The sequence below is a fragment of the Myotis myotis genome, unplaced genomic scaffold, assembly GCF_014108235.1.
Source record: "Myotis myotis isolate mMyoMyo1 unplaced genomic scaffold, mMyoMyo1.p scaffold_m19_p_2, whole genome shotgun sequence".
Classification (NCBI taxonomy): Eukaryota; Metazoa; Chordata; class Mammalia; order Chiroptera; family Vespertilionidae; genus Myotis; species Myotis myotis.
The window spans coordinates 21,736,243-22,213,206 of record NW_023416324.1 but is presented as its reverse complement, the minus strand read 5'-3'; the positions used below and the strand labels follow the sequence as shown (position 1 = coordinate 22,213,206).

Genomic DNA, 476,964 nt, shown 5'->3' with positions numbered 1-476,964 from the left:
CGATAGCCTCAGGCAAAGGCTAGATTAGCACCGCCCTAGAGGACAGAAGTTCTCTCACTGCAGACACAGCTGATTCTCACAGCCACTTGGCCTGGAGGTCAAACCCTCCCTGGTATTAGCTACAACAATCAAGGCTTAACTACAAGACTGCACACAAAGACCACTAGGGGGTGCATCAAGAAAGCATAACAAAATGCGGAGACAAAGAAACAGGACAAAATTGTCAATGGAAGATATAGAGTTCAGAACCACACTTTTAAGGTCTCTCAAGAACTGTTTAGAAGCCGCCGATAAACTTAATGAGATCTACAAGAAAACTAATGAGACCCTCGATGTTATGATGGGGAACCAACTAGAAATTAAGCATACACGGACTGAAATAACGAATATTATACAGACTCCCAACAGCAGACCAGAGGAGCGCAAGAATCAAGTCAATGATTTGAAATGCGAGGAAGCAAAAAACACCCAACCGGAGGGGAGGAATGAAAAAAGAATCCAAAAATGCGAGGTTAGTGTAAGGAGCCTCTGGGACAGCTTCAAGCATACCAACATCAGAATTATAGGGGTGCCAGAAGATGAGAGAGGGCAAGATATTGAAAACCTATTTGAAGAAATAATGACAGAAAACTTCCCCCACCTGGTGAAAGAAATGGACTTACAGGTCCAAGAAGCGCGGAGAACCCCAAACAAAAGGAATCCAAAGAGGACCACACCAAGACACATCATAATTAAAATGCCAAGAGCAAAAGACAAAGAGAGAATCTTAAAAGCAGCAAGAGAAAGAAACTCAGTTACCTACAAGGGAATACCCATACGACTGTCAGCTCTTTATCTGACCTTCAATTCTGAATGATAGCTTTGCTGGGTAAAGTAATCTTGGTTGTAGGTTCTTGCTATTCATCACTTTGAATATTTTTTGCCACTCCCTTCTGGCCTGCAAAGTTTCTGTTGAGAAATCAGCTGACAGTCGTATGGGTACTCCCTTGTAGGTAACTGACTGTCTTTCTCTTGCTGCTTTTAAGATTCTCTCTTTATCTTTTGCTCTTGGCATTTTAATTATAATGTGTCTTGGTGTGGTCCTCCTTGGATTCCTTTTGTTTGGGGTTCTCTGCGCTTCCTGGACTTGTAAGTCTATTTCTTTCACCAGGTAGGGGAAGTTTTCTGTCATTATTTCTTCAAATAGGTTTTCAATATCTTGCCCTCTCTCTTCTTCTGGTACCCCTATAATTCTGATGTTGGTACGCTTGAAGTTGTCCCAGAGGCTCCTTACACCATCTTCATATTTTTGGAATCTCTTTTCTTTTTTCTTTTTCGGTTGGGTATTTTTTGTTTCTTTGTATTTCAAATCTTTGACTTGATTCTTGGGATCCTCTTGTCTGCTGTTGGATCTCTGTAAATTATTCTTTATTTCAGTCAGTGTATGCTTAATTTCTAGTTGGTCCTTTTTCATGTCCTCCAGGGTCTCACTATACTTATTGAGGGACTCACTAAATTTATCGGCGGTTTCCATAAAATTCTTGAAAAACCTTATAAACGTGGCCTTGAACTCTATATCCAGTCGTTTGCTTTCCTCCATTTCTGCCATTTGTGACCTGTTTCTTTGTCTCCGCATTTTGGCTGCTTCCCTGTGTTGATAGAGTGGCTTTGTGTGCTAGGTGTCCTGTAGGGCCCAGTGGCTCAGCCTCCCCAGTCACCTGAGGTGGACACTCTTGGTGCACCCCCTTGTGGGCTCTGTGCACAGTCTTGTTGTAGTTATGCCTGGGTTGTTGTAGGATCACTGGGAGGAATTGACCTCCAGGCCAACTGGCAGTGAGAATCAGCTGTGTCTGCAGTGGGAGAACTTCTGTGCTGGAGACACCCTTCTGGGGCAAGACTTGCTTCAGTGGGGCTTTGGTGCTCACTGAGTCTGCATCCTGAGTGTGTCCCTTATGGATCTGAGGAGTTGTGGTCTGGATGGTCCCCCTCTGACCACTGGGTACTGTGGCTCTTGGATCTAAGGAGGTGCTAATTTAGCCTCTGCCTGAGGTTACACAGCAGGAGCTGCAAAGAGAACTGAAGATTCCCCCTCCTTTTTTGGAGTTTGGAGGTGCCCTGATGAGGCTCAGCTGTGAAGCAATGCAAGCCCCTGTGGGGCCCTGGGCCTTCTCTTGGAAGTTCTGGGTCTGTCTGGCCCGGCTGCAGTTAGGTAATTATCAGGTTGCAAAGGGCCGGGGCATTCATATGCAAAAGCCTCTGCCGCAGCCTGGGTGGGGCGGGGTCTCAAGGAATCAAAGGGCGGAGCAAGCAGCTATGGCAGAGCCTCAGCCCTGCCCTAAGGAGTCACGCGTCTCAGTGTCCCGGTAACGGCTGCAAGCACCTCTGAGGGAAAGCTGCCCTCAAGTTCGCCCGCTGCCAGACAGTCCAGTTTCTCCCCGTATGAGTCCTGGGTCCCCAGAGACCACCTGGAACCGGAGTTCAGAGCTGTCTGGAGCCTGTGACTCCCTCCGGATTCAAAGAGACAGCCGAGTCCTCAGGTGCCAGACCCTTTCCGCGTGCCGCGAGCCCCCGTACCTCTGCACTTTGCTTCGGCAGCTCCTCTGGCTCTCAGTGTGCTTTTCTTTCCTTCTAGTTGTAGAATTTACACTCAGCCAGCCTTCCTGTAGTTCTGGGTGATGTCCGCTTTGTGTATTTGTTGCACTTTTCAATTGTTGTGGGAGGCAGCAATTTCCCGGTGTTTATCTATGCCGCCATCTTAGTTTTTCCCAACACCATTTATTGAAGACACTGTTCTTTCCCCATTGTATATTCCTAGATTTTTTGTTGTAAGTTAAAGGACCCTATGTATATGAGTTTATTTCTGGGCTTTCTAGTCTATTCCATTTATCTATGTGTCTGTTTTTATGCTAATATCACACTGGTTTGATTACTATAGCTTTGTAATATGGTTTGAAATCAAGGAGCATGATGCTTCCAGCTTTGTTCTTTCTCAAGATTGCTTTAGCTATTTAGGGTGTACCCTCTAACCCCTTAACATTTTTTAGTTTTCTTCAAAACACTATCAATACCTGACATTACATATTTATTTTCTTGCTTATTGTCTATCTTCTGCTACAAGAATATACGAGTAGAAACTTTGTTTAAAACTGTATCCTCACAGACAATAGGATGGTGAGGCCTTGGGTGGGGTGGGATTCGGGTGGAGGGAGCAATGGGGAGAATAAAGGAGGGGACATCTGTAATTCAACAATGAAGATTAAAAAATAGCCCTAACCGGTTTGGCTCAGTGGATAGAGCATCAGCTTGTGTACTCAAGGGTCCCAGGTTCGATTCCAGTCAAGGGCATGTACCTTGGTTGCGGGCACATCCCCAGTGGGGAGTGTGCAGGAGGCAGCTGATCGGTGTTTCTCTCTCGTCGATGTTCCTAACTCTCTATCCCTCTCCCGTCCTCTCTGTAAAAAAAAAAAAAAATCAATAAAAAATATATTTAAACATATATATATATAAAATAAAATAAAACTGTATCCTCTATGCCTGATCCAAGGTAGGAGCTTGTTTCAGTGGTCTATTGCTGCATAACAAACCATACTAAAATGTAGTGGCTCATGCATCTGCCCACAAGTCTGTAGTTTAGCTAGGCGTAGTTGGACAGTTCTCTGGGTCTAACTTTGGTCACTCACATGGCTGCATTCATCTGGAGGCTCAGTGTGGCCGAATAGTCCAAGATGGCACTTAGCTGTTGGCTAAAGTGCCTTGAATCTCCTCTATGTGACCCATCCAACAAGATACCTTGGCTTTCTTAAATGGTGGCACCAGTGTTCTCAAATAATGAAGGTAAAAGCGGCAAAGCTCCTTAAAGCTTAGCTTGGAAGCTATATATATACAATGTTACTTTCACTATATTCTGTTGACCAGTGCAAGTAACAAGGACAGCCCATATTTAAGAGATTGAGAATTAGATGGGAAGTGTAGCAAAATCACATTGAAAAAGCAAGAGGAGCCCTAGCCAGTTTGGCTCAGTGGATAGAAAGTTGGCCTGTGAACCTAAGGGTCCCAGGTTCAATTCTGGTCAAGGGCACATACCTGGTTGCAGGCTCCTCCTTGGCCTGGGCCCTGGTTGGGGCTCCTGAAGGAGGCAACTAATCGATGTGCTTCTCTCACATCAATATTTCTCACTGTCTTGCCCTCTCTCTTCCACTCTCTCTAAAGAATCAATGGAAAAGTATCCTTGGATGAGAATCTAAAAAAAAAGGGAGAGGACACAGAGAGCTGTGATAATTCTAACAGTCTAACAGAGTGCTCAATAAAGGTTTGTACAGTGAATGAATGATATTACATCGTGTTTAAAAGTCTGCTATAGTCTTGCTTCCAGAGCATAGATCTCTTATATTTCCTCTAGCACTCATCAAAATTGGCTTTGTAGCCCTAACCGGTTTGGCTCAGTGAATAGAGTGTCGGCTGCGGACTCAAGGGTCCCAGGTTCAATTCCGGTCAAGGGCATGTACCTTGGTTGCGGGCACATACCCAGTAGGGAGTGTGCAAGAGGCAGCTGAATCGATGTTTCTCTCTCATAGATGTTTCTAACTCTCTATCCCTCTTCCTTCCTCTCTGTAAAAAAAAATCAATAAAATACATTAAAAAAATCGGCTTTGTAATTTATTTGTGCACATGTTTTATCCTCAAAGGAGTATACCTTGCTTTTTCTCTCTCTACCGCATTATCTAGCAGTTATTCAGGCTCCAAAAAAAACATTCTGTAGATCCTTACTGAGTTCAATTTAATTGAACAACTTTGACACGTTACCCCCTACCTCCTATTCCATCATCATAAAGCTTTAGTTGAGCAAGTCCCTGAAAATCTTACGGTCACTCATGTCCCCATGCCTTTACCCATTCCATTTCCCCTACCTAAAATACTCTTCCTCTTCCTTGTTGCCTATTTCAGTGTTTCTCAGATATTTAGCAACCTTGGCCCTACTCACTAAATTCCAGGAGAGGCAAGGTCATTATGACAACCCTGATCTAGCCCCTGCATGAATACCACTACTATAGCCATCCTTTGGGCCTACAGTGGGAACAATATTGTTTTGTTTGCCTAGTACCACCTCCTATCTTAGGAAGTGTTCTTTCCCCTACTCTAACTATATTGTGCTTGAAGGAGTTACTTACTCCTGTAAGACTCTACCCTTCTAGGTACAGTTGAATTATCTGGCATGTCTTGAAGGGGGTCAGGCATTCACATTCAATTAAAAATGTAATACAAAGCAGGTGTGGAACAGAAACCATCTGTCCTATGATAGAATCCCCTGCCCCCAAATCACATATATGGGCAGAGTCTCCCTAGACTGGTTGAGGCATATGTATGTGATTGAGACGTAATTGACCAAATCCTGAGTATGCAAGTGTCCACATAAACACCACTGGCACCACCAAGCCGCTCAGTTTCTATAGGGCCTTAGGCAAAGGTTGGTCGTGAAAACACGTGGGTTTTTAGAAAAACTGAATTAAAAAAGCCCGAGGCAAAAAATTGAATAAAACAGGGTAGAGGAATTCCTCTTATACATTTTTCCTGGTAGGTGTCCAGAAAGGAAAAGGGAATTAAAGAGAAAATATATGAATGGAATTAACGTTTTGGGTGCTGCAATGGAATGGAGAGATGAGCCTGTGCCTGGGAAACACCTCTTCAGTCTCCAGAAAAGCTGGGGGGGGTGGGGAGGGGGGAGGGCTGAAGAGAACTCGAGCTCCAATTTGGACAATTGGTGGACAGGGGTGAGCTAGAAAGGGAAAACCTTTTGTTCCACGTATTAACTTGTACCAAGCTAAAGTGAGTCTGAATTTGGAATTTGTGCCATATATTCTCAATTTTGGTGAATGGCACCATAATCTGTCACTCAACCAATCCAGAAACCTGAGAGTCACACAGTCACACTGACTCCACTGTCCCTTGCCCCTCAAGGTTAGTCGTCCAACAAGCCCTGTCAATTTTGCCTCTATTTCCCAACCTGTCTCCTCCTCCCCATTGTTACTATCACTGACCTAGTTCAGGTCCTTATAATCTCCCACCTAGACAACTGGTCTTCCTGCCTCCAGTCTAATCGCCTTCCAAATCCATCCTTCAGATGCTACCAGAATAATCTTTCTCAGACATAGATCTAACCATGTTGCTCTCCTTCGTAACAACCCTCCTACCCGCCCAGCTGCCCAGTTCATAGAGTCTGAAAGCTAAATTCTAAGCACAGCATTCTACACTTTTTCTCCCCCGTTTTAACTTTCAGCCTTTGTGCTGGCCATCCTCACCCCTACCACACACACACATCCTATGCTCCAGTCATACTGACCTACTTTCAGTTCCCCAAACACAACATGCTTTATCAAGCCCCTACACATACCTGGAATGCCGTTTCCTCCTTGTGCCAGCCTGGAGAACTCCAGTCCATTTTGAAACTCAGTTCGGGAGTCGCCTCCTGACTTACCCCAGGCAAAGTCAGTTGCCCCTCGCTTGGGGCCCCAGAGCTATTGTACATACTTCCACTATTACACAGCTGGTTTGCTTACCTGTCTCCAGCCAGCAATGGAAACCTGTCTGAGAATAAGATTGTATTTTACTTACCTTTATATTTTCCGTGTCTAGCGTAGGCTTAAAATGGGTGCTTAAGGTTTGTTGAATGTTGAATGAGTGGATGAATATTTTATAGGTACGTTAGGTTGCCAAAAGTTATACAAGAAGCTGATGGTGTATGTGTGTGCTGTCATGCCTTGGCAAAACGCCCCGGTGTTGCTTGGTTTTGTTTTTCAGGCCATAGTATTTTAATCATTTATTCCACAATTATCCATTAAACACCCACTATGTGTCAGGTGCTGTGACATTTTTAAAGGTCAGTGGGTACTACCTTACGCAAGAAAAACAGTCCGGGCCTTCAAGCAGCACACTCTCCAAAATAAGCTTCATAATTGTATGGGATTACAGTACGAATTTTTAAAAGCAGATTCTGAGAGATGCGATTATTTCACTGCACCAAAGGAAAGTTTAAACAACTCTTTGAATACCTTTTAAATTAAAAAAAAGATAGGGGAACTGACATGACAAAATCCTGCCACGAGGTGGCAGTGCTTATCTACAAATGAAGGAATCTAAAAACTAGACTTTTGAAGTCCTCCTGACATAGGACTTTAGAAAAGCAAGTGGTTCTCACACCTTACTCCAGAGGAATGCTAGTACTAAAACTTTAATATGGTAGCTGTTCTCCATAAGCTGTTCTCTTTTTTCCGAAAAAATCAACTAAAAGATATGATTTAATTAATGTTTTCCCTTCAAGCTTTCACAAGATATGATTTAATCAATGTTTTCCCTTCAAACTTTCACAAACCTTTGGAATCTGCTTTTGTTTGCCTTCCAGCAAGCAAATATAAATTTAGAATGGGCTGAGTATGTTAAATTACATTGCTTATTATTTCATAGATATACTAGAGGCCTGGTGCACGAAATTCTTGCACAGGTAGGGTCCCTAGGCCTGGCCAGCAATCAGGGCTGATCTGTGGGGCAACTGGCGGGGCAATCGGGGGCCCCGCTCACACCCACCTTGGCCTGGCACCACCTGCTCATCTGCTCCACTATCCCACCGCGTTCCCATTCTCATTGGGGCCCATCAGGGCCAGCAGCACCTCCACTGCTGCCCACGCCACATCACAGGCACCGGCCATGGTCCATGCTTCCCCCTGGTGGTCAGTGCACGTATAACACCCAGTCGGTTGAACTCCCACCAGTGGGAACACTTTGCATATTAGCATTTTATTCTATAGGATAATTTCAGAATTGATTTTTTATATTAATTTTCGATGATATACTAATAGATCCTACTAGTGAAAGTGTTTCCTGACTTATATGACCAGATTGAATGTGTCAGTACTATGAAGCATTTCCTACAGAGGACCTTACTTCTAGGTACTCTATCATTTAAACCCATTTGAGAATCATGATCTCAAATCCAAAGTTTTCTAATTTCAAATGGATAAAACAAGGTTCTGAGAAACTAAATGTCTTCCCCAAGGTCACAAAGTCATTTGTGGGACAAGTTCAGACTTATCCCTGCAGAGTGAACATTGAGATCTTTCCCTTGTTGCCATCTATCAACTTCATACGCAGAGCTTTTTGGATAATTAATCTTGAGAGCCAAGACATAGAGAGGAGTCAAGATGACTTTCAGGTTTCTGAATTGGTGAGTGATGGGTTATGGTGCCACTCACCAAAATTGAGAATACAGACTGCTCATTCCAATTACAGACTCCCTTTAGCTTGACACAAGTTAATATATAGAATAAAAGGTTTCCCTTCCTAGCTCACCCCTTTCACCCATTGTCCAAATCAGAGCTCTTTTTCTTAGCTTCTTTGGCGACTGAAGAGGTGCTCTATAAAGAGAGAAAAATGCTAATTCGTTATGAAAAATGCTAATATCAGTAGTATTATTTAATATATTCACTTCCAGAGGGGGTTCAAGCTATAATAATAAAAGCATAATATGCTAATTAGACCAGACATCCTTCTGGATTTCATTCCAGATGAAGCCGGGGCTGCAGCAACCACACCTGTGAGGGAAGGATCCAGGCAGCCACCTGCGGCTTCGAGGGATCAAGTCTACAGCTGCGAAGACCTACTCTTGCACGAATTTCATGCATCAGGCCTCTAGTAAAAATATAACAGTTGGCAAGTGACTGAATTAATTAGTTCAACAAGTATGGATTGACTTTCCTACCATGAGCCAGGTAGGTTCTAAAGCAGTGGTTCTCAACCTTCCTAATGCTGTGACCCTGTAATACAGTTCCTCATGTTGTGGTGACCCCCAACCATAAAATTATTTTCGTTGCTACTTCATAACTGTAATTTTGCTACTGTTATGAATCGTAATGTAAATATCTGATATGCAGGATGTATTTTTATTGTTACAAATTGAACATAATTAAAGCATAGTGATTAATCACAAAAACAATATATAATTATCTATGTGTTTTCCGATGGTCTTAGGCGACCCCTGTGAAAGGGTCATTCAACCCCCAAAGGGGTAGCGACCCACAGGTTGAGAACCGCTGTTCTAAAGTGTGGTTCTCAAAGTGTGGTCTTCGTATCAGCTGCATTAGCATCACCTGACAACTTGTTAGAAATGCAAATTCTTAGGCCCCACATGAGACATACTGAATCAGAAACTCTGGGAGTGGGGGTCAAACAGTCTGTTTTTACCAGCCCTTCACATCATTCTGACGCATGCTTAACTTTGAGAAGGATTATTCTAGATAGTGAGGATATGGTGTTAAAGGCAACAAAGTGCTTGTCTTCTTGGAGCAACACTATACAAATAGAAAATTTTAGGCAAAGGTGAGTATTACCAGGGAAACCAAAACAGGGGACAGAGGGAGAATGTAGAGGGCACTCAGGCAAGGTCTTTCTGAGGAGTATGAACTCTGGAGTCAGACTGAACAGGCTGTGCATACTGGCTCCACCAGTTACTAGCGTTTTAAAGGTTTAGTTTCCTCATCTACTAAAATGGAGATAGTAACATTACTTACCTTACAAAGTTACTCTGAAGATTAAGTAAAATAATGTTTGCAAAATTCTTGCAAGTGTTTCTGTCACAGGGCAACTCCCCAATAAATGTTAGCCCTCCAAACATGAGGGAGGAGTGCTACAGAGGTACATGTGGGAATCCTCAACATAGGACTTAGTAACAGAGTGGGTGAGAAGGTGGGTAGACTGAGATGTGAGAGAAGAGAATGGGTGATCGGCTCTTGTTGCGGGGTGGGGTGGCAGAAGTGGGTGGAGAAGTGGTGAGGAGGTGAAGGAATGAAGATGAGACCGCTTATCTGAACTCAGCTAACTGTGGGGACGTGGAAGAGCAGGCCAGTGGGAAGGGTGACCAGCTATCCTGGTTTGCCTGGGATGGAGGAGATTCCTGGGAGGTGAGTCTTTCAGTGCTAAAACCGAGAAAGTCCTGGGAAAATTGGGATGAGCTGGTCAACCGACCAGTGGTTAGGACCCTGGGGGGTGAAGTGGAAGCGGGAACTGCTGTGAACTTTCCTTTTGGTGCCCGCGGATCGCCTCCTGACAGTAATCTTGTAAAGTGCCTTCCAGTAGCTTGCCTCCACCTGAAGTCGGAGGGCCAGTGTGCTCACGAATGCAGTGGGGGCGAAGCCAGCCTCGCCTGGATGCACAGGATAAGGAACGACAGAGAATGGCTAAAAGAGAGTAACCAGCACAGCAACAAGGGGTTAGAATTGTCTGGGATTAGTCTGATTCCACACTTTTTATTTTTATTTTTCCTGCCTTATCCAAAGAGCCTAGGAGTGGGATGAATGGGTCTTTTCTGCATCCTGAATTAATCTTAAGTAGAATTATAAAGGTAACCCAAGGATATTCCTTAGTATCTGAGCAGCCTCCCCGAATTTTTCTCTTTTGATGTTCACTGGTATGCGTGCCGTATACAAGAAGGAGCAGGTAGGATGGTCCTGGAGAAAACACTCATGGGCGCTGGACTCCAGTACAGGTTAGGGATGCCCTCTGGTGTCCACAGATCTCCTCCCCACTTCTTACCTGGAGCAGGAACTTACTCCTCAAATCGCTGCTTGATGGAAACTATCGCGCAGTGGCAAGACCAAAGGTCAAAGTCCACCACTCGAACGGTACCATCTTGCAAGGCCAGGGGGCCCGACACCCGCGCAGCCAGAACCCCTTCGGGCTCCTCCAGGTTCACTTGACCTGAGGAGCCGCGACCCGCCAACCCAACCCACATTACACTTGTGGGGAATTGGCCGAAGGCGCTTCATGATTGGTAGAACGGAATGGGGGCGTGGCCTCTAGTAGAAAGCCACCTCTGGATTGGTGCAAATCGTCACGGGCGGTACCTCCACGCCGGGTAGGCGCGAAAGCTCCCAAGTCGCTGCCGGGTTGAATACGGCGGGAGCAGCTGCGCCGCGGCTGAGGGAGCCGGGGAGCTGTTTCGTCCCGAGCAAAGCGCTGGAGTGGCCGAAGTCATGACGGGCGAAGTGCCTTCCGAGGTGAGTTCACGCAAATGTCTCCATTGCGGTTGCGGAGATCGGCGCTGAAGGGGGCCCGGGGACGGGGGTCGAGTGCGGTGGAATGGGTCGCGGAGGCTGGGAGAACTACAATTCCCGGCGTGCACCGGGCGGCGCGGCCTCGCAGTCCCGGAGGGAAAACACCCCCACCCCCGGCCCCACCGTCTCGCGGTCCAGTGCCCACGTCGGGGTTTCCGCGCCTCGGTCCAGTAGGCCGTGTTGCTCCGCGTCTTCGTGGCGCGCGCAGCCGGCCGCCCAGCTCCTCCTCAGTCTGTCCCGCCTTCCCTCCCCTTTGGCGCGTTTCCTGCCGTGGGTGCTTTTCCTCTTGCCGCGTCCGGAAAGAGGAAGGGCTGGAGCCGAACCGGGCCGCGGGGATGCTGGGCAGGATTCTGTAAATGGACGGCGGGAGTTCTAATTGCGTCTGGAAGGGGCCTTTGCGGTCATCGGGAAGGGGCTGTACTCGCTGATCGCTGGAGGAACTGGGCACAGGAACTGCTGTTCACGGTCCTGTGTTCTCCTCTGGGGCGGGACTAGGGTGAGAGTCTCCCCTTGGGAGCAAAATGTAAGGAGACGCCAAAAAACTCAGTAATCAAGATGATATTTTAAAGCAACATTAAAAAAAATAAAAATGAATACCAAAAAATCCCATGACTTGACATTGAATAAAATAACAGACTTTTAAAAAATATATATATTTTATTGATTTTTTACAGAGAGGAAGGGAGAGAGGGATAGAGAGTTAGAAACATCGATGAGAGAGAAACATCGATCAGCTGCCTCCTGCACACCCCCCACTGAGGATATGCCCGCAACCAAGGTACATGCCCTTGACCGGAATCGAACCTGGGACCCTTGAGTCCGCAGGCTGTGGCTCTATCCACTGAGCCAAACCGGTCAGGGCCAGACTTTTAAATAAAGACAGTTTCTGACCCTGAACTTGCACTACCCTTGCCGATCCTGCTGCAAACTGAATAAAATGGTTAACTAACAGTATCTTGGCCGAAACCGGTTTGGCTCAGTGGATAGAGCGTCGGCCTGCGGACTGAAAGGTCCCAGGTTCGATTCCGGTCAAGGGCATGTACCTGGGTTGCGGGCACATCCCCAGTGGGAGGTGTGCAGGAGGCAGCTGATCAATGTTTCTCTCTCATCGATGTTTCTAACGCTCTATCTCTCTCCCTTCCTCTCTGTAAAAAATCAATAAAATATACTTAAAAAAAAAACACCACAGTATCTTGTATTGAGTTGTGTGGTTACCCTTATGCAGTTTTCGGATCCACAAACAGAGCGAATAGACTTAACTGTCTTGTACTGTTGGAAGGACCATCAGCAAATACATGATTCTCCTCGGTGGTTATTCAGTGCATGTTCTCTTTAGTTACTTAATAATTGTACCAACATTGAAATCAATTTAAGAGTGTTGGAGAAGCATTAACATGAGGCCTCGTGCCCTATTACATGACAGATGTTAATATCATCCCCCTTATTAAGTTGGTTCAGAGCCCTAACAACGCCAAGGAGGTTGGAGACCTGGCGTCTAGGGTGACTTGGTCACTAACTGTCCAAGTCACCTAAGACACCTCTCCTTAGGTTTTTTTTTTTTACTTGTAACTTTTAAAATAGTTTTGTTTAGAAATTTTCAAACATAAAAATCATGCCAATCTTGCCCTAACCGGTTTGGCTCAGTGGATAGAGCGTCGGCCTGCGGACGGAAGGGTCCCAGGTTGGATTACGGTCAAGGGCATGTACCTTGGTTGTGGGCACCTCCCCAGTAGGGGGCGTGCAGGAAGCAGCCCAATCGATGTTTCTAACCTCTCTCCCTCTCCCTTCCTCTCTGTAAAAAATCAATAAAATTAAAAAAAGAAAAGAACATAAAAAAAAAAAATCTGTGAGAAAAAAAAAATCATGCCCATCTTATTTATATCCCCACCCATTTCCTCCTTACTGGATTATTTAGAAGCAAATTCTAGACATTATTTCATCCACAAATATTTCATTATACATCTCTAAGTGGTAAAGCCTTTCCAAAAAATAACCACAATATTATTATAGCACCTAAAACATTTAGAATTTTTGCCTGACTGTCTAGCCTGTTCAGATTTCCTTCACGCACACACACATATGCTCTCTGAATTAGGATCCAAAGAAAGTCTGCACTTGCAACTGTTGATATGTAAGTGTATGCGCATACCTCAGCTCGTTATAGGTCTCCCTCCTTCTCTTGGTTTCTTCAAATTATTGTTAAAGAAACAACATAGAGTGGGGGCTGGTAAAAGAGGGCAACGGGGGGATAAATGGTGAGGGAAGCAGGCTTGACTTTGGGTAGTGAACATGTAGTACAATATACAGATGATATTTTATAGAATTGTATACTTGAAATCTATATGATTTTATTAACTAGAGGCCTGGTGCACAAAATTGGTGCATGGGGGGGGGGCGGTCCCCTCAGCCCGGCCTGCACCCTCTCGCAATCCAGGACCACTGGCTCCTAACCGCTCGCCTGCCTGCCTCATCGCCCCTAACTGCCTCTACCTGCCTGCCTCATCGCCCCTAACCACTCTGCCTCCCTGCCTGCCTGATCTCCCTTAACCCCTCTGCTTGCCTGCCTGATCGCCCCTAACCACCTCTGCCTCAGCTCCCGCTGCCACGGCTTTGTCCGGAAGGGCGTCTGGAATGACGTCCAGAAGGTCGTTCGGCTGTCCAGTCACGCCAGTAAATTCAATGAAAATAAAAAAGAAACCACATAGTTTGCCTTATAATGAGTCCCACACCTGGATTGCATCTCTTTTTTAAAAATATATTTTTATTGATTTCAGAGAAAAAGGGAGAGGGAATCATTGATCGGCGGCCTCCTGCGCTCCCCCTTAAAGAAAGCACTTTATGGCTCCTCTTTGGCATATCTGAATTGCCAGCATCACTACTCCGGTGCTATTATTAAGTAAATAAGGGTTATTTGAACATAAGTACTGTGGTACTGTGACAGTAGATCTGATAACTGAGGTGGCTACTAAGTGTTTAAAAGGTGGATTGTATATACAGCATGAATACGCTGGACAAAGGGATGGTTCATGTTCTGAGTGGGACAAAGTGGGATGTTGTGAGATTCCATCATGCTACTCAGAATGGTATGCAATTTAAAACTTATGAATTATTTCTGGAATTTTCCACTTAATATTTTCTGACCTCGATTGACCATGGGTAACTAAAATTATGGAAAAGTGAAACTGTTGATAAGGAGGATCTACTGTATTCAATATAAAGAGTTGGTTTTGCCCTGGATGGTGTGGCTCAGTTGTTTGGAGTATTGTCCCATACACTGAAAGGTTGTGGGTTCAGTTCCGGGTCAGAGCATATACCTAGGTTGCAGGTTTGACACCCAGCTGGGGCGCGTATGAGAGGCAACTAATTGATGTTTTTCACATCAATGTTTCTCTCCCTTTCTTCTTTTCTAAAGTAAAAAGCACACAAACATATCCTTGGATGAGGATTAAAAAAAAGATTTGGTTCTATAGATTGCTTTAAAGGTGAACAATGATTTTTCTTTTGGTTTTTGGTCCAGTAATTCTTTTTTTAAAATATATTTTTATTGATTTCAGAGAGGAAGAGAGAGGGAGAGATAGAAACATCAATGATGAGAGAGAATCATTGATCGGCTGCCTCCTGCACGCCCCATACTGGGGATTCAAGCCTGCAACCTGGGCATGTACCCTTGACCAGAATTGAAGCCGGGACCCTTCAAGTCCACAGACCGACACTCTACCCATTGTGCCAAACCAGCTAGGGCATGTCCAGTAATTCTTAATGTTCTCTCTCTCTCTCTCTTTTTGTTAAACCTTACCCAAAGATATTTTTACCATTGATTTTTATTTATTTTTTATTTTTTTAAATATACTTTATTGATTTTTTACAGAGAGGAAGGGAGTGGGATAGAGAGCTAGAAACATCAATGAGAGAGAAACATCAATCAGCTGCCTCCTGCACACCTCCCATTAGGGATGTGCCCGCAACCAAGGTACATGCCCTTGACCGGAATCGAACCTGGGACCTTTCAGTCTGCAGGCCGACGCTCTATCCACTGAGCCAAACCGGTTAGGGCTACCATTGATTTTTAGAGAGAGTGGAAGGGAGGGGAGAGACACAGAGAGAGAAACATCGATGGGAGAGAGATACCCATTGGTTGCCTCCTGCACATGTCCGACCAGGGCCGGGGACCAAGCCTGCAACCCAGGTACGTGCCCTTGACCAGAATTGAACCTGAGGCCCTTCAATCCACACACCTACAATCTATCCACTTCGCTAAACTGGCTAGGGTTGTCATCTCTTCATTGAACCCTTGAATTGTTTATTTGGTGTTTTTCCCTTATTTCAGCCTGATTACCCCATAATGCTTTGTGTATCATAATGTACTTAGAGTTTTTTGTAACCTGTTGGTTTATGCAAAATGTATTCTCATTGATGTAGGTTCACCTAGAAATCAATGATTTAAAACTCATTTCACAAGAAGAAACAGATAGTCCTTTCGACAGTGGACTGGGCAGCTATGAAACAATTGGACCCTTGAGTGAAGGAGGTTTGTAATAGTACTTTTATTTTTAGAAATAGAATATAGGGGCTTGGATTGGATTAATTTTATTATTCTCTTGACTTATTAAGTTATTAATGCCCAACTTTATCATTTTTTATTATAAAAGCAAAATAGTTGTGTTGTACCCTTTTGAGAATAATAATTTCTGTTATATTACTGAATATATAAAATGTCAAGAAGCTACCACATCGCCTGGTTAAATGCATTTATCCCACAATAAAAGAATTTTTAACACCTTCCAGAATGATTAGAACAACTTTTCCTCTTGTAAAGATGTATACAGTAATTACATTTTTCAGTGAGACATTTTTCTAATGAAAATGTTTTCCAAATGTAACTTTTAGATTTGCTTTGCTACAGTCAGTTCTTAGTGATAGTTACATAATTTTACAAGGTGACATATCACTTGGATAATTGGATATATTTTTGGATGATTGGATAGGTTTAGTGGAACTAGGAGAAAGCCCAAATGACAGCAGACTGCTAAAAAAACATTTGTGTTTCCTTCAGATTCTGATGAAGAGATATTTGTGAGTAAGAAATTGAAAAGCAGGAAGGTGCTACAAGACAGTGATTCTGAAAGAGAAGAACCAAATGCCTCTCCAGAGAAAGCTGCCTATGATATTGTCGAAGAGGAAAATAAAGAGAACTTACATGCTGGGAAAAATGGGAAAGCCAGAAGGATGTACAAAACTCTGGCAGACAGTGATGAAAGTGACATGGAGCAGGAAGAGTCTTTGTACCAGGAAAATCTTGGAACCCAAGTGACATCTTCCTTAGAGCTGGGCTGTCAATCTGAAAACTCCGTGGACTTTACAGCTAGTAGAAAGATTTCCAAAAAACCCATACGTGATAAAGAAGGAACTGAAGGGAAAGCAAAAGTAAAATCAAAGAGAAGACTGGAGAAAGAGGAGAGAAAGATGGAAAAAATTAGGCAGCTAAAAAAGAAGGAAACAAAAAAGGAGGTACACTTTATTTATTTATTTATTTTTTTAATATATTTTATTGATTTTTTACAGAGAGGAAGGGAGAGGGATAGAGAGTTAGAAACATCGATGGGAGAGAAACATCGATCAGCCGCCTCCTGCACACTCCCTACTGGGGATGTGCCCGCAACCCAGGTACATGCCCTTGACCGGAATCGAACCTGGGACCCCTCAGTCCGCAGGCCGACGCTCTATCCACTGAGCCAAACCGATTTCGGCAGTACACTTTAAAATATATATTTTTTTATTGCCCTAGCTCTGTGGTCAGCAAACCGCTGCTCGTGAGCCACATGCGGCTCTTTGGCCCCTTGAGTGTGGCTCTTCCACAAAATACCACGTGCGGGCCACACGTACAGTGAGATGGGAACTTCGTGGCCCATGCGCAGAAGTCCGTTTTCGGCCTGGGCGAGTCTATTTTGAAGAAGTGGCTTAGAAGTGGGGGGTGTCGGTTGGGCGACAGGAGACTCAGCGCAGGCGGGCTGCGGGATACACAGGCCGCGCGGGGGGAGGTGCATGCGATTCATGCATGAATTGAGTGAGCCAGTCTGTCAGCAGTCTAGTGTGCAGTGGTTAGTGCTAGTCACGTCCACAAATCGCGAGCGGGTGACAAAAGTACCTACTCGAAGCATAAAGTTACCTGTATTTTTCCAACCAGCTGCAAATCCTACAGGTATTTTTGTCATTAATTTAAGAATTGTAATTATTATTTTTTTAAAAATATATTTTATTGATTTTTTTACAGAGAGGAAGGGAAGAGGGATAGAGAGTTAGAAACATCGATGAGAGAGAAACATTTATCGGCTGCCTCCTACACACCTCCTTGGTGTGCCCGCAACCACGGTACATGCCCTTGACCAGAATCGAACCTGGGACCTTTTAGTCCACAGGCCTACGCTCAATCCATTGAGCCAAACTGGTTAGGGCTAGAATGCCTGCACACCCCCTACTGGGGATAAAAATATATTTAAAAGATATGTAAAGATATTTGTTATTGATTTCAGAGAGAGGAAGAGAGAGATAGAAACATCAATGATGAGAGAGAATCATTGATTGCCTGCCTCCCGCACACCCCCTACCGAGGATCTAGCCTGCAACCCCAGTATGTACCCTGACTGGGAATCGAACCGTGACCCCCTGGTTCATGGATTGATGCTCAACCACTGAGCCACACCAGCCAGGCAAATTAGGTACCTTTTAAAGAACAATTTGCTATTCCTAATGCAGATTAACATTTTGGAAAGGGTTGTTTTTAGTTCTTGAGGTTTTTCTGCATTTAGAATACAGCTTTGAGTTGATTGTTTTTGCATTGTGAATAATGAGGTATGTGATTTAAAATTTGGTGTCATTTTCCAGTTCATATGCATGAAGGACACTTCCAAATATGTGGATTTCTGATCTCTGAAAGTTAATTTCAAAAAAATATTTTTCATGCGTTTATCAGTCAGAAATCTTGCTAACTAGAAAACACCATCCTCAAGTTTTATAGACTAGTTGCTTAATAAGTTTTTAATTGACTTTTCAAAAATATTTACTTTTTTGTAAGTTAGTTTTGGACACTTTGCATAAAATCACAGCCTGGACTTCAAGGGCTGACTATGTGTTAGGAACCAGTGAGGATGTTCTAGAATGCCATGTATTTGTATGTTGGTGAAACATGGGCTTTTTCTGGCTTGATCCAGATTGCCTTGTGTTGTGAAATTGGATTTTGAAATGATTGGGTTTTGTTTTTTCTTTATGCATTATCCAGGAAGATGATATGAAACAGCCATTTACTGATAGTGGCTGTCTTCTTGTGGATGAAGATCTTTTTGAAACTGGGTTGGAGGAGGAAAATAACTCTTCATTGGAAGATGAAGAATCGCTAGAATCCATAAGGGCAGCTGTGAAAAATAAAGTAAAAAAACACAAGGCAAGTAAAAGATTATTGCAGTAAGAGCTACCCTCTTGCTTGTAAGTTTTGCATTATTTTCTGACTCACTTTTGGAACCTTAATTTTTTTTTTGCATTTTTTTTTAAATTAAATCTTTATTGTTCAGATTATTACATTTGTTCCTCTTTTTCCCCCCCCACAACTCCCCTCCACCCAGTTCCCACCCCACCCCTCCGCCCTTACTCCCCACCCACTGTCCTCATTCATAGGTGCGCGATTTTTGTCCAGTCTCTTCCCGCATCCCCCATACCCCTTTGCCCCCAAGAATAGTCAGTCCATTCCCCTTCTATGCCCCTGATTCTGTTATAATCTCCAGTTCATTCTGTTCATCAGATTATGTATTCCCTTGATTTTTAGATTCACTTGTTGATAGGTGTGTATTTGTTGTTCATAATTTGTATCTTTACCTTTTTCTTCTTCCTCCTCTTCTTAAAGGACACCTTTCAGCATTTCATATAATACTGGTTTGGTGGTGATGAACTCCTTTAGCTTTTCCTTATCTGTGAAGCTCTTTATCTGACCTTCAATTCTGAATGATAGTTTTGCTGGATAAAGTAGCCTTGGTTGTAGGTTCTTGGTAGTCATTACTTTGAATATTTCTTGCCACTCCCTTCTGGCCTGCAAAGTTTCTGTTGAGAAATCAACTGACAGTCGTATGGGTACCCCCTTGTAGGTAACTGACTATCTTTCTCTTGCTGCTTTTAAGATTCTCTCTTTGTCTTTTGCCCTTGGCATTTTAATTATGATGTGTCTTGGTGTGGTCCTCTTTGGATTCCTTTTGTTTGGGGTTCTCTGCGCTTCCTGGACTTGTAAGTCTATTTCTTTCACCAGGTAGGGGAAGTTTTCTGTCATTATTTCTTCAAATAGGTTTTCAAGATCTTGCTCTCTCTCTTCTTCTGGCACCCCTATAATTTGGATGTTGGTACGCTTGAAGCTGTCCCAGAGGCTCCTTACACTATCTTCGTATTTTCGGATTCTTTTTTCATTTTGCTTTTCCGATTGGGTGTTTTTTGCTTCGCATTTCAAATCTTTGACTTGATTCCTGCGATCCTCTGGTCTGCTGTTGGGAGTCTGTATAATATTCTTTATTTCAGTCATTGTATGCTTAATTTCCAGTTGGTCCTTTATCACAACATCGAGGGTCTCACTAGATTTCTTGAGGATCTCACTACATTTATCGGCGGTCTCACAAGCCTTTTCGAGGGCCTTACTAAATTTATCGGCAGCTTCTAGACAGTTCTTGAAACACCTTAAAAGTGTGGTTTTGAACTCTATATCCAGGAGTTTGCTTTCCTCCATTTCTGTCATTTGTGTCCTGTTTCTTTGTCTCCACATTTTTTTTTATGCTTTCTTCGTGCACCCCCTTGTGGTCTTTGTGCACAGTATTGTTGTAGTTAAGCCTTGATTGTTGTAGGTAACACTGGGGGGGATTTGACCTCCAGGCCAATTGGCTGTGAGAATCAGCTGTGTCTCTGGAAGCTTAATTTTTTTAAAGTGATAGACATGCTAACTTGTTGGGAAACTAGTATTTTTTATTGCCCTCATAGAAATGTTGAAGGGAGGGCAAATAAGATACTTTCTGTTGTGTAAGAGGCAGAGAAATAAGGGAGCAGAGATGTAAATTTCATAACTGGGGAAGTCTCTCTCTCCTTGAGTTGGACTTGCCCGCCTGGCTCCCCGACATTTCCAAATTAAAAAAAAATAAATAAAAATAAATAAATTTCATAACTGTGTGGCCTCTAAGAAATGAACCAATAGGGTTTCAGGAAGGGTATAAAAGAGACATATCAGTCAAAAGCATTGTTATCCTGAGTGATTGGGAGCATAATTGTTTTTCCTAAGGTTATCTCTCGGTGCCTGGGAGTCATTGTCTCTCCTTAGGGAAAGATGTAACACAGAGGTATAAGAAATGAGAGCCCAAACTCCATTTGAGACATCTAATTTGTTTTCTAGGCATTATAGTGTGCTATGTTTAAAATTTTCTATTTGATAATTATTGACATATTACTAATGTAGCATGATGTAATGTTGGAGCATAAAAGCAATCTTTGAGTAAGCTTATTTCAGTTTCATTTTTGTCCATATTATTTAACTTGTCATCTCTTTTAGAAAAAGCAACTATCTTTGGAGAGTGGCATTTCTTCATATGAAGAAGAAAGTGAGTTATCAAAAGGCACCATGAGGAAGGTGAGGTGGAGCCCCGTACTATATAGTTGTCATGTGGTCTCTTTCCCCAGGAGATTGTGAATTTCTCAGGGATAATATTTTATCATGTTTATCATATTTTCCTGGTACCCAAGATAATGCTTTGTACATAGGAGGGACACAAATATGGATTGAATTGAATACTTTGTGACTTGCAAATGAATGAACTCCTTGGTTAATATTGTATTGAGCTTATTTGTGCTTACTATTACCTCTCCGTCCTCTTTTCTTGAAAAGAGCGAACTCTTTCTGAATGTCTATGCGTAGCATTAATGTACTCTCACTTTTTGTTTTCTTTAAGGAAAGGAAGGCAGCCAAGTTAAGTAAGGAAGCATTAAAAAAGCTACACAGTGAGACTCAACGCCTTATTCGAGGTAATCCAAATCGGTACAGTAAACTTTGAGGCAAATCACAATATTTCTTTGTAAGCTCAATTTAGATGGGGATTTTTGCTTGTTTAACACTCCTGCTAATATGAATTGGGTTGTAATATCAAGTTTAGAATGGATCTTGGTGGATGGCTATTGTTCTGAAGCCCCTGGGACATTACTACAAACAGAAAATTTTCAGAACTATAGTCACGGTAAGGAGGAAAGTCTTTTTTGTTTTTGCTCTTTTTTTAGAAGTTTTATGAGTTTATTTCATTTCATTTGAGCCAAATTGATGACATGCTGGAAAGGAAGATCTTAAATGCTCCCGGGAGGTTTTTTGTTTTTCATGGTTTTCTGTGGACCAGCTGCATCAGAATCTCTTTAGGAACTTTACAAATATGTAAATTCTTAGCCTCCACAGAAAGTCTGACTCAATAGGCTTGAAATGGGGTCCAAGAATCTGTATTTTTTAAGAACTTCCTGGACCAGTTTGATTTCACAACTAGGTTAAAAGCCACTGGTCTATCTCGGTGGGTGGGAGGAGGTGGTAGAGGGGAGATGGGAAGAGATTAACCAAAGAACTTATGTGCATATATGCATAACCAATGGACACAGACAATAGCGTGGTGAAGGCCTGGGGTGGGGCAGGGGCTGGGAAGAGGGAAGCTAAGGAAGGGGTTGTTGGGGGACATCTGTAATACTGTCAACAATAAAAAAAAAATAAAGAATTTTTTAAAAAGCCACTAGTCTTCAGGGATTTCTTTTGTACTTAGATCCTGTCTTTATTAAAGCCAGGATTGTTTTCTGTTTCTGGTGATGGCTTTGGCTTACTGTTTAGTTAACTGAATATAAAGCGACATTTCAGAATATGCAGTATATAGATTTGCTTGTTTTTTCCATTTTGTAGAGTCTGCACTTAATCTTCCGTATCATATGCCTGAGAATAAAACCATTCATGATTTCTACAAACGTAAACCCCGGCCCACTTGGCAGGGAAATGCCATGGCCCTACTAAAGTAAGAACCCTCTTTCCTGTGATTATAATTTTCATAAATAGTTCAGATTCTTTATACCCTCCGTACCAATTTCACTGGTTCATTCTGTGCTAAATGATGAGAATGTTTCACATTTAGAATTATTCTCAACTCCAGCTTATTTCCCCTTCACTAGGTCGTCTAAGTATCAGTCAAGCCATCACAGAGAAATCACAGACACTGCCAACACAACTGAGATGAGCAGTGACCATCATAGCAAAGATTCTGAGCCAACAGCAGGTGCAGGATATGAAATGGAAGCTAATGCACTCCCTGCAGTTTCCAAGGAACTCCAGATGACCACTGGACCAGATGAGTCTTGCAGTAAAGATCTGATGGTAAGTGAAGAGCCAGAAATTCAGGAGAAACAGGAGCAGAAGGATGCTAGACCTTCTCCTGGGGACAGCTCAGTGGCACAGCAGGAATCCAGCTTCCTTGGGAACAAGGTCAATGACGGGTCTGAGACTGCAGGGCATGTGGCACCTGAACCTGATGCCCTGGAGGGAGAAGGCCTGCAAAAAACAGAAGAAGCAGATGAGAAGGTGGAAGAGCCCAGGCAGCAAACCAAATCAGCGGCAGTCGTGGCGCCTGAGAAAGTGAGGAGGTTCACACTGGATAGACTTAAGCAACTGGGAGTAGATGTTTTCGTTAAACCTCGGCTGGGTGCTGATGAAGATTCCTTTGTGGTACTTGAAGAACCTGAACCCAACAGAGGTAATCCTTTGAATTGTGGGGGGTCTCCCCAGAGTGATTTATTCGGGCGGCATTCAATTGCATGCCACTTTGGAGGACAGGGAACCCAGGAGAAGCCAACAACCACACATGATCTTATTCTACAGATGTACAGGCATCCTGTTTTATGGTGCTTCACCTATTGCACTTCACAGATGTTGCATTTTTTTTACAAGTTGAAGGCAGTTCCCTCCACCAGCAAAATGATTATGACTTGCTTTATTGTAATACTTGCTTTATTGTGGTGGTCTGGAACTGAACCCGCAATATCTCTGAGGTATGCCTGTACCAGATAGGGTAGAATCCCGTTTAGATAAATTTGGCAGTGTATCCGAATATTCTAAACCTTGTTTAAAATTGAAGCCTATTCATAGCTTAATATATAAAAGAGGTACATTGCTATTGTGTTCTGATATGACATTCATAAAAGCATTACTATTCAGTTTTTCACAAAGAAAAATATTTTGGTTCAGGAAATTAAAAAACTGAATTTATTTTATTTTATTTTTTTACTCTATTCAGCAAATATTAAACTATCCACTACATGTAAGATGCTATAGGGCATACCAAGGGAAATCTGACATTTATTCTACACTTAAGCTACTTACACTGTAGTAGGGAAGGTAAGTATGCAGAAGAGAAAGTGGTGACATCTTTTAAAACATGTGTCACTGATTATGAAAAAAATTAAATAATGTGGAGAAAAGGGAAAAAAGGTTAAAATTTCTTTCTTTGCTGAAAGAAATTTTTAGATTAAAGTGCTTTGGGCCCTGGCTGGGTAACTCAGTTGGTTGGAGCGTCATCCAGCCAAGGTTTCGAGTTCATTTCTCAGGGCACATACCTAGCTAGGTTTGATCCCCAGTTGTGGTGTATACAGGAAGCAAGCTCTCTCTCACATCAGTGTTTTCTTCTCTCTCTAAAAATCAATAAAAACATATAATAATAACAATAAATTAAAAATAAAGTGCATTTGGAATTCAGAGGAGGGATAAGTTTTTTCCAATAGGTGGTTAAAGAAAGGCTTGAAGAATAGGTGGATGTAATTTCTTGTTCACTGCCTTCCCCTACTTTGAGTGGGGTCTTCTGGCTTGTTCCCTACTCTATACTCATTGCTTCCACAGTGGATGACACATAGTAGGCATTCATATTTATTGAATGAATGAATGATCTTTCAAATAGAACTCAAGTATTATTCCCACTTTAGGTAAACTTCCTGACTCAGATAGAATTGGGTGTTGCCTCTGCATTAAAGCAGTATAGCATGACAATTAAGAGCTTAGGCTTTATAGCAAGACCAGAGTTTGCATCTTTAACGTTGAGTATGCTCTTTGGCCTCTCTAAGCCATCTTTTAAAAACAAAAATTGAAAAAATAGAACTCTGTTTCACAAGTCTACCGGGAAGATTTGTTAAAATCATGAATACAATTAGATAGCATAAAGAAGCACTCAAATAGTGGCTGCTACTTTTCCTAGTGTTATTAGTGAAATTAATACATCAAGATTCACTAAACAGTTTATGGTTGGCAGGTACTATGTTATTCACAGTATTTGGTATGTAAAATATGCTCAATGAGTCTTTGTTAATTGAATAGATGGACTTTGTGGAAGTGGAGAGGACATTCTTGGAAGGAACAGAAAGAATGGTGCATATTGGGAGGTTCGTGTAAGTCAGTTTGACCAGAACAGCAGGTTGGGGGGAAGAGTTGTGTAACAGCCTAGCCGGTGTGGTTCAGTGGTTGAGGGTCAACCTATGAACCAGGATGTCACGGTGAAAGTTTTGTTCTGTTGGACTAGAAATTATCTAAACAGTTCCAGACTAAGAGATAGAGAACAAACATTTTTGGTGTTTTTTAATCTTCACCAGAGGTTATTTTTTCCATTGATTTCTAGAGAGAGTGGAAGGGAGGGAAAGTGGAGAGGGAGAGAGAAACATCTATGTGAGAGATACATTGATTGGTTGCCTCCTGCACGCGCCCCTACTGGAGCAATGGAACCAGCAATTGAAGTACTTGCCCTTGACTGGGAATTGAACCTGAGACCCTTCAGTTCTCATGCTGACGCTCTAACCACTGAGAAAACTGGCCAGGGCAAAAACTAACATTTTTTGAGTACTTAGTATACTAGACACTGCTACATTTTGTTGTATGGAACCAGAAGTTATCTAGGCAGTCCTGGACTGAGAGACAGGAAAGGGAAGAAACTGAATTTTGAGTACCTACTGTGTAGATTCTTTATTAATTGTCTTGTATACAAGCTGGGTGTGGTTCAGGGGCAGCCTTAAGGAGAATTTCCTTTCTGATTGTACTAAGCTAGCTTAACAGTTTCACCAAAAAAACTTTTCCAGTCCTGCTGCTGAGTTACATCACTGACTGGATTGTCATTTTCTTTTTTCTCTTTTTAATTGACCTTGCCCATATTTAGTAAGATTTCCAATAAATAGTGAAATGTTCCAAATGGGGAATTTTTTAAAAGGAGCCCTTGAATAATCAAGAATGATGGCATTTTTCTGATCAGTTTGTACTTTAAAAAAAAGAATTGCACATATTTAGAAACTTCATTTGCAAATTTCTACCCTAAATGATTTTTAAGTCTGTTGAAGAATTGCAGCAGTTTATTCGTTTGGGTTAAGTTATATGAATTCACAGAGGTGTTAGTAGCAAAGGAGTGTTTGGTGTTCTGCGTGTGTTTTTTCCTTACAACACTAAGTTTCTTGAAACACTTAGCTTATAATTCCTAACTGGAATCATAAAGGAAAGAGTTTGAGCATGGCAAACTGACATACTGATTGGCACTTGGGTTTAGAACTGGAAGCCTTGAAGCAGCGTTTCTGGAAGCATGCTAATCCAGCAGCCACGCCCAGGGCTGCTCAGAAGGTAAATGTGAACATTGTCGTGAAAGAGGTGGGCACTGACGGTAAGGAAGAGCTCAAGGCCGATGTGGTACCTGTGACGTTGGCAGCTGAGAAGCTGGATGGAGTAAGCCACACAAAACCAGGTATTTGCGTTTACTACTTTTTTTTTCTTTGTGCTTTGTACTCTGACCAGTCTTTATGCCACTGAAGAAACGATAGTGAAAAGTTACAGGCCCTGGCCGAATAGCTCTGTTGGTTCATTCCCATACCCCAAGGTTGTGGGTCCGATCCCCGGTTAGGGCACATACAAGAATCAGTCAAACCACAAATCGGTATTTCTCTTTCTGTCTCTGTTGAAAATCAATAAATTTTTAAAAAAGTGAGAGAATCTTTTTTCTTGGAGACTTTGGAGAGTGGACAGCAGTACCTCTAGCATGATTCATGTGTAGCATTGCCTAGAGGTGTGGGGTGGGTAAGATGACTTTATTCCTTAAAATAGCCTTTGTCTTATTTTAAAAAACTAAGTATCTATTGTAGAAAATGCATGAAAATAATAAACAAAACTTATACAGTCCTTTGTGTATCTATCCTTTTAAACTCTCTTTACATGTTTGTTTTAAAAAAAACAATAATGTGATAACACCATTCATTCTGCTTTGTAATCTGCTTTTTTGTTTTCAGTGTGTTAGGGACAGGTCTGTTGTTCCCACTCCCACTTTGAAAATATGAGTAATATATCATATAGAAAAAATTTAGAACACCGAGGAAAAGGTATAAATGAAAAATTAATCTTCCCAAAGGCAACTGTTAACAATTTTTTGTTTGTCCTAGGAAAATTCATATGTATATACCATTGGTGTGTGTGTGAGAGAGAGAGACAGAGATTGACAGAAATTGAATATTCTGTGCCAGGCATTGCTCTAGGTGCTTTACAGAAAATAGCATTAGTATTCTTATTTTATATATGAGGAAATAATATACAAAGCATTTATACAACCTTCTCAAGTGCTAGAACTAGCAGCCTAATCCAGACCCCCTAACCCCTGAGTTCAGATACACATTTTGTTGCTTTTGAGGATTTTTTTTAACAGCTGCATAAAATTTCCTTGTATGAGTATAAGATGATTTGTTTAACCATACTCTTACTGGTGGACATATTGTTTGTTCCAGTTTTTGGTATTTCATATAATGTACTTCCTAGTATGACATATATGTTGGTATATTTGGATGTAAAATTTCTTACAGTTAAAACAAATTTTGATGTATATCATTACATTGTTCTTCAAAATAGTTGTCCCAATTTATACTCTGAATAATATAAAAGTTTCTGTTTCCTCCTGTTAATTCATATTATCAAACCTAGGTTTTGCTAAATATATAAAAAATGGTACCTATTTATTTTGATTTGTAGCTCTTCAATTAGAAGTGAGGTTAAACATTATTTTTAACTTATTTATTAACAATATGTTCATTTTCTGTGAACTCCCAGTCCATATCCTATGCCCATTTTACTCTTGAATTGTTCTCTTTTTCTTCAAAATAGATCAATTTATCAATGTTTTCTTTCATGGCTTCTGTGCCAGAGACTAATGAAATCCCACTCCTCCTCCCCTTTTTTGCCTTTTTAATAATAAGTTTATAATCTTTGCATAGTATATTATCCCAGGGTGTAGAACATAATTCTGGAAGTTCTCTTTTACACTTGACTTCATAATAATCCCCATTTGTTAAAGTAACAAAAGCCTACCGTACTAAGATCTCTGCCCTTTTGGGATGTGACAAGAACACTTGGGGAGTTGCCTAAAACGCACACTTCCATTATTGTAGTGTGGAGTCAGTTATTATGTCTAACGCATGCCTTTATATTGCTGTTCAGGTGAAAAGCTTCAGGTGCTGAAAGCTAAACTGCAAGAAGCAATGAAACTCCGAAGGTTAGAGGAGCGCCAAAAGCGCCAGGCATTGTTTAAATTAGATAATGAAGATGGATTTGAAGAAGAGGAGGAGGAGGAGGAGGAGGAAGAAATGACGGATGAGTCTGAGGAAGATGGAGAAGGGGAGGAAGAGGAAAAGTTAGAGGAAGAGGAGGAAGAAGGCAGTCACGAGGTTTCTGGCAATTATGTAATTTTGTTACTTGGTCATGATGAATAAGGAAAAGATAAGAGTCCGATTTGAATGAGTGTAATAAGCATGTTCAATTGTTTAAGAGATTTTAGGGGCAGACACGAATGCAGCTAGCTCATGTGTACCTCATTCTTAGTGCATTCAGTTAGCACCATTGAATACCTACAGTTCACAGAGCCATGGTTTGTGTTTGTTTATATTATGTAACACAATGCTAGTATGAAATGGCTTTGTGTGAATAAGGACTTTGGTCTTTGTTGTTTATTTAGATTTCTTTGTTCAGAATAAAAAGCAGTTTTAACCTTGGCCAAGTTGAAGCCTGGAATCAATTCTCAGGCAGGCCGAGACCTTCCTGTAATAATTGCATTCTTGGTTGAGGAGGGTATTTGTAGAAGGGTCTCTTACCCTTGTTCCATGGTTTTCCACTGAGGGAACATAGGTGATGACATGATTTTTTTGTATTAGAAATATGAAAGGCTTCCTTGTTTGAACACTGGAGTCACTTGAAAGAGTTGGTTAACAGTTAGCCTGGGGAGAGAAAGAAGAAAGCAATGTCTGAACTGGGTAGCATGTCACAGTCTGTGATTGGTTTGAGGTCAGTAGTCATCCTACAATCTCAGGCTAATCATTTAACCTCTCATTGCCTCAATTAAATATTAATTCCAGTTTTCTTTCATAATTTTAAAGTAATTTTGGGAGGGTAAAAGGTAAAATAAGTATGAAAGAACTCTAAAAGTGTAAGGGAGAATTATATTCTTGATAATGGTGGGACCAGATTTCTTTCAGGTTTACCTTTTCAGATGTAAGATGTGACCAAGCAGTCATATTTCAGGCCAACAGTGTGTTTGCTTTAAACATTTTTTTGACATGTATTATTTTGTTTTGGGGTGGTGTGATTGATAAAGACGGCAGAATTCCTTCTTGGTAATGAAGAAGTAGAAACCAAAGATGAGAAAGAAATGGACAAAGAAAACAATGATGACAGTAGTGAAATTGGCAAGTCAGTTGACCTTCCGTCTGTTCTTAAGCCTCTCTCATCAGATTCTACAGTTCTCCTATTTAAAGACAACTCTTCCAAGATGGAGTAAGTAATTCTCTCTAAGGAAAGATAAGATTCCCTTGGATTTGCCCCTCTAGTGAGAAGCAGAAACAGGTACTCAAACAGTTTACTTTCTTGTTTTGTAGTTACTTTCCTAGTGAAGAAAAATCAGAAACAGATGAAAACTCAAGCAAAAGGCCTAACAAACTAGGTAAGTAGTGACTCACAGAACTTGACTTCTGTTTGATCTTTCAGTTTTGTTACTTAAGGACTATGATTCCATAAGGTTCCATTTTTTGAACCCTAGTAGCATTTTCCCATTCTTACATGTGGCAATGAAAGCAGTTTATGAATTAGAATATTTTTTTTGGTCTGGTTTTTTAAAACTTATATGCAGTTTCTTTATAGTTGACCATGGGCATCTAATAGGTCTGAAGTAAATGTATGGATTGTGTGAACCATGAAACATTTCCATGTAGATCAGAGGGAGATGTGTAAGTGATTGGATAATGGAGAGAGTGATCATAGGCATTAGGTAGGGTGACAGATGGATCTTTCAGGTGTTACTTAGCTCAGAGTGATTAGCCTTGATTAACTTAGTGATTTGGAACATATTATTTGAGAAACTTGCCTGTGCATGTTACCTGACAGTTTCATTCTCAATTCTTTTTCCTAAACAAACCCACTTCATTTCTGGAATCACACACCTAAAAGTGACTTCTCTTTCTTTAGATGAAGAGGATTCATGCTCATTGCTAACAAAGGAGAGCAGCCACAATAGCAGCTTTGAATTGATTGGCTCCACAATTCCATCCTATCAGCCTTGCAACAGACAAACAGGCCTTGGGACTAGTTTTACCCCGTTAGCAGGATTTAGATCTCCTTCCCCGGGGCTGTTTCGAGCCAGTTTGGTCAGCTCAGCTTCTAAGGTAAGATGTAATGGTTTTCCGATCTCCTCCCCCTTTTGCTTCCCACGATGCTAAGTAAAATGTGTCCCAGCCAACCAACTCCTACCCCATTATGTATGTTCAGTTTAAAAATCCACCCTGTGTATTAAAAACAAGCTTCATCCAGTGTCCTTACTTTCTTGGAGATATTTTTCTTTATGCTTCTCTGGCTATTCATTGTCCTCCTCAATTGCAGTTGCCTGAGAGCGAATTAAATATTGCAAATAGCAACTTCTGTTGTTGTCATGACAGTGAATGATATTTGTAAAATGTTATGTTTTTGTTTGGTTTTATTTTGGTGCCAGAGTTCAGAAAAGCTGTCTGAGCCTTCACTTCCCATAGAGGATTCCCAGGATCTATATAACGCCTCCCCAGAGCCTAAGACACTTTTCCTAGGAGCAGGAGATTTCCAGTTCTCTTTAGAAGATGACACGCAGAGCCAACTGTTGGATGCAGATGGGTTGGTAGTTTTATGTTTTTGTGGGTGGGAAGGTGCTGGGCACTGCTTAAATTTGTTTAAAAATAAAGTGAGCTTCTGTCACCCCATCTGTGCTTTCTCATCTGAGAAAGAGAAGATGTACAGACCATTAGTATTACATTCTGCAAGCTTGAACAAAGTCTCTCCAGAATGTGAAATGTAAATAGCCCTTGCTGGCATCCTTCAATCTCCGCCTCATTTGAAATGCATAGCTCTTGTTTTTTGTTATGTTTTTTAAGAAAGCTACCCAAAGGCAAGATTTTTTTTATATAAATTATTTTTAATATATTTTTATTGATTTTTTACAGAGAGGAAGGGAGAGGAATAGAGAGTTAGAAACATCGGTGAGAGAGAAACATCGATCAGCTGCCTCCTGCACACTTCCCACCGGGGATGTGCCCGTAACCGAGGTACATGCCCTTGACTGGAATCGAACCTGGGACCCTTCAGTCTGCAGGCTGACGCTCTATCCACTGAGCCAAACTGGTTAAGGCGAAATGCATAGCTCTTGTAAAGGCATCAGAGTTCCATGTATCCATCCTACTATCTTATGATTGTTGGGTGGGACTGAAAATTGACAGGCCTGTGGCACATTACATGGCCATAACACCAAGCCCTACCCTAACATCACCTGAAGCCAAAATTATCCCTTTACCCTTTATCTTCTGAATAGCATTTATTCTTTCGTAAAACTTTCCCCCTTTAGATTATCACAAGGCTGAAGGTTGAACCTTTTGTCTTCTGGTTTGGGATTCAGCTTCTAACTTTGGTAATGGAAATGAGTTGAGTTTTTCTCCCACTACTTTGTTTTTCTCCCTAGAGCATTTCTTACACTCTTCATTGTGCTTGTAGGTTCTTAAATGTTAGAAACCACAGGAATCAGTACCAAGCTTTGAAACCTCGATTGCCATTGGCCAATATGGATGAGAATGCCATGGACGCTAACATGGATGAGCTGCTGGATTTGTGCACTGGAAAATTCACTTCTCAGGCAGAGAAGGCTCTGCCCGGGAAGAGTGACAAGAAAGAGAACATGGAGGAACTTCTGAATCTTTGTTCAGGAAAATTCGCCTCCCAGGGTAAATATCCAACAAGTGCATCAGGCTTGCCACAGCCAACTACCTTAAGCCAGTTTCCTTGAAAAGAAGCCCCTTACTCTTGGGTGAAAGGTTTGCAGAAAACAGAGTGCGATGGCTTCTTGTATGTAGGTTGAATTCACAGCTTAGCTCCCTGACATTCACCAGAGCCCTTTTCTTAGGGTGGTAAAGTGTCGACTTAAGATTGCTCTTAATATTTGTGCAAAGCTTAGAAAAGTGTCTGATGTGAGATTAATATAAATGTTAATTTGTTGTTCCTACCTGCACACCTTCTCTTCCCCCCGACACCCCTGCTAAAATGTAAGCTCTGTGGAAGTTGGGATCTTTGTTTTGTTCACTATTGTATCCCTGGTGCCAGGCACATGGTAAGCACTAAATAAGGATTTGTTGAATGAATGAATAGCTGGTGAGGTCTTTTTGGCAAGCGTACTTTAGAACTGTATTGAGCTGGCATGTCTCAGATGGCTGGGAAAGGAGGATAAAGCTGTCATTCCTTGGTGACAGATCTTTTTCTTTGTTGTGATGTAGATGACTCCGCTCTGGCTCCATCAGAATTAAATAAACAGGAGAAGGAGAGCAGCATGGATGATCCGATGGAAGAAGCACTTGCTCTTTGTTCAGGCTCTTTCCCAACAGACAGGTGAGTCTCAGTGATTGGTGGGAACTTGGGAAGGCCTGGTCTTCTGATAAAATTCTGGGGTCATGTTCCCTGGATTTAGCAACAACTGGCCATCACGAGGGCTTCTTAACTTGTTTGAGAGCATTACAGTGGGTCTGAGTCTCATATTTGTATCTAAGGAAACTATAATGCTTTTACTTAGTTGGTGGAGAATAGAGCAAAAACAAAAAAGGGGGGGGCAAAAATAAGCACATGATAGTGCTCAAAATCACTAATAATTAGGGAAATGCAAGTCAAAATCATGATAAGATACTACCTCACACCCATTAGAATGGCTACTATTAAAACACACACACAACAACAACAACAACAGCACACACACACACAAAACTGTCCAGAAAATAACAACTATTGGTGGGGATATGGAGAAATTGGAATCCTTGTGCTCTGTTGGTAGGAATGTAAACATAAGCTGCTATGGAAAACAGAATGGCAGTTCCTAAAAAAAATATTCAAAGTAGAATATGACTCAGCATTTTCACTTTTGGGTTAATATACAAAAGAAGTGAAAACAGGGACTCAGATATTTGTACCCCATGTTTATAGCAGCATTATTTTTAATAGTCAAAAGGTGAAAGCAACCCAAATGGATACAAAATGTGTTGTGTGTATGTTATATACATAGACAATGGAATATTATTCAGCCTTAAAAAGGAAAGAAATTCTGATTAATGCTATAACATGGATGAACTGTGAGGATATTATGCTAAGTGAAATAAGCCAATCATAAAAATACAAATACTATATGATTCCACTTATTTGAGGCACTTAGAATAGTCAAATTCATTGAGACAGAAAGTAGAAGATGGTTGCTAGGGACTTGGGGGAGGGAAGAATGAGGAGTTGTTTAAAGGGTATAGAGTTTTAGTTTTGCAAGATGAAAAGGGTTCTGAAAGTTAATTCACAGCAATGTGAATGCACTTAACACTAGTGAACTATACACTTAAAAATGGGCCTGGCTGGTGTGGCTCAGGGGTATCTGTTCAATTCCTGATCAGGGCACATGCCTGGGTTGTAGGCTCAGTCCCCAGGAGGCATCCGATTGATGATTTTCTCTCATCATAGATGTTTCTATCTCTTTTTCCCTCTCCCTCTCTCAGATCAATTTAAATAAAAACAAAAAATGTTGAAAAAAATGGTTAAGGTGGTAAATTTGTTATGTGTTATATCACAATTTTTTAAAAATTATAGGCAAAATTTCTTGTATCCAGTTTCTTGAAGATATTTTGTCTTAAAATACTTTTAATTCTTAAATTCTTCTAGTTTGCTTTCAACAACTTACTTATTGATTTGTGGATTTGCATTTTAGAGAAGAAGAAGGTGAAGAGGAGGAATTTGGAGACTTTCGGCTTGTCCCAAATGATAATGAGTTCGATAGTGATGAGGTGAGTTTGATGGGAGCAAAGTAATCATAACTGAACTTCGTGTAGTGCTGCTATATGGGTTTCTTTCTTAGTCTGAGTTCTTGAAAATTCTAGTTTGGCATCTGTCAGGAGCAATTTCGTAGAAGAAGTTTGGGCAGAAGTTTGTAAATCCTGTTTTAGTTGAGGACACATTTTACTTTGCCTGGCCGTGGGTGTGATCCCATATGATTTTGCAGGATGAACACAGTGACTCTGGTAATGAACATGAGGCCCTGGACGACCATGAGGATGATGATGAAGAAGAGCTCCTGAGGCAATCTGAGAAGTTGAAAAGGCAAATGTAGGTATTATATTCATTCCTTCAGTTGCTAGAAAGTTCTGATGGTTCTGTTGCCACCTTTTAATCTAAATTTGCTGGTTCTGTTTTTTGTGGTTAGCATAAAATCCATTCACATGTTATCTCTTGAGTATTCAAAGATGGTCATGTCTTCCTTAAGTGATTTCTGTGCTTAAGGAAGTATACGAGGTCCTTCAGCTGTTTCCCACATGACATTGTTTCCATACTTCTCACATACTGGATATTCTCTTTACCTTCAAGTGTGTCTGACCATATTCCTTGTTCTGGATGCATAGCATACTCTTTAGAATGTAACCAAAGGTCATAGGAGCTGAGTCACAGTAGACCCTGAGGATCTAGTAGTCAACTAGATTTCCTGGATCTTTTTCCCTATGAATTACTCTCATACCAGGTTTTCTTCCTCTTAGTTTGTTGTTGTACTGATCATGAAAGTAAGCCATTTATTTTAGAATATTTAAAAGAATATAGAGCCGAAACTGGTTTGGCTCAGTGGATAGAGCGTCAGCCTGCGGACTGAAAGGTCCCAGGTTCGATTCCGGTCAAGGGCATGTACCTGGGTTGCGGGCACATCCCCAGTAGGAGATGTGCAGGAGGCAGCTGATCGATGTTTCTCTCTCATCGATGTTTCTAACTCTCTATCTCTCTCCCTTCCTCTCTGTAAAAAATCAAAATATATTTTAAAAAAATAATAATAAAAATAAAAGAATATAGAAAGATTAAATAAAAGTCATCTGTGTCCATCATCCAGAATCTTGATGATGGTGGCTATTAACTTTTATTATGCATATATTTTTATATAGTTGGGATCTGTATAATATTTTATATGTACAATTTTGCTTTCTTTCCCACTTAGTGTATTCATAAGCATTTTCCCATGATGTTACAAGTTTTATTAAGAACATTTTAATAGGCATTGAGTATTATACTTTACTAGAGGCCCGGTGCATGAAATTTGTGCAGGGGGTTGTTGGGGAGGGGTCCCTCAGCCCGACCTGTGCTCTCTCACAGTCCAGGATTCCTTGGGGGATGTCTGCCTGCTGGCTTAGGCCCCCTCCCTGCAGAAAACGGGCCTAAGTGGCAGTCAGACATCCTTAGCGCTGTCACAGAGGCGAGAGAGGCTCCCACCACTGCCACTGCGCTCGCCAGCTGTGAGCCAGCTTTTGGCTGGGTGGCGCTCCCCCTGTGGAGTACACTGATCACCAGAGGGCAGCTCCTGTGTTGAGTGTCTGCCCCCTGGTGGTCAGTGCACATCATAGTGACCAATTGTTCTGCTACTCAGTCGATTTACATATTAGCCTTTTATTATATAGGATGTGGATGACTTTTGGGATTCCCATATAGGATCATATTGATTCCTACTAGATTTATATTATTGTTTTTAGCCCATCATTCCATCCTATTAAAATCAGTTTTTGGTTCTAATTTATCACTTGTTGAATTAACTATCTTATACAGCTGTGGATCATCTATAGATTTTTCTAAAGCAGTGGATCTTAAACCATATTTAACTGCAGAATCCTAATGAAATCTTATAAAGAATGACAGCTAACAGTTGAACTCCTCAAAGAATTCTGCAGAAATGCTAGGATTTAGAGAAACTCAACTTAAAAACAAACAAACAAGGCCCTGGCCAGGTAGCTAAGTTGGTTAGAGCATCATCCCCATGCTAAGGTTGCGGGTTCGATCCCCGGTCAGGGCACATACAAGAGTAAACCAATGAATGCATAAATAAATGAAACAACAAATTGATGCCCCTCCCTCTCTTTCTATCTCTTTCTCCTGCTCCTCTCTCTCTCTCAAATCAATTTAAAAACAAGTCTTTGATAAAAATCAGCTTTCAGAAAGCCATCAAACTTCTGCCAGGCATGGCCATGGATAATAGGACTTTGAACTCAGAGTGGCAGCAGATTTGTTCTCAGTGGGAACTGTAGAAGTAAGTAGCAGTGGTTTTGATCACCAGTAACTCTGAGCCTCAGTCATGCCTATAACTTGGGTCTTGGTGGATTGTAAGAGATCCAAGTCTATTTCCTTTCTGTACCATTGTGTCTCCCGGTGAGCTTAAATACAAAACAAGATAGTTTGAACCTTTTAGCAGGTATGTCTCAAATGTATAGAGGAGATTGAGAGCTCTGACTTTAAAGTCACCAACCTGATTAAATCCAGGCTCTGCTACCTCCTATCTGTGTGACCTTGGGTAAGTAGTTTATTCTCTGAGTCTCAGTTCCTTCAACTGTAAATTGAAGGGAATAATAATACCCCCTCCTAAGATAAGGCAACAGTGTCTGTAAAGCACAGTTACTGGCACACAGTATTATGAAATGATAGACATTTAAGTGTTATCAAAATGTATTACTATAAAGTTAAATGTAACATTGTTTGAGGTGGCTCTATATCCTACTTTTCTCATTGCTTCCATATTCTGTGTGTGTATTCATTGTTGCGTTCTCTATTCTTCAAAATTATTTTCCAGGAGATTGAAGAGATACCTGGAGGATGAGGCCGAGGTGTCAGGGAGTGATGTGGGAAGTGAAGACGAGTATGATGGGGAAGAGATTGATGAATATGAAGAGGACATAATTGATGAAGTACTTCCTTCTGATGAGGAACTACAGAGTCAAATCAAGAAAATACACATGTCAGTATCCCAACAAGCCCTTCCGAGTAATGGGATATGTCTTAAGGCAGCCCTATAATCAGCCAGAGTGGTGTTCGATTTGAACACCATTACTTCTCCTGTTGTAGGAAAACAATGTTGGATGATGATAAGCGACAGCTCCGTTTATACCAAGAGAGGTACCTTGCTGATGGGGATCTGCACAGTGATGGTCCTGGACGAATGAGGAAATTTCGATGGAAAAACATAGGTATCTTGGTGGTTGTCTTTTTTTTTTTTTTTAATTGATTTTAGAGAGGAAGGGTGAGGGAGGGAGAGAGAGATAGAAACATCAATGACGAGAGAGAATCATTGATTGGCTGCCTCCTGTACTCCCCGCACTGGGATTGAGCCACAACGCGGGCATGTGCCCTGTCCGGGAATCAAGCCATCACCTCCTGGTTCATAGGTTGACGCTCAACAACTGAGCCATGCTGGCCGGGCTTGGTTGTTGTCTTTAGAAAGCAAATGGAAATCAAAACCATAGCTGGCTGTTGTGGAGGACCTGGTTGTAACCATTATTTTCTACTAGTGGATGGGAAGAGTTTGTGCCAGTATATGGTAAATGCTAAGGGTTCATTTGTGTCTGTCCAGGTGCCTCTCCTATGGGAATTACAGAGTGCTGATGCCTTACCTCTTTGCTTTAGATGATGCCTCCCAGATGGACTTGTTCCACAGAGACTCTGACGATGAACAGATCGAGGAACAGCTTGATGAGACAGAAGCCAGATGGAGGAAGGAGCGAATTCAACGAGAGCAGTGGCTTCGGGACCAGGTAGGAAGTTTGCAAGAAATTCACCTCTTTTGACCCTAGGGTATGAGGAGAGGACCTCGTCGCCTAGCTTGTCACAATAGTTTCCAAGTCTTGGGCAGCATATTGATTATCCTTTTAATCCTTGTATTTCCTTTTGTGCTTAGAGAAGGTTCACCATGGGCATTTCTTCATGTTTGTTGAAAAGAGATTTTGTCCAAAATCTCTTTTTTGGGGGGGTCTAAAGTAAGAAAAGGTTGCAGAAAAGGAAAACAAATGATATCCCAGGTATCTTAGCTTCACAATCCAGGCTATGCCAATTATTTGGGGGAGTTGTGGACTTCTATTAATGTTGATTTTTATCTAAAGGCAGAGCAGGGGAAAATTGCACCTGAAGAGGAAGAAATTGGAGAAGACAGTCAGTTTATGATGCTGGCCAAGAAAGTTACAGCCAAAGCATTGCAGAAAAATGGTGAGCTTCTGGTCCTCAGGGTCTAGTCCCCTGGAGCTGACTCCAACCTCAGCGGCTGTTGTAGCCTAGTCATGGGCCTGTGTCTCATATTGTCTTAAAGAAGCGGGGAGAGACAGTGTTCTTGGATCTTTGTCTGTTGGGCTGTGCATGTTGTACTTATGCGTGTCGGTAGCTGGTTTTGCTTTATGTTCTAAGATAGTTCATAGGAATGAATTCTGGGTTTTTTATTTAGTTGCCCAGCATTAAATACCTAAGTGTTTGAGCTGGAATTTGAAGCCAGATATATCTAACTCCAGAGCTGAAGCTCTTAAACATACTCCACACTTTACCATTCTTGCTTTTTCTTATTACTGTTAGTGATTAGTCAGTAAGTTCAGCTTGGTTGGCTGTCTTCTTGTAGCCACTTGATATGGTTTCAAGTCACCATTATAAAGTAATCAGAGTTCCTGTGGCTTTAGTTTATTGGTTTAGTTAAAGGCCTCTTAGCTTGTTTAGATTTAAAAGTAATTCTCCTGAATTTTGCCCAGAACAAGCCTCTCTGTCTTTTTTTCTTTTCAGCCAGTCGCACTGTGCTTATACAAGAATCAACACCTTTACTCAGAAATCCTTTTGAAGCCATCAGACCGGGAAGTGCCCACCAGGTTGGTAGGGGACATTGTTAGCCTGACGTCATGATCTACAGTGTTATAAAGGCCCAGGTCAAGCTAGGGGAATACTCTCATTGGGGGAGGGAGGTGGCTGCAGGAAATAGAAGTCCATGGCAAAGGACCCTGCTATTTCTCTTCTACCGAGCGGGGTAGGAATATGTCCTCAGGGAGACAGTGACTTCTCATTCTTTCTTTGGCACTTGGATTTTGATACCAAATGACTCTTCTTTCCTCAGCCAAAGACAGGCTCACTGCTAAACCAGCCCAAAGCTGTACTTCAGAAACTGGCTGCCCTCTCTGACCTCAACCCCAGTGCTCCCCGAAATTCAAGAAACTTTGTCTTCCATACAGTTTCTCCTGTCAAGGCTGAGGCAGCAAAGGAATCATCCAAGCCTCAGGTAGGGAATTTGAGACCTGATTTGATAGCTTCGCAAAGCAGAATTTATTTATTTGTTAATTTTAAAAAGTACGTATTTCCGGCATGAAGTCTTATGCTGCGGTGTTAATCTTGCACTCCTCAGTAAGGTACAAGGGGATTGCAATCAGTTTTCAGATTTGCATTTCTGGAAAGTTTGTTTGTTTCTTTTTTTTTCTGTCGTTAATTGTTTATGATTTAACTCTGAGTTAAATTAGCTAAAGAGCTGATTGAAGGTAAGCACTGCCATGAGGGTTTTGAGCTGGCCGTGACTCTCTCTCTGCTCTCCAGGTGAGGAGAAAGGGCCCATCCGTAACGAGAACGCCTTCACCTAAGCGCCTCAAAACAAGTGATAGCACTTCAGGATCGAAGCAGAGCATCTTCACATACTTGGAAAGCTAACACCAGGGGGGTGCCAGTGCCTACTTTGAGACTGCTTTGAGAAGTTCTGGCATTGAAAGTTGGAATCGATGCTCATGTGGCTGGGTCTTACCTTCCTTCAGAATCGATGCATTAAGATTGCCGACAGAGACTTCAGTTCTTTCCACTGCATGGCTCTGGACAACTCTTTCCTGTCTCAGTATTATTTCCTGGGTTGGCCACTAATCTTAATTCTGCAAGGTTTACAACATTGACTCATGGGATACTTGGGTGAAGACTTAATTTCTTCATTAAATATTTGCCATTTTATCCTAGCAGCTTCCTGGGTTGATACCTTTGTGAAAGGAGGGCTTGAGGAAGAGGAGGAGGAGGGAAAAGTGTGGCATTACAGAAACGTACAGAAAGCAGTGACTGTCAGTACCAGCATGACTCCTTCATGCCACTCAGATCTGTACCATGGTGACCAGGACCCAGTGAAAGAGCTACTTCTTAGAGGACCTACGCACCTCTGGGCTGTCCATTAGTCTTGCCCTTTTCATTTTCCTGTTTCCTCTTCCCAAGACAGCCCCAAGTGTCCAGCAAACCTTTGCTTCATTTATGATGTGGACTCACACAGGTACTCAAGTCAGAAAGATGTTGGCCCCAATTTTCTGGTATATGAGAATGAAGATGCAACATGAGATATCCCATGGGACAGGGAGCTCTCTCCTGGGACTAAATTCTCAATTTGAAACACTTGTTCAAGGACATCCCTTCTCATCCTGACAAAAAGAAGTATAACCAGAGGCAATTTAATACTTCATTACCTATTTTGAGAGAAGACCATCATGGAGTTTAATCAAAATATTGTTAAGAGAGACCTGGCTTGTGTGGCTCAGTTGTGGAGCGTCATCCTGTGCACCAAAAGGCTGGGGGTTTGATTACCGGTCAGAGCACATACCTGGGTTTCAGGTTCAATCTCCGCTCAGGGTGCATGTGGAAGGCAACCAATCAATCTCTCTCTCTCCTCGCCCTTCCTCCCTCTCTAAAATCAATAAGCATGTTGGGTGAGGATTTTATACACACACACACACACACACACACTCTCTCTCTCTCTCTCTCTCTCTCTCTCTCTCTCTCTCTCTCTCTCTCTCTCTCTCTCGGCCCGGTGCACGGATTTGTGCACTGGTGGGGTCCCTCAGCCTGGCTTGCACCCTCTTGCAATCCGTGATCCCTCAGGGGATGTCGGACTGCCCGGTTCAGCCCGATCCCCTGCAGGCCAGGCTGAGGGACCCCATCGGTGCATGAATACGTGCACCGGGCCTCTAGTATGCATATAAGATCTTTGGTTAATCTCTTTCCACCCTCCCCCCTTCTCTGTGAGATTCATCAGTCTGTTCCATGTTTCCATGCCCGTGCATTGAGCGTCTGCCCCCTGGTGGTCATTGCGTGTCATAGCTACCAGTCGGACAGTCACTTAGGCTTTTATATATATTACTAGAGGCCTGTTGCAGGAAGATCCCTGCAAGAATAGGGCTTGCTGTGGCCGGAGTGAAGCAGAGAAGGGAGCGAAACCCTCTGAGGCAGGCTTCACTCCCGCCTTCGCCGCCCTGCTTGCTTCCCTCTTGTCTCCACTGCCCCGCTTGCTTCTCCACAGCTTCACTCCCTTCTGCAGCACTTGGCTTCCTTCTACGTTGTCTTCAGTGTTCGCTCCATGTGCCTGTGTATGCAAATTAACCGCCATCTTTGTTGGGTTAATTTGCATACTCGTCTGATTGGCTGGTGGGCATAGCAGAGTGACACCAACTTGCATGTTTCTCTTTTATTAGTGTAGATATAAGAATTGCCATCATTCTCCTGAGTTTCCCTAAACTACCATGAGGCACTCAGATTTTACGCATTTTTTTCCCCCCTCAGAACTGACTATCACTGCTGCTTTAGGAAAAACATTCCCTGTGAATAATGTGGTTTCACAATCCGGAGTTGAACTTGGGAAGTTGGATGAATTGTGCCAATTTTTTATTGACAGGTGGGGAACACCAATTTAATTGATGAAATTAGGGAATAGGTTTTCTCCAGTTGTTTCTAATGCACAAGATGCTGACTTTGACAGATTTCATGTTTGTATATTTGTAATCTTGTAATGAGGAAGATGTATGTAAAGAGGTTTTAATATGTATGTAGTTTTGCAATAAATTTCAATGCCTGGAGGGCAGGATTTCCTTCCTGTCCAGATTGAATGCTCCTTCTTAGGTCATTGCCTGTCTAATGTTGAGAGCATGTTGTTCTCAGGCTGTCTCCGACAGCCCTCTGGGTCTGGAGTGAGCTGCTGCACTTGTCCCCTCACTGCTTCTCAACTCCAGTGAATGGATCAAATTTACTTGCCAAGTGTTTTGGATTCAGTGTGCAGATCAGGAGAGTTTATATAAATGATAACTATCTTGCCCTAGCCTGTTTGGCTCAGTGGCTAGAGCGTCGGCCTGCAGATCGAAGGATCCTGGGTTCAATTCTGGTATTACATCAGTTGCAGGCTCCTCCCCCATCCCAGCCCTGGTCAGGGCCCGTGCAGGAGGCAACCAGTCGATGTGTTTCTCTCACATTGGTGTTTCTCTCTGTCTTTCCCTTTCTATTCTACTCTCTAAACCAGTGATGGCGAACCTTTTGAGCTCGGCGTGTCAGCATTTTGAAAAGCCCTAACTTAACTCTGGTGCTATGTCACATATACAAATTTTTTGATATTTGCAACCATAGTAAAACAAAGGTTTATATTTTTGATATTTATTTTATATATTTAAATGCCATTTAACAAAGAAAAATCAACCAAAAAAATGAGTTTGCGTGTCACCTCTGACACACGTGTCATAGGTTCGCCATCACTGCTCTAAACAATGGGAAAATATCCTCTGGTATGGATTAAAAACAAAACAAAAATGGTAACTGTCTTTACAGCCCTTTGATTGGCAGCCACAGGTCCAAGCTGAGAGATATTGCCCCACCCTTTGAGAGCCTCCATTTATACCTATGAAGGGAGGATAGTAATGCATGCTCGTCTCGGGGTTACCGTGAAGCTTATGTTGGAAAATGTATGTGACTGCATTGTGTCAAGTGTTACTCTACAAGCATAAGAAATGGCCCGTGTCACAACTGCAGCATGTTTTGCGGACCAGTTCTTAAAGGCCCGTTGTCTCAAGAGTCTCAGACTTAACATCTTTTAAAATGTTACAGTTTTCCTACAAACCTGTGCTTCCTCCCGTTTCCCATTTCAGTAAAAGCCACCTCCACACACCCCGTCACTCAGGCTGAAAATCTGAAGGCCATTCTTTTTTTAAGTTATAAAATTTTTATTTCATTTTATTCCTTCAAATCTGAGTTGGAAGAATTTTCTTTTGTTGGTGGTGGTGTATAATATTGAGTTAGTTTCAGGTGTATACTGGCATTTGGTATTTGTATATATTGTGGACTGATCGCCACAAGTCTAGTTAACATCTGTCACCATACACAGTTACCAAATACTTTTTCTTGTGATGAGAACTTTGAAGATCTATCCCACGCCCTAGCTGGTTTGGCTCAGTGGATAGAGCGTCAGCCTGTGAACCGAAGGATCCAGGGATCAATTCCAGTCAAGAGTACATGCCCAGGTTGTGGGCTTGATCCCTAGTAGGGGGTGTGCAGGAGGCAGCCAATCAGTAATTCTCTCTCATCATTGATGTTTCTATCTCTCCTCTGAAATCAATAAAAGTATATTTTTAAAAAATAAAAAAGATCTATCCCTTAGTAACTTTGAAATCTGCCGTATAGTGGTAGTAACAATAATCACTACGCTGTGCATTATATCCCCATCACTTTATTTTATAACTGAAAGGGATTCTTGACACCTCCTTCCTTAGTCCCATAATCAAACAATCTCTAAGTCCTATTATTTCTACTTTCAAATTACATCCTAAATCAGCTCACTTCTCCCAGCACTGTAGCCAATGCCTTTTTCCAAGATTTGATAACTTCTTGCCAGGGTACTACAGTGTGGTCTCCTGATCTCCCCATTCCTATTTGTTTCCCTCTGTCCAGTCTGTGCACAGCAGCAAGAGGGTCATCTTTGTATAAACATAAATTAGAGGATGCCACTTCTCCACTAAAGCCTTCCAATGCCTTCCATTATACTCAAGTTCAAACTCATGACCTACAAGGCCCTCTGTGGTACAGCTCTGCCTTTCAACCTCCTATCCACTCTTGCCATTCACATTACACTTGGTTCAGAGCCTTCCACAATGTCCTTCGTATCCCCGGAATGTCCTTCCCTCCACCAACCTTTGTCTGGCTAATGTATAATTCTCCAGTTGTTAGCTTAGATGTAAAGATGACTTCTATGACCACCCTTTTCTTAATTAGGCTACCCATGTTAGTTTTTTTTTTCTTTTTTTAATTTATTTTTATTTTTTTGGTGGCAGTGATGGGATATCCATGTTAGTTTCCCATCCCTTTTATTAAAATCACCATTTGCCACCTTAATGTATGTTTAGGTCTGTCCTCCCCAGACTTAATTCTGTGAAAGCAGAGACCATATCTGCTTTGTCGGAAATGTATGCTTTGGGTAGTGTCGTGCCTGGCACATACCCAAGTAAGTACTTATTCAGCACTGGGTGACCTGAAGCCCGGAAGAGCTACTGGTGAAAAGCTTGGCGATGAATGGCCTAAAAGCTGTATAATGTGGGATAGAATCTAGGTGGTTGCTATGTGAGACCTTAAGTCTTTGCTCTGTAACTTACAAGTGACATGAGCTTGCATAAGTCATTCTTTCTACTTTTCCCCTCCACTGGAAAATGAAGCTACCGGGAAATGGCTTGGTTCAGCTCCAGGGTTATAGTTAGGATCAAAGGGACAAATTAATGTGAAATGACTGAGGCTGAGCTAATGCTGGCTAGCCCACTGCCGAGGAAGGCTTGGTGCTGATGGCCTCTTACGGTCTGGCTCATTGGGAAAGAGAGGCCAGGCTTTACCAGTCTCCACAACTGCCAGCCCATGGGCCTATCATAGGACCAGTGATGGCTAGCTGTGTCAGGATGGAGGTCAGCTGTGTGCCTGGACTCTCATAGTGAGCTAGGGAAGTAGGCATGGCTTTGTATTTGGCCAATGTCACCTTGGATTTTTACCTTTTGAAACCCAGGTGCCAGATCTCTGTCCCTAGAAGTTGTATTGTCTTGGTCTATATTATCCACATCCTTTCCATTCCCTTTCTGTCCTCTCTTCTTTCACCTTAAAGGTTTTTCATTTTCAGTTTATTGATCTAGGTTTTCCCTGTGGTGGGATACCTAATGGGGAAGGGGGGTTTGAAGTAGCTACAGCCTAAGGGTGATTGGCAGAAACTATGGGACTGGATGCCTGGGTTCTTTCCCTTTGTTTTAGAAGGAACCACAGTCTCATATTCTTGATGGCCGGTGGGCTGGAGGTGGGGGTGAAGAGGCAGCTCCCAGCTCCAGGCTGGAGAATCACTAAGGGGTGGGAAGTGCTGGGACAGGGTTGGTTGGGAGTGAGTCGTGATGTAGGCTTTTTATCCCCCGTCTCTTTCTCAGAGGCTGAGGGAAAGGAAAAAGCTGAGGGCTCACCCCTCTCTTTATTTGTCTTGTCTAATTTAACTTACGTTATTTATCAAATAGACAGGTTATTTGGAAAACCAGATGGACCCAGGCAAAAATCATCTGGGTTTTCCAGATGTGAAAAATTAGGTTCTGGGGGCCCAGGAGGAAAGGCGTGCGTGTGTGTGTGTGTGTGTGTGTGTGTGTGTGTGTGTGTGTGGTGTTGAGGGTACTTTATGTCTCTGTAGTCAGACTTAGAAAGAAATTGCTCCATGACATCCAAGCTTTCCCCCTCCTTTTTCCTTCAAGTTCTTTATGACTGGAATCTAAATGAGAAAACTACAATCTTTATGTTGGTGGCTGGGAGTGCTGAAAGGTTTAATTGGCCAAGGATGGGAATATGTCAGGGCTATAATAGAGCAGCAGCTGACAGCTTTCTCTCTCTCTCCCGCTCTCGCCTCCAGCAGAACCAGTGGGTTAGCAAAAGGCACAGAAATCTCCACCTCTTGTTCCTTCGGTGTCATCCCCAAATGATCACAGCAGTTGTGGAAGTTAGACATTAGGGGAAGAACTTTCCATTTCATAACTTTCTAATGATGAGATGGCCAAGGAACACTGAGGAATAAGGTTGTCTCTCCCTTAAATATCCAGGGAAGGAGCTAGCTGTGTATTACAACCAGGAATGGTTTTGTTTGTTTGTTTGTTTGTTTTAATCCTCACCCGAGGATATTTTTCCATTGATTTTTAGAGAGAGTGGAAGAGAGAGGGAAAGACAAAGAGAAATATCGATGTGAGAGAAACACATCAATTGCCTCCTGCACATGCCCTGACCAGGGCCCTGGCTGGGGAGGAACCTGCAACCGAGGTATGTGCCCTCGACCAGAATCGAATCTGGGACCCTTCGGTCTGCAGGCTGACACTATAGAGCCAAACCAGCTAGAGCACAACCAGGAATGTTTAAAGCCTTGGGTTCTGTTCCCTCTGGGTAGCAACATTAGTAAGGAATTGAAGCAGGAGGCCATGGAGTCATGACTCTTGACAGCAATAGAAGAAGTGTTCTGGCTGAGAGAGAGAGAGCGCGCCATCTCTCTACATACACACATGCACACACAGAACAGAGCCAAGACCCTTTCTGGCCCGAGGAATCTGGCAGTGGCAACAGCACTTGTCCCTTTGTGAGTGACATTTTTTTTAAGTGTCATTGGACTGTGAAAGCCACTTAACTTGATCTCATCTGAATAATCTGAGTTAATACTAGCTCCACAGTGGTGAGGATTAAGTAAAAAAGAATTGTAAAGTGTCTGCCTCCCGGCCTCGCACATAGTAAACCTCAATGAGTGCTTGTTGAATGAATGAATCCATGAATCTCAGCATTAGGGCTCCTGTGACCATTTCCAAAGGTCAGTGTGTAACAGCTTGAATAACTGAGACTTATGTGCTGTCCCATTGAGCCTGGAGCCTGAGACATGATCCTACTCTGCCATTCACTTACCACATGTTGAGTGAGTATCTGTGGTGTGTGGGATAGACCCCGAGATGTGCCACCCCACCCCACTTTGATGAAAGCCTTGTTGGCCCAGCTACTAGGAACACTGCCTTCAGCAGCCAGCCCCTTTGGGGATTGCCTCAGCTGCAGAGAACGCCTTGTCCAAGATCATGCCCCTTTTCAGCACAGCCTACATCCAATGACAACAGGGGTATTAACGCCTGGCCATCTCAGCTCATTTCCAGACAATTCTGATGGGACATTCTATTTTCAGAGCTCCCCTAGAAATAGGCTGAGGGCATGGCAATTCAGCTTCTGTCCCCTCCCACAGAGGTTGATCCAAAGGCCACTTCTTTAAAAAAACAAACACCAAAACAACTTTTTTAAAATGGATTTCAGAGAAGAAAGGAGAGAGGAGGAGATATAGAAACATCAATGATGAGAGAGAATCATTGATCAGCTGCCTCCTGCACACCCCACACGGGATCCAGCCTGCAACCTGGGCATGTGCCCTGACTGGGAATTGAACCATGACCTCTTGGTTCATAGGTCGATGCTCAACCACGCTGACAGGGCCAAAGGCTACTTCTTAATAAACATCCTTCATGCTAAACTGTCTGAGTCTGCTTCCTGAATCCAGCCTGCGAATGTGCTAGTCCTGGTGGCGGAGGCTTTAGGACAGGAAAGGACAGAGACCCCTCTGCAGTTTCCAGTGTTTCCAGCATAGGCAGTGTTGGTGCTGTCTTTTTCTGTCCACCAGAGGGCAGCAGCATCAAAGCAACCTGCCCTCCGAGTGTGGGCTGGGCCTTTTCCTGTCCCCTCTGATTTCCCACCACCAGTATCAGTATTAGGCAGGCTCACCTCCCTTAGTATGTCCACCTTCCTGCCTAAGGGAAGAAAACTTTCTGAAACTGTCTAGGCCTTAGTTTTGTCAGTCTCAACCTCCCTCCCCTCCTCCCCCAGCACCGAAGGCCAATCTGTCTTCCTCCTGCAACCCCTCCCCCCTCCTCAGCTGGGCAAACTCCTTGCCCAGAATCCCCAGCCCACCACACTTACCACCCACAGTAGATTTGTTTTCTGTGTGACAAGGTAATTATGAGCTTGGGGCCAGAAGGCCCAGGGGCCAGTCTGAAGATGGTCACTTCAATCTGGTTCTCCCTGTTCTACTAACATTATTGATTTTTAGTTTTATTTATTATGGTGATTTTTTTGTGTGTGATCTGGCCCTGGTGACATGAGGTATGGAGGCGAGAGAGAAAAACACATTTATTCTCGTCACAATTTAGCTTCTTGAAACCACCTACCCACCCAACATTTTTTCCCCCAATCTATAGATTTTAGTACCATTGTTTACCTGTCTTCATTCTCTCCCCTAGTCCCAACGTTCTCCCAAAAATTCTCCCAGGAAATGGAGCCAGGTGTGGCTGGAGGATGGGAGCTGGGGAGACGTGTGGGGACAGCAAACTTGGCACCTTTTGTTAGCGTCCATTAACTCATCCAGCATTCCAGGTACCTGTCAGTTATTTCTAGGCTAAGCTCCCCAACTCCCTGCTTCTTTCTCATTCCTTCCCCCAGGCCTGAGACAGGCCAAGCTCTGTGTTTTTTTTCTTCTTCTATATCAGTTTCTCTTGCTATGAAATGGGTGAGAGAAAAACCCGATCAGGAAGCTTTCAGAGAGTGGGATTGTGACTGGATGGACCCAATTCAAAGTTTGCCTGCCTGACCTTCAGGCTACTAAAGGCCTTCCATAATGTACTCTATTTCCTTATGGGAACTGCAGGCTTTAGGCAACAAATTACAAGTATGAGGGTGCGCTCTTAGACAGAATGATTGCCATGGGAATCAGCAGAGGCCGAAGGCGATTTGTGGGGCCACATTCCCTGGCCTGTGTTCTCTGTGTGTGCCAGGAGAATGAATAAATCATTGTTCAGGGGCGGGATGCAGCTGCCGGGCTCCTCCCCTCGGCACATGCCCCGACTCCTGCTCCTCCATTGAGGGCTGCTGGAGCAGAGCGGTTTATACACCCAGCTCCCCAAATCCTATTGAGGCCTCCCCCTCTGCACGAGCCACCGGCTCCAAGCCCATTCAGGCTAACCCTTTGTGCTAGAGGTTAAGTGGTTACATGTGGGGGGCACCCAGAAAGGACCTGTCAGGCCCTGAAAGGCTGTGCTGATACTGAGCCCTCCTACTGATGAATGGGGTGGGTGGAGGAGAGGTGGGCGGCCTGAGGATGGGGTGGGGGAGAGGGCATGGGGATTATGGAGCCCACAGAGGCAGCTGCTAGGAAGGGGGTGGAACAGGCACCCCTTCTCTCATTCTTCCTTCAGATCAGATTTTCTATGTAGCTCACTCCCATTGCTGTGTGCTCTGGGGTGTTCAAACAGCCTTAGGACTTTGGATTTGACTTTTCTGGACTCCTGGTGGAAGAGAAGTTTGGGAGAGAACGTTTACCACTTAGGTGCCTTGGGGAAAAGGGTCTATTTCATTCTTCCAACAGCTCCAAAACACCCATCAGTTTGCCCCTTTTCCCTCCAGGAGTGGAGGGAAAGGTTGGGGCGGGATTCATCTCCCAAGTTCATGTGGTGCAGTGGACTTGAAACTGTTCCACTGAACTTTAAAAGCTTCCTGGGACATCCCCTCCCTGAGGAGCTGTTTAGGGTGGGGGTGTTCAGGGGAGAAAGGAGACCTCAAATTGGGTGTATTGCAAATATTTTGCACGAAAATAAAAGATTCCAAGCCTTCAAAAAAAAAATTTTTAGCTTCAGATTTGATGTACGTCCCCCCTCATTTTATAGCTGAGAAAACAGCCATATGGGGGGTGGGGAGTGGACCTGTCTTACCTAACATGGTCACAGAAATTTCTTGATAGACTAGAGTGGCACTTTACCTTTAAGAGGCTGAGGAGAAAATGGATGAACAAAACAACTAGGTCACCAGCTTTGTAGGCCTTTCCTTCCCGAGATGAGCTAATTCTGGGGAATGATTTTCCTTCTAATATGCCTTCAGGGCTCTCTGATACATCAAAGGTTCTCCAAGGCTGTGTGCCTGGTCTTGGGATCCCAACTAACAATGTTCGTATTATAACGTTATTTAATAACGTTCAAGGCATAGTATCTTTATTTAACCTAAAAAGGTTAAAATGGTTTGATTTGCCTAAGTTCCCAAAGCCATGTGAGGAGGTTGACAGATGATATGAGCTCAGGAAGAAAATAAAGCAGGTGGCTGGTACCCCAGCACTGGGAGCCTGGGCTTTGTTCTGATGAGGAACCTCTGGGGGATCCCTGTTATTTCCCTGCTGCCCCCCGGAAGAAGCCCCAGCTCCAAGGGATAGCCGTCAAGACCTTTCATCCCTTAGCTTACTTTATCCTCCAGCTTCATCTCCTACCTCTATTGCCCGACATGTACCAGTCACACTGGCCTTCCCTGTGTTGTCTCAACACACTCAACACACATACCACAGATGGTCTCCTTGGTCTTTTCCTGCTTTCTCTCGGTGAGCGTCTATTCATCCTTCAAAGCCTGGCTCTGCACATACAATATAGACTCTAACTCAACAGTCAATCCAGAATTTGTTGTCTTTTGTAGCCAGAACACATATGAAGGGGTAGAAGTAGGTGTGGTGCCTTATGTGATTGTACCTAATGACTTTCTCTCTGACATTCTAGGTTCTGCATGGTCAGGAGGCTTTAGCATCTTGGGAGGAATGTTTCTAACCAGGGAACACAAAGATGATTCCACTACATTCCAAGCTCCTCATAATACTAGAGAAATAGAAGAAAGGAGGTTACCATATAGGTTGGACTGATGATGGCCACCAGGGGAAATAGAGTTGCTACTATTTAATGAGGACTGAGAGGTGCATGAGTGGGGCCCAGAGATGTTCTAGTAATCACGGTTCTTTTGATTACGAGCGGAAGAAATCCCACTCAAGTTAGGCTTGGCGAAATAAGGGCCTTATTGGAAGGTATACAAAGGCCTCAGGAAACGGACTGGATCATCACCAGGACAGTCTTTTGTCTCTGCTTCTGTGTGTCAGCATCATTTTCTCCTATTACACACTGACTTGTACTTGCCAGGAAATGTGATTGCTGCAGCCCTAGGCTCACATCTCCCTGCTTTGTCTCCCTTTCATTTTATGTCAGCAAGTCCCCAAGAAAGACTGACTCACCTGGAGGGCGCAGTCCTACCCTGGGACTCATCAGACTGCTGTTTAATCCACGTGGTTAGGGCTGGGAGAGACAGAGCCAAAGGAGAAGTGGGGAGGAGCTGTTCTGGGCCCACCAAACAATCAGGTGACTATGGCTGTATAGCTTGGGGAGAGCTGCATAATCCCAACCATCGAAGCCCAGAGCCTTCAGGAGTGAAGATTTGGGTCACCTCACAAGGAAGAAAACTCTGTGGCTGAAGGCAAGGGGAGCTTGCACTGGGTAAAGGAAAAGGGAAACTCAGTTCAGACCTGAGGTCTCCACCTGAATATTCTAAGCTGGGGGAGTATCCAAAGTTTCAGTTACTTTTGCCTTCTCCTTTTTATTTCCTTTTTCCTCTTAAAAATAGAAAATGTCATAATATAAAATGGTTTTTCTCCCCTCTTCCATCTCCTTTATTTTTGTATATAGGATTGGTTGGAGTGATTTAATTTGCATTTAATCTTGAGGTAGCAGAATGGTGAGTTTGAATCAAGTTGAAACTGGAAGAGGATGTCCCAGCAGAGATCACAGAGTTGAATTCTTTCTCATTAAAAAAAAAAAAGCAATAGAAAGGGATGAAGGAAAGCAAGGTATTTTATTTATTTGTTAAATTATATTTTTATTGATTTCAGAGAGGCAGGGAGAGGGAGTGAGAGATAGAAACATCAATGATGAGAGAGAATCATTGATTGGCTGCCTCCTGCATGCCCCACACGGATGGAGCCGGCAACCTGGGCAGGTGCTCTGACAGGTAATCAAACCGTGACTTCCTGGTTCATAGGTCGACACTCAGCCATTGAGCCACTCAGGCCAGGCAAGACAAGGTATTTTATTTATTTATTTATTTATTTGTTATATTTTTAATAGCCTTGTTGAAACAGGGCCACTAAGAATTTTGGTTACCTCCCAAAAAATTAGGAGAGAGAGAGAGATGGGACAAGATATTTTAACTGTATTATTCAACAATGAGCCCAGCCGGTGTGGCTCAGTGGTTGAGTATCAATCTATGAACCAAGAGGTCATAGGTTCAATTCCCGGTCAGGGCACATGCCCAGGTTGCAGGCTTGATCCCCAGTGGGGGGTGTGCAGGAGGCAGCCAATCGTGATTCTCTCATCATTGATGTTTCTATTACTCTCACTTCCTCTCTAAAGTCAATAAAAATATATTAAAAAATCAAACAAAAAAAAACAATGAATCCGTATTAGTTTAGTTTTGAAATGGGGTGAATGGGGTTGGGGGTACATGAGGAAGGTGTAGCCAATTGCATAGCTTGTTCAATAAAACCGGGGTGTGGAAGGGACCCCCCTGGAAGCTCATGTGCCCTGAAGGCTAAATTTGTCCCAGTCTTCTTTCCGGGAACTTAAAATAAGAAACCTTAACTTACTTCACACCAGCCAGTGCTTTTTGGTTTTACGATTGAAGCCAGAAATTCCTCTGTTCTCTTTGATTGCAAACTGAACCACCAAACCCTACCCGGTTCCCCCAAGGAGGAAGGGAGTGAGGGGGTCAGGCTTCAGTAAATACAAACAGGAGAGCTCACTGCACTGGCACCATGCCTGTCCCAGAGCAGGTGTTCTTTCTGCTCTTAAAAACGTACCTTTCATTAAATAAGCACAAAATGAATACATAATTTCCAACGGTGATAAATGCTGTGAAGAAAAGGAACAAAGTGCTCAGGGATAGTACCAGAGAAGGCTGATCTGAGAAGAGGTCTAAAATATGAGAGGGGGAAGGGGATGTTCAGCAGAAGGAACAGTGTGTGCAACAGCCGCATGGCAGGACGGAGCCGCAGGCCCGACTGCAGAGATGGAGCTCAAAGGCTGACGCGGGAAAGACGGATGCTCAGAGCCCGGAGGATGCTGCCTGAAGGATTTACCCCGCAATGGGGACGCCATCAGGGGTTCTAGGCAGGCGGGTGGTGGCATGCCCAGATTTTCATGTTGAGACTGTCACTCTCTCTGCAGAGAGGCGCCCAGTGAGGGCGGTTAGGAACTAACACCGGACCTGCCAGGCCTCGGCCAAGGCTGCGGAAGGCGCAGGCGGGGAGGCGGAGGGCTGCGCTTCTCCGCGGGAAACCGGACCGGCCCACGTGGGCCAGGCCGCCCCGCCCCACGCGCTGACGCCGCCGGGCTCCGCAGTCCACGCCTGGAGCTGGGAGCGCAGCTCAGGAACCCTGCACCCCACGCCCGACCCGCGTGGACGCCCAGGCCACGGGACCCCGAGCCCGGAGGGGCGATTCCCGCCGCGGGGCCAGTGGAACCAGAGCTGGCGGTGCCGGGGCGGGCGCCTCCAGGCCGTGAGTCGGGGGCCCCAGGGGGAGGGTTGGGGCTCAGCCGTAGGGATTGGGGGGCCAGGAGGGAAGTCGCAGCCTACGCTCAGCTGCCTCCTATGGGGAAATTAGGGAAGGATGGTATCTACTCTCTGTCTTGGGGAGTCTCCCTTTCCCGCAAGGCTAGGCAGGGCGGGAGGCCGATCGCCCCCATCCTCACAGAGCGACCTCCCCACCACCCCCCAAACCCCGGCAAGTTGCGGATTAGAGAGAGAAACCCGATTCTGGGGTGTCTGGGTTCCCATTTTACCGTCTCTGAGACCCCCGCGATTCGTAACACCACCAACCAACACATCCCAGCTTCCTTCACGCCCCGCCCAAGTTTAGGAAAAAGGAAACATTTGGGTGGGGAAGATCTCCAGGCGCCTCGCTTAGCGGAGAGTGTGAAGGTTATAAAGGATCTGTCCCTACACCATCCCCCACCCCCACCCCAAGACTTCTGCCCACTACTGGATGTGGGGAGGGTCCCTGTCACTTACCTTATGTCTCACTCTTACTGATACCCGAATTTTCTAATTCTAGTGATAGTGGGCAGGAGAAACCTCTCGTCAATTGAAACCCTAATTTTGGTAGAAGGGGGTTATTGAGGAGGAAAGAATTGTATGTCCTCCCTCCGGGACATCAAGATGGAGCAAGTTAGGGGCAGGGATACAGGATAGTAGGTATGGAGGGACGGAGGCAAAGTCCAAGAGGCTTGTCCATAGGGAGGTGGGGTCCTCCTTGGGCAGAGGAAGGAACTGGACCAGCGGGGCCAGCCCTGAGCAGCCGGCAGGCGCCTCCTGCTGCTCTTCCTGAGCACAGATATCCCACTCAGCCCACCCTCTCCTGCACTCACTCACCCAGCAAGTATGGACTGACACCTGCTAGTGCCAAGCTCCATGCTGGCTCCTGGGAATATGATGGAGGATATATAGAGGAGTTCCCCATCTAGTCTGGGAGCTGGATTTGTAAGCTGCTTTTACAAGAGAGTTTTTAAAAAATTGAATAGACATTTACTGACCACCCATTATGTGTTGGGGACAAGAAACAAACAAACATGAATTAGACAGTGTGTACCCAGGGCAGAGGAAGGCAGTTAACTGTGTGTGTTTGTGTATATTGGGGCAGGGTGGCTTCAGAGATGGGGGAGGGATATTAGAGCTGAGTTTTGAAGTATAAAAAGGAATTTGTGGGTGGAGAAGGAAGGACCTTAGAGGGGAGGGGAGAGGAAGGGTACCGTAGGCCAAGGGGATTGCAGGAGGAGAGTAATGGTGCATTTCTGAGATCTCTGAGCAGTTTGGTGTGGCAGGAGGGGCAGAGTGGCAAGAGGCAAGTCTGGAGGGATGAGCAGGAGCCAGATGAAGCACAGCCTTGTAGGCCATGTAGAAGTTTAGCAGGAGTTTAGGGAGCTGTGATGAATCAAATTTACATTTGTAACTGGAGGCAGAGAGATCAGAGAAAAAGCTGTGGCAGTCAGTAGTTCAGGTAAGAAATGGCCTAAACCAAGTGAAAGTGAGGAGAGTTGCATGTACCTACACACACAGAGGGTTTGGTGTTTTTCTCAGAATTTCGTGGCCAGTGAGATGGGAAAGGAAGCAGAGTGAGGGGTCCAGGATGCTCTCAAGTGTCTGACTAGAATGCCGGATGGAGAGTGGGGCCAGTTTGCCGAGGTCACTGAAGAGGAAGAGCTGTTTGGACACGTAGAATTTGAGGAGCCTGTGGTTGGTTGCAGGGTTGGAAAGCAGCTGGATCTGAGCTGGAGGCAGATCTGAGTCACCAACACATGATGCTCCTTGAAGCTACAGCAGAGGATGAGGTCATCTGGGGAGAAGTGCATCGAATGAGAAGACACCCTGCCTCAGAGGGCTGAGGGTAACGCTGTGCAGGAGACTGAGAAGCAGCAGACAGAAAGGGAGGAGGAAAACCAGGAAGGGAGGTGTTACCAGAGTACAGGGAAAGGGACTGGAGGAGGAGCAGCTTGCTGATTGCCTCCACTCTGTCAGGACACCCACCCTGTCCTGCTCTGACTCATTCTTCTGCTTCCCCTCTGCAGACCAGATGTTCGCCATCCAGCCAGGGGTAGCTGAGGGGGGCCAGTTGCTGGGGGGCCCACCTCCTGGAGTATGTCAGCCTGAGTTTCATCCAGACAGCAACTCCAACTTCATGGCGAGTGCCAAGGACGCCAATGAGAATTGGCATGGGATGCCAGACCGAGTGGAGCCCATCCTGATGAGGAGCTCCTCCGAGTTGCCCTCTGACAACCAGGCCTTCCAGGACCCTGGACTCCCTGAGGGGGAGCTCCGCAGCCCACCAGAGGGAGCAGAGATCCCCAGAGCTGAGCCTGAGAAGATAAGTGGTACCGGCACAATCTGCTCCCCTCTGGAGGACAATGGCTATGCCAGCAGCTCCCTGAGCATTGACAGCCTTAGTAGCAGCCCTGAGCCTTCCTGTGGGACTCCTCACGGCCCTGGGCCTTCAGATCCCCTTCTGCCCTCGGTGGCCCAGGCTGTGCAGAAGCTGCAGGCTCAAGAGCGCTACAAAGAGCAGGAGAAGGAGAAACACCACATGCACTTGGTGATGTACCGCCGCCTGGCCCTGCTCCAGTGGATCCGAGGCCTGCAGCATCAGTTGGTTGACCAGCAGGCCCGCCTTCAGGAGAGCTTCGACACCATCCTAGACAACCGAAAGGAGCTTATCCGCTGTCTCCAACATAAGGCAGCACCGTCCAGGCCCTAGGACTAGGATTAAGAGTGTGCCTCTCTGGGTATATGTATATATTTGCAGGCATGTGTGAGATTGTGTACAAGTATATGATTAGCTGGTATGAGTGCAGGTAAGCATAAGTGAGTATGTATGTGCTAACATGTGCCAGGCATCAGCTTATGTGTGCTGTATATATACACAGCCTAAATTATGTGCAGGCCTGTGTGAATGTGTCCATCTATGTATGTATGGTGTATGTGTAAGAGAGTAATAACATTTTGGTTAGTTTACTTTATTGTAAGAATACAGTGTATAATCCATATAGCATACAAAATAGGTGTTAATTGACTATTTATGTTATCCATAAGGCTTCCGGTCAGCAGCAGACTATTAGTAGTTAAGTTTTTGGAGAGTCAAAAGTTCTACATGGATTTTTGACTGTTTCAGGGATCGACACTCCTAAAACCTTCATTGCTCATGGGTCAACTGTATACACAAAAGAAGTGTGTGCCAATGAGTAGGTTTGAATGTTGAGGCTTGTGGTGGGTGTATATGAGTGAACTCTTGTTTGTGTAGGCCTATAAATAGGGGTGCATGTGTGCTGGTGAGGCCTGGGAAGTGTATGTTAGGAACATGTATTTGCAGGCAGACTCCTGAGCAAGGGTGTACAAATATATATTCAATTGCACATGTGGGGCATCCGTCCACACCCTATGTTACCCATGACCTGCTATAGTTTTTTTTTCTCCACAGGGCCCCACTGCTCCATGGAAAGAGGGTTTCTTGGGGTTTCCCAGGCCACCCCTCCTTCACCTTCCCCTCACTCTTCCTAGATTTTGCTCTGCTAAGGCTGTTGTCCCTGACCATGGATTTGCTGTAGATGGTAGCCGCTTTGGCCTGTCAAGGCTTTTTGGCTGCAATTTTGCCAGAGCAGTTGGTAGAGAATTAGTATCAGGCAGGGGAGCTGGGGGTGGTGATTGACACGATGGCAGGAGTGGGGGTGGCATTAGAGAAGAAGACAGGGACTGTCTTTCTTGAACTCTGCCTCCCAGCATGTGGGAGATGGGGTTGTGGAGATGATCATGGTAGAACCCTGTGAAAAATAGGAGTTGGGGAATTCTTTTTTTTTTTTTTTTTAAATATATTTTATTGATTTTTTACAGAGAGGAAGGGGAGAGAGATAGAGAGTTAGAAACATCAATGAGAGAGAAACATTGATCAGCTGCCTCCTGCACATCTCCTACTGGGGATGTGCCTGCAACCCAGGTACATGCCCTTGACCGGAATTGAACCTGGGACCTTTCAGTCCGCAGGCCGACGCTCTATCCACTGAGCCAAACTGGTCTCGGCGGGAATTCTTAAATGCCAGTTCCAAACAAACCACAAACCAGCTCCTCTCCACTGCAAAGGAGCTGTTACAGACCATACTGATTTAAGCTTCTGATGAAAAGAAATGTGTGCTAATAAGCTTGCAAGGAATGGACAAAGTGTTCCCAGGCTGTTGGGTAAAATCTCGCTTCTGTCTGTGTGCCTCTACTTGCTGTGCCTCTCTGGATTTAGCAGCACTCGATGTTGAATTAGTTTGGTTCTTTTCCCTGAAATCAGACTGCCTGTGCCAGGAGGAGCCACAGTTCTTTCAAGAGTGGGCAGAGGGCAGGGTCAGCCCTCCCCCTGTAAACTCTTAGGATGCTGAGTCATACCCCCTTTCATCACTGAATGGCCCTCTAAATGGGAGTTGACAGGCTCCAGCAGAAGCTCTGTGAGGTGGAGAGCTGGTGAATTCTGGAGAGAGCCAAAGACTAAGGTAGCCAAGCTCTCTGTTTTGCTTCTGGGAGCCAAGAGGTTGCAAGATCCTAATGGGTGAGCAGTGGCATGGAGGTCACTGATCCTACCTCTGGCTCTCAGTCTTCCTATCTGTAAAATGTGGGGGCTCTTTCTATCTCTAGGTGGGTGGGTGGGTGAAAGCAATGGGAAGTGAGGCTGAGACAGCGACCCTGGGGACTTGTGTCTAGCTCTTGCATGTTGAGTCTGAGCCAAGATGAATAAACTGGAGCAGAGAAATGCATTTCTTGAGTTTGTGTGTTTCTATTCTATTCTTGAGTTTGTGCCGTCTGGTGGCCTCTTTTTCACATCATCTGAGCCCCTTTGTGAGCAGGGTTCTGAGCTAGGGGGTAAAGATGGGGGAAGACACGGGAGGAGGAATCCAGCCTGCGACAGTTGACAATCTGATGGTGGGACAGAGAGGTCTCTCCTAAGGGGTTTCTCAAGTTGACAGGGGGGACTTGGCCTATTTGGGTTGTCCTTGTCCTAAAGCACCTTTGGGCCTGAAAATGGGGGTGTTGATTGTGAAAGACACCCCCACACAAAACACACAAACACTCATATTCTCAACCTGCTCTAGAGCCACTGCTTCCCTGAAAGGCAACCTGACTGCAAAAGATTGAGGGTCCTTAGATGGTTCTGACACAGATGTGGTTACAATACATGTGCATGACTTCAGATATTTGTTGATGCCAATCATATTAGATCTTCTATTTTATATTAACTTGTATGATGATTTATTGATGTCTCAAAAATCCACTACTTTTATAAAGAAAGTAAATTAGTTACCTATTGCTGCATAACAAATTACCCTAAAACTTAGTGGCTTAAAGCAATACACATTTGTCATCTCACCACTTCTGTAGGTCAGGAATCTCTCTCAAGGCTGCAGTCAAAGCCAGTCAGTCCAGGGTGCATGGAGCATTCAGTTCTTCAAGGACTGTTGGCTGAAGGTCACCTTCAGTTCCTTGCCATGTGGGCCCTTCTAACATGGTTGCTTAATTCATCAAAGCATGCAAGTTACTAGTAAGAAAGTCAGAGTACTAGCAAGACAGCAGTCAGTTTTCTGCAACCTAATCATAGAAATTCATCCCCTCCATGTTGCCATATCCTGTTGGTTAGAGGTAAGTTTCTCAAAGGGAGGATATTACACAATGGTCTAAGAACCAGGAAGGGGGAGAATCAGAGGGCATCTTAGAGGATGCCTACCATAGAAGGCATATTTTATTGATTAAATCAATCAAATACTGTACTGATTATTTTTAAATTACAAAATAAAAATTATATTCTACTTACAATAATTGAAACATTGTATTTATTTTTATTTTTTTAAATATATTTCTTTATTGATTTCAGAGAGGAAGGAAGAAGGAGAGATGGAAATATCAATGATGAGAATCATTGATCGGCTGCCTCCTGCATGCCCCCTACTGGGGACCAAGCCCGCAACCCAGGCATGTGCCCTTGGCTGGAATCGAACCCGGGACCCTCCCAGTCCGCAGGCTGACGCTCTATCCCTGAGCCAAGTCGGCTAGGGCAATAATTGAAACATTTTAGAGAAAGGTATATATATTTTAAATCCCAGAAAGTATACTTCTCAGAAATAGTGACCCAAGATATTAATAATTCTTATTATCTCTACATTTGATATTTATACAGAAACAGTATTGAACCAGTTTTGACAAATTCCACTTATTAAGAGATCTTGTTCTAGCAAAGAGCTATAGCTAAATTTGAATAACCTTAACCATGGAGATTTCTAACAATGAGACATGAAGCCCTCAGAGCACAAGAGGGGGAATTTTCAGGAAGGACCCCTTCCCAAACGTGTGAAGCCTCTTCTGAGCACAGCCAATGGTTCAGAGCACAGACTGTGAGGCCAGACCCCTGGTTTTGGAAGTTAGCACCATTGTTCTCTGTCTCTATGACCTTGGGCAAGTCAATTAACTTCTCTGTACTGTATCTCAATTTCCTCATTTTAAAATGAAAATATAGGGTTGTAACTACCTCATAGGGTTGTCTCAAGGACGAAATTAATATATAATATGCAAAAATACTGATAGCTGTACATGGCACATAGTAAATGAGAGTCATAAATATACTGTAATTATAAATAATGCTTTTGGGATGCATATTTCACTTTTCCACAGGGAAAAAAAAATCAAAATATCCTTAAGAAATTTGAATCTAAAATGAAAGGCAACTTTTAAAAAAACTTTTTAAAAATTAAGCTGCCTATTATTCCTTTCCATAAAAGAGCTTTCTGGGCTGAGAAAAAGATAAAGGCCAGACCAAGGGACCAGTGTGGTGAGTTGTAGGTCTATAGGACCCCTGCCGATCATCAAGAGCCCCTAAGGACAGGCCCAGCCCCCGGTGTAATGGTGGGTGAGGGGAGGAGCTGAGCAAGAGCACGAAGTCAGAGCCACAGCCAGGTCAGCAGAGACCCCAGGGGATGAACCAACCCAGCCAAGAATTGCCGTTTCCCATCAGGCACGCTGGCCATTGGGCCTGCTTGTGGGAAGGGCCGAGGTACTGCTATGCTTTTTGTCACGGGCAGACCTGGTCCAGGACTCTATAGACTGCCTCCACCTGTGGCAAGTGTATGGCTTGAATGAGGAAATGGACCTGAAAATGCTTTGGATGCATTAAAAAGGATTGAGCACCTCCATTCACAGTCCTGCCGAGCCCACTCCTGCCCTTGAGCAGGTCTTGCCTGCACTGATAGATGAGACTTTCATCCAGAACATTAGTGCACAGGCCATTCTGAGCTCAGAAGAGGGGAAGCTGGTCAGCTGCTCCCAGCCCTCTGTGCAGATCTTTGCCTGAGACTTGATATATTTAGGAGTTTATTTTAAAATCATTGGGTGGGGATTTCTTAGTCCCCCGGACAGTGAGCGGGAGTAGGGAAGATTTATTTAGTAGGAGGGGTTAGCCAGGTAGCCACCTTTTCCTTCCCACCAGAATGAAATCTCATGACCAGAAGCAGGGAAGTCTAACTCAGGGTTCTAGTGCTACCGGAGGAGTCTCATTTAGTAGGAGGATTGAGGGAGGAGATTGAAGCTGAGATCTAGAGACCCACAGGGGCAGGGCACACAGCAGGGGCCTGAACACCCCCCGGGGACAGGACCAAGGGAAGGGATTGGCGGGGAAGTTGTGCAGGGCTGGATCCTCTTGAGAGAGAAGGGGCTGGGTCCATGGGAAACTCTCTTCAGGGACTCCAAATAGTTCAGTCCCATCAAGCCTGGCCAGAGCCTGGGGTGCAGGGAGTGAACTGGCAACTGAAGAAGGAAGTAAAGAGGGGGATAAGGAAGCTTCAGACTGTGATGGGTGGGCTCCCCTGGAATATCAGCGTTCTGTGTAGATTGAATGATTCCTGGTGGCAGCCCATGACTTAACTTGTATTCCAGCCTGTTTCCTACAAGCTTCATCCAAAATCTAGTGTTAGTGTCTCTTAACCACAGCATGAACAGGTGACAGGAGCAGGAAAGCGAGATTGCCTGATCAAGGAAGGCTCCTTGGAGGAAGAGGAGCCTGGAGAATGGGTAGAAGTTGAGGCAACAGAGAACAGTGATTTCTAGTGCCTACTGAACCCAGAAGTCTTGGATCCTCCATTTAGTAGTAGCTGTGCCTCACTTTTCTCAACTGTGAAATGGGTTATGCGAGAGTTTATACGTGTTAAGGCCTCAGGCCTGAGCCTGGCACATAGGAAATAGTCCATACATGTTATTATTTGATTAAGCGAGGAGTGGGAGGTCATCGGAGGTAGGAGATGCCCCTGGCAATTGTGCTATATATTAAAAAGTGTTGCTAAAGCACCTAGAGCCCCAGACCCATGAGTTGGTGGATGCTGGTGGTGAGAAGAGGAGCATAACATGGGGATGCTCTGGGGGCTGAACCAGGCCTCAAAGCCACACCCACCAGGCACCCACAAACACAAGGCCACTGGACACCACTCCTAAGCACGTGTGCACATGCATGCACAAGCTCTCACACTCACAGATGCACACTCCCGGACACAGACCTGCATGCCTGCTCCCTGCTCCCCCCCACCCCTCTCAGAAATAAGGCTGCACCAGCCTGGGGCGGTTTTCACACCCGGCAAACCCCTGAGACTCTCCCAGCCCGCGCATGGCACAGCCATCGGTGTGTCTGCTTCTCTCCGGGCCTGAAGGCTGCTCCAGCCAAACGTGATCCTCGCCCGCTCCTCCCCTCAGACCCCTCCGCTCAGAGCTCAGAACCGGTGGATCCTCGGGTCGCTCCACTCATTTATCACCAGTAGGTTCCAGGAGAGAGGTGTCTGGTTGTGGGACTGGCGGGAGCGGGGAGGGAGGGCGCACGGGGTCAGGGCCGGGAGGGGCTAGGTCCCCGAGGGCCTGCATCCCCCACCTACCCGGCGAGAAAGAGGTCACGGACCATGAGAGGGGGGCAGTCCGAGAGGCTCGGGCTGGGGCCGTGACCTTGCTCCCTAAGGGAGTGCAAGGCGGAGCTCCCGGGCTCCGCGCCGGGGAAGGAGAGGGCTGGAGGCGGGCGTTCAGCTGGTGTTCTGCGGTGTCCGGGTGGGGCTCATTCCCCTCCCCGCAAAGGCGCAGACAAAGGGGCGGTCTCCTCGGAGCCTCGCGGACCGGGGGTCCCCTCACAAAGCGTGGGTCAGGCGCGCCCCCAACCGCTGATCCGCACGGCGGCCCGCGAGGTTTCCTGCGCTTAATCCCAACAAGCATGAAAACGGCTCAGGGCGGCCGCCAGCAGGCCCTTTGTCCCGGGCCCTCGCGGGACAGCTGCAGCCGGGATCCCTCCCCGCTTCTGTGTCTCCTCCCCGCGCCCCTGCCGCCCTCCCCACCTCAGCTGCTTGGAAGGCCTGCAGCCTTCCAGGGCTTTCGCCTCAGGCCCTGGGACACACAAAGGGGGGCGGCGCCCCTAATCTGGGGGAGGGGGAGGGAGAGGAGGAGGATTAACTCTAGGGTCTGTTGGGAGGAGTGAGGCCAAAGAGGGAAGAGCAGGAGAGGGTTGTGGGGTGAGCCCTCCGTTGCCAGGGTCCGGTCGAGGTGAGCAGGGGTGTGCAGAGGATGTGAGCCTGCAGGGGAGCGCATAGACGTGGGACTGGACCTGTGGGTGTGCAGGTCTGAGTGTGTGCGATCTAGCGGGCTGGAGGGGACGGTTCCTGGACTCCTCTAGGCGGCCCCCACTATCCAGCGTTCAGGCAGCTCTCCCTAGACTTGATGCTTCCCTGCGCTGGCCTGGACCTCCTCTCTCCCCTTCCTCCTGGGGTCTCCTTTCTGTGGCTTCAGTCCCCTCTCATACCCTGGACTTCCAAACCTCTGTCTCCAGCAGGGTCTCTGCCCCACCCCCACTGCATATCCAACTGCCCAGTGGACAGCTCCGCCCCGGTGACTCAATTCAAACTTCCCATGTCCCAGTCTGAGCTCATCTTCTCCTCACCCACAAACAGTATCATTCCACTCAGTCCTTTGGGGTGCGAGGTTAGCCCTCTTAGTCACTCCTCATGGCACCCAAGCACCAAGTCCAGTTCCTTCCAACTTCCAAGAACTTCTGCAGCCTGTGCCTTCCTCTCCACTCCAACTTCCCTCACCTTGGTTCAGGCCACCATCACCTCTCACCTGGACATCTAGAAGGGGTCCTGGTCTGGCTCCCTCCCTTCCATTCACCACACTGCCCTAGAGTGGACTCCTATAAGACTCCTCCAACTTAAGGTCTTTCTAAGGCTCTCCAGTGGTTCACCTTGCTTAGTTTGGCCTGCAAGGTCTTCTCTGGCTGGTTCCTGCATCCCCACTGGCCTGATTTTTCCCAAGGGTCCAGTGTTCCACAAGTTTCTCTTTGGCCTACAAAGACCTTCCTCAAGACGTCTCATGGAGACTTTTCCATCTCAGGAATGAAATCAATGGCTACACTTGTTCCTCATAGAACCATCCTTCAGAGCCCCAAGGTCCAGGGAACTACAGGGCAGTGGATGATTCAGGGAAGCCAGACCCACCAAAGATGGTATGCAGTGGCCCAGTCTTGCCCACACTAAGTCTGCCACATGCATGACAGCTGGGTTCCTCCCAAACTGATGAGGTCCTGCCCTTCCTTCAACTCCCTCAGGCCATTATGGTTATAGGACCCCCAGGGATGCTGGATACCCTTGTCTCTGTCCCAAATCCATCAGGGTGGGCCACATCCCCAGAGGGCCCAGAATCACACAGTCTGCAAGTATGTGTGTGGCACTCCCTTGCTGTCACCACTGTCACCAGACACCTCCTCCTAGGCACTGCCAGGAACCTGTCACCAAGGTGATCTTCACATCTTAGTCATCTTAGTCACAGACAGGACTATTTGTTATTGCATTCAACAAATATTTATTACTAGAGGCATGGTGCATGAAATTCATGCACTGGGTAGTTCTGCTGTTTGGATGATTTGCATATTAGCCTTTTATTATATAGGATTGTCTACCATGTGCCAGACCCTCTGCTAGGCACTGAGGACACAGCTGAATCAAACACAGTTCCAGCCATAGGGCCTTCACAGGCTATCCATGAAGACAGATCGAGTCCTGGATAATGAGAGTGTGATAAATGCTAAGAGAAGTACAAGATGCTATGGAAGCACTTTCCAAATCACGTTTCAATAGGTGGGAAGTAAAAGATTTCCATCAAAGGGGCTTGGGAAACATTGGGTTAAACCATGTTAATTAGACTTTTTTAAAATATATATTTTATTGATTTTTTATAGAGAGGAAAGGAGAGGAATAGAGAGTCAGAAACATCTATGAGAGAGAAATATCAATGAGCTGCCTCCTGCACACCCCCCACTGGGGATGTGCCTGCAACCAAGGTACATGCCCTTGACTGGAATTGAACCTGGGACCCTTGAGTCCGCAGGCCGACGCTCTATCCACTGAGCCAAACCAGTCAGGGCTAATTAGACTTCTTTACTGCAGGACTCCTCAGGGCCTTTACTGTGCAAGTATGTGTTGTGAATTTCTACAACACATAGAGGAGGGCAGTGTATGAAGGGGGCTTCTCAAACTTGTTTGAGCATAGAACGCTTTTTTGATAGATTGTCTTACAGATTGAGTGTTCCAGGGGACACATTTGGAAAACACATTGCCGTGGGAACCTAGAGAATGGAGAGACTAATTCTGTGTCTGGGGGTAGGGAGAGGAATAAGGGACATGAGGGACAATCAAGAAAGAGTTCCTAGAGGAACTCATGTCCACCTGGAGGATGAGTAAAAGTAGGTGAGGAAGAGAGCATCCTAATATGCAGAAGGGGACTTGAATCAGGAGACTTTGAGGGTTCAGAAGCAGGGCACTGTCCCAAGGACAAAGGAGTCTTTTTGAGCCAGCAACTGCAGTGTGGACAGGGGCTTTATCTGAACAACCATTACGAATACTCTCTCCCATGAGCGTGGCCTGAAGCATCACTTCACTTCCTGGAATGCTAGGCAGTATGCTAAGGTCAGTAAAACATCTCACTTGCCTGTGAGCCAGACATGCCTCTGTCTTCGGGTACACCCAGGACCTTTACAGTTTGGGTGTGTATGGGGTAGTAATGGGTGCAGACTGAGAACCCCAGGAAGCAGTTTTCTGAAGAGAGAGGTTTGTAGCAGGGCTTCATATGGGAGCCAACAAAACTCCCTCAAAAGACCTTTCTTACTTGGTGTCAGCTGAATTTGGTTCTCCAGGAGCCATCAATATAGGCTCAGCCCAGAACATGCAGATGTATACAGGTGTATAAATGTGTCCAGATCCTGTGAAGAAGTCCAAAGCTGCTTTTATTCTGGTGGATCTGGTGGGTTTCAATGCCATGCTCATCTCCATGTGTTAGTCCTATCCCTGTAGCCAGCCATCCTCTTCCCATTCTCAACGCCATCTTTTCCAACTCACATATCCATTGTAGCCCACACCATCTCCCTAACAGCCATAGCACCAGATGAGAAGGAAGAAGAGCAGGAGAAGGCAGAAGGCCAGTGGGAGGAGAAAAGCATGACCACAGAGTGCTTGCTTTGTGCCGGGGTGGGCACTGCTCTTAGTGCTCAACATGTGTTAACCCACGAAGGGCAGGTGCTACCTATTCTGCTTCCTGTGCCTAGAGTGCCTGAAATCCTCATACAGTCTCCTAGGACTCGCAAGCCACCTTATCCCTGAATTCTTTCCTACCCCCCAAACTCACCCAGATAGAAGCAGACCCTTCTAGGTGATTGCCTGACTCCCTTACCCCCCAATTTGTCTCAGACACAATCACCATCTTGCTCTCCCTAATGAAACTTGTTTTATATGACCCACTTAGATGTTTCCCTAATTCTAATGAGGTCTTCTAATATGTGTGTGAATGTGTGTGTGTACAAGTGTACACCCCTGCATGCATGGGCACATATGAGTTTTGGGGGATGGGGAGTCAGAATGTCTATGCACTCATCTAACAGATAGAAAGACTGAGGCAGAGAGAGGAGAAGGGAGATCTTTCTGGCTCGTCTGGAAATGGCAAATAACCTTACAGTCTTCTAGTATCTTGCCTCTTCGTGATATGTAACATTTTTCATATCATTTCCAGTTCTGTTATTGGCCTCTATAGTAGGTACAATCAACCCCATTTTTCAGTGGAAGTCAAACAGCAGTAATGGTGGAAGTTGATTTGGTGCCTCTGAGCCCCTCATCCAGTGAGGCAGGAATGGTCAGGGTCTCCATGGCCTTATAAACCTCACACAGAGAAGGATAACTTTAGAAGTCCTTACTAAATTAGCAGTCTTGCCCTAACCGGTTTTGCTCAGTGGATAGAGCATCGGCCTGCGGACTGAAGAGTCCTGGGTTTGATTCCGGTCAAGGGCATGTACCTTGGTTGCAGGCACATCCCCAGTAGGGAGTGTGCAGGAAGCAGCTGGTCGAAGTTTCTCTCTCATCGATGTTTCTAACTCTCTATCCCTCTCCTTTCCTCTCTGTAAAAAATTAATTAAATATATTTAATAAATAAATAAATGAATAAATAAATAAATAAATAAGCAGTCTATGCTCTGTTTTCCATAATAATAATAATAATAAAGTGTGTGCTCACACTTTTTCCCTCTTTTACCATTGCTTTCTCTGATTACACTGGGAGGTAGGCTCTGGTGTGCCTCTTTATGGAAGAGGAAATGGGGCTCAGAGAGGTTAAGCGATTTGTGCTTGGGATGGAGCAAGAACCCCGCTTCTTCAACTAACTACCTAGCAACCACACAGGTCTCTCCCAAGTCGCTGTTCAATCCCGTGACAGCAGTGTGGCAGTGTTATGCCCAGATTTCAAGATCCCCCAAGACAGACCACTAGGGAGCCGAGTCCGATGCAAAAGCATAGAGTCATTTATTCAAGCCCGGGACTTGGTCCCCCCCCATGCCTCCATTACTAGATACAAGAGAGAGCCCTGAGTCCCAAGGGAACAAAGAATTTATAGGGCTTGGGGTCGGGGGTGGGGGCACACTCTGACCACTGATTTGGCCGATTCCGGTTGGTTGAGTGAGGGAGGGGGGTAGTGAGTCAAGGGCAGGGTGCAGCTAGGGTCTGGTTACACAAAGACAGGGGGGTGGCTAGCATACTCTTGGCCTTGGGCTAGTTCCCCCCCCCCCCCCCCCGCTTTCCCATTGGCTGAGATAAGGGCAGGCTGAGTAACTGATACATTCTGTGGCTTTCCTGGGAGAGGAGTTAGAGACACAGCTATCAGTTCCGTTCTGTCCCTTCAGCAGGACGTAAAGGGAAGGCTTACACCGACATGCAGGGAGGGTTGCTAGCTCAGTGGGAGTGCCTTTGGCATTTGGGTAATTATCTGAGTAGGACTGTCCTAGGCAATGCAGAGTTCCAATTCAGCATCCCTGTCCCCTAGACATGAAATACCAATAGCCCTTTCTACCCAATTACTGAGACAACCAAAAGATCTCTCTCACATTTTAAAAAGCCCACTATAGAGGTGATACCTCCTCAAACTCCCCTCTCCCCCCTGCCACTTAGAACCCTAGGACTAGGGTCTCGCTATGGATTTGGTCCCTTTTCTTTTATCCCAGTTTCAGGACCTCTCCCTCTTGGGCTCTCTTAGCAAGAAAGTGTCAGGAGTTATTGAGGCTTGAGCCCCAACCTGCCTCTGAGGCCTCATGAGGCTGTTCCTTTAAGGAGGCTGGTTCCCAGGACTGAGGAAGGGTGATTGGGGGTGGAGGTTGGGAAAAGTGGTAGAAGGAAAGGAGGGAGAGGACCCTCATCCCTGCCCCCTGCAGGCCTCACCTAATGGGCCACACTCTGCATTATTACCCGCCTAACGTGGCGTGCTTTTAAATAAAATATGCAAAGATTTCCCTCTCAAATTATCTCCCCAGGCAAGCTAGCTCAACTCCAAGCTTGTTAATAGAAAAAATGCAAATAGGGCCTCCCTCCTCTCTCCCCCAGCCCCTAGGCTCTGGACTGCTAATGTGATTTCCTTCTTTTGGGGAACTTATCTGTTTTCATTGAAACCATCTTTTTAGGGGGACAGAGGTGGGTGCATTTCCCAGGTGCCATCCAAAGGGAGAGTTTTGGGAGGGTGGAACCGATAGATCCTTCCTTCCCAGCTCAGGCAGAAGTTTGAAAACATCTCTCTGCTATGGAGCCTGCCCCTTTCTGAGCCTCCTTTCCCTCATCTGAGGTCTCAGTGAGCCCCTCCCAGGACTGTCGTGAGGGAGGCTGAATGGTGGGCCAGGCATGGCGCCAGGCACCAGCAGGTACATCTTTTCGGTTTACACCTGCTGTGCTTGGCTTCTGCCGTCATGAAGCTCACAGTCCAGCAGGAAACAAATAAACAAACACAAAACAGTCAGATAATTAAAAAATCTTAAAGCAATTATAGGACACCTTAATCCAGCAGTGAAAAGCCACATCATCGTAGTGAGACAAATGGACACCCACTTCCTGATGTGAAGCCCTGAGAACACATCACCCTGCCAAAGAGGCAGAGCCTGAGGAATGCAGAACCCGGAGGCAGCCACCAGACAAACCTAAACTCAGGGCCAGGCTAGGAAACAGTGGCAGGGGCTCTTTAGAAATACCAAGGTCACAAAAGAAGAATGAGCCCTTCCAGATTAAAGGGGCTAAAGAGGCAAGACAACAAAAGGCAGTGTCTGATTCTGAATCAGATACTGGATGGAAACAAATTTCTGGGAAGGACAGCATTGGGACATTTGGCAATGTGACTATGGGTTGTATTACAGGCATTTTATTGTATCTATCTTAAATTTCCTGAATATGAGTATCATACCATGGCTAAAAGAATCTCCTTGTTTGGGGGAAATATGTGGAAGTGTTTGGGGGTAAACGATCATGATATTTGTAATTTATCCTCAGGTGGTTCAGTGAACAAAGGTGGCAAATATGAACAACTGGTGAGTTAGGTGAGAAATTTAGGGTGGTTCATTGAATTATTTTTGCAATTTTTCCATAGGTTTAAACATTTTCAAAATAAAAAGTTGAAAAACAAGAAAATTTTGATTGGCTTTTTAAAGCATGATAATACTATTGTAACTATGATTTTTAAATGTTTTATTAATTTACTTATTTAACTTGATGCACAATATTATGTTAGTTCTATTAGTTTCAGGTGTACAATTTAGTGATTCAACATTTTTATATTGTGCAATATAACTATGATTTTTAAAAGTCCTTATTTTTTAGAGACACTTGCTACATAAAACATTTTAAGATGAAATAAAATGATCTGTATTATTTACTTAAAAATAATACAGAAGGAGGGGAGTAGTTGGGGGGTTAGATGAAACCAGATTGGCCATGAGTTGATAATTGAAATTGTGTGATAAGAATATTCTCTTGTTTTTTCTTATATGTAATTTTTCTATAAGAAATTTTTTTTTTTTCATAAAAGCAATTACAAGAACTGTAATGAGTGTCAGGAGAGAAGTGCAGGTCTAGCAGGGAACACAATCCAGGTGAAGGGCTTAGAGTGTGTAAGCAGAGGCTTAGAGCGGGGCCAAACTGGGGTGAGGTGGCAAGAGTTCTCCAGGCCAGTGGTCCAACAGGTACTGGAGTGAGAGAGCCTGGTGGGGTTTGTAGGGTCTGCTTGTAAAGTGGAGAGGAGAGGCCTGGTGCAGAATGGAGAGAGATTGAGCTAGAGAGGTATGGACCTGGGGATTTTGTCCTGAGGGCAACAGAAAGCTTTAAACTGGGAAGTGACAGGATCAGATTTGCATTAGAGAAAGGCCGCACTGATGCTTTGGGGTTAACTGGAAGGTGCGGGGCTGGGGACATTTAGAAGCTTCTGTCCTGTCAGCTGGATCTGAATTGCTTCCCTCCCCCCAGGCTTCCTGACTTTCACTCCAAACTAAGAGATGGAGTTTGAGAGATTTCAAACATATGATCAACCCACCCCTAAAGACCTGATAGCTGTCCTCCTGCCTCCAATTCCCTTTGCCTCCATCATCACAGGGAAGCGATGTGGCTGGTGGTTAAGACTTTCAGGCTCTGGAGCCAGGTTGTCTGGGTTTAGTTTCTACCTCTGCCCCTTACTAGCTGATGACCTTGCACAAATTTCTTTTTATTTTATTTTACAGTTTACATTCAATATTATTTTGTACTAGTTTCAGGGGTACAGCATAGTGGTTAGACAATCATATACTTTACAAAGTGTTCCCCCTTGTATTTCCGGTAACCACTTGGCACCATACATAGTTATTGAAACACTAGAGGCCCGGTGCATGAAAATTCATGCACTGGAGGGGAGTCCCTCAGCCCAGCCTGCCCCCACTCACAGTCCAGGAGCCCTCAAGGGCAGGAGGTGACCTGGTGATCAGGGGAAGGTGACACCTCCATCACATCTCTGCTGCTGCCACTGCCTGTAGTGCAAGCCTCAGGCCCTAGTTACCTGAGCCTCGGGCCGGCGCTGGGCAGCTGGGCAGCCAACAACTGAGGCATGCCTGTGCCTTGGGCCAGCCCTGGGCAGCTGAGGGGGCGGAGGGAACTGGGGGACTCCGGAGGCAGGAGTGTAGAGTGGCTGGACCCGCCTGGGGGCAAGCCCGGCCATGCTGCTTGCCTGCCACCCCAGTGGGGCTAAGGAGACTGGGTGCCACCATCTTGTGGCTGTGGGTGCTGCCATCTTTGAGGGGGTGGAAGTCAATTAGCATATTCCCTCTTTATTGGCTGTGGGCACCACCATCTTGTGAGGGTGTGGTGGTCAATTAGCATATTCCCTCTTTATTAGATAGGATTACTGACTATATTCCCTACACTTTACATCCCCATGACTATTTTGTAACTACCAATTTGTACTTCTGAATCCCTTGGCCTCTTTCAACTAGTCCTCCACACCCTCTTCCCTTTGGGAGCCACCAGTTTAACAAATTTCTGTACTTCAACTTCCTCATCTATGAAATAGGGATAATAATATTACTTATATCACAGGGAAGTTGTGAGGATTAAATGCAGTGATAAGCACCATGTGGTCAGAATAGTGCCTGGCCCATCATAAGGACTTAATAAGTGTACTCTGTACCAAACACTGTCCTGATGGATGGGGAGGGAGGAGAAGGCAGGTCTCCATCCTCATAGATGCCAGTCTTACTGGATAGACAGAACAACGAATAAAAAAGAGAAATATCAAAGCACTGTATTACTGCATTATTTACAATATTAAAGACAGCTGGAAACAGAAGGAAATGGTTACATCCAGTAATGTTTAGAAAGAGGTTTGGGAAATTCCCATTTTTTTATATTAGGCGAAAAGGCCAGAAGCAAAATTGCAAGTGTCATACAACTTCAATCATATTTTTGAAAGAATAAAAAGAAAAAAATTTCAAAGAAACACACTGAAAATTTTAGAGTAGTTACCTCTAGATGGTGCTATTTAGGTGCGGTTTAAAGTTTTTGTTGTTTTTTTTTAAACCTGTTTCTAAAATATCTAATAAACATGAATTACTCTTATAATGGGGACATTTCAACCTTACTTTGTTTGCTTTGGGTTACAAACGAATAATAGTGAATATCATTAGCCAGCCATCAGGAAAATACAAATCTAACCACAATGCAATGCCACTTCAAACCTGCAAGGATGGCTATAACCACAACAGATTATGTGTCAGTAAGGATATGGAGAAATTGGAACCCTTATGACCTGCTGGTGGGAATGTAAATGATGCAGCTGCTTGGGAAAACAATCTGGCAGTACCTCAAAAGGTTAAACGTAGAGCTACCATAATTCCGCAAACCAGCAATTTCAATCCTAATACATATATGCCCATGAGAATTGAAAACATATATCCACATAAAATCTTGTGCATAAGTGCTCATAGTAGCCAAAAGTGGAAACAACTCAAACATCTATCAAATGATGGATGAATAAACAAAATGTGATATATCCATATAATGAAATATTACTTAAAAATAAGCAGAAATGAAGTACTGGTATATTTTAATTTATTATATTGTAATTATAATTACATTATATATCATATCATATCATATCATATCATATCATATCATATCATCATCCTATAAAAATGGAAAGGCTGCCAGCTGCAACTTTGAAAAATAGGGTTGTGGGGTTATAGATGGCTGGCGGTGACTCCATAATTATTGTGTATGAGGGACTTACGATAGCAATCTGATGAAGCAGATCTTGAAGTTGCATTTCCATAGCACTTTACATACTAAGGAAAATCAAAGAATGAGGGGGTGGTTATGGTGGAGGGAGAGGGACTAAAGAGACCTAGGGTGACTTTGCTTTTCTCTAAAACAAGACCTCTGAGCATGCGGGTGTATTTTCTCTCAGATTGTTTTCCCTAATCAAACTTTTTACATAGTTGCAATTGTAATGCATAAGCATGATGAATCTGAATGTTTGACTTAATAATCAACTTCCATGCTGTTACATAGACTTTCTGACCACTTTAAACATTATTTCCTGTTACATAGAACTAACTAAAATGTACTTAACTCTTATTATTAAATATTTAAGTTACTTCCAATTTTTTACTATAATGAATAATAATATAGTTAACATCTTTGTTCATATTTTTCTTCATATTTCAAACTATTGTTTGGGGTAAATTCTGAGTTAGAATCCCTGCATCAAAGGATCTATATGGCTCTTAAGAAATATTGTAGTCATTTTTAAAAGACATCCTTGCAAATTTAATACATACCAAATCAATTGTTAGATATAATTGAATATATAACAATTAACAAAGTATACTATATATTGTTATAGATAATATTACAATTAACTATATATTATTAAATCTGTTATTTTAATTGCCTTCCTTTTTTCCTTCCTTCCTTCCTTCCATCCTGATTTCTAATAAGGCTAGCTATGTATTTCTCTCTTTCTCTGTTGTATCAATACCCCAGTAGACCTTTATGTAGCACCTATTCTGTGCTAAGTGGCTCTTTCCGCTGAACCTGTTGGAAGGTCATTGAAGAACGAGGTTGTGAGGGCCTGAGCCTGGCCAGTGGTGGTGGGAAGGAGGAGATGGGGATGCATTCAAGAGACTTTAGGTAAAGTCTAATATCCTATGGGATGAGGGATCAGTTGGATGCAGGGTAAAGTAGAGGGAAGATAACTGACTCAGACTTGACAAACCTAGGAGTTTGGTCATAACACTACTGAACCCAGAAAAGGAGCAGTGCAGCCTGAGGCATGTTGAGTTTGAGATACCCAAGCACATCCAAGTGGTGCCTGATGTGGTGGATGCTGTGGCACATCACCCAGGTTCCTCTTTCAAGGCCCAAACACTCATTCCCCCATTTCTGGAAGAGTTTGTGGCTGAGACCTCTCAGGTGGGCCCCTTCTTGCCCTTAGCTGAAGAGTGGCCCACGGTCACACTGCCTTCCTAGGCAGCCAACATCCAAGACCCACTGAAGTGGGCATATAAAGGCCGGGCAGCTTTGCTCAAGGCAGGACAAATCTGAAGGCCATCCAGATGCCAGAGCTGATTGTAGGATTGGTTGTGGCTTTGTTTTGACCATTCAGTTCCTTCATCTGCCCAATTCTAGCTCCTTCCCTCCCTCACTGATGTTGACCCCAAGAGCACTCCCCAATAAACTTCCTGCCTGCTGATCTCCATTTCAGAGTCTGACTTTAAGCAACCATTGGAAATACATGTCTGGGCTTGGGAGGACAGTGTTTGTGGACAGGGATCCAGGGACCATTTGTTATACAAGGGTGGTACATGGGAAGTAGGGGTTGATATGATGGGACCTGAGGGGCCAGAGAGCAGACACTACATCTTCGGGAAGGAAGGCCTACACTGAGGGGGTGGAAAGAGGAAGAATAGCCAGAAAAGGCAGCTGAGTTTTGACAATGCAGGATTGAGGAGGATGTTTTCAGGAGGGACAGCCAGTCAGGGCCTCTCAGAGGTTGACAGAGTCCAGGCCACTTTTATTTATTTGAGGATCAAGGGTACACTAAAAAAAATATCTGATACCAATGCACTGTGCTTTTAAGTGTGGTATAATTTAAACCCTTCCATTAATAAATTATTTTAATCGTGATATAAAAATCCCCCCCCCCCCAATCTCATTGGAAATAAAAGTACAAAATTGAGGCTCTTCATGGATAGGAAGTCTGGGCTGAAAGTCTCTCCGGGCCACTCATTGTCCCACCTTCCTCTGCACTCGTCACGGCACCCAGCAGAGGCTGACCGGCTCCAAACTTGGGAAACAAAAACAGAAAATAACAGATGTTGGCAGGGATGTGGAGAAACTGGGACCTGTGTGCGTTGCTGGCAGGAAAGTACAATGGTGCGGCTGCTGTGGAAAACAACGCGGAGTGGTGGGCAGTGAGTTAGAGGAACGTGCGAACACCTCCCAAATCCTCAGAGACACATGGGAGAGGGGTGCACTCGTGGCCACCCAAGGTGACTGTTATTTGAAGATGGCCTCGAGGACACCTGGGGGAGTCTCCAGCTTCTATGGGCAGATGCGTGTGTACTGGACACAAAAGCCGCCCCATCGTAAGCAGGTGAGAGCAGAGGGAGGGGCTTTCTTCCCAGTGCCAGGAGCTGGGGGTGATGCCCTTGCCTGTGAACACAGTATTAGTGTAACGCCCACAGATGTAGCACTCTTCTAGAAGAGATGGGAATTACTGTGGACTGTGGGGACTGAAATTGGGTCCTGAGGTACTGACCTTAGAGGCAACCCAGCCCTTCCTGGCCCAGTGGTTCAGCTCAGCTCTGCTCCTATTGTCCCAATTCTAGGGTCAGGGAAGAAGACCCAGCACAGGAGTTAAGGGCTGTGGGCTTAGTGAGTGGCCTGTGACCCTAGTGTATGGGGGTCGGGGAGGGGGCACTCAGGAGCCTTCTCAGACCGCAGTTAGGCCTCTTCTGAGGGGCTGAGCTGGGGCTCTGGAGGTTTGGGGTTCTGGCCACATGCCTGCTCCAGTGCTGGGCATCTCCTAGCCTTGTCCTTGGTTCTCCAATTCCACCCACCCCTCCCCTAGCTCAGCAAAGACTTGGCGGGCTGGGTCTCCCCCAGGCAGGTGTGTGGACAGTGGCAAAGCTCAAGGGAGAAAGCAACCCCATTCCTTCCCCAGGACCCTCTTTGTCCCTCTTTACAACCCCTCTCCTAGGGTTCCTTTGTGGAATGGAGTGAGAGCCAGAACAGAGTAACCCTCTGGCTTTTATTAAAAGTGTGTGTGTGTGTGTGTGTGTGTGTGTGTGTGTGTGTGTGTGTGTGTGTAGAGAGGGAAAGCTGAAAAATGAACGTGTCCCTTTTCCAATTTCCCCACAGCTCCCAGCTCCCAGCCCCGCTCATCTGTGCAGGTGGACCCCAGGCTTGTCATTAAGTCTGTCTCTGACACCTCTGCAGCTTCCATGCCTGGGGCACTGCTGCCTCTCCCTCTCCATCGCCCGCCCCCTCTCAGCTTCAGCTCATACTGCCACCCAGCCTCCCTGAAGCTGCTGCCTCCCACCCCAGCGCCCCACGCACCTGCCATAGATGCAGCAACTAGATAGCTAGAGAAGGAGACAGAGGAAAGAAAAGGAAGAGGAACACAGAGGCCATAACCAAGTCTAGGAAGACCAATTTTAGGGAGGAGTCAGTCAGTCCAGCTATTTTATGCTCTTCTCTTCACTTAGCCACCTACCTACTGCCTGTTTCTCTCCCCCATTTCTCTCTCTCTGTGTTTTCACTTGATCTATGTATCATTCATTCATTTGTTCTTTATTTACTGATCAAGTCCCAGTCAAAGAGAACTACAAAGTAATTTACATATAAGAAAAATTTTCCAAGATCCGCTTTTGGAAAAGTTTACTTTTACCCAATAGTCCTTGCTTCTACTCTCTGCCCAAGGATGGCTTGTAGCTATCGCCCTCCCCGCTCCCCAATCCCCACCAAATCCTTACTCTACCCAGGTGCACTTGTGCCAGCTCTACCTTCTTACTAGCACCCATTTTCCCCCATCCTCGGCCTCCTGCAACACTTACCTGGCTGACACCTACTTCAGGGTGGCCCACAGAGGGTTGTGGGAGGTTGGCTTTTCCCCCCAGAGCTCACTCAGTGATGCCCCCTCTCCTATGCTCATATTATCCTGGATGACAGAACTCTCCTACTCTCCTACCCCAAACCCCTACCTGTTCTGCTCCTTCTTATCCCCTCAATCAGGGCCAAGCTACTGACTCCATTTCCCCCCACCTGACCCCGACCCCAACTCAAATGACCTCTGTGTTCTCTCTATCCTTTTTTCCCCTCTGGATTCTGAATTCTCCTTCTGGGAAAGTCCAACAACTTTTGTTCTTCTTTTTTTTTGAATTGAGATATAATTAACATATTAATTTCAGGTGTACAGAATAATGATTTGATATATGTATACACTGTGAAATGATCACCACAATGAATCTAGTTATACTCCATCACCACACATAGTTACAATTATTTTTTTCTTCTGATGAGCACTTTTAATCTTTACTCCCTTCGTAACTTTCAAATAAGCAATACAGTATTATTAACTATAGTCACCACGCTGTACATTACATACCCATGACTTACTAATTTTGTAAGTGGAAGTTTGAACCTTTTGTTCCCCTTCATCCATTTCACCCATATGCCATCCTCCCTCCCCTCTAGCAACCATCAATCTGTTCTCGGTATCTGTGAGCTTGGCTTTTGTTTGTTTTGGTTTTTAGATTCCACACATAAAGGAGATCATGTGATAGTTGTCTTTCTCTGTTTGATTTATTTTACTTAGCATAATGCACTTGAGGCCCATTCCTGTTGTTGCAAATGGCAAGATTCTATTCTTTTTCATGGCTAAGTAGTATTCCATTGCGTGTGTCTGTGTATCACATCTTCTTTATTTATTTTCAATCTAAAATTTTTTCAATTACAGTTTATGTTCAATATTATTTTGTATTAGTTTCAGGTGTAACACTACATCTTCTTTATATATTCAGCCACTGATGGACACTTATGTATTTTCCATATCTTGATTATCTATATTAAGAAAAGGGTAATTTGCTAATTAGACCGGGAGACCTTCTGGGAGACCTTCCGGACATCCTTCTGGACAAAGCCATGGTGGTGGGGCCAGGCAGAGGTAGGTTAGGGGTGATCAGGCCAGCAAGGGGGGGGGGCAGTTGGAGGATATCAGGCTGATGGGGAGGGCAGTTGGGGGTGAGCAAGCTGGCAGGGGGGGCAGTTGGGGGCGATCAGGCTGGCAGGGGATGGCAGTTGGGGGTAGCAGGCTGGCAGAGGGGGCAGTTGGGGGCAAGCAGGACAGAAGGGGTGGCAGTTGGGGACGATCAGGCCAACAGACAGAGTGGTTAGGGGCGATCAGTCAGGCAGGCAGGTGAGTGGTTAGGAGCCAGCGGTCCTGGATTGCGAGAGGGATGTCCAACTGCCAGGTTAGGCCGATCCATGTGGGATTGGGCCTAAACTGGCAGTAGGACATCCCCTGAGGGGTCTCAGATTGCAGAGGGTACAGGCTGGGCTGAGGGACACCCACCCATGCATGAATTTTGTGCACTGGGCCACTAGTCTATATATATAAAAGGCTAATATGCTAAGTGTCTGACCATCCAACCCGTCACTATGACACGCACTGACCACCAGGGGGCAGACGCTCAACACAGGAGCTGCCAAACTGCAGTGACTTGGCAGCAGCGTTCTCAGGTGATGCACCCTGAAACCAGAGAGGAGGAAGCCCAATTCCTCTCGGGGCCATGCGATTCCACTTTCGGCTGTGTGTTATGTTGTTGCTGGGGCACTGTCATCCCCAAATCTGGTTTACTGCACACTTGCATTTGCATGCCATACTCTGTACAACAGCAACTTTGCAGAGTGCCTTCTCTCACTCTGGGACCCCTCAGAGGATGTCATAGAGTTGGTTTCGGCCCAATCCCAAGGGACCCCACCTGCCAGAGGGACCCCCCTCACTCCACAGATGCTGCGGAGGGATCGCGGGAGGTTGGCTCCAGGGCGTGTTGGGCCAGTCTCGCTCAGTCCAGCCCCGCCAGCCACGTTCTAATTAATTTCCTTTCAATGTGCATGAATCTGTGCACCGGGTCACTAGTTGTAAATAATGCTACAATGAACATGGCAATTCTATTTAATTTTTGATGAATCTCCATATTGTTATCCATAGTGGCTGCATCAATTTACATGCCCACTAACAGAGCATGAAGGCTCCCTTTTCTCCATATCCTTGCCAATACTTGTAATTTCTGTTTGTTGTTGTTGTTGTTGTTGTTTTTAATAATAGCCATCCTAACAGATGTGATGTAATAGCTCATTGTGGACACCTTTGGGTTTGACCCCTGCCTTCTCTAGCCTTTGTGGGGCACCTTTTCTTCCCTGCATCTTCTGTCTCTTTTGCCTCCACTGTTTCCTTCCTTCAGTTCAAGGACACCTTTCTCCCACCCTTTCTCCCACTACCACAAGCTGTCTCCTCTCTGCAAAGCCCCGTTTCAGAAGGAGGACCTCCCATATTCCTCTCTCCATCACCTCCCTTTCATCTTTAGTTCACTACAATTAGGATTCCCCCACTACTCCATAAAATACCTGGGTAATCAATGACCTCCCTGTCTTCAAATTTAATGGTCCATTCATTCTTATTTCACTTGTCCACAATGCAATCTTTTATATGAAGCACTTGATCCCTTTCCTTGATATATTTTCCTCTATTTTTTAATATTAACTTTGTTATCCATTCTAAGACTATATTATTATTTTTATTGATTTTCAGAGAGGAAGGGAAAAGAATAGAGAGATAGAAACATCAATGAAAATCGTCAAAATAGGCTCCCTTTTGCCCACCCCCCTACTGGGGTTCTTGACCCCAACCAAAGCATGTGACCTGACTGGGAATTGAACTGGTGACCTCTTGGTTCCTGGGCCAATGCTCAACCACTGAGCCACACTGGCAGGGCCATTTTTCTCTATTGTCTTATGGGACATCATTGTCTCAATGTCCGTATTATACCTTTGTGATTTCTTCCTAGCATCTCTGCTTAAGATATCAGACTGAGACCCTGGCTCATAAGCCAAGGTTGGGGGTTCGATCTCCAGTTAGAGCACATACAAGAAGCAACCAATGAATGCATAAATAAGTGGAACAACAAACCAATGTTCCTTTCTCTCTCTCTCTCTCCCTCCCTTTCTCTCAAATCAATTTAAAAAAAATATATCAGACCAAGCTGACATTTTGATCCAAACACATAGAAATGTGGCATAGGAGGTTTTAGGTTTTTTCCTTCTAGTAAAACAAACAAACAAAAAAAGTGAAATTGACCTTGAAGCAACAAAGGTAAAATTTCCAATGCCAAAAAATACTATGAATTACTTCTGCGGTGAGTGGGAATCAAAGATATGAAGCCCATGAAGGTGTTGAGATCTAAGCCTTGATTCAGGCCACCATCATCCCTAACCTTGACTGTAAAGGCAAGTAAGTTTTCACTTGTAAGCCTTGACTTAAGCAAGGCAAGACAACTGGTACAGTGTCTGACAGTAACTACTTAATAAATGATAGATATTGAGTTTTTTTAAAATTAGATGATCATAAAAACATTGTGAAGTAGGTTATTTTAGAGTTGAGAAAACTGATGCTCATGGAAACTAGTCACTTACCCAAGGTCATGTAGCTTTCTGATTAAAGACCTTAAGCTCTTAACCATTGTGCAACACTGCTTCACTTGCCACATGCTGCTTTAATCATAGAGAGAGGTGTCTATTTTCCCCAAAAGATCAGGAACTGCTCAAGGTCAGAGACTAGATTGGATTTGTTTCTGTCTTATTTATAAACTAGAGGCCCTTGCAGCCCTGGCTTCGTCCGGAAAGTCGTCCAGCTGTCTAGTCTGATTAGCATATTATGCTTTTATTATTATAGATATGTGCTGAGTTGAATCTGATTGAGATCTTTAAGGATGAAGTTAACGTTGGGTGGGTGCCCACAGGATTAATGGTAAAGTTGGCGAAGAGGTTAGCAGGTGGGGGAGGCGGTGATTGTGAGCAACAGGTACTTTCAGGGCTTATGGAAAGAGGGGCTTGATAAGTGAAGGACACTACCTGGGAATTTGAGCTCTGGCCCTATCACTATTTCTCCTTGATGGTCCTTCTGGCTTTGTCTGGGGGGTTGGGCAAGGTAGGAATGCAGGAGGGCTGTGCTGGTGATGAAGAGGTCACATTGCAAGCATCCAAACTCTTCATCCATCCTCTGGATGAAGAAGAAAGAAACTTAGGGCTCATCTCCCAGGGAGAAACAAGTGCCTGACTTAAATCCAGGTACAGAATGTTAGTTTTGGCAAATAGGAAATGTTAACAATGGGGAAATTGAGTGAGGGGTATACAGGAACTCTGTACTATCTTGTAACTTTTCTGTAAATCTAAAGTTATTCCAAAATAAAAGCTTTATTAGAAACAGAGAAGCAAGTTATAGCTGAACCCATGGCTGGAATCCCAGAAGAACACAGTCTCTGAACAGAGAAAGGAAGACTTCCGTTGTCCTTAGACAAGCTACTTTGCTGCTGTGAACTTCAGTTTGTTCATCTGTGTCATGGAGGAATATCCTCTTGCAGGGAACCTGCTGGGGATATGGTGATAATGAAATGAACAAAGGGACAGGAAAGAGGTCAGGATCCCAGCGGAGGAGTGAGATTCAGGACCAGGCTGTACCAGTAGGTCCAGCAGAAAAGCAATCCCAAGCTCTGGGCAGAAGCAATGGTGGGTTTGGGTTCAGGTCATTCCAATACAGTAGATACTTAGGTCAGCTTATGCAAGACTCCTATGGCCCTGGCCAGGTAGTTTAACTGGTTGGAGCATTGTCCAGATATGCCTTTTGGTCAGGGCACAAATACGAATCAACCAATCAATGCATAAATAAGTGGAACAACAAAACTCTCCCTATCTCTCTCTTTCTCTCTCTCCCTACCTCTCTTTCTAAAATCAATGAATAGTAATAATAATAAAGATCCCTGCCCTGGGAGATAAACAGGGCACTGCTTGATGGAGCAGGGGCATGCAGGGACTAACACTTCCTCAGAGATAATGTCCCAAGTCCTGGGTCCTGGATAGCTTATCTCTGGCTCCTCCTGTCCTCCTGCATCCTCTGGGAGAGAGGGACAGCTCAGAGGAGGTTGAGGAGGACAGAGCCCAGTAAGAGTAGTAGCCCAGGTTCTGGCCCAGAGGACAGGTCCTGCATCTCCCATCCACGGAGGTAGGCAGGCAGGTAGAAGCTCATGGCCAGAGGGACAAAGTGGCAACTTCGGGGGCAGTGAATGAAGCTGTGCTCTGGCAGGTAGAAGCTGAGCATTCTTGCATGCCCTCCTTTGCATTAATTACCTGCTGACATGGTTTGTGTGCTGTTCTCCCTTCGTGCTATTTTAATTAACAGAGATCTCCTCCGAGCAAACCAGCTGCTGTGTAAATTGTCAAACTGTCAGCACACAGAGGATGGGTGCCATGGGGACAGTAAGTGTGGGGACTACCGATGGGCTCCCCACTCCTTGATGCATTTGAACCGCTCTTTAAACTCATCCCAGTAGTAATAATGGGCAGATGAATGTCAAGATCAAGAACTTGGCTTTGGGTTCAGATAGACTTAGGTTTGAACTTTGACTCTGTCACTAATTTGCTGTGAGAATTTGGGCAGATCACTTAACCTTTCTGAATCTTATTTTCCTCATCTGCAAAATGGGAATAACACTCACCTTGTCACAAGGATTGTGGTAGATAATATGTATTACATACTTCGCCTAGTATCTGTAGTGCCCAATAAACATGGCTTGCTAAGTTCATTTTTAAAGCCAATGTAGAGTTTCCTACAGACCCTTTATAAATTCATAATGGCCAGAGAGAAACTTTTAACTAAAACATACATGGGAGAAATCCCATAGTTCTCATTGTTAACTATTTTACCATGTACTTTCATTCTATGCTCAGAGAAGCCTTGCTTTCCCCGTAGCTTTGCCTTCTAACAAACCATTAGGACCTTATAATCCTCTTTGCTCAGTTTTCTCCCTTCCCTGGCAGGTCCATGAGTGGACTGAGCATTCTCCTCGAGGCTCTTAAATCTTACATGAGCTACCCTCATTGAATAACTGGACAAATAAATAAATCGATGGATGGGGGTGGGGTCTTTAAGGAGAAGCAATTGTCCAATTTGAACCCTGAAGGGCAAATTATTTAGGTAAGAGGAGGGATTGAGGGGATTGGGGCGTTCTAGGCAGAGATAATACTGTATATTCAAATATCCAAAGGCAAGAGATAGCATGCTTTGAGGAGGTGAAAAGGGTTTGGCTGAACTGAAAAGGCATGTAGAAGGCAAGGGGGTAGGTGTGAGAGATGAGGCTACAGAGGAAGGTGGGGTCTGAACACAGAGGGCCCTGTTAAGTCCTCCTTCAGAGTTTGGATTTTATCCTATCGGCAGTGAGAGACCAATAGGAATTTTGTGCAGCAAAAGGATATAGTCAGATTTGTATTTTAAAAGGATCACTTAGATGAGGTGTAGAGAATAAGTTAGAAAAGACCAAGCAGGAGTGGATCCAGGGACCTAGTTAGGTCGGTGTCATTTGAATTCAGGTTAAAGCTGAGAGTTTCTTAGCCAAGCCTGGCACAGTTGAGGGCATGAGAGGTGTATGAGGGTGGGCTCAGGTATGAACTACATGTTAGAAAGTGCAATGCCATGTGCGGGGTCATACCCAAGTCCAGAGAAGGAGAGGGGAGTTCCAAGCCATCTCAGCCAGTGGGCAAGGACTCTGTGTCTACTCCCGCCGCATCCTGGGCTCTGTGGAAGGAAGGCATCAAGAGGACAGATCACATCACGTCAGAACTCGGGCTGATCTGGTTTGTGGCATCTTTCGGCTTGTCTTGCCCTGGTATAGGTTGTCACAGAAGCCCCCTGGATGTTGCCTGGTGCCTCATTAATGGCATTGATGAGCTCATTAAACTCATCTTTCTTCTCTCCTCAGTCTCCCAGCTCTGAGCTGTCGCCTCAGTCACCCCCAGCCTGGGACTGACTTACCCCTTGGTGGCTCCAGCACAGAGAATTCTGCAGAGGTTGGGTTGCAGTTGGTCCCGTGACACAGATTCAGAAAGACTGACCAGCACTCCCTTTGGGGGTAGATGAGTTTGCTAGGGCTACGGTAACAAAGTACCACAAGCTAAGTGGCTTCAACAACAGAATATTCTGTCACGGTTCTAGAGGTCAGAAGCCTGAGATCACGGTGTCAGCAGGGTTGGTTCCTTCTGAGGCCTGAGGAGAGAATCTGTTCCATGCCTCTCCCTAGCTTCTGGTGAGTTGCTGGCTCTCTTTGGCATTCCCTAATTTATAGGCATTCCCTCTCTCTTCTCCCTTTAGAAAAAATGTTTTTATTGATTTCAGAGAGAGGAAGGGAGAGGGAGATAGATACATCAATGATGAGGATCATTGATCGGCTGCCTCCTGCATGCCCCCTACTGGGGATCGAGCCCACAACCCCAGGCTTGTGCCCTGACCGGGAATTGAACAAGTAACCTCCTGGTTCATAGAATGCTCAACCACTGAGCCACACCAGCCAAGCCTAATTTCCTCCTTTTATAAGGAATTAGTCATATTGGATTAGGACTGACCCTAATGACTTCATTCTAACTTGGTTACCTCTGTAAAGACCCTACCTTGAGATAGGTCACATTCTGAGATAATGGTGGCTGGGACTCCAACATATCTTTTATGGAGGACAGAATTCAACCCATAACAGGGGACAGTTTTTTGCCTTTCAATACACCTCTCTGAACACCATAAGCCTTTGCATCCAGAATGGCATGAACTGAACCTCAGAAATACTAGTAACTTCCTAATATGACATGGTGATCGGGGGAAGAGAAGGCAGAGGAAGAGGAGGAGGCAGAGAAGCAGAGGAATGGAGAAGAAAAGTCACATCCAAACTCGTTTCCAGGACAATGCTATTAAGAAAGGAAATCTCGTCCTAGCTGGTTTGGCTCAGTAAATAGAGCATCACCCTGTGGACTGAAAGGTTCCAGATTCTGAACAAGGGCACATGTCCAGGTTGCGGCTCGATCTCTAGTGGAGGGCGTGCAGGAGGCAGCCAATCAATGATTCTCTCTCATCATTGATGTTTCCCTCTCTCCCTCTCCCTTCTTCTTTGAAATCAATAAACATTTTTTTTTTAAAGGAAATCTTTCTAAAGACTGGGGTTGAATCTCTCAACTGGACCCCAACCAAAGCCTTGGCCAGGGAATATGATTTATATTAAAGAAACTTTCCTCTCACAGACAAAGTTTGACCAAAAGAAGTCACACTTGAAAGAGGACATGCCACTTACATGAAAGTGAAGACTAGACAAGACAAATCTATGGTGCAGAAATGGTCATCTTTAGCAGGTAATGGTGGGGAGGGGGCACAAGGGAGTCTCTAGGGTACCTTGTTCTGGGTGGGCGACACCACTGAGCTTTATACTTAAGGTGATCTCACATGACTATAAATTACACTATAGACAAATAAGTAAATGAACCCATTCCTTACTTTTCTACTTACCACTGATCACCCCCAGGCCACTCTGTCAGCTCTCAGGCTGTTCCCATATGCTTTGTGCTCACAAATGTGAACTGATGGAAACATCCAGCATGATATCCAGTGCACAATAGGTACTCACAAAATGCAAGTTCAGCCCGGCTGTCATGGCTCAGTGGTTGAGCATCGACCTATGAACCTGGAGGTCATGGTTCGATTCCTGGTCAGGACACATGCCTAGGTTTTGGGCTCAATTCCCAGTGTGCGGCGTGCAGGAGGCAGCCAATCAATGATTCTCATCATTGATGTTTCTATCTCTCTCTCCCTCTACCATCCTCTCTGGAATCAATAAAAATATATACATATTTTTAAATGCAGGTTCACAACATGCTCTGGGGGTACAGAAGGGACAGTACCCAGAGAAGATCTGGGTGCCTCCTCACTTCCCATCCGTGGATCATGGCGCTAGGCCCTGGAGTCGAAGGTGTTCAGGCCTTGGTGGCAGACTAGTAAAAAATCATGTCCGCTGTCCCCAGAAACAGAACACAGCCCAGCAGAAACCCCAAATCATAATTAAAAGATGCCCCGCAACTCTCTTGGCAGCATAAATTTTGAAGATGGAAGTAAATGATTAAAATAATTAAACACTTCAAGCTGACAAGCTGGAGCAGAATCTTGCCAGCGGACGTTTGTCAGTAATTAGCTAATTAATCCTGGCGCAGATTATAAGCCATAACAAACCAGTCAGGCTGAACGGAGCCGGCTGCTCTGAATTAGACTTTTAAAAAAGAGGGGAAGGGTGGGGGAGGATTGGGTGGATAAGAAGGAAGGGGGAAAAATATGTACACTTGTGGCCACCTGTCCTTACCCTAACAGTGGTGTGGGCCCAGACTCCAGGGGGCTTCCTGGAAAGTTCTGGGCCTGCATCTAGGCCAGAGACCAGCCTCTGCTGGGACTTCCAGCAGAATCGATATTGGGGAGGGGAGGGAGCGCTCTGGCCCCCAAATTAGAGGAAACAGCAGGAAGAAGTCCAGACAGGAGGTGATGTCCACCTCAGGTGGGTACAGCATTATTTCATTCTTTATTTCATTCAGCAATGGCCCTCAACAGGGAGCAGGGGTCCATTTCTGTGAGAGAAAAAAATTACAAGATCCAAGCAGGGGGTCCGGGCCCAGCCAAATAGTCTGGGATCAGGATAGGCTGCAGACTAAAAATATAAGATGAGCCACATATTTAATTAAAAAAAATAAAAAGAAGCAGATGGAATTAATTTTAATAATGTATTTTATTTAACCCAGTACATCCAAAGGCTATCATTTCAGCATTTATCAGTAAACAACATCTTTTCAGGAGATATTTTACTTTTTTTGGTACTAAATCTTTAAATTCTGCGATGTATTTTACACTTGCAGCTCATCTCTATTCAGACTAGCCATATTTCAAGCGCTCAGTAGCCTCACGTGGCTTGTGCTCGTGTATTGGATGAAAGCTCTAGACCAGTGGTTCTCAACCTGTGGGTCGCGACCCCTTTGGCAGTCAAACGACCCTTTCACAGGGGTCGCCTAAGACCATCCTGCATATCAGATATTTACATTACGATGCATAACAGTAGCAACATTACAGTTATGAAGTAGCAACGAAAATAATTTTATGGTTGGGGTCACAACATGAGGAATTGTATTTAAAGGGCCAGAAGGTTGAGAACCACTGCTATAGACATAAAACGAAGTTGGGAAGTAGGATCCTAAGACCTGGGACAATCTGCAGCAGGATGGAGGCAGACCAGGGTGACATGACCGTCTCATTGTCTGTTGTTCTCTCCTTAGCGGTTCTCCTCCCTAACTGCTCCTGCTGGCTACTTCCAGCCAAATCAGCCTCAGCTTCCAGGGTCTCTAAGATGAAGGGTCTGGAAAGTACAGAGGAGAATCCAGAGGGACTGGATTTCTGCCCTGGTGCACACACGTGGGACAGGGCCGTGCGACCGCTGCACATGGAGCTGTGCCCTGCAGCCCTGGAGTGTGAGTGTGTCTATTTCACCTGTGTGTTCAGAGGCGCTCCAGTACATGAGCACTGACCACCTGAGAGCTCCCTGCAGCCTCAGTCATGGGTTAAAGCTCAGTTTCCTTCATAATAATCACATCAGTCAAGGGACAAGAGGTGACACATTTCTCTCTAGTAGAATGTTCTGTAAAGACTGTCAGATAGAATCTGTCTCTTGAATAATTAACCAGGATCTTTTTTTCCTAACTTTTTTTTTTATTATTGCGGTAAAATGCTCATAACATAAAATTTCCATCTTAACTATTATTTTTTAAAAATGTTTACATTGATTTCAGAGGGAGAGGGGAGGAGAGGGAGGGAGAAGCATTGATGTGCGAGAGAAACACCAATCATTTGCCTCCCGCATGCACCCTGACTTGGGACTGAACCCACAACCTGGGCATATGCCATGACAGAATTGAACTGGCAACCTTTTGGTGGAGATCTGCTTCTAGCCAGAGACCAGTCCACTTTTCCCACCACCACCTTGGCTGAAGCTCTGTGCAAATATGAACTGAATCTCTTAAAACCCACATCAGAGCTCTGGTAAGAGTGAGGGAGTAAAAGGATACAGCCTCTGGACCAGTGACAACACCTGTGGGTACAGCCACGCCACTGCCCCCACCGCCCGGAGGAAAGGTCTGGAGACGGGAGAAGACGCAAGAGGGAGAAGCTCAGAATGCAGGACAACAGAAGCCACTTTAACTCCTAACCTATCACCAAGGAAACACAATACTCTTTCCCCTCAAACCTCATTCTTGTTTAGACAAATCGGGGTCTCCTGCCTGTAGGAAGAAGGAGGAAAGCTCTCGTATACTAAAAGATCTACATTTGACTATGCATATCAGCCAAGCTCTGTGCTTACAATACAATGAAGCAGCATTGCTTAGGGCCAAGGGAGATATGCGCAGAGAGTCCTGTGGTGGCTCAGAGCTCAGGAACATCCGAGTTAGTTTGGTTGACCAGGAAAGGCTCCCAGGAGGAGATGAGCTTGAGTTGTACCTTGGAGATGGGGAGGAGTGAGAGAGCAGCGAGGAGGAAGGAGGGCACTTTGGTGGGGAATTTAACATAGACCCTCTCCTTCACACAGCTCTTTAGAGTTTACGAAGTATGTTCACATGTGTAATCTCATTTCATCCTCATTGGGCTGTAGGACCCCAGAGGTACTGTCTCATTTGAGAGTCAATATAGTATAGTAATTAAGAGTGCAGTCTTCGGATTTCTGCTTTAAAACGGCAGATGGGATGCATGAATTTGTATCGGCTTCCTCAACTAACATCGCTAAAATAAAAGTAAAGGAATATAAAAGAGGCAATGGTGGACCACAGATGTCAACATATTTTTAGATGTCAAGTGAATGAAGGAGTTGGCAGAGCTGGGATCGCTGCCTACCAAGTGCCACAGCAAAGGATGCCAAAGGGGAGTCAGCCTATTGGAGACTCAGGACCAGGGAAAGAACAGATATTGGAAGCAACAGTGACCACAGAAGGTGGGAGCAAAGCATGGGGACAGAGCAAGGTTGAAAGTCTGCATAAGAAGCAGGTCCCTTCTCTGTTACACACAGACAGATGACTACAACCTCATTACCCTGGCAAGGACTGAAGGTTTTGTTCCATTGAAAAAGTGAACCAGGAAGGGTCCAGCCAGGAATACTGTGCACAGTGGAAATCAGAAAGGAGGGGCATTAGGGGTGAGTCTGAACAGTGAGATTCTAGGGCCCATGAGACATGGTTTCTAGATTGCAGACCCACCTGGCAGACAGACAGAGAGGAGACCGGTGGATCCTTCATGGGAGAAACGGAGCAGAAAAAAGATTTTTAGATATTGAAAGAGATAGCTAATAAACTAGAGAGAAGAGATTCACAGAAATAATAGAATAAAATTACATTCCCAGAGTGAAAAGGCCTACAAAAGGTGTGATGGGTGTAATAAATGAAAATAGACCCACACCAAATCCCATTAAATTAAGTTTTAGAGGGTCAAGGATACACATAAAACTCTTTTTCCATGTAGCAAGGACAGGATACATGCAAAGGATAGCACAGAATCAGGAATAGCAAAGGACTCTCAACAGCCATACTGAAGCAAATACCTTTAACCTTCTAAAGATTTCTATGCTATACATCCCAAGCTATACATTAACTGGGTAGAATAAAAAATTTTCTGAAATTCAAGATTTAAAAATTTTTACTGCTCATATATTATTTCTCTGGAAGTTACTGAAGGATGTGTGCCATCAAAATGAAGAAAGAAATCAAGGAAGATAAAGATATGGGGCCAGGACAGAACCTAGAGACAGAACCTAGAGAGAACATGGCAAAAGATCCTGGACAGAACCTGGCTACAGAAATTGGCTGGAGAACCTAGACAGAACATGGCAGGAGAACCTGGACAGAACCTGGCAACCGAACCTGGCTGGAGAACCTAGCGAGAGAACATGGCTACAGAGCCTAGACACAGAGAATCTAGAAACAGAACCTAGCAAGAGAACCTGGCTGAAGAACCTAGAGACAGAGCCTGGCTACAGAACTTGGCTGGAGAACCTAGATAGAACATGGCAAGAGAACCTGACTAGAACCTGGTGACTGAACCTGGCTAGAGAACCTGGATAGAACCTGGCTAGAGAACCTGGCTATGATGATCACCTGAATGCAAAAAAAAAAAAAAAAGATGTGGGGCCAGGAAAAGAAGATTCACCCAGAAAAATTACAAAAGGAATCACCTGAACAGCTGCTGTGCAGAAGGCCCAGAGGGTCAGCACACACTGAGCAGGGAAATGGGAGCCTAATATGTTTCACCAGGTGGAAATTACTATTCAGAAGATTTTTGCACTGCTAAAGAGTTTGAGGAGAATTCATGATAAGAGTATGGAATACTAAGAAAACAGGAGAAAGAAAAAAAAGCTATTAACACAAGCGAAGACAAAAATATCTGTACAAGAAAGGTGATGCAATATTAGTTTCAGCAGCAATCCATGTGTGTAAAATCAATAAAGAAAAACTCTGAATATTGATTTAATTAAAAAATTGTGATATAATTACAATGGCAGAATCTAAGGGGGAGAGATGTGGGGATGGAGTGCCATAGAATATTAAATTATCTTCTTTCATAACAGATTACAAACTAGCATTAAAGTATATTATTCAGAGGTAAATACCAGTAAAATCATTCAGCTAAAATGATCTTAAGTGGTTGCCTTGAGGACTGAGACATGGGGATGAGGGATGGACTACTGTTTTTTGTGATAAGACTTATAGTACTAGTTGACTTTTTAAAACCATGTACATGTATTAATTTGCTTATTAAAAATAAATATACAATGGAATATTATTCAGCCTTTAAAAAGAAGAAAATTCAGACAATGAGACCAAATGGATGAACCTTGAGGGCCTTATCCTAAGTGAAATAAGCCAGTTAGAAAATAAACAAATACCATATGATTCCACTTATATGAGGTACCTAGAGTAATCAAATTTAGAGACAGAACAAAGAATGGTGACTGCCTGGGGCTGGGGGGAGGGAGAATGAGGAGATGTCATTGAAAGGTATAAGGGTTTTAGTTTTGCAAGATGAAAAGAGTTCTAGAGATGGATGGAGTGATAGTTACATACCAATGTGAATGTACTTTAATACCACTGAACTGAACAGTTAAAAGTGACTAAGATTAGTGATTGCATTTCATGTTGTGTTTATTTTACTACAATTTTAAAAAATAAATAATTTGGCCCTAACCGGTTTGGCTCAGTGGATAGAGCATCAGCCTGCGAACTCAGGGGTCCAAGGTTCGATTCCAGTCAAGGGCATGTACCTTGGTTGCAGGCACATCCCCAGTGAGGAGTGTGCAGGAGGCAGCTGATCAATGTTTCTCTCTCATTGATGTTTCTGACTCTCTATCCCTCTCCCTTCCTCTCTGTAAAAAATCAATAAAATATATTTTAAAAATAAATAAATAATTTAAACCTTGGTTAATATGGTATATTTTATGTTACATGTATTTTACCAAAATTTAAACTTTTTAAATTAAAAAAGAATTCTACCTATGATTCAGATTTCCAGAAGATTAAATATCGAATTAGAATGTAGAGATTAAATGTAAACTCCAAGAGGGCGAAGACTTTTGCTATCTGCTCACTGTTATATCCATGAAGCCTAGTATAGTAGTCACTCAATAAACAAGTTTAGTGAGCACTCAGTAAATGTTATCCATTATTATTCTTTGTATATATCTTCAGGGTACATTCATTTATGCTTTGGCAGCAGCATTGCTTCTCGTCATGCATGTGCACACATGTACACACATGCACACAAGGATACAGGAAAGCCACAGGGCATATTCCTTCAAGTACATGCTGAATGAATTAAGAATGATTCTGAAAGTTAAGAATTATTACCCCATTTTTCAGATAAAGAAAGTGAGGCCCTATAACCCATAAATGGGATGACAAGCATTTCCAATCTTGGCCTTCAACTGAAAGTCTGGTGTTCTTCTCTCAGTAGCTGACAGCTGAAGAATTGTAGCAGCACAGAGCTGAGAAATCACCTAGATTTAATGGGAATTAAAAATGGACTTGCTTGGCTGGAAAAGAAGATTCGTGCAGGGGAAGAGTGGGCAATGATTCGGAAATGTGCATGCTTGTCAGATGGTGGGGGAGGGTTTGAATGTCAGGTGAAGGGGCCTGGAAATTATATGTAGAGCCATTGAAAGTCTTCATATAAAACAGGCCTTTTAGGAAGCTTTATTTGGCAGCAGAATACAGAGTGTACTGTAGTGGGAGGCTGGGGCATACTCTCAGAGGCGGCCACAATGAAATGATCATTTTCTAAACGGGCACAATGGAGGCAGTGGCAGGAATACTGAAAAATCAATGAGATATATAAGCCTCTAGTCAGACTAATCAGGAAAAAATGGAGAGAGAAGATACACATTACCAATATCAATATCAGGAACCAGAGAGGGATTATGACTACAGATCCTACAAAAATTAAAAGAATATTAAGGGAATACCATGAAGAACTTTACACCAATAAACTTGATAATTTTTATAAAAAAAATAAAATTCCCTTGAACTACTCAAGAAGAAATAGATGACTTGAATAGCCCTACATTTGTTAAGGCAAAGTGGGATGCACCTATAATTTCCCATGGCTCATTTCACCAAGTCTTGGTGTTCAGTGACACCAAAGGTCCAATCTCACTCATCTGGTTCATTTAAAGACTAGCTTAGGCTAGTTTGAAATAGGTTTTCATTTCTTGTAGTCAGAAGAATCTTAACTAATCCAGTCTTAAAGACTGAATTTCAAGGATAACACAGCCTGTGGTGTCTGTCCGTGGTGCTGACTCTGTGCCCCCATTCTCTGCTTCTGCATGGAGTCAGAGCCACTGAACGCAGCCTCAGCTCTAAGCACCTGGCACCCGGCGAATTCTGTCCATGGTCCTGAACACGATTCTTCTTGTCATTACAACCCTAGGCACCAGAGCTTTGGGACTCAAGCAGAATCTCCCTTCTGGCTATAAAGTCAGAGAACTTGAATGGTCCTTCAGTGCCCAGCTCAGGAGAGAACTAACTGAGGAAGCCTGCATGTCGACGAGGTATAGCTGGGGTACTGGAAGAGGTCCCAGCCTCACAGGCATAAGAATGTCTAGGGCACCCTTAGACACCATGTGACAAGCTTAGGATAAAAACTCTAGCCCTAGCCAATTTGGCTCAGTGGATAGAGCGTGGGCCTGTGGGCTGAAGGGTCTCAGGTTCGATTCCCGTCAAGGGCACATGCCTGGGTTTCAGGCTTGAACCCCAGTGGGGGGCATGCAGGAGGCAGTCAATCAATGATTCTCTCATCGTTGATGTCTCTCTCTCTCTCTCTCTCTCTCTCTCTCTCCCTATATGAAATCAATTAAGAAACAACGACTCTAAGTCTAGATAGACCTTGGGGATCTGATGAATTTGAGCCCGTCTGGTTCCCTTGCTCGAAATTGACAGTTCACTCTCCCAAAGGCAACCCAATACTATGGGCTGAGCTTCCTTGGAGACAGAATTTCTCCGGATCAGAGGAAACACATGAGGCTCTTGCTATCACTTGCACATGACACTCAAATGATGAAAAGAGATAGAAATGAGATCGATCTAGAAGAGAGGGCCCCAGAGTTGGGCGCCTCTTGAGGAGAGTGGAGAGTCGATTTTCAACTAACATTTTTAGTTCTTACTGTGTGCCAGGGACTGCAAAAATACTTTTACACACACTTCCTTATTTAATACAAACAATCCAGGGAGAAAGCTATTTTTAATCCCATGTGTATTAATCAGGGTTCTCCAGAGAACAGAACCAATAGGATATATATAGGCATACATAAGAGGAGACTTATTATAGTAATTGGCTCACATGATTATGGAGGCTGAGAAGTACCACAACACGCCATCTGCAAACTAGAGAACCAGGAAACTGGTGGTACAATTCAGCCTGAGTTCAAAGACCTGAGAACAAGAAGCTATGATGTCCTAAGGTAGAAGAAAATGGATGTCCAAGCTCAAGAAGAGAGAGAGAAAGAGAGAGAGGAGAAAGGAGAGAGAGAGAGAGAGAGAGAGAGAGAGAGAGAGAGAGAGAGAGAAGAGACACATCCTTTCTTTTTCTTTTTGTTCTATTTGGAGCCATCAACAGATTGAATGACGCCCACCCACACTGGTGAAGGTGGGTCTTCCTTACACAGTTTACTGAGATTCATATGCCAATCTCTTCCAGAAACACCCTCACAGACACACTCAGCTATGTTTTACCAGATATCTGGATATCCCGTAGCCAAGTCAAGTTGACACATAAAATTAACCATCACACATTTGCCTAGGGAAACTGGAGCCCAGAGGGCAAATGATTTGCCCAATGTCACATAGTCAATATGGGCAGAATTCTTACATTTTTCATTGCATGCTATAAACCCCAAGCTAAACCCTGCACCCGCTCAGTCACCCTGGACCCTACAAGCAGGCAGTGCTTTTCGGAAAAGCCATCTTACCTTCTACCAGCTGCACCGAGCAGGGCCGAATAAGAATACTCACTATGCCCTCCTCTTTTTTTAAAAAAATATATTTTATTGATTTATTTCTAATTTTTTTTTACAGAGGGGAAGGGAGAGGGATAGAGAGTTAGAAACACTGTGAGAGAGAAACATCAATCAGCTGCCTCCTGCACACTCCCTACTCGGGATGTGCCCGCTACCAAGGTACATGCCCTTGACTGGAATCGAACCTGAGACCCTTCAGTTCACAGGCCAATGCTCTATCCACTGAGCCAAACTGGTTAGGGCTGCCCTCCTCTTTGACTCAGGGGCAGCTGGAGGAGTTTTGAGCGCCCATTAGGCCTGGAAGTTGGGGGAGGTTTGAAGACTTAAGCTGGCAAGGAGGGGGAGAAAACCTCTGTGGATGGAGGTGGGAGAGGACTGGCTCCCCGCTGCTCCCAGAATGATTCGCACCTGCCAATCGATGGCTGGACACTCACGCAAGTGCTAATCAGCTCCGTTGGCGCACGCAGGCTGGGGCTACAATCCATTTTCACATTGAATGGCAGATCGATTCCTCATTCTCTACAATCCCCAACCGGCCTCATCTTTGAGGGGCTGAGAAGCTGGTTAACTCTGCACCTCCAGCCACCTGCAAGCTTTGTCCTTCCCTATATTCTTCCCATATACAATCTTGCTCCCCAAACCATTGTCAGACAGAGCAGTACAGTAGAACTCTGGGTTGGTAGTCCAATAGGCCTGGGTTCCAGTCTCAGATCAACAGCTAACTTTGTGAACTTGGAGAAGTCACTTCATCCTTCTAACTTCAATTTTCTCATGTATGTAATGGGGGTAAAACTTTTAGCTGTACAGGGTCTGTGAGGATCCCAATTATATCTAGTGAATGTAAAATTGGGAAATGCTGCAAAAACGTAGCTAATGTAAAGAGCAGGCTGCTGCTCCTTGAAGAATAGTTTCTTTCCCCAAATCTGGTCCTTCCCTTTCACCTCAAGTCCTGTCCTTGAGGTCTGACAATGCTGGGAGGGAAGTTCTGTTGACATAGGCCCAGGAGAGGTTTTCTCCTCTCTCTAGTTATGTTAAGTAGCCAAAACAACACTTGAGTCCTTGTTCTCCTGCCATGATCACACTTTCTGGTGAGGGCTTCTGGGTTCTGGAAACTGAGCTTAGAAGCAGCAGAAACCGGACAGGCAGAGCTGGACTCAGCCAAGCCAGGTGGAGTGCCTGGGAAAAGGGTGTTTCTAGGGCTCTGAGTAAATTTCTAGGCTATTTCCTATTCTCAAAAATGAGCTATCACCCATGTTGGTAAGTACTTTTACTCATCAGTTTTGTTTAATTTGTTTAGAGATACCCTTCATATTCTACCTGTGATTGTCCTCTTTTAAAAGGAGTCCTCACCTGGCCGGTGTGGCTCAGTGGTTGAGTATCAACCTATAAACATGGAGGTCATGGTTTGATTCCTGGTCAGGGCACATGCCTGGGTTGCAGGCTTGATCCTTGCTGGGAGGCATGTAGGAAGCAGCCGATCAATGATTTTCTGTCATCATTGATGTTTCTATCTCTCTCTCCCTCTCCCTTCCTCTCTGAAATCAATCAATATATATTTTAAAAGGAGGAGTCCTCTGTATCCTTCAGTCATAGCCCTTGATCATAGATTATTAGACAGGTGTAGGGAATGTTTGTCCTAAGCTGGGCCAATCAGGTATTCCCTTCCCTTCCCTTCCCTTCCCTTCCCTTCCCTTCCCTTCCCTTCCCTCCCCTCCCCTCCCCTCCCCTCCCCTCCCCTCCCCACCCTTCTCCTCTCCTTTCCTATTGGTTTCAGAGAGGAAAGGAGAGAGAGAGAAACATGAATGATGAGAGTGAATCATTGATCGGCTGCCTCCTGGCTGCCTCCCACACCCCCCCACACTGGGGATCGAGCCCACAACCCAGGCATGTGCCCTTGACTGCAATGGAACCTGAGACCCTTCAGTCCACAGGCCGATGCTCTATCCACTGAGCCAAACCAGCTAGGGCCAATCAGGTGTTTTCTAACTTCATGTGCACTGGGGAAGACATAATAGTGTATGAGTAGTGTATGTGGGAACAGAGGAAGCCAGTTTGATGAGAGAAAAATGGAGCAGTCATGTAGAAGAATGTAGAGCCAAGAAATAGTGGGTCCCTAAGAAACAACAACGGGGGAAGTTGCTGCTGCTGATTTTCTAGTCCCAGAACCTATTGACTGTACTTGTCAAGTGGGGTTCAGTGAGTTTCTCCTGTGTCCTTTCAGTATAAATAACCCTTCATTAATTTGGCTTGGGTGCATTACTGTTCCTTGCTGCCAAATAGCCCTCTTCCTAGAACAGATCTCAAGTGCACAACTGCTACTTTAACTTTTTAAAAAATATATTGTATTGAGTTTTTACAGAGAGGAAGGGAGAGGGATAGAGAGTTAGAAACATTGATGAGAGAGAAGCATCGATCAGCTGCCTCCTGCACACTCCCCACTGGGGATGTGCCTACAACCAAGTTACATGCCCTTGACCGGAATCGAACCTGGGACCCTTGAGTCCCCAGGCCAACGTTCTATCCAGTGAGCCAAACCGGCCAGGGCTACTTTAACTTTTTTTAAAAAACAAAATGCCTAATGTAAAGATTGACACGTTAAGTGGAACAATTACTAAAAACTGAATTAGAAACTGTTTGGCCATGGAATAGGTCTTCCAAAGTGTTTCCAAATTAGCATCTGCACACTGCACATATCCTTGAGGTACAGCACCATTCATTCATTCATTCATTAAAGAATATTCAGTAAATAACAAGTAACACTATGTCCCAGGTAGCATTCTCCATACAGGGTTATAAAGAAGCAATATAAACAAAGTCTCTGCTTATAGGAGCTTGTATTCTGTTGGGCTCACTTTATATATATATGGTGAACATAATAGTAGTATTAAAGAATTGAAACACATTTGATTTAAACACATTAACCAAACAATTTAAATTTAAATAAGACCTGATATGTTTTAGGAACTGTTATACACTCTCTTTATCTATCAATTAACTCATTTAATTACTACATCATCCTTCTGAGGCAGACTATTATTATCTCTGTTTTACAAATTAGAAAATTGAGGCACAGAGAAGTTAAGTAACCTGCCTAAGGTCACACAGTTGTTAAGTGGTAGAGCTGGGATTTGAAACCAGTCTGCCTGGTGCCATGAATAAAATCCTAAGTCAGGGATGAATCTGCATCAGTTGTCCTGGTCTTATCTGGGCCCATTTCCCCAAGTGAGGGCCAGGAAGCTACGCAGATCTAAACAGTCGCTAAGAATAAAAAGCCTCATCAGACATCTCTGGGGCTAGAGCAGGGCACAGAATGAGGACCCAGGGTACTGGAAAGTAGCCCTGGCCACTGCCTGACCCATCTCAGGTTCTGCATAGCCATCTGAACACCCCAGACCTGCTAGCCTGCTGAGCTCTGTAGGGAGATTCCTACCAGGTCACTCACATGGACAGCTGCTTGTCAAATGCCTCAAACAGAGGGCCAGCCAGCCCAGGACCTGCATCTCCTGACTTTCTCTCGGTTCTTTCTTTTCCAGAGCATTCATAGCCAGCTACTCTGGTACAAGGGTTTTCTCACATCCATGCCTTCCTTATCAGCCCCTGACCTGACTGCACCATTTCCCACTGGATGATGTTAACCACCCGCCACCCCCCATCTCTCTAATTCTCCCACCTCACAATGGCTGCAACAACTTTGCTAAAACACATGTCTGATTATGTCATGCTCTTGCCTTAAAAGCAATGGCTCCTTGGAAGATGTTACCATTAGGGGAAATTGAGTGAAGGATATCTTGAAACTCTTAGCACTACTTTGCAACTTTTCTGTACATCTAAAATTATTTCAAAAAGTAATGGCTCGTCACACTCCTTATGCTGATATCCAAGAGCCCCTGGCAAACCCCTGCTTCCCACTGCCTTCCCACCATTCCTTGAGGACGCCATTGTGTTGGAAATCTCAATACCATGCATTACATTGAAGAATGCTCTTCTTCACACCCTTAACTTTCTATCCTGTCAGCTTGGTGAGCTCTTAGCCAATTGTTTTCATTTATCAAATATTTAGGTAGTACTGTGTGTTACTATGTATGTAGTGCTAGTGCTATGTTCTAAGCACTTTACAAATATTAACTCATGTAATCTTTACAGCAACCTCATAAGGGAAGTACTATTAATAGCCTATTTTATAGATGGGGAACTGAGGCACCGAGAAATTAAGTAACATGCCCCAAATCACACGGAGTTTGTATTTTAACCCAGGCACTCTGAATCCAGACTCCATGCTCTTAGCCAGTACATTCTGCTGCCTTTTCAGCTCTCAGAATTCAGCTCAAATGTCACCTCCTATGGAAGCCTTCCTTGACTCCTTTCCCACAATTACTCTTTCCCCCACTGTCAGATCCCATAGCTTTTTGTTCATTCATTCATCAAAACATTTATTGAGCACTCACTGTAGGTTATCATTTTATAGGCATTGGGAATCTATCCACCTACAATAGTCTGTAGGATCCTATTTTGGAAATTCTCTCTCTCTCTCTTCCTCTCTCTCTCTCTCTCCCTCTTCCTGTGGAATACTCCTTGAAGGTGTTAAACTTTCCTACTCCTTTACAATCTTGCACAGAATCTGGCATGCACTTTGTCTTCAGTAAATGTGTTTTGCAGAAATAAATGAATCCTTATCAAGAATGGTGATGACAGTAGTGATAATGTTCACCATTCAGATGAGTCTGCTGTGTGACTGAGACAGTGTGGGCCAGGGGCCAGGTACATCGTCACAGTCGAGCCCCAGGCCAGGAGGCTCCTCGGGAGATGACAAGTACCTTCTGCATGTAGACCAAGCCGTTGTTGTCACTGTGATTATTTCTACCATTAGTGTTGGTGTTATGTGACAGTGTGGCAGGTGCCAGCAGCAAGCTGGCCCACCACACTTCCTCATGGCAGGAGAAGCATCAGGGAAGCAAATGCTCTTAGAAGATGAGCAGCAGGGAGGATGGGCTTTCAGCCTGGAGTCTCAGCAGTCCAAACATCAGTGGTTGGGTCAGGACCTATTTGCATTGTACTCCTGTCTCCAGGTATATCAGAGAGTGGGGATGTGGCAGAGGAGTGCTATGGAGCAGAAATCAGATTAAAGAGTCCTAATCAAGAGGACCTATCACTTTCCTTGGATCAAAGCCTGAAGGGTGATGAGGTAATTAGGGGTGGGCTTCAGGTGGAAGTTGAATTTGGAGTGAGAATGGGAGTGGGACAGAGAAGGCAGGTCTTAACATGGTGGTGAATTTCTTTATAGTCCCAAACCCTGGGAGGAGGCACACCAGTGGCAAGAAATATTCAAAGTGATGAATACCAAGAATCTACAACCAAGATTACTTTATCCAGCAAAGCTATCATTCAGAATGAAGGTCAGATAAAGAGCTTCACAGATAAGGAAAAGCTAAAGGAGTTCATCACCACCAAACCAGGATTATATGAAATGCTGAAAGGTATCCTTTAAGAAGAGAAAGAAGAAGAAAAAGGTAAAGATACAAATTATGAACAACAAATATGCATCTATCAACAAGTGAATCTAAGAATTAAGTGAATAAATAATCTGATGAACAGAATGAACTGGTGATTATAATAGAATCAGGGACATAGAAAGGGAATGGACTGACTATTCTTGGCTGGGGGGGAAGGGGTCTGGGGGATGGGGGAAGAGACTGGACAAAAATTGTGCACCTATGGATGAGTACAGTGGGTGGGGAGTGAGGGCGGAGGGTGGGGTGGGAACTGGGAGGAGGGGAGTTATGGGGGGAAAAAAGAGGAACAAATGTAATAATCTGAATAAAGATTTAATTAAAATAAAAAAGAAGCCCTAACTGGTTTGGCTCAGTGGATAGAGCGTCGGCCTGCGGACTGAAGGGTCCCAGGTTCGATTCCGGTCAACAGCATGTACCTTGGTTGCGGGCACATCCCCAGTAGGGAGTGTGCAGGAGGCAGCTGATCGATGTTTCTCTCTCATTGATGTTTCTAACTCTCTATCCCTCTCCCTTCCTCTCTGTAAAAAACCAATAAAATAAAAAAAGAATTAAAAAAAAAGAATATAGAAATGGTCACTTGTTTATGTATTGACTATGGTTGCTTTTGCACACAATGGCATCACTGAGTAGCTGTGACAGACACGGTATGGACCGAAAAGCCAAAAGTATTTATTATCAGGCCCTTTATAGAAAAAAAATTGACTGTGCATGCTATTTCTGGAACCTCTACAGACACTTTTTCTAATTCTAAGGGTCAGTTATTCTAAGATTTTAAGTGGAAGGGGAATTCTCCCTGACTCCTATGCGATAGCACAAGTTGAGTGTTGAAAACCCATTTTCTACTATATTAACAAGAAGTTAAGAGAATATCTGGTGTAACTTGGTTGAGAGAATTTGAAAAGAGCCCTGGAGAAAAACCAGCTTAAAAGATCCTCAAGCCAGGCTGGTGTGGCTCAGTGGTTTAGCATTGACCTATGAACCAGGAGATCACAGTTTGATTCCCGTTCAGGATCCTCGAATTCTTTCTTAAAAGATTGTAGACCTTCCAATTCAGAATTCTGCAGCCTTAGTGGATGACTGAATGAATATTGGTATGTAAGAAGGGGAAAAGGTCTGGAAGGATACAGACACCTGGTGGGTAGTTACCTTTGGTGGAAGGAGAGATATTTAATTCTTCACTTCTGTAATATTTGTGTGTGTGTATAGTATAACTATGTACATTTTGCAATTAAAGAAACACAAACACAGAATGACAGAGGAAGAGGGATGGAGGGAGGGGAGGGGGAGAGAGAGGAGAAAAACTTGAGAGACTTCTTTCCCAGTGGTGTTTAAGAAAAGGATTTCTAAGATGATGGATGCATCTGTGTTCATAGTGGGATGGTTGACTTAATGACCTCCCTGCCCCTGGCATCCATCCTATGATAGATGGGCTGCCCCAGACTCCTCAGGGTCCATGTGCCTTCATGGGCAGAGAGCTGGAAGAAACATTCAGAATAGAGTAAGGGCTACAAATTTCTACAGAAGCAAATGAACTGCATAGTTGCATTTGAGATATAATTGAAATTGTGTTTCCACTTCTCAGGAAGCTAGTATGGCCAGTATGAAGACTGAATTGTGCATGTCAGAAACTAATCATGGAATATCTCAGCTTTTTCCAGGATGGCTGCAAGATATAAAGGAATAGCTGTGCGTTTTCTTATTTAAAAAAAAAAATGAGTAATACATGAACATTGTAAAACAGACAAACAATACAGATGTATATAAAATAAAAATTGAAAGCCTTCCTTCTAATCACTCTTACCAGAGGTAACAACTGCATATAATTTGAGGTTGGAGCATCTGTAAATATATCTTTTCCATTCATATTCATATATATGTGTGGGGTTTTTTGTTTTGTTTTGTTAATCCTCACCTGAGGATATTTTTTCAATGATTTTTTGAGAGAGTGGAAGACAGAGGGAAAGACAGACAGAAATATCAATGTGAGCGAAGCACATTGATTGGTTGCCTCCTGTATGCGCTGACCAGGGCCCAGGCGGGGGAGGAACCTGCAACCAAGGTACATGCCCTTGAACCTGGGACCCTTTGGTCTGCAGGCTTTTTAAAAAATGGCATCATGCTACACATAGGAATGCATTTTAATTTTCACTTACTATATCTGGGCCACATTGAATTTAGATTGATTTTATTCTTTTTAATGGCTCCATAATATTCCATTGCGTGAGCGTACAAAATGTATATAACAATTTCTTCACTTATGGACATTTCAGTTGGTCCTCATCCCTCTTTGCTGTTGCTCTGCTGCAATGAATATCTCTGCATACAAATATTTGGGTATTTGTGCATATATTTGTGTAGGACACTTATAAAAGTTATGTACATTTACCTTTTTAAAAATATCCACTTGACCTCTATAAAAAGATCATGACACAATAAAAATAAAGCTTTTTTTTTAAAAAAAAAGGACATGACAATTTATATTCTTACCATCAATTTACAATTTCTCAGTGTTTTTTATGTCTCATATGACTAATTACCAATGAGGTTGCAGATCTTTTCATGTTTCTTGGTTATTTGTGTTGCTTCTTTTGTGAATTGCCACTTAAAAATTGTGCTATCTTTCCCCCATTGATTCGTAAGAATGACTTCTAAGTTATAGATATTAATTATTTCATATATTGAAACACATTCTGAGTTCATATTTATGTTTTAACATATGGGGACTTTTATCAGAGAGACTTTATGTAGCCATATTGCCAATCTTTTCCTGTTTCTGGGTTCCTTGTCATGCTTATAAACACATGTTACTTCCAAAGATTATCAAATTATTCTTTCTTCCTCCATTGTTTTTATGATTTTAGTCTTTATTCTTATATCTTTAACTCGACCATATTTTACTTTAGTGGAACACGTAAATAGGGCTACTCTTAAGTTTATTTTTCTCCAATCTGATTTGTAGGGAAGGGGTTTGGGGAGATATTTTACCAAGCAACAACCATCTAGGAACACACGCCTTTTTGGCATTCACATGTGCTCGGCACTTTACATATAGTGTGCGACTTCATCTTCAAGCGAATTTTAAGCTCAATTTTATAATTAAAGAAACTGGCCATACATAACGCAAATACCTGTACAGCCGGCATCGCAAAGCCCTCCAAGGCAAAGGTCAGGACACGATCACAGAATTGACTAGCCCGACGCCACGCCCACTTCCAAACTCTCGCGATAGTTGTACGTCATCCGAGAGCGCCGGTAGCCCGGGCAGTCGCGCGCCTGCGTAGAGTGAAACTGCGGTCGGTGGTGCTGTCTCACCGGTGCGGCCCAGAAGCCGGCGAGTCCCGCGTCCTGTTGAGCCTTCAGCCCCCGGCCTCCCGCCACCATGGAGTACCTCATCGGCATACAGGGCCCCGACTACGTCCTTGTCGCCTCCGACCGAGTGGCCGCTAGCAGTATTGTCCAGATGAAGGACGGTGAGCGGAGGCAGGGGACACCCGGCCGGGCCTGGGTGTAGGGGCATCCGGGCGAAGTTGGCGGGGTGTTGGGTGAACACCGGGAGGTCCGGGAGTTGGAGCCCCGCCTGTCCTGATCACCACTTGCTTACTTTTTAGGATTAGGAGACTGGCAGACAACTTAGGGCCTGAACATTCGCTCCTCCCAGGCTTCCGTGGTCAGTGCTCTGCTCTGGCCTTCGCTAAAAGCGCTCCAGGCGAGAATTGCCTAAGGGAATTCCGTTTTTAAGTCTTTAAACACCTGCCGAGCACCAGGCTCCCTAGACCCAGAAATTACTGATGTCGTTACAAATGCGGTTGGTTTGCTGGCAGCATGAGGTGGGATCATGGGCAGCGTGAGACTGTGGGACTAGAAACTTGGCTTTCTCTTCCGCTGCCTGTATCCTCCTGTGTCTCAGCTCAGATCCTCCTTTTCCAGTTTTCCAGGACACCAACTGTCCCGTTTTTCTTATATTTAAGTAGTTGGTGGAGCTGGGAGACTAGAGCCCTGTCACTTATTTACTTTGTGAATGCACAAGTTATTTCGCAGTGCCCCGATTTCCTCATCTGTTAAATCAGGGAGCATTTGAGATCCTGCTTCCTGGCAATTGTGGTCAGTTTGGCAGAAACAAACTCATAAAAAACCGTTAAATCACAAGCTTCTTGGGGGGGATTGATTGAGTGAAAAAGTTTTGTGCAAATCCTTAGCACAATAACAAATACTTAGTAGTAATAACACTAAGCACTTATGTATCAGGCGCTGTTTTAAGTGATTTCCATTAATTTCATGTAACCTTTTAAGATAAGCACTATTAGATCGTCACTTTACAGATTTTAGTTTTAAGCTGTTGAGGTTCGGAAACGACTAAGACCACAAGTGGCAGAACCCAGGTTTGAACCTACCCAGTTTGACTCCATGTTTTGCACGTAACTACTATATGGCACATGCTGTCTCCCCATAGTCAGTACTCAGTAATTGTTTAAAGATTTTTTTGGTTGATGATCTGTGAAATCTAAGAATGTGTTTTCGTGATTGACCAGAGACACGAAAGTTACTTTTGAAAAAGTATTATGCTTTAGCTCAGGTGATTTATTGTTCACTTGAGAAATAGATTTTGGGCCCTTTGCATTACTAGGTACTTAAGGGATACAAAGAAGAATAAGATGTGGTCCTTATCTTAAAAGAAGTTATAGTTGAACAAGGGACTAAGATATGTGTATAAATAATCGTAGCACAAGCTAGAAATGTATGCTGCATAAGAAGAGTGCAATCAAACTTCTGAGGTAGAGCAGACATAGAAGAGATTATTTTTAGGTAATCCAGAGTAAGAAGGGATCTTTCTGGTTCTAGAGATTAGGGAAAGCTTTGAGGGTTTGAGCATTTTGGGTTTCAAGAATGAAAAATTACTAAATCTGCGGTTTCCTGAAGTATGTGAAAAAGGGTAGAAAGTGTCCATCACTGCTTTTGTAAGTGACAGGCATTTGATTGACATCACTTTGGGTGATGGAAAGAACCATGAGGGACTCTGCTTGATTTTTGGTCTTTCTGAAGAAGAGAGAGATCTGAAAGTGGTTTGTTAAACATCTATGTTGTGGATTGTTCCTCAAGTCAAATTACTATATACAATTGCATAACTAGTTTATAGAAGTTCTATTTATAAACTATTGTTCCCAAGGGAGTAAATTTGTCTTGAGAGTAAGTCTATCCATTATTCTGACTACTAAGACCTTTGGCATGCAAGTGATGTTAGTATGAAGTAGTGTCTAAATAGAGCAATAACTAAGTACCTTTACAGGTTTCTAGTTTTGTTTTTTAATTTATTTTTATTGGTTTCAGAGAGGGGGAGAGAGAGAGATAGAAACATCAGTGATGAGAGAGAATCACTGATTGGCTGCCTCCTGCATGCCCCCTACTGTGGATCGAGCCTACAGCCTGGGCATGTGCCCTTGACTGGAATCAAACCCGGGAATCTTCAGTCCACAGGCTGATGCTCTATCCACGGAGCCAAACCAGCCAGGGCTACAGGTTTCTGTTTTATTACAATGTATATTAAATCACATTGAAAAGTAGAATGTACTTTAACCCAATTTGCTAGTATATACACAGTACTTCTAGGTGTTATAAGAGAGGCAACATATTAGATATAATCCATAGAGTGGTCTAAGACATTAAGAAAACAAGGAAATAGCCCTGGCCATAGTGGCTCAGTTTAAGCATTGTCCCATGCACCTAGAGGTTCCCAGTCTGGGCACATGCCCAGGTAGTAGGCTCGATCCCCAGTAGGAGATGTGCAGGAGGCAGCCGATCAATGATTCTCTGTCATCATTGATGCTTCTCTCTCTCTCTTCTCCCTGCCCCTTCTCCCTCTCTCTCTGAAATCAATGAAAACACATTAAAAAAGAAGAAAACAAGGAAATATATACAAGATGATTTTGTATGATAAAAGATATCACTAGTAAATATTAGGTTAGGGTTTTTTTTTCCCTTTTAAAAAAATTTATTAAACTTATTGAGATGACATTGGTCAACATAGGTTAGTTTTCAAGTTCATGATTTTGGGAATAAGTCCTAGGGGTATTCAGAGAAAAGAAAGATCACTGCAGTGTGGAAGAAAAGTGAATTTGAGTTAATTCTTTAAAAATATTTAAAAATAATTGCAGTCAAATCAGTGTCTAATTTTTCATATGGTCTTTTCTGATATAATATTTTTTTGTGACAGCCCTGGCCAGTGTGGCTCAGTTGGTTGGAGCATTGTCCCATACACAGAAGGGTCTCAGTCTGGGCACATAGCCAGGCTGTAGGTTCCATCTGATCGATGTTTCTCTCACATCGATCATTCTCTCTCTCTTTCTTCCTTTCCCTCTAAAATCAATGTTTTGGAATTGGCATGTGGACTTTTTCCTATCTTTCATTTCATGAAGGAATTCTTTCCTTTTTAATCCTTACCTAGGGATATTTTTTCCATTGATTTCTAGAGAGTGTGGAAGGGAGGGAGGAGAGGGGGGAAAGAGAGAGAGAAACATCGATGTGTCTCACATCAATTGGTTGCCTCCTGCATTCATCTCTGCTGGGGCCAGGGAACCTGCAACCAAGGCACAGCCCTTGACTGGGAATTGAAACCGAGACCCTTCGGTCCTTGGGCTGACACTCTAACCACTGAGCCAAACTGGCCAGGGCCATGAAGAAGTTTGTGTAGGGTAGGCAAGAATGCTGAAAATGAATAATATTTTGGAATTCTTTTTCTTCCAAGTATAAAATGAGAATGATACTTCCAGTTTTCCCAGAGAGTACTTGCTTATTAATGTGGCCTAATTCTTTAATTTGGTTATATGCCACATTTCATGTCTCTCTCCTGGCCTATATAGAATTGTTCAGAGTACTCCAACCCACACAGAATGCTCTTTTCTTTTTTTCTGAATTAGTTACTATAGCATGTATAATCGAACTACATTGGGTAACACTGAATTTAATAATATTGTACATGTACAGTTTTCTCACCTATGAGTTAGGTCAGCGGTTGCCAACTGGTGGTCCGTGAGGTTTGAAATATTGGCAACTGTGAGTTAGGTAGCAGAAAGCGATAGTGTTACCATTTTGCATGCTTGGAAACCATTTGCCCAATTTTAGAGTGTTGAGCCCAGATTATAACTATGTTCAATTGGGTTCTAGTCCAGTTGTTTTCCACAGAATTGTACATTGATGTTCATTTTGTTGTCCATTTGTTTCATGTATGTGGATCTTGTAAGTTCTTTAAGGACCAGAAATTCCCTAGAGCTACATAGGCTGTTTTCTGCACAACTCAGGAAGCATTTAGCATCTATCACTTTTGTTTTTATATCTCTCTTCACTACTCACTGGACGGGTAATTGGTGTTTTAAAACATTTTTGGCCTTGCATTAGTTCATTTCAGAGTTGAACAGCTTTAGCATTTTAGCCTAGAATTTTAGCATCTATAATAATAAAAGCATAATATGCTAATTAGACCGGACAGCTGGACGACCTTCTGGACGAAGCCAGGGCTGCAAGGGCTGAGTCCCTTACACGAATTTTGTGCATCAGATCTCTAGTTTCTTCATAAATACTTTGTAAACAAGTTTCCCCCCAAAAAATAAGAACAGCTTTTTTTCTCACTATGAAAATAATGCAAATTTATTAAGTAACTAGAGGCCTGGTGCACAAAATTTGTGCTTCAGGGGGTTGTCCCTCAGCCCGGCCTACGCCCTCTCGCAATCTGGAATCCCTCGGGTAGGGTCCCTAGGCCTGGCTGGTGATCAGGGCCTATTGGGGCTTTCCTTCCCCTGGCTGCACCAGCTGGCCCCACCCCTGCCACTGCCACTGTTTGCTGTCTGTGTGGCACTGCCACCCCCACCCCCACCACCATTCGCCTCCCTCTGCGGGCAACAGGCGTGGGGTGCAATTGCTTGGCTGGCCTGGGCCCCCCTCTGCAGGGCGATCATTGGCCGGCCCTGCGCACCCACCAGAGCGTCGCTGGCTGGTGGTCTGGGCCTCCCTCTTTGGGGTGATCAATCACAGAGCCCCTCCATCGATTGCCCTGCAAAGGGTGGCCTGGGCCTCCCTCTGCAGGGCAATGGTGGGACCCCCCAACCAATCACACCCACCTTGGCTGACCTGGCGCCAGTGCCTGTCATAGCGTGGTCGTCTGGAAGATCGTCAGGATGGTGGTTCTGCTGTTTGGTCATTCGGTCGATTTGCATATTACACTTTTATTATTATAGATGTTTTCTTACAAAAATGACACATATTAAATATAGACAGTTTAGGAAATACTGATAAGCAAATAAGGAGATAAAAATTGACCATACTTTTGCTACTAGCAAGAACTTAGATGACAGTGGCATCTAATACTTCTGGTCCTTTTTCTTTGCAAAGATAATACAGCTATAGGTAAAATTTTTTTTTTTTTTAATGTAGCCTGTAACAAAAGAAAAATGTGTTTGTTTAGGAGTTTCAAAGCAATTTGATATTGTCTACAAGCACTGGGTGTGAGTGTGTGTGTGTGTGTGTGTGTTTGCAAGGTTTAAGCCATATTACTGGTACCCACAACTCAAACACCTGCAGTAAAATACTGTATTTGACTGTAGCATTTTGTTCTTTAAATCCTATTAAGGGATTTTGACAATTTTAGAAGCTTTCAAAACAGGAAACATGTCTCCCAGGGAAGATTATTCAGCACTATTTGAAAAATGAAAAGTGAAAGTGAGAGTTAAGATAGGCAGATTTAAGCTTTTCCTGAAGCTACGGACTCAGTATGGAGTTTTCTTCCTTAGGCACTAATTGCTATCTGAATATTTATCTATCTAATCAGAATGAGTCTGGTTCACCTACATAAGATTAGAGTATTGAGATTTTTGAGATGTTTTAAAATAGCTTAGTGTTGCAATATTTGTTAGAATTTTTGCTTTGTCAATCATTTTAATTGTCTTTTTGCTTTGGAAATGGAGGTGGTTTACTTTTTAAGGTGATTTATAAGGTGATTTATTTTTTTCTTGAGGTCGCTCCCTAATTTTAATTGTAATACCAGTTCTTTTCATATATGCTTTTGTATGTGTGTAAATATAATAACTAATATTTGTATTTGTAGAGACATTTTAAGGCTTTGTAATCATGAGCCTAAAAATAGTGGCCCTTGGCTTGATTTCTTCAGTTTCTTTGATTGATTCTGTTCTTTGCATTTCAAATGCCTTTAAATGTTTTTAACTATATTTTTAATTGACAGCTTTCATATATAGTCACCAACTGAAATTGACAATTAATAAAATATGCTGGTAGTTGTAACATGGAGAGGGAAAGTGATTAATACGGTTGCCCATTAAAGTCTGATTAGTCAAATTATTCAATGTAGTAATTGATAAATGTTTATATATTGCTCTATAATAGCAAATTTCTGATAAGGTAATTTCTAATACTGTGTTTTTCTTTGAGCAGATCATGACAAGATGTTTAAGATGAGTGAAAAAATCTTACTCCTATGTGTTGGAGAGGCTGGAGACACTGTACAGTTTGCAGAATATATTCAGAAAAATGTGCAACTTTATAAGATGCGAAATGGTGGGTAACACTTAGAAAGTAGCTTTGGTTGGTTTGTTTTTAACTTTGAACTGAATTTTCTCTACTGGCAGTTCTACACATGAGCAGACCAATGTGGTCATAGGTTTATTTGAGTCTTCTTATTTTTGAAACCTTACTTAGACTCTTCTTCAGATTGTAAAGATTTTTCTATAAAAATTCAGAAAAGGGAAGCATTATAATTATTTTCCTTATCTCTAAAATGGAATTATAATATTAATGAATAGTATGTATGAAAATGCTTTGTAAATTTAAAGCTCTATGTAATTGTAGGAATTTTACTATGTCATAAAAGAGTCCTGCCTTGCCTCTTCAGCATGTTTTTGTCTAGGAAGATAATTACGTTTTTTGTGAGATGTTTCGTGAGTTCTCTTTGGGGTTTATAAACTTATCCACTGGGAAAGCCCCCCTATCAAATAGTATTAGCCACTAGTCCTTTGATCCAGGAACATTTATAGTGACACTTTAGCAGAAAGAACCTTACTTCCAGTTGCTTCACAGTTGAATAACACTTTATACACAGCACTGGTATAATGTGGAGCTGTGAAGGGACTTAATTTCACTATAATTGTATGACTAGATATCCATTCGTGTAGTTTTTTAGGCAGCAAATTTAGCATCATGTATTCAATTCATAAATATTTTTGAGGGCCTCATCTATGTTAAGCATTCTGCCTGGTACCACAGAGAATTCAAAGATGAATAAGGCTCAGTCCCCACTAGTCAGGAACCTAAAGCATGTGTACTTAGGTTTAAGCAAGTAGAATCTTTTAAGAATTAATTTTTAGTGGTTCTACTTTATGCCTACATGGCAGGTGAAGGATGCCAATAATGTTTCTGAACTACAGTAGTTACAACAGTACTTAACTGTCTATCCTGGGAGAGGGAGGAACAGTAAACAAGAATTGAGAGAGTTGTTTGTTACATAGGTTTAAGATCTGAAGTCTGAATAATACAAAAATCACTTGTGGTTAAAATTTAAACTCTTTAAACCCTTAAATTACCTATCAAGCATAGTTTTGTGTATGTCACCTTACATAGTAATTCTTATCCATATTTAAGTTTAAGAACTGAGCTAAAATAAGGGAAAGAGAAAAATCTATATGCGCATGAGACTTTTCTGCCTTTAAGATATTTGTCAAATCCTTAATTGTATTTAGGAGATTTGGTGGAGAATTGGAAAGTATTCCTGCTTGTCCAGAGTTGCTTCCATTATGATTTAATATGAACTAGTAGATTTGTGAGGATGAAATTTATTAATATATGTGAAAGCTCCTAGCATAGACCCTGAAACATAACTGTTCAGTAAATATTTGTTAAAATTTTAATCTAAATCTTCCTGATATGACATTGTTGTTTAAAATGTTGTGGGGAATAATCTAATCACATGCTGGAATCGAACCCAGGACCCTTCAGTCTGAGGGTAGATGCTTTATCCACTGAGCTGCCTAGCTGGTTTGGTTCAGTGGGTAGAGCATTGGCCTCCAGACTGAAGGGTCCTGGGTTTGATTCCAGTCAAGGGCACTTCAGTTGCAGGCTCGATCCCCTGCCCTGGTTATAGAGCATGTGGGAAACAACCAATCGATGTGTCTCTCTCACATTGATGTTTCTCTCTCTCTCTGTCTCTCCCCTTTTCTTCTACTCTCTAAAAATCAATGGAAAAATATCCTCCAATGAGGATATTTTTTTAACAACAACAAAAAATTTGGCATCTCAAGACCTCTTTCCTGTTTTTTTTCAACACCTATGTATTTGTATTTTTTTTCCTTCTACAGAGGAAACCACAGTCTGTTGATAAATAAATAGCTTAAGCAAGGCTGTTAATTTGATCTCACATAGAATAGTTAAATGTCACCTTGGTTCTGTTTTGTATCCAAGAATTACTGTCAGCACTAATCAGCTATTTCACAACTGTTAGATGGGGAAAGGGACAAGAAGTAAGATTGTACTCCTTATTCTGTGTACTTTATATATTCTCGAGTGTACAAAGGGTGATAGACTATAAGAAAAGGAGTAGTGGAATGATTTGGGGTACTGTTATTCCTTCTGCTTTACTATAAGTATGACTCTTTATCCCTTGTACCAGGTTATGAATTGTCTCCCACAGCAGCAGCTAATTTCACACGCCGAAACCTGGCTGACTGTCTTCGGAGTCGGGTAAGCAATATAGCAGGCAGCCTGGGATAAGAGCAGAAAAATCTGTGCTTCTTTTATATTCCATTATATATGAGTAGTACTTTTGCCATTTTTTGGCTTTCCTAAGCCCTTCCCATTGCTACTCATTCATTATTTAGTCTTTTTAGATTTGTTTTCTCTTTCTATGTGGTTGCTAATTAAAGCCTAGAGAGCAAATATAGCCCAGAGAATTTGGATGGTGCACACTGACATGAAGTCCTGTGATAGCTTTTTAAAATTCTTCTCTTTTTGTAAAATACGGTTTTATGGACTTTAGAAAGAGAGAAGCATCATTTGGCTGCCTCCTACATGCGCTCTACTGGGGATCGAGCCCAAAACCCAGGCACACCCTGGGCTTGTGCCCTGGCCAGGAATTGAACCAGCAACCTCTTGATGTATGGGACAATGTCCAATTCATTGAGCCACATGGACTGGGCTTAAAATTTTCAAACTATTTTTATAGCAAACCATGTTGCTTAATTCCTGTGGTTGAAGATCCCCACATGTTAGTGGAGATGAAATCTTGAAAATAATAATGGAAATTTTATCTTGAGGTTGTCTGTGTCTTTCTATGACTGTTCTTGCCAAAGCACACAGAATTATTTCTCCTCGCTCATTGTGGCCTTGTTGCTATCGCATAGTTATCTTTGTTCCATCGATAGCATGTTAAAAGATGCAGCATTGCCGAAACCGGTTTGGCTCAGTGGATAGAGCGTCGGCCTGCGGACTGAAAGGTCCCAGGTTCGATTCCGGTCAAGGGCATGTACCTGGGTTGCGGGCACATCCCCGGTGGGAGATGTGCAGGAGGCAGCTGATCGATGTTTCTCTCTCATCGATGTTTCTGACTCTCTATCTCTCTCCCTTCCTCTCTGTAAAAAATCAATAAAATATATATTTTTTAAAAAAAAAAAGATGCAGCATTAAGTTAGGGATTGAATGCATTAAAGTTTGTGCAGGCTGTGCCAGGAAAGTTCATATGATTGCTAAAGGTGTGTGTTATTTCCTTCCCACAGGGACTAAGTGAATGGAGCCTTACCATGTGACCTTACCCCCTGTGCCTATTTTCTCAGCTATGAAATCTAGATAACTTCCTAACCCCACAGGAATGTTAGGAAAATGAATGCTTGTAAATCATAATATTTAGCATTCATATGACTTTTGCCCAAAGCATTTTGCTTAATAATTTAATCTGCTCAATATTCCACTGAGATACATAGTGGTTAATTCTCTGTCACTGATACGGAATGGAAGGTACAAAGTGGCAAAGGGACTAGCTCCAAGTCACATAGTGTTGGCAAAGCTACACTAATGGTGCCATAATTACTTGACTGTTCTGCCTTAATCAGCTCCTTGGTTTTTCAGTAGTGTTTCTAAAAAATTGGTGCTGTTCATATTTTTTATTAACGGTTTCAGTTATCTGCACTTGCTTAAGCTGAGTTATGACAGACATCTAAACAAGTACACATGTTATTTTTTTTTAAGTTAACTTATTAACTTAAACCAGTTTAAGTTAACTTATTATCTATAAACCAGTTTATTTTCTAGTGCCTAATAATACTGGATTGAGGGATTTGTGCAATATGAAGGATCATAAAGTTTAAAGAGAAGCCAGAGACATGATGGGTTGGGAGGAGGAGACAATTTTATATACTTTGTTTTATCTGGGTGAAAGGTCAATGGCCTTTTCTTAGTCATTCCTTCATGAGAAAGGAAAATGGGTCAGATCTGATTTCTTTGGCTACCCAGAAGTTCCTATAAAATTCATTAGGGTATGCTGTGGGTTTCTGTGTAAAATATTCCTTTGACTTGTCAGGCAGAACTGGAATAAGAATTCCAGCTTTGGGCACAATAAATACTTTTTCATAAATCTGCACATTAAGTGAATTAAGCTTCTTTTAGAATTAAGATAAGAGTGGCGATGTGCTTCATGCAAATGTAATGAATCCAGTTAATCTCCTAGCAGAAATGTTTGATGTCTTAACAAACAAATATTCTGTATAGACAGTGACATAGGGCTCTAGTAAATATTGACTACCTCTGCCTTGCGTTTCTAGGTCCAATCCCTGCTCCCCCACACTATATCAAAATAGGTTATTCTAAAATATGAATTTACTAGTCGCCTGGTGCACAAAATTTGTGTACATTAAAAGGGAATTAATTAGAGGAAATATTTTAATATTGTTATTTGCCCTTTCTCTAGAATAGAAGTGTCAGTGATGAAAGAAAATTAGTAAAATGTATATGAAAATCTTCCTCCTGTCAGATCTGGGGTGCACCACGGGACCCAGAGTCAAGTCCCCACCTACCTGCATGTACCTCGAAATTGCACAAGACCCAGACCCAGCCGGCCCCACCCCCATTGGGCGAGATCCAGACCCAGCCGGCCCCACTCCCCTTTAGGTCCTCCGGCCTGGTGCAGGCAGCCTCAGGTCCCGCGCCCTGGCCTGGCGCCACACAGCCTCCGGTTCCTGCTGATGGCTCATTACAGCTGATTATGGGAACCCTGCCTCTGCTGTGGGCACAGCCATCTTGTGACGGAGTGATGGAATGAGGGTCAATTTGCACATTACCTCTTTATTATAAAGGATGGTTTAGTAATTTTATTCTGGGGAGAAAGGCAATGATAATTTTCAGTCTTCCTGATAAGTGCAAGGTCATTAGATTTGGAACATTTACACAGTCACACCAGTTAGGACATGAGATTTATTTAACATTCATAACTTTGCCTCTATAGCTGAAATTGTTAGATTTCCAGTTAGTCATGTGTGTGTTTCCTATGGGAGGACATTTATTTATCATAGAGTACATAATCTTGTATAAACTGGTTCCTTAAGAGGAAGGCAGTTAGCATGGTAGTTAAGTATAGTCTCTAGAATTAGACTGCCTGGGATTAAATGTGTGCTCACTGACTTGCTGGCTGTGTGTCCTTGGACCAATGCCAAGCTTAATTTTCCTACTTACAAAATAATAGCATTACTTCATAGAATTATTATAAATATTAAGTGGGGCCCTAGCTGGTTTGGCTTGGTGGATAGAGCATCGGCCTGCAGACTGAAGGGTCCCAGGTTCGATTCCAGTCAAGGGCACATGCCCGGGTTGCGGGCTCAATCCCCAGTGGGGGGCGTGCACGAGGCAGCCAATCAATGATTCTCTCTCATCATTGATGTTTCTATCTCTCCCTCTTCCTTCCTCTCTGAATCAATAAAAATATATTTTTTAAAAAATAAATATTAAGTGGGATAATCATGCAAAGCTGTTAGCATAGTGTATAGCATATACATCTAATTAATCACTTGCTTTTTTGTTGCTGAAATATTTTATTTCTCTAAAATATATTTAGAGAAAATAGAAATAAACCAACATTGATAATCTATTATGTGCTAGACTTTGTTTTAGATCTACTCAGTCCAGTGTAGTCATATGTGGTTATTTATATTTAAAACAATTAAAGTTAAATAATATTTAAAATTTACTTCCTGGGTGAGGCTCTCCTGAATTTTGAATGAGGTAAACTTTTGTTTCTATAAAAAAGTATTTGTCCCTCAGTTACATTAGCCACTTTTCAAGTACGCAATAACCATATGTGGCTAACGGCTACCATGTTAGACATTGAAGATAGAGAGCATTTTTATCATCATTCTCTTGGACAGTGCTATTCTAAGTAGTTATATTTGTGATCTTATGTAATGTTTATTATGACACCGTAAAATGAGTATAATTCTCATTTTACTTACAAGAATACTAAGGCTGGTTAGTAAAGAGGTTAAATATTTCTCTTATGTATCCAGATATATCAAGGCACAAAAGACTGAAAGGTAAGATTCTAAGTTCAAATACTATTTTATACTCTCTTCTATATTAGTTATTGAACTAATGTTTGTGCATTTGGGAAAACATAAAATGTTCAGTTCTATTAAAATGCCAAGCTCTCCATATAGGATTATGTGGATAAGGTATAGATATGTACCCATTGTAGGTATTCAATAAATTTTCCAAATAAATGTCATCCAATTAGGTTCCCATATACCACTGAAAGTTTTATTGTGCATTCATACACTGGAAGGGAATTTTATTAACCTGTTTTTAATGAATGGATGTTACTTCATGAAAGAATTAAAGATCTGAGATTAGCAGGAAGAGATAAAAAACACAGATTCAGGGAAATATAAAGAGTCTTCAGTTTAGTTTTTATTTAAATGCATGTGTACATTTAAGTAGGTCTGTTCCTGGTTAGATCCTAAAGAGCAGGAAAAAGCGCTAATTAGGCTTTTGCTATGGGTTTGACTCCCCAATTTTGAATATTTATGAGGCTTTTTTGAGCATAGGTTTTAAAGGCAAATATGCCAGATTCCAGTCTCTTCTCTGATTCATACTATTTGTATGATCTTGAATAATTATGTTTGCTGAGTTTCACTTTTTTCATCTGTTAAGAAGGAAGGGGTGATCAAGTGTGGCAAATTAGGAGAACTGAGAATTAACCATATATATATAGAGAGAGAGAGAGAGAGGAGAGAGGGGAGAGAGGGGAGAGAGGGGAGAGAGGAGAGAGAGGAGAGAGAGAGGCGAGACTATGCAAATTAGGCCAGGACGCCGTAATGGGTCACAACCAGACAGGAGGAGGTTGCACGAACAGGTGAGGCCTGGAGCGGAGGAGACCGACACAGGAGGGCCTGCCTGAGCTGGCGCAGCGGCTCCAGCGGCCCAGAGCGGACTCAGGTAGGAGGCCAGGGGGTGCCTAAGGCGGAAGTCAGGCGCAGGTCCTGGCTGCCCTTGGGGCCAGTCAGGCCTGACTCCCGCAGCAGCCCGTGGGGTGCTTCCTCGCATGGCGGGAGGCAGGGCTCCTACTTGCGCAATTTCAATTGCGCACTGGGCCTCTAGTTGGTTTAATAAAATATACTTGGAATGAGTGAATGATGCCTCCTTGGAAAAATAGTAGATATTTAATAAGTGACTCCATCATTTAAGAACTGCTGTTTGGGTTTTTAATAGGATTATTTTGAGAATTTTGTGATGACTTTTAGGGATAGTTCACACGAGGCTTGTTTAAATTCTCCTTATTATTTGATTATTTGGCTATAAACAGGAGAGTGATAAGCAATGGGGCCATTTGTTGCTTAAAATGAATTATGTGGCACATTTGGTATAGCTCATCTTAATGCCTTAACATTTTTCTGTTATTATCTACCCAGATCTCTATTTTAACATATGTGGAGACTGAGATATGAACCAATGAAATCTAATATCCTTGGAGAATGTCATGTTTGTGGCAAGGCTTAGAGCAGCAATTTTCAACCTTTTTCATCTTATGGCATGCATAAACTAATTATTGAAATTTTGCGGCACACCAAAAAAATACATTTTTTGCTGATAGGATAAAAATAGGTATACTTTTGATTCTTTCACACTGAGTGGTTATTATTGTGCTGATTGTTGTCATTCTTTAATTTGACAGCCTAAGGGAAAAGATGTCAGTGCCTCTGACAAAATAGCTAGTTAGTGCATGCTGTACAACTTCTTTCGGCACGCAGTGTGCCACTTGGGGCACACTGGTTGAAAATTGCTGGCTTAGAGCAGAATGCTGGCCTACATTGTGTGTAATCTTCAGGGCTTTCCTTCTGCTACTCACTGGCCAAAGTATTTTCATAGCACTTTTTCTGAAGTGCTAGGGGAGCCTTTAGTAATTTGTCTTTTTATAGGGCTAGACTAGTAAATGATTAGTAAGTAAACAATAGAAATAGTAAGTTGGAAAACATATCCAGCCTCGTATAGTGGTTTTTAAATTTTATTCAATGAAGCTGCCTCAGGAATCTCACCAAGGAAGGCCAGTGTAGCAAAACTTCAGTTCTGCTTCATATAGATCAACTCAACTTGTATCTATTTTATGTATTAGAATTCCGTTCATAATTTTATTTGAAAAAGTGGCTTCACTAGCCCCTTCCCATCAAAGGTTAAAAACTCGTGCTATAGCTGAAAGAGCCCTGCTCCAGGAGGTTAGCACTAGCTCTCCTGCAAACTAGTGGAACATCTTAGGAGAAAGAAATAATTTGATTGGATAATTTTTTATGGTTTCTTCTGCCCCTCCAAATAGTATGATTTAAAGATCTGCTGTCAAGACCATAATTAGACTTGAATTTGTTTTGTTTTGCTTTTCAGTGAAAGGGAAAGAATGTGTAGGAAAGAATTTCAGGAATAATTTATTTCCAGAAGTGACCATGACTTGTCCCAGGACTCTAGCCTGAATTTAAGTGTGTTTGGTCTAGTTAATAGGCATGTATAGTGTGCTCCTATCCTGGAAGAATCCTATTGTTTTGAACCTTCTATCTGACCACTAGCGTTATTGTCCTCTTGCCTTTGGTGGCTGGCACAAAGACATCATCTGTTTATATTGGTATAGTGAGGTCATGTGACCTTAAGAACAGATGGCCCAGGTGAAACTTGACTTTTTAGGTCTTGTCCCCTAAATACGACCAGCTTTTGTTACATGTGATTAAAATGTCACTAACAAGGCTAATTTCACATGCTGTTTGGCAAATGTGGTTAGCAGGATGTGACATGACACAGCACTGCCTTCTTCCTCCATGTGCCATCTCCCTTGAGGCCTTATCTCCCCTACTCACCCCTGTCTCACCCATGCCCAAGCTTGCCTTCCAGCTCACCTGCTCCAGATGGGCTGCACAGTGGGAGGACACTGGCAAAGGCAGATGTGTTTATTTTCCGGAGACAAAATGTTGTGCTGCCGCAGATGGCAGTGCCTTGAAGCAAATGGCAGCCTTTGACACTGCTGCCACATAGCCTGGGCATCTTGACAGACAGAGCTGGCTTACTTTTGGTGATGGGGAAATTGAAAAAAGAAAATCAAGATGCTCATCATAAAACTCATGGAATTTAGTACAAATAGCAATTCTATTAGTCCTGGAGAGCAATTTTCTTTTCCCTGAGACTGCAGTTAGTATTTTCGCAATGGGCCAAAAGTTATATGTCTGTTAATTATTTTTGTCTCGTAGCCCTAATAGGACATAAAGTAAAAACTGAAAACATATGGCGATGTTTAGGTGGGTATTCAGTGATATTGCAAAACACTTGTGCATCCCAGGTCATATCTCACAGGAGTCTCTTAGGATTGGTGGTAGGTCATCTCTGCCCCATTGGAGATACTGTTCTATTATCCAAAGGCCCAGGGACAAATGTGCCTTGAAATTGAGATGCCTTGCCGAAACCAGTTTGGCTCAGTGGCAGAGCGTCGGCCTGCGGACTGAAAGGTCCCCGGTTCGATTCCGGTCAAGGGCATGTACCTGGGTTGCAGGCACATCCCCAGTAGGGGGTGGGCAGGAGGCAGCTGATCGATGTTTCTCTCTCATCGATGTTTCTAACTATCTCTCTCCCTTCCTCTCTGTAAAAAATCAATAAAATATATTTTTTTAAAAAAAGAAAGAAATTGAGATGCCTTAATTAATATGACAGTACTTTATGCTTACAGTGTTTTTCTACCAAGAAGAATAAGAATTCTGATAGCTGCCCTTTTAAGCAGTTTGCTTATACTGTCATTAGGGCTTGACATAAGATATTTAGGAAGATAAAGACTTACATGTTGAATCATTATACTTACTTGTCTCTCTCCTAAGAAAAAATGGCTTAAGAAGATTCTTCTTTGAAAGTTACTGGCTTTATCAGGAAACCTTTTATTTCCTTCTTTTTAAAAAATATGTGCTGTTTTTCCCAGCCCTAGTGCTGATAGAGTTAGGAGTTTGCAGGTGTAAAGTCCTCCCCCTCCCTTTCCCCATCTCTCTCCAGGGGGTTATATGTGAGAAGGTGTTGCTTTCTCGCTCAGAGAGCATATATGTGCTACCCTGTTGGATGCCTGCTGTGAGCAGAGAGAACCCCTGTTCTGGTTGAATGGAATGATGCTATTGGGTGGCTGGGATTATGCAACCCCATAATGCCAAGTATCCACTTAAAGCATCTTTCCTACCCACAGTGGAGGTAGAGCAATATAGGTAATTGGTCTAAATTTGTATTCTTTTGAAACTTGTGTCTTGAAAATTATATGATTTCCTATCATGGTATGGGTTAAGCCAGGAGCAGCAAAGTACTGAGTCTGCTTAGTAAAAACATAACTGGTATTTTATTCATTCATTCATCACCCAAGGATATGTTCTTATTGATTTTTAGAGAGAGAGGAAGAGAGAGAAACATCAGTGTGAGAGAGAGAAACATCTATCGATTGCCTCCCATATGTGCCCTGACTGGGTTAGGTTTGTGCCCTAACTGGGAATCATCCTGAAACCTTTCAGTATACGGGATGACACTCTTAACCAGCTGAGCCACCTGGCCAGGTAACATGCTTGTAGTTTTTAAATGTTTGCCATTGGAAGTTCCAGTTTACATGAACTTTTTTTTTTTTAATATATTTTATTGATTTTTTACAGAGAGGAAGGGAGAGAGGGATAGAGAGTTAAAAACATCGATAAGGGAGAAACATCGATCAACTGCCTCCTGCACACTCCCCACTGGAGATGTGCCCACAACCAAGGTACATGCCCTTGACCGGAATCGAACCTGGGACCCTTGAGCCCGCAGGCCGACGCTCCATCCACTGAGCCAAACTGGTTAGGGCTACACGAACTTTTAAGATTGCTTTAAACCAGTATCCTGGCCTGTGTGGGCATGCCCTTACACACTCACAGATACAAATATACATATACCCTGGCATCTTGGTGCCTCTTTATCTGCCCTGGCCCAGAACCATGGGGCTGATTCCAAAAACTCTGTGAGATTTTCTTTATTCTCTCCTAAAAAATAAGTATCTAAAATGGAAGACAGTGGGGTCTTTGATGGGGAAAGAGTTGACTGTTTTGTTTCTTGACCTGGGAAGTAGTTACATGCATATTCACTTTATTCCTTAAACTGTATATGTATATTTTATGCATTTTTATATGTATGTATTATTTCATTTAAAAAGTTTAAGAAAATAAAAAGGAAGGGTTAAAGGGCATGAAAGCACAACATATTTTTTGAAAAAGTTAAAAATGAATAAAGTAAGTTCATGGAGTACTACTTAGCTATAAAAAAAAAGAAAATCTTAACTTTTAGTGGCAGCATGGATGGATGTGGAAATTATGCTAAGTGAAAGAAGCGAGTTAAAGACATACCTTAGGATCTTACTTATATAAGGAATCTAATCAACAAAATAAACAAAATAGAAACAGAAGCATAGTTACATAGAACACACTGGCAGCTGTTAGAGGGGTGGGAGATTTAGGGGCTGGGTGAAAAAAGGTAAAGGAATTAACCAAAAAATATACATGTATGACACATAGACACGGACTACAGTATAATGATAGCCAGAGGGAAAGGAGGGTGGGAAGAGGTAGAAGTGGACAAAGGGAGGATAAATGGGGATGGAAAGAGACTTTCCCTAGCTGGTTTGGCTCGGTGGATAGAGCATTGGTCTGCAGACTGAAGGGTCGCGGGTTTGATTCCGGTCAGAGGCACATGCCTGGGTTGCGGGCTCGATCCCCAGTGGAGGGTGTGCGGGAGGTGGCCATTCAGTGGTTCTCTCTCATCATTGATGTTTCTATCTCTCTCCCCCCTCTTCTTTCCTCTCTAAAATCAATAAGAAATGTTTTGGGGGGGAAAAAAAGGAAAGAGACTTGACATTGGGTGGTAAGCACATGATACAGTGTGCAGATGATGTTTTATTGAGTTGTACACTTGAAACCTGTATGGTTTTATTAGCCAGTGTCTCTATAAAAAATTCAATAACATAAAAATAATTAAATTTAAAAAAAGAAAGTTAAAACTTAAAAATAAGTTTAGATTTACCTTTATTTTTGAGTATAGATGGTAAAGCAAATAGGATTAGCTAGACCAGAAAGAAAAGGGAGAGGGAATAGTAATTATCTGTGATTCTTTCTAAACTAAAATAACTTGCCAGAATTTCACATTTCCCTTTCTCATCCTAATGTGTGCCATTCCCTATAATTGAGAAGTTCCATCGGTGCTGATATTCATTCATTCATTCATTCATTCAGCAAATCTACAGCCTGCATTGTCCTTAGGGCTATAGGAAGCAGAGGTGCAAAGCTCAGTGTGAGCCTTCAGGATGGGGAAGTAGAGAAATAAACAGTTATTGCAGAGTGACAACTGCTATAATAGCCATACAGATGGATAGGTGCTCTGAGAACAGAGTCTAACCTGAACCTTGAAGGACCAGCTGTCAGTAAGGCAAAGATGAAACAAAAGGGAAAACTGAAAGCATAGACCAAGGAGGTGTATAAGAGAATGTGTTAGGGTTAGGCACAGTGGTTTTCTAATGATGTTTGGGGCAGGGTCAAATAGTTCTTCTCTGAGACTCCTAATTTTTAATCTGTTTTAACTGGCAGGGTACTATATACAAATCAGGACTCTACTGATTGAATAACAGGCATAAATAAATGTCTTTATATAGTTTTTATTACATAGCTAACATCCAAAATAAAGTAGTTTGTTAAATGCAGCTGAGGTTTTTAGGGGAATGGTAAGAGATTGAAACTAGAGAGGTCGTCCACGTTATGAAAACTTCAATGAAAAAGCTTTATGCTAACCCTGGCCAGTTGCTCAGTGGTTAGAGCGTTGGCCCATGGACTGAAGGTTCGTAGGTTCTATTTCAGTTCATGGTCCGTACCTCAGTTGCAGGCACAATCCTTGGCCGGGTTGGGTTGCATGCAGGAGGCAACCAATCAATGTAAGATCGGTGTTTCTCTTTTTTTGTCTCTCCCTCTCCCTTCCATTCTCTCTAAAATAGAATCAATGCAATAGAAATGCCTGGGTGAGGATTAACAAAAAAGATAAAGCTTTATGCTAAAAGTAGTGGGGCTCTCTGGAAACTTGTTGGCTGTGAAGGGGTTCACATCAAATGAAATTTAGTTAGACCATTTGCCTCTCTTTGGTAGAGCTTTTGGGGAAAGAAGCAGGGAGACCAACGAGGAACTTCCATCCATCGAAGAAGCAGGAGTAACTTGTGTTGAACCTAGGTTGCTGATGGGGAGCACTGTGTTCTAATAGAGGGGGCCCTAAATAGTCTTCTCCCCAAAATTTCCTTAATAATATTCATCTAGTTGCTATGGACATCTGAAACATATACAATCATATATAGTCTTTTTTTCCCCAGTGGATTTATTTACTTGTCTGCTTATTTTTATCCTCACCTGAGGGTATGTTTTTATTGCTTTTAGAGAGAGAGGAAGGAAGAGAGAAATATTGATCGGTTGTTTCCCCTTATGTGCCCCAACAGGGACTGAACCCGCAACTTAGGTATGTGTCCTGCCCAGGAATTGAACCCGCAACCTTTTTGGTGCCTGAGACCATGCTTTAACCCAGCGGTCACCAATCTTTCAGACCTCACGGACCACCAGTTGGTGACCGCTGCTCTAACCAATTGAGCCAACTAGCTAGGGCAGCAGATTTATTTATTAACTCAGGGAGATGTGTCAGCGCTGATGTTCAACATAAATAAATACTCATGGGCATGTTTAGGATGTATAACTTAATATATGCCTTGTGTAGAAAGCATATCTTCTGCACTTGAATTTTTGAGAACTGCCTTAAAGGTATATGGAATCTTAAATTTTCCCTGGAAACTGTCAGCTCATTAAAAAGAAGAATTCAAGTGGCCTTGTTGCAGACATCGTGTTGTTGGTTTTGCCATTGCACAATCAGCAATTTTATTTTGATGTTATTTGGAGAAAACAGTATTTTTGATTAGCAAGTAAAATTAATGTAGAAAACAAATACTGTGTTAACTAGTTGGTATAATAAGGCATCTGTGCCATGTTGCATTTCAACTCATTAAATTTCTAAACTTCTAATTACAATAAGATTACAACTTTAATAGGAGAACGTTCAAACTTGGGGTTAGTCATGGCTTTAGAGAAGTAAAATTTACAGAAATTTTGGAATTACTGAAGGGGAACTCTAAAATACAGTTTTGCTAAAAATTGAAATATATACAATATTTATTTATTTATTTTTGCTCCTATAATTCAGATTCAGTTAACATTTGTTAGTCACTTACTACTTAATAGGCCATCTTCCAGGAACTTTAACACAGAGAGCACTTTTCATTTTTCACAGCTATAAGGCAAGCAGTATTATCTCTTACATTCAGGTGGGCACTCAAGGCTCCAAGGCCAGGTGACTACCGTAGGTAACATAAATATAAAGTGATAAAGGGCCTAGCTGGTTTGGCTCAATGGATAGAGCGTCAGCCTGCAGTCTGAAGGGTCCCAGGTTCAATTCTGGTCAAGGGCACATGCCCAGGTTGTGGGATCGATCCCCAGTGGGGGTTGTGCAGGAGGCAGCTGATCGATGATTCTCTTTCATCATTGATGTTTCTATCTCTCTCTTCTTCTCCCTTCCTCTGTGAAATCAATAAAAATATATATTTTTTAAAAGTGATAAAGGCACATTTGATCTCAGAGCTTCATTGCTTTTTTTCACAAAAACACATGCCTTATCTTACAACTTACAGCATCTAAAAATCATAGGTTATTCAAATAATTTAAAGGGTGTTTTTCAAATTTTTAAAAATGTTTTTATTGATTTCAGAGAGGAAGGGAGAGGGAGAGAGAAATAAAACATCAATAATGAGAATCATCAATCACCTACCTCATGAACGTGCCTACAGGGGATCAAGTCTGAAACCCCGGACTTGTGCCCTTACCAGGAATTGAACCATGACCTCCTGGTTCATGGGTTGATGGTCATCCACTGAGCATACTGGCCAGGCTAAAAAGTATTTTAACTTTAAAGTTTAAAATGTTGATTGTAAATGCAGGAATATTCCTGAGCTTAAGTTCAAGAACTCAACCATTATAAGAATTTTTGCCAGTGTTTTAAGCAAAAACATTCGAACATAAATTAATCATTATTAAAGAAAAATGGCCCTAGCCGGTTTGACTCAGTGGATAGAGCGTCGGCCTGCAGACTGAGGGGTCCCAGGTTCGATTCCGGTCAAGGGCATGTACCTTGGCTGCGGGCGCATCCCCAGTAGGTGGTGTGCAGGAAGCAGCTGATCGATGTTTCTCTCTCATCGATGTTTCTGACTCTCTGTCCCTCTCCCTTCCTCTGTAGAGAATCAATAAAATATATTTTAAAAAAGAAAAAGAAAAATGAAGACTATTTTTACATTATGATTTTTGTATCTGCCAACATCAAACAGATATACTAAATATACTTTCAGAGAATGACCTAAGGCAGAGAAAAGAAAAGGGAAACCTTGGTTAGACAGTCTCACTTTCTAAGTAATGTTTCTTTTATTTTGTTTTGGGCTTTTGAAAATGAAAGGTTTGCTTCATTTGAGACACATTTGCTCCCTCTTTTTCTCAATTTAGTGTGAAAATTTATAAACATGGGCCAGTTTGGTTTTTAGTGCTACAAAAGATAAATGTATCTGAAACAGGAGAGAGGAAAAAAAGCCAGACAGTTAGTTTAACTTAACTTCCTTGTTGTGAAGTTCAGTATAGTTTTCCAATCGTGATCAGTCATAGAATTAATAGGACACTGTTTTCACCTTCCAAATTCATAGCTTACTAGTTCACAGTCTTAGAGGGTAGCCTTCCTGCTTCATCTGTCTTTTTTTTTTCCTTTTTTAAATTAAATCTTTATTGTTTAGATTATTACAGTTGTTCCTCTTTTTCCCCCCAATAGCTCCCCTTTACCCGGTTCCCACCCCACCCTTTACCCTTACCCTCCCCCCCACTGTCCTCATCCATAGGTGTATGATTTCTGTCCAGTCTGTTCCCACACCTCCCACACCCCTTCCCCGCGCCAAGAATAGTCAGTCCCTTTCTATGCCCCTGATTCTATTATATTCACCAGTTTACTCTGTTCATCAGACTATTTATTCACTTGATTTTTAGATTCACTTGTTGATAGATGTGTATTTGTTGTTCATAATTTGTATCTTTACCTTTTTCTTCTCCTTTTTTTTTTAATTAAATCTTTATTGTTCAGATTATTACATTTGTTCCTCTTTTTTCCCCCCATAACTCCCCTCCTCCCAGTTCCCGCCCCACCCTCCGCCCTCACTCCCCACCCACTGTCCTCATCCATAGGTGTACGATTTTTGTCCAGTCTCTTCCCGCATCTCCCACACCCCTTTCCCCCTCAAGAATAGTCAGTCCATTCCCTTTCTATGTCCCTGATTCTATTATAATCACCAGTTCATTCTGTTCATCAGATTATTTATTCACTTGATTCTTAGATTCACTTGTTGATAGATGCATATTTGTTGTTCATAATTTGTATCTTTACCTTTTTCTTCCTCTTCCCCTTCTTAAAGGATACCTTTCAGCAAGCATTTCATATAATCCTGGTTTGGTGGTGATGAACTCCTTTAGCTTTTCCTTATCTGTGAAGCTCTTTATCTGACCTTCAATTCTGAATGATAGCTTTGCTGGATAAAGTAATCTTGGTTGTAGGTTCTTGGTATTCATCACTTTGAATATTTCTTGCCACTCCCTTCTGGCCTGCAAAGTTTCTGTTGAGAAATCAGCTGACAGTCATATGGGTATTCCCTTGTAGGTAACTGAGTTTCTTTCTCTTGCTGTTTTTAAGATTCTCTCTTTATCTTTTGCTCTTGGCATTTTAATGATGATGTGTCTTGGTGTGGTCCTCTTTGGATTCCTTTTGTTTGGGGTTCTCCGCACTTCTTGGACCTGTAAGTCCATTTCTTTCGCCAGGTGGGGGAAGTTTTCTGTCATTATTTCTTCAAATAGGTTTTCAAGATCTTGCTCTCTCTCATCTTCTGGCACCCCTATAATTCTGATGTTGGTATGCTTGAAGCTGTCCCAGAGGCTCCTTACACTATCCTCGCATTTTTGGATTCTTTTTTCATTTTGCTTTTCCGGTTGGGTGTTTTTTGCTTCCTCGCATTTCAAATCATTGACTTGATTCTTGCGCTCCTCTGGTCTGCTGTTGGGAGTCTGTATAATATTCGTTATTTCAGTCCGTGTATGCTTAATTTCTAGTTGGTTCCCCAATATAATATCGAGGGTCTCATTAGTTTTCTTGTAGATCTCATTAAGTTTATCGGCGGCTTCTAAACAGTTCTTGAGAGACCTTAAAAGTGTGGTTCTGAACTCTATATCTTCCATTGACAATTTTGTCCTGTTTCTTTGTCTCCGCATTTTGTTATGCTTCCTTGGTGCACCCCCTAGTGGTCTTTGTGCGCAGTCTTATAGTTAAACCTTGATTGTTGTAGCTAATACCAGGGAGGGTTTGACCTCCAGGCCAAGTGGCTATGAGAATCAGCTGTGTCTGCAGTGAGAGAACTTCTGTCCTCTAGGGAGGTGCTAATCTAGCCTTTGCCTGAGGCTATCCGGCAAATGCCTGTGTGCAGGGCTTGGGCGGGGTGGGTAGCACAGGATCAACAGGGTGGGCCGGAGAGAGCAGTTATGGCGGCTCTCAGTCCTGTCTCCAGGGGCTCCGCCTCTCTGAGTCCCAGCACCGGCTGCAAACCTCGGAGAGAAAGCTGCACTCGCTCTGACCGAAGCCAGACAGTCCTGCTTCTCCCGTTTGAGTCTGGGTCCCTAAAGACTCGCCTGTATCTGGAGCTCAGAGTCTGCGACTCCCTCCCGATTGAAAACGCCAACCGCGCCCTCCGCCGCCAGCCCGCTCCGCGCACTCCGCACCTCAGAATTTGACTTCAGCACTGCGCCTCCTCTGAGTGTCCGTATGCGTTTCTCTTTCCTCCTAGTTGTAGGACTTCCACTCAGCCAGCGTTCCTGTGGTTCTGGGTGATGTCCGTTCCGTTTTTTAGTTTCACTTTTGAAGTAGTTGTTCAAGGCAGCAAACTCCGGCGTTAACCTATGCCGCCATCTTGGTTCTCCAAGTCCTAGAAAAGAAAAAGGATTGATGATTTCCTTTAAAAAGGCTCTGTCAAAGAGGATACAAACAATTCTGTATTGCTTAGGCATTAGGGATAGATAGTTCTTCCCCAGCCCCATCTCCATCCAGAGAACCATAATCTTTTAGTGCTAGAAAAGGTACTTGTTAAATCAAGTTGGATGTTGCTGAAATCTTTTGAGATCTTTTTGTTTGAAATGGTGAACATTGCACGTTATACCATCAAACCCACCTAAAGCAAATAGCTAGTAAATTCTTCTTATCATTGCAAACTAGGGGCCCAATGCACAAATTTGTGCACCTTGAAAGAAACTGTGGGCCACGAGGTTGTGGTGGGCACAGGGGAGGGTCTCAGCCCATCCTCCGCACCCCAGCCTGGCCCCTCCTGCCGTGGCCCCCAGTCCCCTGTCTGTGGGCAACCCCACTCGCGCTGCCTTCGCTCCCACACGCTGACGGCGTGGAGCGATTGGGGCTGGTGCCAGCAGCAGGTGCAAGCAGGCGGCTGCCGGCCCCGATTGCCCCTCAGGAGTAGGGGGAAGTAGAGAAGGCCTGAGGGGTGATTGGGGCCGGTAGCCACCACTCACACCCGCTGACGACACCCGGCGCCAGCAGCACCTGCGAGTGCTGGGCAGGACCGCAGTACATCGGAGCAAAGAAGCCCCGCCTTGATCTGGCACCCCCACTCATCTGCTCCACCATCCTGCCGAGGCCGACACCTGGTATATTCCACGCACCCCCAGGTGGTCAGCACATGTCATAGCAACTGGTTGTTCCGCCGTTCAGTCTATTTGCATATTAGGGTTTTATATATATAGATAAGCTCTTGATTTAGAGTTCAGAGCACAAGTATAAGAAAAATAATTCATCCATCTTATTTGTTAATGAAGTTGAAATTTTGGGCACTGCAAAGCAGTTAAGGGGTTGGTATCTATTTATCATCACATGTATTTATTGAGTACCTACTATATATCTTACATAGTTTTAAACCCTTTAGAGCAGTGGTCACCAACCTTTCGGACCTCCTGGACCACCAGTAGTCCATGGACCACTGGTTGGTGACCGCTGCTTTAGAGGAGTCATAATGGTTGGGTGTTAAACCTGCCCTTTTTAAACTTAAAATATTATTGGTCACATAAGATGTAATGCATGAAATAGAGAACAATAGATGCTGGTATGCAAAGTAGTATATTCTGAAATATTTGAGTGTGAAACTGACATTTACAAATTGAATCATATTTTCACACTAATTTCCATTTTGTTGAGGCAGCATGGTTTCCTAGAAAAGCACACAAGACTTGGAATCAAGAAGTCTGAATTCTGGAACTGACTCTAACACTAATTAGCTGTGTAGTTTAGGGCAAGTCACTGTCTCTTCTTTGAGCCGAGTCCCCACATTTGTGAAAGCAATGTTAGATAAACTAATTGAACTTTTAGGTCCCTCCTAACTATGAACTGCATTTTTGTGAAATATTCTCAGTGGCAAAGATCGAATTTTAGGCAGCTTTGACAATCGGCTGCACTAAAAGAAATAGCAGGCACTTCCCTTCAAAGCCCAGTCTTTGTGTAGTGTATTTAGAAGTCTATTTATTAAAACACTGTCACCACTAGACAAGTCCTTTGTCCCATTAATAGTTCTGCATCTCCTTCCAAATTACTGTCCCTCCAGGAATGGAAGTATACTTCACACACTGCTTAATGTTCCAAGGTGCAGCATAGCAAAAGAAGCTGCACTGTTTTCCAAGGCACCTCTCAGCAATGTCGTTCTATTCAATTAGAGGTGGCAAAGGCTGGCCCGGCTCCAAAGGAAGACTGTCAATTCCTCTCTTTTGCTGTGTCCACGCTCGGCAGGATGCTTCCTCACGCCCACCTCTCTCCCCCTTGCTGTGACTTTGGCTTCCGCCAGATGTCACACTGCTGCTTGTCACCACCCAGACTCTCATCACTGATTTTGTTGTTTCAGTGTATTTATCACAACTGTTTTCTTTAGCTGTAAAATTTATGGAATTTCACACTCTTCTTAATCACTACAGTGTTTCTTTTTCATGAAAGAGGAAATATGCAAGGAGTTGTATGCACAAGAGTTGGAGGGAGGGAAATGTTTCATTTAACTTAAGGAAAGTTTACTTGTGTTTGCATATTAGTATATATTCAACATATTTTGTATTAATTTCATGTGTATAGCATAGTGATTAGGCAATCGTATCTTTTACAAAGTGTTCCCCCTGATATTTCCAATACCCACCTGGCAGCATATGTAGTTATTACAATGTTATTGGCTGTATTCCCTATGCTGTACTTTACATCCCTGTGACTATTTTGTAACTGCCAATTTGTACTTCTTAATCCCTTCACTTTTTTCACCCATCCTCCAACCCCCTCCTCCTGTCAACTATCTGATGTACCTTGTTTTTATCCTGTTGTATAGATGAAGAAGATCTTAAAATGGCTTAAAGCGCTCCACTTTAAAAATAAGTTTATGTTGTATATTTTTTTAAGGGAGGAAAAGATACATTTGTCTAGGTTATTTTTTTCCCACTTGTAAAGAGGCAAAATTTGGTGGTACCTTATTTTAGAAGCTAAAGTTCATTTTGAATACTCAGGATGGTCCATTTAAAATTTTTGTCTTCTTTTTTAAGTATATCATATACAACTTTAAGCACATTGGTATTTGTACTGTGAACTGTTGCATGTTTTCAATGAAAACACTAAAAATAAGAGATTAGGTTAAGTGACTAACTTTTCTAAAGCCACACATCTGGTAATAGAGCCAAATTTCAAATTCAGGGTCTAATTCTGCAGTTAGCCCAGCTGTTTCTTCTGGGGCATTTATGTTCTTATTTAATTCTAAATGCTTGACCTGTATCCTAAATTTTTCTTTACTTAGCAGCCCATGTCTAAAGGGAGGTAGGAAGAGACGAATGCAAGAGTCTAGCAAAAAGCAACAATATTTGTGCATTCAGAGAGAGGGTGGCAATTGATTTAAACTTGAACCAGTTCTCAAAACTAGGACTTGTCACTTTCTGACATTTGTTTAGTGGTTTTCTTAATCTTTCCACTTGTGATACTAGGCATTAACCATATATATAATTAAAACATATATAATGCATTCTGGTATAATTATTATTCATTCAACAAATATTTATTGAGCATACACTATATGCTTATACATCCTTGAACAAGCCAGACAGTCCTGCCTTCATGGAGCTTATAATTGGTATAAATATTTGAATAGATGGGTTGTGTCTTAAACATACTAAGTATTTCCCTAAACATTCCCCAAGCAGTCACATGTGTTGTATGTTGTAAGACTAGCACAAAATTGAATGGCTTGGAATTTGTCTAATTCCAAGAAAACATTAATGAATCAGGAGTATAGCAATCAAGAAATCCATAACTGTGGGTTAATCACTTGGAATGTCATGATTCTTAGAAGAGCAAGAGAATGACAGTACACAAGAGTTTATTTGAAATTTTAAAAAACTAGTGTGAACCAGAGATCTTTGATGGAGCATTGTCAGAAGGATTTCAGAAACTGCAAGTTGTTACACAGATGTATTGATTTAATTAGTCTAGATAACACCATTTATTTATGCTTAAGCATCTCACACATGCAAGAGTTGGTAATTCGAAGTCACACAATAATTTGTGAGTTATCTTCTGTACCACGTGTTGTAGCTTCTGAATGCCAATGTTGACAAGTTTGTGTGTCAGATACTTAAGCATAAATAAATGATATTATATAGAACAATTAAGCAATAGAGTTTACTTTAGGAATTCTGTTGACATAATCTATATGTATAAAAGCCTAACCAACTGTTACGACTGGAATGACCTGTCGACCAGTCACTATGACATGCACTGACCACCAGGGGGCGGACGCTCAATGCAGGAGCTGCCCCCTGGTGGTCAGTGCATTCCCACAGCGGGAGTGCCGCTCAAGCCAGGCTCACGGCTGGCAAGCAGAGTGTTGGCACCCAGCCCCAGCTCAGGCTTCATCCCGGCCACCTGCCGCTTAGTGCACTGCTACATCCTTCATACCCCATAAGCCTACAGTTACAATCTCCAGAGAACGGTTGAAGTGCAGATACTTGGAGTAACCAGAACGAGCCTGATAACGCCGCCCTCTGCCTTGGGCATCAAGATCAAATCTCATCCCTTACCAATTGCCCCGGAGCTACAGAGGAAGACAGCAGTATAACAAGGTGGCAACTGACAATCGGGGTAAAAGTCAGAGATGGATCTGAAGGGTGGAGGCATGGGCAATAGCACCCCCGCCCCCCAAGATCCCCAACTTAATATTGTTCACCTCAGAGCGTCTCTTACCTGGCTCCAAGTGGTGGAAAGCATCCAGCAAGACCCAAGGCATCCACCAGGGACCTCCCGGCAGGCAAGGTGCGACCCTGGCCGCAGAAGGGACATTTGGAAATATTTTTTCAGGAAGCTGCAGGGAGGAAGACAAACTCCCCATGCAACTTCCCGGTGGCTCACAGGGACATGGAAACTCCCCGGGCACACAAGCGTGGGCTCCCAGTTTCCTTTCAGTGTGCACAAATCCGTGCACCGCGCCAGTAGTTTCATACAAAATCTTTTGGTGGTGACTTTTTAAATGACATGAATTGTTTTAAATACAGTGTAATCTAATAGTATGGGCAAGATCCTCATTGGAAACAGAACATATCTGGGTTCTGCTAGTTAGGCCTCTTTGGATATCTGGGTGGATCCTTAATATGCCATTGCATCTTGATAAAATTATTTTGGTTAAGCATACAATGGATGTTCTGGCCAGTGAATGAAGAAGAGTAGAGTTATTCTTTTAGCAAAAAGATGAACTTATTTTGTGATAGTTATATTGTGATTGTATTATTAAATCTCTTGGGAGAGAGAAACCTGTTAGAATCTACCCCCTCTCTCTATCTCTCCCTCCCCTCTCCCCCCATCTCCTTCTCCCTCTCTCCCTTCCTCTCTCTGTCTCTTCCTCAATGCCTCCCTCTCCCCTTTGCTATTCTAACTTTTAACTATAAGAGTACCAAGGTATTTTGTTTGTCTCGTTTTGTAGTACTGTTTTCACACTTTAAAAATGCTATTAATTATACTGTATATATTTCTTATCTTTAAACAGTTTTGTTGTTGTTTAAAGTGGTAAGCTGGTCCTAGCCGATTTGGCTCAATGGATAGAGCATCGGCCTGCGAACTCAAGGGTCCCAGGTTCGATTCTGGTCAAGGGCATGTACCTTGGTTGCAGGCACATACCCAGTGGGGGGTGTGCAGGAGGCAGCTGATCGATGTTTCTAACTCTCTATCCCTCTCCCTTCCTCTCTGTAAAAAAGCAATAAAATACATTTGAAAAAAATAAAAATCAATAAAGTGGTAAGCTGTCAAAAGGAAATAGCCAATATACTAGGAATTAGGTAGCATCTTTTCTTCCAAAGTTTGGGATAGTTCACTTCTATTATTTTTTCTCACCGTACTCCCTAGAAGATAGAAAGGGGAAAGATTAATTAACCCAGTTTTACACATAAGGAAACAGAAGCTCATAGGGGTTAAGTGTATTCAACACATAGTCACAGAATGCAGCAGAGAATTCCAGAGCCTGGCACACTACCCACTGGGAAATGTGATAGGCAGGTAATTATTTTCTCAGAAGACTTGACTATTGCTGGTCAATTCTTACTCCTTGGAGACTATCAGCCATCTTATCCTCAAGGCAGAAACTTGTTTGTAGGTTAGATCTACTCTGTAATCGGGGAGATGTTACTTAGCACAACTGGATTGGAATTTCAAGTAAAATAATATATTTTCATGTGTTCTAACATGGGTTTCTTCAGGCTGCCAAGTGCCCATGTTAAGCAGTGTTCAAAGAATGTAAGATGACACTTTTATGACCATTAGCTGTTACTAATTTACTAGAGGCCCAGTGCACAAAATTTGTGCATGGGTAGAGTCCCTAAGCCTGGCCAGCAATCAGGGCCAATCTGTGAGGCGACTGGCGGGATGGTTGGGGGGGTCCCCCCTGGCACCCGCCTTGGCCGGCCTGGCACTGCCCGTTCACCGGCCCCACCCCCTGATCACCCCGCCACTGCTGGCACCTACTGTGGCTGGCCTGTGGGGTAGAGGGAGCTCCTGCGTTGAGTGTCTGCCCCCTGGTGGTCAGTGCATGTCATAGCAACCGGTCATTCCATCGTTCGGTCTTTTTGCTTATTAGGCTTTTGTTATATAGGATGCTGTATGATAGCAGGGCATAAAGGTATTCAGTTTCATTTAATGTGCTCTTAATTGAATGCATAAGTTTAAGGATGAGTACATAACCTTGGGCAAGGCCTGCTCATTGAGGCAAATGCAAGAGGGAAAACACATTTTGCAGAGAAAAAGGAAACCATATAAGATAAGAGTCATGCTGCTGATACCTGGGGGCAGAGGCAGACTGAATTTAACATGGAAAATGGCCCAGCTGGTGTAGAAAAGAAATAATCCACTTGGACATGAAGAACAAAGCAGACTTAGTCAAGGTTCTCTGTAGGAACTTGCATTCTTAGACTTGCAGGTAAAACAAAGAAAGATACCTAAAAAACAAACAAAACAAAAACAAAGGAGATCTATAAATCCAACTTATAATTACTTTTTATTTGTCTCATTGAAAAAATTACTTCTTTTATCTTAGGGGAATGTTATTATATTAGAAAAATGTTAGCATTTCACCTAAATCTACAGTTCTTCTATGTTTTTGTAAATTATTATTCATGGACTTTCATTATTGTCTGCATTAAAAGTTTAGTGATTTAACCTAAATATTTGAGACCTACTATCCTTCCCCAGCCCAATAATTGTTTCTAATAGAGAGGCATACAGTTAACCACTTAAGATTTTGGTTCAGGTGCTCGGCCTGAGCCTGTTTATTTAGGATGATGTGGTTCGACACTCAGAATTGTGTTTGTTGGTTTCAGCCATTAGGAGAGACACGAGAGCATCCATGCTTTGCCTTTGAAATGCTTTTGTAACAGGTTCTGGTCCATAGGCTTTAAGAAAGCAGCTTTTTCAAGTATTCTTCTGTTCAAAGAAGACAAGTGGACCTTTCTTTTTTTAAAAAAATATATTTTATTGATTTTTTACAGAGAGGAAGGGAGAGAGATAGAGAGCCAGAAACATCGATGAGAGAAACATCGATCAACTGCCTCCTGCACATCTCCTACTGGGGATGTGCCCACAACCCAGGTACATGCCCTTGACCAGAATCGAACCCGGGACCTTTTAGTTCGCAGGCCGACGCTCTATCCACTGAGCCAAACCAGTTTTGGCAGGTGGACCTTTCTTAAGCTCTTACCACATTCTGTGTCCTTTAGGGTTCTCTAAATTTTACGATTTACTTAGTTGCTGCTATTTTTTATTCATCAAGACTTGGAATGTTCACATTTGTCATAGAAAGCAATGTTGGTGTTACTCCTTTGACGATCACTTTGCCACGTCTTTCTTTTGCAGACCCCGTATCATGTCAACCTCCTCCTGGCTGGCTACGATGAGCATGAGGGTCCAGCACTCTACTACATGGACTACCTGGCAGCCTTGGCCAAGGCCCCTTTCGCAGCCCATGGATATGGTGCCTTCCTGACTCTCAGTATCCTGGACCGATACTACACACCAAGTAAGTTCTAGCAACCTAGGTGGGGAAAAGTAGCAGAGCTCTGCCCTCAGCTGCTTCCTAATTTTGTGCATTACCCCATGGAGTTGGGTGGCCAGGGCTTAAATAGAGGAGAGATCCTAAGAAGTAAATTCAGGTGCCCTCTCGAAGCTCCTTTCTCCTGTGGGTCAGTACAGTTATTGAAAAGCTGATAAAAGTCCCTCTTGAGCTTATGAGGATGAACAAGTTCCCCAGCATGACAACTGAGGGTATCTTTGTTTAAATGTCAGAGCTTTTGAAGGCCATAAGTCTAGGCCAGTGATGGCGAACCTTTTGAGCTCGACGTGTCAGCATTTTGAAAAACGCTAACTTAACTCTGGTGCCGTGACACATATAGAATTTTTTTGATATTTGCAACCATAGTAAAACAAAGATTTAAATTTTTGATATTTATTTTATATATTTAAATGCCATTTAACAAAGAAAAATCAACCAAAAAAAGAGTTCGCATGTCACCTCTGACACACGTGTCATAGGTTCACCATCACTGGTCTAGGCCCTTCCCTTGGTTCCTATCACTTAATGGCTGCCGCCTCCTACAAGATAAAGCTGGCTCTTTACTTGTCAATAAATTGTCATCTTGGCAAAGCCTCTGACATAGAGATGCTTTTGCCCTAAGTTCTAACTTCTAACCCCAATCCCAACTTCGACCTTAGCCACTGTGAGCAATAGACATTTGGGAATCTTAGCTTTTACAGGCTATAGATGCAGTGTAGATAACCACATCTCTCCTTACATTCTGTTCTTCCCTGTCAGTAGAATAAAAATCCGGCTTTTTCATTTCTTTTTGGTGCTGCCCCCTCACTCAACCTCAGCCTTGCCAGAGTTCACATCCTGAAAAGAATTAGCCTGGCCTCCTAGTGATTGTTTCTTGATTTGGCAGCTGTCAGTAATACAGCTGATTTGCCCACCAATATAACCACTAACCACCCCTGAAGCCTAACTGCATAATATGTCATCCCAGTTTGACATGCCCATGGATAGTTCCTTTGGCTCCTATTTTATGAGAGTCTCAGCCCCATCCTATGAATTCTCTTTCCATTGTTAAACTGAGAACCAGCTGGGAAAGTGAGGCTGAAACTCTGGCCCTGTCCTCCCTTTTCCTGATTTGCAGCTGGCTAGGGCAGATGGAACTGGTTTAAGCCCTGGTCTAAAGGGGGTTTGGGGTGAAGTGGGGGGATGGGCTATAAAAAAGAGGCAGACTGCTGGACTTCTCTAGAGGCAGGCCCCAGCCATGGGAGGCAGAATTCCGTCATGCTTACCCTTCTCTATAGCAAATCAATTTGCAATGGCTTGTGGCTGCCAGAGCATTGGGTCTGAGGCACCCTCAACTGCATATGGAATAAGTTTGTTGCAAGCTAGAAGGCTAGGCATTTTCCCCCTTTTCCGTTTGTATGACATGCTGACCTGAGGAAGTTTGAAACTTAATCAGAAGTTAATGGCAGAACCTTGAGTGCTTGTCCTCTGTATTCTCTTTCAGATCTCTCACGTGAGCGGGCATTGGAGCTTCTCAGGAAATGTCTAGAGGAGGTGAGTAGCTCCTGTGGGATTCTGAAAGGACTGAAAGAATACTTTGTCTCTCGCTTTGCCAATGTTGTTCCCATTCCTCCGTTACATTTTTTTCTGATCCTTGCCAGAAGGTGTAATAAATACCCACTAACCAGATGTGAAGTTGCTGCCAGGGATAGAGTTTGGTGGGTAATAAGATTATATTTTCCTCTCATGGGTCATCTCCTCATCGATGTCAATGTTTTACAATTTAATTACTTTTCTTTTTGGTTCATCCAGACCAGTGGTTCTCAAATTTTAGCATTATAATAATCATCTGAGGAACTTGTTTTTAAAAATCAAATAGATTCAGCCTCCCAGCCCCCTTCTGACATGTTTGTCCTGGTGTAGAGCCTGAGAATAGTTTAACTAGCAGGCCCAGGTGATTTTGCTGCAGGCGGTAATGGGACCATACTGGAACAACTGCTGCCCTTTATACCTACTTTATTCTTGTTCCATTTGGAGTTGCTATAGTGTTTGCTCCCCTTAACAGTGCATGAGTCCTGGAGAGGAAGCCTCTCCTGAGAATTCCAAAGGCCATAGAAAGCAACTAGAAAGCTTTGGGCAGAAGGGGAGAGTAGCCTTTACTTTATGAGGCCACAGACCCCACCCAGCCTAGTACTACTAAGAGTCAGAGGCTTTGGGGTGTGAATGGAGGATGAGAAAGAAAAGAAAGCAGCTCCCTGAGGCTTTTTCATTCTTTTACTGTTCTTGTGGCCTAAGGATTAACTTGAATTCATAGTCTAGTGAGAGTGGGAGGATGAGAGCAGGTGGGTAGGGGGGATGCTTTGAACATAATGTCAGTTTGCTCTTACACAAGCCTGTCCTTTTCAGCCCACAGTGCCCTCTTCTTCCCCTTGTTTGTGAATCCCCTTTCCAAAGCCAATGCTGAGAATAAACTCATGTGTTTTTCTTAACCATTCAGCTGAGAGGTCATATTAGCCTAGCTGGGCAACCCCAAGTGTTCAAGGAGCTGCCAGGAAGAAGCCACTGAATATTAAATGCTTTGAGACTTTATTCCTCATAAATCCTAAACGTCATCATATTAGAAACCCACATTTCCTTATTGTTACCTTTTCTTAATCTTGAGTCGTGTTTCTGGATAATAAGAGTCATCAGAAAGAGAGGATCTGGAAGTGAACTGGTTGTTGCTGCCCAGTTCTCAGTAGTGAAGGAGATGGGATGCATCCAGGGAGGGGTTGTAGGCCTGGGGAGGGGGACATTTCTGGGATAGGCTCCTCAGGAAATAGGTAGAGAACTTCGTGCCTTTCCTCTGGAGACTATTAAGTGAGGTGTCCAGGAAAGGTAGCCACAGGAGCAAAAATTTCCTCCAGCTTGTGCCTCAGTGATCTCCAGCCAGGTTAGTGGTCTGTCTGCTTCCAGGCACACAAGACCATGCAGCTCCTTGGAACAGTCTCTTAAGCAGAGAGTCTTATGAGATGCAGAAATGTTACTTTAATGACAGGTCAGCTTGGATTAGAGGAGACAGAAGCAGAGTTTGTTCCAAAAGCAGTTCTGCCAACATCCTTTCCACCACCCCTCCAGCTACACACACACACACACCAGGTCCTGAGAGTATGGGTGGGTGACTGGAGAAAACTGTTAGGACCTAGGAGTACATTGCTTTGGTCCAAAGCTTATTGCTAGGGCGATCACTCCTCTGTTGGCTTATCACCTTGGAACGTTTTAAAAGAGAAGTGTGTGTTTACCAGGCTGATTGGTAGAAGACTGTGGGGAACAGATCATCAGACTGTCTCATTCTTTCAACAGCTGACTGCCCAGAGACAGGCTCCCAGCTGCAGCTCCCAGTTCTTGCTCACCACCTTCCAGTCAGCTTTCAGCTGCAGTTTGGGTTTTCTTCAGTGTCCTAGTCCCAGCGGAATATAAGCTTCACAAAAGCTTGTGTGCCCAGTGCCTCAGTCAGAGTCTGGCCTATCAGTGGTGCTCAGTGAATGTTTGTTGACTGATTTCCTTTGTGTCTCTGCAGCTTCAGAAGCGCTTCATCCTGAACCTGCCAGCCTTCAGTGTTCGAATCATTGACAAAAATGGCATCCATGACCTGGCCACCATTTCCTTCTCTAAACGCAGCTCCTAACAAAATGCCCTCTCTCCCACTTGCCAGGGAACTTTTTTTGACGGGCTCATTTATTTTTTTCTACTCGTTTGATGTGCAGTCTTGATAGATGGTTAATTCAGAATAAAGCTGACTATGGATAAATTGAGCTCTCTGGTTGGAATCTCAGTTTACCTGACATCACTCAGGAAGGAAATGGAGAAAGGATAATCTGCTTGGACTTTTGGCTTAGACTGTCTTTCCTCCTGTTACTTTCCCTCTGTTCATGCTCTGATTGCCCCTTAGCAGCCCAACACCCCACATTCTATTTCACTGCCTGACTTCTTTCCCACCTAGCTCATTCGTATATCATGCTGGCTAATGTCTCATTCCTTCTAAAGCAGTGATTCTTTCTTCCCCCTAAGCTAAAAAAATTTAAAATAATTAATATAAATGGGTATTACGTGCACTTAGTAAAAAAAATGCACACAGTATAAAGACACATAGTAAAAAATGTTTCTCTTGTCCCTAAAATTTGATCACCTGCTTCCCGTCCCAGAAGAAACTTCAGATATGCTGTTCCAGTATAAAATGTGCACATGTACACACACACACCCTCCTTTAAAAATAAGGCTGCACTCCCAGGTTTCAACTAAGTAGGTTTGGGGCTAGGAATACTTAAAGCTTCCCAAATAATTCTTATCCTCAGTCCTGACAGAGAACCCCTGGATTGAAGTTAGTTTGAGGCAGTGATCCTCAAACAGCACACATCCCTGGAGGGCTTAATTGAAACATAGCTTTCTGGGTCCTACCCTTATAGCTTCACATGTTTGGGGTGTGACCTGTGATTTTGCATTTCCAACATTTCCAATTGTAAGATAAACCCTGAGAAACCAAGATGGCGCCATAGGTAAACACTGGAAATTGCTGCCTCGCACAGCCACTTCAAAAATACAACTAAAAGACAAGACGGACATCATCCAGAACCACAGGAAGGCTGGCTGAATGGAAATTCTACAACTAGAAGGAAAGAGAAAAGCACTGAGACTCAGGAGGTGCGGAAGTAAAGTGCAGAGGTACGGAGGCGCACGCCGAAAGGGCTGGCAACTGAGGACGCGGTGCACGTGGAAAGGGCTGGCAGCTGAGGATGCGACGCACCTGGAAAGGGCTGGCAGCTGAGGACGTGGCGCACGTGGAAAGGTCTGGCAGCTGAGGACACGGTTGTCTTTTTTAATCGGGAGGGAGTCAAGCTCCCAACTGCTCTGAACTCCAGTTCCTGATGAGTCTCTAGGGACCCAGACTCGTACGGGGAAAAACTGGACTGTCTGGCATCGGGCAGAATTCGAGGGCAGCTTTCTCTCAGAGGTGCTTGCAGCAATTACTGGGACACTGAGACGCGGGGCCTCTTAGGGTAGGACTGGGGAGCAGCCATAGCTGCTTGCTTCGCCCTGTTGATTCCCTGAGACCCCGCCCCACCCAAGCTGTGCACAGAGGCTTTTGCATATGAAAGGCCTGGCCCTTTGCAACCTGAAAATTACCTAACAAACTGCAGCTGAATCAGAGAGACCCAGAACTTCCAAAAGAAGGTCCAAGGCCCCACAGCAGCTTGCATTGCTTCACAGCTGGGCCTCATCTGGGCACCTCCAAACCCCAAAGAAGAGGAATCTCTCCATAGCTCCTGCTGGGTAGCCTCAGGCAGAGGCTAAATTAGCACCTCCTTAGAGATCCAAGAGCCAGTGTACCCAGTGGTCAGAGTGGGACCATCCAGATTACAACTCCTCAGATCCATAGGGACACACTCAGGAGGCAGATTCAGTGAGCACCAAAGCACCACTGAAGCAAGTCTTGCCCTGGAAGGGTGTCTCCAGCTCAGAAGTTCTCCCACTGCAGAGACAGCTGATTCTCACAGCCAGTTGGCCTGGAGGTCAATTCCTCCCAGTGATACCTACAACAATCAAGACTTAACTATGCCCTAATCGGTTTGGCTAAGTGGATAGAGTGTCGGCCTGTGGACTCAAGGGTCCCAGGTTCGATTCCGGTCAAGGGCATGTACCTTGGTTGTGGGCACATCCCCAGTGGGGAGTGTGCAGAAGGCAGCTGATTGATGTTTCTAACTCTCTATCCCTTTCCCTTCCTCTCTGTAAAAAATCAATAAAATGTATTTAAAAAAAAAAAAAAAAAGACTTAACTACAACAAGACTGCACATAGCCCACAAAGGGGTGCACCAAGAGTGTCCACCTCAGGTAACTGGGGAGGCTGAGCCACTGGGCCCTATAGGACACCTAGCACAGAAAACCACTCTATCAACACAGGGAAGCATAAAAAATGCGGAGACAAAGAAACAGGTCACAAATGACAGAAATGGAGGAAAGCAAACTACTGGATATAGAGTTCAAAACCACACTTATATAAGGTTTTTCATGAATTTTCTAGAAACTGCCGATAAATTTAGTGAGACCCTCAAGAAATCTAGTGAGACCACCGATAAATTTAGTGAGACCCTCAAATCTAGTGAGACCCTCGAGGTTATGAAAAAGAACCAACTAGAAGTTTAGCATACACTGACTGAAATAAAGGATATTATGCGGAGCTCCAACAGCAGACTAGATGATTGCAAGAATCAAGTCAAAGATTTGAAATACAAAGAAGCAAAAATCACCCAACCAGAAAAACAAAAAGAAAATCCAAAAATATGAAGATAGTGTAAGGAGCCTCTGGGACAACTTCAAGCGTACCAACATCCGTATTATGGGGGTGCCAGAAAGAGAGAGAGCAAGATATTAAAAACCTATTTGAAGAAATAATGACGGAAAACTTCCTCTACCTGGTGAAAGAAATAGACTTACAAGTCCAGGAAGTGCAGAGAACCCCAAACAAAAGGAATCCAAAGAGGACCACACCAAGACACATCATAATTAAAATGCCAAGAGCAAAAGACAAAGAGAGAATCTTAAAAGCAGCAAGAGAAAGACAGCCAGTTACCTACAAGGGAGTACTCATACGACTGTCAGCTGATTTCTCAACAGAAACCATGCAGGCCAGAAGAGAGTGGCAAGAAATATTCAAAGTGATGAATAGCAAGAACCTGCAACCAAGATTACTTTATCCAGCAAAGCTATCATTCAGAATTGAAGGTCAGATAAAGAGCTTCACAGATAAGAAAAAGCTAAAGGAGTTCATCACCACCAAACCAGTATTATATGAAATGCTGAAAGGTATCCTTTAAGAAGAGAAAGAAGAAGAAAAAGGTAAAGATACAAATTACGAACAACAAATACACATCTATCAACAAGTGAATCTAAAAATCAAGTGAATAAATAATCTGATGAACAGAATAAACTGGAGAATATAATAGAATCAGGGGCATAGAAAGGGAGTGGACTGACTATTCTCAGGGGGGAAGTGGGTGTGGGGGTGTGGGAAGAGACTGGACAAAAATTGTACACCTATGGATGAGAACAGTGGGTGGCGGGGGTAAGGGCAGAGGGTGGGGTGGGAACCGGGTGGAGGGGAGCTATGGGGGGAAAAAAGAGGAACAAATGTAATAATCTGAACAATAAAGATTTAATTAAAAAAAAAAGATAAACCCTATTTTATCCAATTCTGTGCTATTCTTAATCCCACATAAAGGTAGGGTTTGGGTTCATGTGAAGTGGAATATCATCTCTAAGATACTACCTGCAGATCAGAACATGTGTGTTAACAGTGTTATCATCAGATTTAAATGTCACACACTTTACACCAATGATAAATGCTTTATACCATAAGAAAAAAGTTAATTGTATAAATGAGGGAAAAGATGATTCGTATGACCATAGCTAGTTCAACCTTCAGTACCACTGTTTGAATTGGGTTGAAGAGTGAAGTGGCGTTAGGGGTATAACAGTCTTTCAAAAACTTTACTGCCAGGGAAATATATAGGGAAAGGATTTATGTTTTGTAAGGTAAACATGTGTGCTTTGGGGAATGATATAGTAAACTAGTTAGAAGGGAGACTGTTGATGCAGGAAGAAAATGATGCCTAAAGAGTGAAATCCTCAAGTAGATGAGAGAGTTGGGTTAGTATTGGCTTAAAACACACACACACACACACACACACACACACACACACAGTCATCAGCATTCACACTGACACACATACAGACCCACCACCCATGACTGACACATTCACACAGGCCCACCAAGTCACAATAATGTACATACAGACCCAGGAGTCACTTCACACACTCACAGAACTAAAAGCCACACTGACAAGCCAAATAGACCCACCACCTGTACCCCATCTCACATAGGCCCCTCCTAGGACTCTCCCTTGGGAGGCAAATCCAGACCTGGGCTGAAGGGGGAGAGGGGGACTTCACATTCAATGGAAAGGTTTTATTAAGAGAATGAGAAAGCATTCTGAGAGTTGGGGAGGTGCATCCACCCGCAGAGTCAAAGGAAACATAAATACAAAATCCCAGCGACAACCTCAGGGTCCCTAACACGTCTTTCTTCCCTCTGGCTCCCTGTCCCCCAACACTCCTTTGAACCGAAACACCCTCTCCATCCTGGTCTAGCTGGACATCTTGGAGCATGAGCAGAAAATAGTGAAACGAATCTTCAACTTGGGATAAATCAGTTGTGCTGGACATTTTAAAACTTTCAAATTTAATTACAACACACAAATAAATAGGGCAGACAATGACAGGGCTGTGAAGTGCAGCCTGGATTCAAGTTATACAATTTGTGCTTTGTCTTCTTTGTTCCTGCCCACTTCTTTCCAAGAGTGGGAGGAGTCCAAAGTACCCATTGGAGTTTTCCTGCCAGGACCCCTTTTCTTTGAGGGTCAAGATTCTGGGATGAAGGGTGCCAACTCCTCAGTAGCACCTCTGGTTTGTCAACAGTTTTCCTCCTGCCATCAGTAAAAACAGCAAGGCCTTGGACCCTAAGAGTACCCACCACTGCCCAAGCACCCTAACGGGGAGGGCTCAGCCCCAAGAACCATGCCAATTTCCTGTTCAAGCACTTAGCAATCCAGGGTCAGAAAATTGCAAACAACAGGGCCCTTATCAAACCACCACAGACAGGCCATCCCCACCTTTTCCAGCCCAGGTCCCTAACTCGGGGGTCTCTGGATGAATGCTCTCTTTCTGGCCTTACTCTAACCCCTCCTTTTAATCCTTTCAGGCCCACCCCTAGGAGCTAAGACCTTATTTCAGGCCTTGGGAGCCCCTTAGGGATGGGGCCTGGGAAGCGGTTATTTCCGATGCTTGGCATCCTTCTCTGAAGCTTTAGTGTCGCCATGCCCACTGCCCGCAGTGCTTAAAAACATCTTGTCCAGCCCCTTGAGTGACTCCAGCAAGTAGTTCTGGAAGGCGGTGAGGGCAGCACAGATGGCTGGCCCACCAAAACCGTGGGTGATGAGGCTAAAGTGTGTCAGGCAACTCTGCACTCCGGGCTCCAGGATGAGAGCAGGGCGGCTATTGCCCAGTGGCGAGCGGTCCTGAGCCATCAGGTCTGCAAACTCCTTACAGATCTGCCTGGTGAGGAAAAAAGGGTCAGAGGTTAGAGGTCAGAGGTCTGAGCCCAGAGAAGGACCTACCATATTCTGGGTACTTTATTTATATTATATTTATGATTGTTGACCCTGCCAATAGTCTGCAAATGATGATCATACCCATTTTACAGAAAAGGAAACTAAGGTTCAGAGACATTAACTGATTTGTCTCACAGCTAGTGAACAGCACATGCCAATACCCTAGGATCCTTCTTCTTGTGGACATCCTGCCCATATTCAAAGTCTAGCTCTACCACCTTATCCAGGAAACTTTCCTTGATCCACTCTCCCAATCCTACCCCCACTCCAAATACCAGTGCCTCACAGAGCTTAGAAATTATTAAGGAACAATCTAGAATCTGCCTTGAATAACTGAAATAATAGCTCATAGTGAACATGAATTGAGGCCTACCATAGATGCTGTGCCAAGTGTATCATCTCACTTAGTCCTCACAACAAATCTATACTCTTATTATTATCACATCATATGATGAGGAAACTGGTTTCAAATGGGTTAGATCAGCGGTCGCCAACCTTTTGGACCCCCCAGACCACGGACCACCGGTTGGTGACCACTAGGTTAGATGACCTGCCCAAGTGGCTAAGCTGGGATTCGAATCCAGCTCTAGTTTGCAGACATTATTTGTTTCTTTGTGCATCTTGTGGTGTGTGGCTCAGGCAGAAGAATCACCCCTGTCTCACCTTTGTGTCACCATGGAACCCAGTCAGCATCTTAGACATGAGTGGGACCTAGTAGTGTTGAATAAGTTGGCTGGTTAATGGGTGAGGTGAGCCCTGCCCTAGATGTGTTTCTTCAGCTACAATATGAGCAGTCTCAACGGTCTCATGAGTCATGGAAGTCCCTTGAGTCTGTGATTCCATTTCTGCTTAGGGGACTTGAGGAAGCCTCAAAGAGGGGAGGGTAGAGTTGCCATTTGAAAGACTGCATTAGGTGGGGGTACTAGCTGGTGTTCTAAGCAGGAGAGCAAGCCCAAGGATGGGAGAGCAGGAGAGATCAATTGGTGTGGGTAGGGTTTATTTGGGCTGGATTGTGGGGTCCTCAAAGGAGTCTGGACTTTACCCAATGGATTGGTGGTTTTCAAATTTTTTTATTCCTTTCCTCTCTATGTCTCACTCTGTCTCTTCTTGCACTGGGATTCTTTCTAAAAACTAAACCTTAATGGACTAGAAGTTCATTAAACAGACCCCGAAGCATCCCCACAGAACCTAGTTTGAAAATCAGTGCAGTAGCAGTGGGAGCTATTGAAGGTTCTTGGGCAGGGGGGCAATGCATGTGCAGGGAATCTGAAGGAATAATGGGGTGCTGGAGTGAAGATCCAGGAAAGAGATTAGAAGACTAGAGTTGAGGTGGCAGCATGTGAAGGGTGGTGAGGGAGGTAACAACGAGAGTTGCAGAGAGGTTAAATGTAAAGTAAGGACAAGGGGTGATCAACCTGGCGCCTGGGTGGGCATGGGTGCCCTCATGGAAATCACTGGAACAGAAGGGCTGATGGGTAAGGCTCAAGCAGAGGGAGCAAGACCATGGAACCTCAGAGCCGTGATGGGACTAGGGCTGGTGGTGTCATGGGGCACAGACTATGTAAGCCTATCTATGACACCATTTTTGCTGATTCACAGAACCCAGATATATTCATATATGTCCATGTAGCATGCACAGCATTGAGTGTCGGTGTACTGTGTGTGGTGCCACTCGTGCCCAGGCGTGGGGTCTGTGCATTGCACCTACATGTGCCTGTTCATGGCACCCACGACAGCCTGCGCATAGTGTCCAAAAGTGTCCACACTGCACCCTCACTCACTTGGCGGCCAGCAGCATGTTCTTGCGGCTGTGCAGTTCCCCAGGGTCAGCATGCTGTCGGCACAGGTACTCGGCAGCTGCCTTGGCTGGGAACTCGGTCTCACAGATGTAGCTGAAGTCTCGGGCCAGGTGTATGGCCTCTCCTGGGAGGAGGAGAGGCAAAGAGGTGAGCTCTCACTACAGCCAGGTGTACCTCTGAGACTGGAGCACCACCTTGAACCTTGACCCCTGGCCAGGGCCCATCCTACCCCATCTTGCTTCTATAGATACCTTCCTCTAATTTCCCACTCCAGCAATCCCATTGCCATCCTTTGGGGCCACCAGGGATGGGCTCTGAGTTCAGGGATGGGAGCTGAGCCCACCCTGTATCCCAAAGCTTGAGCTCTATGTAATCACACCCAGAGGCACCAACCTCCAGGGAAAGTACTCTAACCCCCTTATCCCTTTCCCTCATCCAGTCGCTGGCCACTTCTCCCCACCATACACACACATGCTCTCTATTGATTGCATGGGCACGTGAACACACACACACACACACACACACAGGCTGTACATACATATGATACACAGCACTTCCTCATACATGACAGAGAACAAACATGTGACTAAACACACCTTCCTGCATTGGAGACTGTCACAGTCACACTGGATGACACAGGTCCCCTCGTGCCCCAGCGCCCACCCTCAGGCCTCACTCACCCTCCACCAGTGAAGTGAGTAGCGTCACGTTGGCGGCCTTGCGTCGGCCAGCTGGCAAGTTGAGCCCAATCTTCTCCAGCCGTTCCCGCAGGCACCGGCCTCCATTCTTGGACTTGGCCCTTCACGTGCACAAAGAGAGACAGACACACACTATGAAGACAAGAGAGAAGGATGCAGGCTAAGTGACCTTGCTGCTTCCACCAACCCCTGCTGAGGCTTGGGTCTGGCCCTGGGGACTGTCGGGGGCCTCTTTCAGTCTGGCCCCAACCTCTTTCTAACCTCACTGGCTTTGTAGCCAAGATGGAGGGTAGGGGTCCTAGCTCCAGGAGCCCCTCATTTCTCCCTAACCCTCTCAATAGCAGGATAGCCCAGGGTGTGGCAAGATAGGCCTTTTTCCCACCTTCGCACGCCAGCCAGGCCATACACAGCTACCCAGGGACACATAGACCTTTATACAGATACACTGGGACAAGCAGACATGCACAGATACATATAGATACATACACAGATGAGCGCACACTGAGGGCCAAGAATAAACACACCCCAATAGAGACAGACACACAGAGAGAGACTCAGACACCAGGCACACATAGGGGCACAGAGACAAATGTTCACACGAAGTCAGGATCTCAAGGACATGTACAGACACTCACACATTCACACGAGTCCCTCTGGGCTGCTCGAAGAGACCAGGAATAAGGAGATACTCCCATACCTGCACAAATGCAGCCCCCACACAGAGGTACATGCACATGTCTAGCTCCAGATGTACATGTGATCCCATACACACAGGGTAGGACACACTCCATCCAACACATCCCACTGAAAGTAACACAGGAAACTCGCATTCATGGAACACATCTTCCTAGCCACCCCCTATACCACACACACACAAACATGCACTCGTGCATGCACACACCATCCTTAGGCACACCAAGACTCAGCCCTATGTAGGCACAAAGATATGCACAAAGGGAGACAGACACACAACTAGAAGATAACTATGGACCCCAAAACGCACACACCAGAGAGGCCTTTGCTCCACAGGGGATGGGCTTTGGGTCCTGGGGGGTCCCTTTTCTGGAGGAGGGGGTGAAAAGGGCACTCTTCTTCCAGGACCCAGCCTTGTCCATCTGCCCAAGACGGGTGGGTCCTCCAACCCTCCTCTATGCCCAGGCTTCTTCCTCCACACCCCACCCTCAAGGCCTCAGACCTGTAGTTGCTGCTGGGGACCTGGACCTCCCCTCCGGGAGACTGAGGCATAGGTGGCCCTGTGGCTTGGGGTGAGGCTGGACCCTCCTTGATCCCCTGAGGAGGTCTGAGATGGCCACGGATTTTGGCCCAAACACTGTGCAGGGAGCTGTGGGTTGGCCTTCCTACCTGCGAAGGACACCACCCAGGAGTGAGGCGTTGAGGCACTCGGGAGGCGAGAGTCGCCGCTGGACCTCCCCCACTGTCACCTTGTACTTGGATGTCGAGCTGAGCAGTGACAGCCGGCCTGGCACGGAGCAGAAGACCTCACTGGGGTTCGTGATGCCGCCAACCAGGCTGTCTCTGGCCAGTGAGAGGGCCGAGAGGCTGCTGGCTTTGGAGGGGATGGGGACTGTGGAGCAGAAGCAAGAGCAAAGGAGAAAGACAACACTGAGCCAGGGACTTCAGGACACTAGCAGCTGTGGAGGGAGCACTTTGATGGAGCACCCACTCTGAGCTGGGCACCATGCTACATGCTGTGCACACAGGCACAGTTAAATGTCCCAGTATCTTTCAGAGGAAGGTTCTATGATCCCTGCTTTACCAAGGAAGAAACCAAGGCACATTGACGTTAATGTGACTCACCCAGGTACACTCAACTAATGGGTGGTAAAACTGGACCTAGAGCTGTCTGGTTCTTGAACCTGTGTTCCCTTCACCAAGCCAGGCTGGTGCCCTGTTAAAACTCAAACAGCCCCAGCAGACTCTTGGGGTTTTGGCATGTGTGAACAGAGAGGGAGTTGGAGATGAGGAGATGGGGTCTGAGCTGCAGGCAGGATTCCTGGGTCACTGTGGCAGGGCCCAGCCAGATCTGGGCAATCACAAGGAGCCCCCAACCCCCCACCCCCGCCCACTTGTGATCCTATGTCTTCACCTCCCCTAAAGTAGTGAGAGGACAGGAAGGTTACAGCCCCATTAGGCCTCCAGCCCTGGCCCCTTCCTGCCAAGTCATTCTGGGATGCTCAAGGAGACCAGGAAGAAAGAAACACCCTCTGGCCCCCTCCCCCAAATGCTATTTAATTATCTCCCAACAGCTACAAAGGGCAGAGAAGGGAATCTGAGAAGTTGATTTTCTAAAACCCACTTGGACATCCTTGCCTCTAAAAGAAAGTTCTTCCTGCAGTCTAACCTCCATCTTCCTGCTCAGCTTCAGAGGGAAGAGAGAACACTTGAGACACATATTTCCCCTGAGGCTTAGCTTCTTTCAAGGAAGTGAGAGCCTTGGTGTTAAAAAAAAAAAAAAAAAAAGGATGTCTTATGTGTGTGTTGGGGGGGCGGGGCGGCCATGTGGGGAGTCTGGGGCCAACAGCTACTGAGCACTCACTATGCTATGAGCTTACACAAACAACCTCACTGAATCCTCAGAACTCACAAGGCGGCTACATTTATTATTCCCATTTTGCAGATGAGAAAACTGAAGCCCACAGAGGTGAAGTAGTGTGCCTGAGCTCACACCGCTGGTAGACTTAGAACCAGCAGCAAGCCCTGGACTGTGGTCTCAAAGACAACACTCTTAGCCCTCCAGCCATACGGCAAGTATTTGCTGAGTGTCTGTGTGCCAGGAGCTGTGCTGGGCCTTGGGAATGCAGAGGCAAACGAGGATGACCAGGACCGAGCCTGGCAGAGCCCCTCCAGCTTTTCCCTCTCTGGGTGTGCATTTCCCCCTTCCCCTGTCCCCCAGCCAGAAACCTCAGTGATGCCTTTCACACTCAGTGATGCCTCTCCCACCACATCCCATCCATCACCATGTCCTAGGTTTTCATTTCTCCGCGTGCCCTGAATGTTGCCCCTTCTCCATGTATGCACAGACACTCACTTCCTGCCTGAATTTCAGCACAATCCCTGCTCTGGTCTCCCTGCCCTGCTGCAGAGGGAACTTTCTTAAACACACATCACTCTCTAGCCTAAAACTGGTCAGTGTCCAGTCAGTGCCCTGAGAGACAAAGTCCAGCTCCATAGCTGGGCAAAATGATGTCCCCTGTCCTTTAGGAAGTACCGACTCTATACCCAGTGCTTTACATGAACAGCTCTGGGGAGTGGATGCCATTATCCATCCCCATTTTAAAATGAAAAAACTCAGTTGGGCACAGCAATCAGGAGCACAGCCTCTGAGCATGGACTCCAGAGCTCACATCCTAACCATCATCATACCCTACTTCACCTTCCTTTATAGCCTGGCCATGCCTACCCCTCTTGCCTGATCCCCGGCTTACCCTTTAGCCTCTTGACCCACACTGACCAACAGAAGTATACTGTGAGCCATGTATGTAAATTTACAGTTTCTCAGAGCCCCATTTTAAAAAGTAAAAAGAGCCGAAACCGGTTTGGCTCAGTGGATAGAGTGTCGGCCTGCGGACTGAGAAGTCCCAGGTTCGATTCCGGTCAAGGGCATGTACCTGGGTTGCGGGCACATCCCCAGTAGGAGATGTGCAGGAGGCAGCTGATCGATGTTTCTCTCTCATCGATGTTTCTAACTCTCTATCTCTCTCCCTTCCTCTCTGTAAAAGATCAATAAAATATATTAAAAATAAATAAATAAATAATAAATAAAAAGTAAAAAGAAACTTGCAAGGTTAATATATTTTATTTACCCCACTATATCAAATATATTATCATTGAAACATAATCAATATGTTAAAAATTACTACTGGGCTACTAAACATTCTTTTCTTATACTTAGTCTTCAAAATTCAATGCATATTTTACCCTTACGACCTATCTTAATGCAGACTAGCCACATTTCAAGTGCCCACTAGCCCCATGTGGCTAGCAGCTCCCACAGTAGATAGCACAGCTCTAGGCTTCAAAGGGGAAGCACAATAGGTAACCTATGTCAGCGAGATGTGGGTGACTGGTGACTGGCGCTGCCCTGTGCAAAGCTGCCACTTGTCTCTCACCATGCTGGACATACCGACATTGCCGGAGATCCTGGTTTGCTTATTTGTTTGTTTTTGCTGGTGAGATCAGGACTCTGGATTTCTATGAGAAATCTCTGTATTTTTAAACATGAAAAAGTGCTCAACGTCATTAATCACTGAGGAAATGCAAATTAAAACTATACTGAGATACTACTAGGATGGCTATAATGAAAACAATAGACAATATCAAGTGTAGGTGAGAATGTGGAGCAACTGGAACCCTTGCATTGCTAGTGGGAATGTAAAATAGAACAGCCACTTTAGAAAACAGCTTGACATTTTCTTAAAAAATTAAACACAGCCCTAGCCGGTTTGGCTCAGGGGATAGAGCGTCGGCCTGCGGACTGAAGGGTCCCAGGTTCGATTCCAGTCAAGGGCATGTACCTTGGTTGCGGGCACATCCCCAGTGAGGTGTGCAGGAGGCAGCTGATCGATGTTTCTCTCTCATCGATGTTTCTAACTCTCTATCCCTCTCCCTTCCTCTCTGTAAAAAATAAATAAAATATATTTTAAAATAATTAAACACGAACTGCCCTGGCCAGTGTGGGTAAGTGGTTAGAGCAGAGGTGGGCAAACTTTTTGACTCGAGGGCCACAATGGGTTCTTAAACTGGACCAGAGGGCCGGAACAAAAGCATGGATGGAGTGTTTGTGTAAACTAATATAAATTCAAAGTAAACATCATTACATAAAAGGGTACGGTCTTTTTTTTTTTTAGTTTTATTCATTTCAAACAGGCCAGATCCGGCCCGCGGGCCGTAGTTTGCCCACGGCTGGGTTAGAGTGTCAGCCTGTGCACCAAAGTTTCGTGGGTTCGATTCCCAGTCAAGGGCACGTGCCTGGGTTGCAGGTTCGATGCTCAGCCCCGGTCAGGACTCATGTGGGAGGCAACCAATTGATGTGTTTCTCTCACATTGATACTTCTCTCTGTCTTTCCCTTTCTCTTCCACTCTCCCTAAAAATCAATGGAAAAATACCCTCAGGTGAGGATTAACAACAACAAAAATTTAAACACAAATTTACCATACAATCCAGCATTTCCACTTTTAGGAATTTAGCTAAAAGCAATGAAAACGTATATCCACAAGAAAGACATGTATGTGAATGACTATAGCAGCATTATTCAACATAGCCAAAAAGCGAAAACACCAAGTAATCAACTGATGAATGAATAAACAAAATGTGTTGCATCCATGCAATCGAATACTTGCTCAGCAATTTTGAAAAAAGAAGTACTTATACATGCTACAGTGTGAATGAACCTCAAAATATTATGCTAAGTAAAAGAAGCTAGATGCAAAAGTCTGTATATTTATATACTCCATTTATATAATATATCTAAAACATGCAAATTTGTAGACAGAAAGCTGATAGTGGTTGCCTAAAGCTTGGGGTGAGGATGGGGATTAACCACAAATAAAGGAATTTTGGGGGTGTTGGAAATGTCTAAAAATGGATGTGGGTATGCCCTGGCTGGCTGGCTCAGTTGTTTGTAGTGTCATCCCACACACCAAAAGGTGGCGGGTGGAGTCCGGGTCAGGGCCCACACCTAGGTTTTGGGTTTGACCCCCAGTTGGGTGCATATGGGAGGTAACTAATTGATGTCTCTCTCCCTCTCTCTCTCTCTCTCTCTCTCTCGCTCTCTCTCTCTCAAAAAAAAAAAAAATCAATGAAACATATCCTCAGGTAAGGATTTAAAAAATGGATGTAGTTATGACTATGCAAATAGAAATTTACTAAAAAAAATCATCTTGATACAGTCTAACAATGGATGAATTTTAGGTATGTAAGCTTTATTTCAATAAATGGGTAAAAAATGCAAGTTCCAGGGACTCTCATTCAGTAGATGTGAGGTGGTATACCAGAAGTCTGCATTTTTTAACAAGTACCCCCAAGGGATTCTGACACAGTGGTTCCTTAGACCACACTTAGAGTATCACTGCCCAAAGCCTGAGGGGGAGGGAGAGCAGGAGGAAGGCAGACAGGAGAGGTAGTGACCCTCCTCCCAGCCCACCTGCCTTTCTTCATCTCCCCCAGTGGAGCCTGCTGGTTAAGTTTACCTTCTCACCAACTGCGAGAGGGGTTCTTTTATTTATTTACTTTACATATTTTTATTGATTTCAGAGAGGAAGGGAGAGGGAGAGATAGAAACATCAATGATGAGAGAGAATCATTGATCAGCTGCCTTTTGCACACCCCACACTGGGGATCGAGCCCACAACCTAGGCATGAGCCCTTGGCTGGAATCGAACTTGGGACCCTTCAGTCCACAGGTCGATGCTCTATCCACTGAGCCAAACGGGCTAGGGCCAGAGGGGTTCTTTTAAATATAGCTCCTACCCTTCACTCCCCTGCTCTACACTGCCCTCACATAGCGTCCAAACTCTCTGCATGGACACTGGTTCTTCAGCCTCTCTTTGGGGCAGACAGGGGCCTGTCTGGGAGGCAAATGAAGCAGGGTTGTGCAAGTGCAGGGTCCGACTCTGTCTTTACGTAGTAAAATTTTGATATTTTGTTTATCATGGATTTTTGGCATTATTTTTATTTTAAAATATTGCATTAAAATATATTATGTATCTAAATCTTGCCTCAGAGTGAGTACCTCACCCTAGGCCTGGCCCTGCTTGGATCTTCATTTGGAGGCCCAAACCCTCGCCATCTCCCTTTCCTTCCCCAGAGCCACGAGGAGCCGAGGGGAGGTGACTGTTTACATCAGCCCAGGTTTGCCCCAGAGATCCCCCTGAGATTGGAAGATGGAGCCCAGCAGAGAGGGATTCCCCACCCCCAAGGAAGCAAACCACTCTCCTCAGAGGGAAGGAGGAATATCTCATGAGGTTCTCATCTCCAAACCACTCCCCTCCAACTTTGACTATATAAAGTGAAACTCAGGGAGATTTTTAGCCCTTATAACCTGTCTGGCTTTTCCACAGACAGGGCCTTCGCACACGCTGTGCCTAGTGCAGTGAAAGCAGCAGGATCCTTTCTACACCCTGCCTTTCAGTGCACTCAGACTTCAAAACCCATCAATCACTCATTCAACAAACACCCATTGGGCGCCTAGGGAGCCACTTCCTAGGGCCTCCTCCAGGAAGCCTCCCAAACTCATGCCCTCGCTGCTCCTTCTGAGCTCCCACCACCACCTGCACAGGCCTTCTCACTGCCTTTCTCAGCCAGAAAACAGTCCTGTCCAGGTCTGTCTTCCTCTCCAGGCCCGCCTGCTCTCGGTGCCCGGTGCCCCTAGGACAGGTCGCAAAACTGGAGGAAAAAAATGTGGGCAGAAAATGGAGGGCTCCCCGCTTCCCCTGGGGTCGGCTGGGACCCCACCTGCCATTCTCTAACCCACGCCGTGGCTTTAAGGGGCTGCCCACCTGGAAGGGTGTGTGGGGGCGGGGCTTGCCTCCCGGGGCCTCCAGGACAAGTGCTGGAGACTCAAGATTTTACAACCAAGGGCTGGGCCCCCGACAGCTTCCAGGCTCTCCTCCCCCAGGAGCCCATGGTAGGAAGATCGCGTCGCTTTGGGGATAGGACGGATCTGCCTGCCTCCCTTTCGCATCCAGAACTCCAATCGTCCTACAGTCGCCCCGCCTGCTGTAGCCGGGAGATGCTGGAGGAATCCGATGCTTCAGTTAGCCAAGACTGATTTTCCATAAATGCAGGACCGGGTCGGAACGAGGTGCCCACAGCTGCCGGCAGGTGCCAGCCGACTTCAGGACTCCCCGGGGGTTCCCAATGCCTGAGGGCGAGGCAGGGCGCTAATTCACCGCCCTCAAGGAGCTAGTGAGTCCCTCAGTGCCAGCGGAGAACCCCGGCGAAAATTGCCCGCTGCAAGCAGAACTCTAGCCGGACCAACTGTTTAGCCAAAGAGCACATCCCCAGGTCCGGACCCCAGGGACCAGCCTCCGTATTTGCAAAGCCTGACCCCACTGGCCTTGTGCTCCGGGCTTTGATGTCCAGGATGGGGTGCCCAGGGCGCCGGTTACCCAGCTCATTCAGCCACTGATCCGCTGCCACTGCGGTCCAGTGGGTGTGTGCACCTGTTCCCGCAACACCCGCAGGGCACCGACAACCACATCTGCCTCTCCACTCACATCTGCTTCCCCACCTACCCCACCCACCCCACCCACTGCCCCAGCCAGCACAGCAGGACTCTGGGCAGTCCTGGCCACACTCACCGTGTTCTTGGGACTGCCTTTGGGGACCGGCGCACACCTTGGGCCTGGGATTTATGGAAACATGTCCCTTGAGAGAAACCAACTCCCTCCTCACAGCCAGTCCTCCCACCCTCCTCTGGTCTGGGGATTGGGGTTTAAAGTACACAGAGAACAGGCTGATTTTCTACTCTTCCCCAAGCAGAGGTCCCCAAGCCCGTTCCCAAAATGCATGGGGCTAGTCCCCCCCCCCCCCACCTTAGGTCTCCCAACCCCTCAGCCATGGCACTGGACACCAAGACCATGATCATATCTCTGGGTTGACAGAGCTTTTCCTTCCAAGGGCTTAAAAAAAACAAGACAAAACAAAACAAAACAAACAAAAAAACAAAGCCATCGCAGTGCCCGCCCCAAAGAGCTAGGTCCCGAATTCAGGCAGCCAGGTTCCCAGAATCCTCCCAAACCCCAGCTCCAGGTCACAGCCCCAAAACCAGGAGGTCTGTCTCCTCAGCTTGCCCACACACACTTCAGGCAGTCCAACTAATTCTCAGTCCCTGGTAACGCAGTCGTAGCTCCTCGAAGTCCACCCCCCACCCCCACCTCCACTTCCACCTCCACTCCCAGCCTTTGCTGGGAACAGGTGGAGGGCAAACAGAGCCCGTGCTTGAATTCACCACCTCAGATTTGTCTGAGTCTCTAGATTCTTGCCCCCCACCAGCCCCAAATCTAAAGGGCCCCCCCAAGGCCTAGCCCTAGACCCACTTGAGGGCAAGTCTCAAACCCCTGTCTTTTTCTAGTCCATCCCCCACCCCCACCCCCACAATGCACAGAAGTGACCCTCACAAGCTTAGAGATCTTCAGTACTAAAGATCAAATTCCAGGACACAATGGAGACCCTGATACACATATAGAAACCCCCATACACACGGAAATGTACACCAACATGAGAGAAATGCACCACACACTCAACAACAGAAACACATATACCAAGAAATACCAGAAAGACACCTAGGAAAGGGACATACAGGACCTGAACTCACGCTGACACCCAGGAGCAGGCAGGCCCTCCCTTTCGTGCACACACCGGCTCCCCTAACCTTAATGCCAAAAAGGCTCCCGCTTGGAGAGAAAATTCCCCAGGGAAACGCAAGATTTACCACCGCCTCCCCTCCCCGAAACTCCCCATCACCCGCCAAGACCCTGCAGGAAGGAAGGGGGCAGAAAGCCCTTGCCAGGCTAGCAAGTGGTAAGGCTCTGTAAGGTGGGAACAGCACCTCCATTCTCACCTCTAAGGAAACAGGGAAGTGGTTTAACTCGTTCTGCAAATTAACTCCAGATCCGCAAAAGCGCCCTCCCCTCCGTAGGGAGAGGCCAGGCCCCTGTGAGGCTGAACTGGCGGGCAAGTTGGGTGAGCGCTGATGGACTCCACTCACCCCAGGCCGCAGGCTCTAGGGCCAACTCACCCACCTGTGCAGTTGCCCAAGCTCTGGCCAGCCCCCCACCCCGGTCCCCCTCCGCCTCCACTGCCCCTCTACTGGGCCGAGGAGTACCCCGTGGCCACCAAGCGGGGCGGTGACGCTCCAAGGGGGGAGAAAATGGCTCTGTGCGCCCAGGGCCTGCACCATCTCGCCCGATTCTGCCCTGGCAGATGCACGCCATTCCTTACCTTTCTTGATCACAGACTGGTCCAGGAGGCTCACTCCCGAATCATCCATGACCTGCAAATAGGAGAGGCGGTGGTAAGAGTGCGTGTGGACCTAGTGTCCTTTCGCTTCCCAAGCCCCCGCTGTCCCTGGTCCCCGTCCTGTCTGCTCCGGCCAACAATGTGCACTACGGTCGGGTCGCCTGGGGTGGGGCCAGGATTCGCTGAGGCTCGGCACCATCTGTGCAGCCGATCTGGGCCCTGGGCACCTCACCGTGCCGTGCTGTAAGGGAATTTTGAACCTTAGGGAATTTTGAATCTCTGCCTCTCTTCGCTCCAGGCTCAGGCTGCCTCAGCGGACCGACTCGGCATAGATGCCCTACGTGGCCCAGCCGAGAGGGAGAGAAGCGGCCCAGCCCCTTCCCATTTACTCGGCGGAGGGCTGCTGCCACCCAGGCACGGCAAAAAGGCTCCCCGCCGCCGTAAGGGCCAGGCAGCGTCTAAGCCAGGAACCCGGACGCATCCGAGGAGTCATGGGTGAGAAGCGGCAGGCTGGGGGGAAAGTTGGTTTCCCGTTTTCGGCACCTTCCCTCCAGCCAGGGCCCTCCATCTGGCCCTTCCTGGACAATTCCGGCCTCACCTGCAAGTCCTCCAGGCCGGGCGGCGCCGCCAGCCCGGGGAGGCCGAGGGGCGCGTCCGCCAGGCCGTGCGCGCCGTCGGCCAGGCTGTGCAGGAGCCGGGGCACCGCGGCGGCGTAGTCGCGGCGCGGGTCCAGGCCCAGGGCGCGGGCGGGCGGCGCCAGCAGGCCCGGCGGCTCGTTGTGGGCGCGGGTGGCGGCGCGGGTCGCGGTCCAGGCGGCCGGTGGAGGCTGCGGCTGTGCCAGGGGCGCCAGGCCGCCGTACGGGTCGCCCGCCAGGTGGGGAAAGGCGGCGGTGGCGTCGGGCGCCTGGCCGTAGGGCAGGGGCGGCTGCGGGTAGGGCGGCGGGAAGTAGGGCGGCTGGAAGTCGGCGGCCGCGGCCGCGGCGGGCGTGTGGCAGAGCGGGGGTGCCGGGCCGTAGGCCGCCGGAGGCAGGGACGACAGGCGGGCCCCTCCAGCCGCTGCGCCCAGCCCGTCGGGGCGCTCCTGGAGAAGGAGAAGGGCGCGTGAGGCGATCGCCCGCAGCCAACAGGGGTCCAGTCCAGAAGGACCCTCCTCCTGGCAGCTCGAAAGGGTCCAGCGGCCGCCCGGCCCGCTTCTACCCGCTTCCCGGGGGCCGAGGTTTATCCTTGGAGACCTGCGCTCACCGTCCTCGGCGGGCGGGACCCCTGCGGTCCTCTCCCGCTGAGACTTCGTTGTGGAAGGGGGTTCGGAAGGTCCCGCACTCAGTCCTCCTGCTGTCCCCGCGCCCCCGGGCCCCGACTACTCACCATGGGGGAGTAAGTGTGCACCAGCATGGGGCAGGTAGCTGGGGTGCGAGGCGCGGCGGCGGCGGAGCCTTCGCCCGACGGCCAGCGGGCGGGACGCGGGACGGGAGCCTGCACAGCCCGAGGGGCTCACTTGGTGGCGGGAGTGGAGGTCAACCCAACCTGGAACCCAGCGGGCGTCGGGTCCTCAAGTGTGGGCGACCCCGGGCGAGTCCATGGGGGCGGGACGCGGGCCAAACGGGCTCCGATCGCACTTGGGAAAGTCGGCCAGCGGGTGCCCAGCGCCCGCCCTGCTCCCTCTGAGCGCAGCCTGCTCCATGCACTCTAGTTATAGTGGCGGGGGCGCGCCGGGCCTCGGGGGCGCGCATTAAAGAGACACGCGGCGGCCGCTTTCTCCCTTCTCGCCAGCGAAGGCTCGGGGGAGGCGTGGCTTCGGCGCGACCCCATGGGGTGAGTACAGCCTTGTGAACCCAATCCCCGCGGGTCACCCAGCTGCTGTGAAGCAGAGATGGATTCAGGGCTGGGACGTAGGGGCTTTATTGCTTCTTTGCCTTGGAGCAAAGCACCACTGTTCCTTAGCCTCAGCTTCCTTGTCTGTAAAATGGGTATCCGCCTTTTCTCTAACCACCTCACCTCGCCCACAATGAGGTGGGCGATCGTGAATGTGGAAGAAGTTTGTGAGCTGTAGACTCAAGCCCACCGGCTCATGTGTATGCGTGTGTGTGCGTGTGTGTGTGTGTGTGTAGGGGCCATCAATCTCTCTGAATGTTTCCAGATCAAAGCGCCTCTGAGGGTGCCCACTTACTCCAGGAGGCTTCCCAGTACCAAGCCAGCGTCTGAGTAAGCTGGAGACGATCTCTCCAGACAGAGAGCAAGTTGCCTGGGACTGGGGTTAAGCATGAGTTCCATCTGAGGAGGGCCTAGGTTGGCTGAATGTGGGCCTGTTGAGTGAATCTGTGTGTAAGGGACACTGTGTGGATGGTATGTGATCCTTACACTAGCACCCACAGGCTGTGTTACCATGGCAGACACTGGGTAGCTCTCAAGCATGTTCCAGTCTCTGCGGTCACTCTGTCTTTCTTTTTCCCAAAACCCAACCCTGCCCTCCTGAGAGAAACTGGGACAGAGATTAAAGAAAGGAAATGAGAGGAATGCTACGGGGAATGAGAATTAAGAAGGCAGAAGGAAGATGTTTTTTGAAAGCCAGAAGGTGCTCAAACCAGGGTATAACAGAAATTGTCCCAGCAAACATGTATTACAGAGAGTGCCAGACTCTGTGCTAAGTACTTAATGAATAGTGAGCTGTTGAACCCTCACAACAGCCCTATGAGATAGATAGCCTTATCACCCCCATTCTCAGGTGAGGAGAATGAGGCACAGAGAGGTGAACTGGCTTGCCCAAGGTCAAGCAGCTAGTTAAGTGCCAGAGCTGGGATAGCCCGCTTCTAGCCTCTCTGTGCTCAGAATTCCTAGTCTGTGTTGTCTGATACTCAGGTGCCTAGAATTTAGTCCTGACTTCAACTGACCTGTGATGCTGGGCAAATCCCTCTTCCTTTCTGATCTGAGTTTCTGCAACTTCAAAAACAACAATAAAGTAGGGGAGGACAGAGAGGACTAGATGTGGGAGACAGAACATAAAGGTAAAAAATTTGAGATAGATTAGAGGAGAAGGGGAGCTAGAGGAGACACCATTAACCCATGAAATGTAGGTGGAGGAGGCTTGAAAGGGGTATCCCAGGAGGTACAGGTCTGGGTCATCTCAGCCTTGGGGTCTGTGGGGTATGAGGAGGCTAATAACAGCTAAAGAGTCGCCACTAAGAACTTTTCAGAGGTTGGACCACCAGCTAGAGTGGAGGATGAAACAGAACTGGGCACCTCTGCAGCCTTCGTGCCCAGGAAAGATCAGCGGTCAGGAGTATGCTTGCATGTGTGTCTATATATGTGGGTGTGTGAGTCTGTGGTGAGACCACCCTCAACTTTAGCAAAGGACCTCAGAAGTCAGGCTCCAGGACAGGGGTATGTGTGCTGATGCATGGCATGCAGGTAGGTAGACCTCTTTGGGAGAAGTCCAGTGAGGCAAGGCTGTCATGCCTGTGCCCAGCTGTGGGATCCCCTGCTTTCTCCAGCAGGTGTGGGGAGGCCAGAATGACAGGATGAGCTGTCTGTCCAGTGGCCTCCTTGGGTTTCCTCACTCTACTTCCCTGCAGCTAAGACAACCCCCCTTTTTTTTAACCTTATTTTCCCTTCTTTTCTGGCCACTTCTCAGTCTTCTATTTCTGCCCTTTTCTTCCTCATTCTTAGTGTCACTTATTCATCCTCAGAATTGCAGCTTCTGCCTTTTCTTCCTATCTACAATCTTCATGAGCCAGTTCATCCCCTCTCAAAACTTTAATGACTACCTGCTGTTATCAGGTAGCCATTCTGGCCTCCCTGTCTGCTGTTATCTCCCAGCTCTGTTATCTCCAGTCTGTTTCTCTCACTAGAAATCCAGACCCTTAGATGCAATTGCCAGTAGGATACTTCCTCCAGACATCTTGTTGCCACCATCTGAAACTTGCCAAGTCCAAAACTGAACCTCAACACCTCCTTCACCCCACCAGCAACCCCTACCTCTTTATCCTCCTGAGTTCTGTATTTCCATAAATGGCACCACCAACCTTCAAATTAAAAATAGAGTCATCCCAGACTCTGACTCTGACCTCCCCCACCCATAAGCTGCTCCTCATGGAATGTTGTCATTTCTAACCTTTAAACATATCTCTCCACTCCTCTGTCTGCACCTTAAGCTACATTCTTTCTCATAGACCAGTGGTCGGCAAACTGCGGCTCGCGAGCCACATGCGGCTCTTTGGCCCCTTGAGTGTGGCTCTTCCACAAAATACCGACTTCTGCACATGGGCCACAAAGTTTCAATCGCACTGTACATGCGTGCCTGCATGTGGTATTTTGTGGAAGAGCCACACTCAAGGGGTCAAAGAGCCGCATGTGGCTCACGAGCTGCAGTTTGCTGACCACTGTCATAGACCACTAATTCTCAAAGCATTGTCCCTGGACCAGCACCGCCTACATCATCTAGGAATGTGTTAGAGGTGCCAGGTCTTGGACCCCACCCCAAATTTGCTGAATCAGTATCTGGGGGGGGGGGCTGGCAATCTGTGTTTTAATAAGCCCATATAAGGTAAATTCAAGCATAGTATAGTCTGCAAACTACTGCCGCCATCACAAACCTGCTAACTGGTCTCCTGCCTTCATCCACATCTCTTCTGATCTAATTCCAATTTCATTCAACAACAGTGACTAGACCATGTAACCTTCCTACTGAAAACTCTGCTGGGGCTCCCCAAGACCCATCTTCATGGGGAAGCTTAAACATTCTAACCAGCATTCCAGGCTTTTTGTAGCTGCAACTAATTTTCCTTTCCTGCCTCGTGAACTACTTCACAAGATGAAAGGAGAAAGAGAAAACGTGTCCTGCACTGGGGTTGATGCATGTCAGGTGCTCAGTGAATGCATATTAAGTAAATGATAAATGAATCCATGGATGAGTTTATGAACCCCTCCGTCTGTTGGGCATTCCTATAGGAAGCTTCCCTGCAAGCATGGCCCTGCGTAGCTAGAACCCAGGTATAATCGAGAAAGTCATCTGAGAAAGAAGTGATTTTGCTTATGACTACTGGGGAGAGGGATGTTAATCCATGGTCTGCTGCTGATTTGGGGAACTCCTAAAAATTTAAGGGTCCTATGGGACTTAAGGGTCCTCTGTTGCTCTTCTCTTTCAGGCCCAAGGGACTCTTCATTCTCTCAGGCATGGAGGTGGACTGTGCTGGTTTCTCTGGAACACATGCACACATGTGGAGGCCTGAGATATGCATGGGACATGCAACATGCACAGAGACACTCATGGGAAACACACATACCACATGGGAACACAGGACATATATTGACACATAGGTGTATATGTTCAAACATACATACATCCCCATTGGCATATTTGGCATATTGCTCTTCCTCCAGGCTCAGGATTTTCCCTCTTTTCAAAAAGTGTGTTTGCATTTGGACTTTTATGTAAAGAAAAAACTTGGGCCTGCCTCCCTTGTGGTTGACACCGGCACCCTCCTCCCATCCTTTGATAACCTCCTGCTCTGGGCTTGGCTGAGTACAGGGTGGGGGAAATCTGGCACAAGGAGATGCTTAGGCTCCACCTTGTGGTTAGATCTCACAACTGCAGCTGGGGTCTCCCCATTTCCCTGGAGGCTGAATTACCCAGCCTCTCCTAGTTAACCTAACCCCCTCCCTATTCCAGAGGCCAGAATTCTCTGTCCCTCACTAAAGCACAGACAGAACTCAGTCGGCCTTGTATGGTGAGGCTTTCTTCAGCGTTTGGCTCCTTTGCTGCATGAGGGACAGTACTTTGAGGGCAGGGACCGTGAGTGGTTGCCACTTGCATTGGGGCTCTTCTCTTTGAAGTTCCCCAGATGATCTCAATCACTCCCATGACTTTAAGGACCCTCTACAACAACTTACAAATCTGTTGCTCATCCAGACCTGTCTCAACTCCAGAGCTCAGAAAGAAACTGCCCCTGGATATTCCACAACTAGCACAAATGCACCCTTTACATTTAGAGCTTATGTTTTGTACCATCCTGTTTCCTAGTGTTCCTCATGGCCTTATCCACTCAGTGGCCTAGATCAAGAACCTGGAAGTCATCCTTGGCTCTTCATCCATCTTCACTTCCAATTAATCACCACGCCCTATTAAATAACTCCTACCTATATTTTCTCCATCCTCACTGCAACTGGCTTAGTTCAGACTTACTACCTCCTCTCAAGCTCTGTGCTTCAGTTGTCCCCCTTACAGCCAAAATCATCTTGCTTAAATGCAAACTGGATCACATTCAATGAGCTCAAAAGTCTGCAGCCTCAGCATGATCCCACATCTAAGCTTCTTAGCACAGCACAGCAGGACTTAAGATCTGGTTCATGTCCACGCATCTTCCACACTCCCACTCACTCTCCACTAGAGCATTAATGACCTACTTGCAGTTCCCAAGCTTATATGCCTTACCTGCTGTTCCTCTGCTTGTCTACCTGGCAAGCCCCACTCATCCTCAGGTCTCAGAGCAAATACTTTTCCTGGACTTATTCAGCCAGGCCAAGGGGCCCTCAGGCTCCAGCCACACTTTGTTCAAACCCCCATAGGAGCAACTGTTTATACCTTTAGGAACTGTTTGTTGCCTTGTCTGTTTCCCCTCTAGATTTTAAGCTGCTTGAGAGCAGGGTTTTTCTTTTCATATTTTTCAGATTTCAGGGAATCCATGCTAAGAACATGACTTTCTGTATATCCAGTAAGTAAATAAATATCCCTGTCTGTGCATAGCCAACCATAAGGAGGCATTTAGGACATACTTAGAGAATGCTAGACTTAAGGGCCTATGGACAAGAGTCTGCAGAGTGTGGGCCCTGGGCTGGGCTAGCTCCAATCTGACGGCTTTGGCTCAGGCCTGGTGAGGCAGTGGGTGGTCTGCTCATCTCCTGCTGAAGTCTCAGGCCCCTCCTCTTTTCACTTGCATAGAACAGAGGTGAATAGCTGGTTACTTGAAAGCCACATTTGGCCTGCAGATGTGTGTTGGGGTAGTAGTGATTGAATTTTAAAAATTATCAACATTTGAAAGTCAGATTCCATATAAAGATGAGGATTTCTGAAATCTCTTTAATAATTGGAGGATGTGGCCCTGGCCAGCTTGACTCAGTGGTTAGAGTGTCCACTGTCAGACTGAAGGGTTGCAGGTCTGATTCCCAGTCAAGGGCATGTACCTCAGTTGTAGGTTTGATCCCTGGCCTGTCAGGCGCATTCAGGAGGCAACTGATTGATGTGACTCTCTCACATTAATGTTTCTCTCCCCCACCGCCATCTACTCTCTCTAAAAATCAATGAAAAAAATATCTCGGGTAAGGATTAAAAAAAAATTAGAGAATGTGGCATTGCCACTTGGCAACAACCTGCTTACATGGAGGGGCAGCATTTCATTTGTACAGGTCACCAGGACCCCCACTAGACCTGCTTACATCAACTCGAGTTTGCAACCTTACACTAGCAATGAAGGGTGTGGGCTAAGTCAGATGGCCTGCATGAAGTCCTGGCTCTGGCACTTAGTAGCTGTAACTTGAGCACATCACCTACCTATGCCTAAGTTTCTTCACCTGTAAAATCAGGGCAATGCCTGCTTCATAGGGTTCTTGGGTGGGCTGATAACACTTGTGAAGTATGCTCAGTAGGGCTTGTGTTCAGCAAATGGTAGTTGTGATCTGCTGGGACCTGAGAGAGAGAAGATTCAGGATAAACCACAAAGGAGCCATCTTGTCACCAATGAACATTTATTGTGTCCACATGTGCACAGCTTTGAACTTGGCGATCACAGAACGCACTGGGGATAGGGGGGTGCGGGAAGGAGGGAAGCAAGGAATCAGGTGTGTGTGTTGGGGTCCCCTTGGGTTCCTAAGAATGGTAGTCCCTGCTGGAGCCGCCAGTCGCGTGTCTCTGCAGAAAGGAGTCATAAGCAGGGGTGGGATTTAAAGCCAGGCACCACGATGGCGATGGGGTGCAATCGCTAGGGAAACATGCGGTTTCTGGGGAAGTGTCCCTCCCAGCCAGGCCACACGGCACCAGCGGGACAGAAGTCAGATGCTCAGGTGTCCAAGCAGATAAGGACAAGCAAAATAAATAACCCCCCAACCCTCATCATCACTCTGCTGCAACATGACACAAAAGCTTAGAGACCAGGACCCAAGAGCTTCTGGGTCCCCTCAAGGAAGCTCAGGTGGAAGGTTTGCCCCCTCCAGGCCTGTCTGCCCAGGTTTCCTTAGACGGATGGGGCATTTCAGACCCTGGGTCACTTAAGTTGATAGGAAGAACTGCAATGTCAATGGCCTGAACCTGCTCTCTGCCCACCAGGGCCAAGGGCAAGAAGAAAACGGCCAATTTAAAGGATATGGACCTGGGAGGCCAGAGGGGCACCACAGCTTAGGGGAGCCCACACCCTGGCCGGCAGGGCATATGGGTTGAAGCAGCCAGCTCCTGCCAGCCCTGACACACCCTGGGGCCTCCCTCCTATGGGGGAGCCAGACATTGGGCACAATGATACCTAGTGCCCCCTCCCTGGGAGCTACTCCAATCTTCCCCGTCCTGGCGGGGACAGCCACGTTGATTTCCAAGACAACCCCTGCCCCTGAGCGGCCCCAGGGGGCGGGACGCAGTTCCTTACACTTGAAGGGTGGGCACCATGCCCTTGCCCTTGAAAAAGCCAGAAAGCTGGGGTGTTTGGGGGGGGAGTTTGGGAAGGGGATTCCAGTTTGGGGGCTTCAGGGAAGAGGCCTCCTCCCACCTTCCCTCACTGCCCACCCCCCGGTCTATCCCCAGTGGAAACCCCTCATGGCTCTGACAGGCATTGCTCCAGGGCAGCCATGCGGTAGTGGCTGGCCGTCTCCTCACCCGCCTGCAGCCTCATGGCCTCCCGGCACAGCCGGTTGGCCCGTGCCAACTCCACCAGGACACCCTGATAGGCGGCAACCATCTCAGGCTTGACGGAGGTGGGGCTAACGCTGCCGAGCAGCTGGAGCAGCTCCTGTGGCCAGCGGGAGCGCAGGGCAGCAGGGGCCAGCCAGGGCAGCAGTGGCACGCAGCCAGTGAAGGCCTGCATGCCCAGGAACCAGAGCTCCTGCAGATCGGCCCAGATGCCCTCATAGTCAGGGGACAGGGCCAGCACTGCCTGGTCTGAGCCAGGTGTGGCCCGCGCCACGTGGGACTGGGATAGAAAGAGGATGGCAGCCGCGAAGAAACCTCTGGATGCTGGTGTTCCCTGAAGAGCTGGAAGGCAAGGAGTGGGGGCATTAACCAGAGGGGCCAGCTGCTTTGCCAGACCCTTACTTTCCCTTTCTATGTGGGCACTCAGGGAGCAAAGCATAGCCTGGAATGAGCCTTCCTGGGTTCAAGCCCCACCTTTGATTTCATTGTGTGACCTTGTGAATTACTTTTCTGGGTCTTGTTTCTTCACTTGTAAAATGGGACCTACAGTAGTACTATAATCTTAAATATCTGCTGTGAGAATTAAATATAATAATCTTGGTGCACTCAACCTCATGGTCATATAGCCTGAGTAATGACAAGAGCCCTGCTGGGCTGGGCCTAGGGCTCCTCAACAGGCTGAGAAAGTTGCACCAATTTGATTTCTTAGGCCAGAAGAGGGCGCCAAAGGGGACCGGGAGCTCGTGACCTAGCTTTGCTTACCTGCTGGGCTGGGGGTCACCCCTGCACTGCAGTCTCTCCCCCAGAGGCTGTTAGTCTAACCTGGTGGCATTTGTGGGTGAACCAGCATTGGGGCTCTGCTCAGGGCCTGTGGTGGTGATGCCTGGGACTGATGGAATTCGGGGCTAGAGAGCAGGGGGGCTCCTTGTCCTATTGCTGGGTACCCCCTTGGGATCCTTATAGGGAACAGAGGCAGCTGAGGGTACAGGCTCAGTACACCCTGTTTCCAGGCATCTGCTCAGCTCTTCCAACCTGACAGATGGGGCACAGGGAACAGGCAGGGACAGAGGGACCTAAGCAGACACCCACAGCCAAAGTGGGAGACACAAAGGGCTGGCAGGGGCTGGAGGGGCTGCCCCTCCCCCCGCACACAGCCAGAGTAAAGCTGGGTTGGGGAGAGGGAATGTGCAGAGGAGCACCAAGCACTGAAGCTTGTCACAAGGGAGGTGAGGTGCCAAGCAGAGAAAAACCTCAATGGAGAGAAGTTAGGTTTCTGACTCAAGGCTGGGGGTGGCTCCACCTTGAAAACACTGGATTCAGATTCCTTGGGCTGCTGGATTTTTTGAGTAGGCCTGTACTTACACCCACCAGACCTTGCCTTAAAAGTCTTCAGAAGGAAGAGAATATGATCATTTTGCAAAGGGTAGGGTGGGGTTGGGGATGGAGACATAGAGAGTTCCTCTGGATTGGAAAATTCTGTAAAACCATTTTCTGAAAATGGTGACATGTCTAGTGGCCAGCAGGTCCACCTAGCCGTCTGCCTCCATCCATTAGGACTGGGTCCCCAGGACTTACCTGGAGAGGTGCTAAGGAGCCGGGCCATGAGGAGGCCCAGGGTGGCCACGTTGGCAGCGAGAAGCAGCCTCCCCTGCTGCTGCACTAGTGCAGGTAGCGATGTCATCAGGGTGTTCATAAGAGAAGTGAAGCAGGCATCTCGCCTGGGAAGAAAGGGCAGTAAAGATGGGGGGCAGGGGAGAGTTGATAGAGTCAGACCAAACCCTGGGAAAGCTTGGGATCCTGGGGTTCCGGCTTCACCAGGCCAGGATTTGGCAAACAAATTAGGCAGCAGGGTGGAGAGTTAATTTGGGCTCCATTCATGGCATCTGGGTTATGATTAGAATGGGCAGATGTGCCCAGAGGGATTCCAGAGATGCCACATCATTGTATGGGGTGATTCAGTGTATTGAGACCCTTTCATGCTAACACTAACAGGAACACATGGTCCCAGGGAAGCAAAGTAGATGGAAGTTTGGGCAAGTTTGAGCCGTAGCCCCCTTGCTTCCTCTGACCTCCTCCCCAGCCTCACTTGATCAATCCTGGTGCAGTGACCACGAGGTTGAGGAAGATGTGGCAGCAGGTCTGCAGGCCGATCTCCACGCTGTCGGGCAGCACTGAGGTGTCATGGCCGGGGGATGTGAGTTCCCACTGCTGCAGGAAATACTTGCACAGAAGCGAGGGTGCCCCCTCCTTGATCAGGATCTCCCGTGGCCCATCTTCAACGGTCAGGTGACACCAGCCGGGCAGAAGGAGCCTAGGGGTATGGAAGGGACAGATGTGTGAGGAGTGGGGAGAGATTCCCTTTTTGGGGGCACCCCACTTAAGAGAAATGGAAGTAGGGGAGGAGGACACATCCTCATAGGTATCGCAGAAAAAGTACAAGCTTTGGAGATGCACAGGCCTAGGCTCAGACTTGGGCTCTGCCACATGGTGTGAGTGTGTGACTTTAACCTCCTTAAGTCTCACTTTTCTCATCCTGAAGATGCAGATGAGACAGACGTCACAGATTTGCTCTGTGGATGTAATGAGATCATTTTGGTAACGGGTATAGAAAAATGTCTAGCATGATATTCAATAAGCATGAGTTCTCTCCTAATAGAGCAATCTGGGGTTGACAAGTGAGACTTGGCAGTCCAGGAGTCCTGTGGGAACAAGCCTTCTCAGACAAACAGAGACAATCCTCAGAGCAATCTCCAGTCAGGAAGTTATGACTGGAGACTTTTCTTTAAAACAGTCTGGCTGGACAAACTGCAACTACAAACTCACCGGAGAGCATCCCCTGGCCAGGTGGGCCCTGGAGTGGTGGGGGAGATGGCCAGGTTGGCCACCTGCTGAGAGAGGTCATTGGCTTCCTCAGCCTCCTCATAGAGGGTCTTGGCATAGCGAACGAGGAAGGGCAGCAGTTGGCAGACCTCCTTGCGCAGGGATGAGGTCTCCTCGGCCAGCCAGGCACCCAGGATCCGCACCGAAGCAAACACAAAGGGCTCCTTCTGCTTCTCCGGCCCCACCTGTAGCCACAGGACCCCCTTGAGATGGAGCAGGATCCCTGCCTGGACAGCATGCCAGCCAGCTTTGCAGTAACAACTAGAAGGGAATTCTAGCCTGGGCCATCTAAGGCAGGCCCTCAATGCATGTCTGCCAACTGGACTATAGATGTCATGCCCTTGTACTTGCTGGGACTCAACTAGTATTCCCCTTGTCCTGCCACCTCTAAAGTATTTCAGGGCTAGAAGGAACGTGGAGGTCCAGAGCTAAGTAAACACTGCCTCTACAGAAGCTCTGAACCGGGCGGAGTTAGCTGAACTTCTACAGAGAGCAGGAACCAGGCAGCCTCGCTCCTTTTCCCTACAGGGTTTCAAGTTTGTATGTGCATGTGTGTAAAACAATGCTACGGATTGAGCAGAACAGACTGCTTCAATTGTGTGTGTGTGTGTGTGTGTGTGTGTGTGTGTACTGGGGGGAGAGTTGTGAGTGGGAGGTTACTGTGTTATGTGCGCGTGTGTGTACTGTGATGTGAGTGCACATATGGTGTGTGGTATGGTGCTTGTGTGGGGGCACAAGGAGGGAGAGAGAGGAAGGCTCGGTCACACACTCCATCCAGGAGTGATGCAGGATCAGCCCTCAGTAAGAGCATCTTCACTGTCTCCCCATTACATGGAGGGGCAGGAGTTTTACTTTCCCCTTCCCCATGCCTACTGGCTCCCCCCACAGTGCACCCTCTGGGGTCACTGCACCCTCACCTGCTGCAGGTAGTGGATGACAGCCCCGATGGCCTCCTTCATGATGCTCACAAGCTGCACCTTCTGTGGCTCCTTAAGCAGTGACTGCTCACAGCGGGTGCATTCCTGGATCCCCAACTCCATGAGGGCATAGCAGGCAGTCACCACATCCTCTTTTACCTCTGTGCCTGTCTCCTCCAGTGCCAGCCGTACCTCCACGCATGCCAGATTCACCAGCAGGGCCAGGAACTTGCTCCCGGAGCTGCCCGCCGGGATCCAAGTGGAGCCACAGGCGTGCGCCAGACGGGCTGCCAGCTTCAGTGCAGGGTTGCGCTGCCAGGAGCTCAGCTTGCTGCCGAGGATACGTGCCAGCCCGGCCTGCAGATCCCGGAGGCATTCAGAGGGCACGGTTGTCGGGGGCAGAAAGAGAGGCAGCAGTTGGCAGAGCTCAAACTTGCTGGCATCTTCGGCTTTCTGGAAATCTTCACTGAGGCCCCGCAACACCGCCAGCAGGTCGGGCTCCGCCTCCTTCCAGCACTGTGTCTCAGCAGCAGCCAGCAGCCCCACCAGAAGTGCCAGGGCTTGGTCAAAGCCATAGCCATGCCCCAGGTATGCCTGACACAGGGCAGACACGGTGCCACCAGCAATGAGGTGCCGGGGCCCACGGGGTGTACCTGCCACAGCTGTCAGGCATTGGTAGGTGTCATCGATCATGGAACGGCGGGCAGCATCATCAGGGTCCCCCCTAGCTGTGAGGAAGGTGCCAAGGATGGGGATCTTGTTTAGGACCTGGGGATGGGCAGCCAGTTCAGGATCACTGCAAAAGCAGGCCAGCAGGGCCACACCCAGGGCTCGGAGAACGTGGTCAGGGCAGCCATCCGGTGCCTCCTTGGTGGTCAGGAGACGATTGGGGAAGGTGAAGCCCACGGCATCAAAAATCCGCCGCCGAGTTTTGGCATCGATGTCACCTGCTTTGACTGCCTTGGTCACCTGAAGGGGGAGTATGTGCAATCAGCAGGATGAACGAGGTGGCAAAGACTGTCCCCTTGTACCCTGGGGTGTTGACTCTAGCAGGATTAGGTTAAGTAACGGGACTCACTCTGGGATCAGGAAGCCTCCCAGAGATCATTTCATCCAGCTCCTTCCTTCTCCCTGGAGGCAGATAGGTGTGACTTCTAGGATCCCTCATCTATGATTATCTCCGTGGAAGGGAGGTCCAGGCCTCCTCAACTAACCGTTCTTCCATTTCATCACCTGGTCAGTTAGGAAGTTCTTCCTGATGTCTAATCTAGATGCGTACAACCTGAGTTGGAAGGGGCTTAGAACTCAGCATTTAAGATCCTCCAAGGATTTAGAGTCCCTTCTCTATTGCTCCCTCCAGCGAAGTCTCTGATCCATTCCCGCCACATTCTCAGGGGAAATGGCTCCTGTGTCTCGCCACTCTGCCTGTCAAAACATTTCCCCTTACATTTCACCTAAACACCTCCTCTGCTGCAGTGTGAGCCCTTGACTCCAGAGCCTTCTCCTTGTTGCCATGGCAAACAAGCAGCGGGCTGTACTCCCTCCTCCCTTCACCCCCCACACACCAACCCCCCTCTTCCCAGCACTGCAGCTTCTGCTCTGCTGTCCCCAGCTTGGGTTTCTCCAACAGGATTAAGCCCAGAGCCAGTTCCCTTATCCTCAACCTCCCTACTGCCATCCTGGCCATCCCCTTGGGACCCCTTCCCGGTCACTTCCAGTCCTGCTATTCTTCCCACCCCCAGAACAACCATCCCCAGCCCTCAAGTACTCTGCACTTGTTACTACCTGCTGCTGTTACCCTATGAGTCAGCTCCCATCTGCTCTGGGACACCCCAGAGAGCAGACCCAGGCAGCCTCCTCCAAAGCTCCTAGGGCCACAAACATTATTCACCCCCATTCTCCCCTTTGCCCCTCTATTCAGTCCCAAGAGGCATCTTGAGTCTACTTTGGTGACTCCAGGGTTGCCAGCACCACCTATATATCCTTGGGGATTTGCTGACCCCATTCCTAGGGGCCCAACCACCCAGCCCTTCCCACCTCCCCATTTTCAGTTAGCTCCTTACTAGCAGCAGGGCTGCAAACTGCTCGCTGTCATTCTTGGCCTCACGGAGGGCTCCTAGGTAGCGCTCCAGGGTGGGGTTTCGGCCCTCTGCCTGGTTCAGAGCTGGCTCACAATCCGAGGCCATGATGCCAGTCTTGCCCAACTGTGAACACAAGAGGGACTGAGCATCCCTCTGCAGAGGAGGGGCGGGGGCGGGGGCAGGGGCAGGGGTGGGAGTGGAAGATGGAAGGAGGGATTAGCACAGAGGGAGGGATGGGCTCCTCAGGAGTGACCTCCCTTTAAGGGGCTGGACCTGCAAATCTTTAGGGATGAAGGGACCCTGGTCCAAGGTCACCTCCAGAAAGCGGGAATGAAAGGGCCATGCATCCTGCTGCTCAGCTGGACAGCTCTCCTCACCACCTCCTGGGAATGGGAGGGGGCTGGCCGCCCAGTCCAGCGCTCCCCTGGCACCAGCAGCCTAGTTTTATCTCCCTCCACTAAGCCACACAGGGAGGGAGTGGTGAGGACAGACAGGTAGGAATGGAGACATAGAAGGGTGAAGTTCGATTATCCGTACTCAGACTGACATGAGGGAAAAGGGCATCCTAGGTTTCCTTTCCCCTCCCTTCTTCAGAGAAGGCAGGACACAAGCCTCCGCTGAATGAGGATGCAGGGCGCAGAGTAGGGGAGGCTTGGAGGCCCCTGGGGACCCCACCCCTCCAGCCAGGGCTCTCGGTCGCCCCCGCAGGCTCCTTGCCTCCTCTCCTTTCCCTCCCTCGGGTGGCAGCGGCGGCGGCGGCAGCAGCAGCAGCAGCAGCAGCAGCAGCAGAATTAACCCCTTGCTCTCCCTCTCCTCGCCCTCCCCGCCTCGCTACCAGCCTGTGGGTGCCGGCAGGGGCTGGAGAAGCAAGAAAGGGTCCCGGGTAGCTCCCAGGACAACGGAGAATCCAAAAGCCGGATAATCGAAGAGGGGCTGCAGAGATGGGGGGATGAGAAGGGGAGAGGGGTTCCTGGCAGTCACCACCTGTCCGGCCGCAGCCAGGTCACAACACGACATTGATGAAGTCACGACAGGGCGGCGATGAGATCACACTTCACGATGGTGCGGTGATGTCACGGAGAGATCACGGCAATATCACAAGGGACAGCCCCCAAAGATGAGAGGGCAAATTAAAAAAGAAAAAGAAAAAAGCTATCTATTGAAAAGAGCTGTGACAAAATGGAGTCTCGACAGGGCACGAAGATGTCGCGATATGGCGCGATGGAGTCACGATAGGGTCTCCGGGGTGTGTCGGCGTCGATCAGCGCCAGCTCGGAGAGGCCCCGGCTGGGAGGCAGGGGAGGGCCTGAAGGGGGCTGAGCTCACCAGGCTGCGGCCCCGAGCGGCGAAGTCCTCTCCGAGCGAGCGCGTTGCTCCGGGAGCCTGGGGCCGCTGCTCACACCGCGTTGCCCACTCCCAGCTCCCGGCGGCTGTAGCTCCGCCCCCACCCCCGCAGCGCTCTCGACCAATCAGAGGCGGCTTCACTCGGGGCGCTGACCAATAGCACGGAGGGGCGCTAAGCCGTCGAAGGTGCTGCCGCTGCCGCCATCTTGCTTGTGGGTATTGCCCGAGTCCGGGGCCGGGGCGCGCGCAGGGCAGGCGGAGGTGCAGACCGCCTCTGGAGTGCGGGAGGCGACGGCCCGGAGGCTCTGGTTCCTCAGCCCGTAGGTAGTTCTGCCTCCCAGCCCTGCCCCTCCTCCCGTCGGTCTCGCGGCTGGAGTTGAGTTTCCTTGGGGGGCGGGGGGTAGGGCGGGAGGGCTAGCTAAGCATGAAGAGTGTATTTCCGGGTTGCGCCCGGAGGTGGGAGGAGGCGGCGTTTCCGGCCGCCGTCGCTGTCCGGCAAGGCTGAGGCGAGAGGGAACTGCTGGGTGGGAAGCCCGTGCTACTTTCTTCCTCTTCCTCCCACTCCGGGTGAGGGGAGCGGAGGTGGGGTCCCGACCCCATGGACCGGGAGGCGGCGGAGGCGCCCGATAGCCGGGGCCCCGCTGTGAGGCCCTGAGCCCTGGTAGGTGGCCCGAGGCGGCCGACTGCCCGGCCGAGGACCACGAGCTCAGGGGAGGGGCAGGCGGAACGGGCTATTTCTGGGGTGCGCTGCGGGGTGATGGGGCCCGGAGGTGACGCTAGGACTGCCAGCTGCTTCTGGCTTGATGGGTGCGGAGGTCGGGTCCCAGGCTGCACTCCTCTTCTCAGGCCGGGCCTGGCAGCTCCCTCCATCCCTGAAGGACAGACCGGCTCGGGGCGCCGCGGTCTCAGCCCCTCGGCTTCTGCAGCCTCGCCCTTAGCTGCTGTCTCAGGTGTTTGGCGTTTGCACCTGGATAGAAAGTTGATGCAGATTAAGGAGGGCGGGGCTGAGCACGACGTGTAAATTACTCTGCGGAAACCTGCCTTTTCCAAGACTTGGACAATTCTGCCCCACGGAGGGGTCCCGTGGGGGCTTGCGGGGAGCACAAAGGTGGCATGAAGGAAATCAAAAGAGAACCAGGCAGGATTCCAGGCAAGCTTTGCCTTCTCTCACCTCATGGTGGTTGTGCCCAACCGACAGTAGATGCAGCAGGTGAAGAGAATTAGCTGACTCGTGTGCTTTCTTATATGATTAACAGGCTGGAAGCTAGGAACAAATTGGATAGACGACCCCCCCCCCCCCCCAGAACAATCTGTTCATTTCCCCAGCTATTTGGAAAACAATGCCTGCAAATATAAGCAAAGCTATTTATTCATGACAGTCTGTTCTGTAACTTTCTCAAATATCTGAGACTTTTTTTTTTTAAAGGGAGCTTTATTCTTGATTACTCACACCAACTGAATAGGCTGTTCAAACATATCTTATCGCTGTGTACATAAATGGAGTTCCACGTATGTAGCTGACAGACTGAACTAGGATACATTCCCCATCAACCTGAAGTATTAAGTAAACATTACCCCCTGCTCTGTCTGAACAGCTGCTGCAACAGAGAGTGCTTTTATTTCGGGTGGACTTGTAACGCCCCAAATGCCAGAACTGTTGCAGGCTTTTCTGGAGTTTCATTTGTCAAGTATTGTGGGGGTGTGCGTTGTCTTCCTGGGCTGTTACCGTTGACTCTGTAACCAACCATTTGGATCTTGGTGATGTGTTATTCCTGCCCCGGTCAGCAAGCCTTTTTGTGCCCTTTGGCAATTGTAGGTTTCATAGGAGTGTCTGGGTGGGAGTTCATAGCATAGCTCTGCCTCTCTCTTATGCATGATTTGTAAGACATTGTGCTTCTAATCAGCTTGCTAATTCAGTAGTGTTTATTACTCCCATTTTCAAAACCTATTCATTTAATGCTTCTATCGCCCACCTGTCACGCTATTATTGATAACAGGTGCTGAGTCACCTTGAGTTTAAAATCCTTTTGTGGAAGACAAAGATACATCCTCCCTCCCTCCCTCTCTCTCTCTCCCTCTCTCTCTCCCTCCCTCTCTCTCTCTCTCTCCCTCCCTCCCTCCCTCTCTCCCTCTCTCCCTCTCTCCCTCTCTCCCTCTCTCCCTCTCTCCCTCTCTCCCTCTCTCCCTCTCTCCCTCTCTCCCATTACATCTTAGGAGGCTAGAGAAGTTGCTGGATATACTAGTACTTTCTAACTTAGGCTCCGTTTATTAATCTCTTGAGCATGTGTCTGGTGCACACACCTTTCTGCCCCCTTTCCCCTAACACAATTACAAAACATCTAAAAACAGGAATGGATGGAAGTGAATGAGAAAGATGAAGTCCTTTGTATGCTTAAGGCTCAGTGAGAGCCTTTTCTTGGTTGGGCTGTATCTTTTGTAGCCGTGTGTGTGTGTGTGTGTGTGTGTGTTTTTCCTGATATTAGTATTCATATCCCACCCATGCAATGCCATTCTCCCTGTATGTTGACTGGCAACGGGGTTGTCAGTCTGTGCCATTTGCCAGATGTAGATGACAGGTGCACATTTAAGACAGATGCTTCTTTTAAAAAATTGATCTAAGGGAGGTGACTCAGGCCAAACCCTAACACTAACAGAAAGGAAAGGAGGGAAATAGAGGGAAGGAGGGGGAAAGGGAGAGGAACATCAATATAAGAGAGAAACATTTTACAGTTGCCTCCCACACATGTCCCGACTGGGGATCAAACCTGAATCCTGGGTATGTGCCCTGACCAGGAATCAAACACCAACTTCTGGTGTAGGGGATGACTCTCCAACCAACTGAGCTATATAGGCCAGGGCTTGGACAGAAAGTTTTTGAATGGCTTTTCAGAACTTGATCAACTCTAATAATGTTGCCAGGATTTATATAATTATATGATATAGGGAAGTTGTGTAAGACAGAAGAAATTGATGGAAAATTATGTTTTCCTCCTGAAAGGGACATAAATCAAATAGCCCCTAGATTCTAGAGTAGCCAGCAGAATATCAAGCACACAGTAGGGGCTCGGTAAATATTTGTTGAATGTATGAATTCAAGTCAGGAATTGCAAATGATTCTAGTGGTCAGGGAGGTGACATTGAAGTATAAATTGGATAAAATTTTAAGATAATAGTCGTGGGGCAGTAGCAAATTGAAAAGTATATGCCCTGCCTAAGACCATCACATGAAATTTAAAAAACAAAAACATGTCTACATAAAACCTTCAGGTCCAACCTCATCTTTTCATAGATAAGAAAGTGTATTGGTCAGAGCCACAAAGCTGTTAGCAGAACTGGTACTGAAACTCAGATCTTTTTTTCAGGCTGGTATTCTTTCCATTCTTCCACTTAGATGATTTACTGTTAGACTAGAAAATAATGGAATACAAGGTGTTTCCGTTTTACAGTAGATTCATTTCACATCCCTTGCTATGTTTTTATCCTGATAATTATAGGCTATGTCAAAGCTTAGGTTTAAAATTTATGGGCAGAGATGAGCAGTGAAAGACAAACTTGAAATTTGTCTTCCACCTAATTTATCATGTTCTCTAGCACGCCACATTTCTAGGAATCAATTATTAATTACTTGGCATATTATTTCTTCTCTTTCTCTCTTTCTAGTGGACTGGTTCTGCCTATCTGTAAGGCAATGGAGAAGAAGCTGGGAATCAAGCCAGGTTCTGCTTCCTGGATTTTATCAGGATTTTGTTGGCAGACATCTGTGAAGTGGTTGAGAAGCCTGCATCTGTTTTATATTTGCTTCTGCTTCAGTGTGCTGTGGCTGTCAACAGGTACCATTTTCTTTATAGATTTATTAAGGTTTTTTTTTTTTTTTAATATATTTTATTGATTTTTTACAGAGAGAAGAAGGGAGAGGGATAGAGAATTAGAAACATCAATGAGAGAGAAACATCGATCAGCTGCCTCCTGCACGCCCCCCACTGGGGATGTGCCCACAACCAAGGTACATGCCCTTGACCGGAATTGAACCTGGGACCCTTCAGTCCGCAGGCCAACGCTCTATCCACTGAACCAAACCGGTTCAGCATAAGGTTTTTAAAAAAGGGCATTTCGTGTCAGTCCTTCAGTTCATTTTAAAGACTATATAGGGAAGTTGGTAAAACAGAAGGAGGCAGAAAAGCAGTGTGCTAATTGACAGAAACAGACTATTGGTGGACACTTAGTTGGAATTATTTGTTTTGTTTTGGTACTAACAATTAAATTGGGGTTTTTTCTCATATGAAGGAATTGGCATAGTCATTTGGAGATTTGCTGATGTGTAATGAAAAGAGAAAAGTTTCAAAGTTGGACAGACCTGGCAGCTGGACTTGGAGCTGGATATTAACATTTAATAATAATAAAACTTTGAGCAGATTACCTGTTGTCCTTAAAGGAAGGCAAGACCTACCTCATTTGATTTGAGAGATAACATAATTAAATAGTATAGTACAGCGTCTGAACATAGTGCTTAGTAAATGATACTTTGCTTCCTTTCCTAAAAGAATCAATGTTACAGGGAGAATGTGTTCCTTGCTTTTCCCATGGAAAGGGGTTATGCTGATAGATTTCATAAAGTATGTTTTCCTTCTAGAGATTATTTCACCAGTTTAGAGCCTCTTGCCAGAAAAGAGTGCCAAGAAGGCTAGATTTCAAAGGATATCCTTTTTTTTCTTCCCTTCCCCTTCAGTTCATTTGTTGACATTGTTTCTTTTCAGAGTATGAAATGTGAGAAAATTGCAATTTGAGAAAGACTTCTGAGTATGCTGCCATTCTGGGCAGTGACCAGAAGAGGCTTCTGTTGTAGAGACCACTGTCTGGGATAACTAATCAGCCTTTTGGTCCTATAATTACAAAGGTTTCTATTGCTTTCCTAAAGGAATTGGTGGTCATGATTTTGAGACTCAAGTAATTGCTGTATTTAGCAATTTCAGTAACATCAACTTTGGGGTTTTTGTTGTCTTGCAGAGGTGGTTGATGATTGCATAATTATAGCACTGGAAATTGCAGTTGACAGAAAGCTGACCTAAATGTTTTTTACCTAGATGATGCTTTCCTGGGACAGCTATTTCAGGCTAACATTTTATGTAATATCATTTGAATTAAATAAGTTACTGATTTGGCACCATAAGAGTGGGAAAACCATGTTTTTTGGAATGCACCTACAGTATTCAAAACCCCTGGTTACAAACGTTACATATATTATCTCATTTAATTCTCAGGATAAACCTAAAATCAATAGTTTTATTCTCATTTTATAGATAAGGAAATTGAAGCAAAATGACTTGATTAGGATCACATAGCAAAAACATGATAGAGCCAGGATCCTAAACCCAGGTTTGTCCGCTCTAAAGCTCATGTTCTTTTTCGATGCTACTGTACCTCCTAACTACAGGTGATTTTTTGGAGGACCAAGACAATTTTTTTTACCCTGAACCATGATATTTGAGGGATTCCAAGTACAGGGAAGGAAGAAGCATTTCCTAGTTTTTCTGTATTTGGGGGCTAATACTTCGTTAGATTTAGTGCTGTGGGCTCCTTAGGTTAGTCTTCAAATTTCTGAGCTGGGTGCTTAAAAGCAGCATGCTAGTGAGCAGATTGAGTATTGAGGTGCAAAGTTGGTATTGTTAGGAGTAGTTCTGGTGGGCATTAGATTGTACTACTTATGTTTTAGGAAAGTTTGGAGCTTTTACCATGAAAGAACCAAGAATCAGGTGTGTTCAAACTGAGTGAACATGCAAGCAACACATGACAGATTTGTTATATATTTTAATTTATCAGATCTTTTCTCGTCATTTTTTTTTTAAAAACACAATATCCTAGTAGAAAAAAATGAATAAAAGACATAAACAGAGAGTAACATAAGAAATTAAAATGACTTATAAACATTTAAAAAATGTTCATTCTCATTACTAACCAAAGAACCAAAGATTAAAATGACATAATTTTTAATCCATCATATTGATGAAAATGAATGAAAAATATCTAGTGCTGCTGAGGGGTTATGTAGTTGCCCTCATATTGTGCTTGGGAATTTGAACAGAGTTTTTTGGCATAGATATCAAGATCTTCAAAAGGTTTATGTTCTTTGACTTAGTAATTCCCCTTCTAGGAATTTATCCCAAGGACACATTTAGAAGGAGAACATTCATCAACACTCACTTTTTCTATGTTGCAAAACATTGCTATAACTTCCCTACAATTGAAAGTTGTGCTTGTTGGGCAGTTGTATTCCCTGGCAATGGGAATGCAAGAACAAAGACACAAAAGTGTGAAACCGCCTGGTATATAGTGGAAACTCTACTAGTATAAGCAGTTTAGTGTTGCTGGTATATAAAGAGCAAAGCTGGAATGGCATCTCCTAAAGAGGTAGATGGTGGCCAGGTCATGAAGGATCTTGTATGCCATGCAAAGAAGCTTTGATTTTAATCTTTTTAGGTAGATGGTCTACAAATTTTCTTGATTATGCACTCTAATCCATAAAAAAGTTGAGGATGTACCCAAATATGTGTTTGTTCATATGTCATAACAAGTACCATTGTACTGCCAAAAACAAAAATTTAAAGGGATCAACTAAAAAACATATAAATAGCACTAATATTTTCATACTCTAGTGATTTATCTTGTGCATCCCTGTAAGCAAACATTCTACCTTAGAGATCATTGCTTTAAGGAATTAGGAGCTATTGAAAAATTTAAGCAGAGGAATAATACTGGTAAATTTCTAGATCATTTTGCTGGGATATAGAAGAATGATAATAGTGAGGATTCAAGTAAGATGAAAAGGGGAGGGCCGAAACCGGTTTGGCTCAATGGATAGAGCGTCAGTCTGCGGACTGAGGGGTCCCGGGTTCGATTCCAGTCAGGGGCATGTGCGTGGGTTGTGGGCACATCCCCGGTGGGAGATGTGCAGGAGGCGGCTGATCGATGTTTCTCTCTCATCGATGTTTCTAACTCTCTATCTCTCTCCCTTCCTCTCTGTAAAAAATCAATAAAATATATTAAAAAAAAAAAAAGATGAAAAGGGGAGGGATGTCAGGACTAGAGTAGGATATCTACTAGTATTAGGAAGTGAATGAAGTAATCCAGGAGAAAATTGATGAGGTTGTTTTTCAAGGAATTTCTCACTGAAGAGAGTAATTTCACTCAATATGAAGTAGTGCTAAATAGATGGGTAGAATTAGGAGTTCTTTAGTAAGAAATTAGAGGAGGATGTTCTTTTCAATTGAGATATAATTCCAGAACATTTTTTTAAACCTCCCTCCCCTAAAAGAAACCCAGTACTAATTAGCAGCCACTTCCTATTCTTCCCTCTCCTTAGTTTCTGGAAACCACTAATCTATTTTCTGACTCTGGATTTGCCTATTCTGGATATTTCATATAAATGAATTCATACACTATGTGATCTTTTCTGTCTGGCTTCTTTCACTTAGCATGATGTTTTCAAGGTTCATTCATGTTGTAGCATGTATCAGTACTTCATCCCTTTTCATGGCTGAATAATATTCCATTGTATGGATATACCACATTCTGTTTATATACCCAGGAGTGAAATTGCTGGATCATATGGGAACTCTTTTAACTTTTTGTTTTCTACAGCAGCTGCACCATTTTACATTTACACCAGCAATATATGAGGGTTCCAGTTTCCCTCTGTCCCCACTAACACTTGTTATTGTGTTATTGTCTGTCTTTTTTATTATAGTACAGGATGTTACTGAAGTTTAGAAAAATCAGGGAGGGCTTCATGGAGGAAATGGAACTTGGCTTATGCATAATACATATCCAATTTGCAGATAGACAAACAGACACAGTAAGAAACAAGGATTGATAAAATAACCAGATGGGTACAAATCATTCTTTTGTTCACTTTTTTAAAGTTACATATTCGTTCAACAAATATTTATTGAGCTAGACATGTACTTTGTGAGGAATCTCTAGCCAGTTCCCTGACTTAGTCTTTCTTCCCAGTCAGTGAAGCTTTCTGAATGGGGATAGACCACATCTGCTGTCCCCATTCTCTTACCTCTGTCCTCCTCTGAATCTAGTGAGGTCTGGCTTCTGCCCAAACCTTGGTTTTTGCCAAGGTAACCAGTGACCTTCCTAGTTGGAGACCTTTAGTTTTTATTGTAGTTAACATCTCTGCTGCATTGCATACTTCTTTCTTGTGACTCTCCTTGGTTACCTTAAGTTACACCAGACTTTACTTTGTTCTCCTTCCTGCTGATGCATTAAGCTTTCTAATTATCTTCCCTCACTTCCTTCTTAGCTTGTCCCTTAAATGTTTTGTTCTTTGTGGTTCTATTTCTACCCTTTTTTGTCTCACTCTTGTGTGCTCTGTCTGGGCAATCTAATTTCCCCCCATAATTATTATCTATGTGCCCACTACTCCCATATCTATAACTGTTCATTCACTTCTGTCTGGGTTACAAACCATATAGCCACTTCTTTGTTATACATCTCCAATTGGATGTTTCAGCTACCTCTAACTTTTTTTTTTTTTTTAAGATTTTTATTTTTATTTTTACTGATTTCAGAAAGGAAGGGAGAGGAAGATAGAAACATCAATGCTGAGAGAGAATCATTAATTGTCTGCCTCCTGCATGCCCCCTGCTGGGGATCAAGCCCTGTACCCAGGCATGCGCCCTGACTTGGAATTGAACAATGTGACCTCCTAGTTCATAGGTCAGTGTTCAGCCACTGAGCCACACGGACTGGGCACCTCTAACTTAATATATAAAAACTGAACCCATGATCTTTTAGCCCTCTTCCTCCTTTTTTAGGCCCTACAACCATGAAAAGATCATCTTCACTCATATTCTGAGGTAGAAATCCCTGAATCATTCTATAGTCCTTTCTCTCCTCCACATTCAAATCACTGTTTGAGGAGTACCATCTCACGTTTCCAGGCAGAGTGCTTCATCCCTCTGCATGTGCTGTTATCATTCTGCCTGATGTACTCTGATTCAGGTAAACATAAGCTCCTTTGTACTAGTAATGCTTTCCCTGGGTACCCTCAGTTGAACTGTTCTTTAATGTCTTCATAGAGTGTACATCTCTGCCACATTATACGTGGGGTTTTAGACTTTTGAAGAGAGGTCTGAGTAGGTCTTACTCTGGAGTGTGACCTACTTTAAGGTGAAGCCTTCCTGGTGTTTGCTGATCTACAGCGTTAATGTGATTTCTTTGCTCTTGCAGAACTGGAATTCCAAAATGCTTCTACATCCTTCCCCCAGCTCTGCATGACTTCTGGTGATTCTGTTTCCTTCTCATCCCTGTACCATCTACATCTAATAAACCTCAGTGGTCTTGCCCTCTGCCTTTACATCCCACTCCTCAGCCTGGTAGTGGACCCTCCCAATGGACTTCTGGGGCCTTGCCCCCACTTTTCACAGCTCCTTCTTCTTCATTGTCTTACCACTCAGATTCTAGGCAAACTCAGATTTCTGCTTCTTGGTCTCAGTGAAGCCCCTGCTTTGTTTGGGTTCCAGCTTTCTGTGCCCTGGTTGGGAAGTTGTCCCTAACAGAGAACGGGGCAATTGTAGGGCTCACTTCAAGTGTCCCTTATTTTGAGAGTTATTGCCTTGCACTGCCTCTTATCTCCTGAAAACAGTTGTCTTGTATATTCTGTACAGTTTTATAATAGGCTAGTAGCCCGGTGCACAAAATTCATGTACATTGAAAGGGAATTAATTAGAGGAATGTAATTTAGACTCACTATCTAATATCAATAATATGTGAGTGTGAGGCAGTCCACGTTTCTGAAATTCAATGACATGAATTTTAGCTATTACTTTGCCAAATAAATGGAATTTACAGATATCATTTAAAAGAGCATTCAGCTTAATATTAAAAACTCTGGCTACCAAGTAAGGTCTGTTTTCAACTTTTTGCCAGCGTTGTAAATTGTTTGTAATATCTGCCCATTTGGGGTTGCATGTCATGGTTATGAATACATTGGGCTTGCCATACTTCGTTATAATTGCCATAGCATCCTGATATCACTGCTGCATATTTCTGAGACTACCCTCAAAAGATGATGGAAGTATTATCATTTTACCAATCGGCACATTGTCATTTTCAGATCTAGATTTGAGATAATCCATCAAATCACTATATTTTTCAGCTCTCAACTTAGATTGGTTTGTTTTGATAAAATTTATCCGATTGGCCTCCATTTTTTAATATGAATCCATGTTAAACTGTTGAGTTAATTTTCCTGCATTTAAAATAGGATTGAACGTGTCCTGCACAGAGATGAAATCCATAATACTGCATTTGTGTGACTCATGTCCTTACATTTTGTCTAGTATTATTGTTGATTGCACTGTTGTCTCTGAGTCTTAATGCAATATCTGTTCCCCAGCCTTCTTCACCATGTGGAAAAAGAATAAGACATGTCATTGCATCTAATGTAGGAAACAGGATATTGATTTGTTTCATTTTAGTGGCATTTGGATTATTGGGATCTGGTTTACAATGAATGAGCAAGTCCCTTTCAAAAGTAGGGTCTCCATCTTCATTTCTGAATATGACAGCAACCTTGGTTACACTGGGAGAATTATATCTACCTGGGTCACTGTTACGATCATATTTAATTGCCATTGTTACTTCTGTGGGAGCAATGCCTTTTGCTGCTGCTTCAGATTGGGCTTCCTTTTCTACCTCATGTAGCATCTTGTATAATTTTGTTAATTCACTTATTTCATGCATGAGGTTGTTGATGTTGATCGTGAGTCTGAGCAGCCCTGGTTTTTTGGCATTGCTAATCTTTTACTTGTAGCTTTGGCTGTATCCAAAATATAGAGTTGAGCAAACTTCCGAGAAACACCATCCGAAGGATGTAAAGTTCCAGTACGGTGATAAACTTGTCCATGTATTCTAAAACAGTATGGCCCATATCCTGATGGCGATGCAATATTTGCACCCATGGAAACAAAAGCAAAAGAACTATTTATGGAACAAATATTTTCCATGAAATTTTTACTGTCAGAATCTTCGTTTGTCATGTATCTTTTTAAATATGCTGGGTAATCTGGAAAATGTATATCATTTGGACAGACTTTCCCTTTGCTAAAACATTGAGTAAATTTCCCATCGAATCGTTTTTCATCAGAGAAATTTAGTAATAGGCAAAATTCACATTGAACAGTCATTCCACCACAACTATGTTTGAGAATTGCATCCTCATGTACTCCATTTTCGCTAACAAGGCATTTCCTACCAGTATTGGTAGTACTTGTTGATGACTGTTCTCTAGACATACTCTGTCGTCGCCATGCCTTCTTTCAACTTCAAAGGCACGTTGGTCTTTAGACATTTTCTGTCGATAATGCTGGTGTTTTTCGGCACCAGAGCAACGTTTTTCCAGTAGCTGGTGTTCAGATACATTCTGTCGCAGGCGCTGCCTTCTTTCAAGATCAGACGCATGCTGCTCTGCAAACATTTTCTGTCGATAATGCCGGCATCTTTCGGCTGCAGAGTTACATTGTATCAACAGTTGTTCTTTAGACATAGTCCCACCTGTCTACTGTCACGGTCTGAGATGCAGGTGAATGAGTGGCCTGGCTGTCAGGCTGCTGAGAGCTGTCTGACCAAAGGCTGATTCTGGCTGATTCTGTGAGGGTGGGACTTCCTTCTCTCTGCTATCAGTGTCCACAGCTGTGATGAGGAAGCTGAAATAACAGAGGGAGCCAAGCCCTCCAAGCCGCCCTCTCTCTCACTCTGCTCTATGTCCAGCGGTCTCCTGCTCTGCCAAGTCCTCCAAACCTCCTGCTCTCCGCCCGCTCCTCTCCCACTCTGCTCTCCACTGGCAAGATCCCGGGAACCCATGGACGTGGCTAGGCACGCCTGGCCTCGCCTCCCTGGCTGGCAATGGTCCCGGGAGCCTGCGGCCACAGTCGCCTCCTGGGGTGCTTCACACCTGCGTATGCAAATTAACCGCCATCTTTGTCAGGTCAATTTGCATACTCACTCTGATTGGCTGGTGAGTGTAGCGGAAGGATGGTTAATTTGCATGTTTCTCTTTTATTATATAGGACTAGAGGCCTGGTGCACAAAATTTGTGCACTCGTTGGGGGAGTCCCTCAGCCTGGCCTGTGCCCTCTCGCAGTCTGGGACCCCTTGGGGGATGACCACCTGCTGATTTAGGCCCGCTCCCTTGGGAATTGGGCCAAATTGGACATCACTCTGGCATCCCGGGAGCCCTCAGGGGATGTCCACTTGCCAGCGGGGAGCAGGCCTAAGCTGCAGTAGGACATCCTTAGCGCTGCTGAGGAGGTGGGAGAGGCCCACCACCACCGCTGTACTGGCAGCCGTCAGCCTGGCTTGTGGCTGAGCAGAGCTCCCCCTGTGGGAGCGCACTGACCACCAGGGGGCAGCTCCTGCATTGAGCGTCTGCCCCCTGGTGGTCAATGTGTGTCATAGTGACCAGTCATTCCCAGTCTTTCTGCTGTTAGGGTCAATTTGCATATTACCCTTTTATTATATAGGATAGAGGCCTGGTGCATGGGTGGGGGCCGGCTGGTTTGCCCTGAAGGGTGTCCCGGATCAGGGTTGGGGTCCCGCTTGGGTGCCTGGCCAGCCTGGGTGAGGGGCTGATGGGTGTTTGCAGGCTGGTCACACCCCCTTCAGAGTGGGGGTCCCCACTGGGGTGCCTGGCCAGCCTGGGTGAGGGGCTGATGGCTGTTTGCAGGTTGGTCAAGCCCCCCCCCCCAGGGGGGGACCCTCACCCCATGGAGGTTTGGCCAGCCTGGGTGAGGGGCTGATGGCTGTTTTCAGGCTGGCCACACCCCCTTTAGGGTGGGGGTCCCCATTGGGGTGCCTGGCTAGTCTGGGTGAGGGGCTGAGGGCCGTTTTCAGGCTGGCCAAGCCCCCCGGCGACAGAAACTCCCAGCCTCTCCTTTTTTTCTTTTCTTTTTTTTCTGGGATTTATTTACCTTCTATAATTGAAACTTTGTTGCCTTCAGTGGAGCTCAGAGCCAGCTCCTGCTCGCTCCAGTTCCGTGGCCAGGGCTGGCTGAAAGCAGGTATCTGGGGTTTATTTATCTTCTATAATTGAAACTTTGTTGCCTTCAGTGGAGCTCAGAGCTGGCCAGGAAGCTTGGCTTCCTCCATCACTGGAGCAACCAAGCCTCCTGCTTGCTTCAGCTCCGTGGCTGCCGGCTGCCATCTTGGTTGGGTTAATTTGCATATAATCGCTCTGATTTGGCTGGTGGGCGTGGCTTAAGGCATAGTGAAGGTACGGTCAATTTGCATGTTTCTCTTAGATTAGATGGTGAGTCTTGTACCAGTTACTCCGTCATGGCTGTGAGTAGAAGTCTACTGTGATTACCTGCTTATGTATCTGCTTCATGAAACTGTCTTATTCATGAAACATACCAAGCATCTGGCACATAGTAGATAACAATAAAGGTTTGCTGGTTTAGCTTAAAGATCATGCTGGGAATAGCACCATGTTGGAATACACTTGTTAAGGAGAATCGTTCTTTCCTATTCTGGTTTTCAGTCTTAGCCCATTAGTTAAGGACACTTCACTTCCCAGGAGGGAATAATATTTGGAAGGAATGTCTTCTTTTTCCTACCCTTTCTCTGGCTGTCTTCATGAATGGAAGACTGATTTTTCTGATTGGTGCATTTGAAAAAGAATCCTGTTGTATGAAATGACCAATCTTCAGGATTTGTATATGTTCTCTCCTTGCCATGTTCTAACTGGTCTGTCCATGGTAGGACAGCCTGCATTTGTCCAATTGGGTAAATTTCATTCTGCATAAGAAAGTATTAGAAAGCTCATTGTGATTGTACATCTAAGCTGTGTTCTCCAGTCACCTTATTGCTTCTTATAATGATGATATTTTGATCTCTGTCTACCTCTCACTGCCATGTTTTATTTTTTAATTAGTCCCAATCTCTGAGTGGAAGAGAATAATTATCACCCTCAAACCGCACAGAGACTGCAGATGGGACAAAAACAGCTCCTGGTTGGGCAAGAGGTCTTTTCTCCACTAATTCTAGTTTTGATCTCATAACTGCTTATATTTGCCCCTGGCAGACAGAAGGCACCCTTCTTTGTACCTACCCTTTGATTGTACTCTGAGGGCTGTAGCTGCTGTTGTACCAGTCAGACCAAGTGGTATCATTTTCTTTTAAGAGAATAATATATTTTGAACATGCATCGGTCTTATCTTCAAGAGGAAAGCATTTTCAGGAGACTTTTTAGGTGGCATTATATCCTTGCTCTTCTTGTATCTGCTGGGCACCTAATTTAAGGTGGATGACTAATGGAATATGTCTCATAGCAATGAGCCTTCAGCAGGAACTTTCTCTTGCCAAACTGTCCTACATTCTTAACTACATTGCAGTATAGGGAGGTAATAAATTATTAATCCTAAGTCTGTCTCCTCAGATTGTAGGATAATGACTTGAGTACATGGCAGCTGGGGGAAGGTAGAGTGTTCTGGTTGTTAACACAAACTATGCAAGCTTTTTTATTCTAAAATTCAGCTAGCATTGAGTAAGTCAGTGATATCTTGTTATATCACAATTTAATTGCACTAAGTAAGACCAGTCAGAATCCTCTAAAGTTAGCCTCTCTCTCAGTGAAATGAAGTAATTGTCTCTTGTTTGAATACTTTTTAGTAAAAGATAATCATCTTAAGTCCTCTCTATCTTGGAAAACTATAATTTTGGTGAGTTCTTTATGCCTTTTAGAAACATGCAAACACGTTTCCTAACAAAGTAAAGAGGGATAAGAAAATGGCATAATTGGGCCAGTAAATCCAATTTAACTTAAAATTTTTCTTAAGTTGACTTTCAGGAAATCCTCAAGGGAGAAAATAATAATATAGTTAAGGAGCTTACAACAACAAAATAACAATCTCAGGGCCAAAGCAAGGCCTTTTGGCTTATTTTGGAGATTGTATAAAAATCTTACTAACTGGAACAACTTCCAATTCAAGGCATTATTATGTGGAATTGTCAGGAACATGACCAAGAACTATGTGTCTGGTTAGCGTTTGGACATTTTTTTCTCAACTGAGTAGTATTGAAGAAATTGGGTCAAAATGCATAGCTCTTGGTTTAAGGGCCTGCATTTTGAACTTTCTTTCTGATCTTTTATCCAAGAGCTTCCTTTAAAAAAGTCAGCCCATGTGGTCAGCATCCTTTAGAGCAGTGGTTCTCAACCTTGGCTGCACATTAGAATCACCTGGGAATCTTTTTAAAATCCTGATTTCTGGGCCTCACAGTGGTTCTCAACCTTGGCTGCACATTAGAATCACCTGGGAATCTTTTTAAAACCCATGAGGCCCAGAAATCAGGATTTTAAGAAGATTCCCAGGTGATTCTAATGTGCTGACAAGGTTGAGAACCACTGTTCTAGGGCAATAGGCTGTGGGGACCAGCTGCGGCTACCGTGGAGAGCTGCTGTGCAGGAGACACCCTGATGGAGCGGGACTTGCTTCAGTGGGGCTTTGGTGCTCACTGAGTCTATCCCTTGAGTGTGTCACTTATGGATGTGTGGCGTTGTAATCTGGTATGGTCTAACCCTGTCCACCAGGTACACTGGCTCTTGGATCTCCAGGGAGGTGCAAACTCTGCCACTCCTGGGGCCACTCTGTAGGAGCTACAGAGGTCTGCAGATTTCTCCTATTTGTATTGTGTTTATAAATGCCTAGGCAAGGCCCAGCTGTGAAACAAGGAAGGCTGGTGCCAGTGCCAGGTCTTGGGCCTTTTATTGATAGGTTTAGGGCACCTGACCCAGTTGCTGCTTGTTTGAGACATTTAGCAAAGTCTGATGCAGCAGCAAGGACAGGCTATTCATATGCAAAAGTCACTGCACACAGGTTGGGTGGGGCTGCGTATTGGATCCAGTGGGGTCTCAGGGAATCACCAGGGCAGAGCAAACAAAAATGGCTGCCAGTCAGCCCTGTGACCTGGGAGATCCCAGAACAGGAACAGTGACCCCTGCCAGCACCTCCATCTGCAAGAAAGCTGCCCCCGAGTTCCTGCCCTGATGCCAGACAATCCAGTTCCTCCTTGTATGTGTCTGTGTCCCCCAGAGCCTCACCTTGGTGCTGGAGCTCAGAGGAAGCAGGATCTTGTAAGTTCAGTTCATATGCCAGCTCTTTAAGAGGAAAAGCTGGGTCTCCAGCAGCCTCCATGTCACTGAGCCCCAATCCCCGCAGGTTTTTACAGCCCATAGTTATGGGAACTTATTTTCCCAGCTCTAGAAGTCTGGGCTAGGGGTCTGGTGTGAGACTGGGACCCTTTGCTCCTTATGGGGGCCCTCTGCAGAGCCTATTGTCCCTCCCACCCCACCCCCCAATTTAAAAAGCGGCACACTTGGATGCTGGTCCAGCCCGTTCCATGCCTCTGCCCCTCCTATCTGTCTCACCATGCTTTCTTCTTTACTTCTTTAGTTGTAGGACCTCCATTCATCCAGCTTTCAGGCAGTTCTGGGTGATGATTGTTCTGTATTTTAGTTGTAATATTTTAAAAGTATATTTTTATTTCAGAGAGGAAAGGAGAGGGAGAGAGAGATAGAAACATCAATGATGAGAGAGAATCATTGCTCGGCTGCCTCCTGCATGCCCCCTACTGGGGATCCAGCCCGAAACCTGGGCATATGCCCTTGACTGGAATCGAACCCGGGACCCTTCGGGCCAACACTCTGTCCACTGAGCCAAACCAGCCAGGGCTTAGTTGTAATTTTGAGGTGGTTGTGGGAGGCGGCGAGTACAGGTGTTTACCTACACTGCCATCTTGGTTCTCCTTTGGCCTTTCTTCATTGTCAGGAAAAGTAGACCTCCATTCATACAGCTTTACAGGTCTGAGATTGGTTGAAGCCCATGACAGGGTGAGCTGTATTGTGCATTTTCCATAACTGTAACATGTCACTAAGGAGCATGACTGCTACTTATTTCCTCCTTCAGCCAAGGATACTTTCCCTCTGGAAGAGGACTCTTCTGCTGCGATGACACCACATGGCCCTCAGCCCTGGTTTATTTCCTGCAGCACTGATGATGTGCCTATGCTTGGCAATGCCTCATGCTAGGCCAGGTTAGCTCTGTCTTTTGGTCAGAACAGTGTTTTGACTGGAGCTGATTCAGTAACACTTTGGATTTTGTTTCAGAAGTAGCTTGCAGAGTTAGTCCCTTCCTTCAAAATGTATTGGATGCTTACAATCCTAGGCATTAGAAATGCAGTGATAAGACAGACATGGTCTTTGTACTCATGGAGCTGGCAGTCTTTTGATTCCTTTGTCATTTCTAGGGAACAGAAATTCTTTTTGAGAGGGTAGATGTTACAGATACCAAGATTTCCTCCAAAAAGGCTGAGGCCTTCCTAGGGCCCCAGGGTAATTCAGTGACAGAGACCCATTCTTCTTTGCAGAATCCTAGGAATGTAAGAGAGTAAGCAATCGATATCCCAAGCTGGTCTCAATAGAATAACCTTCTGCTAAGAATTATGTAGGTGAAGCCCCTGTCTGCAGTAGAGTAGGTATCCAGCTTTCAATCCAGCCCATCCTCTCCACCACTAATAATCCACATTCCTGAATAAGCAGTGAGGGTGACTATCTGGAGATTTAGAAAAAGTGTTACAATTGTAGTCTTTATCCCCAGTGTGGAAGTATGTGTTCTCTGTTGATTTCATGGGTGTTAGATGTATTCAGCCAGTCAGCTCTTTAAAATCTCTGCATCAGGGTGCTCCTGCCTTTTTGGCATCAGGTTTGTTACTCAGGCCCTCAGGTGAACAGTTCCAATGCTTAGCATATGGCAAGCACCAAGTTATATAAATCCTGAACTTCTCTGGTCAGTCACGAAAGGAAATTGTAAAATACCCTAAGATAAGAAGGAATTATAATGTCCCAGAATGGTGCATTAACCATCAGAGATGCTGGCTAGGAAAAACAAAAGCAGAGAAGAATGCTGGCCAAGGCCTCTCTCAAACTCCAACTACAGATTCTGCCCCTAAAGATAAGTGCCCAGTGTGACTCACTCCAATACCCCTTTTAAACTCTCCCAGCAAATGGCAGGATTTTAAAGAATGCTCTTTTTCTTCCAACTGGCTTAATATTATGCTTCGATTCTAAACCAAGTAGCACATTTGAGTTTGAAATAAATATGTGCTCATGGATTCTCTCTTTTAGGTAATAAAGGGAATGGCTAGCATTATCAGACCTGGGAGACGGGGAGGTTTTACTTCTGTAGCTCTAATTTGAGATTCAAGCTTAAAATCTTAAGGGACTGCCATTCTGAGTGTTAAGAAATCCCCCCCCCCCCCCCCAATTTCTCTTTTTTCTTTTTCTTTTTTTGATAACAATGTTTATTGTCCTTAACTGAGGGCAACCTGAGTCATCTGGAGACTTATGGAAGTAGGCCTGGTAGAATGAGTGAGTCTTAATCAGAACAAATGAAGCAGCCTTGTAGAGAGAAGCTGAAGAGTCATATTCCATTTCAGAAAGCTGAGTAATCTGTATCCTACTGTGTCAGTCTGTGGCTTTTGGCCTGAAGCAAAACAGCCCCCTGTGCTGAAGCAGTGTAAGCTTTTCTTCTACCTGTGCATTCCACTTCATCAGTCTCTTAACAGCTTGGTTTCAAAATCGCTCTTAGCTCTGCTCTCCAGAGTATGCTTCTAAGCCAGAGGTTCTCAACCTGTGGGTCGCGACCCCTTTGTGGGTCGAACGACCCTGTCACAGGGGTCGCCTAAGACCATCGGAAAACACATATATAATTACATATTGTTTTTGTGATTAATCACTATGCTTTAATTATGTTCAATTTGTAACAATGAAAATACATCCTGCATATCAGATATTTATATTACGATTCATAACAGTAGCAAAATTACAGTTATGAAGTAGCAATGAAAATAATTTTATGGCTGGGGGTCACCACAACATGAGGAACTGTATTAAAGGGTCGCGGCATTAGGAAGGTTGAGAGCCACTGTTCTAAGCTAAACCCTGACATTTCTCACAGTGCACTTTTCAAAAAACGGCGCATTTTCATATTCCTCTCTGTGAAAGGTTAAAGGTTTGTGTTTGGCCTCTAAGCTCAGGTAAGCAGACCTCAAGCAGGATTATTTGCCCAAGATGTCAAGGCAGAGTCAAAAGTTCTCTGGCCTTTTCATGGAGACTTTCGCTGCCAGGCATACCCTCCTTTCCTTTTCTAAGCTGTTTTGATTGAGCTGTTTCGATTGAGCTGTTTCACCTCCACTCTCATATTTCATGTGGGGGTTGCTGTCTTGGCAGCATAGCTGCTTCTGTCAGTGGGGAGGAAGAGGTAAAGAGTAAAGGCCCTCTGTGCATTGATATGTTTTCAGGGGTTTTTCCTGTGTGCTTTTGGGGTGTGTGTGTGTGTGTGTGTGTGTGTGTGTTCTGGGCAGAATATAAGGCTATCCAAGACACATTTGGATAGCCATAAGGCTTTATGTTCTGCCTAGAATTAATGTCACTTTTAAAGCAATAGAGAAATATTGCCATTTACAGATGAGGATAAGGAAAAACCAGTTTCTCTGTGGTTAGAAAGAGTCCATACTAGGTAATTTGATAGAAGTATTGACCATTTGCCCAAATTTTTATTCCTGTCAGTAGAATTTGTGAATTACAATCAACTTGAAAATGGAGCTATAATAGGAATATAGATACCTGTCATAAGAATGAAGTATATTAAAAGCCACACATCTGCAGTAAATAAATAAAAAAATATCAAATTATCTGAATGTTAGTGCTGCATTATTATTTTTTTTTGTTAATCCTACTTGAGGATGTTTTTTCCATTGATTTTTTTTCTTTTTTTTTTTTTTTTTTTTACAGGGAGTGAAAGGGAGGGGGCGACACAGAGAGAGAGAAACATCCATGTGAGAGAGACACATTGATTGGTTGCCTCCCGTACATGGGGCTGCAGATTGAGCCTGCAACTGAAGTATGTGCCCTTGACTGCAACCCTTCAGTCTGGGGGCCAACACTCTAATCACTGAGCAACTGGCTAGGGCTGCATTATCTCTCTCTACATAAAAGCCTAAGTGATCAGCTGACCCTCAGACTGGTAGCTATGACGTGCACTGGCCATGAGGGGGCAGACGCTTGATGCAGGAGCAGAAACCACAGGCATGGAAACATGGAACAGACTGATGAATCACAGAGGGAAGGGAGAAGGGAGGAAGGCGGAAAAAGATTAACCAAAGATCTTATATGCATACTAGAGGCCTGGTGCGCGGACTCGTGCACTGGTGGGGTCCCTTGGCCTGGCCTGTGTCCTCTCACAATCTGGGACCCCTCGGGGGATGGCGGAGAGCTGGTTTCAGCCCGATCCCCACAGGCCAGGCTGAGGGACCCCACTGGTGCATGAATCCGTGCACTGGGCCTCTAGTTTTTTTATATATGTTTTTATTGATTTGACAGAGAGAGGAAGGGGGAAAGAGAGAGAGAGAGAGAGAGAGAGAGAGAGAGAGAGAGAGAGAGAGAGAGCAGAAAAATGTGGATCATTGATCAGTTTCCTCCTGCATACCCCCTCCTGGGGATCAAGCCCACGACCCAGGTGTATTTTCTGACCTGGAATCGGACTGACAACCTCTTGTTGCATAGGATGATGCTCACCCAACTGAGCCACACTGGCCAGGCCTGCATTATATTGATGACTTTAACTTGATTATACATTTCTAATGTTTGTGACCCCTGATTCTTTATATGTGTTGTCTTACATTCAGTGTTAAGATATGCATACTGAATTTTAATACCTTCTTTAGGATGCTTAATTCAGATCAATGATAATTAACATTTATGTGTTATGTGCACACTATACATATATTCAGTTCAGGTCCACAAATACTGTCCCCATCTAAATAAAACCCAGTTCCTGCCATCAGAAAATTCACACTATGGAAGCAGAGATAGATGTAGAAACTTAAAATAGCATGATAAATTCCAAGACGCACTATGGGAGCACAAAGAGTGGGACAGGGATGAGCTGAACCCTGTTCTGCAGCAGCCTTCTGAGACAACTAATATTCTAATCCCTTTGAACTTTCTTCTACCAGATTTATTTGAAGTGTTTTTTAACCTGCAGAGCTCTTTTTACTTCTTTATTTCATAAGGAGGGAAGAATATGTACAGCTCTGTAAAGTCTAGAGAATAAGAGCCCTAAGAAAATTATTTCTGTACAGACACAGATTGGCTTTGATTTCATTTAAATAAACCGGCTCCCAAAAATTCTAAGAATACTAACTACTCACACAATTTCGCTTTCATTTACACACAGATGATAAAGCATCTGTAGCTCTGCGTTTTATTTGCTATAAGCAAAAAGTGGTTTGAGATATTTAAGTATTCGAAGCTTGGTTGTATTGAGTCTTTATATGTCCCAGTTCAGCCCACTGCAGTTTTTGTGTGTTTTTTTTTACACTTACATAATGCTCCAAAACCAGAGATTTTTTAATGGATAAATTGACATAAACTTTTCCTCTATTGGCCATATCTGCTAAAATAACACATCATGGTTTGCTGTATTATTTCCTCCCAAGCTTACTGCTATTTTATTTAATTTACATATCTCTGCCACAACCCTCTAAACCAGCGGTCGCCAACTAGTGGTCTGCGAGGTCCAAAAGGTTGGCGACCGCTGCTCTAAATGGCCTTCTCTTTAGAAACAACAAAATCAATCAGCACAAAAAAAGAAAAGAAAGAAAGGCCTTCCCATAAACAAAAGTGCTCTGATTCAAGGCTCACTGTGTGGGTTTGAAAAGAAGGTTGTATGATTGTGGTGAATGCAAGCAATTTATTAGCTCTGCAGTGGGAGACAGCAATCAACTGCAGGTTCATAACAATCACATCTACAGTGGGCTGTACAGGTAACTGCTAGATCCTTGTCATCAATCATATCTAAGTACTTTTCTCTTTAGAAAAAGCATTTTCTTTCTTTTTAGAACCATTTTTATGTACAGGCCAAAATTTATCTGTTATCATTTGATACCTGTGATTTTTGAAGTACAAAGACTATTACACAGAGAGGTGTGGGTTCCTTCACGCTGTGGCTTGGAGGCGTGCTCTCCTTGCTGACAGCATTCTGCAAAGACTTTTAGTCATAAGGTGGTGGGAGAAATAATGAAGCAGGAAATTCTGAGTATGTCACATGTCGCAATGTAACCCCCTATTTAGTTTTTTGTTGTTGTTTTTTAAGTACATGGTTAAGTCATTTGCCTTCAATCTGCTTTTATAATGACCTTGATGACTGTATAATTTCTAAGCAGGTGACTTTATGGTAGAGTTATTTTCAGCTATTCCAGTGTTTTTATTAACACTCATAACTTGGTTGTGAAAATGGCTTTGGACTTACCTTAACAGATAGGTCTTTTGAAACTTAATAGCAACTGTATCCAGTTAGTGCAAACTTTTGATTAGTAAAGTATCAATCAGATAGATACTAAGGCATTAAGATTATGATAGACTGGTTTTCATTTTGTCAATTAGGTGGCTAGAACTTTGAGGTTTTTTTGTGTTGCTTTCCCCCCCCTTCCCTTCTCATCATTACTCAGGAGAAGGGAAATTAAATGGATCTAGATGTCATCAGTAATGGATGGTTCTCTGCTTAGGTGAACTGGGAAGCCATTCTCCATTATTGCTGTGTTTCATGCTGAAAGCCCATCTTGATTGTGAGTGAAATGGAGTGGTCTGAAATAGATAGCTCAGGGAACTGAAATTTGGTTGGTCCTTTCATGAGGAAAGATTGCTTTGAGATTTGAAAGGATTTTTCAGTTTAGTGTTTAGGCAGTAAAGGCTGTTTCCTAGCTGGTTATGTTAGATTCAGTTATCTTTTTTTTAAATCCCTTAGATTCTCTTCAGTTTCTCTCTGCACATCTCTCATCATACCTCCCTTTCATTGCTCTCCCCAATTTAATTTGAAAAGCTCTTTCTAGCCTGGCCAGTATGGCTCAATTGGTTGAGCATTGTCCCATGCACCAAGAAGTGGTCGGTTTGATTCCTGGTCAGGGCACATGCTCAATCCCCAAGAGAGGGCATGCAGGAGAGAGCCCATGGATGTTTCTCATCGATGTTTCTCCCCTTATCTCTAAAAAAGTCAATAAAAACATTTTTTAAAAAAAGGAAAGAAGAGCTCTTTCTAATTTTTCAGTGAACTGGAAACTTTTGCTTTGTTCTCCTGTATCTCTTCTTTTATTCAAAGAAATTAATTAACGTTAAGGATCTGACTCAAATGACTGAAATTCAAGTAACTCCATATTGGAACTGACATCTTTTACTAGATTTTGTTAGTTTAAAAAAATAACAAATTTATTTAAATATTGGAGAAATTTAAAATTAACAAATAATTCCTTGTATGCCTGCTAGTGTTTTGCTGGGCCTACAAATACAGAGATGCAAGATACAACCTCAGCATTTAAAGAGGACAGAGTGTGTGAGGTAGACAAACAAATATGATCCAATGAGAGAAATACTGTGATAGAAGTATATGTAAAATATACAGAAGAGAGGTGGGATGAAGGTTTCATCAAGGAAAACTTTCTGGAAGAAGTGGTGCCTGAGCTGAAATGAAGTGTAATAACAACAAAAGTAATGGCACCAATATTTACTGAGCTTTTACTACATTCCAGGGATTGTGTTAATACTTTGCATGGCTTATCTCCTTTAATATCTATAATAACCCTATGAGTTAGGTATTGTTATCATTTCTTTCTTTCTACACATGAAGAAACCTGAAATTTTGACCCAAGATGATACAGTAAATTGACTGGATTGAGATGCAAATCCAGGCAGTCTTACTTCAGAGGCCAAAGCCTTACCCAGACTTGTGGGGTGGAGGCTAGAAGATAGAATGAGATGGAATCATGGTATTGATCATCAGATGTGATTTCTTTTGAAACAAAATTTTAAACTCAGTCTTCTGAGGGTTCTCTATGAATCTCAACTTGGAGACTGGATATATTTTCTCATTAAACCAAGATTAAGTTAGTGTTGTTTTCATAGTTCTTTTAACCTGGTAAGTATAGTTATTCTGCCTTAAGAAGGTAGATAACATTTCTCTTCTTTTTGGCCTGTAAATTTGACCCTCTTTCTTTTTTTATAAATATATTTTTATTGATTTCAGAGAGGAAGGGAGAGGGAGAGAGAGAGCTAGAAACAGCAATGATGAGGGAAAATCATTGATTGGATGCCTCTTGCATGTCCCACACTGGGGATTGAGCCTGCAACCAGGCATGTGCTCTGATTGGGAATCAAACTGTCACCTCCTGGTTCATAGGTTGATGCTCAACCACTGAGCCATGCCGGCCAGGCTGACCCTCTTTTAAGGAGATGTTGTATACTATTTTTCTCTTCGGCAATTTGCCACAATTCATTCAGTACCTTTGAGGTGTCTTTAGCGACAGTCTTATAGGAGAGGACTTAATCTTTTAAGTGCTCTTAACTAGAGAAGTGCTGCAAGGCCCAGGTTTTGTGATCAGTGGTTGGAAGCCATTTCTCCCCCGCCCCACATCTAGCAGATGAGAGTTAATGTGAAGAGTGTCTGAGAGGTATCTGTTGGGCAGCTAGTTCAATAGGGAGTTTGTCTTTGGGAAAAATGGAAACAGTAAAGGGAAGGGAGTCAGACTATGGATACAAAGCCTACTCATTCTTGTTTAGCAGTTAGTTTAATTACAGCAAATCACTTACTTACACCATAACATTTAACAAACTGTGCTCTTAAAGCTAGGCACACAGCAAAGGCAATGAGTAGTAATTACTTTCTTTTCAAAGGACTGCTTTGTGAGGCTACTGCCACCTTTCACTCTAACCTGTGTACAGTTGAGGAAAAAAGTGTTGTCCTTTTGAAAAGGAGAGAGGGCAGTGGTTATTATTACCCTGGTTTTTTCCAAACTTCATAAATACCTGATTGTGCATTTTAAAGGATTTAATTACCTCCTCTGCCTGGCTTTCTGAGTATGCTAACCCCTGTAGAAGAGAATTAGTCTTCGGGAGTAATGTGAAACCATTTTTGTATTTGTTTATTAGTGGGTGTGCAGGTGACAGACACGCTGACAGTCAAAAGGAAGGTGAAGGGTGCCCCCTGGGGTGGTTTGTTTTTGAACAGTTCCTGTGAGTTGTTTTTGAGATTAATAATATGCCTGCTTAGGCTTCTTGGCTGAGACCTGCTGCTTCTGAGAGAATGCATACTTTATTTTACTTTAATTTTTCCATCACCATTGCATACTTTTGATAACTACAGGAAGACATTATATGGAGCCATAGTTCAGTCACTGACTTCACCAAATTTAAGGCTTCTGCTCTACTGTTTGATAATAGTTTATTAAAGGAAAGCTTTGAATGTATTCTTGATCACATTTTAAAATTGTGAGAGTTCAAGAAAAGAATTTTAGTTCCAATGAAAGTTCAAAATAAGTACACCTTTTACCTATAAAATGTCCTAACTATGTATTGTTTTCCACAGCAACTTGGTTCCCCTTGCTGTCCATTCCCACCATCTCAGCCCTTCCATTGGGATGCAATTTGATGAATTTGGTTAAAGCGTGAATTCTTAAGGACCTTATCAATATCGCTCCTAAAATAGGGGACATTCTGTCTCTGCTTTCCTCTTGGTTGCCAGCCAGCAGTTTCTAAGTTAGCTAGAGAAGTCAAGCTTGTTACCTGAGATATAAGAATGCTAGAGGCAATAGCACTATCTCTAAATAATTCCAGTTTTTCACAGCTTCCTAAAAGTATTTGGTGAATTTTCTTCTGGCAATAATTTATATATTCTACAGACTTTTCCACCCTGGGACTTGGAATTAGGAAACCTGGTCTAGACTTTGTGCCAGATTTATTAGAATTCTGTCTTTTGAGAAGTGGTAATAAGTAAGCATTGCTAGTTCCACAGCCTTCTGTTTTGGGAATCCTCCAAGTAATGCATATGGGAGTCCTACAGTCTCTGCTTTGCTATGGTTTTGAAAAGAAAAGGATTGGCTCTGCCCCCTGTTCTCAATTTGGTAAGCTTTCTACATGCTCCTACAAACAGTGAGTTCCAGACTTTCCCAAAGGGTTTTTTAGTCTAAGGTTCCACCTATTGTAAGCCAGGACCCCCTCCTGGCCCCCCCCCCCTTTTTATTTAAAATAAGAATTTAGTATTGCTTTTGCTTAGGCCCTGGGAGCAGAGCCAGGCTATAGAGGCGTGGGCAGGAGAGGAACTGATCTAAAATTGGAGCTTATTTTCATCTTACCTTTTATCCAAGTTACATCTAGAATCCAATATTGACTCTACAAATGATTCCCTGCTTCCTTCCCTAGTGAACTCTTTTTCTTAAGAGTAACAACAATGAAAATTGAATCTTGGAGAGGTTAAATTGTTTTTCAAAGGTTAAATTACTAGTAAATGATGGACCTAGAGCTGAAACCACAACCCATGCCTTTTAACCATTTAAGGTGGTTAACCATCTTTTAATCATCTAAAAGGAAGAATTATTCACTGAATGGATGAAAAAGAATTGTGTATCTCCTATATTTTTATTATTGAACATGTAGTGGAACAACATTAAATAAAAAATAACCCAGTCAAGCCCTAGCCAGTTTGGCTCAGTGGATAGAGCATCAGTCTGCAGACTGAAGGGTCCCAGGTTCGATTCTGGTCAAGGGCACATGCCCAGGTTGCTGCTCAATCCCCAGTAGGGGGCGTGCAGGAGATAGCCGATCAATGATTCTCTCTCATCATTGATGTTTCTATCTCTTTCCCTCTCCCTTCCTCTCTGAAATCAATACAAATATAGTTTAAAAAAATAACTCAGCCAAATCCCACTAAACCTGGGAAGCTAAGAGTTCATAGTACCTTCTTCCCTTATTGGGAACTATTGGGATTAATTTTCTTAGCAACACTATAGCTATCTAACCTCCCCAGAACTCATTTCTTTTACTCCTGGTCACTAAGTGCTTCTGACTATTTGTCCTCTCTTGGGCTCTATTCCCTTGAACTAAGACAGGATCAAAGTGTCAGATAAGATTCACATGAATTAGCTTACCATAATTAAACTAGTAATAATTGTAACAATACAACAATCAAATGGTACAAGTGAGAAAATAAGAAAAACAAAAGGTACAAGTGAAGTAGGGAGTCTGGAACATCGTGTATGTACCCCCTGGTTTCCTTTCCTTCATTGAATGTGTTCTCTCCAGCCAGAGTAATGGATGAGATCTCTAACTGAGGCTTCCAGGTCACCTTATAAAGCAGGGAGTGTTTGGTTTATGAAACATTTCTTTGATATTACCAGATATTTATACAGCTTTATGTGACATTCTTCAGGGAGCCATGGAAGCAAAAGAAGGCTTTTCCAGGACAAACCAAGCTTGTAGCTTTCCCCAGCCCTGCTTTTATCTGCTTCTCTTTCAAAGATCAGGATTTAACCAGAGCTGTTAGCAAGAGCCAGGGAATTATAATTTTTTGCTATCTACCCTTTGATGGGAAATCCTCATAATCCCATTGACCATTTTCCCTGATTGTAAATCTTTTTTCCTCCAAATTCCATTGTTAAAACATCCACCATGATTTGCCTCAAAGCTTTCACCATTTTATACCAAAGATGGATAGGCAGCAATCATGTCATCAGTTTCTCATCATATTTTTCCATCCTTCCCTTTTTTCTCGTTATGAAGTGCCTTAATCATTATGAGTCAGATTTGATATTCCTGTATAACTTTGTGCTTTTAAACTCACTCGCACTTATCACCTCTCCCTTCCCAACTTTTTCAGTGACAGGAATCTGTTGAGCTGTTAAATCCCATTTATACTAAGACTTGTTAATTAAGACATGAGAAAAGGCCCTGCTGGTGTGGCTAAATGGTTGAGCATCGACCTATGAACCAGGAGGTCACGGTTAATTCCTGGTCAGGGCACGTGCCTGGGTTGTGGGCTCCATCCCCAGTGTGGGGCTTGCAGGAGTCAGCTGATCACTGATTCTCTCTCATCATTGATGTTTCTATCACTCTCTTCCTCTCTAAAATCAATAAAAATATACACATATTTTTAAAAAAGATATGAGAGAAGGGCAATGTTCTGAGACCTGGCTTTTTCTTGGAGAAAGATTCTGTTTTCCCTCTAGCCTGCAGGCAGTGGTTGCTCATTCTCCCATATTCCATGTACCCATGAGTTTGGAGGTGGATCTTATGTCCTTATCATTCCTTACTGTCACTTCTTGAACATTACTCCTCCACTTTCAGGTAAAAACTCCTGCTCTTTGAGGTTTATATCACTTCCTACCACTAATCATTACTCATCTACCAACAATCATTCATCCCTCTGATTTATTGTGTCAAATGGGTCTCATCTCTTTAAAGTCTTGTCATCAGTCTAGATGTCTTCATTATGACCTATGTGATACCTGGCCGCCTGGTTTCCTGACTGTTCATTCTTTTTGTTGTTATTGTATTAATTAGCAATAATTGGATATCACTGTGAGATCATTATAATCTGAAAGAATTAAATGGAGACATTGGGGACTGCAAATAGAATATGGCCACTTACCAGGTGCTCTTCTCTTAGCAGAATTATGTCATTTTTGCCTTTTCTCTGATGGGTGGTTGTTTTTTGTTGTTGTTTTTCAGTAACTTCTGGAATTCTTTGAAACTAACTTCTCTGTCTCCATTTCTTGTCCAGTTCTTTAAAGCGGTTCTCTAGGGTGCTTGGACCTTTAAGTAAACTGGGAAATTCATTCTGAATCAATAGCATCAGCTTTTGCTTCTACTGCTGGTTTGGATCACCTTCTCTGGCTGTGTATTTTTCAAAAATGCTCTTCTGGTCTTTTTTGTTGTTGTTTGTTTTTACGCTTGCATTATTATTTAATTATAGTAGTATTTTCCATGTGAACAACTTGAAACCTAGTTTTGCCCAATCATGTATTATGCAAACATAAATCAAATAATTTTATAGTAATGTGCAGTAAACTTGAAGGCAAAAACATTACTAGAAATGAAGTACCTCAATAAGTTCAATTTACCAGGAATCTTCTGTTCTTTAGAAGACATATTTTACGCTCGTTTTGGTGCTCTCAGCTTCCTAGTTTCCCCTCCTAAAGACAGCAATGACAATTTCTTGAATATTCTTCCAAAAATAGTGTATGTATAATATATATACATAAACATTATGTTCTTTTTCCTCCCAACACAAATTGTAACACACTATACATACCATGCTGCACCTTTCTTTCTCATCATAGTGTATCCTGGCTATCATTCCATGTCAGGATGATATAGCGTAGTCTTATTCATTCCAGTAACTACGTAGATCTTCCTTAATTTATTTAATCAGTTCTCTATTGATGGATAAGTTATTCCCAATATTTTTTGGTCTCAAACAACATACAGTGAATATCTTTGATATTATGTGTGACACTATAACTGTTCAATAAATTCCAAATTTAGCTACCTTTATTCTATAAGGCTGAATTTCTTTCCTTCAGAGCACTTCCATTAGTTTGCAGTCCTACATTTATTATTATGTCTATTTAATCTCTGTCTCCCTTTTTCCAAGTAATGAGCTCCATCAAAGCAATGCCTAGCATGAAACAGATGCTTAGTAATATTTGTTGAATGGCTGAATGAATAAGGAGATAAGGATAATTAATATCTAGGTGGGAAATAAGGACACCTTATTAATTAAACCTTAGCGGTTATCTTTTATACCAGAAATTTGCACCTCTATAAAAATCAAAGTAATTTGCAATGTATCCATCTTCTATACGTTAACATGTAAATTGAGGCCCTACTCAATAGTAAATAGTAAGTCAAATAAAAGTACGTTTTCTTAGACAGGGATTGGCAAACTTTCTTTTTTTTTTCTTTTTTTAAAATATATATATTTTATTGATTTTTTACAGAGAGGAAGGGAGAGGGATAGAGAGTTAGAAACATCGAGAGCGAAACATCGATCAGCTGCCTCCTGCACACTCCCTACTGGGGATGTGCCCGCAACCAAGGTACATGCCCTTGACCGGAATCAAACCTGGGACCCTTGAGTCTGCAGGCTGATGCTCTATCCACTGAGCCAAACTGGTTAGGGCGGTAAACTTTCTTAAAAGGGTCAAATAGTAAGTATTTTAGGCTTTACCAATCTTAGGATAACTCTGTTACAGTTACTTAACTCTGCCATCTTAGAGCAAAAACAGCCACAGACAATACATAAATAAATTAGTGTGACAATGTTCCAATAAAACTTCATTTACAATAGTAGGCAGTGTCTGGAATTGGCCCTTGGGCCATAGTTTGCTGCCCTTAGTTTACTGAATGAGAAGGATATCCCTTTTTCCATTCCTGATACAGTTAATTTGTGAGTACCCTCTTTTTTTCTGTCATCAGTCTGACTAGAGCTTTTATCAGTTTCATCAATCTTTCAAACAACCAACTTTTGGTTTCTTTCATTTTCTGCATTGTTTTTTGTTTGCTTTCTGTTTCATTAGTTACTTTTTTTTTTTTTTAATTGATTTTTTTACAGAAAGCAAGGGACAGGGACAGAGAGTTAGAAACATCGATGAGAGAAACATCGACCAGCTGCCTCCTGCACACCCCAAACTGGCTGGGGATGTGCCTGCAACCAAGGTACATGCCCTTGACCGGAATCGCACCCGGGACTCTTCAGTCCGCAGGCCGACACTCCATCCACTGAGCCAAACCGGCCAGGGCTCATTAGTTACTCTTATCTCTGTCATTTTCTTTCTCTACTTTTTTGGGTATAATTTACTCTTCCTTTTCTAGCTTTTATAATGAAAGCATAGATCATTGGGTTTTTTTTATTTTTGCTGTTAAAATTTAGTTTTTATTTTTCTAGATCTTTTTGAATGCATAGAATATACTAGTGTCCTGGTGCACGGATTCGTGCACATTGAAAGGAAATTAATTAGAAGAAATATTTTAATATCGCTGTTCACCCTTTCTCTATAATAGAAGTGTCAACCAAATTCATGATCGACAATGACAGATCAAAACACACACATGCAGTTGTTGCCAGTGAGAGCTTTATATGTATGGCACTTGCGATAAAAGTCAACTTAGCCTTTTATCCTATATAATAAAAGCCCAATACACAAATTGTTCAACTGGGCGTTTGACCGCTCGCTATGATGTGCACTGACTGCCAGGGGGCAGTGCGGAACATGGCAGGCGTCAGCAATGCGGTGCTGGCAGCAGGCGGCAGTGGAGGCGCTGCTGGCCCCAGTGGGCCCTGACGAGAGTGGGACTATGGCGGGATGGTGGAGCAGATGAGGGGTGGTGTCAGGCCAAGGCGGGTGTGAGCCAGGGCCTGATTGCTCTGCTGATTGCCCTGCAGACAGCGACTAGTGGTGGTGGTTGGGGACGGGGCCACCGCCCACCTCCCAGGCACTGAGGGAGCCAGGCAGGGGGCCCAGCCCTGATTGATCGCCTGCAGGCGGGATGGTGGAGCAGGTGAGGGGCAGGCACCAGGCCACAGCAGGGTGCCAGGCAGGGCTGCGGGGCTGTGGGGCTGTGAGACTGGGGATGTGAGCTGGGGCCCGATCCCTGCAGGCTACCCCAGGGGACCCCACCCATGCATGAATTCGTGCACTGGGCCTCTAGTATATATATATAATAAACTTGTTTAATTAGACCTGCTTTCTGATTTAGCTAAACTTTTTCCAGCCCAGTGAAGCACCCCAACTTCTCTTTCAGGTAATTATCAGCAGCACAGCAGTAAATACCAACACAAAGCAGATTATTATTGTAGATCATGCAGGGAGAACAAAGGGCAAAATATTTAACTGTAGCAGTGTTTGACTATATTCTGCACAGTGAGAAAACCTGAAGTAATTTTCAAGGTCCACCATTTCTTACTTCTTTTTAGTCGGGTCAGGTTTCTAAGCTTTCTAAATCTCTGTTTTCCGGCTAATAAAATGAAAATAGGATTCTACCGAGTCTCCTATCTATCTACTCCAGGACTTCCGTGAGGATCAAATGAGATGAGGCACAGGAAAACGCTTCACAAACATTTGGTTAAACTGTAAAATGTTTGCACGTGGCTATAAGCAAGTTGTGTTCCTGGGCTGCAGAAACTACAGAGGCTAGTCGCTAGGGAAAGGAAGCTGGGCATGGCTATGTGATGTCATTACCTGGAGCCCACAGTGAACGTTTCTGGGCTGGGCAGGGCTGCTCCATGGGGTCTTGGCAGAGTTGGCTGCGATTTGGTGGGGTGTCACTCTGGGGTGGTGGCGGGGCCTATGTCCCACTTGGGGGAAGTTGAGTGTTGGTTTGGTTTGTTGGCGCCAGGTCCGTGGTGCTGTTTATTTTTAAATGGCGAGTGCACATCATGGCTACTCCTGCACTGAGTGTCTGCCTCCTGGTGGTCAGTGCGTGTCATATCTACCGGTCAGACAGATGGACACTTAGCCTTTTATATATATAAACAGATATGTAGAAACAAAAAAGCTTAATTTAAAAATATAAGTAAGATTATAATATATAGATTTTCTGCAGCTTGCTTTTTTTTAAAATGTATTTTATTGATTTTTTACAGAGAGGAAGGGAGAGGGATAGAGAGTTAGGAACATCAATGAGAGAGAAACATCGAACAGCTGCCTTTTGCACACCCGTTACTGGGGATGTGCCCACAACCAAGGTACATGCCCTTGACTGGAATTGAACCTGGACCCTTCAGTCCGCAGGCCAACACTCTATCCACTGAGCCAAACCTCTGTCCACTGAGCCAAACTGGTTAGGGCATGCAGCTTGCTTTTTTAACTTAAGGTATTGTGGGGATGTTTCTATGGCTGTACAGGGTGGTGCAAAAGTAGGTTTACAGTTGTTTGTATGGAAAATAATATAATAATTAATAAATGATAATACAAGAATAAACTCTGTTTTGCGTACTCACAACTGAAACCTAATTTTGCCTCATACTGAATATAGAACTCTACCTCATTGCTTTTAATTATTTTTAGAAATTATTAATTGATTGATTGATTTTTAGGGAAAGACATCGATTTGTTTTTCAACTTATTTATGCATTCATAGGTTGATTCTTGTACCGTATGTGTCCTGATCAGAGCTCAAACCCACAACCTCAGCATATAAGGACAACACTCTAACCAACTGAGCTACCCAGCTACGACTCTACCTCATTGTTTTTAATTGCAACAATATCCTTTTTTTTAAAAAATCCTCACCCAATGATATTTTTCCATTGATTTTTTGAGAGAGTGGACGAGAGAGGGACAGACAGAGAGAAATATCGATGTGAGAGAAACACATCAATTGGTTGCTTTCTGCACATGCCCCAGCCAGAGCCTGGGCAGGGGAGGAGCCTACAATCGAGGTACATGCCCTTGACTGGAATCAAAGCTAGGACCCTTCAGTCTACAGGCTGATGCTCTATCCACTGAGTCAAACCAACTAGGGCTGCACATAATATTCTTCCAAAAATAGTCTATGCATAATATACATAAACATTATGTTCTCCCCCCCAAAACACATTGTAGCACACTATACACACCATATTCTTTAGTAACTACTTCCATATTGATAGACATTTAGAGTCTTCAAATATCTCACGAGTATGGACTATATTACAATGAAATCCTAACAACTGAGAAGTTCTCCAGGATAGAGGTAAACAGATTTTTTTTAAAGGTGAAAATACTTTAAAGATTTTTTTAAAATTTTTTGAGAGATAGAGGAAAGAAAGAAACATCAGTGTGGCAGCATAACATCGATTAACTGTCTCCTGCACATCTCTTACTGGGTGGATCCTGCAACCTGGGCATGTACCTTGACTGGGAATAAAACCTAAGGGTCAAACTTTGGGGAAAAGTCTTCCCACATTAATTACATTCATCAGATTTTTCTTTAGTATGGATTCTTTGATATTCAAAAAGGCTTGAGCTGTAACTGAAGACTTTCCCACATTTCTTACAGTGATAGGGTTTTTGTCTAGTATGAATTATCTGATGTCTAATAAGAATTGAGCTCTTCATAAAGGCTTTCATTACACCATCAAGGTTTATTTCCACCATGAGTTTTCTTATGTTCATCAAAGGATGTATACCTGAAAGATTTTCCACATTTATTACAATGATAGGGTTTCTTTCATGTATGCATTCTTTAGTGCCTATTAAGAGTTGCTATCAGGAGTTTGTGCTAAGAGGCCTGATGAAAGAACTCCTGCCTCCTCTTCTCCCTCCTGCCTGCCTGTTCTTTTGGGTATGGGGGTCGTGATATTTTGAATCAGTCCTGCTTGTGTCCCATTAATCACTTATTTTTTTTCTCAGGAGGATCTGTATCAGAATCTTGAGATCTGAGCTCCTGTATATTAGTGCTACACCCTTAGCCCATTCCTCACAATTTATAAATTCCTTTTCTTATATTTTCAATGCCATTAGAGGCCAGCTGTCTTCAATTAAATAAAAACACTTTTGAAGTAATTTAACACTGAAAGACTGATTAAACCCATGCTATCTTAAAATAAAATAAAAAAAGTTGAGCTCTTCCTAAAGCCTTTTCCACATTCATTATATTAATACTAGAGGCCTGGTGCATGAAAATTCATGCACACAGGGGGTCCCTCAGCCCATCCTGTGCCCTTTCACAGTCTGGGACCCTTGGAGGATGAGGATGCCCACCTGATGGCTTAGGCCTGCTCCCCGAGAACAGATGATCTAAAAGGAATAATCATATCCTTGGGTAAGGATTTTTTAAAAAGGTAATGGTCGCATGAAAATTCACTGCCAGTGGGGCTGAGGGTACTGAGGGACTCTGGTGGCAGGCGTGCGGAGCAGCTGGACCCACCTGGGAGCAGACCTGACTGTGCCACATGCCTGCCGCCCCTGGCGGGGCTGAGGGAACTGGGCGCTATCATCTTGTGGCTGTGGGTGCCGCCATTTGTGAGGGCGTGGCAGTCAATTAGCATGGTACCTCTATTATATAGGACTAGTGGCCCAGTGCACGAAAGTCATGCACATTAAAAGGGAATTAATTAGAGGAAATATTTTAATATTGCTATTTGCCCTTTCTAATAGAAGTGTCAGAGATTGAGCGAGACCCAGACCCAGCCAGCCCCACCCCCCATTGGGCAAGACCCAGACCTAGCCAGCCCCCCCCTCCCCCCATTGGGCGAGAACCAGACCTGGCCGACCCCACCCCCGTCAAGACCCAGACCCGGCTGGCCCCACCTCCACTGAGCGAGACCCAGACCTGGACGGCCCCACTCCTGTCAAGCCCCGCTGGGCGGGGGGCGCAGTGATTCAGAAGCCCACCTTTATTTTCTCAGTCACCTGGTGTCCACATTTAGTCTCTTGGACATTTAGTAGGTATTTTCTGGGAGTTAGGTTGGCTTTGGATGATTATCAGTTTGTTACTTTAGCTAGTCATAGCCTTTTTTCAGTTATGTGTATAAGCAGACATATGATTATCCATCTCTTTAATACTTTGATTCTTCTGCATATTTTCTATATTACTTCTAAAATATACTTTGTTATAATCACAGAGCCAGGGCTAGGGTGAAGAAAGAGGCACATAGGACATAAAATTTAAGGAGACACTCACTCTCAAGGGTTGGGTAAGCCAACCTTGCACTTGAATGACTCTGAGTGTAAGCGCCTCCTTAAATTTTGTGCCCCAGGCACCTCCCTTGCTTCATCCTGGTTCTGGCCCTATATAACCCTGACCAAGGTTGGTTATAGACACCTATATAACAAGACCTTAACGTGAACTCTTTCTAACAACTTTCATTTAGAGAATGCTTTGACTTTACTTCATCTAAGAATACAGAAGTGAAAATCAATGCTATGCCTTCAGTAATTCAGCAGCCCAAAAGTTCCTCCATAAGCAGCATTAGCCAGAATTTTGGACCATTTATCTAGGTTAACCACAGTAGGTCATTGTTTTACCTATCATGACATAGCTTGACATGATTAAAATTTTGGTATGCTTGACTACTGATCTGACTGATACCATGATATGCAAAACCACCTGACTCTGGAAACAGTTGGTTAGAACATGATAAACCTGTAACCTGCAAAAGGTCAAGCATCTCTTTGTATTGCTGCCAGTTCAGTGGGGGACATATTCCAGCTTATTTAGCTATCTGCTCTTCTGGTCTCTTAGTCTTCACATTGTTCCTGAGAAACATCTTTGTGTGCGCCCCCTCTCTCCCCTTCCTCCATACACTGCCACCAGAATAGCTCTTTTGATTTGTTTGTTTTAAGAACTGGATGGAATTCTCTGTAAAAGGTCTACTTGGAAGGGATTTATTAGAGAGGAACCAGCAATGCATGTGGAGCAGTACTCTACAAGCTAAAATATCCTGAGCCCAAAACACTCTTTTGCATTTTCTGTTCCTCTTACTAGATAGCTTTCCCACCCTCTTAAAAACAAGTTTGCACAATAGCCAAATGTTGGTGTTCAGGATTCTTTACAGAGTAGTAGTCTGTTTTTATTTCATCTTTAAATATTTTCATTCTTTGTTTTTAGATGCCAGTGAGAGCAGGTGCAAGCAGGTGAAGACACAATTTGGAGTTGGCCTGAGATCTGGGGGAGAAAATTACCTCCGCCTTCTTGAAGGAACCTCCTCTCTCCAGTCATGTTGGGCTGCCTGCTGCCAGGACTCTGCATGTCATGCCCTTTGGTGGTTAGAAGGGATGTGCATTCAGGCAGACTGCAACAGTCCCCAGAGCTGCCAGACTTTTAGGACAGACTCTTCCAATTCCGTGCTGGTGTTTTTAAAGAAATTCCAAGCTGCAGATGACTTTCTACCTGAAGATGTTGCAACTCATATTCTGGGGCTAGGTTGGAGCAGGGCATCTCAGAGGAGGCAGAGCCTTCCCAGAGCTCCACTCAGACCTGCTGTATCTTCCAGTGACCAGCAGAACTTAATCAGGAAGCTTCAGAAGAGAGAGAGTCCCAGTGAAGAAGTTATACCTATAGTGACGCAGCGTTCTGAAGTGAATGACTCCAAGGAACTAGGTGATCTGAAAACCAATGGCTCCGAAGAGGTAAGCATATTATGAATAAGGAGCAGAGAATCTGTTAAATCTGTTTTTACATTTGGCACACATAGGTTATGAGGCCTGGTGCTTGTGGCCAGTGCTCCTAGGCTGAGGAGTGTATGTATAAAGCTGCTTAGTGCCATCTTTGTGGGTGCTTCCCAGATGAACAACGGTAATTTGACCTTAGAGATATTCACTCCATGCAAGTCTGACATTGTTTTGATAAAAGCAGAAAGTTGCTCATTATCTAGTCTAAACTGGTTGTTGGCTGCAGATAAGTGCCATTGTGTGGGTGTTAGTCTCCACCAACGATTCTGCAGTGATTTCTGCCAGATTGCAAAACACTTGATTGATGTGGTTGCAGTCAAGTTCTCCTTCTCCTTTCCCCCCATCTCCTGCCTGTAAATATATTCCTTATGAGGTCGTTTCTATTCCAGTCTGAAGTAACCAGGGCTGGTAGTGCAGATTAAGACCCGACCTGCTGGGCTAGGGAGCTAGATGTGGCTGTTAGCCAAGACGTTTCTACAGTGAATTCTCACAAGCTTTGTATGCCAGAGGAGATAATACCACTGGTAGAGTTAATTCCGCTTATTATGTTTCTTCACTGTTGATCTTCCTGGGCAAATTATTAAAAGGAATGACTCACTCCATGCTCAGTCTCCTTTGATTCCTGTGACTTATTTTTGTATTTGTTTTGTCCTAGTTGTCTCTATCAAGTTGAAGCCCGAGTGGGAAGGCAGTACTGCATGCCTGGCACTGTGTGTGCTAATCATTTTACCATGTAATTTTATTTAATTTCATAGCAATATTTCCAGATAGGTGTTACTAACCCTGCTTTAGTGTTTCAAAGTTTGTCAGGTGAGGAAACTGAGGCCTAAAGTTAAACAGTTTGATCATGCAGCTAATGAATAGCAAACATAGAATTGGAACCCAGATTTACTATTAAGAAAAGAACTTTCAGTGCAGTATTAGAGATATAGACTTAGGCTTAATATGCCCGTAAACATTTATAGACACTTATTATCAATGTCAGGCACTTTTCTAAGCTCTGGAGATGTATAGGTAAACAAGATATGATCTGTTCCCTCAGGAAGTTTACAGTCTAGTGGAGACTCAGACATGAAAATAGATATTTACAATAGTGTATAATTATTGCATTAGTAGAGTTATGTACACAATACAATAGGATCACAAAAGAGGAAGTGACCCACTTGAGCAGGGAGGTGGTGTGTATGTTCAGAGAACACTTTATAGAGATGTTTAACTTATTTCTCATAGGAAAGTAGGCTTTCACTAAGGGATTAAAGATATTACAAGTATTCTGGACAGAGACACCATGTATGCAAGGCTCAATCTGTCAGCAAATATTTATTGCACATTTACTAGAACAGGGTACTATACTAAGCTAGGCACTAGGAATATTATAGTAAATAAGATAAATGTGATTTCTGCCTGAGTAGAGCTTATACTCTGGCAAGGAAGACAGACATTATATCTATAATAATTAGATAATTATAAGTTTGATGTAGGTTGTGAAAGGATAAGTGTAGATTCTTTAAGAGCATATAGAAGGGACCTAATCAAACTAAGGGGTAAGGTTAGGCCACTTTAAGAAAGGAAAGTTTAATCTGAGACTTGAAGTAGAAGTAGGAGCTAAGGAAAGAAACAGGCCAAAGGTATTTCAGGCAGAGGGAATAACAATATCAAAGTTTATCATGTGGCAAGATTAAGAAGTTGAGAGACACTGGTCTTGTTTGTCCAACAGCAAGAAAGCTAGTGGTGCAAGAAAAGACTTGAGAGGTGTGCAGAGCCTTAAGGCCTTCTTAAAATATTGGTCTTTATTTAAGGAGGGAATGGCATGATCAGATGAGTTTCTGTGTGTTGAATAGACTGGAGAAGGGCAAGAATGTACATGGAGCTCTTCAAGCAAGGGAACCATTGCATTAAAAAAGAAGGTTGAAGATACAGGAAAGGGGATAGACAACAAATAATCCCTCAGAGCTATGGTCCTCAGACTTCAGTGTGCATCAGAATCACCTAAAGACTTGTTAAACATTGCTGGGCCCCACTTGAGAGTTTGTGATTTAGTAGGTCTAGAGCAGCTATGGGCAAACTACGGCCCGCGGGCCAGATCCGGCCCGTTTGAAATGAATAAAACAAACAAAAAAAGACTGTACCCTTTTATGTAATGATGTTTACTTTGAATTTATATTAGTTCACACAAACATTCCATCCATGCTTTTGTTCTGGCCCTCCGGTCCAGTTTAAGAACCCATTGTGTCCCTTGAGTGAAAAAGTTTGCCCACCCGTGGTCTAGAGCGAGGCCTGAGAATTTGCATTTGTAAAATGCTGGAGAATGCTGAAACTACTGGTCTGAGAACCATATTTCAGGAAGAATTGCCTTCTAGGACAGGGAAGTTAGAATCCAGAGAATGGAACACAAGATTAGCTTTAAGTAGGAGAAGAGACATCCCCTTCATTGTGATAGGAAGGAAGAAATATATGGATATAAATGCAGCTAAGGTAGATTTTGAGGTTTGGTAGAGAATATTGTGGTGGTTTTAATCTTGTTCCTGTTTTTTTCTGAAGTGGGATAGTTACTGAGAGCAGAAGCAGATAAGCTGGGGTGGGGATAGGTGGGTAGAGGCAGGTATATCAGAAGTTTAGAGAGAATGGTAAAGGTCTGAAATAGCCATTGTGAAGCATAGGAGATGGCAGAATAGGTAAGGAAATAGAAAGATTGCTGGGCAGCATTGAAGATGGAGACCATGAATTTACAAGAGTGGTACTGATAGTTTGATTCATCCAAGATTGGAACTTTGCCAGTCTTGTGTAAAAGGAAACTGGGGCATGGAAATTGAGGTTATTGTCAAGAGAGTGGATGAAGAGAGAGTATAAGAAGATAGGAAAAGAAGCAAATATAGGTGCTGACAGAGATATGATAGAAGAGATATACCTGATATTCAAAGGTTTTGCTGATAAAAAGCAGACATATGGGGCACAGGTAAATATGAGTCCTGTAAGGATAGGAGGTAGTAGTCAGGGATATTTGAAGTTAAGATTTAGGACGTGGAGAAGTGCTTACAGGATCTAGGGTGTAGCTGTGGAAGGTTGCTGGGGTAGAGTGGAGAAGAAATTTATTGACGACAGGGAGCCCAAAAGAACATACTAAATGAGCTATCCATGTAGATACTGAACTAGACTTCACCGATGATGATGATAATAGCAATAGCTAATGTTTACTGAGTGAGCACTTAATATATGCCAGGTACCATTCTGCACCCTTTACATGTATTAACTCTTTTAATCCATACAACAAATCCTATGAAATACTATTATCATCTCTATTTTATAAATGAGGAAGCTCAAGAAAAGAAAGGTTAAGGAGCATGGCCAAGGCAACATAACTAATATACTAGTATGGTAGTATCAAGACTTGAACCCAGGCACTCTGCTTCTATCCAGAGTCTGTTCTCTTAACTAGGCAAGGACTTGGGGTGAAGAGGGATTTTGAGAGCCCGATACCAAAGCCATCAGTAAAGTAGGAGGAGTAACTAGTTTGTTGGGAGATGACAGCTATGATGAGAGTTGAAGTGTAGTGCAGCAAGATGGCAGAGGAGAAGAGGTTTTTACAAAGGAAATAGAAGAGTAATTGTTTGCAAAGAGATTTGGGAAGGCGAGTCAATAACATAGCAACCCACCTTCAATCCTAAAGTATGGGAGAATAAGTAGCCATCATACATGGAAACAGTATCCTCAGGGGAGTGCAGGCTTACAGTTAAGAATAGCTGGTCACTAACTAGTTTATGGGCACTTGAACTGTGTGGTTATCCAAGTCTCCACACTTAGAAAGGCCCTGTTTTTGGTTTTTGGTTTAATGCGCTACTGTTGTTGTCGTCTTAAAATTCTTAATAATTTTAATAGATTTTGAACAAAGGATCCTGCATTTTCATTTTGCACCAGATCCCGCAAATTATGTAGCCTGTCCTGCAGGAGGTATAGGGAACAAAACATGAAACGACTGAGCATACAAGTGACTTATTAATCATGGAGTAGTAATTCCAAGACAATTCAATGGAATATTTGGGTGAAAGAAAAGGAGGTTGGGTCTCACAGGAGAGGAAGTACAGATGATTATAGGGATAACAGTTTTGTATGGTAAATGTTTACAACTGGGTTTCCTAGAAAACAAAAACAAGCCCTGAATTGTAGACTTCGTCAATTTCATAGTGTAAATACTACCACCATTACCAATTTCAAGCTACCAACATGAACTCACTGAACATAGTTAGGAGAGATGGGTATAGTCATCACACTACAGGATAATTGTGATCATTAAAATTAGAAGTATGCTGGGGCTGGCTGGCAGACCCTGAAGGATGGATGAATAATTACTGTAACACGTTTCTGTGAAAGAGAGGGCTAAGGCACTACCTTACTATGGTTTCCATGTAGTCCCATTCACCTGCCTCCTTAGGTTTTTATTGTCATAACAGCTTGAACTCAAAATAACTTCTAGATACAATTAGTAGGGTAAGTATCCTTGAGAAAGTATATGCTTCTACAAGGTCGGGTCTTTAACCCTTTGTGGCCCAATGTTATTTTTGGAATTCAAACAATCTGGTCCAAATTAATTGACGGGATTGAATGTTGAACTTTTTAATGTTCTTATTGGTCGACGTTGGACCTGCTCCTAGCGCCTGGTCTGTCGAGTCAGCCTCGAGGTTGGACTGAAAAGGGTTAAAGACTAAACATAGAGATTCTAGCAAAACACCCTGGGGGATGGGACTTGTTTGGAAAAGTCAAGGTAGGGGCTGTCACCTTCTGCAAGTTCCCCTCAAAGGCCTCTGACCTTTCAGAGATTCCCCCTTACAGACATTCCGACCAAGTCTCGTGCTTCCCACAGAAGTAGACCACAAAAAAGAAAATATGGTAGATTTAGACCTGATAATCTCCTGGAAGATGGTGAAAGCTCAAATTCAATCCCTATAGACTTCATCTGTATGCTTGAAGGAAGATCCTGTGTTGGCTGGGGAGTTCTTTTTCTTCTTGTTCACTAGCTGTGGGCAGTGGCAGTAAATTGCTACCAGTGAACAGGATCTCAAGTTTAATGGTCTAACATGGAGAATGGGTGTGGGGGGAGGAATATTGAATTTGAATTATGAGCCCCAAAGGTGGAAGTGAGCCTTTGTGCACGGAGGCATCATATAGTTTAGCATCTGTTGAGAGCTGCAAGCATTGCTAAAAAATGGGGCAAAGTGAAGTCTTCAGATCCAGACAAGTTATGTTTGACCTTACATACTATGCTTAGGAAGGCCATGGATAGCTTTGGAAGGGTGATGAGATCATCTTTCTTGTACATTCAGAACAGTTAACTGGTAGGCATTTCTTTTAGGAGAGGACTTGGTGTTCAAACTTCTGTTTATGCACTAGGGAATGGAAGAGAAATGTATACACGGCAGATCTCCTCCTCCTAATTAGGGATGACTGGCTAGCAGCACTAGTTTCTAGTTTGTACTGTTTTCACTAAGGTAGGTCAAGCAACTCTGCATCCAAAATGGGAAGAAATTGCATCATAAATTGTTCTTGTCTTGCCTGAAATGCCTGCAGAGCTCTAGAGGCCCTGTGTTGTCAGTAGCATTTTTCATTCTTTTGGAAATATACATGTTGTATCCAAGAGCAGGTATTGTGGATCTTTTGCAATTCCCAAAGTGGAAAGGAATATCACCAATTTATTTCCCTTTCTCAACTTAAAGAAGGAGAAGCTGATAATGCTTGGTTTAATTACTGCATCGGCTCTATGCCATGAACCTCTAAATTACTAGGAAGAGGAGTCTGCAGGTTTGTTGATTTGGTACTGGAACATTTGCAGTATAAGCATTTCAGTTTCTGGCAATTAATTGCTGCCTTTGTGAAAGAAGAAGGAGCATTCTCTTTGAGCCCAGGAAATGCAGATCCTATTAGGTTATCCCTACACATAAGGTTTGACTTTAGGAGACTGAGATCCTCCTCTCTCTACCATCCATCTCCCTGTTTGCAGTCAATAATCACAGCATTTCAACCCCTACAAGCCAGGGGCTTTCTGAGGAACAAATGACTGAGTGGGTAAATGAGCCAAGCTCTTGGACACCTCTCTCTGCTGCCCTTTTTTTTTTTCACTGAGGAAAACTTGTCCTGACTCTACATAAGGCCAGAGCATACCTCTTACCAGGAGATATTGGTGTTGAGTGTAGGCAGTGACACAAAATAGCCTCGTATTCAAGGACAGAAGCCCCAGCAGTTCTCTTTCTTCCCTTCCTCCCTGCTTTTGTTTTGTTTTGGTTTGTTTATCGGGGTTTTTTGCTTGGTTGCTTTCTTTTGGTTTTTGTTTTTAAATCTTTCCTTTAATCCTTTAGGCTTGTAAAATTTTTGCCAAGGGTTCATTTATTACTCTGGCCATTATTTCCTGACAAATTTGGAATTACTCAGGACCTAGTTTTTCCCAAATTCTCATCCTTAGTTATCTGAGCAGCAGACACCAAACATTTTTTAGCCCCAGGCCCCCCTCAGCTCTCTGGCCTGTGTAATTTGTATGGGCTTCTAAGCCCTGAGTAACCTAGGCTTTTCCAATACTGTCCGTGTGCACAGATTCACTTCCCCAGCCCCACCTCCCCACCCTTCTAATCTTCCTGAGTGGCTTATTGCATGAAGAGAAAACCTGGGCAGCTCATTTCCTTGTGTGGGGGTGTGCAGAAATTCCTACTATTGTACTTTTCCTTTTTCTAAAGTTTTAGTGCTTGAACCACAATGCCCTTTCTTTATTTTTTCTCACAACAGCTGCTTACTTTCTCCTGTTACTCTCTTAGTATTCTGGTTCTTTAGTCTGCTTATCTGATTTTACTATGTGAAATGAATTTGATAATGTTTTTGTTGGCTACATTGTAAGTTAATTAATAAGGCAAGAGTTGATTTTAATGTGAATTTAACAGATCCTTGCTAATTGGCCAAACTTGAGCCACAGTAAAAAAGCCGCAGAAGCTGCTAAGACTTAGTTAACAAAACATCCCTCCCCCTTTCTCCTTTCTGTGATGGTCTTAGTTTCTCCAGGGAGGTCTGAGAAGATATAACTTTGAACAAACTACTGCAAACTTAAACCCTGCCATATTCACCAGCCTCATCTTTAGTTACTAAGAATTGGCTTGGGATATGTCTTTCATACCCCACTGGCTTTGCTAGTGTAGGAAGACACTGTCTTTCATCTAGTAGGATTTTTGTGACAATAGTTTTTATTTTAATACAGTTGTGTCTCAAATCAGAATGTTTTAAAAGCTGAATTTTTGCAAATCATCCTATATAATAAAAGCCTAATATGCAAATTGTCCAACTGGGAGTTCGACCGCACCCTATGATGTGCGCTGACCCACCAGGGGGCAGTGTGGCATACATATGGCAGGCGTCAGCGACGTGGTGCTGGCAGCAGGCAGCAGTGGAGGCACTGCCGGCCCCGATGGGCCCCGATGAGAGTGGGACTATGGCAGGATGGTGGAGCAGGTGAGCAGGTGGTGCCAGGCCAAGGCGGGTGCAAGCGGGAGCCCGACCCGCAGATGGCAACCAGTGGCGGCAGCAGGGGGTGGGGCTGCTGCCCGGCTCCCAGGAGCTGAGGGGACTGGGCGGGGGCCTGACCCTGATCGATTGCCCCGCAGGCAGGATGATTGGAGCAGGTGAGGGGGCGGCACCAGGCCATGGTGGGGTGCCAGGCGGGGCTGCAGGGCTGCGAGGCTGGGGGCATGAGCTGGGGCCTGATCCCCACAGGCCACCCCAAAGGACTGCACTGGACCTCTAGTTCTTTAATATTAAGCAACACCAGGGTAGCATGTGTCTTACCAAGGAGGGCCTCTACCTGGACCGTGAAGTTATGACCCAGATAAGTATCAGCATCCTGTGTGTACCCTGAAATCTACTACTCAAAACAGAATAGCTCACGATAGAGGTTTTTGTTTTTCTTTTTTGGTCATCTTGAATTATGGTATTAATCATAACCAGTGGAGCTGGCTTGCTTGATTTGGAGAAGGTAGCTCCCAGACTGAGAGTGAGGAGGAAGGAGGAAGGAGCAAGAGGGAGAAATGAGAGATGGAGAAAGAGAACATGAATAGAAACCTTTCATCAATCTGAATAAAGTTCTTTGAAGAAGAAATAGATGTACTCCTGGGGCATTATTATATGACTTAGAGTTTGTTCAGAATTGGGTTTGTTTTTATGATTTCTGTCAAATACCAGAAAAAATTGCCTAAGAAAATTCACCCAAGTGTTTCAATCCTATATCATCCCCTAAAATGTCACTATTATTTCAGAGTTTCTGAAGTAAGATAATTTGCTTCATATCTCCTTTTCCTGTTTCTTTAAAAATCATAATCTTATGTAATAAAAGGCTAATATGCAAATACTAGTACACCAAATGGTGGAACAACTGAACAGCCGAACAAATGGTCGCTATGACGTGCGCTATGACATCCACCAGGGGGCATGTGTGGAACATGGCAGACATTTGCTGTGGTGGGAGGGTGGAGCAGGTGAGTGGGGTGCCAGACCAAGGCAGGGCAATCGCTGTCATCGGGGCATGCCTCTGCTGGTTACTGAAAATTCTTTAGTAGGCAGGATGGTGCTCGCACCTGCTGCTGGCGCCAAAGCTGCCACTTGCACTCGCTGCTGGTACCAAAGCCGCCACTCACACCTAATGCCAGTGCCAGCCCCGCTCACACCTGCTGCTTGTGCCCGGCGCCGGTCCCAATCACTTGGCGCCATCAGCGGGTGTGAGTGTCAGGCGGGCAGGACCACAGCACATAGGAGCAAAGAATTTTCAGTAACCATCAGAGGCTCGCCCCGATGACAGCAACCGGCACCCCGCCTTGGTCTGGCACCCCTGCTTACCTGCTCTACCATCCTGCCGCGGCCAATGCCAGCCGTGTTCTGCACATGCTCCCTGGTGGTCAGCACACGTCATAGCGACCAGTTGTTCAGTTGTTCCGGTTGTTCCACTGTTCAGTCTATTTGCATATTAGCCTTTTATTATATAGGATAATAGACATATAAACAGCTCATGTGTATAGTATACAATTTGATTAACTTTTATATATGTATATATCCATAAAACCATAACCACAAAAAAAGATATTCATTACCCCAAAAGTTTCCTCCTGTCCCTTTGTAATCTGTCTTTATCCCTAGACAACCACTGATATGCTTTAGATTATTATAGATTTTCTAGAATTTAAAAATAAATGGAATTATACATTATGTACTCTTCTTTTTAACAACATTATTGAGGAACAACTCACAAAACTCACTCCTTTTAAGCATACAGTTCAATGATTTTAGTAAATATGTAGAGTTGTATATCATCACTATAATCCAGTTTATTAACATTTCTGTCATTCCAAAAACTTCCCTTGTGCTAGTTTGCTTAAAAGTTCTCATGACCAGCTGGTGTGGCTTAGTAGCTGAGCATTGATCCATGCACCAAGAGGTCCCCAGTTCCATTCCCCATCAGGGCACATGCCCCGGTTGTGGGCTTGATCCCAGTACAGGGTGTGCAGAAAGCAGTCGATCAATGTGTCTCTCTCATCAATGTTTCTATCTCTCTATCCCTCTCCCTTCCTCTCTCTCTAAAATAAATAAAAACATCTAAAAAAAAAGTTCCCTTGTGCCAGCCCCACTCCCACCCTCAGTCCCAGGCATCCACTAATTTGATGTCTCTATAAATTTGCCTTTTCTGGATTTTTTATAAACGGAACCAAAACTATGTAGTCTTTTGTCTCTGGCTTCTTTCACTTAACATAATGTTCTGATGTTCATTCTTGTATTAGTAGAGGCCCAGTGCACAAAATTCGTGCACTTGGGGGGGGGTCCCTCAGCCTGGCCTGTGCCTTTCACAGTCTGGGAGCCCTTGGGTGATGTCTGACTGATGACTTAGGCCCGTTCCCCGGGGGAGCAGGCCTAAGCCGTCAATCAGACATTCTTAGCGCGGCCTCGGAGGCGGGAGAGGCTCTCCCTGCACTGCTGCTAGGCTCGCCAGCAGTGAGCCCAGTTCAGGGCTTCTGGCTGAGCAGTGCTCCCCCTGTGGGAGCACACTGACCACCAGGGGGCAGCTCCTGTGTTGAGTGTCTGCCCCCTGGTGGTCAGTGTACGTCATAGCAACCAGTTGTTCTGCCGTTGGTGGATTTGCATATTAGCCTTTTATTATATAGGAGGAGGATGTGTCAGTAGTTGGTTCCTTTTAATGGCTGGATAGTATTTCATTGTATGGACATCTCATAATTTGTTTATCTACTCAATTGTTGATGGATTTTTGGATTGTTTCCATATTTTGGCTACAGATAAAGCTGCTAGGAATATTTGTGTACCAGTTTTAATTTCTCTTGGATATATGCCTGGTGGTGGAATGGCTGGATCATATTGTAAGTGTGTATTTACTATTTTAAGAAACTGCTAAACTGTTTTCCAGACAGTTGTACCATTTTACATCCCATTAGTAATATATGAAAGTTCCATTTGCTCTACATTCTCACCAACACTTGGTATGGTGAATCTTTTTCATTTTAGACATTGTAATAGATGTGTAATAAGATCACATTGTGGTTTTGATTTGCATTTCCTTAATGACTGATGATGTTGAATATCTTTTCATGTGCTTATTTGCTGTCCATATTTTTTGGGTAAAGTATTTGTTCATATTTCCCCTGACTTTAAAAAGTTGGGTTGTTTTCTTACATATATCTTATGCATATAAGTCATTTATCAGATATGTGATTTACAAATATTCTCAGTCTGTCTTGTCTTTTCATTCTCTTAGCAGTATCTCTTGAAGAGAAGATATAAATTTTGTCGATGTCCAATTTATCAGCTTTTTAATGGATCACGCTTTTGATATTGTATCTAAGAGAGATTTTTCTCTTAAGTTTTCTTCTAAAAGTTTTATAGTTTTATTTATTTTTTTAAATGTATTTTTATTGTTGATAGTATTACAGATATCTCCTGTTTTCTCCCCCTTACTCCCTCCTCCCAACCCCTACCACTGCCCTCACCAGGTCTTCACTACCCTATTGTCTGTGTCCATGGGCTGTGCAGTGTACTGGTTAATAATAGCGGATTTTGTAATAAAAGAAAACATAATTTCAAGAGAAATATCAAAAGTGCTTTATTCAAAGTAATGTCCATCACTAGCTACACATTTCCCCATCTTTCAGGTAATTTGTGGATACCATCCCAATAGAACTTTTCTTGTTTTGAGGCAAACCATTCAGAGACCCAATTTTCCACTTCTTCGTACTTTTTGAAGTACGTACTGCTCAGAAAGTGTGTGTGCCATCAATCAGAACAAGTGGTAATCTGAAGGAGCAAGGTCTGGTGAATACAACGGGTGGGTTAATACTTCCCAGGCAAGATCTTTTAACATGTCTTTAATTGGTTTTGAAGTGTGTGATGGTGTGGTATCATGAAGCAAAATTACTTTGCCGTGTCTTCTGGAACATTTTGGTTGTTTCACAACCAAAGCATAGTTCAAATTGATTATTTGTTGTCAGTAGCGATCAGTATTAACGGTTTCACCTGGCTTTAGAAGCTCATAATACACCACATCTTCCTGATCTCACCAAATGCAGAGCATTCTCTTCTTTCTGAAGCGATTTGGCCTTGCAGTCGATGTGATGGTTGACCTCGATCAACCCATGATTTTGTGCATTTGGGATTCTCAAAATAAATCCACTTTTCATCACCAGTCACAATTTGATGCAAAAAAAGACTTTCTTTCGTGCCGTTGAAGCAACATTTTACTGATGACTTTTTGGTTTTCCATTTGTCTTTCGTTCATTTGATGTGGCACCCATTTTCCTTGCTTTAAAATCTTTCCCATTGCTTGTAAATGATCGAAAATTGTTTGCTGACCAACTTTTAAACTTTCTGCAAGTTGTTTTTGAGTTTGACATGCATCGTCATCCAATAATGCTTGTAATTGTTGGTCTTCAAACTTTTTTGGTTGATCTGGACATTCATTGTCTTTCACATGGAAATCATCACTTTTAAAGCATTTAAACCAACGTTCACAAGTATCTTGAGATGGAGCATGTTTACCATAAGCTTCCTGAAGTATACGATAACTTTCAGCAGCACTTTTCTTCAAAATAAAGTAATGAATTAAAACTTCCCGCAAATGCTTTTTTTGGCATGAAATTCGACATTTTTAAGTGTAAAAATATCTATGATGTTAACACCTTCAGAAAACTTGACATATGAAGTTTTGAAGCTTGTTGTTAATACAATAAAATAGCATACATACCAAATCGCATATATATCAACATATGTGTAACTCCATCTATTGAAATAAAGCATTATTAACCGGTACACCTAGTATATCCTATCTAATAGAGAGGGAATATGCTAATTGACCCTCACACCATCGCAAAGATGGTGGCACCCACAGCCAATAAGGAGGGAATATGCTAATTGACTGCCCCACCCTCAAAGATGGCAGTGCCCACAGCCATAAGATGGCGGTGCTTAGTCCCCTCAGCCCTGCCTTGCCGCACGCCTGCCTCTGTAGTCCCCCAGTCCCCTCAGCCCCCCACCCGCCCAGGGCCGGCCCGAGGTGCAGGCCAGCCTTGGATGGTGGCTTCCCAGCCGCCCAGTGCTGCCCGAGGCTCAGGTAACCATGGCCAGCCGAGGCTTGCACTGCCGGTAGTGGCAGCAGCAGAGGTGTGATGGGGACGTCGCCTTCCCCTGATCGCCGGGTCACCTCCCGCCCCGAGAGCTCCCAGACTGTGAGAGAGGGCAGGCTTGGCTGAGGGACCGTCCCCCCCCCCCCCCCCCCCCCCCAGTGCATGAATTTTCATGCACTGGGCCTCTAGTAAGTATATAAGTTCTTTGGTTATGTTTTATAATTTTAGATTTTAAATTTAGGTCTAGAATTTTTTTGTACGTGGTGGGAGTTATGGGTGGAAGGGTTTTGCTGTATTTTGTTTATTAGCATATGAATATTCAGTTGTGCTAAGCATCATAATTTTTTTCTGTCCTTTCTCCATTGAATTGCTTTTCATCTTTATTGAAAACTAGTTAGCCACATGTTTATGAATCTATTTCTGGATTCTCTTTGGTTCCATCAGTTTACTTGTTTATACTAACATCAACACCACACTGCCTTTTTTTGTTGTTAATTCTCACCTGAGGATATTTTTTTCCATTGATTTTTAGAGAGAGTGGAAGGGAAGGGAGGTTGAGAGAGACAGAGACAGAGACAGAGACATTGATGTGAGAGAGAGACATCAGTTGGTTGCCTCCCGCACTCACCCCCACAGAGGCTTGGATGAACTTGCCACACAGTGATGTGTCCTTGACTGGGAATCAAATCTGCAACCCTTTGGTGTCTGGGCCTACATTCTAACCACTGAGTGACACTGTCTTGATAGCTTTATAATAAGCCTTTAAATCGGATAATGTAAATCTTACAATTTTGTACTTCGTTATAAAAAATGTTTTGACTATTCTAGGTCCTTTCTATTTTCATATAAATTTTAGAATCATCAATTTCTTATTTTATTTATTTTAAATCTTTATTGTTGAAAGTATTATGTATGTCCTCTTTTCCCTCATTGACACCTTCTAGCCTGCTCCCGCACCCCCAGCCCAGGCCTTCACCCCTCCCCATTGTCTTTGTCCATGGGTTAGCATATATGCATACAAGTTCTTTGGTTGATCTCTTCCCACCCACCCATCCACCTACCCCCGTCTTCCCTCTGAGATTCGACAATTCATTTCATTTTCTTTTTTAAAGGCCCTCTAGGATTTTGATTAAGATTACTTAGGGCTGTAAATCAATTGGGGAAGAATTGATAGCCTAATAATAGTGAGTCTACTGATCCATGAACACAGTATATTTTCCCTTTTATTTGAGTCATCTCTAATTTCTGCCAGCGATATGTTGTAATTTTTAGGGAACAGATTTCTCTTTTGTCAGATTTGTCCCTAAGTATTTCATATTTTTGATGTATTATTGGTATTTTTAAAAATTTAGTTTCCATTTATTTAGTTCCAATTATATATAGAAATATAATTACTTTTTAGTATATTGATTTTGTATCCTGAAACCTAACTTATTTGCAAAACTAACTTATTCATTCTGGTAATTGTTTTTTGTAGATTCCATAGGATTTTCTATATGTGTAATCATGTTTCATGTTGTCTATGAATAAAAACCATTTTACTTCCTTTCCAATCTGGATGCCTTCCCTTTTTCTTGCCTATTACATTGGCTAGAACCTTCAATATATGTTTAATAGAAGTGATGAAAGTGTATATACTTGCCATGTTCTTGATCTTAGGCGAAATCATTCAGTCTTTACCATTAAGTATGATGTTAACTGTAGGTTTTTTAAAGATGTCTTTTACCTGTTGGAGGAAGTTTCTTTTTATTCCTAGTTTTATGGGAATTTGTATCAGGAATAAATGTTGGATTTTGTCAAATACTTTTTCTGCATCTATTGAGATTTATATAGTTTTTTTGGTTTTAGTGTGTTAATGATGGTGAATAACTTGATTGATTTTGAATGTTAATCCAACCTGGCATTTCTGGGATAAATTCCATTTAGTCATGGTGTATAAATTGTCATATTTATTTAATAAAATTTTGTTATTAATTTTTGCATCTGTGTTCATGAGGGATATGTAGTTTTCTTGTAATGTCTTTGTTGGATTTTAATATCAGAGTAATGCTGGCCTTATAGAATGAGTTGAGAAATTTTCACTGTGCTTTAATTTTCTGGAAGGCTTTGTGTAGAATTGGTACTGTTTATTTCTTAAATGCTCAATATAATTTTCTAGTGAAGTCATCTGGGCCTGGAGTTCTTTGTAGGAACATTTTAAACTCCAAATTCAATTTATGTAATAGCTATATAACTATTTTGATTATCAGTAATAGCCCTTTTTGAGTGAGCTTTGACAGGTTGTGTCTTTCAGGAAATTTATGCATTTTATCCCAGTAGTCAAATTTATTGGCATAAAGTTGTTCACAATATTCTCTTACTGCCCTTTTAATATCTTACCTCTCTTATTCCTGATATTAATAATTTGTGTTCTCCCTTTTTCCTTCACTCTCCTCCCTTCTCCTAATCAGACTAGCTAGATTTTCTCCAAAACAATCTCTGGTTTCATCTGTTTTTCTCTATTGCTTTTCTGTTTTCTGTTTCATTGATTTATGCTCTAATCTTTATTATTTCATTTCTTCTGATTAATTTGGATTTTATTTGCTGTTTTCTAGTTTCTTAAGTTATAATCTGAGGTAATTGATTTGAGACTTCCTTCCTTCCTAACATAGGCATTTTAGTGCTATAAATTTCCCTCTGAATACTGCTTTAGCCACATCCTACAAATTTTGATATTTTTGTTTACAGTTTCATTCAGTTCAGAATGCTTTAAAATTTCCCTTGTTACTACTCCTTTAACCCTTGAGTTGCTTAGAAGTACATTATGTAGTTTTAAACTATTGGAGGGGACTTTCTAGATATTATTGTATTACGGATTGATAATTTAATGCCATTGTATCCAGTGAACATTGTATGGTTTGAATCCTTTTAAATTTATTGAGACCTGTTTTATGGCTCAGAATATGGTTTATCCTGTTAAATATTTCATGTACAGTTGAAAAGAATATGTACCTTGATATTTGTTGGGCACATGTTCTATAAATGTCAATTAGTTCAAATTGTTCAGATTAGGTGTTGTTCAGATCTTCTATATCCTTACATCTTTTCTATTAATTTCTATCAGTTATTAGAGAGATAATGAAGTCTCATACTGTATTTGTAGATATATATGTTTCTCTTTACTGTTAGATCAGCTTTTAGGACTCGTCTTATTTATTTATTTATTTATTTATTTATTTATTTATTTATTTATTTTCATTTATTTATTTTATTTTATTTATCTTTATTGTTGAATGTATTACAGATGTCCCCTTTGTTTTTTTCCCTTTGACTCCCTCTACCCCGCACCCACCCCTCCCAGGCCTTCACCACACTATTGTCCGTGTCCATGGGCTATGCATATTAGCATATAAGTTCCCATGTTAATCACTCCCCACTATTTTCATTTCTTAGGAATTGCTTTTCATTGCTTAATGTCAGTGTCTTGACTGCTATTGTTTCAGATATTTTGTCTGGCTTTCAAATTGTTGCAGATGGGATGATAAATCTAGTCCCAGTTACTCCATCTTTTTATTTTTTTAATATATTTTTATTGATTTCAGAGAGGAAGGGAGAGGGAGAGATAGAAACATCAATGATGAGAGAGAATCATTGATCAGCTGCCTCCTGCATGCCCCCTACTGGGGATGGAGCCTACTGCCTGGGGACATGCCCTGACCTGGAATCAACTCTGATCTCCTGGTTCATAGGTTGATGCTCAACCACTGGGCTGAGCTGTTACTCCATCTTGACTAGAAGCAGAATTCCACCATATTTTTGTCTCTTTAAAGTTTATTTTTTATTGAATTCATTGGGGTGAGTTGGTTAATAAAATTATATAGGTTTCTGGTGCATCATACTATCTTCTTTGTTTTGTTTTGTTTTGTTTTGTTATTCACCTGATAATTACTACTCATTCTTCAAGACTCACCCCAGGCTTTAATTCTTCTAGGAAGCCTTCTCTGATATTCACTTTCCCAATCGGGCTCATATGCTCTCCTAAATGTTTGTGCAATAGCCCAAACTCTATCATTGTCTTTTCAGTCTGAGAACATGGCCCTTATTGTTCAGATTCAGTCCTTCCAAATACATCCTTGATCTTGTCCCCTTGCATCTTTAGTTAATCTTATATTGTTCTCTTTTCATTTAAAATTTTGAAGGGTAGTCTGCACTTGCTTTCCCTTTTTCATTCGCTTGTATTTAATCCTCAGCCCTGTAGAATTTGGTTTCTAAGCTGCTCTTGCTGGGGTCACTGGTAACTTCACAATTGCCAGGTGTATTATTTCGAGTTCTTATCTGATTGAATCTCTCTGCATTGTTTCATATAGGTTGCAGTTGTCCCTATTTTCTTGTTATAACACTTTCCTGTTTTTTCCCTTCTCTCCGATTATTCTTTTTTAGTCAGTTTTGTAGGTCATTTTGTGTGCTCACGTCTTAAACATTGATATTCCCACATACTCTGTTTTTGATCCTGTTTCCTTTACTTACATGCTCTTGTTGGGAAAACTCATTTATTTCCATGGCTTTAGCTACTATCTTTGGGAACTTGATTCCAACTCTGGGGTCTCTGTTTGAATTTTTGAGAGGTATTTCAGATTCAGTATGTCTAAAACATAACCTGCCTGTTATTTTCTTAGAGCCAGTCTATCTTAGTTTTTGACACTGCTATAGTTAGTCCCTCACTCAAGCTAAAAACATGGAAGTCATCTTAAATTTTTTTCACTGCTGCTATAGTTAGTCCCTCACTCAAGCTAGAAACATGGAAGACATCTTAAATTTTTTTCACCAAACTGTGCATTTATGTTTCACAAATATAGAAACTTAATATTTTAAAATCTCCATCCCTCAGGGGGAATTTTCAGTAATGATGGCAGAGTAAAGTGGTCTCCAGAACCGTCCCACATATAATAATTATAAAATATGTAAAAATTGTATTTAAAGAAGCTGGAAAGGGTCCAGAAGCAGACAGAAGCTAGAGGAGTTTACTCTTGAAAAACAGTAATTGGGTCCTGCGTTCTCCATTGTCTGGGCCAGCCAGCTCTGGCATCTGCTGGCTCCCCCTTGCTTGCCTGCTCCTTCCTGAGTCACCACTGCCGCCATGGCCTAGAGTGGTGAAAGCGGTGACCCTCCGAGCTCCCAGGATAGAAGGGACCAGGCCGTGGCCTCTGCTTCCACGGAGCCCAAGGTCATGAAGGTCACTGTGAAGACCCTGAAGGAGAAGGAGTTCGCTGTGCTGGAGGATAACTCTGTCCAGCAGTTCAAGGAAGAAATCTCTAAATGGTTCAAATCACATACCGACCAACTTGTGTTGATATTTGCTGGAAAAATTTTAAAAGATGAAGATACATTGAGTCAGCATGGAATTCATGACGGACTTACTGTTGACCTTGTCATCAAAATGCAAAACAGGCCTCAGGATCATTCAGCCCAGCAAACAAATACTAGTGGAAGCAATGTTACCACATCTTCAGTTCCTAACCCTTTGAGTGCCAACCAGTATCCTAGGAATTTTGCTAAAATTGCCAAGGCATTTTTGCTGATTTTACAACAGTTTAGGAAAAAAATTATGAATCGCAAGTAAATGAAGTTACATATTCAGTATCTTCCACAAAATTGTTATCTTCACAGCAAGAATTGACATATTTAGCAATACCATCATCACTAATAAAAGCAGACTTAGAAATGGACACTGCAGGAGGAGCGCGATAGTAACTCTACATCTGGTTCTGCCCCTAGCAACCCTTTTGGTTTAGGTGCTCTTGGAGGACTTGTCAGTCTAAGTAGCTTGGGTTTGAATTCTACCAACTTCTCTGAACTACAAAGCCAGATGCAACGGCAACTAATGTCCAATCCTGAAATGATGGTCCAGATCATGGAGAATCCCTTTGTCCAGAACATGCTTTCAAATCCTGACCTGATGAGGCAGTTAATTATGACCAATCCACAAATGCAGCAGTTGATACAGAGAAATCCAGAAATTAGTCTGAATAACCCAGATATTATGAGACAAACATTGGAACTTGCCAGGAATCTAGCAATGATGCAGGAAATGATGAGAAACCAGGACTGAGCCTTGAGTAATCTGGAAAGCATTCCAGGGGGATACAGTGCTTTACGGCACACATACACAGATATTCACGAACCAATGCTAAGTGCTGGGCAAGAACAGTTTAGTGGTAATCCATTTGCTTCCTTAGTGAGCAATACATCCTCAGGTAAAAGTAGTCAACCTTCCCTTACAGAAAATAGAGATCCATTACCCAATCCATGGGCTCCACAGGTAGTTTTAAAGCCATTTCTTGGTAAAGATAAGGAAATACTTTAAAGTTAAGTATTTCCTAATTGTGTAGAATCTTACAGCATCTTTGATAAACATCTTTCAGCAAAAGTGCCAGTTAGTCAGGTTTGTTGCCTATACTAATATAGTAGAAAAGCTGATTCTAGTTATCTCTTTAAGGACATTTAATTGTACAGACAACATAATGTAACATTGTCTCAACATTCACTGATTAATTGTAAATTACCTGAAGGAGCACTGTAATATAACCCAAAAGTGCATTTGCCTAGGACTTTTCAGCTTCTCCTATAGATAGTTTAATAGGCATTACAGTTTGTAATTGAAATGCTGCTTTCACTGAAAATTATATTTAAACGCCGTATAAAAATAGATCTATCTTTTGGGTTTATCAGAGTTCTCATGCACAGGCAATACGTGAACTTAAAATGAGTTGTGAGCTACTTGTTTCTGAAGTGTTTCGGTAGTTTATCAAGAAATAGGTAAATATTGTGTTTTTCAGAGCCTCAGAGAGGGGAACTTGGGGGAGGGGGTGGGGATCTATCCTGGAATGGGCCAGCCTAAATAATACTGGCAACCAAGGTTCTGTTAGGATTTCTGTGCATATAATATAGTAAACATAAATGATAAGTTTATCATTCAGGGGTGATAAACAAGAGCCATTTAAACAATGTTGAGTACATTTGGCTGTTCTACAGCCTTTTTCTTTCCTCCTCAGAGAAGTTCTGTTTGCCTAAATCTCAAATTGTTGGTGTGGTACATTCCTTTAGGATCAATTAAACATAACTTTGGGTCAGTAATATATTTGGCTGACTCTGGTTCAGTATTCTCTTAGGTCATTATAGTTTCATGTACAGGAAATTAAAATTTTAAAGTTACCTAAAATGAGTTCAGACCAATAAAATTCAAAGGAAATACGACTTGAATTGCATTACTTCTGTAAGTTGCTTGCTATTAACACATTGCGTACCGCATAGAAATCTCTAAGACATACGCCAGGGACTGCACGTTTTTGGGCAAACTGCACGTTATTTAAATCATCATAATGTACTTTAGGTGTTGTTTTTCAATAATTATAACATTTTTATTTACAAAAACAATTAAACAATTAAAGTTCCTAGTACTTTTTTAATGTATGGTACTGCGTAAAAATTTTCCTCTATGAAGAGGGACCAAACAAAATTTACATAAGTATCTAGATTCTAGATTCTCTCCTTTTTCCATGGGCGTAAAAAAACAAGAACACTCGTGAGCAGTCCTTAACAGATGGCGCAGGAAACACGAGAAAACTCCTGACCGGTACGAAATGTGTTAAAAAGGGTCAATAGCCATGCACTGTTCTGACACCCCAGGAGGAAAACTTGTATGAAGGTCAAGGTGAAGGCATGGCTAGAGGAAATTGTTCAGGATTACTCATGTGTCTTTGCCCTCTCTGCCTTATGCCTCCGTCTGGTTTAAAAACTTGTACTGGCGAATGGTGGTATACAGTGTGGGATAGTGTCATAACCAATTTGACAGTTATTAATCACAAAATAACAATAAATCTCTAGCTTTTAAAAAAACAGTAATTGGAAATGATAAGTATTATGAGTTTGCAGCTTTTGAAGTTTTTTGCCTGAGGGGATTTACCAGCCCCCACAGCAGAGGAAAGTGGCAGTGGAAAACCTCAGTCTTACTTTCTCAGGGTGGCACAGAACAGAGTTCAGTGTAGATACATTACCTGGAAATATAAGGGGAGGTACCCTTGAAAGTAAGTAAAACCATAGAAGAGGGTGAAAGCCATAATCTGATTGTCAACACTACTAAAAGCCCTGGGGAAACCTCTAAACGTGGAAGGTTCCAGAGGCCTGGTGAAAAAGCAGGCAGAAATCAGAGTCAGAATTCTGTCTTTGACTGAACCTACACCAGGTAAGCTCTATGAGTTTCCTGCTTTTTTAACTGAATGCATTTCCCAAACATGTGTAGCTCAGATGGCAGAAATCTGAAGTCTTATTGACTCAAGGTGTGAGAAGACAGAGTCTAAGACTGAAAAATTAGGGAGTAATCTCCAGAATAAAGAAAGCACAGTGAGAGCAGGCCCCACCAAATCTGAGATAATCTATGGCCAAATTTTTGGCCAATCATCAGATTACTCAAGAAGACCTGCAGGGGGTCAGGCTAATAAAGGAGCTGAAAGAATTCCAGTGTCTCAGTTGCTGCACATTGCAGGGGAAGCAAAGTCTATAGTTTCAGTCCAGATAAGTTACTTACCTACTAGAAAAAAAACACCCCAAACAATCCCAAAGAAAAACAAGTAGAATCTAGAAGTCAGTACATGTATGAGATAGAATGTCCAAAATATTCAAAAAATTCTCAGACATGCAAAGGAACAGGAAAAGTGACCTGTACTCAGGGGAAAAGGCAGTCAATAGAAATGGACTCTCAGAGAAACCAAGATGGCGGCATAGGTAAACACCGGAGTTTGCTGCCTCGAACAACCACTTCAAAAATACAACTAAAAGACGGAACGGACATCATCCAGAACCACAGGAAGGCTGGCTGAGTGGAAATTCTACAACTAGAAGGAAAGAGAAAAGCATACCAAGACTCAGAGGCGGCGCAGTACGGAAGTAAAATACTAAGGTGTGGAGGTGCATGCGGAGTGGGCTGGCGGCTGAGGGCGCGGTTGTCATTTTCAGTCGGGAGGGAGTCTCAGGCTCTGAGCTCCAGTTCCGGGCGAGTCTCTAGGGACCCAGACTCATACGGGAGAAGCTGGACTGTCTGGCATCGGTTGGAACTCGAGGGCAGCTTTCACTCAGAGGGGCTTGCAGTGATTACCGGGACACTGAGAAGCAGAGCCTCTGAGGGCTGGACTGAGAGCAGCCATAACTGCTGGCCCTGCCCTGTTGATCCCGTGGGACCTGCCCCGCCCAAGCCCTGCAGGGAGGCTTTTGCTGGATAGCCTCAGGCAAAGGCTAGATTAGCACCTCCTAGAGATCCAGGAGCCAGGAAACCCAGAGGTCAGAGTGGGACCATCCAGTTTGCAGCTCTGTGGAACCATAAAGGACACACTCAGGGGGCAGACTCAGTGAGCACCAAAGCCCCATTGAAGCAAGTCTTGCCCCGGAGGGGTGTCTCCAGCACAGAAGTTCTCCCACTGCAGACGCAGCTGATTCTCACAGCCAATTGGCCTGGAGGTCAATTCCTCCCAGTGATAACTACAACAATCAAGGCTTAACTACAACAAGACTGTGCACAAAGACCACAAGGGGGTGCACCAAGAGTGTCCTCCTCAGGTAATTGGGGAGGCTGAACCACTGGGCCCTAGAGGACACTCAGCACAGAAAACCACTTTATCAACACGGGGAAGCATAAAAAATGCGGAGACAAAGAAAAAGGACACAAATGACAGAAATGGAGGAAAGCAAACTACTGGATATAGAGTTCAAAACCACACTTTTAAGGTTTTTCAAGAATTTTCTAGAAACTGCCGATAAACTTAATGAGATCTACAAGAAATCTAATGAGACCCTCGAGGTTGTGATAAAGGACCAACTAGAAATTAAGCATACACTGACTGAAATAAAGAATATTATACAGACTCCCAACAGCAGACTAGAAGATTGCAAGAATCAAGTCAACGATTTGAAATACGAAGAAGCAAAAAACACCCAACCAAAAAAGCAAAATGAAAAAAGAATCCAAAAATATGAAGATAGTGTAAGGAGCCTCTGGGACAACTTCAAGCATACCAACATCCAAATTATAGGGGTGCCAGAAGAAGAGAGAGAGCAAGATATTGAAAACCTATTTGAAGAAATAATGACAGAAAACTTCCCCTACCTGGTGAAAGAAATAGACTTACAAGTCCAGGAAGCGCAGAGAACCCCAAACAAAAGGAATCCAAAGAGGACCACACCAAGACACACCATAATTAAAATGCCAAGGGCAAAAGACAAAGAGAGAATCTTAAAAGCAGCAAGAGAAAGAAAGTCAGTTACCTACAAGGGAGTACCCTTATGAATGTCAGCTGATTTCTCAACAGAAACTTTGCAGGCCAGAAGGGAGTGGCAAGAAATATTCAAAGTGATGAATACCAAGAACCTACAACCAAGATAACTTTATCCAGCAAAGCTATCATTCAGAATTGAAGGTCAGATAAAGAGCTTCACAGATAAGAAAAAGCTAAAGGAGTTCACCACCACCAAACCAGTATTATATGAAATGCTGAAAGGTATCCTTTAAGAAGAGGAAGAAGAAGAAAAAGGTAAAGATACAAATTATGGCCCTGACCGGTTTAGCTCAGTGGATAGAGCGTTGACCTGCGACTGAAAGGTCCCAGGTTCGATTCCGGTCAAGGGCATGTACCTTGGTTGCAGACACATCCCCAGTAGGAGGTGTGCAGAAGTCAGCTGATCGATGTTTCTCTCTCATCGATGTTTCTAACTCTCTATCCCTCTCCCTTCCTCTCTGTAAAAAATCAATAAAATATATATTATAAAAAAAAAAGATACAAATTATGAACAACAAATACACATCTATCAACAAGTGAATCTGAAAATCAAGTGAATAATCTGATAAACAGAATGAACTGGTGATTATAATAGAATCAGGGGCATAGAAAGGGAGTGGACTGGCTATTTTGGGGGGGGGGAGGGGTGAGGAGGATGCGGGAAGAGACTGGACAAAAATCATGCACCTATGGATGAGGACAATGGGTGGGGAGGGAGGGAGGAGGGTGGATGGGGAACTGATCACGGGGCCGGGAGGCCTCATGGCTCCGCTGATCCCAGGCCAGGAGGCGTCTCGGTTCCGCTGATCCCGGGGCCGGGAGGCCTCGTGGCTCCGTTGATCGCGGGGGCCAGGAGGCCTCGCAGCTCCGCTGATCCCGGGCGGGAGGCCTGTCGGCTCCACTGATCCTGGGTCCCTGAGGCCTCTCTGCCCTGCCGCTTCAGGGCTGTTTGGCTTCGCTCTGCTTGGAGCCTGAGTATACAAATTAACCGCCATCTTTTAGCTTCTATAATTGAAACATTGTATCTTTTGGAGTTGTTGCTTCAGGAGCTCAGAGCCCCGCAGCTGCAGACGGGGAACTTTGGCTTCCTCCATCGCTGGGGCAACCAAGCCTCCTGTTCTCAGCTGCCTGGCTGCCAGCCGCCATCTTGGCTGACAGTTAATTTGCATATCTCGCTGATTAGCCAATGGGAAGGGTAGCGGTCGTACGCCAATTACCATGTTTCTCTTTTATTAGTGTAGATAATGTAAATATCTGATATGCAGGATGGTCTTAGATGACCCCTGTGAAAGGGTTGTTCGACCACCAAAGGGGTCACGACTCACAGGTTGAGAGCTGCTGGGCTAGGGCTTATGGATCGTGTTTTTGAAGTGAGCCTACCTGGTCTGCAGAATGATGAATTTGTATTTAGAAAATTCAAGCTAATTACTAAGGATATTCATGGCAAAAACAGCCTGACTAATTTCCTGTGGATGGCTCTTACCTGTGACAAAATGTACTTGCTTCACCCCTAGAGTGCCGGGGAGTGCGATCGCGCTCCTCCTGTCTTTTGCCAAAAGTGCCGGGAGCACTATCAAAGCTTCGAAATGGCGTCCAGTTCTAAGTCTGCTTTTATTAGTGATGATGATATTGCTAAATATGTCAGTGTGGTAAAGGTTTCCTTAAGTTTTTGGATATGTAACTTCATTTACTTGCGATTCATAATTTTTTTCCTAAACTGCTGTAAAATCAGCAAAAAAGCCTTGGCAATTTTAGCATAGTTCCTAGGATATTGGTTGGCACTCAAAGGGTTCATGGGCAAAAAATGGCAGACCATGATTGAAGCTCATGTTGATGTCAAGACTACCGATGGTTATTTCCTTCTATTCTGTGTGGGTTTTACTAAAAAAAAAGCAATCAGATTTGGAAGACCTCCTGTGCTCAGCATCAACAGGTCCACCAAATCTAGAAGATGATGGAAATCATGACCCAAGAGGTGCAGACAAGGACTTTGAAAGAAGTAGTCAATAAATTGATTCTAGATAGTATTGGAAAAGGCATAGAAAACACTTGCCATTCTAATTATCTGTTCTGTGATGTTTTTGTTAGAAAAATTAAGAACTTGGGCAACTGAGGCCTCAGTACATGAGGGATCCTGGTCAATAAGCAACATGGGGAAGGAGAGGAACCAGGGTGAGGGGGCCACCAAGCACAAGGCACTGATGCCCACCTTCAGCTGGGAGGAAATTCAGAAGCACAATCTTGTGCACCAAGTGGCTCATCATCGACCACAAGGTCTACAACATCACCAAATGGTCCAGCTGGCACCCGCAGAGGCCACCAGGTCATTGGGCACTACACAGGGGAAGATGCTACAGATGCCTTCTGCACCTTCACCGTGTCCTTGATTTTGTGTGCAAGTTCATGAAGCCCCTGCTGATTGGTAAGCTGGCGCCAGAGGAACCCAGCCAGGACCAGGGCAAGAACTCCCAGATCACTGAGGACTTCCAGGCCCTGAAGAAGACTGCTGAGGACATGACCTGTTCAAGAGCAACCATCTTTTCTTCCTCCTCCTCCTGGCCCACATCATCATCATGGAGAGCATCGCTTGGTTCACCATCTTTTACTTCGGCAATGGCTGGATCCCAACCGTCATCACACTCTTTGTCCTTGCTACCTCTCAGGCCCAAGCTGGCTGGCTGCAACACGATTACAGCCACCTCTCTGTCTGAAAGAAGTCCATGTAGAACCACATCATCCATAAGTTCATCATTGGCCACTTAAAGGGTGCCTCTCCCAACTGGTGAGGCATCACACCAAATCCAACATTTTTCAGAAGGATCCAGATGTGAACATGCTGCACATGTTTGTCCTGGGTGAATGGCAGCCCATTGAATATGACAAGAAGAAGCTGAAATACCTGCCCTACAACCACTAGCATGAGTACTTCTTTCTGATTGGGCCGGGCCTTAGCCAGTTTGGCTCAGTGGATAGAGCATTGGCCTGTGGACTGAAGGGTCCCGAGTTCGATTCTTGTCAAGAGCACATGCCCAGGTTGTGGGCTTGATCCCCAGTAGGGGGCATGCAGAAGGCAGCTGATCAGTGAATCTCTCTCATCACTGATGTTTCTATCTCTCCCTCTCCCTTCCTCTCTGAAATCAATAAAAAAAATCCTATCTAATAAAAGCATAATATGCAAATAGACCCATGAACTAGGAGGTTCCGGTTCAGTTCCTGGTCAGGGCACATGCCTGGGTTTCGGGCTCGATCCCCAGTAGGGAGCATGCAGGAGGCATCTGATCAGTGATTCTCTCTCATCATTGATGTTTCTACCTCTCTTCCTCTCCCTTCTTCTCTGAAATAAAAAATATATTTAAAAAGAGAGTCACGGAAGGGCTAAGATAAGCTCTCTACATATCTCTAGCTGACTGAGAAACTATCTGCATGTTCAAGAGAGACCCAAGAGAGCCTGATAAAAAGCAAAAATCAAGGGAGAGTCCTAACTGGTTTGGCTCAGTGGATAGAACGTCGGCCTGTGGACTGAAGGGTCCCAGGTTCGATTCCGGTCAAGGGCATGTACCTTGGTTGCGGGCACATCCCCAGTAGGAGGTGTGCAGGAGGCAGCTGATCGATGTTTCTAGCTCTCCATCCCTCTCCCTTCCTCTCTGTAAAAAAAAAAAAAATCAATAAAATATATAAAAAAAACAACTAGGGAGATTTAAGAATTGGCTGAAATTTTGAATGCATGCCTCTAGCAATACACAGATGGATTAGTTAGAGCAGTGGTTCGCAACCTTGGCTGCACATTAGAATCACCTGAAAATCTTTTTAAAATCTTGATTTCTGGGCCTCATCCTCCGGAAATTCTATTTCTTTGTTATGGGTTGAGGCCACAACATTAGTAAAAAGAAACAGAATTTCTGGAGGATAAGGCCCAGAAATCAGGATTTTAAAAAGATTCCCAGGTGATTCTAATGTGCAGCCAAGGTTGAGAACCACTGAGTTAGAGGGTGAAGCTTTATGAGCTTCAGGTGTTTGACCTCTACCAAAACCATTGGCTGACTGCTAAACTATGCAGATACTTAAGGTGATACCTAGAAACCCAGGCTAAAGTAAAAATAAGAATTAAAAAGAAAACTGAGCAGAGACATCAATGGAATCATACTGTGTGTGTGTATAAGAGAGGGAGAGGGGAGAGAGAGAGAGAGAGAGAGAGAGAGAGAGAGAGAGAGAGAGAGATAGTTTAAGTACAGGGAAGTTACTAAAAATAACAGCCCTTCAGAAAAATAAAACAGAATCCAGAGTTGCTACAATATGTTATCTAAAATTTCTAGTTTGTAACCAGATGTTATAAGACATGCAAAAAAGTATCAAGAAAGTGTGATCCGTGCTCAGGGGAAAAATAATAATCAACATAAATAAATTCTGAGTGGGCTCACCTGTTAGACTTAGCAAACACTTCAAAGGAACTGTTAAAATATGTTTAAAAATTAAAAGAATCTGTGTTCAAAGATTTAAAGGAAAATGAGATAATAATTACACAACAAAGAATGGTTCTAACCACTTTTTTTTTCTAACCACTTTTATTTAGCATTGTACTGGAGGTCCTAGCCAATGTGATAATGCAAGAAAGTGAAAGAAATACAATTTGGAAATGAAGAAAAAAAACTGCCTTTATTCACAGATGAAATAATCATGTACCTAGAAAAATTCCAGTGGATGTACATAAAAGCTACTGGAATTAAGTGAATTTGGCAAGGTTGCAGGAATATAAGATCAATATACAAAAATCAATTGTGTTTATATATTAGCAATGAATAATTGAGAATTAAAGTTTTAAAATGTATTATAACATCCAAAAAACATGAAATAGTTTTATAGAAAACTATAAAACATTGCTGAGAGAAAATAAAGAATTAAATAAATGGAGAGAGATATACCATTGTAATGGGTTAAATAGTGTTCCTCCCAAAATCATGTACACCTAAAGCCTCAGTATATGTCTTTATTTGGAACTAGGTTTTTTGTAGGTATAATTTGTTAAGGATCTTGAGATGAAATCATCCTGTATTTAGAGTGTGCCCTAAATCCAGTGACTGGCATATTTATAAGAAAAAGGAGAGGGAAATTTGGACCCACAGAGACACAAGAAAGAAGGCCAGGTGAAAATGGAGACAGTGATTGGAATTATGTTGCCAGAAGCTAAAGAATGCTAAGAGCCTCTGGGAGCTGGAAGAGGCACAGAGGAAGATTTCAGAGGGAATGTGGCCATGCTTTTTGTACTGTAGAGCTCGGGAAGTATGTCTCAGCGCTGCGGCTGATGCAATGGTGTGAGCACACTCCACCATGACATGCTTCCTCCGCACACCAGGAAGTAGCAACACCCGCCTGAACGAACTCCTAGAGCCACGTGCACAGTACCCCAGCCTTTCAGCCATTGGTCGCCTGTAGCAACGTGTCTCCCTCTGATTGGTCCCCTCATGCTATATATACCCCTCTAGTTCCACAATAAAACAGATCTGCCTCACCGAACCTGGTCTCTGGAGTCGTGCATGCAGATGCCCTAGCGCGTTGGGGCTCCGTTGTCCTCACCCCCGAGGGACCCCCTGCTTCACTAGCCTTTGTACTTCTAGCCTTTACCAGTAGGAGAGAATAAATTTCTGTTGTTTTAACTCACCAAGTTTGTGGTAACTTGTTCTGGCAGCCCTAAGAAACTAATACAATCATGTTCATGTTCATGGGTTGGGAATGATTAAAATTATTTGAAAATGAACAATAAAATTGGAGGGCTTAAATTATCTAACATTAAGGCTTACTATAAAGCTACAGTAATCAAAACAGTGGTATTAGTATAAACTAAATCAATGAAACAGAATAGAATCCAGAAATAGACTCATACAAATAAGGTCAGTTGATGTGTCAAGGCAATTCAGTGGGGAAAGAATACTGTTTTCAGTACACGGTATCGGAATAATTGGATAATGGTAAGGAAAAACATGAACCTTGACCCTTACATCACACATAAAAAATAAGCTTAAAATGGAACATAGACCTAAATTTAAGAGTGAAAACCATAAAACTTGTAGAAGAAAACACAGGAGAACATTTTTGTGATCTTGAATGAATGAATGAGTCACTAAAAGCATAAAACAAAAAAGGAAAAATGATAAACGAGCTCATCACGATTATAAATGTTTGTTATTTAAAAGATGCTACCAAGATATATGAAAAGTCAAGCTACAATCTGGGAAAACATATTTACAAATTAATTGCCGAACAAAGGACTTATTTGTGGGATATATAAAGAGTTCTTTATAACTCAGTTAGAAAACTAATATTATGAACAGATTGTCCAAAGAAGTTATACAGATGTCCAACAAATATATGAAAAGATGCTCAACATCATTAATCATTAGGAAAATGCAAATTAAAACCACAATAAGATGCTACTATATACCTTAATAATGGCTGAAATTAAAAAGACTTCCTGCCCTGCCGAGTGCTAGGTTGGTGGAGCATTCTATGAACCAAGGGGTTGCCAGTTCCATTCCCAATCAGGGCATGTGTCTAGGTCAGTGATGGCAAACCGATGACATGCGTGTCAGAGGTGACACGCAAACTCTTTTTTTTTTTGGTTGATTTTGCCGGGAGCCGGTCCATACTTGCTGTTTCAAGGGACCTGGCATATATGGCATACTGTTCTTAATATGTTTGCTCACCTTCTTGGCACTATGTGTTTTAACCAAGGTCTCTGAGAAAGGTTGTTTCCCCAGGTAGGGATTTTCCCCTGAAGTTAGGGAGGGAATAAAACCTCTTAACTAAGTGCCAGGTGGGTAATTAATCACTTTAACTACGAACAATCATGCTTAAGCTACATAATCTTTACTCCCTGGAATGGAGATAAGAAACGCCCTAACCTTTGAAATAGAGATTGATAGGATTGGAATCAACTGGTATAAATACAGATGTAAGAAGACAGAACCAAGAGAGACAGAACCTAGGCACAGAACCTACACAGAACGTTCTCTAGAGACAGAAGAACTTCGCTGGAGAACATGGCAAAAGTTCCTGGACAGAAACTGGCCTCAGAACCTAGAGACAGAACCTAGCGAGAGAACATGGCAAAAGATCCTGGACTGAACCTGACTATAGAAATTGGCAAGAGAACCTGACTAGAACCTGGTAACTGAACCTGGCTGGAGAACCTGGACAGAACCTGGCTGGAGAACCTAGCGAGGGAACATGGCTACAGAACCTGGCTGGAGAACCTGGAGAACCTAGCAAGAGAACATGGACACAGAACCTGGTTGGAGATCCTAACCAGAACTTCGCTGGAGATCCTGACCAGAACTTGGCTAGAGATCCTGGCTAGGCTGCTGATCAACTGAATGCTGTCTCTGTGTCATTCCTTCTTCGCCGACTCCGTCTACACCTTTGGGGACCCGTGGACCTGCTGGGGCAGGACCCCAGCATGATTTTTCTTTGTTAAATGGCATTTAAATATATGAAATAAATATCAAAAATATAAGTCTTTGTTTTACTATGGTTGCAAATATAAAAAAATTTCTATATGTGACATGGCACCAGAGTTAAGTTAGGGTTTTTCAAAATGCTGACATGCCGAGCTCAAAAGGTTCGCCATCACTGGCCTAGGTTGTGGATTTGATCCCTGGTCGGGGTACATGCAGAGGTCGGCCGATCAGTGTTTCTCTCTCACATTGATGTTTCTCTTTCTCTCTCTCTTTCTTCCTCTTTCTAAGCATGTCCTCTGGCGAGGATTACAATTTTAAAAAGACTTCCTACACCAAATTTTGGCAAGGTTGTAGAAAACCGGAATGCTCACACTGGTGGCAGGACTATATAATGATACAAAACTTTGGAAAATTGTTTGGCGGTTGTGGTTTTTTTTTAATCAAAAGGTATATCTTCCATATGACCAGGTAGTCTACTCATAGGTATTTATCCAAGAGAAAATAAAGGATGTGTTCACACAAAGCCTTGTAGAGGAATATTTATAACAGTTCAATTTGTAGTAGCCAAAAACTGGAATCAAATCCATTGTTCATCTGTTGGTGAATGAATCAGACAGAATGCTACTTAGCAGTCATAAGAAAAGAATTATTAATACACATAGCAACATGGGTAAAGAGCAAAATAATTTTGCTGAGTGAAAGAAGCTATACTGTGTGATTCCATTTAGCTAAAAATCTAGGAAATGCAAACTAATCTATAGTGACAGGAAGCAGATCAGTGGTTGTTTGGGGAAGAGGGAGGGAAGGGAAGGGGTTACAAAGGAGCATAAGGAATCTTTGGATGTGATGGATATGTTCATTATCCTATTGTGGTGATGGCCTCATAGGTGTACACACATGTCAAAATTTACCTAATTGTAGACTTTAAATATGTTCAGTTTATTGTGTCTCAGTTATACCTTACTAAAGTTGTAAAAAATTGAACAAAGATTTAAATAAACTTAACCAAAGAAAATATATGACTGGCCAATAAACACATGAAAATATGTTCAACCTCATTAGTCATTAGGAAACTGCAAAATAAGTCATAGTGAGATACCATTGGAGTAACAAAAAATAAAAAGATGAATTCCAAATATAGGTGAAGTTGTAGAGCAACTGGAACTCTCATACATTTTTGGGTGGAAATGCAAAATGATACAGCCACTTTGTATAACAGTTCACTGTTTCTTATAAAGTTAAATGTAACACTTATATGTAACTAGCAATATATACTTATAAATATTTACCCAAAATAAATCAAAACATGTTTACAGAAACATTTGTATTGAAATATTAATAACACCTTTGTTTATAAGAACTGAAAACGACTTAAATCTATGAATAGATAAATGGATAAGTACATTTTGATATCTCTATAATGGTATATTACTTAGTAATAAAAAGGAATGAAATACTGATATGCACAATTATTGCTGAATCTTTAAAACATGTTGCATGAGCCCTAACTGGTTTGGCTCAGTGGATAGAGCATTGGCCTGCGGACTCAAGGGTCCTGGGTTTGATTCCGGTCAAGGGCATGTACCTTGGTTGCGGGCACATCCCCAGTGGGGAGTGTGCAGGAGGCAGCTGATCGATTTTTCTCTCTCATCGATGTTTCTAACTCTCTATCCCTCTCCCTTCCTCTCTGTAAAAAATCAATAAAATATATTTTAAAAAAATAAAATAAAACATGTTGCATGAAAATACCCAAAAACAAAAATAGTATTTATGCCGAAACCGGTTTGGCTCAGTGGATAGAGCGTCGGCCTGCGGACTGAAAGGTCCCAGGTTCGATTCCGGTCAAGGGCATGTACCTGGGTTGCGGGCACATCCCCAGTGGGAGATGTGCGGGAGGCAGCTGATCGATGTTTCTCTCTCATCAATGTTTCTAACTTTCTATCTCTCTCCCTTCCTCTCTGTAAAAAATCAATAAAATATATTTTAAAAAAATAGTATTTATAAGATTTTTTAAAAATATGAAATATAAGAAAGCCAAACTAGTAAAAGGTGACAGAAAACAAATCAGTGGCTGCCTGAGCCTAAATTGAGGCAGGAATTTGCTGCAGAGGGGCAAAAACCAACTTTTGGGGCTGATAGAAATGTTCTCTCTTGATTACAGTTACATGGGTGTATACACTTTTCAAAACTCATTGACCTATACACTTTAAATGTGTGCTGTTAATTTTATGTAAATTGTACTTCAGTTAAGTTGATTTTTTAAAAAATCCATACCACCACCTTTGTTTAGGCACTCATCATTTCTCATTTGGATGAACACAGTACTCTCCTAAGTAGTATTCCTGCAGTTGTCTTCTTTAAACTCATATACTGGGCAGCAACCTGAATGATCCATTTAAAACAAAGCTGAATGTGTCACTTCCCTGCATACAACCCTTTAATTGCTCACCCTTAACTGGCTCATTAAAATAGCATATTCTGTCTTCTTTAGTCAGACCCTTGACTATCTTTTTGGCTCATTTTCCATTACTTCCTGCCTTTCTTTTTGCTTATGATTCTCAGTTCCCAATACACACCATGTTAACCTCATTTCTTGTACCTGTACTCATCTCTCACCTCAGATTTTTGTCTAGTTTTACCTTTTAAAACTCAGCTCAGGACTCTCCTCCTCCAGATAGCATTCATGCATGCATGCATGTATGTATGTATGTATTTATTTTTTTATTGATTTCAGAGAGGAAGGGAGGGGGAGAGATAGATAGAAACATCATTGATGAGAAAGAATCATTGATCAGTTGTCTCCTGCACATCCCACACTGGGGATCGAGCCCTCAATCTGGGCATGTGTCCTGACTGGAGAATTGAGTTGTGACTTCCTGGTTCGTAGGTCAACGCTCAACCACTGAGCCACACCGGCTGAGCCAGAGAGCCTTTATTTTAAACATCCTTCTTTAAATGTTCCCTTTCAGAGTTAAATGCTCTCAGATTATGTTTCTTTGGTTCATCATAACTTTTATAAATATATTTACCATTTTGGCTTACTATATTTTAAGTTCTCTCTCCCCCGCTAGATTGTGCACTTTTGACTACAGTGATTATGTTATATTTATATTTTGGATCCAGAAGGTCTGTTTCATAATAGGTACTTAATAAGTATATGTAGAAAGATTGAGTATAAATGTTAAGTGAGAAAAGAAGATAAAAGTACTATACATAGTATGATTATTACTATTTTGTTGTAAGCAAAACTCTCTGCATAGAAAAAAGACTAGGAAGATTTATATCATCATTTTAACACTTTAGTTTGGATGGTGAGATTAGTTTCTTTAATATTTTTGACAGCTTTACATTAAAAACATTTAATGTGCAATTTTATGAGACATAACCTAAAACACAGGCTGTATAACTTTGCCTACTCAACTGAATTTTTGCATTTCTTTAGGTCCACAAGGCAGTTACAATTTCCAATCCCTTAACCACAGATCTGGCTGGGGAGATTCCTGTTTGGTCAAAGACTGTGTCAGTCCAACCTGAGACGTCAGAGGATCTGGGTACTACGTCTAGCACTCAGCAAGTAAAAAACCCTGCGATAACCCAGATTGCTATCCCTCTGCCAGTGACTCCCTCCTACAGTTATGCTACCCCTACCCCACACACCTCTTTCCAGAGCACCTCTGCACCATTTCCAGGTGAGGCCCTTTGCTTCTGCCCGTGGAGATAGGATGGGAAAGTAGAACATTTGATCAAAATGTTCCCTTTTAGTGGAAAGAAAGGAGGAAGCATGCCTTTTAATTCTGTAGGTTAGAGAAAAAATAATCCTGTAAGTATCCCTGTAATCATAGGATTGGGGGCTCTCAGTCCTTTTCTCAACAGGCCCCAACCTATGGGGGTTTATAAAGCTCATTTTCTCAGAGCCAGATTCCACTGTGCCTGGGACTTAAAGGCATAAAATTCAATTAAGTAATGTTCAAGGAATCAAGCAAGCAGAGGCCACTAGGAACAAACAGTTGGATCTGTGCATCTATTTGCCTTCTGTATAGCTGAGTGTAGGCCAGATATTTCTCTCTGATTTTGACAGTATCTTTATTTTTTTAAAGCAACCCATAGGAAGATTTATACTTAGAATATTGCCTGAACAAGTCTGTGCTTCATGAATGCTGCTCTAAGGTATTATCAGGAAATGGTTAATCAAGGAAACCAAGTTGATCTTCAACTCCCAAAAAAGTCAAAAGGGTGAAGCAAAGCCAGTAAAAATGATTCTTTGCCAAATTTTAATTTCCAAGGGTCTTTTTAAATTGTAAATAATGTAAAAATTTGGGTTTTAATCCTGTGGCACTAAAGTAACCTTTTTATTCAGACAAAATGCCTGTAATTTTTGGTATAATTGTGAAAGGTTTGGGCTGTATTGCATTTTTGTCCATTATACTTTATCTGAGCATAGCGATTTCTTTCTTTTCTTTTTTTGAGAGTCACTTCAGAGAATTCTATTTCCACCTCCTGGGGTGTCTAAATGGTGAAGATTTTATTTCTCCCAATGCATGCAGTGTTCCCAAGCAGACAGATAAATTTCAAATTTCATATTTGTCTAGGAAGCTTTCTCACGTTTAGTCTTGAAATGTAGGTGTACTAGCCAGTTATTTGATTTAAGCTCTCTAGTTCTAAGGTCCCATACCAAATGAACAATTATTGGCAGAGAAATAAGATTAATATAATCAGTGTTTCTCAACAGCCTGTAAATATTTTGGGCTGTTACAACTATGGAGAAAGGGGTGCTGCTGACATCTGGTGGGTAGAGGTCAGCAATCCTGCTAGACATCTTAGAATACACAGGACACAATTTTTCCCACAACAAAGAATTATCTGGTCCAAAGTGTCAAAGTTGAGAAATCCTAACATCTATGAAATAGCTGGTGGATAGTATAAAAGACAGTATATAGCTATTAACTGATGTGGTGTTCAAAAAATGCTAAAGTAGTTGAAGAAGATGATCAGTTTGAACTGAAATGGTCTGGGAAAATTTCTTGGAGAGAAGAGTGGCTTTGAACTAAAAGCAAAGTACTGTATTTAGAATAAAGAAAACTCACACCCCAGTTGAATTCCCGAAGAGTAGACTTCAATACCCTGACTGTGTGGCTTAGTTGTTTGACTGTTGTCCCATGCACAGAAAGGTCACTAGTTTGATTCCTGTTCGGGGCACAATACCCAGGTTGTGGGTTCAACCCCATTTGAGGTGCAACCAATCCATGTTTCTCTCTGACATTGATGTTTCTCTCCCTCTCCCTCACCCTTCCTCTCTCTCTAAAATAAATACTTTTTTTTTTTTTTAAAGAGTAGACTTCAATGGGAACACAAGACGGAAAATGAATATAACTAGAGACAGAATTGGGTAGAAAGCATGAGATGGTATAATTAGAGGATAATGATTCTCTAGTACCAGGTTATGAATTTGGCCTTAAACATGGTGGGGTGGGCATCTTGAGTAGGAGAGTAACATGGTGGGTGAATATTTTAGAAAAACTAATGATGGTGGGTATTTTAGGAAAACAGAATGGATTAGAGTGGGGAGAGCTAACAGAAGGAAGAATAGTGAAGATTCTTGCAAGTTGGAATGGAAATGAGTCTGGCTTTGTGATTGACACATGCTTTTCTTCTAGAAACTTCATATCTATTTTTTAATTGACTTGAGAGAGAGAAAGAAACATTGATTTGTTGTCCCACTTATTTATGCATTCATTGATTGATTCTTGCATGTGCCCTGACAGGGGATTGAACCCACAAGCTTGGAGTATCAGGATGATGTGCCAACCAACTGAGCTACCTGGCCAGGGCCTTCATATATGTATTTTTTTTTAATATATATTTTATTGATTTTCCACAGAGAGGAAGGGAGAGGGATAGAGAGTTAGAAACATCAATAAGAGAGAAACATTGATCAGCTGCCTCCTGCACACCCCCTATTGGGGACGTGCTTGCAACCAAGGTACATGCCCTTGACTGGAATCGAACCTGGGACCCTTCAGTCCGCAGGCCGACGCTCTATCCACTGAGCCAAACCGGTTAGGGCCATATATGTATTTTATTTAGAAAATTATTTATCAGCATGAAGATGATTCTTGAAACAGTTAAGCTCTGTTTATTGAGCTCTATACAAACAGAGCTTAAAGGTAGACCACAGTTTAAATACAGTGTAGAAAAACTTAGAGAAAAGAAGAAAAGTAGAAGAATATGGTGTCATGATAGCAACGTTTTAATATATAGAGGCAGTCAGCAGTATTAGATGCCACGGAAGTGAAGGATGAGGGTGGAGAAAGCTGTTTGATCTGCCAAGAAGCAGTTTGTTAATGGCCTCAAAAGATCCTGTTCAGTGGAAAAGTGGAGGCAGAATCAAATTTCAGGCAATTAGAGTGGATAAATAATGAAGATATGAAGGCAGTAGCTGAATATTGTTTATCAAAGAAATTTGGCCACGGAAGGATAGAAATGAGGTAGCTTGGGTCTAATTTCTTTTTGTTTTTTAATATATATTTTTATTGATTTCAGAGAGGAAGGGAGAGGGAGAGGGAGATGAGAGAGAATCATTGATTGGCTGCCTCCTACACGCTCCCCACTGAGGACCGAGCCGGTAACCGGGGCATGTGCCCTGATCAGGAATTGAACCATGACCTCCTGGTTCATAGGTCGATGCTCAACCATTGAGCCACACTGGCTGAGCGAGTCTAATTTCTTATCTTTTGTATATTTTCTTTGTTTGCAGTTATAAAGAAACTGGTCATATCTGCTGGAGAGAATGTCCAGATTACCCTGCCTAAGAATGCAGTCCAGTTAAATGCGTATGTTCTCCAAGAGCCACTTGAAGGTAGTAAAACATCCCCTTACATTTGGGTAATGTTTTAATTTATAATGAAATGTTTTAATTTATAATCTACATATCTTAACTCATTTACTCACTGCATCAATCCTATGAGAATAGGATATAGCATGCATGTGCACAAATATATATGTGATACGTGAGGCGATATAACAATGTTTGAGATCATAGGCTTTAATGTCAGGCTTGGATTCAAATCCCAACTCAGCTGGTCATTAGCTGAATGATTTTAAGCAAGTTATTTAGTTTCTCTAATTTCTATTTCTTTCTCAGTAAAATCAGATGATTTCTACATCATTGGGTTACTTTAAGGGCAAAATTAAAAGATATATAAGACATCCACTTCCGTGCCTAGCATATAGCTGATGCTCATTAAAGGTGGTATTATACCAAAAGAGGAAGAAACTGAAGCTTAGGTTGATCTCTTTATTTTGGCCAAACAACTAGAAAATAGCAGGTATAAAACTTACAGAGAAGTTATTCAAGACTACTGCTACTGTAAATTTGTTACTTAAAAAAAAAAGACAGGTCCAATATAATATATAAAACTCAGATTTATAAAATACATAAATTAAGGGATGATTAATTCATTGTTTAAGAAAACTTTTATAATATGAACATCACTTTCACCTTTGAAATATACATTAATATACCAAGGTTTGACTTATAAACACATATATATTCTCTTAAGACTATGACATGAAGTGAACATACTGTGATGGAAAATGATTGCATTGGGTCTATATTACTGTCATTTATAAGATTAGTCAAGTAGAATGCCATACTCGACTCAGGAAGGGGTACTTCCATTTTAGGTATACACATTTCCAGTACAGTACTTCTACTTTCTGGGCCTCATATCAAATCCAGAACCTAAATGCCCTCCCTCTCTGTTGTATATTTCTGTCCTCAAATTGAGTTTTCCTTGTCAATTCATTCTACCTTCCTCTAGAGAAGTTTTTTGTATTTTTTTTATCCTCACCCAAGGTTATACTTACTGACTTTAGAGAGAGGGGAAAGGAGGGAGTGAGGGAGGAGAGAGAGAAACATCAATGTGAGCGTGAACATCTATCGGTTGCCTTCCCACAACCTTTTAGTGTACAGGATCATGCTCCAACCAAATGAGCCACACCAGCCAGAATAATGACGCTTTTTTCTCTCCTCCTCTGGTGCTAAGATGAATGGGTTTGATGGTCTTTGAAGGTGATGGTGAGGAAAGAACTGCCTTGAGCTGCCATTGCTTCCACTCTTTGGTGAAAGATATGCTAGGCTGTACTGTATTTTCTTTTCTAACCTCTGTTTGCATGTACATTTCTGTGGGTTAATATTGCCTTGTATTTCAGTATTCTAAAGCACATCAGTTCAGAAAGAGATTCTTTTCAACTCTCCATTCCCCAGGTTCTTCAGCCTTTAATCAGATAAAGTGGATGTTTCAAACTTTCAAAGGGTGGGGACAGTGAGGGTAGGACCAGCTATGCCTGCTCGTCATCCCCCTTCTGTGGCAGTCCCTGACGCATCTCTAAAGATCCCTCCAGGGTTTGGAGGCACAGTTTTGAAAACCACTGCCCTAAATTATTAAAACGAGCAATCTGTCTAACAGACCTATACTTAGTCATTCCTACCCTTGGATAAATTTCTGGCTGTAAGGAATAATTCATCCCCTGAGCTTTTCTGTCCTAGGATTATTGTCCTTTTGTGTTGTTAGCCACATATATTATAAAATTGTCAGTTCCCAAACTAGTGTGGGTCTAGTTTCTTTGTAGAAAAATATGTTCAACTACAGTTGAAAGAAATGTCATCTCCTACACCAATTCTACTTCTACTGCTTCCTCCCTGCTCCTTATCTAGCCCAGCTTCTCCGTGCACATTTGTGTGGGCTGACAACTGGCCAAAAGAAAACTAGTGTTTTGGAGAGGAAGGTGGAGTAATAGATCTTGTATCTCGGGCTTATAAGAGAATATCTGGTCTTAAGATGAAGGCTATCTTAGAATTAAGTTCTATGTGTTAACTTTAACTTTTGAACTTGTGAAATAAGAAAAAGATGAGCATTCTTTGCTAAGCATTTGAGATTTCTTATGTTTCCTTTTATTTTTTACTTTGGGGTGTAACTTAAACTAAACCTTCCTACCAAATCCCACTCTTTCCTAGCCAGACATCCATTTTGTTCCCCAAAATTTAAGACCACTTTAACTGGGGATGGATTCCATTTAGATAATGGCATTCTATCTTTGCCTTACCCAGTCATGTAGTCTGAGCTACAAATGAGGACCATTTAATGCTTCATTTGATCTTAATTAACTTCAGTGGGGCTGTTTAAGTGGGCCATCCTCTGCCATCTTCTGCAGTGTTATTTCGCTCAGCTGGAATGAAGCAGCTCTTTTAACTCACCAGGGTGTGATGACCTCAGTGAGTCGAGCATTGTTAGCATTCTGTAAAAAGCTATTTTTGAAACATGTTATTTAGAAGTTACTGCTTTTCTTTGTTGCAAAAGAAATTTTACAAGAAAATGGCCTTTGTTTCCAATGAGTTCATCTATAGTGGCTGGTAGGGCATGCATTTTCTTTGGCATGCCACACCAAGAGAAACCTGGTATTTTGGGGGAGGGTTGGTCCTGAGTAGGGTGGATATGAGGCAGTATTGAGCACTGCTGGGAGAAAGTGGAAGAATCCCTGACTATGGCTGAGTTAGCATAACATACCCTTTCTTTCAACAGAATGTTTGGTTTCCCTATAGGTTTTGGAGTGAAATCTTAAAAACTAAGGTTTTGTCAAGGTTTAGAAGAGATTTGTTATTGGCAGGCTGTGTGGCTGCCCTCTTTTTTGTGTAGGTGTGTGTTTTGATGATTTTTGTAACTGTCCTTCCATAGGAGAAACCTACACCTACGACTGGCAGCTGATTACTCATCCTAAAGACTACAGTGGAGAAATGGAAGGGAAACATTCTCAGATCCTCAAACTATCCAAGGTGAATTCGTATCCTGTTATTTGCAGGACCGGGTTAGAGGTGTTGACCATTTAAAACAGTTTATAATATAGAATTTTTTTCTGTCAACACTTAAGTTGGAAATAATGTTTCAGAAGTGAATCCTTCAAAAATCTTGACTGGCTGACATCCAGTATTTGTTAGTATGTGATTCTCAAATTTTCATTTATGATGAAAAGACTGTATAAGCATGGTGGTGATAGCTTTTGAGTGCAAACATATGCTCAACTGCTTTTAAGGGTAACATAAGAATTTTAGAATTTGGGAAATAAGGTAAGCTATTTGTGGCCACATGACTGTAAATTGGCTCAGTCATTTTTTTCAGACTCACTGTAGTTATTAAGAGCCATAGAATTTACATATTCTTTAGTCAAGCAATTAACTTCCTTCCTTCCTTACTCCCTTCCTTCTTTTCTTTCTTCCTTCCTTAACACCTGTTTATTGTACACTAGTTATGTGGCAGGCATTGTTACCAGTGAGTTAATTTGCCAGAGATACTGACTGAAGACAAATAATTATAACATGGGATTCACTAGGTCAGTGTAGGGGATGTTGAAACCCTAGAGAGTCAAAGTAGATTTTTTAGAGTTTGTCTAGTTGGGTCATGAAAGGTTTCTAACTTAACTGGATAAAGGGTAGAGTGATAATACTATAAGCAGGGGAGGTAATATGTCCACTGGGCCAAATATTAGACAGAAAATGTGGGAAAAAGAATTATATGTGGTTCAGCCTTACTAGACCCTGTGGTATGAAAAGAGCAGTGGCACAAGTAAGTTGGGGAGATACAGAGGCCAGATTGCACAGAGCCTTTGTAAGGACTTTGAATCTTGTCTAGAGGGAACATGAGCCTTTGAAAGATTTCAAGCAAGAGAAAGACATGTTCATATTTTCAGTTTGGAAAGATCACCCTGACCCACAGATTGGAGGAGATAAGACTCAAACCAGGGAGACCATTGAGGAATCTGTTGACAAATGTAGGTGTGAAATGATAATAGCTTGAGTAAAAAAAACCTAAATAAATAAAAATTTAAAACCACTATTGAGTTCATACCATATGCTAGAAACAGTACTTTTATGCAATTATTTTAATATTCATAACACCCCCAAGATGTAGATATTAATATATGTTTTATAAATTGTAAAATAAAAAATTGGAAAAATAAAGTGGTTTGGTCAAAGTTTACAAAACTATTTTTTTTTTTTTAAATATATTTTTATTGATTTTTTACAGAGAGGAAGGGAGAGAGATAGAGAGTTAGAAACATCAATGAGAGAGAAACATTAGTCAGCTGCCTCCAGCACATCTCCCATTGGGGATGTGCCCACAACTCAGGTACATGCCCTTGACCGGAATCAAACCTGGGACCTTTCAGTCCGCAGGCCGACGCTCTATCCACTGAGCCAAACCGGTTTTGGCTACAAAACTATTAAATGGTACTTTTGAACAGGAACTTTCTGTCTCTAAAGCCCTCCCCGCAGAGCCTTTAACAACTGTGCTATGATGAATGGTTAAAAACTAAGGTGATGGCAGTGTGAATGGAGAAGTGATTGGATTGGAGAAATATTATGAGGTTGACTTGATGATAAGACTTGATGATCAATTAATTGGGTGAAGGTATTGAAGAGAAGTCTAGGATAATTCTAGCCTTTGACTTAGGCATGTTGGTGGATATTGGTGTGAATATGGTGATATTCACTGAAATGAGCACAGAAAGAGGAACAGGTTTATAAGAGATTTGTAGATGATTAATTCATTTTTGAACAGAGTGAGTTTGAGATATCTGTGAAACATTTGAGTGCAGCTGTCCAACAAAGGGTAAGGGATTGGAGATCTGGGCTAGAGAGATAAATTTACACACCAACTTCAAATAGATGACAATTGAAGCCATGGTAATAGATGAGATCATCCAGAGAGTGTAGAATGAAGAAATAAATGGTCTGTGATTGGAATGTTAGGGAACACCGTCATTAAGGGAAAGAGGAAATTGAAGAAAATGAGGAGTGGGCAGGGAAGGGAGAGCATTACAAAAAGAAGGAAGTGGTCAAAAACGCTATATGCAGTCAGTTAGCATTTATCCAAAGAAGGTAATTCAAAAGAAAGAAAACCTATTTGCCCAAAGGATGTCATAATAATCCTATATAAGAGAGGAATATGCTAATTAGCCATTACACCCTGAGGCATAACAACCGAGCGTGTCTTGCAGGAGGGTGGACCAGCGAGGTACAAGCGCACTGCAGAGAGCTACAGGAGGGGGCAGGGCAGCAAGCTATGAGGGAGGGGGTTGGAGAGGGAGGAGAGGGGCGGGGGCAGTGGGCGGAGAGCTACAGGAGGGAGGCAAGGGCATGGATTCATGCGCAGGGCTACTAGTAGATTATCTACCCTAATAAAAGAGAAACATGGTAATTGGCATACGACCGCTACCCTTTTCATTGGCTAATCAGCGAGATATGCAAATTAACTGTCAGCCAAGATGGCGGCCGGCAGCCAGGCAGCTTGAAACTAACATGAGGCTTGCTTGCCTCAGTGACGGAGGAGGATCGTTGGAGGAAACCGACGTTCCCCGCCTGCGGCTGCAGGCCTCTGAGCGCGCAGTTTAAGAAACATTGTAACAAATACCGCCGGACTTCAGCCAGCAGATTCGCAACATTGTAAGCAAAGGCCAGAAACCTACTTTCAGCTGGAGGCCTAAGAGCTGGAGCCAAGCTTCAAGCTAAAGCTGGCCCAGAATTAAAAAAAAGGAAAAAAGGAGCGTTTGGGAGTTCAGTCACCCCCAGCCTGAAAATAGCCCTCAGCCCCTCACCCAGACTGGCCAGGCACCCCAGTGGGGAGCCCCACCCTGATCCAGGACACCCTTCAGGGCAAACCAGCTGGCCCTACCCATGCACCAGGCCTCTACCCTATATAGTAAAAGAGTAATATGCCTCCCGGCACCGGGATCAGCGTGACGGGGCAGCGCCCAAACCCCCTGATCGCCCTGCAGCTCTGTGTGTGACAGGGGGCGGGGCCCCAAACCCCTGAGCAGCCCTGCTCTGTGCCTGATAGGGGGGAGCTCCCCCCGCCCCCACGGGCCCTGCTCTCTGTGTGATGGGGTAGAGCCATAACCTCCCCATTGGCCCTGCCCTGAGTGTGAGAGTGGCAGCGCCCCAATCCCCTGATCGGCCCTGCTCTGTGGGTGATAGAGGGCAGTGCCCCAACCCCCTGATTGGCCCTGCTCTGTGCGTGACAGGGGGTGGCGCCGCAACCTCCCCATCGACCCTGCCTTGAGTGTGACAGGGGACGGTGCCCCAACCCCCCAATTGGCCCTACCCTGAGCGTGACTGAGGGTGGCATCACAACCTCCCAATCTGCCCTGCTCCGTGCATGACGGGGCAGCGCCCCAACTCCCCAATCAGCCCTGCTCTGAGCCCGACCAGGGGCTGCACCTAGGGATTGGGCCTGCCCTCTGCCACCCGGGAGCAGGCCTAAGCCAGAAGGTCGTTATCTCCCGAGGGGGTCCCAGACTGCGAGAGGGCACAGGCCGGGCTGAGGGACCCCCTCTCCCCCCCCGAGTGCACAAATTTTTGTGCACCCGGCCTCTAGTAATAGTAAAAATTTGGAAACAATTCAAATAGCCAGCAATGTGGAATGCTTATGTGAATTATGGCACATTTATTCATATACTTCTTTGCAGCCATTAAAGTGACTATTAAAAAGACTATTATAATGGGAAAAGTGTTTATGCTAAATGAATGGAAGAAAGAACAATAAAACGTTTGATTCACACTTTGATTTTTAGCTAGACTCTGAATACCATTGATATACAAGCTCCTTGAAGGCAGGGATCTTATTTATCTCCAAATCCCAGGCCTAGGACAATAACTGGTACATAATTGGTTCTCAGTAAATGTTTGTTGAATTGGATGGACTGTTTAAAACTATTGTTTTGTGCGGTTAAGGATTGGGAGGAAATAAGAGATATAGGATTAATTGATGTGTTAGGACAGTGGGATTTGGGTGATTATTTTTTCTTTTATATTATGTTTATAGAGTTAGCGAAAGTCAGTAGGGAAAAATAGTCAGATATTTGGGAGCTATTTGGTATTTTTACAAAATGTTTTTCTTTGCAGAGATGATTGTTTTAATTTCATAACGCTGAGAAGCGGAATGGTAGGGCCCTTAATGTTTTTCTTAAAAGAAAATGGGAGTACAGAGATATTGAAATCCCTTCTGTTGTTCCAGAGTCAGCTAGTAATAAGATTCACATTAAAGGCTATGGTTTTTTAGTTTATAATTCATTTAGTTTAGTTTCATCTCTTTGGTTAGTTTACTTTCTCCATTTTGAAAACAGTGCAAGAAGACAGTGCAAGAATCACCAGGGGAAAGTTCACATATGTGTGATTTTAAGTATAATTGCTCCTCTTTATGGTTGACCATAAGATTTTCTGTCCTTTTTGCAGCTCACTCAAGGCCTATATGAATTCAAAGTGATTGTAGATGGTCAGAATTCCCATGGGGAAGGCTGTGTGAACGTGACGGTAAAGCCAGGTATGTTTCTCAGCCCTGACTGTGCCTCCATTGCTCCCTCTGAGGATTCCCAAGGAGAGGGAGATTTGATTTTAGGGGATTTTAATTTCCATTCTTTTTAAAAAATACATTTATTGGGCAATTCCTAATTCAATGTAGAAAAAGATATAGGGTGGCAAAGTATATACTTTGGTTTTAGTTGGAACACTTTGCTGGGCAGAGAAATGTTAGCCACATGACCTACAGTGCGGTATGGCACTGAGCATAGCCCGTCTGCCTGAGAACTGCTTCTCCAGCGGGCCATGCTGAGAGAGGACCATGTGTGGTAATTAAGAGATACAAGAAAGCCAGGAACCTAGGAAAAGTATGTAGGAGAACCAGCCAAGTCGCTGGCCCTTTCTGATCTCTTTCCAGAAATGTGGGTCTTTGTACACAGTCTTCCTCACAGAATCCCTGCCATTTCTCCTTCACGTTGGACACCAAATTCCATTATTCTTTTTAAGTGATCAGTAGATTACAGTGTGATAGCAAGGTATCTTGTTTTGCATTTTCAGAGATATTTGGGGGAAATTGGCAAAGTGGTCCAGACATTGGCACAAATTCTTAATACTATTCTCTGTCTTTGTTAGTAATAGATTTTCTTTTAATTCCTTTGATTTTATAGCTAAGGTAATACTTTCTCTTTCTTAAAAATGTGTTTAGCATAAAGACCATTTGATCATTTCTCAATGAAAAGGCCACTGGGCTCTCAGTCATTCAGGTGGGCTAGAGTGAGTGGTTTGTGACCTTTCTAACACTCCGGCCTACTCACCTCCCACATAGTCAGCTCCCAGGTGGTTGAGAAATTACTCATCTTTTCAGCACAGTTGTGGCAGGGATAGTTTGCTTTCCAATGCCTTTGTTGCACACATTTTATTGGTTGTCCACCTCTGGTCAGCTTGCCTGAAAGCAGTCACTTGCTACTTTAGTACTTTTCACAAACTAGATAGCACATGAGCATTGAAAGAATGCACAGGACGTGGTCTTAAGAAAAGTCAGGCTTGCAAGAGGCTTAAACACTCCTGGGTGTCTTAGGTTAGAATGCCAACCTTGTGACATACATTTGGCGATGCTTCAGATGCACATTAGGTATTGGAAACATTTATAATCCACCCAGAGGTGGCCTGCTCTTCTTATAATTTACAAAGCCCCTCTTTTAATTCCTTCTGGGTCATTTTCTTGCAGAGCCCCGTAAAAATCAGCCTCCTGTTGCCATTGTGTCACCACAGTTCCAGGAGATTTCTCTGCCAACCACTTCTACAGTCATTGATGGCAGCCGTGAGTATTTACTGGGCACGATGTTTTAGAACAGCATTCACTGGATACTCTGGTCAAAGATTTGGACCAGCATTCTGCTTAGGCTTCTTGACCACAATATGGGAAGACCAACCATCTGAAGCAACTGATAAGGAAGTAAAAACCAGACAGACCCTATTTAAAACCCCCATGTGGCTTCTTTGAAGTAACATTTCTATTCTGAGATGGTAAGAAAGTGGGATTATGCATGCATTTAGCATTATTTTAGTTGAAATTTTCTGGTTTTCAAATTTTCTTAGATGGAGTTGCCATTCTCAGTTATGGAAACAAAACTCTTTCCTATCATGGCAAGATGAGTAACTGAGAGTCTTAACTGAGGAGCTCTCATCCAGCCATCACTGCCTAACAAGATTGTCAGCCTTCTCCTGGAGAGACTCACACAACCCTGCTTGGCTCACTAACATTGTCTCTTCAGAGGACAGGAGAGGATCTCTGGGTCTTTGCCATTGATCCTGGCTATGTGTGTGTAGGAGGTTTCAGGCCTATCATCTCACCAATATTTGCTTGGCTTCTCTTGAAACCCATTAAGGCCCTGTTACCCTGACTATCTTGGCAGAGGTAGCCACTGCTTTAGCAGAGGACTCTCTAGCAGTGTTAGACATTTCATGTAGATAATTCTGACAAGAGGAGGCTAGAAGAATTGCAGGCCAAGAGGTAAGAGACAGGACAGGAAGAGGCACTTGGGAGAGTGGTAGAAAGATTCATATAGTACCATTTCATTTTATATTTTTGAATAGGTCAAAGTTAAATAATATGTAAAGGTACAGGGCAAAAGAATCTCTACCATCCCTGTCATCCAACTATCCAGTTTTTCTGCAGACAAGCAATGGTATTATTTTATGTATCTTTCCAAAGATATCTTATGCATAGATAAGAAGATGCATATACAGTCTTTATGATAAAACAGTATGTACACTGTTATGTACAATGCCTGTTTCTATATTTTGGATAATTTTTCTGAATCAATATGTGAAATACTTTATTCTTTTTTTCTTTTAACGATTACATAGCCTTCCATAATATGGATGTACAATTTCATTGTTTGAATATATACTTATTTTCAGTCAATCTCTACTGATGACCATTTAGATTATTTCTGGTCTTTCACTATTACAAATAATGTTACTGTGAATAATCTTGTAAGTATGATGATGAACACATATGTAAGGATATCTGTAGGATAAATTCCTAGAAGAGGAATGCAGGGAAAAGGGTAAATTTTGCCAAATTGCTCTTTACAGTGGTTGTATCAATTTATGCTTCCACCATGACTTAAGAAAGTTCCTCTTTCTCCACACCTTTACCCATTTATGTGTCATGAAACTTTGGTCTTTACCAATCTGATAGGTTTAAAAATGGTATCTCAAGTGAAATTTAAATTTGCATTTCCTTTAAGTGAGATTGAGTATCTTTTCATGCATTTAAGAATTTTTTATTTTCCTTTTCTTATTCAGTAACTTTTTAACCAGAGTTGCCTGTGTTGGAGTCCTTGGAAAACTATGCAGTGGAATAGTCATAGAGAGACAGAATGACCCAATATTCATAGGGAAGAAATAATCTGGAGAGATAGCCTGTAATTTCATGAAGTTCCCCTAGCCTCAAATCTCTATAGGTAGTTGCCCTGGTTTGTGTAAACTAAGTAAGTGCTGAGACCAGGCGCTCTCATGTTGTAACCGATGTTTCTTTATGATCAAGAAAGCACTGATGATGATAAAATCGTCAGGTATCATTGGGAAGAACTAAAGGGACCTCTGAGAGAAGAGAAGATTTCTGAAGATACTGCCATATTAAAACTAAGTAAGCTCGTCCCAGGGAACTACACTTTCAGGTAAATTTAGGATCCTTCAAGTTTACCATTGGCCTTTATTTTCCTTATATGGGTTCTACATTCTTATAGGAGTAACTCTGACAGATACCAATTTAATTGTAGAGTGGTTGAAAATATAGCCTGTGGTTCCATTGATTCTTTGAGCCCTGAAGTTAATTGTGGTCACAACACACATAACTTTTTAGGGCAAAAGCCCTTGCATAATAGATTAGGATCCACCACAGTTAGTCCTATTCAAAATCTTATCTGGCAGTTCTCCAGACATTTTTAGGATTTCTGTCATTAAGTGAAAGGACCCGTCTTTCTTTGCCTTTTCTCAGGAATAATCTAGCATGAACCTACTGTCATCTTGTCTTTTCCCTATGGGAAATTCTTCTTCAATTTATATCTCAAAACCTTTACTTTTTAAAAATATATTTTTTTATTTCAGAGAGGAAGAACGAGGGAGATAGAAACATCAATGATGTGAGAGGATCATTGATTGACTGCCTCCTGCAGGCCCCACACTGGGGATGGAGCCTGCAACCTGAGCATGTGCCCTGACCAGGAATCGAACCATGACCTCCTGGTTAATAGGTCGATACTTTTAACACTTTTTGTGGTTTATTTGAATATGAGTTGTAGGATCTTTATTAGGGCTTTTTGGAGAATTTTATTCAAAGACGGTCCTTTTGGGAACTAGTTTCAACATTCTAGAATATGATTAATAAGAGTGTGAGGCTGACTCTAGAGTATTCCTCCTTATATTTGCACAATTCCTTGTATGTTACAAAGTACTGTATCATCCAAACACCATATGTACATGATATTGTCCTCATTTTATATCTGAGAAAAATGAGGCTCAGTGTATTTACTAAACTGCACTGAATTGCAGATTTTCTAACCCCCGTGTCAGGGCTCATTCTACTCTGTTCCTTGACTTGACCCATATGTATTTTGTTTGCTTACTAGAATGCTTTTCTCAGTCTGTTGGAGTTCTGCCTATCCTTAGGGACCTACAGTTTTCTGTGAGGCTCTCTTGGATTCCTCCAGAGAGGAGAGAAGGTTGCACTCAGTGCCCTTATGTGGCGTCTACCACGGTGCAACAGCTTATTCTTGGGTGTTTGTGTCCCCCACCAGATCTGATATTAATCAAGTTTTAGACACTACCAGAGACATAGTGATGAATATTGTAGCACAACACCTACAATATAAATGCATATGCAGGTTCTGACTTAGCATCACTGTCACTGACTCAAGACTTCAGGAGAATGAAAGGTGGTTGCCATTTAACAAGGTTGAAGCCTTTTCATTGGCTTAAAATGGAAAAGTGAATTGATTTTTCTTAGATTTCTAATATAGGAATTTTAACATTTATGGGATTTAATCTGGGCTAGGTTGATGTTTTGAAAAATAACTACTGGTTTTTGAACACTTACTATGTGTTTAGTACTGTTCTGAGCTCTTTGCAAGTAGAAGGCCATTTAAACCTTATAAAAAATATTATAATTACTGTTATTTTATAGATTAGAAAATTTAGGTACCAAGAGGTTAAGTAACTTGCCCAAGGTCACAAAAGCAGTCTGAGCTTTTAACCAAGGTTAAAAACAGTGTTTCAGATGGATAGGATATTAGGGATCTATTCTTTTTTTCTAAACCTCAATCTATGAACTGACGGGGTTGAGTTTGAGTAGCATTAAGGTCCAATCTGATTCCACTCATTTCTCTACCGTGCTTCTACATGGCAGTACACGACAGTATCCTTTTTACCAGCCCTGTGGTCAGCTGCTATTTGTTTCCAGGATTCTTGCATGTAAGCCAATGACCGAGGTGAAAGTCAGTAATGGGCAGCTTCTATTTTGCCACCTATCTATAACTTGCTTTTATTCTGAAATAGGAGACAAATAGTGTATGTAAAAAACAAAAAACTGAAAACAATAGGAAAACTGGAAAGAAAAAAAAGAAACTTCTGTGGATTTTTCTTCTGATGTTTGTTGATTTGCATGTCTACTAGTATGTATCTGAGGTTTTTGTACTCTTTCTCAAGGCTGTAATACCAAAAATCCCCTTCAGACCATAGGAAAAGGTGAGGCTGTGTGGAAAAACCCCCACAGATGCCTGGCTCTATCTGTGGCTGCTGGTGAGATTTAAACAAATGACATGTCTTTTTTATGCTTTTTATCTTTCTGTCAGCAAAATGGAAGGAGCCCAAACCTCCTTGCTTGCTTATGCTCACATTTTGAGGTGGTAAGAGCAGCTTTAGGCTGTTCAGCTGGAAGGCATCATTTTGGTAAATGCCCTGTTCTTATAAATGAACATTATTTTTCTCTTTCAAATCCTGTTTCACACTGGCACAAACTGTGAGACTGTTGCATAGGAGAATTCATTTCCATCTTGGGCTCCTGTCTTACCACAGCCAGCCCTCTTAGTCCATCCCAGAGGCTGTCTGCTCAGGATGTCCATTCCTGTGAGTGTACATAGCCAAAAAGGATGGTGGGGAGGAGAGCTTGTTGCAGTCAGAGCACTAGTTAATGTAGTGTCTCTGTACCACATAGGAATAGGGACCAGGGACTCTCTTAAGACTTGGTTTCTAGGCTTGGGAGTCAGAGAACTGAGCTTGCATCTTGGCTCAGAATGGGGTGCTGGGCAGGTTACTTAGCCTCTCTAAGACACTTGTAAATTGAGATTGATAATAGCTGTGAGGGCTAGATCAGACAATGCTTGTACGGTCCCAGCACACAGATACATGCAGGCAGCAGAGCAAAACAGCGCTGGAGACACACTGCCTGGACTCAGGTCCTAACTCCACTACTTTCAAGCGTGGGCGAGTTACTTGACCTGTCTCTGCCTTAGACCTTCATATGTGTAAGGAGTAAAATGAAGATAGGACTTTATAGAGCTGTTGTTTATTGAGTTGTAAACCACTTGGAACAGTGCCTGGTACACAGTGAACCCTTAGTCAATGTTAGCTTCTAGTATTACTCTACCTTTCTAAGAGGAATGGTAAGAATTGGTTACTAATTAGTAACCCTTCCACTTTGGTATTTCTTATTCTTGATTTTCAGTCGTCTTATGTTTCTTCTTCTTTACTGAAAACCATTCCTGATTGCACTCCTCTCTCTGCCCTAATAGTTTGACTGTAGTAGACTCAGATGGAGCTACCAACTCGACCACTGCAAGCCTGACAGTGAACAAAGCTGTGGATTACCCCCCTGTGGCCAATGCAGGCCCCAACCAAGTAATCACCCTGCCCCAAAACTCCATCACACTCTTTGGGAACCAGAGCACTGATGACCATGGCATCACCAGCTATGAGTGGTCACTCAGCCCCAGCAGCAAAGGGAAAGTGGTGGAGATGCAGGTAGGAGGGAAGAGTTTCTGTCTTTTCTTGCCCAGGGGAATTGGAGCTACTGGACTGGTTCACCTATCCAAGGCTTGTTCTTGCTGTATTTTAATGACCAAAGTCAGATTTGTGCATAGAATATTTGAATTTCTTTTTTTTTTTTCTTTTTTTCTTTTTTTTTAAAATATATTTTATTGATTTTTTACAGAGAGGAAGGGAGAGAGATAGAGAGTTAGAAACATCGATGAGAGAGAAACATCGATCAGCTGCCTCCTGCACATCTCCCACTGGGGATGTGCCCGCAACCCAGGTACATGCCCTTGACCGGAATCGAACCTGGGACCCTTCAGTCCACAGACCGACGCTCTATCCAATGAGCCAAACCGGCTTCGGCTGAATTTCTTTTTAAATCCAGAAAGTTTAAGGAGCCTTTAATTAACATACTATCAAAAACCTTTACCTTAAATGTTTACTATCAGGGGAAAAGACTGGATGAGAAATGGTAGCTGCTCTAGAATAATTCTAGAGAGTCAGACTATTTAGAAGCTGCATGGGTGTGAATCTTACAAATTGGAGTAGATGGCCCAACTAGGTGGTGAGCTCTTCTCTGCAGATATTTAATAAGAGACTAGATCTGTCACCACACAGGTAACAGAAGTAATTAAGGAAAACTGGATGGGGTTGTGGTGAACCAGAGAACTTAATCCCTGACTAAAGGGGCCAGCTGCTTCTCAGGCCCAGCTGGCTGTGGCCAGATGGAAGTATGGTCCCATTATTATCAGGAAAACATAAATATAGACCTTTATGTGAAAGTTTACAACTTTTAGGACATATAGGCCAAACAAACTGTCTGTAAGAGGCTGTCAGGTTTTCCCACTGTTCTAAAGTTCCTGCATTGGAGTTTGTTCTAAGTTATATGTAATGTTCCTTGTGACACTCAGGAGTCTATGTTTCTAGATTTGAGGCATGACTTAACCCTACCAGACCGCTGTACCGATTTTTTGGTAATTTCTGAATCTGCTGCTATACCGCTGTACCTAATTTTTGGTACTTTGCCTAGTACGTGAAAAAAATGCATAGACCTATTTTTCTACAATGTCTCCAAGTTCCGTCTTATTCTAACCACTTGTTTGCATGTAACTAACATTTTTCTATATCATGTTGGTTTTTTCTCTTTAATGCTCAGGAGCCCAGGTATAGGGGACAGTTAGGTTCAGGGCCTCAGGTCTGGTAGACTTAAAGCTCACATTTCACCTGGGTTTAGTTTAAGTATTGTGTTGGATTTCTCTGTTGCTGCAGAATCTGCACAAATCTGTAAGGGTCAGCGTAGCATTACATAACATCTGGAATGGCTGCCATGTTTTATTGAGCACTTCATTAGGATCACTGTGCAGCCTTTGTAGGAAGAACACTTTTAAAAATTGTGTTATATATTCACTAGAGGCCCTGTGCACGAAATTCGTGCACGGGGGCGGGGGTGTCCCTTAGCCCGGCCTGCACCCTCTCCAATCCGGGACCCCTTGGGGAATATTCTAAACCAGCAGTTGGACATCCCTCTCACAATCTGGGACTGCTGGCTCCTAACCACTTGCCTGCCTGATTGCCCCTAACCGCTTCTGCCTGCCAGCCTGATCGCCCCCTAACTGCTCCCCTGCTGGGCTGATTGATGCCTAACTGCTCCCCTGCTGGCCCAATCGCCCCCAACTGCCCTCCCCTGCTGGCCCAATCACCCCAAACTGCCCCCCCTGCTGGCTCAATCGCCCCCAACTGCCCTCCCCTGCAGGTCTGATTGCCCCCAACTGCCCTCCCCTGCTGGCCTGGTCGCCCCCAACTGCCCCCCCCTGCCAGCCTGGTCGCCCCACGCAGCCTGCTATTTAGTCATTTGGTCATCCCTCACTAACCCGCTGCTGGCCTGGTCACCCCATGCAGCCTGCTGTTTGGTCGTTACTGTCACTGTGATGGCATCCTGGACAATTTACATATTCCTCTATTATTAGTATAGATGGTCTTCTTTCTGCTTTGGGTCTTAGAGGGTGATCTTGGTTATCTTTGTACATTTCCCTATATTCCCCTCCCTTGTGAGAGCTCTGATTTTATTTGAAACTGCTGCTGTGTCAGGGAGGGTTGTTCCCTTTAGGGGAGAAACTTTTTAACAAGATGTCCCATAGCGTCTGATCCAGCATTCACTAATTTTGCTGAATTCTAGGAGGTAGTAGCTTAGTACCAATAGGTTTAGAAAACTGGGTAAGTCTCTTAGACCCAAGCAGGACTTAGCTATGATGTGATTCTGGGAGGCTGCTTTTCCATGGTCTGTGTTTCTATATCCAGGGCGTTAGAACACCAGTCCTGCAGCTCTCTGCCATGCAAGAAGGAGACTACACCTACCAGCTAACAGTGACCGACACAATAGGACAGCAGGCCACCGCTCAAGTGACTGTTATTGTGCAGCCTGGTAAGTTCCAACCTGGAGGTGCAGGCTCTTCTATTGGCTGGTCCCTTTAACCTTGGGGAGAAGAGGGTTTGGATTCTGAGGTATATGAGGGAGCAGTAGGAGGCGCCAATCCACGGAGCCCCTGGCAGCTTCTATTGTCCCAGTAACTTCTGTTGTTCTTCCCCTAGCTAGAGAGAAAGAGTAGTTACAGCCTCAGTTTAGCCCTTGCCCTGGGCTAGTTAATTGCCTTCAGGGGGACATAAAAGGTTGAGTCTCTGCCATCCCAAATCCTATCATGTGTCTTTTAAGGACCAGCTTCAAGCCTACTTCCTTAAGAAAGCCCTGTTGTATCGCTCAGACCCTTTCCTTTGAGCTCCTGGAGCATTATATTTCCCATTTAGCATGGCATTGTAACTTCAGTAGGTTCTGCCACGTTCTTTCAGGAGTGTTCATTCTGCATTGTGAGTTTCCTGATCATACCCCAGTACATATCTGTCCCACAGTATCTGACCGTTCTCTGGGCAGAGAGGCAGAGTCTTCATGGCTTCCAGAATATATGTCCCAATGGATCCTCTCCTTTCCCAACTGCACTGCCTGCTTTAGACCCGTATATCTCTGTCTTCTAGAAAACAACAAGCCGCCACAGGCAGATGCAGGCCCAGATAAAGAGCTGACCCTTCCCATGGATAGCACAACCTTGGATGGTAGCAAAAGCTCAGATGATCAGAAAATTATCTCGTATCTCTGGGAAAAAACACAGTGAGTATTGACACAAAGCCTTACTTATGCAAAGACTCCAGACATTTGCAGAGCAAGGTTTTACTTATTTTTTTTTAGTGTACTTGCTGTGCCCTGACCTGGTGGCTCAGTTGGTTGTAGCATCATCCCATACACCAAAAGGTTGCAGGTTTGATCCCCATTTGGGGCATGTACAGAGGTCACTGGTCGATGTTTTTCTCCCCCACCCCCTCTCTCCCTCCCTCCCTTCTTCAGTCTCTAAAAATCAATAGAAATAAACAAATTTAAAAATTAATTAAAATATTCTCAGGCAAGAATTTAAAAAAAATTTTTTTAAGTACTTACTTGCTCTTGTTGGCTTATTTAAGGGGGCTGTGACTGAGAAAGGTTTGCAATGCCAAACTTCAACACTAAGAAAATTATATAAGATAATTTTTGTAAGAAATAAAGAATACTTACCATCAGCTAGTCCCCAGGTAGTATTTTGCAGTCCTGGTGCTTTTACAGGTGTAATCCATCTGCTGAAATGCATAGTTTAATTACACTTGAGAGGCAGGATGGAAGGGGTAATGGAGCAGAAAAATACTGTTGCTCAAAATTAACTGGGTAAGGCTGGCAGGGGGACGGGGCAGAGCAGCTATGAAGGAGAATTGAAAATTCATCTACAAAATGAAAGCATTGCTCTATTACTATATCCTTGAAGACCACACTTACCAACTACATTAGCCACAGGAGAAAGGCAGTGACCAAATAATACTAATTAAAATGGAATCACCTAATTGAACCATTCCTGGCTCTCATAGTTTCTTTCAGCTCCTTTAAACCATAACAACTGGAACTCAAAAGTAGTGAAAGAATTCCAAGGAAGAGTTAAAAGTTAAAAAGGAGTTAATTTCTCTGTTTCCAAAGGTAGCAATCATAGAACAGACTGGGTGTTTTGTTTTTGTTTTTGGTCAGGGGCATTAGAGGTGGATGGGAAAGGGCTGTAATTGGACTTCAGAAACTAACTATTGGTGAGTTGGATTCTAGAAATTATTTTTCTCAGCTTTTGTTTCTGTCTTTTGGAGAACCTAATCTTTCTTCTTCAGCCCCATGTGTTTTAATTATAAGTATTGAAGATACTAGTGATGAATCTTTGAGTTTTATTCGTGTTTACAGCAGAAATAATGCTTATTAGCAAGCTTCATTGGGGAGAATCTGTTTCAGGAGGGGCTATTAGAGTCAGAGGTCATAAGTTTAAATAGCAAAACAGAACAGAAAAGTCTACAGATTTCTCTGATTGTCCTGTAGTTTTAAGGAACGCTCTGGGGTGTTTTAACCCTTGAGCAGGACTCAAGAGTGTGTGCAGCGTTGTGCCTGGGCAGCTGATACACAGCTCACTCGCCTGCTGCAGGCTGCTGAGTGAGGCCCCAGGGGAGAAGGAAGGATGCCCGGAGTGCCAGGTCCCCTGTGGTCCCTGTCTGGGAGCTGGCGGGAGCTTTGCTTTCAGAGCTACTAGGAAGAGGATGCTTTCGCCCTGAGAATTCCTCTGCAGCTTTGGCCCACTTCCTTTGTCTGACTTTTCAGCAAGAGTGAGTTTGGCATATGATTAAGAAATGTGTTTTGCTTCTTTGCTGGCAAGAGCTGGACCAACTACTGGGCCAGAAATACTTTTCAGAAACATCACTATGAAATCTTTCTTTTGATCAGAGACCTGCTTAGAACACTTTCTTCCTTTTACAAACTGGAACAGCAAAGAGTTTAATGTTCTAGAAGCTCACATAAAGGATAAAGCTAAATCTGTTTGAAAACTGGTGAATGGAATTTTCTGATCAGCAGATAGCCTGGATTGTGGGGCCAAATGACACTCTGTCCAAATGGAATATTTTAAAACTTGTCCTCTCAAGGTCTGGGAAACAATAGTTCCTGTCTCATCTGAGGCAGTAATTGTCTGCACCTGCTGAGTCAGGGACACGAGAGCAGCAAATGGGTCCACAACTCCAGCCTCTGGTTTCTCTCTTTGTCCAGGGGACCTGATGGGGTGCAGCTCGAGAAGGCTAACAGCAGTGTTGCCACTGTGACGGGGTTGCAAGTGGGAACCTACGTGTTCACCTTGACTGTCAAAGATGAGAGGAACCTGCAAAGCCAAAGCTCTGTGAATGTCATTGTCAAAGAAGGTACCTCCCTACCTCGGGTTGGTGCAGCAGCCTCAGGATTAGATAACTGAGGAATTCATCATCTCTTGTTTGGCTGCAGAAATTGATTTAGAGACAGGGTGTGGGGAAGAAAGTTGGGGTAAGGGCAGCTGATACTTGCTTTTTTGAAACAATCTTCATTGAGAGTGGTTGTAAGGTGATTTTTCATTTCTTACATTCCCCTCTCTCCCTTTCTCCTTTCCTTCGTTCTCTATTGAATAGGGAAAGAATTAAGTTTTTTTCCCTTTGCATTTTTATTTTGCCTCTGCTGCTAAGTCCTGGGGTTTCTGTGACTCTCCCACTAGCTACAGTGACACCTGCTGTCAGACTTCAGAATGACTGTCCTGCACTGTAGCTTTCTGTGCTTTTCCTATGAACCTGCACACTGAAGCCAACGTGAGACAAGAGTTGATTTGCCTTGCTCTGGTTTGCAGGCTCATGATCAGTAACGGCCTCGAGAGAGGGCTCTAAGCTGACAGTAGGAAAAACCATCAGATATACAGACGCCCTTCATTTGCAATATCCTGAGCTCGGTAAACACTAGAGAGTACACACCTAAGTAAACAAAGCTGCAGGTGGGGCCCAGGTTGAGAGGCCTCTCTCTCCTTTTTCTCTATTAAAGTACTAAAGAAGGAATCAAAGAAGATGCTCAGAGAATAACATTTTAACCCATATTTTAAAGAGAATTTGTGGTATCAGCTGGATGAAACCTAAACTCCAAGGCTTTAATCCAGCTGTGGGCCTTTGTTTCCAATTATCATAAACCTCCAGAGGACAGAAATGGGTTCCTTTCAGGGAGGCTGCCGTGGGAATGTAGGAGGAAACTACCCTTGTCCCCTCTGTTGTATGGTGTCAGAGAGCATTTCTCTCTCCGCCGCTTTAAATCTACACCTTTAGCCCTGGCCGGTTGCTCGGTGGTTAGTGTCAGCCTGTGAACTGAAGGGGCCTGGGTTCAATTCCTGTCAAGGGCACACACCTCAGTTGCAGGCTCGATCCCTGGCTCCGGTCAGGATGCGTGTGGGAGGCAACCAACCAGTGTGTCTCTCACATTTATATTTCTCTCTCCGTCTCTATCCCTCCTTTTTACTCTCTAAAAATCAATGGAAAAAATATACTTGGGTGAGGATTTACAAAAAAATAAAAATAAAAAATCTGTGCTGTGAGTTGCTGGCATGGATAGACTCCTGAAACAGTTCTCCATTTAACTCCCCATAAAGATTATAAAGAAGCATTTCTTTTTTCCCCCTAGAATATTATATGATGTCAATGATTTCTCTTTGCTTAGAAACGAACAAACCACCTATAGCCAAGATAACTGGGAATGTGGTGATAACCTTGCCCACAGACACAGCCGAGCTGGATGGCTCCAAGTCCTCAGATGACAAGGGAATAGTCAGCTACCTCTGGACTCGAGATGAGGGGAGCCCAGCAGCAGGGGTAAGTGTGTCAGGGGCTAGAGAGCAACACATGTTCCAAGGGGTGAGATGGGAGAGGAGGCTGAGCCAGATAGTCTACTGTTTTAACCAAGTGGTTCCTTATATCAAACCTGATTGCTCTCTGAAATCCAGGGAGGTTAAATGACTTGCCTAGGGTCACTCTGCAAGCTAGCGTGGCACAGGGTGAGTTTCTCTTCCCTAACCTGAGCAGCCATGGGCTGCAGTGCTATTACAGAGCAGAAGCTGCCAGAGGTGAAGCAGTCTAGCTCAGAGGGGGCTTAGTGGTGACAGAGCAGCAACAGAGTCCACAGAAGGAGTTTGTTTTGTTTTGCAAACATAGCCATGTTATTCAACCCCACAGGAGGTGTTAAATCACTCTGACCACCACCCTATCCTCTTTCTATCCAACCTGGTCGAGGGAACCTACACATTTCATCTGAAAGTGACTGATGCGAAGGGTGAGAGTAACACAGACCAGACCACTGTGGAGGTGAAACCTGGTGAGTTCATTTAGTGATGAGACTGAGTGGAATTGCTGGATAAGCCAAGCAGGGCCTCCATCCTGAGACACCTTCTCCCCAGCATGGACAGAGCCAGTTTTTTTAAAAATCTAGAAACCCCAAGCTGAAAAATCCTTAGAGTCTGTCTGTTCCAGCATTACCTCTCCTACCCACACAGGAATATGGACCTCCTCCTACTCATCTCAGATGGAGAAACAGAAACTCAGGGTGGTTGTGTCAGAGCCAGGCCTTTGTGCCCAAGTCCAGCCCTTCCTGCTCTACATGTGACTGATGGGAGAGGGTACCCTGGGGATCTGAGCACAGGAATAACTTGAGTCATGATGTCTCATCAACACCCAAATGCAGAAAACATTTATTTTTATAAGTTGAGCCTCAGGCTTTTTCTGACAATCCAGGGAAGGTAAAGTAACTGGTGTCCTCTACATTTTTCAGGTTTGCAGAAATAATATTTCTTTCTTAAATAGAACCATGTTTTTATTTTGCTTTGAGGCTAATTTGGTTTTAGAGAGGAAGTGAGTGTGGAGTGGGGTAGAGCTTTACAAATTTCTGAGCATCTGATGAGGAGGGATTAACTTTAAACCCGCTCTTTATTATCTAGGCCAAACCTGTGTATCGGTATCTTAGACGGGAAGGATCTTGGCAGGTCTTCCAGTCCTTGTCCCATCTCTCTGAAGGACGACAGCGAAGTCACTATAAAGTCTCTTCTGTGGTCCTAGCTGGTGTGACTCGGTGGATAGAGCATTGGCCTGGGGAACAAAGGGTCCCGGGTTCGATTCTGGTTGGGGGCACATATCTCGGTTGCAGTCTCCTCCCTGGCTAGGGCCCTGGTCAGGGCACAAGCAGGAGGCAACCAGTCGATGTGTTTCTCTCACATTGATGTTTCTCTCTGTCTTTCCCTCTCTGCTCCAATCTCTTTAAAAGATCAATGGAAAAAATATCCTTGGGTGAGGATTAAAACAAACAAAAAATCTCTTCTGTATTTAAAATCAGATCACGTTGTCCACTAATTGTGTAAATTATACATCAGAACAGGCAAATATTGCATTCAAGTGTGTGAATAAAGTATTCTGAATAATCACTGAACTTCCAAGTGTAGAACAGTCTTTAGGACATAATCGAAAGGAAAGCACAATGGTTTCCCAGTTCTCAGTTGTAAAAACACCATGTAGCTGTGTGAGGTGGCTCTAAGGAAATCCTTGATTCTGGGATCCTTGTGCCAGATTTCTTTTGTGTTGACTGTTTTCAAATCTACAGGGCAGATGCATTGCCATTATTGATAAGAAGGTTGAGATGGGCATTTTCCCTCTCATTGTTGTAGACAAGTCCCTGAAAATCAGATGTGGATCAGGAGAGGTTGCTAGATAAGCCTACTCACCCTGAAGAGTTCAGCAAAGCCAGTTGAGGAGAGGCTTTCAAAACAAGTGTTTCTCTCTCTCTCTCCCACTCCCTTCACTAAACCCTGTTGCCTCCCTGATCCCCCCAGCACCACATGGTGGTAATTCTCAGGTTGACATAGGGACCAAGAGTCCTTTCGAAGCTCCAACACCATTTCTGAACGCTCTCATTCCTTCCTCCTGTGCCAAAGCACATGCACAGTGGTGGGTCTGTGTTACCTCTCCTGCTTCTAAAGCCATCACTGATCCACATGCTTTCCAGATCCCAGGAAAAACAACCTGGTGGAGATCATCTTGGATGTCAACGTCAGTCAGCTGACTGAGAGGCTGAAGGGGATGTTCATCCGCCAGATTGGGGTCCTCCTGGGGGTGCTGGATTCCGACATCATTGTGCAAAAGATTCAGCCCTACACGGAACAGAGGTAGCTGGGCAATGAATGGGGGGAGAAAAGAAAGACCAACGCCTCCTCCCTCCCCCTGGGCTTTGTGACTGAGCTGAGAGATAGTGTGGGTAGATAGAGAAGAGTGGGCTCTCTGACCAGGAACCACTCATGGTGTGCATTTCTTTAATGAGCTCCTCTCTTCTGATTGTGTCACATGCTCTGTGCTAGACACTGCTGCAGGGTGCCAGGGCACCAGGTCAGAAGAGGTCCGTTATGTTTGAAGGCCATTCTAGTAGGGGAAATAAGTAAACATCAGTACAGAGTGGGTTTGACAGAATGTGTGGTATCGTGGAGGCACAGAGGCAAGGGTAACTAATTCTTCTGGAAGTTGGGGTAGGGGATAGTCCAAAGATTTTTCCAGAAGTAAAACTTGCATTGGTCAAGCTTAGGGAAATCAGGAGGGAATTCAGAATGGGGGAACAGCATGAGCTGTAGTCCTATGGTGTGAAAGCACAACAATCCCTCTGGAAGAAATCACAGGTTCAGAGAGCTTACTGGGCCCCAGCATGTGGTGGAAGAGAAGACTGCTGTGTAGACTGAGAATAGTCATATGTAAGTCAAGAAGTTTAAGTTTTGGGCTGGAGAACTCAAGTTAGTTTGTTTTATGTACCTGAAGTTTTTGTTTTGTTATTAAAGCAAGGAGATTGGTTGTTGTTTTATAAGGGAGTTCAGTAGTGTGAAGGCTAGACTGAAATACAGAGACCAAAGACTAGGAGACCAATCAGGAAGCTTTGGAGTAGTCTAGTAAAAAGGTAATAAAACCTGAATTAAGGTAGTTACAATGGAAGCAGCAGAAGAGGAGAAGAAACTAAAAAGAAATTAAGGGGTAAATCAACAGGACTTGGGAGACCCTGTGAGGTATCAAACATGAGGCTTTGGGTTTGGATGCCTGAATAGATGTGAATGCCATTAATTGAGATCAGGGATACAGAAAGAATCAGTTTCAAAGAAAAGATACTAAGTTCAGTTTTGACTGTTTAACTTGGTGTGTCTTATGGGTTGCATGGGGAGATGTTTCATCAGATAGTAGCAAGTATAGGCAGGAACTTGGGTGGAGGAATAGCCAGAGAGAGGGAGTCTGCATCTGAGCAGGAGTCAAAGCCATGAGGACAGATGAGACACAGGGAGGGGGAGTGTCAAGAGGGCTGAGGACAGAGCTCAGGAGAACCCATATTTAACAAGGAAACAGAAAGAAGAGGCAGCAAAGGAAAGTAAGAAATAGCAGTCAGAGGGTGGGAGGAAAACCAGGTGGGGCTGATCTGCTGTAAGTTGAGGGAGCGGGAGGGGGCTGCCAAAGGATTCAGATGCTTACAGAGATGCAGGTGTGGTAAGAACACATTTTACTCAGATGTTGGGGGACAGAGGACAAACTCATTTTATGATTTGAGGATACAGAGATGGGAAGTATAACAACTCTTTGAAAGGTTGATGCTGAAAATAACATGGGGGATAAGATCAAACGAACACCTTTAAAGACAGGAAATACTTGAACATTTTTACAGGCTGAGGCGCAGGTGCAGGGAAAGTAGACGGTGACGTTTAGAGGGTTGTAAAGGGACGTAGGTCTTGGGGACTGGCCCCCATCAAGCAGGAACACCACTGTGGAGATAGAGGAAAGGAGGGAAAATGTGCTATTAGGGCGAATTTATAGGTAGAGAGGATGAGGCTTGAGACCATTGGTGCCAACACAGTGTGTGTCTTCTCTGAAACTGGAGACAAGGCCTTCTGCTTGAGGAGGTGGGAATGAGATGGGCAGCATGAGGAAAGTGCTGAAGGTTGGGGGTAGCGGCTCCAGGAAAGGGTGCTGGCGTGACCAATGTTGGTGTTTCAGCCAAGGTGAGAGACGGGTGAGAGCAGTGGTTCCCAGAATCACCTGGAGCTTTGATGAACATCATTACCCGAGCCTCACCCACAGATGATTTCACTTGGTCTAGAGCAGTGGTTGCCAGCCGGTGGTCCGTGAGGTCTGAAAGGTTGGCGATTGCTAGTCCAGAGCAATGGGTCCCAGCGTGGGTGGAGCACACACCCCACAGGGGGGCAATTTGAGAATGAGTTATTAACAGTGAATTTTTTGCATTTCTTATGGTTCCAGAGGCCTCATATACAGTATATAAATATATATTGTGACACATTTATGCATTTCACTTCTATTATGTTTTGAAACTTTATTTGCTATTTTTTCATATCACTTCATATTCTTAATGTTGTTTTTAACAATTTCTTAGTGATTTCTTCCTCAGTACTTCAACTGTCCTTTCGTTCTTTTATTTTTCTCTTTCGTGGATGCCATGTTCTTTGGAAGCTTGCTTAGACCAAGTTAATGGCCTTTTAGGCTTCCTCTACGTCAGTGGTTCTCAACCTTGGCTGCACATTAGAATCACCAGGGAATCTTTTTAAAATCTGGATTTCTGGGCCTCATCCTCCAGAAATTCTGTTTCTTTGTTACTAATGTTGTGGCCCCACCCCATAACAAAGAAACAGAATTTCCGGAGGATGAGGCCCAGAAATCAGGATTTTAAAAAGATTCCCAGGTGATTCTAATGTGCAGCCAAGGTTGAGAACCACTGCTCTACGTGAATAGGAGTTCACTTTTTGAATAATAAGAATTACATGCCACAGCGGGGGAGGGGGACATCAGGATTTTAGAGATGCTTAGGTGAGGCATAGGCAAAAAAGGTTGGGAACCACTGGTCTAGAGTGAGGTCTGGGCACCTAAAATCTAAAAGCTCCCCAGGTGAACCTAACATGCGTCCAGGGTTCACTGGGTCAGACAGCATAGTGATTTAGGACTTGGGTTGACAGCTCTGCTCAGCAGTCTGGGAGCAGGCAGGGATCGATCTAGCAGCTGGTGGTGTCAGCTGGATACAGGCAGTGGAAACAACGAGAGTGCTGGTCAGAGCATCGTGGAAGGGTTTGCTCGCAGACTTGCTGCCCCCGCATCAGGTGTGAGGGAAGAGAGGAGCATCACAGTGGCTGGGTTTCTGTCTCGGGTTTGGTTGGCTTAGTGGAGGAATGTTGGAGGGATTGGATACTGGGCGGGAGATAGTTAATATAGTGGGAAAGAGCACGGTCCTTCCACCAGACAGGTTACCTCCCCTCTCCAAACCTGTTCTAGCAGTAAAAATGCTCATACCCATTTCATAGGATTGTTATTGAGGATCCAATAAAGTAATGTTTGCATAGTCCCTAATGCACAGTAAGTGCCCAGTTAATGGTTGTTAAAAGTTTATTTTGAGACATGTTGGATTCGAGGTGCCTGTGAATATCTAGGGCAGATATTCTAGCAAGAATTTAAAGATAAAGATTTGGTTACTCAGGAGAGATGGGGAGAGGAGTTAAAAGATTTGAGAGTTACCGGTATATAGACAGAAATTGAAACTATCCATGGTTTAGGTCACTATAAGAAAATGAGAAAAGGACCACAGATCTTTTATGGTAAAGATTTGTTTTGTGATTCTAGAATTTGTGTTACCCATTGTTAGCCTTCTTGTGCAGCAAGCTTTTAGAAAGACTTCTATGCCAGTGCTTCCCAAACTTTTATGTCATACCACACAGGAAATTAGGCCATTTACATGGCACTTTGGGGTAAACAGTTACACTATAAGCAACTGGTCCCATCCAGCTACACTGTGTGTGGAGGGCATCAGTATCTTAGGCACACCTATAAACCAGTGTGACCCACTGCTTGGGAAGGTTCGGTCTGTGAGACTAACACGAAGTAAAAAAGCAGGCTTCTAAAAATGGAGGCCAAGCCATAGGGAACAGATTTGGTACCACCAGGTGTGAGTTCAAACATGGTCTGCCTTTGACAGAAATTGACAGTCGAAAGCAAACAGATTCTGGGCCTGGAGTAACAGAATCTCGTTCCAGCCACACCATTGTGTAGTCTTGTTACTGTCGCAGTAACGATCGTTTTGGCCTGTGGATAATTATTGGATGCCGTCTAATAATTTACATTTTACAAAGCATTGTGGCTTGTCATACAAGTAACACAGGCACAAATCCAACAGCACCACAGTCTTAGCTGTTAAAAGGCTGACAGCAGGGATGTGGTCATAACCAAAACCCCATCTTCCTGGCCTCCAGTTACCTGTTTGGTATGGGTCCTCTTGTTAGCTGGGACAGCTGAGGGCATTTCTAAAAGCATAGGCTTTGGGATCAGACATATCAGGGTTGGTATCTGGTTCTGCTGGAATTAACTGTGTGACCTTGGGCAAGTTACTTAACCCCTCTGAGCCCCAGTGTTGTCCTTTGTAAAATGGAGCTGACACCGATCAGGCCTTTCTCCCTGGCTTGCTGTAAGAGGATGCATATAATACTTAGCAGAGGTGCTTGGCAAAGGGTAGCTGCTGCTGCTGCTGTTGACAGCTTCAGCTTATTCATATGTACTGTTGCCTGTCTCTGCAGCACCAAGATGGTATTTTTTGTTCAAAACGAGCCTCCGCACCAGATCTTCAAAGGCCATGAGGTGGCAGCGAAGCTCAAGAATGAGCTGCGGAAACAAAAGGCAGACTTTCTAGTATTCAGAGCCCTGGAAGTCTACACTGTCAGTGAGTAATTCTGGGGTGTTGGGAACAAGAGCCTACCCAGCGCCCCCTCTCACCTGTCAGCCCCCACTGTCCTCAGGCCTCATCCCCTGTTCTCCAGGAACATGGAGATAATTTCTTTCCTCCACTACTGTTACCGTGAGGGTCCCGATTCATAGAGGTTCTTAACCAGGGATCTGTGGGCCCGAGATAGCGTTCAGAGGGCTGTACATTTCGGGAAAAACTTACATCTTTCTTTTCATTAACCTCTAACTGAAATTTATTATTTCCCTCAGTTATGAAAGTAGGCAACAAACTACACTTAATAGAACCCATGACTTTGAGGCAATAGCAATCAGAGGTAATTTCTATCACACATGATGACATATTTTTACTCATCACTATTTCAAAGTTATCAGTTGTGAGACTCACTTCTAGATCTTGATACTTCATTTTTAAATAAAAGCACACATATTATTTTTAAAAATTATATTTTTAGATATTTTAAAAACAGATTCAATGTATTGCTTTCCTTTATAATACTGTGCATTTTATTTTGCCAATTAAATTATTCAGAGAAGGGGATCTGCAGGACATGGAATATTAAGAACTGATTATATACAGAAACAACAAGTAAAAACAATCTGGAACTGCCCTGGCCTGTGTGGCTCAATTGGTTGGTGGTGGGTTCCATTTCTGGTCAGGGTATAAACCCAGGTTGGGAGTTCAATCTCCGGTTGGGGCGAGTGTAGGAGGCAACCGATTGATGTTTCTCTCTCACATCAACCTCTCTCCCTCCTTCCTGCCTCCCTCCCTCTCTCTAAAAAAATAAAAAAACAGTTTGGAACCATGTTCCAGTGGCCTTTCTAACTGCTCCAGTTGTATCCAACCGTGATGATAACTACGGGCAATGTGCCCAAGCTGTAGAAGCTCTTGGAGCAGGTCTTCAAGAAACGTCTCCCAGGCCTCTGAATGGGGGTGCCTTCCTGCTTTCACAGGCACTGGAAGCTGCTGTCTCCCCAGTTCTGACTCCTGTTGTCTGTTCTCCCTTTTCTGCTACTTTCAGCATGCCAGCTGAACTGTTCTGACCATGGCCACTGTGATTCCTTTACCAAACGCTGCATCTGTGACCCTTTCTGGATGGAGAATTTCATCAAGGTGCAGCTGAGGGATGGAGACAGCAACTGTGGTGAGTTTTCTGCTTGGCATTGTGCCAGCTGGTTTAGCACTGACTGGTTCTGAGTTGTGAGTGGGTGGGTCTTGGTGTTTCTGAGACAGATGAGCAAGCAAGAACTTTGTGTATTTTCTGTTTGCAGAGGATTTTTACTTCTTTCCTCTGCACTTGCTCAAGGTTAGAGGAAAGCTCTGAAGCAGTTGTGTAAGAACCAAGCTGAAATCACACCAACTGCTCACTGCAGCCTACATCAAACCAGCTGCAAGGCCTGTCTTTCTGCTCCCCCGTCCCTCCGTTAAAGCTCCTTACAGCTGCCCCGCTGTCCCAGGGTCTCAGAGAAGAGACTGGAAAGTGGGACAATTCTGAAGGTTTAAAACTTCAGCTGCCTTCAACTCTGATGTCTCACCTTCCCTGGGGAGCCCTGGGTCATTCTTATCTACAGAGTGAAGCCATCTCTTGCTCAGGGCGGGGCAGCCCAGACCTCCCTCTAGCCTCTCTCTCTACAACCCTGACTATTTTGTTTTTCTTGGCAGAGTGGAGCGTGTTGTATGTTATCATTGCTTGCTTTGTCATTGTCGTTGCCTTTGGAACCCTGTCCTGGACTGTGATCTGTTGTTGTAAGAGGTAAGTTGGATTATCCTTGGAAATTCATTCAGGCTTCTAGTCATTGTAGTCACTCATCAGAGAGGTATCTCGCCCTTTCCACATGGAAGGCACCGAGTCCTGGGCTCCTCCCTTCCTGTCAGTGTTATAGTGCTCTGGCCCACCCAAGGCCTGCGCTGAGGGCAGAAGCACATTCTTCAGCCAGTGCTGTCAGCGCAGTGATATGCAAGGGTAGCTAGGGTGGGAGTGGGAGGGCCTGGGTATGGAACGCAAGCACATCTCTAGGGTGTATGTCTTTTAACACTCCACACCTCAGCCCCACGACCTTAGATCATTTTTTCGGCCTTCCTCTCTCGGTAGGATTCACATGTATACAAGTTTTCACATAGTTACAGACTTAGGTTAGTCATGGTTAAGGGTAATGGGTTTTTTCATTTGGTCTTCCTATCTAGTCTTATAATACTTAATACTAATGCTTATTATGTTTTTCATTAATAATAAGTATGATTTCTATATTTACTGTGTGTCAAGCACCATGATAAATTTTATAGATAATATCTGTTTTAATGCGCATGGCAACCTTTCCTCATCTACAGACAGGAAAATGACGTCGCCTGTCCATGGACACACAGTAAATAAGTGGCAGAGCTGAGATTCAACCTGCAATATAACCACACATAAGACAGAAAATTAAAAGAACTTTTAAAAATTCCCACCACCAAAAATAAATAAAAATTCTCACCAGCCAAAGATGATCACAATTAACAACTTTCTTGGTTTAATGTTTTCGTCTCTACCCACACCCCCTCAAGCATACAGTTTTCATTTTCTTTAGATTTTTAACCAATCTGCCCTCAGTACCATTGTGGACTAGTGGGTCCACGCTAAGATATCCATGTCTCCCTTGCCCTTTCCTGGAATTGGTGAGGATTATTTGAACGAATTACAGTTGCCAACTTTCATGGCTGAAAAGCAGGAGAAACAGCTCTCCCACTAGCATGCGCATGGCTGGCATCCTGTGGGGTCTACCTAAACCTCACGCACAGCCTCCTTCCTAAGCAGAGGAGGGGATTGTATTTTTCAGGCAAAAAGGAAAACCCAAGAGAAAAAGCAAGTACAAAATCCTAGATGCTACGGATCAGGAAAGCCTGGAGCTGAAGCCAACCTCCCGAGCAGGTAGTAGCCCTGGGGCTGGGGCGTCTAGTTTTGTGCACTCACCCTGTGAGGAGCCACTATCACTAGTCCCCGCCTAAACCTGTCACTCACAGCTGTTTGTGCTGGAAAGCATTTTGTGTCCTGCCTAATGAAGGCCAAGGGTGGGCTTGGCCCTGTTCTGGCAGAAGCTACCTGCTGGACCAGCTCTGATGCCATGGCTCTCTCAGCAGTCCTTTCACTTTGCAGATGGGCAAGGCCTCCTGCTCTCCTTTGCCTGCTTATTCCCTGGAGTTGCGCTTTTCAAGCTGCCCTGTGTAGTCAGGCTCAGGGACTGTGGCCCTCCTTTTTGTGCAAACAACAAGGTGAGGCAGCGATGAGATTAAAGGCATGTCTGCCAACTGATCTCCTTTCAGCTTCTCTCCAGTGTTTACAGGTAGATCCACAGGCTCTGTCCTTGTCTTAGAGCCAGAGGAGGGCAGGTTCCCAGCTGGTTCCAAGGGTGGGGCTGGGAGAGTCGGGACTGGGAGAGTCGGGACTCTAGAGGGGGCCTCCCTTCCTCACTGGTCTGTCATGGGTGGTTTCCATCCATCATGGATGCCACAGGACAGGCAGCATCTGTATCTTACTCATCGGTGAACATGGATTGAGACCACTGTGTACCAGACCCTGTGCCAGACACCATTTGTGTTATAGCAAACCAGACAAACTCATAAATACATACAAAGGTGATAATGAAAGGTCTTTATAAAGATTAACAGTCAAGCTGAGCCCTGAGGGACGAGTAGAAGTTAGTCATGTAAAGACTGGGCAATAGCATTTCAGGCGGAGTAGTCGGTGAAGGTCATCTGCTGGAAGGAGCAGAGGACATTTGAGGAAGTGGAAGGAGGTGACATGATGAGCATGGGGCAAGTGGCATGAAGCTGGACAAGGAGTAGGGAACTTGCTGTAGGTTCCTTCTAAGAGCAATAGGGAGCCACAGATAGTTTTTAAGGGTGAATGGTGCAGTATGATTGACATTTTAAGAAGAGAGAAGTGTGGCTACTGTGTGAAGGAGTTGGAGAGGGGCAAGAGTAAGTGAAAGGAGATTAACTAGAATGTCCTTATGGTAGAGATGATGGGACAGAGAGACAAATACACTTTGGGGGAGACTTAATGAGGTTCGTGGTATGTTGTCAGGGGGGTGTGAGAGAAAGGACGTAAAGGATAGTCTTCCCACCAAGCTGCTGCTTTGAGCACCTCTGGGTTGGGTGATGTTACTGCTCGAGATGAGAACGCCTGGAAAAAATGAAGTTTGTTTCAGGACAGTTATGGATTGGGATGAGGAAATGAGGCTAGAAGATTAACAAGGACCTAACTCTGAAAAGATTTGTACGTCAGCCTAAGGAATTAAGCATTTATTTTGGTGTGATGAGAAGTGACATCTTCAAAGTGCAGGCTTTGGGAAAATTAGTCTAATGATATTTCATCGATTGAAGGGGAGAGACAGCAGGAAAGGCCAGGGTTTGCTTCTGACCTGAGACAGAGAATGATAGCACTGTTGACAGAATATGGACATCTAGTGCAGTGATGGTTTGGGTGAGAGAAGATGAGTTAAATTGAAGTCAACAGGACAGTTAAGAGGCGAAGTGTCAATATATAGGGATCTTCTATATGCTGGTGTCAGTCAGCACCACATCAGTGGGTCAGGTCCCTGTGGGGAGAATGTTGAGAGATGAGAGAAGAGCCCAGGGCTGAGCAGCTAAGGGTAGTCATCAAGAAGGGAGGAGGGGCATCATGAAAGAGTGGTCAACAGTGTTTGCTGCTGCAGGAAGACAATCGAGGAGGAAGACAACACACAGTAGTTTCTGGTCATCTAAAAAGCTAGAGGGGGTGGTAAGAAATCAACCAAAGGACTTGTATGCATGCATATTAGCAAAACCAATGGACACGGACACTGGGGTGGTGGGGGCTTGTCCTGGGGGTGGGCGTGGCAGGGAGGGGTCATTTGGGGGGAAAAGGAGACAATTTAAAAAAAGAAAAGAGCTAGAGTAGTGGTGGATGACAGCAGAAAGTGCAGGTGTTTTTTTTTTTGTTCTTTTTTGGTGGTTAATATTCGCCCGAGGATATTTTCCCATTGCTTTTTAGGGAGAATGGAAGAGAGAGGGAAAGACAGAGAGAAACATTGATGTGAGAGAAATACATTGATTGGTTGCCTCCTGCATGAACCCCAACCAAGGAGGAGCCTGCAACCAAGGTATGTACTCTTGACCAGAATCGAACCTAGGACCCTTTGTTCTGCAGGCCGATGCTCTATCCACTGAGCATACTGGCTAGGGCAAAATTACAGGTTACTTAGGAAGTAGGTGGTGTAGAATTGGAGGCCCAGCTATTTGAAAGTCATTGTAGGAGCTGAGCAATGAAAAGTGGAGAAGCAGCAGGACAGGGCTTAGAAGGCAAAGTTGCCTTGGATTGGGTTCACAAGATGTAGATGGTACAGGTGCAGTTCCTGAGAAGGATGGAGGGAGTAGGGCAGAAAGGAGAGGGGTATAAATGGAACTACAACATCTCTTCTGAGGAAGGGAGGAAAAGGTGGCTGACCAAACTAAATGCTGGGTTGAAAAGGCAAAATGGGAAGGTGGATTGCAGTATGGCAGGCTTCTTGTGAAAGGGGAGGGTGGTGAGGAAGAGCCTGAGAGACCAGTGTGATCAATCGCATCTATGTAACTACGTTGAGACTAGGTAAGGCTCAGCAGGCCCTTCTCTTAAGGGCAATGTCTAACTAAGGGGGCGGTGAGAACACCCTTGGGTTTGGGGTGGCTAACCAGGCCACGAGCCCTGGCTCTTGTTCTGGGCTCTGTGGATTAGTGGGAGCAGCCCAGAGCAGGCTCACTAGTAGGATGAGGGGATTGGGATTCGAGACTATATTGTATGAACTTGAAGTTCAGCTTGAAGAAGGAAATTAGTGGGGCATGTTGTGTAGGAAGACGTGTTGTATAGAAGTTTGCTGGGAGCCAGGGTAAGCCTGGGTGAGGGGTGACTGGAGACAGAACGGTCCCACCTGAGGGAACTCTTGGGGACAAAGACCGCCAGGTGGAGCATGGGGCATGCCCCCTCCGGAGATATGATTCACATTTAGCAGGTTTTCTTTTGGATTTTGTTATGCTATTCTACCAATTTAAAACAAAACAAAACATTTTATTGAAGTATATTAGGTTGAACCATGTGAAATTACTATTTAGCTTCTAAAAATGGCATTTTTATGGTTCAAAAGTTTAATGGGTTTTCACAACTGAGCAGGCACATGTAATCAGCTCCCAGAAGTGCCCCCTTTGTGCTTCTTTCCAGCCACTGCCCCTGCCCCCCCTTACTTCTAATATCTTGGGAATTTATATAAATGAAATCAGTGTATTTGGCTCCTTTCACTCAACATTCTATTTATGACATTCACCCATAATTAGGCAGAGCAATAGTTGGTTCTTATTGCTGTACTACAGGCCTGGTACACGAAATTTTGTGCACAGATAGGGTCCCTAGGCCTGGCTGGCGATCAGGGCCAATCTGTGAGGTGACCAGCAGGGCGACTGGTAGAGGGGCGGGGTGTTCCCCGCTGACACCCGCCTTGGCCAGCCTGGGGCCTGCAGGCAGATCCTGCATTGAGTGTCTGACCCTTGGAGGTCAGTGTGCGTCATAGCTACTGGTCGTTCCGCTGTTTGGTCAATTTAAATATTAGGCTTTTATTATATAGGATAATTTCCAGTCTGAATATTTTTATTCATCAGGCATATTGTTAATGGGCAATTACTTTCTTTCTATTTTTGGCTGTTAAGAGGAGTGGCATTATAGATGTTCCTCTGCCATGTCCTCAGTGGACATATGTATGAGTTTCTGTTAGGTGTAGACCTAGGAATGGAATTGCTGAGTCATAGATGTCTGTTCAGCTCCCATTGATGTTACCAGTTTCCCAGCTTGTGCTGTGTAGTGAGTGAAGGCCACTCACTTCTTTAAGCAGAGCAGAAGCCCACAATGTGAGGACCCTGGGTAGTGCTATGTACTGTGGAGCCAGGAGCATTTGTCTCCCCTCAGGCTCCTGTCCTCTGCAGCTATGGACCGGAAGGGCTGTGGGGAAGAAGGGAAGCTTCGAGTGGGGACTGGTTGGAGAAAGCGCCCAGAGGGCACAGAGAGGCAGGGGTGAGTATTTCATCTACTGGGGCAAAGCAGGGGTATTGAGGACCTTGAGCCTCACCTGGGCTTGGTTCTTATGTTGGCCAATCCCACCACATTGGAGAAGCCCAAAGTGCGGAGGGTTCTTCTTTGGCCCTGCTGCTCTGCAGTCATGCCCCAGAACTGTACCCAAGATGGTCCCCAGATGCAGTCCGAGTCTGGCTGCCCTCAGCATTCACAGACTTCAGGCATGTCTGGTGAGGAAGGGGCACAATGGTTCTGAATCATCTTAGGACATTCAGTGTTTTCTGGGGATCTGAGTGGGACCCAGGGAGTTAAAGTGATTGTTGGATGATGAGGGTTCAGATACCTCATCTGACTACTCACCTTTTTAAGAAAGGGGATAGGTTAGCTCTTGGGGGTGGGCAGTGCCTGGAATCAGAGCACTGCCAAGCTGGATTCTCACTGTTGGAAAAAAGTCCCATTTCTAATCCTGCTATGCTATCTCAGCCTACCTTTTGCTTTCTCTGGAATATTATCTGTACCAGTCAGAGCCCAAGCCGTCTTGCTGTTGGACAGGATCTGCCCTAAAGCCATTGCCAGACCACATTGTACAGTGTGGCCTCTCTGCAGCCACAGGGACAGTAGTAAAGGTGACCTCCTCCAGGGCTTGGAGAATCTCAGACATCTTTTCTGACCTCAAGTGCTTCTCATGGGCCCTTGTTTGCGTACTCTGATGAGCCGATCGCTAGGAAAACTGTCTCAGAGTCCCTATTTAGTCAGACTCTCCCATCAGGAGAGCCCTCCCGAGCCATGTGCCTGCTCTCCCACCTCTGGTCCCGCTCATTGAAGCCAGTGCAAACATCTCTGTAGAGTGAAGTCCAGGCTGACTCAGTGTCTGAAACTGGCAAGCACTTCATACCATGCTGAGCCAGCATACCGAGAAAGCGTTAGAGCTTGCATTTTTGTTTGTTGTGCTTTCCTGCCTCCCAAGAACTCCACCCTATTCATAAAGGGAGATAAAACATTGCACATTTAAGAGAGAGAATATCATTGGGTGGCATTAACCAAAACTACTGGAGATAAACAATCAGCATTGGAACTGTTGGTCTCATTTACTCTGACTTCCCTTATAGGGCTGTTCCAGCTAGCCAGCACTGGGAGGACTCAGGAAGCCACCTCCTTCCTGTCTGCCCCTCCCAGCAGGGAGAGAGGACCATGACTCCCTGTCCCTCTGCTCTTCAGGCTGGGAGGAGGGTGTGGCTCAAGCTGGGGAAGGTTGGTGCTCCTGATGCTGGAGTCCCTTATCTCCCTTGCAGGCATCAAACAGAAAGGCCCAATGCTGAGCAGCAGCCTGATGCACTCTGAGTCGGAGCTGGACAGCGATGATGCCATCTTCACGTGGCCAGACAGAGAGAAGGGCAAACTCCTGCATGGTCAGAATGGCTCCGTGCCCAACGGACAGACCCCACTTAAGGCCAAGAGCCCACGGGAGGAGCTCTTATAGCCAGTCACCTGGTCTGTCTCCTCAGGGTAGGGGTTGGCAGTGATGGGGTCCAGAGCATTGCCAGGCTGGTTCTCAAACCTCCCATTTCAGTGGGCAGCTGTTCTGCCAGCATCTGCTGGCCAAATCCCCCCATACATCCACAACCAGAGCCGCTGATACCTGGATCCAGAGACATTCTCCAGGAACTCTGAACAAAGCTGTGAATGAAGGTTTCCTCTTTAAACCCGTCTGGTAGTCTCCCCTCCCCCTTACCTCCCCTTCCCCCCGGCATATCCTCACCTCAGGGCCTCCTTTTTTGCAAACCCCTCCCCTGCTCTAAGGGTGGACACAGCCAGCTCCCTGTTGGCAGTGTTGCACTCCCAGAGCACCTGCACAGGGAGGACTGGCTGTGCCCGCCATGCCTGGGTACAGAACCAAGCACTATCAGTCTACAAGAGCCTGCCCTACATTCTTCTCTTCTTTGGGATCACTGGGTCCAGAGGACGTGGCGCCCCCTTCTCCTCACCACAGATGCTGGGCTGGTGGTGCAGATATGGTGTCTGGCCCAAGGGTAAGAGAGAGCTGCCTGCAGTGTCAGAGCAGCGAGGCTGGACACAGACCGCCTCCCCATCTCCTCCTGACCAGCGCTGGCTGAGCGCAGAGAGCCACAGCTGACTGGAATGTGATGGCATGGGAGCGCATGTGTGTGACTGCCCCATCGTGTTCTTCTGTGTGTCCCTTGCGTGTGTCTGTGTGTGTATTGGCTACTCACAAGGCGACCCTGACCTGGAAAGATTTTCAGCTCCTTGGAAGAGAGACTTCATACGATGTCTGGGCGTTGAGGAATGGGAGCTTTGGGGGGAGGGGGGATGACTTTTTAAAAAGAAGCTTACAGTTTATACTACTGTCTGTTATGAGATGATTAAACATGCTATTTAATTGTACCTGTGCCTGCTGACTCTCCTGCTGTGCTCCATCACTGACCTGTACTGTCCAGCCACCGGTGCATCCCTGAGAGGTGATGACCTCCAGCAGGGAAGTCGTGGGACTGGCATCAACACTGTGGCCAATGGTGCTGGGGTTGTGTCTCAACAGCTGCCTGGCTGCTGGTGGAGGAGTGCATCCCTCCCAGCCCCTGCTGGCCAGCTGCCCTGGCTTTTAGGGAGGCAGCTCCCCCTTATCCCAGGGCCTAATGCCCAGGGTGTGGGGCCCTTCCTAGAACAGCCAGAAGGAACACCAAATAGAAGGCATTCTTGCATTTCTGGAACCCCACTAGGTACTGTGCACAGAGAGGAAACTTACCAGGAAGCAAAACTCAAAGGAAACTCCTAGGGCTGGAAGGCTGCAGCCTTGGCCTTCCTGCTTGGGGAGAGACTGATCCTTGTCCTTACAACTTCCCTTTGGCCCATCTGATAAGTTGAAGGAGCTGAAGAGGTGGCCACATACATTGAGAGTTACTCTCTGAAAATGGGATGGAAAGAAGGTGCATGCAGTCGGGCCATCAGTCCCTGGAAAAAAGAGTTTCGGGAGCATGGAGGAGGCCCTTGACACTTGTGGAATCTGTGTTGATCGGTTTAAGGGGCCTATACATTCTTTCGTTATGCCCAAACCATGACTATAACCCCTTTCATCTACTTACCCCTCAGTTTGGGGGTGGGGTTGGTGGTGGCTACCTAGTTTCCAATATTTCCAGCATTGGGGTGTGGCTGTCTACTGTTGTGCCTCCCACTGGAAGGGGGTAAAGGGACTCTCAAGAATTGCTCAGGTTTGACATTGAAGGGTATTGATCAGGCTTTTTTTTTTATCTCATGCAAAGGACAGGTCTTGGCCAGTTTTCTATCCAATTCTCAGTGCAGATTCAAATCTGCCCTAGTCTAACCTTTCCTCTCCTACCCCTTCTCACGTCTAAGCTATCACATTCTGGCACCAATAGCTGTGGGTCCTATGCTGACTGCCTATTAGAATCACCTGAGCACCTTTTAAAACACACTGATACCTGGAACACACAGGAGGTTTTGACTTTTGAATATTTAGCTGAACTTTTATTAAGTCCTATAATTTGTGAAGCTATACCAAGTCATGGACTAGGGGGAAATAGCAAGTTGGGTTTAGTAGACAAAGAGGTAAAGTACCCAGAGACCCGGTACCTCTTAACCACTGCAGGGAGAGACCCCTGAAGTTGGGTGTGGCAGAGACCAAGGTCCTTTTCCAAGACACACAGCTCATCTACATTTCCAGACTTGTGCACAATATGGGCTGAAGAGATTTCCATCTTCAGCCCTGGCCCATTGAAGTTTTCTGTGACTCCCGCTCCCTTCCTCTATCTGCTGGCCAGAGCAGAGGCGCACTTGGGGAACAACCTTCCTGTGAACCACCATCTGGAAGAGAGCTGCCCTACAAGAATAGCCTTTGGATTGTTATGAGAAATAAAAATATATTAAAAACAAAAACTCATGTTAAGATTATGGGCCTAAATCTACCAGTTTGGCTCAGTGGATAGAGGGTTGGCCTGCAGACCCAAAGAGTCCCTGGTTTGATTCCAGTCAAGGGCACGTATGTTGGTTGCACGCTGCTCTTCACCCGGTCTCTGGTCGGGGTGCATGCAGGAGGCAACCAATCAATATGTTTCTCTCACATCGATGTTTCTCTTTGTCTTTCCCTCTCTCTTCCACTCTCTATAAAAAGATCAATGGAAAAATATCCTTGGGTGAGGATTAACAAAAAAATAAAGACCAAAAATAAAAAAATTATGGGTCTAAGCTTGCTTCTGTCACAGGTCTCCCTGGGCCCAAGTAAATTACTAGGGTTGACAATGATGCCTCAGCTCAGGCTGCCACAACAGTCACTCAGGATTTATGCTGCCCTACACAGCATAGCAGTACTGACAGCCACTGCAGGCAGGAGGTAGAACCGTGAAATTACAAACCTGCCTCCATTGTCCCACACATCCCAGCACAGCCTAGTAGAGATAGTTGAGACACCCTTCCCTCCCCACCTACCCCACCAAAAAACACCCAGCAGTGACAGCAGCCATTAGTGAAAAGTAGGTAATTCTGGGAGCTCAGAAAATCAGTTCTCTACCATCCACCATATTCCTGTGGGTGCCCCTTAACTCACATAGGTACATGGCCTTTTTCTTAACAAAAGCACTGTTGCTCTATTGTGATTATAGAGGCTCAAATACTGCAGGTAAGAAAACAAAAACTTGTGCTATACCACTATCTAGTGGAAAATAAAGTGCCCTACCTATCAACCTGCTGAACTGTTGAAAGCAAAACAGTAAACAAAAAAGTTCACTACCTCAAATGCACAGATAGAGAATCCATCAAATAACATGACCATCCAAGGTAACTTGGGAACACACAAAATGAAATGTCCAGAAATCAAACTCAAAGTCATGGAAGATGGTGGTTTAAATGTCAGAATTCAAGACTGCAGCTATGAAGAAACTCTGTGATATACAAGAAAACTCAGAAAGGCAGTTCAATGAGCTAATGAATAACAGGAGTACTTTACTAAAGAGAATGGAACTATAAAAAGAACCAAACAAATTCTGGAGCTGAAGAACTCAATAAATGAGTTAAGGAGTGCATTAAAGAGCAATGAAAATAGAGCAGACCAGATGGAAGAGAGAAACAGCTCGAAGATGGAAATCTAGAAATGACCCAGGAGGGAGAAGAGAACCGAGAGTTTAAAATGAAAGAACTCTATGTCCTTGCCTATGTCAGTGGTTAGAGCATTAGCCCATGCAGTGAAGAGTCTCAGATTTGATTCCCAGTCAAGGGAACATACTTAGGTTGCAGGTTTGATCCCTGCCCTAGTTGGGGCATATACAGGAGGCAACCAATCAATGTGTCTCTCTCACATAGACGTTTCTTCCCCTCCCTTTTTCTCTTCTACTCTCTAAAAATCAATAAAAGAAATATCCTTGGGTGAGGATTAACAAAGAAACAAAAAGAACTGTGAAAACTATCCAACATTAGAAAAAGCAATCCTATATAATAAAAGAAACATGTAAATTGACTGTCCCTTCACTACACCACCAGCCAATCAGGAGTGAATATGCAAATTACCCCAACAAAGATGATGTGTTAATTTGCATACACAGGCGCCAGGCGGAGAGCAGAAGTGGAAGAGCCAGCAGCTTGTGGGGACATGGCTCCCTCGGTTGCTCCCAGTGCAGGGAGCACCAGGAATTCTGGGAATAGTAGTTCTGATGGCAGCCCCAGAGGGCTCCCCTGAGGACTCCCAGATTGGAGAGGGTGTAGGTCAGGCTGAGGGACCCCACCCCACCCCCCATGCATGAATCTTTGTGCACCAGGCCCCTAGTAAAAGGATAACAAGTATACCAGAAAAAAAAGGGACAGAGAGCCTACTCAAATAATTTAAGAGAACTTTCCAAAGCCTATGGAAAGAACTGAACTTTATAATAGAGGAAGTGAACATAAGACCTAATTATATCAATGCAAAAAGACCTTCTCCAAGACCCATTTTATTCAAACTGTCAAAAATCCATAACAAAGAATTCCAAGGAAGTCAGGGAGGAAAAAAAGACTATCCTACAAAGGAAACCCCATTATATGATCAGATTTCACAGTGGAACATAACAAGACAGGAGTAATGGAAGGAAATATTCAAAATATTGAAAGAACCATCTGCCAAGCGTAATTTATCTAGCAAGTTAGTCTATAGATATGAAGGAGAAATGAAGGCTTTCCCAGACAAAAGCTGAGAATTTATCACCACAAGACCGGCATTACAAGGATTGTTGAAAGTAGCTCTTTTATTGGAAAAAAAAAAAAAAAAAGACAAAGGTATACAAAACTGAGTAAGATGACTAACAGACAGAAACAGGAAACTTCATTCTTCAGAATATGATATTAAACAGTTATAACAAAGGTAAATGGGGGGCGGTGAAGGGATGCTACTGCAATTTGGTAATACCATAAAAAGGAAGAATTTGTGACCGCAAAATCACAAAAGGGGGGCGGAAAGTGACTTGAGTGGGTACAGGTGAATGAAGATAAGACTGAATCAGAAGAACAAGGACTACCATATGTATGAAACATTTTACATAAACCTAATGCTAACCACAAAACAAATATCCAGAGCTGAGATTCCAAACATTAAAAAAGAGGAAATGAGAAAAAAAATATCATAGAAAACCACCAAACTAAAATAGCAGACAGAATCACAAGGGGCGAAAAAGACAGATACAAAAGTAACAAGAAAAGATAAATTATCTATAATAAATTTCATACATCAATAATCCCCGAAATGTAAATGAACTAAACTTATCAATCAAAAAGCATAGAATAGTGAGACAGATTAAAAAACAAATCTCAACTATAATGTTGCCTGTGAGAGACTACTATAAAGACAAACATAGGCTCAAAGTGAAGGGGTGGAAGATGATATTTCAAGCAAATGGCATCCACAGAAAAGTAGGTGTAGCAGTACTTATATCGAACAAAATACATTTCGAGATAAAGGTAAGAGACAACGATGACTATTTTATAATGATAAAGGGACAACTCATCAAGAAGAAATAACAAATATATATATATGGACCCTACCTGATGAGAGCCCAAAATACATAGAATAATTTACCAGCAGACCTAAAAAAAAAAAAAAGGATAAAACTACAATTCTAGCAGGGGATCTTAATACCCCATTGACAGCAATGAAAGATCACCCTGACAAAAAGTCAATAAGAAAATACCCTTAAATGACATAAGACCAAACAGACTTAGTTGATATTCTACAACTTTCCCTCCTAAAACAACACAATACACATTCTGAAGTGCACAAGGATAGACCATATGTTGGGGCACAAAACTATTCTCAATAAATTTAAGAAGATGAAAATCATACCAAATATATTTTCTAACTACAATCAACCAGAAGAAGAAAGCCAGAAAAACCTCAAATACCAGGTGTACTGGTTAATAATGCGGATTTTGTAATCAAAGAAAACATGATAATTTCAAGAGAAACATCAAAAGTGCTTTATTCAAAGTAATGTTCATCGCTAGCTACACATTTTCCCCATCTTTCAGGTAATTTGTGGATACGGTCCCAATAGAACTTTTCTTGTTTTGAGGCAAACCATTCAGAGACCCAATTTTCCACTTCGTACATTTTGAAAGTGCTGCTCAGAAAGAGCATGTGCCATCGATTGGAACAAGTGGCAATCTGAAGGAGCAAGGTCTGGTGAATACGGTGGGTGGGTTAATACTTCCCAGGCAAGATCTTTTAACGTGTCTTTAATTGGTTTTGAAGTGTGTGATGGTGCGTTATCATGAAGCAAAATTACTTTGCCGTGTCTTCTGGCACATTCTGGTCATTTCATGATCAAAGCCTGGTTCAAGTTTGATTATTTGTTGTCAGTGATCAGCATTAACGGTTTCACCTGGTTTTAGAAACTCATAATACACCACACCTTCCTGATCCCACCAAACGCAGAACACTGTCTTCTTTCCGAAGCGATTTGGCTTTGCAGTCAATGTTGATGACTGAGCTGGATCGACCCATGATTTTGTGCATTTGGGATTCTCAAAATAAACCCACTTTTTATCGCCAGTCACAATTCGACGCAAAAAGACTCCCTTTCGTGCCGTTGAAGCAACATTTTACTGACGACTTTTCGGTTTTCCATTTCTGTTTTGTTCAGTTGATGTGGCACCCATATTCCTTCCTTTAAAATCTTTCCCATTGCTTGTAAACGATCAGAAACTGTTTGCTGAGCAACGTTTAATCTTTCTGCAAGTTGTTATTGAGTTTGACACACATCTTCACCCAATAATGCTTGTAATTGTTGGCCTTCAAACTTTTCAGTTGACCTGAATGTTCTTTGTCTTTCACATCGAAATCATCATTTTTAACACGTTTAAACCAGCATTCACAAGTATCTTGAGATGGAGCATGTTCACCATAAACTTCCCGGAGTATTCAGCAGCACTTTTCTTCAAAATAAAGTAATGAATTATAACTTATCGCAAATGCTCTTTTTATGGCACAAAATTCATCATTTTTAAGCGTAAAAATATCTATGATGTTAACACCTTCAGCAAATTTGACATATGAAGTTTTGAAGCTTGATGTCAATACAACAAAATAGCATACATATCAAATTGCATATATATCAACATATGTGTAACTCCATCTATTGAAAAAATTCCATATTAACCGGTATACCTGGTATGTGGAGATTAAACATGCTACTGAACAACTAACTATTGATTCAAAGAAGAAATAGCTTACATATCAAATTGCATATATCTCAACGTATGTGTAACTCCATCTATTGAAAAAACTCCGCATTATTAACCGGTACACCTGGTATGTGGAAATTAAACATGCTACTGAACAACTAACTAATGAAATCAAATCAAATCAAAGAATGAGAAGTTACCACAGAAATGCAAAGGAGTATACAAGAATACTATGAAAGTCTATATGGCACCAAATTTGATAACCTAGAAGTAATGGACAAATTCTTAGAAGCATACAACCTTTCTAGACTGAAAAATGAGGAACTGTAAAACCTAAATAGACCAATCATTATATTAAGGAAATAGAAAGAGTAATCAAAACTTCCCACAACACACTGGTGAATTTTACCAAACTTCCTCAATCTCTTCTAGAAATACTCAAGAGGAGAAATACTTCCCAACTCATTTTTCAAGGCCAACATTACCCAGATACTAACACCAGACAATACAATACAAAAAAAAGTTATAGGCCAGTATCTCTGATGAACAAGATGCAAAAATCCTAAGTAAAATACTAACAAGTCAAATCAATATATCAAAAGGATCATACATCATGATCAAATGGGGTTCATGCCAAGGATGCAAAGATGATTCATCATCCACAAATCAATGTGATATACCACATTAACAAAATAAAACTCGTATGCTCATATTAACAGATGCCAAAAAAAGCATCTGAAAACATACATCCATTTATGATAAAAACACTCAATAAAATTGTATAGAAGTAAAGTACCTCAACATAATAAAGGCCATATATGATAGTCTTCTTTTCCATTTTTTCTGATTTTATTACTGTTTTCTTCTTTTTTCCCCTGTTGTTCATTCTTTAAATTATTGAATGATTGCTTTATTCATTCTTAATCTTTGTTCCCTGAAAATGATTTCATGAAAAGGAAACATGATTTTAAATCTAATTTTTCCCTCTCAGTTCTGCTTCTGCTGTGTTCCCAGATTCAGACATAATAATTTTATCATTCATTAGTCCATTGTAGGTGCTTTCTCATTTCCCTTTTTATTCCAAGGGTTATCCATCCTCCCTTTTACCCAAACTTTTGTTAGTTTTCAGGCTATTTATAAAGTATAGTAATATCCATATTTATAGTTTTTCATTAATTCCATCAGTATGTAATCCCCCACCTTTTTTCTTTGTTGTATTAAATCTTTTTTATCAGATACTATGAATATTGCTTTCCCCAGATATCTCAATATTTGTCTAATGTTTTTGTATCACTTTTACCCTTGTTAGATTTTTTAAATTTATCCAGTCTTTTAAATTTTTTACTCATTTATGTCAATATCAACTCATGAATTCCTATTTTATTCATTAGTTTGTAATCTGATACACAAATCGTCCAATGGAAACCTCTTCTGGCTGCCTCCTATTTCCTTCTGACACATCCCTACCTTTTTTTTTTTTTTTATTTTTTTTTTATTTTTAGCATTTACATACTCAAAAGATATTCCAGGATTATCTTTTTCGTTCCCCAGTCTTGGAATCAGTCATTGAGCCCTCATGCCTTAGCCCTTGGTATGCTTATTGCTACCAAGGTAAAATTGTTTCTATACCATGTCAGTGGATAGAATCAAGCAATCCATTACACACACACACACACACACACACACACACACACACACACACACACACTAGTGACACGGTCAACGGATTCGTGCACATTGAAAGGAAATTAGATGGTGGCCAGTGGGGCAGGACTGGGTGAGATGAGCCGGACATGCCCTGGATCCAACCTTCCGTGGTCCCTCCCCAGCTGGCCACACCTGGGGTGGCACCCTGGCGGAGTGAGTGGGGTCCCTCCAGCAGGTGGGGTCCTTTGGCCTGGCCTGCAGGGACTAGGCCGAAACTGGTTCTCTGACATCCCCCAAGGGGTCCCGGAGTGAAGAGGGCACTCTGCAAAGTTGCTGTCACAAAGGGTGTGGAATGCAAACACCAGTGTGCAGTAAACCAGATTCGGGGCTGACAGTGCCCCAGCAACAACATAATCCATGGCCGAAGGTGGAATCGCACGGCCCCACGACTGTCACCCAAGAACCACCAAGCAAGAACCACTTGCTGCCAAGTCACTGCAGCTCAGCAGCTCCTGCATTGAGCATTTGCCCCCTGGTGGTCAGTGCGTGTCATACCTACCAGCCAGTAAGACAGATGGTCACTTGGCCTTTTATATATATAGATAAAAGGCTCTATCACTCATATCACTATAAACAACTATATCTATCTGTCTATCTAAACCTATGAGTTCATACCAACTCTTCCAATTTCATTCAGCATCTCAGGGTTCTTCCTAGCCTTCTCCCTTTCCACGTTCATTAATCCTTTCTCAAACAGTGAGAAATCTGGCTCCCATTATGCTCGATATATGTACTTATTTCTCAATTGTTTAACTTATTTGCACAATGTAATCAGTCTCCTAACCATTCCAGCCACTCACTGCCTCATTTGCTCTGATGCTGCGCTGCTTCACGGTGGCACCTCTCACCAGCGGGCTTCCATGGGCTCCAGGCACACACCAATTCCTCCATGCTTTTACTTCCTTAAACACTAATGTCTCTATGCAGAGAAGGGCAAGTAAATAAAGATGGGAAAACAAGGGTGAGAATCTGTCTTCAGTTAAATTTAAAATGTTTACATTCACTGTAATTTAGAACTTATTTCTGCTGTTATTTCACAATTTCTACTTACTGTACTCCCCTCCCCATGTCCCTACTGCTTTCCACTAAGTAGCAATGGACAATTTTCTTCTAACTGTTTAAAAGGTAACACATTCTACTTTTTTATATAGCTGAGTTGTATTCCATTGTATATATGTATCACAGCTTTAATTGTACATTGAAAGACAATTAGGTTGTTTCCATAACTTGGCTATGGTGAATAATGCTGCAGTGAATACAGGGGTATATATATCTTTACTTAACATTTGAAAGCCAGGCATAAATGATGTTATTATTATTCCACTTTGTGAGAAAAACTGAGGCACAGGGAGGTTAAATAATTTATAAGCTATACAACCAGTAAGTGAAAAGACTAGCATCCAAAACCTTGGATCTTCCATTCTGTAACAATACCTCTTCTATTTTTTCAATGATAGTAACATATGATGATGATAGACAAGAGGAATTGGGGGTATTATTGCTTAATTCTTTCCTAAAATTTCAACTCAGTACCACAGGGAACCTTTCCAACATGGAAAATTAAAGTCTGAATTTAACAGAAAACTGGGATTCATTAGCAAAAATTCATTTGACTTTAGACTTTTTAGAAAAGTTCTATTTTACAAAATTAGGAATGCCACAAGGGCAGTTTGATAGAAAGTTTATATGGAATTGAAAGTATACTTGTACAGCATAAAGATAGCTCTAAAATCTAAGAAAAATACCATTTAGCCCCACATTCCCAAATTAAATATGTAAATATTCTTAAAAATGGACATATTCTTTATTCTAATCCCACAATTTCAAAATTGTATGAGCTGAATGGATGCAAGCTTTGTAAATCTCAAAAAAGTTTGCCCGAAATGAAATATATACAGTATACCTGATATTTCTAGCTTTTAGGGTTTTAAATATAAATTAATAAATTAACTAAAAATGGGAACAAGTCTTTTGATGCAAGAAAGAAAACCGAAAAGACTGTAATGAAACAATATGTTTACTGGATGGAGTAAATACCAAATAATTTATTTTATGAAAACTGCTTTCTTTGTTATATACCATCTGTTGGTCATACCAATATGGTCAAACAGAAAAAAATATTTAAATTTATTCCAAGAAAATTATAAAGAAAAGAATAACTCACCCATCAAATACAAATATACTATTTTATTCTAAGGGAATATTTCTGTAGTTTCTGCAAGGGGAAAACCCAAAAGTGGTTAAAAAAAAGAACACAAAGGGTAACTTAGTTGTTTCTCTGTGTTTGATTTTTTTCCCCCCTCTCCTGGAAAAAAATGTAATTTTACATAATTTTAATAAATTTTTAAAAGCAAATAATTGGACACATATCAACAGCTATGCTTATGAGGAATGACCAATATTTTCTTGTATGAATTAATTTAGGTCTGAACAACTCTGTGATTTAATATGCAATTTAAATCCCAATATAGTCATTTACGTGGGGTATTGGCTGTTCTCAGTTAAAAAATACAGATTTCTTTTTCCTCTCTGGTGTTTTATAACAATTTCTCTACTGTGCCAAGAATATTTGTTTTTCATACAACAATAGAAAGGGAAATGTTAGTGTTTATACAAAACAGAAAATGAATATATTGGGGACTATTACACCTGAAGTTTCTGGACAGTTTATTGGCAGACTTATGAGACAATTCAATTGTTTTTTCCTCCATATTAAACAAGGTCTGGAAGTAAGAAGTTTTCCAATCAGAGATGACAAACACAGATGGAATTAAATCATACAGAACTGGGGCGGATTTACTTCTTTACACAGTTCTCATAACAAAAATGAAATTTGTCACAGGCCGAGGGACAGAACCATCAAGTACACAATGTCAAAAGGCCTAGTTTTAAATTTTTATTGTAGTTAAATGACTTTCATTTACTTATTTAAAAAAAAAAAAAAAAGCCTTGCCACTCCCACCTAAAAAATGGGACATATTTAAACGTATTTCAAGGTTAAAATTTCTGAGAGACTTTGGACTTCTCTCATTTCTATTAGGGTCAAGTTAATCTCTGCTAAAGTTTTGTGATTAGCCAACATCATAAAAGCTTTGATTCAAAATTTTGTGGGGAAGAAACTGAGAATGGAGATGAGGGAGATGGATCGATATGTCAAACACACTATGACTTGCAATCCTCAGAAAACCACTAAAACAGCTAGAGTTTGGAATAATGCTATAAGAAGACCTGCTTATGACTATGAAAGACAGTCAGTGTCTTTGCATCCTAGCCCCATTTTCAAGTTCCTTAGGACCACAAGGTCATCTTCCAAATACTTTGTATAGGAACACACTAAGATCTTTTCTATCATAATTCCGATAGCTAAATAATACTGTGTCTTTGTGGAATCATCCACAGGTTTGCCAGTTAGGAGAGAGACTATCCTTTTTGAAATGACACAGGCCTCCAGAAACTGGTGCTAAAGACAAAATAAGAGGAATTATTTAGAAAATAGGAAGATAAAACAATGAAAGGAAAGCTGCCATTTGGGGATAAAATGAAAACAAAAGGATAACCCCCATTTCTGTGCACCACAGCTCATGCCATGAGACAGCAGCAATAAAGGCTGACACCCAGAGAAGTGGGCATTTTAGTGGGTTTTCTAGAAACATTTCAAGACACCCGGGGTCTAATGGCTCCACAGTACTTCTCTGTGTGTAACTGGACTGCAGAGTTTCAACTGCTTTACCTTAATTTACCCACATCAACCCACAGCTGAGACGGCTAGACCCAGGAAGTAAAAGGACACAGTATTCTGGGAACAGCAGGGAAGGCCTTGCTTCCTGATGCGAGGGCCAACGGCAAAGCACAGAGGCTTCGATCCTTCACAGAAATGGCTTGGCAGTGAAAATCAAAATCAAGACCCCTTCACTCTCTACCTTATAATAAAAGTTCAGTATTTTTATTGGTTCTTCAAGTCTGGGTCCCACGGTCCTCATTTGATGTCACTCTTAGCTCTGTACTATTGCTCCCCTGACTTTGACATAGGGCTCCTCCAAGTAGCCTATTGCAGCCAAGGTTTCACTCCAAAGTTACCTCTCTAAGGTCTAAGGTTACTATGGTAGAGTTTTATATAACTGTTTTCCTTAAAAATATTCCACAATTTGTTATTCCCAAACAAAATAAGACTATGCACCACTCAGAGAAATTGGTTAGTCATTCTGAAGATGTCTAAGAACTATATCACTGCCAAAGAACAACATTTCTCAGTTCACATTCTTTCCTTCAATTTTCATTTGTACATCCACACTGTGGTTCACGAGTTATCTATTTTCCATTATGTTATAATCAAGTCAAGGGGACTTGGACTTATACATCGTTTTCCAAAGCTTGGATGCATTCACAGTTTGGTGCATACCAATGTGTATGAAAATTGGAACCCCACTTCTGCTTTAATCTGACAATTCAACATCAGAGTCTTCAGATTTGGCTTTGGCAAGTTCTTCATGTACCTCCCTCACCATGAGAATACGTGTTAACATGGTGTCCAGGGTCCCAGGGTCTATCGGGAATGTGGAGTACCACATGGGGCTATTCGGGACACAGGAACGCTCGGGTTGAAGGTAAAACACATCATTCCTCTGCTTCACACTTTCAGAACTATCCACAGGAAAAAGAGAAAAAAGAAAGAAAATTGGGGATCAGAGAGCAGAGGTCATACATAACTACTCTTTAATGTAATGGCTCTCAACGTTGCTCTGCTGTGACTTATATCACAGATCAGCAACATACCCACAGTTTATAAACACTTCCCCCCAGGAGCAACCTGTAACTCCACATCTTTTCTCCCACATTCAATAAGTCATATTGGTTTGGAAGTGAGTCTAATGTTAGTAGAAGTCACAGTGTAAACCCTTCACAAACTTTAGTACTTATAACATTTTTAGGAGCAACAAATTTAACTCACATGGGACACTATGCAGAGAACCACCTTTCCTCAGCACCCACTATCCTGGAATGAACCCTATGAGCACTCAATACACATATCAAAGGGCAAACACAGTCATCCTATTTCTTTGAAAGAAAAGTGTGTTGGTGTGATCTTACAACTCTAAAGTCATGAAGTTTCTGTAAGAAAAAGACCACTCAAAAATTTTCAAGACCTTAAACACAAATTGTTTTTGTATTTATAGTTGTAGCAGTTTAAAAGCTCCTCTAAATATCTTTTCTATATAAATAATAAAATCAAAGTTTAGATATCACATAAATGTTGAGTAACAGTTGTAAAGATCAAACGATGGCAGGAATTCTCATGCTTGCTTTTCAAGAGGTTTTTGGGAAAAAGATTATCAAGATAATGCATTTTGTTTCTTGGTTCAAAATCCAGGCAGATACAAGAATGGGGAAATAATGAAATAGGAGGTAAATCCATCTTTAGACTTTGACTTTAATCACAGGCGAGCTACATTTCTGATATTCAAGCATCTGAAATCCAGAATATGTTAACTCCTTTTTGAAGAGTACTATATCTAGTTCAGGGGAAGAGCACTTACCATTTTGACAGGTAAAACTCATAAAGTCTGACAGGGCATCTTAGTGGATTGTCTGTATTCTCTGCCATTTCTACACCCACTGGAACCTCATCATCTTCATTTCGTTTCCTCTTGCCAACAGCTAGTTTATCTTGAGGCAGGAAATAATAAAAAGATTATATTTTTCAAGTATCAAGACACCCAACAAGCTTTGCTTCCAGGCAAAACTGTCATTCCCTCCCCTTTCCTTTCCCTTACTCATTCAACAAATATTTACTGAGCACTTCTGGGGGTACTAGATATAATTTTAAGTACTAGATATAATAGCATTGAATAAAACAAAGTCCCTGTCCTGTAAAAGTTATGTTCCCCTGCTCACCAAAGTAGGGGGAACATGGTGAAAAGCATAGTGCAAGAGAGTGTGTCTGACTTCTGAACCTGACTTGAAGAGATTTTAATAGGCACAGAGTTCTTAAGGGTTTCAGGTGCTCTTCTCCTACGGCAGACATTAAGATAGAAGCTTTCACCTCTTTATCTAAAAATATTTATACTCTCCTGGCCGGGTGGCCCAGTTGATTGAAGCATCACCCCCCACACCGAAAGCTGTGGGTTCGATTCCCAGTCATGGCACATACCTAGGTTGTGGGTTCCATCCCTGGTCGAGGTGCACACTGGAAGGAGGCAACTTGATCGGTGTTACTCTCTCACATTGATCTCTCTCTCTCTCTCTCTCTCTCTCTCTCTCTCTCTCTCTCTCAAATCAATAAAAACATGCCCTCAAGTGAGGATTAAAATAAACAAACAAACAAACAAACAAATAAAGTATTTCCACAATGGGGCATCAGTGCCCTTTGGGCATTTGTTCATGTTTATTTGTCATAGTATTATGAGAAATGGAGCCTTTGTTGGGAAAAGAAATTCTCAATAAAGTGAGCATTTGCTAAGAAAAGAGCAAATCCTTTTTCCCTAACAGAATACTGCAGAGACCAAGGGTGAAGACAAGGCAAGTGGGCTCTTTCTTTTACACCTTCCCATTCAATCATCAAGAGAATAACAGGTGGACCTGAGAACCTGAGGGAAAAGGCTTTCTTTTTCTTTTCTTATAGTTGCTCTTACCAGCACACAACTTCCCCCAGCTGCCTGCATTAATTATTATTTAAACAACAATTCACCCCAGTTTTCTACTTAGAGGCTACCTAAATAAGGAAGACTTTGTTAGTTATTCATTCAGAAAAGCTGAACTTATTACAAATCTTATTAGGCACCTAAGATCAGAAAATAGGAAAATTTTACCTGACTGTCTCTCCTCCCCAATCAATATCAATTAAGAACACAAAGTGGGCCATATATGAACAAATAGAAGGAAATAGGACAGACACATAGTGAATAAGCAAATAAATCTTAGTATTTTCTAAAGTAAAGGAGAAAAAAGTTAACATAAAGATGAACATCAGAATTATTCTTTAAGATTTTACTTTCAGTAATTTTAAATTCTCACATTCAAAATATGTATTTCACTCGTATCCCAAGAAAGTAACAACTGGATTTTTGGAATTTTAGAACTTACAACTTTGGTTAAAATAAATTTAATTTCCAGTTTCATAATAATAATGTTGATTTTTTAATCTTTAAGACAAACTATTATTTAATAGGCTACTACTGGAATGAAAAACCATAACTCTTCTAAAATTGTCATCGCTGCTATTTTTCTACTGTGTATAAAAGCAGTAGACTCTAGGCCAGCTTTCAAGTTTCTTTAAAATTTGACATCTTATTGTCAACTAAAAAGAGGTGCTCTGGTCAATAAAAAGATTTAGAAACAGGAGATTTAAAAGTTAAACAGATTCCTTTAACTAGCAATTGACCCATCTGTTGCCCCTAAATCACCTATATATTTAAATTCCCTGGGAGGTTTTAAAATGCGGATTATTTGGGCTCTACCAATGATATCAGAATTTCTAACTTAAAGGCCAATGAAAGTAAGCGATTCCTCTCATTCTGAGAAAAAGCCTTGAACCTAACCGTGACATAAAGCATTTAAATGTTAAACAAAAGCTACACAATTACCCCTCTGCAATGAGTTTCTATTTGAATACTGAAACTTCAATAGAAATCTTCCAAACTCCACCACACACCTGGTTCTGACTCTGGCTTCTGTAAAGGTGGAAAGAATCTCAGATATGTCATCTTGGTACTGTACTTCAAAATTCTGGTCCGTCTCATCACATGGGCAAAGGAAAGCTTCAAGTGCTCAGTAACATTCTTTAGTTGAAAGTATTTGGTATTGAAGAAAAGAAGGGTGTTCAAGAGGACAATTGGTGAATAAGCGCCCAGCTGTTTGCACTCCCACAAATGTTCTTCTTCAATTCGAGAGAACATGTAACCTGGACCGAAGAAGGGGGGCGGGGGGGGGGGGGGGGGGAGGAGAGGGGAGAAACAGCATTGAGCTCCTGATAAATAAGACTAGTTTCTCAAATTCTCAGACAAGACATGGGGGCGCGGGAGGGGGACTGACTGTTCCTCTCCTTCCCCCCCTTCCTTATACAGAAAAACAGGGAAGGCACTACAAGGAAAAAGTCAGATGATTGCACACTGAGCATCCTCCTGAAACAGCTTTAATCTACTGCTACTGTAGACCAGGGGCTGGCAAACGTTTTCTGTAAAGAACCAGGCAGTAAATATTTTAAGCATTTTGGGCCATATAGGCTCTGAACAACTTTGTTGTTGTAGAAGATAAGGAGCTGCGGACAAAACATAGATATGGCTATAATATACCATAAAGTTTATTTATAGACACAAATTTGAGTTTCATATAATTTTCACATGCCTCACAATATTATTATTCCTTGGAATCCCCCTGCCCCAAAACCATTTAAAATGTAAAAAACATTTCTAGCTGATGGACCACATCTAGAAACAGGCAGCAGGCCAGATCTGGCCCATGGGCCACTGATTGCAGACTCCTGTTCCAGTTCAATACGCTTCCTGTTAACGCGTTTAATTTTATTTAGGTAAGATTATAAGAAGGCAGATAGTGCCCCCACTTCTTCCCACCCCCTCTTATTTTACTCTTGATTTTAGCCAAAAGGCCAAGAAGTGATCCTCCTCTTAAATTTATATTGAGTGATAAAGTTATGATGACTTATTTGAGATTTTTCTTGAAAAGCAGAGGTCTTGCAGAATAACTAAAATAAGTATACCTTTAAAGGCACCTTCCCCAGGATACCCCTTAAGTGCAGGCCTTTCCCCATGTTCTCTACCCAACCTCTCTGTTGCTGATTCTGCATTCTATTTTAGAAGACTGACTCTCCACAAACATGAATTATTACTTCCATATATCTATGTCCCTAAGCCTCCTCTTTGAATGCTAAATGCATCAAACCACAATGCTGCTCTTCAAAAGCGCTCTGTAACCCAACAGAAAGGGAGACAAATTCCAGAGCATCACATTCAACTCTCCATTCCCAGCCAAGGAGCCTAAGACCAGGCGTGAATTAAGGGTTTGTCCAATGACCTATGGTCAAAGACAATTTGAAGATGAAGATTTAAGTCTCAATAACCAGTTCAGGGTACTTTATAAACAATTAAAGAAGGTCCACTGCTAACAGGTAGAGTCTGGAAGTAGAATATGTGGCAGTTACTACTATAGCATGCAACAATACCAGCATTACCAGAACAAAAACAGTTTCTACAACTGTAAATGGAACCTCCAGTAATTTTTTAAAATTTTTCAACAGTAGGTATACACACACTATACACACACTGTTTGGAAGCTATAGTTTTACTAAAATTCTATATAATAAAAGGCTAATATGCAAATAGACCAAACGGAGAAACGACCGGTGGCTATGACGTGCACTGACCACCAGGGGGAAGATGCACAATGCAGGAGCTGCCCCCTGGTGGTCAATGTACTTCCAAAGGGGGAGCACTGCTCAGCCAGAAACAGAGCTCATGGCTGGTGGGCGCAGCGGCAGTGGTGGGAGCCTCTCCGACCTCTGTGGCAGCGCTAAGGATGTCCAACTGACGGCTTAGGCCTACTGACTGAGCGGGCCTAAGCCGGCAGTTGGACATGCCCCGAGGGCACCCAGACTGCAAGAGGGTGCAGGCCAGGCTGAGGGATCCCCGCCCCCCCCCCCCGAGTGCACGAATTTCATACAATGGGCCTCTAGTAATCAATAATAAAACCAAGACTTTCTCCTCAGGAGTCCAAACACATTACAAATCAGGACAGAAATAGAAAATGAACAATTTATAAAAAGATAATCTTACAACTTAAGCAATTTAAGGAAATGTACCATGAAAAAAATCAAAATAAAAAATAATCATCCTACCATTAGGAAGTATTGTAGGTTCCCATATTTTCAAGAGTTTGGTAAGTTCAATCATAAATCTGGAATAGGGCTCTGTAAAAATGTTATCTATTCTACCATTTTCAAACAGGTACTACAAGAGAAAAAAAAGTGAAAACACATGTTGATACAAAGACAAGACTTTTTTAAAGATTATTTTAAGTAAAACTTATGTTATTAACCAATGTCACCCCAATAAAATTTTTTAATATTAACAATTTTTTAAAAAATTATTTTAAAGAACATAGGTTACTCTTTAGCTTTACCCTTACAAAATTATTAACCATTTTAAGGATATATGTTAAAATACCAGGATTCCAGCTAAACGCCCTTTCACATGGACTGACATCTCCAACACTGTGCTCACAAGGTAAAGTTTTCTATTTGCTTTGTAAAACCTGGAGTATACAGAAAAATTCTAATAAATAAGTACCTTTACTCAGTTAATGAAACTGATGTATTAAAAATTGGTCCTAATTTGTATTTCCCAAATCATTTTTCTAACTCACAGTGGATCTGCAGGTGTGCTCTCAGAAGTTTTTGTTTGTCAGCCTAGCTCTAGCCTAGATTAGTGGTCGGCAAACTCATTAATCAACAGAGCCAAATATCAACAGTACGACGATTGAAATTTCTTTTGAGAGCCACATTTTTTAAACTTAAACTATATAGGTAGGTACATTGTTATTAACTTAATTAGGGTACTCCTAAGGCTTAGGAAGAGCCACACTCATGGGGCCAAAGAGCCGCATGTGGCTCGCGAGCCACAGTTTGCTGACCACGGGCCTAGATCACTTCCTGAAATAATACAGTTAGCTAGTGTCAGGTGACCTGAGGATGCCCAAATTCAAAAACTATTTGGAGCCTTCTAATCACAGTCCTTAACTCTTTGCCCCACAACAATAGCCTTCAAAAAGTTCAAGTATAAATGTAGGTAAAACTGCTAATTATAACCATCAAGAACCATATCACAGGATGGGAAACAAGCAACAGCTTGGGTAAAGTATTGTTAAAAAAACATTTTGAGGGTGCAGATCAGATCAGATAAAATCACTCAGGGAAATAAATTTGCATTCACAGAGTAACAAAAGGTAGCTTTTAATTATATGCTAAAAAAATTTTTGTGTTTTTAAGATTTGGTATTTTAAATTTATTTTGAAAAGATGTTTGATATTATTAGTCATTAGGGAAATGCAAATCAAAACCTTAATAAGATACCACCTCATATCTACCAGATGGTTATTTAGAAAACAAACAAACAAAAATTAGGTGTTGGCAAGGAAGCAGAGATATTGGAGCTCTTATACATTGCTGTTGGGAACATACAATGGTACAGCCATTGTGGAAAATGGTTTGGTAGTTTCTGAACAAGCTAATCATAGAGATACCATATGCTCCTGCAACACCACTCCTAGGCATATACCCCAAAGATTTGAAATAGATGTTCAAACAAAAACTTGTACATAAATATTCATAGCAACACTCACTATTCATAATAGCCAAAAGGTGGAAACAACTCAAAGGTCCATCAACAGATGAATGGATAAGCAAAATGTGGTATATCCAACGATGGAATAATATTTGGCCATAAAAAGGAATGCAATACTGATTCATGCTACAACACTGATAAACCTTGGAAACACTATAGTGAGTGAAAGAAGCCAGGCACACTTTTACTTATATTACATACTCAGAATAGGCAAATCCATGTAGAAAACAGATTTATGGTTGTCAGAGACAGGATGGAAGAGGAAATGAGCAGTAACTGCTTAATGGGTAGAGGGTTTCCATATAGGGTGACAAAGTTATATAACTAGACAGTGGTGATGGCTTCACATCATGAATGTACGTACTTAATGCCATTGAATTATACATTTTTATGTTTTGTGTATTTTCCCATAATATAAATATCGTACTACACAGTTTGGCAAGTTACTTTAACTCCTTAAAATGTATGCCTGTAAGAGTTTTCCACGTCAATATCTCTAGAAGCAACTCATTCCTTTTTTTGTTGTATAATATTCAATAGTATAGACATACTGATTTAAACGTTCTTTTGATGAACATCTAGGGGATTTCCATTTTTTTTCTGTTATAAACAATGTTATAATGGAAATACTAGCCTCTATTTGGGGAGAGATAATGATCAATGGGTTTGCTAGACTGAAGAATCTATGACTTTAAGACTTAATAACCACTGTTAACTTGCCCTCTGAAAAGGCCTCCACCACTGCACATATCTTCAATAACACTTGTATTATCAAGTTTCTTAATCTTTCACATTTTTTATCCGAGAGAAGAAAAAATTTCCCTGATTACAGTTAAGCACCTTTTTACATTAGAGATGCAGTCCAACATGGTGTTCATAACAAGACCCTGAAGCTGAACTACCTGGGTTCACATCTGGCCCCACCATTTACTACTTCTGAGGCCTTAGGCAAGTGCCTGAAGTAACAGTTCTTAAACTTCATAGGGCCAAACTAATACTTAAGTGAATTAATATATGAAATGGATTTATATTAATACATAGCATGCATAGTACATGATTGTTAGGTGTTCATGGTACATTCTATTAGCAATCTGTTAATTTTCTTCTATTACTTGCCTATTTGTTTCTTTTGCAATTATCACCTTCCCAGCTAATGTCAACAGTGGTGGTCCAGGTTAACATTATAGATTTTTTATGTATTTTCAAAATTCTTCACAATTAGCATGATTATTTTCATAATCCAAATAAAGAAGAGAAAGCACATTTGAGATGTCAACATAGATACCCTTTTAGAATTTCTTACTGTTAAGGAAAGCTTATTTCTTGTCAAAATAAATAAAAGTTACATAATATTTACTTCCTATATTAATCTGACAATCTGCTAACTTATGGCCTCTTTTTAATAGTATTATTATATGAAGTCATTTATTAATATCAACAAGAGTTGATAAACATACTAGAAAAAGTTTCATAGCTTTAGTATTTGTCTCATAAATTAGAGTATTTCATATACAGCAGAAGTATAGCTGAAATGTAAAGAACTCAAATGTTTTTGACTGAAATAATGACAATGATCACATGTGTTCTGATGATTACATTCAAATTATTAGATTATTACCTGCCTCAAAACATGTTATTTCTTGACATAGGCAGTGGTAAAATTACAAAATGTTCTTTAGATCCAAAATATAAATGCCACAAGTACAGGAAGTGTGCTAAGAATCTTCACTATTTTTACCTAAGCAAAATGCATAAAGGGCACATCCTTGTGCTTAATAAAATTGGTTGAATATATAAAAGTCCTCTCATAAGGTAATTTTTATCATTTACAGTGTAGAAACTGGATTAAATTACAGTAACCAAGGTGTCATTTTAATTCTGTGGAAAAATAAATGCTGCTTGCATGATTAACTACCCATCAAAATGTTATTCATCAGAAATCCTATATAAAAGAGGTAATACGCAAATCAACCCTCACGCCCTCACAAGATGGCTGCCTACTACCAGGCTGGCAGGGGAGTTAGTGAGAGACGACCAAACAACTGAACAAGCAGGCTGCATGGGGCAACAAGGCTGGCAGGGGAGTTAGTGAGGGATGAACAAATGACTGAACAAGCAGGCCGCGTGGGGCGACCAGGCCAGCACGGGGGGCAGTTGGGGGCGACGGGCAGTTAGGAGCAACCAGGCCGGCAGGGAGGGAGCAGTTGGGGGCGACCTGGCCGGCAGCAGAGGGTAGTTAGGCAGGCTGGCGGGGGGGGGGGGGGGGCAGTTAGGGGCAATCAGGCCGGAAAGCAGAGGCAGTGAGAGATGATCAGGCTGGTGGGGGGGGGGGGGGGGAGGGAGGGGGCAGTAAGGGGTGACCAGGCAGGCACATGAGCAATTAGAAGCCAGGGGTCCAGGATTGTGAGAGGGATGTCCGACTGCTGGTTTAGGCCCAATTCCCGGGATCGGGCCTAAACTGGCAGTTGGACATCCCCCGAGGGGTCCCAGATTGGAGAGGGTGCAGGCTGGGCTGAGGGGACCCAGCCACTGCCCCCGTGCATGAATTTCATGCACTGGGCCTCTAGTATATTTATTTACAAAAATGAATTTCAGATGTATTAAAGATGTCAATCTAACAAAGTATTTTAGACAAAAATTTATGAGAATATTTTACTCAAGGAGGAAGACCATCCTAAGCAACAAGGAAAACCCAGAATCTATCAAGAGAAATTGAACTATGTAAAAAAGGAAAACGTCTTGAATGGCAAAACATAACATAAAAACCAAAAGACAAAAACACACTAGAAAATTTTATTTCAAATGCTTATATTTACGTTACTATCCCCAATATAAAAGAGATTCTACAGATAGAAAGGAAAAATTCAAATGCCCAACAACATAAAAAGACATTCTAATTTATGAAAGTTGAAAACATTGGGAGTCATTTTTTTAAAACTTAGAATATTAAAAAGAAGAGTGGCGAAGAGGATTCAAGAAATGGGCATTCACACTGCTAATAAAAGTGTAAATGACAATCATTTGTGCGGACAGAGCTAACTCTGTCTTAAAACTAATCTGCATTTTTGACCTCTGGGTGAATCTGAACCCTTGACGTCCTCCCCTTCCCCAGTGTGAGCCCTGGAATACGCACACAAAGCTCTGAGCAATGCCTCTGGGATGAGTCGCCCTCAATGTTAACTATATAACTGGCTCTGGCACATGATCCCTTTGATCACCCAAGCATTCTCTGATTTAGGAGATATAAGCACATGGTCCAGAGGCGGGGAGTGGGGGGTGGGGGGTGGAAGGCACAGGAGTCCACTTTGCCTTGCTGCCACCTGAGACTGAATTTCTGTAGGTAAGTTCCCTATTAAACTCTTTCAACCAACAAGGTGGAGTTGTCTGCCTTGTTCTTTGGCCTTTTGGTTTCTTCAGTGTTTGAGGGCCACTTTACATATATGACCCTTTCACAAAACACCATTCTGAAAATTAATTCTGAAAAGATCTTAAAACTGGAGAAAAAAAAAAAAAAATATATATATATATATATATATATATATATATATATATATATACATTGCTATAACCTAGAAACAAAAGCACCAACTCATTAGGTACACAAACAAAATATATTTTCTTTTCACAAACAAAAATTTTTTTCCAAACAAAATATTGACTGAAGCACTGTTTGTCAGAGTAAGAGGGAGGGGAATAATCTGAATACAAAAAAGAGAAAAGGCTGAATAACTGGCATATTCATACTTTGCAACATTATGCAAATTTCTTTTTTAAAGGAAAAAGTTATATTTATAGTCATCTGGAGAGATACACAGATTGAAAAAAGCAAACTGCAAAAAATGTGTATGGTATGGTCCCCATTTTGCTAAAAACTAAGCAAAACAAAGACTATTAAACACATGTATACATGAACAAAGGTACAGCACAGGAGAAGGTAGAGAAGGACACTTCTGCTGCATCACTGTTACGTTGGGGAATGGAAATGGAGGGAGAGAAATTTTTCCTCCAGTTACACTGAGCACACATTACTTACGTAATTAAAAATAAAACATTGCCCTAACCCCATGGTCAGCAAACTGCGGCTCGCGAGCCACATGCAGCTCTTTGGCCCCTTGAGTATGGCTCTTCCACAAAATACCACATGCGGGTGCGCACATACAGTACGATTGAAACTTCGTGGCCCATGCACAGAAGTCGGTATTTCGTGGAAGAGCCGGTATTTTGTGGAAGAGCCACACTCAAGGGGCAAGAGAGCTGCATGTGGCTCGCAAGCCACAGTTTGCTGAGCCGCAGTTTGCGACCACTGCCCTAACCAGTTTGGCTCAGTGGATAGAGCATCGGCCTGAGGACTGAAGGGTACCAGGTTCGATTCTGGTCCAGGGCATGTACCTTGGTTGCGGGCACATCCCCAGTAGGGGGTATGCAGGAGGCAGCTGGTCGATGTTTCTCTCTCATCGATGTTTCTAACTCTCTATCCCTCTCCCTTCCTCTCTGTAAAAAAACCAATAAAATAAAATAAAATAAAATATTGCCCTAGCCAGGTTGGCTCTGTGAACAGAACGTCGGCCTGTAGACTGAAGGTCCCGGTTTCAATTCTGGTCAAGGGCACATGCTGGGGTTGCGGGCTCAATCCCCAGTGTGGGAGTGTGCAGGAAGCAGCCAGGAGGCAGCCGATCAATGATTCGCTCTTATCAGTGATGTTTCTATCTCTGTCTCTCCCTCTCCCTACCTCTCTCTGAAACCAATAAAAATAAAATAAAAATAAAAAATAGAATGAATGCTTAAATAAAATACCCCTATATAAGTGGAAGGAAATTTGGCAAAGTAAGAAAAGAAAAAAATCAATGACATCCAGAGTTCTACCACCCCCAGAAGACAACCACTATAAACATTTTTGATGAATTGCATTTTATGTGTTGAATATGACTAGTTTTTAAACCACTACATGTTAACATACAGTGATGTGCATAAAATGTGTACTCTGGTTCATTTCAATGCTTTAATATTAATATTTTTACATATTACCAGAAGTCACTTTAAACAATTTTTATTGGCTACATAATATACAACTTTATAAATATAATTTGCTTAACTATTACACTTTGGTGGACACTGAAGTTACTTCTAATTTTGTGCAATGCTGTCAGAGTATTAGCCTTGACAGATTCCCAAAAGTGAACTACTTGCAAAGAGTATGAACAGCCCACCAGTGTGGCTCAGTGGTTAAGCATCAACCTATGAACCAGGAGGTCACGGTTCTATTCCTATTCATGGTACATGCCCAGGTTGTGGGCTCCATTCCTAGTGTGCAGCGTGCAGGAGGCAGCTAATCAATGATTCTCTCTCATCATTGATAGTTCTATTTCTCTCTCCCTCTCCCTTCCTCTCTGAAATCAATAAAAACATATTTTTTAAAAGAGTATTAATATTTACTTATATTCCTGAAACATATGCTCAAAACTGCTTTCTAGAAAGTATGTGCTAATTCCCACCCACTCTAAAGGTGAACTCGACTCACAGAACTTATATCAACAAGTGTTATATAATTTTTTATTTTTGCTAATGTGAAAGACAAATGATGGTGTAATTATTATTTTAATTAGTGTTTTTAAAATGTAAATGAGACTATATGATTTATACAAATACACAAATACATTCACCACAGTCTCCTGTGTCACTTCTTTTGTGAATTGCTATTTTTGTGTTGTTGTTTTCTTGTTAATTTAACAATAAAATGCACCATCCTCAATTTCTGTTATTCTACTAATACTCTCAATTCAGTATACAAAAGACCGTATGATCAAGATTTTTTAAAACAAGGTAAGTGCTTCATCAACAAGAGAACATAAAAAATTATCAAGGGGAACACTTTGTAAAGTGTTCCAACCATAACACTGCACACCAGAAACTATTACAAAATAATATTATAATGTTAAATGTAAACTGTCATTGAAAAAAAAATTTTAGTTAAAAAAAAAAAAGGGAAGCATAAGAAGAGATTATAGGAACAATACCAACCAATGAATATACACTATAATTTTCAACTTATTCACAAGTCCTATCAGATTAAAAATGTAACATTTTATAACAACTATTGAATTTGATACCTGCTGAATTCCAAGGCACAAGTATAAGATACTGTCTGGATCATATTTTTCACCATTTGGTCTCCGCACCTCTTGGATAAATTGGCATAAGCCCACACTCAACTCAGCAAAAGTGCATGACAAAATATCTTCCTTCAGCTTGACAGAGCGGACTGTGGAAAGGTAGAAGACATCTGAAATATTAACTTATAAAAAATATAATGCCCGCTGGTATGGGTCAGTGGCTGAGCGTCGACCTGTGAACCAGGAGGTCACAGTCCAATTCCCAGTCAAAGCACATGCCCGGGTTGTGGGCTCGATCCCCAGTGTGGTGCGTACAGGAGGCAGCCCATCAATGATTCTCTTTCATCGCTGATGTTTTTCTCTCTCTCCTTTTCCCTTCCTCTCTGAAATTAATAAAAAATTACTAAACAACAAAAAAAGGGAATACAGTACCATTTACTTGATTCATTGAATAAACACTGAGGATTGTGCTATCCTGATCTCAAGGTTTTTTTAGTTAAAGAAATAAATACAATGCAGTATGTATGGTGTAACAGGTGCTATAATAGAGGTGTATTTAAATGAGATTCTATGAAAGGAAATGAAGGAAATCTAATAAATGAGAAGGGTCAGGTCAGATTCTAGAGAATGTGACACTAATGCTAAACCTTGAAAGGTGAAGAAGAGTTACACAGGTAAATAAAGAATCTGAGCTACTTGTAAAATTTAAGAAAAATAAACAAAATCCTTTATATTTACATAATAAACTGATGATCGAAAGATACAATTTTACCTTTATAACAAACCCTTAAAATTGGGAGTAGTATATCAATTTTTCTTTTTAACAATAAGACTTCAATTTCTAAATAATTTTAAACATTCCATTTATAATCTGAAATTGGCAATGATATTATAAGTGACCACAAGGAAACAAAATGAGTTTTACCTCTACAGCCTGGCTCTGAGGATTCTTGGGAGAGTGGATGGTCTTGAGCACTTCCTAAGGGATCAGAACATGGGCTAGACGAGGCATGTTCAATTCCTGAAAGGAAAAATAAATAAATAAATGAGAAGTTTAAATAAAAATGGGGAAAAATTAAGTAAAGCCAAAACTAGAGTTTTTTTGGATTTTTGACCTAGTATTTATTCTTTTAGAGTAGATTCATTAATTTATTTATTCATATCCCCTTTATCCCCTAAGTCAAAACACAAATTCATGCTGTGTATTTACCGCCACATTTCAGATCCCCCTGCTCTTCCTTGGCATTTTTCCACTGAACCCAGTTCTTCCAGGCATTTACCCCATACATGTATTTCAGTGTCATCCCAGACACTGAGCACCCTTGAAAGGCTCCTTGAATAAGACTCCTGGGCTCCACAGGTACTATAGACTTCTTTCGTCCCTGTCAGAAGTCCAAAAATACAGAATATAAAATTTAGTCTTGGATCTTTAAGAATCAGCGTTCTCAAAGCTAGAAAGGGCATACATTTACAGAATATGGAAATTGTATTAGATCTGAAAGATTCAGAGTTCTTAGAGCTGAAACGACCTTTGGAGAAAAAAAAGAAAGTTGAAATATAGAAGACCGTATGTAATTATTACTAGGATTTGAGTATTTACCATGGGCCAGTATATGGACCTACCAATGAGGTCGAATAACATTTACTATCAGGTCTGTTTAATGAACACACGAACAGAACATATTTTGGGTATAGAAAAGCCTCAGTAAGTTCTCCAACTATAATGTAATTAAACTAGAAACCAATAATGGAACGATGCTAAGAAAATACTCAAAAACTGGAAATTAAACGGCACATTTATTAATACCCCATGGGTCAAAGAAGAAACCACAAATGCAATTAAAAAATATTTTGACCGGAAGTGAAAATATAAACAAAACATATCAAAATGTTTGTGATGATGCTAAAACAGTGCTTACAAGCATATAGGATTCTACTGAGCCTCCTGTCTATCTACTCCAGGACTTCTGTGAGGATCAAATGAGATGAGGCATGTGAAAACGCTTCACAAACATTTGGTTAAACTGTAAAATGTTTGGATATAAAGCAAGTTGGGTTCTTGGGCTGAAGAAACTGCAAGGAGGCTAGTCGCTAGGGAGAGGAAGCCGGGTGTTGCGACATCATTATCCGGCAACTGTTTCCGGGCTGGGCTGTGGACCGCATTTTGCGTCATTGGCTCTTGGCAGCATTGGCTGCGATTTGGTGGGGTGTCGCTCCGGGGTGGTGGCGGGGCCTGGGTACCACTTGGGGGATGCCAAGTGTTGGTTTGTCAGGGCCAGGTCCATGGTGCCGCTTATTTTTAAACTAGAGGCCCAGTGCACAGATTCATGCACCAGTGAAGTCCCTTGGCCTGGCCTGCACCCTCTTGCAATTCAGGACCCATTGGGGATGTCAGACTGCCAGTTGCAGCCCGATCCCCACAGGCCAGGTCGAGGACCCCACCAGGGCACAAATCCATGCACTGGGCCTCCGTATGCATATAAGATCTTTCATTAATCTCTTCACACCCTCCCCCCCTCCCCTTTTCTCTCTGAGATCCATCATTCTATTCCATTTTTCCATGCCTGTGTGTTGATCATCTGCCCCCTGGTGGTGAGTGCGCATCATAGCTATGGGTCAAAGGGACACTTAGGCTTTTATACTAGTACTAGAGGCCCGGTGCACAAAAATTTGTGCACTCGAGGGGGATGGGGGAGTCCCTCAGCCCAGCCTGTGCCCTCTCACAGTCTAGGACCCCTCGGGAGATTACGACCTGCTGGCTTAGGCCTGCTCCCAGGTGGCAGAGGCCAGGCCCAACCCCTAGGTGCAACCCCTGGTCGGGCTCAGAGCAGGGCTGATTGGGGAGTTGGGGCGCTGCCCCATCATGCACAGAGCAGGGCGGATCGGGAGGTTGCGATGCCACCCTCAATCACGCGCAGGGTAAGGCCGATTGGGGTTTGGGGCACCGCCCCGTCACACTCAAGGCAAGGTCGATGGGGAGGTTGCAGCACCACCTCCTGTCACGCACAGAGCAGGGCCAATCAGGGGGTTGGGGCGCTGCCCCCTGTCACTCACAGAGGAGGGCCTATCAGGGGGGTTGGGGCTCCGTACCCTGTCACGCACAGAGCAGGGTCGATCAGGGGATTGGGGAGCTCCCCCCTGTCATGCACAGAGCAGGGCCCATCAGGGGGTTGAGGAGCTCCCCCCTGTCACGCACAGAGCAGGGCCCATCAGGGGGTTGAGGAGCTCCCCCCTGTCACTCACAGAGTGGGGCCGATAGGGGAGTTGGGGCACTGCCCCCTGTCACACACAGAGCAGGGCGGATCAGGGGTTTGGGGCGCCGCCCTCTATCACCCACAGAGCAGGGCCAATCAGGGGGTTGGGGCGCCGCACCCTGTCACACTCAGGGCACGGCCGATGGGGAGGTTATGGCTCTACCCCGTCACACACAGAGCAGGGCCCGTGGGGGGGGGGGGCGCGGGAGACGGGGGGTTGGGGTGCCGCACCCTGTCACACACAGAGCAGGGCCGATCAGGGGGTTGGGGCGCCGCACCCTGTCACACACAGAGCTGCAGGGCGATCAGGGGTTGGGGAGCTCCCCCCTATCAGGCACAGAGCAGGGCTGATCAGGGGGTTGGGGTGCCTTCCCCTGTCACAAACAGAGCAGGGCGGATAGGGAGGTTGTGGCCTCGCCCCTGTCACACACAGAGCCGCAGGGCGATCAGGGGGTTTGGGCGCTGCCCCGTCACGCTGATCCCGGTGCCGGGAGGCCTCGCAGCTCCGCTGATCCCGGTGCTGGGAGGCATATTACCCTTTTACTATATAGGATAGAGGCCTGGTGCATGGGTGGGGGCTGGCTGGTTTGCCCTGAAGGGTGTCCTGGATCAGGGTGGTGGTCCCCACTGGGGTGCCTGGCCAGTCTGGGTGAGGGGCTGAGGGCTGTATTCAGGCTGGCGGGTGACTGAAGCTCCCAACTGCTCCTTCTTTTCTTTTTTTTTTTATTCTGGGCCAGCTTTAGCTCTGAGGCTTGGCTCCAGCTCTTAGGCCTCGGCTGCTGAAAGCAGGTATCTGGTTTGTTTGGGTTCTATAATCGAAACACTGTTTCAACTCTAGCTCTGAGATCCCGGCTGGCTGAAATGTTTCTGGGGTTTTGTTTAGCTTCTATATTTGTAACAATGTTTCAAACTGCAAGCTCAGAGGCAGGCAGCGGCAGGCGGGGAACGTTGGAGTCCTCCGTCACTGAAGCCAGCAAGTCTCATGTTCGCTTCAAGCTGCCTGGCTGCCGGCCGCGATCTTGGCTGGCAGTTAATTTGCATATCGCCCTGATTAGCCAATGGGAAGGGTAGTGGAGGTACGGCTAATTAGCATGTTTCTCTTTTATTAGATAGGCTATAGATGGCCAGTGCACGTGATGGCAGCTCCTGCGTTGTGTGTGCCTCCTGGTGGTCAGTGCGCATCATAGCTACCAGTCAGACAGACGGACACTTATCCTTTTATATATATAGATTATATAAAATAGTGAGCCTCATTATAGAGTTTTTTAAGAGCTAAATTTAGACTTTAAAAAATAAAAATTTTATAACAAAGATTATAAAAAGTTTTTTAAAGTAAACAAAACAAAGCAAAAAACCTCAATTATAAAAACAAAATTAAAAAATCCCTGCTGAAAAAAATGTAAAATATAAGATATGGTTGACTTTAAGAAACACACACATGGAGAAACTAAGATGGCGGCATAGATAAACACCGGGAAATTGCTGCTTCCCACAACAATCGATAAATGCATCAAAAACACAAGGTGGACACCATCCAGAACTACAGGAGGGCTGGCTGAGTGTAAATTCTACAACTAGAAGGAAAGAAAAGCACACTGCGAGCGGGAGGAGCTGCGGAGGTGGAGTGCAGAGGTACGGGGGCTTGCGCGCACGGAAAGGGTCTGGCACCTGAGGACGCGGCTGTCGTTTTGAATCCGGAGGGAGACACAAGCTCCCGACGGCTCTGAAATCCGGTTCCGGGAAGTCTCTGGGGACCCAGGACTCATACAGGGAGATACTGGACTGTCTGGTAGCAGGCGAGCTTGAGAGCGGCTTTCCCTCAGAGGTGCTTGCAGCCATTGCCGGCACACTGGGACTCGCGACTCCTTAGGGCAGGGCTGAGGCTCCGCCATAGCTGCTTTCTCCGCCCTTTGATTTCTTGAGACCCCGCCCCGCCCAGGCTGCTGCAGAGGCTTTTGCATATGAATGCCCCGGCCATTTGCAACCTGTAATTACCTAACCGCAGCAGGGCCAGATAGACCCAGAGCTTCCAAGAGAAGGCCCAAGGCCCCACAGCGGCTTGCATTGCTACACAGCTGAGCATCATCAGGGCACTTCCAAACTCCAAAAAAAAGGAAGGGGAATCTGCAGTTCTCTTCGTAGTTCCTGCTGGGTAGCCTCAGGCAGAGGCTAAATTAGCACCTCCTTAGATCCAAGAGCCACTGTACCCAGTGGTCAGAGGGGAACCATCCAGATCACAACTCCTCAGATCCATAAGGGACACACTCAGGGTGCAGTCTCAGTGAGCACCAAAGCCCCACTGAAGCAAGTCTTGCCCCAGAAGGGTGTCTCCAACACAGAAGTTCTCCCACTGCAGACACAGCTGATTCTCGCTGCCAATTGCCCTGGAGGTCAATTCCTCCCAGTGATCCTACAACAACCAAGGCATAGCTACAACAAGACTATGCACAAAGCCCACGAGGGGGTGCACCAAGAGTGTCCACCTCAGGTAACTGGGGAGGCTGAGCCACTGGGCCCTACAGGACACCTAGCACACAAAGCCACTCTATCAACACAGGGAAGCAGCCAAAATGTGGAGACAAAGAAACAGGTCACAAATGGCAGAAATGGAGGAAAGCAAACGACTGGATATAGAGTTCAAGGCCACGTTTATAAGGTTTTTCAAGAATTTTATGGAACCCGCCGATAAATTTAATGAGTCCCTCAATAAGTATAGTGAGACCATGGAGGACATGAAAAAGGACCAACTAGAAATTAAGCATACACTGATTGAAATAAAGAATAATCTACGGAGATCCAACAGCAGACAAGAGGATCCCAAAAATCAAGTCAAAGATTTGAAATACAAAGAAGCAAAAAATACCCAACTGAAAAAGAAAAAAGAAAAGAGATTACAAAAATATGAAGATAGTGTAAGGAGCCTCTGGGACAACTTCAAGCGTACCAACATCAGAATTATAGGGGTACCAGAAGAAGAGAGAGGGCAAGATATTGAAAACCTATTTGAAGAAATAATGACAGAAAACTTCCCTCACCTGGTGAAAGAAATAGACTTCCAAGTCCAGGAAGCGCAGAGAACCCCAAACAAAAGGAATCCAAAGAGGACCACACCAAGACACATCATAATTAAAATGCCAAGAGCAAAAGACAAAGAGAGAATCTTAAAAGCAGCAAGAGAAAGACAGTCAGTTACCTACAAGGGAGTACCCATATGACTGTCAGCTGATTTCTCAACAGAAACCATGCAGGCCAGAAGGGAGTGGCAAGAAATATTCAAAGTGATGAATAGCATGAACCTGCAACCAAGATTACTTTACCCAGCAAAGCTATCATTCAGAATAGAAGGTCAGATAAAGAGCTTCACGGATAAGAAAAAGCTAAAGGAGTTCATCACCACCAAACCAGCATTATATGAAATGCTGAAAGGTATTCTTTAAGAAGAGGAAGAAGAAAAAGGAACTCTTACCATTTGCCACAGCATGGATGGAACTGGAGAGCGGATAAATACCACATGATCTCACTCATGTGTGGAATATAATGAACAACATAAACTGATGAACAAGGACTGATCCAGAGACGGAGAGGCATTGATTGGACTGTCGGGCTTTGGAGGGAGGGGAGGGGAGGGTGGGGGTAAGGGGGAAAGATCAACCAAAGGACTTACATGCAGGCATATAGGCCTAACCAATGGACACGGACAACGGGGGGGGGGGGGGGGGTGAGGGCATGAGCGGGGGGGGGGGTGTAGAGGGTAACGTGGGGACAAGGACACATATGTAATATCTTAATCAATAAAAATATATTTAAAAAAAAAAAAAAAAGAAACACCCACACACACACCCTCCATGAGGTTGTAAAACAACATATGGAAGTTCCTAATCCTGGCAATACAGAGTTTTGTAAACTACTGGAATTAATCAAGACTTATAGAATAAAGGAACAAAAAGAAAAGTTAATCTACTGCTTACTCTTCGTCTGGGCTGGGGGAAGCCATCTCTGTGTCGTCGTCTTGTTCGGGAACGTGCCTGGATTCCCTGCCCTTTATTCAATGGGTCAAAGGATTCTATAAGAATCAGCAGAAGCATAATGTAAGATAAATTAACTCAGAGACTTAAAGACTAAGACTAAGAAAGAAAATAGCAGATAATAATCACTATCTATATTCATTATTTTATTTGTGATAACATAAAAATTTGACATATATACTTAAGAGAAATAAAGGATATTGCATTTAAATTAGGAGTTCATAAACAACCAAGAAAACTACCTTTATGGTTACTGTGGGAAAGCTTAAAAACACACACAAATTAACTTCTTGTAAGAACAACATGGTACAAATTAACACCTTCAAAGGCAATGACCACGTGTGCACTAGATTATTATCACACATAATTGCTTCATAATGTCAATTTGGTGTTGTACCAATCTTCTAAAATAAAAGACTTTCAGTGGAAAAGTTACATTGCACAAACCTGATGGAAAGTCTGCTTCCAGATCCTGTTCAGTTTCCCCTTTTGAGAACTGCTTCAATTCTGAATCAGCCTCTTGCACGGCATTTGACTTTAAGGCATAATGATTCAACTCTTCCTCCCAGCTATGTGGAGTAGATACTGCCTCTGATTCCAGGTCACCACTGTATGTGCTTCCTTGGTCTGAGATAGATAGAAAGCACAGCTTCAAAATAAGATAGACTGTTAACATAGCCAGAAACCTTCCTGAAACCCCTAAATACCAAAAACAGATATGGTTGAGGAACAATTACCCAGGTACATTTAACAATGAAGTAACTTATTTACCAGTCTCACAGAACTGGATTCATATTCTTGGTATACAGTTTAAAGCTTTATCTCAATCCTTAAAATCAATATTTGAGGGGGAAAAAGAAAAAAATATTTGAGGTAGCTTTTATTATTCTCATTATAAATTAGAACACAATCATAAACACCCAGTACCCCTAAAATAGCAAAAATTTCAAATATTTAATCCGAGGATGCTAATATTTTATGGGTTTGTATTATTTACAGGAAAGTACATGATTCTAAGATCCAAAAATATATTTACAGTTACAAACCTTTTTCAAATATCTTAGTGTCTAGAAAGAGTTCTTGTTCAGAAGTTTGGGATCCTAAAGAAAAAAAAAAGCACATAATAAATAATTTATACATACACACAAAGCAAACTGCATCAAAATAAATGACGGTACTACATACATGAATCACAAAGAGAGTTCTAAGGAAATAGCCTTCACATGCAGAAAGAATGTTTCATTAATAAAAGTAGGCATGCGTAGTAAATGAAGTTAAATTATGACTTATAACAGCAGTTAAACTTTTAGGTAGCAGTATGAAAGAAGTCATGACAAGAGACACCTTTATTTTGCATTTTGCTCTCGTGTGCTACCTGAAATTCTTCCCCACCACGACACACACAACATATTCACAGATTTGACAAATCTGTTTAAATTCCTTTCTACCTCTAAAATATAATATGCTATAACACTGCATTGGAAAACCAACAGAATTAGAACATAAGTTACATGAGCAACCTACACATGGAACTAAACAGAACACGGTTCTATCAATTATAAACTACTTTAAAAGTAAGAAGCTAGCCCTGGCCAGTGTGGTTCAGTTGGTTGAATATCATCTCATGCACCAAAAGGTTGGTAGTTTGATTCCAAGTCAGAGCACATGCCCGGGTTTCAGGCTTGATCCCCGGTAGGGGAGTACAGGAGGCAGCCAATCAATATTTCTCTGTCACATTGATCTTTCTTTCTCTTCCTCTCCCTTCCTCTCTAAAATCAATAAAAACATATTTTTAAAAAAATAAAAGAAGCTTAAGGATTCAAAGTAGTAAAAACTATTTTTTTAAAGACCCAGGAAAATTACTTCTTTTCCTGAAATCAAAGATAAGTTATCCAGATCCCTTCAGTTGAAATTCATTTTTCCCTCCTTTATGTTTTTAAACTATTTTATTTTACTTACACTATAGTGATTACAACTATCTGTCTTGAAGCTTAGTTTTGAAAGTTCTTCTGTCTCACTCCAATTGTAGGCTAAGGCAAAGTCACTACATTTGTACAGAGGAAGCACTCGATAAATGTTAACTGTTAACATGAATGTAGAAGCCAATTTAAATTGAGGTTTACCATCAGGTATTGCTTGAACTTCAAAAGTAAATATAATATCAGAAAGTTACAAGATAAGCATAGGGACAATATTCTCAGACATTAAAATTCATATATAAATGGGTCAGAATTATGAGACCATACACTAAAGAACAAAATGAGACCAGAAACACTGGAATTAACAAATATGCTTTTTACTCATCACTCAGAACATATATGCCTTAAAAACTTACTGGCAACACAACAGAAAACTTAACAGTTTTTCAAATACTACAGTGTTCAAAAAATTATCTAGCACTTCTTATGTAAAATCAAATCCCAGCTTTGTAAAAACTGTCACTGAAAAAAAAAACTTGTCAGAAAAGAATGATTTTTTGGCTCATCAGTGATATATTAAAAGGCCTTTGTGAAAATTCACTGATGTATTTCAACTATCTTATACACCATTTTAGCTCTCTCTTATCGTTATACTAATGGCTGGTGCACAGATTCGTGCACATTGAAAGGAAATTAATTAGAAGAAATATTTTAATATCTTAATAAATATTTTAATAAATAAGTACTTGTCGATGACTGTTCTTTGGACATTTTCTGCCGACGACGCTGGCTTCTTTCAGCTTCAGCAGTACGTTGTGCCAATAGTTGTTCTTCAGACATATTCTGTCGATGACGTCGCTTTCTTTCAGCATCAGGGATACGTTGTGCCAATTGTTGTTCTTCAGACATATTCTGTCGACGACGCCGGCTTCTTTCAGCTTCAGAGGTACGTTGTGGCAATAGTTGGTCTTCAGACATATACTGTTGACGATGCCGTTTTCTTTCGGCTTCAGAATGTCAACAAAAACAACCAAATTTATGATCGACAATGACAGATCAAAACACACGTGTGCGATTGGTGCCAGCGAGAGCTTTATATGTATCGTGCATGCGTGAGTTAGCTTAGCCTGTTATATCTAAACTAGAGGCCCAGTGCACAGATTCGTGCACTAGTGGGGTACTTCAGCCTGGCCTGTGGGGATCGGGCGGAAACCAGCTCTCCGACACCCCCTGGGGGATCCCAGATTGCGAGAGGGCGCAGGCCAGCCCGAGTGACCCCACTGGTGCACAATAGGGGCAGGGGAGAGACCATGGGAGGTTGTCCGGCTGGGAGGAACCATGGGAGGGCTCCAGGGAGTGTCCAGCCCGTCTCACCCAGTCCTGAATGGCTGGACCCCAGCAGTAGGCTAAGCTACTAGTTGAAGGTTAATGTGCATCATAGAAATGGGTCGAACAGTCAGAGAGACAATTAGCATATTAGGTTTTATATATTAAAGGCTAATATGCTAAGTGTCCATCCAGGTAATGTCATTTAGCAAGGCCCGACTTCCTCTCCCTAGCAATGACTAGCCTCCTTGCAGTTTCTTCAGCACAAGAACCCGACTTGCTTTATAGCCAGGTGCAAACATTTCACACTTTAACCAAATGTCTGTGAAGCATTTTCACGTGCCTCATCTCATCTGATCCTCACAGAAGTCCCTGGAGTAGGTAGATAGGAGACTCAGTGGAATCCCATTTTCTTTTCATTAGCTGGAAAACAGAGATTTAGAAACTTGACCCAACTGAAAAGAAGTGAGAAATGCCGGACCTTGAAAATAACTTCAGGTTTTCTCCCTGCATTGTCAAACACTGCTGCAGTTAAATATTTTACCCTTTGTTCTCCCTGCGTGAACTACAATAATAATCTCCTTCATGTTGATATTTACTGCTGTGTTGCTGACAACTACCTGAAAGAGAAGTTGGGGTGCTTCACTGGACTGGAAAAAGTTTAGCTAAATCAGAAAGAAGGTCTAATTAAGCAAGTTTATTCTATATCTATAAAAGGCTAAGTTTACTTGTGCATGCGCGATACATATAAAACTCTTGCTGGTGGCAATCACACAAGTGTGTTTTGATCTTGTTATTGTCGATCGTGAATTTGGTTGACATTTCTATTATAAAGGGTGAATAGAGATATTAAAATAGTTCTTCTAATTAATTTCCTTCCAATGTGCATTAATCCGTGCACAGGCCACTAGTATATAAAATTGTTATTATTGTAGATTACGCAGATCTACAATAGAGGGCAAAATATTTAACTATAGCAGTGTTTGACTATATTCTGTGCAGTGAGAAAACCTGAAGTCAGTTTCAAGTTCTACCATTTCTTACTTCTTCTCAGTCAGGTCAAGTTTCTAAGCTTTCTAAATCTCCGTTTTCTGGCTAATGAAAAGAAACTAGGATTCTACTGAGTCTCCTATCTACCTACTCCAGGACTTCTGTGAGGATCAGATGAGATGAGGCACGGGAAAACGCTTCACAGACATTTGGTTAAAGTGTAAAATGTTTGCACTTGGCTATAAAGCAAGTCGTGTTCCTGGGCTGAAGAAACTACAAAGAGGCTAGTCATCGCTAGGGAAAGGAAGCCGGGTGTTGCTACGTGACGTCATTACCCAACGTCCACAGCGACCGTTTCTGGGCTGGGCTGAGCTGGACTGTGAGCCGCATTTTACACCATGGGGTCTTGGCAGCGTTGGCTGCGATTCGGTGGGGTGTCACTCCAGAGTGGTGGCAGAGCCTGTGTCCCACTTGGGGAAAGCAGAGTGTTGGTTTGTCGGTGCCAGGTCCGTGGTGCTGTTTATTTTTTATTTTTTAATATATTTTTATTGATTTCAGAGAGGAAAGGAGAGGAAGAGAGAGATAGAAACATCAATGATGAGAGGGAATCATTAATTGGATGCCTCCTGCACATTGCACTGAGCCCGCAACCAAGGCATGTGCTCTTGACTGGAATCGAACCTGGGACTCTTCAGTCCATAGGGCCACTGAGTCAAACCGGCTAGGGAGCAGTTTATTTTTAATTGGCCAGTGCACATCATGGCAGCTCCTGCGTTGATCGTCTGCCCCTTATTTTTAAGTGGTCAGTGTGTGTCATAGCTACTGGTTGGAGGGAAGGATGGACACTTAGCCTTTTTTATATATAGATCACTTCTTATATCCAAAACCCAGGAGCTGCTAATTAAGGCTAAAAACCTTTCAGGAGTTTATATTACTGAGTTCTGGTTAATATCACATATCATTTGCTTTGGAGTCAGATCTGGATTCAACTTTTGTTTCATTTACTTCCTGACTGTGTAACCTAGGCAAGTAAAATATCCTATTTTCAACTGAGGAATCTGAAGTAAACAGTAACTCCCCAATAGGGTTGTTGTGACATTAAAAGAGGTGACGTACATAGTGAATGTGGGACAATGCCTAGACTATGGTAAGCATATAAATGTTAACTATTGTTACCATTATTCTACACCCAGAATGAGATTTATCAATCAATTACTTGAGCCAATAGTTTTCCATTCTGCTACTAACATGCTAGTTATTACACAACTAGAGGCCTGGTGCACGAATTCCTGAACAGGTAAGGTCCGGCTGGCTGCCCTGGCCTTGATCGGGGTGGGCCGCGGGGGGAGGGAGGGGAGAAGGGAGAGGGGACACGGGAGGTAAGCCACCAGCCTCACTCTCATCGGGCCGGTTGGCCGGTCACAGTGCATGTCATAGGGACCGGTGATTCCAGTCGCTTGGCTTTTATACACATAGGTAGGAATTCTTATCTGAGGACCACGATTTCAATACAGGGATAAAATCAGAAAATGATCATGAAACTCAGATTTATGGTTTTCTGGAATCATTAACACTAAAAACTGCATTGAATATCAGCACTTAGTTTCCTTCCTTAAAAAGTGAGAACTTTCAGAGATATCAAAAAGGTTAACAAACCCACAGACTTGGTATTTAACACAATAAAGCGTTTAGAAACACCTTGACTGCCGCAACTCTAAAATTACTTGTTACAGGAAAATGTGTAGGGGTATTTTTTTCTTTCTTTACTTTAAAATTATACCAACCTCCCTGAGATAGAGTCTTCTTCTCTTCATCTTCTACAATCATTTCTGCCATCTCAAGGAGATCGGCTTCAAATGGATGTGAAGGAAGCTTTTCATTAAGGTCTTCAATACTCTCAGTGGCTTTATCTTCATTATCCGTCGAGGATGGAATAAGCATAGGGACAGGCATCTAAAAGACCAAGGATGGACTGAAGAGTTTCTTGAGCAACAGGTTCATCATCAAAGGTATTATTTATGAGATCATATAAGTATTAAAATAATAAACAAATTCAAGATATTTTTCTATTGCTGATAATTAAAGTACTATTGCTGGGGTTTTTCTTTATAAGAATACAGCCATTTAAATCAAAATTTAGTAAGAGCTTTTCTGCAAACTCAACAAAATGTGTGTCTGAATACACCAAATGGATAATTATCTAACACACCTTTGTTTTGCTTTTGATTATATTTCTTGCTTAATATTCTCACACAACTGTTTCCCTTAAAAATTCAATACTGAGGAAAACTACATTTCTAATAACAAAATCAATACCTTTTTCTTTAATAAAAAGTAAGAATCATATAAATCACATTCATCTTTTCAACCTTTCTAGAATCTAGTGTTCTGACACACACACAATTTCTGATCTTTTTCTGAGATTTATGGCTTTGTGGAATCATTAACACTAAAAACTGCATTAAATATCAGTATTTAGTTGTATGAAACAATATAAAAAAGCTACCGTATAGCCTTCTCTGGCACGGTAAGGTACAAATAGAAGCAGTCCTTTATATACTCCACATTAAATAATGCAGTCATACAATAATAGCTAACCAGAGTAAGGTGTGTTTTACCAACAAGTAAAAAGTTTTTTATGGAATTGTTAAAATTTTATTAGAGGAAAATGTGTACTAACTTAATCGTAGCATCTATATGATTACTCACTGGAACTGGAATTCCAAATGGGACTGGTGCATACTGAGTATACAGATGAAGAGGTATGGGCACAAACACTGGTACAGGAACTGGCACCATAATGACTTGGGATGGGCTTAGCGTGTTTTCTGATGAAAAAAAGCACAAAAACAAAAAGGGTTAGAAACAACATTTTAATAAATATTCAATAAATATTTTTAAAAAATATATAGAGATTTATAGTTCAAGAGAAATATAATCTGTAATACTAAGAGTTCATAAAAAGGAGAAATGCCCTAGTGGTTTGGCTCAATGGATAAAGTGTTGACATGCAGACTGAAACGTCCCAGGTTCAGTTCCAGTCAAGGGCACATGGCCAGATTGTGGGCTCAATACCCAGTGTGGAGAGTGCAGGTGAAGCATAGTAATCTCAATCTTGGGTAGAAATTGCTATTTATATTTTAACCCAGCTATTCTGGCTTTTGTAAACATTTGCTTGCTTAAATAACAGGGTAGTTACCTCAGTTTCCAGATTGAGACCTGGAAACTCACATAAATCACCCAATTATGTTGCCAGCCCACATCACAAAGGTTATTCTTCTGTGCCTGAGGACCAAAACCACAAGACTGCTTCCCGTTGACTCAGTGGCTCCAGGAATTGGGACTGTAGATGACCTTTAGAGATTATTAACTTTGCTCAATTCTGCTTCTGTACAATGTGCTTTCGCAAGATAGCTCCACATTCCAAAATCTAGCAGGATGTGGCTTTTGTCTTTATAAGCTTGCTACTGTAGTCACTCAGGGCTGCAAGATTTGGAGAGCTAATGCCCCCTCATAGCCACTGGCTTTTGAATAAACGACTCCTTAATTCGACTTCTTGATTGGGGTGTCCTTTGTGTGATTCACGGGGTACATTACAACACAGGAGGCAGCCGATAAATGAATCACTCTCATTATTGATATTTCTATCTTTCTCCCTCTCCCTCTCTGAAATCAATAAAAATATATTCTAAAAACAAAAAGGAGAAATAACTAAAGTAGCAAAGAAAAGTTTGAGTATAGCACGAACAAAAAAGTGAGCAATACAATGATTATCAATGACACAAAGATAAAATTAATGAAAGATATAATGTGGTTAATAAAGGGAAGGATGGGAACAGTGATCACAGATGAGGGGTATGAAAAGCTGTTAACATGAGTAAGTAGATTATGTTAAAAAGCAGACTGAATAAGTAGAATGACCATTTTTGTGAAATCATTTCTAGTAGTAGTGGGGAGCAATTACAGATCCTTTAATACAAAGTAATGTGACAAAATAGCATTAAAGAGATTAATTTGGCTGCCAGCAATGCACAGAATAAAATTACATAAAGTGTAAATGTAGGAGACAATTACAATATGTAGAGCTAACATGATGAAGGCCTGAATTAGGGTGACAATACCACCTACAAAAAACATCTATATCTATATCTATATCTATACCTATAGATATAGATATAGATATAGATATATGACTAGAGGTCCTGTGCACCTTTTGTGCATGGGTAGGTCCCTAGGCCTGGTGGGTGATCAGGGCCAATCGGGGCCTTCCAGCTACTGGCCAGGGCCTTTCTTCCAGCTGCCGGCTGCCAACTGGGGCCTTCCTTCGTTCCGCGCTACCCCCTCATGGTCAGTGTATGTCATAGTGAGCGATCGAACTCCCCGTCTCCTGAACTCTTGTGGGGACACTTTGTATGTTAGCCTTTTATATGTATACATATGCTAAAGTATTACAAAGATGAAACAGACCTTGGAAACTAACTTAAATATGAGCAGGGAAAAGTGGAAAGGATGGAGGATTCATTCAATTATTTGATAAGTATTTAAAGAGTCCTTTCTTTGTGCCAGAAAAATATTCTAGATAACTATAAAATCATTAATGTAGGAGAAAAATCATGCTATTCACAAAAAGTGAAAAGCTGACAATTCAACTAGGGTTAGAAGTAGGAAATAATACAGGATCAGCTTTATCATGGTGCAGTGGATGTAAAAAGAGTTACCAGAATAATGTAAAAAAAAAAAAAAAAAGAGTTACCAGAATAGAGATGTCTGATAACCAAGGTACATAATACAAAATATGTATCCTATATAATAAAGAGGTAATATGCAAATTAACCCTCACACCCTCACAAGATGGCTACCTACGACCAGGCCGGCAGGGGGGTTAGTGAGGGACGACCAAGCAACTGAACAGCAGGCTGTGTGGGGAGACCAGGCCAGCGGGGGGTTAGTGAGGGACAACCAAGCAACTGAACAGTAGGCTGCATGGGGCAACCAGGCCAGGGGGTGGGGGCTGTGAGGGGTGACCAGGTTGGCAGGGGGGGAGGGGCAGTTGGGGGCGACCAGGCAGGTGAGCGATTAGGAGCCAGCGGTCCATGATTGTGAGAGGGATGTCTGACGGCCTAAACCAGTCAGACATCCACCAAGGGGTCCCGGATTGGAGAGGGTGCAGGCTGGGCTGAGGGGGACCCCCTCCCCATGCACAAATTTCGTGCATAGGGCCTCTAGTTGATATAAAATATAAGACTAAGTCACTTACAGCCTGCTATGCAATGTGGTCCACGGACCAGTAGCACTGACTTTATACAGGAGCTTGTGAGAAATGTAAAGCCTTAGGACCCACTGAATCAGAATCTATATACAATCCCAAAGTAATTCATATGCATATTAATGTTTGAGAAACACTGGCCTACAGGATAATCTTCCAGATCTAGGAATATAGGATTCCTTTCCAGTTTAAAAATTCTGGGGCTTTCATTTGGCAACAGGAGGAGCGCCACAGACCCATTCCCTAGTGAAACAAGCAAAACTGGTGAAAACTGCTGAAAACAACCATTTACATTATTTGGAAACTGTCCTTAGGGCATACAGCAAATGGAGAAATATTTATTCAGGAAAATCTACTGAAATTCAGTAAGAACAGTTGACCCACCACCTGCTTCATATTCCCATTCAACCGACTGAAGCAGCATTCTGGGTGGATATAATCAGAAGAATGGCTTCTCTTCAGGCAGCTCCAGATCAAGGATTACTCACCAGGAGGAGCAGGCCACCATTACTTCTCATCTCTTGCAACTACAAGTTCAAGAGGTTAATTTCCTTCCTCCACCCAACTCCCACTCACAAGCTAGAAGCCCTACTACAGGAATGGCAGGCTAAGAATAGTGGGGTCCAATCATCCTCACTCCAGATGACTTATAGGGCAAAGATTCCATGCTGGGACAAGCAAGCTGAGAAGATCAGAGGCTAGAAGCAGCTCAGAGATTATGCTTGGGGAGGGGGTGCAGGGGGAAGAAAGGTAGTTCATAAGGAAAGAAGCCCTGAAGCTCTCCTCAAAGAAATTGGTGTTATTTGAAAAAGAGTATGAAAAAAGTTCAAGCCTAAGGGGAAAACAATAGTTACTCTTAATTAAGATCCTATCTATATAATTTCAAAGTCTATACTTACTCCATGATATTAAGGAAATTAAATGAAATGTTCACAGTATGGTATAATCCAGGGGTGGGCAAACTTTTTGACTCGAGGGCCACAATGGGTTCTTAAACTGGACTCGAGGGCCGGAACAAAAGCATGGACGGAGTGTTTGTGTGAACTAATATAAATTCAAAGTAAACATCATTACATAAAAGGGTACGGTCTTTTTTTTTTTTTTTTAGTTTTATTCATTTCAAGCGGGCGGTAGTTTGCCCACGGCTGGTATAATCAATTAACTACTTTCTCTCTGTCATAACTTGTTAAGTCTCAGATGGTGAAAACACCTAATTCACAAGGATGCTGTAAGAATTAAATTGAACAATGTATATTAGCAACTAAATATATTACCTAGGAAATAGCAGGCACTCAATTAATAGAGGCAGACCCCACATTCCTTTCCCTTAAAAAAATTAAATGGCCGAAACCGGTTTGGCTCAGTGGATAGAGCGTCGGCCTGCGGACTGAAGGGTCCCGGGTTCAATTCCGGTCAAGGGCATGTACCTGGGTTGCGGGCACATCCCCAGTGGGGAGTGTGCAGGAGGCAGCTGATCGATGTTTCTCTCCCATCGATGTTTCTAACTCTCTATCTCTCTCCCTTCCTCTCTGTAAAAAATCAATAAAATATATTTAAAAAAAAAAAATTAAATGAAGAAAGTATAAGAAATATACCTGTCTGGCATTCTTTGTTTTGGGTATGTGGTTTGCATGAGGTGGCTTTAGTCTGTGTGATGGGTTTGCACAATAAAGCTTTATTCTTCAAAAGTCTTGGAGGCTGGGAAGGTGGCAGTTTCAGGGCATCTGTTTGTGTACTTGCCTAGTTAAAAACATAATCAAAAAAATAAAAAATTAATCAAAGAAACTAAAGACGTTTTCAAAAGCTTACCTTTAATTACAAAAAAAGATTATCATTTCTAAAGGAATATTATATTAGAATTACATGGAAAACACAACACACATTCTTGAAATAGCAATATACCAATATTTTAATAACTACATATTGATTCTAAATATATCTATTTACCAATTCTGTTTACCAAGAAAAATGCTATTTCTATTATTGTAAGCCATTGTTAATTAAGCACAAAGCTGGTAGAGTTTAAAATGAGAACTATTTTTCTTGACTAAATCTTAGAAGCCTTAGTTTCAAGATAACTAGGAATAACAGAATCACTTATGATCACTTCAGAGACTTGAAAATAAGATGATACCAATGGTATCCCAGAGACCAGGAAAACACTTAAGAAATGCCACTGTTTCAGTATAAGATTTTCTCATTATTTATTTTTTTTCTTATTTTAAGAGAAAAGCAAAAAATATTGAGTTAAAAAAAAAAAGTAATGCTTGTTTACCACATACTCTACACTGGGTAGAAAACAAAACTACATTTTATAGACATCTTATTTACAATCTGACTACATTACCAATGCTCCCAAAACCTTTTATGCCTAACTTCTATATAATTAACTTTAAGTCTGTAGAACAATAAAAAACTTCAGTAATTACAAAGATAGCAAACATAAAAAGAAATTAAAGTGTATAAAATACATAATTAAGTAAACAAAAATCCTATTCCTGAACAAATGTTAAATGAGCTCACAAAATTTATTTTATATAATAAATAAATAATAATAAAGGGCAAAGTAGTTTAGACATATTTATCCGACATCACAATGGAAAATAAATACAGTGGCAATACCAATAAAAATAAAACTTACATCCCCAATGATTTTCGCTGTTACTGTTGGAACTGCACCTGATATAAATTAAAATATATATTTAGGATCTTACACAATTAAACATTAACATTAAAAGCTGATTATCAGACAACTAGAGGCCCAATGCATGAAATTTGTGCACTGGTAGGGTCCCTAGCAGCTGCCAGCTGCCAGCCAGGGCCTCCCACCCTTTCCCCAGCTGGCCCTGTCCCCTGGTCAAACCCTTGGGCATAATTTGCATACTACGCTTATATTATATAGGATAAACACAAAGTCTCTCATAATAAAAATATGCACTACCTTAGTTTAATTCATGGAAAGACTGGCATCTAAAGTATATGAGAAAAAAATATCTGCAAATCATGAAAACACTAATGCCTACCAGCTCACAGTGAGCCACCATTCCTATATGAATACATCCAACATCCAATATAATAAAAGGCTAATATGCAAATTGTCCCCTAGACTGGGTGTTCAACCAGAGGGCAGGGCCAGCCCGCCAACTGCCAGCGGCCACTCCCCCACGTTGGTCCCATTCCCGATCAGCCCCCCTAACCCCAATCGGGGCTGGCCGACCAGACCCCAGCCATGCAGGAATTCGTGCACTGAGCCTTTAGTATGATAATGACCACTGATGGCAAAAAGATAGAGAACCACTATATTCACCTCAAAAAGGCTAGATCAGTGGTCAGCAAACTGCAGCTCGCGAGCCACATGCGGCTCTTTGGCCCCTTGAGTGTGGCCACGAAGTTTCAGTGTGGCACTGTTCGTGAGCGCCCACACGTGGTATTTTGTGGAAGAGCCACACTCAAGGGGCCACAGTTTGCCGGCCACTGGGCTAGATAAATGCTTTCAAATTAGGTCATACCTTGTAAAACGCTGTTAGAATTGACTGTGGGCTGAGCAGCAGGAGCACTTGCTAATGACACTACATTAGCTATAACTGGAGTTGAGTCTTTTCTTAACGATGGGGGCCCTGCTGAAGCAGCCGACACCATGGAAATACTTGCTGATTAAAATAAAAACAATTTTAAAACTTAATGTAATTTATATGCACATACATAAAAACCAACATCTCAAGGAGGTAAAACAATGCTTTTAAGTTAGAGTAAATTCTATTGAAGCAGAGTCACCTCAGGACTAGTAAGTTGTTTTTTAATTAGAGAAACTTAATATTCTGTGTACTTTATCTTGCATAACTACGCAGATGATACATTTAAGAGGCCATTTGATTTAGACTGTATCTTCTTTTTATAGTCTCAAATCCTTTTTTAAGGAAGTCAAGGTGTACATACCCAATTATAATACATCAATTGCCATTCCTTCCCATGAAGTTCTTAAAAGTTTATTTGATTATGTTTAGAGAAAAGTAAAAAAATAAATAAATAAATCATTTTTACTGGGCTTTAATCTCAAGGGTTAAACAAAAAATTATCTAAATGTTAACATCATGTGAACAGAATGAAATTTATGTTTCATGAAATTACTGACAATTATTTAATGTTCCAATCTGTAGGCGTAGTTAGTCCCCTACACCAGTGAAAGACTGAAGTTTAATTTTACCTGCATTGTTTTGTGAAGGTGGGTCACACATACTTTGCTGATTACAGAACATCAAGATACAAAGCAGGTTACAGAAATGTTTCATTTCTCCCCGCCATTTCAAGGACTCGCTGAGTTTACCCTGTCGCTTACAACCATCACATTTGGCCATCTGAAAAAGAAACAAAAGATGGTAAGAGAGTAAGAAATAAATTAGCTGTGGTCTGACAGAATAAATGTAACAAGTGAGAAAAATAACTTAGAATTTAAGTAAAAAAATGAAGTTTAATTATCCTGAAGTGGTAAATATTTATCTATCAATGATTTTATACTAAGCGTTAAAAAGTAGTATTATAGAGATGCAAATAAATTGTAATTAAAAAACATAGTGAAATAAGATCTATCTTCCTCAAAGACTTCAGAAAACAAAATCATTTTAGTTAAATGATAAATGAATAAAATTTTAATTTTAAGTATTTAATGTCTTAAGACTGTTTGTTAGGTCTTCTCCATGGAAATTACAAACAAAAGAAATATAACTTCAGTGACATTAAAGTCTTCCAAAATCTTAATTTAATGCTAAAGAACATAATACATTTAATCTTAAAAGTTTAAATACTTAAATTTTCCTTCATACTTGGTCAACAAATAAAATAAGGGAATAATGTATGCCCTAATTTGAAAAACCCATAAATGTGAATTATATTTACCTGGTAAAACAGAACTGTATATTTGGACATACATTCTTCACAACAGAACTCTTCCACTTTCCCCCCCAAATTACTCTGCACCAATTTGGGAGATGTCTGTAAACAATAACTGCATATTTTACAGTGATTTCCCCAGAGCTTGGCCAAGTCATGTTTATAAAGCAATTTGCAACCTATAAAAAAAATCAGGGAAGATGAAATTAAAATTAGGCAGAAATATTAAGTATCTCCATCTTTAATTTAAATGCCCCATAGTAAAGATACCACACCTGGGTCTTCACCAATTAAATAAAGAGATCAATATACACGACCAATACTATCATTTAAAAAATATTATAGTGCCCGGCCGGTGTGGCTCAGTAGTTGAGCATTGACCTATGAATCAGGAGGTAACACACATCAATTCCTGGTCAGGGAACATGCCTGGGTTGCAGGCTCAATCTTCAGTGTGAGGCGTGTGACCCACCTTCACAAAACAATGCAGCTGATCAATGATTCATCATTACTTTTTCTATCTCCCTCTCCCTATCCCTTCCTCTCTGAAATCAATAAAATAAAATAAAAACATTAAAAAATATATTATAGTGCATCTCATGTAGTAAAAGTCAATTTTTTTAAATATTTTTTATTGGTACTAGAGAGAGGAAGGAAGAGGGAGAGAGAGAAACATCAATGAGAGACACATCAACATTGATTGGCTTTTTCCAGCACACTCCACAATGGGGATCAAGGGTGCCACCCAGGCACTTGCCCTGACCCGGAATCACAAAGGCAACCTCTTGGTGCACAGGTCGACAACCAGCCACTGAGCCACACCGGCTGAGCTAAACGTCAACTTGTTTAATGAAACTTTTGTTTTATTTGGATATGTGATATCACAGTGTAAAATGTATTTTTGTGTGTATGTATGTTGTGGTCAAAAGGTTTGGAATCCACTAATCTAGTAAGCTAATCCTGTACAGTTTTAGAATAACACAAAACATTCTAAACATTTAAGATAGTCATTTAAATAAAGAAGAAAGTCTATCTCATACTGATTTGCAAATTCAGATTATCTATGTTCATAAATATAATGGCTGTTTAGAACAATAAAGTATAACCTTAGGATGCTACCAAATTTAAGGAGTTCCCTTTAGAAGCACCTGAACTGAAAAAACCCTATCAACCTAATATCGATAAATGTTTATCACATTACCATCTTCTGCTATATACTTGGAGGATCATTTCCTTCATTTTAACATTTAAATGATATGAAGAATTTGATCAGAAAAATGTTGAAACAAGCATAAACGAAAGAAAAGGGTATAGTGTTATACAAAGATAAAATAAACCCACATAGTAACAGCTTAAATCATCAACTACTGTTAAAAGAACCAACATGCATAGTAGGTAAGATAATTTTGTCTTTACCTTCACTACAGAATGACTTGTCAGCACCTGAGAATCTCACAGTCTCCTTTAAAATTTTCTCAATTTTACAATATTCACACATTGCCATTACATGATTAATTTTTTTATATTCATCAGAACAATTCTTGCCACAGAACTGAAACATTTTACCCTGCAAATAAATAATTATCAAGTACTAATTAAACATTTATCTTACGGAAATCCTTATCCCTCTTATTTACAAAAAACAAATAGCACAATTTTGAGAAATAAAAAGCCAGAAACAATTTTACAGGTAGATCAGTTTATATTCAAAACCTTTATCATGATTCTACACTTTACCTTATAGTCAAGAAGTTCTGGTTTTGTGCCAAAAAGACGGGTGCAGTGCTGACACTTAAGTTTTACAACATTTCGTGCAAACCCAACATGTTGAGACTGGGCAGCAAGACGCTGGAGACCAGCTGCAGCAGAGCTATTGATGGAGGTGGGAGAAACAGCAGAGGTGTTACCTCCTCCTGCTGACACTGTTGAACCTCTGGGGATGCTTACAATTACTTGGCCCTGAGACAAGGGCACTACTGAAGAATTCACTCCTGTTGGTTTGTTAAACAAATTCTGGAATAAAGAGAAAAAACAAAAGCAATATCATAGTTTGTTCAAACAAGGTAGTATTGACTGTCTAAGAATACCAAGCATAGTTCTAAGCACCTAAAATACATTTGACAATAGGCAAAAATTCCTGCCTGTGAGCAGCTTATACTTGAAAGGGGGGAGTGTCACTTATAAACAAAAATAAAATAAAATAATTCAAAAATAATATATTCCCAAAAGATAATCTAGGAGATAATAATACCATTAATTTTACAGAACGCAGTTAAATGACATGCCTCCAAATACAGGATAGGATGAACCAAAGAATGCAAGTTTAATAGGACTTAAATAGTCGAAATTTAGTCAATCCAGGCACTAGAAAACACCTAATAAGTTCACATTACTATATAGTTTTAGGCAACTCACTCACTGGAGAAGAGAAAGGTTCCTGAAGCCATACCTGGAAAGCTACCACACAACTGTAGCTGCAGAAGTTGCGTATACTTCCATCTGACATGGCTAGGTGATACTGAGGAATTGCTGAAGTCTTACAACTGTTACACTGAACTTGTACACCTTAGCAAATCAAAATAAAACTAATGAGTAATATATATGTGTGTGTGTGTGTATATATATATATATGTATATATATTTATATATATATAAATTTACAAAAATGTATGAGAAAATAAGTAAATATTGCATAAGATATAAAAATTCAAGAGCCAGGAACTGAAACTAAACTTAATCACAGCACATACAGATAAAAACTAACTTAACATAAAAAATATTTCTTTTAAAGTTGTCAGTCTATCTGGAAACTATAAGATAAACAAATCCTAAAATAAATCAGGTGTGGAAAAGAAAATACAATAAAGAAGCCACATGAAATTCTTTTGCTAAGGACAAATGCACTAATAAACAAGCCAATAAACAAACATAAAAAAAGCAATCAGGTAATAGGTGATATTTTGTAACACAAATCTGAAATATTTTAAATTGGCCTTAAAAGACAACCAAATTTGAACAAAAACCTGTAATATATAAACAAAGCAGTAACTATAACTTTTCCAATGATTATATAAATATAGTTTACAAAACCAATATTACCTGCAGAAGTAACCATTTTAACTCTATAAGCAGATAAGCAATTAACAGAACAGAAAAGCTCTGTCTTTCCCAAGCTATTGGTATTTTCAATCATTTCTGCTGAGGATCTCAATGATTTGCAAAGCGAACATGGTGTAATTTTGGCTGATTTCTATTAAAAGAATAAAATAAAATTCATTTTACCCAATTACAAGTAAAAGCATAATTCTTTGAAATGTTTATACTTAACACTGTTAAAATATTTTAAATTAGTGGCTTTCAAACTTTTATAATTACAATCCTCAGTAAGAAATAAATTTTACATAGAGGCCCAGTACACACATATTTCTGAGGTTCTGTGTTTGCATTTTATAAAATGTTTCAGGTTCTATACTAGGTGCTATCTCATTCTTACTTCATATGTAACCTAAAAATATCTCAGTGACATAGGTATTTTACTACCCATTTACAAGACAAGAAAATGGATTCAAGCAGTTTAACTGCTTTTCCCAAAGTAAAACTCTATTTGAATATAATGTCTGGGAATCAAACTAAGACCTGCTTTACTTCTAAATCCAAGTTCTTTCTCTACACCACAGTATATATTAATATGTCAAAATTTTAACAGATATTGGCTAAATTATAATGAAATAATTTAGCCCTATAACCGGTTTGGCTCAGTGGATAGAACATCGGCCTGCGAACAGAAAGGTCCCAGATTCGATTCTGATCAAGGGCATGTACCTTGGCAGCTAATCAATGTTTCTCTCTCATCGATGTTTCTAACTTTCTATCCCTCTCCCTCCTCTATGTAAGAAATCAATGAAATACATTTTTTTAAAAAATTAAAAATAAAATAATTTAAAATTAAAATGTTTCAACCAATTGTTCCTTCTATTGTGGAACCAAAGAATCAAGCGTGCCACCCAGGCACTTGCCCTGACGAGCATCTTTCAATTGACTGAATCCAAGCAACTTTTTTTTTTTAAATATATTTTATTGATTTTTTACAGAGAGGAAGGGAGAGAGATAGAGAGAAACATCGATGAGAGAGAAACATCAATCAGCTGCCTCCTGCACATCTCCTACTGGGGATGTGCCCGCAACCCAGGTACATGTCCTCGACCGGAATCGAACCTGGGACCCTTCAATCCGCAAGCCGACGCTCTATCCACCGAGCCAAACTGGTTTCGGCCCAAGCAACTTTTATTACTTGATACAGAAAAACATTTGAACAAAGATAAAACACATGAAAACACTGTTAGGGCTTTTTTCCCCCCATGAGAGCAAAAAACAAGATTTCCTAAAGGAAGCTAACCCCGCCCCACCCTCTTTTTTTTTAATCCTCACCCAAGGATACTTTTTCCATTCATTTTTAGAGAGAGTGGAAGAGAGAGAAGGAGATAAACAGAAACACCGAACTGAGAGAGACACACCAATTGGTTACCTCCCACATGCCCCAGACAGGGCCAGGAGACTGCACCCGAGGTACATGCCCTTGACCGAATCAAACCTGGGACTCTTCAGTCCGCAGGCAACACTCTATCCACTGAGCCAAACTAGCTAGGGCAGGAAGCTAACCCCTTTTAATATGTTTGTATATTAATCAGAAATAAATGGGAACACTGTATAATGTTTAAAATTTCAGAATCATAAAGTTTTTTTGTTTTATAAGAATACAGCTACTATTTTTTTATTAATATATTTTTTTATTGATTTCAGAGAGGAAGGAAGAGAGAGAGATAGAAACATCCATGATGAGAGAGAATCATTGACTGGCTGCCTCCTGCAAGTCCCCCACTGGGGATCAAGCTTACAACCTGGGGATGTGCCCGCAACCTTGACAAGAATCAAACCTGGAAACTTTCAGTTCACAGGCCGACGCTCTACCCACTGAGCCAAACCGGGTAGGGCCATTATAAAGTTTTAAGAACAATTTAAGCCTAGTCAGTGTGGCTCAGTTGGTTAAGCCTTATCCCATGCACCAGGAGGTCGCCAGCTCGATTCCCACTCAGAGGCACATGCCCAGGTCATGGGCTCCAGCTCCGGTAGAGGCCTTGCAGGAAGCAGCAGATTTATGGTTCTATCTCTCTCTCCCTCTCCCTTCCTCTCTCTAAAACCAATTAAAAAAAAAAAAAAAAGGCCCCACCAGAGTGGCTCAGTGGTTGAGCATCCACCTATGAACCAGGAAGTCACAGTTTGATTCCCAGTAAGGGAACATGCCCGTGTTGCGGGCTCAATTCACTGTGTGGGGCGTGCAGGAGGCAGCCAAACGGTAGTTCTCTCTCATCATTGATGTTTCTATCTCTCTCTTCCTCTCAGAAATCAAGAAAAAAATAGATAGATATAGATAGATATAGATATAGATAGAGATAGAGATAGAGATAGAGATTAGATATATAGATATATATTAAAAAACAATTTAAATAAAGTTCCCAATCAACATTATTAAATTTACAAATTTTAGTTGACTGTATAAAAATTCACTTTCCTGCCGAAACCGGTTTGGCTCAGTGGATAGAGCGTCAGCCTGCGGACTGAAGGGTCCCAGGTTCGATTCCGGTCGGGGGCGTGTGCCTGGGTTGCGGGCACATCCCCAGTAGGAGACGTGCAGGGGGCAGCTGATCGATGTTTCTCTCTCATTGATGTTTCTAACTCTCTCTCTCCCTTCCTCTCTGTAAAAAATCAATAAAATATATTAAAAAAAAAAAAAATTCACTTTCCTAAGAAAACAAACGATCAGCAAATGCACTGAAACAGAAAGCCATTGTAAAATTTTAAATGTAAAAAGTTTGTACTATTCTTTTGTGCTTATAATTTTAAAATCTAATTTTTGATCAAAATTTAGTAACAAAATATAAATGGTGTACGAAATTGCATTAGACATTTGTCATACTAGAATTCATCCAATTCATTCTCTACAACCCTTAATTCACAAAATAATATATAACCCACATTTATTTTTTATTTCATGAAGAGAAGAAAAAAACTCTTAAACAATTAATGGTAAGTTCTTATTTTCTGAATTGCAATTTCAACCATAAGGATTTGAATTCAAGAATATATATGCAACTTGAACATTACCCTAGCAAGTAAAATGTGTGTGTGTTTGTGTGTGTGTATGTAAAGCAAACTATATTTAAAAAAACAGAAGACTAACACCAAATAGATGGTACATTATTTTTCTTCTTTGCACTCTTCTGCATTTTCGAAATATTCTTCAAAAACATGAATCATATGTGAAATAAAAGTCATACCTAAAAACATGTATTTCAAATGCATAAACAGAAATATATGCCACTTCTCTGACTGGCATGTTCAGTGGTTAGAGCACTGGCCTACACACCAAAGGGACTAGGATAAATTCCCAGTCAAGGAATTGTAGGTTTGATCCCTGCCTTAGTTCCCAAGTTGGGGTACATGTGGGAGGCAGCCAACTGATGTTTCTCTCTCACATTGAAGTCTTTCTTTCTTTCTCTCTCCTGCCTTCGACTCTAAAAAAAAAAAAAAAAAATCAATGGAAAAGATACCCTTGGGTAAAGATTAACCAAAGAAAGAAATATATGCTACTTATAAAACTCTTGTTATAAAGTTTTTAACAGGCATTCATTTGACAACTACTACTTACATGTAAAAATACTAATTAAGGTAATAATATCTTAATATTTTTGTGACATTTTCATAAATAAATTCCACCAAAAAATTTAAATACCCCTAAAATAAACGAAGTCATCAGGATTAAATATGGTCATGTACCTGCTTATATGCTGTAATACACGTTGAGCTACAAAACTTCTTAGACTGCCCCTCTATCTGAAGCATGTGGCATTGTCCAGAGCCACTGTAACAATAACCCCCACAGTTCTCACAACAGTTCATGGTGAGGTTGTTAGCAGAGCGAAACTTAGAGAAGCAGGCATCACTGCAAAGTTTATGTACCACATTTTGGTAATTAACTTCATGTCGAATCTAGGAATTAAGAAATAACAAAATACAAACAATAAGCAGAGACTATCAAAACTTTTCTTTAAGCACAAGCATTAGACCCCTCACCCCAATAAAATAAAAGATAACTTACAACAGCATTCTTCTGACACATGCTGCATTTGGTTGAAATGCTATTCGTATTTATGGTAACAACAGGTTTTCTTTTCAGTTCATATGTTGATAAACATGACTGGCTGCAAAAATCTTTACTACTGGTCGTATTTTCAAACTGGGCACTGATCACATCCTTTGGATTTAAAATGTCTCTAAAGATAAAATAAGTCACAGTATAATTAATTTTTTTCCTTTTTGTGAGCTAAATAAAATAAAAGAGGCAATTACAGTATAGGAAAAGGTAACTGATATTTAAGTCAGAAAACCTGGGTTTTCTTGGATAAACTGATAAATTGCTTTGATTCTTAAGTTCTGTTCTATAAAATAGACCTAAGCCGGCCTTCATGGCTCAGTGGTTGAGCATCGACATATGAACCAGGTCACAGTTCGATTCCTTATCAGGGTACATGCCCAGTTGCAGACTCCATCCCCAGTAGGGGGTATACAGGAGGCAGCTGATCAATGAGTCTCTCTCATCATTAATGTTTCTCTCTCTCTCTCTCTCTCTCTCTCTCTCTCTCTCTCCTTCTCCCTTCCTCTCTGAAATCAATAAAAATATATTTAAAATTAAAAAATAAAATAAAATGGACCTAATAGAGATTTACTCCATAGAAATGTTGAATTACTACTATACATTGTTTCCAGATTTTAAAAAATATATACATGAGTTATCATTCATTACCTCTAATCGGTAAAAATAGATTTTTAATTTTCTTCTTCAGGCTCTTCTATATTTTCAAAATATTCTTTAAAAATATTAATACTTAAAATTTTCGTAAAGAACTATCTTTTAAAAGTAAGGACACCTTTCAACCTACAGTGTATATTCTAGCATGATTATATAGTACTGAACCATTTCTATATCTAAATAATTTAATATGTAGGCATCACTTACAAAGGGAATAGAGATTAAAATCCTAGGGATTAAGGTTCCTCTATCTGTCCCTCTATCTGAAGCATCTACCACTCCACCCATCCCCCATAAAACAGTCTTCCTATATAATAGTTTAAGTGTAAAGCATTTTAAAAACAAATTTTTTAAAAAAAGAATGGTTGTTTATTGATTTTTTTAAAGAGAGAGGAAAGGAGAGGGAAAGAGAAACATGCATGTGAGAGCAACACATCCATTGGCAAACTCCTGCATGCCCCCCACAAGTGATAGAGCCCATAACCCAAGCATGTGCCCTGACTGGGAATCAAATCAGCAACCCTTTGGTACACGAGATATTCCCAACAAACTGAGAAACACCAGCCAGGGCAAAAAATAAATTTTTTAAAATACCTTGATAAATTTTCTAAAGAGTATCTCTTTCCTATGAGTACACACCCACATAATAGTGAATAAGCTGTGTTCTATTAATTCCTGCATCTTTAATAGGTTATACTAATAAAGTACTTTTTAGAAAAGATTACAAATATCTCTGCGTCAATAAAAGATAACACTAAACATGAGAATTATGATAAAGAACACCTGATACCACACTACACTGCAATACACAACTTCATACCTCATCTTCTATAGTTAATAGCTCCAGACTACTCTGCATTTTTTTTTGCCTTTATAGTTGTTTCATTTTTAATTAAGTTTTACTGTATTTCATTTACAAGGGTATTTACTGAGCAGTTGTATTGAGCCAGGCATTAGCTAACTCCTATGTCAAGATACAGTGCAAGCATGCACTCAAGGAGCTCCTAGTATATTGGGACAAATAGACAAATGATATATCAAATAACATAAAAGAAGCATCCTTAAAATATAAAAGAGTAATGTAATACTTTTGAAAAAGATACATATAAAGTGCTATGTAGAAACAGAAATGAGGAACAATTATTTCAGACACTATGTGACATGAAAGGCTACCCAAAAGAAGATGACATTTGAACTAGACCTTAATAAGAATTTTCTAAAAGTTAAGGAGATAAAGAATTGGGAAACAGTATGAATCAAGGTAATGGAAGTATAAAACATAACAAAAATGTAGGTATTTCTCACTGCTCTCAAGTAAGCTTAGTGTCCAATTACATTATATCTTATTGTAGCAGAGTACATGTTATTCCAGAATAAGAAGCAATCTCATTCAGATAGTAAAAATTCAGAAATGGTACAGAGAACCCTGAAACAGTTATTTCCTTGAGTGCTACTATATAAAGAAATCTAATTTTTATAATAGTACTAACAAAATTATACTAAAAATTACCTCTTTTATGTAGGATTTGAAATACATACATATATATATTTTTTTTTTTTAAGAAGTTTTTACTGATTTTAGAAAGACAGAGGAAGGGAGAAGAATGGGGAGATAGAAACATCAATGAGAGAGAAACATTGATCAGCGGCCTCCTGAATGCCCCCTACGGGGATCAAGTCCCAAACCCCCGGGCATGTGCCCTGACTGGGAACTGAGCCTATGACCTCTTGGTTCATGGATGGACACTCAATCACTGAGCACACTGGCTGGGCAGAAATATACTTTTTAAAAAACAAATCATTAGGTACCTATGACTAAGGAAACTAAAAATTAAATGATTAGCCAAAATATATTCAGTTTTAGTTAATCCAAGATACTAAAAGATATCCTATACAATAAAGAGGTGATATGCAAATTGACCATCACTCCAACACACAAGATGGCCACCCCCATGTGGTCAAAGATGGCCACCACAAGATGACCTGCAGGGGAGGGCAGTTGTGGGCGATCGGACAGCAGGGGAGGGCAGTTGGGAGGGGCCTGGCCTGCAAGGGAAGGCAGTTGGGGTCAACCAGGCCAGCAGGGGAGGGCAGTTGGGGGGGGGGGGGGACCAGCCCTGCAGGAGAGGGCAGTTAGGGGCAACCAGGCCAGCAAGGGAGGGTAATTAAGGGCAACCAGGCCGGCAGGGGAGGGCAATTAGGGGCAATCAGGTCGGCAGGGGAGTGGTTAGGGGGTGATCAGGCTGGCAGGCAGAAGCGGTTAGGGGCAATCAGTCAGGCAGGCAGGCGAGCGGTTGGGAGCAAGCAGTCCTGGATTGTGAGAGGGATGTCCCAGATTAGAGAGGGTGCAGGTGGGCTGAGGGACAGACAGACAGACACACACACACAGACACACACACACACAAATTTGAATTTCGTGCACCGGGCCTGTAGTGGTAAATAAAAGATTAAGAAAAATAAAACTGTTATTCCAAACTAATGAGTTTCTTTCAACCTAAATGCTGCGGCTATAAAAGCAGCAGTAACTATCAGAAAGAAAATCTTTTCTAGCTCCACCTATTCAAACTAAATTGAAATCCTTCTTATAGGGATTGACTTACAAATTAAACTTGTTTAACTATATCGATTATTGGAGAAAGGGAGGATAGTGCATGTGCCAAAATTAACCAGTTATGTGCCACTGAACAAATCCTTAAACTTCTTTGAATATAATTTCCTTTTAAGGTACAATCCAATTCAATAATTTGATAATCGGATAGCCAGATTATCCCAGACTTGTAATGACTGTGTTAATAACAGGGGAAAAAGGTAAAGTGGTGAAAAGGAGATGAAAAAGTAGTAGTTCAGGAATGGAAATTATATACAAAGAAAACCAAGACTGATCAGGGGCTGGGGACTGAGCCTTAGAAAGGAGTATTCTGTAAAATGAGGAGGGGGGAAAATAAGAAAGAAAATGAAGAAGAAAGGGCTGAGGTGATAGGTAGGTAAGAAAACCTGAAAGAGGCAAATGAAATAGAACAAGGGGTAAATAAATAAAAAGCATAACAGAGTAAGTGAATGAAGTCAGTAGAACAATTAAGAGTCAAGGAATGAGCCCTGGTCAGGTGGCTCAACTGGTTTGGGCATCATCCTGTACACCAAAAGGTGGTGGACTCAACTCCAAATCAGGGCACATGCCTAGGTTGCAGGTTTGATCCCAGGTCAAGGTGTGTCCAGGCAGCAACCAAAAGATGTTTTCTCTCCCACATCGATGATTCTCTTTTTCTTTCTTTCTGTCTTTCTCTCTTTTTCTCTCTTTCTCTCTCTCTCTATCTCTCCCTCCTTTCCCCCCTCCCTCCCTCCTTCCCTCCCTCTCTCCCACTCTTCCTCCTCTCTTTAAAAATCAATAAACATATCCTTAGGTGATGATTTAAAGGAAAAAAAAAGTCAATGAATGACAGGTTGAAAAAAAGAGAAAATGTATGGATAAGACTAAACAGCAATAAAAAATGTAATGTTAGCCCTAGTTGGTTTGGCTCAGAGCGTCAGCCTGTGGACTGAAGGGTCCCAGGGTCTATTCCAGTCAAGGGCACTTGCCCGGATTGTGGGCTCGATCCCCAGTAGGGGGCGTGCAGCAGGCAGCCAATCAATGATTCTCTTTCATCATTAATGTTTCTATCTCTCTCTTCTTCTCCCTCTCTGAATCAATAAAAATATATATATGAAAAATGCAATCTTAAAGAATAATTACATCACATAAGATCAAGATACATAAGATATGACATGTAGGTAAAAATGACCTATCACCAGGTAACACTAGGCAAACACCACAAACTAAATGAATATAATAAATTTAGATGAAAATCATAACATATAAGGTGGGGCAAAGGTAGGTTTACAGTCGTGATGAGAAGCACAGTTTATTCTTGTATAATTATTTCTTAATTATTGTATTATTATCCAAAAGAACTACTGTAAATCTACTTTTCACCTACCTTGTATGTAGACAAGAATTAGAAAGCACAGAAAGACGGTATACATTTTAAAATTTATCTGAGCCCAGATGGGTTGGCTCAGTGGTTGAGTGTTGACCTACAAACCAGGAGGTCATGGTTCGATTCACGGTCAGGGCATATGCCTGGGTTGCGGGCTCCATCCCCAGTTGGGAATCATGCAGGAGGCAGCCGGAACAACGATTCTCTCTCATCATTGATGTTTCTATATCTCTATCCCTCTCTCTTCCTCTCTGAAATCAATAAAAAAAATATTTAAAACGTATTTGAGTTTTCTATGGTCATTTTGAAACCCACTCATTCTTTTAAAGAAGTATCTATGATTATTAGAGAAGAGAAATATTGTTGAAATTTTAAAAAGTGCTGATCCCCAAAGTAAGAATTAAGAAAGAAACATAATAGAAAGTTATGTAAAATTATTTCATTGCAAAATAAGAAACTACAAAAATAATAACATTAAGTTGATTTAATCTTTGAATCTGATGATTAATATACCAGAATATAGACATTAGCCATGTGGTATATTAAGTACTCATTTCTAAAAGCACGTTTCACAATTCAAACAGTATAAAGAAAGAAATCTATGTCTGTTAATTAAACTTTAATCATAAAGAGATGTGCTTATGACTAACTTCCAGAAAAATATCTAACCATATTCAAAATTCTTTTTTTTTGTCTATATGCCTTTTTCCAACTGAACCACAAGAGGGAGCATCTTTTTCCACAGAGAAAGAGCTGCATCCACATGAGGAACTTTAACACAAATATCTAAACTACTAAAACATGGTTTGCATAGGTTAATAATAGAAGCCAACGTGATTCTATTATTAGAACAAGGCATCATTCATCTTTTTCTGACATATTTAAAATTTCTATCAATCGCCTTACAAAATTAGTACATATTATTCAAATATATCAGGATGTCCTTATAAGGTCTAAGGGCACACACACTTTTTTGTTGTTAAACACTGAAATGGGACCTCTGAAGTAATTCAGATATTGAATATATATATGCACATATATATGTGTATATATATATATATACACATATATATGTGCATATATATATATATTTGAATCCATGTAAAGAAGAAAGTATTAAATGAATTCTAATTATATAGTAGGAAATATAACTTCAAATTTGTTGGATTTAAGTATCTATTGCCTACAGTTGCAACCAAAATATTTTGGCCATATAATACCCCTAAAATGGTATAGTTTTTGTTTCATAAAGTATCTCAACTAACAAGGATGAAAAGATTGGTTTCAAAAACATCTCTAATATAGAAAAGGTGCATTATTTAAAGTTTTATTTTGACCATGAATTTAAAGTTAAAAAGAAAGCTGAGCACCTGACATCCAGAAAAAAGAAAAACAACAACTTATCTGTTGGTACTAAATAATGTGATATTTCTCAAAAACCATGGAAATGTAGAAAATTAAACAATACACGGATAAGAACAAAGTATCTTAAAAGAAAGAAAACAAAAAAGATAATTTAGAATTCTGCTATACTTAGAGCAACTTGAACAAGTTTTCTTGGTGGGAGGAGGTGGTGGGCGGGCAGGTGGAACTGTATATCCAGTGAGGCACAGTGTAGAGCAGAAAAGCTGCGTAGACCCTTTCCTCTGATAAGCAGTTTGCCCCTTCTGTAGAACTTTTTTACAACCAGAACAGGAAACTCGAATAGCTGTGGCTGGAACTGAAGGTAGCATTTTATTCATGCCAGATGACGTCAGAGGAGGCTGGAAGCCAGTAGTCAACTGTGGAGCTTTAAAAAAAAAATTTTTTTTGAAAGAAAATGTTTTACTTTGACCATGAATTTTAAGTATGAATCTTCCTTTCTCTTCTAGAACTGGTCTTGAAACTCAATACTAATTATGCAATACGCAGTTAAAGCCATTCTAACTGGGCAGAGAGAACTGCTTAGTTTACTAATACAAGTAGATACTTCTCACTCATATTGGTCAGAATAAATAAATATAATCATTCAGTTCTGTATCTTACCAAGAGGACTGCCACTGACTGAAAACACAGCACTAATTTTCAGTTCCCCCTCTTGAGTTTTTTGCTGTTGGCCATGATTAAACTCCTTTAAAAACAAAACAAAATGAAATGAATACATAGAGGAAAGAATAAATACAATGTATCTAAAGAAATCCAAACATTGAAGACATTTTACAATAGCTATATAGGGGTGGAAAATGTTTATTTACTACATTAAAAAAAACAACAACACAGCAGCAACATATATTTACAATAAGGGAGTAAATTTGTATATGCTGAGAGAATAAAAGGCCAAATATGAAAGCAGTTACCTAATTAACTTATAGTATGTACTACCAGATAATTACAAATCATTTTTTAAAATTTTAATATTACAGTATTTTAAGTTGCTGTTTACCTATTATAAAAGTAATACACACCCACTATACAAAATTTAGACAAACAGGAATAAGAAAAACATTCTAGCCGAAACCAGTTTGGCTCAGTGGATAGAGCGTCGGCCTGGGGACTGAAAGGTCCCAGGTTCGATTCCGGTCAAGGGCATGTACCTTGATTGCGGGCACATCCCCAGTAGGAGATGTGCAGGAGGCAGCTGATCGATGTTTCTCTCTCATCGATGTTCCTAACTCTCTCTCTCTTTCTCCCTTCCTCTCTGTAAAAAATCAGTAAAATATATTTTTTAAAAAAAAGAAAGAAAAACATTCTAATCATATTTATATCACCTCAAAACAATCACTGTTATTCTTTAGGTATATTTTTTTCTAGTCTTCTTTCCCCTCCTGCATTCAGAGGTTTTATTTCTTTGCGATTATATTAAATACACCATTCTCATAAAATGATTTTTTTGACCACTTGAATCAACTGAACATTTGCATATTAAACATTACTCCACGTCTAAGTGGTTAAGCATCAGAGTTTTTTAATTTGGAGTCCAAGAGTCCTTGAGGTCTATAGATATAATATGGGGAGTCTGAGAATTCTAAAATAATTTTTTAAAACTGTGTTTTTATTTCAATGACATTTTTAGTGAATGTAAACATATTTAAAGTCATAAATAACCACATATAACTGAGTTATACTACCAGTTTTCATTGCTATTGTTTACTTTTACAATTATATTATTGCACTGCGAAACTGCAAAGTAGTAGATTAATTCATTGTTTATCACACTGGACTTGCAAAAATCCCGCAAGACTTCTTATTCTTGGAATTCTCAGGTAACTCCAACAATACTCCCTTTCTTTGTGGTGAGGGGTATCTGTATATTACTCCTCAAGTTTGAGAAATACTGATATATTTTAACAGATGTAACAGATTATACAGGAAAGAGATTGGGTTGAAGTGAGAGAGGCACTTGCCTCAGGCATAAAATTAAAGCACCAAAAATATCAGTAATCAAGATAAAAAATTATGTTAATGCAATATTTTTTAAAATAAAAAATGCAAAATCCATGATGAATATAGTATCAAAACTTGAAATAAATAAGGACAGGATCAGTATTGCTGATTTTTCCTTTGGACTGAGGCTCCGTTTTCATGGCCCAGCATGACATAGAGTTACATAACCCCAACCCAGTGTCATTCCATTTTTCACACATTCCATGAAGAACATCTTTGTGAATACTCAAATTCTCATTTTTAGGATTAACTCCTAAAAGAAATGATCCTTATAGTGGAATTACTAAGTAAACAAATACATAGTAAAAGTTCCTGATACGCAATGACATTGTTTAAAAAACAAACAAGTATCACTTAATTATATTTGTTCTAGTAATTTGTGAAAAAAGCCATTTAAAAGGCTTTTCCCCATTGGTGTTTCAATTTGCAATTCTTTTCTAATATCTATTTATAAAAGAGTATACTGTAATAGTATTAGCCCTCTGTAACATCTGGTATCAACATTTTCTCATTATGTACTTTGAGATAAAATTTTATGTACTGAAGTTTCCATTTTTATGCCAAAATGCTGACACTTTTTACCTTTGTGATTCCTTCTATTTCTTACAAAGTTCTACTTCTGCAACAAACTCTAAGAATGTGGTTTCATTGTCTATAATACAGTTCTTTAATCCAGATGTCCACAAACTTTATCTGCAAAGGGTCAGATATTAAGTATTTTTAACTTTGCAAGCCATACTATCAGAACCACTCAACTTTGCCATAGTACAGCAAAAGCATCTAGAAACCATATGAAAATAAATGAATGTGGCAATACTCCAATAAAACTTCATTTACAAAAAAATGTGTGCAAGGAAAAAAAGCAAAACAAGACAGAAACACAGAGGATAAGCTGGGTTTAGCCCATTACTGATATTTTACCAGCCCCTACTTTAAATCCACCTGGTATTTATTTTTATGTATAACTAGAGGCCCGATGCACAAAAATTGTGCAAGAGTAGGCCTTCCTTCCCCTGGCTGCTGGCACTGGCTTCCTTCTGGCACCCGGGACCCAGGCTTCCCTCCCAGCCCCAGCTTTGTCTGGAAGGACGTCTGGTCTAATTGGCATATACACTCTTATTATTATAGATAGGCATTATTCTTTTTCTTTCTCTGAATAGCTGGTGAATTCCTTCCATTCATCATTAATACATCTAATTCCTTTAAATATAGTATCTTTTTTGTGGCAATCCATTCTGTATCATTATTAGTCTCACTAACCTTATAAAATCACACTATTCTAATGAAAATAATTGTGGAATGTTTAACCAATTATTAGAGTTTGTCACTATCTATCTTTAGAACATATATGTAACGTGGTATGTGCATGTCTGTTTACTCCTTCAAAACATGAGAACATATTGATATTTTCATCAGAATTATATCAAACCTATACCTTAATTAGAAATAACTGATATCTTACTTTTTTTAAAAAAAGTCTCACCATTTATTCAAGTTTCATCTAACATAGGACATTTTAGTTCCTTTGCTATAGAAAATAGTTTATCTTCTTATCATATTATCTAACTGAGGAAATATGATTTATAGAATATTGCTATCTTTTATTTAACTAATATTCAACTAGCTAGTCCATTAAACTTTCATGAGTTCTACTAATTTTCTAATAAAGATCCTTACCAGCAAATGACGATAATTCTGTCTCCCCTTTTCCATTATTTCTAATTTCTTTAACATACTATATTGGGGCGAAATCCAACAAGAGTTAAATAACAATGATGAATCAGTAATTTGTGTTCTTTTAGTAATTAACAAGTTTCCATCACTTTAGTTTTAAATTCAATGACTGTTATTGATCTAAGTAGGTATTTCCTTACCACGATCAAGAGAGTATTATAAGAAATGCATAGTGAATTACATGAGATGTCTTCTGGCATCTATATATCTATCTATATAGTCTTACTTGACCTGTTAGTAAAGTTATATATTAAAAGATTTTCTGCCGAACCGGTTTGGCTCAGTGGATAGAGCATCGGCCTGTGGACTCAAGGGTCCCAGGTTCGATTCCGGTCAAGGGCATGTACGTTGGTTGAGGGCACATCCCCAGTAGGGGGTGTGCAGGAGGCAGCTGATCAATCTCTCTCATCGATGTTTCTGACTTTCTATCCCTCTCCCTTCTTCTCTGTAAAAAATCAATAAAATATATTTAAAAAAAAAAAAGATTTTCTAACATTGACCAATCTTAACATTCCAATGTTATATACCACAATGTAAATTTTAAGTAAAAATAACTTTTTTTATCTCAGAAAACTCCAAATAAAAATCAATATTTATTGGCATATTTTAATGGTCTCCCATCAGCTGTCAGTAACAATTATTCCAACTTTCTGATACATTCTGTAAGCCTCAAATATACCTTAGTCATGTAATACAATAAAATAAGTATATATCTTAAGTACTCTGTTTCTTCACCTCACAATGCCTTCAAGGCAGAATCATGTTACTTTAAGATTCCCCCGATAATACCTAAATTTACAAATTTAATAACAAACCAATGACTAATAACTTCAGAAGTGAAAATCTGATGACCCAAAAGCTTTCAGAGCAGAAAAACAGGTTCAAAACAAAACACACAAAAAGATCCTTTACCAATACCTTTAACTTCCCTTTGTTTACCAAAAAGGAAGATACATATCACTATCCCAAGAAAGTATTTTAGAAATGAAGAGCCCACTTCCTCCTATAGTAAGTTAACTTGATATGACTAAAAAAAGGCCCCAACATTTAATTACTGAATTCTGATTTCCAAGACTATGTGACTCACTATTGTGACAAATAATTTGCCTTCTCATTCTAATTCAATTATTTCAATGAAAGATTATAGATTAGCTCCCTTTTATTATGTGCAAAAAGAAAAGGTAAAAAATTGATTTTGATGTAACATTTACTGAATTTCCAACTTTTAGAACTTATAAAAAAAAATGGAATTCTCTGGCTCTTTAAAGTTTCTATTTTAAAACCTTCTGTAGGTTTTCTTTTTTAATTAAACAACTTTTATTTACCAAAAGATTGGTAGACTAATAAAAGTAAGAACTTGATTGTGGTGCTAGATTGGCTCCTTGTATAATTAACTTATCTTCTAGAACCTGTTTCCTTATTTACAAATAGAGTTAGTATCATCTACTCTGGCCTTATGAAATAAGATGAAACAACACAGCACACATAAAAATATCTTGTAACTGTAAAAATACCACAGAAAATACTATAGTGACATGCAATGAGATTTGAATGAAGAAATGTGACATGTAATGGGATTTGAATGGAAATGAAACTGGGAGGCCAAATGATGTTATACCAGTAACAGAAACAGAATGATAACTGACAAATCCAGAAAATTGTAAAAGGAAAAATAATCAAGAGCAAATAAGTAGAAGCAGTGAAATTTATAAGAACACATTTTAGCACTTTAGTGATTTATATGGGAAAAAAGTTAAAACCAAATGAATCATACAAGGAAAATTACAGAGTGAGTTGAAAGCAAAACTACAAGTTAAGCCAAGAGAAAAGCCAAGGGAGGTTTTGACAAGGTGCCATGAGCTAAAGCTATGATCTTATTAAATCATGAGAAAAGCTACTACCAGTAATTAATGGTCAAAAATAAAATCTACCAGCATTTTATGAACCTCAAATTAATAGTTATAATAATACATTTGAACTCCCTTTTCCAGTCTATGGGAAATGAGTAAGAGTGATAAAGCTGATCCCAGTTCTAGTAATATAGTCTAAGAAGCCTGAAACACCAATCAAAGAATATATGCACCCTGCACCCCTATGTTCATCACAGCCTTATTTGCAATAGCTAAGATCTGGAAACAGCCCAAGGGCCCATCAGTAGATTGATGGGTTTAAAAACTGTGGTACATTTACACAAGGGAATAAATACTATGCAGCTATATGAAAAGGATGTCTTACCCTTTGAGACAGGATGGAGAGACCTGGAGAGTATTATGCTAAGCGAAATAAGCCAGTCAGAAAAAGACAAGTATAATATGATCTCACTTATATGTGGAATCTAATGAAAATAAACTGATGAACAAAACAGATCCAGAGACATTGAAATATGCAACAGACTGATGTATTTCAGAAGGGGGAGGGAGTGTTAATAAAAGAACTTATATCCATATATGCATAGCCCAAGGACAAATAATAGTGCAGGAAAGGCCTGGGGAGGGAGCAGAAGTGGGGTTGGGGGTTTCAACAGAAGAAAAAAGGGGATATCTGTAATACTTTCAACAATAAAGTTGTTTTTTTTAAGTGATAAAGCATTAGCAGTAGTGAACAGCAAGAAATACAGGTTTCTAATGGTCGCGGGGAAGAAAGACCTGAAAGAACAGAACAATGAAGAAGGGAGAGGAGGGAGAAAAACAGAGGTGAGGGAACAGAGGGAAAGTAGAAGGAAAGAAAGGGGGAGGAAAAAGAAAAGGAAGAACCAGTTTAACATGAGGTCCCCTGAGGGATTTCTGGAAGAATTATCAAAGATCTGCTCCTACAGGATTGGTACAACTTCTTAGAGAAAAGTAGCTTTACCCACTCACATACTGGGATACCTTACTGAAAGGTCAGGGTAAAGAATGCTTCAGGACCTTATGCCTAGGACCTACACACATTCCTGCTTGGTTCTCAAGAGTCCAATCAAACAGGTGGTGAGCCTTTGAGGAAGTTCTTCCCCGTAATCATGATGAAACTTCACATTCGGCATTTTATAACACATCATTACAATCTGAATAGAATATAAAAATGTAGATGTTTCTTTGTCTTAGGGAATTCTCCAGCCACTAGAACCTCTGATTATTTTCAGAACAGTAGTACCAATAACTCCTCCTCCTCCTCAATGTATTTGGTTTTTGCTGTAACTGACTTTTTGTCCAAGAAAAGTGTCACTGGATCATGTACAGTAAGAATGGGATGCCTTTGGTAACCCACCATCATGATTTCTTATGGATTTCCAATATCCACACTGGGATGTGTAAAGAGATTAAGAGACGGAACCTATATACATACATGGTGTAGTTTTCTGAGGCGTACACTGCCACATAAATTTTCCCTAGATGTCAAGACATTTTTTACCCCTAATTCAGATATCCAAGATCTACATTTTGGCTGCTTTTATTAAATATAGAGGCCCGGTGCACCAAAATTTGTGCACAGGCCGGGTACCTCAGCCCGGCCTGTGCCCTCTCGCAGTCTGGGACCCCTGGGGAGATAACGACCTGCTGGCTTAGGCCTGCTCCCGGGTGGCAGAGGGCAGGCCCAATCCCTAGGTGCAGCCCCTGGTCGGGTTCAGAGCAGGGCCAATTGGGGAGTTGGGGCGCTGCCCCCTGTCATGCACAGAGCAGGGTGGATTGGGAGGTTGCAATGCCACCCTCAGTCACGCTCAGGATAGGGCCGATTGGGGGGCTGGGGCACCGCCCCCTGTCACACTCAAGGCAGGGTCAATGGGGAGGTTGTGGCGCCACCCCGTCACACACAGAGCAGGGCCAATCAGGGGGTTGGGGCGCTGCCCCCTGTCACGCACAGAGCAGGGCCGATCAGGGGGTTGGGGAGCTCCCCCCTGTCACGCACAGAGCAGGGCCGATCAGGGGGTTGGGGAGCTCCCACCTGTCACGCACAGAGCAGGGCCCATCAGGGGGATGAGGAGCTCCCCCATCACTCACAGAGTAGGGCCGATATGGGAGTTGGCGCACCACCCCGTCACACACAGAGCAGGGCGGATCAGGGGGTTGGGGCACCATCCTCTATCACCCACAGAGCAGGGCCGATCTGGGGTTGGGGTGCCGCCACTGTCACACTCAGGGCAGGGCCGATGGGGAGGTTATGGCTCTACCCCGTCACACACAGAGCAGGGCCCGTGGGGGGGGGGTGTTGGGGCACTGCACCCTGTTACACACAGAGCCGCAGGGTGATAAGGTGGTTGGGGAGCTCCCCCCTATCAGGCACAGAGCAGGGCCGATCAGGGGGTTGGGGCGCCTTCTCCTGTCACGAACAGAGAAGGACCGATAGGGAGGTTGTGGCCCCGCCCCGTCACACACAGAGCAGCAGGGCGATCAGGGGGTTTGGGCGCTGCCCCCTGTCACGCTGATCCCGGTGTCGGGAGGCATATTACCCTTTTACTATATAGAATAGAGGCCTGGTGCATGGGTGGGGGCCAGCTGGTTTGCCCTGAAGGGTGTCCTGGATCAGGGTGGGGGTCCCCACTGGGGTGCCTGGACAGCCTGGATGAGGGGATGATGGCTGTTTGCAGCTGGTCACACACCCTTCAGGGTGGGGGTCCCCACTGGGGTGCCTGGCCAGTCTGGGTGAGGGGCTGAGGGCTGTTTTCAGGCTGGGACTGAAGCTCCCAACTGCTCCTTTTTTTCCTTTTTCTTTTTTATTCTGGGCCAGCTTTAGCTCTGAGGCTTGGCTCCAGCTCTGAGGCCTCAGCTGCTGAAAACAGGTATCTGGTTTGTTTCGGTTCTATAATCGAAACTCTGTATCAACTCCAGCTCTGAGATCCCAGCTCTCTGAAAGCTGGTTTCTGGGGTTTTGTTTAACTTCTATATTTGTTACAATGTTTTTTAAACTGCAAGCTCAGAGGCCGGCAAGGCAGGCGGGGAACTTTGCAGTCCTCCGTCACTGAAGCAAGCAAACCTCATGTTCAGTTTAAGCTGCCTGGCTGCTGGCCGCCATCTTGGCTGGCAGTTAATTTGCATATCGCCCTGATTAGCCAATGGGAAGGGTAGCGGTCGTACGCCAATTACCATGTTTCTCTTTTATTAGATAGGGTGCTTTCACAATCTACCTTCTATTCAAATATTTTCATGTTCCTTCTCTACCATCTTCTTTGTAGCCACTACACTCATACCCATCCAACTCTTATAGCTTTATCATCACTATATAGCTACCTTCCACTACACACCATGAAATTCTTGCTTAACTGAGCAACAATATGACCGTACCGATCACCTATTATCTATAAATTATCTATTCTTCTATCTCCTTACTCTAAAAGAGTGGTTCTCAACAATAGACAATTTTTTCCCCCAGAAGACATTTGGTAACATCTGGAAACACTTGGGCAGGGGGCAGCATTGTTATAGCCATCTAGTAGGCCAAAAATACTGCTGAATATCCTACAATGCACAGGACAGCCCCTCACAACAAAGAATTATCTGGCCCAAAATGTCACAGTGCTGAGGTTGAGAAACCCTGCTCAAAGACACCTGAATGAAAAAATCTCTTACATAGAAGTCTCACATTCTCAAGGGTAACAGGAAGATTTGGAAAAGCAAGCTTTCCTCCAGATTAACTGTCATTTCAGAGAAAGAGCTAATTCATACTATCTTTGCTTTCTCAGCCTCTGAATTAATGTGATCTGTATAAACCATAGACAACCCTCAAATAATTGCTACTATTGTGTATTCATCCCTTGTTCTCCTTCCCATATTCCAGTATGATTACGGTGCCTGGTATAACTTCTTTCTTTCATCCTAACCACTGCAATGTCATTAACTGCATGAATAACTTCGCTGGCTTATAGGAGAGCTCTTATGACTTTTACCTCCAGAGATAAACTGAAATAGCAGAGCTCTATCCCTACCTTTATTATTCACAGTTCTCAAATTTAGTATCCCCTATTACCCTTCTTTACCTTCTATCCACTGATCCAATGACCTGGTTCTTCAATCAATTAATCCTTCCAAAGATAGCCTGTCTATTACCCCCCTCCTGAAAAACATTTAAATCTATACATAGCCTGTACTCCACTAGCAGTAACTGCAAAGACTTATTCATATAAGTTCAATCAAACCATAAACTAATAAACCACCATAAACCGTCAGCCCTATCTTCTATATCAATCTCTAATCCTTGAAGGCTCACACTTTCCCTAATTCTGCACTGAAACTGTAAAAATCAGAGTACAATGGTATTTAGGAACAAACGGGATTAAAAAGCCTAATTACTAGTCAGGAAATATTTCATAAAACTCCTGTTGATTACTTAGCATTATTCTCACAAGATAATTCAAATTGTCTCAACTTTCATTAAGAGTCTCCTCTCACCCTGTCAACAAACTACTTCACTTTTTAATCAAGAACATCTGCTCTCAAATGAATAATTCATGTGCAAAACAAAAAGAAGGGAAAAAAAAAGGTGAAATGTTTACTTGAGCATTGTCAGGTTCGTCTTTAATTTTGTCTAGTAGTCCCTGCTGTGGTGCCATTGCTTTGTCATACTCATCATCCAAAGGTTCTTCTTTAATTCTAATATTTGATGCAAAGGAATTCCCCAGTTCCGAACCAATGGGTTCTTTATTGGCAAATGGATAGCTGGAATCCTAAAACACAATATAAAGGATTAATAAATATTCAGGTTTTAGATTTATTCCTCTTCAGGTTCAACACCCAAAGAAAAACTCATCGGAAATGAAGAACTCTATGGACATTCATTAGAATCCCTACACCTAAAAGTAAATGTCTAAATATCAAGTACAAATAATCTAAGAGCTAAGACTTTATTTCCAAAGATGTCCTTTCCAAAATAATAAAGCAAATAAAATAAAATAAAAATCAGCGCTCTACCTACTACATATAGTTACAGTTTAGAAAGTAACATAAAGAAAACTTTGACACTTGCCACAGTTACAGCATTCTACATACACACTGAAAACTTACCCTAAAGTTTGTTTCTGGGGTTTGTGGTAAATGAGTATGTAATGTTTCTTCAACTTGATTAGCTATTGAAAGAAAAACAAAACAAAAACAAACACATGTATATGAATAACAAATCTTACATAAAAAGTAACCTAAAAAGCTATCATTTGATAATCACCTCTCGTTTCCAACAAAGATGCTCATTAGCATGAGATGGGTCCCCCAAGAACACCCAAAAGGTAGTTTCATTCACAGTAAACAGTCTCACACCATCTAACTTTTAGCCTCATCTCACACTTTTCCTTCTCAAATCTAAATAGTGGTTACTTTATTCGCTGTGCTCTGTAAATTACTTTTTTGTTATTCCCCATTTCTGCTTATATCATTCCAAGTCCCCTTTCTCTATCCTAATCTTTATACAGTCTTCTAGACTCAGCTCAGGTCAAAATTCACCTCTTCTCTATAAAACCTTTTCTGGCCAATAAGTTAAAAATTATCTCTAGAAATATCCAAAACCCTGTTTCAATAATTTGAAAATCTTCATGTACTGCCTGCCTTATGACAAACTCTTCCACCACTTTCTTTAACAATAAATTAAATCTATGCTATTCAACTGGTCACTGACACTTCTAATACTTGTCTTGTCCCTTCTACTACCAGACATTATGTTACTTGAGGATAAGTAGCCTCATAATGTTCAATATCACTACAGGGGATACTGAAAATGTATACTGATTTGTTCTTTCTACCGTATTTCTCCTAGCATTGTCAGAAGAAATTTAAGGTTGATAAATTATACCTTTCTTTCTGAATATTTCTTGAAACATTACTATTTTCACTATAACCAAGAATACAAAGATGAATAAGATACAATCTGACCCTCCATAAACACCTACACTAGTATATAAGGCAAAAATAAATACAAAACTATAATACTGTGTGAGAAGGACTATAAATAATGAAGCATGAACAAAATGCTATGAAAATATAGATAAGAAAACAATTCATTCTTGATACAGGAAGGTTAGTGGTGACTAGAGAGTAGTAGAGGTTTATGAGGTAGGCATTGTGAATAAAAAGTACTTTTACAAACATATATACAAAGAGAGAAAATGGCATGCAGGCAAATAGAACAGTAATAGAAAAAGGATGCATGAGGAAAATATATGATGTACTCAAGAATGGAACTAGAGTTAAAGTACAGGATATACTGAGCAAAGAGGCTCAAGAAGAGCCTCAAGAAACTTCTAAAACATAAAATAGAAATGTTATCAAAAAGAAAAACCCTCCCTAATTTGGTGGGACAGCAGTTTGAATTAGTGCTTACAGCACAAAGAAGTTAAATCCAACTTCAGGTTCCAATGTTCAACCAAAGAAAATGAACAGGTGATTCGAGTATCTTGCCTTCTCATCAAAATATTGCAACCAGGGGAGGGAGAAATGAGGTTTAGAGCTATTTTTCAACCATTTATACCATTACCAAAAGTTACGGGGAGAAATTCAGTCACTCTGCAAAGAACAAGGATAAAAAAAAATGACAAGCTTACAATGAATTTAACTGTTCATATACTTCACTTAGCATCAGAAGTAATAAAAGCTATATTATTATAAGTATGTTGTTACTGATTGTGGCTTATGGCTCTATTCCAACAATTATTACCTGCTTTATCAAAAAAACTGCTTTTCAACCTTGAATCCACCTCTTTATGGGATTTGTCCAATTGTTTTTCATGTTCATAAGTTAGGTCTCTATTTTTCTCCTTTCCAGAAAATGTGTCTTTGCTGTTTTCTCTTACTAGACTAAAATCTTTCCGTATTGATTTAAAGACAGAAACCTGATCAAACTGTTTAGGAAAGTCTTTTTTAAATTTATTTTGAATCTGTATTTCATTTTCATGGTCTGATTCATGCTGTGTGACTCTTCTCTCTACTTCCAAGCTATCATCAGTATGAACTGAAGAAACAAGATTGTCTTTTGAACTAAAATCCTGTTCATCCTCATTGTCACTACCAACGACTGGAATTCCTGCAAGATCCCCAGAGTTCAAAAAATAATCATCTTCATCCAGCAATGAATTTTCAGATCCTGTTTGATTCGGCATTCCATAAGGCATGCTGTCAAGGGTAGGAGTTAAGTTGTGGTCTATATCTTCAGACATTTCTGTATCCATGATACCACCACCTTAAAAAGTAAAATACTGTTTAGACAAACGATAATGCTCAAGTTGACCACATTTATAAGGTCTGTCTGGTATTTAATCAAATATTTTTTCTTTCCAAATAAAATACAGGTAATATCACAGTATTCCATTAACACTTTAAGACAGGAGTGACAGATATGACTATCCCTGTTTGACAGATAAGGAAACAGGGCCCTAATCTTGAAAAACTATTTTTAGTTAGGAAGAAAGGCAATGTGAGTTAGATAAATGTACCAACTTCAGAATCAGACATACCTGTGTTGGAATCATAGCATGATCACAGAAAATCTATATTATCTTGAAAAGTAAACTTTCAGGTTTATCTATCTATAAAGAGATGTAATACTGACCTTGGAAATTAATTTATGGTGGGGATTAATGGTAGTGTGTATAAAGGACCTACTAACAGAGTATAAAAGTGATAATTATAATTAGTATAGTGATTATTCTGGGGACCTGATATTAGAACCCAGGTCTCTGGTCTCAGAGTCCCAATTTCTCTGCACTAATTCTAATAAACACAGCAGTTAATGTTTATAATAATAAAAATGAAGTGTATCCAAGCTAAAATAAATTTTAAAAGTGTTTACCGTTTTAAACTATATGCTCGTCTCTCTTATTCCAAAATAAAACAACAAAAAATTTCCAGCTTTGTATTTCTTCTCCTTCATTCACCTTTATTTCACAGTCAAACTTGTAGGAAAAAGTCTACAGTGGTTTATTCCTACTTCACCTTAATCCTAGATGAAAGCAATCTGGTTCCCAATTTTGCATTGGAAATGCTCTCATTAAGGTCATCAATGATCTCCTAATGGTCAAATCCATTAGGATTTATGTGGTGTACCCCTTATGTGGCATATCCCTCCTGGATAAAATTCCTTTGGTTTTTCTTACTCTATATTTCTTCCTCCCTTTTAAACTGGTCTATACACCTCTTCCTCTATGCACTCAATATCAGCTTTTCTCCAAGATTCCAGTTATCTTCTCATTTTACACTCTTGGACTACTTTTTACACCACCATAGCCTTGGCTTTGCAGTAGACTTCCTAAGCACTTCAGCTTAGACCCAAGAGTCGGATATTTATATTATTCTAGCTTCTCTAAGGACTCCAATTTAGTACCTCTAAAACCAAACTCATCCTGCTCCCATTCCAAGCATATTCTTCTAGTATCTCTTTCATTTGATTAACAGTATCACCAAACCAGCCGTTTGCTCAAGATAGAAAAGAGACACACTCCAATTCCCCTTCCCCTGGACTAATTCTCCAAATCCATTTCCTCCACTTGGCACCATTCCAACATCCTATATCTCTTCCTGCTGACAGTGTACTAACTCAATCCACATAGGTATCTAAGAAGCAACCATACTCTTACAAATCCTAACCCCGAAACACATTTAATTGGTCCATGAGAACTGACAAAAACATATAGTGAAGCAAACATTAAAAATAGAGACACAAACAACAGCCTTGCTTTTATTTGAAGACCAGATGAAACCTTCAGTGTGGTTGGTTCTTCAAATCATTCCCTGGGTATGATCCAGAATAAATTCCTCTTTGATAATCAAGTCCTAACTGATACAGAGTCCAAATGAAAGTTTCCATCAAGTTGCCCTCCTCCATAAAGACAACGGAATTCTCTTTTTAAACCATAAATCATTCCATATTATACTTTCTCCTGACATCATTTAATAGCAACCCACGGCCTAAAGTAAAGTACTCATTCATTCAGTACATACAGGGAGGAGCAAAAGTATGTTTACAGTTGTTCATACAGAAAATACAATAATTAATAACTAATACAAGAATAACCAACCATGTTTTGGTTACACACAACTATAAACCAAATTTTAACCCCAACCTGTATTTATTAGAAAACCACTATATGATAAGGACTGTGATAACCCCCCTCTTCACAAAACTAGAAAAACAGACAGAGGAAATAATTAACAATTTTACTTAACTAAGAAATAATAAATGCAAACAACAGATGCTAAGATCTTAGGAATGTGTATAATTTATTTTCACACAGTATGTCACAGAGAGAAGCGGGGGGGGGATAACAGCATGCACAGTGTTACAGATATTCATGGTACTATTCTTTCCATGTTCTATTTATTTTTAAATTCTCATAATAACAGAAAGTTAGGGAGAAAATATAAATAAAAAGGCAAGATGTTACCATACATATATACTTACTAGAGGCCCCTAACTGTTCTCCCCTGCCAGCCTGATCCGCCCTAACCACCTCTACCTCAGAGCTGCCACCATGGCTTTGTCCGGAAGGATGACGGGTCTAATTAGCATATTACCCTTTCATTAGTATAGATAGTGTGATAAATCTACCAGACTATAAGCAACTAAAGGTCAGGGTTAGAGCCTTCTCTATACAATAATTTATTCCTAATATCTGACTACATTGCATGTGCACAGTAGCTGTTTAATGAATGGAAAGGATACGTATTTCATATGGTCAGCAATTTAAGTTCCATAGCAAATAAGAAAATACTAAAAAGTAACATTGCAATCAACTTTCAAATTTTCTACATTTAAATTCAAACTATGATACTGGGAGAAAAGGGTAACCACCTGGAAAAAACTGAATCCCTAACTCATACCAAAATAATTGCCATATTGTATTTAAAGTTTAGACATAAAACTTAAAAGGGTTGGGAAATAATGGAACAATTATTTTTAAGTCTTAAAGTGGAGGAAAGCCTTTATGATGACACAAAATCCAGAATAAATTTAATAAAATAGTAACAGATCAAATGTGACCAGAGAAGAAAACACAAACTAAACCAAAAGATTAAGGATAAACTCATTAAAAAATTATTTCACTGCCCTTTATATGGAAAAAGGTCATTTCCCTACTGTATAAAGACTCGTACAGTTCAATAAAGATACAACAACCAAATACATAAAAGCAAAGGATTTGGGACAGCCAGTGTGGCTCAGTAGTTGAGCACTGATGTATGAACCAGGAGGTCAGGGTTTAATTTCCCAGTTAAGGCACATGCCCAGGTTGCAGGTTCAATCCTCAGTAGGGGGAGTGGAAGAGACAGCTGATCAATGATACTCATCATTAATGTTTCTATCTCTCTCTCCCTCTCCCTTTTTCTTTGAAATCAATAAAAAGGAATTTTTTTAAAAAAGCAAAGGATTTAAACAAATATTTCAAAGGAAACGAAACACTAAGGTTGAACTTTGCTCATAAGTGAAATGCAAATTAATAATGCAATGGGAGAGAGAAATCAAGATGACGGCATAGGTAAACACCTGAAATTGCTACCTCCCACAACCACTTCAAAAATACAACTAAAAGACAAAACGGACATCATCCAGAACCACAGGAAGGCTGGCTGAGTGGAAATTCTACAACTAGAAGGAAAGAGAAAAGCACACTGAGACTCAAAGGAGGTGCGGAAGTAAAGTGCAGAGGTACGGAGGCGCACGCACAGAAAGGGCTGGCAACAGAGGACGCCTGTGTCTTTTTCAACTGGGAGGGAGACTCAAGCTCCTGACTGCTCTGAACTCCAGTTCCAGGCGAGTCTCTGGGGACCCAGACTCATACGGGGAGAAACTGGACTGTCTGGCATTGGGCAGAACTCAAGGGCAGCTTTCTTTCAGAGGTGCTTGCAATGATTACCGCAGGACACTGAGACGAGACGTGGGGCCTCTTAGGGCAGGACTGAGGATCAGCCAAAGCTATTTGCTCCGCCCTGTTAATTCCCTGAGACCCAGCCCCAACCAAGCTAAAAACAGAGACTTTTGCATATGAATGGACTGGCCCTTTGAGATCTAAAATTACCTAACAAACTGCAGGTGGGTCAGAGAGACCCAGAACTTCCAAAAGAAGGCCCAAGGCCCCACAGCAGCTTGCACTGCTTCACAGCTGAGCCTCCTCTGGGCACCTCCAAACCCCAAACAAAGAAGGGGACTCTGCAGATCTCTCCATAGCTTCTGCTGTGTAGCCTCAGGCAGACGCTAAATTAGCACTGCCTTAGAGATCCAAGAGCCAGTGTACCCAGTGGTCAGAGTGGGACCATCCAGATTACAACTCCTCAGATCCACAAAGGACACACTCAGGGGGCAGACTCAGTGAGCACCAAAGCCCCACTGAAGCAAGTCTTGCCCCATAAGGGTGTCTTCAGCACAGAAGTTCTCCCACTGTAGACACAGCTAATTCTCACAGCCAATTGGCCTGGAGGTCAATTCCTCCCAGGAATACCAACAGCAATCAAGGCTTAACTACAACAAGACTGTGCACAAAGCCCACAAAGGGGTGCACCAAGAGTGTCCACCTCAGGTAATTAGGGAGGCTGAGCCACTGGGCCCTATAGGACACCTAGCACACAAAGCCACTCTATCAACACGGGGAAGCAGCCAAAATGCAAAGACAAAGAAACAGATCACAAATGACAGAAATGGAGGAAAGCAAACTACTGGATATAGAGTTCAAAACCACGGTTATAAGGTTTTTCAAGAATTTTCTAGAAACCGCCGACAAATTTAGTGAGACCCTCGAGGACATGAAAAAGGACCAACTAGAAATTAAGCATACACTGACTGAAATAAAGAATAATATACAGAGATCCAACAGCAGACAAGAGGATCCCAAGAATCAAGTCAAAAATTTAAAATATGAAGAAGCAAAAAAAATACCCAACCAGAAAAGCAAAAATAAAAAAGAATCCAAAAATATGAAGATAGTGTAAGGAGCCTCTGGGACAACTTCAAGCGTACCAACATGCGAATTATAGGGGTGCCAGAAGAAGAGAGAGAGCAAGATCTTGAAAACCTACTTGAAGAAATAAAGACAGAAAACTTCCCCTACCTAGTGAAAGAAATAGACTCACAAGTCCAGGAAGCGCAGAGAACCCCAAACAAAAGGAATCCAAAGAGGACCACACCAAGACACATCATAATTAAAATGCCAAGAGCAAAAGACAAAGAGAGAATCTTAAAAGCAGCAAGAGAAAAACAGTTAGTTACCTACAAGGGAGTACCCATATGACTGTCAGCTGATTTCTCAACAGAAACTATTCAGGCCAGAAGGGAGTGGCAAGAAATATTCAAAGTGATGAACAGCAAGAACCTACAACCAAGATTACTTTATCCAGCAAAGCTATCATTCAGAATTGAAGGTCACATAAAGAGCTTCACTGATAAAAAAAAAAAAAAAAAAAAAAACTAAAGGAGTTCATCACCACCAAACCAGTATAATATGAAATGCTGAAAGGTACTCTTTAAGAAGAGGAAAAAGGAGGAAAAGGTAAAGAAACAAATTATGAACAACAAATACATATCTATCAACAAGTGAATCTAAAGATCAAGTGAATAAAAAATCTGATGAACAGAGAAAACTGGTGAATATAATAGAATCAGGGGCATAGAAAGGGAGTGGACTGACAATTCTCAGGGGGAAATGTGTGGGGGGTGCGGTATGGGACTGGACAAAAATCGTACACCTATGGTTGAGGACAGGGGGGAGGGGGGTTAAGGGCAGAGGGTGGGGTGGGAACTGGGTGGAGGGAAGCTATGGGGGGAAAAAAGAGGAACAACTGTAATATTCTGAACATCTGAACAATAAAGATTTATTTAAAAAAAAATAATGCAATGAGATATACCATGAGGTTGGTAATGACAAAGGTTTTGATAACAACCTGGCAGCTATGTTACAGGCCAAAGTTTGTGACAAGACTATATGTGAACTGCAAAGCCTAAAATATTTCTAATCTGGCCCTTAACAGAAAGAATGTATAAACTGGTACAATCCAAATAAAGAGCAGCTAGCAATATTTATTATACTTTAAATACACATACCACTTGAGCCAGCAATTCTACTTCTAAAAATATACCCTACATATATACTCTCACAAGAGATCTATGAAATACAACATTTTTGGCAGCAACAGACTGAAAACAATCCATTTATCAATGAGGCTAAATTAATCCTACGACATACCTACAATGGAATCTACACTAATAAAAGAGAAACATGCAAATTTATGTCCCTCCGCTATACCCACTAGACAATCAGGGCGACTATGCAAATTAACCCAAAAAAGATGGTGGTTAATTTACATATGTAGGCACAAAGCGAAGACTGAAGGCTTTGGCCAGAGTGTAGACCGAAGACTGAAGAGGCTTGGCTTCTCCCCTGAGGCTGCAGTGGAGAAACCAAGCCTCTTTGCAGCTGGAGGGGAGAAGCCAAGCCTCACTGTGGCAGGACCAAAGGCCTGGGTCCCAGGTGCCAGAGGAAAACCAGTGCCAGCAGTCAAGGGAAGGAAGGCCTGTTGCGCAAATCTTCGTGCAACGGGCTTTTAATATTATATCGTTGTTAAAAAATAATGAGGCAAAAATAATTAAAAAGAAAATGAATGAGGCAGCTTTGTAGAAAGCGGCTATAGGGTTAAGCCTCAGACTGACGTGTTGGCAAAGCCACAAACAAGTCCCAGCTTAGAGGGCACAGCCCTCTTAGCATAATTAGGCTTGACCTTATGACACTCCCTATATCTTATGTGGGTAGCTAATGGGCTGTGGGAGGTGCAGCAAGTGCTGCCAAAACAAATGAAACTCACAAGAACATTGTAACTGTGGTGACCACTACCTTGTTTACCTCTGGCTATACAATAAAGGCTCAGCTTGCTGTCTGGATCTCTCTCTGGGGCCTCAGCCAGGCACAGGAAGATGCACCTAGACCCAGCTTATTCTCTCTGTCTATCTTTTCTACAACCTTCGCCACACCCTCTTCAGGCTCACCGAACCCTTGGCTGTGCTGGCATGGCACACAGCTTTATATGAGTTCCCAAGGATAAGTAAAAATTTTAAAGTAAGAATATACATATACAGAGTTAAGGCACAAGTAGATTTTCATAGTTGTTCATATATAAAATACAATAATTGATAAATAATAATACAAGAATAACTGTGTTTCATGTACTCATGTTGTAAACCAGACTTTACCCACTCTGTAATATGGTATCACTACTATATTTTTTAAAAATCTATGTGTATGTGTAATTATGCATTAAAAATATATTCTACTGATTTTCTATGAGAAAAAGAATTGGGTGACTGGAAGACAGAAAATACAATCTTTTCAAAGCATACTTTTTGTACCTGAGTTTTGAATCATATGTATCTAACATCTATTAAAAAGTTTTTTATACTAATTTGAGAATGTACTTGAGATTTAAAGCTTTTCAGAGATGGCAATTTCTAACAAAGCATCTAATTTAAATTTGTTAATTTTGCTAGTTTACCACCAAGTAAGTACGTAGATTGCATAAAATCTTATGAGTATTAGTATGTACTAGTTCATCACACCTTCCTGATCCCACCAAACGCAGAGTTTTGTCTTTTTTCCAAAGCGATTTGGCTTTGCAGTGGATGTTGATGGTTGACCTGGATCAACCCATGATTTTGTGCATTTGGGATTCTCAAAATAAGTCCACTTTTCATCACCAGTCACAGTTCAATGCAAAAAAGACTTTCTTTCATGCCGTTGAAGCAACATTTTACTGACAACTTTTCAGTTTTCCATTTGTCTTTCGTTCAATTGATGTGACACCCATTTTCCTTGCTTAAAATCTTTCCCATTGCTTGTAAATGATCGGAAATTGTTTGCTGAGCAACTTTTAAACTTTCTGCAACTTGTTTTTGAGCATGACAAGCATCTTCATCCAATAATGCTTGTAATTGTTGGTCTTCAAACTTTTTCAGTTGGCCTGGACATTCTTTGCCTTTCACATGGAAATCATCACTTTTAAAGTGTTTAAACCAGCGTTCAAGTATCTTGAGATGGAGCACGTTCACCATAAGCTTCCCGAAGTATACGATAACTTTCAGCAGCACTTTTCTTCAAAATAATGAATTAAAACTTCCCGCAAATGCTTTTTTTGGGCACAAAATTCGACATTTTTGAGTGTAAAAATATCTATGATGTTAACACCTTCAGAAAATTTGACATATGAAGTTTTGAAGCTTGTGGTCAATACAACGAAACAGCATACATATCAAATCGCATATATCTCAACATATGTGTAACTCCATCTATAGAAAAAAATCCGCATTATTTACCAGTACACCTGGTAAAGAGAAAGAGAGAAAAGCCAAAGGATAGCTCTATTAAGAATTTGATGAACCATAGGAAAAAAATGCAATATATTTTTAAGTGTGAAAAAAAGTCATTAAAAGATTCTGAGGAGGCATTAACATGATTTATTTTACAAGGATTGTCCTAGCTTCTGCAGGACTACTTAAAACTGTTAAATGTTACAGGTAATAAAGAACAGAAGCAGGAAGACCAGTTAAGAAGCTACTATAATAATCCAAGGAAAAAAACTAGTGGCTAAGACCAGGAGGATAATGGTAGATATGAGAAGTAGTAGTCAAATTTGGGTATATTTCAAAGGTAGAGGCACTTCCTGATCCTCATATATGAGAAGCTGGATATGAAAGAAGTCAAGGATAATACAACAGGGTGCGATTTCTTGAGATGGGAACACTAAAGGAGAAACAGACTGAAAGGAGTAAAATGAATGATTTGATTTGGACCTGTTCATTTTGAGAACCTTATTAAATCTTCAAATGGAGATATCAACAAGGCAATTAGATTTATAAAAAAGGAGTTAAAGAGGAGACTCTTGCCAAGAAATGGCATATTAATGTGTGACTCATATATGGTACTTAAAATTAATGGGAATAGTAAGATCACCAGTGAGTTTATTTACCATAGATGGAAGAGAACTTAAAGTGCTGAAATACCTCAACATTTAGAAATCTGGTAGAAAGGGAGGACTCAGAAAAAGAGACTAAGAGAGAAAAGCCAAAGAGGTAGAAGAAAAACAAGGTGATGAATGTCATAGAAGCTAAGTGAAAGAAATACTTCCTTAAAGAAGTGACCAACCATCATGAATGCTACTGAGATAACATTAAAATGAAGATTGAGAATTGATTATTAATATTGGCAAAGCTAAAATGAACTTCTAACTCGACAAGAGCTGTATCAGTGGAAAATTGTGGGCACAAATTGGAGTGAGGTGATCCCAATAGAGACTGAGAGGAGAGAACGTGGGAACAGTAAGTACAGACAACTCTTCAGAGCCGCCTTTGCCCTGCCCCCCAGCCGTGATCAGAGAACCTGGCGCCTTTGCCACCCGGCCAGTGATAGCGGGAAGCAGGGGTGGAGCCAGCAATGGGAGCTGGGCAGGGGCAGAGCCGGCAGTCAGGGGAGCTGGGGGTCCCCTGCACAGACCTAACGCCTTGGCCAGAGGCGTTAGGCCTGGGCAGGGGTGGAACCAGCCATCGCAGGGAGCAGGGGCGGAGTCAGCGATCCTGGGCAGCTGGGAGTCCCCTGCACAGGCCTAAGGCCTCGGTCAGAGGCATTAGGTCTAGGCAGGGGCAGAGCAGGAGATCGTGGGGAGCTGGGGGTCCCCTGCCCAGGCCTGCCTTGGCCAGAAATGTTAGGCCTGGGCAGGGACGGAGCCTGGAATCGCGGGGAGCTGAGGGTCCCCTGCCCAGGCCTAAGGCCTCGGCCAGAGGCGTTAGGCCTGGGCAGGGACGGAGTCAGCAATCATGAGCATCTGGGTATCCCCTGCCCAGGCCTAACGCCTTGGCAGAGGCATTAGGCCTGGGCAGGGGCGGAACCAGCCATCGCAGGGAGCAGGGGTGGAGTCAGCGATTCTGGGCAGCTGGGGGTCCCCTGCCCAGGCCTAAGGCCTCGGTCAGAGGCATTAGGTCTAGGCAGGGGCGGAGCCTGCAACAGCGGGGAGCTGGGGGTCCCCTGCCCAGGCCTAAGGCCTCAGCCAGAGGCGTTAGGCCTGGGCAGGGGAGGAGCGTGCAACCTCGGGGAGCTTGGGGTCCCCTGCACAGGCCTAATGCCTTGGCCAGAGACATTAGGCCTGGGCAGGGGCGGAGCAGATCGCGGCGAGCTGGGGGTCTCCTGCCCAGGACCAATGCCTCCACCAGAGGCCTTAGGTCTTGGCAGGGGCGGTGCCAGAGATCCTGGGTAGCAGGGACGGAGCCGGGGATGGTGGGAGCTGGGGGTCCCCTGCCCAGGCCTGACACCTCTGCCAGAGGCCTCAGGCCTGGGCAAGGGGCCGATGCGGTGATTGGAGGGTCATGAGGGTCAACTCCTCTGGCCGAGGAATCAGACCTGTGCGGGGGGCAGAGCCAGCAATCGGAGGGGGCTGGGGGTCCCTTGTCCAGGCCTGATGCCTGGGCGAGAGGCATCAGGCCTGGGTGGGGGGCGGAGCCGGTAACGGGGGATATGAGGGTCCCCTGCCCAAGCCTGAATCCTGGGCCAGAGGCATCAGGCCTGGGCCAGGGGCAGAGCTGGCAATCGGAGGGGTCTGGGGGTCCCCTGCCCAGGCCTGATGCCTGGGCCAGAGGCATCAGGCCTGGGCGGGGGGCAGAGCCAGCTATGGGAGGAAGATGGGGGTCCCCTGCCCAGGCGTTACACCTCTGGCGGAGGCATCAGGCCTGGGCAAGGGGCCAATCTGGCAATCGGAGGGTGATGGGGGTCGACGCCTCTGGCCAAAGCGTCAGGTCTTGGCAAGGGTGGAGCCCGTGATTGGGGGAGATGGGGTTACCCTGCCCAGGCCTGAAGCCTGGGCCAGAGGCATCAAGCTTGGGGTGGGGGTGGGTGGGGTGCCAAGCCGCATATTGGTGTGAACTACAGAGGAAGCACCTTTTCTGACCGCTCATTGGTTAAGCTCCCTGTATGCCACTGGTAATATTCTTAGTAACTTGGGTAATAAGAATCCAAAACGGTGATCTAGGGTTTTTTTACTACACTCCTGGTGAAAAAAACGAAGGTCCACTGCTGGAGGGCTAAGAAATGTCATAACCTGCCCTAGCCACTTTGGCTCAGTGGATAATGCCTTGGCCTGCCGATGGCAGGGTGTGGGTTCAATTCTGACCAAGGGCATGTACCTAGGTTGCAGGCTCCTCCCTGGCCGGGGCCCAGGTCAGGGCTCATGCAGGGGGCAACCAATCAAAGTGTTCCTCTCATTTTGATGTTTCTCTCTCTTTCCCTTTCTCTTTCACATTCTCTAAAAATCAATGGAAACATATCCTCAGGTGAGGATAAAAAAATAATAAAGAAATTATTATTATATAAAAGACACATCTTGAAAATGCCTAAAAAAGGCTGTCATTTTTTCATGGTGACGGGACTAGAGTCCGTGTTGATGAAAAAACCTTGCTGGCTGCGGTGACTGGCAGTAGCTGCAGCAGCGGGGTTATGGGGCTGGTTCCTTCCCCTGATCAGCCCGGTCACCTCCCACAAAGGGAGGCCAGACTGCGGCTTAGGCCCGCTCCCCAAGGGGAGCAGGGAGTGGGCCTAAGCTGTCAATAGGAAATCCCCTGAGGGCTCCCAGTATGTGAGAGGGGGCAGGCTGGGCTGAGGGACACCCCCCCCCCCAGTGCACGAATTTCGTGCACCGGGCCCCTAGTCCTATATAATAAAAGAAAAACATGTAAATTGACCATCCCTCTACTACAGTCACCAGCCAATCAGGAGTGAGTATGCAAATTAACCTGACAACGATGTATACACAGACACCAGACAGAGAGCAGAGCAGAAGAGCCGGCAGAGAGTGGAGAGGCTTGGGGAAATTGGCTCCCCAAGCCGCCAGATGGAGAGCAGAGAGGGAGAGCTGGTAATTTGGAGAGTGGGAGACCATGGGAAGGAGACAGAGTAGGAAGGGAAAACCAAGATCGCGGGGAGCACCAGGAACTCTGGGAATAGTAGTTTTGGTGGCAGCCCCAGAACTGGAAGCGGAAGCCCAGAGCGCGGGGAGCACCAGGAATGCTGGGAATCATAGTTCTGGTGGCAGACAGATCTCCTAGACCAGTGATGGCGAACCTATGACACGCGTGTCAGAGGTGACACCCGAACTCATTTTTTTGGTTGATTTTTCTTTGTTAAGTGGCATTTAAATATATAAAGTAAATATCAAAAATATAAATCTTTGTTTTACTATGGTTGCAAATATCAAAAAATTTCTATATGTGACATGACACCAGAGTTAAGTTAGGGTTTTTCAAAATGCTGACATGCTGAGCTCAAAAGGTTCGCCATCACTGTCCTAGACCAATGGTTCTCAACCTGTGTTTCGTGACCCCTTTGGGGGTCGAATGATCCTTTCACAGGGGTCACCTAAGATCATCAGAAAACACATATATAATTACATATTGTTTTTGTGATTAATCACTATGCTTTAATTATGTTCAATTTGTAACAATGAAATTGGGGGTCACTACAACATGAGGAACTGTATTAAAGGGTCGCGGCATTAGAAAGGTTGAGAACCACTGCACTAGAGCAAAGGAAGCCTGAAGCAAGTTACTGTTGCAGTGGGGGATGGAGGGAAAGCAAAGGTGAGAGACATAAGTAAAATAAGTAAAATCAGAGTGTCTACGAAAAATTAAAGGGAAGATATCCTAAAACTTCCAGGAAATCTCCACCAATAAAGCAAAGAAAAAAAATGCCTCTATTATTCTGTAAGCAACAAACCAAACTGAGCTGAGGTCTCAGACAATTGGCTCATATGATTGCAAAGACAGACAGAAACTCCCAGATTGGAGAGGGCTGCCCTGAGGGCTCCCAGATTGGAGAGGGTGCAGGTCGTGCACCGGTCCTCTAGTCAGTATATAAAGAATGAAGAGTATACGAATTAAAAGCAGGTAGGTTGTTAGATTCTGTGAAAGGAAAATGAAAGTTATTGTAAGCAATTTGTGTTTGCTAATGAAAGTAAATTTCATGATGTCAAATTAATTTGTACTTTGTGTCGTCCTTCTTCTGCTTAGTCCTTGCTTGAATGGAATATTGATATTTCTATATGGTACCCAAGAGTCGTTTCATTTTAAAGTACAACCAACTATGGAACCCAATTACTGCATAAATGAACACTGTCAAAGGGCTGTCAGTTACTTTCACTGCTAATACAGCATTTAATTCCTTTCATATATTTTAGTTTTTCATCAAAACATAATTTTCAGAAATAAGGTAATATCAGTTATAACTTTAGAAGTCATTATTTCTCTAACAATTCTCTGCAGTTGCTTTTCTCTTATATAAAGGAACAAAAATCAAAAGAAAAGAAAGCACGAACTTCAAAGAATGCAAAACCAAACAAAAAACATAAAAATGAGATAATCTTGGTTCCATTTTAATAAAAACTTAACTTAGCAGTTTGTCACTTAAATATTTCTAGGAGATGGTTTATTGTTATTCAAGAAAATATAGTTTCCTAAATAATAAAACTGTTTTAAACTATAAAATCAGAAATGTAGTTCAACTGTTAAGAGTCCCATAAAGCCAAGAGTCATTAAAAAAACAAAATGTACATGCCTTAAACATTTATTTTTACTTTGAATATATAAAAGCACATTACGCAATCATGTGATAATCGGGCAAGACTTTAAGTGTACGTATCCTATTTGACTTCTTTCTTGAACAAATCACAACCATAATACAGTATTCATTAATGCAATTTCGGTTTCTTTAGAGTGAAATGAGAAAATAAAGACACTTGCACTTCCATATTTTTACCAACATACTTAGTAAGTCTTTCTTTCTAAAGCATTTAAATTATTCACAGAAACAAGTAAATTTCACTAGTGTAAAAATGGTACAATTAAAATAATTACAATGACAACTAGAATAAAGAGGTTTGGAAGTAACTGGCTCTTGATAAGCTTGCAATTCATCAACAGCTGAATCATGTGGCTTTGTCTGAAATGACTAGATGGTTCCTCAATAGCCATTCTAGCTTCCTTCCTTAATGCAGACCCTGATTCTTATCAGGGTACACTTACAGTAATAGGAAGAATTTTAATTCTTACTTATGATCCTAAACTGAAAGAGTACCTTAGCTATTAATAGGCCAGTGACCAGCAGGAAACTTTTCATGGAAATGGGATAATAACTAGAATACAACAATTCACTCTTCTTTCAAACTGCAGTTACCAACCCATTAGTGAGCCAGGGCCAGGATTTGTTTAAATAGGCTAGAACAGAAAACAAAGCGCATCATTCAGAGTGATAATAATACTACAAAAAAATTTTGTGTATACACATAGGTCTCAGCATAAAATATATTTCTAATAGTGTATCAAAGTTTAAAAAACTACCAATGGATGTTAACTAAACTTACCGTAATCATTTCACAGTATACATATAGCAAACCATTATGTTGTACATCTAAAACTAATTCAATGTTTTATGTCAATTTTATCTCAATTAAAACAAATTTAAACAAAATAAAAACAATTGCCCCTAGATAATTTTGCGCAAGATGTCCAATAATGCTTGAGAATCATTTAACAATAATTTAGAAATTATTTGGAGATTTAAAAAAGACCAACATAAAAAGAATACCATTTTCGTGGTTATGAAGACTCAATACATTTAAGATGCTAATTCTCCCCCAAAAATTGATATATAGATTTAATCAATTCCAATCAAAGTCCAAGTGGCTTGATTGTATAATTTATGTTGACTCTAAGTTGTATATGTGAATGCAAAAGACTTGAATAGACAAAACAACTTTCAAGAATAACAGAGTTGGATGACTTAACACTAAATTCATTTTATAAGTCTGTTTTTCGAGGAATCTCCCATTTTACTAAAGTGGTCTTTTGAATTAGTTATTTTATTGGGAAGGATAATGGCATCTTGTTGTGGTTTTAACTTGTATTTTTATACTGACTAATGATGTCAAACAAATGTGTGTATTGGTCATTACTTTTCTTTTATGAAGTGTCTTCAAATATTTGCTCATTGGAAAAATTTCATTGTGTTTTCATTCTTAAGTTGTAAGGATTTTTTATTCTGGATACAAGTCTTCTATTGTTTAGGTCAATAGATAGAAATAGATGGGAGTCTATATTTTCACTATCTATATCTCTCTCTGCATATCCACCCATCCATCCTTTAATATACCCATCCATATATCTATTCTATAGGTTGCCTTTTCATTACCTCAGTGATGTCCTTTGAAAGGCTCAAGTTTTTAATTTTGATAAAATCACATTTTATTATTATTATATCTTTTGGTCTACATTCTTAATGTTCTTAGAAACTTATCCCAAAATCATGAGTATTTTCACTTATTTTTTCCATAAAAACTTTATAGTTTTAGCCTTAGCTTTATGATTAGGTTTATCATCCATCTCAAGTTAACTTTTGGATGTAGTGTAATATAAGAGTCAAAATAAAAAATTTTTGGATATCTAGCTGTATCAGCAACATTTATTGAAAATGAAAGTGATTTTTAAATATGGTAAGTCTTATCTATCCATTATACCTCACAAATTTAATTTTTAAAAGCATAAAAATTTAAAACATATAGAAATAACAGAATATGTACAAGACCAATGTTTTGAAAACTACAAAATATTGCCGAGAAATAAAAGAAGACCTAAATAAATTGAAAGACATTTCTAATTATAATTATACAAGTAAAATAAGTGATACTGGTATAGAAGTAAATATTAATACTCAGTACTATTTACAATATAAATACATATAAATAAATAGAATGTAACAAAAATTCCAAAAGGAGATTTCCACATCTACAGAACTTAAACATATTTCAGCAGTGCCAATTCAGTGATGAAAACATTATTTAGGTGAAAAGATAAATTATTTAACATATGGTAGCACAAACAGCTACTCATCTAAAAATAATGTAGAACCCAGTCTGATCCGAACTCTAAAAATAGATTTCAAATTAAATAACACTTAAATGTTAAAATCTAAAATAAAAAGCTTTGTAGATTATAAAATTTTATTGAAAGGCATTAAAGATTTTAATGAATGTGAAGACATACCAAGTTCATAGATAGGAAGACTCAGTATCATAAACATGCCAATTCTCTCTCTTGATTTATAGATTCAAGACAATTCCAATCAAATTCCCAAATTGTTGTTTAATTTTGTTTTGTCAGGAACTTGGTGAGGTATTTCTAAAATGAACAATGCAAGAATAGGCAAAACATTCCTGAAGAACAATTTTCATGCTTCTGAACCATAAGATTATCAAGATTTATTATATAACTGAATTAACTAAGACAACATGGTACTGGCACAGTAATAAAGAAATAGTCCATTGGAACATTAACTGAGAACAGAGGGAAAAAAGCCCACAGCTATACATTATAGAATAACTTTGTAGATCACTGGGAAAAGGAAGTAGTTTTTGATAAATGGTGGTGAAAAGAAATAATATTAGTTCCCTAACCCAAGCCATAAAATAAATTAAATCTAGGATAATTCAAGAGCTATAGGTAAAAGATACAACTAATGAACATGTTAGGATTTAATATCAGAGATCTTTCTAATCGCCCTCAGCCTATGAAAAATGTTCCTAAATATAATGGAGGGAAAAAGCAATCCACAAAGAAAGAGACTGATAAAATTGTTATCATTCAACTACATTAAAATTAATATCTGCTTATGCAAAGAATTTCTAAAAACCAGTCATGAATTAAGAAAAGTTGCCGGGACTGGTTTGGCTCAGTGGATAGAGCGTCGGCTTACGGACTGAGGGGTCCCAGGTTCGATTCCGGTCAAGGGCATGTACCTGGGTTGCGGGCACGTCCCCAGTAGGAGATGTGCAGGAGGCAGCTGATCGATGTTTCTCGCTCATCGATGTTTCTAACTCTCTATCTCTCTCCCTTCCTCTCTGTAAAAAATCAATAAAATATATTAAAAAAAAAAAAAGTTATCTGTACTATCTACAACTGACAAGTTTATTCTTCATAATATTTAGAGAACTACAATTTAAGAAAATACCAGCAACCCAATAGTAAATAGACAATAGATTTAACTGAACAATCATCTTACAAAAGAGGAATCTGAAATGACCAGCAAATATGAAAATGTATTCAACTAAATTATTAATCAGGGAAATCCAATTTTATAAAAATATGAATTTCATGTTATACCTACCATATTCACAAGGCTTAAAAGTCTGATATATCAATTGTTGGACAGATGCACAGTAACCAAAACTCTAACCAATAGCACAAGTATAAATGTATAAAACTATGTAGGAAAAAAGTTTTATATTTCTATTAAGTTGAGAGTGAACACAGCCAAGGCCTGAGCAATCATCTCCCCATATACCAGGTGTACCAGTTAATAATGCAGATTTTTTCAATAGATGGAGTTACACATATGTTGAGTATATGCGATTTGATATGTACACTATTTTGTTGTATTGACAAGCTTCAAAACTTCGTATATCAAATTTTCTGAAAGTGTTAATATCATAGATATTTTTACACTTAAAAATGTCGAATTTCGTGCCAAAAAAAAGCATTTGCGGGAAGTTTTAATTCATTACATTATTTTGAAGAAAAGTGCTGCTGAAAAGTTATTGTATACTTCGGGAAGTTTATGATGAACGTGCTCCATCTCAAGATACTTGTGAACGCTGGTTTAAACGCTTTAAAAGTGATGATTTCCATGTGAAAGGCAAAGAATGTCCAGGTCAACTGAAAAAGTTTGAAGACCAACAATTACAAGCATTATTGGATGACGATGCATGTCAAACTCAAAACCAAGTTGCAGAAAGTTTAAAAGTTGCTCAGCAAACAATTTCCGATCGTTTACAAGCAATGAGAAAGATTTTAAGCAAGGAAAATGGGTGACACATCAATTGAACGAAAGACAAATGGAAAACCGAAAAGTTGTCAGTAAAATGTTGCTTCAACAGCACGAAAGGAAGTCTTTTTTGCATTGAATTGTGACTGGTGATGAAAAGTGGACTTATTTTGAGAATCCCAAATGCACAAAATCATGGGTTGATTCAGGTCAACTATCAACATCGCCTGCAATGCCAAATCGCTTCGGGAAGACAAAACTCTGTATTTGGTGGGATCAGGAAGGTGTGGTATATTATGAGCTTCTTGAACCAGGTGAAACCGTTAATACTGATCGTTACCGACAACAAATAATCAATTTGAACCACGCTTTGATTGTAAAATGACCAGAATGTGCCAGAAGACACGGCAAAGTATTTTGCTTCATGCTACCGCACTATCACACACTCCAAAACCAGTTAAAGACACGTTAAAAGGTCTTGCCTGGGAAGTATTAACCCACCCACCGTATTCACCAGACCTTGCTCCTTCAGATTACCACTTGTTCCGATCGATGGCACATGCACTTTCTGAGCAGCACTTCAAAAAGTACGAAGAAGTGGAAAATTGGGTCTCTGAATGGTTTGCCTCAAAACAAGAAAAGTTCTATTGGGACGGTATCCACAAATTACCCGAAAGTTGAGGGAAATGTGTAGCTAGGGATGGACATTACTTTGAATAAAGAACTTTTGATGTTTCTCTTTAAATTATTGTGCGTTTTTTATTACAAAATCCGCATTATTAACCGGTACACCTGGTATACCCTACAGCAAGAAGACATAAACTATCCCCGCATGCCAAATTTAGAAGCCACCTGTTTTTTTTTATAACCCTAAAGCAACAAATAATTTTCAGTTAAGAAATTTTAAAAATCAAAAGAAAATGTTTCTGACTCATGAAAATTGTTAAATTCAAAATTTAGCCTCCTTTTTATATTGTCTCTGGCTGCTTTCACACTACAAAAGCAGAGTCAAGTTATTGCAACAGAGACAGTATGATCTATAAAGCCTAAAATAATATTATTATCTGGCCAGAAAAAGGTTGTCAATCACTGTCCTAAAGCAACACACTTTAAACCTGTTTTTGACAGAGACCCACCTTAAGAAGTAGATTTTACATGGAATTACATACATGATAGTTTCTTGTATGTATCGAAAAACATAATCAAGAATGTTCATAGAGGAAAGATTTGTAATCAGAAAGTATATAAACAGTAAAATAATATGTTAAGTTGTGATATATTTTTTAAATAAAAGACCTAAACTATAAAACTCATAGAAGAAAACATAGTGGAAAGGTTTCATGACACTGGATTTGGCAATGATTTCTTGGATATGACATCAAAAGTACAATAAGCACAAAAATGCAACAAGCCCTAGCCTGGTGGCTCAGTTGGTTAAAGAGTCGTACCATACACCAAAAGGTTGCAGATTCAAAACTCAGTCGGGGCGGCATACGTAAGGCAACCAATCGATGTTTATTTCTCTCTCTCCCTCTCCCTCCCTTCCCTTGTCTCTAAAATCAATAAACATATCCTTGGACAAGGACTAAAATCATACACACAGGCAACAAAAGCAAAAATAAACAAATGGGACTACATCACATTTTTTAAACTTCTGTACATCAAAAGAAATCATCCACATAATGAAAAGACAACGTACAAAAATGGAGAAAGTATTTGCAAATCACATTATCACATAGGGGTTACTATCCAGAATAAATAAAGAACTCCTACAAATCAACAACAAAAAAAACAAATAACACAATTCAAAAGTGGACAAAGGACTTGAATATACATTTCTCTAATGAAGATATACAAATGTGAAAAGATGCTCAGCATCAGTAATCATTAGAAAAAAGGAAATCAAAACTACAATGAAATATCCCCTCACACCCATTAAAATGACTATTATCAAAAACAAAGTAATGAGCTGTCAAGGATGTGGAGAAATTGGAATCCTTGTGCACTGCTGGTATGATGTAAAATGATGCAACCACTACTGAAACATTATGGCAGTTCCTCACATTCCTCAAAATAGTTAAAATAGAATTATTATATGAAGCCCAGACAACGTGGCTCAGTTGTTGAGCATTGACCTATGAACCAGGAGGTCATGGGTGGATTCCCGGTCAGGGCACACGTCTGGGCTGCGAGCTCAATCCCCAGTGTGGAGCGTGCAAGAGGCAGCTGATCAATGGTCCTCTCTCATCACTGATGTTTCTATCTCTCTCTCCCTCTCCCTTCCCTTCTGAAATAAAAATATATTTAAAAACAAAGAAATATATAAAGTTCATAAACAACCAAAACTAAACTATATATTGATTAATAATGTTAATGTGGTAAAAACTATAAAGAAAAGCAAAACATAAGCGAAGTTCAGGAAATGGCTATTTGGAGGGGAAAACAAAATTGGACTGAGGAACTGCCATCAAAGGTATGACAATAACGTACATTTTTTTAAAACTGGGTGGTCAATCCAAGGATTTTTTGTTGCCATTTTTTAAATATCTCACGTTTTAATATTTTGTATTTATTTACCACTTGATGAAAACAGCTTTCTAATATTCCAAGAAACTCTAGATAGCATATAATCAAGGTGTAAGGAAAACTTTTTTAACCAAGAATGAAAACCCTGATGTTAAAATGTCACATTTATGTTAAAAACATTTGTTTCAGAAAAGTTGACACAAAGAAAATAAAGCATGAGAAATCAAACCCCCCTACACTATATTATCAAAAGAACTTTAGATGATGCATTCTAAAAGTTAAATTTTCTGAATGATCAAGTGATTGTCTATCTTTTCAAATGTATACCTGAATCTCATTTCAGAATTATCCTTTATCATGCTTACTGTGACTCACCTTAAACAACTCCTATTACAATATAAAAGAAGGATACAACTTGGCATTAAAAAACACTTTAATAACTGGGAAAAGGATATTTTTTAAAGTATTTTTATGTGTTTTTATTGATTTCAGAGAGAAGTAGAGAGAGGGAGAGAGAAATAGAAACATCAATGATAAGAGAATCATCAACTGGCTGCCCCCTGCAGAGCCTCTACTGAGGATGGAGTCCACACCCAGACATGAGCCCTGACTGGGAATCGAACCAGTGACCTCTTGGTGCATGGTCGATGCTCAACCACTAAGCAACACCAGCCAGGCCGATATTTATTTAACAAATATTTATGACTACACAATACAGAAGCCAGTACAAATGTTAAACTTATTAAAAGTTGCTTAAATTCAGAGCAAAAGGGGTAGGGGAGTGGGGGAAGAACTCATAGATAAAAGACAATAGTGTGGTGATTGCGGGGAGGGGACTTGAGGTGAGATGGGTAAGGGTATAGGGGAGATAAGTGGTGATGGATAAAGACTTGACTTGAGGTGGTGAAAATACAATACAGTGTATAGATGATGTTTTATAGAATTGTGCACCTGAAACCTGTATCATTTTGTTAAGTAGTGTCACCCCAATATATTCTATTTTTTAAAAAATAAAAACAAATACATTTTAAGAAGCTCTTTAAGTTCAAATTCAATAGGAATTTAACAAAATGCAAACTAAAGTTAACACAGATATTTAAGACCCATCAGAGTGCCAAACATATAGAGCTATAATATACACTGAGTATACTATCCTCATGCATTTCTGGTGGGAATGGGAAGCATTAAAGATTTTTTGAAAAGCAGGCTAGCAACACATTAAAATTACACATACCCTTTACTCCACAATTTCCACTTTTTAAAATCTATCCACAGATATAAAACCACTAATATATAAAGACATAGAATAAAAAATTTTAATGCATCATTGTTTATCATGGCAAAAAAAAAAAACAAAAAAAAACTAAAACAACATGGATGCCTAAAATTAAGGCAAAAGTGACTTACTATATATCTCAATCAATCATGATACACTATAAGAGTTGGAGCTGTCCTTGCTGAGGTAGAGGGATATCACAAACTCTTAAATGACAGAAGAGAGGCAGAGAAATTTATGTATATAATCCCATTTGTTAAACAAATATAAAATAAAGACCCTCAAAATCCTTATGTATATAATGTTTATGAGCATTAGAGAAAAACATGGAAGGCTAACTACAAAGCTGTTGACAAGGGTTTTGAGGGGGGATAGAGACAATGATATGGGGCGGAGAGACTAAGCCACAAGAAAAGTTTAAAAGTTACTCTTTAAAAAAATCATACATGTCAGATTCATGCAGCTGTGTTTAGGGAAAATACAAATACATTTTCTTTTAAACCATCTTCTGGTTTAGAATAAAATATCCTATGAAAGGATTTATGCTGTCATAGCTGATCGCATTTTCCAAATATGGCTGCACCAGTATCTCTCATCTACATGCTTTTCTACTATGTGACCTTGATCCTTCTCCTATAAAGAAGTGAGGTCTATATCTTCTCCTGAAACTAGGCAGACTTGGGACTTGTTTGTAGCCAGAAGAATGTGGTGGAAGTGATGCTGTGTGGCATCTAAAGCTAGCTAGGTCAGAAAAGATGGAGCTTCTACCTTGTTCACCAAATTACTCTTTTGCTTTTGGAGTCCTGAGCCAACATAAAAAAAAAAAAAAAAGTCTGGCTACTCTGAGTTCGCTATGCAATGAGGAAGGGAAGGCAATAGGAAGACCTTGTCTCCAAAACAAGGCTAGACATGGGTGAATGAACTTCCAGATTATTCCAACACCAAGTCATGGAACTTTTCAAATCTTTTCTGGAAAGACCCAAGACACTGTGAGGCAAAAACAAGGCATCTCCAACATACCCTTTGTAAATATATGAGTCACAGAATGCAAGAGCATAGTAAAATGGTTGTTGTGCCCTGGCCGGTGTTGATCACCGATTAGAGCATCAACCCACACATCGAAGGGTCCTGGGTTTGATTCTTGGTCAAGACATGTACCTGAGTTGCAGGTTTGATCCCAAGCCCTAGTCAGGGTGCCTGTAGGAGGCAACCAATGTGTCTCTCTCACATCAATGTTTCTGTTTCTTTTTCCTTCTCTCTCTCTCTCTCTCTCTCTCTCTCTCTCTCTCTCTCTCACCCTCCCCCTCCCTCCCTCCCTCCTTCCCTCCCTTCCACTCTCTAAAAACCAATGGGAAAAAAAATCCTCGAGTAAGGATTAACAAACAAAATTTATTGTTGTTTTACACCACTAGGTTTCAGGTGGTTACTAGTTAAGCAGAACATACCGGTAATTATAATGCAAATTTAAACTATGTTCCATCTTAAACAATTCAGACAGTAGGCTCTAGAAAACTATGTTAACTGATTTAAAAAGTGAAGATGGTGATGACAAGATCAAATTTCTAAAATATGCCCTTAGGTACTTAAATTTTTTTCATAAAATAGTTGAGAGAAAAGCAATATTTCCTAAGTTAATATGACTTCACATAATTAGGTTTAACTATGTATATAATTAAATTAACAAATGATCAGTAGAAATCTGCCTTTATCCCAAAACCTAAGAGAACATGTATTCTAGAAGGCAACAATTTTAGCTTTTAGATCTTTTCATTGGAAAATGGGTGAGCACCCTATATGTGGAATCACCTTGTATCCAAATATTTGCAATGTATTTGCATTCTTTTTTAAAAACTATATTTTTATTGCCCTGACCAGTTTGGCTCAGTGGATAGAGCGTCAGCCTACGGACTCAAGGGTCCCAGGTTCGATTCCGGTCAAGGACATGTACCTTGGTTGCAAGCACATCCCCAGTAGGGGGTGTGCAGGAGGCAGCTGATCGATGTTTCTCTCTCATCGATGTTTCTAACTTTCTATCCCTTTCCCTTCCTCTGTGTAAAAAAATCAATAAAATATATTTTAAAAATATATATATTTTTTATTGATTTCAGAAAGGGAGAGAGAGACAGAAACATCAATGATGAGAGAGAATCACCAATCGGTTTCCTCCTGCACACCCCGCACTGGGGATCAAGCCTGCAACCCCGGTCTGTGCCCTGACCGGAAATCAAACCGTGACCTCCTGGTTCACAGATCAACGCTCAACCACTGAGCAACGCCGGCTTGGCTGCACTTTCATTCTTTATCAGTCTCTTATACTACTGATCAACCTAAACTACAATACACATACAACAATTTGTATCTTCTTTTCAGTGACAAAATTTCCCTGCAACCACTCAATTTTAAAGATAATAATCTTAAAATATAGCTGCAAATTGTTTGCATAAACTATATACCTTTAAACAATATAGGGATAAAACAAAAATTAGTTTTGTCCATTTTATTCATTCAAAACATAATATAATTTGTTTAATTCAAAAAGATTTCATCTTTAGTAAACAAAAAACTTCTTGGGAATGGTGAGGATCTACACTAATAAAAGACAACGATGCTAACTGACGATAACTTCGCTACACCCAAGGCAAGCCCAGCAGCCAATCAGAGGAACTATATGCAAATTAACCCAACCAAGATGGCAGCTGGCAGCCACGGAGCTGGAGCAAGCAGGAGGCTAGGTTGCTCCAGAGATGGAGGAAGCCAAGCTTCCCCCGTGCTCTGGCTAGCTGTGGCCTCCGCAAAAGGCAACAAAGTTTCAATTATAGAAGCTAAATAAATCCCAGATACCTGCTTCCAGCCAGCCTCCACTGGAGCTTGGGTGGCTGGGGGCTGTGGCCAGCCTGCAAACAGCCATCAGCCCCTCACCCAGGATGGCCACACCCTCATGGGGTGAGGGTCCCTGCTGGGGGACTTGGCCGGCCTGCAAACAGCCATCAGCTCCTCAACCAGGCTGGTGGGGACCCCAGTGGGGACCCCTACCCTAAAGGGACTGTGACCAGCCTGCAAACAGCCATCAGCCCCTCATCCAGGCTAGCCAGGCATCCCAGCGGGGACCCCTACCCTGAAGGAGCTGTGGCCAGCCTGCAAACAGCCATCAGCCCCTCACCTAGGATGGCCACACCCTCATGGGGTGAAGGTCCCCACTGAGGGCCTTGGCCAGCCTGCAAACAGCCATCAGCCCCTCAACCAGGCTGGCGGGGACCCCCACCCTGAAGGGGCTGTGGCCAGCCTGCAAACAGCCATCAGCCCCTCACCCAGGCTGGCCAGGCACCCCAGGGGAGACCCCCACCCTGATCCAGGACACCCTTCAGGGCAAACCAGCCGCCTCCACCTGTGCACCAGGCCTCTATCTTATATAATAAAAGGGTAATATGCAAATTGACCCAAACAGCAGAGCGACTGGGTATCACTGATCACTATGACACACACTGACCACCAGGGGGAAGACGCTCAATGCAGGAGCTGCCCCCTGGTGGTCAGTGTGCTCCCACAGTGGGAGCTCTGCTCAGCCACAAGCCAGGCTGACGGCTACCAGTACAGCGGTGGTGGTGGGAGCCTCTCCCACCTCCTCAGCAGCGCTAAGGATGTCCAACTGCAGCTAGGCCTGCTCCCTGCTGGCAAGTGGACATCCCCCAAGGGCTCCCAGGCTTCCAGAGGGATATCTGATTGCCAGCTTAGGCCCAATCCCCTGGGGAGCGGGCCTAAGCCAGCAAGTGGTCATTCTCCAAGGGGTCCCAGACTGCGAGAGGGCACAGGCCAGGCTGAGGGACCCTCCCGAGTGCACAAATTTTTGTGCACCAGGCCTCTAGTTATTCTATAAGGTCATATCAATTTTGTACCTATGTTTACACCCTAAACAAAACGTTAGGCTTTGGTTTCAATATTTTCATAAAGATATTCCTTTACAATGTTGGAAGGACCCAAATAATACTCACCAATAGACCATGTAAACAGAAATATGTAGTTCTGGGCGAAAAACAAAATAACTGCTCAAGTTGTTTTCAAAATTGAGCTGCATTGATATATTACAATTAAAACAAAATGCCATTGACACATCATAGGCAGCCACAAAAACTTGTCAAACACTGCAGCAGTGTTTGACTATATTCTGTGCAGTGAGAAAACCTGAAATCATTTTCAAGGTCCACCATTTCTTCCTGCTTGTCCGTCAGGTCAAGTTTCTAAGCTTTCAAAATCTCCGTTTATTGACTAAGGAAAAGAAACCAGGATTCTACTGAGTCTCCTATCTACCTACTCCCAGACTTCTGTGAGGATCAAATGAGGTGAGGCAAGGGAAAATGCTTCACAAACATTTGGTTAAAGTGTGAAATGTTTGCACCAGGCTATAAAGCAAGTCGGGTTCCTGGGATGAAGAAACTGCAAGGATACTAGTCGTCGCAAAGGAATGGAAGCCAGGCTTACTACGTGACATTATTACTCGGTGCCCACAGCAACCGTTCTGGGGTCTAGGCAGCTTCAGCTGCGATTTGGTGAGCTGTTGCTCTGGAGTGGTGGCAGGACCTGTGTCCCACTTGGGGGAAGCCGAGTGTTGCTTCATGGGCGCCAAGTCCGCAGTGCCTTTCCTCTGTGTCACAGCAGCTCCTGCACTGAGCGTCTGCCCCGTGGTGGTAAGTGCACGTCATAGCGACTGGTTGGACAGTGGGAGAGACACTTAGCATATTAGGCTTTTATATAAATAGACTACTGGAAAAAAAAGATGAAGGCATTGGTAAACACCGAAAATTGCTGCCTCTCACAACCACTTCAAAAATACAAAAGACAAAATGGACATCATCCAGAACCACAGGAAGGCTGGCTAAGTGGAAATTCTACAACTAGAAGGAAAGAGAAAGGCACACTGAGACTCAAAGGAGGTGCGGAAGTAAAGTGCAGAGGTACGGAGGCGCACGTGGAAAGGGCTAGCAACTGAGGACGCGGTGAACTCGAAAAGGGCTGGCAACTGAACACAGCGCAAGTGGAAAGTGCTGGCAACTGAGGACACGGTGCACGTGGAAAGGGCTGACACGGTTGTTTTTTTCAATCAGGAGGGAGTCTCAAGCTCCCGACTGCTCTGAACTCCAGGTCCGGGCGAGTCTCTGGGGACCCAGACTCATACGGGGAGAAACTGGACTGTCTGGCATCAGGCAGAACTCAAGGGCGGCTTTCTCTCAGAGGTGCTGGCAGCGATTACCGGAACACTGAGACTCGGGGCCTCTTAGGGTAGAACAGAGGAGCAGCCATAGCTATTTGCTCTGCCCTGTTGATCCCCCGAGACCCCGCCCCACCCAAGCTGTGAGCAGAGGCTTTTGCATATGAAAGGCCTGGCCCTTTGCAATCTGAAAATTACCTAACAAACTACAGCTGGGTCAGAGAGACCAAGAACTTCCAAAAGAAGGCCGAAGGCCCCACAGCAGCTTGCACTGCTTCACAGCTGGGCCTCATCTGAGCACCTCCAAACCCCAAACAAAGAAGAGGACTCTGCAGATCTCTCCATAGCTCCTGCTGGGTAGCCTCAGGTAGAGGCTAAATTAGCACCTCCCCAGAGATCCAAGAGCCAGTGTACCCAGTGGTCAGAGTGGGACCATCCAGATTACAACTCAGATCCATAAGGAAAACACTCAGGGGGCAGACTCAGTGAGCACCAAAGCCCCACTGAAGCAAGTCTTGCCCCATAAGGATGTCTCCAGCACAGAAGTTCTCCCACTGCAGACACAGCTAATTCTCACAGCCAATTGGCCTGGAGGTCAATTCCTCCCAGTGATACCTACAACAATCAAGGCTTAACTACAACAAGACTGTGCACAAAGCCCGCACCAAGAGTGTCCACCTCAGGTAATTGGGGAGGCTGAGCCACTGGGCCCTATAGGACACCTAGCAGACAAAGCCACTCTATCAACACAGGGAATCAGCCAAAATGCAAAGACAAAGAAACAGATCACAAATGACAGAAATGGAGGAAAGCAAACTACTGGATATAGAGTTCAAAACCATGGTTATAAGGTTTTTCAGGAATTTTCTAGAAACCGCCAATAAATTTAGTGAGACCCTCGAGGATACGAAAAAGGACCAACTAGAAATTAAGCCTACACTGACTGAAATAAAGAATATTACACAGAGTTCCAACAGCAGACTAGAGGATCGCAAGAATCAAGTCAAAGATATGAAATACAAAGAAGCAAAAACCACCCAACCGGAAAAACAAAAATAAAAAAGAATCCAAAAATATGAAGATAGTGTAAGGAGCCTCTGGGACAACTTCAAGCGTACCAACATGCGAATTATAGGGGTGCCAGAAGAAGAGAGAGAGCAAGATCTTGAAAACCTACTTGAAGAAATAAAGACAGAAAACTTCCCCTACCTAGTGAAAGAAATAGACTCACAAGTCCAGGAAGCGCAGAGAACCCCAAACAAAAGGAATCCAAAGAGGACCACACCAAGACACATCATAATTAAAATGCCAAGAGCAAAAGACAAAGAGAGAATCTTAAAAGCAGCAAGAGAAAAACAGTTAGTTACCTACAAGGGAGTACCCATACAAATGTCAGCTGATTTCTCAACAGAAACTATTCAGGCCAGAAGGGAGTGGCAAGAAATATTCAAAGTGATGAATACCAAGAACCTACAACCAAGATTACATTACTCAGCAAAGCTATCATTCAGAATTGAAGGTCAGATAAAGAGCTTCACAGATAAGAAAAAGCTAAAGGAGTTCATCACCACCAAACCAGCAGTATATGAAATGCTGAAAGGTATCCTTTAAGAAGAGGAAGAAGAAGAAAAAGGTAAAGATACAAATTATGGGAACCAAGATGGCGGCATAGGTTAACGCCGGAGTTGGCTGCTTTGAACAACTACTTCAAAAGTGAAACCAAAAAACGGAAGGGACATCACCCAGAACCACAGGAACGCTGGCTGAGTGGAAGTCCTACAACTAGGAGGAAAGAGAAACGCATGCGGACACTCAGAGGAGGCGCAGTGCTGAAGTCAAATTCTGAGGTGCGGAGTGCGCGGAGCGTGCTGGCGGCGGAGGGCGCGGTTGGCGTTTTCAATCGGGAGGGATTCGCAGACTCTGAGCTCCAGATCCGGGCGAGTCTTTAGGGACCCAGACTCAAACGGGAGAAGCGGGACTGTCTGGCTTCGGTCAGAGCGAGTGCAGCTTTCTCTCTGAGCTTTGCAGCAGGTGCTGGGACTCAGAGAGGCAGAGCCCCTGGGGACAGGACTGAGAGCCGCCATAACTGCTCTCTCCGGCCCACCCTGTTGATCCTGTGCGACCCGCCCCGCCCAAGCCCTGCACAGAGGCTTTTGCCGGATAGCCTCAGGCAAAGGCTAGATTAGCACCTCCCTAGAGGACAGAAGTTCTCTCACTGCTGACACAGCTGATTCTCATAGCCACCTGGCCTGGAGGTCAAACCCTCCCTGGAATTAGCTACAACAATCAAGATTTAACTATAAGACTGCGAACAAAGACCACTAGGGGGTGCACCAAGGAAGCATAACAAAATGCGGAGACAAAGAAACAGGACAAAATTGTCAATGGAAGATATAGAGTTCAGAACCACACTTTTAAGGTCTCTCAAGAACTGTTTAGAAGCCGCCGATAAACTTAATGAGATCTACAAGAAAACTAATAAGACCCTCGATCTTATATTGGGGAACCAACTAGAAATTAAGCATACACGGACTGAAATAACGAATATTATACAGACTCCCGACAGCAGACCAGAGGAGCGCAAGAATCAAGTCAATGATTTGAAATGCGAGGAAGCAAAAAACACCCAACCGGAAAAGCAAAATGAAAAAAGAATCCAAAAATGCGAGGATAGTGTAAGGAGCCTCTGGGACAGCTTCAAGCGTACCAACATCAGAATTATAGGGGTGCCAGAAGATGAGAGAGAGCAAGATATTGAAAACCTATTTGAAGAAATAATGACAGAAAACTTCCCCTACCTGGTGAAAGAAATGGACTTACAGGTCCAAGAAGCGCGGAGAACCCCAAACAAAAGGAATCCAAAGAGGACCACACCAAGACACATCATAATTAAAATGCCAAGAGCAAAAGATAAAGAGAGAATCTTAAAAGCAGCAAGAGAAAGAAACTCAGTTACCTACAAGGGAATACCCATACGACTGTCAGCTGATTTCTCAACAGAAACTTTGCAGGCCAGAAGGGAGTGGCAAGAAATATTCAAAGTGATGAATACCAAGAACCTACAACCAAGATTACTTTATCCAGCAAAGCTATCATTCAGAATTGAAGGTCAGATAAAGAGCTTCACAGATAAGGAAAAGCTAAAGGAGTTCATCACCACCAAACCAGGATTATATGAAATGCTGAAAGGTATCCTTTAAGAAGAGGAAGAGGAAGAAAAAGGTAAAGATACAAATTATGAACAACAAATATGCATCTATCAACAAGTGAATCTAAGAATCAAGTGAATAAATAATCTGATGAACTGAATGAACTGTTGATTATAATAGAATCAGGGACATAGAAAGGGAATGGACTGACTATTCCTGGGGGGGAAAGGGGTGTGGGAGATTCGGGAAGAGACTGGACAAAAATTGTGCACCTATGGATGAGGACAGTGGGTGGGGAGTGAGGGCGGAGGGTGGGGCGGGAACTGGGAGGAGGGGAGTTATGGGGGGAAAAAAAGAGGAACAAATGTAATAATCTGAACAATAAAGATTTAATTAAAAAAAAAAAAAAAAAAAAAAAGATACAAATTATGAACAACAAATACACATCTATCAACAAGTAAATCTAAAAATCAAGTGAATAAATAATCTGATGAACAGAATAAACTGGTGATTATAATAGAATCAGGGGCATAGAAAGGGAGTGGACTGGCTATTCTTGTGGGGGAAAGGATTGAGGGAGATGCGGGAAGAGACTGGACAAAAATCGTGCACCTATGGATGAGGACAGTGGGGGGGGTTGAGGGCGGAGGGTGGGGTGGGAACCGGGTGGAGGGGAGCTATGGGGGGGAAAAAGAGGAACAACTGTAATAATCTGAACAATAAAGATTTAATTTTTTTAAAAAAAGGAAAAAATAAATAAATAGACTACTGGCCCTGTGCACAAATTTGTGCACACTGAAAGGAAAATAATTAGAAGAAATATTTTAATACTAGAGGTCAACGCATGAAATCTGTGCATGCGTAGGGGCCATAGGCCTGGCCAGCGATTAGGGCCTATTTGTGGGGCAACATGTAAGGCGATCGGGGGAGCTCCACTGGCACTCACCTGAAAGGCCTCACGCAGCCCGCTTCGCGGGCCCGACCCCCACAGCCACTGCTGGTCACCTCCCTCAGCTGGAGTCCACCAGTGGGGCAATCAGGAGCCTCCACTGGCACCTTCCTGGGCTGGCCTGGGGCCTGTGGGCTGGGGACAGCTCCGGCGTTAAGCATCTGCCCCCTGGTGGTGAGTGCGCATCATAGTGACCTGTCATTCCACTGGTCGTTCCACTGTTTGGTCGATTTGCATATTAGGCTTTTATTATATAGGATTGCTATTTGCCCCTTCTCCCTCAGTGCCTGGGAGCCGGGTGGTTGCCCCACCCCTCACTGCCACTGCTGCTTGCCAACGGCAGGGCGATCAGTGGGGTGATCAGGCCCCTGCTCTCACCCGCCTTGGCCTGGCACCGCCTGCTCACCTATTCCACCATCCCGCCGTGGTCCTGCTTTCATCAGGGCCCATCAGGGCTGGCAGCACCTCCACTGCCGCCTGCTGCCAGCACCATATCACCAACGCCCGCCATGTTGGCACCGCCCTCTCGTGGTCAGCGCACACCATAGCAAATGGTCAAACTCCCTGTCCCCTGTCAAAATCCCAGTCCAATGACTGCCCAAGGGGACAATTTGCATATTAGGTTTTTATTACATTGGACTAGAGGCCCGGTACACGAAATTTGTGCTTGGGGGTAGGAGGGTCCCTCAGCCAGCCTGCACCCTCTCCAATCCAGAACCCCTAGGGGGATGTCCAACTGCCTCTTGCAATCTGGAATCACTGGCTCCTAAGCGCTCACCTATCTACCTGCCTGCCTGCCTAATCATCCCTAACCTCTCTGCCTGCCTGCCTGATCGCCCCTAACCACCTCTGCCTGACTGCCTGATCGCCCCTAACTGTTCCCGATGGCATGATTGCCCCTAATAGCCTCTGCCTTGCCCCGCACCCGGGACCCAAAATTCCCTCCTCCGGCCGGTCGCAGGCACCCAGGACCCGGGCTTCCCTCCCTCTGGCTGGCTGCAGGTAACTAGGACCCAGGCCGGCCGCAGCCACAGGGGGCAGTGGGTGGGGAACTTTGCCCAGGCCACAGCCGCAGGCGCTGGTGCCCAGGAACACAGAGCAGGAGGCTTGTCCCTCTCCTAGGCCACAGGCGAAGCTGCTGGGGCCTGGGGCTGCAGGGCGTGCAGCTTGTCCCTTTCCAGGGCTGCAGGCGCAGGCGCAGCCACTGGCACCTGGGATCGCAGGGCATGTGGCTCATCCCTCTCCCGGGCCACAGGCGCAGCTGCAGCCGTTGGTGCCCAGGACCATGGGGCAGGCGGCTTGTCCCTCTCCTGGGACACAGGCAGAGCCACTGGCGCCCACACCACTGGGCAGGCAGCTTGTCCCTCTGCCGGGCCGCAGCCTGGCTAGTCCCCATTCCTCTCTCGCGAATCATTTGTGCCTGGCTGATCCCCATTCCCCTCCGGCGAGCTCATTTGTGCCTGGCTAGTCCCCATTCTTCTCTCCCCAGTGTTGAGTGTATGAGCCCTTACAGTGTGACTGCATGAGGGCGTGATGATATGAGAACGTGACACCATTTACATATTAGCTCTTTATTATATAGGGCTAGTGGCCCAGTGCACGAAATTTGTGCACATTAAAAGGGAATTAATTAGAAGAAATATTTTATTATTTTTATTTTTTAAATATATTTTATTGATTTTAGAGAGGAAGGGAGAGGGAGAGAGAGATAGAAACATCAATGACGAGAGAGAATCATTGATTGGCTGCCTCCTGCACGCCCCCAACTGGGGATCAAGCCCACAACCCAGGCATGTGCCCTTGGCTGGAATCAAACCTGGGACCCTTCAGTCCGCAGGTGGACGCTCTATCCATTGAGACAAACCAGCTAGGGCTAGAGGAAATATTTTAATATGGCTATTTGCCCTTTCTCTATAATAGAAGTGTCAGAGATGAAAGAAAATTAGTAAAATGTATATGAAAAGCTCCCTCCTGTCAGAGTCTAGGACACATCACAGGGCCCAGAGTCAAGTCCCCACCCACCTGCACGCTCCTTGAAATCAAGCAAGGCCCAGACCCGGCCGGCCCAACCCCCACAGGGCAGGGGGGCGCAGCCTCAGGTCCCCTGTCAAGCCCCACTGGGCAGGGGGCAAGGCCTCACGTCCCCTGGCCCCGGCAGGCGCAGCCTCAGGTACCCTGGCCCTGGCACAAAGGCACGAGGGTGTGATGACCATTTGCATATTAGCTCTTTATTAGGTAGGATAGTTAACACATTATTTGCCTGAGAAACAGTGAATCTCCTTTTCTCTAGATGTGCGCTCCAAGACAAAGTGGTATACCTTGAATGACCATCTTGGGAATTAGATGCTTCCTAAACACTATCTATGTAGCAGTCTGCCTTTATATCTATTAGATAGGTAGCTATGTTCCTGAATCCCCTTCATGGAGAGAGGCCACTTTCCCCTTGCAAATTATTTGATAAAAGTGAGTAGTAGAGACTGATGGATACCTCCTAACAGCCATGTTTTACTTTGTAACCTTACTTTTCCTGACCACAGATGATTGGGTCAAAGATAAACATTAAATCTAAGCTGGCACAATCATAATTTTTTTCCTAGGAACTTGAAATTTAAAATGGGCATACAGAAGAGATAAATCACTGGAACATAACTGTTTTTAGCAGCATAGACAGAGCAGGCACATGGTCTCCTCTCATTGAGTTCCCTGGAGGAAATTTGTTCTCTACCGTCCCTAAATTCTGTGAAGTACTTCAATACATTTCTGAGGTTTCTTCTGGATAAGCTAGCTGAAGCCTAATTTACTTTCTTGCATGCAAGAAAAAGACAACTAAATCTACTAAAGATCAGGAAAGCTAGTTACCTCTCAATATGTAGTATAAAAACTGTTATCACCAATATTACCTAATTTCAAAGGGAAAGATGGTACTCACATATCTTACTGGATGAAATAAACTTAAAAAACAAAAGAAATACACATTTACCGACTTAGGAATTACAGGTGACAAAATTTACTCTTCATAAACAAGTGCATGAACATCCTATGATGATTCATCAATTACTTCAACAAATACACAAAGATGTATATAAGGCCAAAACCAGTTTGGCTCAGTGGATAGAGCGTTGGCCTGCGGACTGAAGGGTCCCAGGTTCGATTCCGGTCAAGGGCATGTACCTGGGTTGCGGGCACATCCCCAGTGGGAGATGTGCAGGAGGCAGCTGATCGATGTTTCTCTCTCATTGATGTTTCTAACTCTCTATCTCTCTCCCTTCCTCTCTGTAAAAAATCAATAAAATATATTTTTTAAAAAAAAGATGTATATAGGAAAACATATTGCATATTACTTGTAATAGAGAAAAAATTAAAAATAATATACATATGTATAAAAGAGGACAGTAATTTAATTATAGTACGTACAGCCATACAAAAAAAAAATACTGAGTTAGAAAAAAATACTGTTAGAAAGGATGCAGTAGGTAGATCCAATCCAATGACATAGAAAGATATCTAGGCAGTTGAGTTAAAAAATAAGAAAAAATCATATAATTCCCTGCATACATACATAAACCGCACCTACCATATATAGAAACACATACGTTCACAGAAAAAATATTGGGAAAGATATATATTAAACTTTTAAAACTGTTTATCTTTGGAGAATGGTAAAAACAAAGGCTTGGGTTTTCAGCTTTATTCATTTTTGTATTGTAAAATTGAATGTATTAGTTTTATAATTATAAGAAACAGATTTTTTTAAAGAAAACCATGTACCATGAAAAAAATATAAAGAGCCCTAGCTGGTTTGGCTCAATGGATAGAGCACCGGCCTGTGGACTGAAGGGTCCCAGTTCGATTCCGGCCAAGGGCACATGCCTGGGTTGTGGGCTCGATCCCCAGCAGGAGATGTGCAGGAGGCAGCCAATCAATGATTCTCTCTCATCATTGATGTTTCTATCTCTCTCTCTCTATCCTTTTCCCTTCCTCTCTAAAATCAATAAAATATATTAAAGAAAAAATATAAAGAGAAAATTAAGATACCCTGTAAATACTAAGTTTATATACTAAGAAGTATATAAACTTTTATATACATCACACATACACAAAGTGTGGCTATATGTCAACCTTAAAAATTAAGGTTTACAATTCAGATTAACTTACTCAATATACTAAGAAGGTGTGATGAGATCTCAAATAAATCAAACTGATTTAGATAAATCTGCTATAGATAAATGTTCTATCTAGGCTTATATATTATCTGTATTATGTATATAAATACATGATTTTTTTTCTAAAATGGTACTTACAGTTCTCTACAATTTCATCAAAAACTCCACCAGTTTTCTGCTCAAACTGAAAAAGCAAAAAGAGAAAAATAACATTACCATCATAATCTTCTAGCATTTTTTTAGTATCCCTCCCAACTCCCCCAAAAGCTATAATTTTCAACCCAGAGTACTCCAATTTACAAAAGCAGAAATACCATCGAATAGAGTAAAATAAAATTCAGAACGAAAGAAGTTCTCAGGCCAAAACCTACAAACCAAAAATAAAGAGATAAATGCATGCCCTCAGTATTAAAAACAAAAACAAACAAAAAAAAACCTTATTTTTTTAAAATCACTTTTATGTTACAAAATAGAGAATCACATATATTTGTAATAATAAATGTAGCCAATACATGCTCTCAATAAACAATTGTTGAGAACTTACTAACATCTCTTGAAAACTATGCGAAACTCCAAATCAACACTAAACAGAACAATCAACATCCTGGGATACCCATACACCCTAGCATATTTTACAGTAAGTTTTCACTTAACATCATTGATAGGTTCTGCGACTTTAAGTGAAATGATGTATAATGAGACCAATTTTACCATAGGCGGGTTGATGTATAAACAAGTTCTTATGGCATCTGAAAGTTATAAGGAAATGATCTTGAATGAAATGAAGTCATTTGAGGATGTGTTATACTGTATAATCTCTCAATCTTTTTTATTAACCATATGCTATACTTTGCATTTCTCAGCATTTGTTATGCAAACCTGCAAGATGTTCTGAGAAAAGTTCTGTCATCAAATTAATATAGGAAATACAAAACATCTTTTTAGTAATTTATAATGGTTGTTAATTAATTAAACACTAAAAAGTCAAACTAAAGAAACTTGTACTACTTTGTTTCACCCAGCATTTCCCAAACATACCTGACCCCGATACTGCTTTGTTTCACACAAAATTTCCCAAACATATTTGACCACAGAACCCTTTTGAAGGATAACATTTATTAACATACTACAGAAATACTATGAGAAATGATGCTAAATGACAGTAGCAGTTGTATCTATACATTTTAATACAAGAAGGTCATTTTTAATTTAGTAATATACTCCAAAGTCATGTTTTTTTCAGCTTTTCTTAATAATCATGTCATCTGACCATGTGTGGTTTTCACAAGTATTGTACAAGGGCTTTCCCACTTGATAGTTTCACAAATACATAGAAAAAAGTGTAATTACTCAACATGCTAAAGAGTATTTCCTTCAAATTATTAATCAAATTAAGAAGGAAACTCTATATAATAAAAGCATAATATGCTAAGTGTCCAACCAATTGGTCCTAAACTGGCAGTTGGACATCCCTCTCACAACCCAGGACCTCTGGGTCCTAACTGCTCACCTGCCTACCTTCCCTAACCACTCTGCCTGCCTGCCTGGTCCCCCTAACTGCCCTGTCCTGCTGGCCTGATCCCCCTAACTGCCCTCCCCTGCCGGCCTAGCTGCCCCTATTAACTTTTTTTTTTAATCTTATCCCCTTCACACACAACTGTATTTGACTTCCTCATTGGCTTCTCCCTCTTACACAATTTTTCTCTCTCCTTTATGTAACACTTTTTCCTACTGACTCATCATTTATAAACTTTTCTTTCCTCCTTATTTCCTACTTCTGTTCCATCATCCTGCTTCCCATCTTTCTCCTGCCCTTGCTCCCTCCCCACATCCCTTCTTTCTTTTTTTTTTTTTAATTTTTTTTTCAAATATATTTTATTGATTTTTTACAGAGAGGAAGGGAGAAAGATAGTCAGAAACATCAATGAGAGAGAAACATCGATCAGCTGCCTCCTGCACATCTCCCACTGGGGATGTGCCCGCAACCCAGGTACATGCCCTTGACCGGAATCAAACCCGGGACCCTTCAGTCCGCAGGCGACGCTCTATCCACTGAGCCAAACCGGTTTCGGCCCCACCTTAATTTTTTTCTTCACTTCCGCCCTCAGACCTGCTTTGCTCCCTCCCACATTTCTTCCTTCTTCCCATTCTCCTTTTAAGCTCCACCAGCTCCCCTTTAAAACTTTTCTTCCCTCCCTCTTTCTCTTTCATCCTACCTTTCTCATACATTCTTATCTACTCCTACTATTTTAATATCTACCTGCCTAATTACTCACTATCATTTATCTTTTTTTCTTTTCTGACTCCTACTTTTAAAATCTGTCCCCAGTACACAACTATACTTGATTTTCATTATAGCTCCTACAGTTCACTCATACATCCTCTTCCCTTCTTTAACTCTGCTGTCTACTGACTCCTTTATAAAGTTCTTCTCTCCCTCCTTCCCTTCTTAAAGCTTCTTTTCAGAGGGGCATTAATCCCCAGCCCAGGGCTCAGCCCCGGCCAGGTGTTCACGACCTCCCCTTCCCCAGCCTCCCTGCCACCATCCTACTCCCATTCCCTGCCCAGGATGCCCGGCCCAGCGAGGATGCTGCGAAGCAGGAGTGCCTACATCCAGAAGGCCTCAGCCCACCCCGGGGACATCGCCCTCTTCCCACGTCTGGGTAGGGCTCCTGCCCGGCCCCTCACCGGGCTCACCTGCTCCCCCCGCCCCCCCCCCCCGTGGTCACCACCCCCTCCCACATGCAGCCCCGCATTTCCTTCCCTTTTCCATTCCTGCGTCTTTTTCTTGTTCCCTTTCTGTATTTGTTTCTCCTCTTGACCTGTCTGCATGCAGGCCTGCCCTCCTCTCCCTCTCCTTTCTTATCCCCTCCTATCGTATCCTATCCTACCCCAGACCTTGCAGTTGCCTGAGGGGGGGGGGGGGGGAGATGCAGCCTGCTGATCCAGTCATGACATGGCACTGCAATGGATAATTTGCATATTTCTCTATTATTAGTATAGATAGAAATGGGCACTTAGGTTGTTTCAAGCTTTTTTCCAAATATTATAATTGTTATCACTGTATATACACTGAGTGGCCAGACTATTATGACCACCTGACATTTGTAGGCAAATTAGCTATAATTTCGCGCTGAAGTTGCTAGAGGGCCAGACCATTATAAAGAGGGAAGCAGGTTATTTACCACAACAGCAGAAGTGATTTTTTTCTGAAGCTATGGGTAAACAACGCGATTTAACAGCCTCTGAACGTGGGATACATATATAGCATAAGTTGGCTTATATATGTCAGTGTGTGTGTTTATGTGACTGTATGTTTGATCATATATCTATGATCAATTCCAAGAAGTAGAGTCATGAAATTAAAGAGCATAGGCACTTAATTTTTTTTAATGTGCTTTTATTGGTTTTAGAGAGAGGGGGGAGAAAAACATTGAGTAGCCCCGCCCCCCGCCACCACTGCTGCCTCTTGCTCACCCCGCACTGGGGATCAAGCCAGCAACCTGGTCTTGTGCCCTGACTGAGAATCAACTGTGGATCTCTTGGTCCATGGGATGCCACTCAATTGAGCCACACCAGCCAGAAAGCACTTAAATTTTTGATAGATGTTACCAAACTGCCCATTAAAAGCACTATATTTATATATATCAATATGGTGAGTTCAGCTGTTTCAAGAACTTCTCTACCATCTTCCTTAATTTGATAGGCAAGAAAAAAAAGTTATCTCATTGTTAAATTTGCATTTTGCTGTTTTACTTTACATTTGTTTTCATTTTTTTAAATATATTTTATTGATTTTTTACAGAGAGGAAGGGAGAGAGAGTTAGAAACATTGATGAGAGAGAAACATCGATCAGCTGCCTCCTGCACACCTCCTACTGGGGATGTGCCCACAACCAAAGTACATGCCCTTGACCAGAATCGAACCTGGGACCTTTCAGTCCGCTGGCCGACGCTCTATCCCTGAGCCAAACCGGTTACGGCCTGTTTTCATTTTTAAATTTTGATTAATCTTTGTAAGTAGTTACTAACCACCTGTGATTCTAGTATTTATCAAGTGCCCAACTATGGAACTTTTTAGGTGACCTGAGGCAATGGTTCCTAAATCATTCTAACTAGTGATTAACAGTTATCAGGACCCTCACACTGTGCCTGGCACTGCTTTCACCTTTTAAATTTACTTAATTCATTTAGCCTTCTTAAAGTCTCATTAAATAAGTACTATTTACACCTCTATTTTATAAAATAAATGGAGGTTGGGGGACAAACACACACACATCTCTGAATAAGGCTCCCCAGGAAAAAGCCCAAACATCTGATTCTCCAAAATCTGGCCTTCATCATTTCCTGCCTTCATGTTCCAATTAAATCCCCATCCCCAATGCAAATGCTCTAGCTCAGTGGTCGGCAAACTGTGGCTCGAGAGCCACATGTGGCTCTTTGGCCCCTTGAGTGTGGCTCTTCCACAAAATACCACGTGCGGGTGCACACATACAGTGCGACTGAAACTTCGTGGCCCATGCGCAGAAGTCGGTTTTCGGCCTGGGTGAGTCTATTTTGAAGAAGTACTATTGATATTTGGCTCTGTTGACTAATGAGTTTGCCGACCACTGCTCTAGCTATTATTGTTATAAACTAGAGGCCCAGTGCACAAAATTCGTGCATGGGTGCGGTCCCAAAACCTGGCCAACAATCGAAACATGAGCGTCTGGCATGGAAGGGCAGGTCCCAGCTGACCTCTAGGCCCTGGGCAGCACCTGGGTCCCAGGGCCCCCACACGCCCCTCTCCAACTGAGTCATCAGAGCCCTGCACCCCGCCACTGCCGCTGGTTGCTATCTGCAGGTCAATCATCGGGGTGATCAAGCCCCACTCGCACCTGCCTTAGCCTGGCACCGACTGCTCACCTGCTCCACCATCCCGCCATGGTCCCGCTCTTGTTGGGGCCCATAGGGGCCAGTAGCACCTCCACTGCCACCCACTGCCAGCACTGTCACCGACACCCGCCATGTTCCACACCACCCCCTGGTGGTCAGCACATGTCATAGCAAGCAGTCGAATTCCCAGTAGAGGGGACTATCTGCATTTTAGGCTTCTATTATATAGGATGACCTGTAGCTCACCCAATCTCTCAGGTAGTTTTATGCCTCTGGATCACTGTGCACTGTGCTCAAGCATTTCCAGTCTTAATCCAATAGTAAACACCTGCTCAGATTTCATAAGTAAGCTAGTTACAATTCTTTAATGATGCCATCTCACACAACCCACACACACAACTTCCTAAACAAGGGAGAATTCACAACTCTCTTTCCTAGCACTAGTACATCAGATGTGTCTACATCTGCTGACAATTAACTGGGGCTATACAAAAGTGAAGTTTTAACTACATTCTAAAGACTACCTAAACAAGAAACTCATAAAAAAAATGAACACTTTTTAAACAAAAGCCTTTGGAGATATACAAAAATTAAAAATAATCTAGTTTCTTTCAACAGAACCCTAATGAAATCAAGACTCTGTAAAGGATTAGAGAATCCACATTTCTCAAAGCAGAAGGGGCAGATTAGACTGTATCCTAGTTTACAGAAAATTTGTTGTAACCTTAGCATCTACAACAATGCCCAACACAGAACAGAAGTTCAATTAATGTTTGCTGAATAAAAGAATTACTATTATTAAGTAACTTAAAACTTGTCTGTATTAAAAACATAAACATCCTAGAGTGCATTTTAAAATTAGCAAGAATCTCAAAGATTAAGCAGAAGCTTCAAATAGTTTTAATGCCCGCAACAGAACATCACAAATTAAACATCCATTCCTCTTCCTCATCCCCATAATGGTAATGTCTTTGTATTCACACATCCCCTACTTACACTTTCAAGCTTATTCATAGTATTGATCTTGATAATCATTTTATCGTTGTAAAATATAAAAAGTTGTTGTGGAAAAAAACATTTTTCATACAGACAATACTCACTTTTCACTATAGTGCAAGACCATAAAATGACCTTGAAAATTGAAACCAAAAGAGCAAAGCAATCTTAATAATCAAAGGGGGAAAAATTACAATTGTTCTGTGATCTTTAAGATTTTTGTCAAAACATTTTAAAAGTCTTAACTATCACTTGTAAATATATAGGGAAATTTTTTAAAACTGTGTAATAGTTATTCTATAATTTAAAACATAAAGTTTGAGAATCAAAATGTCTTACTGCTTTGTAAAAATAGCTTTATCATGAGTACATAGTGCTGGCTATCTTCTTTCTCTCAGATAACTTACGACACAAAATAAGCATCTTTTCTATGCCTTTGCAAACTGTCATAATCCTTTCCAAATTTGATTCAACTTCCAACAATTACATGCCCCATCTGTGTGCATTTATTTAATCATGGTGACTGGTGAATGTACACATTTACTAGACCTATTCAGTATAAATTTAAAATTACAGTAATACATATAGGAAACTTTTCGGTGAAATTAAACTTTTCATACATACTTGATTTTAATTACACAAATGTGTTTACATAAGTAAAAACAGGTAAACTAATTTGTCAATTTTTTAAACATATGCATTTGGAAAACCTATTTTATTATATAACAGACTCTCAGCTTTAAAGGACACCCCCCTCGCCCGAATTAGTCCATTTTTAGTGAGGTTTTACTGTATTATGTGAAGTAAAATAAGCTAGTCAGACAAAGACAAATACCATAGATTTTACTTTTATGTACAATCTCATGGACAAAACACACAAAAAAACTAAGCAAAATAAAAAGAGACACATAGAAACAGAAAAACAACTAATAGCTATTAGAGGGGAGGAGATTTGGGGAGGGCTGGGTGAAAAAGGTGAAGAGATTAAGAAAAAAATAAATAAAAAACTCTCATAGACACAGACAACAGTATGGTGATTACCAGAGGTAAAAGGGGGTGGGGGAAGGTAGAAGAGCGTAAAGAGAGCATAAATGGTGACAGGAGACCTGATTTTGGGTGGTGAACACACAATATGATACAATATACAGATGATGTATTATAAAATTGTACACCTGAAACCTATATAATTTTATTAACCAATGTCACCCCAATAAATTCAATTAAAAAAAAAAATTCTTAACCACTGCCCAGTATGACTCAGTTGGTTGGAGCATTGCACACCAAAAGGTTGCAGGTTCCATTCCCAGAGCACATACCCAAGTTGTGGGTTTGATCCCCATTCAGGACATGTACAGGAAACAATTGATTGATGTTTTCTGTCCTAATGTGATCTATCCTAGAGAAAGGTTCCATGTGCACTTGAAAAGAATTTATATTCTGTGACATTGGGATGAAATGTTCTGAAGACATCAATTAAACCCATCTGATCTAGTGTGTCAATTAAGGCCCTTGCTTCCTTCTTAATTTTCTGTCTGGAAGATCTGTTAATGTCAATGGGGTCTTAAAATCCCCTACTATGGCCCTAGCATGTTTGGTTCAGTGGATAAAGCGTCAGTCCAGGGTCCCGGGTTCGATTCCAGTCAAGAACACATACTTCGGTTGCAGACTCATTCCCTTGGTGAGAATTAACAATAAATAAATCCCCTACTATTGACTACATTACTGTCAATCTCTCCCATTGAGATATGCATTATATATTTAGGTGCTCCGATGTTGGGTGTATAAACGTTTACAAGGGTTATAGCCTCTTGTTGGATTAATTCCTTTAGCATTATGTGATAGCCTTTTTTGTCTCGTTATCTCCTTTGTTTTGAAGTCGATTTTGACTGATACAAGTATTGCTAACCCAGGTTTTATTTTTTCCATTTCTCTTTGCATGAAGTATCTTTTTCCCTTGACTTTTAACGTATTTTTTCATTCTGAGGTAGGTCTCTTGTAGACAGCATATACATGGGTCTTGTTTTCTTCTTTTAAATTTTTTTTCTTCTTTTAAATTTTACTTTCTTGTTTAAAGTATTACAAATGGTAGTACATATGTCTCCTTTTGGGTCTTGTTTTCTTATCCATTCTGCTATTCTATATCTTTTTTTAAAATATATTTTTATTGATTTCAGAGAGAAAGGGAGAGGGAGAGATAGAAACATCAATGATAAGAATCACTGATCAGCTGCCTCCTGCACACCCCCTACTGGGGATTGAGCCTGCAACTTGGACACATGCTCTTGGCAGGAATCAAATCTGGGACCCTTCAGTCCGCAGGCTGATGCTCTATCCACTGAGACAAACCAGCGAGGGCCCTATGTCTTTTGATTGGAGTATTTCAGCCATTTACATTTAAAGTGATTATTTACAGTTACGTATTTATTGTCATTTTATTCTTTATAACTGTTCTTTGCTTTTTCTTTCTTTTCTTTTTCTTCTTCATAAAGAAAACCCTTTAACATTTCTTATAATACTGGTTTGGTAGTGATGAAATCCTTTAGCTTTTTTCTTGTCTTGAAGCTCTTTATTTCACCTTTAATTTTAAATTATAGTTTTCTTGAGTAAATAGTTATAGTTTTAGATCCTTTTCACCACTTTGAATATTCCATGGCAATCCCTTATGGTCATATCCAATTGGTGCCAGGAAGAGTTTTATATGTATTCTGCATGCGCCAGTCAACGTTTACTTTTATTTATTTTTTTAATATATATTTTATTGATTTTTTTTACAGAAAGGAAGGGAGAGGGAAAGAGAGTTTGAAACATCGATAAGAGAAAAACATCGATCAGCTGCCTCCTGCACACTCCCTACTGGGGATGTGCCCGCAACCAAGGTACATGCCCTTGTCCGGACTCGAACCTGGGACCCTTCAGTCCACAGGCTGACGCTCTATCCCAGGGGTCCTCAAACTTTTTAAACAGGGGGCCAGTTCACTGTCCCTCAGACCGTGGGAGGGCCGGGCTATAGTTTAAAAAAAAAACTATGAACAAATTCCTATGCACACTGCACATATCTTATTTTGAAGTAAAAAAACAAAATGGGAACAAATACAATATTTGTATTTGCATGTGGCCCGTGGGCCATAGTTTGAGGACCCCTGCTTTATCCACTGAGCCAAACCGGTTTGGGCAACATTTATTTTTAAACTAAAGGCCCAGTGCATGAATTCGTGCATGGGTGGGGACCCTTGGCCTGGTATGTGATAGGAGCGGATCAGGGCCATGGGAGGTTGGCTGGGGTAGGGGCCGTGAGAGGTTGGCCTGCCAGGGGGAGGGATCGCGGGAGGTTGACTGGCCGCGGGAGGTTAGCTATGGGAGTGCACTGACCACCAGGGGGCAGCTCCTGCGTTAAGCATCTGCCCCGAGTGGTCAGTGCACATCATAGCGACCAGTGGACCGGTCATAGGCTTTTATATATATATAGATTTCCTCTAATCTCCAAATCTACTCTGTGAGGCAGCTGGCACCTGTGAACACTTCTCCTTTGCCAACTGGCACAATGTTAACAATCTTTGTCAGCAGATGCACTGGAAAAGAGTACTCCAGAAGGAAAGGGGTTTTCTTCTCATTAAACTGTGCTCTGAACTGCTTGCTCCAGTGGAGGCTAGTAGCATGCAAAGCACCCAATGACCCTCTCCCAGGTGCCAACTTCCCATCAAGTCTCCAGTGACACACACACACACAACCATGATTGGTTTCCCAGAAAGTTCTGTCAGCACCCCAGAGGGCAAGAAGCTCCCCAGAGAATTTTACCAATGCTCCAGCTGTCTTCTTAACCAGGTTCAGCAAGGGCCTTCCTAGTGACTTTTGTCAGCACCCCAGAGGGAGGTTTCCTGTTTGCCAACAAAAAGCTGCAGCACTTCAAACCTGTCCAGCATCCAGTGGAACACATCCTCTCCAACAAGATCTGAATCTCAGCCTTCAAGTGAGAGATGGGGCATCTTTCAAATTAATTCCATCCCTGCTACTCTGACTCAGCCCTAAAGTTAGTGGTTGCTCCCTCTACCTGCTATCCTGCATATCTTAAAGTTCCCTTTCCCCCCTAGGGTCAATTCTTTGTAACTAGTTAATAATTCTTTATATTGAACTTTCCCTATTCAAACTACTCTGAGGTTTCTGTCCTCTGACTATTAAAAGATTGGTACCACCAGGGGTAAAGTCCAGGAGACACTATATTCGTTAGGGAAGCTCTGCATACTTGAAAAGCTGTGTGGCTGCTCTTTTGGTATTACTATTGGGAATGTTATCATTGAGATGGGCTCTTTTGATTTCACTGAGGATTGTGGGATCCCAAAGTAATAAAGGCCAAGTGACAGCATTAACCCCATAGGTAAGGGCAGCAGGGACATACCAGTAATCAGAATGCTTTGGCCCACAGGGATCTTTGGCAGTGGCTAATTGATCACGATGTTCCTAGGAATGAAATAGATGGGCAGTTTAATCTGTATAACACGAAAATGCCTAAATCTGGTGGCCAATCTGACTTGAATCATCACAGTGGAAGTCAAATACATTTGCCGTTTCCAGACCTAGTCGATTCAAAGACCCATAGCCACTTGACTGAGGAGAGATTGGGTCGCCCTTACGAACTCTGCACTGTTACCACAAGTACACACCATAAATCTTCCTCCAAGCCTTGTCCAGAAGGACTGACAGTGATTTAGAAAAGCAGTGCTTTTCAATCAGGGGCAATGCTCCCAAATCTAGAATTTGATAATGTCTGGAAGCATTTTTGGTTACTACAACTGGGGATTTTTACTGACATCTAGTGGGTAGAGGCCAGGGATGCTGTGAAACATCCGACAATGTACACAACAGTCACCACAGCAAAGGACAATCCTGACTTAAATGCCCTTAAAGGATTTAGACAGTTATTTCCCTTACCTCATCTCCTACTACTAACCACCATCTTGCTCACTCCCCTTCAAGCTACCACAACTTTGCTGTTCATAACATGCACAGCACTCTCCCTCCTCACAGCCTTTGCCTTTTTTCCCTCTACCTGGAATATTTTTCCTCTCAGATGCCGACATGGATCGTTTTCTCACCTCCTTCAGGTGTTTGCTTAAATGTCACTATTTAAAATTGCAATGGCCTTTCCACCATAGCATATTGCATTTCCTTTTTTCTGTTTTGTTTCTCTACAGAAACACTCCATTTTAAATCCTCCTCATTAATTAGCAATTATTTCTCCCATCACAGAATGTAAACTCTGAAGAGCAGAGATTTTCTCCATTTTATTATTCATTACTATATCCTCAGTATCTACAATGGTTCCTTGTATAGACACTCAAGCATTTTTTTAAAAAAATATATTTTATTGATTTTTTTACAGAGAGAAAGGGAGAGGGATAGAGAGTTAGAAACATCAATGAGAGAGAAACATCGATCAGCTGCCTCCCACACACTCCCTACTGGGTATGTGCCCACAACCAAGGTACATGCCCTTGACCGGAATCGAACCTGGGACCCTTGAGTCCGCAGACGCTCTATCCACTGAGCCAAACCAGTTAGGGCGACACTCAAGCATTTTAATGAAAAAATGAATAATGACTGGATGTGGAACACTGAGGAATTATAAGATGACTTTTAAAGTGGTTATCTGCTTTTATCTGTCCAGGACTCCGTAGTCACTCCCATTTGTCACACATTTCAAACACTTTTCCTTTTTAAAAATGTGAGATTTTTTGTCCTGGCCAGGTGGCTCAGTTGGTTGGAGCATCATCCCATGCAGCAAAAGGTTGCAGGTTTGATTCCTGGTCAGGGCACACAACTAGATTACAGGTTCAAGCCCCATTCAGAACAAGTACGGCAGACAACCAATCCATGTTTCTCCCTCACATTGATGTCTGTCTGTCTCTTTCTCCCTCCCCTCCAACACACACACTACTTCTCTCTCTAAAAAAGAAAAAATCAAAAATCATCCTTGGGTCAGAATGGGAAAAAAAAAATTATGTGATAATTTTTTCAATGTAGTCAAATCTATCATTGTTTTGAATTGCATTATCATTATTACCTATGCTTAGAAATGCATTCCCTATATCGATATCTAAGATTTATCTAATTTTCCTTAGGTACCTTTATACTTTTGTTTTATTATATTTATATATTCAATCCCTCTCAAATTTGTTTTGGCATGAGGAGTAAGAAAAAGATCTAACTTTATTTTTGCCCAAATGACTGGCAGACTGTCCAAACACCATTTAATGAATAAATAATTATGTTCTTATGTATGGATATGAGTCTATTTCTTTATTTGTAATAATTTGTCTGAACATTCCTATACCAGTATCATATTCAAGATTCTACAGAACAAGGTACCCACACATTCCCCTACTCCTGCATTCTCCCATTATTCTTCAATTAAAAATTACTTTGGCGATCTTTCACATATTTATAATTCCAAATGAATTTGATCATTGTTTTGTCAAATTCTACCCTCTTCACCATCAAAAGAAAAAAGAAAAAAACTCCCTTGTACTACTGACTGAGATAATACTTAGTAGTGGGACGTCCTATATAATAAAAGCCCAGCAACCATAACAGCGTAACAACCAGAAAGACCTCTAGAGAGTAGTTATGAGGTGCATTGACCACCTCTCAGTCCCTCCCTCCTGGCCCGCAGGCTCTGATCGCCAGACCGCGAACGGGGAGTCACGGGGAACCAGGGTGGGTAGCGGCAGGGCGGACCTGGGGACTGGCGAGTGGGCGGAAGATGGCCCTGATCACAGGCTCGGCCTAGGAACCCTACCCATGTGCGATTTCGTACACTAGGCCTCTAGTATTTTCATAATATTGGCGTTTCCCATCCAGGAACATAGCATATCAGCCTTTTTTTTTTCCAAGAATCATCAAAGCTTAGTTGCTACAGATCCTCATTTACACAGCCTGAATGGGTTCCAATCCCATTCTTCCTCATTCTACTCAGCTAAATAACCTTGACAAGACACTTTTCCTGTTATCCCAGACTTAACACTACATTATGGGGTCATTTTGAGGATTAAATGAGTTAAGACATATGCTTAAAGCAAGACTCAATAAAAATTAGTTGTTGTTGTGACTACTGTTATTTTATTATCATGTCCTTAGGGAAAAGTCTTATCATTTTCTTTAAATCTCACATATTTCTTATTAGGTTTATCTCAAGGAATTTTATTTTTTGATTACTTTGTGAATCAACTTCTTTTAAAAACATACTTTACAGCCCTGACCGGTTTGGCTCAGTGGATGGAGGGTCGGCCTGCAGACTCAAGGGTCCCAGGTTCGATTCCGGTCGGAGGCATGTACCTTGGTTGCGGGCACATGCCCAGTGGGGAGTGTGCAGGAGGCAGCTGATCGATGTTTCTCCCTCATCGATGTTTCTAACTCTCTATCCCTCTCCCTTCCTCTCTGTAAAAAATCAATAAAAATATTTTTTAAAAAAACATATTTTCCAACTAGTTACAGTCAGGTTATTGGGTTTTATAGAAGTTTGAAAAACATTTTTATGCTGTAACTAAGCATTTTACTGTTCCCTGTTATATTTTCTTCCTTTCCTCCAGATTGTTTTCTTTTTTGCATTTTCACTTCTTAGTCATATTTTCTATTGATATTCTTGAGGTTTACAGATAAATAACTATATCATTGAAAATAATTTTGTTCCCCAACTTTACACCTCTTATTTCCTTTCCTCACCTAACTATATTGCCTAGAACTAAGTAATTATGGTAATAGCAGGCATCACTCCTAAATTTCCAAGGATGCTTGCTGGATTCTAATACAAATGAAGGAAATAACCCTGTATTCTTAGCTTCATTGAATAGGACTTTATCAGAAATGAAAATTAAACATACCAAGGTCTTTTTTGGCAACTTATATGAGATTTTTTTATTTTTTTTTTGGCAAATATTTTTAAAACAAAACAATAAACTATTCCTCAAAAGTTACAAAAAGAGATTAGAAACGTAGGGAGTTGTTCATTGACATTATTTACCATTTTTTACGCAGTTATTGGCCTATTCAGGTTTTCTACTTCTTGAATCATTTTGGTGACTTATGTTAGAAAATCTCCCACTTCATCTAATTTATATCTGAATCAGCACTGAGTTAATTATACATGTTCAACATATTATCCCAATATATTTATGGTTATATAGTGTTTTCTTCTTCTTAATACTATGTGTTTCTATTTTTTCTTTTTTTCCCCTCAATTAGACTTGGCAGAAACTTGTTTACTTTATTGATCTCTTCAAACAAAAATCAGCTCTTATTTTTATCAATCTATAAATTTTCTATTTCTTAATTCATTTTTCTAACACATTATTTTCAACTTTATTAATTTTTCCCTTATGCTTTACTCAGGTTTATTTCATTGTTCTAACACATAAAATTGAATATGCAATTTATTTTTTTACACTAAAAGCATTTAATGTTAAATCTTTTCTTTAAAGATTAGCTCTGCTCATATCCCAAGTTATGAAATGGCAGACTCTCATTGTTATAATCCTTTTTTTAATTGAGATATAAATGGCATATAACTCATTGTAATATTCCTAAGAGTTTTGTAAATAAAGTTACTTTCAACTTGTTTAGCCCAAGAGGTGCTTAAAGGTTCTAAAATTTCCAAATGTTTGGGTTGTTTTGACACTTTACGCATTTCAGCTTCACTGCACTGTGATCGAAGCATGTAGTGTCTAAATTTTAAGGTTTTAAAATGAAGTATAAATTATGAATAATTTATGTAAATACTCCATGGGCAAGTGTAAGAAGAAGGTAATTTTTCCCCCATACCGTACCAAATTCAATTAAACTCTGGTTCCTCTAAACCATTACATTTTTTGTTTTATACATTTCAATGCAAGGCTTTTTATAATAATGATCCATGGCTTTGACCATTATTAACGAATGCTCAATGTGAATCATATCTTTACAAATACAAAGTCAGAAATTTGTAGTCGTTGGATAGACAACCAAGATGGCAACATAAGTAAACACCTGAACTTGCTGCCGCGCATAACCACATTAAAACTACAACTAAAAGACAAAACGAATATCATCCAGAACCACAGGAAGGCTGGCTGAGTGGAAATTCTACTAGAAGGAAAAAGAAAACCACATTGAGTCTGGGAGGAGGTGCAGAGGTGTGGAAGTGTGGAGGTACGGAGGCGCGCTGAAAAGGGGCTGACAGCTGGGCACGCAGTTGTCTTTTTAAATTGGGAGGGAGATACAAGCTCCCGACAGCTCTACACTCCAGTTCTGGGTGAGAATTTGGGGACCCAGACTAATACAGAGACAAACTGTACTGTCTGGCATCGGCCGGAACGTTGAGGATGGTTTTCTTGCAGAGGTGCTTGCAGCGTTCATTGTTCCTACACGGGCTACAGGACACAGAGACCCAGGGACCTATCTGGGGGAGGGCCAACAGGCAATCATTGCTGTTTGCACCACCCCGTGATTCCCTGAGACCACACCCCACTCAATTTACAACCCCACCCAAGCTGTGTGCAGAGGCTTTTGCATACTAATGGCCTGGTCTTTCTCCGCCTAAAAACCTGGGTCAGAGAACCCCAGAGCTTCCAAAGAAGGCCTAAGGCTCGTCAGCAGCCTGCATTACTTCACAGCTGCGCCTCATCTGAGCACCTCCAAACCCCAAACAAAGAGGAGGAATCTGCAGATCTCGCTGTAGCTCCTGCTGGGTGGCCCCAGGCAGTGGCTGACTTTGCACCTCCTTGGAGATCCAAGAGCCAGTCTACCCAGTGGACAGATTACAACTCTTCACATCCGTAGGAGACACAGTCAGGGAGCAGACTCAGTGAGCGACAAAGCCCCACTGAAGCAAATCCTGCCCCATAAGGGTGTCTCCGGCACAGAAGTTTTCCCATTGTAGACACAACTGGTCCTCACAGCCAATTGGCCTGGAGGTCAATTCCTCCCAGTAATACCAACAGCAATCAAGGCTTACCTACAACAAGACTGTGCACAAAGCCCACAAAGGGGTGCACCAAGAGTGTCCACCTCAGGTAATTGGGGAGGCTGAGCCACTGGGCCCTATAGGACACCTAGCAGACAAAGCCACTCTATCAACACAGGGAAGCAGCCAAAATGCGGAGACAAAGAAACAGATCACAAATGACAGAAATGGAGGAAAGCAAACTACTGGATATAGAATTCAAAACCACGATTATAAGATTTTTCAGGAATTTTCTAGAAACCGCTGATAAATTTAGTGAGACCCTCAAGGATATGAAAAAGGACCAACTAGAAATTAAGCTTACACTGACTGAAATAAAGAATAACATCCAGAGATCCGACAGCAGACAAGAGGATCCCAAGAATCAAGTCAAAGATTTTAAATACAAAGAAGCAAAAAACACCCAACCGGAAATGAAAAAAGAAAAAGGAATCCAAAAATATGAAGATAGTGTAAGGAGCCTCTGGGACAACTTCAAGCGTACCAACATCCAAATTATGGGGGTGCCAGAAGAAGAGAGCGAGCAAGATATTGAAAACCTATTTGAAGAAATAATAACAAAAAACTTCCCCTACCTGGTGAAAGAAATTGACTTGCAAGTCTAGGAAGCACAGAGAACCCCAAACAAAAGGAATCCAAAGAGGACCACACCAAGACACATCATCATTAAAATGCCAAGGGCAAAAGACAAAGAGAGAATCTTAAAAGCAGCAAGAGAAAAACAGTTAGTTACCTACAAGGGAGTACCCATACGAATGTCAGCTGATTTCTCAACAGAAACCATGCCAGCCAGAAGGGAGTGGCAAGAAATATTCAAAATGATGAATAGCAAGAACCTACAACCTACAACCAAGATTACTTTACCCATCTTTACATATCTATCAACAAGTGAATCTAAAATTCAAGTGAATAAAAAATCTGATGAACAGAATAAACTTGTGATTATAATAAAATCAGGGGCATAGAAAGGGAGTGGACTGACTATTCTTGAGGGGGAGTGGGGTGTGGGGGATGCAGGAAGAGATTTGACAAAAATCGTACACCTATGGATGAGGACAGTGGGGGGGTGGGGGGGTGAGCACAGAGGATGGGGTGGGAACCAGGTGGAGGGGAGCTATGGGGGGGAAAAAGAGGAACAACTGTAATAATCTGAACAATAGAGATTTAATTTAAAAAACATAAAAATAAAAGACATAGGAATTTGCCCTAGCCAGATTGGCTCAGTGGATAGAGCCTTGGCTGCAGACTGAAGGGTCCTGGGTTCGATTCCCGACAAGGGCACATGCCCGGGTTGTGGGCCCGATCCCCAGTAGGGGGCGTTCCGGAGGCAGTCGATCAATGATTCTCTCATCATTGATGTTTCTTTCTCTCCCTCTCCCTCCCTCTCTGAAATCAATAAAAATATATTTTAAAAAAATAAAATAAAAAATAAAAGACATAGGAATTTCATGCAAAAATATGGACACCAGATTTCATTAGATACCATGCTTTATGATAGTTTGTTATAATATCCAAACATAAAATAATTTCACTACTTAGAACAAGCCTACCTAATAAATTTTAAAACTTATTTTAGAAAATAAAATTTTACAATCTTAAAAATTCACTCAAAAATATACTGACTTTAAAGTAAGAGAGAGGCTGAAACCGGTTTGGCTCAGTGGATAGAGCGTCGGCCTGCGGACTGAAAGGTCCCAGGTTCGATTCCGGTCAAGGGCATGTACCTGGGTTGCGGACACATCCCCAGTAGGGGGTGTGCAGGAGGCAGCTGATCGATGTTTCTCTCTCATCAATGTTTCTAACTCTCTATCTCTCTCCCTTCCTCTCTGTAAAAAATCAATAAAATATATTTAAAAAAAAATAAAATAAAATAAAGTAAGAGAGAGGATGTGTGTTTAATACTAGCTTTCATGTGAACTTGGTGCTTTCTATAGCAGAGATGATAGATGGATATACTATGATGCACTTGCTTCCTCAAAAGTTCAGAGAGAGACTAGCATTCAGATACGGTCTGAATACAATAATATTAATCTTATATAACCCTGGCTGACGTGGTTCAGTTAGTCAAGCGTGGTTTTATGCACCAAAAAGTCACCTGTTCAATTCCCGGTCAGGGCACATGCCCAGGTTGCAGGATCAGAGTCCCGTCAGGATACAGGAGGCAACCAATCCCATCCATGTTTCTCTCTCACACATGGATGTTTCTCTTTCTCTCTCCCTCTCCCTCCCTCCCTCCTTTCCCCCCTTAATCTCTCTACAAAAAAAAAAAATCAATAAAAGCTTATTTTTTTGTAAAAAATCTTGACCAATTAATACCTATTATTCTAACAGCCCACAAGCATGAAAATATGACTTCAGAAAGGCCTACAAAGAACTTTAAGGTTGTTAACCCAATGATCTTAAAATACACTTTCCCACACTCTCCTACCTTACCATAACCCAGAAAAATCAGAAGATCCCTAAATCTGGATCCACAGGAGAGAAATTTGGGATATAGAGGACGATAAGAAAGATTTACAGAAGCTCCCAAAAATACAAAGCAGATAACTTAGTACTAAAGCCATAGAGCCTCTACTGTAACAGATAAACTTCTCTTATCAAAAATCAATGTTTTCTGAGTTCCCATTACGTGAATATCACAGGTGTCAGAGACGCAAAAAAGCAATGAAATCAGCTCTACCGGAAAGGAGTGCACAATTTAGCAAGCGCCAAAATATATTACCTTAATAATCACAAATACCGTAACACAATGCCTAGCATACAGCTCATCAATTAACATATGTGCTTAACAACTTTTTGTGAGTTATGATTATAAAAAGACAGTAAGCATCATAAATACAATGCAAATTCAGATTAAATAACTGTAAGTAATTATCTAGGCCTATTTTGTTTGTTTAAACTTTCCTCAAGGCAAAGAGTCAAGTTATTTTAAAAGATCCTGTACTGTATAGTCCCTACTAATCTCCTTGGAGTATACATATGGAATCGACAAGGAGTTTATCTCCCATGCTCGCGATGGAATTCACATTGATTGTGCACACGGGCGATACAATCCAGGTGGAGTTTATCACGCACAGGCACATGATGGAATCACGTGGAGTTCATTGCCAGTGCGTGCGCTCACAGAAAAAAAGCACACATGTACCATTTAGAATTGAACATTCTAACCAAATATCAAAACCAAAATGGATTAGGGAGCCCAAAAGATACTGAATATAACTCTCCACCACAACGAAACTGGTAAAATTAAAGGGAAACCTGTACAAGTCCTATGTATTTTACATGTTGTTAAAAGTTTAGACAGCTAAAAGGTTTAGAGTGTTAAAAGTTTTAAGTGTATTATAAAAGAATATGTTTAAAATCTAGTTGAATTTGTTACCAAAGTGCATACATGTTTTCTAGAACATTCTATTTTATAAGGTGAATAACAACAGCTTTAGTAGACGAATTCAGAAATCTCCTTGAATGACATTAAATATCTAAAGTAATTTACCCCCATTATTTTAATTGATGGTCATATGCCATATGGTCAAACCTAACGAGGAAGAATCCAGTTTAAAACTCAAAGCTTGGAGCACACGTAGGCTGGCGGACTAAACTCTCGGCGCGCGCCGCCGGAATAGCTTTCCATGCAGGTAAAACCCCAAACATACTTTTCCAAAAATGTACCCTGACGGCATCTACTCTCAGTACCGTGGGGAAGGGAGGGAAATTCTTTGTATATATTTGTATAAAAATTATTGACTTTCCTTTGGGGGTTTTATTTTTTTTTTTAAGAAAAAACAAATTCAGTAGATTTAGAGCTCTGAATTTTCTTTTTTTTTTTTTTTTAAGGTTCACTCTCCACAGTTTTATGTGAGAAAAATGTATAGAGACATTGGGAGATTTTAAAAATAGAAGAATTCTCAAAAGGCAAAAAAAAAAAAAAAAAAAAAAAAAAAAAGAGAGAGAGAAATAAAACTCAAAGCTTGAAGAAAAATTTTAAATTTAAAAACACGTGCATTCCACACCCAATATTTATATTAAATGAACCACTTGGACATATTTCATACAGCTTAACCTGTTCTATCCATGACAAATTATTGCATGAGGAGGATCTAAAATTTTATAAAACTAAGACTATAAACATTAAATTTAAATTGCTCAAAACACAATGAAATGCCTAAATAACTGGTGATGGATAAAGTATAGCTAAACATGTGATTAAAACAAGTACAGTAAAATGTTAACGGTAAATCTAGGTTGTGGGTATACGGATGTTCCCTGTACACTTTTCAATTTTGCTATGTAGCTGAAAATATTTTCTTAATAAATTGTTGAAAAAAATACTAGACACTTCTTTGGTTCTTTATAATTCAGGCTTTTAAGGAGAGAAACATAGATTAAAGAAACGCGTATGTGGCGTCCAACACAAGCACTGTAGTTGAGACAAACCTGGATTGAAATCCCAGCTCAATGTCTTAACTAGCTATCTGATCTTCATTACTTACCCCCGCTATGCCTACATTCCTTCTCATCTGAAAAATGAGTTTTACATAGAATTAATGTGAAGTTAAATTTTCCCTAGAAACCACAATGCCAGGCATATAATAAGCACTTACTCAAAATGTTAGATGTAATATCATGAGATCGCTAATTTTGTGCTCAGAAAGGTCATTCTCAATAAAGATTAAGTAGTGCCCGGCTGGTGTGGTTGGGCGTGCACCCATGAACCAAGAGGTCACCGACTGGATTCCTGGTCGGGGCACAGGCCCTGACTGCCGGTGCGAACCCCGATAGCGGGTACAGAGGAGGCAGCCAATTCTCAGATTCTCATCGATGCCCCTCTCCCCTCCTCTCTCTCTAAAATCAATAAAAACACATTTTTTAAAAGATTAATAATTTTTTTCCGCGGTTGGTTTAGCACTCATTTGATCATTTTGAGACCATTTCCAAAAGGAAGATTCCTGATAGCGAACTCACTGCTTCACATGCTAGGGCCGAGGGAGGGAGTGGGGGGTGGAGCTGTAGAAGTCTGAAAAATATTGCTCAGTCGATAGCACAATATTGTTCTCCATCTGAAAAGAGTCATTTGGAATTAAATTTTAAAAGTTTCAAGACAAACTTTATAAGGCACTTAACAACTACAGAACTGGCGGTTCCCCGCTGCAGATGGGTTAGGTACATCCTTGTGTTGACAAAACTTGCCATACTCATCCACGTTCTGAATTGTTGGTAACGAAACTAGCCTAGAACATGGCATGTATAGCTGCCAAAAATCTTCCTCCTAAATCAGGACATGCCAACGACCCCACTTGTTCACAGGTAAGACCACGACCTCTACCCCGGTCTGTAACGGTTACGGGGAGAGGAGGTAAGAGAGGCAGGAAAATGAATTCGCGACGGTGTTACCAAGGAACCCTCCGGGTCTCCCTCGCGAGAACCCCTCACGACTTTTATTCCCGCCGCCGCCACCCGCACCGGTCCTCGCCCCGGTTCAACTTCCAGACTGATTTGTTAAAGATGCACTTAAGATCATGACACGCTCCCTCCCCAGGCCCAAGTAACCGACCCCCAAGGCTGGAAAAGAATTTTTAGAAGCAAACAGCCCCCGCCCCTCCCCCTCCCGACCAGCAGGAAATCTTTGTCCCACCTGCCGAAGGACCACTCTCCAGCGCGCTCCAGACCCAAGCTTGCCTCAGTCCTGCCCGCAACCTTCCCCCAACCGGGACTCGGCGACCCGCGACGAGCCTGCGCTTGGCCATTCCCGGCCCCGGCCCCAGCCACGGCCCGGGACGCAGCTCCCGCCCCGCCCCCCGCCGCCCGCCGCCCGCCACCCGCCACCCGAGTCAGCCTCACCTCACCTACCCTCCTTCGGGGGCCGGACTCCACCTCTCTCTCCGCCATGTTGGGCCCCGCTTGGAACCGCTGCGGCTCCCGGCGCGGTGGCGGTGGAACCTCTCGGGCCCCCGGCCCCCGCCCACACTGCAGGCACGGCCGCCTCAAGGCAGCTTCCCGGGATCCGGCCGAACCTGGTGTTGAAAGTGGGGAGGTGGCGGGTGCCGCGCGCTGGGTGGGATATCTTGAGATCCCACGGGTGCGCGCGTGGGCGGTAGGGCCTGCCCAGAAAAGGGGGTGGGGGCTGGGACTCGGGGGGTTAATGGCCTCCAAGGGGCCCCGTGAGTAGGATTATTTTCTCTCAGAGAAATTCCTCCGCCTGCGGTTTCTTAAAGGGATCACTAAACCAGCCCCTTGCGCGCGCCCCTGATGCGCAGGCGCACCTTAAGCCCCGCCTTCCTTTCCCATCAAGCCCCGGGCCCTGAGCCTGCGCGGTGAGTGGCCCAGGGTAGGCCAGATCCTGCAAGTCTCTTTGCTTGCCAACAGCTACTCCCACCACTCAACTATGGCCGCTGTCTTAAAGGGACCGTGACACAGTGATGAAGGAGGGATGAAAGAAATTAGTGAAAGGGCTATCTGGAGAATTGGGTGAAATATGGTTGGGGGTGGTCCAGATCACCATCTTACACCTGATTGCAGAAATACCATTGTATAGAGAAAATGATGGTGAACTGAAGTTCTCAGTGGACCTCTGAAGGTGAAGAATCCCAATCAATGAGAGAACAACCAGTCATTTCAAGGAGACATAGCCTTCCTGCCTTCAGACAGCCTGGTCTGAAGCACAGAGCGTAGAACATTCAGGGCCAACTCTGACTGCCTAACCTCAAATTAGATCCTTTGGTGATTCTGAAGACTGAACAACTAGTGATAGTTTCCTCAATAACTTGTCCTTAGAATATCTAAATCAAGAGGATTTTAGGAAACATCTACTCCAATGGTAAAATCACAGCCTGGTCAAGGGAAGTAATTTGTCCCAAGGCACCTAGAGGCTAGTGTGAATAGACTGAAGATTTCAGTCATCTTCATCCAGGCTTTTCAATGCACCAAGCTATCTTCAAAGCAAGAGGTAATTTTTTTTAACCTAGAAGATTAAAGTTCTACAATACTTTAAGAAATTTGTAATTCTTCTCTGAAGATGTGCCATGATTTGCAGATATTATGTGTCCTCACTCACCTCCATTGTAGCAGCTTTGAGAATTTGACTTAAAGGATAAGCAACTTAATCTCTAGTCAGAAAACTGGGAAATAGATTTGGGTTTATCTTGCCCTGAAACCGAAGCTGAGGATGCCTAAAGAGAATGGGGCCTTGATTCTTTCCTCTTTATCCATTCCAGTCCCCTACCTTAAGGTGGAGAAAATTGCCCTAATGGTTTCCATGATGATAGCTTAGGGAGATCATATGTAAGAACTGCAAAGAAGTTGCCTCTGAAGATCATTCCCCATGTTCAAAAGCAACTCCTAAAATCACAGGATAATGAGATGTAAACTTCTGTTTGTCACTTTAGCTTTTGTGTGTCACTTAGTGGCTCTTTTGAAACTGAGAACTTTCCTAATTTTCCTGGAAACTATCTGCGAAATTGCTGGAAGTTTCCATGCTGATTCTTGCTTAGGCCTATTCATCTTTAATTTCACTTCTGCATAGGGAAAAAGAGAGAAGAGCCAAAAGAAAGAAAAATGTATATTTCATCCAGAATTTTACAATGTATATTTTAGCCAGAATCTTTCATTCCATGTTCAGAGCAAGAAGAAGGAAATAAAAAGAAAAGCCAAGAAAAAGTAGTTCCAGGGAAAGCGGGTACATGAAAGGTCTAGTAGTTTCCACCTGTTTTTATTAATAGTGGAATATTCCCTTCTAATAAGATCTGATGACTTAAAATGAAGTTACTAAATTTGAAGTGGAAATAGGGAATCCATAAACCTGCTCACCAGACCTCCCTTTGCCCCCTCTCTTCTTTTCATGTGGCCTCCCACTATTACAGACATGTTGCACTTTTCAGAAGACAGTTCAATGACAGATTTCACCCAACTCCACATTTTAGAGATGGAGTTACAGAGGCCCAGAAAGATGTGACTTGCTTGAAACTACCCAAAGGGTTAGTAACAACAGGGCTAAAACAGTTATCTTGACCCCCAGCCTAAGGCTGTCTCCTATATCAAACTGTTTCTAGATTATCATTGTCAAATTTTTTGTTGCTTTTTATATCTTTAATATTTATAGCTAACATTTTTCACTTGATGTAGCATAAACATATTATCATGCTGATAAATAATAACCTACAACCTTTTTATAGTTTCATATATTTCATTGTATAACTAGAGCATATATTTTTCTGGGTCCCCGCATTTTTTTTTTTTTTGGTTGTCAAATGATCTTTAATTGAAATATTTTCCTTTGTGGCTCTTAATTAACTGGACATTCCACTGCACCAGTGTTGATGTCATCTATGATGTCATGAGGGTGGCAGCCATCAACATTGAGGACCACAGACTGGGCAGTCCCCAGGATCTCTTTAATGGTTCCAGAGAGTCTCTAGCTAAAGATCGGTGCTGTATCTGTTGGGCAATGTTAACAATCTCATCAAAAGTGTTATTTCCAGCCCTGGCCATTGTGGCTCAGTTGGTTGAGCATCATCCCATGCACTGAAAGTTTGCCAGTTCCATTCCCAGTCAGCGCACATACCCAGGTTTCTGGTACAATCTAATGTGCCCAAGAATGTTTCTCTCCTCTCCCTTCCTCTCTCTCTCTAAAAAAGGAAAAGAAAAAAAATCAATTAAAAAAGTGATATTTCCCTGTGCTTAACGTTTTCTTGCTTCTTTCTGTCTCTTGGCAGTTCTTTGAGGACTTTGCTGATCAGGGCAGAGGCAGAAAGTACTATCTCAATCTGGCTTATTTGTACTGAGTGGTCAGTTTCATTGTAATCTTTTTTTATTTTTAATTTTTTAATTTTTTAAATATATCTTTATTGATTCCAGAGAGAAAGGGAGAGGGAGAGAGATAGAAACATCAATGATGAGAGAGAATCATCAATCGGCCACCACCTGCATGCCCCCCACTGGGGACCGAGCCCACAACCCTGGCATGTGCCCTTGACTGGAATCGAACTTGGGACCCCTCAGTCCGCAGACTGATGCTCTATCCACTGACCCAAACCAGCCAGGGCAATTTATTAATTTTTTAAAGAGAGAGAGAGAAACATTGATTTGTTGTCCCACTTATGTATGCCTTTATTGGTTGATTCTTGTATGTGCCCTGACCAGGGATCGAACCTGCAACCTTAGAATTTCCGACAACACTCTAACCAACTGAGCTACCTGGCCAGGGCTCACTGTAATCTTTAGATCAAGCATATCAAACTCAAAGGCTAACACGGTTAACCAAATAAACAAGGTTTACATTTATGTGGGCCACAAAAAAAAAAGCTTCAATTTTCATAGAAACGTAGGTTTATTTCCATAAAGACATGCTGAATACAAAGGGCTGAAATAAATGAATCATCATTAACATAAAATAATAGAACCTTATAATAAAAATTAATTAAACCTATTTTTCTTGTTCTCTGAAAGTGAAATACTTCCTGTTGCACACACCAAACAACTCAATACAAGACTAATGACTTGGCAGTCTGCTGCTAAAATATTCACTGCTAGTATTAGTGGAGAAAAATGGTGTGCCTGTGTGTAAAGCACATAAGGGAAATGAATGCAACATGATTATAGTAATCAGCATTAGCGAACATTGTAGTTCATTATTAATAACTAGTGACCTGGTGCATGAATTCATGCATATTGAAAGGAAATTAATTAGAAGAGCAGTCGCCAACCAGTAGTCTGCGGACCACTGGTGGTCCGTGAGGTCTGAAAGGTTAGCGACCACTGAATTAGAAGGTGGCCAGCAAGACTGGCCAAGATGGGCAGGACACACCCTGGAACCAACCTCCCACAGTCCCTCCCCGGCCGGCTGCACCTGGGGTGGCACGGTGGCTCAAGGGCTTCTGCAGAATGAACAGAGTCCCTCCAGCAGGTGCGATCCCTCAGCCTGGCCTGCAGGGATCAGGCCAAAACTGGCTCTCTGACATCCCCCAAGGGGTCCCAGAGTGGGAGAAGGCACTCTGCAAAGTTGCTGTCGTACAGAGTGTAGAACACAAACTCAAGTGTGCAGTAAACCAGATGCAGGCCAACAGTGCCCCAGCAACAACATAACCCACAGCTGAAGGTGGAATCACGTGACTCCACGGGAAATCGGGCTCCCTCCTCTCTGGTTTTGGGGTGTGTCACCCAATAACCGCCGCTGCCAAGTCACTGCAGCTCAGCAGTTCCTGCATTGAGCATCTGCCCCCTGGTGGTCAGTGTGAGTCATAGCGACCGGTTGGACAGTCAGACACTTAACATATTAGCCTTTTATATATAGAGATTATGTATAACAGGATACTGTAAAAATAAAGTTACGAAATTCTTATTAAAATGTTTCTTACCGTTATATTGGCTGGGCCGCAAAAATATTCGTTGTGGACCACATGTGGCCTGTGGGCCACGAGTTTGACATACTTGCTTTAGACCCTTCCAATCACTGGTTGCTTTAGCAATGCCATCACCAACCTTTTTTGGAGACAGACCCAAGGGGCCAATCATGGGAGCCAGGGCAGACATGGCACCAAATTCTCCACTGGTGCAACTCAGGTGTATGACTTTGATCTTGTTGGGATAGAACTTTGGCAGCATGGTGGATGTGGCTGGTGTCAGATAAACCTACGCTGAAGACAACTGAAGGAAGTTGCACCTAGGCCTCCTCTAAGCTGAAATCCAGAAAGCCCTGGTCCCCTTTTATAGGACACTAGAGGCCCAGTGCACAAAATGTGTGCACTCAGGGGGGCCCTCAACCCGGCCTGCACCCTCTTGCAGTCCAGGAGCTCTTGGGGGATGTCCGACTGCTGGCTTAGGCCCACTCCCCGGGGGAAGTGGGCCTAAGCCGGCAGGCCAACATCCTTAGCGCTGCTGGGGAGGCAGGAGAGGCTTCCACCACCACAGCTGCGCTCTCCAGCCATGAGCCCAGCTCAGGGATTCTTGCTGAGCAGCGCTCCCCCTGTGGGAGCACACTGACCACCAGGGAGCAGCTACTGCATTGAGTGCCCCGTGGTGGTCAGTGTGTGTCATAGCAACCAGTCATTCTGCCGTTCAGTCGATTTGCATATTAGCCTTTTATTATATAGGATTAGGTGTTTTCTATATTATTTATTTTTTTTCTGTTAACAACATTATAATAAACAACATTACAGTAAATGTCCTTTTACACACATCTTTGCAAACATCTTAAATATTTCCTTAGGATAAATTCCTAAATGTAGAATTGCCGAGTCAAAATTTATGGCTTTTGATACAGATTGCCTTCCAGAAAGATATCAGTTACACTTGCACCAGCAGTGTCAGCTTACTACAAGCTCCCAAACTAGGTACTACATTTTTTTAATAATTAAACTATAACTTACATACAGGAAAGTGTACAAATTATAAGTGTAAAACAATGTTTTAAAAAAAAATTTTGTCCTGGCCGAGGTGGCTCAGTAGTTGAGCATCAACCTATGAACCCAGGAGGTCAGGGTTCGATTCCGGTCAGGGCATATGCCCAGGATCCCAAGGGTGAGGTGTGCAGGAGGCAGCCGATCCATGATCCATGAAAAAAATATGTTTACAAAAAAAAAAAAATTTGTGAAATACATATAAAGTTTACTATTTTACCATTTTTAAGTGTACAATTCATTGGCATTAAATAAAATATTTACATTGTTCTACAACCATCACCAGCATCCAATTCAGGAATTCTTTTCGTCATGTAAAACTATAAGTCTACACCAAGTAAATGATAACTCCCCATTGCTTGATGAATTTTTAAAACATATAATCAGCTCCCAGATCAATAAATAAAATATTACCAGTCTCCCTAAGCTCCCCTAAGTATCTCCTTCTAGTAACTAAGCCCACACACAAGAGGATGAATTCCAGTTGGGTTTTGTTAATAACAATGCCAATTGGGTAAAATAATGGTATCTTACTATTAACTTAATTTCTTTGAATTATTTAAGGAAATAATTAAAATATAACTTTTGGCCCTGCCCGGTTTGGCTCAGTGGATAGAGCGTTGGCCTGTGGACTGAAGGGTCCCAGGTTTGATTCCAGTTAAGGGCATGTACCTTGGTTGTGGGCACATCCCCAGTGGGGGGCTTGCAGGAGGCATCCGATTGATGTTTCTAATTCTCTATCCCTCTCCCTTCCTCTCTGTAAAAAATCAATAAAATATATTAAAATATATATATGTAACTTTTGACCATTTGTACTTCTTCTTTTTTAAAAAATATATTTCTTTATTGATTTCAGAGAGGAAGGGAGAAGGATAGAGAGATAGAAACATCAATGATGAGAGAGAATCACTGATCAGCTGTCTCCTGCACGCCCCCCACTGGGGATCGAGCCCGCAACCCAGGCATGTGCCCTTGGCCGGAATCGAACCTGGGACCCTTCAGTCCGCAGGCTGATGCTCTATCCACTGAGCCAACCCGGCTAGGGCATATTTCTTCTTTAGGAATGTTAAATGTTACTTAACCCTCAAAAACCCAATGAGAAGAAATTCAATAGAATTGACAAAACTTTAGCTAGATTGACTAAGGAAAAAAGAGAGAGGTTCAAATAAGTAAAATCATAAATAAAATGGGTCCATTACTGCCAATTCTATAAAAACAAAAAGGATCACCCAGACAGCATGGCTCAGTGGCTGAGTGTGGCCCTATGACCCAGGAGATCACGGTTCATTTCCCGGTCAGGGCACATGCCCAGGTTGTGGGCTCCATTCCCAGTGGGGTGTGCAGGAGGCGGCCGATTAATGATTCTCTCCCAGCACTGATGTTTCATCTCTCTCTCCCTCTCCCTTCCACCCTGAAAGCAATAAAAATATGTATAAAAAAATCAAAAGTTGTCATTTAAAAAATAAATAAACAAGGGAATATTGACACAGGTTACAGCATGGATTAACCTTGAAGAATTTGGCTATGTGAAATAAGCCAGTCACAAAAAAGACAAATAGTGTATGATTCCACTTATATAAAGTATCTAGAGTAGTCCAATTCACAGAAACAGGAAGCAGAAGCATGGGTGTCAGGGACTGAGGGGAGAGGGGAATAGAAATTTAGTGTTTAATAGGTACAGTTTCATTTGGTAAAGTGAAAAAGTTACAGATAGGAATAATGATAATGTGGACTAAATGTACCTAGTCCAGCCGGCGTGGCTCAGTGGTTGAGCATCGACCTATGAACCAGGAGGTCATGACTCGATTCCCAATCAGAACATATGCCCGGATTACGGGCTCGAACTCCAGTGTGGGGCACGCAGAAGGCGGCCGATCAGTGATTCTCTCTCATCATTGATGTTCTATCTCTGTCTCCGTCTCCTTCCCCTCTGAAATCAATAAAAACATATTTTTTAAAAAATAAATGTACTTAATGCTATAGAAGTGTACGCTTAAAATGGTTAAATAGTAAATTTATATTATATATATTTTACCACAATAAAATGAAATGAGGTAAACAACTTTCCCATTTTATAGATAGAAATATTAAAGTCTATCAAGATTATGGGACTTCACACACCTAGGAATAGAAATGGTTTTCAAATTCAAAGATTTTTAACACCAACACTTATGTTATTTCCACTACACCAGGTTTTGTTTATTTATTTAAAGAAAAATTTTTATTGATTTGAGGGAGAGGAAAGGAGAGAGAGAGACATCATCAATTTGTTGTTCCACTTATTTTTGCATTCATTGTTTGATTCTTGCATGTGCCCCTAATTGGGGATTGTACCTACAATATTGGTGTATCAGAAAGACATTCTAGGGGGATGAGGACACATTTGTAATACCTTAACTAATAATAAAAAAAAAAAAAAGAAAGAAAGAAAGACATTCTAACCAACTGAGCTACCTGACCAGGCTGTTTATTTGTGTGTTGTTTTTTTAGGTAAAAAAAATAATTTTTTGTTAATCCTCACCAGAGGATATTTTTTCCATTGATTCTTTAGAGAGAATGGAAGGAAAGGGGAGAGACAGAGTGAGAGAAACCTTGATGTGAGAGAGATAGATGGACTGGTTGCCTCCCACACACCCTGACGGGGGACCAGGAATCGAGCCTGCAACCGAGGTACGTGCCCTTGACTGGAATTGAACCTGAGACCTTCAGTCCACAGGCTGATGCTCTAACCACCGAGTCAAACTGGTCAGGGCTTTATTCAGGTAAAATTTAGATACAGTGAAATACATGGATCTAAAGTGTATAATTTAATATTTTGGTAAATTTATATGCCCATGTGACCACCACCCCAATCAAGATAGAAAGTACCTTCATGCCCCCTTCCGCTCAATCCCCATTACCCTTTAAGCAACCATTATCCTGATTCTATTACTATACCTTAGCTTTACCTGTTCTTCAATGTCATATAAATGGAGTCATTCAATTGTACTCTTTTGTGTCTGAACTCTTTGTCTCAACAGAATGTTTTTGGTGTTCATTCACATTGTTGCTTATATCAGTAGTTCACTCTTTTATTGCTGAGTAATATTCCATTTTGTGAGTATGCTACAATTTGTTTATTCTTTCTTTTATTGCTCAACATCTGGGTTGTTTTCAGTTGTTGGCTCTTATGAATAAGACCAATCAGTTCCACTTTTGAAATGTCTGTCATATCCGTCTCCAGTTGTCCACTTCACTGCATCAACCATAGATAAGACCCTCACCAACTGTTGTGGGAACTATTTTCTTTTTCTTAATTATTTAAGTAAAAAAATTGAATATATATATATCTGATGTGAAATTTTAAAAAGATATAAAAGACTCACGGGCGCGAGGCCGGCAGCCTGGGTGGGGGGTTCTGAAAAAATAAATAAATAAAATAAAATAAAAAGATATAAAAGACCCTGGCCAGGTAGCTCAGTTGGTTAGGGGATGGTCTTGATATGCCAAGATTGTGGGTTCAACCCCTGGTCAGAGCACATACAAGAATGAACCAATCCTCTATAATAAAGGCTAATATGCAAATTGTCCCTCGGGAGTTCGACCGCTCCCTATGACATGCACTGACCACCAAGGGGTGGTGTGGAAAGAGGGAAGGCCCCGGGCTAGCAGCCAGCAGCCAGGGGAAGGAAGGCCCCAATTGGCCCTGATTGCTAGCCAGGCCTAGGGACCCTACCCATTCACGAATTTCGTGCACTGGGCCTCTAGTAAATGCATAAATAGCGCAGCCGCATGGCTCAGTGGTTGAGCATTGACCTATGAACCAGGAGGTCACAATTTGATTCCCAGTCAGGGCACATGCCCAGGTTTCAGGCTCAGTCTCCAGTGTGGGGCTTGCAGGAGGCAGCCGATCAATTATTCTCTCTCATCATTGATGTTTCTCCCTTCCCTTTCTCTCCCTTCCTCTCTGAAATCAATAAAAATATGTTTTTTAAATGAATGCATAAATAAGTGGAAAAGCAAATTGATATTCCTCTCTCTCTAAGAATAAAAAAGATATGAAAGGTTATATAGTAACAAGTATATCTCCCTTCCATTATAACCTTGCAGCCATCTAATTCTCCACCTCAGTGGCAGCCACATCTACAACACACACACACACACACACACACACACACACACACACACACACACTTATATATTTTTCATAGAGGATGGCACCTTATACTTTTTTTTTTCACTAACAAAAGTTTTTGGAGCCCTAACCGGTTCGGCTCAATGGATAGACGCAGGGGTGGGCAAACTTTTTGACTCGAGGGCCACAATGGGTTCTTAAACTGGACCGGAGGGCCGGAACAAAAGCATGGATAGAGTGTTTGTGTGAACTAATATAAATTCAAAGTAAACATCATTACATAAAAGGATACGGTCTTTTTTTTTTTTTTTTTTTAGTTTTATTCATTTCAAACGGGCCGGATCCGGCCCACGGGCCGTAGTTTGCCCATGGCTGGATAGAGCGTCAGCCTGCGGACTGAAGGGTCCCGGGTTTGATTCCGGTCAAGAGCGTGTACCTTGGTTGCAGGCACATCCCCAGTAGGGGGTATGCAGGAGGCAGCTGATTGATGTTTCTAACTCTCTCTCTATCCCTCTCCCCTCCTCGCTATAAAAAAATCAATAAAATACATTTTTTTAAAAAGTTTTTGGAGATAATGCTATATTAGTCCCATAAAACGAACTCATTCTTTTCAAATGCTTCATCTTATGCCATTGTATGAATACTTAACTTATTTAACCATCCTCTATGTACATTTAGAGTCCATTTTTTACACATATATGCAATTTTTTGCTGTGTATATGTAATTTTGAACAAATATGCATACATTTGTAGTATAAATTCCTAAAAGTTGAATTTCTGGGTCAATACATATGTATATTTTAAATATTGATACATGTTGCCCTGGCTGATTTGGCTCAGTGGATAGAGCGTCAGCCTGTGAACTGAATGGTCCCAGGTTCGATTCCGGTCAAGGGCATGTACCTTGGTTGCGGGCACATCCCCAGTAGGGGGCGTGCAGGAGGCAGCTGATGGATGTTTCTCTCTCATCATGTTTCTAACTCTCTATCCCTCTCCCTTCCTCTCTGTAAAAAATCAATAAAATATATTTTAAATAAATAAATAAATAAATAAATATTGATACATGTTGCCCTAACAGGTTTGCTCAGTGGATAGAGCGTCAGCCTGTGAACTGAATGGTCCCAGGTTCGATTCCGGCCAAGGGCATGTACCTTGGTTGAGGGCACATCCCCAGTAGGGAGTGTGCAGGAGGCAGCTGATCGATGTTTCTCTCTCATTGATGTTTCTAACTCTCTATCACCTCTCCCTTCCTCTCTGTAAAAAATCAATAAAGTATATTTAAATATATATATATTGAAAGATGTTAATGTTTAGTAAAGGTCTGTTTATCCATCATCTATGCATGAAAACTACTGTTTCTCTGCACCTTCACCAACTAAATCTATTACCAGAATTCTTGAGCATTGCCAGTCAGATTAAAAATGGTACTTTCTTGTAGTTTTGAGTATTCTTAAAGTTTTTTTACTGAGTTGAAACATTTTCCCTGTACATTAGCTACTTCTTTGCATTGAGATGTCAGAATGTTCATTACATTCTGTCTTTCCCTCTCTCATTCTATCAATGGAAAAATATCCTCAGGTGAGGATTAAAAAAAAAAAACTGCTCTGATCATATTGCACTCAGCCTCTAAATCACCAGTTCTCAAGCTCTTTGTGTCAGGACCCCCCTCACACTCCTAAAAATGATTGAGCATAGTACATATCCTATATAATAAAAGTGTAATATGCAAATTGACCGAACAGCGGAATGACTGATCACTATGACGCACACTGACCACCAGGGGGAAGACCCTCAATGCAGGAGCTGCCCCCTGGTGGTCAGTGTGCTCCCACAGGGGAGCGCCTCTCAGCCACAAGCCAGGCTGATGGCTGGCGAGCACAGTGGCCCACCTTCACGGCAGTGCTAAGGATGTCTGATTGAGACAGGGAGCGGGTCTAAGCCATCAGTCGGACATCTCCCCAAGGGCTCCAAGACTGCGAAAAGGCACAGGCCGGGCTGAGGGATCACACACCCTCCCGAGTGCATGAATGCCGTGCACTGGGCCTCTAGTGTTTATGTAACTATTTACCATATTTAAAGTTAAAACAGAAAGTTTTAAAATATTTATCAGGCCCTAACCAGTTTGGATAGGGCCGCAGGTTTGATCCCCACTAGTGGGTGTGCAGGAGGCGGCTGATCCATAATTCTCTCTCATCAATGATGTTTCTATCTCTCTCCCTCTCCCTTCCTCTCTGAAATCAATAAAAAGATATTTAAAATATATATATTTATCAGTGTATTTAAAATTATGAGAATGAACCCATTGTGTGCTAATATAAATAATTTATTTTCCAAATCAAAAAAGTTAATAAGAAAAATGGAATGTTTTACATTTTTGCAAACCGCTTTTGTGTCTGGCTTACTAGAAAACAGCTGGATTCTCACATATGCATTCAGTCTATTGAGATATGTTGTTTTGATTGAAATCTATGGACAAAATCTGGCCTCACACAGATTTTGTAATTGGAAAAGAGAAGTATTTTATTTTATTTTTTAAATATATTTTTATTGATTTCAAAGAGGAAAGGAGAGGGAGAGAGAGATAGAAACATCAATGATGAGAGAGAATCATTGATCAACTGCCTCCTGCATGCCCATACTGGGAACTAAGCCCACAACCCAGACATGTGCCCTTGACTGGAATCAAACCCGGGACCCTTCAGTCTAAAGGCTGACACTCTATCCACTGAGAAAAACCAGCTTGGGCAAGAGAATTATCTTAAAAGCCTATGGATGTGGACATTTTTCTTTGGTATTACACCAATAATCAACATAGAGTAGTGTATAAAAGGTTAGTTTCAATGAATCTGAAATCATGTTTATGAATTCTGCATTCTCTTACATTAAAATACATTTGCCGCCGAAGCCGGTTTGGCTCAGTGGATAGAGCGTTGGCCTGGGGACTAAAGGGTCCCAGGTTCGATTCCGGTCAAGGGCATGTACCTGGGTTGCGCGCACATCCCCAGTAGGAGATGTGCAGGAGGCAGCTGATCAATGTTTCTCTCTCATCGATGTTTCTAACTCTCTATCTCTCTTCCTTTCTCTCTGTAAAAAAAATCAATAAAATATATTTTTTTAAAAAAAATACATTTGTCTCCTATCTTTAGTGGATGTTCTACCTATGATTAATTTTATAGAACCATGCATGAATCATTTGGAAAATATTGGTTTAGTACATTATGCTGATCTTCCAAATGCTGATACATTTTTTTTTTATAAAATATCAAAAATCCCATTTATTAATGTCACCACCAATCTTATCATAAAATTCTTCAGGTTATAGCAGTCTCCTATTACTGCATTTTACTTTCCATGTCTTAGGTAACCTGAGGTCAACTGTGGTTTGAAAATATTGAATGGAAAATGACAGAAATAATTCATACGTTTTAAAGTATGTGCCCTTCTGAGTATTGTGATGAAATCTCATGTCATCCCACTCCATCCCACCTGGGATGTGAATCATTCTTTTGTGGAGCCACTTCATCTCATGACGTATGTATCGAATCATCTCATATCATCACAGGAAGAAGAAGAGTGAGTACAGCACAATAAGATTTTGAGAGAAAAAGAAAGAGAGAGAAACCATATTTACATGACTTTCATTATAGTATCTATATATATAAAGAGGTAATATGCAAATTAGCCATGACGCCATGACAGTCATGACCGGCTCAGGAGGAAGTTGCACACGCAGGGGGCCCACCCCTGGCCCCAGCGGCTTCAGCACGGCAGCCGCTGGGGCCGGGTGCGGGCCTGGAGTGGAGACACAACACACAGGGGGGCCCACGCCTGATAGGAGACAGTGCACCAGCAGTCCCGCCTCTGCACATGAGTGGCAGAGGAAACACCTTTTCTTACTGCTCTTTGGCTAAGCTTCCTGTATGCCACTAGCAGTGTTCTTGGTAACTTGGGTAATAAGAATCAAAGAAGGTGATCTAGGGTTTTTCCACCTCACTCCTGGAGGAAAAAAATGAAGGTCCACTGCTGGAGGGGCTAAGAAATGTCATATCCTGCCCTAGCTGGTTTGGCTCAGGGGATAGAGCCTCAGCCTGCGGACCAATTCTGATCAAGGGCATGTACCTAGGTTGCAGGCTCCTCCCTGGCTGGGGCCCAGGTCAGGGCTCATGCAGGAGGCAACCAATTGAAGTGTCCCTCTCACATTGATGTTTCTCTCTGTCTTTTCCTCTCTCTTCAACACTCGCTAAAAATCAATGGAAAAATATCCTCAGGTGAGGATAAAAAAAAAAAAGAAAGAAAGCACTGTCATATCCTATGAAAGAGACATCTTGAAAATGCCTAAAGAAAGTTGTCATTTTTTTGCAGTGAAGGGACTGGAGTCTATGTTGATGAAAACACCTTAGTGGCTGCAGTGGCCGGCAGTGGCAGCAGCAGCAGGGTGATGGGAGTGGCACCTTCCCCTGATCAGCCAGTGGCCTCCCACAAAGGGAGGCCATACTGCGGCTTAGGCCAGCTCCCCACTCCCCAGTAGGACATCCCCTGAGGGCTCCCGGACTGTGAGAGGGGGAAGGCTGGGCTGAGGGACCCCAAGGAATCTTGTGCAGGGATAATGACACCATCTTGAAAGTTCCTGGGAAGAGCCAAGAAGGTCATGTCTGTGGATGGCTAGCCTAATGCCAGGCACATGCTAGGCCCTTGATAAATGGGAAGACCCTTTTTTCTCTTAGTGGGTGTTGAATTAACAGATGAGTCAACATTTTTTTGTTTGTTTGTTTTTGTTAATCCTCACCTGCGGATATCTTTCTATTGATTTTTAGGGAAAAGGAAAGAGAGAGGGGAAAACAGAGAGAAACACATAGATTGGTTGCCTCCTGCACAATCCCTGACCAGGGCCCAGGCCTGAGAGGAGCCTGCAACCAAAGTATATGCCCTTGACTGGAATCAAACCTGGGACCATTTGGTCCGCAGGCTGATGTTCTATCCACTAAGTCAAACTAGCTAGAGCGAGTCAACAAATTTGAATAAGGAGGTAATGTAAAATTCACAAAAAAGGAATTTAGAGAAACATTTGTGATCTTGGTTATGGTTATTTAGCAAATAACACTAGGATTATGAAGTCCTAACAGTTGTTAGAACACCTGGAGCAAATCCTTTGTTTCAAGGGAACTCTATCTAGTCTTCATCCATCATGCTCTGACTTTCCTCATGCAGGTTTGGACTCATGAATCTTTTAAAGCTTCCCCAGAGAACCCTCGGCACTCAAAATTTGGTAGGATGATCTTTTAGACCAAGCATGTCAAACTCAAAGGCTAACATGGTTAACCAAATAAACAAGGTTTACATTTATGTGGGCCACAAAAAAACAAAAGCTTCAATTTTCATAGAAATGTACATTTATTTCCATAGAGACATGCTGAATACAAAGGGATAAAATAAATGAATCATCGTTAACATAAAATAATAGAACCTTATAATAAAAATTAATATTTTTTCTTGAACATTAACTTACCAGACACTGAATAACTGCACAAATTAATAAGTGTAATGCAAATAAACCTATTTTTCTCGTTCTCCGAAAGCGAAATATTTCCTGTTGCACACACCAAACAAGTCAGTACAAGACTAATGACATGGCAATCGGCTGCTAAAATATTCGCTGCTAGTATTAGTGGAGAGAAATGGTGTGCCTGCACATAAGGCGCGTAAGGGAAACAAATGCAGCAAGGTTATAGTAGTCAGTTATTAGCGAATGTTGTAGTTCATTATTAATAACTAGAGGCCTGGTGCACAGATTCGTGCACTGGTGGAGTCCCTCAGCCTGGCCTGTGCCCCCTTGCAATCTGGGACTGAGGGATGTAGTAGCGCATGAAGTGGTAGGCGGCTGGGGTGGAGCCCAGGACAGGCGCATGCTGCTCCCACTTATCTTGGCCCTGCTGTGCCTGCCCCCGCTGCTTGGTAGCACAGCTACAACTGTGCTCCTCAGCCATGAAACCGAGGTCTGGTTCCCAAAGGTCAGCTGAGCGGCTCTCCCGCTGTGGGAGCGCACTGACCACTAGGGGGCAGCTCCTGCGTTGAGCATCTGCCCCCTGGTGTTCAGGTGTTCAGTGCACATCATAGCGATCGTTCGACTAGTTGTTTGGTCATTGGGCATTGGGTTGCTTAGGTTTGTGTATATATATATGTATAGGTATATATATACATATATGTGTGTGTATATATGTATATATATACGTACATATATATAACGTATAAAATGATATTGTAAAAATTAAGTTATGAAATTTTTATTAAAACGTTTCTTACACACCATTATATTGGCTGGGCCGCAAAAATATTTGTTGTGGGCCGCATGTGGCCCACGGGCTGTGAGTTTGACATGCTTCTTTTAGACTATAGCTGCAAATCCAACAAAATCTGTGAGATATTCAAAATTAAATAAGGTATCATTTAAAATATTCAAAAGCATTAATTGTCTCATTCTAGAAATATGCAAAGAATGCAAGTTTGGCCGAAACCGGTTTGGCTCAGTGGATAGAGCGTCGGCCTGCAGACTGAAGGGTCCCAGGTTCGATTCCGGTCAAGGGCATGTACCTGGGTTGCGGGCACATCCCCAGGGGGTGTGCTGGAGGCAGCTGATCGATGTTTCTCTCTCATCGATGTTTCTAACTCTATCTCTCTCCCTTCCTCTCTGTAAGAAATCAATAAAATATATTTTAAAAAAGGGGAAAAAAAAAGAATGCAAGTTTGCCAGATTCCGTGAAGTTTCAAACTCAAAAATTTAAATGGAAGACATTAACATATCCTGGGATCCTATCAAATGCAAAAGTTTTAAGAACTAGAAAGAAATGGCATAGACATATCTCAAGAACCAAGAAATGCAAAATTCTATTAATTAATTAACATGAGTAGAATGTGAGAAAGAGGAAAATTTAGGAAATGTGTATATTTAACATGGGCTGTGTTATACTCCACTTGAAGTTAATGAGTCATTTATATAATTTTAAACACGGGGTTCAATATTCTGTGGTCATTCATAATCTCAGTAAATGTTTCTTTCCCTGGCCTGCATCTTGTAACTCTGGAAAGTTTTATAATTTATTTTTTATTATTTTTTAAATATATATATTTTATTGATTTTACAGAGAGGAAGGGAGAGGGAGAGTTAGAAACATTGATCAGCTGCCTCCCGCACGCTCCCTACTAGGGATCGACTGCCTGAACCAAGGTACATGCCCTTGACCACAATTGAACCAGGGACCTTTCAGTCCGTGGGCCTGAGACAAACCACTTAGGGCTGGAAAGTTTTACAATTTAATAGAGAAAAGTTTAAGAGAATCAAATACATTATTAGCGCAATTGGTATTTTATATACTTTTATGTTGAGAGAAATTGCCTACAGATTGGAAAAGCCTACTAAATTGTCCAGCACAATGAATGAAAAGAGGCACTCCTAAAGGCACATTATCTTTAAATTTCAAATTATAAAAAGAAATTCCTGAAAGTTTCCAGAGAGGGGGGAAATAGATGACATCCTGAAGCTGGAATGTAACACTAAAAGACAATGGACCCTTTTCTAATTCTGAAGGGGGGAAAAGTGGGTTATCAACCTAGTTTTCTTCACCCAGCCGTACTATTAACTGTCAGAATAGAAGTATGATATTTCCAATCCAGAAAGATTCAGTAGATTTACCTTCCATGTCCCCTTAATAGAGAAACTATTGGAGGCTGTGCTCTAGTAAAATGAGGGGATAAATCTAGAAAGAGAATGAAATATGATGGGGGAAACAGAAGACACAACACAAGAAAATGATAAAAAGAAGTCGTATGGTAATAGCTGTGGCAGATCTAGAAATCCAGCTCATACTCAAGAACAGAGCAACAGAAGGCTCCAGAACAGAGATGTCTGGGGAGTTAAGGGGGGGTGGGGGTGGGGGGGGAGATGAAATTGATTAATATCTGATATATTTGACTAGTTGAAAAATAACATTGAAAGATATATAGTAGATCTCACGGAGCACATAAAGGAAGTTAATTTTATGAATATTGAAAACTAAGTAAGTAAGCAAATGTAAAAGTGAAGCAATGATTAGAAAAGACAAGAGGATAAAAACTAAGTGCAATCATAGTATACTTCACATAACAAGTGAATAATTCTTATGAAATTATAATGATGCAAATACTGATTACTGATTTAACAAACAATTGTGATACTGGGAGAATGAAGAGAGGAAGTGGGAACAGTGAGTATAAGGAGCTAAATCCTCACTTACCATAATAGGAAATCAATGAATAATGTCTGAACTTAAAAAATCAAGAAATAGCAGAATGAGCATATGATTAAGGGCATAAAAGTACCGAGATATTGTGGGTTCAGTTTCAGACCATCACAATAAAGCAAGAATCACAATATAGCCCTAACCGGTTTGGCTCAGTGGATAGAGCATCAGCCTGAGGACTCAAGGGTCCCAGGTTTGATTCCGGTCAAGGGCATGTACCTTGGTTGCAGGCACATCCCCAGTAGGGAGTGTGCAGGAGGCAGCTGATTGATGTTTCTCTCTCATTGATGTTTCTAACTCTCTATCCCTCTCCCTTCCTCTCTGTAAAAAATCAATAAAATATATATATTTTAATTTTAAAGAAAAACTATTTGTATTCTTTTTGTTGGTAGAGAGTCTTGCCTTCAATTTGGAAAAAATTCAGCATCTGTGACACACAATAAAGCAAAGCACAATAAAATAATACAGGTAATATAGTGGACAGTCTGGACAGTGGAACTGATGGGGGGGGACTGGTAGGAAAAGGATCACTAGGTTTCATAATAAGCTTGCTGATATTTTAATTACCTGTATGTATAAAAATTGTATGTTAATGGTTCTGCAATAAATATATGTATGTTTGTAAATACATACATCTATACATACGTATATGTATATACCTTTGCACTCACTTCTGAGTATACCCTTACAATCAGTTCCAAAAAGTGGAATTTCAAGGTCAGAAGTATACATATATTCAAGGCTTTTTAAAAGTTTTTATTTACTGAATCTGAAGAGAGGAAGAGAGACAGAGAGAGAGAGAAAAACAAAACATCAATTTGTTGTTCCACTTATTTATGCATTCATTGGATTCTTCTTATATGTGCCCTAACCGGGAGTGAACCCACAACCTTGGTGTATTGGGATGATGCTCTAACCACCCACCCATCAGGGTATATTCAAGGCTTTTGGTACAGACTACCAACTAACTCTCCCGCAGTACTAGGCTGATTGTCACTCTTCTCAGCAGAGAACTAGCCTGGTCCATCACCTCCTTATCAGGTTGCCAGCAACTCCGAATCCATTTAACAGGAGGTTATTGTGTGTTTCCTGAGTCATTCCTATGCCATCTATTGGAAACCAAGATTTTAACTGGAAAAGTTGTCTGGTCAAAGAAAAGCCTGAACCAAAAGTTCTGTTTTGGCTCTGCTATTGCCTGCCTATGTGGTTTTGGACACATTTCTGTCTCTGGCCTCAGTTTTAGCATCTGTAAAAGGAACTTTGGACCAGAACAGCACTTCTCAACATTTTTACTGCTAAGGCCCCTGTCTTGGATACCAGTTTTTATCTACTAAACAAATTGCATTTACTAAGAAATTATTTATTCTCTTACCTAATGTGTATTCTCTTATACAAGGTGACAGTCAGTGAGAATTTCTCAATAGTAGGAGAGCAATGCCTCTGATAAGATAAGTGAATTAATAAATTCAAGCCAAAAGAATTTTATTTCCCAGCTTGCACTGCCAGGCTGAAGCAAATACATAACCATGTTGGAATACTCCCAAGCTCCTTGCTGTTTCCAGATTCCCCAGGGTAAATGGGGTGGGATAACTCTCTCAGGTCCAAAAATCCATTTTCTCTTCCAATATCAGAAGTTTATTCTGCCAGGATTGTTCCCCAGCTAAATCCGTTTAACAGCTGACCTTGAGTGTATTTACTGGAGCTAGGTTACAGCAAAGGCCACTGGAGCGAAGATTGGTACTTTGTCCTATGAGGAAAGAAGGAAGGAAGGAGGATTTATTGTAAAGTTAATGAAGTTCATGTTTCAGGGCCCTCATTTGCAGGGTCCCCTGTGAGAGGTGGGAGCTGCTGGGAGTTAAAGAGAGGAAGCAGTTTGTGATCAAGAAGCATTTTTGTGTAAGCATTTCTGGAGACCTGCCTCAAGATCCCAGAAAAGAGAGATCTGAATCTCTGAGTCTTCAATAATTTGTCCTGATTTCTTTTTCTCATTCTAAACAAAAATTCACGCTCATTGTCATATTGCACTCATATTCTTGGAGAGGGCCTCTAGAATTGTGAAAGCTCAGGTCCTACAAAATCTGGATTTGCTGAGTATATAGATATAAGCGCTCCTAGGAATATAAAAGCTAGTGATCTGTCTTCTCCACTGGAAGCGCAGGAGAAATGGTTCTCACACTTCTCCATGTTTAACCAGCTCTATCCGACTAGGGCTTGCAGTGTTCTTTTGCTTCTGTTTCCTTGCATTCACCCACATAGCCCACATACACAATAGACTAATGGACTGCAGCTAGCTTAATGCTGAACTGGACGGGGCTCCAACATGGAAAGGAAACTCTGGACTCTGGCTCTGATTTTAGATCTGCTGAAACTTCTTCTATGACTGGACCAAGGGAAATGGGCCTTTGGAAACCCAGGGATGTAGTTCCACAAAAATAAAGCTTTCTACTATATTGTATCTTCCTGTGTGAGTCTTAGAAAATTCCTTTTCTTGCGTTATTGCAAGAACTCCACCCCAGCGGCATCCAGAGGAGACAAGACACATTCCTCTCTGATAACAGTAGGAATGAATAAATCACTGGTTTACTCATTAAACCAGTGATTTACATCCTTGCATGCTTTAGAAAATCTTATTTAAAATGCAAATTCCAGGGCAGTGTCCCTGGAGGTTGCAACTAGTAGTTTGGGAAGGAATTCAGGAGGCCATATTTTGAGTAAGGCTCCTGATGATTCTGATGTACACCACTTCTTGTGAAACACCATAAAAGGGATTGGGTCTGGCCCATCTCTTGCAACCACTCCCTATCTTGCTAATACTCATCCAAGATCTGTCTAGTGCAGTGGTTGGCAAACTCATTAGTCAACAGAGCCAAATATCAACAGTACAACGATTGAAATTTCTTTTTTTTTATATGTATTTTATTGATTTTTTACAGAGAAGAAGGGAGAGGGATAGAGAGTTAGAAACATCGATGAGAGAGAAACATCAACCAGCTGCCTCCAGCACACTCCCTACTAGGGATGTGCCCTCAACCAAGGTACATGCCCTTGACCGGAATCGAACCTGAGACCTTTCATTCCACAGGCTGACGCTCTATCCACTGAGCCAAACCGGTTAGGGCTGAAATTTCTTTTGAGAGCCAAACTTTTTAAACTTAAACTATATAGGTAGGTACATTGTTATTAACTTAATTAGGGTACTCCTAAGGCTTAGGAAGAGCCACACTCAAGGGGCCAAAGAGCCGCATGTGGCTCGTGAGCCGTAGTTTTCCGACCTCGGGTCTAGGGGTAGTTCTTGAGAAGATGTGGCCCCTTGAGACTGAGGCAATCCTTACACTTCTTTTCTTCAGTAAAAGATATTCACAGTTGCTATTGTGGAAACAGTGCAGATTTGGGAAATCAGACAGATCTGGATTCAAATTGTTACATCTCTCTGAGCCTCAATTTATCCATAAAATGAGGGTTATAATGCCACTTAAAATTAATGTGAGGATGATATACACTGTCTTATGTGAAAGAGTTGTAAGCAATGCACCCAGGATGAAGAGTTTTCCCTGAAAAGAATAAGATACTTGAAATTCTCCCATTTAGACATTCACCTCTTAGGCATTTAGTCCCTGTTAAAATGTAATGGAGCTGTAGCTGATGTGGCTTAATTGGTTGGGCATCGTCCATGCACCAAAAAGTTGCCGGTTCAATTCCCGGTAAGAGCACATGCCTGGCTTTCAGGCTCAGTCCCCGGTATGGGGTGTGCAAGAAGTAGCTGATCAATGTTCTGCTCATATCTATGTTTTTCTCCCTCTTCCTTGCTTTCTCTCTAAAAATCAATTAAAAATATATTTTTTAAATGTAATGCAGTAACTAGATGCCCCACTGTTATTTATGTCTTAGTCAAATGTGGCTCACGGATTGTTTAGAGAATGCAAAGGCAGGAAGATGGCTTGGGAGTGCCACGAAGGAAAGAAAGAAGGAGAGGCTGAGGAAGAAGGGCAGAGTATAGAGGAAAACCAAAGGCAGCTGAGAACAAACTTTTCCAAAGTTATCGTCTTACATGGGGCCAGCGAGCCTGATGTATACCATGGCTTTCAGCTTATACTCCCAGTTCCCATGTGAAGAAATGTTCAAGGAGTGCCAGACCAAAAAATTTTACCTCCTCTGTTCATGGGAAGGTTGTTCTTACCGTAAAAGGTGCTGAAATTTTTAACAATTTTTGTAAGGGAAGGTTTGTCTTTAGGAGAATCTATATGTATAAAAGGGTAATATGCTAAGTTCCTTCCCACTGTCCAACCGGTCATTATGATGCGCACTGACCACCAGGGGGCAGACGCTCAACACAGGAGCTGCCATGAAGCACACTTGCCATTTACAGAGAAACTGCAGCGCAGACCTGGCCAACAAAGCAACACTCGGCTTCCCCCAAATGGGACACAGGCCCCGCTGCCACCCTGAGTGACAACCACCAAATTTCAGCCAATGCAGCCAGGACCCCATGGCACAAAAAGCGGCTCACAGCCCAGCCCAGCCCGCAAATGGTGGCTGTGGGCGCCAGGTAACGACATCATGTTTTTGTTCACATTCTGAAGCCAAAATTGTCTACAGAATATGTCTGAAGACCAACTATTGCCACAATGTACCTCTGAAACCGAAATAAGCTGGCATCATCGACAGAATATGTCTGAAGAGCAGTCATCAAGTACTACCAATACTGGTAGGAACTGCCTTCATAACGAAAATGAGGTAAATGAGGATGCAATTATCAAACACAGTTGTGGTGGAATGACTGTTACATGTCAATTTTGCCTATCCCTAAATTTCTCCGATGAAAAACCATCTAATGGGAAATTTACTCTATGTTGTAGCAAAGGCGAAGTTTCTCCAAATGATATAAATTTTCCAGAATACCTGGCATATTTTTAACAATCCTATCTAATAAAAGAGAAACATGGTAATTGGCGTACAACCACTACCCTTCCCATTGGCTAATCAGGGCAATATGCAAATTAACTGCCAGCCAAGATGGCGGCCGGCAGCCAGGCAGCTTGAAACTAACATGAGGCTTGCTTGCTTCAGTGACGGAGGACTCCAACGTTCCCCGCCTGCCGCTGCAGGCCTCTGAGCTGCAACTCTAAGCAACTATGTAACAAATATAGAAGCTAAACAAAACCCCAGAAACCTGCTTTAGTCACTGGGCTTCAGCCAGCAGGATCGCAACATTGTAAGCAAAGGCCAGAAACCTACTTTCAGCAGCAGAGGCCTAAGAGCTGGAGCCAAGCATCAAAGCTAAAGCTGGCCCAGAATAAAAAAGAAAAAAGAAAAAAAAGGAGCGGTTGGGAGCTTCAGTCACCCCCAGCCTGAAAACAGACCTCAGCCCCTCACCCAGACTGGCCAGGCACCCCAGTGGGGACCCCCACACTGAAGGGTGTGTGGCCAGCTGCAAACAGCCATCATCCCCTCACCCAGGCTGGCCAGGCACCCCAGTGGGGACCCCCACCCTGATCCAGGACACCCTTCAGGGCAAACCAGCCGGCACCCACACGTGCACCAGGCCTCTACCCTATATAGTAAAAGGGTAATATGCCTCCCAGCACCGGGATCAGCGGAGCCGCGAGGCCTCCCGGCACCGGGATCAGCGTGACAGGGGGCAGCGCCCAAACCCCCTGATCGCCCTGCGGCTCTGTGTGTGACAGGGTGCGGCGCCCCAACCCTTCCCCCCCCCACGGGCCCAGCTCTGTGTGTGACGGGGTAGAGCCATAACCTCCCCATCGGCCCTGCCCTGAGTGTGAGAGTGGCGGCGCCCCAACCCCCTGATCGGCCCTGCTCTGTGGGTGATAGAGGGTGGCGCCCCAACCCCCTGATGAGCCCTGCTCTGTGCATGACAGGGGGCAGCGCCCCAACCCCTTGATTGGCCCTGCTCTGTGCGTGACAGGGGGTGGCGCCGCAACCTCCCCATCGACCCTGCCTTGAGTGTGACAGGGGACGGTGCCCCAACCCCCCAATCGGCCCTACCGTGAGCGTGACTGAGGGTGGCATCACAACCTCCTGATCGCCCTGCTCTGTGCATGACAGGGGGCGGCGCCCCAACTCCCCAATCGGCCCTGCTCTGAGACCGACCAGGAGCTGCACCTAGGGATTGGGCCTGCCCTCTGCCACCCGGGAGCAGGCCTAAGCCAGCAGGGCCTTATCTCCCGAGGGGTCCCAGTCTGCGAGAGGGCACAGGCCGGGCTGAGCGACCCCCCTCCCCCCCGAGTGCACAAATTTTTGTGCACGGGGCCTCTAGTTAATGATAAATGAAGGTTCTGACAATAAAAATTTCATGGAAAATATTCATTCAATAAGTAGTTCCTTTGCTTTTGCTTCAATGATTTATTATCATAAGATTGCGACCTAACATGATCGAGGCTGAATTAACAGAATCAGTAGAAGGAAAGGTTGTTCTGATTCCAAGAATTGATTTGTCCCCCTCTGACACTGGCCTCCGATTTAAATTAATTCAAAGACAATTTCCCGTGATGCCAGCATTTGTGGTGACTATTAATAAATCACAAGGACAAACTCTTGCCCTAACTGGTTTGGCTCAGTGGATATAGCGTCGGCCTCTGGACTCAAGGGTCCCAGGTTCGATTCTGGTCAAGGGCATGTACCTTGGTTGCGGGCACATCCCCAGTGGGGGGTGTGCAGGAGGCAGCTGATCGATGTTTCTCTCTCATCCACGTTCCTAACTCTCTGTTCCCTCTCCCTTCTTCTCTGTAAAAAATCAATAAAATATATTTTTTAAAAAATAAAATAAAAATAAATCACAAGGACAAACTCTTGACAAAGTAGGAATATTCCTACCTGAACCCGTTTTCAGACATGGTCAGTTATATGTTGCTTTCTCTCGAGTTCAAATAGCATGTGACGTTAAAGTTAAAGTTATAAATACTTCATCACAAGGAAAATTAGTCAAGCACTCCGAAAGTGTTTTTACTCTTAATGTAGTTTACTGGGAGATATTAGAATAAGTTTAATCAATTTATCAGTCATTGTATCAATGTTGTTTTTTTTGTTTGTTTGTTTTGTTTGTTTGTGTTTTTTTAAATATATTTTTTACTGATTAAGATATTACATATGTGTTCTTATCCCCACGTTACCCCCTACCCCCTCCTCCCGCTCGTGCCCTCACCCCCCCCCCCACCTGTTGTCCATGTCCATTGGTTAGGCCTATATGCTTGCATATAAGTCCTTTGGTTGATCTTTCCCCCTTACCCCCACCCTCCCCTACCTTCTCTCCAAGTCCCGACAGTCCAATCAATGCCTCTCCATCTCTGGATCAGTCCTTGTTCATCAGTTTATGTTGCTCATTATATTCCACACATGAGTGAGATCATGTGGTATTTATCTGCTCTCCAGTTCCATCCACGCTGTGGCAAATGGTAAGAGTTCCTTTTTCTTCTTCCTCTTCTTAAAGAATACCTTTCAGCATTTCATATAATGCTGGTTTGGTGGTAATGAACTCCTTTAGCTTTTTCTTATCTGTGAAGCTCTTTGTCTGACCTTCTATTCTGAATGATGGCTTTGCTGGATAAAGTAATCTTGGTTGTAGGTTCTTGCTATTCATCACTTTGAATATTTCTTGCCTGCCTCTTCTGGCCTGCATGGTTTCTGTTGAGAAATCAGCTGACAGTCGTATGGGTACTCCCTTGTAGGTAACTGACTTTCTTTCTCTTGCTGCTTTTAAGATTTTCTCTTTGTCTTTTACTCTTGGCATTTTAATTATGATGTGTCTTGGTATGGTCCTCTTTGGGTTCCTTTTGTTTGGGGTTCTCTGCACTTCCTGGACTTGTAAGTCTATTTCTTTCACCAGGTGGGGGAAGTTTTCTGTCATTATTTCTTCAAATAGGTTTTCAATATCTTGGTCTCTCTCATCTTCTGGTATCCCTATAATTCTGATGTTGGTACACTTGAAGTTGTCCCAGAGGCTCCTTACACTATCTTCATATTTTTGGAATCTTTTTTCTTTTCTCTTTTTCGGTTGGGTATTTTTTGTTTCTTTGTATTTCAAATCTTTGACTTGATTCTTGGGATCCTCTTGTCTGCTGTTGGATCTCTGTATATTATTCTTTATTTCAGTCAGTGTATGCTTAATTTCTAGTTGGTCCTTTTTCATATCCTCGAGGGTCTCACTAGATTTCTTGAGGGTCTCACTAAATTTATCGGCGGTTTCCATAAAATTCGTGAAAAACCTTATAAACGTGGTTTTGAACTCTATATCCAGTCGTTTGCTTTCCTCCATGTCTGTCATTTGTGACCTGTTTCTTTGTCTCTGCATTTTTTATGCTTCCCTGTGTTGGTAGAGTGGTTTTGTGTGCTAGGTGTCCTGTAGGGCCCAGTGGCTCAGCCTCCCCCGTTACCTGAGGTGGACACTCTTGGTGCACCCCCTTGTGGGTTTTGTGCACAGTCTTGTTGTAGTTAAGCCTTGATTGTTGTAGGATCACTGGGAGGAGTTGACCTCCAGGCCAGTTGGCAGTGAGAATCGGCTGTGTCTGCAGTGGGAGAACTTCTGTGCTGAAGACACCCTTCTGGGGCAAGACTTGCTTCAGTGCGGCTTTGGTGCTCACTGAGTCTGCCCCCTGGGTGTGTCCCTTATGGATCTGAGGAGTTGTAATCCGGATGGTCCCCCTCTGACCACTGGGTACACTGGCTCTTGGAGGTTACCCAGCAGGAGCTATGAAGAGAACTGCAGATTCCCCGTCCTTTTTTGGAGTTTGGAGGTGCCCTGACGAGGTGCAGCTGTGAAGCAATGCAAGCTGCTGTGGGGCCTTGGGCCTTCTCTTGGAAGTTCTGGGTCTGTGGCCCATCTGCGGTTTGTTAGTTAATTTTCAGGTTGCAAAGGGCCAGGGCATTCATATGCAAAAGCCTCTGCTGCAGCCTGGGTGGGGCAGGGTCTCAGGGAATCCAAGGGCGGAGCAAGGAACTATGGCGGATTCTCAGCCCTGCCCTACGGGCTGCGTGCGTCTCAGTGTCCCGATAATTGTTGCAAGCACCTCTGAGGGAAAGCCGCCCCCGAGTTCCGAGTTCTGCCCGCTGCCAGACAGTCCAGTCTCTCCCTGAACGAGTCCTGGGTCCCCAGAGTCTTCCCAGAACCGGAGTTCAGAGCAGTCGGGAGCTTGTGACTCCCTCCCGATTCAAAAAGACAGCCGCGTCCTCAGGTACCAGCCCCTTTCCTCGCACTCCGGAGCCTCCGTACCTTCGCACTTTACTTCCGCAGCTCCTGACCCTCAATGTGCTTTTCTCTTTCCTTCTAGTTGTAGAATTTCCACTCCGCCAGCCCTCCTGTAAGTTCTGGACGATGTCCATTCTGTCCCTTTAGTGTGTTTCGAAGTTGTTGTAGGAGGCAGCAATCTCGGCGTTTCCCTATGCCGCCATCTTAGTTTCTCCTATCAATGTTGTTTTTATATCATGTTTTTGTTGTTTTCATATCAGGTCTTTGTTGTTGTTATATCATGTTGTTATTGTTTATTTATTAATTAATTTATATATTATTTTCATGTACATTTTACTAATTTTCTTTCACTTCTGACACTTCTTTTATAGAGAAAGGGTGAATAACAATATTAAAATATTTATTCTAATTAATTTTCTTTCAATGTGAACAAATTCATGCACTGAGCCACTAATAACTTGATAATCCTCTTGAAATAGAAGGTAAAACCCTAGGGGTTTGACTTTGGCTTGATAAACCACTTCAAGTGAATTGAGAAGTTTGGGACAGGAAAGGAGGGTGGGATGGGATAGAGAGAGGTGGAAATGGCATGAAGTTGAGGACTATGTGGAGGAAAAGTGGGGTAGCCAAAAAAACGTTAGAAGAAGAAAAAAATTCTGGTGTTCACATTGACATTTTTGGTGGTAATGTAATGAAGGTAATGATTAATAGCCAGTAAATTAGATTTTCCTCCTCCCCACCTCTGGATTTTCCACATGTATCTTTCACTCTTAGGATGCTTACATTCCAGCTTTGGCTAAGATTCCTAACTGTCTCCCCAAAATTCAGCCTCTCCTTCTTTAATTGTTATAGAAGTTTTAGCTGAGCATAGAGCTGCCTACACTTCCCAGCCTTCCTTGCAGCTAGGTGTGGCCATATGACTAGTGTCTAACAAATGGAATATGAGCAGAATGAATCAAATGTGCAACTTCCAGATTTATCTTTAAAAGGAAAAAGTATATCGTCTCTTTTCCACTGGATGTAGATGTGATGGCAGACTCTAGAGCACCCTTCTTAGCCAGGCAACCACAGAAGTTTTTGTTGTAGCCATGAAGCCACTTGTTAAGGAAGATAGACCCATAAGACAGAAGGAACCTGGGTCTTTTACCAACTTTTTGAAACACATTGCCCTACCAGCTCTGAACTGCTTTCTCTTTTGAGAGAAAGAAATTGACTTCTATCGCCGAAACCGGTTTGGCTCAGTGGATAGAGCGTCGGCCTGCGGACTGAAAGGTCCCAGGTTCGATTCCGGTCAAGGGCATGTACCTGGGTTGCGGGCATATCCCCAGTAGGAGATGTGCAGGAGGCAGCTGATCGATGTTTCTCTCTCATCGATGTTTCTAACTCTCTATCTCTCTCCCTTCCTCTCTGTAAAAAATCAATAAAATATATAAAAAAAAAAAAAAAGAAATTGACTTCTATCATGTTTTAATATTTTTGTTCCTTTTTGGTATAGCAACCAAACTTACATCTTAATATATACATATATATATATATATATATATATATATATATATATATATATATATATATATATGGCTAATATGCAAAGTGTCCCCTTGGGAGTTCAATTGCTCACTATGATGTATACTGACCACCAGTGGGTTGCGTGGAACAAAGGAAGGCCCCAGCCGGCAGCTGGAAGACACTGACCCGCCCTGATTGCTGGCCAGGCCTAGGGAACCTAACTGTGCATGAATTTTGTGCACCAGGCCTCTAGTACCATATAAGAAAATGCATCACATATGTTCTGAGGCAGAACTTTAAGAAAGCACATTTATTTTTTTATTATAAAAACAACATTCCAACAAGTGAGAGCCATACCCTTGATATGATGTGATGAAAATGGTATATTACTTCTGTGGTCTTCCTCCCCAAATCCTGTAACTCCCATCCAATTGTGATAAAAACATCAGACAAATCCCAGTTGAGGGGCATCCTACAATACCTGACCATGCTCCCCAAAACTGCCAAGGTCATCAAAAGCAAGGAAAGTCTGAGAAACTGTCACAACCAAGAGGAGCCTAAGGAGAAATAATGGCTAAATGTATGTGGCATCCTGGATGGGACCCTGAAGCAGAAATAAGACATTAGGCAAAAACTAAGGAAATCTGAACAAAGGATGGAGTTTCATTCATAATGGCATATTAATATTGGTCCACTAATTGTGACAAAAGATGTTAATAATGAGGTAAACAGTGTGGGATATAAGAGAACTCTTTGTTCTATGTTTACAAATTTTTGTAACTAAATCTACTTTAAAATAGAAAGTTTATTGAAAAAGTAATAAAAAATAACATGCTTCATTCCAGAGAATTTAGAATACAAGTTGAATTATTTTTTAAATCACCACAAATGCCATAATTTAGCCCTTTGTTGTATCTGTCAGTGTATATATGTGTGTGCATGTGTTTAATGAAAACTACCATACTGTATACAATTTTCTGTCTGGGTTATTTACTAGTAGCTGTGTTCTCAGCTGCAGTCCATTGTGTGTGGGGTCTGCATGGCCATGGCCAATGAGGCTGCTTAAGGCCACATGGTTATGGAGGCACATGGGTGAGTGTGGGTCATGGAGCAAGAGAGCGCCAGGGAGAAAGCAAGAGGCTAGAAAGAGAGAGAATTCTTTGGGGATTTTAATCTTCTAAGATTTCCGGGCTTGCATTGGGTTCCACCCTTTTAGCCAATGATCTTTTTCCCCAAGCTAGACTGATAGACAAGCATCTTCCCCAAATCACCCCTACTTCACTGCCTATGATCCCTTCTCCCAGTGGTCTGCAGAGAATGGACTGGTGGTTCCCTGGTGAGTGTGAAATTGCACCTTCCTGGTGAAGCTGCCCAGATGACCATGCTTATAATGTCTGGCCTCCCCTTTGCTCTCTTTCTATTATTAATATAAATTAACTAATTATGCTGTAGTATGGTAAATCAGCGAATGAGATACAAGACTCCTTAATGAGCCAATTGCATGAGGCCTGGAGGGAGGTGTCTCTTCCAAATCTCTGAGCAACAAATAGAGGAAGTTCTCTCTATTTATACCTTTTAGGCTCTTTGTCTGCAGATTTTACAAAAGGCTCTGTGTGAGTTATTGTTACAGACAGTTTGTAATCTTGGATACATAAAGAACAAACATTTGGCATAAGAATATGGGAATTAGCCCTAACCGGTTTGGCTCAGTGGATGGAGTGTTGGCCTGCAGACTGAAGGGTCCCAGGTTCGATTCTGATCAGGGGCATGAACCTTGGTTACAGGCATGTCCCCAGTGGGGGGTGTGCGGAAGGCAGCTGATCAATGTTTCTCTCCAATTGATGTTTCTAACTCTCTATCCCTCTCCCTTCCTCTCTGTAAAAAATTAATAAAATATATTTTTTTAAAAAAAAGAATATAGGAATTATTATCAGTATTAGTCCATCACGTCAGATGGCTAGTTTTCAAGGTCAGACAGTTAAGTTTTTATCTTTTTCTATTATTCAAACTAAAACAGTTATTTTATAGAATAAGAGACTGTCTAAAAATTGCCGGGAGCCAGTCCATCCTTGCTGCTTGATACAGTCGCTTCAGGGAAGAAACATCTGCACAGCATATGTTTCAAGGGACCTGGCATATATGGCATACTGTTCGTAATATGTCTGCTCCCCTTCCTGGCGCTATGTGTTTTAAACAAGGTCACCTCTCCAAGAAAGGTTGTTTCCCCAGGTAGGGATTTTCCCCTGAAGTTAGGGAGGGAATAAAACCCCTTAACTAAGTGCCAGGCGGGTAGTTAATCACTTTAACTCCAAACAGTCACGCTTAAGCTACATAATCTTTACTCCCTGGAATGGATATAAGAAACACCCTAATCTTTGGAATAGAGATTGATAGGATTAAAATCAACTGGTATAAATACAGATGTAACAAGACAACAGGAGACAGAACCTAGAGACAGAACCTAGTGAGAGAACCTGGCTGAAGAACCTAGAGACAGAACCTGGCTACAGAACCTGGATAGAACCTGGTGACTGAACCTGGCTGGAGAACCTGGACAGAACCAGGCTGGAGAACCAAGTGAGAGAACCGAACCAGAACTTGGCTAGAGATCCTAACCAGAACTTGGCTGGAGATCCAAACCAGAACTTGGCTAGAGATCCTAGCTAGGCTGCTGATCAACTGAACGCTGTCTCCGTGTCATTCCTTCTTCGACGACTCCGTCCACACCTTTGGAGACCCCTGGACCTGCTGGGGTTGGACCCCAGCAAAAAATGAAAGAGTTTGCAGAACAAGGGACTATCTAACAATAGAGAATTCAAACAGCAGTTTTATATAAGATGGAGGTTACTATGCTTCAATGCCAATAACACTAGGACAATGATGGCGAACCTTTTGAGCTCGGCGTGTCAGTATTTTGAAAAACCCTAACTTAACTCTGGTGCCATGTCACATATAGAAATTTTTTGATATTTGCAACCATAGTAAAACAAAGATTTATATTTTTGATATTTATTTTATATATTTAAATGCCATTTAACAAAGAAAAATCCACCAAAAAAATGAGTTCGCATGTCACCTCTGACACGCATGTCATAGGTTCGCCATCACTGCACTAGGATATAAGTTCCATTTGCAATCTATATATTGGGATTCAAATCTATATTTTAGTAAAATAATAGCATATGAGGGGGGAGGCAAAGGGGGCCAATGGGGGAAAAAGGGACATATGTAATATTTTCAACAATAAAGAATTATTTAAAATAAATAAATAAAATAGCATATGTTTTATAGCATGTCTCATGTGCTAGGTGCTGTACTACATGCTTTAAATACTCATTTAATCTTCCTAATGCTAAAAGTAAGTACTATTATTATTATCCTCATATTAGGAATTAAGAAACCTCTCTCAAGGTCCAGAGAGAATAAGGGACTTGGACAAAGCCACATAACTAGTAAGTGGTAGACCCAGGATTCAAATTCAGACATTCTGGCCCTAGAGTCTATGCCCTTCCTAAAAACTACACTTACTTGCCTCTCAAGAGTAACTTTCAGAGAACCAAGATGGCGGCATAAGGTACAGACCTGTGTGTGCTGTCTCCCACAACAAAATTGAAAATACCAACTATAAGACAAAACAGCTCTCATTCAGAACCATGGGAAAGCTGGCCCAGTGGAAGTTCTACAACTGGAAGGAAAGAAAGAAGAGCATCGAGACTGAGTAGGATATACAGAGGCGCCAAGAACAGAGGTACGGAGTCGCATGCCAGGCGGGCTGCAACTGGATGCATGGTTTTTTTCAATCGAAAGGGGTTACAAACTCTCAAATCCACTGAGCTTGTTTGGGTTGGGATTCTGAGGTCCCAGACCCCTATGGGAAGAGGCGGGATGGCCTTGCAGTGGGTTGGAAAGCGAGAGTGGCTTTCTCGGGGAGCTGCTCGCCGGCACTCAGGTACGCAGAGATGCGGAGTCGCGGAGAGGTGAGGAGTCTCGGAGACACCATTGCTGTTTGCTCCGCCCTGGTGACTCCCTGAGACCCCGCCCTACTCAATTTACATCCCCGCCCCGGCTGTGCCAGTGGTACAAAAGGAACCAACTGCGCTTTTGCAGCTTAACCCAACAAACTGCAGATTTCAACTCCTCGCACCCATAAGGGACACACTCAAGATGCAGAATCAGGTTCTGGGGAAGCCAGAACCGGACCCGGCTGGGCCGGCAACATGGAACCACTGTACCAGCAAACGCACAAACAGGTCCACCAGGTCCAGTCTCACATGGGACGCTGGGAGACGGCAGACAAGCAGTCTGTGCACTTAGTAGAAAACGAAATCCAAGCAAGCATACCAGATATTCAGCCAGCAAGAACGCCTGGAGATTTGGTTCAGCAAGAAGCCGCCCAACAAAAGACAGACTGCCAAACTTCATGTTGACTAGTTAAAGTATAATGTCCAGCACCTGCAGACTGCTCTCAGAAACTTCCAGCATCGGCGATACGCAAGGGAGCAGCAGGAGAGAGAGTGAGAGAAGCTTCTGTCTCGCAGCTTCACCCCCAATGTGGGATGCGGCGCCCCCTGCGAGGCTGCGGCACCCCCTGTGAGGCTGCGCCAGCCCCTGCGAGGCCGAGACGGCCCCTGCGAGGCTGAGACAGTCCCTGTGAGGCTGTGACGGCCGCTGTGAGGCTGAGACAGTCCCTGTGAGGCCGAACACAGGGACACGTCACGAATGGAAATAGCTACATTTTCCATGTGTATGACCCAGCAACAAAAAGCATACACCTATGGATGAGGACAGTGGGGGGGTAAGGGCAGAGGATGGGGTGGGAACTGGGTGGAGGGGAGCTATGAAGGGAATAAAGGGGAACAACTGTAATAATCTGAACAATAAAGATTTATTTAAAACAAATTTTAGCCGAAACCGGTTTGGCTTAGTGGATAGAGCGTCGGCCTGCGGACTGAAAGGTCCCAGGTTCGATTCCGGTCAAGGGCATGTACCTGGGTTGCGGGCACATCCCCGGTGAGGGATGTGCAGGAGGCGGCTGGTCGATGTTTCTCTCTCATCGATGTTTCTGACTCTCTATCTCTCTCTCTTCCTCTCTGTAAAAAATCAATAAAATATATTTTAAAAAAAAATTTAAAACAAATTTTAAAAAGGAATAATAATTTTTAAAAAGTAACTTTCACTCTATTTCTTGAAACATTTTTGGTTTGTTGTTGCTGCTTTCCTTTTATTAAAAAAAAGGGGGGGGGACTGACTTAAAGCATCTAGGGGTAGATTAGGTAATTACTTAGAATTTTGAGAAGATGAGAAACAGCATAGGGCAATTTTCTTTTTAAATATATTTTATTGATTTTTTACAGAGAGGAAGGAAGAGGGAAAGGGAGTTAGAAACATCGATGGGAGAGAAGCATCGATCAGCTGCCTCCTGTACACCCTCTACCGGGGATGTGCCTGCAACCAAGGTACATGCCCTTGACTGGAATCGAACCCGGGACCCTTCAGTCTGCAGGCCGACGCTCTATCCACTGAGCCAAGCCAGTCAGGGCTAGGGCAATTTTCATATGGAGATGGATAAAACATCCCAAGAGAAGAGGTTGGAGATACTAATGTTTATGAATTAAAGGCTTTAAGCTTTTCAAAATCATGTTTTTAGCCGTGTGAGATTGAAAACTTTTTTAACCAAGGGAAAACAGTAGGGGCAGAAAAGGTCATTCCTCACTGAGTGGGCCCCAGTTGGAAGGCACTGGGAAGGGGGAAGGAGGCAATGGAAAGTGGTGGACGAGTGCTGAAAGAACCAAAAGGGGCTAGGCGTGGGCGATGGATTTAATCCAGTTCTGTGAATATGCTGTTCAGAATTGTAGGCCATTGGCTCCTAGAGTCATCTCTTGTGTGATTGCATCTTTTCCTCCAGAATAACTGGGGCCCAGCGTGGAACACAGCAGGCACGGGCGGCCTGACTTTGTGCGGTGGATCACCGGGCTGCTTCAGAAGCATCAGATTCTCATTCCCAGGAGGGCTCTGAAAAGGCAGCGGGCACGTGGTTCGTGGTCTAAATTCAGCAAGCAGTGAAAAGGCCCTGGGGGAGGGGTGGAGGTGGGTACAGGATTTGAGGGAGCAGCTACCACGCAACCTCGGAATCTGACTGATGTGGGCGTTGGTTGGAAAATCTCTCCATTGACCCCTGGGGTTTACCTCCCCTTCTCATCATCTTTTACCCTCTGTCCAATCGGATTTGTGTTATTTAAAATGTAACACCCTCTGTCAGGCTCAGTGCCTGCTGTCAGCCATCCACCAGGCCTGATGAATTCCGAGCCCTGTTTCTAGCCTTGGGCTGGTTGGGATGATTTACAAAGAAGCCCCAGGGGAGGAGGAGGATGCACTCTGCAGATCTGTTAGTGTCTGTGAAGAGGGCTGGGAAGACTTGCTGCTGCCTGAGGTGGGGGGAGTGGAGGTGGGCCTCCCTGATGACTTCTGCCCCAGACGTTCCCTCTCAGAGAGTAGTGTTCCTTGAATTAACCCCAAGGAGAATGGATTTTCTCCCAGTATAATAGAATGTCAAAGAAAACTTAATTAAGCTCACCAACAACACATTAGACTTTTTCCTTCAGTTAACACTCATTGCTTAGCCAAAGACATCATAGTGCTTTTTACATTTATCCCACGTATTCCTACTCTATGAGAATTTTACAGATGAAGGAAACTCAAGAGTCCACGAGACTTGTATTATTGGTATGAATTTCTTAAGGGTGAAGGGAACTCACTGAGCACCAAATTGGACAGATCCAGGGACTATATCCTTTCTAACACTGTCCTATTTACTGGTAATCCTCGCAGATGTCAGGAGGGAGTTATCATCCTTGTTTTCAGTGAAGACAAAGATCACATCCTTCGTCTGTGAATTCATATCTTAGGTGCCTAATGAATGTTTCATGACTGTTAAATAAAGCAAAGTACATTGAAAAAAATATGCATTTGGGAATCTTTATAGACCTGGATTTGAGTCCCAACCTCAGCACTGAAAACAGTGTGTCCCTAAGATTTTCGCAATTGCATTGGGTTCCACCCTTTTAGCTAATGATATTTTCCCCCAGGTTAGACTGAGAGGCAAGCATATTCCTAAGTCACCCCCACTTCACTGCGTATGATCCCCTCTCTAGGAACCAGGAGGTCACGGGTTTGATCCCGGGTCAGGGCACATGCCCGGGTTGTCGCAGGATCCCCATAGGGGGCATGCAGGATATTTATATCTTAAAAAAAAAAAAAAAAAAGATGGCAAAGGGATTTCAAGGTATACTGCCTCCCATGTGATGCCCTATTTCTATGGTACTATATTCATGGAACCTCTAGGCATGTTATGTGATAATGAGAGACGAATAGAAGCACTTAACCTGGAGCTTAGGCCCTATCTGGGCCTGTGCAGGGGAGACAGATGAGACAGGCTCTTTTGCTGCTTTTGCTGATTATTAGGAGGGACGGCCAGTGCCCAGTCTTTCACAGCAGTGTTCAGAGTACAGGAAGCCTATCCCTTTTGGGGTCTGAAGGATATTAAAATTCAATCCAGTTTGCCCCAGGTACTCCCCTGAAGGACCTAGCACGCTTGCCCAAAAGCAACCAGCCTTGATGATCTTGCCTGCTTTGCCCTGCTTGTCCAGATTGTTCCCTTATGCCCTCTCTCATAAGGGTCACTCAAGCTGTGCTTCCATTGTGTACTTCCTTACTCAAGCCAGACAGGTTCTTTCTTTCTTTCTCTCTTTTTTAAATATATACATTTTTTCATTGATTTCAGTGAGAAAGGGAGAGGGAGAGAGAGATAGAAACATCAATGATAAGAATCTTTGATAGGTTTCCTCCTGCACACCCCCTACTGAGGATTGAGCCCGCAATCCCGGGCATGTGCCCTTGACAGGAATCGAACCCAGGACCCTTCAGTTCGCAGGCCAACGCTCTATCCATTGAGCCAAACTGGCTAGCGCCAGTGAGGTTATTTTCAAGCCTAACTGGAGTCAGCACATAAGAGCTCCAGCTGAGTTCGCAGAAATTAGATTTCACAATTATAATAACAAAGTTTAATTGAAAATTTACTAGCCCAGCCAGTGTTGCTCAGTGGTTGAGCGTTGACCTATGAAACAGGAGGTCTCAGGAATTCTCGGTCAGGGTACATACTAGTACTCCGATTTCGGGCTTGATCCTCAGTGTGGAGGCAGCTGATCAATGATTCCCGCTCATCATTGATGTTTCTATCTCTCTCCTCCCTTCCTTTCTCTGAAATCAATAAAAACATGAAAAAAAAGAAAAGAAAATTTACTAGAAACCTGACTATGCTAGGTGCTCAATGTGACCCATTTCACTTAATTCTGAAGCCAACACCAGGAAGTGTTATTATTTTATTATTTTACAAATGAGGAACATAACGCTCAGGGAGGTTCAGAGACTTGCCAAAGGACAAATGGCCTGAGATGGAACTGGGATGGGAACCTGAATCTTTTTCATTTCATAGCCACCTAAGCTGCTTCCAATGTCTGACTGTGAAACTAGGAAATATCAACACATAATGGATGAGACATCTATTTCTAATTTTCAACATGATCTGTGAATCTATAGCCTAGGAGACTTGGGAGCACTCAAGCCCATTAAAGAGAATTTAATTGATTGGTACCAGCATAGTATGATTCAGATTGATGAGAGATGATACTTGCATATAACAGGGTCCCATTTAAGGAGATAATTTAAATTTGTCCTTCCTTAGTATATGATAATGAAGTGATTTTAAGTTAATTTATATTAGATTACCATAATTAAAGGTAGCATTATATAGTTGTTTCTATAAATTTTAGTAATACTCATAAAGTATACATAATTTTTTATATTTCTTCATTTAAATAGTAAGCATATTGTTTAATTTACTTTACATCAATCATGTAAGACCTGGCTGGGCATATCAGTTGCTTAGAACATCATTCTGATATGCCAAGGTCTCGGGTTCAATCCCCAGTCAGGGCACATACAAGAATCAACCAATGCCCTAACCAGTTTGGCTCAGTGGATAGAGCATCGGCCTGCGGACTGAAGGGTCCCGGGTTCAATTCCAGACGGGGGCACATCCCCAGTGGGAGGTGTGCAGGAGGCAGCTGGTTGGTGTTTCTCTCTCATCAATGTTTCTGACTCTCTATTCCTCTCTCTTCCTTTCTGTAAAAAAATCAATAAAATATATTTTTAAAAAAATGAATCAACCAATGAATGCATATCAGTAAATAAGTGGAATAACAAATTGATGTTTCTCTCTCTCCCTTCCTCTCTCTCTAAAATCAATCAATCAATCAATAATAATAATTTTAAAAAGAGACATTTATAACTTGGTGTTTAGGATTCTTATAGCTTACTTCTAAATCTTGTTTATAAATCTTTGCAAGTTATTTTTTTTTATAAATCAACTCTTTATAATATTAATGTATTTAGAATTAGTGGACTAAAAAGAAAAGGCTTTATTTCTAAGAAATAAAGAGAAATCTTTTTGAACTATTATTTGTAACCATTTTTCAAATAACATTCATAAGCACAGGTAATCTTTATATATATATATTTTTAATTGATTTCAGAGAAGAAGAGAGAGGGAGAGAGATAAAAACATCAATGATCAGCCGAGACCGGTTTGGCTCAGTGGATAGAGCGTCGGCCTGCGGACTGAAGGGTCCCAGGTTCGATTCCGGTCAAGGGCATGTACCTTGGTTGCGGGCACATCCCCAGTGGGGAGTGTGCAGGAGGCAGCTGGTCGATGTTTCTCTCTCATCGATGTTTCTAACTCTCTATCTCTCTCCTTTCCTCTCTGTAAAAAAGCTCAATAAAATATATTAAAAAAATAAATAAATAAAAAAATAAAAAATAAAAACATCAATGATCAGAGAGAATCGCTGATTGGCTGCCTCCTGCACGCCCCCCCCCCTGGGGACAGAGCAGACAACTGAGGCGGCATGTGCCCTGATTGGGAATGTAACCTAACCGTGACCTCCTGGGTCATAGGTCAAGGCTCAGCCACTGAGCCACTCCAGCCGGGCAGCATAGGTAATCTTTATTCCCCATAAGTGAATAATAAACCTAATTGGAAGTAAATGTCACTCTGGGTAGACTACCTTAGTGTGTAAAGGTCTGGAGATAGACTGCCTGGGTATAAATCTTGGTTCCACCACTTAATGTGTGACCCTAGCTAAGTAACTTAATCTCTCAGTACTTCAATTTCCTTATCTTTCAAAAACAGTGAAATATAAAAAAAGAAATAATTATAGCGCTATGAAACTGAAATGAGTTAATCCATGTAAAGCCCATATACATATAAAGTCCATTTTATTTATTTATTTATATAGTTTATTGATTTTTTTACAGAGAGGAAGGGACAGGGACAGAGAGTTAGAAACACTGATGAGAGAGAAACATCAATCAGCCGCCTCCCGCACACTCCCCACTGAGGGTGTGCCCTCAACCAAGGTACATGCCCTTGACTGGAATCGAACCTGGGACCCTCGAGTCCGCAGGCTGACACTCTATCCACTGAGCCAAGCCAGTTAGGGCATAAAGTCCATTTTAGAAAAATCTGGAAATTATTTTAAAAATAGAGACAAAACCAGAAATCACCCAACCTCAGTAACTCTATAGGCAGTGGCTAATCCCAAGGTACTTTTGTACAGATTAGAAAATCTGGCCCTAACTCAAGGCACTTGACTGCCATCAGCCAGAAAGTTGTCTTAATAGGGGGCATCCTATATAATAAAAGTGTAGTATGCAAATTGTCCCCTCGATTGGGAGTTGTCTGGGAGTTCAACCAGGGGGTGGGGATGGCCAGGGAGGGAGGCCCCGGTGCTGGCAGGCGGCTCGGGGAAGGGAGGGAGTACCCAGCCAGCAGCCGGCAGCCAGCAGCCATTAGGGACCCTACCAGTGCATGAATTTCATGCACTGAGCCTATAAGTCATTTAATAATTACACTAGGACATCAGACATAAACCAAGATTGTCTTGAGCAAAATAGTACATTTGTCACATTGTCTATGGGTGACAATGTAGGAGGTGTTCAGCTTGAGGCTATTACTACTGATCATATTGAGATGAACAAATTGGGATAATTTTTTTTTTCCTGTACTTAGCATTTAGGCTAAATTCCGGCACCTAGCAGGCACACAGAGAGTATTTGTTGAATAAAAATGAATGAATGAGCCCTAACCGGTTTGGCTCAGTGGATAGAGCGTTGGCCTGCAGACTGAAAGGTCCCAGGTTCAATTCCGGTCAAGGGCATGTACCTTGGTTGTGGGCACATCCCCAGTGGGGAGTATGCAGGAGGCAGCTGATTGATGTTTCTCTCTCATTGATGTTTCTAGCTCTCTATCCCTCTCCCTTCCTCTCCGTAAAAAAATCAATAAAATATATTTTTTTAAAAAAAGATGTTTCTAGAAATAAACTACAATAAAAACAACCCAAAATACTCAAACACTTGGAAGCTGAATAGCATGGTATTAAATATTGATTGGGTTACCAATGAAATCAAAGAAGAAATTAAAAACATCCTGGAAACTAATGACAATGAAAACACAACAATCCAAAACCTATGGGACACAATGAAAGCAGTCCTGAGAGGGAAGTTTATAGCTCTACAGGCCTATCTCAAAAAACAAGAAGCCGAAACCGGTTTGGCTCCGTGGATGGAGCGTCGGCTTGCGGACTGAAAGGTCCCGGGTTCGATTCCGGTCAAGGGCATGTACCTTGGTTGCGGGCACATCCCCAGTGGGAGATGTGCAGGAGGCAGCTGATCGATGTTCCTCTTTCATCGATGTTTCTAACTCTCTATCTCTCTCCCTTCCTCTCTGTAAAAAATCAATAAAATATATTTAAAAAAAAAAAAAAAAAAAAAAAAACAAGAAAAAATGGTAGTAAATCATCTAACTCTACAACTCAAAGAATTAGAAAGAGAGCAACAAGAAAGCCCCAGAGTGAGCAGAAGGAAGGAGATAATAAAGATTAGAGCAGAAATAAATGACATAGAGACCAAAAAAACAATACAGAAAATCAATGAAACCAAGAGCTGGTTCTTTGAAAGGATAACAAGGTTGACAAACCTCTAGCCAGGCTCACCAAGAAGCATAGAGAGAGGACCCAAATAAACAAAATCAGAAACGATAGAGGCAAAATAACAACAGACCCCACAGAAATACAAATGATTGTTAAAAAATACTATGGACAGCTCTACTCCAACAAACTAGACAACCTGGAGGAAATGGACAAATTCCTAGAAAAATACAACATTCCAAAACTCAATCAGGAAGAATCTAAAAATCTCAACAGGCCAATAACTATGGAAGAAATTGAAGCAGTCATCAAAAAGCTTCCAGCAAACAAAAGCCCAGGACCAGACGGCTTCACAGGGGAGTTTTACCAAACATTCAAGGAAGAACTAAAACCTATCCTCCTCAGACTACTACAAAAAATTCAAGAGGAAAGAACACTTCCAAGCTCATTCTATGAAGCCAGCATCATCCTAATACCAAAACCAGGTAAAGACAACACAATGAAAGAGAATTACAGGCCAATATCCCTCATGAACATAGATGCTAAAATCCTCAACAAAATCTTAGCAAATCGGATCCAGCAGTACATCAGAAAGATCATACACCATTACCAAGTAGGATTTATCCCAGGGATGCAAGGATGGTACAATATCCGCAAATCAATAAACGTGTTACATCACATAAACAAACTGAAAGAAAAAAACCAAATGGTCATATCAATTGATGCAGAAAAAGCATTTGACAAAATCCAACACCCATTTTTGATAAAAACTCTCAGCAAGGTGGGAGTAGAAGGATCATACCTCAACATAATAAAAGCCATATATGACAGGCCCACAGCCAACATCATACTCAATGGGCAAAAACTAACACCATTTCCCCTAAGAACAGGAACAAGACAGGGATGCCCACTCTCACCACTCCTGTTCAACATAGTACTGGAAGTATTAGCCATTGGAATTAGAGAAGAAGAAGAAATAAAAGGCATCCAAATTGGAAAAGAGGAAGTAAAACTGTCCTTATTTGCAGACGACATGATATTATACATACAAAACCCTAGAGACTCCATCAAAAAACTACTAGACTTAATACATGAATTTGGCAATGTAGCAGGATACAAAATTAACCCCAAGAAATCTGAGGCATTTCTATAAACCAATAGTGAACTTTCAGAAAGAGACACTAAAAAAACAATCCCATTTACCATTGCACCAAAAAAATTAAGCTACTAGGAATAAACTTAACTAAAGAGGTAAAAGACCTCTACTCAGAAAACTACAGGACGTTGAAAAAAGAGATAGAGGAAGACATAAACAGATGGAAGAACATACCGTGTTCATGGATTGGTAGAATCAACATCATTAAAATGTCCATACTACCCAAAGCAATCTATAAATTCAACGCACTTCCCATTAAAATACCAACGGCATACTTCACAGATCTAGAACGAACTCTCCAAAAATTCATCTGGAATAAAAAAAGACCCCGAATAGCTGCAGCAATCCTGAGAAAGAACAAAGCAGGTGGGATCTCAATACCAGATATCAAGCTGTATTACAAAGCCACTGTTGTCAAAACTGCCTGGTACTGGCACAAGAACAGACATATAGATCAATGGAATAGAATAGAGAGCCCAGAAATCGGCCCAAACCAATATGCTCAATTAATATTTGACAAAGGAGGCAAGAACATACAATGGAGCCAAGATAGTCTCTTCAATAAATGGTGTTGGGAAAATTGGACAGATATATGCAAGAAAATGAAACTAGACCACCAACTTACACCATACACAAAAATAAACTCAAAATGGGTAAAGGACTTAAATGTACAACGAGAAACAATAAAAATCCTAGAAGAATTCAAAGGCAACAAAATCTCAGACATATGCCGAAGCAATTTCTTCACTGATACAGCTCCTAGGGCACTTGAAACTAAAGAGAAAATGAACAAATGGGACTACATCAAAATAAAAAGCTTCTGCACAGCAAAAGAAACCATCAACAAAACAACGAGAAAACCCACTGCGTGGGAAAACATATTTGCCAATGTCATATCTGATAAGGGCCTAATCTCCAAAATTTATAGGGAACTCATACAACTTAACAAAAGGAAGATAAACAATCCAATCAAAAAATGGGCAAAGGACCTAAATAGACACCTTTCAAAAGAGGACATTCAGAAAGCCAAGAGACATATGAAAACATTCTCAAAGTCACTAATCATCCGAGAGATGCAAATCAAATCAACAATGAGGTACCATCTCACACCTGTCAGACTGGCTATCATCAACAAATCAACAAACGACAAGTGCTGGAGAGGATGCGGAGAAAAAGGAACACTCGTGCACTGCTCGAGGGAATGCAGACTGGTGCAGCCACTATGGAAGACAGTATGGAGTTTCCTCAAAAAACTAAAAATGGAACTCCCATTTGACCCTGTGATCCCACTTCTAGGAATATATCCCAAGAAACCAGAAACGCCAATCAGAAAGGATATATGCACCCCTATGTTCATAGCAGCACAATTCACCATAGCTAAGATCTGGAAACAGCCTAAGTGCCCATCAGTAGATGAATGGATTAGAAAACTGTGGTACATCTACACGATGGAATACGATGCCACTGTAAAAAAGAAGGAACTCTTACCATTTGCAACGGCATAGATGGAACTGGAGAGCATTATGCTAAGTGAAATAAGCCAGTCAATGAAGGAAAAATACCACATGATCTCACTCATTCATGGATAATAGAGACCATTATAAACTTTTGAACAATAATAGATACAGAGGCAGAGCTGCCTCAAGCAGATTGTCAAACTGCAGCAGGAAGGCTGGGGAGGGTTGGGGGGCAGGAGGGAGGGGGGTAAGAGATCAACTGAAGGACTTGTATGCATGCATATAAGCATAATCAATGGACATAAGACACTGGGGGGTAGGGGAGGCCAGGGGATTGTCAAGGGCGGGGGAAAAAAAAGGACACATATGTAATACCCTTTGTAATACTTTAAGCAATAAAAAAATAAAATAAAATAAAATAATAACAAAAAAAGATGTTTCTAACTCTCTATCCTTCTCCCTTCCTCTCTGTAAAAAAATCAATAAAATATATTTAAAAATAAATTAAAAAATAAAAATGAATGAATGAAAGAGAGGGGGGAGGGAGCTGGAGGGAGAAGGAGTCTGAGGAAAAAAAGAGAGAGAGAAGAGAGAGAGAATGAGAATGCTAAAGGCTATATTAAATTATCTTCCAAAAGGGTTATATCAGTAGTGTTTCTTTCAATTTGTGTTAACTTAGATGAAAAATGGTTACCCCATTTACTTTGAATTCCTCAATTTATCAATCAAGACAAATATTTTCCATATGTTTGTTCATTTATTTTGGCTGTCTATTGGGGTCTTAGTGATTTTTCTTATAAAATTGTATAAATTCTTTATATATTAAAGGTATTAACCATTACAATTTTTCTATGCAATTATTTTTTCAGTTTGACTTTTAATTCTTGTTACTGTCTCATTTTTTCATGTGGTGATTTCTACTCTTCATGCAGGGAAATTTATTGATATTTTGTAATTTATAAGAATATTAAATCTTAGAAATTTCTCTTCTGACAAAGATCTAATGCCCACTTTTTTTCTCGTACTTTCAGGATTTGATTTTTAAATATATTTATATTTTTAATCCTTCTGGAATTACTTCGGTAATGTTTTTGGTAAACTAGTTATTCTAATATTATTTGTTGACTATTTCTTTCCTATCTCATTGATTTCTGAAGTCCCCTTATGATTGATATAAATGCATATGAATGGGGGGCAGGGGGACCTGGATAGGGTCAATGGGGGAAGAAAGAGGGCATGTTGGTAATACTTCCAACAATAAAGATTTTAAAATAAATAAATAAATGCACATGTATGGAATCTGTCTCTGTGCTATCTTCTTCCTCCATTGGTGATTCTTTAAGTTCTAACTCTTTTTTGACCTTTAAAAATCAGCCTAAGTGGTTAGTTTAGCAACAAAGAGTTATAAATGCCTTTAAGTCTATTGTACCTGTGAGAAGAGAGGTTGGAAGGACATTTAGCTTACTGTCAGGGTGAGAGGTGGTCAAGATCCGATAGAACATCCTAATCGCTTCAGGCCTCCCCTCTTCTATAAATAAATAGAGAAATAATTAAATAAATGTACTACAGACACAGCATGTTATCTCTAAACAAAGGAAAGCAATAGCTGAATGAGAGATTATGTTTAAGCTAATGTTTCTGTTATTGAGAGGGGCGCTCTAGATGCCGAATAGATCTGCTGGGAAATTTGAAATAGACCCTCCGGAAAGCTTATTTGTTTGGAGGCTCAGTAACAATGGAGTAATGGAGTGTGTGCAGCTAGCTGTTTTCCAAGGAGATGGGGGACGTGGCATGGTCCTGAGACACCTAGTGGTGCGGATCTTTACTGCACCCTAATAGTTTGCCAGTTGGGTGGGTCTAGGAACCACTTACTACAGGGGCTTGTGCATTTGGGGAGCTTGGGTACTCTTTTCTGCTCCCAAACAAAATATGTTGAGGTCTCTACTGTGTGCATGAAGCTATAGAGACAAGTGCTGATAGACCTGGAAACTGAATAGCCTCTGTAAAGTTGGAACTATGAAGCTAAATTAATACAAATTAAATGAACCAACATGGTTTCTCAGGCCCTGGAATACAGCTGAAGATATAAATTTAGTCAATTCAATTAATATTCATTGAGGAGTAGCAATGTGTTTCATCAAGCATATTGTCTCCACTCTTTACCCTTTTAGGCCTTATAAAAAGTCAAACCAGAGGATAATTGTACTCTTTATTTATTGTAATTATAGTTTTGAATCGTAAGTTCATCCACATTCAGAGTATTCAAGGTAAAGATTGTCCTACATACTATCCAGCATAATTTATACACATTTGAATTATGGAGTTGTTTAATATCGGAAATTAGTCATTTATGACTAGGGGCATTCTTCAATGGTTCAGAAAATGAAAGATAATGGGTTTATTCATTCACTCATTTGTGCACTCATTCAAATACATATTGAGTATCCCAGCACCAGGCTCTAGAGTTAAAAGAGCATCTTTGTCATTGCCCTTATGATCTTCCAGTTTCAAGGGAACACTTTAGAAAGTCTCTACAATAAAGTGGGATGAATATTATGGGAGTAAAAGTACAGGGTGCCAATCAAATAAAGCAACTGGATCCTTGGGATCACAGAAGGCCTTCAGAAGTATAAGTCAAGTCCTGAAAGATGGACAGGAGCTAACCAAAAAAATGGGAAGAGGGTGTCCAGGGAGAGATTATTTCAGGTGAGAGTAAAGTAAGTTAAAAGAACTAAAAGGCAGCCCTAGCCTCCTTGCAGGAGGCAACCAATCAATGATTCTCTCTCATCATTGATGTTTCTATCTTTCTCTCCCTCTCCCTTTCTCTCAGAAATCAAAAAAATATATATATATTAAAAAAAAAAAAAAAAAAAAAAAAAAAAAAAAGGCCGAAACCGGTTTGGCTCAGTGGATAGAGTGTCGGCCTGCGGACTGAAAGGTCCCAGGTTCAATTCCGGTCAAGGGCATGTACCTGGGTTGCGGGCACATCCCCGGTGGGGGATGTGCAGGAGGCGGCTGGTCGATGTTTCTCTCTCATCGATGTTTCTGGCTCTCTATCTCTCTCCCTTCCTCTCTGTAAAAAAAAAAAAAAAAAAAAAAAAAAATCAATAAAATATATTTAAAAAAAAAAAAAAAAAAGAACTAAAAGGCAGTCAGTGTGATTGCAGCAAAGAATGCAAGAGGGGGAGGTGACGGGAGAGGAAATGATAGCCAGGGAATGGAGGGCAATCATTGTATTTTTCTCCTAAGGGTAATGTGAAGACAATAAGGGACTTGAAAGAAGAGATTAAGAGCATCAGATTTGCTTTTTAAAAAGATACTTTTGGTTGCTGCCTGGAAAATAGAAAGTAGGGCAACTGTGACACCATTTGGGAAGCTTTTGCAAAGGTTTAGGTGAGAAATCACGTTGCTTGTTAGGTTGGATTATAGTTGTTATGTTTGATGGAGCAATTGAGTTGATACTCTTCCCTGGAAACTGGCTTTTCAGCTCATTGCACTATGGACTTCCCCTTTGCTGAAGACCACATTTCACTTGTGGTGACCACATTCCATTCTCTCCCCTCTGGGTATGCATAAAGTAGTCAATGAAGTCTCCGCCCAGAAAAAATCCCGCCAAAAGTCCTTTAAAAGCTGCTGATTCCCCTCCCTGGGTGCTGGAGCCATCCAGGCTCAGCCACCTGGTGTGCAGATGATTGAATAAATTCGTAATCCCTCACCACTCTGGCCTCATGCTTTCCTCCTTAGGCAACTTAACAATTAGGGTGGTAGTTTTTTAATTTGTAAAATGGAGAAAATGACAATACTATCAATCTCAGAGTTGTAATGAGAATTCAATATTAAGTACTTACTAGCATATAGTAAATGAACAATTAACTTTGGCTATTGTTATGATATTGGTTATTATTTGAGGCAGCTAATATTATTTTAAAGGATTTTCCTTTTGGTTCACATTTCAAACTTTAAAAAAATATTTATTGATTTGAGAGAGAGAGAAAGAGAGAGAGAGAGAGAGGCCCGAGAGAGAGAGGCTCGCACATGTATGTTTCTCTCTCTCTTTCTTTCCTCTCTCTAAGTCAATTTTAAAATCTTAGAAAAAAAAATTTTTTAGAGGAATTATTCTGTTCCAAACTTTAAAAAATTTTAAAACTCAATCAGTAGTGAACTTTATCAAATGCCTTTTGAGCTCCCATGTTTTTTCTTATTTTATTTATTTACTAGAGGCCCTGTTGATTGTTCGTTAAAACTTGTTACAGCCGCTGAAACCGGTTTGGCTCAGTGAATAGAGCGTCGGCCTGCGGACTGAAGGGTCCCAGGTTCGATTCCGGTCAAGGGCATGTACCTGGATTGCAGGCATATCCCCAGTGGGAGATGTGCAGGAGGCAGCTGATCGATGTTTCTCTCTCATCGATGTTTCTAACTCTCTATCTCTCTCCCTTCCTCTCTGTAAAAAATCAATAAAATATATATAAAAAAAACAAACAAACAAACAAAAAACTTGTTACAGCCAAAACCGGTTTGGCTCAGTGGATAGAGCGTCGGCCTGCGGACTGAAGGGTCCCAGGTTCGATTCCGGTCAAGGGCATGTACCTGGGTTGTGGGCACATCCCCGGTGGGGGATGTGCAGGAGGCGGCTGATCGATGTTTCTCTCTCATCGATGTTTCTAACTCTCTATCTCTCTCCCTTCCTCTCTGTAAAAAATCAATAAAAATATATTAAAAAAAAAAACAAAAAAAAACTTGTTACAGGAACTCAGCCTCTGCTGTGGGGGCAGCCATCTTGTATGGCATGACGGTCAATTTGCATATTCCCTCTTTATTAGATAGGATTATTTCCTTATTTGATTTATTAATGGGGTGTATTAGCTTGATACTTTTCTTCTAATATCATAACTTCCCTAATATTATAGACATTCCTACTTAGTTGTGGTGGATCATTCTTTTTTAAAAAATATTTTTTTATTGATTTCCGAGAGGAGGGGAGAGGGAGAGAGAGAAACATCAATGATGAGAGAGAATAATTGATTGGCTGCTTCCTGCAGGCCCCATACTGGGGTCAAGCACACAACCCAGGCATGTGCCCTGACAGGAATTGAACCGTGATCTCTTGGTTCATGGGTTGCTGCTCAACCACTGAGTCATACTGGTGGGAGGATCATTCTTTTACTCTACAGTCAAACCTCCCATCTTGAACAATTCAGTTCAACCAAGTTGTTGAAGAAAAAATGTTTGTTGTCAACCAAAACTTCAGTTTTCAACTTGACAACCCTTTCATGCTGATACCAAAAATATGTCTCTCAGGCAACAAAGGAAAGAATGTTTTTGTTGCTGGCAAAATCTATGATTAGCACAGTTTTAAAACATAAAGAGTGCCCTAGCTGGTTTGGCTCAGTGGACAGAGTGCCAGCCAGTGGACTGAAGGATCCCAGGGTTGATTCCAGTCAAGGGCACATGCCCGAGTTGTGGACTCAATCCCCAGTGGGGGTTGTGCAGGAGGCAGCCAATCAATGATTCTCTCTTATCGTTGATGTTTCTATCGCTCCCTCTCCCTTCCTCCCTGAAATTAATAAAAATATATTAAAGCAAAATAAAACAAAAAACATAAAAAGTGCTAATGTTGCTAAGGGTGTGGAAATGCTCACAAAATAAGAATTACAGGCAATTGAATAGATAGAAAAACTGTTGATTGGATAAAGGAAAAGCAGTTAACCAGTGATAGCGTTTTGGAGGCACTGATATATGAAAAATTCCTTTAAGGTTAGTAAGGGCTAGTTTGATAAATTTAAGAAAAGAAGTGTTGCCGTAGCCGGTTTGGCTCAGTGGATAGAGCGTCAGCCTGCGGACTGAAGGGTCCCAGATTCGATTCCGGTCAAGGGCATGTACCTTGGTTGCAGGCACATTCCCAGTAGGGAGTGTGCAGGAGGCAGCTGATCAATGTTTCTCTCTCATCAATGTTTCTAACTCTGTATCCCTCTCCCTTCCTCTCTGTAAAAAAAAAACAATAAAATATATATTTTTTAAAAAAGAAAAGAAGTGTTTATTTATGGATTAAACGGTATATTAAACATCCTATATAATCAAACTCTAAAATGCAAATTGACTGAAGGGCAGAATGACCGGTTGCTAAGATGCTCACTGACCACCAGGAGGCAGACACTCAACGTAGGAGCTGCCCTCAGTTGGGGGCAGCTCCTACGTTGAGTGTCTGTCCCCCAAGAGGGAGGTGCCCGGCAGCAGCAGCAGCAATCGGGGTTCGGGGCCAGCTAGCGGGCAGCGCCAGGCCACCAGCCAAGGCCGGTGCCAGCAGGGGGCCCCCCTAATCACCCCGCCCACAGGTCACCCCATTGAGGGCCCTGATTGCCGGCCAGGCCTAGGGACCCTACCCTATATATTGGGAACAGCCTCTTAGATTTAAAAATCAAAACCTGGCAAGGCTACTCTAACACTGAAAAAACAGCAATGACATGCATGGATCCTGGCATGCACATTTTTTAAAAAATATATATTTTATTGATTCTTTACAGAAAGGAAGGGAGAGCGACAGAGAGTTAGAAACATCGATGAGAGAGAAACATCAATCAGCTGCCCCCTGCACATCTCCTACTGGGGATGTGCCCGCAACCAAGGTACATGCCCTTGACCGGAATCGAACCTGGGACCTTTCAGTCCGCAGGCTGATGCTCTATCCACTGAGCCAAACCGGCTTTGGCAGCATGCACATTTTGTGGTCAGCCCTGATTCTGACACTTATAACTGTAAGACAAAGCCAATTACTTAACTTCTCTCTGCCTCAGTTTTTCCACCCATAAGAAGGGGAAAATGGTACTACTGCCTCAGAAGGATCATGTTATGTACTACTTTTTATAATTAGGGCAAAAAAATGTAGCTGCCCATACAATAGCAAGATGCCTTTCACTTGTATGAAAAGTATGATCACTGCTGCATGCAGCTCCTGGATTGTGAGGGGGATGTCCGACTGCTGGTTTAGGCCTGACATCCCCCTGAGGGGTCCCAGATTCTGAGTGGACACAGGCCGGGCCGAGGGACCCCCGCCCACCCCTCCGTTCATGAATTTCATGCACCAGGCCTCTGGTGTACTATATAAGAGAGGTTAAAAAAAAGAAAGGTTACAACAGGGAATCAGTTGAGGTCTGAAACAGATTAATTGAATTTATATTACATTTTTAAAAATATTTTTTTTATTGATTTCAGAGAGGAAGGGAGAGGGAGAGAGAGTCCGCAACCCAGGCATGTGCCTTTGACAAGAACTGAACCCAGGACCTTTCAGTTCTCAGGTCGATGCTCTGGCCATTGAGCCAAATGCTAGGGCTAGACTTTTTTTTTTTTTTTTTTTTTTTTTTAGTGCATTATAAAATTCCTTGCTTCTTCAAGAAGAATACACTAACCAAACTTTTATTACTCATCTCCATTTGTCTTTGTTATTTTTCAATATATTTTTGTTGATTTCAGACAGTAAAGTACAGGGAGAGGTCGAAATATCAATGATGAGAGAGAATCATTGATTGGCTGCCTCCTGCACGCCCCACACTGGGGATTGAGCCAGCAACCCAGGCATGTGCCCTGACCAGGAATCGAACCGTGACCTCCTGGTTCATAGGTCACTTTCAACCAATGAGCCAGGCCAGAGGGCTCCATTTGTCTTATAGCCTCTAACACTCAAGTGCCTTTAGAAGTCTGATTTTTTTGTATCAATTACTAGTATTTACTGAGCACCTAGTACTAAACACTTCACACATCATGACTTACCTAAGGTAGTGTGTCAGAAATTTGAAGGACCTTGGGACAAGGTCCTGTAGATGGAAGTAAAGGTAGTTCTTTTTTTTTGTTTTAATATATTTTATCGATTTTTTACAGAGAGGAATGGAGAGGGATAAAGAGTTAGAAACATCGATGAGAGAGAAACATCGATCAGCTGCCTCCTGCACACTCCCCACTGGGGATGTGCCCGCAATCAAGGTACATGCCCTTGACCAGAATCGAACCTGGGACCCTTGAGTCCGCAGGCCGACGCTCTATCCACTGAACCAAACCGGTCAGGGCTAAAGGTTGTTCTTCATTGTTATGTTTTCATTCATTCATTTAACACATATTTATTAAGCATCTCTGGGCTAGTCGTATCACCTTAAAGAACTCAGACAGAGCCGAAACCGGTTTGGCTCAGTGGATAGAGCGTCGGCCTGAGGACTGAAAGGTCCCAGGTTCGATTCCGGTCAAGGGCATGTACCTGGGTTGCGAGTGGATAGAGCGTCGGCCTGAGGACTGAAAGGTCCCAGGTTCGATTCCGGTCAAGGGCATGTACCTGGGTTACGGGCACATCCCCAGTAGGAGATGTGCAGGAGGCAGCTGATCGATGTTTCTCTCTCATTGATGTTTCTAACTCTCTATCTCTCTCCCTTCCTCTCTGTAAAAAAAACAATAAAATATATTTAAAAAAAAAAAAAAGAACTCAGACAGAATCCTAGTCAGACAATAAACAAGTGAATGAATAAATAAACAAGCTAAATACAAATTGCAAAGAGAGCTATCATACTGAGAGAGGAGGCTTACTTTAGATGTGGTAATTGGCAGGGAAGGCTTTTTTGAGGTGACAGTCAAGGTGACATAGAAAAATAGAGATGCCATAATGGCAGAAGGCTGAATAAGTAGCAAGTTCAAGTAGACCAAGGCAAAAAGCATGCAAAATAACTTGATAAATCCTAAAACCAGACAGGGCTCCCTGTCGATAGGATTAGGGAATTTAAGAGGAAAGATGCTAAAGCAGAGAGAGGTCAGATTGAGTCAGGTCATGTAGATCTTGCTAAGGTGTTTGGATTTTATTCTAAGATAAATGGAAGTCACTTTAAATATGGAAGGAAAAGGACAACTGAATTGTTGTTTTTAATTTTTTATGAATTATGTTTTTCTTAAAAGGTCACTCTAGCTGCCATATGGAAAATAGATTAGAGTGGACCGAGAAAGAGAGCAAGGAGACAAGTTAAATAGTAGTTGCAGTAATTTAGGTAAGAGATGGAGGTAAAAAAAAATATTAGATTTGCAGTGACAGAGATGGAGAGAAGTAAATGGAATCGAGATATACTTTGGAGGTAGTACTAATGTTTGGAGTTTATGAAGAGGATGAATCCTTGCTATTTTAATAACGAGGTGATGCTATTTACTATGCTGGGGAAAATTAGGGAAAGGAAGAGATTAGCTTAATAAAATAGAGAGCCCCAGTTTGGATATATTAATTGACATGCCAGCTAAAACTCCCAAGTGGAAATGTCTAATAAATAGTTGGATATGAGTTGGGAGTTCAAAGGAGAGATCTACGCTATCATGGAAATATACATTTGAAGATTATTAAATTTAGGTGGTATTTGAAGTCTTGAAAAGGGTCCATAAATGAGCTCTGAGAAATCCCAAAAGTTTGAGGTCTAAGAGGAAGGAGTCAGAGAAGAAGACAGATTTCTGATGCAGGAGGAAAGTTATGAGAATGTGGTTTCACAGAGGCAAGCAAGAAAAGTGTTTCATGAAAGAAAGTGCCATCTTTATTGAATGTTACTAACAGGTAAGAAAAGATGAGCACAGAGAAGTGTTTGTTGGATTGGCAATATGTAAATCATTGGTATCCTTGGCTAGTTTAAAAACAGGTTAAGCAGATTTGGGGTGGAAATGGAGACTTCTAGTGTAAATGACTTGTTTTAGTTTTGTTGTAAAGAGGAGTGAATAAATGAAATAATAGGGTAAAGGGAAAGTTTTGTTTATTTTTAAGATTATAATGATCCAGTAGAAGTCATTGATGATCCAAGGAAAAGTCCTAGAAAAGGCATGTCTGTCTCTCCCCCTCCCTTTCACTCTCTCTAAAAATCAATGGACCCTAGAACTGGAGGAGAGGTGCCCTTTGAAAGGAGCAAAGACACATATTTCATGATATCAGGAAGATGGAAAAGAAGATGGGTATTGAGGGGAACCAAAGAATTGCCACCTCAAAATGTGTCTTTTGGAATATTAATTTTAAGCTGGTTATTAAGAAATTAAAGACTCGCCGAACCGGTTTGGCTCAGTGGATAGAGCTTCGGCCTGCGGACTCAAGGGTCCCAGGTTCGATTCCGGTCAAGGGCACGTACCTTGATTGCAGGCACATCCCCAGTGGGGGGTGTGCAGAAGGCAGCTGATCGATCTCTCTCATCGATGTTTCTTTTTTTTCTTTTTCTTTTTTTAATAAATATTTTATTGATTTTTTACAGAGAGGAAGGGAGAGAGATAGAGAGTTAGAAACATCGATGAGAGAGAAACATCGATCAGCTGCCTCCTGCACATCTCCTACTGGGGATGCGCTCGCAACCCAGGTACATGCCCCTGACCGGAATCGAACCTGGGACCCCTCAGTCCGCAGGCCGACGCTCTATCCACTGAGTCAAACCGGTTTAGGCAATGTTTCTAACTCTCTGTCCCTCTCCCTTCTTCTCTGTAAAAAATCAATAAAATATATTTAAAAAAAAAAGAAATGAAAGACTCAGAATGAATCTTTGCTCCTCCCCCTTTCTGCCTAAAGGAATTAAAATAGAAAAACCTGTTTAAAGAACCTTAGCATCATAATACAAACTAAACCCTAGCTGGTTTTGCTCAATGGATGGAGTGTAGGCCCTGGGACAGATTGATTCCCTGGTCAAAGGCACTACCTCGATTGCAGGCTCCATCCTGGCCCCAGTTTAGGTGCTTGCAGGAAGCAACCAATTAATATGTCTTGCTCTCTCGTCTCTCTCTCCCCCTCCCTTCCACTATCTCTAAAAATCATGGAAAAAATATCCTCAGATAAGGATTAACAAAAATAATAACAATAATAGTAATCCAAATGTGGCTGACAAGGAGAAATCTAGTAATGCCTGTTTGTTGCATTTCCTTTGTGTCCCATTGTTTCTGGGTGGCCCAACAAGAATTTTACATGTTTGATCTTTTTATATGAATTGCCTACTTTTTCTTTGAAATCCCAGACCCCTGCCCCCTTCTCCTTTATCCAAAATAGCACATAAACCTCAACTGCCTAATGCATCTTTGGGTCTTATATCTTATGGCACCCCAAAATATACACCAGTAATAAATTTTGGATCTTTTCTTCTGTTATTCTGTCTCATGCTAATTGGATTATTAGCCCAGCTAGAAGAATTTAGAAGGTGGGAGAAAAGTTATTTTTTTGTGCCCCACAGTACAAATCAAGTTGGCTCATGGTTTTCCAGTTGAATGACAATGTTCCTCCCTGATGATTTTTATTTTCTCAAATATGAAAAGGCATTGGTTATATATATGGTGAAGTGATAGAAGAAGTGTAGGAGTTTGAACAGAGAAGGCATGAAATACACTATCTCTGGAAGTGGGAAAGTGAACTTACTAGGGGAATTCAGTAAGAGTGCCAGGGAGAGTCTAATGTCCTCTTTAGACTTGTGGTCACAACTTTAAAGTGAAAGCCGCAGCCTTTGTTAAGGAAGGTAAATTGTTGGGTCCAACTAGAATGGGGTTTTACCAGGTGAGTATAATGGAGGAGGAAAACAAAAGTTGTTTGTGTTTGTAGGCAATCTTTTTTTAAAAATATATATTTTATTGCTTTTTTACAGAGAGAAAGGAAGAGAGATAGTTAGAAACATTGATGAGAGAGAAACATGGATCAGCTGCCGACTGCACACCTCCTACTGGGGATGTGCCCACAACCAACATACATGCCCTTGAGGAGAATCGAACCTGGGACCTTTCAGTCCGCAGGCCGAGGCTCTATCCACTGAGCCAAACCAGTTAGGGCTGTAGGCAATCTTAACTTCTAAACTGTGCAACACAAGTTATGAACAGGAGAATGTGAGAGCCCTGGACGGTGTGGCTCAGTTGGTTGGCGTGTCCTCCCACGCACCAGGAGGTTGCAGGTTTGATCCCGGTTGGAGCAGGAGACAACCCGTCAATGTTTTGCTTCGATCTCTCTCTCTCTTTCTCAAATCAATAATAATAATAATAATAATAAAAAGTTAAAAATGTGAGAGTGAAAAAGTAATACATTTAATGGTCTGGAGCTTTTGATGAAGTCAAAGGATCAGTTATTATGATCAGACAGTAGAGATTCTTTTTTAAAAAATATATTTTATTGATTTCTCTACAGAGAGGAAGGGAAAGGGATAGAGAGTTAGAAACATCGATCAGCTGCCTCCTGCACACCCCCCACTGGGGCTATGCCCGCAACCTAGGTACATGCCCCCGACAGGAATCGAACCTGGGACCCCTGAGTCCGCAGGCCGACGCTCTATCCACTGAGCCAAACCGGCCAGGGCGAGACAGTAGAGATTCTTGAAATAGAAATTTAAAGATGGAATACTTACTGGCAACAACAAACACAATGGTGACCTTTAGAGCAGTTGTGGGGTTGGAGCGGCTGATAAAGGATGGAAGGAAAGGTTGTTGGAGGTGAGGAGATAAAGAATTGACAGAGTATTGGGTGGTCATCCACATAGACGTTGGATGATGAACAGAAAGGTGGAAAGGAAGACAATAAGCCATGAGCTAAAGAGCTAAATTTTGTGTGTGTGTGTGTGTGTGTGTGCGCACCGTTCCCGGAAGTACTGCAATACCGGGTCAATTTGTGGAGTGGACGGAGCAAGCTCCTATTCCATCTCCCTGCTCCAAAAATCCATTTAATATGTTGTCCTCGGATAGAGGACGTATCAGATATTAAACTGACAAGAACAGATACTACACTTGATCTTAGCCAAAAGGCCGGTAAGCGATAAGAGCGAATACTGAGGGAGGAATGACCCACCAAAAGCTCCGTAGATGACAGTAAGATCGCGTGCGAAATCGGTAAGATTTTTCTTATTTCACTGGCCCAACACAAGGTAGAGTAGATTGCAGGCACTTAATTTATGCCTTTGAACCAGAGAACGTTCTTTCAGGGAAAGGATAACAATAGACCGCTTCCGGGGCAATCGAGAAAGAAAAGGGCCCTTATCTTTCCCCTGGAGCTGATAGAGCCCTTACTATTTGCTTTCCTGAGAAAATTGGTCTGGCGAACCCATTCAAATTTCTCCCAGCAAATCACAGTGGCCAACAGCCAACTCCTTTTCCGCTCATTGGCCAGTTGGAAACTTCAGCTACGCACTCCTCCCGCCTCTCACCAAGAAGCCAATAGAAGAGACTAGCACTCGGTAAAATAGTGTCATCAAATACGGCACTTGCAATTGGCTAGCGGAGCTACCGATCAAGGAGTGGGCGGGGCCCTCTCAGCCTGCCTATATAAGACGAGGACAAAGGCGGCACGCAGCCTGTGTCATCCGCCATTTTGTGCGAAGCAAGGTGGCATCCACATTCCCTGAGCGACTTCTCCGCTTCTGCCTCGACCGCCCCTTGACCACAGACATGTCTCGAGATCGGTTCCGGAGTCGCGGCGGTGGCGGTGGCGGCTTCCACCGGCGCGGAGGAGGCGGCGGCCGCGGCGGCCTTCACGACTTCCGCTCGCCGCCGCCCGGCATGGGCCTCAATCAGAACCGCGGACCCCTGGGTCCCGGCCCGGTCCAGGGCGGCCCCAAACCCCCGATCCCGCCGCCGCCTCCACACCAACAGCAGCAGCAGCAGCCGCCGCCGCAGCAGCCGCCCCCACAGCAGCCGCCGCCGCTTCAGCCGCCACATCAGCAGCCGCCGCCGCTTCAGCAGCCGCCTGCACATCAGCAGCCGCCGCCGCCACAGGACTCAGCCAAGCCCGTGGTTCCTCCGGGACCCGGCCCGGCTCCCGGGGTAGGCACCGCCCCGCCGGCCTCGGGCCCGGCGCCGCCCGCCACTCCCCCGACTTCTGGGGCCAGCACGGGGCCAGGCCCTATCCCGACCCCGCCGCCCGCTGTCACCTCGGCGCCCTCCGGGGCGCCCCCGCCGGCGCCTCCGAGCAGCGTGGTCTCCACCCCGCCACCTCAGGCTGGGGGCCCGCCGCCTCCACCCGCCGGGGGCCCGGTGCCCGGGCCTAAGCCGGGCCCAGGACCCGGCGGCCCCAAAGGCGGTAAAATGCCGGGCGGGCCGAAGCCGGGTGGGGGCCCGGGCCTCAGCACTCCAGGCGGCCATCCGAAGCCGCCACACCGAGGAGGCGTCGAGCCCCGCGGAGGACGGCAGCACCACCCGCCCTACCACCAGCAGCACCACCAGGGTCCCCCTCCCGGAGGGCCCGGCGGCCGCACCGAGGAGAAGATCTCCGACTCGGAGGTGAGTGTCTCCGGAGCTACGCGTCCGTTCGCCTAAGATGGCCGCTACCCCCTCTTCGCCCCCCTTCCTTCCCTCCCCCCACCCCCGCCGGCCTCCATTTTGTCGGAGGCCGGAAGGGCGCCTGCGCGCTGCCGGCGGGGGCGGGGCTCTCCGGCGACCGCGGGGTGGGCCGCGTGGTCCTACCGCCCGGCGGCCAGAGCTCGCGGGAGGGGGCCGGCGAGGCGAGGAGCCGCCGGGACGGGATGGGCGGGCCCGGCTACAGCCAGGAGGTCCTGGGAGCCGGAGTAGAGCGGACCGTGAGATGCAGGCGCGCAGAGGTCGTGTCGCTGCTGACGGGATTTTGCTCTTTTTCTTTTTTCATTTACTATTTGACCATTTGAATTTATGTCCGCTACAGTTTTAGCCAGGGACGCTCAGCATATGGAAAGGACGAGGTTGTGGATACAGATGTGGGACGATGAACAGATATAGAGGTGGAGAGGGAGACAGTAAGCCGTGAGCTAATATTGAGGAAGGAATGACCCACCGAAAGGACCTATGTAGCGAGGGCCAAGTGCCCGTTCTCGAGTATTTTGAATGAATCTGGCTGTTTGGTTTAGGATAGCGGTGACATTGGAAATCCCACGAGTATAGTAGGACCTTGCTTTGACTTTAAACGAAAACAGAAGAACCACCCCTTTGGTAAAATCCAGTTTGGTAAAAGCAAAAATTAGCGCGTTTCCGCTGCAGGCACAGGTCAATGGTGTCTGAAAAATTCCCTTTCTTTTCCACTAGGGCTTTAAAGCCAACTTGTCTCTCCTGCGAAGACCCGGGGAGAAAACTTACACTCAGCGTTGTCGGCTGTTTGTTGGGAACCTACCTGCTGATATTACAGAGGAGGAATTCAAAAGACTGTTTGCTAAATATGGAGAACCAGGAGAAGTTTTTATCAACAAAGGCAAAGGATTCGGATTTATTAAGCTCGTGAGTTTGTTGGGTTTTTATGTATAATTAATTATAGGGTCCTCTTTTTTTTTTTGCTACTACAAATGTACTGGTTTTCAAACGAACATGAATCAATTGGTCTTTAAATTTTTTGTCATTCTTGCCGTGGCCGGGTTGCTCCATTGGTTGGAGCGTGATACCAAAAGGTTGTGGGTTCAATCCTAGAGGGGGTGGCATACACAGACAACTGATTGATGCTTCTTTCACATCAGTGTTTTATGCTCTCTTTAACTCTCAAACACACACACACACTCACACACACAAAAAAAAACCCATATCTACAGGTGAGGATGAAAGGATAACAATGTTTTCATCATTCTTGCAGAAAAGATGAAATGTTGTATAGTGTATAATTGTTGGTATCTAAGAATCAAGGGGAGTGGGTGGGGCAAGGCATTTTAACTACTGAGAACCCTGTCAGGGGGGGAGCTGGAGGAAAAATAGGAATGGGGATTAGGCTTATGACTTTCAGAGTAGGCATTAGGCAATTTTTTAGGTCGTTAACATGAGTATGTCTGATAACTTTCAGGAGTCCAGGGCATTGGCTGAAATTGCCAAAGCTGAACTTGATGATACACCCATGAGAGGTAGACAGCTTCGGGTTCGCTTTGCCACACATGCTGCTGCCCTTTCTGTTAGAAATCTTTCACCTTATGTTTCCAATGAACTGTTGGAAGAAGCCTTTAGCCAGTTTGGTCCTATTGAAAGGGCTGTTGTAATTGTGGATGATCGTGGAAGATCTACAGGGAAAGGCATTGTTGAATTTGCTTCTAAACCAGCAGCAAGAAAAGCATTTGAAAGATGCAGTGAAGGCGTTTTCTTACTGACAACGTAAGTTCTTGTGCCTATTTTAATAATTTTTGTTTATTAACTTGTATGAGGAAGTTGTGATATGACTGGAAAATAAGATGCAGCCTTCTTTTGTATTAGAACTCCTCGTCCAGTCATTGTGGAACCACTTGAACAATTGGATGATGAAGATGGGCTTCCTGAAAAACTTGCACAGAAGAATCCAATGTATCAAAAGTAAGATGGATTAAACTTATGGTAGTTTTTTAAGTTTAAGGGAGAACTTGTTCTAGTAATTTTTCAGTTTTGTTTAAAATGTGCAAAATTCTCCTAAATGAATATGCTTAATAAAAGCATTGGGCTCAGAAAGTTTGAGGTTTTGAAACAGTTATTCAAATGCCTAGTTTTTGTTTCTGAAGTATGTATATTTCACAATTTATTCTTGTTCTTACAATATGAACCAAAGTGGTCTTTGCCCCTCGATGTTCCTTACAAGTGATAGGGCAGGGGGAGAGACCAGTGGTTTTAGGGGAGTCAGGTAGTGTTTCTTAATGTGCATCCCAAATTGATTCATCTTTAAATACTGTCAGGGAGAGAGAAACCCCTCCTCGTTTTGCCCAGCATGGCACATTTGAGTATGAATATTCTCAGCGATGGAAGTCCTTGGATGAAATGGAGAAACAGCAAAGGGAACAAGTTGAAAAAAACATGAAAGATGCAAAAGACAAACTGGAAAGTGAAATGGAAGATGCCTATCATGAACATCAGGCAAATCTCTTGCGTCAAGGTAAAAAACTCTGAAGTTTGCTGATGGGATCAATTATCTTTTTTTAAAAAACTTACTGTAATCTCATTAATGTGAATCCAAAACAAAATTTTCCAATGTTCAGATCTGATGCGACGCCAGGAAGAATTAAGACGCATGGAAGAACTTCACAATCAAGAAATGCAGAAACGTAAAGAAATGCAATTAAGGTAAAATTTTGTTAAACTAAGCCTTTTGTTTTTAAAAAATGTTTTTATTGATTTTAGAGAGGGGGAAGGGAAGGGAGACGTTGCTCAACCAACTGATCCACACCGTCCAGGGCCTTTGCTTCTGCATTAACTCTTAGACAAAAGGAAAACCTAAATTTTGCAGTGTAGTCCAATGAAATAGAGTCAGCGTTGGTAAAACATTTAAATTGAAATTGTGTGTACAGTTGTCAGTAAGTACTGTAATACTTATTTTCTTAGCCAGAATGCCCCTAGGGCTATTCTACACTCACTCTCCTGGTCTTTTGTGTGTTTGCCCCAACCTAGTCTTTGTAAAGCTATGAGGCAAACTATTCTCTCTGTTGCTCTATTTTTTTTTTTTTTCAAATTGAGTTTGAAAAGATGTGGATAACACTTTTATTTATATACTTAATGAACATTTCCAGACAAGAAGAGGAACGACGTAGAAGGGAAGAAGAGATGATGATTCGTCAACGTGAGATGGAAGAACAAATGAGACGACAAAGAGAGGAAAGTTATAGCCGAATGGGCTATATGGATCCAGTAAGTAAATTTCTGTTGTAATCTAATTAGAGTAAAATAACATATCATATCCACTTATTTTAAACATGTATTATGATGATATGCCTTTTATCATTTTTTTTTGGTAGGCCAAAGATTCTTTGGGAAGAAGCTTTTAGGTTTTTGAAAATTAAGTCAACGGGTAAATTTTAAAAAATTTTTTCAGAGTCTAGTTTTTTAAATTGCCTTAAATGAACCTTTTTTATTGGTTAGAATCTTTAAGTTTGGGGATTTTTTGTACTTTCAAAAATGGTATGGGTATAGTACAGATACATGAAAGTTTTTTTTTCTTTTAGAGAGAAAGAGACATGAGAATGGGTGGTGGAGGAGCAATGAACATGGGAGGTAAGCATGAAAATAAATTAGCAGTGCCATTAGAGAGCAATATTCTGGTTTAGTTATAACAGGCATTTTTGTTTCCTCTAGATCCCTATGGTTCAGGAGGCCAGAAATTTCCACCATTAGGTGGTGCTGGTGGCATAGGTTATGAAGCTAATCCTGGAGTTCCACCAGCAACCATGACTGGTTCCATGATGGGAAGCGACATGGTAATGTATCCTGTGGGACGTAGTACAAAGGAAATTCTCATTTTCACAACTTGTGTGTGTGTTTTATTTTGTTGTGTTTTTTTTTTTAAAGTAGGTGACTGGACTTCTTTTAGTTTCCCTATCATGTAAATCGTAATATTGAGGGATACTTTGGCAACATAGAAGAACTCAGTGTGTGGTAACCTAAACAGATACGGTTGCCAACGCGAAGTCAGTGCTGTTAGTATGTTGGAGTTATCTTTGGCAATAAGTAGAATTAGGTGCTTTCCATTATATTGCTTGTGTACTTTTGCACTCCATCGCATGGCAAATCCAAATTCTAAACTTTAGAGAATGTACCTAATTATTCTACATCTAAGTGAGCGTAATCAAATGGCAAACTGTTGTTCACTCAGCTGGCATTTGCCATAACTATATGAATTAGACTTGTAGTTTGCAGCTCCTAGGCATGTTTTAGTGATGTGTAGAACTCTGACCTATATTTGGTGTGGCTTCTATCCATGAAAAGGGAATTGTTTAAAGTTTTGACTCGTCGTTTCCCACCTGTTGGGCTGTCTGTAGGTACACCTTCTAAAATAAACTGACATCTGTTTTGCTACAGAGTAGCAACAAAACCAACGATAATTTTAAGCATACTAGTTGTGTGCATTTGATCTGAACCTTCTTGATGCTATCATATTTTAACTGCAGATAGCCTATCCGGATGCTTTAGAACAAGCATGTGAATTGGTCTGAGTGGCTGTGTTTAGGGCTTTACAAATCCTTAGGAGAATTGAATATTGACTTTAGAAATGGGTTTAAGGAAGAATACATTTTCACAACTGAATTAAGTCTGATTAGTTCACCTACAGGATTTTGGCAAAGGAAGGAAGCTGCAGCATGTAACTCACTAATTTCACTTTACAAATAAGGAACATAAGAATTTAGTATGGGAACTCACCTATTTTAAAATCCATTTATGGCTTTTGGGGAATTAGAACCGTAAATGACTGGTTACATTAAATGTAGTGCTATAAGCTTTCTTCAAATAAAATTTTAAAAATAGTGTGGGTAACATTTTCACTTAGGTGCTTCCTAAAAGGCATATTGTAGGTATGTAAACAAATCTGTTAAAAATGTAACTTCACATGATGTTCCCACAGTTAAAATTCTATATTCCATATAACAGGTTTAAAAAAACCTGTGGGTTTAAGATGTAATGATATAATTGTGAAATCCCCAAATTTTCCTTAATAACCTTCATGAAATATATAGTACAGTGTGCTAAAACCCTAAAATTTTTAGGTTTTTGAAAAATACTTTAAAGGATTGAGATTTAGTCTTTTTTTTAATATGTTTTAATTGATTTCAGAGAGGGAGAGAGATAACAGTAGAAACATCAATGATGAGAGAATCATCAATCAGCTGCCTCCTGCACGCAAACCCGGGCATGTGCCCTTGACCAGAATTGAACCTGGGACCCTTCTGTCCGTAGGCTGATGCTCTATCCACTGAGCCAAACCAGCCAGGGCGAGATTTAGTCTTTTCAAGTAGCCCTATAGTATTTTGTAAGAGACATGTTGAAATTACAACATATAGGAACAGTTAAACCCTAATGCCATTTTTGTATTTTGTTTAAATTTTTTTGGGGGGGGGGGTGGTAATACTTAGTAACATCTATTTTAAATGGAATTTGAAAGATAGTTCAGGCTGCTGTGCTTCCATATCTCTAGGGTTTTTCTTTTTGGATACATAGCTTTCTAAGACTGAGAAGTACCTGAAACTAGATGGAATAATAAACTCCTGCTTTATTGCAGTTACTTAAGCATGGTGCTAGGCTGCTTGGGAGATATCCAGACCATGGAATCATAGCTAAGTGCCAGTGGACTTTTCAAAGACCTAAGGGAAAAGTTGGACTGTTAATGGGGGTGGGCTGTATATCCAATTTGCAATAATACAGAATAGTGCTGTAAACATAAGTGTCTCTTGTCATATAGTGATGGCTCCTAAAGGTGGTACACCTGTGAGAATATGGCAACACTTTTTTTTTTAATCAAGTTACTGTGCCGGTAAAATGACTAAATCTATTAGTCTTTTATGCTTTTTTTTTTTGTAGTCTGGTAGCATTTTATTAAAACTTTGAACCTTTTAAGATTTCTGCAACTTAGCAGATGTGTCTTGAGATCTTGAAAAGCACAAGGTTTCTTATGCAGCACATGCCACTAACTGGTGAGTAGGTCCTTTGTCACTTCTTTGAGTGAATTGAATCTGTCTGGTTGGGCTTGCTAGGCTTACTTGGAAATTAATTTTCCTGTTCAGACCTTGAAAGTGAGAAGTTTGCAAGCTTTTCAGTGGTTTATTCTGATGTGAAATTTCTTTAACTCATTTTGGAATGGGTTTTCACATCTACACTAATTCTTAAATTTTTTAGCACTACAGGGAAGATCTATTCTTTGAAACAGGTGTATGAGAATGGCTCAAGTGG

The 476,964-nt window shown here is 42.5% G+C and overlaps 8 protein-coding genes, 1 long non-coding RNA gene, 1 other non-coding gene and 1 pseudogene across 47 annotated transcripts in view; 5 read left to right on the top strand and 6 right to left on the bottom strand.

The window, feature by feature from the left end:
* Positions 1–10,886: 10,886 nt before the first annotated feature.
* CLSPN (claspin) lies at positions 10,887–40,116 on the top strand. 2 transcript variants are annotated; one of them, XM_036351684.1, is made up of 25 exons: positions 10,887–11,021; positions 15,498–15,606; positions 16,132–16,586; positions 18,355–18,516; positions 20,647–20,724; positions 21,044–21,116; positions 22,021–22,129; positions 22,284–22,861; positions 25,682–25,873; positions 27,607–27,833; positions 28,757–28,935; positions 29,037–29,101; positions 29,623–29,819; positions 30,143–30,297; positions 31,168–31,394; positions 31,941–32,052; positions 33,401–33,476; positions 33,692–33,795; positions 36,284–36,448; positions 36,556–36,677; positions 37,114–37,241; positions 37,587–37,689; positions 38,248–38,330; positions 38,573–38,734; positions 39,043–40,116. In XM_036351684.1, exons 1-25 carry the CDS (start codon positions 10,998–11,000, stop codon positions 39,151–39,153), a joined length of 3,996 nt encoding a protein of 1,331 aa, XP_036207577.1. In that variant the 5' UTR covers positions 10,887–10,997; the 3' UTR covers positions 39,154–40,116. The 2 variants fall into 2 exon arrangements, with proteins under 2 accessions (XP_036207577.1, XP_036207576.1); XM_036351683.1 differs by having other exon boundaries at positions 27,607–27,848.
* A 12,081-nt stretch (positions 40,117–52,197) lies between these two features.
* Positions 52,198–58,467, top strand: CUNH1orf216 (chromosome unknown C1orf216 homolog). The gene is made up of 2 exons (XM_036351992.1): positions 52,198–52,651; positions 54,717–58,467. Exon 2 carries the CDS (start codon positions 54,722–54,724, stop codon positions 55,397–55,399), a length of 678 nt encoding a protein of 225 aa, XP_036207885.1. The 5' UTR covers positions 52,198–52,651; positions 54,717–54,721; the 3' UTR covers positions 55,400–58,467.
* A 15,235-nt stretch (positions 58,468–73,702) lies between these two features.
* LOC118676013 lies at positions 73,703–101,932 on the bottom strand. Its single transcript, XR_004974005.1, has 3 exons — positions 101,856–101,932; positions 82,313–82,398; positions 73,703–73,836 (listed from the first exon to the last, which is right to left on the bottom strand). It is a non-coding gene; the product is annotated as an uncharacterized LOC118676013 (long non-coding RNA).
* Positions 101,933–101,991: 59 nt separating this feature from the next.
* Positions 101,992–137,805, top strand: PSMB2 (proteasome 20S subunit beta 2). 3 transcript variants are annotated; one of them, XM_036349054.1, is made up of 6 exons: positions 101,992–102,197; positions 108,163–108,285; positions 110,390–110,460; positions 133,837–133,999; positions 135,516–135,565; positions 137,571–137,805. In XM_036349054.1, the coding sequence occupies exons 1-6, from the start codon at positions 102,107–102,109 to the stop codon at positions 137,676–137,678; spliced, it is 606 nt and encodes a 201-aa protein (XP_036204947.1). In that variant the 5' UTR covers positions 101,992–102,106; the 3' UTR covers positions 137,679–137,805. The 3 variants fall into 3 exon arrangements, with proteins under 3 accessions (XP_036204947.1, XP_036204948.1, XP_036204949.1); XM_036349055.1 differs by lacking the exon at positions 110,390–110,460 and having other exon boundaries at positions 102,056–102,197; XM_036349056.1 differs by lacking the exons at positions 108,163–108,285; positions 110,390–110,460 and having other exon boundaries at positions 102,065–102,197.
* A 4,461-nt stretch (positions 137,806–142,266) lies between these two features.
* TFAP2E (transcription factor AP-2 epsilon) lies at positions 142,267–157,342 on the bottom strand. 2 transcript variants are annotated; one of them, XM_036351681.1, is made up of 7 exons: positions 157,060–157,342; positions 156,293–156,775; positions 155,677–155,728; positions 147,075–147,297; positions 145,695–145,813; positions 144,997–145,138; positions 142,267–143,159 (listed from the first exon to the last, which is right to left on the bottom strand). In XM_036351681.1, the coding sequence occupies exons 1-7, from the start codon at positions 157,084–157,086 to the stop codon at positions 142,877–142,879; spliced, it is 1,329 nt and encodes a 442-aa protein (XP_036207574.1). In that variant the 5' UTR covers positions 157,087–157,342; the 3' UTR covers positions 142,267–142,876. The 2 variants fall into 2 exon arrangements, with proteins under 2 accessions (XP_036207574.1, XP_036207575.1); XM_036351682.1 differs by having other exon boundaries at positions 142,990–143,155.
* A 6,070-nt stretch (positions 157,343–163,412) lies between these two features.
* Positions 163,413–172,031, bottom strand: NCDN (neurochondrin). 7 transcript variants are annotated; one of them, XM_036352504.1, is made up of 8 exons: positions 171,783–172,031; positions 171,441–171,508; positions 170,439–170,579; positions 168,376–169,344; positions 167,402–167,643; positions 166,665–166,889; positions 166,154–166,296; positions 163,413–164,920 (listed from the first exon to the last, which is right to left on the bottom strand). In XM_036352504.1, the coding sequence occupies exons 2-8, from the start codon at positions 171,471–171,473 to the stop codon at positions 164,484–164,486; spliced, it is 2,190 nt and encodes a 729-aa protein (XP_036208397.1). In that variant the 5' UTR covers positions 171,474–171,508; positions 171,783–172,031; the 3' UTR covers positions 163,413–164,483. The 7 variants fall into 7 exon arrangements, with proteins under 7 accessions (XP_036208397.1, XP_036208396.1, XP_036208398.1 ...); XM_036352503.1 differs by having other exon boundaries at positions 171,441–172,031; XM_036352505.1 differs by lacking the exon at positions 171,441–171,508.
* Positions 172,020–283,262, top strand: KIAA0319L (KIAA0319 like). Of its 9 annotated transcripts, none has more exons than XM_036352495.1 (22): positions 172,020–172,120; positions 175,461–175,630; positions 208,279–208,799; positions 242,680–242,926; positions 245,992–246,093; positions 248,972–249,069; positions 253,525–253,612; positions 254,816–254,908; positions 256,643–256,775; positions 259,887–260,115; positions 262,426–262,549; positions 263,155–263,287; positions 265,274–265,422; positions 266,726–266,877; positions 267,238–267,376; positions 269,054–269,213; positions 273,642–273,784; positions 274,827–274,949; positions 275,468–275,558; positions 276,622–276,713; positions 280,755–280,859; positions 282,152–283,262. In XM_036352495.1, the coding sequence occupies exons 2-22, from the start codon at positions 175,489–175,491 to the stop codon at positions 282,337–282,339; spliced, it is 3,252 nt and encodes a 1,083-aa protein (XP_036208388.1). In that variant the 5' UTR covers positions 172,020–172,120; positions 175,461–175,488; the 3' UTR covers positions 282,340–283,262. The 9 variants fall into 9 exon arrangements, with proteins under 9 accessions (XP_036208388.1, XP_036208386.1, XP_036208393.1 ...); XM_036352493.1 differs by having other exon boundaries at positions 172,020–172,124; XM_036352494.1 differs by lacking the exon at positions 172,020–172,120 and adding an exon at positions 172,257–172,461.
* A 5,768-nt stretch (positions 283,263–289,030) lies between these two features.
* On the bottom strand, positions 289,031–413,452 carry ZMYM4 (zinc finger MYM-type containing 4). 16 transcript variants are annotated; one of them, XR_004973848.1, is made up of 34 exons: positions 413,108–413,452; positions 391,546–391,591; positions 355,979–356,500; positions 354,340–354,401; positions 353,832–354,002; positions 344,234–344,318; positions 343,742–343,997; positions 337,524–337,698; positions 337,202–337,414; positions 333,467–333,617; positions 332,817–332,932; positions 332,105–332,380; positions 331,784–331,934; positions 330,374–330,546; positions 329,685–329,835; positions 328,990–329,130; positions 328,122–328,159; positions 327,076–327,220; positions 322,924–323,042; positions 321,999–322,167; positions 318,645–318,905; positions 317,026–317,079; positions 316,427–316,606; positions 315,923–316,017; positions 309,911–310,082; positions 309,626–309,721; positions 308,698–308,849; positions 301,087–301,198; positions 298,888–299,136; positions 296,774–296,903; positions 295,742–295,880; positions 292,040–292,158; positions 290,329–290,466; positions 289,031–289,283 (listed from the first exon to the last, which is right to left on the bottom strand). XR_004973848.1 is itself a non-coding variant. In XM_036347700.1 (33 exons), exons 5-33 carry the CDS (start codon positions 356,487–356,489, stop codon positions 295,673–295,675), a joined length of 4,812 nt encoding a protein of 1,603 aa, XP_036203593.1. In that variant the 5' UTR covers positions 356,490–356,500; positions 370,401–370,540; positions 372,365–372,499; positions 391,546–391,591; positions 412,902–413,020; the 3' UTR covers positions 293,412–295,672. The 16 variants fall into 16 exon arrangements, 12 of the variants coding, with proteins under 12 accessions (XP_036203596.1, XP_036203589.1, XP_036203592.1 ...); XR_004973847.1 differs by lacking the exon at positions 289,031–289,283 and having other exon boundaries at positions 295,639–295,880; XM_036347700.1 differs by lacking the exons at positions 289,031–289,283; positions 290,329–290,466; positions 292,040–292,158; positions 413,108–413,452 and adding exons at positions 370,401–370,540; positions 372,365–372,499; positions 412,902–413,020 and having other exon boundaries at positions 293,412–295,880.
* Positions 413,453–415,547: 2,095 nt separating this feature from the next.
* On the bottom strand, positions 415,548–417,940 carry LOC118675008 (annotated as a pseudogene).
* A 51,036-nt stretch (positions 417,941–468,976) lies between these two features.
* Positions 468,977–469,167, bottom strand: LOC118678054. The gene has a single exon (XR_004974728.1). It is a non-coding gene; the product is annotated as a U2 spliceosomal RNA (small nuclear RNA).
* Positions 469,168–469,686: 519 nt separating this feature from the next.
* Positions 469,687–476,964, top strand: part of SFPQ (splicing factor proline and glutamine rich) — a 15,144-nt gene continuing 7,866 nt past the window's right edge. For 2 of the 5 annotated variants that reach the window (XM_036352667.1, XM_036352666.1), the window contains exons 1-8: positions 469,687–470,625; positions 471,400–471,588; positions 472,139–472,440; positions 472,540–472,635; positions 472,989–473,185; positions 473,289–473,373; positions 473,817–473,934; positions 474,379–474,500. In XM_036352667.1, coding sequence (XP_036208560.1) covers positions 469,795–470,625; positions 471,400–471,588; positions 472,139–472,440; positions 472,540–472,635; positions 472,989–473,185; positions 473,289–473,373; positions 473,817–473,934; positions 474,379–474,417 — 1,857 coding nt within the window. In that variant the 5' untranslated portion in view covers positions 469,687–469,794 and the 3' untranslated portion in view covers positions 474,418–474,500. Of the gene's footprint in view, positions 470,626–471,399; positions 471,589–472,138; positions 472,441–472,539; positions 472,636–472,988; positions 473,186–473,288; positions 473,374–473,816; positions 473,935–474,041; positions 474,158–474,248; positions 474,298–474,378; positions 474,501–476,964 lie in introns of those variants that run through there. The other 3 variants (XM_036352665.1, XM_036352664.1, XM_036352668.1) reach the window with 3 other exon arrangements.

Coding starts and splice junctions, on each gene's coding strand:
- CLSPN (XM_036351683.1), top strand. CDS start 10,998: ATGACGGGCGAAGTGCCTTCCGAG. Junction 20,725..21,043: donor CAAAAGGCACCATGAGGAAG/GTGAGGTGGAGC, acceptor GTTTTCTTTAAG/GAAAGGAAGGCAGCCAAGTT. Junction 37,690..38,247: donor CAAAGCATTGCAGAAAAATG/GTGAGCTTCTGG, acceptor TTTTCTTTTCAG/CCAGTCGCACTGTGCTTATA.
- CUNH1orf216 (XM_036351992.1), top strand. CDS start 54,722: ATGTTCGCCATCCAGCCAGGGGTAGCTGAGGGGGGCCAGTTGCTGGGG.
- PSMB2 (XM_036349054.1), top strand. CDS start 102,107: ATGGAGTACCTCATCGGCATACAGGGCCCCGACTACGTCCTTGTCGCC. Junction 134,000..135,515: donor GGACCGATACTACACACCAA/GTAAGTTCTAGC, acceptor ATTCTCTTTCAG/ATCTCTCACGTGAGCGGGCA. Junction 135,566..137,570: donor TCAGGAAATGTCTAGAGGAG/GTGAGTAGCTCC, acceptor GTGTCTCTGCAG/CTTCAGAAGCGCTTCATCCT.
- TFAP2E (XM_036351681.1), bottom strand. CDS start 157,086: ATGCTGGTGCACACTTACTCCCCCATG. Junction 147,298..155,676: donor CCAGTCTGTGATCAAGAAAG/GTAAGGAATGGC, acceptor TCTGCTCCACAG/TCCCCATCCCCTCCAAAGCC. Junction 143,160..144,996: donor AACATGCTGCTGGCCGCCAA/GTGAGTGAGGGT, acceptor TTTCCTCACCAG/GCAGATCTGTAAGGAGTTTG.
- NCDN (XM_036352503.1), bottom strand. CDS start 171,473: ATGTCGTGTTGTGACCTGGCTGCGGCCGGACAG. Junction 167,644..168,375: donor TCATCCACTACCTGCAGCAG/GTGAGGGTGCAG, acceptor CTGTGGCTACAG/GTGGGGCCGGAGAAGCAGAA. Junction 164,921..166,153: donor GCTCCTTAGCACCTCTCCAG/GTAAGTCCTGGG, acceptor CTTGCCTTCCAG/CTCTTCAGGGAACACCAGCA.
- KIAA0319L (XM_036352495.1), top strand. CDS start 175,489: ATGGAGAAGAAGCTGGGAATCAAGCCAGGTTCTGCTTCCTGGATTTTA. Junction 253,613..254,815: donor GAACGTGACGGTAAAGCCAG/GTATGTTTCTCA, acceptor ATTTTCTTGCAG/AGCCCCGTAAAAATCAGCCT. Junction 265,423..266,725: donor GAATGTCATTGTCAAAGAAG/GTACCTCCCTAC, acceptor CTCTTTGCTTAG/AAACGAACAAACCACCTATA.
- ZMYM4 (XM_036347696.1), bottom strand. CDS start 413,155: ATGGCGGAGAGAGAGGTGGAGTCCGGCCCCCGAAGGAGGGTAGGTGAG. Junction 344,319..353,831: donor ACGAACCTGACAATGCTCAA/GTAAACATTTCA, acceptor TTGTTTTTAAAG/GAGTTTAATCATGGCCAACA. Junction 295,881..296,773: donor GAGTTTTACCTGTCAAAATG/GTAAGTGCTCTT, acceptor TCCTGTGGATAG/TTCTGAAAGTGTGAAGCAGA.